This window comes from Pleurodeles waltl, chromosome 9, assembly GCF_031143425.1.
Source record: "Pleurodeles waltl isolate 20211129_DDA chromosome 9, aPleWal1.hap1.20221129, whole genome shotgun sequence".
Lineage (NCBI taxonomy): Eukaryota > Metazoa > Chordata > Amphibia > Caudata > Salamandridae > Pleurodeles > Pleurodeles waltl.
Genome location: NC_090448.1, coordinates 1,092,669,195 through 1,093,148,749, shown reverse-complemented (window position 1 = coordinate 1,093,148,749; position 479,555 = coordinate 1,092,669,195). Strand labels below are relative to the sequence as shown.

At 44.4% G+C, this 479,555-nt stretch overlaps 2 protein-coding genes across 4 annotated transcripts in view; both read left to right on the top strand.

Moving 5' to 3' along the window:
* The window catches only part of ITPKA (inositol-trisphosphate 3-kinase A), a 392,533-nt gene extending 290,592 nt beyond the window's left edge, over nucleotides 1-101,941 (top strand). The window contains exons 4-7 of the mRNA XM_069208788.1: nucleotides 8,603-8,807; nucleotides 61,226-61,327; nucleotides 98,106-98,177; nucleotides 101,546-101,941. Of these exons, the coding sequence (XP_069064889.1) occupies nucleotides 8,603-8,807; nucleotides 61,226-61,327; nucleotides 98,106-98,177; nucleotides 101,546-101,749 (583 nt within the window). The 3' untranslated portion in view covers nucleotides 101,750-101,941. The remainder of the gene's footprint in view (nucleotides 1-8,602; nucleotides 8,808-61,225; nucleotides 61,328-98,105; nucleotides 98,178-101,545) is intronic.
* Nucleotides 101,942-148,061: 46,120 nt separating this feature from the next.
* ZNF106 (zinc finger protein 106) lies at nucleotides 148,062-479,206 on the top strand. 3 transcript variants are annotated; one of them, XM_069208785.1, is made up of 23 exons: nucleotides 148,077-148,206; nucleotides 178,107-178,185; nucleotides 206,089-206,220; nucleotides 217,469-217,530; nucleotides 240,465-240,662; nucleotides 255,782-257,914; nucleotides 258,472-259,072; nucleotides 261,707-261,773; nucleotides 275,430-275,584; nucleotides 275,669-275,729; nucleotides 276,579-276,923; nucleotides 306,146-306,863; nucleotides 310,320-310,375; nucleotides 310,611-310,756; nucleotides 311,303-311,437; nucleotides 320,731-320,847; nucleotides 326,460-326,651; nucleotides 356,718-356,780; nucleotides 357,951-358,070; nucleotides 358,795-358,866; nucleotides 368,567-368,638; nucleotides 437,747-437,893; nucleotides 473,060-479,206. In XM_069208785.1, the coding sequence occupies exons 3-23, from the start codon at nucleotides 206,167-206,169 to the stop codon at nucleotides 473,114-473,116; spliced, it is 5,571 nt and encodes a 1,856-aa protein (XP_069064886.1). In that variant the 5' UTR covers nucleotides 148,077-148,206; nucleotides 178,107-178,185; nucleotides 206,089-206,166; the 3' UTR covers nucleotides 473,117-479,206. The 3 variants fall into 3 exon arrangements, with proteins under 3 accessions (XP_069064887.1, XP_069064886.1, XP_069064888.1); XM_069208786.1 differs by lacking the exon at nucleotides 178,107-178,185 and having other exon boundaries at nucleotides 148,062-148,206; XM_069208787.1 differs by lacking the exon at nucleotides 217,469-217,530 and having other exon boundaries at nucleotides 148,079-148,206.
* Nucleotides 479,207-479,555: the final 349 nt, after the last annotated feature.

The following is a 479,555-nucleotide window of genomic DNA, read 5'->3' as shown; positions in this document are numbered from 1 at the left end:
TACAATCGTTTTTCATGTGTTCTCCGGAGCCAAATGTAACATTTTCTTTAGTGATTTTAGCTCATGAAACAAACAACAGACACTATTCCCACATTCCTGGCAGTGGAGAAGGGGGTGGAAGTAGGATTAAGTTCCTCTGGCCACCACCTACAAGAATCAGGTGGTCACTTTGATCCAAAAAAGATTTCAATTTTTTCTGAATAGAATTTGAGAAAATTAACTTTCATACACTCGGCAACTCCCTTCAGCCGTTGTTTGAAGCTAGTGAAGGCCTTGTCATTGTGCTTCTGAAAAGACAATGAGAGCGGATTGTCATCAGCATACAACATGACCTTCACATTCCAAGATTCTATCAGCTTAACCAATGGAACTAGATATAGATTGAAAAGGGTGGGGCTAAAAGCAGAGTCTGAGGGAATCCATGCTTAAGTGGTTTTGGGGTAGCTGTAAACGGAGAGAGGTGAACCGACTGTGATCTGCCCTCAAGAAAAGAAATGCAATTGCCTTACCACCAATGCCTGCAATCTAATTCTATACAAAAGGGCAGAAGGTGGAAGATAGATCAAGCAGGACTACCAGAGTGGACCGCCCCAACCTAATTTTCTTTGATAAGTTCTGTGACTTCCAGCAGAGCAGATTCAGTACTGAACCTCGAAGTAAAGCCAGACTTGGAATTGTCTAGTATGTTATTGGATTCCAAATAAAAGGTTAGTTGCCTATTGACTAGTTTCCCTCGAATTTTAGCAGCAGCTGGTAAAAGAGATATTGGTCTATAATTATTTAGTGTTACAGGGTCTGCTTTAGGTTGTGTCATTAGTGGAAGGAACACCTTTTTTCAGACTGATGAGAACACCCCTAAATCAAGCAGTTATTCAAGATTTTATTTAACACAAGATTGATGGCAGAGAAGGCCATCCTTAAAGATTGGACAGGGCATGTATCCCCAGGTGACCCAGATTTGCGTTTCTAAACCTCTTTAAGAGAATCATCCTCTAAGACAGAATCAAATGTTAGTAAGTGACCCAGATTTGCTCCTAACTCCACTTGAACATTAGAAAGGGATGCTGCTGAGAATTTCGGGTAAATATTCTGAATTTTCTCATAGAGAAATTGAGGTAGGAGATTACAAAACACTAAATAAGGAATCAGTCTATTTCTTATTGCCTACGAAGGTAAAACATAATGGACAATTTTAGACAATTCACAAGGAATATTAAAGGCTACGAAAATTAGGTTAGAAAAATATTCTTCATAGGATTTGCAAATTGATTTGCAAAATGCTTTCAAAACAAATTTATATTTAGCTTTTGCCTCAGGATTATAAGATTTTCTCCATTGACGCTCCAGAATTTGACATCAGCTCTTTTCCTCCTGTAAGGTGGATAAGAACCAAGGAGCCTTAGGGTTGGGATTTTCTGGTAACATATATCTTGAGTGGAGCACATTTTGGGAAAAAAGTGACTCAATGATTTTATGCTGTGCTATAGAGAGAACTGGATGTTTACCTATTTTCTTCTGCAATGTCCTACAATTAACGGTCTGACCAAGTGAGTATGTCTCTGGCTATAACCGAAGGGTTTGCCCATATAGCCCCAATCACCAGGGCTATAAACAACCTTATGAAGATATGGTGTAAACAATGGGGGTCACTTATAACACAATCAACACAATCAAATTACATTTCTTTGCCACTGCTTTTCTGTTTTTATCTTCTTCTTTTCCCTTCAGTGTTTCTTCTCATGCTCTGGGTCTTTGTATAGTGTTGCTTATGTGCTGTTGCTGGGGCTTCCCATTCCAAGCAAGACCCACTGTGACCTCTCGTTCAGCTGGTAGACGGTCATGCGTAGGTGTGTTAGATTATGCTATACGTTACTCACAAGAGCTCACAAGACTGACCACTTTGGTGGCTCCATTCTAAAACACAACACAACGTTTTCATAGTAATTTCCGGAAGAGGTGAGGAAAGCTTCTAAGAAATAGGGGAAAAGCAGTCTACAGGGTCGTGCCAGCATTGAAAAATTGCATCTGGCAGTTCTAGTTCTTAGGAATCTCAGGACAGTAGGCAGAACAGTCAAAACAGATGTATGTGGACGGCAAGCATCTCTGGGCCTGGACCTCGTAGTTTCTGCACAAGGGAAGCACACAGCCACTTGTAAATGCTGTCGTGTGTCAGCGCTGCATGCACAAAAGCTGTTTATCACATCTAAGCCTAACTTACTGGCTTTGACAGTGCTGGAAAAAACACCAAAAAAGTATTGCTTCTGTGGAGCATGCATAAAGGAGATAGATAATTGAATGGGGCAAACATTCATCGTTGAATGTACTTTTCAGGTGTCAAATAGTCACTTATGCTGGTAATCAAAGCACTTCAAAAAGAGGCGGAGGTATACACCAAATATCCACTAGCACTAAGTGAGAGAAATATTCTGTTCTAAGTAGAGCCAACCCCACTCTACATGTCTTTTAAAGATTTGCAAACAAAACGTCTTACAGAGAGCAGTGCTGCTAAGTCACTCCTTACGAGTGAGCTCAAGTCAGGTCAGGCAGGATGGATCAATGGCGGATTTATGATGACATCACCATAAGGTAACATTATATAGATGGAGTGTAAAGGGAAATCTGTTGCATAGTCAGTGGCAACTCTGAAAAACTGGCATTGATGCTGCCCTTCTAAACCTTTCCAAGCAACCTCAGTGTATGCCTGTGAAGATCTATTTAAATGCAAGTGTTCAAACATGGACAGATTCTTTTAGCCATTGTTGTAAACAGGTCAAAGGAACTATCTAAAGTTTAGGAAAAACCTGAAGGTTTGTTTCCAAGGAGGTATTTTGCAGACTAACGCCTCAATAAGAACACCGCCCCCCCCCCCCCCCCCCCACTCTCCCACACAACATTCCCAGGGACTGAGCTCAATCACCATCACCTTGTTTGAGTCCTCAAATAAGAGTCTTCTCAAACATCACTTCGAGCACCATGGATCTCTTGAACTATCCCAAACCTCTAAAGTCCTTGGGCCCACTAAATATATATACTTACCACCATCTAGTGCTGTGGCGTGGCTGCAAGGAGCCAAGTCAGCGCAATATAGAGAGCTTTAAATAAATAAATGATTAAATGATTGTCTCTGTGCTGCCAATGCCCAAACAAACATCACAGTGTGATGACTTCAGCGACCTGTGGGAAAGCCTCGAGGCACTTTTCTCTCAACGTTTAGCTACAAAGCTATAAAAATATTTTCTCGACAAGCTTTAGAGATTCAGGCTGAATTTACAAGCTCCAGCAAGCGAGCCAAACAATGTGAACATTTAAAGAGCGATCCCCGTGCCACTGATTCACACATTTCTGAGTCATACCTTGTGTGCAGTAGGCAGACTTGGAGCTATTTCATGCCAGATCAGTTCAGAACAACGATTCGAGAGAGAACATGTCTCAAAAACAAAATATATCCATCCCCAAGGCACTGCTATATGTGTTCATAAATACACATCAAGTAATTACTGTCATTTGAGATGCGATTATCATCCCATCCATTGTGTATAAGACGTGTAAACAGTGGCATGGATTGGGTTGTGTCTGTCTACCTTTAAGGAAAGGTTTGCTTTTCTAAGGATAGGCTCTGGCAAACAATCCAAAGCATGTCTTTTTTTACTCCTTTGTTCATAGAGAGCAGTGGTTTTGATGCCATTTACATTTACAATCCCACGCAGGAGCTTGTGTGTATCTGGGTGTGCAGATGACATTGCAAGAGTTTAACTAAATGCTCCTCTCACACCTCACATTGGACCTGGCTTCAAGTGAATTTAGCGCAAGCCTGTTGCAGCCTGCATAGGCGAAATCTATTTTACCTGCTCTTGACTGGTGCATAATCGGGTTTCCAGGCTGGAGGGGCACATGCATTATTTGAACAAGTGAAGGGAGAGGGATGGAATAATATTGTCATTGCATGTTTTCTTCAAGGCTTAGAGAACAGTAATCCTATCACAGTTTTACAACCAACTTTCCTGTAAGGAATGACATGTTTTTGTAGTACCTTTCCTCACACTTTTTTTTAGACAGGTTTCAGATTGGTGTCATACCACGCGTGTTTCCTTCAAAACATGACACGATTGGGTACACCTAAATGGCATTTGTAGCATTCCAATAATGCTGTGGTAAATTGGCACAGGAAATGTATTAATGGTGTGGGAGTTAAATGTCATAAGCAGGCTGCAGTGTGTATTTACACCGCCCACGTATGTGACTCAGATATATGGTTCCTGAGAACACCATTGAGTTTGGTTGGCCGCTGTTATAAAGACTTCAGTGACACATGGCAGATGAAAGCGTCTTTTCAAGAAGGAAACCTACTCTTATACACAAGATACATCATCACAGAGTGTGCCCTGCAGAGTAAAACGGAGACATATGTTGTAACAACGCTGATCTCGGTGAGATTTATAAGTCTTCAATGAGATATCACTCAACGTGATGCTCCCTTCACCAGCCAGCCGCACATGTCACTGTCCAGGAACACACATTTCACTCATCACCAAGGTAATGGAACAACACCAACATGACATTCCAAATATTAAAGGAGCCTTGGCATATTAGATTACAACACATCTTTCTCCTTTGAAATTACAAAAACAAAGGAAGCAAACATGCAAAGAAAAACAGTTACTATTTAAAAAAATGCTTAAAAACTATAACATAACATTAAAATGCAAAATGCGTAATCCCTATGTAAACACATAATTCACTTTACAGGGTCTGATAAACATTTTGGAGCTTTTCTCAATCTAGTAATTCTACTAGGAATACTGTTAACTACTGGACTATAACTCGCAGCATGTGTACGTAAGTGGTTATTGCATTTGCGAATTCAAGTCACTAACATGCTTATCGCTTAAATTAGCTCCCAACATTTCTTTTTTCCCCAACAATTCTTCGTTCCCCATCATCATATATCCATTCTGAACATTCTCTTCAATCACAATCCTGCCACTTTCTTCCTTTCCGTATTTGGCAACTCTCCTCATGTTTCAACATTCACAATTTTTTAACACAACATGCCACGTATGAACCTCCTTCACTTCAAATGGAGCTCTAAATCTTCCCACACCTTTCTTGATATGCCCTTCCTTTAGTTTCACTAAATCACCTGGTTGAATTCTTCCTGTACTACTAATCTCTAAAAACGTGTTAGTGCTAACCTGTTTAATCCCTCTTTCTAACAAACTTTGTATCCACGAAGGATTCAGTTTGATAGTAAGGGCCAGATGTAGCAAAGGGTTTTTCCCATTCCGTGTCAATGGGAAAATGTGTTCGTACATATGGCCCTAAGTGTCCTACCCCTCATTTCCACAAAAGGTACTTCTTTAGTGCTAGATTTTTCTGTGGTGCAATACTCCCACACTAAATCATAGATCAAGCTTTCTTCATCCATCATATTTGTTTCTGCAAGTTGTAAATCACTTTTACTCATGCGTTAGCCCTGTCCACAATTCCATTGGTTTGTGAATTATACAAAGCTGTACGAGAATGTTTATTGCCACAAGATAATAAAAATTCCTGCATCTCATTTGAGGTTAACTGCTTATCATTGTCAGTTATCAATACTCTTGGGAAACCTTCCCCTTGAAAACTTTGACGTTATGTTGCTATTGTTTTCTTCGTAGATATTTCAGATTTTTTTTTTACTACTAACCACCTAGTATTCCCATCTATCAACACCATAGCAAACCTCCTCATATGATCTAAATATGACATTGGTCCTATGAAATCCATGCATGCACTGTGCCAAGGAATTCCAGGATCATGAATATTACTTACTTCACGTAGAGATCCCACTTTCAATCTCTTCTGACTCTCCCTGCGCTCAGCACACCACTCCACCCATTCCACAATATCACTATCCATTGCAGGCCACCAATTGTCCATTCTTAATCTTTTCTTGGTTACTGTCTGTCCCAAGTGCCCTTCATGAGCCATCTTAAACAAACCCTTACAAACACCACTTGGAGGAATTATTTTGTCCCCATGCTTTACAAAGAAATAGGTGTGGCACTCTCCCTCCTTACACCCTGTCTTATCATTTCTACAACTTGTTAGAGGACTTCGTCATTCAGCATAGCTGCAGACCATCAAATATGAGGAACATGAAATGAAGGATTCACAAAGAAGTGACGGAAGGACGTAGCGCGGTGGTTGAAACAAACATGTGACAGGCTTACGAGGATGATGCTGGATAAGTTCACGTTGAGTAGAGCCAAGATAAGAATGACTGTGCTGGTCCCATCCTCATCGCCAAAATCTGTAGTTACGACGCTGACCTCTTTGAGCTTTATGAGGCTTCAATGAGATACCTCTCAGCTCAACGTGATGCTCTGTTCACCAGCCAGCCACAACTGTCACTGTCCAAGAACATACGTTTCACTCTTTAACAAGGAAATGGAACAACACCAACATAACATTCCAAATATTAAAGGAAGCTTGGCATATTAGATTACAACAACATACTGAATATTAAGCAAAAATATGCCTCTACAGTGGAAGGTAGTGAAAATCTGTCTCTCACTCAGGTGCCTTTAATGTTGGAGAAAAAGTATAGGGTCCATGATACGTAGATAAAGAGACAGTTGGGCACCAGAATACTAAGAATTCCAACATGGCAACAATGGACAGTCAGCCAAAGGCATATTCAGAATGATATGTTTTGGTAAGAAATGAGGAATCAGACTCAGTTTAGTTCCTGGGAAAATATGTGCTCACCAGGGAGAAAGACCAGAATCTGGATTCCTTTGCAAGTGGTGAGGTACACACATTCCTGCAAGGGAGGAATACAGTGCAAGCAAATGGATTCAACCACAAAACAAATTTGAATAAAGAGAAGACACAAAAAGGTTATTTGCATGCGAGGTGGTTACAGATGTGATGGGGAAAGAAAATGCAAATGTTACACACTGTGGGCCATATGTATGAAGCACCGCATTAGCAATTACCCAATAGAGATTTTTACTGAATCACTATTTGGAATTTGCTAAATGCGATGTAACAACGTAATCACAAAATATTTTGCCATTACCTAAAATTCACAATTGCAAATAATGATTACCAATTAGCAATTTGATGAAATAGCGAATCGCTATTTGGTAATTGCAATTTGCGATTTTTGCACTCTGAAGTGTATCCTATATAGCTTTACCCTTGCTGCCACTGGCTGGTAAAAGGGATAGTAGGTGGGGACATGGGACAGGGACTAAGGGCCTCATTAGGAGTATGGCCGTCGGACGAGCTGAATGCTAATCTCACGGGGAAGGCGCCACTGTCATACCAGTGGCATCCCCCCCGAGCGTATTCTTATGTTCTCACTGGTCAAAATTGTGTTACGCGTACCCACCGGGCTGACTGTGTAGACAGTGCGCATTCCGATGGAGGTGGGCAGGTGGGCATGGAAAGGCTGGCACTGGGCTGACTGTGTAGACAGTGCGCATTCCAATGGTGGTGGGCAGGGGGGCATGGAAAGGGTGGCACTGAACTCAGTGCCTCCTGGCTGAGTACAACTCCAACTGCCGTCACCTCGTCGGGAACCATCTTCTTGCAGGAACTGCGGTCCCGTGACGGGTCTGCCCACCAGGGTTGTAATGTGGCGGTTGGACCACCACTGTTGCAGTGGTCCAGCCATCACTGTGAGGACCGCCAGCCTCGTAGTGAGGCCCTAAGTCTCTAGCTGGCACAAGATGGCTAGAGGAATCGCCGGGTGAGTGTGTGACAGTAAACACTGCAGAGGAATGCCAGGCCTCCAGGATATCAGCCCACAGGGCAAGATCTATAATGATAAACAAGGACTAAAGAAACCACATTGTTATCTTCACACATCCACAAGTAAACTGCAGAAAAGTTACAGAACATTTCAGTGGATGTAGGGGGAGTGATGATGCCAGGGGAGGGTACGGGGAAAGAAAGGAAGGCAAGGAGGGAAAGAAGTAGAGGAAGGAAGAGAAGAGGGAGGAGGGAAGGAAAGAGAAGGGAAAGCATGTCTGCTCTTACAGCAAGGACTAGGAGCTGCTTTGTGCTATTGTTGAGGCACTAGTGCTGGTTGCCTATTTCCTGGTCATGGCCCCCCTCAGACTGAAAGCGCTGTGGCAAAAGGGAGGGGCTGTGTAATAATAGATGTCAGATGTGGTTCAAACCTGTGGAGCATTCGTTTGGGAGCCTTCTCTTTTCGATAACCTTTCCTGCTCCTGAGTGGATATCTCATCATGCTCTGCTTGCCGACCAAAGAAGAGGAAGTTTAAATCCCCAACAAGCTCTGGGCAGCTAGAAGGCAGCGTGTTCATTCTTCAGAATGGATTGTTTGGGTGATGGTAGTGGCAATGGGAGTGATTGTACTCCATTTTACTGGAACTGCCATTCACAATGAGCTACTTACTCGCACCTTGAGTTCTAGCAACTTGCCAAAATCATGGTTTCTATGACCTGAGAGACTAATGAAAACAACCATCTGTTACTGTTCCTTCCATAGGATTGAGTTGTTTCAAGCTTGAACGTTCCTTCAATCTAGAGCATGAGGGTTACACTGCGATGCGTTGGGTACCACTTACTGTTCATTGTTTCCTTACAGGACTTACCTAGAAGAAGAGTTGACCAAGGCCCGAGCAAAGCCCAAGTTACGGAAGGACATGTACAAAAAGATGATTGAAGTGGACCCCCTTGCGCCCACAGATGAGGAGAACGCGCAGCAGGGAGTGACTAAGCCACGCTATATGCAGTGGAGGGAGACCATCAGTTCGACTGCTACCCTAGGCTTCAGGATTGAGGGCATAAAGGTAAGACACTTACCTGTCCAGCTGTATATTAGTAAGGAATTTAATATTACAATGCCAATGTTTCTCTATAATGTTTAATTCTAAAACATTATATGCACCTTAATTTTAGACAATCTTCCTCCTACCTATCCTTTTTTTCCTGAAAAACACACTGACGTTCTTTAATAGATGGACATTATTTTATGTGTACAGCATATATTTATTTAATAGTTTTCTCTAGCGCTACTACACCAGAAGATCTATCAGTGCTCTTTACCGGGGGTATAGGTCAGTACATACAGTGCTTAGTTTGTCAATAAAAACTTGCCCGTACCCAAAGCTCTCCTCACAAACACTTGCCTGCTGCATTTAAATGTGCGAGCACAGAACACTGAGGCAGTGTAATCCTGAAGCCATCTCGGGCCTCTTCATCCATTTTCAGTCATTCCTTGCCCCTTCAGCTAACTCTTGCAGCTTTTTGATTTCTCCCTTTGTGCGCTTTTTCGTTTTTCTCTTCCTCCACCTTTCCCATATGTGTCTTTTGCTCGCAGTAAATACTTGTGCCGGCCCTCAAAAATAAGTGCTGGTGCCCCGCACCGGAAACCACAAGCACAAACTAAGCACTGAGTACATACAAATTACATGATGTGCAAATGTAGGAATTTAAAACACTATTATAACATACATGTGACAAATACATATAGTGAAGCTAAAACTGAAGGACCTCTTGAAAACAATGAGATTGGGGAGAGATCTTAAGGTGGCCGAAAGTGAGTCAAAAAGGTTTGTTGCTGCAACACTGAAAGATTGATTCTACGTTTGGGAAATTTAGAATATTTCAATTTGGAGAGAGTTATTGCTTCTGAAGCCCTGTAAGCCTCCTAAAGGGCTAGCAAGTTTAGAGGTCTATTTGGTGAGTCACTTGGTATGTAAGAAACATATTTTGAATTTTATTTTTGCCTCAGTCGGGACCCAGTGTAGTTGAATAGGTATTTGGCAGATATGATCATATTTCCTCTGGAAGAGATGAGCTTTGCCATTGGTCTGAAACGTTTTCTTTTGTAATGTCCTAAGTTCAGTTTAAAATGCTTCCCAGAATAGTTTGTCGAGCAGTGTGGTCAGTAAGGTTTTTTGCCAAGCAAATGAGATATTGACTATCAGGGTAAGCGAGGGACAGATGACTTCGAATTCTGGGGACACCTTAGATTTGTAAATTGTGGTAAGCTCCTTTGAAAAATGCATGTTCCAAGCGAAAAATGTCCTGAACTTCTGGGTGCTGTGGCCAAGTGTCTGGCTCTGATATATACAAGCTCAAAGCATCTTATCCACGCGAATGGAGAGTACGCTTCTTGCTCCCAAATTCCCCATGTAGCAGCATACACGCCTACAAAGAGTGATACAATTATATTATGGGCTGTTTCTCTTTCATGTTTGCAGATATATTCTTTTGAATAGTGTATGCTACAGTAAAGCAAATACACGTCTTCAAATTTGTATATATTATTTATTCCTATCCAAAGGGACTTATTTGCTGTCACCACAGCACTAAAAGTGAACCAACTGGTAGCATAATGCTCTCAACAGGCAATTGACAATACCAGATTCCATGCCATTTAATTTGCATGTCTCCTGTACACTCCTCACCCCACCAAACCCCTTCCACGCACACTAGCATCACCTGTCCAAAAGTCACGTTTTGGAAAAGTGGCACTCTTAACAATTCATTTATGCACTTAGACCCTAGGTGTGTGGTCCTTCCACAGCTCTACTGATCCTTCTAACCACCTTCATACAGGTGTGTGATAACATTGACGTGTCCCACACTTTTACAGACATGCACTAGCCAATCATCACTTCCTCTTAGGCGTTGTCCTTCAAGAGCGGTGCAGCAAAGAAGTGTCAAGAAGCTGAGAAAGATGCAGCAATACACTCTCCTGACAGGCCCTAGCAAGTGAAGTCACGCTTGCCCCCAAAAAACAACAAAACATGTTACCAGCAAACGGTTTTTCCTTACCGAGGTTGGGAGGGTGAGGCAGAATCAGTTACCTTTTAGGCCAGTACACTCAATTGTACCCTATTGTCCTTCCTGTATTTAGGGGACTCCAACCACAGCTCCAAAGGAAGACAGACCTCTCTACCACTGCTTCCTGCTACATCCAAGAGTCTTAGTTTCTTCAGATGTTTTATAACTTTCTCCTGGTTACTCCCAATGAGCTAGCAGGAATGGTATGGTGGGTGGTTGGGAGGCTTCTAGGGTCCAGTCTACAGCTCAGCAACAGGAGATGGGTTTAACGACTTACTGCAGCCAGGACGTCAGCAATAGTGCCCAAGACCAAGATACCTTAGAGTAAGTCCATGGGCAAAATTTTGGTCTCGCAATTTTAGTCCATTCTGGGCCTGACAGATGTCTTTACCTGAGGCAGTGAATGTGGCTGTGAATGATGACCTTCTGGTGAACGTTAATAGGGATGCAGCTGCAATTCTTATCCTTTTTTACACCATGTACCACCCCATACTACTACAGCATGGGATGAATGAAGGCCAGACTCTACCCTTACACTTGGTTGGTCCTTATCTGAGCCTCATAAATCGTCAGCTTAGGTGAGACCTTGTTTCTCCCCTGAATCCCTTCTTTATTGTGGTGCATAGATGTCACAGCTTTCAACTGATTTGCCATGCTTCGTAGGGTATGAATATCACCTGCATGTGAATGACATGCCAGGAAATGGGTATGTCATTCATATGCAGTTAATAATGAGATTCACCTCCAGATGTCCTCAGAGCAACTTGATGTCCAGAAACTCAGGACCTGGTTTAGATATTGGCAGATGAGTTACTCTGTCAAAACGGTGACGGATATCCTGTATGTCAAAATCTAAGTACCGTTGTTGTCTATGACATTTAGATTTCGGCAGGTGGGATATCCATCACCATTGTGACGGAGTAACCCATCCACCAATATCTAAATCAAGCCCTGAGTTTCTTGCAACCACCGAAGACATGGATGAACATCAGCTGATTAAAACTCAATGCAACAAAGACAAAAGTTTGTTTTTGTTAAATGGGTTCAATAGATATTTAAATTAGGAGACCGCCCTGGGAGCTCTAAGGAGAACACCTGCAGGCATGATGTGGGCTTGAATCCTAGGCTTTAGCAGCACTCAGGCTTCTACTGTTTTTTGCCATATTATGCTGTACGTGACATACCATGATTGAAATGCTACTGTCGTGATTCCGTCATTCATCATTGTTTAGGAGGGGATGAAGCTACCAGATCCAACCAGCAGCACACAAGTGCTTCTTTTGCTGTAATCAATGGTCTGGCAGGGTCGAAATTAGAAAGGCCCTTTTGTGGCCTCAGTTATCTGCTATCTTCTCATAGGTTTCTTGGGTGGCTCTTCCTCGCCACATTGAAAGAGCAATGGAAGTACCCATTACCATAAGAAAAGGTGAGCTATGAGGTTAACACAATAGTAAGTGCTTGAGTGTGAACTTTGACCCTGTAGGTATCAAGCCTATTTGTGGCTGTCTAGTGATCTTCAATGTGGGCTGAGAAAGGCGGCACTAAAAGGCACTTGCACAGTGATCAGTCAGAGGCTGTGGAATTGATGTGTGGATCCTCTAGTGGGAACTGGCAGGCTTTGTTGTAGTCAAGTAGTTGAAGAAGAAAAGCAAGAACAAAAGACAAAACAACCCAGGTAAAAAAAAGAAAAAAACTTTGAATAATCATTAAGGTTCCCAGTATTTACTGCTTTTTTTGCAAAGGACTACAGAGAAAAAGCAATGTTATAATGTGTCGTCTTAATTGCTTTTGTAGAGCACTCGAATACCCAGAGGTGTCTTGGGGCTGAGCTTGGCTAGCATCGGGCGGTATTAGGAGATGTTGAATAGCCAGATTTTCAGAGCCTTTCTGAATGCTAGGATGTTTGGAGAGTCTTTAATGGATCAGGGTAGAACATTCCAGGCTTTAGCTGCCCCCCAGTACAACATTTCTGCCGCCCCAAGTTATCCTTTTGAACCTGAAGATGACAGCAAGTTCGGCAGATGTCGAGCGTAGGGGTCTGCCTGGAGTATACCATTTGAAGCAATGTTTTAGAAAATCGGGGCCAGAGTCATGTAGCACTTTATTTGCAATACAAAGTGTCTTGAAGGCATTTCTCTGCCTTATGAGGAGCTAATGGAGTTTTTTCATGGATTGATGTTTGGGGATCCTCAACAAAAGTCTGGCGGCTGCATTTTGCTGGGTTTGGAGTTCGGTCAGTAGATACTGATGAGTGGTGAGAAGTAGGTCGTTACAGTAATGAAGTTTAGCCATTATCAGCGACGTGATCACCGTTTTTTTAAGAAAGGCTGGAATAAAAGGGAGAATCTTTTTTTATAGCACTCAGCATAAAAAAGGTGGAAAAGGTTACCAAGCTGACATACTGGTTATAACTCAATCTATTGTCAATTAAGACTCCCATGTTCCTGTTTTTTTTTAACTGGTGTAGGAAGAAAACCCCTCAGGTAGGTGTCCGGAAGGAGGTATGGATACCAAACAGTAAGACTTCTGTCTTGCCTGCACTGAGTTTTAAACAGTTTCTGCTCATCCAAAAGTTGACAGCCTATAGGCAGTCCCAAAATCTTGTCAGTGTCACCTTTGACCAGTGAGACGACAATTTGGGTGTTGGCGTAGGATGTGAGGAAAAATCTGAAAGATTTTATTAGTTTGGCTAAAGATCTGTTCTCTGCCAAGAAAAAAAGAATTCAGCAGTGTCCGGGCTTTACCTATGACCCCAATATTGTCTACCCGGTCCATCAGCAACCAGTGATTAACCATGTCAAAGGTTGCTGATAGCTCGAGCAGGATGAGGGATGCACTGCCGCCTTGGTTAAGCGATGCCCTGATCTCCTTGGTAGCCTTAATTAGTTCTGTTTCTGTGCTGTGGCGACCTCGGAAGCCAAATTAAGTAGAATCCAGGAGATTATTTGATTGTTTATAATTTTTTCAACAATCTTAGCTGGAAGGGGTTGTCAGGAAATGGGACGGAAACTACTAGGATCCGTAGGGTTAAGAGAGGCTTCCTTTGGAGGGGGTACACAGAGGCTTTCTTCCACATTGCAGGGAAGATGCCTGAGTTGAACATAAGGTGAAAAATGTCAGTTAGTTTAGAAGCAATCATTGCTGCCACTAGCATCACAATTCTCGGAGGGCAGGGATCATGCAGGGATCCGGTAGATGTGGATCTGAAAATTTTCATGACTTCCCCTACTGATAGCAGAGCGAACTCACTAAAAGCATTTAATCCTTTCTGCAGGATGATGGCAGACCAAACTCACTTCCGGCAGGATTGAGCCGGATGTGTCACTCGGCGATGGTGGAGGAATTGCTGAGAAGCAACTGTATGCCCTGTCAACCTTTTGAAGGAAAAAACTAGCCAAGCTGTTGCAAAAGGATTGACTGGTGTCCTCTAGGTTCTTTGTTGCACCCTGTGTTAGCAAGGTGACAGTTCAAGACAGTTCTTTTGTCAAATTTGTTGCTTCTTCTATCTTATTAGTAATATATGTAGTTTTTGCCTTATAGATAGCAGCCTTATAAGCTGCTAGGCAGCTCTTGTATTTGATCTTCACTTCCTCCTTATATTCCCACCTCCATCTTTGCTCCTTGCCTCTACAACTTTGTTTGAGGTCCTTAAGTTCTCCAGAGAACTAAGGAGCCGATTTATTAAGCTTTTTGGACTTTACCGTTTTAAAAGGTGCAAGTGAGTTGGCCGCCATGTCTAACCACAGTGCGTATAGAGAGACCGCTGTGTCGGGGTCCTCTGAGAAGACAGGGGATGACTCGTCTGATAATTTGGGGAAGAGGTCTGGTTGAATTTTATGCCAAGCCAGAGAAGCTGATATAGTTGACGTGGCCTTAGAACAAGTGCCAGTGGAGTTGTGAGGAAATCGAAGAAGATTGTGTTGTGATTGGTCCATGCTATTGGGAGAATGCTTTAATTAACCAGTGAGGTATTGTTGGTAAATATGCCATCAAGGGTATGTCTCACCTGATGGGTAGGGCCACCTACCAACTGCGAAAGGCTCAAGCCCGAAAGAGTCTGGTGCAAAGCAGCAGTATCCTTATCTTGCAGATCCTCCAAATAGAAATTGAAATCTCCTAAGACCATATAGTCATTGGCAAAATTTTAGCCTCAAGATGGCTGCCGATCTCCTGTGAGAACATGCGCCTAGGAATAATTTGTTTGCCAATTTGTATTTATTTTTAGTAATACAAAAAGCAAAAATGAGGACTTCTTTCAGTGTCTCTCAATGCTGCCAGTCACGGCCACCAGAATAACAGCAGTACATTTTACTAGCATGAGGAGATAAAAATGAGATGAGATTTCCCATGAAGCTTAGCTGCAGATGTGTACATGTGGCAGTAATAAACTACTTTCAGGAGTGTTGTTTTATTGTATATGGATATGTAGCATATTAAAATCCTACACATTTTGAGGTGAAAGTGTAAATGTGAGAGTTAAATAATCCGGGAAATATATTGGTTACAACTTCATTTTCCAGAGATAAAAATTAAATGTGGTAAATACCATTAAGTAGTTACAAAAATATAGATAGATTCAAATAGAAAGTTTTAAGAAACGTATCAGAAGATTGGTGACGTAAAATAACTTTACTCCTATTTGGAGAGCCATGGCTAATCTTAATTTGAAAATATCCAGCACTGAGATGAAAGAAATATGCATTGGGTAAATAATGGAACTATCCAAATCAGCTTTGTCCATGGTAAACCTCGTGCAGTAGAAACTACTGACTTAGGGAATAGAAAATGACAATACAAATAGCATTTTTTCAAACTTCTAGACCTCTGGAGGAGGATACCTGTAGGGTTTAAATCAAAGAAATAATCCAGAGACATTTTGAAGATTTTACAATGTCATTAGTTAGTGCAGATTTGGAAAGCTATGAGGGAGATACCCTCTGCAATAGTGAAAGAGTCAGTGATCTTCATCTACCAGAACTTTGCTAAGGAGACTCTATAAATCAAGAATACATTTCTAAATGTGTATCTTGAGCTCCCTAACAGTAGCTGCATGTTTCACACTGATGTTCCTTCTGCCATATTAATTAAACTCAACAGGATATCCACTTCATTGATGTTTCTGAAAGCCCCAAAGGCCTACCTAGAACAATGATGCTCAGTAGCAGTGGAGATGCCTTATGTTCTTGTGTGGTTAATTTTCCAACCAACGGTTTGAAGTCTCGGGTAACTTGCCGAAAAGCCTTAGAGATTATTTGTTACCAACATTTTATGGCAAGCTAACCACACATTTGTTGTATTCTTCCTTCAAAACTTGCATTTTACATCTGGTATGTCGTTGATCTTTGTAGTTCACTGAGGACATCTATTCGCCCAAAAAAGGGCTAGAACAGTGAAGAATATATGTCAAAATATAGGGCCGTATTTACAGTTCGGCGGACGGGTTACTCTGTCACAACTGTGACAGATATCCTGTCCGTCAAAATTTAAATCCCACAGGACAGAATGGGATTTATATTTTGCCAGATGGAATATCTTTCACCATCATGATGGAGTAACCCATCCCCTGAAATATAAATCATGTCCATAATCCGAAATAAATATAATTTACAAAAATCTACCCATGAGGGTAGTTTTATTTTATTATTAACTCCGGTGGAGAAATATTTTAGAAATAATATTTTAAACTTGATATTTATAAATGAAAGTATTCTGACAACTTTTTTTGAGCGCCAGAGTGAAGTGACATCTCGTAACCTTTGACCTTCATGACATCTCCGGACTGTCCCCTTATTCAACTCTTAATCCCTCAAGATTTGTATCTGACTATATTCTGACAACTATATTTGTGAGTGCCATAGTGCAGAGACATCTCACAACCTTTGACCCCTGATGATTTTCTAGTCCAGATTGTCCTCTTATCCAACTATTAGTCCCAAGAGCCTCCTATTTGCTCCATAGAGACATGAAGAGACTAAGTTAAAAATGAAAAAAGTGAACCTGGTCTTAGGGCCCACTGGCTTTATTTGTACTCTTGCACACATAGCAGAACTTGTGGGAGCAGTTTGTCTCTCTGTTGTTTAAGCAGAAAGAATTGGCCCATATTTAGTTGTGTTACAGCTTTAATCATTTTGTAAAATATAAGGAAATTGCCAATGAGAGCTTATGTGCTGAGAGTGTGGTGAAAAATCAGATATTATTGTAATTAGGGGCAGACTGTGATTGCCTCTGCCGAGGAAGTTGAAAAACAAAACATTTTGATGGTGTTGGAAAGGAGGAAACATCTGCAACAAAAGGGCATTGTTGCAAGTATGGCTACAACAAGATTTATGTAGTTATCAGACGTGTATTTATATTTTGCATACTTCCAAATGAGGGCAGCCTCCTAAAACGCTGTACTTTGTGCAAGAAACCAATCCGACTCACTCTTATTGCACACAAACATTATGAACACTGAATATGAAAGAAATTATTCGGAAAGAAGGTGAAAAATAAGAAGAACTATACCAAATTCATGAAGAAGTTTAAAACATCCATGGAGAGAATGAAGCACCAGCCAGTGACCAGTTATCGCGCATAATCTCGTGGTACTGGAAGATGAAGCTGGGGGATGGCCCACGCAAGCTGCTCACAGATCCGAGTCAATGTCTGGGGCTATAGTGTGGACATTCACTTTTCGAGATCACAACCTGAGAATGGCAGAACATGTAGTAAAAGTGTTTTCCCCATGGCAAAAATAAAGGTAAATTGTAGTGCAAATGCACTTTTGCACCAGTGTTCGACATGCAGATTTATACACCTATTACAATTCTGAATGTGTAATGAGTTGCTTAGATATCAAGAATACTCCTGAAAGCCTTTCTAAATTTCAAAGACTTTGGGAAGTTCCTCATGGGACTGGCTTTCTATCTTTTGTATGAGGTTGTATGAATCAATTAACATGGAAGCACTTCACGATCAGATGCTCGATGAACAAACCTCAGAGATACATCATGCACTGAACCATTCATACCCCCTCCTTAGATATGTATTCCTGAAATGGGTCATAAATGATGTCACTGCTCTCCAGATCTTCGTCTGCATGGCTTTGGATAGTTGTATTAGTCACGCTTTCCTTTATGAAACCATGCTGCCATTGTGTGTTTAGTCCTGATGTTGATGTTATATGGCCATTGCGATCATTAGGGCCCATCGGTAACTGGGCCGCTGTTCTACTCCTACACCCCCCCCCTTATGTTTTATTGTACTGTTTCAATTGCAAAAATGATAAAGTATATAAAAAAAACATGAAAGCACAGCAGATGAAAATGGAGGTCATCAAAGTCTATTGTTGGCTATAAAAGGTAGGCAAATACCAATCATTGGTGAAGGAAATGGCATATTTATGCGGGCGTGGATGGAAGCGAGGGTATGGATGGAGGCATGGATAGGTGTTGGATGCTGGTGGAAGAAACAGCTCTTTTAATAGGTTAAAACCACCTTTGTAGAGGCAGCATAAATTGGGATGCAGAAGCATCAGAAGGCTGTCAATTAAAATTGAGCGCATCATAACCTACTCTTCAGTAGAAATAGTGTACTTTCATGGCAGCGTATTTTTTCCTTTCCCTTATAAACCTAGTAAATTACTAAATTCGATTCCAATTTTATACAAATGCCCAGGAGTTTTATATTCCTCTAATCTATTTCCATGTTTAATTACACAGAAAATCTACTGATTGATCCACCGCATGAGAATGGTTTCGATGTGAAAAGAAATCATGTACTTTAAACTTTTGTCTGCTAAAATCTCGATTTCATATGAATAAGTCCTTATAAAAATAGCTAAATGCACCTACCTCCACCAGGAAGCTGGGGTTTAAGGTAGAGCCCAGTCCTGCAATAAGGAGAATTGGGTTTGACTTGGTTTGGGAATTTAAGATGGTGACATTGTTGTAAAAAAGAAATGTATGTAACATCAAGGTTGAGTCAGTCTGTATTTCTCAATATAGTTTTCTGAAGTCTATATTTTTTCATGCTACTTTTTACCCTGGAACTGATTAAAGTACTACAGTACTTAACTTGTACATAAAAAAGTGCCGGTGCCCAAAACTCTCCTTTGAAACACGCGGTTGCTGCATTTAAATGTGCGAACACGGAATGCTTAGACTACGTAATGCTGAAGGCATCTCGTGCCTCTTGAGTCCATTTACAGCCACTCCCTGCCCCTTCAGCTCACTCTTACAGCTTTCTGCTTTCTCCCTTTGTGATGCTTTTTTGTCTTTCTCCTCCTCGTCCGCTTTTCCTTTCTGTGTCTTTTACAAGTAGTACATGCCTGATGCAGAAAACTAAGTGACGGCCCTCAAAAATAGGTGCTGGTGCCCCGCACTAGAAATTACCAACTCAAATTAGGCACTGCAGAAGTGCATAGTCATACAGAAAACAACTAGGCATTCCTTTACTTTTGCAGCGTTTGGGTACTAAGAAGTTGGGGCTTATATAGTGTTTGGTAGACAGGGTACTCTATCAAACCATGGTGGATTTCCTGTCTGCCATCTATAGAGTGCTGTTGGCTACAATAAACTTGCATTATGGCGAACGGGACCGCTGCAACATATTTAATGAGTACCCTATCTACCAAACGCTAAATAAGGCCCTTTATCTTTTTTCTTTCTGTTGTTTCATGATACACAGGTGTAAGGCAGAAAAAGCTGACCTAAAGTATAAAATGATGGGTCTCCGACCCTGGTTTCCAGTGATGATGATATTGATTGAGCACCCCATTTATTAACCCACTGACCCATCACAATAAAATATGCAGCCTACCTTTCTTCAGCTATTTTGGAAAAATGTGCTTGGGGCTTACTCCTTGACCTCAGCCATAGTGTTGACCCTGTTTGAATTTTGAAGGGGACCTTGTGAGATGATTTATCAAGCCTTTTTTTTGTGGCAGTGCAAAATCTGCTACTGCTTGTAGTGTTTGTACCTTCATAATGGTTTGGGGTGCATACATTAGTACACTAAATTGGTTTCGTTGAGCCTCCTTTTCATTGTAGCTGTTTAGGAATTCTATTAAGACCAGGGTGTTACTTTTAAAAGAGCAGTGGAATGGTGTGTGCTGTTGGTCTTACTTGTACCAAGATATGTCCACAGTGGTGCACTTTAGAAATGATTTATTGCGTAACATAACTTAACATATGAAAGTGCTGTATGCAGACCTGATGGAATTAAAAGAGAATGGAAAACATGGCCAATACAATGTGTTTGATGGTCTGACACTGAATGATTAAGTTGACTATTAGTTACATTTTATTTTTTTTAATGACTTTCTTCTTTGTTACCCATTGCCCCAGACCTGGAGTCATACTAGACATAAGGCACACTTTCCCCGTTTGTACCACAGTGCACCTTTCAAAAGAAGAACAGTGCACCGTATTACAAAGAATGCTGTGCCCCCAGGATAGCCGCAAACATGTGCTGCCCTTGGGGAAGCGCATTCAAGTGAAATGCGGAGTGGCTGCTTCAAAGCCACTCTGTGTTCCGCCTGCACCTGTCTGCACAGGGATGTCGGGGGAGGGTCCATGGGACCCCCTTTCTCCCCTTCAGAGGGATGCCTAGGAGGTGCACTGAAAGAGCACAACTTTTTTGTGGCACTCTTTGACTGAGACTCATGAGAGCATGTTTGCCTCTGCGCCCGTGTCCCTAATAAGCAATTTTTCTCATTTGCATGGAGCCATGCCCCCAAGAAAAAGAGGGAACATCTCATGACAGCCCGGGTTCCTGATGTGCACCAGCGCTATTAGTATTGAAGAAGGGGACGCACAAACATCTGCAGCCCTTTCTGTAATACCATTGTGACCCGGAAGTGCACAAAGCAGCTCCAAATGCCCTTTGCGCCTCAAGGGCACAATGTATAACACAGCCCCTTTAGTTAAATTCAGGGTTCAGAAACATAATAAGATATGCCTGAGTCCTAAATGATAAAGTATTACACTCATTAATGATAAAAGGGATTTAAAAATGGGAAGAAGAAAACTTGGCACACTTATCAGTATTGGTAGTAGTCTGCATGTTTTGTCTACAGTGACCAACCAACTTAAGTGAAAGAAAAAACAGGAAGAGAAAAAGGAGAATCAATGGAGGACAGAAAAAAAGAGTTAAGAATAAGCGCAAAAGGGAGACAGTGAAAGGGGAGAACAGATGATGTAGAGAGCGGTTACAAAAAGTGAGACACAGGAGGGGGAGGAGAATAAAAGAGGTGAAAACCACATACAAGATGGTCAGGTGGAGGAGACTGTGGAGGGATAAAGGAAGAGAAGACGATGGAGAACCGAGTACATGAGTCTTCACCTAGGAATGTTGTGTAGCCATTTTACACGTTATACACATTATACACGTTATTTTAGCAAAATAGGCCTGCCGCTGTGCACTTTAACCTAGATATATTTTATTCAGCTTCATTTTATTATTTTAACATTAGCCACATATGCGGTCTTGTTTTATTTTCTCTGTCTAGCTGTTCTTCGCCTAGGTCAGCACTGAGTTCTTAAAGAAGACATTTCTCTCAGTGCTTTTCTCAAGGCTGCAGTAAGATAGGTTGCCGGCAAACGTGGTACGCTTTGTCTCCAATGTTCACAGAAACATACACATTCTTACGTGGGGATCCTTTCTTGGAACATCAGATGTTTTATTATAAAAACACTACTTTGACCCATGTATGTTAGAGGGAGATTCCAGCCAGATGACCATGACTGTATGCTGATTGCTTCACTACAGATGCTTATGTAGACTACAGGCCTCTTGCTCAGGTATGAGGGATGATGTTTTCCCAGGGGGAACCTGAAAGGCAGAATTAGAGCTTAACATGCTGTGCACTAACTTAGCTTAGGCAGGAACTATCTATATAAACTTTAGTGACAGTATGGTAGCGTTATTCTTGTGTTTTACTCTCCTTGTCACAATTTTAATCTTATTGTGCTTTATCGTCCTAGTTATTGCAATACATGGTTTATTGTCTAAGATGGAGTTACTTCAATAAAACCTTATTGACTATACTCTGCCAATGATTGTCCTTGCATATGTGAGACCAATGTAACTGAGAGTAACGGTTTGGGATCTGAGTGACCACGATTCCCCTAAGGGGTCATGTACGTCATGCGCCCAGTTGCCCCATTCATCCCTGCTCTTGGGTGGAGATGAGGCACTGCTAGTTAGCCGGAACAAACCCGGATTAGGCCGACAGGTGTCACATGGTGGGGGATCAGACTCAATCCCCGCAGTGCAGGTGATTCTGCCGCCCAAATCCAGTAGTCTCATTAGGATAATGAGAACCTACGCGACAGGAAAAGCGTAAAAAGGGTACAATAGAGGAACAGTGACATTACCTGTGGTTCCATTTAATGTGAACATGCTCCCAACAGAAAAGACTTAACACATCTGACCTGATGATGTAAAGCACATCTTTCATCAGGTCAGAAATGGCAAAAAGGTAAATCGGAGGCTGACTTTCAGAAGTATAGTCTAACAACATAAAATGTGAATCTTTGTGTCTGTCCCAAATGTGCATTCAGTGATCCGGAAGAAAAGTGCAGCTCAGCTGCCGGATTTTCAGATCTGGCAACAGACAGTTTAAATTTTGTAGATACCTCATGCTATCAATTCTTTAACAAGGTTCAATAAAAAGAAACACAGAGAAAGATTGGCCTTGGGGTCAGATCCCTTCAGACAGTGCCTTAAAAATTGTTATTCATGTTTTGCTTGAATGGACTGGCTATCAAGGCTGTGGAGCTGTGAGGATACTGACACTGTCTCATTTGTGTTCCCAGTAGGGTTGGGCGATGAGGTAACCAAGCACTCCTTTCGTTGACTGCAGATGTAGTGGGCAGCGCGAAAAGCAGTTTGTGTGCTTTGATGTATTCCATGAGACAGTGACATATTCATTGTGGATTTATGGCTTGGATGTTTGCCTAGGAATCTCTTGCCGTTTGAATGCTTGATCCTCTCATTAAGTCACACTGCTAGTCACTAATCCCCTTGCTCGCTCATCTGTTACACTTTACTGCCATTATAACGTCTTGGCTTTATGGCTTTTTGTCCACAAAGTAAATATGTTATCATATATGCTTAGTTAAGATGCAAACAAAAAGTATGGACTATGCCAAAGGTTCTAAACCTGTGGTCCAGGGACGCCTGAAGGTCTACATAGCATTCTCAGTGGGTCCACGGCTGCATAGAAACTTAAATAATATTAACATATTAATCAAATATATATTAATGAACAAGCAAAATTAAAAACCGAAAATGTTAAAATATTTTATAAATGTGAACCAATTGGAAATTCAAGGCTGAAAATTAAGTTAGCATCCTCAGATTTATTCAAGGGACAGTGCAAATGCATCAAACAGAGTGTAACATGGATGATGGCTTACCTTAATTGAATTTAGAAATGCTTCAACGTTCCCATTAAAATTAAAATTATGATTTACTTATATTTGTTTATGAATTAAACAGCATATTTCAATATTTGTGTATTGTTTTGTGGTTCAAATCATTGAAACTGCACAGGCTAGGGTCCCTAGCTTCCAGTAATGACCCAGTGGAGGTCCTCGGATTCCGATAATTATTCAATGTGAGTTCCTAGATTCCTGTAATGATTACGTGGGGGTCTGCAGAAGTCAAAAGGTTAAGAACCACTGTACTATGCAGTATTTTGCTACGTTTTCCTTTTAAGTTTACCACCTACAACACAAATGTAATCTTCTGAATTCCTTCAGAGCACTCTTATTTGAGGGTACAGCTTAACTCTGCTACATCAATCTGCTCAGCAAAAGAGTCCTACTCACAGCTTATATAAGATGTTCCTTGTTTGTGGGATTTTCTTTCTACGTCACCTGGAAGCAACACACAAAAAGTTGTGCAGTTATTACCAAACACTTGTCCTCCCAAAAAACCCAACCTTATTAGTTTTCCCAATATCTGTAGTCTAAGAAAGCTCTGTGTATACTCCAGTGGCGTAACAAAGACCCCTGCAGCCCTGCAGTGCAGGGGGTTGGCCATGAGCTCCAGGGGGCCCCTTCAGCCCAGTACCCTGGCCTGAGAGTTCCTCAGTGAATCTGGAGGGGGCCCTTCCATGTGTTGTGCAGGGGGGCCTCCTGAAGTTCTGTTACGCCACTGGTAGACTCCTTTATCAAGCACCAGAGACAGGAACATGGCCACAGGGTCTTGCTTTGTACCGGGTGAACTTTGGTGCATAGTGTTCCTCAGTCGCGGCTCACAGAGTTTACTGGGATAGAGCGGCACGCGGGGGCGCTGTTGGTATTTGGGAATATTAATATTTTAAAAATTAAATTAAAAAAACTTACCTGCACGCTGCGCCACCGATCCTCTGTCAGCGGCAGGCACAGGCTTCCAGCCTGCCCTGCAGCCAATCCTGACGCTGCTCAGAGCAGCGTTAGGATTGGCTGGGTACCCAGCAAGGGCGCTCCCAGGCAGACTGGGAGCCTATGCCTGCCTGCTCTCTCCAGCCTGGCAACACAGTGCCAGGCAGGAGAGAGCATTGTGCGCATGTGTGTTTGGCCAGCCCGAGATAGCTAGCCAAACACACATGCGCACTGAGGGGCGTGCGCAGTGCACTCCCCTCACTGCTCGTCACCCTGAATGCCCCGCCCCTTTAACAATGAAAGGATAATAAACATAGTTTATTATCCTTTCATTGTTAAAGGATTTGCAGTGGTTGCTGCTGACGGGGGGGCGACGCTCCTCCGCAATACCGGAGGAGCCACCACAGTTGTTCCTGCACAGGACTGTTAACTCAGTGAGGCGCATTACAGCTGACATGCCATACACATTTTTTTACTAAAGAGTACACCCAGGAACCAGAAATCAATATGCAACATGTAGCCCTTTTAGATAGGGCTTTCCCCCTTTTGAAACACCAGCTGCTCTAAATGCGAAACACAGAAAGGCTACCAGTGTTTTACATAGGCGCTAACAATATATATATGTTTAAAAAAGGATGTTTGACAGGTACACTGATATTTAGGCTTTCAGTGTTCCAGTGCTCGAGAGAGCGTATAAGCTCAGAGACAAAGAACACGCCACAGTATGTAATTAAACTCATTAAGGTTGGATAGAGCCTGTTGAGTGTGGGAGGGAAAAAAATAAAATAATTCCTTTTTTTAGCGGCTTATTAGTCTGGATCTGTAGGACTGTCTCTACGTTAAATTTATCATATTAATTTAACCCTTAGAGGACCGAAAGAGATCTTAATATTCAGCAGCCTAGTTTACAAACATACTGGCATACAACAAAGAGGAAAAAAACCCTCATTTACACATTCCTGCGTGCACAAACCTCAGTTCTCCACATTAACCTGATTTCCAACCTAGGCTTCCCCACAGAGTCGTGGTGAAATCAGTTTATCTCACTGGGCCTCAGTTCCCTCACATTCGCATATCAGCCGTGCTTACAAGCAGGGTAACAACCCCCACTTATTATGTGCTGGATAATAAACTGGTCAAGTATATTATCATACCACAGGCAAACATGTCAAACAACCACACAGAAGGTGGGGAGAAAGGCTCCCCGACACATATACTGACAAATAGTTTATAGACTGAGCCCCAAGGACATAAAAAAACACACACATGATTTCCATGTCTATGGTTGGATTGTAAACTGCTATAGGGGGCTAAACCGTCGGTCAAAGGCTCCCCCACTACAGCATTGGATAGAGGAGCAGGCAATAGTCTATAATGCGGAAATGTAGAGTGCTACTATGAACTGATATAGCCTAAGTCAGAAGGGCTATAATGCTAGAAGAACATGCCACCCACATAATGTAGACTATTTTAAGTTAGCACCCTTACTAAGGTTGGCTCAGCCAATTATAACACTTGGAATGTTAGCACTAACACACTCTCCTGCGGATGCTCATCACTGGTAACAGTGTAGGTTGTAAGGTTTAAACAGTATGAAACAGGCAAATGCTTAAATGTTGGAAAAGAGGGTCATTAGCAGCCATTATTGGCTGTGCGTCATTCCCTTATGTAAGGAATGACACAGTGGCGGCCCGTCCTTTAGGGCGGGGGGGCCACACACCCTCACCCTTTGCCCCTCATGAAGAGTGTCTGTCAGGCTGAACTAAGGCCAGCCTGACAGACACTCTTCATTTTCAGCTCAAACAGCCAGGAGTGAGCCATGTGCGATTTGTGCAGACTCCTGGCTGCCTGAGCCGAACATTGCTGGGCTGAGGAGGTCACAGTTCCTATGGGCGTGACCTCCTCGGCTCAGCAAAGGTGCCTTGAGGCCCTCCCCTGGGTGACGAGGAAAGCATCACCCACTGACACTCACCCTGGGTGCTTCCGATTTAAGCCCTGAAGCACCCAGGGCGAGTGTCAATCATTGACACTTCGTCACAGAGTGGGGTGGGGTCAGCAGTCTCCCTGACCCCATCCCACTCTGTGACGAGGCTGGGACTGCTGCCTTCCCTCATTGGCTGACCTAAGGTCCCAACCCTCCTGGGACCTGGAGGCTGAAGGTAAGTGTGTGTGTGTTTGTGATGTTTTAAATTGAATGTTTGGTGCGCGCGTGCATGTTTGAGTGTTATGAGTGTTGTTAATGGATGTGCGTGCGTGCGTGCATGTGTGTGTGAAAGAATGTGTGTGTGTGATCTTTTAAAATGAATGTTTGGTGCGTGCGTGCATGTTTGAATGTTATGAGTGTTAATGGCTGTGCGTGCGTGCGTGTCTGTGTGTGAAAGAATGAGTGTGTGTCTGTGCTTCCCACCCGCCCCCTCCCAAAGCTGCCGGCCGCCACTGGAATGACATCCTACTGTAGTGGTCTCCTCACCTTTTTCTACTGGTCTTGTGGGTATCATGACTTTGTCACTATACGTGCCGTAAAATGTATTACCCAAACTGCCTTTTTCATTTCTCTAGAAAAGCTGTGGTTAGTTGGCGCAAGAAATGTGGTAGTGGCATGGAAGTTAAATGTCAGATGTTTGCTGCAGTGTATATTTACACCACCCACATACATAACGCTATTGTGTGCTGGTTAGGCTGCGGCTGCACATGGTAAGGAAACTGAATACTTTTTAGACCTTTAGTAAGTCACCCGTAACTGTGCCCCGAAAGCGTGGTGCTTAAGTGAGACATATTAAATATTGAAGAAAAGCTTGTCCCCATAGTGAAAAGTTGTGAAAAGCATTTTGTCACTGTGAAGGTCAAATTATGTTTTTGTGTATGAACTGCAGAAAGCACAGTTGCGAAACAGGGAGAACAGATTGCCTCCCTCTGTTTCAGAGCTTTCCTTTCTGCAGTCCATGCATTAATTCAGAGAAAGTTCTAGTTAAATGTATGAGCTTTACATATTGCAAAGAGTTAAAAATAAGGCTCTGAGCTCGGTGCTGAGCCAGTGCGGCTGTTCATGGGGTTTGAAACAACAATCAAGCCTACAAAATCAAACACAATCTGCTCACTTTTAAATCTTGAGGTTCGTTATAATCACACAAGTGAAGAAGGTATTTACACAAAAGCTCAATAAGATACATAACCTCCTAACTTTATCTCTCAGGAGAAGCAGCAGGCACACATAGCGCCAATCCACATACCACAAAGAAGGAAGTAGTGCTTAGAAGTATCAGATGCGTACCACCAGACTCCTTTGACTTCTGTCTGGGGATTTCTGTTCTTCATGTGGCCCTTCCCCTCCTGGTGCAGATGTGACTGGACCCAGGGACATGGAGATGCCAATGCCTGTGATCTCTGTGTCTCCAAAGCTGTGGAATTAGGGCTTCAGTTATGTGACTATCACACTTACTCATTGATGCGGTTGTCTGCTCTTCCAGAATAAAACCTTCCTGTTGTCTGTCGTTTTCCCAGGCACTCGGTCCTTGTAGGTACTCCATTTTGTGGGGGCATTCAGGAAGAAGGAGTTATAGGGCTTGCTCACTGTAAGAAAGTGAGCTATTAGTAGTGGTGGTCGAAGTTCACCTCAAGTTATAAACTCAGTAGCGTGTGAGGTGGTCCAAAGGTTTCAGTAATTTAAATCAGGGCTCACCACCTAGTAACTTTAGCACTGAGCAGACAGCCTTAACTTAAAGGAAATGTGTAAAGCATTTGTTGTACCAAAACAGTAAACAAAAGTAAAACAAAATAATACAATAAAAACCCCACTTCAATTTATAAAATGAGAGAACATTTTAATAAGTAAAATGGAATTACAATGACAAAAATCGGTAAGGGGAACCAAAGATATGATTTTTTAAAGATTTTAGTAAAAAAGCACCAAGAAAAAGTAGAACGCTAACGGTGGTCAAGTGTAGCAGTAGACCAGGACCAAAGTGCAACTTCAGGCCAATTGCGATGGAGTCCTGGTCGAATATATCATTTTGATTAGTCCCTTTCAAAGTCTGGAAGTCAAAAAGTTCAAAAAGGTTTCTAAGCCCCACTTCAGAAAGGAACTTTGTCACTTTCTGGAAGAAAAACATTGAAGTTGCTTCTAATTCCCTACTAAGGCTTTCAGTTGTCAGTATTTCATGTTTTTTTACAGATAAATACAGATAGAAACAATCTATTTCCTGTTTGTATTTATTTTTAAAAGCAGAAAAACCCAGAAAAGTGTGATTCTTGTGAGTGACTCCCCCTGTTGTGCTTCATGAATTCCAGACCAACTGTTAAGCAGAAAGACACCATGGGGATTTAAAAACAGGATGAGATTCCCTTAAATACAGGCATATATTAGCATATATTTGTATATAATATTTATGTGTCCGTGTAGTGTTTTCTCATATTTGGCTCCTTAATTTGCTAAAACCTGAAATGCATCAAAGTATGAGTACATGTTTATCAGTTATATAAATGTGGAACTATACCGTTTTATAGCTCCATTTTCTCTCATATCATAAAATAAATATGGATAAATACCAATAAAATAGCTAAAGAATAAATAATGATAAATGCAGACGGAAATGTTAAAAAATAAATACCATAAAACCAGGAGCCCTATTCCCTGTGCAAATAGAGACTTTTTCTACTTTCTGAGAAGATAAATTCCCCCCTCCCTGGTCACCACTGTAGCTGCTGTGGAATCTAAGCCTGGATACTTGAAGCAGGTTAGTCCCACTGACGCTATAGAGTTTTGGAGTTTTCTCACTAAATATTTTCCAAATCCCAACACAATATAAGACATAGTCGTTTTTTGGGAGATGTGCGACATTGAGCAGGACAAAGCTGAAATCCAATCTAATGCTGTGGAACTGCGGGTCGTATACTTTTTCTGGTGGGTCCCTCTAAAATTCTATTAGTAAAGTTTTCAAACTTTCATCTGGTACCCAAACAGCCACAAGAGCACACTACTAATTCCTCCAGTCCCTCAGGGGAAGGCACTTAGAGAGTCTCCAAGTGTCAGACAGAGACCAGCAGAGGGTCAAGTCTATGTCCAATTGTACGTAGTCAGCTGGGCACTTCAGGAAAAAAGCTCCTTGTGGCTTTTGGCACCCCTATAGTCACACAGTGCCTTGTACTCCACTTCTTTGTCCTGGGTAGATATGGAAGCAAATCCAGCCTTTCAGGTCTCCTCACAAGTCTGAAACAGAAGATGCAGTCCTTCTGTTCTACCACAGATCTACAGAGTGGTCTGAGGATGTTGCCTTAGGGTGCCACATTTATTCCTGGCACCAGCTAACCTGAGGCTCTTTTTTTTGGCAGAGACACACTTGTCAGTGCCTCAGAAAGGAAGGAGCCAGTCACTGTTTGTCATTTGTGTTATCCTTTAAAAAATCCTAACAGCATCTCTTTCCTTTCTGGGTCACAGTATTGTGTGTTGTAGACATGTATTCTACTTAGTTTGTTCAAAGGCCTTGAACATTCACAGTCAACTGTCAAACTGTGGTTTACAGTGTATTTTCACTATGCAGTGACTATGCCACTATGCATTGGCTATGTATCACTTGATAATGCAAAAGCTAAAAATACAAATTAGGGGTGAATACAAAAATTTGTATATTTTAAGGCCCATATTTATACTTTTTCAGCGCCGTATTTGCGTCATTTTTTTATGCAAAAGCGGCGCAAACTTACAAAATATAATTGCTAAAAAAGTATAAATATGGGCCTAAATGTATCCAGCAATCTGAGTTAGGTACATTACATCATTTGAGCCACTCCAAATTCTGGATTGCCCATAATGCCAGGTACCTCTGAGGATATTTATTTATTTTTAAGTGTTTTGCGGTCGTGACATAAAATAAGTAACCACTAAAAGCGGACAACTCTATAGATAATTGCAAATGTCATTCAATCATGTGTTTCTATACATCACCCTTTGAAAGCAATATCTCGCAGGTGGGGGTCGGCCTATCGTCTCAGACAGGGAAGGCCTAAGATTGAGAACATTGAAAGTTTAAAAAAAAGGCTTGGATTCAGGTTGATTTTTCCAACGTAGGCAGCTTTGGTATTTGGGTCTGAGATCGACAGCACCTTGTTTGGAGTCACCAGAATTTGAAAACCAGAAACCAGGACATACCATAAACATACAGTAGGGCAATACTTTTGCATCGACCGAAGGGCACAGACTGGCTTCATCACAGCACTCACCACCATGAAAAACAAAGACAGTGAGGCACTAAGGGAAATTAAATGCAACCTTTACACACAGCATCCTCTGTAGAAATTAAATTGCTTTCTGCTAGCAACTAGTAACTAACTTTGCACAAGAAAACATGAAAACTCACCTCCCCTTATGTTCAGTTATCCCTCTCTAAAAACTAGGACACATGCTAAATTTGAAAAACCACAACCTTTCCAGCAAATCCGGGCTAATTATCCACCTTCCCCTATGGATGCCCAAGTGCAGACATTCTTGTAAACTATACACTAGAGGGAGTATGAGGTGGTGTGGGTTGTGTTGATGCCATCCCTTTCTCTTACCTAAAATGCAATGAAAATGGCAAATCTGGGTTAAAAAACAATTCACTCAAATCCATGTGATGGAAGGTTCTGGTATGCATGATGAACAGCAGAAGTCCCACCACCCATAGCTCCCACCCTGTGGATAAAAACATTACTGCACATGTGTGAGCGGGTCTATCATAACGGAGAGAAGCAAGCCAAAAATGTGACCATGTGAAATCAGTGTACTGCCACTGTGGTCTTAACACCATCAGTTTTGGTCTATATCTATTCTGTGCAATAAACCCACCTACACATGTGTAGGTCCATTTATGTCAGAAGTGTAAGACCATTATAGAGATGAGTTTTTTGCCATTTGACAGAAACTCTGGTGTTTTCTGTCACAGAAAAGAGAAGTAATTGTGATTATTCTTCACCCATACTTTGACGTTTGCAGGGAATTCTGGTTAATCAGACATGCTGTGATTCCTAAAAGCCATAACATTTGGATCCCTTTGCTTCTCTATTTTTTTAGAAATGTCTGGGGTTGCTAAGTTTTCCTGGTGCCACAATCTGACAAATGTCATGTTCAGGTCATTCTACTGGCCAGCCAATCAGATGAGACAGGTCTGGCACCCAGCGATATAAACCTTATGATGTGTACATCCATGCAGCCCATTGCTGACACTTGCAACCAAAAGGCAGGTACTTTAATCAAGGGTTTAATTTTCATTTGCTTTTCAAATTTCCCCTGTGCCTGGCACACAGTTTATCATGTGTCGGCCCCTCAAAACTATAGAAAACCTACATGATTAGCACACCCACACTCAGGATACCCACATCAATACAGATATGGATCTTCTTGACACAGATATGTTTCATACCTGAATGAGACTGAAACAAATTACCATATTTTGGTAAAACAATTGTGGAAGATCTGACAAACAGCATGTTCAGCACTTTCTACTGGCCAGCAAGTCAGGGCAAGGTAGACTGGGCTTGCACCATTAGATTATTTATGTCGCACGGCATTAGAAAACGTATAGGTTTTATGTTTTCTATTTAGTGAACAGTGCACCAGAGTGATTTGGCCAGAGTTTATTGACCCGCGCTAATATTACATAATTGAATTGCACCTGTAGATCTTTGGGACTATTACTTGACTCCTGACGGTCAGCGCAGCATTTCCTTGGTTAGCGTTCTGAAATGTATGCTTCTCCAGTTGATTAATGCAACAATACTATTGAGCACAGTTGTAAAACTTTTTTTAAATCCCTAGTTTTTCATTAAATCTTCTTGTTGCAATGGGGTACTGATGCAGTGCCAGAGCCCTGAATGTGCTGCAAAAGGAACATCATTTTTATGGATGCACAAATAGGCCAAAGAGTTACATATGTTTGATGATACTATTTTGAAAAATAAACTTCGGCATAGAGGAGCACTAACAACCCATCAGTGAAAGTGATAAAACTACTTAACCCAGCAGCTTACACAACTCCGGGCCACTCGCTTATAAGCTGCGCGTTGCTACCAAGCTGCTCACTTTTCTAACAATGCACAGAATTGTTTGCAAACTTTATTTTTTAATATACTTTTCCAAAATGGCCGTAAATTAAAAATAAAGTAACACTCACATTTGGCATCCTTAAATTAATTTTCTTATGACATTAGAAAGCACTCGCATTCGGTGTCCGTCCGTCTTTGAATGGATGTTTTTTCTGCTTCATGTTTTTCCTAGATGGCCGCAGCATGTCACCCATCTACGAAAAAAACAATATTAGCAAAGCCAAAAGGTTTTATTAGAGGACCTATTGGCTTTGCCAATGCTTGTCATTATGTTAATTTGTTGAGTACCTGTCAGCTCTCCAGACAGTGAGACCAAACTGCTAGTTTGGTTGGCAGCATTTAATCTATTTTGTTATTTTATTATTCTATCTTCTATGGGCTTGAAATAAAAAAATAATTAAATAAATAAGTACATCACTAACATTGTTGACTTTGCCAGTGTTTGTTTTTTATAGTGGGGTCACATTATTTGTGGTTTAAAGCACCAGTCATATTGGAAGCCAAATTCTGAGGTGTCTAATCTGATTTCTCGTTGTGATATTCAGAACAAAGAAATCTTGTTACAGGGATGTGAAGAGTGGTAACAAAAAACCCCGAGTGAGCTGATTCAACCGGCCCTTATAATACTTAAACCCCTCCCCTAGCCCTGCCCATGTCATCCAGTACTGTACTTGGCCTAACCACATCGTGGCACATTTATTTAGCCAATTTTAGGGCATGTTATGGAAAGCAAATCCCTTGTTTTTATTTTGGCCGGTGAAACAAAATGTATTTCAGAAAATGTTCTGAAACAAGGTGAGAAGATGAACACAGATAAAGGTCAGACCTGTTGTTACTCTGACCGTGTGGAAAAAGTTGCATCCGTGATGATGGATCCATGTTGCTTGATGTTGGTATTTAGCCTTTGCCAAGCCAAAGTCGAAAGACCTTCATAAAAAAGTCACCTCTTCCTCAAAGCAGGCATTGTGTTATCTGTAGAATTGGTAGTCTTTGAACTTAGAAGTGACTCTCCTCTCATACTCCTTCACCCCTAGGTCTGTCTCCTCCTCCTGAGTACCCTCCTGTGGGTGGCATTAGAGGCTCTGGGGAATAGGGTGGATTGACATTTTGTGTGGCGTACCCAACAAGAAACCCCAATCCTTTGTGGCACTTAACCTTCAAACCTCCTCTCTGAGGTCCCTCCTCCTCTTGCCTCGCAGTGTGTTGTCAGTGTAAATAACAGGGGCCCAAAGATTGTCTGAATGAAGGGCGCTGCCAAAAATAAAGGCTGTCTGACCTTGATTCCATCTCAAGCACTTTTCTTCCATTGCCAACCTGTCTCCGTAACTCCTTTTTAGGTCTAGGCTACACAGCACATGCGCTGTGCTTCGAGAGGTATTGTTTACAATAAAGGGCTTGAAGCCTGCCTTTGCTTCCCATTCGTTGACTCCAGTGTCGCTCTTCTTTGCTGGCTCATGCACCAGTGCACACTTGCGAAGAGTATTGATTACAATAAAGGGCTTGAAGCCCGCCTTTGCTTCCCATTCATTGACTCCATTGTCACTCTTCTTTGCGGGATTGACCAGCGCACGCCATGTGTCACTTCCTGTGTTGGCTCATGGACGAAGTACAGATTGATTCCTTTAGATTAATCTCCATCCGCTGCTTGCACGGACATTGAGGTACTATTTTTATCGCCTGTTGCCCTTGCACTGGCTCGTCTTGCTTGACCGTCCTTTGACCTCCTCCCTCTTTGCTGTTTAACCCCCTCCTGCACCCTTGCCGCTGCTGCTTGTTCAAGAAACGTCTAACCACCTTGCTAAATGTTTCTGGCATGTAGGTCACAGTGATCATAAGACCGTTGGGTCTTTCAGCGTTTACTGATGTCATAGAACACTGTCACTTTTAAACTGTCGTAGGAATGTACTTTTGTTTTCGGCCTCAAGCAAAGGGCGTCTGATCTCGCCGACTTGTCAGCTCTGGGGATGCACGCAGCACGATCCTAGTCAAACACTACGCTAACCAGTCCACCTCTTTTGCATCAAATTCTAGACATTGACAAAATAAAAAGTACCTGTCAAAAATACTTGTGTGGTGTTGCATATTTGACATTTTTTAACAAGTATGTCATAAGTAAAACATGGCTGTCTATCACCAGAATCCGGCCTACGTGCCAGGCCTTTCTTTGAAAATAGTCATTTATGGCTGATGAATGTCATGTCACAGCATAACACAGCCAAAGCGAAGTGATGCATGTCTGTAGGAATGTTCCCCTTTAAAATTCGGTTTAATTTGCAAAGTACTGCCACCTTTCATGTGATTTTCCAGTAGCTAAACATATTTTACTTTCCCTCTTTTAGGTGAGACCGTACTGAAGAATTTTTGATTTCTAAACTTCACTTCTGTGCGCAAAGGGCCAGTTAACCTCTAAAAATTTGAGGCTCCTTGGGGGTACTGAAAATAGCATTTTAAGGTGGCTGTCCACTGGTATTGGCTTTGCCAGTGTCTGCAATCCAGTTCTGCAAGTATTGGCAAAACCAATAACAGTAGCAAATATTGATAGAGCGAGACTAATTTACTTTACCGATGCTTATTAGAGTGCAGGAGTGCGCTTTACACAGCATACATCTCTTCCATGCCATGTGCCAAGCGACAGGTAACACCACTGACATGTTGAATGTCAAAAAAGAAGAGGGAACTTGACTTTACACAATACTCTTGTGACACTTTGCCCGAGTTTGGGAATGCCTTTATCAGCAGTGTTCTTGGCCTGGTAAAGCGACATCTGGCCAGACACCCCTTTTTGCCATTTTAATTCAGTATCCATACTTAAGCTGGTTTTAAAGACTTTCAGAGCGTCAACCTTTGCAATTGACACGTCTTTTTTAGTTTTTAAATTCCTGTTGCTTCTCTACAACAAAACTTGAGATTGGCAGCATTGCCGGCCACCTAACTACCCAGAAGTCCCCTTTCCTGACCTGTATCCTCTGGTATGGTCTCATTTGTCAGAACCATGAACTCTACTATACATCGCACCTGTTGCAGCACCAGATCAGCAGTGGCAGTCTCATACTTCCACTGTCCCGAACAGGTCCTCCCAAGGCCGATCGAGCAGAGGAACAAGTGTACCAACACGTCACTTGTTTCAGTAAACACCATTCAGAGCAAACTAAATAATAGAAAGGGTACACAGCCTCCTTCTCAGACATTGGAGACATCCATTGTAAAATAAAGTGCAATTTAACACTGGTTTTAGAGAAGAGACCCTATGTCAGTTTCAGCAATGGATGCACAATTAGTGGGGCATATTTCTGGCAGGTTGTTCCAAGCTAGCAGTCACCATGAACCTAAAATGCCTTTACTGTCAGTGGATGTACTTTCATGCAAAATGTACGTCTTCCTTGTACCTTTTTAGGGTTGAGCCTACGAGCGCATGCATCTCACTTGTGAGACACTGTTATTAGCAATAAGGCCTTGGAGCCTTAACTTTGTATATCATTGCTTGGCTTGCCTGCCACTCTTTCGTACAGCCCTGTAATTTGCCAATGCAAATCTTGCATAATGTCCATTCCCATCTGTGGAGCAGGGACCAACCACTGGTTGATTCAACTTAAACAGTGTTCTTTTTAACTTTTAGTGCCATGCAAACAGAAGGCATGTGACTGGCAAAAACGTGCCCAGCAGGACAAACAAAATTGTAAAGATTTATTTTCTATAGTTACATTTCTTTTATTTTGCCAAGTCTTCTTTTCTCACTTTGCACCCATGTTTTCATTTGTTTGCTGGCGGGTGCTGTTCTCAAAAGAAGAGGATTTAGTGTTCTAAATATTGCAAAGTGCAATTGCTTCTTTCTTATGTGTATTTTCTAAAATGATGCTTTAACACATAATTGTGCAGTACACCCAAATACACCCACTCCAATCCATGCCAATCCACCTCACCCCACACAAATCCACACCACTCAGTCCAATCCACCCCAAACCAGTCCAGTCCACCACAATCCAATCCAAACCACACACCCAATCCAATCCAATCCACACCAATCCACCCCACTCCAATGCTCCCAACCCACCCCATTCCAATTTGCCCCACCCCAATCCAAAACAATCTACCCCACTTCAATCCAAAACAATCTGCCTCATCTCAATCTGCCCCATTCCAATCTGCCCCACTCCAGTCCAAAACAATCTGCCCCACTTCAGTACGCCCTACTACAACCTAAAAACAATCTGCCCCACTCCAACCTGCCCCACTCCAATCCAAAAAATCTGCCTCACTCCAATCCAAAACAATCCGCCCACTACAATCCACCACACTCCAATCCACCCACTCTAATCCAATACACCACACCCCACACCAATCCAATCCACCTGAATACAGCTAAATCCAAACTACCCCAATCCAGCCAATTCCAACCTACCTAATCCAGTCCACCTCAATCCAATCCACTCCGCCCCAATCCAGTTCACCCCACTCCTGTCCAGTCCAACCTACCCCAATCCAGTCCACCTCCGTGCACTCTACTCACTCGTTCCAATCCACCTCATTCCAGTCAAATCTACCTTACTCCAATCCACCCCACCCCATGCCAATCCAACCCTACGCCATGACAATCCAATCCACCACACTCCACTCCATTTCACCCTTACCCCATTCAACCCCACTCCAGTCCACCCACTTGAATCCAGTCCACACCACTCAATGCATTTCACCCCACTCCAATCCCCCATTACAATGTAATCCACCTCAACCCATCCCAATCCCAACCCATCCACCCCAATCCAACCCACTCCAGTCCACCCCACTCAAGTCCACCCCACTCCGGTCCAATCCACTCCACCCCACTGCAAACCAATCCACCCCACTCCAATCCAATCTACCCCATCCATTCCACTACAGTCACCCCCGCAGTCCAGTCTAATCCACCCACTCCAACTCTAATTCACCCTACTTCAAATTAACCTACTCTAATCCAGTCCACCCATCCCAGTTGAATCCACCACACTGCAGACCTACCAGTCCAGTCCAATCCACCCACCCCAAACCAATCTAATCCACCCCACTCCAATCCACCACAATACAGTCCACCACACTCCAATTCAATACTCCCCATCCAGTCCACCCACTCCAGTCCTCCTCACTCCACTCAATCCAACCTACTCTACCCCAATGCAATCCACTCCAATCTACTCCTAGCCAATTCACCCCAATACCTCAATCCACTCCACCCTGTTCCACCCCACTCTACGCTACTCCGCTATATGCCACTCTCTACCACTGAACTCTACTCCTCTCTACAACACTTTACTCCCCTACTCCAATCTACGCCAATCTATTCCAACAAATCCAGTCTATGACACTGGTGCATAACATGACAAAAACACATTGCCAAAGCCAATAGCTCTTGTAAAGATGAGACCTACTGACTTCGTCAATGCTTGTTCTAGGTTACTTTTCTTCATGTTTTCTCCTTTTGTAACTTTTTTCCCATCTTTATCTTTCTCCTTCTTTTTCTTTACCTTCATGCTTTCTCCCTTTGTACCCGTTTCCCCCTCCTTATCTTACTTTTTTTATCTTTTCCTCTCTTTTTCTGGATAAAAGTCTGATAATGAAGTCACAACAAGTGCTGGCAAAACCAGTAGATTTCACCTTTAAAAGGTGGATGCTGAACTATTGACGTTGCCAATGCCTTTCAAATTAACGTTCTAAAAATGCCTGTTGAAAAGGTAAAAGAAGAAAAAAACAAAATGGCTTCCAGTTCATAACCACACATGCATCATATAAGAGCACATCGCCATCTTGGAATGGTTTAATTTAAAAAAGCTGCCATGTGCCTACATGCAGGCACATGACACGATTCGAACATGACCACTTAAAACAGTAACTTAAAATACCAAAAGAAAGTCTGTGGGAGTGCAAAAAAGAATGCAAGTGCCTGTAGTACTTAAGAGCTGCCGGGCTCTCAAAATAAACGAATAGGAAACATTATGGTGATGGGTGAAGGAGCAGTGGACAAGCTAGGGTGGTGGAGCTAGGAAGGGTAAGAAGCTAGAGGGAGACTTTTGCTTAAAAGAAATGAAAAAGGCATCAATTCAAAGGTTGGGACATAAATGTCCCATATATGCTGTACAGCTGTGTTTTCATACCCTACGTACCTGACTGTGTGTATATTTTATAGCCTCACTTTTATTTTGGCACAAGTATCATGCTAAACTAAGAGTGCTCATGTGTGCTTCTGACTATGAGATGTACTTGACCTGCCCTGTGACCTGGAGGACCACACTAATTGTGGCATTATTGTGGACAGAGGACTTATGTCCTTGCACCTTGGTATAGTACATGAAGTAGTAATGGCAGAGTACCACCTATCTAGAATTGATAGTGTGACCAGGCCTTTTTATTTGTGTCACTAAGAACGTGCTCTAAGTGTCCATCTTGTGTAAAGTGTTCCTGCTATGTGAATTCCCAGAACCTCACAGTGACATCTTGGTTGATTATCAATCTGCTTATGTAGTGTGTGTCTAGCACATGTGCAATAGCAGGATTCTGTTTCAGAGTAAGCCTGGGCACTAACGTGAGTGGGATACATTTTGGATGCTCTAATTTAGTGTGATACACGATGGAGGATGAAGTTCCCTAGACAGTAAAGTTATTCCCTGCATTCCTTTGGTTAGAGAGCAGCGATCGAGAAACTGAAGTGAGGAAGATGGAGAAGGGACACCTCTAGAAATTCCATGAGGACGTTTGCTAGCTAGGGACTGCAGATTATTTCTTTGAGACCACAACCCATTGATTCATGGTAGGGTTGAGGGATGGGACTGCAGCTTCTGTTGTGCAATGTTAGGATATTTCTAGCTCAAGCCTGCCCTTTTGTCTCCCCCTCTTTACTGCTTCAGAGAGGCTGATGCCTGGCAAGTGTAGAAACCCACACTTCACATGGCTGTGTTGTGCCTTCTAGTTTGGAGACAGCTACTGCCAGCTGCTAGGAGAAGGATCACTTTTCACAGAGGCTGTGTCCGGGGAGCAGCCAGAGCAAAGAGAACCACTCTAACCAGATTCTGAAATCTGTGATAGTGAATTCACATCCTTTGTCCAGAAAATGTGTATAAAAGTGGTACCCAAACCACCTCACTTCATACCAGGTCTAATTCCTTCATGACCAAGGAAGAGAGTGCTTCGTAGAGTACTTGAAGGACTGTGGTGTGCGCAAGGCTGGTCACTGTCCACCTGCCAGTCGTCCAGCAGTCAAGGGACATCACCTGGCGTGTGCACTTCCTGATGAAGGAGCCAAGGGGTCTGCCTCTTAAAAAGTGCACTCTATCTTGGAGCTACTTCTCTGATCACGTTGACTGTTTCTTTGCTTTTGACCCAGTACGGTGCTCCACTGCCTTTCACCCAGGTATTGCGGCATATAAATACGACATGCATACATACATGCGATGCAACCTCTCTGCGGTACCCAAGCAAGCATGATTATGTGCAGCCACACACAATATCACACTCTCGATAAAGTCCACCCTCCCAACCGGACTTGCGCGGTCAGGCTACAACCAATCGGGATGACGCACAAGAAGCGCTGTGAGACCACATTGCTTAATAAAAAGGCCGCTGCACAAATGTCAGTCACAGTGAAAAGAACAAATGGGAACAGCTGTCGCCATCGGTGCAGGCTAACACAATCTAATATCGACAAACATCGTCTGATAATTGCCCTTTGAAGTAAATTGAAAAAGCAGCAGGGCAGAGTAGATAATATTCTTATTTGGTAGCTACTGGTTCTACAAACGTTATAGAAGTATAAAAAGCTGCACTTCTCCTTTTTAACAAACATTGAGACACGCCCACGGTCACAGAGCCGCCCTCTTCAGCTCAAAGAAGAATCACTTCCGGAGTGAACGGGGTTTCTGTAAACTATTGACATCTCGCACTGCGCCTTCCCTCCACCGATGCCTACCAACGTGTAGACTGTGCAGGTGCCAGAAAGTAGCTCTGTGGGTTTCCTGTCTCGGCGAGCAGCTGCTACCGAGCATCGTGCTTGTGTTTTGAGGTCTGAGGAAACCCCTCAGGAGATGTCTCCTAAAACACATAAAAGAACAACAAATAAACGCGTGCAAGGTTCAGTTTGCTGCTGACAAAAGTGAAACACGCTTGTATTGTGCAAAGCTTAAATTGTGCATCTTTGCTTCACATGCCCAGGACATACTTTAATAACAACGGAGTAAAATCCGTGCCTCAGTCCCTTTTAGTAAGTCGCAACAGTGATGCACGACAGCGTTAAAAGCACAGTATAGGCCAGTGTTCTTCCAAAGGGCCTCTGACATGCCTCCCCTGACCGTATATCCACGCTAATTCTGGAGCTGGGCATCATTTTATGGTCGTATTGTGGTTGTTCTCATGGGTGCGTGTCCCGTCATTTCCTGTGCTTTCAATTTTCTAAACTCACGTCTCACAGTTTTACATTAATCACATCACGTGGATGAGGACACCCTGGAAGCAGTGACGTGGCGCAGGTTGATGGGAACTCCATTCATAGAGGGTTATTACAACTTTGGAGGAGGTGTTAATCCGTCCCAAAAGTGACGGTAAAGTGACGGATATACCACCAGCCGTATTACGAGTTACAGCCGTATTACGAGTTCCATAGGATATAATGGACTCGTAATACGGCTGGTGGTATATCCGTCACATTACCGTCACTTTTGGGACGGATTAACACCTCCTCCAAAGTTGTAATAACTCCCAGAATGTGTTGAAGACTTTCGGAGACTCCCAATTGCCCCAGTTGCCCCAGATGTTTATGGCGATTCCTGAAAGGTAGGAGTCAGTGCTTATTTTGTAAATACAAACGGGCCGGTGCTCAAGGCTCTCCTCTGAAACACGCAGCTGCCGCAATTAAATGTGCTGGAACAGAATACTGAGGCAGCGTAATCCTGAAGCCATCTCGGGCCTCTTCAACCCATTTAAAGCCACTCCTTACCCCTTCAGCTCACCCCTGTAGCTTTCTGCTCTCTCCCATTGTGACCCTTTTTAGGGTCGAGCCTGCGTCGCATGTGCTTGCGCATGCGTTTCGCTAAGCGAGGCGCTTTAGTTATTAAAAAGGGCTCGGAGCCCCGTCCACGTCACGTCAGTGTCTGTCATTGGCTCGTGGGCTTGCCGGTTAGAATCTGCTTGATTTCATTAGTGGAAAGCATGCATACGTCATGCCTTTTCCGGTGGATAGCCCTCCTCGAGCGCATACAACAAGTACAGAAAACATGCGAGGCTCACAGTTTGCCGTCCAGCTCGTGTACTACTTATTCTCTATTTTCCCAGCACGATCTCGCTTGGCAGAAGTCGAGCGCTTTACATAATATCGGCCCTGTTACACAGTTAATTGCACTTTTTCCGGTTAGTACATAAATGCACTTTTGCCGATAGGTTTCATTACCAGTGAAAAGTCGGGTTAGGAGTTTACAACGCTCTAATACGAGCAAACGCGAGACCCGTTGCATTGCAACTGCTTGTTCACTTTTCTCTTCCTCCGTCTTTCCCAAATGTGTCTTTTGCTCACAGCAAATGCTTGAGGCAGAAGAATAAGCACCGACCCTCAAAAATAAGTGCCGGTGCTCAGCACCGGAAACAACAAGCACAAATTAAGCACTGGTGGGAGTCCCACTGCACCCTAGACATCTCCATTACCCCCCAAACAGTGGTCTGTGATGATGAGACATTGTAGTCTGTGGGGCTGTGCAGAGTTTTGACCTCTTGGCAGCTCCTTTGACTTTCAGTTTTCTATTCACCACTTCCCAGCGTGTATAGACTCTTGCTTGGACGTCTGTTGGCCCATGCTGCACCTGACTGCATGTCTTTACTTCCCTCTGTGCGGCGCCCAAAGTAGTAAGAAAGCTATAATGAACAGCAAAGTAGGTCAAACAGCATTGGCTTGATTTACAAAGTATTTTTTTGTGTCTTACTCATGGCTATGGACCTGATTCACAAAGGTAAATGTACACTTTTCTGTAAGTTTAAACTTATACTTTTCTGTATTTTTTTTTGTTTTTTTGGTATTCAGTCGTAGGCGGAGAAAGAACTCCAAAAATAAAATGATAGACCTGTTCTGTCTTTTTATGTGCAGGGTTCTCCACCCTGACTATTGACTACCCGCAGTCGTAAACTTACTATTAACTCATAGTTTGTGAATACCAACAAAAAAACTTACACAAAAGTGTAAGAAGCCTTTGTGAATCAGGCACTTTGTTGTGAATTACTCATTAATGTTCAGGCCATATTAGAGGTAGGAAACACTAATGCTTTTTACAACCTGTGTTCACGGACAAGCTTACAGTTTTAGACACAAGTAAACCAAGGCACCCTTTGTTTTAGAAACTGCAACTAGGTAGTAACTGTTGATACTGGACTACTTAGACAAAGTGCTGAACACATCTTTTATCTGCACAATATCACCTGCTTTCACTATTAGTCCTTCCATATGAATATGGTTGCAGATACCTAAATAAATTGTTCTTTAAAAACAATTATGGCAGACTTCTTTCTTCGTTTTATTTTCCTTACTTCTCTAGCATAGGTCATAAATCACTAGTGGTGCATTTGCCAACTATGCACCACTAATATATCATTAGCTATTGTGACACCTTCTATTATTGATCCTCAAAGATAAAGGCTCTAGTTTTGAACTAAGCCACCTCCTCTACAACCTCAATCACTAAATAGAAACCACAAGACTCCCTGTGTCCATGATTGTAACCTTTCAGTATGGAGGGTATGATTCCTTAGCCCATCTGTGGCACTCTGATCTGCCTTATTTAGGACCAAAAATTTTCAGTTTGAACAGATCTCCGTGCCTTTTTTCCCAGCCTCTAATAAAACATTCCATTAGTGTGGTTTGTATCAACAGAGTAAGCTTCTCCATGAGATCCATTTAGATTGACTTATCCAAAATGTCAACCACAGGTGTCTTTTACGTTTGGCTCATAGCCAAACATCCATACACATTTGACCTTTAAATACATCCTCATATGAATATGTTTTGATTCTTTCCAACCAGACTGCAGGAGACCTTGCCCCAAGTTTGTAAAGACTTCTTACTTTGTTTGAGTCATCACCCGACATGGTGCACTCTCTGCTCAGGAACCTTTCTGACATTCTTATTCCATAGCTGCCAAGTTTTCAGATTGCTTATGTGTGACATTTTCATAATTTCACAGTAAATATGAATGACATTTCAATGAGTATGAGTGTTAGACCTGGCATCCTTGGAGTGGTCTCCCCTGTCTTTTTGCCTCTGCTTCCCAGGTTTGGACTGTGTGCTGGACTCTGTTTTTGCTGTTTTTGGTTCTCTGGGCACTTTACCACTGCTGACAAGTGCTAAAGTGTTCCCTGTGTAAAATGCATGTGTGATTGATTTATCCATGATTGGCATATTTGATTTACTACTAAGTTTCTAGTGAAGTGCACTAGAGGTGCCCAGGGCCTGTAAATCAAAAGCTACTAGTGGGCCTGCAGCACTGATTGTGCCACCCACCTGAGTAGCCCAGTAAACATGGCTCAGACCTGCCACTGCAGTGTCTGTGTGTGCAGTTTTAAACTGCCAATTTGACCTGGCAAGTGTGCCCACATGCTAGGCCCAAACCTTGTGTTTTTATACATACAATCCACCCTTAGTGTATTCCCTGGATAACCCCATGGGCAGGGTGCAATGTATGACAAAGGTGGGACATGAACTGGTGTGTTTTACATGTCCCTACAGTGAAATACTGCCAAATTAGGTTTTCACTGTTGCAAGGCCTATCTCTCTTATAGGTTAACATGGGTGCTGCCTTTAAATACCTTTTAAGTGCAGATTCCCTTTGGGGGTAGATAGAAATGTGGAGTTTGGTGTCTCCAAACTCACAATTTAAAAATACATCTTTTGGTAAAGTTGTTTTTTAAATTGTCAGTTTGAAAATGGCACTTTTAAAAAGTGGGCATTTTCCTGCTTAAACTATTTTGTGACTCTACCTGTTTGTGGATTCCCTGTTTGGGTCAGACTGAGGTTGGGCTGTTTGTGAATCCCCTCTAGATAGTGAAACAAAGGGAGCTGAGGAGTAGCCTTCATATCCTGATGGGCCATCGGAGCTAGAGTGGAGGGAGGAGTGGTCACTTACACCTGAATGGGCTGTGCCTACCCTCACACAATGCAGTCTCCAACCCCCTGGGGTGTGTCTGCGGCCTGGCCTGGGCAATGCAGGATCTTGTAAACAACAGGGACTTTTGTTTGAAGTTTGCCTACTTCAAAGGAAGAAAGGGGTATAAGTAGTGGCCCACATCCCCACATTTTCAGAATACTTCTGGGATCAAGAGGAACCTCTGCCAAGGAGAAGAGCTGAAGAGCTGAGGAGAAGTACTTCCCCTGCCAGTGACTGTGGTTTGTTGGGCTTTCCAGCAGTTGCTGCTTCTGCCTGTGAAAGGGGACAAAGACTGGACTTTGTTGTGCATTCCTGCTTGATAAGAATCTCCAAGGGCTTGAACAGAGCTTGCCTCCTGTTTTGAAGTCTTAGGGCCATGAAAGACTTCCTCTGCCAGCACCCGGATTCTCTGCTGAGACCCCTGCCCTGCCAAGTGGTGTCCTATCCAGTCCCTGGGCCCTTGAGAGGTGAAGTTGGCAGAACAAGGACTGAAATCCACACACAGAACTCCATGCAGGGAAATTTTTGACGCGCCACCTGCAACGCGGCTCAAAACTACGCCTACCGCTTCACTGTAAAAATGGACGCTCCACCTGCCTAGCAGATAGGAGACCAACGCATTGCAGCTTGAGAAACAACACAACACCCGCTTGCGGCTGCTAATTATGCAAACCCCACGTAGCACGGTTTTCCATCACCATGCGGCCGGATTTCACACGCATCATCACTGGGCATCAAAAGTCAACGCAAGCCTGCATAGATCTGAGGTACCCGTCTGGAAATTGACTCATAGCTCTCTTACGAGAGAGAAAAACAACGCAGCTCCTACACGACCGAGAAGAAAATGACGCACTTTCCCACCTGCAAGTGAGAAATCGACACATCGCTGACTTTTTCGACCCACGCTCGCCCGTGCAGGTTTATTTTAGATGCAAACCAGGTACTTTGTGGAACCGAAACATTTCCATAGTTTTCTGTGGAGTAAGACTCTTAGAGGGTCATTCTGACCCTGGCGGCCGGTGGCCGCCAGGGCCACCGACCACGGGAGCACCGCCAACAGGCTGGCGGTGCTCCAACGAGCATTCTGACCGCGGCGGTTCAGCCGCGGTCAGAAGCGGAAAGTCAGCGGTCTCCCGCCGACTTTCCGCTGCTCGTGTGAATCCTTAATGGCTGCGGAGCGCGCTCCGCAGCCATGAGGATTCCGACCCCCCCCTACCGCCATCCTGTTCATGGCGGGAAAGTCGCCATGAACAGGATGGCGGTAGGGGGGGTCGCGGGGCCCCTGGGGGCCCCTGCCGTGCCCATGCCAATGGCATGGGCACGGCAGGGGGCCCCGTAAGAGGGCCCCGCAAAGTATTTCAGTGTCTGCCTTGCAGACACTGAAATACGCGACGGGTGCCACTGCACCCGTCGCACCTTCCCACTCCGCCGGCTCGATTACGAGCCGGCATCCTCGTGGGAAGGTCGTTTTCCCCTGGGCTGGCGGGCGGTTTTTCAGCAACCGCCCGCCAGCCCAGGGGAAAACTTGTAATACCCGCCGCGGTCTTTTGACCGCGGCGCGGTATTTCGGATGGGGGAATTCTGGCGGGCGGCCTCCGCCGCCCGCCAACATTGGAATGACCCCCTTATTCTTTTGAAAATTCATATCTTGACTTGTGTGTACTGGATTTTTGTTGTTTTGGTCTTAGATAAATATTACCTATTTTTCCATTTGGTAGTGGCCTCACTGTATTACTGTGTGTGTTGGTACAAATTCTTTACACATTGCTTCTGAGGTAAGCCTGCCTGCTCGTGCCAAGCTACCAAGGGGGTCAGTGGGGGTTAAACAGGTGTATTTCTCCTTTGCCCTGACTAGAGTGAAGGTCTTTGCTTGGACAGTGGGTAACCTAGTGAATATGAGTGACATTTCAACGAGTATGAGTAACCCTTTCTTGCAAGCAGAAATCAAGCAATGAAGAAACATATTAGGGGTTACTGGAAGGGTTGCGCATTAAACTTATAATAATGATCAATGTGTTTTTCATTCAGACACACAGAACACCAATATACTTCATAATGTGATCACCTTCAGGTCTCCAAGAGGGTCAAAATAAGGAAGGTGAGACTGAACTTTTGCACAAAGCCGAACCTAAACCAGGTACAGAGGCTAGAATTTCAAAAACATAGCTCACTGTGCCCCTAAATATCTTGTAACTTTAAAAAATGGTTAAATCAGAACTAATTATTCACAAAACTGTTACTCTAAATTATTTACAGCGCTGCCAAGTTTTTCTTTTTGAGTGTGTGACATTTTACCCACTCCTTCTTTCCGTCATCTTGCCCTCACCTGGTCGCTTTCCTCCACCTTTCCTGTCTTTTCTCTCTTCCTGTCCACCAATCTCACTCTTTCTTTTTGTATCCCTCCTCCCTTTACACCTCTTACCCAAAACCATTTGCCTCTCCCTCCGCCTCTAGCTCTTCCCGTCACTCTTGAGCCCTCAGTCCTTTACTCTCCCTCGTCACTTCCTCTCTTTCTCACTCGTCCCCGGGGTCGGACTGGCCTGCAGGGCAACCACAGTGCCTGTCGGGCTGGTCTGACATGTCACCGCTTAGGCTGTATTTGGGCTATTTGCAGGCTTGTTTTATGGTCTGTCCAGCCTGCTTTTACTGTTAATTTCCCTGATGTTAAAATACACGTTGCCCGCAGCAAGGTGAAACTCACGCAGACATCATCCCCCTCCCTTGTTTTCTCACTGTTATCCCGCTACCTGTGACTCCAGGTAGGATGCGGAATATAAAATGAATGATATTAGTTGAAGCAGCACTGACCAGAGAGCGTTTTGTGAGCCAATCTTTAGGTTTACATAACCAAGCTATGGAAAGTGTGAGCAGATACACGTCTAACAGAGGAGTTAAATGGTGCTGTATTATAAGTGCTGTGTGCTCCGGCACCACTGGACACACAGCAGCACCCCGTGCCTTCCCTCCTGTGAGTTTGTCCTCCATCGAGCAGCTCACCTGAGGTCTCAGCAGAGAAGCCCAAATGTTCTACAGCAGACGACATCGCACACGCAGAGCTCAGTTCCAGCCGGCATCTCTCCCTCTGAGTTCCGGCATCGGGCTTGAGGACTGTCAGATTCTGATGATGTTTGTGGGGGGCTCTAGTTACCCATTAAAAACTGCATGGGGCGCAGTACCAGCTCTCACGAGCAACTCCCATTATATGGGACATTAGTGCCACGGACATCAGCACGCGCCCATGGCGTATAAAAAAGCAGGAAGTTACAATAGCTGCACAGTACATAAAGTGCTTGTCCTGTGGAGGAGGCGACCTAAGCATCCACCTAAGAATTTAGGCACACTCGGGGCGGGGCCAATCACGTGCATGGCTCTGAATTGCTACTCCATGGGCTGCCTTTGACAAGGGGAACCGACCGAAGGAAAACAGCAAGAGATTGCAGTCTGAGACAACGACAACACTGGCTGACTGAAACCGCTGATTTGAGTGAGCATTCTGGGGCCCTCCGGCAATGCGAGGAAATTCCCAGAATGCGTTCGTCTAACCCCTGATGATGCGTGACACTTGACAGGGCTATTATTCATAGGGGACGTTTAAAAGCGTTTGCTCTTACTTTACTTCAATTACTCCTATTCCACGCTAACTGTTCCACCGTGATTGACAGTTTTCATTTACTATACAGGCGTCTCTAAAACTTGTGAATACTGATAACACTATAAATATTCCCGCGTTTTTTCCTTTGTTCCCTTTCAGACTCCCATACCCTGTAATTATATAAGACGTAAGGTAACTGTGAGCACTCACATTTTGTTTGTTTCTATACAATCAGAGTAGCTATATCAATCATATTACCCTTATCATTTATCACCATTCTGCTTTCTGATAAATAACTCAAAAATGGAGTGACATAAACATCTCACAGTTAATTCTCAGTTGTTCTTGTCCCCTATTACTGCCGTTTCTATTGTGACTTTCACCTATGTGACATAAGGAGCCTTCAGGCCAAAGAGGGTGTGGTGAATGAAAGCTATAAAGTCCACAGCATAAACAAGCTTGAAAGACAGCTTTATTACCAGCGCGACCTAGCGTCCAGCCACTCCGGAGAGCACAGGTTCAACTGCCAACTCCCGAATGTTCAGACGCTTGCGTTCGCAGGAACGCGCTAAGAATACACACACATAACATTATCCTCTTCCCTTCACATTAAATAACTAATAAAGGATGCTAAGAAAACTTATATTGTAATTATAAAAAGAGAACACATAAGAAAAACAGAGAACATCTATGGCAAACCAGTTGTTACATCATTATATAATCCTTCAAATAATTAGGACATTTCCGAGTCCTCATCGGTTGTTCACGAACAGCAACATTTGTTTGATTCTTCCCCTCTTGATTTGCACTGGTACCTTGTGACTCACACCCCTCAGTTTCATGACCAGAACCATGCCTTACACCAGAAGTAGACACTTCCTCTCCTCCCCAGAAGAAAGAGCTAGAACATTCTTCCTCCCCCGACTTAAATCACACTCACCACCCCTCTGGTACAAGGCTACATTCCTCACATTCCACTTCTCTCCTCCTTCGAACTCAACATGAAATTTTCCCACCTTCCTCACACAAAACGGACCCCTAAATTTAGAAACACCCCCCTTCAGTCTACCAGACTTGACTTTGACCCAATCTCCAACCCTCAATCCATGCTTGTGCTGAGAGGGTACAGAAGTCTTGCATCCACCAGATGCAACCCACTCTTGAAGCCAAGAAGGAATCAATTTAGTCCCCACCGATCGTCCCCTCATCACTCGAAAAGGAGAGCTACCAGTAGCATTATGAATCGTGGAACGATAAGCTCGTACAACATCAATTATCATTTTCCGCACACAACAATGATTAGCCAGAGCTAGTTGTATAGTACCCTTGATTAACCTGTTGATTCTTTCAACTATTCCATTACCCTGTGGATAATATAGGGACGTCCTGGTATGACGCACTCCACAATTCTTCAAAAATAAACACATCTCATTTGAAGTCAATTGAGTGCCATTGTCTGTAATAAGAACCGTGGGAATACCTTCCTCCATAAAAATATCCTCCAAAACCTTTATGGTTGTGGTCGTGGTGATATCACGTACAAATCTCACCACTAACCATCTTGAGTGCACATCTATCACCACCACTGCGAAACGCATTTGAAGCGGAAGTTCCAATAGTGGACCGATAAAATCCAAACAAATTGTGTGCCAAGGTTTCCCTGGATCCTCAATATGCCCTTCCACCCTGCCCACACCGACTTTCAACCTTTTTTCACTCTCCTTACACAGCCTACACTGCTCCACCCAACACTTAACCTGACCATCTAAGCCTGGCCACCAAAAAAACTCCTTCAACCTCCTACTTGTCATTCCCTGACCCAAGTGACCCTCATGAGCCAGAGAAAATAATTTAAACCTCAACCCAATTGGTGGAATAAAACGCTCACCCCGCATCAATACACTCTCCCCACAAAACGACAATTCATCCAACACATCCAAAAATGGCCTCACAGACAGTGGAAGAGAACTCCCTCTTCTAACCCCTAAAGAAACTAACTTAAAAACACATTTCAGACAATCATCCATAGCCATCTCATGTTTCCATTCTTCCAATGTGAATGTACCTAAACCCCACTCTACCACATCACCAATGGAGGCCACAGCATCATCAGTATCACAACACCTTATCGATTGAGAATCAACTCCCTCCCAATCAATAGACAACCTAGACAGGCAATCCGCCTGAACATTTTTCCAACCTTGAACATACTCCACACGATACAAATATTCTTGTAATCTAGCAGAAAGTCTGGCCAACCTCGTTGACCCCTTTCCCACACCACCAGCAGACAGTATCCTTAACAGTGGTTTGTGATCACTCCTTAGAGTAAACTCCAATCCCCACAAATATGTTCTAAAGTACTCTGTTCCCCAGACAGCCGCCAAGGCCTCACGTTCAATAACAGAATAGTTACGTTCTGTCATGGTCAAAGTTCGAGACGCAAACGCCACCGTTTTTTCACCCTTACCATGCATTTGTGACAACACCGCTCCCAACCCTGTGCTACTGGCATCCACAGTCAAAATAGAGCGCATATTAATATCAAAAGCTGTTAAGATACCAGCTCCACAAATTTCTTCTTTGATCCCATTAAAACACAACGCCTGCTCATCCGACCAACAAAACTTACTTCCCTTCCTCAACAATTTCCGAAGATCCTCAGTTTTGCTTGCAAACTTATCTACAAATTTAGAGTAATATTCCACAAGACCCAAAAAGGACCTCAACTGTTCCTTATCAGTCGGAGCTGGTGCCAACTTAATAGCTTCTAATAAGCTTTTCTTTGGCTTGATACTCCCATTCGAAATCGAGTACCCTAGGTAGTCAATTTCTTCTACCAGAAAGGTGCACTTCTCTTTATTCAAGCTCAGACCAGCCTCATCAATAATCTTAAGAACTTTTCGGAGTGTAATGTTGTGTTCACCAACTGTTTCCCCCATCACTAGCACATCGTCCTGGAAAAATAATACTCCTTTAACATCCCCAAACAATTTAGCCATCATTCGCTGAAACACACTTGCCGCAGATGCCAAACCAAAAGGCATGCAGGTAAATTGAAAAGTACCTTCTGGAGTGATAAACGCCGTAATATGTTTGGATTCAGAATGAAGCCTAATCTGATGATAGGCACTTCTCAAATCTAATTTTGAGAAAAACTTACCATCCTTAACTGAGGTTAACAGCTCATTAATATTTGGCAAAGGATAGACATCCACCACAACATTCTGGTTGACAGACCTCAAATCCACACACAACCTCACATTGCCATCTGACTTCTGTGTAATAACAACTGGAGAAACCCATGGAGAAACCTCCACAGGTTCGATGATACCCTCTTTCAACATGTTGCTTATTACTTTCTTGACTTCATCCCTGACAACAAATGGTATTTTACGAACCTTGTGTTGAGTAGGGTAAGCATCATCCTTCAAGATAATCTTATGTACATAACCTTTTAAACATCCCAACTCTTTCTTAAAAACATTACCAGCCCCCTTTAATATATCATCCAACTGTATGTTATCTATCAACAAAACCTGATTGGATGTCCTGGGACTGATAACTATGTTGAGATCAAATTGATGCATCCAACCTAGGATGGGTGGACCTTCAACTGCCACATAGATTTTCCCAATAACCTTTCTATCCTTGAATTGAATTTCTTTTAACATATATCCCAGCAGTTGAATTTCCACACCTTGATACCCACCAGGGGATATATCTTTTGGCAACAATTCTTCCTTCGCCCACCAACATTTAAAGAGACTCTCAGGGATTATGGTGTACAAAGAACCAGAATCCACCATGAGATTCACTTGAATATCCCCAATATAGAATTGAGCCATTGGTCTAGAGCATCTACGGTCACTCACACACACACTCGGAATCCTTCCATCCTCAATTGCTAATATCCTGTCCTCACAAGTTGATTCACAACAGTCTTCCACAATATTTATGCTCGGTTTCAACTCCTTAACAAATCGGTTACCTTCCCTGCACACACGAGCATAATGCCCCCTGCGACCACATTTGCGACATTCCTTATTGATAGCAAAACATTTCTTGGAATCCCCCAAGTGTAAAGTACTGCCACACCGAAAACACTCCTTTCCTTTGCTTTTAGTACCCCCCACTTTCTTTGGTACAGTTCCAAGTTCCTGTTGAGATCCAGTAGACTCGCTTGATAAAACCATAACTTCTCCAGTTTTCTCTTTCCTTTCTATTTCTTTTATACAACGCCTCGATTCTTCAATAACTTTCGCAAGGTCAATCGCTTCTTGCAAGGTGGGATCCTTTGCCGCCCACAACCTCTCCTGAATCCTTTTATCACGGCACTGAACGATAAGTTGATCACGTATCAGTTCATCTGTCATAGTACCAAACCTACATTTGACTGATAATTCCCTCAGCCTGGACACAAAATCGTCAATAGACTCATGAAAATCCTGGGGTTGCGTATAGAATTTATACCTAACTAGTACCAAATTGGTTTCCTTAGCAAACCTATTCTCCAACCGTTTAATGGCCTCTTTAAAAACATCATCCATAGGCTGTCCATTTGGCCCCATGGAAGGAGGAAGATATTTAAAAATCCTTTGACCCTCACACCCCAAAGTACTTAAAAGAATAGCTTTCTTCCTTAGAGAAGAAAAACCTTGTCCATCCAACGCTACAATATAATTCTCCAACATTTCTATCCAATCTTCCCAAGGAAGAGTTGGAACTCCTGGAAGTGGAAGGAATAATGGTGGCGGAGAAATATTTGCCTGGGTAGCCATGGGTCCCTGTAGTGCAAGCTCCTTTCCTTCAACCTGTGTTCCTGAATAAATCAAAGGATTTCCCTGTTTGTTGCCAATTGTTGTCACATTACCGGCCAAAATGCAGAGTGTCTAAATTTGCCACGGAGACACCAACACTCTGACAGGCTGCCGGCCGATGTGCGAAGCGCTCCTGGTTGCCTAGGAGACGCTGACACACTTGCCGGCCCATAAATAAGAAATGCCGTAGGAGCGCAGTAATCAGCCCCTTCCACAGTAGCCAGCAAGAAGAAACAGACGAAAGTATGGCCAAAATGACCCCAAATCCGTGTTCTCGCACCTTCAAGCTGCTTCTTTGAGACACCGCTGCTGAAAGCCGCCGCCAGGCAAAACAGGATCCTCACGACCAGCCGCTACCAACAACCGGAACAAAAGAACAGCAGAAATAGAATCCAGGGCTGACCTAGGTCGCGCAAAACTCTCGTCGCCAAACTGTGGTGAATGAAAGCTATAAAGTCCACAGCATAAACAAGCTTGAAAGACAGCTTTATTACCAGCGCGACCTAGCGTCCAGCCACTCCGGAGAGCACAGGTTCAACTGCCAACTCCCGAATGTTCAGACGCTTGCGTTCGCAGGAACGCGCTAAGAATACACACACATAACAGAGGGATTTATATAATTCCTACTTTTTCATCCACCAGCCGACTGCCCACAAGCTGTGGTCCTCAGGCCTTTAATGATATCCCAGTTAGGCTCTCTACAACCACCCGAACACCCACGGACTGCTGAACTAAGCCTGTGCCTAAGAATGTAAAGTGTACACTCGGAATATTTGGTCTATATATTTTAGGGTTTGTTTTTCAGAATGTGTGTTTTGTTTTTTTGCCCAGACTTGTTAGCCTACTTTTTCCCAAGTGTATCTCACTAGTTCCTGGCAGCGTACAACATTGCGTTTGCTGTGAACCACGGTATGCCTTCTCTCAGCCTTGTTGAAAGAATGAGTATAATATGTCCACTCTTCACTTTGTGTTTCTTCCTTCCTTGCGACTAGACAGCCTTGAGAAAGCCCCAACCATGTGCATCAGTCACAGGGTGAAACACGTGCGGGCTGAACAACAAGAATGGAAATTCTATCCACCTGTTAATCCACTTGAATTAAAATCTGTTCTAACCTGCTCTTATGTCTCAAGTGGTAACGCTTCTCACTAATTATATGTATGCTAGCCAAAAGATAAATGTATTTGACAACTGTTGTCTCATTGGAAATGTATCAACCAACTAGGTAAAAGTGACCTACCTAGAGTAGATGCATATTTAATACCAAAACCTTATCATTAACTCTCCAACTATAAAACACGTATTACTAATTAGAGCAGGAGTAGGAGGCCCTTAACCCATTCATCCATTACGTGACTGTTATGCAATATTTGTTGTAATCCCATAAAGCACAGTTACTAGCTTCCAATTTACTGGTGTTTGTTTCGCCACTTCAATGCAAACAGGATACCTATTCAAACTGTAAATTTAGCCTTTATCTGACTACATTGTTTGAACAAAACTTTACAGCACTTTTAGTGAAAATCGTAGGCCACTTGCAAACACGGATCATCATTCCCCGACTATTACCGGTAGTCATAATTTTGCTGGAACACATGTATTACGCACTTCCATTTATTGAGACATTGATCAGCTGTACCTCTAAAGATCCTAATTTCTTAACTTTTTTGTTGGCTGGATAGTTGTTCTTCATATACCACATGCATTTTCTGTGAGGAAGGCCTTGTTACTTCTGCCGTGCTACCAAGGGTGAGTCAGGGATTCCACACCCACCCACATACACCAGTTTACGTTTGTGAGTCATACTGATTTGGCCTTTGTGGAACTCAGTGGCAGCTCACACCGAGACTTTGGAGTCTCTCTCTCCTCAGGCCTGCCATTCTGATATCTAAAAATATTTGTTTTTCAGAAGACTGTGCATGGAAACCAAATGAATCAATGCAAAAATAAAAGACATTAAGAAAAGAATGCATGCAAGCAGAAACTTGATTTTAATAATCACAGCCAAAAAGTATACAGAAGAAATGAAGGCTGTAATAGAGAACATAAGTGAGTCACATAAGGTGGTGTGTTGTCTGTGGGGAGAGATAGTGTGGTTTGTGTTGTTGCTCATGATGAATTGTGTAGGTAGGTCTGTTTAAGGATTATTCTTGGTATTTAGTATTAGGTCCAAGAAGTCAGCTCATTGTTCATGTTACCTCAAAGTTGTTTGAACAAGTGTTCAATGGTAAGGCGAGACATGTGGAGCGATATAGTTCTTCGTAGGATTCAGTCACAGACTGCTGCCAAGTTTCAGGGCTACTCCCAAGAGCACAGTGTGTAGGTGTGTGAATGTTATTCCACACATGTGGCAACAACTGCCTGGTATATTGTTATGACTTACAAGAGACTCAAAGAGAGAAGACACAAATCTGCCTCTCACAGAGAGAGTGTAAACCGCCACTATAGTTATAAAGTACATTTTTTCAAGCATTAGTTTGTCATTGACAAACAGCTTAGGTGTGGAAAAGTTGCTTAGCCCAGAACCAGAAGATCTGGGTTCTACTAGTCTCTTTTGCACAAGACCAGTCTGTTGGATGGAGGGCAAAACCTTACTCCTTTCTCGTTTGTTCCCTCTGTAAGAAGCTGAGACTGAGCTTCTTTCCCCGAATCCAGCAGTGATATGTCCTTCTTTCCATCATTTCATCAGGGGCTTCTTCATTCTTGCTGGTGTAGCTTCCTATCTCACTTATCATACATTTCAGCAATCATCCATTGTATATTTCCACAGACAGTGAGAAAGATAAATAAATTGCCTCCTCCCATCAACCAATTGTCCTCCTAACCAGGAGAGTAAGCTGAATATTTCTACATGTATCGGATGTTTAGTGAGCATGAAGGGCCATATGTATGAACACATTTCCCCATAGACACAGAATGGGTAAAACCCTTTGCTACATCTAGTCCGAAGAGTGATACCAAGGGCATGCTACATCAGGGGTCTCTAACCTTTTCTGCAGTAAGAGCTACTTATGTTCAATGAAAATCATCCTGAGCTACTAATATTATTAAATGTTAGCTCTGACACCTTCAGGCAAGTTTACATTAGTGGCCTTGATATGCAAGATTACCAGCAGAGATCACATCAGTACATCAGGTACGGTTCCCACCAATAATGCAAAAAATGCTTTGTCAGTGTGGAATGTCTGCCCATGCGTAATACATAACAACCATAGTTGCAATGTTAATACTTCTAATAAGTCTCCTCAAACATCAGCCCATGAGTTTTGAAAATATGTAAATTTTCATCTCGAAGACGCTTTTCAATTTTGGTACGCATATGAATTCAACTAACCAAAAGCTTCTAATTTATTTAGCTGGGCTGCATACTGGAGAGCTTCTTATGGGTACCTGGGGAGCTCAGTAGCTCACAAGCTACTTGTTGATGAACTTTGAGCTACATACTGCAGGACTGCCAGATGTAATAAATGAATGACCTTCTCTTGCATAGTCCATGCAGCAAACTGACTTCTTGCTGCAGTCATTGGCAGGCTGGGGAGACAAGGTGGGATGAGAATGATATAATGGTAGTTTTTCGTTTTGTCTTATTAAGATAAGTATCTTTCCCTACCTACTTCTATTTTCATAGCCTTTCTCTCCAGTGGTTAATTTGAGCACAGGGTTTCCGGCGGTGTGCACTAGCACTCATTTTTGGAGACCAGCATTTAATTTTCTTCAACAGACTTTGATCCAGAGCAAGAGAGAGAAAAACACAAAAGAGAGAAAGACTGAGAAAAAAAGATGAAAAAGAATCCGCAACAATGAAATAAAGCGGCAGGGAAGTGAATCAAGGCTATGCTTCCTTGGTTGCAGTACCCTGACCTTTGAAAGCACAGGCCACAGGTTTCTGAGCAAACCTTTGACCCCCAGAACTTATTCTTTTACAAATTAAGCACTGGTTCTTTCACACATTCTCCCTCCCTACTGTCTCTCTTCGTAGTCTAGGAGACTCCTTTGCTGTCCGCTGTACTTTTAGATAACTATCATTAGGTGGCCTGCGCACAAGACTGTCATAAACTTAAATATTCATACATGAGTAAGTGCCCAGGCACTGCATATTTTTGCATGTAGTGACAGCATGTTCTAGAGGTGGGCGGGGTCTGCTTCTGCATACACCTCTCTGCTAAGATATCCACACCCAACTTGTGGTCACTGCCTCCTGTTGATGGAGAGAACACTAATAAGAACCATTAAAATTGATTGATAATCTACATTGGCTAGGCTCCTCTTTCCAATACCAGCTAGTCTAATTTCTAATTTCTTGTTGTATCCCCAATGCATAACCTCCTGGTAAACCCCATCGTGTACAAACCTATTTTCCATGGCTGCAAAACACTCTGGGGTGATTCCTTGGAATCCTGGCATATTAAAATTTATCAGTGAGAATTATTTTGTTGGATAGGTTTCAAACAATACTTCTTGTGTCTCTCAGCACGCGAGCCCACTCCAGTACTCTCCAATAAGCAGTGTTTCTCACATATGATGAAACATATATTGTTTTACGCAGGTCAAGTACACAGATTGTGATACAAGTATACATGTGCTTCTAAGCAATCAAGAATTGATACAGTGCAGTGCTCGAGTGAGTGGTAAAGGAATGTGAAAAAATGATCATACACTTGGAAGTATGCCAAAAATATGCAAAACTCATACATCTGTTTCTGTGGCTTCATCGTACTGACCTCCAAGACCAAACCATTTTTTGTTAGGTAATATATTTTTTCACCAAATTTGCTTAATTGTCTGTTTCACACTACCTTTTCTCCTTTTCCTTCTAGTACTCTAATCATCAGTTCATTTCGTCTTAATCAGAAATACTGTGGGAACTGGTGTAATAGATGTTTATTCAGGTATGAGGGCATGATTCAGAGTTGTGCAAATGGGTTGCTCCATCACAAACATGACTGGTATCCCATCTGTAGGGGTGTAGCTTCACAGGGGGTGTTTGGAGTGTTACACCCCCTTAATTAATGTAGTTTCTGATGAATAGTTGGGTACAGGTGCTTTCAGTCAGTTATAGTGAGGTGCCTGTCGGATTTCATCTGGTATTTTTGCATGCACACACTAACAAAAATACACACAGTTTCGCTCTCTGTTTTTAAAGCCCTCAAAATACTGCTTAATTTCGAAAATATTGTGGTAAGTGCTGGCTACCGCCGCAGCGACGGTCGCCAGAAGACCGTTGCCGCGGCTAACATCCATCTGCCATAATATGACCACAGCCGGATTTCCGCAATAAGAAGGGCGGAAATCCGGCTGTGGCCATGCTGGTGGACGTGTTAAGGTGGCGCTGCTATCACCAGCAGCTCCACACCAGTAGACTGCTGCCAGCCGTATTTTGAAAAATAATACGGCCTGGCAGTGTTCTGCTGGCAGGCGCTGCTGGCAGTATCAGCGCCACATCTCATCCCCTGCCAGAAGACCCCCTGGATGCAGGTAAGTTGGGTTTCCGATAGGAGAGTTTTGTGTGTATGTGGGGATGTGTGCATGAATGTGTGAGTGTGTGCGTGAATGCGAATGTGTGTGTAGTATTGTTTGCTTGTGTGAGAATGTGTGTATGAATAGAAATGTGAATGCATGTCTGTTAGTCAGTATGAATGTGTGTACGGATGCGTGCGTGAACGAATGGATGTATGCATGCGTGGATGAATGTGTGTATGCCTGTGTGAGTGAGTGTGTGAATGCGTGTTGTGTGCCTGCGAGTGTGCGTGTATGGGGGGCTGGATTGGAAGGGGGTGAGCGTGAATGGATGGGGTGTGGGGGCATCTGGGGAGTGTAAAGGGGGTGGGTGGGCCTCTTACCAGTGACAGGGAAGGAGTTCCCTGTCACTGGTAGGGCCTACCGCCATGGTTTTCGTGGCGTTACGAACGCCACGAAAACCATGGCAGTAGGCAGGTTCAAAATGCCGCCGGCTGTATACAGTAGCGGCCGCCGGGTTGGAGATTGTTAACTCCGGCCCGGCTCCTGCTACCGCCATGGCGTCGGTGTGGTATATTGGCAGGTTGGCTTCAGCCAACTCGCGAATGTCATAATGTAGCAGTATGTACTGCCAGCCTCTTGGCGGTACTACCGCCACATTTACACTGATCGTCGGGGTCATAATGACCCCCTTAGTACTCCTATCAATCTGCATTCCTCTATTTCCACTGCCCTTTAAGTCCCTCTGAACCGTCTTGACGTATAATGTATGTTAATGCCAGCATTATTGTTGGGGAACCTGAAGCTCACCCCTGCCCAGTCTTAATGACCAGCTACACCCCTGCCTGTCTGCTGTGTTACAAGTGCCACTAGATGTAATGCGCTTGTAATACAGCAGGTGGGATATGCATCATGTTTGTGATGGAGTAACCCGTCTGCCGAATGCTAAACCAGGCCCAGGGTGCTTAAGGTTGATGCTATAGACTTTCAATTTTTTGGCTAGCAGTGAAGTAAAAATACATTGTTCCCTGCAGTACAAATTTCACTTTGGCTGGGTCTTGCAAAAACACATGAGCCTTAAGTTGTTTGAGTGTAGAGAATGTTTTGCTACCTACCATCATGTTCTGTCATTTCATTTCATGCGGTTATGCTTTAAAAGTCATGTTATCTTTAGTCCATTATGTATCACATAGGAGTAAGTATTACTTATCCAAAGAGAAAGTTCTCATGAGAGATAATCATAGTTGTGATCAATGATGTTGAATGTACAAAGGTTGGCAGCCTCAGCATGGTCTGGGATATTAATATAGCCTTAGGACCCGCCGTAGCGGGCTCTACCGGCTATTAAAGGCCCGCTCCCCGCGTTAAATGCCCGAGCCGAAGGCGAGGGCTTTTAACAAGGGAGAGGGACTTTAATAGCCGGTAGAGCCCGCTACGGCGGGTTCTAAGGCTATTAGAACATTCTGCCACTCAGGGCAGAATGTTCTATTAAAGAAAAAATGTTCACGGAGCCCGAGGAGATTAAAATCCCCTCGGGCTCCATGAGGCTTTGTTCACAGCTGCTGCTGTGAACAAAGCGAACATTGGAATGTTGGCGCTGCGGGCTTTTACTGGCCAGTAAAAGCCCGCAGCACTCCATTGTTTTCAATGGAGCCCCCAGCATTCCAATGTTCTAATAAGAATTAATTTAGACTTTCTGGCCCGGTTCTCGGGGGCTTAAAAGAGGCCCATGAGCCCCAATGTTGCAGGGAACCCCGGCCCCAGGGGGCCTCTATTCAGCCCAAGGCTAATGATCTCTGTAAGATATGGGAGACTCAGGGGCCACACATCACGTCCTACGGAGGGGGAGTTGGGCAGGGGGGGCAACATTGTGTGTTATAGCAGTGACTGTTCTCTATGTCATGTTGCCTCTTTTGTTCTTGGTCTTTTTTCCTATTGTTATGCCTAGATCTGGTGAAGATTCCAGGGGCTGTTTTCTGCATTGTGCCTCAGGGGTGCAGTGGGCACGTGGGTCAGCTTTCTACACCCCTAGGGCACTATGATATCCCAGAAGAGGCCACATCGCTATTGCTGTAGCTCCAGTGCTAAACTCCGAGTCTGGTCCCTCATTTGTATGGGGGCATAGCCCCACATAAATGAAGGAATCAGTTTGTCTCTGCCCTATTACAGATGCAGAGGCAAACAGGTCCTTAGGAGGCACACTGATAGTGTGCAACAAAAGGTGGCACAATGCCATCTGACAGCAGCCCTGCGGAGGGGGAAAAGGAGGTCCCACGGACCCCCCAGACATCTCCCTGCAGGTGGCTGCAGTGGCTCACTGCACCCGCCTGCAGGGGGATCTGTATCCTCTCTTTAAAGTTGCATTTATTTGATTTATTGAGCTACATAATTATTAGATATTTGGATATTAGAGATTAATGATAGAAGTTCTAAATGGACTATTGTATGTGCTAGCTGGGCCCAAAATGATGTGGTGCTTAGTTTGAGCCTTTAATGATATTTCTTCATAAGATCTTGAAAAATTGTCTGTTTTAGATGAACTAAAAAGCCATATAATCACTTTTCTGGAGAGCAGCTAATGTCTTGGTGGTCAGGATGGGGGTAGTAGAGGAGAGGGAGTTGCTGTAGATCCGACCTCCAAACAGGATGCCCGTTAATGATAAATTAGAGTTCCATCCCCAAGAAGGCAACCCTGTTCCTCCATTAGTCAGATATGATGATTAAAAGTTTTCACTGATTAATTTCCACTCAGTGAGACATTCAGGAACCCCTGGCATTCATTGTATTCTCCTGGAGGGTTACTTTGAACAAGCTGGTCTATGTGTAGTCCCCACTGTTAGACTTAATATAACCTCTCTCCATTCTCTGGTCGAGGGTGATGGGCTAGGGGAGAGTAAACATCAGAGGCTTAAGCCCCAGCATGTTGGACCATCCCTCTAGTCTAGTATCATCTGATCAATATGTTTCATTGTTTTTAGAGAGCTGACGGTACTTGTAACACGCACTTTAAGAGGACAAAAACACGAGAGCAAGTCCTGAAGGTGTTCATAGAATTCATCGAGGGCAACACCACCATTTTGGTGAGTATTAATACTATTATTTGTTCTTTTCTTTTTGCAGTATGTGCATGAGGTGAGATGGAGAGCCCTGGTACACCAATGCCTGTGTTTGTGAGCATCTCACATGCATTGCAAGAAGGGGCACCTCCTTACATTGGTTGTTTTGCACAGTCAGGCCTCTAATGCTGAAGAACCAGGAGTGTAGCATCAATAGATGTGGATGAGCCACTAGAGACTAAGGGGCATATTTATACTTTCTTTGGGCTGAATTTGCGTCATTTTGTTTACGTTAATTCAACGCAAGTTTAACCCCTTATTTATATTTGGACACTAGACCGGTCTAGCGCCAAAATATAGGAGTTAAAGTAATTTTTTGGATGCGTGAACCTACCCTGCGTTAATGAGATGCAAGGTAGGCGATCCCATCCAAAAAATTACTCAAAGCCCGTAGCACCTTGTTTATCCTCCTGTGCAAAAATGGTGAATGGGGGAGGCGGGCTGAAATAATGGCGCTAAGCCTTCTTAGCACCATTATTTAACGCCTTGGTCAGGGCACGTGTTAGGGGACCAGAGGGACACCAGAGGGTGGAGGGGACCCCATCCCAGATAAGTAGGGTAAGTAGAGGTAAGTATTTTAAATTGTATTTAAAGTGCCATTCGGGGCCCTGAAATGGGCTCCCCTACATGGCACTGGGTGCAATGGCCATGCCCAGGGGACCCTGGTTCCCTGTGCTGGTAATTGGGGTGGTGGGCATGACCTCTGTCCTTCATAAGACAGGAGTCATGTGGTATGGATGGTTTTGCGTCAGGAAATGATGCTAGGATGGTTAAAGGCATTTTTTTTACCTCAAACCAGCCTAATGCCATTTTTTAGTGCAAAACCCTCTTTCCCATACCGCCACCCCACCTGGCTAATGTCATTTTCCCAGACGCTAGCCCACCCTTTGCACCGGCTTGCGGGATTCCATAAAGTTTGCTCCTGCTGGCGCTCTGGAATGCCGCAAGCCAGCGCTATATTTTGTGATGCAAAACTGCATTTGCGCAGTTTTGCATCAAAAATTATAAATATGGGCCAGATGCCTGTCTCTAGCCCAGCTCCAGGGTCACTTAGCACCACGAGCCACAAAAGAGTTGAGTTTTCAGGAAGGTGGTGCTGCCAAGAAGCTACAGCTGCAACCACGTAATAAGGGGCAGCAGGTTCAAATCCGGCCTCGGCTCTGCATCCTGTGAATCTTGACAGATCTCTCTGTGCTGAAAAAACTGTGTAATGTAGTCTTTGTGTGTTGTGAAACATTCTTATGTGCCCAATCAAGGTACATGCTATGTGAAATAACCAAAAAACATGTGGTGTCTGCCTATCACCAACTCCAATCTCACCCTCAGAGAATTAAAGACCATGCATTTACTTTTGATGTCAGAAAGAGATATCCACCTACTCCCTGAATTCGCTGAACTCACTGGGATCGTTTCTGGCTTCCCTGCATGACCAACGTGTATGATCTTAGCCAAATATTTTATTTCACTGAGCCTCGTTGTTATACATGAGAACACTTTCAAATACATGAGTTCAGAATGTGATCCGTACGAAAACTTCGTACTTTTCATTTAAAAGACTATAACATTGCTACATCTCTAAAAAGGATCTAGGTCAGGAGTGTAATCATGGTTACATATAAAGTCATGTTCAGCAAACACAGCTCATCTGAGACGATTTGGGGTGTACTGACTGGGAACATTAGATGAAGCAGGTACCACCAGCAAATATTTAAGGCAATAGGGGCTTTTGCTCCACAATGTGCAGCATCCCACATTGACAAAACAATCCAACTACAAGATCTTAAGGAAGCATCTGAAAACATCTTCCTTCAAATTCACCCATTGGAGTGGTTTCGCCTGGAATGAACCAGAGTATACCATGTTGCATGCTTTTAGCTCTTAAAACCATCATGCAAAGTAGACTTTTCATCTCTATTTTAATATTGCATTTGTTATAATTTGTGTTTGAAGTATACACTTAGACTAGTCACATACCCAATGAATATGTGGCTTTTTTGCTACTTTGTGTTTCTTACACCTAACAAAATATTGTTTCCATAATTTTGATTGCACTATTATCATTTTGTATAATTTGGTTGCATTTTTACCAATGCCCCTCTCAATAATTTGTTTTGGCGGCTTTCCTTTGGGTTCATATGTGAATGAAGGTACCTACAAGTTTGTCTACAATCCCTTGGACTCAAAGCCAACCTTTTCAATTCTATTTGTTTTCCTTTCGTGTCGAACGTCTCCTCTGGAACATTCACGCAGGGTTCTATCGAATGTACCCAGCACCAGGCAAACCGGTCCTTAACTTAAAGGAAGGACCAGAGCAGCTTCTCCTTGCTCTCAACGGATGACAGTGTCACTCCCACACAAACATAAAAGAAAGACTCTTTTTGCCAGGTGATGAGGAAGCAGAATTTCTAGTTTATGCCGCCATCTACAGCCTATCAGCACAGTCACTAGGATTGCAGTTATACAGAAACATACACCATTGAAAAGCTACTCTGAAGTGCAGGGCCGGCCTTTAACAAGGGCGAGCTGGGCCCAGGCCGCCAATATTCTGAGGAGCGCATGGAGCTGTGAGCATTAAGGTTATGCCAATAGAAGCGCCATTCTCATCTTGCCCCAGCGTTGTCCTTGCCTGTTTGTTTCTGTCTGATTTACCACTTTAAAGTGGTTTTAGTCCTTCATTATCATACAGCGAGCGATGTTTTTAACATCCATTAGCCCCTTCCTTTCCCCGCTCTTCCAGGGTGACTAGATTTTTAAAACCAAAAACCGGGACATTTAGTAAACACAGAAGAAGAACTACAATTTCACCACAACTGGCCGCACAGAATGACAGTGCTTATGAGCAGAGAATTACAGAAGATGCACTAACGAACTAAATAAACTGCAATTGATTAAGCTGGTATCATACCAGTGACTTCAATTGCTTTGTTATAACACCTGCTAACTATCCCTGCTTTGATAAACATAAAAACACACCTCACACTGTTTTCAGTCCACCATCTCCCAAGTCCCAAAAACCCACTGGGACAGTTCCTGCAAATCCAAGATGCCTGGTCACCCTACCTCTTCACCCCATGACCCCTGCTGACACAGATCAGCAAAACCATCATGTGCGTTAGTCAGCTAAGCTATTGGTGATTTAGGTGAGCTGGGGTCGGTCCGGGGATGTTTGTGTTGAGGGGCCAATCGCTGCTCATCCAGGCACTGAGCTGTGAACCCAAAAGGGCCCTCCTGCTGCCTCATTTAATTCACCACCATCAGCAAGGGTGTCAAATTGCTCTCCGCCCACGCTCAGGGCTCTATCTTAGCAAAGGTCGGCTCTGCCACAGTGTCAAGATGCTGTGCAAGGTTAATATTGCAACTCTCTAGCTGTGAAGAAGCAGTCAAGCTCCTCAGAGAGCCCGGTCTTGGGCCGAGCAGGATTAAGGTTACTACGGAGACTAGGATGACTTATGAGTGCTGCTCTTTTCCCTTCACCTCCCTTCCCCTTCCAGACATGGCTGAAGTACTTTTAGTGAGCTCGTGTCCAAAAAGGCAATGCACAGAAAGCCTCGGAGAGAGTGCCACTTTATGATGTTTGTAGTTCTGCAGAGTCTCACCATCACAGAACTGACATGTGGCTGCAGAGTGGGGACTTCAGGTAATGAAGTAAGTTTTAGAGTGTCCAAGTCACTCAGTGACAAACTGCATCAGCATATGCAGCATATATATTTTATTAAGTCAGAGCTAACTCACTCTCAAAATGTGTATCTTTTTTTCCTTAGACATGTTCCAAATCAGGCAGATTTCCCCTTTTTAGAAGCGTTTCGGCCTAATTTTTATTTAGGATTTAATGCACTTGTAATACGGCAGATGGGATATCCGTCACATTTGCGACGGAGTACCATGTCTGCCAAAATATAAATCAAGCTTTTAGTGTCACAAAATCCTGTGTTTCATTGACCCTCATTGCCCCCGCAATAAACACTACAATATAGAATGGAAAGCTAGGCCTGTGTACAGTGCACCTATCCCACTGATTTCACACACACCTAATCTCTCTCTCTGCCACTGGCGGCTGGCAGCTTTAGGAGGGAGGGGGCTGGCGGGAAGCACACACGCACTCATTCTTTCACACACACATGCACACACGCACACACGCACATCCATTAACAACACATCAACATTCAAACATGCACGCACGCACCAAACATTCATTTAAAAAGATCACACACACACACTTACCTTCAGCGTCGGAGGTCCCAGGAGGGTTGGGACTGCTGCCTTCCCTCATTGGCTGACCTTGGTCAGCCAATGAGGGAAGGCAGCAGTCCCAACTTCATCACAGAGTGGGATGGGGTCAGTGAGACTGCTGACCCCACCCCACTCTGTGACGAGGTGTCACTAATTGACGCTCGCCCTGGGCGCTTTAGGGCTTAAACCTGAAGCGCCAGGTCGAAGTCAATGGGTGACGCTGTCGTCGTCGCCCGGGGGAGGGCCTCGAGGCACCTTTGCTGGGCCGAGGAGGTCACGCCCATAGGAGCTGTGGCCTCCTCAGCCCAGCAAAGTTCAGAGCAGGCAGCCTGGAGTCTGTGCAAATCGCGCATGTCTCACTCCTGGCTGTCTGACCTGAACATGAAGAGTGTCTGTCAGGCTGACCTTTACTCAGCCTGACAGACTCTCTTCATGAGGGGCAAAAGGTGGGGGGGCGTGTCCCCTCCGCCCTAAAGGACGGGCCGCGCCTGCTAGCTGCCCCTCTGTCAGCTCGTGCAGTGACTGTACACCATGTGAGGATAATGAATGCTCTCTGTACTGTTGCTCAGCCTTCCCTCTGGTTCAAACTGGGTTCTGTATCTACTCCAGTATGCATATCAATACTCCAAGACACCTCACTTGCTCATGTTTTTTTTGTTGCATTCCTGCCTCTGCTCGATCAAGCAGTGCATCCCATCTTCCAGTGCAAACACTAACCTTCCAGGGCGGTTATCACAGTGAAGGGAGGTCGGTTTCTGACCATGAATAAGCAGTTGAAGAGCTCTGCAGCTGTTTCCACACTCCTTCGAGGCCATTATTGTACCTCATTACCTCAGAACCGAACTAAAGTGTCACTAAAAGTGTCACACATAAGCATTACAATGCCCCACATAAGGACACTGAAAGAATTGGCATGTCACACTTAAGGTAGACGAAAAACTGCCGGCTTTGACCAGTGCTTAATTTGTGTTGGTTGTTTCCGGTGCTGAGCACCGGCACTTATTTTTGAGGGCTGGGCCTTATTCTTCTGCCTCAAGCATTTGCTGCGAGCAAGACACATATGGGAAAGACGAAGGAAGACAAAAACGAAAAAGCGTCACAAAGGGAGAAAGTAGAAAGCTGCAAGAATGAGCTGAAGGGGCAGGGAGTGGCTTTAAATGGATTAAAGAGGCCTGAGATGGCTTTAGGATTACGCTGCCTCAGTAGTCTATGCTCACAGGTTTAAATGCAGCAGCCGCGTGTTTAAGAGGAGGGCTTTGGGCACCAGCAGGTTTTTGTTTACAAATTAAGCACTGGCTATGACACAGGTTGCTAAGACTGCAATTGCAATAGTAAATTTGCCTCACCAGCGTGAGCACAGCATCTAGGGTCGCCTTTCTCAGAGGGAAATACTAGCTATTTGCACACGTTTTTGGATTCTGGAAGGGCCAGGACTAATGCATCTATTGTGCCTCTATTTGCTTTTAAAACCATTCAGAATATTTTAGACAGAGCATTGGTAGTTTTTCAACATTCTTTTGCCCTATCTTTGTTACTTTAATTTGGCTTTCAAAGGGAGAAAATAAATATTTTTTGCCAGTCTTTGTATGAAAATACCAGCAGGGGGCGGTAAAACGCTAATCAGATGACCTCAGACCATCTGGTGGAATAGAGGAGGTGGTGCACTTATCAGCAAAGCAGCGATTGTGGAAACGCACACTTGTTTTTAAGTAAGCTTTACTTTTTGAAGAAAAAAAAAACATTTCGTGTCACAATGTATTTCAGGTATTTATTTGGAGTTGATATGTTTTCAGGGGGCTGTCTTTGCATAAGGAGGTGACCATAGGTGATATAATTACATTCCTTTTCTGTGATATACTTGCTATGTGTAGGTCCTGCCTGATGACATTCCAGTTACTCACCAGTGGGATTTTGGTTTGCCCTTAGCGCATGATTGGGCAGCTTTGTTGTCCGTATCACTTCATTGTTCCTGATTCACTTACTTTACACCCTATTTTACGTTTTTCCCTCCCAGGAACATTCGAGCCTTATAATGTGTGGCTGGATGATGACAGTTCCACTACTGACATCAGACCTCATTTCTTTACGGTGCATTGGAAGGACTATATTTATTTGTTCTCACCCCCCTCTCTTTCTCGCTCTTCTTTCCTCCTCTTCTCTTCCTTCTCCTTTCACTTCCTTTCCTACCCCCCACACAGTGGCATCCTGTTCCCTGTACGTTTACTTTTTTTTTACTTTAGTGGGCCTATATGTTTGGTGAACAGCTCCATTCTGCTGGCACGGACAATGGTGCTGGCCACCTTAAACAGTTATCTCACTTCTGAATAGCTGTTAACCCCAGCCTGAGTAGCCCCACTCTGTCGGGTGGCTTTCTTGCACATTGTTATACATTTCTTGAATTGTGTTAGGGCCATATGTACAAACACATTTTCCCATTGACACAGAATGGGAAAAACCCTTTGCTACATCTGGCCCAAGTGTGCAAAGGTGATTCTGCACATATGGAACCTTTCCGTAGACCCAACAGAGATCAGAGGTCATTTTAGTGCTTATGACGTGAGTGAGCACAAGTGCCAAGTGATCTGGGAAGATGACTCAGTGAGCTAAACATTTTCTGCTGACATTTGCTATGATCTAAAGGTCAGGAGTTTTAATTTCAGGAAAATTAACTCTTCTGGGATTGGTAAACTGAGTACTGTTGAAGTGGGTACAACCATGACCTATTATGTGCAGTACTTAGAAACAGTAAAAACTGCAGTAGGAACCATTGTGTAAAAAACTCGTTTTTGAAGGTGCATTTCATGCCGCGTAATTGGCGAGCGTTGAGATATTAACTCTACCTACTTTTTATAAGTTCAACAGCTCAAGAGAGAGCTATGACTCATAGAACTTGGCTTCAGATATAGGAGGAGTTCACCAAAAGAGCAAAGAGAGACTGCCTGCGATTAGTAGTCAGCAGTGTTTGTGTTCAGGACAAACAGTTGTGGTTACCCTTGCAATTTCTGCGAGTTATGAAGGGGAGAGTTGCGCAAGCTTATAGGAACACAATGATTGCATTGTTGCGTCTTCCCCCTGGCAGACAAGGGCAACTTCAGCAGCAAGGATCAAGAATGAGACAGGCACTATAGAGAGGGAACGTGGAGGCCTGTCACACGTGCTCCAAGAGGGATTCCTTGTTCTGACTGGTCACTGTATAATGTGGCACACTGGCCTCTAAAAAGGCTGCATCTGTGCACTGGTAGAGGTGTGTCTGCACCAGTAGATGGGAGGACACCTGCCCTGATTGAAATGACCCATGCTCAGTTTGTGAGGCTTTCTAGTAGGTGGCCCAGCAATTGGGCTAGGCTCTTCCTATTAGAGAAGGACTGAGGCTGATTACAGTGGCGGCCATTGCAAATCTCGAGGGGGGTGGGTGAACAATGGGGAAACAACGTAAAAAAAAAAAAAACATAATGTTCTTGTCGCGCTGCCCGTCTCCTGCCACCTTGCTCCTCTTGTGGTGTCCCAGCATTCACTGGGACACCAGCACAGTCTTCCCAGAAATCCTGGCGCTGTTTTCAAGCTAAACCTAGCATGAAAGCAGCATCAGGATTGGTCTGAGCGGCTCAGACCACCGCTCAGACACTGCTCTGGGACGTGCCTGAGACAGCCGGCCAAACACACATGCCCACTTAGGTGCACTCTCTCCTCTTCCCCCCTCCCATGGCCCAGCACCGCCCCTCCCTGCATTGCTGGCTGAGCCAGCTGATGAAAAATAAAATGATAGTAAGCTATCTGGTGGCTCAGTCAGTGGGACGACGCTCCTCCACCATTGCGAAGGAGCCGCCCCTGGCTGATTAGCATATGGTTGGTCCCCGTCTTTAGTGTCACAGTGAGTAAAAACATTTTATTGGACTGCAGCCCCCAATTATTAATAGTGGCTAATAATAAAGCATTGCACCCATCACTTCATGACTTTCTAGTGGATGACCCAGCAGTTTGGGCTGGACTCTTCCTATTGGGTGATTGTAAAAAGTAAATTCTTTAACATGTTTCTGAACCCACACGACTCACAAAGAAATTAATTGCCACATGAGGCCATTTATAAATGGCGTTACCCACTACCAGCCTGGATGTTGCAAGCACAGGCCACTCGTTTTGCTTTGTCAGATCTACATACGTTCATGTAATATTTACTTGTGGAAAGTTGCCGAAATAAGATAAACAGTCCCATATATTGTAAGTAATAAATTTGGATTTATATTTCACGTATTTCTATATCCCTACTCCCTCCTACCGGGTCTTGAGGAAGGGGTTGGAGGGAATTAAAGTGCTAGTACTATTTTTCCAATATCTGGGATATATTTATTAGGTTCTGGTGGGCTCTATAGTAGCACTCCAACCTCTCCCTGTCATTAATATAAACAACACATTCCCTATGATCATCCACACTCTAGGCTCCTGTAGCTAGCAGCCCAGAACTGGCACAGAAGGAGCACTGCAATGCTGTTTGAACTATTCCAGAATGGGTTTTGGGTTGCTCTCGGTGGTCTTGGGTATACAGATAAATAGGCCAAGAAAAACTACATTGGATTGCCTCATAGTACAAACCAAAAACTCCAAATGTTCTTAGAAACCAAAGCAGATGGGTAAATGTCTGCCTTGGTCACCTGCCTATCATTATTTCATGATGGTGGCAAGGCTTTTATTAAGCGAGTAAGGCAGATTTTCAACATGAATGTTGATTTGTATTTTACATTGGACTTTCTTGCAGCAAACGCTTGGGTTCTGTGTTCTCAACTCAAGGGCTATATTTTTAAATAAGACACCAAATATTCAGTTTCAGAGTTTGAGGTTTTATCCCAGGATCTATATTTTCCAGATATGATGTCTTGTACTGCTGCCATCTTCCAGAAAATAACATATATTTTCCATAAATATACAGAGAATATAGGCACCACTGCCGATGGACACCATGAGTTAGCTGATACCATTTCCAGCACAGTCATTGGCTGAGCCTGGAGCAGTGCTTAATTTATGCCAGTTTTTGCCGGTGCTTGGTACCAGCACTTATTTGTAAACACTGGCACTTGTTAATGAAAGTACACTGCATAGTGGAGTTCTCATCCTGGCCTGGGGTGACCTGCAATAGTCCAGAAATGGGTGATGGTTGGTAGGTAATGCTGGATCTCTCTTTCTGCAGCAGTGCCACAAGTTTAAATCGTTTATATTGCATTTACATAGCTTTACTACCCCTAAGAATGTGTTGAAGCACTTTACGGCGAATAGCATGCAACCCAGGAGCCCAAAGTTAGCGGTCAGTCCATTAGTTATTGTGGTTAGTTTTGCATGCTCATTCCATGCATTCACTCAAGTTTCTTTGTGGTACATTATCAACATAGATCTGATGATTAGAGGGGGCTATGCAAGAAGCAAATGCTTGCTGCAATTAATAGATATTATTATAGTTTCCGAAAGAGCTTGAGATGGATATGCATGATATTTAAAGTAGTTTATTTACAGAAGAGGCAGGCAGGAGGTAGAAGGGAAGCAGAGGCGCATTAAAAAATATAAGGGATGAAAGTAAGTATGTCATTGAAGGTCGATTTTTCATGCAGAATTTTCAGGAACATAGCAGGGAGGGATTTTTTGCATGCACTTTGTGGTTTTAAACCTGTAAAAAGAAACTGTTTTAAATTCTGCTCTCAAGAAATGTAGCTTCCAATCTTTCTAGAGGTACTTAAGAGGTGACACATATACTTCCGACAGTAAACTAGCATTCGCAATGCAATAGGTCTCGCATTTGCGGCGTTGTAAATTCATAATTGGACTTTTCTTGCCACATAAATTGGTCAACCATGCCTTATAATGTGGTCCTTTCCTGCCACATAATTCAATTGGCCCTGCACATAACTAAAGCACTTCTGTTTTCCTTCTTCCTCTATCTGCAGCAAAAAATGAAAATGTTGCCATTTAGCATCCTAATTTAAATCTTCCATGCTAATTACATTAGAATATCACTTTCACCAATAACCATCATAGTTGCTGGCTGGCCGACCGATAAAAGGTTTAGCAAAACAAAGCAGTTTTTTAAATCTGTCATAAGGGGCTTTGACTTAGACTTCACATGACGCAAGTCAAGTATAGATGGCTATGAAGAGACATTCTTTGACATGTTCTGCCTGAACTAATTGCAGAAATTAGATATTATACAGTAGTCAAGAGGAAAACAAATGGCGAGATTACAAGTAACCCAATGTTCATCATGAACAATAAGGTGCAGAACAGCAAGGAGAGAGTAGCCAAGAGGTAAATAAATAGCGACAGGGTGAAGGCAGAAGAAATGGTGACCTGAGGTCGAGAGAGGCCACAGATGGCAGCATCTTTGCCTCACACAAGGGTAGAATCCAGCTTCTTGCCACCCAGGTTTGAGGCACAAGTGAACATTAGCTGATTTTAGGCCTAGGTAGTCTAGTGCTGCCATAGAGCAGGCACTTCCAGCTGTATGTGAAGGAGGATGCGGTGTGGGTTTCTAGTTACACAGCCCCACATGTGTGTGTTTTGGAGGAAGCTATAGTGGTCATGGGTAACAAAAACATTTAGACATGACGCTTTGACATTTTTAAAAACAACCCCCACTGTTGCTAATATAAGATCTGCAGTTGCATTTCCTTTCCTCCCTCTTCACCCACCACATGCAATGAGAAGACTGTTTTTCAGTGAAATAGAATGCAGCTCTCTCTTATAACTCTGATTGGCTGTTGCCAGCCAATCAGTGTGAAGGTGTGTTTCACAAAACTGAAAATGTGTTGGTATGACTGAGGGATGAGGAATGAGGAGTAGGGATGATGGATGAGGAGTAGGTATGCTGGCTGAGGCACGAGAAGTAGGAATGGTGGAAGATGGATGAGAAGTAGGGATGAGAAGCAGGGATGAGGGAGGAGAAGTAAGGATGAGGGATGAGAAGTAGGAATGATGGAAAATGGATGAGAAGTAGGGATGAGGGATGAGAAGTAGGAATGATGGAAAATGGTTGAGAAGTAGGGATGAGAAGCAGGGATGAGGGGTGAGAAGTAGGGATGATGGAAGACAAGTGAGGATGATGGAAGAAAAGTAGGGATGATGAATGATGGATGAGGGATGAGGAGTAGGGATGATGGATGAGAAGCAGGGAAAATAGATGAGAAGCAGGGATGATGGAAGAGAAGCAGGAATGATGGATGAGAAGTAGGGTTGATGGATGATGGATGAGAAGTAGGGATGATGTATGATGGATGAGAAGTAGGGATGACGAATGAGAAGTAGGGATGATGCATAATGGATGAGAAGCAGGGATGATGGATGAGAAGTAGGGATAAAGGAAGAGAAACAGGGATGATGGATGAGAAGTAGGGGTAATGTATGATGGATGAGAAGTAGGGATAATGTATGATGGATGAGAAGTAGGGATGATGTATGATGGATGAGAAGTAGGGATGATGGATGAGAAGTAGGGATGATGTATGATGGATGAGAAGCAGGGATGATGGAAGAGAAGCACGGATGATGGATGAGAAGTAGGGACGATGGGTGATAAATGAGAATTAGGGATGATGGAAGAGAAGCAGGGATGATGGATGAGAAGTAGGGATGATGTATGAGAAGTAGGGATGATGGATGAGAAGCAGGGACGATGGATGAGAAGCAGGGATGAGGAGTAGGGATGAGGAGTGAGGAATGAGGATGTCCTAAAATAGATGCTGTACAAGAGTCATGCCCACCACCCCAATGGTCAGCACAGGGGACCAGGATCCCCTGGGCATGGCCATTGCACCCAGTGCCATGTAGGGGGGCCCACTTCAGGGGCCCAATGGCACTTGAAAAAAAAATACTTACCTGTACTTACCTATACTTACCTGGGATGGGGTCCCCCTTCCTCCGCTGTCCCTCTGGTGTGTGTGGGGGTGTCCCTGGTGCATGGGGAGGGCACCTGTTGGCTTATTCCATGGTGTTCCACCATGGAAATAGGCCCACAGGGCCCCTGGCTCAGGCGTTAAATAATGGTGCAAAGCAAGCTTCGCACCATTATTTGACCCCTCCTCCCCCGTGCGTGATTTTAGCACAGGGGATAAATATGGCGGCAAGGCCATAGAGTCATTTTTTGCACGGGAACAACTACTTTGCGTTTCATTGACGCAAAGTAGGTTTCCACTTCCAAAAAATGACTTTATCTCCATAAATTTGCCGCTAGACGGGTCTAGCTCCAAAGTATAAATATGGATTTTGTTTTGCACCGAATTTGCGTACAAAAAAATGACACAATTCAGAACAAAACAAGCATAATTATGCCCATAAGTTTCACTTCTGTAAAGATTTTCTTTATTTATGGAGCCAGAATTACAAAATTATGATTTCAAATTAGACGAAGCTATTCAAGTCACATGAATAATTCTGAAGGTAATCCTATCAGTTCCCATCACAAAAATGTAAATTCAGTTTCACATGTGGCTTCGCTTAGGTGACCCGGATCAATCAGTATATGTCCCATATGTTTTTAAGGCAGTCCTGGTACCCGATAGCTTCTGAAATAAATACACGTCCTGGTATTCAACGTCTTTATTTAATTACAGTGGTGTGCGTGATTATGCTTCCACGGTCCTCTCACCGCACTGTGGCTTGAAGTTCAGTACTTTGAAGAGCTGTCTGCCATTCTAAAGGAAAAAGAAGTTCGCTGGCAGTCGAACATATCGGCAGAACTGCAATTATCCACGTAACAGGGTCGGATCCCAAGGCGGTAACCAAACCGCCCCAAGGAGGGAGAATCCTAAAACATTTACCAATGATAACAAAGGATTTTTTGAAAGGGAAGCCCACGAACAAGTGATGGCCATGCGGTGGGTGTGGTTAAAAGCCCAGATACATACCAACACGTTGGAAAAGCAGCGCTTGAGCGCTGCTTTGCTCAACCTAAAAAGGAAGCCCAGAGCTTGGTGAGGCCCCTTTACAAGTGACTATCAAAGTAGTGTGACAACTAAAGGCATTCTGTTACCCGCAAGAACAATTTGGGAACACCCCAGAAAGACCCCTTTTATTTATCGACAACAACAGTGTATTTAATACTGTAAAGATTTGTTACAGTTTATGCACATCATATGCACTGTACATAAACTATACATATAATATAAAACTTATGTTATATAAACACCCACTAACATATGAATATAACAAGGCAATTGATAAACACATTGCAGCCGTCATTATCATATTCAGTGCATGTTTGTGACCTATGCAATATCTGTTTCGGAGGGTGCTGTCCTCTGCGCCCATCTGAAGAGCACCCCCACAAAAAGAGACACCCTGTCTAGAAGAATGGAAGTTTCTGAGGTCACCTTCACCTTGCAGCATCCACCCAGCCTCGTAGTGGAGTTGTGAGTGATGCAGGGTGCAGTGGAATACTTTAGGCCCTGGTACTTATATTTTACAAATTAAGCACTAGCCGGGGGAAAAGTCACACATTTCCTGCAAGCTGACATTTAAAAGTTATACAAATGAGAAAGCAGTCAGCCTCTGTCCCATGTGCACATACATTCAATAATTAAATGCACTTCACACCGACTCCGCTGGGGATAATTGTTTTAAACGTCTTTCGCGGACTGCGAAGGAGGGAAAACAGAGACATGTTCTGGAGAGCACAAGGATCCTGGAACGATATCAAAGGCGCCAATCCTCAGCAGATGGCATAAAACAGAGAACAAGAAAACACAGTGGGCAGCTTTGATTTCTCACACAAATGGAAACGTTTGAGGACAGTTCCGAGTTATCATGCGCTGTTTTCCAGCAAAATAATACACTGTACCTTCCTGTAATGGAAGATAAGACATTGCGTGGATGGGTTTGTGACGTGTAATTATCAATGACCTGCAGGCTATAGGGTGCGGTTGCTTCCTTTCAGCAGTATTTAATTTAATGTCTAATGTAACAGTGCAAGTCACTACAAAAAAGTAAAATCTAGTGCCAACTGCAGAACCAAGAGAACTGCATTTGAAAAAACGTTGGCAAACTTAAGATCCTTCCAGTGAAAGTTGTAAGCGTCTCACCAGCAGTTTCGAAAGACGAAGTAGGAATTCGAAACCCAATCTCGTGCTATAATTTCTTTATTAACTATCTCCATGTGACTACAAATGCGGATACTATTTAAAAAGGGCATGAATGTATTATATAAGCTCATGTTCGGCCAAATTGTTTTTTATGCTATTGGCGCCATCTACAGGTTACCTTCAAGTGTTGCAAACTTGAATATACAAACATTTTTGTAACAGGTTGAAGAATTCTTTATGCCTGACTTTATACTTAGGACCATTTAAAAATCAACAGATGGCTTATTTTATTTTAGAAATTGAAAGACTGTGAGGCACAGTTAAAGTTTATTGATTTAAAAACATGCAGCCAATGAAGACCATCACATGTAAAATAATAATTGATCAAAGAGATGGTTTTTTTTTAAAACGGTACAAATTTGCGTTCAGCGAGTCCCTGTGATTGTTCAATGCTTAAATTAGAATTTACGGTCCATGTATGCTAAAATTCATTTACATGCATATGCTCAAATGTGCTGCACTAGGCCAACTTTTTGTCGCATGAATGAGCATAATTTTTAGGGTCGAGCCTGCGTTGCATGCGCTCGCGCATGCGTATCGCAGCAAGACGCTTTAGTGTTTAGAAAAGGGCTCGGAGCCCTGTCGACGTCATGTCAGTGTTTTTCATTGGTTCGTGGGCTTGCCTAATAAAATCTGCTTGCTTTCATTAGTCGAAGGCATGCATACGTCATGCCTTTTCCGGTGGCCAGCCCTCCTCGAGCGCATCGACCAAGTACAGAAAACATGCGAGGCTTGCTGTTTTCTGTCCGGCTCGTGGACTACTTTTTCTCTAATTTACTAGCGTGATTTCACTTGGCAGAAGTCGAGCGCTATACATAGTTAATTGCACTTTTTCGGGTTACGTACATAAATACACTTTTGCCGATAGGTGAAAAGTCGGGCTAGGAATTTACAACTCTATCAGCTCTAACATGAGCAAATGCAAGACCAGTTGCATTGCAAATGCTTGTTTAAAATTGTAGTTGAATCTTAAATTTGTAGGATTCAGCACCTCCACGACGGCTTGCTTACAGATCCGAACTGAGAGCTGATTAAACAGTGGACGAAGGATCGAATGACAGTCTTTTCTGAGTGCTGGGCACATGCATCAGACACGCAGCACGAGTTCTTCTGCTGCCGCACAGAGCCTGCAAACCTTGCCGCCATTAATCTTATGCCTAGGCGGACAGCTAGATAAAGTGGAGTAAATGCCAAACCAGTGCAATAGGAATTCACCTTTTAGGTGATTTGGAAAGCTATTGTCAAAGTATGGTTGTGGCTTTAAGGTAGTATAAGTGTTTATAATTTGCCAAAGATGCTTTCAGTTTGCAATTAGATCTTTATCTTCTAAATAGGACTTTGTGTGTGTCAGTTTGTTCAAGACTTTTATGAAAACCTCCTGTTGTTATTGGCAGAGCCCAGAAATGATTCGCCTGTAAATGACTGATGGATTCCTCCAGGTAATGTCTGTGATGTGAACCTCGGCTCATTGTCGCCCCCTCGTGCCATAATAAAGGATCTAACGTATCCCTTGGGGTGCGCGAGGCCTGTGGCGCATTTTTAAAAATGCACTACTACTTCCTAAATCCTGTTTGACTAGGTCACCCTCTAGTCGTACTTAGGGCCGGGCTGTATTTTGGGCAATCCGAAGACATTTCTGTAGGTTTGAGCAATCAATCCAACAAGGAGGTGTGTCTGCCGCTCATCATTTCTCTTCCATAGGAAATGGCTGTTGTCAGCGTGGCTCTCATAACCTCGAGCAACAGACCAAGGCCCACAGCTAAGAAAAAGTGGCGCATCGGAGCTGATGCACCACTTTTTCTGCCCGCCTCACCCCTACCGGCACCTAACAACACCATGATTGTGCCATACTTATAATATGGTGCACCATAGTAGTTGTTAGCCCAATACCGTCAAAATTGTGACGCTATTGTGGTGCTTTGCTACACTAGTGTCAAAAATGTGGACGCTAGCGTAGCAAAGTGCAAGGAGGCCCATAGGTTTCAATGGGAGCGTCATTTTAACAACTGGTCTGAGCGGGCGTTAAAAATGACACCAAAAATGGCACAGTCAAATCTGTTAAATTTCACTGAACCATTTTTGTGGGTCTCCTAGCGCTAGAACGCCCCGCTTGCATACATTATGCCTGGCGCATGCATAATGTGGTGCACGGGTTTACAAGGTGGTTAAATGCATGCATTGCACCATTTTGTAAATATGGCGCAGGAAAAAGCCACTTTAGCGCCGCCTTAGTGTATTTACCCTGTGGCTTGTAGGAGCCCCTGCCATCTACAATGTCCCCCAGATATTTGTACTGTGCTACTGTTTCCAATTTCTCGCCATTATATGCTAAGATCCCTGGATGTCGATTTTTTCCCCCAATTGTTAGGGTTTTTGTTTTTTTGTGGTTAACTACTAGTTTATTGTTGGCTTCATAAATGTGGAGGGCATCCAGAAGCCTTTGAAGACCTATCCCTGTTTTGCTTAATAGTAGTAGATCATCCACTTGTTGTAAATTTGATAGCTGATGGACACCCAGTTTCGGGGAACCTTATTAGCCTTGTGTAGTTTGCTTGAAAAATCTCATTATATAAGTTGAAAAGGAGAGGAGCAATCTCGCACCCTTGATTGAGGCATAGCCCATGGTATTTAAAAGTCAACTGGAGACATTTTGGGGGTCATTCTAACTCTGGCGGGCGGCGGAGGCCGCCCGCCAGAGTTCCCCCCTCCGAAATACCGCACCGCGGTCAGTAGACCGCGGAGGGTATTCTGAGTTTTTCCCTGGGCTGGCGGGCGGTCGCCAAAAGACCGCCCGCCAGCCCAGGGAAAAACTCCCTTCCCACGAGGATGCCGGCTCGTAATCGAGCCGGCGGAGTGGGAAGGTGCGACGGGTGCTGTTGCACCCGTCGCGTATTTCACTGTCTGTCAAGCAGACAGTGAAATACTTGTAGGGGCCCTCTTACGGGGGCCCCTGCAGTGCCCATGCCAGTGGCATGGGCACTGCAGGGGCCCCCAGGGGCCCGCGACCCCCCCTACTGCCATCCGGTTCCCGGCGGGCGGACCGCCGGGAACTGGATGGCGGTAGGGGGGGTCGGAATCCCCTCGGCGGCGCAGCTAGCTGCGCCGCCTTGGAGGATTCCAAAGGGCGGCGGTACACTGGCGGGAGACCGCCAGTGTTGCCGGTCCGACCGCGGCTTTACCGCCGCGGTCGGAATGCCCTTGGGAGCACCGCCGGCCTGTCGGCGGTGCTCCCGCCGACCCTGGCCCCGGCGGTCTTAGACCGCCGGGGTCAGAATGACCCCCTTAATGTCATGAATGAGAGTCTGTGGGGCATAGTCCATCCTATTTAAATTCAACAGATGACTTATTTAATGTTAGAAATTGAGCGCATGTGGGGCATTGTCCATGCTATTTAAAAATCAACAAATAATTTACTTAATGTTAGAAACTGTGAGCTTTTGGGGCATAGTTCATACTATTTAATATTTATCAGATGACGTATTTCATGTTATAAATTGAGAGCTGTGTAGCACATGCTTCTTGCTAATTAAAAGTCAACAGATGACTTATTTAATGTTATAAATTAAGAGCCTATTGGGCATGGTACATAGTATTTAAGCCAGCACATGCCGTATTTCATGTTAGAAACTGAGAGTCTGTTGTGCATAGTCCATAGCTATTAACACACAGCAGTCACCTGGAGCTCCTCCATTTTACAATTGTGCTGTTTCTAGCTTTTATTTAATCACAGAGACCGACAAGCAGGGGTGGCTCCTCCATAAGGGGAGGAGCGTCACCCCCGCCAACAGCGGCAGCTGCAAACCTTTTCCACAAAAACAATTATAAACTTTGTTTATTATCGTTTTTGGGGAAAAGGGGTGGGCCACAGGGGTGACGAGCAATGAGTGCTGTGCACTCCTCCCTCAGTGCGCATGATGTTTGGCCGGCCGTCTCAAACACACATGTGCATAGGGCTCTCTCCAGCCCAGCAACACAGTTGCTAGGCAGGATGGGAGCCTGTGCCTGCAGGCTGTTGGAAGAGGAGAGGAGCAGCGTGGTCGTGAAGGCGGCGGCAGCACAGGTACATTTTTTTTGTTTTATTATTTTAAATGTAATCCCCATCCCTCCCCTTGTTAATCCTCCTCCCTCCCCCACGCACCGCGCGATCCTTCCCCTTCAGCGTCGCACAAGCCGCGACTGCCGACAAGGCCCAAGAATCTACACTGTATGGGATAAACTGAGTCTCCGTTCAATAACTATGGCAAGGCTTAATAACTATGATTCTTAGAACACACTTTGCACAGATGTAACACAGATGGGGTATAAATTGAGGGCATAGTAATTGAGAAATTACTACTTCTATGTCCAAGGCCTGGCTAGCTGCTTGTTCTTGCTTCCAAACTTTATTTTACAATTCATCTAACTACAAAGAAAAGTTTCATGTAGGTCTGATTTCTGCTTGCATTGTAAATTATATGAGGCTCGGTCTGCCTCACAGCTGGCACTAACTTTGGATGAGAACGCTGTTGGGGGAAAAGACAAGGCATCCCACCTTGCTGAAAAAAAAAAAAAAAATATATATATATATATATATATATATATATATATATATATATATATTTAGCAGCGCACTCCACCAAGGTACAATAATTCTTGAAAAAGACCATTAGGTCGAAACGCGCTGTTCTGCTTTCCTGTTTCAAAATAAATCAAGAATTATTGTACCTTGGTGGAGTGCGCTGCTAAATCTTTGATGAAATAATTACTTTTGGATTGGTTCACCCAGAGCGGTTGCACCGGTATTTGAGCGCGGCGCCTTTCTTTGAACCGTCTTGCTCTTCGATATATATATATATATATATATGCCAGACACTGTATTTTAGTTGGCAGGAGCTGCTGAGTACAGACCGTAGTGTAGATTTTAGATTATACACCTGGACTATATTATATAGGAAACGTGCCAATGAAAACAGATTAAGAAGATTTTGTAGAATTGTTGTAATTTTCAACTATGCATGTAATCCTTACTTGTTTGGGCTGCGGATTTTAGTTAATTTTAGATGAGCCCAATTGCTCTTTAGTTTGAATCACTTTAGTTTAGGGGTGGAAAGCAACAAGGTTCCAGGATAAAATGTGAAATTTCAGGTGGGGAAAAGTACAAGATGGTAACATTAGCCCACTTGGGCTCGTTTGATAACATGAGGTGTAAATAAACATGTCTTTAAAATGTAATTGTTTTAGTAATTTATAGAATCACAAAGATTGATTTTAGTGATATCTTGAATTGTGAATTTATTTTTATCATTATTATTTTTCATCTCGAATGGTATGGTTTGTACAATGAGTATGTTGGGTAATCTGGTATGTTTTATGTGTTTTGTTGGGTGATGCACTGAGGTACTTTAAAGTTACTGGGAATATTACACTCAGTTATGCGAATAGCCGAAACAAGGTAAAAGCAAATAAAGTAACAAACACAGCACCACTCCAGTTGTGTGTGTGTTTGTGTGTGTGTCTATCTATCTATCTATCTATCTATCTATCTATCTATCTATCTATCTATCTATCTATCTATATTTATATTTATCCCATTAAAGAAACTAAAGGTTTCAGGGGCGTTATAGTTAGGATGACATTTTACCTATACAAAACCATAGAAATTCAGCAGTTATAGTGATACTTATGTTAGGAAACAATAACTTGTTGCAGAGTTATTTTCCAGCATGAGTTATAGTTTCTTCAGAGAAGTATAACTATAAGTAAGACGATTCAAGTATCCGCGGATTGACCAGAATAAAATGGGCAACTTTTTTACCATGACCCCTCCATGTGTCCAGAGCCCTTATATGTTTTTAGACAGTTTTTTCCCCACAATTTTTTATATTTGTATTCCGACCCCTTATATGTTTTTAGATTGTTCCCCTCCTCCCCAGTCAATGCAAGAAACAAAATGGTGGTTGCAACTTCAACTGTCAGGTTGCAGCAAGCCAATCAGGGCCTTGCTTTTTCTCCAGATTCGAGGAGGATCCGTTCCTCTAGATATATACATTTTGTTTTCCTTTAATAACTCCGTAACTATTGAATGGATTTACACCAAATAACAAATGGCATGATCTCCTGATCAAAAGCTACCTTTCTGCCAAATTTGGCTCTTGCCATGCACAGTTATCTGATCAATAATTTTACTGCAGATGTTACAGTGACATTATCAATGATGCTATCAAAAATGTAATGACTGCTGTAACTTGTAGGGTAATTAGCAGTGCATGGCGAGGTCACAAGTTATAGTTACCTTAGGGTGTGAGTTATAGTTACTTTAAATAACTCTAACTATAACTGCTGAATTTCTCTAGTTTTTGTGAGAGTAAATTCAGAACATAACTATAATTTCCCTGTAAGCTTTGTTTTTTTAAGTGAAATGCTAAGTTTTTTTTTTACTCTATTTCCTAACTATAACATCCTGTAACCTTTGGTATTTTCAGTGAATTGTATGTTTTTTTTTTTTTAACATAAAGTAATTTTCATTACTATAGGTTAAGCCAACCACCGCCGCGCACAGCCTTTGGCCATGCACAACGGAGCCTGACTGCAGTGCTTGACCAAGTACCTATAACCACCCTACCCTGGGTGGCCACGTATCCCCATGCGTATAATTCAGTCAGTGCTCTGGGGAGGTGGCAGTCCCCAGGGCTGTGGGGCGGAGACAGCTCACCACCCCGACATGCAGTTGAATCTTTGCCCACGGGAGTTGGCGGTCCCCGGGGCTGCAGGGGTTGCGCAGCCAGCGCCTCCAATTGAATATTTGCCTGAGAGAGTTGGTGGTCCCCGAGTCTCTGGGGGAGGCCACAGGGACTCCCCCGCATTAAATCACTGTTTTGTATTGGGAAAGTGGCGGTCCCCAGAGCTAATAGAAGCTTTGGGAGGGGGGGGCATGCACCTCCCTCTTTTCTAAAGCCCCCGTGGCTCATTCGGGGGCATATTTTTTAAAAATGGTGAGAGACCACCCTTTTGTTTCAAATGACGGAAAAATCAGCGGATCCAGAGAAAAATGCTCCTAGGGACCCCTAAACCAAGGCTTGGGGCTCGGAGTGTCCCTACCCTGGCCACTTTTCTTTTTTTTCACTTTTTTTTGTGGGGCTCGGCTGAAGCCGAGTCCCAAGAAGGCTGTCATCTCTTCCTTGCTGAAGTGCCTGCAGCCAATCAGACACCAGCACGGGCACAGTTGGATCAGCGGAGGATCTGCGTCCCTAGATATCTATATTTTTGAAACTCTAATATCGCCTAAGCTACTGAAGGGACTTACACCAAATCTCAAAAAGCACGTTTTCTGGCCCTAGAGCTAGCTTTCTGCCAAATTCTGCTCAGTGGTTCAGGCTGTAGTCATGTTCAAAAATTTGAAAAATCCCATTGATGTAGAATGGGAAAAAACTGTTTTGCCCCCTCCCCTTTTTCTTGACCCCCCACTTGACGGATCACCCCAAAGCTTTAAGACAGCAGTTAAACTGACCAAGGAATACGTTTTGAAAATTTCTTGAAGATTCATCAAATGGCTCCAAAGTTACTGGAAAAATAAAAAACGCTCTGTCTATGGAAAAAAATGGTCCTAACTATACCTACCTACTGGCGACTGCCAGTAGGTAATATATATATGTATATGTATGTGTGTGTGTGTGTGTATATATATATATGTATATATATGCACATATATATACATATATATATATATATATATAGGTTTCAAGACTCATATTTCACAAAAAAGAGGTTTAGCTGTGAATTATTTCCTGTAATCTATAGGGCTGGATTAATCTGTATTATATTTAGGTTCCCCAAATAAAAAAGTTAAACACAGCTTTTCTCTTTGTCTCAGTGCTGGTAAAGATAAATAATAAACTCTTTCACAGTGACAATACTGCTCTAAGACCAATAATCAGCACACCTGACACTCTTCCTCCTTAGTGTGTGAAAAAAAACATTGTAAATGCAGAACCCTGCCTGCAAAAAGTGACAATGTTCCACAGTGCACTTTATTATGTATGTCTTGCTAACCTATTTTGTAGTGTCAATGTACTGCAAAAGAAAGGCATTTTTAGTTAATTACAATAAATTTGATTTATAATAATGCATATTGTTGCGTAAAACACATTTTAATATTAGCTGCTTATCCACAGCAAAAACACATTTCATCAACAGACATGTCTGCAGTCTCAGGCAAACAATTCTGAACAGGTGAAGTTCAAATTCTCTTAAGGGTACTAAAATAATTGAATAAATCGTGTAATACAAAAAACATAATGAGTGACATGAAAAATATGGCTATATATTGCCATCCCAGGGTTTGAGTGACATAAACCACTCAGCCTAGCGGTTAGTAAATGTCACCAGAACCCTTTGCTGGCAATATACATTGCACAAAGCAGTATGGTTCCCACTTTACACTGTAGTCGGTTTGCTGTATTACTCTTACTTGAAATAGATGCGCCACACAGATTTCTGGTACATTTAAAAACATCCATCTCCAATGCAACATGATTTTCAAGATCATCATGGGCCTCAAAGATGTCAAGGCTAATACAGCAATTCCATTACTACTTAACACTGTCCAGTTGATAAAATGTAATTCTCCAATATTAAAATGTTCATCTATTTTCTTTGTGTCTAAAGGTTTTGAACCCCCTTTTGTCACATTTCAACCAAAAAGGAACACCCTACCACATGATTCACAACCTTATGTACTCCTAGTGCTGAATGCTATTAACAGCAGAGTCTGGTTGTAAGTCAAAATATTGGCTACAAAAACATTGTTTTAGCCAAATATTTGAGGCAACATTTTGAGGACCAAAATATAGATAAAGTAAGTGAAAACTATGTAAGTATTGATTTACTAATCTTAACTCCACATCTAAGTACTATGAAGATATGTATATGTCAAGGTACATGACTTTGGAAATAAGTAAACAGCCCTCTCAAGTGTCACTTATCAGGGGTTAGACGAACGCATTCTGGGAATTTCCTCGCATTGCCGGAGGGCCCCAGAATGCTCACTCAAATCAGCGGTTTTAGTCAGCCAGTGTTGTCGTTGTCTCAGACTGCAATCTCTTGCTGTTTTCCTTCGGTCGGTTCCCCTTGTCAAAGGCAGCCCATGGAGTAGCAATTCAGAGCCATGCACGTGATTGGCCCCGCCCCGAGTGTGCCTAAATTCTTAGGTGGATGCTTAGGTCGCCTCCTCCACAGGACAAGCACTTTATGTACTGTGCAGCTATTGTAACTTCCTGCTTTTTTATACGCCAGGGGCGCGTGCTGATGTCCGTGGCACTAATGTCCCATATAATGGGAGTTGCTCATGAGAGCTGGTACTGCGCCCCATGCAGTTTTTAATGGGTAACTAGAGCCCCCCACAAACATCATCAGAATCTGACAGTCCTCTAGCCCGATGCCGGAACTCAGAGGGAGAGATGCCGGCTGGAACTTGTAATGTGGGGCCCTAGGCCCTCATGCTGGTAAGTTAAGGAACGCAGACACGGTTGAAGGGTGGTAATAAACTGGCCTCAGGCACGTGCGCCCGGCCCCTTTTATTGGCAGGGTCACCTGACTGGTGACGCCTGTGTTGGGTGGGTGTAGGCTATACAAGCAAGACCAGCCCTCAGCAGAGTGGTTGGCAGAAACACTAGAATGAGCCCAGCTGGACTCTACATCCCTCCCAAACTTTATTGAGGAACCAAACAAAAGTCCAACCTGTAAAAGAAACAATAACAAAGCACCACAATCAGTCTCTCGGCCTCGAAAAGGCAGACTGCAGAATTGCAGTGGACATGGTGCAGCTGGGAGCATCCGGACACCTCCGCACAAGTCCATAATTTAACCAGGTACAGCTGGGCACGAACACGGTGTGGATGAAATCCAGATACTTCAGTTGCTTGTCCACGACCTCACAGTTCACTGGATATAGTCGATCCGGTCTTGCCTGGGCTCATGTGGTCAAAGTCTATTTACAGTTTCTGATGCGGGTGCATCTGGAGCAGTGGGGAGTCCACTGTACACAGTTCTGGATGGCATTCTGACTCTGGAGATTGTCTACCTCCTAAGACTGCAGATGACGTGACGGCCTGGGGCACCTGGGAGTCCAGCGGCAGAGAAGCGGCAGTCTTCCCTCTCGTGCCAGATCTCCATCAAGCAGGAGTCTCCTCGAGGCCCTTTCACGGGCTTCCACGGAACTGTGTGGACTGTGCTTGCCTATCTCAGGCCCAGCAAAGACGTCTCAGAGGAACAGCCTACAGGACCACATCCTAGTCTCGCATGGAGCCACAAGGGTTGTTGATGCAGGGTCCGCTTGCTCGAGCCATCCGGATTCAGGTGCTCTGGCCATAGTGCAAAGTCTTCAGGTGACCAGTCTCTTGATATGAGACCTCCGTGCTTCCGGATGCCTGACGTGGAGCTGTCTCAGATGCATTCTCTCTCAGCGATATACCGCTCTCACAGGAATTTGTTGGAGGCCATTGTCCCTGGATTGCGGCGGGACTGCGTGGGCTGTGCAGGCCAACATCGGCCACGCCAAAGGAGTCTCTCTGAACTCCCAACAGGGCCACGTCCTAGTCTTGTGCAACCCCAAGGGTAGATGGTCCAAATGATCTGGTCTGCTCTCACCGGCAGGTGTCTGGTTCACAGAGCTCATGGCAAGTGTTCAAATGATAAGTTTCTACGTTGCCAGACATGCCTTGTCAGCGTCGGTTCTTGTTGCTGACTGTCTCCACTCAGGTGGTGCTGTGCTCCTCCTTCAATGATTGGGCGATGCACCTCATCATGATGATGTTTTTTCATCCATCTGCAGATCAAACAGGTGGCGGCGGCTTCATCAGCGGAAGGACCACTTGATGGACTTAGTGGCCACGGCGGTTCTTGTGTGGCCTGTGCAGTCGGCGTCAGGGATGCCATCACAGCCAAGCAGCCGGTGACAGGTCGGTCGTACTGGGAAGCGTGGGGGACCACCCGCATCGCTGTCTTCAGTGACGTTTGCTCACCCCGGTGACTGTCTTGTACTGATGGGTACCTCCTCATCTGCTCGCACGAGTCCTCAGTTGTGTCACTCTACTTCCTTCCACTTTCACACCTGCGATGGAGTTGATCTGTGGTGTGACCGGTCTGTCACACTCCTCTCCTCATTTCTTGTTGGCATCGTGCCACTCTCTCTTCTCCTTGGTGTGGTGTCATGCCACAGGTCACATGTTGCGGCACATGGACCTTGCGCTGCACCTCTGCTGGTACATCTTCCTCTTTGTCCTCGACGTGGCGTTGTGCCACGGGTCGCATGCTGCTTCACACGGACCTCTCACTGCACCTTCGCTGGTGCATCTTCCTCTTCGTCCTCAATGTGGCGTTGTGCCACAGGTCACATGCTGCGTCACATGGACCTATCACTGCACCTTCTCTGGTGCATCTTGCTCGGTCGCAGCCTCTCACAGGCTGAGTCCTGCGGGTAGGACATGATCTGCTCTTCAGGCAGACCTCTCCCGGTCTGGTCCGTTCCCGGATCCTCTTGGTGGACCTCTCTCTGGCAGGAGGGGCCCCGCTCTCTTCCTCCTTCTCTTCACTCGAGGGCGCCGCTCTTGCGCCTCGAGGATGCGCTGTTGTGGCGCTCACTCCTGCCATCTGCTCTGGCAGGGTCGGTCAGTTCAGATGACCTGCTCACTGATGGGCCAACAGTGGCCATCTTCCATCGCTGCGCGGCCAGCTGACATGGCCTCTTTTCCCGTGCGTTACGTCACGCTCTCGGGTACTCTCTCCATCTTCACAGACTTTTACCTATGTCGTCACATTCTCTGGCGCAGCTCTCTGTGCACGCTGCGCACGTGTCAGTCTCTTTTTTTTTTCTGGGCGTCCTGTGGCAACGCCTAGCATGTCCCTTTCTTGTCCTGCGGTGATGTCCATCACTGCTGGGGCATGTGGCGTTCTCTCGTCGGTGGTGGCGGACGGCCGCCAGAGGCTGCGCAGACCATGCGCGCTCTCTTCGTACCTCACGTGGCACTTGCGTCCGTTTCTCACCGTTGCAGCTTGGCTGGGACAGCTGCAGTCTTCTCCTTCCCTTTTTGCAGCGTCGCCCGCGTCGCTTCCTTCTTTCTCGCCGTTTCCGTCTTCTGCGTCGTTTCTGTCCACGGGCGCACTCTTGGTTTGGAGCAGTCACTTTCTGAAGGTGCTGCTGTAAACTTTCCTTCATCCAAGCTTCTCTTCCCTTTAAAACAGAAATAGGGTGCAATACCAACTCTGGCCACTGGATGCCAGTAGTGCACCTTTTTTTTCTAGCTTGAAAGACAGTCTTTCCTGTTACCGGCTTGTTTGTTTGAACAGATGCCGGTGAGGAGGGCATGCTGCTGGGAGGACTCGTCATGCTGGTGGGGGCTGCAGGTAAGTGCAATTTTATTTATTTTCTTTCTCATCTGTCCCTTTTCTTTTTTCATGTTCTTTTTTTTTTACTTCTGTCCAGTTTTTTTTCTTTCAAAGCTGCATAGCCTCGTTTGAGGAGGCATGCAGAGGGCACACATTTCCACGGGGGTGGGAGGCTCCGGGCACTGTTTTTCCTTTCTTGTAGGTGCGTGTGAGCACCTCTTTTCTTTATTCACTTTTGGGAGGTGGGGGCGCGGCCCTGGGCACCTGGTGAGTGTCTGCACCATGTTATTTGAAATTATTTCGGTGCGTGTCTGCACCACTTCACTCGGTCCTAGTGAAATTTGGTGGGGTCGGCTCTGGGCATTTTCTTGGGCATTTTCTTTATTTTGAGGTGCTTACCAGCACCGTCATGGATCTCTCGTTGCGGCCGCAGCAGTCCTCCGTGCTGCGGCCGTTTTCCGGCATTTTTGGGGTGGGGCGATGGGCATTTTCTTAGGTGCGCGAGAGCACCATACTTCAAATGAAAAGGGGCGGCCGGCCCGGCCACTTATAGGCAACTTCTCAAAGCGCACGGCGCGCGACAGCGCCACTTTTAAAGTAAAAGGGGAAACGGCCCCGGTAATTTTCTTTTTCCTTGGTGCCGATCGCACCATGTTCTCCACACGCGGCCGCAGCAGCACGGGACACGCTGCGGACCGCGTTCTTTTCCTGGGCTGACCGGCCCCATTTTCGCACATTCTTCGATGTGGGGGGGGGGGTCGGCCCTAGGCATTTCTCCATTCCAGGTGCAGGTCAGCACCGAGCGCTTGTGCAGAGGGGCGGCCCTGGGCATTCCTCTTTATTTTCTTAACGGCGCACAACAGCGCCTTCTCCCCATGTGCTGACTCTGGGGGGCGCGCTCAGGGCAATTCCTTCTGGGGGGCACCGGGAACACGAGCCTCACAGCGCTTTATTTATTTTCAGCACCGCAGCCGTTTTGGCAGCGCTGCGGACGCTGTCATCGACAGCACTCACCCCCTTCTTTACACCAGTGTGACTGGGGTTGCGACGGTCTCGCTTCTCTCGATTGCTGTTGAGTCCATGTCTGCGACCACGTGGGGTTTCAGATCCCACTCGTCGCCAATGTAATGTGGGGCCCTAGGCCCTCATGCTAGTAAAGGAAGGGACGCAGACACGGTAGTAGGGTGGTATTGAACTGGCCTCAGGCACGTGCGCCTGGCCCCTTTTATTGGCAGGGTCACCTGACTGGTGACGCCTGTGTTGGGTGCGTGTAGGCTATACAAGCAAGACCAGCCCTCAGCAGAGTGGCTGGCAGAAACACTAGAATGAGTCCAGCTGGGCTCTACAGAACTGAGCTCTGCGATGTGTCCTGTCGTCTGCTGTAGAACATTTGGGCTTCTCTGCTGAGACCTCAGGTGAGCTGCTCGATGGAGGACAAACTCACAGGAGGGAAGGCACGGGGTGCTGCTGTGTGTCCAGTGGTGCCGGAGCACACAGCACTTATAATACAGCACCATTTAACTCCTCTGTTAGACGTGTATCTGCTCACACTTTCCATAGCTTGGTTATGTAAACCTAAAGATTGGCTCACAAAACGCTCTCTGGTCAGTGCTGCTTCAACTAATATCATTCATTTTATATTCCGCATCCTACCTGGAGTCACAGGTAGCGGGATAACAGTGAGAAAACAAGGGAGGGGGGATGATGTCTGCGTGAGTTTCACCTTGCTGCGGGCAACGTGTATTTTAACATCAGGGAAATTAACAGTAAAAGCAGGCTGGACAGACCATAAAACAAGCCTGCAAATAGCCCAAATACAGCCTAAGCGGTGACATGTCAGACCAGCCCGACAGGCACTGTGGTTGCCCTGCAGGCCAGTCCGACCCCGGGGACGAGTGAGAAAGAGAGGAAGTGACGAGGGAGGATAAAGGACTGAGGGCTAGAGGGAGGGAAAGAGTTAGAGGCGGAGGGAGAGGCAAATGGAGTAGGGTGAGAGGTGTAAAGGGAGGAGGGATACAAAAAGAAAGAGTGAGATTGGTGGAGAGGGAGAGAAAAAAAGACAAGAAAGATGGAGGAAAGGAGAGCAGGTAAGGATTGACATGAAGGAAAGAACGAGTGCGTAAAATGTCACACACACAAACTAAAAACTAGAGTAACATTTTTGTGAATAATTAGTTCTAAAGTAACAATTTTACAGTTCCAAGATATTTAGGGGCACAGTGAGCTATGTTTTTGAAAGTCCTCCCTATATACCTGGTTTAGGCTCTGACTTTGTGCAGAAGTTTAGTGTCACCTTCCTTATTTTGACCCTCTTGGAGACCCGAAGGTGATCACATTATGGAGTATATTGTGGTTCTGTGTGTCTGACTGAAAAACACATTGAACATTATTATAGGTTTAATGCACAACCCTTCCAGTAACCCCTAGTATGTTTCTTGATTGCTTGATTTCTGCTCACAAGAAAGGGTTACTCATACTCGTTGAAATGTCACTCATATTTACTCTGAAATTATGAAAATGGCACACACAGGCATTATGAAAACTTGACAGCTATGAGTAAAGTGAACCAATATTTAGTAATATATACTAAGCTTCATGATATTTTGTTCCTTGATATTGTGTCCATGATATACGGATACCACAATATTCTGTAGCCAATATTAGTAGCAGAGATTTTCAGTCATAATCTGTAAGCATAGATTCAATAAACCAGGAAAGTAGGTTGTTAAATGTAGAATCAAGAAGACTTACTGAAGATATATTGTGCTCTTTTCACAAGGTGGTAAGACACATTTTAAAAATAGAAGACATCCTGTGCCTGAACTGAGGACCCTCAATTACAGACTAAGCCTGTGCTGGGACAGAAATGTCCTCCTTTTGGCAAAAGGTGTACACCCCGCCATTAGCACCCCAACTGTACCAATGTCTGGAGCCCTAATGTTGATTTTTGTTGTTATGGACCAGGGGTCTCCAATCTTTTCTGTAGTAAGAGTTACTTCTGATCAGAGAAAATCATTGTGAGCTACCGAAAGCTTAACAACTCTTGTATTATTACCAAACACCCCCAGGCCAAACTTCCTTGACTTCAAGCCTAAGGTTCATAGAGCCAGATACTATGGTTTGAACAAAATACTTTGACTGGGGGACTATGACAGGGCTGTCATGTGTGACAGTGAGAGGGATGTATGAACGTGTGTGCATATGAATAGGATATATGTGTATGGCTGACTGAGAGCTGGTGTCATATGTACTTGTGGCACAGGGCTTACCTTTCACCATATGTGGCACAGTTACAAGTATAACACACACATACAGCCGTATTTTTAAATGGGAGAACTTTAAAGTGCAAAAATGTTCATAATGTGGAATATTCTTTTACACTTTAAATTTCTCCCATTTAAAAAAATGATTGTATTTTTCAGTTATGAGTAGTGCACAGATTTATACTGGCCACTGGTAGCAAGAAGCCTGCTGTTTGTAAATGAAACACTTTGAAACATAAATTGAGAAAGCTAAAACGAAAAGTTAACTTAATTACAAGGAACTTTTCATTTTCATTTTCTCAGTTTAAAGCATTGAGAAACATCATTTTGTTCTCACTTCCAATACTGAGTTGGCAAGGACGTTTATTTAAGAGTTAAATACCTTAGTGCTTCAATTCTTCACCTGTGTGCCCTGGGTCATAAATCTGACTAATGCATTGCTCCTTATAAGGCCCTGCTATCTGCAGTCTGGTGATAAAAATGTTCTCTTAAATTTAAAAGGAAAAATGTGACCTTGTGCTTACTTAAAAATTAACTCTAGGCAGTGAACTACTCTGAAGGGGTGTGGGAGCTACTGGTAGCTTGCAATTGATAGGTTGGAGACACCTACGAAAGACAAACGTGGAACATGAGTGTGCACCATGACTTATGCATGTCTCACATATTGTCGTCTTGTTGGATTGAAAGGGGTGCCCAAAGCGCAACCTTCACAGTGGTGAGAGGCTTCTGCCTTCACCAGGAGTTAAGAAGCACCAGTACAGTGGTGGCAGAACACCGGGTAGTGATCAGTAGTAGTGAACAGATCCTTTTTAGCCTGAGTTACTGGAATGAGGCCTACAGGCTCACTTAGTGAATATTCTGCTGCTGTGTGCTTAACTCACCCTTGGCCTACATCCTATTGGTGTGTTTTGCTGCGCAGTGCCAGCTTGGTGTATCTGCGCTGGGTGTATGTGTGCGTGGAAAGGGTACAATACAGGAATAATGCAGTAGTGTGCAGTGTGTACATGCAGAATGCATGTGCTGGATGAAAGTGTGCCTATGAGTGGTACAATACATAAATTATGTAGTGCTGTTTAGTGCTTGCATGTTAAATGTATATGCTGGATGTATGTGTGCTTATGAGTGTTATAGTACACAAAGGATACAGTACTATACAGTGTGTGTGTATGCTGTATACATGCACTGAGTATATGTCTGCCTTAGAATGGTGTAGCGCATGGAGGACCCTGCGTTCCATTTTGCAAGACACAGGCCTACATGGTGAACCCCATGGAGAAGAGGCAGAGGATTCCCACACCGAGGCAGATTTGTGTATTGCTGCATTCTTATAAGCTGGGTGGTACACACACTGGAGAGGGGCAAACCAGGCTTCCCCCGTACATATCAAAGGGTGCTCTTTGATTCAGTGACAGGTCACAAGGAAGGGTCCTGGGCACATCTCAAGAAGGAGATGGGGATAATAAGATAATCATAAAGAGTTGGACTGGGGCCCTGGGCTAATCTTTTGAAACACATTTCATTGTGGCTGACATCCAGGTGTGAACTCCAGTCACTGCCATGACCTGTGTTGTGCGAATTTGGAATCGACCCAGGTGTGACAGACTGCTTTCAAGAGGAAAAGAGACCAGCGGAGGTGTCATGTCTAAAGAAGCAGTCCCCCAACATAAACTTCAAAGACTCAGGTGGTCATTCCGACTTCGGCGATCTTTTCCTTAGACTGCCGAAGATGCGTGCGCCAGAAGACCGCCAGTGCTGGCAGTCTTCCGACCACCATATTACGAGCACTGAAGGATTTCCGCCACCATTTGGGCAGAAATCCTCCAGTAGTGGTTCCACCACCGGCACCGCCCCGCAAGTAGGACACCGCCCGCCGTATTACAATCTGTAATACGGCCTGGCGGTGTCCTGATGGTCGGGCGCTGCCGGAGGTGGGAGAGTCGGGTCCCATCCCTTCAGGGAGGAGCACCTCGTCGGACGAGGTAAGTGTCCTCCGCAAGGGGAAGGGAGTGGGGTGTGTGAATGGGTGTTTGAGTGTGTGTATGCGTGTCATGAATGAGGGGTGGGATGGGAGTGTATGTGCGTGCGTGTGTGCCTGTGTGTAAATGTGGTGATGGTAATGCGTGTGTGGGTGAATGCGAATGGGAATGGGAATGCTGGGACGGGGTGCGTGTGTGCATGCATGTGGACAGGGGTAAGGGTGTTGTGTGTGGGCGTGTATGTATGTATGATTTGGGGGGTGCTGCGTGTGTGTCAGTCTAAGGGTATTGTGAGTGTGTGTCAGGGTGTGCGTGTGTGTGGGTGGGTGCATGTATGCAGGGAAGTGGGGGGTAAGTACGGGGATCGGGGATGGGGGTAAGTACGGGGATTGGGGAGGTCACTAATGGGAGTGGTGGGGTGGGGCAGTCATCTACCAGCAACAGGAATGCAAATTCCTGTCGCCGATAGCCTTTCCACCTGGGATTTCGTGGCAGTGCTACCGCCATGGAATCCCTTGCAGAAAGGGGACTTGGAATACCGGCAGCGGTATTGGATGTCCCACCGGGTCGGAGTTGCACGTCTCTGGCCCGGCAGGTCCAACTGCCCTGGCGGTAGGAATGGGTAAATGGCGGTTTGGCATAGGCCAAACCGCCTCACTCGTTATATGGTGGTCTGCACAGCCACCCTGGTGGCAGTCAAAATACCTCCGCTGGCGGGTCGGTTTAGTTACAACCATACTCAGAATGAGCCCCTCAGACTCTAAATCACATTTGGGGTCTGGAAATGGATCACAAGAAGGGGAGCTTGAGACCACAAACATTGTCATCTGCCAATCAGCCATATGGGCTGTGTGAGGAAGGTAAGCTCTTCAAGACTTCTGCCTGTGACCAAATATGGTGCCAAGGCCTACTAATCTCCCTGCTGGGTGAGGGGACATCACCCAGGGAATCAGAGACCTCCTGCCCTGGAGCCTGGAGCACCAGAGGCTGCCTGTTTGCGTACTTGCCTAGACCAGTGTGCCCTGTGAGGAAGAGGAGAGCATTGGAGGAAGTGAGGTCATTGCCCATGTGCAGGACAAAGTCTGCGACCCTCATATGCCAAAATGCCAGATGAGGGCCGCCATGAATTGAGCCCTGTGCATTGCTGCTCTGATCAGGCAGGAGCCCTGCGTAGTGAGCTAGTGACCCAGTATGCCAGAAAGGGCCATTACGAGACAATTGCCTTGCTGTGAGGGCGATAGCCATTGTGTAGTAGTGGTTCATTACACCGTATGCCAGGGGTAACTGCCATGAGAAGATTGCTGTACTATAAGGGCCGTAGCCCTTGTGCAGTGGTGAGCTGCGACCCTGTATGCCAGGAGGGGCCGACTCAAGAAGACTGCTGTCCTTTGTGGGCTGTAATCTCTAGTGAATAGGTAAAAACCACTATCGCTAGCAGCGAGGAAGGAGTCGGACCCAGGGAACTGCCTAAAGAATCACTTAGAGCCATGACCTTAGAGGGGCAACTGTATAGTTGTTTGTGAATGTCATATGTTTCCTTTCTGTTGTTATCGGCAGGAATAAAATGCTTCCCTTTTTCCATAAAAGTGAGTATTTGGCTGGCCAGTGACTTATTGTGGTGGCTGCACATATTTTGTATTGTGAGCTTCCCTGTATAACTCCATCCCCCACCCAATGAAGCCTTGGACTGCTCGGACCACACTGTTCTTGAGAGTCAAGTGCTAAAGGGGTACTTGGCCCATTTGCCCGGGATCCGAAGTCAAGTCGGGCCCCAGGATATCAGGAATAATAGGCCTCACCCACCACATTTAGGTGTAGTAACCCCTGCATACCCTGTGACACTTTAAAAAGGGGTTCTGGCAGCCAGGTTCTGAGAGCCTTACTGTTTAGAACAGTGATAGACAAAAATGTCATCTGCGATCTTTTTTAGCATTAGTTTTCCTAGAGATTACAGTGCAACACAGAACCAATTTATTTAATGTAGGTAGGCATATACAATCAGAATCAAATAATGGCAGACACATAGGGCCTGATTACAACTTTGGAGGAGGGTATTAATCCGTTCCAAATGTGACGGATATCCTGCCCACCGTATTACAAGTTCCATAGGATATAATGGACTCATAATACGGCGGGTGGTATATCCGTAACATTTGGGACGGATTAACACCCTCCTCCAAAGTTGCAATCAGGCCCATAGTTTTATGTAGCCATCCGCCCTTTATAAAATAATTGTTTGTTTAAGGGCACCTGATGTTTTACCAGGCAGAAATTCTAGACTACTGCCATGTTTCCATGGGTCCTGTTGTGTTAATACAACCAATAATGTTTATGTCACTGTCCTGTATGGACAGCTTGTAAACATAATCTGACAGGATTCAAGCTAAGCTTCTGGATTGTCTGCAACAGATAGGCAAACCTAAGCAGAGACGAGTCAATGCTTGACCCGTGCAGTATTGCTTTGTAAGCACAAGTTGTTAAGATTTATGCTTCTGGCCTGTTCTTTGCACAGACAGCCAAAACAAGACTCGAGTCCTGGTCTACATGTACTGCTGAGCAAATGCATTACCGGAGTGAGTCACGCTTTGTTGCTATAAAGGAATTCCCAGACATAGGCATGGATTGAGCAGAAGTTCCGATTGGATCATAACATATGATTCTGCATGAAGGCTTGGCATAGGGACCTTTATAAAGAGAAGTCTGCAGCACCTTTAATCTGCGAATTTCAAAAGCTGCAGCACTCTGGTGTGTGCAATAAACCTTTAAGTCAAGGATCTTCCTTCACCAAGACCCACGAGTTGTGACTGCCTCCATACAGAAAGACGTTGGGGATTCAGAGCATCTCCAAAAAAACAGCAGGTGACCTGTTCAACCTTGCAGTTCCCCTACTCTATTTGTTCTGACAGCAGAACCTCAGCTGACTTCAGCAGCGGAAATTCTTGACTGCTGCCAGGTCACACTGACATGGTCCCACCCCATTTTGGGGCAGACATCACTGGATTTCCATGACTGGGATCTTCATATAAGGCATAGTGGCCAATAAAAGGGAAACCAAACACTGGCATTGGCACACTGGGAGACAACTCCCTGTGCATTAAGGCCATGGATGTTTTTGTTTGTACTGAAACAAACTCCACTTATGGAGTCTGTTCCAGTAAAACGAAAAACGAATGCCAAGCAGGCAAAACAAAAACAAGGGTACTGCTCGGCATTCATCTGTGCCATTAGCGAATCCACTACACTAGAGGTGCCCAGAGGACACTATGGGCCAGATGTAGGTAAGTATAATTTTGCAACTTGCAATTTGCGAGGCATAGCGACTCGCAAATTGCAACTCGCAAAACCAAATGCAGAAAGGTGTCTCAGACACCTTCTGCGACTCGCTATGGGGTCGCAAAGACCAACCTCATGAATATTAATGAGGTGGGTCGCAGTTTGCGACCCCATAGCGAGTCCACGCACTCACAGGGATGGTGGCCTGCTGGAGACAGCAGACCTCCATGTCTGTGACTGCTTTTTTAATAAAGCATTTTTTTTGTCTTTTTTCTTTTTTTTTTTTTTTTCCTTATAGGAAAACGGGCTGCAAAAAGAAAAACTTCCGAAACCATTTGGTTTCGGTTTTTTCAGGGTAGGCAGTGGTCCATAGGACCACTGGCTGCTCTGAAAAAACATTTTTGAAGACATTCACAAAGGGGAAGGGTTCCTATGGGGACCCCTTCCCTTTTGCGAATGAGTTACCACCCACTTCAAGTGGATGGTAACTGCGAGTTGGTTTGCGACCGCATTCACGGTCACAAAGCAACTCAGCATGGCGATGCAGTCGCAAATAGGAAGGGAACACCCCTTCCTATTTGCGAGTCGCAGCCTCAAATTGCGAGTCAGTACCTACTCGCAAATTGAGGTTGTGCATCGCGTTAGGCCTTTTGCACATCGCAAACTGCATTTTTCGCAGTTTGCGATGTGCAAAAGGCTTCCTACATCTGGCCCTAAGATCCCCACCAGGCAAACAAGGATCACTTAATATGGCAGGCAGTGCTCATCAGGAGGGCGCAGGCCAGAGGCTCAGCTGACTTGGAGGGCCATAAAATAAATTAGCTACTAAGACACTTCATTAGCAGCCCTACAATTTGGGGGGAAGTATGTGAATGTTTGAGAGTCCTCACAAAATAGTAACCTCTGGGAGAGGTGTGTATTCTCTAGAATTGCAATATCCATTGAGGTGTGGCATCTCTGGAAGGAAAGCGGGCCCAGGAAAGGGGGGACTAACGTGAAATGGGGCTCAGATTGTCCCTACCCTACCAGAAGGAACATGGAATCATACTAATGTTGAATTTCTAGTTTTATAATTTAAGAAAAGTGCTGTATTTATTAACATTGCAGAACAAAACAGGATTGCAACTATATTTCTTTGTAAGCTATTGCATTCAAAATACGTTTTAGGGCCATGTTTAGAGTTTGTGATGGCTGATATCCCTTGGCCAAATATTGTAGGCTATAATGCACTTGTAATTCAGCCTCGTTTGTAGAAGTGCATCCCGTTTGCCAAACTCTAAATAAGGCCCTTATGTTTGTTTTCCACTAATCTCTTGATGGTCCACAACCTTGATAAGGGCATTTAACAGTTATCACAATTTGTCAGGTAACTGGCCACTGGATAGTGGATATTGAACACCCTCTATACCTTGCAAATGTTCCTTATATAACCAGTGTTTTGTTTCAATAAACAACTACACCAAATCTATTTCACAAAGCTTTGCGAATAATTCGGTTCTATTTATTTTTTACCTTCTGTTTGTAGGAGCAATACATCACAAGATTGCTGGATATGAGGGCTGTTATTGAGAAGTCAGATTTCTTTAAGCGGCATGAGGTGAGTTGTGATAAAGATCAAAAGTGACAACAAATACCACATGCAAAACACACGGAAAAGTTAGATGTGCATCTTTTCTGTTCTAAGTATTTTATTACCATTTTTGCCTAAAAAAAAGGACAGCAAAATAACACAAAATGTTGATACATGCATGTTTAGAAGGAACAAAGACGCACAGTAATCATAAAATCACAACAATATTAATATTGAAAGTTTCAGGGGATCACACACAGGTCATGTTGAGGTAGTAGGTGGGGACTAAATAAGTGACAATGGAATCATAGCTCTTAGACAATTGGGAGTGATCTATTCTTAGACGACATTAGATCTGTGGTTGGCTCCTGGGTAATTTATTGATTGCTGTATACCTTTTGTCTCCTGGGTAATTGACTGATTGATGTATACCTTTGAAAAGGTGAGAATCCCACCTCATCCACTGCCTGCCAGATTGAGGGGTCTAGGTTTGCAATTTATTGTTAGCGGGAAACACTGACACTACAAGAGTTATGTAGATGTCAGCACTATAATGCCATTTATTGAAAATTGACAGGTGTCCCATCTAGCAGCCTGTTAGTTCCTACCTTATTCAGGGATGGGGAAACTGCTGTGGGTCTGACAGCCGAACTGCTGCCGCCTCCTCCTTTGAGGTCACCCTGAATATCGGGCAATGCACCAGCATTCAGTGGCACAAATGGTGTTTGAATACCCTCAATGCAGAGCAATGTGACCCAGGTAGGAATAAAACAGGAAATGTCCCCAGAATTCTTAGCTCAAAATGGATATTGATTTAACACTTTTTGAAACTGTAAAAGTGTCCTAGGTTCGCTATGCTGCCTTGATCTGTTGTTTCAAATGTACTCTCACCAAGTTGAGCCTCGGGACACCAATTTCTAAATGAGCCACTGTGTATAAATACACTTTGAGTAGTATCAAGGAATTATTTATTATTTGTACAAATATTTATGTGCCAGTATGAAACAGGTATAATACAAAAATAAACAGTATCACATTTATAATCAAATTCCTACCAGGTTACATACTTCAAGTAATGGCCTGATGTCCTAGTTATTTTATGTTTTATTGAGCAATCAAAGGTTTTGTTTTATTGTTGGAGTCAAATAATTACTATATTACAATGTTCTCAGACCCAGCACTTTTTAAAAGAGTAGCGAGAATTTGAAAAAAGACCCCGGTCTTTCATATTTTATCTTTTAATGCAAAGGATAGTATCATGAAAAGGAGCCACGTTTTTCACATTTTAGCTTTTAAGGTCAAGTGTTATACTTTGAGTGTGCAAGCCTTACTCTGCACCTGCGCTCTGGCTCAGAAAGGCACTGTGTACTATTTGGACAAAGAAATCAGGATGTTTGCAACACGTGGAGTGACTCGCTAACCACAAAACCAAGCACATCCACTGCAGACTGTTGTACGTGAATTAATGGAAACTGGGAAACCACTTTGGTGGAAGCAAACTCATGGAAATCAATTTTGAAGAAAGACAATTTTATGGAAATACAAATAAACAGAAAATTAAAGGAAAGGTAATTTTCAGGAAATATACAAAATTATATGAAACCGGTGTGGAGATTAAGGCTAGTGAGGTGTCTTTGGGTTCAGGGATGAGTAATGATAGGGGTGATAGGTTTTTAGGAGCCAGGAATGGGTGGAGTTCAGGCATAGAAATGTTTTTTTTGGATTCAGGAATGGGTGGAGTTTAAGGGTGGTGAGGAGTTTTTAGGGTCCACGGATGAGTGGAGCTTTGGGGTGGTGAGGTGTTTTTAGGGTTCAAGAATGGGTGGAGTGTGGGTGTTTTAGGTGTTTTTAGGGTTAATGGACAGACGGAGTTCATGGCTGGTCAGTGTTTTAAGGTTCAGTAATGGGTAGGGGTGCTGAAGAGGTTTTAGGGGTCAGGACTGGGTAAGGTTTAGGGAGGTCAGGAGTGTTTAAGGGTTCAGGGATGGGTGGAGTTTAGATGTAGAAAGGAGTTTTAGGGTTAGTGGATGGGTAGAGGTTAGGGGTGATGACAGGTTTTTAGGGGACATGGATGGTGGAGTTTAAGGGTGGTGAGGTTTCTTTTCAGTTCAGGGATGGGTGGAGTGTGGGAGAGGTGAGAGGGTTTAAGGACTCAGGGATGGGAGAAGTCTAGTCGAAGAAAGTCTAGTTTTAGGATTCGGGAATGAGTGACGTTTAGAGGAAGTAAGAGGTTTTAGAGTTCACATATGGCAGGAGTGTGAGGGTTCAAGAGGCTTTTAGGGTTCAGCAGTTGGGGGTAGCATGGGGGTCAGGGATCAGTGTACTTTAGGTATCATGAAAGGAGGGCTTTTAGGGGTTTCAGTATGCGTGTAGTTTAGGCATGGTGAGGGGTGTTTAGGGGTCTTAGGTGGATGGTGTTAAGGGGTTGTTAGGGGTCAGGATGGATGGTCTTTAGGGGTGGTGAGGGGTTAGCGAATTAAAACCATCTGAATAATTGTTTGACAATTTAAAAGATGTAAATCTGAAAGGAGGTCCCCTGAAGTAAAATATTGAAATCGATACCTACAACAAAACGATTTCTGAAAGTAAGACCTGCAACCATTGCATTTACACCCTCAAAAGAAAGCATGCAAAAGCCAATTTTGAACCAAATGTTATTCTATGAATTGGTGTCTAAGAAATGGTAAATACCCTTTATTCTGGAAATTTCCACCACACAGTTTAGGTGAAATGGTTTCTCAGTAATGGTATTCCATTAAATCATTCTTCTATTAAATCACATACAGCCATGCAGACAGCACAGCATCACAACACAGAACAGCAGACTAAAAGACGTACACCTATTACAGCAAAAACTGTACCCAAGACCACAATTTTGTTTGAAACCCATTCTATGTGCATAGTTTCTTTCTTCAATACATCCATATTTTCTAAAGAATTTGATATGTATAAATACCTGCCGATGGTGACTTTCAGAATAACTTGATAGCAATGTCATGTGCCACTCAAGTTGCCTTTGTTAAGATAATATACAGCATAATTAGCCTTTTTGTGTCACAAGAGTCAGAAACCTCCGGCACACAATTTGTCTTTGTTTTGCAGTCTAATATCAGTCACTCTGTGTATATTTAATAGTGTTATTCAAATCTGTTAAACCATGAACAGGCACTACAAGAATGCTTGTTCCACAAAAGAACTTCTGTTTTGCACAATATTTTCAGGGACATTCAGCTGGTGGAATAAAAAAGAGATATAGGGTAGTGTCCCTAGTGGAACTGATAACATAGCACATGACTGAATTGGCGAATTGGCGGATACTTTATAGTGGCATTGTTGTCCTCAAAGCAAACTTTGAAATATGTAACACTCACATTTTTTGTGGCTTCTCTTTGCAGGTAATTGGAAGTTCACTGCTTTTTGTGCACGACAAAAATGGACTTGCCAATGTGTGGCTTATTGATTTTGGGAAGACAACTCTTCTTCCTGACGGGCAAACTCTGGACCACAGGATCCCCTGGCAAGAGGGCAACCGGGAAGATGGCTACCTCCTGGGGCTGGACAATTTGATCGAAATGTTAAAAAGTATTTTAGCACGATGATCACTCTCAGTCCGAACTTGATTACGCAAGAATATCACAAACCTAAAAGTTCCTACCCAGATGCACCTCCATCAGATGATTGGCTGGATGTGAATCCTATTCCCTGTGCAACAATAGGGATGAACTGTGGATATGAAAATGCAGAAAGTCAGTCAACACCAGGAACCCACATGTTCATGTTTTTCTGTACAGTGGCTCCCGACTTTCTTTTTGCATCTTGAAACAAAGATATTTGAGTCTGGAAATCAATACCTTTATGTGCAATGAGACAACTACCTTGAAATTCTTTTAAAAAACTGTCTGGGAAAAGTATTGTAGTGACTAGAGGTAGTGACTCCTTTGAGAAAGTGTTTTTTAGATGTGATGTCACCACACAGTTTCTCTTGCTGAACAATGAATTGGAATAGCTTTGGCCTGTTGCATCCAGACGGATAGAACCCATAGTACATGATAAGTAAGGTACACAAACTCATTAATGACAATTAGATTACCGTACACTTGGGTGTAGAAAAGCTGAGTGGCTAATGCAAACTTTGTGGTAGTTCCCTATTGTTTATTATAAAACAGTCTTTAAGGTGATGGTCAATTGCAGAGTGAAGGGTAAGGGCTTGAATCACTGTAATACAAATTCTTCTATTTTAACACTATCTAGCCATATCGATTCTGGTGGGTGGTCCTGCAAGCTCACTAGGTGAAAGGGGCCTTTGCCTCTGATCCTACTAGCAGAGAACCTCCCACCATAGTAAGTGATCCCTACCTGCCTGGTGGGGATCTCTTTGCTGAATATGTATCTGCCAGTGTGATGGATGCACTTTCAGCATAGATTATAATGAGAGGGCGTGGTGTTTTGTTTGACTTGCTTTGCATTCTTTTTTATTTTTCAATGGCAAACCCTCAAAGCAGGAGATTGTATTTGAAAAAGAAAAACAATGGCCCTGACACACAGGGAATTTTCTTCTTGTACCTAGGGGCCATCATTTGTTTTCCCTTCCGGGTCTTTTGTGCCTCACATAGTACACCCAGGAGGGAGTCCGCCATGTATTAGGAGGACTGCCCTAAATAAGGTGGACCTCCCAAAGCCTATCAGGCAGCAGCCCTGTGGTGGGCCAGCCACCACCTTGATAGTGGCTCCACTGGTGGCCAACTAGTAGCTCCCCTGCGTTTAAACAATGTGGGGAAGTGTAAGCTTGGTAGATCAGCAGAAGTACTGATTTATGGTGGGGGGATGCCATCCCACCAAACTCTAAATGTGCCCCCATGTAGTTCAAATTAAGCAGGTGCTGTGTTTAGTTCCCAGATTCTCACACGGCAGTCACTCCATGTATGTAACATCTGACTAAAATAAATATTTTTCGGTGGTGTGTGATCATAAATGTCACTTTTGCACTAGGTGGCTGTAGTACAGAATTGTGAAAACTTGCACCCCTTCAAAATTGCCTATCATCTGTGAAATATATCTAATCCGGCCCCTTTGCATTATTCACAGTTGTACTATCGCCCTTTGGCAAGGGAAGAAGGTCAGCATTAACTGAAAAGACTGTATTCTTAGGAAATGAAAAATAATACATTCACAGCAGCAACAAGGAAAGTTGGCTGGTGTTACCTGGTGTGAAGTCTGATGGGTGTCAATAGTGGCATTTCAATAAAGTAGACATGGACGTGTAATAAAAGTATTTTTTTTAACGTTTGCACCAGGTTAAAATGTACACACTTATGTGCTGTGAAAGGGGCCATATGCCATTTATAGGGTAGGTCCTCTGCACATGCTTTGTCATGCTTCACTTTGCAAGTTAAAGGAAATAGGAAAGGCAGCTGGAGGCCAAATTGTGTAATTTTAGACAAATCACTAGAAAAACCAACTTGAGAGCATCTAGAATTAATTAAGTTCAGGATGTAAAGTATACAAAAACCCATTCATACCTGATTTCATACACAATCATGCTGCTTCATATATAATAACAATATTGGTCATTTATAGGGTACTTAGAAAAAATAACATATCTTGGTTCACTAAGGGTTCACCAATAAAATGTTCTCAGGGCATAGGAAGTGGGGCATTCTTGAATGTTTCTCAATGTTATGTTTAGAAACTATTACTTTTTATAAATCTCACTTGATGTAGTGAGGTTAGCTGATGTTCTAAATGGAAACACAAATGTTGAAGAAATAACTTTTTTTTAATTTTAAAGAGATTTGTCTTATTTTTATTTCACGTTTATTTGGTTATTTGCATGGCACTTCTGACAATAGCTGAACTTTTAATGTCAAGCCCAAGCTTGCCTACCTCACGCTATGAATTTTCTGACTTGCCTACCTCTATCCACTCCACTCCATAAGCCAGTAACACAACAGTAATTTTACTCCTTGACTATTAAATACATCCTGGCACATTTTAATTATTACAAATCATGCACTGAATGGTTGTAAGATGCATAGTGACCTTTACTACCGTAAATAGCCTTTCTTGAAAGTTTCTGCTTCCGTTTCTCAGAAATAAACATATATGCACCATTTAATTGACCTCTTAGCTCAAGGTTGGCCTAACCTATTTTTTATAGTACTTGGTTTTGGCTTCCCCATCAAATCCCTTGATCTGCAAGCTATGCATCGGTGATGTAATGTACAGTTTTTAAAATGTTTCCTTTGCCTTTCTGGGGGTCACTATCAGAAGGTATCTTAACCTGACAAATTACCATCCTCCAGGAAACGGCTCATTGAATCTTTCTTAAAAAATGTGGGGGTCTAGATCCAGGCATAATTCGTGGGACCTCTTGCAGAATATTTAGGCCCAGATTATAAAATGTTCAGAGTTTTCTGATCCCTGTCTATACCCCTGTTTGTGCAAGGGTCGCAATTCTGAGATGTGTGGTATTTACCACACCAGGTGAAAACCTCACCCGTCGTTAAGTTTCAGCAGGTCAAACCTGTTGGAAATGAAAATGAGAAAGCGTGCAGTATTCAAAGTCGTATGCAGATTTTGATGTGGTGAGCACTGCAATCATCATGTTATTTCCCAAAAAATATGCATTTATAATCAGGCCCTGTGACTTAAAAGTGCTGGAAATGATACAGACACTTGACAAACTTGCATGTCTAACCAAAAACATAAATCATAGGAACGGCTATTTATGAGTTTTGTTTGAAGTGTAATAGGGCACAGTAGGTGCCTGAGGAGATGTAGGACCAGGTGTGTGGCTGTCAAAGTGTACTCCTAATACGTGTCTAAAATGTGGTGAAATTATGAGTGGAGGTTGAAACGGATGGGAGAGGGCAGTCACCGCATGAAGCTAAAGATTATTTCACTTTTTGAACAAAAACCTTCACAAACAAGATGGATATCCCGTCCACCGTATTACGATCTCCATCACATTTGTGATGGAGTAACTCCCCTAGCCAAAATCTAAATAAGGCCCTTCGTCACTAGGCATTAGAGGAGACGGGTTCAGTAAGGAAAAAGCATATTTTGGTAGCGATATCATAGTCAACCATAATTGAGAAGGTATCACTGAGGAACGTGGTTTAGAGGAAACAGGATCTGTTCTCCGTGACTCAACCTTGAGGAACACTCACAGGGCAGGTAGTAGGAAGAGAGGTTAAGAGACATATAATCATTAACTAGAGCAACCTACTAGGTGATGAACACAGAGGACACCTAGAAAAGTGCCATTCAAGAGTAACTGGAGAAAGTGTGATCAATCATTCCAAGGGTTTCTATGGGACTAAGAAGGATGAAAATAGTAGTGGGATGTTGTAGGCAGGGATGTTGGAGACATGGGTGAGTGAGGGCTCTGTGGAGGGACCCTGCAAAAGTCCTACTGCACTATACTGTAGAGGCTGTTTGTGTGGAAGCTGGTAAGTCTCTTGCACGGCTTTTGGAGAGTACGAGGTGAAGACAATCGGAATGGTAGGTGGAGGGAATAGCAGGGCCCGAGAGGGTATTTGAAGTCTTTCATTGGCCACTTCTTTTTTAACATAACAAAACGTGTATTTGTAAAGCAAAGGCTTTTGTATACATGTGTTGTAAATGGCTGTGATAAATAGAAATATGCACACTCAGTGAAATATTGGCCGATTATTGGAGTGAAAGAGCAAGACATCTGTAAAATCAGTTCGCTGAGCTGAGGTTCGGGAGGAGGTTTGTAGGGAATGTGGCAAGCAGGGCACAAAAACATCAAAAACAGAAGGGGTGGGCAAGAAAAAGATAACAGTGATGGGTTAAGAAAGACTGTCACATGAATGAGTTTTAGAAGAAACATTGGTTGACATTGGGGAAAGTGGGTGTTGCACATTGTGGTGCAATAAAACGGTTGGAGGGTCTAGGGCACACCGCTAGATTGGGAGGTAAATGCTGACTTATAAAATGCTTCTATATCGGCCCCATACAACACTGAGTAAGACAGAGGATCAAGCCAGCCTAAACTTCTCTATGGGACCCTAATTTCGTGCTTAAAAAAGTAGCACAAATATTTTATTTTATCACTTAATTTTACATATATGTTAGCTAAGAAGCCGTAGGCTTTACTTGCAGAATTCAAGAGAAATTCCTGAAATATTTCATTACTTCAGAGTTTGGCAGAACCATCATTTCTCTGCACGAGCTATTAATATATGCTGCTCAAGAAAGAGTTGCTTTCAGGTGTGTAAAGGCTTAAGATTCTTTACCCCCTCCAGAACTAAAAGCAGCCTACTGTCATCTGCACTTGTCTGGGTTTTCCTTGGTGCACATATTGCCCGCCCTGTGTGTCTGGTTCTTTCCCTGAAAAGGAAAGATCTACCTGGTGCTGGAACAACCACACTCATTCCAGGGTGGAGAATTTCTCAGCAGCTAGTTCACAGATCTCAGCCAATCAGTGCTAGCCATGGAATGCTTCTGCATATTCTCCCGGGTGTGCACAATCACGTACTGACTACCGTTGACTGTTGACTTTTTTAGATCCAGCTACAATCAATTTCATTTTTTCTTCAGTTTTGAGATTCACACACACCACTCTGCGACTATCCATGTAGGTTTTACTCACCATAGGTCTCACTGCGACTTGCACTTAACAAACTAAAATTCACTCCTTTCAAACCACAAACTCCTACTTTTATACCTAATAACCTATAGCCAGGGGAATTTTGCAAAGCAAAGATATATAATCTACTAAGTGTTCTAATACAGTTTCTCCCTGTGCTGGTCAGGGCCGTGGAGTTTAATTCAAGTTAAGGGATAAATTCCAATCTGTGTGAAGTTTACAAAGGGATTGGCAATATAAGCTGTTTGATGATGATCACACCCTCTCAGTTTTCCCTGGTAGATTCCTGTAGGTCAAACCTGCTGAAATATATTGAGAGAAAAGACTTGAAAAAAAGCATAGCATGCAGAATTTGGGGCCAGATTTAGGAAAAGTGGCGCTGCAGTGGGTGCTCCCCTAACACCACCATGTGTGCACCGTATCTAAGATATGGCGCACCATGGCGGAAGTTAGGGAACTAGCATCAACATTTTTGGTGCTAGTTCGGAGCTTTGCAGGATTAGCATAAAAAATGTTGACGCTAATCCTGCAAAGCCCATTGAGGCCCATTGTAAACAATGGTGTGCCTCCTTTTAGCGCGTGCTCTGAGTAGGCGTTAAAAGTGCCAAAAAACTTTACGCAAAGAAATCTCTTTGATTTTTTCGCGCCATTTTTTCAGCCCCCCCTAACGACCCCTTTGCATACATTATGCCTGGCTCAGGCATAAGGTAGCACAAAGTGTTACAAATGCATGCATTGCGCCACTTTGTAAATTTGGCACCGCGATTTTGGCCTCGTTGGGCCACATTAGCATAAAAAAATGATGCTAATGTGGCGCAAGGAGGTGCTAAGGGCTCTCAAACCTGGGCTTTGGTTTGTTAAAAACAGAGTCTACATGTTATGACTCATTTCCAAGTCGAAAACTCAGAATAGAAGTCATTTAGCGTGCATGCTAAATATCTCACCCGGGGGTAAATGTATTTACCACTTGCAGGGATTTACCCACTCTATTCCACTCAGACTTTAATGGGGGCCCTTGATATTAGCTGATGAGTGCCCCCTTGATATTAGCCCCCTTGCTATAAAAGTTAGATTTGTGCTAAAGAAATACCACTACATACAAACATGAGACAAGCAAACGCTGAAGGCCCTCAGACGTAAACAAACCCTTAATTTGGCTGCCGACATCAATGTGGTGAACACCTCATCATGTAAGACCATCATCCATCCTCCAAAATGTTGTTCATCAGGAGTTCATGATGTACTTCCTTGTTCGAGAAATTGTGTTTTGGCTGCAATAGATTTAAGCTGAGAACCTGGGAATAAAGTTAGACAAACACAGAGGATATCCTGGACAATTATGAATTAACATTCCATTTTGTGGGATGCTCTGTTTACAGTAAAAAGAATCGCCTCAAAGTGAGGGAAGATTGCTTGTTTTATAAAAAAAAATAATCTAGGAATCTATTTTTTGTAAAAATTTGAGAAAACTGAACTGTAACCCAATACAGTAGACTTTGAACACTAAGCTGAAATGACTGTATTAAGCACAAACAAAGTTGGATTTATTGTGCATCACTTTGTTGTATATTTGTGTGGGATGGATGTGGCCCTCGTTGCTGCAAGCTACAGATGTTACCAAATAAAACTTTAAAAAAAACAACCTTCACCCGCTTAGTTTCCTTTATTTCATCCCATTGATAATACTAGCACATGCTTTTGAATGGTTGTACTACTGAATCACAACACCAACAAAATTGTGGTACAAGAATATTGAGAACAGAATATCGAGGGACAAAATGTTGAAAGGTTAGTGCATAAAGGGAAGTATAGTCTTAGTATTCCTAGCTCCACATCTACATACCTTGAAGATTCCGTTTGTTTCTGTATGTAAATAAATAGAGAGTGAAATAGGGACTATGTAATGCCAGGAACAAGGAAACGAGGATTCCCGAAACGCGTCAGGTGGATGTTTCGTCTTTTGGTATGTTTGCCATTAAAAGCAGAATAAACTGGATTCCAAGGCAGCCTGTGAGCGAGGCGTTTTTCCTTTTGAAGGAACGGGTGGGGAAATTTATAGGTGTTCGCTACCCCGCCTCGGGTTGCATTGCTTGGGCGCAGACTTTCAAGTGATATTCAAAGGATTGTATTTAAAATAGACTGCGCCCGCCCCAGGACTGCATATACGACGTGGAGTGACAGCGGGAACATTATTAACAGCGCCGGAAAATACGAAGCGGGTGAACAGTTCCTGTTAGGTATCGGAACCATCCGAGAACGATAAGAACAGGGGGAACACCGGTCGAAGGTCGGAGGACGGATGTGGACCCCTGCACTTTTATTGGATGGTGAGTGTGGTGATTTTGGAACTTTCGACAAAATTCTTTGTTGAGGGCAATGGAGAGCACCTCTGAAATTAGTAATTAAGTTGGTGTATGCCTGGAGAATAACATAGTAGCAGTAATGGCATTGGATAAAGAAGATAAACGGCATGCAGCAGCAGTGCAGCTTTATGAGAATATAATAACTAAGGAGACAGGAAAGAATGAAGATACTGAGATCCATGTTGAAGAGACAAGTAGAAATAAAAAGGTATTGTTGGACCTGATGTGGAAGTATTCGAAAAGAGAACAATTGAAATGGTGGGAGGCAGTTACACTGCAGAAGTACATGGATCCCCAGAGGTTTGAGTATTTTTGTAGAGCCGTACTAGAGAACCCAGATCCAGAAATGATAAAGGAATGGATGGAAAATAATCACCAATGTAGCAGTAATATGTTAAGAATTTTGATAAAATACGTGTGCAAGGAACACAATAAGTTAATTATACAAAATTGAAAAAATCTCTCAAGAATTGATAGAACTGTGCACGAATTTGAAAAGGAAACGGAGAAAATTAATCAGAAAATGAGCAGAGCGGAGGAAATCCTGAAAATGAAAAAACAACTGAAATTTATAAGAGATTTGAAAGACTATGAGAAGGGACAGATCCTTACATTTGGAAGGAAGTATGATAAGGTCAGTAATAAATCAAAGGAAAATCTGACAAATGTTAGACTAAGAAATTAAGGTACTTAAATCATATTTAGAGATGTAGAAAAGACTCAGGTTGATTTGCGAAAAGAGTCGAGAGAAAGTGAGGATAGTGAGAGTGATGCATTACTACAATCGGATAGTGGTGGAGTAAAAGACATTATGTTAAAGGAATGCAATCTTATAGCCCAAGGCAGATCATTGTGACAACGAGGAAGAGGAAAAGAGCCTCATCGAGGTCAAGGAAGAGGAAGAAGAACAAGGAGAGAAACAGAAGGTACAAAGGAGGGTCCAGTGGGAATGCAAACAAGGGGCCAAATGATGTTGAAATGACAGTGAAAATGACGTTGGTCAATCTGTCAGATATATGTATATCAGCCTCAGAAAAAGAGTTATTATCTTTGGGATTATCTTTTTGTCCTGTGACAGATTTTGATCATACCCAATGTCGTATTGATTTATTTCATTTAATCAGGAAATCAAAGTTGAAAAAATGGTTTGGAACCCAGGTAAAAGAACTAAATATTGTTGCGGAATCTGTACCCTCCAGTTTACAGATAAGGGATATAGAAGTGTTACATACAATGTGTGAATTAGAAGAAAATACTGAGGCCAGTATCCTGTTTTGAACTTAATAGAAATGGGAATTGATATAGAAGAACGATGTCCTAGTGGTTTTAGACCAAAATCTACTTCCTCCCCCCCAAGTCAATTGTGATGCTATTAATGTTTTTGAGAAAGAGGTGATTGAAGAAATGAAAAATTAAGATAGGGGAAAAGATTGAGTTTGGATAGTCTGAAACGGAAAAATAGAGAAGCAATTAAATCCTTACAAACTAACAAAGCTATTATCATAAAAAAATCTGACAAGGGTGGTAATGTAGTGGTACTATCTAGAGATAGGTATATAAAAGAAGGCTTGAGACAATTACAGGATGTAAGCAATTATGTGATTTCAAGTAGAGAGGAAATGTTGGAGGCTAAAAGAAATGTGTTTCAAAAACTGGATGGGTGGAGAGATATGGGACTGATTAAATGGGAGGAATATCAATTCCTTAAGGTGGAATTTCCCAGAACACCGGCTTTTTACTTTCTGCCTAAGTTACATAAAAATGCTGAAGATCCACCGGGAAGGCCAATAGTATCATCAGTTGGTAGCTTATTGGAAAATGTGTCTAAATATGTGGATTTCTTTTTACGTCCCTTTGTGGAGGCATTACCTTCGTACATTAAAGATACTGGAGATTTTTTGAGGATTATAAATGGAGTTATGTGGGAAGATGATTTTCTTCTAATGAGTCTGGATGTCAATAGTTTATATACCTATATACTTCATGACAACGGTATTAGAGCAATAAGACATTTTTTGAGAGCTTGCTGTTTGTCATACCTTTTAAATACGGAGATGTTGTTGGATATGATCTATATTTGTCTGACTAATAACTTTTTTATCTTTGAGAATATATTGTACGGTCAGAACCAGGGGACTGCAATGGGCACTTGTTTCTCCCCCAGTTATGCGGGTTTGTACCTGGGCTGGTGGGAGAAACAGGTGGTCAGGAATATCGCTGCCTTTGAGGATCAGGTAGTCCTCTGGGTGAGGTACATTGATGATATTTTATGTCTTTGGAAAGGCAGTATTGAATCTGCAGTAAGATTTGTAACAACTTTAAATGATAATTCCTTAAATCTGAAATTTAGTAGTGAAATTCAACATCAGGAGATAGAATTTTTGGATGTAAAGATTAAAGTTCTGAATAACAAATTGGAATGTGCTTTATTTAGGAAAGATATGGCGGGAAACAGCCTGCTTCATGCTAGAAGTAACCATCCAAAAAATCTAATCCAAAGTATTCCAGATGGAGAATTATTACGTGCTAGGAGAAACTGTAGTTTAGATGTTGATTTTGAAAGAGAGGCTACTGTTATGATTAAAAGATTCAGGGAAAGAGGGTATCCGTTAACAATGATTGAAAAGGCATTGACGAAAGCCAAACAGATTAGTAGAGATGATTTACTGGTAACACAATCATCAAGAGAGAAGAGAAATGATGATTCTATAAGATTCATTACAACATTTCATAATAAGACAGGAGAGATAAAGAGAATTTTCACAAAACTGTGGCCTGTGTTAAAAACTGATAAAAATTTAGCTACAATATTAGATGAATACCCAAACATTAATTTTAGAAAGAGCAGATCACTGAAAGACACACTGAGGCACTGTTTAGTACCTAAAATTAAAACAAAAAAATCTATTGAAGATTTTTTTATTTGTGGGAAATGTAAGGCCTGCGAATATAGTGAAAACTGTAAGGAAATTAAATTTCCAGGAGTTTCTAAACTTTTCGATATTAGAAAACATGTAAAATGTAATTCTGATTACTGTATATATATGCATTGAAATATCCCTGCAATAAGTTTTATACAGGAAGTTCTATCCATATGGTAAAGAAAAGAATACTGGAGCATATGAGGGCCATAAAAAATGAGGATAAATTGTATCCAGTAGTGAGGCACTTTAAACAATACCATGAGCAGAACACTAATAAATTAACAGTTGTGGTTCTGGAGAGGGTGGTGTTAAGTGTAAGAGGAGGGAATAGAACGCTGGAACTTAAAAAATTAGAATCAGGTCTAAATATTGGTATTAATACTATGGAGCCAGTAGGATTCAATAAGGATGAAGAATTAGCTATTCATTTGATCAATTAGAGGTTATCCTTGGTGTAATGAAAAGTGGTAAGGTTGAAAGCTGTTTATAATGATGCATATAATGTATTTAATGATGTTGGTTATATTTTGTCCAGATTGAACTTTGATATATGTTTTTTTATTTAATTTTTTAACAGATGGATAGGATGAAGACAGGCCGTAAGAAGCAAAAGAGCTACCATATGGTGCAAAAATATTTATTGAAATATTTTATTTGAAAGTCACAAAAGAGAAAAATTGATTCTATTATATATATGCAGTTGTTTAAAGATATTGGAAAACTTGTCCGGGATGTATGATCTAGGTTTTGTAAAATGAAGTATTAATATAAATCCACACTTATTGGGATAAAGAAAAAGAAAAATATTCGATATATTTAAATTATAAATTTGATAAAAATGCTGTAGTTTGTCTATAGTTTATGAATATGAAAGGATCCCTGTTTTAAAGTGGTGAAATGCGATAACAAGTAAGAATACAAAAAGATTGTGTTGGTAAAACAACTGCAATATTAGTTTAGAAATGTGTTCGAAGAACATGTTTAAAGATGGACGCATAATTTGTATTACAGGAAGTAGCGAGAGGCCCGTCATTGATGTTGATAAGCTTTCCGTTTGTTTCTGTATGTTAATAAATAGAAAGTGAAATAGGGACAATGTAATGCCCGTGAATAAGGGAACAAGGATTCCCGAAACGCGTTGGGTGGATTTTTCTTCTTTTTGTATGTTTGCCATTAAAAGCAGAATAAACTGGATTCCAAGGCAGCCTTTGACCAAGGCGTTTTTCCTTTTGAAGGAACAATGGGTGAAATGTATGGGGGTTCGCTACCCCGCCTCGGGCTGCTGTGCTTGGGCGCGGACTTTCAAGCGATATTCAAAGGATTATACCTTGAAGATATATGTCCAATGGAAGTACATATATGGGGACTTAGGTATAGAAAACCTAATCTTACTTACCCGTCAAGGTTTCATTTTTAGGGTCAAGCGCAAAGCGCTCCGTCCCCTGTTGTAATCTCTCTTTGGGCTTCAAACCACCCCCATGTCACGTCAGTCACTTAAATTGGTTTGCGGGCTTGCCTTTTAAAAAACGCTTGCTTTCATTAGTGAAAGGCATGCATACCTCATGCCTTTTCTGGTATTTAGCCCTCCTTGAGCACACCGACCAACTCCTGAAAACATACGAGGCTCCATGTTTTCTGTCTTGTTTCTGGACTACTTTTTCTCTTTATTTCACAGGCAGGGCGATCTCGCTGGGCAGTAGTCGAGCGCTTTGCATGACATTAATCCTGTTACATAAGTAATTGCACTTTTGCCGGTTACATAGGTAATTTCACATTTGCCAGTTACATGGATAATTGCACTTTTGCCGATAGGTTTCACTGCGAGCGAACTTTTATTTCCCTTTGAGTGTCTGCTTTGCACTGATGGCTGCCGTCGGTTTGCTTATGTGAAACTTTTCATTTTCAATTTATTAGGCAAGAAAAGTCCGGTTAGGAGTTTACAATGCTAATTGCTCTAGCTTGAGCAAACGCGAGACCCATTGCATTGCAAATGCTTGTTTATATTCTGTCCTGGATAATGTGTGCCATCGATATTGGGGTTTTGAAATTCCTGGTCACACCGCTTTTGAAGACAGTGAGTGTAGCATTTTAAAGCTGCCGTGAAAAATGCTCCCATCACTGACAGGACGGTCCATAGTTTCACAAAATGTGCTTATTTAATATTCAGCTGTAGGTGAGGATCCTCAAACACCCTTTGTTCAGGTCATAAAGTTCATGCAAAAATGAGTAACTTCGGCAATGCAAATCTCTAAGAGACAACTATTCTCTAGGTCCCATACTCTTAAGTCTGTGATATGCTTATTGCATTTTCCACATGCCTCAGTGTGTCCTATTTGTCTACATTGTTGATTTATGTTCATATTCCTAACTCTAGGTTTGCACAATGTACACTATGCACACCACACATGTCTAGGGTTAGGAAAAGGTGTAACTTCCAAAATGTGTTTTTTGGAGACAAACGTCCTAGCACTGCGTGAGTAAATGTACCTTTCTGCCTTTTTCACTTTTCCCCTAGTGCTCCTGGTGCGTTTCCATCACTGCACTCTACAATTAGGCCTCAATTACAAGTGCTCCAGAGAGGCATTCATTTTTATCGTCGGATAAATGTCAGTACCCATAGTTACTGTGTGCGGGCAAACTGTAATTACAACCCTGCGCAAACTTCTTGTTCACGAAAATACAAGGCACTCCTAATCGAGGCCTTAGTTTGATCACCGATGGAGTCCCATGTGTTTTAGTGTGCAACTGGCAGGGCAGAAGGCACTGCTGGCCAAAGTCTGCGCCCAGCGTGCCTCTTTTGAGGTTACAGGAAGATGAAGTTTGGTGCTGTTGAGGTCCTAGCGAAAGGCACAGGCCCTTTTACCTGTACTTCTTGTCTTTTCAGTTCCCCCTAACAAGAGACCTTCACTTCACCGGGAGGACATGTTCCTCTGGACAAACGTGTAGCGTGTACTGGACCCTGTTTGGTAATAATGATGTGCTTCTTCAAGTACATTTTTCTTGCAACACATTGTGGTTACTCCAAAGACAGTGTGGTTTCCCTGTCCAGAGGAAGGCCCCAGGAAGACCTCAATGACCCTATGACAGTTTCAGCCTTATCTGGTTTGTAGCTGAAACATGCACCCAACACACATTGCCTAAACCTGTTTGACTACCTACACGGATCTGTGTACCAATCACCAATGCACGGGGACTACTGTCCGGGTGAGGCCTAATCTGCATCCTGTGACCTTTTGTGCTCTGCCATTTGTGGTCTGCAATATAAAGTATGAAAATAGCAGACCCTGCACTATAGGTCTGCACTCTATACCTTGGAATACACATGTCATTGCCCAGGTGATCACTCTTCTTCTATTGTGTGCATGGCTGGGATGAAAGCCAGGATAGAGGCTCTATTTTGGTTAGCTGGTCTGTTATTTGTTCCTGTCACATTCATTGATCAGCCGTGGTTTCCTGCTAGTAGCCTCAGTTTTAGAAAAATTCTGGTCCCCTTAAGCCGGTGGTTTCATTCATCAGAACCAATGGAAACGCTGGACAACACGAACAGCATGGTGTGCCTGACCAAGAACATGCAAGGTCTCTGGTGAAACCTCTGCTGCTCTGACTTGTCGTAGGAGAAGATGTAGCTGTACTGCCTAGTGTGTGAAGAGGAGCTGAACGTTGGCCTTGAAGTCTAAGACCTGTGTGGCCTGTCATCTTGAGGAAATGGGCCAATGGAGAGACATGAGAGGCTTGGTACCAAGATAGTGAGCATGCAATTGGCCTTAATCCGCAGCAGACAATCCTTAACTTTGTGGAGCCACATCACTCTATTCCTAGGCAGATAAAGACATCAAAGGGTTTGCCTTTCACCAAAGGCCTTAAGGCTGTGCATCGTTTACATCCACTTTTCTTCCTCATTCTGGAGCTATTTGAACCATCTCCCTATCTGTTATAGGTACAAAGTTACCACCATTTGGATAAATGGTTTGACTCTAACCTATATAGCCAGCTCCTCAATTACAAGTGGCATCTACTGAGAACAGCGTGTGCCCTAGGTCCCTTACACGCACTTGCCACCTGAAAATTGTAACCACGACAACTGATCATTCAGCTATTCCTCCCTGAACTTTCATTCTGCAGAAAACATTAAAATACATTCGTGTCTCCGTTGAGGTGTGTCCAGTGTGCACTTGTCACTGACGCCCAGTAGCCCCATTAAGTGGACACTGTAAGTAACGTACTGTCACTTTCCTGTGAGTAGAAATCCTAGATTCCTTCTGAGTGGCGGGATATTGGAAGCTTAAAACATTTGCATGCAATGTGTCATTTTGGGAGATGGCCAGCTGTTACGATTAAATTCACTGAGATGCCAACTAGGGCACTTTGAAGTAGGGCAAATGCCAGACATATCCTTTGACACTATAGCATTCTGTCTCTAGCCTCCATTCCTTTGACTTGTTACTATAAATAAATCCACAGAAAATAATAAGACCCAAATCTTTCAAAGGGGAGCCACAGAATGAGAATTCATCAATAGAGGTAATAGTGTCCAGAGATGAATATATTATTTGAATTGTAGAATCACCTACAGAACTCCTTCGAATGGTGTGTTAGTCTCCAAGGAGCTAGACCCATCTGGTGTCTCTTGTTCACCATTGTATTGCTGTACATTTCATAGATATAAATACAAATATATTCTGTTTGTAAGTAATAGGACTGACTGAACATTGAGTTGATATGTGAAGATCAGTGTGCCGCGTGGTATCTGAGTTTCAAAACTAGTAACAGACTCTAAAGTAAGTGTTTTCTTTAAAGGGAGGAGGTTGGCTGAATTGCAATAGTTCATCAGTACTGGGACCTCAGTGATAATCAACATTACCCACCATGGATACCGCTCAGTAACCACTGACTGCCCCAGAGATAAAACCTTGCAGCAACCACTTAATATGTCTTTCATTATTAAGTCTATTTTACCATAGAAGGTAATCCTTGCTATGCACAATTTGTAATTACTGATGATCCACGCGCAGTAGAAAGAAGTTCAACTAATTTGTGGTGAGTTACAGTTTGAAGGGCTCCCCACCAGACAGATTCGAACAAAGCCGAATCCGCCTCCAGAGATGAAAGGAGAAGTCCACAGCCCTCCATCCTTCCTCAGTGGTTTCTTTCTAATCATGCTCTACAACCACAACCTGCCTCACTGGTTCAACGAAGATGTGGTTAAATCTCGACTACACTGTGGTAATGTTAGAAATGTAGGGTCAATGGAGCACTACACCGTTCTGCCACTGCATCCCATTCTGAGAACTGGATCACTAAGGCACATATCATGAAGCTGATGAAAAGAAAACAAAAACAAGAGTTGACAAAGCCAATAGGTCTGGCTCGCATTTTGAGTCCTGACTAAAAAGATTTAAAAAGCCTGCCACAGTGAAAAATATTTTAAAAAAATGTTTTCTGAGTACAATGCATCAGTGTGATAAAGAACTTACAGTGTGATGTGTAAGTGTACTTTAACTGTGAATTAGTCCTCATGCATTGCAATGCAAGTACTCCATTGGAGGCACATATCTACACCAAACAAGTGGGATGAAGTAAGAGAGAAATGACTCCACTGGGTTAATCCAAAGCCCAGCCCAGTCTATGTATATTTTAAAGTTTTGGTAACAGTAAGTCAGGCAGACCGCTACACTGTCAAGCCAGACCTAAAAAGACTTAAAAAAACGTGTGGCAAATGTGAATTTCGAACTTGTTACACGAGACATTTCAACGTATGCATAGTAATTGCAGGGATAACATAAGAGACCTTGCTTTGGTATATGATTTGTACCTATGAGTGGCTCGCCATTGAATTAAAATATTATGGGCATTTAGGGTGGTTATGCATACTACATATAAACGGTCAGTATTTGTATAAACCTTTCAAGTTTATTTTCTGCTCTTTCAGCTTTTGAGTTTCCCTATTATATGTGGGAGGGCGTATACAGACTCTGATCTCTCACAGGAACACAAAGGGCTGATTTTTACATTTTACCAAGGTGATTAGCGAAGAAGTTCAAGTTGGGAATTGTTGTTGAGTGTTATCATGAGTCTGCACAAGGCCAACCTGTCCATGCATGCACTGCAGGGGTGCGGGCTGGCACAGGTAACGACAGTGTACTAGACACAGTAAAACATGAACTGCTGTTTATTGTACAGCAACACTGCTAAACAACATTAGATTGTGAGGGGAAGCCCTCATGTAAGATGCCCAACACGTCAACAATACGACTATTCTAAATAGGGGTTTCCCACTCACAATCACAGTTCAGTGAATCTTCCAGTCCGGCAACACCCAGTCGCTGCTGAGCCATCTGTCTACACATGGGTCGATGTTGATTACTCAACGGCAGGGCCAGCAAACCCCTCCAGATTGTATGGGGACCCTCTCATGTAAGATGGTGCAACATGATCGTGATGATACAGGCACTTTCTTGCATGTGGTGATTACCTCACAATCAAGGTTCAGTAACACCCAGTGACTGCCAGTTGATCGCCTCGTGGGACAATGTTGGAATGTCAAGTTTGGTGACTCTGCCATCCTCAAGGATACAGAAGGCACCAGCCCCACAGAGCCCTATGAGGCTCTGTCAGAAGTGTCATGCCAGGTGCTCTCCTGATTGAGTCTTTCGTTCGTTCAAATAGCTTATGGAGGATGTGGTCATGATAAAAGTCAGCAAAGTGAGGGTATTAGATGATTAAAACTACCCAAAGCTGGCAATGAAAATCTTCCCAGGTCATCCACACAAGAGCTCCTCTGGCAGTATCATCTATCAAACCGTTCACGACATTGATTCCAAAGCAAACCGCAGCCCTATTGAATTCATTGTGCTCCCTAGGAGGTGATCGAGCAGTGTCATTTTCTTATGGAACTGAAAGTGTTGGCTTCCCTTCCCTTGTTCTCACTTGTGCAATGTAACTCTTCTCTATCCTGCAGTGATGAGCTGTGTTTATGCACTCTTTTCTTGGTATCTGCCTCAGTGTCCAACACCAATGTCTTTATGTATGTCCTCTGCAACAGTCTCTTCAGTGATGCTTGTCACGTCCTCCCCAGCCTTTGAGCAAGCAGAATAACAAGCCACACGGAGCTGGTAGCTAACGTCTTTATTTATCAGCGTACAAAATCCAGCTAACTCATTATCCCATAACCATTAATAACCACACCTTACCACCTCCCAAATGATTACTTAATACCTTCATTTAGTCCACCCAGGGCTAGGGGGTCCTAGTGCTCACAGTCCTAAGACACTGCATTTCCCCCCCTTGTTAAATAAAAAACATAAACAATGGCAGCCTTATGGTTCTTTGATCAGCCGTCAAGGTTCTCGCACAGTTCGGCCGGGCAGCATGATATGAGGTAGTTGAGCTGTACTTGAAGTTGACCCCAAGGATACAGGTTTTAATGTCTGATCTGGGCTTTCAGGTGAAGCAGCCTCATCTAGGGCTGCAGGGACCGGTGATCGTCGAGACAGATGTCTGAAAAGTAACGAGTCCCTTGTGAGGGATTTGCCACAATGCTATGCCATTATCATGTGTCCCTTGCACTTCAGAACTTTCCATAGTTCAACATCAAAAGGGAGATTTGTCTTTCGTTTGTTTTTGTCTGACGGGAACCCAGTCACCCTCGTTGAAGACAATCTCCTGAGTTTGACGACATTGATCAGCATGTCTTCATCTGACGTTTCTGAGAAGCTCTTCATTATTCAGGGTTCGTTCAGTGGTCCACTGTGATAATTTGGTTCTTATAGCTCTCTCGAACATCAGGGTGGCAGGACTCTCACCGGTGGGAGTGTGAGGAGTCCACCGATAGGCGTGGAGGGCTTGACATAATGCCTGACTCAGCTCAACTCTCTCCATCGATGCACATTGGATCACGTGTTTCGTGATCCCTATAAATCGTTCCACGACTTTGTTGGCCTTTGTTTTTCTGATGCTTGACATTGAGTCTAGTCAGAAACTCATTAACCTCCCTTCTGTTGAAAGATGGACCATTGTCAGAGTTGAGGGTGTCTGGTATGCCCCACACTGCAAATATGTCATCCAGCCGCTCAATGACTTTGTTGTTGATTAAATGACCTCTATCAGAGGAAAACAGGAATGCTTTTCAATTACCACCATGAGATGGTGTCCATTTGCCAGGAACCCAAAGAAGTCTGCGGCCATTCTTTCCCATGCATGAGCAGGAACATTAGACATAATTAGTGGGTGCTAGGTCACTTTAGGAGACAGGTCATTCCATAAATGGCACTCCTTTAAGTTAACATTTAGTTTTTTTGTCAGGTCTCACAATAGGCCACTCACTGTGGTGAAGTCACAAATGTGCCTTGAACAATAACTGGCCACGCCCAAGAAGGACCGTAACATGATGACATCTTGTGGGGGACATGTGGATGACAGTGCTTGCACTTCATCAGGAGCCATCCCTCAATCACAAAGTACGTGTCAGAAGAACATGAGTTTGGTTTTGTGACATTCACACTTTTGGCATTTAACGTGAAACCTGCATCTATAAGTAACTGACATACATATTTGCGAGCCTTATCATGCTTCCTTTGTGTTGTTCCAAACCACCAGTATATCATCCCTGTAATTGAAAGCATGTCTGGTTGAATAATTCTACATATAACATATCTCTACATCTCTTAATTGTTACATTAGGTGCCCCAAGAATCACTGTTTCACAACGTGTCAATCTTGCATTGGTCAAATATTGTGTCTTTGATTGCGTCAACAAAATCTCTATTGAATGAGGTACCATTACTGTCAGAGGATAACCCATCACAATATTCGCACTTTGGGTTATACTCTGCTCCACTGCTGCAACTGCTCGCAAGCATCCTGGTACGGCTGCTGCAACTGGATCCAAAGTAGCGGAAAAATATGCTACTGGTCGATTGACACCACCATGTGTCGGGGTCAAGACTGACAAGGAACATCCATCTCATTCATGACAAAACAACAGAAAAACTTTTGTGTAATCAGGAATACCTAAAGCTGGAGCTTGACACAAACTCTCTTTCAACTCAGTAAATGATCTCATACATTCCTCATTCATCGTTATGGGATCTGAAATATCCGTATGCGTCAGTTATTGCAAAGGCTTTGAAATGGTTCAGAAATTTGGAATCCACTGACAACAATATCCTACCATTCCAAGAAACATCCTCATTTCTTTCTGAGTACTTGGCATTTTCATTTTCACAATTGTCACTACTCTTTCTCTTGAAATTCTCCTGGATCCTTTCTCAATCAAGTGACCCAAATATTTCACCTCTCACGGACAATATTGCAATTGTGTAGGAGACACCTTATGACAACTGTCCCCCAGAAAATGTAACAATGCAATTGTATCTTACTTACATCCTTCCTTTGTTTTTGATGCAATCAATAGATCATCTATGTACTGCACTAATTTCGATTGGTTAGGCATTACCAATGACTCCAGATTCTTTTTCAAAATCTGATTGAAAATCAATGGTGACTCTGAAAACCTTTGAGGAATTCTACACCAACAATAGACTCTGGTCAGGAATTTGAAACAAAAGAGATATCTACTGTCCTCATGAAGAGGCACTCAGAAAAATGCTTGACATAAATCTATCACAGTAAACCACTGAGCATCACATGGAATCTGGAACATAATCACAGCTGGGTTTGGCACAACTGGACAACATTTGACCACAATATCATTTATTTTCCTCAAATCCTGGACAAGACTAATTTTCCCACTTGGCATTTTCAAGCCCATTATTGGTGAATTACGCAGGCTACTCAACACTTTTTTCAAAACTCCTTGTTCCAAGAACTGCTCTATCAAAGGTCTTAGTCCTTTGATTGCCTCATTTGTCATCGGATACTGTGCAGTTTGTGGACATACCACATTCTCCTTCACTGCCACTCTGACTCCTTCAACTCCCTTGATCAAGCCAATGTCCTTCCTTGAAAGATCCCACACTTTTGACTTAACCCTTTCCTGCAAATCAACTGGAAGATCTTTTATTTCAAAAACTGGAATGAAATTATTCAAATCAACTGAATTATTTTCTCCATTTTCTGGCTCATCAAAATTAATCAAAGGAAACTATCTGGACATTTGTTCATTCTCAGTAGCAATTGTCAAATCTTCCTCATCGCTGTTTGTCTCAATCTCAATTCCCTTAGTTGAACATGAGATCGAACAATTTATTTTACACAACAGACCTCTTCCTAATGACACTGGACTGGTATCGCAAATAACAAAAATATGAAAATCCTTAAAATTACCAATTTTAACAAGAACTGGTTCTCGAAAGAGTAATGGTCAAATGTTTGTTCACAACTCCTACAATCTGAACTGTTCTGATATAGGTACATGTGGAACCTCTACATTTCTTACTGTTGAGCCTGTAGCTCCTGTGTCAACCAGAAAATTAACTTCATGACCATGTACTTCACCTTTTACATAAGGACCTTCCTGATCCACCTCTAATGATGCTGCCATTACATACTCCTCCTCAGCTGAACTATCCAACGGCCATTCATCTTTTATTTCATCCTCACTGTGTAAAGGAAATTGATCAACAGTTTTTTCAATTTTATTTGATTTCTGATTTGTGACCACTTGCGAAAGCATTACTTGTTGCTGATCCATATGAACTTGTATCATTTGGACCTATGTCAGTATGTGAATTTGTTGTGCAGGCACCATCTGCACATGTGGCTGTAATTGTTGTGTCTGTGGCATTTGTACTTGTTGTACCTGTTGGTGTATATTTTGTATCTGATGCATCGGCTGCAAAGGTTGAAAACCCTGCATAGCATTTACATTATTCTGGAAATTCTGACTTCGACCTCCCATTCTAGGTCTTTTTATGCTCTGATAAAAATTGACACCATTTGTCTGTTGCACAACACCAGCTTGATTCAACAACTGACACTGTCTTTTCCAATGTCCAACTGCCCCGCAATTATGACAAGGCAAAACTCTTCTTCTTTGCTGCTCATCCTGTACCACCACTGAATACAAATCCACATTTCTATTAACTACTGGAAGCATCATTCCACCTCGACCTCTGCCTGGACTCTGAAACATGCCATTTCCTTGCGACTGTGGCTGAAACTTTCCTTGCACTCCTGTCTGTGCAGCCTTCATCTGCATCACCATTGCTTTCTCCTTCAATTTTTGCAGCTTCATTTCAATCTCATCACTAGAGTATTTTGCATACAGCAACACCTCATCAATCGGTTTGACTTGCCAACATATCAAATGATTCCTAAGCATCTGACTAACTTCTGGTCTCAATCCTTCAACAAACCTAAACATGAAATGATGCATATTCTCTTTTTCGATTTTTCCACACCACTGAAATGTTTAAACGCCTTCAACAACCTTTCACAATATGCATGAATCGATTCTTTCGCTTCCTGTGCTGTTCTATCTATGATTTTCCAATCAATATTTTCCGGCAAAACTTTTGTTTTCAGGAACTCAACAACTTTATAGTAATATTTCATTACTTCTGGAGATGGTGCACCTGTTTTCAAATCCCTTTGTGGCTCACTTGTCAGCCAATCCACACTCCTTTTGCATTCAGTCCACAAATCTGCTGGAACAACAATATCAAAGAGTATTCAGATCTTCCCACAGACATTTGGCAAGCTTCCCAAACCTATCTGTCTGCTGATACCATTCCACTGGCTTCTCTCTCAACCTTGGATAATCATTTGTAAAACGTATAATATCACTCACACTCCAAGGTACACATACAAAATTCCCTCCTGGTGTTTCCCTCATCGGTAACAATTTCACTGAATCTCCTGTGTGTGCCATGTCACCTTTCTTTGGTCTTTCTTGACGTATCTGCCTTCCCATTTGTCTAATGCTCTCCAAGCCTGCACTCTCTCGAGTAATTCCCTGAGAAGTGTTTTCATCCCTGCAGACCTCATATGTACAAAATCTTCTTCGTCGAGATCTAACCTATAACTTCTCTTCAGGCTTTTCAATTTTGTGAGATCAATGTCATATTCATCCGCTATTTCTTGTAACTGTCGGTGTACCTTGTCTGCTCCCTTTGTAAATATTTTACTAAGTATCTTAATTGAGCTTCAGTATATGACTCAAGTCTGTTCACACTCACTCCCTTCAAGAAGCTAATTTCCTTCCATTGACAATCTCACTCTATTGAGTCTTCCTCTCTGTTCTGTTTCTCTAAAGTCTTTGAATTACTTAAGTCTTCTAACCACCTAGTTATTTCTTGTGTGGATAGACCTTTTAAAGAGATCTCATTAGACTGTGTACTCGAACCCTGCTGTAGTACTATACTCGCACATTGCTGTGGAGACAATAGTTTCTTCCCCTGACTACTGTAGGATCTGGTCCCAGAATTCCCATCAGGAGACAAATCTATTAAATAATTAGTCTCATTCAGGTTTTGTTCTTGCCTTGGAGTCGATTTTTCCAAAACCCCATTCTGAAACTGGACTAAAGAACTCACTCCACTATTATTAGTCTGTGCATATAGTGGCATAAGAGGACCCATCATAATAGGTACTGAAATTGCATTTGGACTAGCAAAAGTTCCAGCCTTCCTGCATTGTTCTCATGCTCTGCATTTGAGCAATCTGTATTGGAACAGGCTCTTTTTGAATTATATTCAGCCCTTGTTGACCTGGAGACAACACTAAATTAGTAGTTGTCCTTACAGTCTGAGCCTCTGGATGATTTTCAGGAATATTTATCTCCAGCTGATGTCCATTGTTTAATGAATCATTAAAACTACTTTGCATCTGAGCTCGTTAATTGCTCAGGATATTCTGTGATATCCCTGATGTGGATGGTGTAGTGGGACTCATACTACCAATTCCACTTCCACTCATTCCACTCTCGCTAGTTCTCTGACCTTCTTGAGCTCTAAGTGGTGGAGAATAATTTCACAAAATCTCAGAAACTAATTTATCTTCATCTAATTCATTATCATCATTAAATATAACTCTTTTCAAATATTTAAATTTCTGTTCCTTATTCACTAAAGAACTTGTTTTCTTCACAGCCTTTGATTCATCCTCATCATCTTTTGTTCTTGCAGGAAATAATCTAATTCCCTGTAGAGTAGCTAATCTCCACTCTTTCTGCTCCTCACCCCATCTAGCTTCCGCTAATGTCTCTTCTACTCTCCACATTCCTTTCTCGAATTTCAATGCTTGTTGCTGTTTAGCTCCCAGCTCCCAACTCGCTAAGGCTTAATACTGTGCTGGTCTCGGAGGAGATTTTAACCTGTACATTTTCTGCCTCAAATTCTCAAAAATTCTCAAATTAAATGTACCATTTTCTGAAAAGGCCAAACAACCCTCTTTCTTTGTGATCTTAACCCTATGTTTCAACCAAAGGCACGCTCCCATACCCTTCTCCTCGATCACAATGTATGCCGGAGTATTTTCTGGCAGACAAATTTCTCCCTCTCGTGCCGGAATATACTCATCACCCCTAAAGGCGCTTCTGAAAGCTTTAAAAAACATGATTTTCAACAAATGTATTAAAAAACAATCCAATCAGGAAAAAGTATTCACGAAACTATTCCAAACAAAAACAAAACTAAACAACGAACTCTGTTCAAAATAACCAATTATGAAAAAGTGACTACAATACCACAATCCTTTTCGACACTCTCACTTTCCAATCGCACTACACTAGTGTCGGACTGATAGAAGAATCCGTGTGCGACCCTTCTCACTAACCAACCTATCCCAGCGTGGCACGACTTACGTCACATTAATGCACACACCCCTTCTCAGCGCGACCGCTGAGACTCTGACAAAGTCTTTCGGCCTGACTTTTGCACAACTAACACACACCGAACCAATGCAATATTAGTTCACGTGCAAAACCTTAAACCAAAAATAAGAAAAAAACTTGTCTATTTACTACAGGTAGGGTAATACAATCGCTTCAGGAACCTTCCAAATTTTGCCTTCCGCTTTCGCATCTACAGTTACTCTTTTTCACAGTTCCCCACATTTGTGAGTAAAATTCAACCTGCAAATTTCACTTCTCGACTGATCATTGGATTATTGTCCTAGTGCACTTAGTACTCACCAAATCTCAGTAAAATTAAATCACACACACTATCTCACAAACTCGACTTACCAACCACGCCGGATCGGTCTACTACGTGGACAAATTACAACATATACCAAGTGTCTCACTGCACTTGTCAATATACTCCGGAGTCTTAGATTTCTCTCATTTAGGTCCGTCATTAACTCCCACGTGGGCAATATGTACTGCACTAAGCGCCACACTTAAATGAAGAATGCCGCTTCCCTACTCTCATACCTATTGGAGTACGCCCACTCCTTCTAAACTCTATTGGAGTATGCCCACTCCTTCTAAACTCATATACCTCAATCAACTGCAAATTAGCTCAAGCTAAGCAACGCAAAATATTCTCACCTCACTCAATTCAATCAAACACCGCTAGAAACATACACTTCAACCTAGAGCATCTCCAAGGACTAGGGAAAGTCACTTAAGGCAACTAGCAACTCATTTTCTCAGATCCGTAAAACATTTCAGAAAAATGTGTAAAATGATTTCAAAAGAATTCTTTCACAACCTATGACATCACCATCATCATGACATCATCAAATGATGACGAAACCGTAACTCTGCTACCAAAAACTGCTCCAGTGCAGAGAAATCCTAGCTATTAGCCTCAAACTAAATAGTGGATTTTGCGCCTTAGGTCAATGAATCGACACAACATTGATTTGAGAGGATGTCAAGGAGGCATGTCATAGTAAACATCAAATAACAAGAAATCAATAATCTAATCACAATACAATAACACCAGTTTATTAAGAAGGTTTATACATTTATTTACCTAGATTAACAACACTAAAGTCACGAAAATAATTCTCAAACATAAGTGATAAGCATATAGAATAATTAACTGCTGATTAGAAAACCTTCTATATATCTCAGTTTAATTAAAGCAAGTAAACAAATTAACTCAAGTATTATAACACAACTTAATAACACAAATATTTGCAACAGAGAAATAAAACACATTTGAGCAATAGATCAAAGAATGCCAATATGAATCATGAGCATGTAAGACAAATTCCCTCACTAACCACAAATTAGCACGGACATGTTGGGCTTCATGTAAAAGATTTAGAAACACAAATTTAGAAAAATATACTATCTCGGGTTATAACAAAAATAATATCATTATGCAGCAATTAATTCATAATTTGCAGCTGGTTCCTGAAAAACAAAAGACACATATAACAATACACAATTTATACATTACCCATAGAACAACAACATGCAGTTTGCTTCAGCAAGTGGACACCATCAGTAGGACAATCCCTCAAGTCTACATGACTAATATGTCACTGGAAAATTTCGTAAGGTCTGGTCGGCATCGACAGCTAAACCCCCTTTACTAATCCGACTCTCTTCCCAGAACAATGAGAACTCTCACTACATCTACAACAAAAACAACAACCCACAAGAATAGGTGACAGAACATTATATTAAACTTCACAAAACTCATGATTGGTTAAGACATGGGGTGTTACATAATTCATCCAAAACAACTAAAGTTAGATAACTAAAAGTTAAATGTAAGGAAATGCCTCCTTGGCATGGTTACCCCCTGACTTTTTGCCTTTGCTGATGCTATGTTTTGATTTGAAAGTGTGCTGAGGCCTGCTAACCAGGCCCCAGCACCAGTGTTCTTTCCCTAACCTATACTTTTGTTTTCACAATTGGCACACCATGGCATCCAGGTAAGTCCCTTGTAACTGGTCCCCTAGTACCAAGGGCCCTGATGCCAGGGAAGGTCTCTAAGGGATGCAGCATATCTTATGCCACCCTGGGGACCCCTCACTCAGCACAGACACACTGCTTGCCAGCTTGTGTGTGCTGGTGAGGACAAAACGAGTAAGTCGACATGGCACTCCCCTCAGGGTGCCATGCCAACCTCACACTGCCTATGCAGTATAGATAAGTCACCCCTCTAGCAGGCCTTACAGCCCTAAGGCAGGGTGCACTATACCATAGGTGAGGGCACCAGTGCATGAGCACTGTGCCCCTACAGTGTCTAAGCAAAACCTTAGACATTGTAAGTGCAGGGTAGCCATAAGAGTATATGGTCTGGGAGTCTGTCAAACACGAACTCCACAGAACCATAATGGCTACACTGAAAACTGGGAAGTTTGGTATCAAACTTCTCAGCACAATAAATGCACACTGATGCCAGTGTACCTTGTGTTGCAACATACACCCAAGAGGGCACCTTAGAGGTGCCCCCTGAAACCTTAACCAACTACCCGTGTAGGCTGACTGGTTTTAGCAGCCTGCCACACCCGAGACATGTTGCTGGCCACATGGGGAGAGTGCCTTTGTCACTCTGTGGCTAGTAACAAAGCCTGCACTGGGTGGAGATGCTTATCACCTCCCCCTTGCAGGAGCTCTAACACCTGGCGGTGAGCCTCAAAGGCTCACCCCCTTTGTTACAGCACCACAGGGCATTCCAGCTAGTGGAGTTGCCCGCCCCCTCCGGCCCTGGCCCCACTTTTGGCGGCAAGGCTGGAGGAGATAATGAGAAAAACAAGGAGGAGTCACTGACCAGTCAGGACAATCCCTAAGGCAACCTGAGCTGAAATGACTCTGACTTTTAGGAATCCTCCATCTTGCAGATGGAGGATCCCCCCAATAGGGATAGGAATGTGACCCCCCTCCCCTTGGGAGGAGGCACAAAGAGGGTGTAGCCACCCTCAGGGCTAGTAGCCATTGGCTACTGCCCTCCCTGACCTAAACACACCCCTAAATTCTGTATTTAGGGGCTCCCTTGAACCTAGGAACTCAGATTCCTGCAACCTAAGAAGAAGAGGACTGCTAAGCTGAAAAACCCTGCAGAGAAGACAGAGACACCAACTGCTTTGGCCCCAGCTCTACCGGCCTGTCTCCCTCCCTTCTAAAGACACTGCTCCAGCGACGCTCTCCCCAGGACCAGCAACCTCTGAATCCTCAGAGGACTGCCCTGCTCTAGAAGGACCAAGAAACTCCCGAGGACAGCGGCTCTGTTCACCCAAGACTGCAACTTTGTTTCAAAGAAGCAACTTCAAGACAACTGCGTTTCCCGCCGGAAGCGTGAGACTTGCTACTCTGCACCCGACGCCCCCGGCTCGACTTGTGGAGAAACAACACTTCAGGGAGGACTCCCCGGCAACTACGAGACCGTGAGTAGCCAGAGTTGCCCCCCCTGATCCCCCACAGCGACGCCTGCAGAGGGAATCCCGAGGCTCCCCCTGACCGCGACTGCCTGACTCCCAGATCCCGACGCCTGGAAAAGACTCTGCACCCGGAGCCCCTGGGACCTGAAATATCGGAACTCCAGTGCGGGAGTGACCCCCAGGAGGCCCTCTCCCTTGCCCAGGTGGTGGCTACCCCGAGGAGACCCCCTCTTGCCTGCCTGCATGGCTGAAGAGACCCCTTGGTCTCCCATTGATTTCAATTACAAACCCGACGCGTGTTTGCACACTGCACCCGGCCGCCCCCCTGCTGCTGAGGGTGTACTTTCTGTGTGGACTTGTGTCCCCCCCGGTGCTCTACAAAACCCCCCCTGGTCTGCCCTCCGAAGACGCGGGTACTTACCTGCTGGCAGACTGGAACCGGGACACCCCCTTCTCCATTGAAGCCTATGCGTTTTGGGCACCACTTTGACCTCTGCACCTGACCGGCCCTGAGCTTCTGGTGTGGTAACTTTGGGGTTGCTCTGAACCCCCAACGGTGGGCTACCTTGGACCCAAACTTGAACCCCGTAGGTGGTTTACTTACCTGCAAGAACTAACAAACTCTTACTCCCCCTAGGAACTGTGAAAATTGCACTGTCTAGTTTTAAAATAGCTATATGTGATTTATTTGAAAAGTATATATGCTATTGTGATTATTCAAAGTTCCTAAAGTACTTACCTACAATACCTTTCATTTGAAGTATTACATGTAAAATTTGAACCTGTGGTTCTTAAAATAAACTAAGAAAAGATAATTTTCTATACAAAAACCTACTGGCCTGGAATTGTCTCTGAGTGTGTGTTCCTCATTTATTGCCTGGGTGTGTACAACAAATGCTTAACACTACTCCTTTGATAAGCCTACTGCTCGACCACACTACCACAAAATAGAGCATTAGTATTATCTCTTTTTGCCACTATCTTACCTCTAAGGGGAACCCTTGGACTCTGTGCATACTATTCCTTACTTTGAAATAGTGCATACAGAGCCAACTTCCTACATTGGTGGATCAGCGGTGGGGTACAAGACTTTGCATTTGCTGGACTACTCAGCCAATACCTGATCACACGACAAATTCCAAAAATTGACATTAGAAATTGATTTTTGCAATTTGAGCTATTTTTCTAAATTTTTAAAAGTCCTGCTAGGGCCTTGTGTTAGTCCCTGTTAGCATTTCTTTTAGAGTTTAAAAGTTTTGTGAAAGTTTTAATTAGGTTCTAGAACTAGTTTTAGATTCTTAAAAAGTATTCCAACTTTTAGAAACATAATGCCTGGTGCAGATGAGAATGTGGTGGAACTCGACCTCACACCTTACCTCCATCTTAAGATGAGGGAGCTAAGGTCTCTCTGCAAAATAAAGAAAATCCCAATTGGCTTAAGACCCTCCAAACAACAGCTCCAGGAGCTTTTGGCAGAGTTTGAAAAAGCCAACCCCTCTGAGGATGACAACCCAGAGGATGAGGATAGTGAACTGGAGGAGAATTCCCACCTTCCAGTCCTAACTAGGGAACCCAGGGACCCTCAATCCCTGATTCCAACTGTGTTAGTCAGAGATGCTGCTTCCCTCACATGAGGGGCCAGCACCTCTGAAATCACTGAGGATAGCCTCAGTGAAGATGACCTCCTGTTAACCAGGATGGCCAAAAGATTGGCTTTGGAGAGACAGCTCCTAGCCATAGAAAGGGAAAGACAGGAGATGGGCCTAGGTCCCATCAATGGTGGCAGCAACTTAAATAGGGTCAGAGATTCTCCTGACATGTTCAAAATCCCTAAAGGGATTGTGACTAAATATGAAGATGGTGATGACATCACCAAATGGTTCACACCTTTTGAGAGGGCTTGTGCAACCAGAAAAGTAAACAGATCTCACTGGGGTGCTCTCCTTTGGGAAATGTTCACTGGAAAGTGTAGGGATAGACTCCTCACCATCTCTGGAATAGATGCAGAATCTTATGACCTCATGAAGGGAACCCTGATTGAGGGTTTTGGATTCTCCACTGAGGAGTATAAAATTATATTCAGGGGGGCTCAAAAAACCTCGAGCCAGACCTGGGTTGATTTTGTGGACTACTCAGTGAAAACACTGGATGGTTGGATTCAAGGCAGTGGTGTTAATGATTATGATGGGCTGTACAATTTATTTGTGAAAGAACACCTATTAAGTAATTGTTCAAATGATAAACTGCATCAGCATCTGGTAGACCTAGGACCAATTTCTCCCCAAGAATTGGGAAAGAAGGCGGACCATTGGGTCAAGACTAGGGTGACCAAGACTTCCACAGGGGGTGACCAAAAGATAGGGGTCACAAAGCCTCCCCAGGGGAAGAGTGTTGAGACATCCAAAAACAAAAATAGTAAAGAGTCTTCTTCAGGCCCCCAAAAACCTGCGCAGGAGGGTGGGCCCAGAGCCTCTTTACAAAACAATTTTGGGTACGAGGGTAAAAGCTTTGATCCCAAAAAGGCCTGGTGTCGTAGCTGTAATCAGCCTGGACACCAAACTGGAGACAAGGCCTGTCCTAAGAAAAGTACCACTTCCAACTCCACTCCAGCTAACACTGGAATGGCTAGTCTCCAAGTGGGATCAACAGTGTGCCCAGAGCAAATCAGGTGTCACACTGAAGCTACATTAGTCTCTGAGGGTGGGGTGGATTTAGCCACACTGGCTGACTGGCCTCCTAACATGCAAAAATACAGGCAGCAGCTCTTAATTAATGGGACACGTGTAGAAGGCCTGAGGGATACAGGTGCCAGTGTCACCATGGTGACAGAGAAACTGGTTTCCCCTGGTCAATACCTGGCTGGACAAACTTATCCAGTCACCAACGCTGACAATCAGACTAAAGTACATCCCATGGCTATGGTAACTTTAGAGTGGGGAGGGGTCAATGGCCTGAAACAGGTGGTGGTCTCCTCAAATATCCCAGTAGACTGTTTGCTTGGAAATGACCTGGAATTTCATAATACACTGAATTTTCATTGGTCAACATTACATTTACGCATTCATTAGCTAGACTCAATCTATAACAGTTTCTTCTTCTCTTCCGTCTCGTCTGTGGATCCATTGTTTCATTTCATCCGAACCTTGAGTTCAGGAAGAAACAACTAAAACTGTTGCCATCTATTTCCACCCTTGAGGAAGAAACCACACGTTAGTGACCATTCTAAACAATAGGACAATCAAACTCGAGCAATGACCTAATAAATCTGACCTTGTAAGACATAACACAAAAATCCCTCTTGGGTTAGCTGTCTACCGTCTGTAAGCTATTAATCACACTCTTTTAGGTAAGCATTTGACAGTGAAAAACAACTACAATTTTAGCTAAAGTTAGCCTAAGCAAGAAACAAAAATGAATTATGGTGACCATTTATAAAAGTCACCTGTTTTTCTTTTCATATTAGTTCATCAATGATCAGTACATTAATAATTAATAAAATCATTAGTAAAGTTTCCGCTCCTTCAAAGCCTACCACCACACAGCCAACTTTCTCTTGTTGCTGCTGCTCACAAGATAAGTACCATCTCATTTGTGATGCATGCTGAGATGTTTTTGTTTTCTGATTTTGATTTTATCATTGGTTGAGTGCATGTTTGTATTCTCAGTCGTATGTCTGTTTTGACAGCTGTTTACCTTATTCCCCTTGGAAGCTCTTTACCACTTACTCTGTTTGCCAGCACTGTCTTCATTTATACCAGTTCTTCTGGCCGGGGGACCACTCTCTCTACTTCGAAGTGGTCGCACGTACCTGACCTTTCATCGTGTGGTTTCTTTGATTACAGGGAAATCGCGCATCTGCCTTTATCCATGTAGCTTGTTTCACTCGCCGCACGGAGGACATGCTTTCTCCTCTTTGGAGCATCCACACCCCTCTGACATGTTTCAACATCACTTCCCTGGCACTGCACTCCGCTTCACAGAGGATGGCACGTGCCAAGTGAAGAGGGACGTGCTGTGCTTTTCCAAAAGCTTGCCCATCTTCGCTCAAATAACACTCTGCACTCAGATGTTTGAGATTAAAGGAAAGCTTTTAACAATGGCCATATGCGTGGGTCACTATGTGACACCTGCGTCGGCCACCGTATTTGAGGACTGGGATTCCCCAAGTATTTATTTTTGCTTACAGACATTTTATTGATTGAGTAACCTATACGTCTGGTGAAGACATGTAGTCTGTTGGCTATTAAATTCTTCATCTGTTTAGACAATAGCCTTTTTCCTCTTCACCTCTAGAGTTAATTGTCAGGTTTCTTTGAGATTCTAGTTTAAGAAGGAAAATATTCTAGTTTAGGAAGATTTTATCTTATTATAATTATATATTTTCAAGCTATTTTGTCACACAAATGTCAGAACCTCACCCTGAGAAGAGATTAGAGGGAAAGTTGGAAGAAATGTTAAGTAGAATCGTGAATAGGTCGATGGGGTGGCTATCTGACTTCATGGACAGTAGGTTTGGACAGCTGATCAAAAACGAAATTTGTTGAAAACCCTAATACCAAAGAGAGACGTTCTGACCAGCAGAATACTCAGACTGGGTGGATAAGGTTCAGAGAAAAAGAACCTCACAGGCTGAACGTCATGGAAAGGGTAAATGAAAAACCTAAGATTACAGAGGAAGATCAGTCTGATGATGGCAATAATATTATGAGTTGTGCTTCAGACACTATGTGTGGGTGAAATGAAGGCCCCGGTGTTCTAGTATCACTAATAGTGATGAGGCCTCAAATCAGGAAATTGACCTCTTGTACTCTTCAGATTTTGAATCTGATCAGGAAGTAAATTAACTTAAAAAATGAGGAACACAAGAGGAAGCAAGTAAGGTCTGGCGGTCAAAAATGTGAATACTTGACCCTTTGGGAGTTGAAATGTTTGACCGTGCTTTGATCAAGCATCCCCTTTCCTCAGAATGGACTCCATCTCAGCATGTGGCTGAATACATCTCCTTCTGGGTGATAAGGGAAATACCAAAGGATGTTAGGTCCTGCATGAGATCTGGATGCCCACGTCTGTCCCTCTCTGATAAAGTCACTATGACACCAGATTCAGAGCCAAATGTTGTCACTTTCATTAACAAAAGTTGTAAAGACCCAAGAAAGAGCCTAAACAGGGGCTTGAAATCTGGTCAAGATTTCTTCTAAGATGTTATTGGACCACTTACAAAAAAAAAATTAATGGCAGAAGAGGCTACCTTAATGAGAATTCTGTTGACTCTAAGGAGTTGCACCAATGGGTGCAAATAGCTATTTACCTAATGGGCAATGCTAATACAGCCCTCTCAAACGGAAGGAGAAAAAGCATTTTACTTAAAATTTACCCAAAATTAATTGAATTAGCAAATAAAGAAGGGGGACCCTCTTCTCAGGGTCAATTATTTGGTGAAGAATTTATTAGAGACATGGCTAAATGTGTTGGGGCGTTGAGTTCTATTCAGAAGTCCTAAAAATACATCAATAAAGTGTTTGCCGATAGGGCTGGGAGAACGAGGGCTCAGTTCCCTGGCCGAGGACAGTTTGCTACAAGATCCTTCTTGGCTCTTGGAGCAAGATGTGCACAGTCTGGTTTCAGATCCTGTCAGAGATTTTACCCTCAGAAACAGGTTTTGAGGCAGATCCTCCAGAGGAAATAGGAGACAGAGAGGAGTGTCATCAGGTAAGATTTTCAAAAGACCTTTCAGATACTCTTATAAAAGTGGGTGGCAGGCTAGCCCAGCTGTGTGGGAACTGGGAGTTGATGACTCGAGATCCCTGGGTTCTGAATACTGTCCAGGGTTTCCAGCTGGAGTTTACAAGTTCCACTGTCCAAACGAGGAAGCCTAGAAAAATACATTTTTCAGAGAAGGATATAAAGATGGTTACCCGAGAGGTGAAGGACTTGGTGGCAAAAGCTGCCATAGAGGGAGTCACAAATGGTATAATGGGATTCACCAGCAACATATTTCTGGTCGAGAAAAGAGACAAAGGTATGCGGCCAGTAGCAGACTTAAAGGATCTGAATGAGTGAGTGGTATCCCACCACTTCAAAATGGAGGGGATCTACCTCTTAAGGGATGTATTAAGGAAAGGAGATTGGCTAACAAGGTTAGATCTCAAAGACGCTTAGTTAACAATACCAATTTGGTTCCTCCAGTTCAGATGGATGGGGAATTTATGGTATGTCAAACGTCTTTGCTTTGGTCCTTCATCAGCTCCTTCGTGCTTTACAAAAGTACTTTGCCCAGTAGTATCATGGCTACAGACGAGATGCATAAGATGAAATATTTACTCAGATGATATCCTTATAATGGATCAGGAGAAGGAAGTAGTGTTGAAACATACAAAAATAACCATGGATTTACTAGAATTTTGGGGTTTTCGTGATAAATAGGAAAAAATCTTCCTTAGTCCCAAGACAGGAAACTCAGTTCTTAGGCTTTCTTATAAACACAGTCCAAACAGAACTGAAACTTCCAAAGGAGAAGTTGAACAGGTTGTGCAAGGATTTGAGGAAGGCTTTAGGGATGAAAACAATGCCTTGAAGGATCATAGCAAGGATTTTAGGTCTGTTATCACTTACAATGCAAGCAATTGTTCCCGGCCCACTATGCAATCGGGCCCTTCAGAGACTAAAAATGACATTTTTGAGAATAAGTGGGTCTTACTCATAGTTGATTTCTTAGGATCACAAGTCAAGGAAGGAAATAGAGTGGTGACTGAGGAATGCGGAAGCATGGAATGGCAGAGCAATTTCTGGGGAGGTCCCGAAACTTTTGATAGAGTTGGATAGGAGCTTGGAAGGTTGGGGTACAAGATGCAGAGATTTGTTCACTGGATGACATTAGACAAGGCAGGAGAAGTTGCATATCAACTGCCTAGAACTGTTAGCGGTTCTTTCGCAGTTAACTCTGTTACACATGGTATGATGAAATGTGTGATGCTCTATATGGACAGCGCCTCAGGAGTAAGATATATCTACATAATGGGTGGTCCTCGCTTTTGGAAATATTGTTTGAGGAATGGAATCCCTGTCATAGCGGAGCATATCCCTTGGTCTGTCCAATAGAATTCCAGATTGGTTCTCAAGGAATTTCAAAGACTTGAGCAACTGGAGACTGAACAGAGAGGGTTTTCTAGGAATTCAGGAGACATGGGGTCCTTTTGGCATTGACCTTTATGCAGACAGGTTGAACACAGAATTAGAGAGGTTTTTCAGTTGGAGACCGGACCTAGACTCCAGGGGAGCAGATGCCTTTGAGCGGTCTAACACCTTATGATATGCTGGAGCGGTCTAACACCTTATGATATGCTCACGTTTGCAGTCTTACCGAGATTTCTTCTGCAGGTACGCAGGCACAAGGAAATGGTGGCAGTGGTAACTACGGTTTGGAGGGCCCAAGCATGGGTTCCGATCAATATGAAAATGTCCATAGATTTGCCTGTCCTCATCCAAACCTTCAGAGAAATAATCCTGGGGCCAGCATGGAAATGCCACATCATGGTATAACAGGGTCTTCTAGCTTTGATGACTTGGAGGATTTCAGGAGACAATGGGAAAAGCCAGGCCTTTTGGCAGAGGCTGTTAGGCTCATATCAGAATCATGGGCCCCGGGAACTAGAAAGCCATATAGGGTGGGCTGGCAAAACTGGGTTTGTTGGTGTTTACGATGGGATTATGATCCTGTTTCAGCAAATACAGTTCTTGTAGTAAATTATTTAACTTAATTATTTGGATCTGTTTTTTCTTATGGAACAGTGAATGTGTACAGATCAGCGATTTCAGCTAGGCACTGTTTAGTGAATGTTATTTCTTTCGGGCAGGATTTACTTACTAGGAAAGGTATGCATAGTATGCAAGTTTTGAGTCCTCCTGCAGCAAAATATACCTCCTTGTGGGATGTTAAACAGGATTTACAAGTTGTAATAAACTGGGGTGATAACACCACTTTGTCATTGAAAAAGGTCTCTTATAAATTAAAACTTTTACTTTGTTTGGTTTCCTTCACACGGACCTCAGATGTAAGAGTTCTAGATGCAAGGTGGTTTCACATCCAACTTTGGCAAGATGGGTAAAGGAGGTGATAAGATAAGCAAGGGTGGGTGTATCTAGATTTGTTACTCACTAAGAGATGCATCTGCATCCAAAGTTTTTGTTATGGGAGGTGGTTTGCGGATATTTTGAGAGCTGCAGATTGGTCAAATGATAGCATGTTCAGAAATTGCTATTTTAAACCTGTTGAATATGCAATTGATAATGTATTAGCTGCAATTTAAACTTGCATATTGTTAGCCTCCGTGTCAGGCCATAAAATGTTGATTTTTCACAGCCTGGTAAACAGGAAATCTGGATTTTATTAACAACATGGAGCCTCAGATTATCCCTCCTCTATATGATCCCTCCCTGATGGATTACATTGTGTTTTCTTTCAGAGTAAGAAGCCTTCAGCTGTAGATTTTGAAAGTGACCGAGTTAGAAACACTGGATTCAGAGTTTTGCTCTTCTGTGTTTCAAGTTATCTTGTTCGCAGCTTTGAATAAGGCAGATGGCTGCGTGTTACTGAGCTTTATAGTCTATTGGAATGTTTCAAAAGTTCTGTTTTTTCAATTGTTGCTTCTGTGAGCGAGCAATAAAAGGGGATTTGCATAATCTTAGCCTCCGTGTCTTTAATAAAATCCAGATTTCTGCCTACCAGGCTTTGGAAAATCTACACACTTGCTGAAGAAGAGAGATGACACGTGATATGCACATGGAGAATCTTAGAAATATGTGGGGAGAAAAAGGGCACAAGTGTCTATCTCAGTGTGGAAATGCAGAGGAAAGCAGTATGTGTGGGAGTTCCAGAGTGAATGAGACCCTATAAAAAACACTATCCTTCCAGATAATACTTTGAAATCTAAAACAATTCCACTTTCAACTCTACTCATTACGGACAAGATCATTTCTGTTACTCATTTATTTGCTTTTGCTAACAAGCTTTCGCAAGTCCAATAGGTCTGGCTTGTTCTAGGCATGTGTTCCGTATTGTGTGTTATATGTCTGAAGGTACCCGAAAACTTCACTGTGTGAAGCACTGGATTTTAGTTTACATGTTTTTAAGCCAGGCCCTTGCTTTGGCCCCTTATGGGTTCTTCCATCCTCACCCCCACTACCTACCACGCCTTTTTTATCCCACACAAAGCCCTGACTATAATTACTACCAGTAACGTAAGTGGACTGGGTAGCTCTTGGGCTCAGACCGGGCAGTAATTAAAAATTGGCATTGAAACAAGTCTCCAACAGGCCCTATATTTATGCCCTTAACTTTACAGGAAAAAAACACTGATCAATTTCTGAAAAATTACTGTGAAAAACATTAAGATAATACATGTTAGAAATGTAGTTCCTGTTTATATTTCTCGATTTAGTTAATCTGGCATTCCTCAGAGTGCTTGCTATTTCAAAGATGTTGTGTTTCTGTATTTTTCTGTGCTGCATACTACTTTTGTATAATGCCTATTTTGAATGGAGATGCCTCCAGTTGTTTATAACAGGCCACGATTGAAAGCTCTCAGTTAAAACTGAAGAGAGTATGAGCTTCTCACAGTGCCTGTCAGTTGGTCAGAATGGTGCTCAAAATACATGTTCACCCAAACCTTGGCATCAAACTTTGATACATTTGATATTCCTGAAATGCTGTGACTTTGAGTCTGTTTTTCATAAGGTATTATACATTTTCCCCCTCACCATGATTTGTTATGGATATGGTGATCCTTGCAGTAAGATATTTTCATATATTGCTAGAGTTTGAAGCCTGAGTTGGCATTGACACACTGTTGTTCTTTAATTTGTATGTGCATTAAGCCAATGCAATACATCACTGATTGAAGATAATGGTGGCATAGCTATATGTTCATATTCGTAGGGATTTGATCCTTATAACAACATACTTTATGGAGGAGGACTGTTCTAAATGGAAATCATTTTTCAGGGTATTTTTGACCAGTGGGACAGCGATGACTGGAGGATATAGGAGGTGGTCCATTGATGTCTGGTGTTCCTTGTGGCTGTGTTGAAAAAGGTACAGTAGTCTTATGTTCTTCTAACAGATCAAATATATTTATAAATGAGTTGATGATGCGTTAGGCTTTATGTCCAACTCCTGGGCATGGCCTATGTGGTGATATGGCTGTAACTCTGAAGAGTTCTGAACAGAGGACCAGCCAAATAGGACTGGGGCTTTGAATGTTCATTTTATCATCTGGGCTGTTTATATGGAAATGTTAGTATTGCTCATGATGTCAGTTCTCCGAATTCCCCTGGCCATGTACCTGGAGTATGTATAGGTGAGAGTTTGAAAGGTGATATTTTGTTAGTTTGAGGTGTTTATCTTCTGTGCAAAAAAATGCAACAATATGTTATTTTTTATGTTTATCGTGCTATATTTTTATATTTGTTGTTAGGTGAATGTATTGGTTATCTTTATTTGTTCCTGACATATTATGTCTGACATGTGTCTATGTTTTTTTAGGCAACTATTCCAATTTAGGTAACAGAAATTTTTCTGAGCTTTAAACTTGAAGATGTAAAAAGAAATGTAAAACAAGGTGATTTTGAAGCACTCTAATCCACTGAAACGTGTCAACGACTACAAAAGGGTCATTTCTTAATACGTTTGGTTTCTGAAATATGAAGATAAATACATGTTAAATACTATACGATTTGTAATTGAAAAAGCCAGTGTTTTTACCTTTGCACTTTTATGAAATATTCTTTGTTTGGTATTGTCTTTCTAAATGTATGTATTATATTTTTAAAAATATAGTTTTGCATATTGTTCTCTGTCTATATATAAACAGCTTTTTGCAGGTTGCAAATGGTTTATTAGGGCATATATCTCTGTTCCTAGAGGACGTTCTAGCGTGTGTGGCGTCTATTAGACCCTGTCATTTTGGTTCTGATAGGTCCTCTCTTTCAGGTTTTGATGATCTCTGCAGAGAACACAGAGCAATGGTCACATATACTAGTTGCAACTGTGATCAGACGTGCAACGCCCATTGAGCTGAAAAGGCTTTAGCCCCCCGCCCCACTGTCGTGCTCCGCACTGGACTGGTGCTGCAAGCCAGATTGCTGAATAAGGCACCTTGATGGGTCAGAAAGCTGATTACACTCATGTGTGCCCTCGTTCACTGACAGCATGCATTATTTACTTTTATTTGAATCGCTGCAGCTTTGTTTCCTTTCTAAGCGATCCGCCTTTTTCAAAGCTGTGTGCCTAGGCTTAGGTATGAAAGCTGATGTGTTCATAGCCAACCCTAGCTCCAGACACACACAAAAATGCAGGAGAATTACAGGCACAACATCTACAAAAAAGATTGAATGCTCACCTCACGTTATGTAAACAAGTGACCAGACCCACATAATGATATGGAAGAAACTGTTTGCCATAGACTTTACGTTCTAAAACAAATGTAAATAAAGGCAGGCATACAATTAAAATATGAATTTTAGCACAGTTTTTTATTCAGTTGTGTAGCCTTTGGAAACTTGCAACAAAAATGTCAAATAAAATGCTGCATTCTGACATTGGATTAAAACACGTTTATTGCTGGGGTTTTTTCTATTCAGAACTTCACACTCCACTTCTGGTGTTACTTAGTGCTGGAACTTTCATGTGTTACTACTGCACGGTGTAAAGGCTGCCTTGCCGAATTCAAATGTGTGACTTTCAGCTCACATCATGTTTCAGCAGCAAAGTGTTTTACTAACAGTTGTCCATCATAGTACTACCACAAGACGGCCAAAACCAAAGGGAGGACGATATGGCGGTGGCGTCCCCCCTGTGCGTATTACAATGTTCCCACCGGGCTGAATGGCGGGGACATTGCAATACGTGTTCCCACTGGGCTGACTGCCGGGGAACAGTGCTAGGATATTGGCCTCTGATCCTTTAGGGGAGCTAAGGTCAATTTCCTAGCACTCCAGCACCTTCGGAATGTGCACTGTCTGACAGTGCTGTGCAATGGGAGGGGGGAGGCACTGCACTGCCCACACCGTGGGCAGCGCAGGGGCTCCCCTGCGGCCCCTGGCACTGCACTGCCCATGACATGGACAGCGCAGGGGATCCCCTGTGGCCCCTGGCACTGGCTTTCGGCCAGGCTTTTGATAGCCGGGTCCCTGCCATGAAACGGTGACAGGACGTGTGGTTGTAATCAGCCAGGCTGCGCTGAGTTCAATGCTGCCATGGCTGGTTGCAAGCCCGACTGCTGTTGCCCCGTCGGGATCTGTGATCCTGGTGGGGACGACGGTCTTTAGGTGGGTCCGCCCACCTAAGTGATAAATCAGGCAGTCCGCCCGTCAATGCAAGTGTGGCAGTCCTTGGATCGTCACACTCATAATGAGGCCCTATGTCAGTGATAGTGGCTGAGTTATGTGTTGTAAGGTAAGTTGTTATTGAGCCAATTACAGAACTGGGCCAGTTTAGCTGGTTCCAGGCCTGTGCACCAGAGTCCCTACAATGTACCAGCCTGACTGGCTTCCATCATTCCAACGACCTGTACGGCAACAGATATTGCAACACATAGCAGCACCTAGAGGAAGATTTTAGTGACACAGTCTGAGACAAGCTAGGAGGTGAAAAGCCCAGGATTTTCTTACTGCTGAAATATATTGAGAAGTGGGGGCATTTGAGCCCATGTATTAAACTAGGTGCCTGCTTGGCCCAGAGCTATCACTTGGGGCCACTTCTAAAACAGTCATTCCTAGCAACAACACATTATGCACCCCAAGAAGCAAACATCGAAAACTATTTGGACAATCATGATTTCTGTCAGTGAAACCCTCATTGCCAAAGGCCTCGCGTGACATGGCAGAGTACGAGGGCAGTGCAAGGCCTGTCAATATGACCCAAAGTCAGGCACTTATTATGAACGATTTGAAATGCTTGAGTGTCAGTGTAGACAAGAGATGGTGAAAATGGAACATCAGCTCAAGGTTTGCAGGCATTGAAACAAGAGCTCGAACCTTCGGAAAGAGAATGACTGCAATGGAGTGCTTTAGACACATGTGCCATTAAGAATCTCAACTAAATCACACTCTCCTAGACAAAGTGGTGTGGTCCTGACACACATGTATTCTGAGACTGTGGGCCTAGAGAACAGACTGAGAGCTAATCGGAAGAGTGTCGGGCTTTGTACCCCTGAATGAAGTTGAAGATATGGCAGCCACTCTGCAGATTTTCATACAATCTGACATCCTACAAAATAGAGGGGTTCTGCACTTGTGGAACATAAAGCTACTAGACTTCCTAGGAGAGGTCTAAAGCAGGGGTTGGTTAGGCTGGAACCATCACTGTAGAGTTGAGTTCTGCTTCACATACTACAGAAAGCCAGATAGAGCCCCTCAAAGCCAGCACTCTGTCCCCCTCTTCACAGTGTCTAAAGTCTGACCTTCCATGAGCCTTTTGTTAGTATTTCTATTTAGCAGTGCACCCATAGCTGAATATGGCGAGTGTTAGCGGGAGAACCAATAGGAGAGCATGGACCATCAAGTTTAGAAATATAAGGTCCTTAACCATGGTTTCAGAAGGTGGGAAGCAGAGTGTTCAGTTAGCAGGAAGAGATGTTGAAATGTTAAATATCAAGTGCAAGTTTTTACTCTCTTGGAATATCTATTTCCTGGACCTGCTGACCTTCAGGAAACGCCTCAAGACCTAGCTGTTTGAGCAATAGCTCCTCCCCTGCACCTCCTCCACCCCCCTTAGCGCCTTGGGACCCTAGCAGGTGCGTAGCACACTTTACAAATGATCGATTGATTTCCTATTCAGAAAATCGTGTACTTTTTCTCTGAAAATCAACTGAAGTCGGGATTAGGACTGGCAAAACTTTAAATTGTGCCTGCCTTCCTTCCTGCCTGCTATGACATGGTAAAACAAGGAATGTATTTAGCAATCTCTCTTCCTCATGCGATAATTACTCATGTTTATTCAAAACCATTTTTTTAAAATTATATTTCCATTTAGCTCCACCACTCCTACTAATAGTCATATTAATGAATTTAGAAATTCTTTAAGCAAGAACCTTGCTCTGCTGGTAACTTGCCTCACACAAAAATTCCACTGACATTCTCTTATCATTGCATTTGTAAAAATTCCAAAGGCTTAAGTAGCAGTTTAGTTCTTCATGGGCTACTGCCAAATATTTAAAACACTGGTATTGCTACTTAATATTTTGCTGCTACTGGTTTACATAACTATGCTGCTAGCTTGGGCATATAGTGTGTGCTGTGGAGGACAACACACTTTATGCTTAATTTGTGCACAAGAGTTTCTACTGACCTAAAAACTTCTATCCTGCAAATAATATAAAGGTGTTGTAGGCTGGTAAATGCAGTGTGAATAGAATAACAACTAAAGAACTGTGGAGAAACATGCAGTTTATCCAAAACCTGATTTGGGTAAGGCACCCAAACATCTTCTAAAATATGTTCTATTCAGTCATATTTGTCCCAGTGTGCTTTAGAATTCACCATTTGCCACAAAACATGAACCTAAAAGTCCTCTTCCAAACAGGTCTAAAGGATCAATGTGTCTTAGAATGCAATATTTGTAATTCATTCTATGAAAATGTCTTGAGCAAGAACCCTGAACTCACTGTAAACGTTATTTTTGTGAAGTTGAGACTAATCTTAGTGGTCTACGGCACTTAAAAATTTAATAAAAGCTACATATTGCATTGAAAAATCCACTTCCTGTTATGTACTATTTGAGCACAGTGGAGGGACACCCACAAATAATTTTGACTCGGCCTTAGAGGGTGGCTCCGCACCAGTTATTAAAAGTGTTCTCTCCCTTTCCCTCAAAGTAGGGGTTTAGTAGCGCCCCTGATTCTGTGAAACTATGTGTACAGGAGCTACAGTTATCAAAATATTCATAAGGCAAAAGTAAAAGAAAATGCAGGGATTACAGGCAAATGGGTGCGATGTGGGTGGGGAAGTGAAGGACATGCTAAGCAGCGCATTCAAAAGAGCATGAAAGAGACTGCTGAAAGAAAAAGAGATGAGGACAAAGCCAATAGTCTTGGCCGGTTTGGGGTGTACGTCAGTTGTTATTTTACAGAACTAGATGCAATACCAGAAAGCCGAGAGCGGTTGGGTGGCTAAGTATGGACATAGAAACGTACTTTATGTGTTCAAGCCACGCCCCTTTTAGAGATCCCGATTCCCCCCACCACCACCACCTCCAAACAGACACATTTTTCATCCTACTTAACCTGTTCTGTGCCTTGGACGAGGTGATCTCGTCCAAGTCACCGGTTCCTGCACCCGGAAACCGGGGGGAGCACTAGCGCTTCCCCCCCACCCAAACCCCCCGGTCGTGGATGGAAGGGGAATCCCTTCCCCTTCCAACCCCAACCCCATGACATCAGCGCGCATCACGCGCTGATTGTCACAGAGGCCTCCTCCTTCGCGAAGGAAGCTCAGCTTCAAGAGCGCTCGGAAGAGAAATGCAAAGCATTTCTCCTCCGAACACGTGGAGGAGGCCCGGAGAGGCTTCAAAGGGAAGGAAATATATTTCCTTCCCTTTGAAGTCTCTCTCAGCGTTTCAAAGCCGGATTGTAAAGCAATCCGGCTTTTGAAACACCCACTAGACACCAGGGAATTCTATTATATTTACGAAACTGACATAAGGGAGCGACCCCTTGGGCAAGGGTCACTCCCAGGGGGGGGCATTTTTTTTAAGGCCTTTTCTGCCCCCAGGGGGGCAGAAACATCTAGGCACCAGGGATCATTTTTTTTGTTTTTTGTTTAGAGGCGGGGAGTGACCCCTTAGGCAAGGGTTGCTCCCCTAGGTGGCAAATTACATTTAGGCCATTTCTGCCCCCCTAGGGGGCAGATCAGCCTATTTTAAATAGGCCAATCTGCCCCCAAGGGGGGCAGAAACCACTAGGCACCGGGGATTTTTTTTTTGTTGTTTTACAGATGGTGAGCGACCCCTTAGGCAAGGGTTGCTCCCCTGGAGGGGCAAATTGTATTTAGGCCATTTCTGCCACCTTTGGGGGCAGAAACCACTAGGCACCGGGGATCTTTTTTTAACGCCAATGTCACGCAAGGGGAGCGACCCCGTAAGCAAGGGTCGCTCCGGGGGGGGGGGTAAATTTATTTTAGGCCATTTCTGCCCCCGAGGGCAGATCGGCCTATTGTTATTAGGCCGATCTGCCCCCAGGGGGGGGGGGGCAGAAACCTCTAGGCGCCAGGGCTAATTATTTATGTGTTTTTTTTTTGTTTTTTTTTTTAGAGATGGGGAGCGACCCATTAGGCAAGGGTCGCTCCCCTGGGGGGCAAACTGTATTTAGACCATTTCTCCCCCCCTTGGGGGCAAATCGGCAGATTTTAGGTCAATCTGCCCCCAAGGGGGGGCAGAAACAACTAGGCACCGGGGATATTTTTTTTGGCGCCAATGTCACGCAGGTGGAGCGACCCCGTAGGCAAGTGTCGCTCCCCGGGAGGGGGGGGGTTGGGAGGGCATATTTATTTTAGGCCATTTCTGCCCCCCCTGGGGCCGGCTGAGCTAGAGGCCAAAATCCACAGGTAGGCACTTTGTAAAAAACACCTCTGTTTTCTGAGAAAAAATATGTGTCCACGTTGTGTTTTGGGCCATTTCCTTTCGTGGGCGCTAGGCCTACCCACACAAGTGAGGTATCATTTTTATCGGGAGACTTGGGGGAACGCTGGGTGGAAGGAAATGTGTGGCTCCTCTCAGATTCCAGAACTTTCTGTCACCGAAATGTAAGGAAAACATATTTTTTTTAGCCAAAGTTTGAGGTTTGCAAAGGAATCTAGGTAACAGAACCTGGTCAGAGCTCCACAAGTCACCCCATCTTGGACTCCCCTAGGTCCCTAGTTTTCAAAAATGCACAGGTTTGGTAGGTTTCCCTAGGTGCCGGCTGAGCTAGAGGCCAAACCTCTGTTTTCTGTCAAAAAATGGGATGTGTCCACGTTGTATTTTGGGGCATTTCCTGTTGCGGGCGCTAGGCCTACCCACACAAGTGAGGTATCATTTTTATCGGGAGACTTGGGGGGAACATAGAATAGCAAAACAAGTGTTATTGCCCCTTGTCTTTCTCTACATTTTTTCCTTCCAAATATAAGAGAGTGTGTAAAAAGGACTTCTATTTGAGAAATGCCCTGTAATTCACATGCTAGTATGGGCACCCCGGAATTCAGAGATGTGCAAAAAACCACTGCTCCTCAACACCTTATCTTGTGCCCATTTTGGTAATACAAAGTTTTTCTTGATAGCTATTTTTCACTCTTTAGATTTCAGCAAATGAATTGCTGTATACCCGGTATAGAATGAAAACCCACTGCAGGGTGCAGCTCATTTATTGGCTCTGGGTACCTAGGGTTCTTGATGAACCTACAAGCCCTATAAACCAGAAGAGTCCAGCAGACGTAATGGTATATTGCTTTAAAAAATCTGACATTGCAGGAAAAAGTTACAGAGTAAAACGTAGAGAAAAATTGCTGTATTTTTTACCTCAATTTCAATATTATTATTTTTCAGTTGTTATTTTCTGTAAGAAACCCTTGTAGGATCTACACAAATTACCCCTTGCTGAATTCAGAATTTTGTCTACTTTTCAGAAATGTTTAGGTTTCTGGGATCCAGCATTGGTTTCATGCCCATTTCTGTCACTGACTGGAAGGAGGCTGAGAGCACAAAAAATCGTGAAAATGGGGTATGTCCCAGTAAAATGCCAAAATTGTGTTGAAAAATTGGGTTTTCTGATTCAAGTCTGCCTGTTCCTGAAAGCTGGGAAGATGGTGATTTTAGCACCGTAAACCCTTTGTTGATGCCATTTTCAGGGGGAAAAAAACACAAGCCTTCTTCTGCAGCCCCTTTTTCCTATTTTTTTTTAAACTAATTTTTCACTGTATTTTGGCTAATTTCTTGGCCTCCTTCAAGGGAACCCACAAAGTCTGGGTACCTCTAGAATCCCTAGAATATTGGGAAAAAAGGACGCAAATTTGGCTTGGCTAGCTTATGTGGACAGAAGGTTATGAGGGCCTAAGCGCGAACTGCCCCAAATAGCCCAAAAAAGGCCTGGCACAGGAGGGGGGAAAGGCCTGGCAGCGAAGGGGTTAAAGCCCCGTTTAATATTAAAACAAACCAGAACGGGCTTTAAGAGCAGCTACTCATATACTGCCAGGGCCCAAGCTGTGCCTCGCAAGTCAGTTACAAACGGGCAGCTGACCGAGGAACCAAGGGCCCGGGCTGACATGATGAAATAGCCCACCCATCATTCGATCGAACAAGTTTAGTGAATTGGGGTCCGCCCATCATTCGCTTTATCGCCCCCGAGGAGTCAGCCGTGCCTCTAACCACCAGCCACGATTCTACCGCCGTCGAACTTTTCCCTCACATGACCCTTCTCATCCAGAATTGTGTGTAGCACCAACGGGACCTGACCCTGGCATCACCTCACGGCTCGAGTTTTACAACCTGTCCGTGACTACCTAACTCTAAATTAGCCGCCATGGAAATCAAGTTAACTCCAAAGCGCTCAGCATTCATAGAACGGTGCGGGCACTGTTTAGATCAATCTCACAGGCACGTTCCGACTCCGCGGCCAATGAGCACTTCGGAATCCTGGGCAGCGCACCATGATAGGGTGAGGAGCCACAAATGCCCCAATCCTACCTCATCTTACATATCACGAGTCGTTTCCGCTCCTTGGCAACTCCCACAATAAGTTCAATCACACGATTGGTGGTCATGCGACCCGGAAGTAGTGAGGTTTGGAACAAATATCGTTCATAGCAAATCAATAACGGATATATTGGGCTGAATGTACAGACTGCCTGTAGTAACTTACAGGTGGTTGCTTTTTTCCGGGCTATCATAGGTGAGTAACTCTGATGTTATTCACGATATACCGTCATATGTAGCTTCAAATACTAATTTATTAATGGAACTATCGTAAATTAATGTTCTTTACTAGTTGGGGACACAAGTGTTATATTTCTACTTTAGATGCAAGTAGTGGAATTCTTAGAATTTGGTTTCAGCATTTTGCTTGTTTTTATCATTGGTCCTACACTTTTTGGGTGTTCCACCATCTAAAATAATGAATTCTTAAACATCCTGCACAGAACTAGGAACCACTATCAATCGACAGCATTTCATTTGCCATAGCAACCAGCCATAAGAGAAGCCTCCCTCAGCACAACCCTAAACTACACTGTTTCATAATAATTTACTATGGATAAGTAAACTATTCTGTACCAACAACAATAAAGCGCCGCGACACCCTAAATGAGCAGTATCAGGACAGGTCGAATGAGTCTCTTGCAGCCTCCACCCTATTTAATTCGCTGCAATTTAAGCATCACTTTTGTTCCTCAGTCAGATAAGTCAGCGAAAGCTGCCTGTCATATTAGAAACAACATTGATGATAACCTCATGACTGTGGTCTCTTCTTTCTCTTTTCTTCTGTCAGTGCTCGAAAACGAGTCTCCTGTGCACCTTATACTATATATATTGTTTTTTTCCGTTTCACAGACTGACCTTAAAACAAAACTATTGGCTACCAAATCAAACTCTGTTTTAGATCATTGCCCTTAAAGGAGTTAGTGACAGTATTGCTCCGAATGCTACCTCTCCGTAACCAGTCACGATTTCACTCAATCAGCATTCATTCCCCAGAATGACATCGATGTAGGTCCAATCACAGTATTCAATTGCCTTTATCTCGCCCATGTTCATGGTGTCTTTTCTATATTAGCAGTCCTTGATCTCTCGACGGCATTTGTTACAAATGTTAAATTCCTTCCTTCCCCAGCTCCTTTGGAACGGCGGAGTGTGAGGTGAAAGTTGGATTGTCACTTTTAATTGATCGATCACGTGATCCTTCTCGATCAGTTTTCAAAGCCATTACTCATGGGGTTTCTTAGGACAAAGAATTTAGTTCCATTTTGCTAAAGTTGAATATGGCCCAATTGGTAAAATCAGTCCATTCTTTTGGAATCTTTTTGCATACATTGATGACACCGAGCTCTGTGTCTCCAGACAGTTATCTTTAATGAACTGTTTATCTGGTACTGGTTAGCTGGACGGATACCAGCTTCATCTCCGATCTGACGAGATTAAGGTCATGGTCTTTGATAGGACAGGCCTAAATGTGCACGCTATAAATATAATAACAGTCGAAACACCGACATAATAATCGCTCGCTATACTTGTGTGTTTTGAAAGAAGCAAGGGGGATTCTGATAGCAGGACCGGGCTTTGACTGAAAATAGGCCCAGATACCCTAAAAAAGTTGTCTTCATTTTCTAAATACGTAGTTTAGCACATTAGTTTTCAGGAAGTAAGAGGGAGAAATTAACAAGCATTGACAAAGCCAATAGGTCTCTCCTTTGGGACCCATTGGCATTGCCAATGGTTTTAAGCCATGCTGCACAGCTTCCCCGATGAAATGGGATAGCTTTGACTTTTACTACTAGGGAGCTGGACATTTCAGGCCACTTCACAAAGACATGTAAGAGTACATAGATACTGCTGTAGCATTACTTCATGTACTCATAAATGCTTTTGTTTATTAACACCACTGTCTTTTGTAACTTGATCCATAGAAAGAGGCATAGATTGGCTGCTAGAAAAAAAATGCAGATGCTGTGTTAAAATGGCAAATGGTGGTTACATGAGTCCATGTCATCAGCATATCCCTTTTCTAGTCATGAGATAAGCAAATTCCAGGATTTGCAGAGTTTGGTTTCTTCAAATTAACTATCGCATACCATCAAAAGAGAAGCCTGTGACTCGAAAAAAGTAATGACTTTAGGACCTGGAACCATATGGTCACTCAAGCTGGGCTAAAAGCAAAGGAGGGCAAAATGAAGACTATGCAGGAAATTGTTCACTCTGTTGTAGCACTTCATGCAAACACTCTCCCTTCTTACACCAGAATAAAATAATATCTCAGGAGTAGATCCTGTGCTTCTCATGCTCAATCGATTTTCTGCTAATGGCATTATGTTTTAGATCGCTACATGTAAAGCAAATTGTTAATTTCAGAGCATTCTGAACCTTCTTTTTACTTTAAAAATCCACGAGCCAGGCAATATAGCAATTATGAAGATAAGTGAGTCGTATTGTTACAAATGTGGTTTAACACAGAGAAAAGTTATGCGTATTGATAATAGTTTTATAGCGTAGGACCTTTCAAAACACACTACACATAAACAGCACAGCGAGATACCCAACAAGACAGCAACATGGATATGAACAAAACAACTCTCTGTAGGAGAAATGCAATGAATTGAAAAATGCATGTTTGAATTCTTTGGTGATGTATATTACTTATTTCCAAATATCTTCCTTCCTGTCAAATGGAAATAGGGTGACCACTTACATTTTGCGGACCGTCTGTTATTTGGGCCTCACGTCTGTTGTCCGTGAAGGGCCCTCTCACGGACGCCTTTTGTCTGTAATTCTGGACAAAGGGCCACCTTGCACTCCTGTGAAACTCAAGGGCCTGCAGCAGCTCCTCCCTTCCCTTAGCTGCGATCAGCCCATTGTCATTCTGTTTGCCGGCCGATTGTCAGAGACAGACGGATAATGGGCCTCTCTGTGGAGAAACAGCATTGCTGGGCCTCCTCCTGGTTGGCCTAGGGCAATGCATCCGGGCCAAGCTCTGGGGGAGGGCTGCATTTTCACACTTCTTGCAGGGTTAAAGACACAGACTTCAAAATGTGTGCCAGTAATTTAACTCTGGTGATCAAGGGAGAGATCAGAGTTTTGACCTAGTAGGGGTTTTGACTCATCTAAAAGTAGTGAGCAGCGGTAGTGTTGCTCCAAGAAAACTGAGGGCTAGATTTACAAGGCCCCAGCGCCCCCTTGTGGAACACTAGCGTAATTTATTAGGGTCGAGCGTGCAAAGCGCTCTGTCCCTGGAGTAATCTCTCTGTGGGCTTTTAAGCATGCCCATCAATTTGGTTGGTTTGTGGGTTTGCCTTTTAAAATTCACTTGATTTAATTAGTGAAAGGCATGCATACTTCATGCCTTTTCCGGTGTTTAGCCCGCCTCCAGTGCAGCGAGCAACTACTGAAAACATACGAGGCTCCATGTTTTCAGTATGGTTTCTGGAATACTTTTTCTCTTTATTTTGTAGGCAGCGCAATCTCGCTGTGGAGTAGTCGAGAGCTTTGCACGACATCAGCGCTGTTACATGGATAATTGCACTTTTGCCGGTTACATGGTATTTTGCTTCACTATGGACCAAGATAAAACACACACACTGAAAGGAATTTCTGGTATGCAACTCTCAGTCTAAGAATTTCATTTATTAAACCACTCAGTGAGGCTCGAAAAGAAAGGTCAAAAGTGTGCAACTGAAAGTGCACATTTAAAAATTGTCACAGGAATGAAATAGAAACATGTAATAGAATATTCTGCTTTCAATCTATAAACCACAAATATATGTGTGTGTGTGCGTGTGTGTATATATATTCATGCACAATGCAAAGCAGCTGATAAGAATTAAAAATGCATCACCATGGGGCACAGTCGAATTTGCTTCATCTCTTCTGCTAGCAACAGGTTGTCAAACCCCAGGTTGACCGTGAAGAGAGACCTACCCTCAAGGGAAAGATGACAGGCATCAGCGTCCTGATCCTGCCAGAGGTCTGATCCACTCCATGGTCAATCCTGTTTCGGTCTCTTATATACCTTAAACAAGCCAGAGAGGAGAATTCTAGAAAACCCCTCCCGCTTCGTACATTGTTGTTAAAAAATGCTGGCTACTTCAAGTCAGTTCTGAAAGGAACACGTTGGAACTGGCCAAGATCCCAAGGTGCTTCTCCAAAACCAAACCGTTCCCTGCTGTGCCATAAACATCATCCTAGTACATCCTTATCTCTCTGACTCCCCCACGTTATGTCTTAGCCTTTGATGAGAAGGAACATGCAAACACGTGGAGTAAGAACACGAGCGAAAAATGCATGGCATAACATGGGCACAGAAAAATACTTGCAGCTGCACTTCTAATGTCTGCACCTCTAACATGGCAGTGGCTAACGCTAAGTTAAGCATAAAATTAAGTCAATAGGCAAAATTAAGCTGCTGGTCACCAATGTGACGGTGTGCTGCAAGGCTAAGTGCAACATGGAGTCAGTGATCAAAACACAAATATCATTACACATGGATAATTGCACATTTGCTGATACGTTTCACTGCATGCAAACTTCTGTTTCCTTTTGTGTGTCTGCTTTGTGCCCATGGCGGTCGTCTGCTCGATTATGTGAAACCGTGTCACTTTTCAGTTTATGTGGCAACAAAAGTCTGGCTAGGAGTTTACAACACTAATAGCTTTAACTCGAGCAAATGCAAGACCCATTGCATTGAAAATGCTTGTTCTTTTTGTGTCTCTTCTTCGCGCTCATGGCGGCCGCGGTTCTTTCGGCTCACTTACACCAACTGTTTTACTTTTCATTTTCAATTGTTGTGACAAGAAAAGTCCAGTTAGGAATTTCCAACACTAATAGCTTCAACTCTAGCAAACACGAGACCCATTGCACTGTAAATGCTTTTTTTTACAAAGTGGCGTAAGGCATTCATTGTGCCACTTTGCAACCCCTGGCACCACTTTATGCATGCCTCAGGCATAATGTATGCAAGGGGGGCTTTCCGACATTAGGAAACCCGAAAAATGGCGAATCTACAAGATTTCACTGCGCCATTTTTGGCGACATTTTTAACACCTGCTCAAAGCAGGTGTTAAAGTAACACACCCACTTTAATAAATGGGCCTCCTTGCACTTTGCTGCACTAGCGTCAAAATCTTTTACGCTAGTGCAGCAAAGCACCACAATAGCGTCAAAAATGTTACCGCTTTTGGCCTAACGTGCGCCATGGTGCGCCGTATTCTAAATATGGCGCACTCATTGTGTCGTTAGGGGGGCAGGGCTGATCAAGAAAACTGGGGCATCAGCCCTGATGCACCAGTTTCTTGTAAATATGCCCCATAATGTCTAACACGAAGATCAAAAACTGTTTGTTTGTTTATGTAGATAGTTCAGCGGCTTACTGTTTTTGTCACAGAGATACTTTTGTTAATTACATTCTTAATAAAGCACAGTGAGCTATGAACATGGCCACTGGAATTCTGCAATTGTGCTGCTGCAGAGGTTTTTGATTAGTTATAGATTTGCCACATAATCCATCATCTGCTGCATAATCAGCAGATTTTAACAAAATATTTTGTTTCTGGCTCAAATGGTTCACAAGTTCCTAAAAATGCAGGAACATGTGTTGCCATACAGTGGAAGCGCCTTTTCAAAAGTTGGCTGGTCAGTTTCGTCTTGCTAATTACTAAATGTAAGTATTAAACTAGTATTTATGAGGTGCAATCTATGCCCAGAAATTTTAACAAGTGTAAAAATCAGTAAAATAATTAAGTATTACTAACACAAAATATGCCTCATTACACCGTATAATGTGCCTCTTTTCCCTGCATAATTTAGTCAAACCAGCTGCATAATTTGGCCTTCTGCCTCATAATTCCAGTTGCCCTGGCTATGAACCCGAATCAAGTAGCATCATGGAATCTGTAAGGCATGGATTTACAACCTTATTGTTTTTTCCCCTAAACTTTTGTTATTGTTGTTAGGTTGCTAAAAAAAGGTTCCTTTTGATAATAAATAGCCCCAACCACTATGCTATGTGTAAGCACACAACATATAATGCCTGCCAGTATGGATGACGTGGCTCCTATATGTTGTAGTCCTCATTATCTTTCTTAAGCAGGGCCACTGGATTTATGCTGCCGGGGGAACAAATTATGTGGCAGGGTTGAGTAAACTATGTAACAAGAAAAACTAAATTATGCGGTGTAACGCAGCACATATTTTGATAGTATTGCTTTATTATTTTGTCACTTGTAAACATATTTACACTGCCTGGATGTAAGGAAATGCCTTCCTTGGCATGGTTACCCCCTGACTTTTTGCCTTTTGTTGATGCCAGTTATGATTGAAATTGTGCTGGGACCCTGCTAACCAGGTCCCAGCACCACAGTTCATTCCCTAAACTGTACCTTTGTTCCCACAATGGGCACAGACCTGGCACACAGATAAGTCCCTTGTAAATGGTACCCCTGATACCAAGGGCCCTGTTGTCAGGGAAGGTCTCTAAGTGCTGCAGCATGTATTATGCCACCATGTGGACCCCACACTCAGCACATGCACACTGCCTCACAGCTTGTGTGTGCTGGTGGGGGGGAAATGACAAAGTCGACATGGCACTCCCCTCAGGGTGCCATGCCCACCTCTCACTGCCTGTGGCATAGGTTAATCATCCCTATAGCAGACCTTACAGCCCTAAGGCAGGGTGCACTATACCACAGGTGAGGGCATAGTTGCATGAGCATTATGCCCCCACAGTGTCTAAGCAAAACCTTAGACATTGTAAGTGCAGGGTAGCCATAAAGAGTATATGGTCTGGGAGTCTGTCAGTTACGAACTTTACAGTTCCATAATGGCTACACTGAAATCTGGGAAGTTTGGTATCAAACTTCTCAGCACAATAAAAGCACACTGAGGCCAGTGTGGAATTTATTGTAAAATATACCCAGAGGGCATCTTAGAGATGCCCCCTGAATACCAGTCCGACTCCTAGTGCTAGTGACCAGTTTCTAGTGACCAGTTTCTGCCAGCCTGCCACAACCAGACGAGTTTCTAGCCAGGAACGAAGCCTGTACTGGGTGGAGGTGCCTTTGTCACTCTGTGGCCAGGAACAAAGCCTGTACTGGATGGAGGTTCTTCTCACCTCTCCCTGCAGGAACTGTAACACCTGGCACTGAGCCTTGTAGGCTCATGCCTTTTTTTACAGCACCCCAGGGCATCCCAGCTAGGGGAGATGCCCGCCCCTCCGGCCACTGCCCCCACATTTGGCAGCTAGGCTGGAGGAGATAATGAGGAAAACAAGGAGGAGTCACCCACCAGTCAGGACAGCCCCTAAGGTGCCCTGTGCTGAGGTGACCCCTGCCTTTAGGAATCCTCCATCTTGAGTTTGGAGGATTCCCCAAATAGGACAAGGGATGTGCCCCCCTCCCCTCATGGAGGAGGCACAAAGAGCGTGTAGCCACCCTCAAGGACAGTAGCCATTGGCTACTGCCCCACAGACCTAAACACCCCCTAGTATTGTGGGGCGACCCTGAACCCAGGAAATGAGATTCCTGCAACCTACAAAAAGAAGAAGTACTGCTGACCTGAAAGCCCGCAGAGGAGACAACTGACTTGGCCCCAGCCCTACCGGCTTGTCTCCAGACTCAAAGAACCTGCACAGCGACGCATCTGACAGGGACCAGCGACCTCTGTGGACTCAGAGGACTGTCCTGAACCTGAAGAACCAAGAAACTCCTGAGAACAGCAGCACTGTTCAAAAACTTTGCAACTTTAGAGCAACTTTCAAAGAACTCACTCTTCCCGCCGGAAGCGTGAGACTTCTCACTTTGCAAACGTCGCCCCCCCCGGCTCGAGCTCCAGAGAACAAACACTGCAGAAAGGACTCACAGGTGACTGCAACGACGTGAGTACCCTGAGTCGACCCCCCTGCACCCCTACAGTGACGCCTGCAGAGAGGATCCAGAGGCTCCCCTTGACCACAACTGCCTGGTAACAAGGAACTTGATACCTGGACGAAGCACTGCACCCACAGCCCCCAGAACCGAGAGGAACCACCTTCCAGTGCAGGAGTGACCAGCAGGCGGCCCTCTTCCTAGCCCAGTCGGTTTTTGGCCCGGGAAGCCCCCCTGTGCCCTGCCTGCATCGCCTAAGTGCCGCCCGGTCCCTCTATTGCTTTCAATAGCAAACCCGATGCCTACTTTGCACACTGCACCCGGCCGCCCCCGTGCCGCTAAGGGTGTGTTTTGTGTGCCAGTTTGTCACCCCCCGTGCTCTACAAAACCCCCCTGGTCTGCTCCCCGAGGGCGCAGGTACTTACCTGCTAGCAGACCGGAACCGGAGCACCCCTGTTCTCCATAGGAGCGTATGTGTTTTGGGCCCTCTTTGACCTCTGCACCTGACTGGCCCTGTGTTGCTGGTGTGGTGACTTTGGGGTTGCCTTGAACCCTTAACGGTGGGCTGCCTATGCCCTGGAGACTGACTGTGTAAGTGTTTTACTTACCTGCAAAAACTAACCAAACTTACCTCCCCCAGGAACTGTTGATTTTTGCACTGTGCCACTTTTAAAAATAGCTTATTGCCATTTTAACCAAAACTGAGTGTACTACTGTTTTAAATCAAAGTTCTATACTTACCTCTGTGACGTACCTTACATTTTATGTACTTACCTCAAATCTTGAAGCTTGTGGTTCTAAAATAAAGATTATATATTTCTCTATATAAAAAATGATTGATCTGGAGTTAAGTCTTTGAGTGTCTGTTCCTCATTTATTGCCTGTGTGTGTACAACAAATGCTTAACACTTCCCTCTGATAGGCCTACTGCTCGACCATACTACCACAAAATAGAGCATTAGTATTATCTAATTTTGCCACTATCAACCTCTAAGGGGAACCCTTGGTCTCTGTGCACACTATCTGTTACTTTGAGATAGTATGTACAGGGCCAGCTTCCTACATTGGTTATTGGTTGTACCTCATTAGTATCAGTTTAACACCCACATTTAGCTATAAGCAACAGAAAGGTGACCAGTCAACCATTGCAAAGGGCCTCCCACTGCGCAGAAACATGTCCAGCTGCGTTTTAGTAACTCTAGAACTGTTTGAGCTAAACTATGCACATTATGCTGACGGTGATGTGTTATGTGGCAAATGTGGCAAGCCTATAATTATGCAAAAATCACCAAGGTCTCACAATTCCAGTGGCTGTTGTCTTAAATAACATTTCCAATACACTGGTTACACACCATTGTCCCTGTATAATATGTGCGTGATAGAACTCATCCTGTAACCCTACTCTACCCTGCATAGTTGGAATGAATAGCGCTGTAAAAGGAATTAAATAGACATAAGAGCAGCTCTATGTAGTGGCGAGAGGCAGCAATGGACTGTGGTACTGATTGAATCCTTGGAGAAGGAGGTCTGGGGGACACAACAAATATCCTTACATCGTCTGGCACTAGCTTTAAAGCTAGCCCTGTCAGGGACATATCTATCATTCCTGCAGCCTGTGCAGTGCCACATACTCTAATGAAAAGCACTTCAGCTGATTGTGGGATGGGCTGACAGGAAGGTGCTTTGAATGGAAGAATTACATTTTATCATAATAAGTGTTTCGGTAATTTTTTTTATTTAAACATTTCCAATTAATGGATAATGAAGAGCGCAAGTAGAAAATCCTACAATCATGACCAAAGTGCTGTAGTCCCAAAATTTTCTAGTGCCACATTGTAACATGCCAGACAAATGCCTGGACTTGAACCTTGGATGGATTTCCCCCTCTTTCTTTGAAAAATAGCCTTTCTTCAACAAACATTGATTTTCTGTTTATATGTACATGTCGTTTCTGTATTAGACCCTAGCCAAAAGGCAGTAGAGCACTGTACACGGTCTAAAGCAAACCTGAACACCTGTGTCAAATCTTTGAGGGAGATATTTACTAACATTTCAAACAACACAGAACAGCAGGTGAAGTTGCTGTGTTGCATGAAATAGCAAAATAGCACCATATTTTCAAAGCTATGGTGCACTGAAAATGGCTTTGAAAAGTCTGACATGCAAGTTACAAAGTAAATTCTCACATCATCGCTCTATTCATTCATTATTCAACCTCTTCATTTCTTTTCCTTTTCTCATTCCTTTCCCTCCTCTCTCTTAACTTGCCTTTCATTTCTGCCTCTCACCCTCCCCCACATGCTTTCTCACAGTTCCCTCTACCTTGCATATGCCACCTCTACCTTTTGCTCTCTTCAGCCTTCTCGGTCACCCTCAGCATTTTTCCTTAACTGAGTTTTTGCTCCTTTCTCTGTCCCATTTTCTGTTGTCTTCTTTTCTGTCATCACTATCTGCTCTTTCTGTCAGCATGCAGATCCTCACTTGCTTTACTGTTCTCCCACTGTTCACTCTCACTGTTCAAAAGTTCTGTCTCTTCCTTCAGTATATAGACCTTTCCTCCTTTCTCACCATAAATGTTCTCTCTTTTTCACACCTTCTAGTAGTGCTACTGCCTGTGAACTCAAAGCCTATGTGCATCATTGGAGTGCTGCTTCTGGCATTATTTTTCATAGTACCAGGGTAGAATTGTGAAACCTGACTCTTAAGTCAACTGCAAATTCTGCTTGGAGTGTATATGTGTGCTAGTTTTCTCATCTTTAAATCTGTCCAGCTTTATGTAAATGTTTGCTCAACACTTCAATGTTTAAAACAAACTAAAGAACATAAAACAACTTTGGCTTGTACTTCATTCAGCTGTTTATTTTATAGTCAAATATCTTCAATGTGTCTGTAAAAATGACCTTTTGTCCTGAATGTCAACCCCTTGTCCTGAATTTCTACTGCCACTGTCCTGAATTTGCCTTCTTACCAGGTGGTCACCCTAAATGGACGACCCTGCACACCCCACAACATTGGTGGCGGTTTCTCGAGTGCCTTTCTATCAACATCCAGAAAATTTCCTGGCAGCCTTTACATCTAAATAGCGTACTTCCTGCTGCCTCGCTGAGCAACTCATTCATATCAAGAGAAAAGGTGGGAAGTTTGGAGGATTCAAGTTTTATTTCACTTCAGCTCCCCTTTCCAGGGCTTTTTCAATCTTGAGGCAATAATAATGCCACCAGACAAAAACTCTTTACCCATTACCAGGGACTGCCAGCCTGGCACACCACTGCTATTTGGAAGGCTCTCATTCAACAAAAGCACCACTTTCAACCAAAACAAGAACAAACTCCCTTCTTGTTTCACGTTGACTCACTCTGCCTGGTCCCATCTGGCTTCCATGCACACAAAAAATACATTACATTTCACAGCACAAACCCTTCAAAATAAGGAATATAAGAAATGCAACTCTTTTATTTCCCTCCTTTGGCATCTATGGCAGATGGATGCGAAAAATTGACTAAATCGCCTGAGGCTTCCCATTCAATTACTAATGAATTAAACGACATTTTCCTTCCTTCTTCCTACGGCTCCAGTCATGGTAAGTATATGGTCAGTTATCAGATAGTAAACTGCTCGTACCCCACAGAATCAGCTTTTCTGACAGGATCCATCTATGTTTCCTTGCTTTCCAGAGTGTAGACCAGGAGAAGATTTTGTGCTCACACCTGGGTAGGGCAGCTTTGTGCTCCAGCTGGATGGGAGGACATTAGACTACCCTGCTGCGCCCTCACAGGCAGGGAAACCACGGTGCCCTGGGGTTTGGGGTCCCTGGGACACCGTTCATGATATGATCCTGGAGGTGGGGTCCGCGGGCTTCAAGAAGGATAGAGGAGGGGAGTTGTGCAGCACCCCAGCTCAGTTTGATACACGACCCCAAAGATGGGGTCCCTGAGCCTCACGGAGTGTCAGGGAGGTGGGTGCGCATGACCCCTTCCCTGTACAAAGTGCCTGGTCCAGGCCCATCCCAGGAGCTCACACAGTTTTTTATTTTTTTTTTATTTTACAGTGGGTTCGCAGATCTACCACAAGTTTGCGGTAGATTTAAAAAAAAAAAACGTTTTGGCCCCAGGAAGGGTCCCTCCAGTATATCCCTACAATGCCCCTTATGTTTTTAAACTTTTGTTTCAGAACTGGGGACTCCATCCCCAAGCCCTAAAATGGCTGCCTCCACATCTTTGTTGTTTTGATGGCAGCCAGACAGATCAGATCCTGTCTTCAAATCTGTCAGATCTGCGGATCCTATGCAGCGTGAAATATACATTTTTTTAGTCTAAATTTCTCAAAAACTACTGAACGGATTTGCATCAGATCACAAAATGCAAGCTTTCTGGACCAAGATTTAGCTTTCTGATAAATTTGGTGCAATTGATGTTGATATTTTGTGGTATTGAAGTTCAGTTTTCCTGCGGAAAAATGAATTGGAGAAAATGTGTTTTATGACCCCCACACACCTTTTCCTTGGCCTCCGCTTGACGGATCACCCCGAAATTTTGCAGGAAGGAGTGAGCTGAGGTGGAGGATGTTTTTTTTTTTAAAGTTTCGCCAAACATCATCAATGTTATAAGCAAACCAAAACCCAAAAATTATACATCTATATATTTTCACATTGACAAAGGCTGCTTATCTGAAATGCGTTTGTGAGAAGTGGACATGTTTAAAATAACCAAAATTCATTCTCATTGAATGGATCCTTAAACAGCCTTGTAGGACTACAAAATTGTTATATCCCAATTATTTCAGGGTGCGACATCTTGTCACATTCCAAAAGTTATTCAAAACATTAATCATCAACTATACATTCAAACGAGACCTATATAGCAAACCCTTGGTTATTTGGTACTTTGAGATGCAGGACTAATTTGAATGCGTAGTGGATGGATAATGTTTTGAATAACGTTTTGAAATGTGACAAGATGGCTCACTCTGAAATAATAGGGATCTAATTATTTTGTGTACATTGCTGTTTAAGGATTCCATCCAATGAGAATGAACTTGAGTTCTTTTACATATGTCTGCTTCACTTTCCAATTGACATCGTAAATTCAGAACCTAACTAACGTCTCTGTAACCTTTTTTTTTTTCAGCGAATTTCTAAGGTATTTAAATGCTAATCCCTAACTATAAAGCCCCTGTAACCTTTGTTTTTTTTCAGTGAGTGTCTAGGTTTTTAAAAAAAATGTTTAATAAGATGCCCATAGCATTGCACTGTTGGGGGGTGGGGAGGTTGGACACAGGGTTTGGCCTGACATTGTGCTGTGCCCACCCAAGCTTGCTGCTCCTGCCCCCTCCTTGCCATCCATTGTCTAAGTCCATGTCCCTGCTACCTCATTACAGCCCTGTGTGACCATTGTTCTGCTATTTCCCTTCCCGCCTGCCGTGAACAGTAGGCTTCCTGCCCCGTCCACCACCTCCCTAACGTCTGTTGCCCAAGTCCATGCACTATCCCCCTCCCTCCTGCCCTGGATGGTCAAATGTGCTGCCACTGCCCCCTCCTTCCTGCCTTTCATGATCCGTTATGCTGTAACTGTCCCTCCTGTCTGTCTGGTATGGTCAGCTTCCTGCCTCGCCTCTTTCTCCTCTGCTCTCTGTTGTCCATGTGCAAGGCCCTGTCCCCTCCCTATCGCTTCCCTTGGTTGTTGTGCTGCACTCCCATCCTGCTTGCCCTGTGTGGTGTATTGATATGCTGCAACCTCTGACAGCCTGTCCTGTAAGGTCAGTTTGGTGCCCCTGCCCATCTCCCTCCAGCCCTCCGTGATCCAATGTACTATACTTGATGCCAACATTTTGAACTTGGTAAGAGGGAGATTTTGAGAAATAAAAACGAGAAAATTGTTTTTCCGCATTGACTTACATGGAGAAAGAGGAGATTGTGAGCAGGAGACAGCTAAAATAAATCCCTTTTGGGCTTAAAAACATAAGGAGTCTCATGCCTCAATCTGGTCTGTTGGCATGTATGGTTGTACCACCACTGCCTCTTCCTTCTGCCCTCAATGTTCTGTTATTTTGCCACAGCCTCTCTTGCCTGTCCTGCATGGTTGGTTTGTTGGACCTGCCCCCCCCCGCCCCCCTCACCTCCCCTGCCCTCCATGTGTATATTGTGGGTCAGATTCATTGATGATCTGTTAGTGTTATGGAAAGGCACAAAAATACAGACTGAAAGGGTTATGGAGACTCTGAAAATCAGTTACATAAGTTTGGAATTTACCAGTAAGATCAGCAGACAGAAATCGAGTTCATGGATGTACAGGTGCGAGCTGAAAGGGACAAATTGGTGACCAGATTATATAGGAGGCCTTTGCCAGTCAATACTATGCTACATACCTAAAGTTTCCATCCAATTTCCCTTAAAAGGAATATTCAGTTTGGTGAATTCTACAGGGCAAGGTATCTATGTAGTACAGAAGGAGATACACAAAGGTCAAAGCACAGATGCCATTTCGATTCAAAGAAAGGGGATATTCTGACAGTATTTTGAAAGTAACACCCAAATGAGCTAGGATGGTGCCGAGAGATGAAGCCTTTTTTGCCCACAAAACTAAGAAACCTAAGGATAAGGGTAGAAGGTTTATTACCACCTATAACATGGACCACAAAAAACTTAGACTAGCTCTAAAAAAAAAACACTGGGATCATAACAAACCGAACCCTGTTATTGTGCAAAATATGCCACGCCGTCCCCAAACTTGTTTCCGATGAGCTAGATCCTTATGAGATCACCTAGTCAAAGGGCCTCCCTCCTGTTATTTGGGGGTTGCTGACTCTGCAGTCAGGCAATGCCCCAATCGGTGCAGCAGCAGTTCTAGTCGCACCTTGTGCAGTGAGTCCACTGAACAGGGCTCACCACTTCACCTTGCTCCCACCAATGCTCTCCATTTCCTCAGAGGGCAGTATAGCCTTGGGTAGACGCAGATGCTCCAGGCTCTAGGGCCTCAGCTTCTCTGGGTGATGTCCCCTCACCTTGCAGGGAGACTAAAAGGCCTTGGTCCCCCAGTCCTAGTCACAGGTAGAAGTCTTGTAGAGCTTCCCCTCCTCACACAGCTAATTTGGCTGCATGGCAGAAAACCATTTTTTGGGGGTCTCAAATGCCCCCTTTTTTAAATATTGCTAATATTTTGTCATAGTATCATTGATGCATCTATAGTGTTAGAAGCATTAGGAATACGCATACGGCAGTTCAAGTACACCATACATTGTGTCACAAAGAAACAAAACATCAGGATCACTGCAATTCCCATGAGTGCATTCCCCCCCCCATGCAGTATTAGAAATCAGTTGATATCAATAAAGCAGCTCAACACCACCATAAAAGTAAATAAACAGTAACCGCTGTCCATCCCTCACCCACCCTCATTTAATTGATTTGGAACGAGTAACATGTTGGCCCCCAACATAATTAATACGTAACCTTAATGTCTCAGAACTCTATCTCGGCAATCCCCTTAGGAATCACATCCACAGCAATAGCCACTTTTCTTTATACATCCCACTGAACTAGTCCAGCAACCAGTGAGGTAGGTGGACACTTAGGTGTTGACTTGCAGAATCGTCATATAGGCTTAGCCCACATCGATTATCAGGCAACCTGTTCAGCTTCTCTAAATAGACCTCCCATTGTTCTTTGGGGTGACAACTCCAGTCCCTGGCCCTGGTGTATGCTTGCTCCGCCAACTCAGTCAACTCCCATCTGACCACTTCTTTCCACCATATGTGAATGGGTGGAGCCGTAGTCACCTTCCATAACATGGCTATAAATTGTTTAGCTAGTACCAGAGCCAAGGTCTCAAGCCCTGCTGTTTGCCTCGTCCGCTTGGTTACCACCCCTGTGTTGAGTTAGCAGTGCAGTGGGTCCAGCGGTAGAATGGAGCTAGTAACTTCCATTATACGTTGTAAAGACTCCTTCCAGAACTCAGTCATTCTGGGCAGGCCCACACCATGTGAAGAAAATCTTCTGATTCAACCTGGCTGCTGATTCAACCTAGCATCGGGGGCAAACAGGTCTGGCGCCTTCCTACATTTTCCTAATCCTATCTGATGAGAGATGTAGGATGTACATAATCAAATTGTGAAAGCAGAAATTAGCCCTCCTGGAGACCATCTTAATGGATCCTACATTTTGCACCCATGCGGCCTCTGGAATATCCATCAATAGCTGATCTTGCCACCAACTCTTCAGAGCCTGAATGCCAGGGGTAACAGACTTATACAGCAGTGCCCCATACAAACCCGAGATCACCTGCCTAGTTCAACTTTTGTCTAGCACCATGTCCAGCTGGCCCGCCCCTCTAGGCAGGTCGAGTTCCGAAGCCCCCCCTCCCTTTGGATCTGCATATATTTCCAATGTAAAAAACAACAAAACACACACACAGGTGGTTTCCTGACAAGTCCTGGGGGCATGCCAAAAAGTAAGGAGAAGGCACATAGCCCCCCCCCCCCTCTCCTGGGGACCACCACCTCCCTGGGGCTTTAACAAGATGAAATGTGGGGGGGTGTCCTGCTCCCCTGTAGCCCCAGGGCCCGCCACCTCCCTGGGGGTAATGTTTAATTAGAAGCAGGGAGGCCACATGGCCCCCCTGCAGCCCTGGGGACTGCCCCCTCCCCGGGGCTTCAACAAAATGGAATGCGGGGCGCCTATCTCCCCTGCAACCACGGGGACCACCACCTTCCTGGGGCCAAAGATATTCTGTGTTCAGGGGAGCTACGCCTCCACCTCGAGCCCCCGCAGCCCTAGGGACCACCACCTCCCCAATGCTACAATAAAAGAATGAGGGGTGTCCGTTGCGGACCCCTGAGCCCCGGGAACCATCACCTCCCTGGGGCTGCGTGGTGCCAATGACAGCCCTGGGGACTGCCACCCCCCAGGGCCAGCTCATGCTGTGTCCCAGAGTGCCTACCCTCAGGACATAGCTGTTTGCTGTGAATTTGCGGGAGATTTGACAGCTCCCACCAAGTCCGAGTAAACACTTCACTTTCTGCAAGTGCGAGCTGTCCAACAGTTCTCACTTGTAGAAAGTGAAGTTTTCATCTGTTTCCCTGCATGCAAAGATAAAAACATTGCTCATGCAAGCAGGGAGCTGCTATTTAAAGCTGCTCCCTGCTTGTGCGAGTAGTGCCAGCTCCCGCAGGATGTGGGGAGCTAGCTAGGACCACGGGGGCTTCAGGCTCCTCCTGCGGTTCTCTCTCTCCTCTCTTCTCTCATCTCACATCCCATCCTATCATGGGATGGAAGAAAGAGAGATTGTCATTGCAATGGTCTCTCTATGCAATGACTTCACAGACTAGTAAGATGTTTGGTACAAATGTTATTGTTATGTTTGGAGTGGAACAGTCACTTCTGGCCTAATGGTCAAGGTCTTGTGCTGTCACTCTGTAGGCTGAAGATTCAAATCCTAGTATTGCTTGGCAGTGTGTTTGTTTATTTACTAGTGTTTTGACCGTTAAACCTTCCTATTGATTGAACATTCATGTTTCTTCCCAATCACATGCGTGGGTTGACTGCCATAGGTCTGCTTAGAAGCATCACATTAAGGAGTCACCTATGGCCTAAAGGTTAAAGTCACAGACCCTCAAACTGAAAGTTGAGGGTTATAGTCCAGGGGTGTCCGTGGTCACTTTCCTTCTTTAATTTCTTGTAAACTTCAGAAGTTTAAGGTTCATACTGAAAGATGATCTCACTCTTTATAATTGACAAATATTTGTTTTTCAATTTGTCCAGAAATGTCTCATTCTAAGTATATCATTCATCAAAGCCAAAAATCTCTCCCTCTCTCTCAATTTCTTTCAATCTTTCTCCCACTCACCCCCACTCAGACACTCACATTCCCTCTTACATACCCTCAGACCCTCATGCACCCACTCACAGACCCACTCAGACACTTACAGACCCTGTCAAACTCTCAAAGACCCATTCACATACCCACTGAAACCCTCATGCACCAACTCACAGACCCACTAAGACTCTGATGCACCCACTCTCACTCCCAGACAGACACTCTCATAACCACTCTTACACCCCAGATACACCCTCTCACACCTATTCTCACACCCAGAGAGACAGGCTGCATCCAACTCCCGCCACGCATGCCAAAGACCGTGCATAGTGTGGGGTTGGGGAAGTTGGCCACAAGGTCTGACCCTGTGCCCAACCCCTGCTGTGCACGGCCAAAGACTGAGCGCAGTGCTGGGTTGGGAGGTTATAGGGGCTAGGCCGCAGGCTTGTGGCCGACCCCAGCCTTGCATGGCCTTTGGCCATGCGCGGCAGTGGTTGGATTAACGTATAGTAATAAAAATTACATTACGTTAAAAAAAAAAAAATAGTTCACTGAAAAAAGAAACAATGGTTGCAGGGACGTTATAGTTAGGAAATATAATTAAAACAAGCATTGGTAAATGCATTAGGTTTTGCCTATGTGCTTAACAATGAGCTTTTTTTTGTTGCAAATTGTAGCTTGCTGTGTAGTTGTACAGTATGAGTTACAGAAAGTCTGTTACAGTGTTATGACTTGTTTATGTACAAAAAGGCAATATATTGTGCTGCTACTAGTGGTATATTTGGGGGTAAGTAATAGCAACATTTTTATAAATGAAAGAGGGAAATAATAGAATTAATTGATGTACTAGCAATAATATGTTTTTAGAGGAGTTCTGACAACTTTTGGGCCTGGTGCCACTGCAGCTACGGCATAATTCAAATCGTAACCCTAGTGCCTGCAAGATAACTGCACCGGTGACTGCCTGTTTAAATTTGTTTTTTAGCAATAATCTGGGTTTAGTGGGGTCCCTAGAGCTTTTCGCCCCAGTGCCACTGCCCCTGCTGCACCATTCAAATCACAACCTTGTTGTCTGCAAGGTAACTGTACTTGTGACTGCCTGTTTAGTAGTAAAATATAGCAATATTAGGTGTTTAGTGGGGTGCCTAGAGCTTTTGGTCCTGGTGCCATTGCATCTGCTGCACCATTGAAATTATGATTCTATTGCCTGCTAGATAACTGCAATTCTGTCTTGTGCGGTAGCAACATTTTGCAGTAATCAATGTTTAGTTGGGTGCTTGGAGGTCTTAGCCCCAGTGCCACTGCACCTCCTGCACCATTCAAACTATGTCCCTTTTAACTGCAAGGTAACTGCAATTGTGACTGCCTGTTTAGTTGTAAAATACAGCAATATTAGGTGTTTAGAGGAATTCTGATAGTGTTTTGGTGCTGTGTCACCGCACCTGCTGCACCATACAAATCATGGCCCTAGTGCCTGAAAGATAACTGCTGTTGTGACTGCCCGTTTAGTTGTAAATCCTACCAATAATCAGTGTTTAGTGGGGTGCCTGGTGTTTAGAGGAGTTCTGACAACTTCTGGGCTTGGTGCCACTGCACCCGCTGCACCATTCAAATAATGACCCTGTTGCCTGCAGGGTAACTGCACTTGTGACTGCCTGATTAGTTGTAAAATATAGCAATAATCGTTTTTAGTGGGGTGCCTGAAGCTTTGAGTTCCAGTGCCACTGCACTTTCTGCACTATTGAAATCATGGCCCTAGTGCCTGCTAGATAACTGCACTTATGACTGCCTGTTTAGTAGTAAAATATAACAATATTTAGCATTTAGTGGCGTTATGACAACTTTGGCCCTGGTGCCACTGCACCTCCTGCAGTCTATTGCATTTAAGCCCGGGGGGTGGTGGTGGTCCCTGATGTTGTGGGTGGGCCACCTGCATAGAGTAACACAAATGCCACAGGGTCGTGGTGGTCCACGGGGCTGCGGGGGGCTGCATGGCCCCCTGCACCCAAATTCTTGAATGCCCCAGGGAGGTGGTGGTCCATGGGGCTGCGCGGGGTGGGGGGCAGCGGATGAGAGCGCATGCCCATCCCGCAAAGAATAACACAAATGCCCCTGGGGAAGTGGCGGTCTCTTCGGCTGTTGGGGGTCGGTTGTTCCTCCACTGAATTCAGATCTGTATTCCAGGGAGGTGGTGGTCCCTGGGGCTGCAGAGGGGCTGGCTGGTCCACCCGCGTTTAATGTATGTAGAGCCCCGGGGAGGTGGCGGTCCCTGGAACTGCGGGGGGACCGAAGGCCACCCTCCTTCCCCCCCACACACACACACACACACACACACACATTGAAATATTAAATGCCTCTGTGACCTGGCCGACCTGGGGGCTTGATAGAAAACCAGCAGGGGAGCACATGCTTGGGTTTTTTATTTATTTTTTATTTACATTTATTATTTTTTTATTTTAATTTTTGCCAGGATTTGCGACCCTTATCGCAAATTCGCAGTAATTTTTTTTTTTTTAAAGTGCTTTTTAGCCCTGGGGGATACCTCTAGGACTTCACCACCAGAGCTAAGGGGTCAGGGTGTCCGTACTCTGGCCCCTTTTTTTTTATTTTTTTACCTTTTTTCTGGCTGAGGCAGAGTCCCAAGATGGCTACTAACACTTCCTTGTTGAAGTGTTGGCAGCCAATCAGATCTCAGCACGAGATCAGAAGAGGTCACGAATCCTCGTGTCCCTAATAGATATACAAATTTGGACTTTTGTTATTTTCTCTGAATCTACTGAATTGATTCACACCAGATAACAAAAAGGCCTCTTTCTGGACCAAGAGTTACAATTCTGTCCATTGGTTTTGGCGCTATCGCTATTCAAAATCTCTATGGGAAAATAAATGGAAAAATGCGTTTTGGGACCCCCTGTTTTTCTGGGCCCCTGCTTGATGGATCACCCCGAGCTTTTCCAGAAGCAGCTGAAGTGACCAATGTTGTTTTTTTTGGGGGGGGGGAAATTTTGTGAAGATTCATCAAACGGCGCCAAAGTAATTAGCAAAATCTTAAAATGCTTTTTCTATAGAAACTAGGTCCTAACTAGAACTACCTAGTGATGACCGCCACTGGACAGGGGGGAGAGGAGGGTGTGCGTGCGTGCCTGCCTGTCTGCCTGCCTGCTGGACCAACACTCCAGATATATATAACTTCCTAAATGTTTTATTCCTTCGAACCTAACACGAGTACCTCTTGAAACAATCATTTCTCAAAAATGACTGAACATAGTAATGCCTAAGGTTACAAAGCAGAGTTCTTCCGTTTCCTTCAGTCCCACAAATTCTTCTCACTTTAGTCTGCAACCATGTAACTATGCTTGTTCTGAGCTCAAACCTTCCCACTGGATGCTGTATTTATCAGGTCATTCAATGGCTGCTTTCTCATGGGTGTAATTAAGTGTTGTAGGAGTACCGCGTCAAATATAGTTTGACTACCTGTTCAGGAATCCGACTCAGCTTGCAATGTTCTGCTGCTGGCGCTCCCAGAAGGCTTCACATCATTTGAAATGCCGGGCAGTCATCACTGCTACCCCACAGCTGTCACTTTATACATTTCGGCTCTCACAGCTACCAGCCTTTAAAGCTGCTGATCTGAGGCTGGTTTTGTCCGGGCATGCACGCAACCAGGGGGTGTGATTACCTCATTCATTCACTCACCATCAATGTGAAATGACAAGTGGTACGGAAATGTATATGACTATTTATGATGCTATGTTATATTCCAGAAAGAAGTGCAGCTCTTACGACATTTTAAAAAGGCAGCAAAAATTTTAATAAAAGTGTTGTATCAGTGTAGTGTTGTTTAATAGTTACGTACCCACTTTCATGGAAGTTGAAAGGGACATTAACGGGCTATGTTTTAGAGAGATGCTGGAACAGAAAGCTTTAAAACATGTTTTCCTTGCATTCTGATTACGGGCTTCTCTTTAAAGTTTGTTGCTCTTTGTGCAGGAGTGTATTTTATATTTCTTTCCCACTATTTCTGGTTATGTTTATAGTAAGTAACTTCCAAATTCTCAAAGCTCTTTGAGTGGAGCATTACTCTATTCATTTGAACAAAAATAAGTTTCTCCAATAAATTCTCTGTGTGTAGTAAATTATGGCGCATAAGGTCATCCCCTGTTTGTGTGGGCACATTTTAGTGATATACAGTTATTGTACTACAGTAAGTAAGTTTCTAGAAAAGTGGTGATAAGGGCAAGGAGAAAGTGACCGTCTCATGTTAGGGTGGTTAGAGAGATGTGTGTTTTCTACAAACCCACCACCCCAGACGCTGCTGATTCTGTTAATCAGCATGAAAATGAACGAGTGCTTCTGATGTTAGTCACCCAGCTCTAGCCCACTGTCAAAAAATGTGTTATTCAGACATCCTGCGCTGCTATCCCTCTCAGACATAACCATAACTGAGGAGAGGTTCCATCCACCTTGTCGTAGAATCGCTTAGCTTGACTGTCTGGCTCCACTGGAGCTTGGCTTACACATCTAAATCTCTCCCCAGACAACCTGAATGCTCTGCTGGCTACCTAGGACCTGCAGCAGTTTCCGGATAAAGTCTCCAAGAGGTCCTAGATAAAGGGGACATGCTTGAGATTTCATTATTTTGTCCCTCGACAAGGGTATAAATCTCCTCTTTGTTGAATGTTGGTTCATTTTCTGGTGTCAAGCACAAATCAGGCATACAGGTACTTAACAATCTTTTTCACTCGAATTAAGCACTCACAGAGCACCTCATTGGCTTTCTACTTTAGTTTTATCTGGGTAATGCACCAGATTGTCAGTCAGTCAGTGAATCTTTATTTGGCTAAAAGTAGCCATTAAAGAACAAAGTTTAACAATTGCACAAGTGCATTACATCAACTTTACTATTTCCTTCATAAAATAAAAGAAAAATATGTTAAAATGCTGCAGGTTCAACAATTTGTCCAAATCAATCTAAAATACAATACAAGAGAAAATGTATTGTAATAAAAGACCTTATTCTTAGTTATAGTAAGTTAATCATTATAGGGACAAAAAACTTGATTCAGTCTGCTTCCTTAATATAATTGCATTTCTAATACAATTTAAAACTGCATAACAAACATCAGGCGTTTCTAACAAAAAGGACATTGCTAACTTATAATTTATAAAAATATGCGCCTGGTGAAGAATGGGTCACAAATACATGCGACGTGGAACTGAGTATAATGTGCAAAAAGCAAAAAGTGACATGCTTTGACTAGAAATATTATCACATGGACAACATGGTTATATCCTAAAACAGTGCCTTACAGAGGAAAAGCTACCTTAAAGTGCACTGTGCTCAGTCTTAGACGAGTTAAATAAAAACGGTTTGTAGGATTCATTATAAGCAACAGGTAAGGTTCCATCCCTGGGGATCTATAGATAGAGGAGTACCTGATAATACTAGGCATGGTGGCTGCACAGGCCTTCCTTTGCTCCATACGATATTCCTGATAACGCTGCTTGATTTTTGCATTACACATCACATTTATGTCCTCTGGATTATAAAAAATTTCTGGAGCTCACAGTTGATAAAACATTTTCCTAACATATGTGAGCCAAGGTATACGATGTAAATTATCAAGTGACAGTCCCCAATAAATTCCTTCACAAGTACTGCTTCCTTTTTGATCCAGCGATTAATCTATAAAATCAGAGGGGCAAGGGCAATAGTGTCTTCTAAGTGTAGTATAAGCCTACTTCTTCAAGTATCAACTCTTGGAGCAGTGGATGGATTCAGGTGACGCCCCGTCACCTCTGGGAAGCTGGTTGTCAGGCAGACACTAGCTCTGATTGCGCAGCAATCCTTTTGAGTACTCTGCAAAGCATTCTCTTCATTGATTATAGAGAAATTATAACTGCAACAATAAGTGGGTCCCAAATCAAAGCAGACACAAAATGTGGATCCACTTTCTGCCCTTTCACATTTGATTTGGTGTGGTCCTTTTTTCAAGTGTCCTCTCCTGGCTGCTGTCTAAACAGAGCTTTTGAGTAGAGTGATGCTCCTCACAGCAGGCTATTCTCCAGCCAGGAATACCCACAACAGAGGCGCAGAGAGGTGTGAGTGTTCCTTACCTGGCTATTATCAGCCAAACTGACAGACAAAAGTTCTCTTTAAACTGGACAACAGAGTCTGTAGTCCCACCCTTTAGCTCCACCATCTACCAAATTACAATGCGCCAAGAATACTAACCAGCAGCTCTTTGTTCAGCAAAACGTTAAATGAATTTCTAACCAAGTTTCGTCTCCTCTCCCTTTGCTTCAGTGCCTTCTGCTTCAGGAATGTCATCAATACACTTTTACTTTTTGGGAAAACCGTCTCACCGCTGTCGTATGATGAAGGGACATCCAAAATGCCCATATGACTTCATTAGTGTTGCTCACTTTCACACTCCATGCTTTTACTACAGACGCCACATCTACGGAACATACATTTTGGATGTTAACACCATGACATGAGTAAGCTAATAGAAGCAGAATTTTACACAACAGCAAAGGCGTTCTCTCCAGTAACACAAATAAAATGGTCTGGTTACAGTGGCCTTCACAAGTAAGGTTTCTCAAAATACGGTATGCTGCCAACACCGCTCTTTATGGCAAACCAATGACAACAACAGTGGTAGCACTTGATGTGCCCTTCTGCAACACAGGATTGGTCCAGGATCTCATGTCAAAGAACAGGCCTAGGCCTCTGTGCGCACACAAGACAAGTGTGAGCATAGGGCCAAAGTAGAAAACAGGATACCAAATACACATAGTGGGTCACTCAGGGCAGGGGAATACAACAGTACACCATATGGGGGGCATTTCATTTCTAGCACCTCCCTTTTTAACATTCACCCCTGCAACCTTCAATGTAACCAGGAACCAATTTCATAAGAGCTGCACTTCCTCTCATGTTGTTATACAAAAACTGTTCCTGTGTATGAGTTCCACGTAATGCACTAAGCTCTCCCCAGTGTTCCCAAATAATTGAATGACGCCCTTAACCGTTCTGTCTGACCAATAACATTTGACCGAGGATTGAACAGAGAGGTTATCAAATGCTTACACCACAGTTTCTCAAACACATTCCTTCATTTTAAAGAAAGTATGTTGAAACCTGTAATCTGCGACTAACACCTTTGGATACCCTTTACCCCTATGCATTTGTTCAATACACAAATTAGGGCAATATTGCTGACAAATAATGTAACCTCTACTCCTATCATACCGCTTTCACCCCTCAACCTCTACACACCTTAACGACTCCCTTAATTCATTGGCTTACTAAAGTGTAACCAATCGCAGCTCACTGTCGAACATCATTATCTAGTCCTTTCCTCCTCCTTAAGTACATCTTTTTGTTAAGGTTTGACCCAGATGCTCATGATGCACTGAAAACATCAATTTTGTACACACTGCTGTGAATGGCACATATCTCTCACCTCACAAGACAATGTCCCCATCCATACTCCAGGAAAACCTCAATCATGAATTATATCAAAGATTGTGACATTGTGTATGACCTGTCTTAACATAATATATGCAATACACAGAGTGTCTGACATTTAGGATTTCTGTGAATTCAGTAAACCAAATGTGCAGGTTCAGTAAATATAGCATGCAGTGCTCTTCTCATCCTCTCAAAAAGTTAACATAATTGTATTCCTTTCAGATAGTAGCTTAAGTCTGATTTTCTATATTTGTCTGCTATAGTGCCTCTTATAAAGCCTTCTGTGTGAGAATCCACAGTGCTAGCCAATCCTTGCTCATGGCCAGTTGTATTTATAGTGCTAGTTTCCCAACAGCTCGCTCTTGACTGGCAGATAGCATGGCTTCCCAGCGCTTCCCTTGATCGTGTACAGTTACTTCTGGTATATTTGTATTAGCCTGGCTCACAGTAACTTTAGATTTTGATGGTTACTCCTTTTTATATGTCACATTTAGGGCTATATGTATGTTGAAAAGGACAGGCCTATTTAGAGAATAACTCTGTGAAGCTTTTGATTTTTGTACTAGGTGTTCAGGATAATGCTTTTTAAGTTGTTTAGTAAAACAGTCATGTTATGTTATGATATGATTGCTTGTATAGCGCTTAAACTGCCTAAAGGCCTCGTAGCGCTTATATTGCAGGCAAAATCGCAGAAACACACAACACCACTTAAGTTCAGGCTCTGAATAACCATGTTTTCAGAGTTTTTCGGAATGTAATTTCCTGAGAGCTTGCCCGAATATTAATAGGCAGACTGTTCCAGAGTTTCGCTCCTTGATGGGACAAGGATCTTTCTCCCCATCTCGCTTTCCTCACTAAAGGAACATTTGCTAGGTTGGCAGAGGAGGATCTAAGTTGTCTACTTGGTGCATAAAAAGTGGCTAAAGGTCTAAGCCTCTCAGGACCAAGGTTATGTAATGCTCTATACATATAACATAGGGTCTTGAATTGAATTCTCTTGGCAACAGGGAGCCAGTGTAATGAGGAAATTCCATTACGTATAGACTGGTGTTTTGGGATTTTTAAGAGCATTCGTGCTGCTGCATTTTATACCCTCTGAAGTCTATCTGTAACATATTTCGGTGACCCTACAAATAAGGCATTACCATAGTCAATCCGGGACCCTATCAGGGCCTGAATGATCAGTCTTTTTGCGGCAAAAGGCAAAATTGCCAGTACCTTCCTAAGAGTCCTGAGAAGAGCAAAGAAGGTTCCAGCTATTCTGTTGGCATGTTGGGACATTGATAAAAGGGGATCCAGCCAAACCCCCAAACTTCTTACAAGATCTTTAGGCGGCGGGAGAGTGCCCACCCCTTCTATTATTGTTGAGGCTGGTGATACATTTTTTGAGGGCCCAAAAAACATCACCTCCGTTTTTCCGTCATTCAGCTTCAATTTACTCTCCGTCAACCAGGCAGCAGCTGCTTGTAAGCAAGGTCCAAGTGCTGTCCCAAGATCCGGTTGCTTGGTAGAGAAGGGGACAATAAGTTGTGTATCGTCTGCGTAGGATACAAGTTTTAGACCAAACGCTTGAACAATCTCTGCAAGTGGCAGCATGTAGATATTAAATAGCAGCGGACTCCGGGAGGAACCCTGAGGTACCCCGCAGCCACTCGTAATGCGTTTGGATAAACAGGATCTCTCTAGTACCTGATAGGATCTTCCATTAATAAAAGAGGAGATCCAATCAAGAGCAGTCCCGGAGATTCCAATCTCTTGTATCCTCTTTTTTTTAGAATATCCAAATCTACTGTATCAAACGCCGCACTGAGATCTAGGAGAATAATGGCTGTTTCAATCCCGTTGTCAAGTTGCATTTTTGCTTCTTCCATGATCGCGACTAAAGCAGTCTCTGTGCCATGCCATGGCCTGAAACCCATCTGAGTAGGGTGAAAAATCTTATTTTCTTCCAGAAGAAGGGAGAGTTGGGCCTGCACATGCTTTTCGGCTATTTTAGCCAAAATGGGTAGCAATGAAATGGGGCGATAATTCTTCATCACCTCTGGGTCCAGATTCTATTTTTTTTTGTTTTTTTTGTGTTTTTTAAGAGAGACTTAACAATTGCCTGCTTCCATAGGTCTGGCACTATTCCAGAGAAAAGTGAGACATTGATGAGATTAGCAATTACTGGACTTAACACTGGCGCTCCCATAAGAAAGATCTTAGGCATAGCTGGATCCAACAGGGAGCCTGATTTGATGGAACCCAAAAGTCGAGTTACATTATCCGTATTTATCGGAGTAAAATTCGAGAGGATTACTGCTTCCTTGGCCTTGTAACTAATGCCTTTGTGTTCTCCTTTTTGAGTAGTAGCGAAGGATGAATAAATATCCTGTACTTTTTGTCATGTGGAGGTGTGACAGGTTAGAGCTTCTTGAATGCAAGATGAAGCCCTAATATACTGAGGAGTAATAAATATTGTTCAATTCCATGTGATGTGTTTAGTCATGATTTTCAAATTGTTAATCTGTATACAGTCAATAAATTACAACGAAATGTAATGTACTCCTAAATACTAAATATATGCAATGTTTCTTTTAGACATTTTAAAACATTCTTAAAAATGATTATAATGTCCATTAAAATTGTACTGATAGATCGTAGAAAAAAGTAAAGCATATAAATAACATTATTAAAACACATCTCTGAAATGGTAGGTAATACATTCTTCCCTTTTACAGTCCCTCAGTCAATCAGCATCAGTACAGACATTCATCAGACATCACAGCGGTGTTTTACATATTGTCCTCCAGCTGCAGAACCTAAAAGGTCTGACTTCAGCGAAAGTGCATGCCATTTGTATTTAGCTTACCTTGCCTTTATTGGTAAATTCTAATTTCAGGTGATGGAGCTCTTAACGATCCATGCTCTTTTGCCATCTGCTGTAATTTTATGAATCAGACACTTGCTACATTTCTGTTAGTACATCGTGTTTTTCATTTCTACTCTAGTGGTTGCCTTTTGTTTAAGAGTAATTTTTTTGGGTAGACAATGTATCTGCCAGTGGACTGCTACACGCTCGATTGCTGTGCAGGGGGCAAGCTAAAGGCGTGCCTAATGCACTCCTACTTTCATGGAATCTTGATGATAGCCCTCCCATGCTGCCCGTGCATGGATTCTGGATGATGGGCCTCCCATGCTGTCCTTGCATGGAGCCAGGTAATAGGCTTCCCATGCTGCTAGAATGGAGGTTAATCCTCATCTCCACTACAGTATGGGGAAGGCTTCTTACTTTGGAGGGAAGCCCAGTTTTTTGTGGGTTGTGACCTTTTAGCTACCTCGGGGATTGCAGTAATAATCGGGGCTGAGAAGTACATAAATTTAACAGCCCTTCTGCACCCCTCAAGCCTGGGTTGAATTTTAGATTGCTAAATGGTCAATCCTTTGAACAACACAAATGGGGAAATCTTCAACGTAATCATTGCAGTAACTTTAGACACTCTTCTGTTGAATCATGGGAAAGAGATACCTCTTACCCTGACTTGGAATTAATCATCCTTGCAGACTTAAAAATCCTGTGCTGCAAGAGGTCTGTGAAAAGGGGAAGTGGAGTAGCCAATATTTATAAATCTAGTCGAAGATTTGCTGCTATCTCCACAATTTAGGAGTTGTTTGCAGATGCTCAACCAACATTGGATCCAGTCTTTCATCAGCACCTATTCCAGTACAGGAACACATCTCTACTGCAGATACCTCTTTACCCAGTGACAAGAGACTGTAACACTGCAACAGATTCAAAAGAAATGATACTAAAAACAACGATTGCTACCCTGTGGGTATTGGCATCCAGACCCATGGTGTTCATAACTAAGTTCCCAGAAATGGCAACAGTACGTTAAAATAATGGCGTAGACATCGCTAATAGAAAAGCCTCAGTCCCATTACTCTTCTACTTTAATTTTCCAGGATTTCTCTGAGACATGAAATGTAAGTCATAATATTCGTGCTTGCTGGCCCCCCATTGAATTTGTTTGTGTTCTTTCTTGAGTGGGACCCAGGTATCATCGTGAAGCCCTTCAGCTCAGCAGGATTCCCAGTGTTGTGAAGGGCCGCGACCAACCACTAAGATATCCGATACGCTATTGGTTTCCAGTCATTCTCTAATACCAAGGTGGTATTAGATGGTCTTGATGGTTGTTTATCAATCCTCAGATTCCATCAATTGGAAGGGGAACTCTGTGCTGTACCTTGGGAGTGCTGTAACCTGACATCTCATTAGTGAGTTGGGTAAAGGTTGCATGTCCTTAACTGCCAACCTTCAGGTGTTGTAAACTGAAATATTAGCAACTGGTTGCATCTGATTTGCAGAAGGCAACTCTTTAAGCTTTACAATGTTTAGTTTCAGTTGCAATATTTGTAAGTATTGGAGATTGCTGTAGTACACTGCTGTAGTATACCGCTGAGAGTTACGGTACAAAATATTTTAGCAACTTGCGGATCTTGCTGTAGTTGCAAGATATAGCTGAACAGGGATGATTGTAGGCCATAAAAGAGCTTTTAGGTGAAGTAACACTCTTTAGATAATGTCATTTCACTGCTGCTCTTACATTAAGGTGGAAATGAAAGCACTAGCCCACTGTTTTGGTTGAATGGGGTTGACCATTGTCTCATATGAGTGAAGTGTATGAGAATAGTATTGGTGTGTTTTGTGTTTTGAGCTGATAAAAAGACACATTTATTGTAATCCGAATTAAATGGAAAACCACCCTCCATTCATTTACTTATAATAAATAATGTTACTGTGGTGGTGTCCTAAATTGGATTTCAGTTGAGTTACAGTTGTGTGTTGTATGTATGAATTATGTTATTAGACCTGTACCACTAAAGTGGTTAAGACATTTTAAAGGGGTGTTTGTTTTGCCCCAGAGCAACTGAACCTATTTTTATCGGATTTCAATTTCAGGGATCAACCTGAGTCCTTGAGGTATATGAGTGGACAGAATGGGTGGCCCAAGAATGCAGTGTGTCAAAGTCTGAAGAAGGTAAGTGAATGCCTGAACAGTCCATCTATTATTTTACTTCAGCAGAGTCTAACCTATAGTGGGCACTCCTGATTTAGATCAAATGAGTAATTTTTTAATTTCTGAAATTTTGTTGAAAACGTAAACTTGACTGTGAGACTTGCTGCTACATATGCACACAGTGCTTTGTGACTTTTAACACTCTAGGTCTGTTATTTCAGTTTTGGCATCATTAGTCTAATTGCTGAAGAGGTGGTGTTTGGGCATTTTTACTTTTGAAGCACCTTAGCATTTTAAGTTTTCTTTTTTTTAGGCTGTTGAGGTGGACTCACTGGTCTAAATTGCTATCTTTTCATTGGCCTCCACTTTGCTGGGTCTTTAGTGGCAGCCATTGTGTTCAGCCCTCTAGTGTTTTTCTCATCTGGCCTAAAATATGCTGGCCGGCTGGGGCCTGTAAATTACAAACTGTGGTGCATCCACACACCCTTTGCTAGTAAAGGTAAAGTTGACAGAGAATTGCTCTAATTTTTCACACAGTGCTTTATAACTGTTAACACTGGAGTTCTGTTATTTCAGTTTTTGGCTTACTTTTGAAAGTATCTTTGCACTTAGAATCTATTTATTATGTTAAAGGTTTCTTACCAGCCCAAATGTTGTCTTTTCATGGGCCTTCATCTTTGCTGAAACATTAACAGCAGACATTTTGTTCAGCGCACTACTGTTTCTTATCTGGCCCAGCATGTGCAGGCCAGCTTGTGGAGCATCAATAATAACTGCTTAAGTACCACCCTGTTTTCAGTACAATTGAGATGAGTTTTGTACTTTTTCTCCTCTTTACTCCCTGAAGTCTGATATGCTGCAGTTTCCAATCGAAATAGGCCTGTATATTGACTCCAACACCCACTCCATACCTCTTCCTCCCCCTTCCTGTTTAGCTACAGCGACAGGCAAGTCATGTCAGCAGTCCTGACACAAAAATATCCCCAGGGGCGCAAACCTCTTACGTACTACAGCGGGCTATTAGACTCAGTCATGTAGGGTCATTTCCCATGCGAGCAGGTGCTAGAAGCAGCGGCCTTTGCCATCAACAAAAGCACCTCCATTGTGATGGGGGCACCGCTGAGACTGTATGCAGAACATTGTGTTTGCAGTCATACAAAAGGGCAAGAGCACGCTGACTACACAACAGATTTTGGGCTACGAACTAATGTTCTCCAGGCCCTCACTAAAAACGTGCCACCTAGTAAATGCAGCCACCTTCCTAACCCACGAGGTTCAAGAAGGTGTGGAAGTCCATGACTGCTCAACCTACACCCTGAGGCGATCAGACAGGCAGAAGAGGATCCCATCCTAGATAGTGAGGCACTGTTTGTAGGAGGTTGGCTCTGTATGTGCTATTTCAAAGTAAGGAATAGCATGCACAGAGTCCAAGGGTTCCCCTTAGAGGTAAAATAGTGGTAAAAATAGATAATACTAATGCTCTATTTTGTGGTAGTGTGGTCGAGCAGTAGGCTTATCCAAGGAGTAGTGTTAAGCATTTGTTGTACATACACATAGACAATAAATGAGGTACACACACTCAGAGACAAATCCAGCCAATAGGTTTTTATATAGAAAAATATCTTTTCTTAGTTTATTTTAAGAACCACAGGTTCAAATTCTACATGTAATATCTCATTCGAAAGGTATTGCAGGTAAGTACTTTAGGAACTTCAAATCATCAAAATTGCATGTATACTTTTCAAGTTATTCACAAATAGCTGTTTTAAAAGTGGACACAGTGCAATTTTCACAGTTCCTAGGGGAGGTAAGTATTTGTTAGGTTAACCAGGTAAGTAAGACACTTACAGGGCTTAGTTCTTGGTCCAAGGTAGCCCACCGTTGGGGGTTCAGAGCAACCCCAAAGTCGCCACACCAGCAGCTCAGGGCCGGTCAGGTGCAGAGTTCAAAGTGGTGCCCAAAACACATAGGCTAGAATGGAGAGAAGGGGGTGCCCCGGTTCCGGTCTGCTTGCAGGTAAGTACCCGCGTCTTCGGAGGGCAGACCAGGGGGGTTTTGTAGGGCACCGGGGGGGACACAAGCCCACACAGAAATTTCACCCTCAGCAGCGCGGGGGCGGCCGGGTGCAGTGTAGAAACAAGCGTCGGGTTTGTAATGGAAGTCAATGGGAGATCTAGGGATCTCTTCAGCGCTGCAGGCAGGCAAGGGGGGGGTTCCTCGGGGAAACCTCCACTTGGGCAAGGGAGAGGGACTCCTGGGGGTCACTCCTCCAGTGAAAGTCCGGTCCTTCAGGTCCTGGGGGCTGCGGGTGCAGGGTCTCTCCCAGGTGTCGGGACTTAGGATTCAAAGAGTCGCGGTCAGGGGAAGCCTCGGGATTCCCTCTGAGGCGGCGCTGTGGGGGCTCAGGGGGGACAGGTTTTTGTACTCACAGTCTTAGAGTAGTCCTGGGGTCCCTCCTGAGGTGTTGGATCGCCACCAGCCGAGTCGGGGTCGCCGGGTGCAGTGTTGCAAGTCTCACGCTTCTTGCGGGGAGCTTGCAGGGTTCTTTAAAAGCTGCTGGAAACAAAGTTGCAGCTTTTCTTGGAGCAGGTCCGCTGTCCTCGGGAGTTTCTTGTCTTTTCGAAGCAGGGGCAGTCCTCAGAGGATGTCGAGGTCGCTGGTCCCTTTGGAAGGCGTCGCTGGAGCAGGATCTTTGGAAGGCAGGAGACAGGCCGGTGAGTTTCTGGACCCAAGGCAGTTGTCGTCTTCTGGTCTTCCTCTGCAGGGGTTTTTCAGCTAGGCAGTCCTTCTTCTTGTAGTTGCAGGAATCTAATTTTCTAGGGTTCAGGGTAGCCCTTAAATACTAAATTTAAGGGCGTGTTTAGGTCTGGGGGGTTAGTAGCCAATGGCTACTAGCCCTGAGGGTGGGTACACCCTCTTTGTGCCTCCTCCCAAGGGGAGGGGGTCACAATCCTAATCCTATTGGGGGAATCCTCCATCTGCAAGATGGAGGATTTCTAAAAGTTAGAGTCACTTCAGCTCAGGACACCTTAGGGGCTGTCCTGACTGGCCAGTGACTCCTCCTTGTTGCTTTCTTTGTTCCCTCCAGCCTTGCCGCCAAAAGTGGGGGCCGTGGCCGGAGGGGGCGGGCAACTCCACTAAGCTGGAGTGCCCTGCTGGGCTGTGACAAAGGGGTGAGCCTTTGAGGCTCACCGCCAGGTGTCACAGCTCCTGCCTGGGGGAGGTGTTAGCATCTCCACCCAGTGCAGGCTTTGTTACTGGCCTCAGAGTGACAAAGGCACTCTCCCCATGGGGCCAGCAACATGTCTCTGGTGTGGCAGGCTGCTGGAACTAGTCAGCCTACACAGACAGTCGGTTAAGTTTCAGGGGGCACCTCTAAGGTGCCCTCTGTGGTGTATTTTACAATAAAATGTACACTGGCATCAGTGTGCATTTATTGTGCTGAGAAGTTTGATACCAAACTTCCCAGTTTTCAGTGTAGCCATTATGGTGCTGTGGAGTTCGTGTTTGACAGACTCCCAGACCATATACTCTTATGGCTACCCTGCACTTACAATGTCTAAGGTTTTGTTTAGACACTGTAGGGGTACCATGCTCATGCACTGGTACCCTCACCTATGGTATAGTGCACCCTGCCTTAGGGCTGTAAGGCCTGCTAGAGGGGTGTCTTACCTATACTGCATAGGCAGTGAGAGGCTGGCATGGCACCCTGAGGGGAGTGCCATGTCGACTTACTCGTTTTGTCCTCACTAGCACACACAAGCTGGTAAGCAGTGTGTCTGTGCTGAGTGAGAGGTCTCCAGGGTGGCATAAGACATGCTGCAGCCCTTAGAGACCTTCCTTGGCATCAGGGCCCTTGGTACTAGAAGTACCAGTTACAAGGGACTTATCTGGATGCCAGGGTCTGCCAATTGTGGATACAAAAGTACAGGTTAGGGAAAGAACACTGGTGCTGGGGCCTGGTTAGCAGGCCTCAGCACACTTTCAATTGTAAACATAGCATCAGCAAAGGCAAAAAGTCAGGGGGCAACCATGCCAAGGAGGCATTTCCTTACACAACCCCCCCCCCCAAACGAAAGAGGATGAGACTAACCTTTCCCAAGAGAGTCTTCATTTTCTAAGTGGAAGAACCTGGAAAGGCCATCTGCATTGGCATGGGCAGTCCCAGGTCTGTGTTCCACTATAAAGTCCATTCCCTGTAGGGAGATGGACCACCTCAACAGTTTAGGATTTTCACCTTTCATTTGCATCAGCCATTTGAGAGGTCTGTGGTCAGTTTGAACTAGGAAGTGAGTCCCAAAGAGGTATGGTCTCAGCTTCTTCAGGGACCAAACCACAGCAAAGGCCTCCCTCTCAATGGCACTCCAACGCTGCTCCCTGGGGAGTAACCTCCTGCTAATGAAAGCAACAGGCTGGTCAAGGCCATCATCATTTGTTTGGGACAAAACTGCCCCTATCCCATGTTCAGAGGCATCAGTCTGCACAATGAACTGCTTAGAATAATCTGGAGCTTTTAGAACTGGTGCTGAGCACATTGCTTGTTTCAGGGTGTCAAAGGCCTGTTGGCATTCCACAGTCCAGTTCACTTTCTTGGGCATTTTCTTGGAGGTGAGTTCAGTGAGGGCTGTCACAATGGATCCATATCCCTTCACAAACCTCCTGTAATACCCAGTCAAGCCAAGGAATGCCCTGACTTGAGTCTGGGTTTTTGGAGCTACCCAGTCCAGAATAGTCTGGATCTTGGGTTGGAGTGGCTGAACTTGGCCTCCACCTACAAGGTGTCCCAAGTAAACCACAGTTCCCTGCCCTATCTGGCATTTGGATGCCTTGATAGAGAGGCCTGCAGATTGCAGAGCCTTCAAAACCTTCTTCAGGTGGACCAGGTGATCCTGCCAGTTGGAGCTAAAGACAGCAATATCATCAAGATAAGCTGTGCTAAAGGACTCCAAGCCAGCAAGGACTTGATTCACCAACCTTTGGAAGGTGGCAGGGGCATTCTTTAAACCAAAGGGCATAACAGTAAACTGATAATGCCCATCAGGTGTGGAGAATGCTGTTTTCTCTTTTGCTCCAGGTGCCATTTTTATTTGCCAGTACCCTGCTGTCAAGTCAAAGGTACTTAAGAATTTAGCAGCACCTAATTTGTCGATGAGCTCATCAGCTCTTGGAATTGGATGAGCATCTGTCTTGGTGACAGAATTGAGCCCTCTGTAGTCCACACAAAACCTCATCTCTTTCTTTCCATCTTTGGTGTGAGGTTTGGGGACTAAGACCACTGGGCTAGCCCAGGGGCTGTCAGAGCGCTCAATTACTCCCAATTCCAGCATCTTGTGGACTTCCACCTTGATGCTTTCCTTAACATGGTCAGATTGTCTAAAGATTTTGTTCTTGACAGGCATGCTGTCTCCTGTGTCCACATCATGGGTACACAGGTGTGTCTGACCAGGGGTTAAGGAGAAGAGTTCAGGAAACTGTTGTAGGACTCTCCTACAATCAGCTTGCTGTTGGCCAGAGAGGGTGTCTGAGTAGATCACTCCATCTACTGTGCCATCTTTTGGGTCTGATGACAGAAGATCAGGGAGAGGTTCACTCTCTGCCTCCTGATCCTCATCTGTTACCATCAACAGATTCACATCAGCCCTGTCATGGAAGAGCTTAAGGCGGTTCACATGGATCACCCTCTTGGGGCTCCTGCTTGTGCCCAGGTCCACCAAGTAGGTGACCTGACTCTTCCTTTCTAGTACTGGGTAAGGGCCACTCCATTTGTCCTGGAGTGCCCTGGGAGCCACAGGCTCCAGAACCCAGGCTTTCTGCCCTGGTTGGAACTCAACCAGTGCAGCCTTTTGGTCATACCAAAACTTCTGGAGTTGTTGGCTGGCCTCAAGGTTTTTGGTTGCCTTTTCCATGTACTCTGCCATTCTAGAGCGAAGGCCAAGTACATAGTCCACTATGTCTTGTTTTGGCTCATGGAGAGGTCTCTCCCAGCCTTCTTTAACAAGAGCAAGTGGTCCCCTTACAGGATGACCAAACAGAAGTTCAAAGGGTGAGAATCCTACTCCCTTCTGTGGCACCTCTCTGTAAGCGAAAAGCAGACATGGCAAGAGGACATCCCATCTCCTTTTGAGCTTTTCTGGGAGCCCCATGATCATGCCTTTTAATGTCTTGTTGAATCTCTCAACCAAGCCATTAGTTTGTGGATGGTATGGTGTAGTGAATTTATAAGTCACTCCACACTCATTCCACATGTGCTTTAGGTATGCTGACATGAAGTTGGCACCTCTGTCAGACACCACCTCCTTAGGGAAACCCACTCTGGTAAAGATACCAATGAGGGCCTTGGCTACTGCAGGGGCAGTAGTCGACCTAAGGGGAATAGCTTCAGGATACCTGGTAGCATGATCCACTACTACCAGGATATACAGATTTCCTGAGGCTGTGGGAGGTTCTAGTGGACCAACTATGTCCACACCCACTCTTTCAAAGGGGACCCCCACCACTGGAAGTGGAATGAGGGGGGCCTTTGGGTGCCCACCTGTCTTACCACTGGCTTGACAGGTGGGGCAGGAGAGGCAAAACTCCTTAACCATGTTGGACATATTGGGCCAGTAGAAGTGGTTGACTAACCTCTCCCACGTCTTGGTTTGTCCCAAATGTCCAGCAAGGGGAATGTCATGGGCCAATGTTAGGATGAACTCTCTGAACAGCTGAGGCACTACCACTCTCCTAGTGGCACCAGGTTTGGGGTCTCTGGCCTCAGTGTACAGGAGTCCATCTTCCCAATAGACCCTATGTGTTCCATTTTTCTTGCCTTTGGACTCTTCAGCAGCTTGCTGCCTAAGGCCTTCAAGAGAGGGACAGGTTTCTTGTCCCTTACACAGCTCCTCCCTTGAGGGTCCCCCTGGGCCTAAGAGCTCAACCTGATAAGGTTCAAGCTCCAAAGGCTCAGTTCCCTCAGAGGGCAGAACTTATTCCTGAGAAGAGAGGTTCCCTTTCTTTTGCTGTGTTGCAGTTGGTTTCCCAACTGACTTTCCTGTTCTCTTGGTAGGCTGGGCCATTTTTCCAGACTCCAGCTCTACTTTTTCGCCCTGTGCCTTGCATTGTGCTCTTGTTTTCACACACACCAGTTCAGGGATACCCAGCATTGCTGCATGGGTTTTTAGTTCTACCTCAGCCCATGCTGAGGACTCCAGGTCATTTCCAAGCAGACAGTCCACTGGGATATTTGAGGAGACCACCACCTGTTTCAGGCCATTGACCCCTCCCCATTCTAAAGTAACCATTGCCATGGGATGTACTTTTCTCTGATTGTCAGCGTTGGTGACTGTGTACGTTTTTCCAGTCAGGTATTGGCCAGGGGAAACCAGTTTCTCTGTCACCATGGTGACACTGGCACCTGTATCCCTCAGGCCCTCTATTCTAGTCCCATTAATTAAGAGTTGCTGTCTGTATTTTTGCATGTTAGGCGGCCAGACAGCTAGTGTGGCTAAATCCACCCCACCCTCAGAAACTAGAGTAGCTTCAGTGTGGACCCTGATTTGCTCTGGGCACACTGTTGATCCCACTTGGAGACTAGCCATACCAGTGTTACCTGGATGGGAGTTTGGAGTGGAACCTTTCTTGGGACAGGCCTTGTCTCCAGTTTGGTGTCCATGCTGTTTACAGCTATGACACCAGGCCTTTTTGGGATCAAAGTTTTTACCCTTGTACCCATTGTTTTGTGAAGAGGCTCTGGGCCCACCCTCCTGTGCAGGTTTTTGGGGGCCTGTAGAAGACTCTTTACTATTTTTAGTTTTGGTTGTCTCATCACCCTTCCCCTGGGGAGTCTTTGTGACCCCTTTCTTTTGGTCACCCCCTGTTGAAGTCTTGGACACCCTTGTCTTGACCCAATGGTCCGCCTTCTTTCCCAATTCTTGGGGAGAAATTGGTCCTAGGTCTACCAGATGCTGATGCAGTTTATCATTGAAACAATTACTCAATAGGTGTTCTTTCACAAATAAATTGTACAGCCCATCATAATTACTTACACCACTGCCTTGAATCCAACCATCTAGTGTTTTCACTGAGTAGTCAGCAAAGTCAACCCAGGTCTGGCTCGAGGATTTTTGAGCCCCCCTGAACCTAATCCTGTACTCCTCAGTGGAGAATCCAAAGCCCTCAATCAGGGTACCCTTCATGAGGTCATAAGATTCTGCATCTTTTCCAGAGAGTGTGAGGAGTCTATCCCTACACTTTCCAGTGAACATTTCCCAAAGGAGAGCACCCCAGTGAGATCTGTTCACTTTTCTGGTTACACAAGCCCTCTCAAAAGCTGTGAACCACTTGGTGATGTCATCACCATCTTCAAATTTTGTCACAATCCCTTTGGGGATTTTTAACATGTCAGGAGAATCTCTGACCCTATTTATATTGCTGCCACCATTGATGGGTCCTAGGCCCATCTCTTGTCTTTCCCTTTCTATGGCTAGGAGCTGTCTCTCTAAAGCCAATCTTTTGGCCATCCTGGCTAACAGGAGGTCATCTTCACTGAGAGCATCCTCAGTGATTTCAGAAATGTGGGACCCTCCTGTGAGGGATTCACTATTTCTGACTAACACAGTTGGAGACAGGACTTGAGGGGTCCTGTTCTCCCTATTTAGGACTGGAGGAGGGACATTGGCCTCCAAGTCACTAATTTCTTCCTCTGTGAGGTCATCATCAGAGGGGTTGGCTTTTTCAAACTCTGCCAACAGCTCCTGGAGCTGAATTTTGGTAGGTCTGGAGCCAATGGTTATTTTTTTGATATTACAGAGAGACCTTAGCTCCCTCATCTTAAGATGGAGGTAAGGTGTGGTGTCGAGTTCCACCACATTCATCTCTGTATCAGACATTATTTTGCTAAGAGTTGGAAGACTTTTTAAAGAATCTAAAACTGTTTCTAGAATCTAATTTCAAACTTTTAACAAACTTTTAAACTCTAAAAGACAATACTAAACAGGGACTTTACACACAAGGCCCTAGCAGGACTTTTAAGAATTTAGAACAATTTCAAATTGCAAAAATGAATTTCTAATGACAATTTTGGAATTTGTCGTGTGATCAGGTATTGGCTGAGTAGTCCAGCAAATGCAAAGTCTTGTACCCCACCGCTGATCCACCAATGTAGGAGGTTGGCTCTGTATGTGCTATTTCAAAGTAAGGAATAGCATGCACAGAGTCCAAGGGTTCCCCTTAGAGGTAAAATAGTGGTAAAAATAGATAATACTAATGCTCTATTTTGTGGTAGTGTGGTCGAGCAGTAGGCTTATCCAAGGAGTAGTGTTAAGCATTTGTTGTACATACACATAGACAATAAATGAGGTACACACACTCAGAGACAAATCCAGCCAATAGGTTTTTATATAGAAAAATATCTTTTCTTAGTTTATTTTAAGAACCACAGGTTCAAATTCTACATGTAATATCTCATTCGAAAGGTATTGCAGGTAAGTACTTTAGGAACTTCAAATCATCAAAATTGCATGTATACTTTTCAAGTTATTCACAAATAGCTGTTTTAAAAGTGGACACTTAGTGCAATTTTCACAGTTCCTAGGGGAGGTAAGTATTTGTTAGGTTAACCAGGTAAGTAAGACACTTACAGGGCTTAGTTCTTGGTCCAAGGTAGCCCACCGTTGGGGGTTCAGAGCAACCCCAAAGTCACCACACCAGCAGCTCAGGGCCGGTCAGATGCAGAGTTCAAAGTGGTGCCCCTAACACATAGGCTAGAATGGAGAGAAGGGGGTGCCCCGGTTCCGGTCTGCTTGCAGGTAAGTACCCGCGTCTTCGGAGGGCAGACCAGGGGGGTTTTGTAGGGCACCGGGGGGGACACAAGCCCACACAGAAATTTCACCCTCAGCAGCGCGGGGGCGGCCGGGTGCAGTGTAGAAACAAGCGTCGGGTTTGTAATGGAAGTCAATGGGAGATCTAGGGATCTCTTCAGCGCTGCAGGCAGGCAAGGGGGGGGTTCCTCGGGGAAACCTCCACTTGGGCAAGGGAGAGGGACTCCTGGGGGTCACTCCTCCAGTGAAAGTCCGGTCCTTCAGGTCCTGGGGGCTGCGGGTGCAGGGTCTCTCCCAGGTGTCGGGACTTAGGATTCAAAGAGTCGCGGTCAGGGGAAGCCTCGGGATTCCCTCTGCAGGCGGCGCTGTGGGGGCTCAGGGGGGACAGGTTTTTGTACTCACAGTCTTAGAGTAGTCCTGGGGTCCCTCCTGAGGTGTTGGATCGCCACCAGCCGAGTCGGGGTCGCCGGGTGCAGTGTTGCAAGTCTCACGCTTCTTGCGGGGAGCTTGCAGGGTTCTTTAAAAGCTGCTGGAAACAAAGTTGCAGCTTTTCTTGGAGCAGGTCCACTGTCCTCGGGAGTTTCTTGTCTTTTCGAAGCAGGGGCAGTCCTCAGAGGATGTCGAGGTCGCTGGTCCCTTTGGAAGGCGTCGCTGGAGCAGGATCTTTGGAAGGCAGGAGACAGGCCGGTGAGTTTCTGGAGCCAAGGCAGTTGTCGTCTTCTGGTCTTCCTCTGCAGGGGTTTTTCAGCTAGGCAGTCCTTCTTCTTGTAGTTGCAGGAATCTAATTTTCTAGGGTTCAGGGTAGCCCTTAAATACTAAATTTAAGGGCGTGTTTAGGTCTGGGGGGTTAGTAGCCAATGGCTACTAGCCCTGAGGGTGGGTACCCCCTCTTTGTGCCTCCTCCCAAGGGGAGGGGGTCACAATCCTAATCCTATTGGGGGAATCCTCCATCTGCAAGATGGAGGATTTCTAAAAGTTAGAGTGACTTCAGCTCAGGACACCTTAGGGGCTGTCCTGACTGGCCAGTGACTCCTCCTTGCTGCTTTCTTTGTTCCCTCCAGCCTTGCCGCCAAAAGTGGGGGCCGTGGCCGGAGGGGGCGGGCAACTCCACTAAGCTGGAGTGCCCTGCTGGGCTGTGACAAAGGGGTGAGCCTTTGAGGCTCACCGCCAGGTGTCACAGCTCCTGCCTGGGGGAGGTGTTAGCATCTCCACCCAGTGCAGGCTTTGTTACTGGCCTCAGAGTGACAAAGGCACTCTCCCCATGGGGCCAGCAACATGTCTCTGGTGTGGCAGGCTGCTGGAACTAGTCAGCCTACACAGACAGTCGGTTAAGTTTCAGGGGGCACCTCTAAGGTGCCCTCTGTGGTGTATTTTACAATAAAATGTACACTGGCATCAGTGTGTGTAAAGAAATGGCTCCCTGTTGCAGTTACCCCCCCACTTTTTGCCTGATACTGATGCTGACTTGACTGAGAAGTGTGCTGGGACCCTGCTAACCAGGCCCCAGCACCAGTGTTCCTTCACCTAAAATGTACCATTGTATCCACAATTGGCACACCCTGGCATTCAGATAAGTCCCTTGTAACTGGTACTTCTAGTACCAAGGGCCCTGATGCCAAGGGAGGTCTCTAAGGGCTGCAGCATGTCTTATGCCACCCTGGAGACCTCTCACTCAGCACAGACACACTGCTTGCCAGCTTGTGTGTGCTAGTGAGGACAAAACGAGTAAGTCGACATGGCACTCCCCTCAGGGTGCCATGCCAGCCTCTCACTGCCTATGCAGTATAGGTAAGACACCCCTCTAGCAGGCCTTACAGCCCTAAGGCAGGGTGCACTATACCATAGGTGAGGGTACCAGTGCATGAGCATGGTACCCCTACAGTGTCTAAACAAAACCTTAGACATTGTAAGTGCAGGGTAGCCATAAGAGTATATGGTCTGGGAGTCTGTCAAACACGAACTCCACAGCACCATAATGGCTACACTGAAAACTGGGAAGTTTGGTATCAAACTTCTCAGCACAATAAATGCACACTGATGCCAGTGTACATTTTATTGTAAAATACACCACAGAGGGCACCTTAGAGGTGCCCCCTGAAACTTAACCAACTATCTGTGTAGGCTGACTGGTTCCAGCAGCCTGCCACACTAGAGACATGTTGCTGGCCCCATGGGGAGAGTGCCTTTGTCACTCTGAGGCCAGTAACAAAGCCTGCACTGGGTGGAGATGCTAACACCTCCCCCAGGCAGGAACTGTGACACCTGGCGGTGAGCCTCAAAGGCTCCCCCCTTTTGTCACAGCCCAGCAGGGCACTCCAGCTTAGTGGAGTTGCCCGCCCCCTCCGGCCACGGCCCCCACTTTTGGCGGCAAGGCTGGAGGGAACAAAGAAAGCAACAAGGAGGAGTCACTGGCCAGTCAGGACAGCCCCTAAGGTGTCCTGAGCTGAAGTGACTCTAACTTTTAGAAATCCTCCATCTTGCAGATGGAGGATTCCCCCAATAGGGTTAGGATTGTGACCCCCTCCCCTTGGGAGGAGGCACAAAGAGGGTGTACCCACCCTCAGGGCTAGTAGCCATTGGCTACTAACCCCCCAGACCTAAACACGCCCTTAAATTTAGTATTTAAGGGCTACCCTGAACCCTAGAAAATTAGATTCCTGCAACTACAAGAAGAAGGACTGCCTAGCTGAAAACCCCTGCAGAGGAAGACCAGAAGACGACAACTGCCTTGGCTCCAGAAACTCACCGGCCTGTCTCCTGCCTTCCAAAGATCCTGCTCCAGCGACGCCTTCCAAAGGGACCAGCGACCTCGACATCCTCTGAGGACTGCCCCTGCTTCGAAAAGACAAGAAACTCCCGAGGACAGCGGACCTGCTCCAAGAAAGGCTGCAACTTTGTTTCCAGCAGCCTTGAAAGAACCCTGCAAGCTCCCCGCAAGAAGCGTGAGACTTGCAACACTGCACCCGGCGACCCCGACTCGGCTGGTGGAGATCCAACACCTCAGGAGGGACCCCAGGACTACTCTGATACTGTGAGTACCAAAACCTGTCCCCCCTGAGCACCCACAGCGCCGCCTGCAGAGGGAATCTCGAGGCTTCCCCTGACCGCGACTCTTTGAATCCAAAGTCCCGACGCCTGGGAGAGACCCTGCACCCGCAGCCCCCAGGACCTGAAGGACCGGACTTTCACTGGAGAAGTGACCCCCAGGAGCCCCTCTCCCTTGCCCAAGTGGAGGTTTCCCCGAGGAACCCCCCCCTTGCCTGCCTGCAGCGCTGAAGAGATCCCGAGATCTCTCATAGACTAACATTGAAAACCCGACGCTTGTTTCTACACTGCACCCGGCCGCCCCCGCGCTGCTGAGGGTGAAATTTCTGTGTGGGCTTGTGTCCCCCCCGGTGCCCTACAAAACCCCCCTGGTCTGCCCTCCGAAGACGCGGGTACTTACCTGCAAGCAGACCGGAACCGGGGCACCCCCTTCTCTCCATTCTAGCCTATGTGTTTTGGGCACCACTTTGAACTCTGCACCTGACCGGCCCTGAGCTGCTGGTGTGGTGACTTTGGGGTTGCTCTGAACCCCCAACGGTGGGCTACCTTGGACCAAGAACTAAGCCCTGTAAGTGTCTTACTTACCTGGTTAAGCTAACAAATACTTACCTCCCCTAGGAACTGTGAAAATTGCACTAAGTGTCCACTTTTAAAACAGCTATTTGTGAATAACTTGAAAAGTATACATGCAATTTTGATGATTTGAAGTTCCTAAAGTACTTACCTGCAATACCTTTCGAATGAGATATTACATGTAGAATTTGAACCTGTGGTTCTTAAAATAAACTAAGAAAAGATATTTTTCTATACAAAAACCTATTGGCTGGATTTGTCTCTGAGTGTGTGTACCTCATTTATTGTCTATGTGTATGTACAACAAATGCTTAACACTACTCCTTGGATAAGCCTACTGCTCGACCACACTACCACAAAATAGAGCATTAGTATTATCTATTTTTACCACTATTTTACCTCTAAGGGGAACCCTTGGACTCTGTGCATGCTATTCCTTACTTTGAAATAGCACATACAGAGCCAACTTCCTACAGTGTGCATTTATTGTGCTGAGAAGTTTGATACCAAACTTCCCAGTTTTCAGTGTAGCCATTATGGTGCTGTGGAGTTCGTGTTTGACAGACTCCCAGACCATATACTCTTATGGCTACCCTGCACTTACAATGTATAAGGTTTTGTTTAGACACTGTAGGGGTACCATGCTCATGCACTGGTACCCTCACCTATGGTATAGTGCACCCTGCCTTAGGGCTGTAAGGCCTGCTAGAGGGGTGTCTTACCTATACTGCATAGGCACTGAGAGGCTGGCATGGCACCCTGAGGGGAGTGCCATGTCGACTTACTTGTTTTGTCCTCACTAGCACACACAAGCTGGTAAGCAGTGTGTCTGTGCTGAGTGAGAGGTCTCCAGGGTGGCATAAGACATGCTGCAGCCCTTAGAGACCTTCCTTGGCATCAGGGCCCTTGGTACTAGAAGTACCAGTTACAAGGGACTTATCTGGATGCCAGGGTCTGCCAATTGTGGATACAAAAGTACAGGTTAGGGAAAGAACACTGGTGCTGGGGCCTGGTTAGCAGGCCTCAGCACACTTTCAATTGTAAACATAGCATCAGCAAAGGCAAAAAGTCAGGGGGCAACCATGCCATGGAGGCATTTCCTTACACTGTTTATCAGTGTTTCCTCCATGATCGATCAGGTGACTCGGGTAAGACCCACGGGGGAAGTGGTAGAAAAGGCCCATTGCCACGCACCCTGAGAAAAACTGCAAGTCACTGCGCAGCTAACTTTCCTACCTCACCACTCAGCACAGGCGGCAGATCGGACAGCAGCAATTGTAGCCCTTAACCAAAGCTCGGGAAAGACGTTAACCATTTACGCAGATTCAGCCTATGTCACCACCACGGTGCAGTCCAGCACAGGAAGGTGGAAAAAGTGAGGGTTTCTGAAATCGGACCGCACACCAGTCGCACATCAGGACCTCTTAGAGTTACCGATTGATGCACTGCATGAATGCGTAGCTGTGGTAAAATGCGCCACTCATACAGGTGGCAAGGATTTTGTATCCTGGGGAAATGCATTAGCTGACCAATTTGCAAAATAGGGCAACTTATGGTACCATTGAGGGGACAAGTGTACTTCCCTTACAACAGTTATCAGAGGCAGAAGCCCCTCAGGACAAGCCTTACACGGAAACGGCAGGGTTGTACTTGAGGGAGTTGCAAAAAACAGCAATGCATGAAGAAAAGGAGCAATGGGTAGCCAGGGGCTGCACGTAGACCACGAACTACCTCATATACCAACACACATCCACAGGGAAACCTGTCATGCTGCAGAGCTTAGTCAACATACCTTTGCCTCAGTTACACTTATCAACACACACAGACAAAGACAACATGATAGCAGAGTTTCTAAAAACCTTCCATAGCAAACACCTCATGAACTGCACCTCAAACGTTTTTGAACTTTCGAAACTAAGAAACTCCAACCATGAGAGGGCTACATACATCACCACTGGATTCATCCCATGATGCTCAGAAAGTTATGTAATTTTGCACATGTGTACATTCATTGTCTATTATAGTTACCGCATTCATTTGCTAAGGAACAGCCCAGTCGTATGGAGTCCATTCAGAGAATATCACCGCCTTTGTGTAGGGACTACTCCCATGTTACTTCTATTTACACCGAACAAAAAACCACAGTTCCACACTCACTAGACAGTGTCCTTCCTCTTACACAACATACTAACAGGACATGACCGCCGTGGGCTCCAAGACATTAGCCAGGTCATGTTATGTCTGTTTGCTGATACCACATGCAGTAGGAGCAGAGAGGCTTTAAGCATAGTTCAACAGACTCTAGTGCCCATCCACCGTACATCACCTTTGTTTGACATTTTCTGACACTAGCCTATAGATGGGATTTTGGCGGTTTACTTTTGGTCCTAATGCTACTTCCTTATGAGGACACAGCTTTGAGGTCCCTTAAGTTGAGTACATGACCAAATACATTTTACTATTACAGTTGTGTTGATTGTCTTGAACGATTTCACAGCCGTACCACCTATACTTAGATTAGTTGTTGAAACTATTAGCCTTGAAAAAGTCACAAGGGTAACGAAACACGTGTTTGTTGTTGATATCCTAACATGTTCTTTGTGAAGAATGGATAAATAAGTTCAAACTAATCTGTTCTCTACAGATCCTTATTTTTGAGGACTTTACTACAAGTGTGGACTTTTCTTTGAGTACTGCGGTATCTTTCGGTTTATGTGTATATATAGTGAAGCTGTTTCAACTATCAGTATTTATGCCTTTGGGTAGGAGGGCATAGCTTACCAAATAGCACCACCCTGACATACTGATTCAGAATATTTCTTTACCTACGTATATTAGGTTCTTTTGGAGGTGCGATTGATTATACTAATACTTTAGATTAAAACTAGAGTTCCCTTTGAATCAGAAACTGTGAGTGTTAACAAAGAAGACCTTTATGTGCCAATTAACAGTTGCTTAGATGGGAGAACCGTCATCCTGGAGGGTACATATGCCTCAAATGTTGATCAAACCAACTTCTGGTCCTGTTTATCACATTGTCAGTTGGATTTGGCCTCTATTCTTTGGATCCTGGGGTGATTTTTTTTAACTTTGTTAGATACCTTGTTAGATAGTTCAACTCAGTTCATTCTGAGGTAACTATTTCCCTTAGTAATAACAGGAAAGCAATCCAATGGGATAAGATTAGCCTTTGTGTCAGCACTGTAATCCAAATATATACCAACTTTAATTGTATTCTGAGGCCATTTTATGGCCATCCAATTAGTAAGATCCAGTTGAATAAGTTACATAATTACCTATTTTTGATTTTATTTCAACTTTGCACAAAGCAAATGGTTGTTACTAAAGAACAGTCAGCCTATTGCTCCCCTTCATGGTACTCAGGCATGTGCCGTAAAGCCAAAGGGCAACTAATTAGGGCTATTAGACAAGGTAATCGTGCTCAGATTAAGCACTATCGTGCAGACTGTAAAGCAGTAATAAATAACAAGAAAGCCGTGGATAGATTCTAATTGGCTAACCCTTTTAGAAATTATGAAAAAAAGACCAAAAGTCATTTTGGCAGATTTTTGTGCATGGTGATTCCTTTACCTCCAGTCCAATTGAGTATGCAGTACAGCCATTTTACAACAATGTATGCTGCCCCTTCTAATGTAGATAAATTAGAAGTAAATTCTGGGGTACAAGTGAGATCAGGTTCAGAAAATACCCTTAATTTCTCAATTGAGGATACCAATGCTCCTTTTTCAATAGCCTAAAAGCATTATTGGCTGTATCTTTGCTAATGGCCTACCAGGCGGCCTCCCATTCTACTCTCTAGCTATTCTTACCCTTCGGTGAGGTGGCATCTACCTAGTCAGATATTAATAATGCTTTTCTTGTATAGTATAGGGAGTTGTATCCGACACCAAGTGATACCACTGTGGATTTAATAATTTCTTTAATCCAGTTTGATTGCTCGGTCTCAGTCAGGGCTGTACAAGACCTTAAACTCCCCTATACACTTCAGGAAATTAGAGCAGTGCTTCATGCCCTACCTCGTAGGAAAATCCACACAATTAATACCCAGACTCCTCACAATAGATGCCTCTTCCTTCAACTCTGGTCACCTCCCACTGTCATTGAATGAGGCCATTGTCTCCACTATGCTGGAAGCACATAAGGAATCCACAGATATGTCCTCCTAGCACTCATATAAAACAGATTTGAAGATCCTTTCTAAATTATTGGCCAGTATATTGCTTCTGAAATTACTGGGACTGTTCATAGCGGTCAGCCTGGTTTTATACCAGGCCGTAACTTTTCTGTCAAACTTTGAGGCTTTGTGATGTCATTAATGGCCAATCCGGGGTTTTGTCAAAAGCAGGAGGTATTAACCTCGATTTGGTGAAAGCTTTGATTCCCTGAGTTCGGGGTACATGCATAAGGGTGTTGGAATAAATCCAAGTGGGTCAGAATTTGTATATGTGGGTATGTATTCTATATGCAAACCCAATTTGCGGAGTAAATACGGGACAGTGTATCTCTGATTCTTTTGGGTTGGGCACTGGCATTCCTCAGGACTGCCCTTTATCACCATTACTATTCGTACTGGAGATAGAAACCTTCGCAGCTAGATTGTGGCTCCTGAGCAATGGGGAATATAAATCTGAGGCACATTACAAATTGCGTCTTTTTACGTTAATTATATGCTCTTCTGTATTAGGGATGCACAAATGGATCTCACCCCTATTGCACAACATCCAGACGACTTTGACTGCATCTCTGGACTGCATTCTAATTGGTCCAGATACTGCATTTTGCCTCCTGGGTCAGGCTTCCTTACCTCAGCATTTACTGTTGGATGCCAGGCTACAACAGAAGGCTACTTCATTTAAATACCTACAGATTAATGTTTATCACTCCACAGATGACCATTCAAGATGCTAATCTTGGAATGAAAAACCAGACACTTAGAATGCAATTTGCATTCTGGTCTTTGTTAACCTTGTTGATCACAGGCCGGATAGTGTTGAGCAAAATAGTGGTACTTCCATGTCTCTTATGTTATTTAACTAATATTCCCCTAGTTCTCCCTCACTTCTTTTTGAAGGTGGTGATAAATCGCTGGGGTAATTTATTGGCAATGAGGGCTGCCTTCAGATTGGTATGTACTCTTTAAAACCTCCGGTTGAAGTTGGCGATCTCGGCCTACTTAGCAGCGCCACTTCAGTGGGTGGTTAAGTGGCTAGCGTGTCACTTCTTAACAGAAACAGGGTTTACCTCCTCAAATTACAAAATGGGCTCATTTCATTCATTGCTAATTTCTACAAGATACCTGCATCCCCACCACCATCACTATTGCCTTGTCACATCTCTAGCGCTTTCGGGTGTTTGCACCACGTGTAGCTCCTTATGCCCCTTCTATTCCCCTCCTTAGGCTGTCAGTTTGGACCAGTCTGATTTGTCCATCCCAAATCAGATTATGGACCAAACAGGATTTATACACATTAACTGATCTATTTGCTAATGAAGACCTCATGGAATTTGCAACACTAATGACTAATTTTGAAACCCCATACCCCAGGTCATTTTCTTATTTTTGTGCATACAAAATAATACCTTCTTGGTTTATTTCAAATCTATCTGGTAGAATCTTCCGCATATGAAGGATATCAGACGCTATATACCCTGGGGAATGGAGGCAAATTCATCAGATGGCTTTATCAAATGCATCTCCCCCAATTGAGATCAATACAGAAGTTCCCTACATGCGAAGTGGGAATTAGATTGGTCGCGTCCATTGCACAATGCTGTGTGTCAGAGGATATTGAAATATCGCACTACTCATATTTTGAGTATATTCAATTTAACATTTTGAATAGAGCATATTTGACACCAAAACAAATCAATGGGATATATCCCGATGTGAATTCAGGCTGCCCTCGATGCTGAATAACATATGCTTATTTATCACACATGCTCTCATCTAGTGGCTCTGTGATCATTTATTAGCCCAACATTATGGAACTCCTCTACCAAGTGACAGGCAGGACTCTGGTTAATTCTTGAGACTCGTCATCACTGGGTCTTTTTCCTTGACCTAAAACGGACAGGGCTAAATTATCAACATAGCATTATTATCCAAAAGAAATAACACAAACTATGAAAACCCATCACTCCCCTACATTGGAAACATGGAGTAAAGTTTTACTCTCCTGGCTGACATCTGAGAGCACTCACTTGCGCAGAAAGGAGCAAGGCTTGAGGAAACCCTTACCAAGGACGGTGTTTGCCCTGTATAGAGCCCCCTGAGGTAATCTACTTATTCTGTTTTATAGTATACAGTTACTTTTTTGTATACATTTTTTAAATGACAATTTTCTGTGCAAATTACACTGTTTATTCTTAGAGACCTGTATTATGAAATTTGGTTATTGGTCTGGTCCTAGAACAATCCAACTGTATGGAACTGCTAGATGGAGGGAGGGTCAACTGGGATTTTCGTGTGGTTACACGAAACAAAAGTACAGGGCAAGGTGGTTACGGGGGTGGGGGAGTGGCCAGCGTTGCTGTAAATCATGTTATGGCAAGTTATTTGTATTTGAGATACTATCCCATCATTTTTTGGTTATTAGCATAAAATGTAATTGTATGATCAAGAATTGCCAACATAAAAACGGAAAGAAGGATAAAACAAGCATTTGCAATACATTGCGTCTTATGTTTGCTCAAGTTAGAGCTATTAGCATTGTAAATTCCTAACTGGACTCTTCTTGCCACATAAATTGAAAATGAAAAGTAAAACAGATGACATAAGCAAGCCGATTCAAAGCGCCAAGGCCACCATGAGCATGATCACGAAGGAGAGGCACAAAAGGAACAGCCATTTGCAATACAATTAGTCTTGCATTTTCGTGAGTTAGAGCTATTGGCATTGTAAATTCAGAACTGGAATTTTCTTGCCACATAAATTGGTCAACCCTGTCTCATAATTTTGTCTTTTCCTGCCATGTTTTGGTGGTCACTGGCAGCTACTGACATCAGAAATGTCTGAACAGAAATTGGCAAATGAGGTTTAAAAAGTATTTTCTTTTTATTTTAACAGAATGAGAAGTCTTGCAAGAGTTCTTGCCTAGCATTTCAACAAAGCTCTAATGAAGTTAACAGTAGCAGAGCACCCTAAGATGTTTTATGGCCCCCAAAAAGTTGATAAGCAATGCTATGTGTGCAATATCCTGAGTGCTGGCAGAGAGGGGCCCTGGGGAGAGAGACTCTGCGAGGTAAAGCAAGTTTCACATCATTGCTTTTAGGTTTAGCTACGTACTGCCAGAAAAGGCATATTGTGACTTTTCTGAGCAGTCAGCTAAACGACCGGGTGTTTCTTTTGTAAAATAAGCTTATTTAAGGAGCCAGAGGTAAACAAGGACAGCACCGGAATAAAGCCAAAACAAATGTCTGCAACATGGGAGTAGGTGGGAGGAATGGAATGTTGCAACAAAACAGCCAGCTACCAGCCTAAAACACCCACATTGAAAAGGCAACAACAAAGAAATAACAAAAAAAGTCAGTCACAGCAACTGATAAAGAAACCAAAGTGGAATAATACAATAGTTGGTCACTGCTCTGAAACAGAAAAAGGAGGGAGAAGAAGGTAGAACTGATCACTAGCGAGCAAGAATTTTTAAAGGACACTGCAACCAACAAATGAAATTGCTTTAAGCCATAAGAATTATACTAAAAGTATACAGGAGATCGAACGCTTACGCTTGACCTAAAAAGCAAGATGATGATTATGTGTAATGATGCTGTGGTGACTGTAGGAAATCTGCATTTCCTGCATGGACTTTGTTTTCTGTTTTTTTTTTTCTTTTTTTTTTTTTGCACCCTATTTTTGGTCTGTGACTCTACCCGTGCTTAAACAGGAGTAAAGTGCCTGTGCACCCCCTTTATATATTTGTCATATTTAAATGGCCAAGAAGTCACTATTATATGGTGTTGAAAATGCACCCATGGCACTGAAGTTAAATTTCAACTGTGGACTGCAGCACCAATTATGCGGTCCACAGAGTTGGTGCCTAAAACACGGCTTCAGGTCTACCATGTGTAACCTCCAGGGGGATGGAATTTAATAAAATATCTACTTGTCCTGTAAAAAAAAAACTACTTGTCCCTTGGTGCCATGTAGTGCGACTGCAAAATATGGCAGCAATCTCATTGTGTAAGAGCTCTGATAACACCCTCTCTGATCATGCCAGGTCTAATACTATAGTAGTGCTTGAATACTTGCAATTTCAATCAGGGCTAATACTGTAGTAGGGCTTGAATGCTTGCAATTTCAATACCTATAGCAATTTCCTTATTTTGCTACCTTTCTGCAGATCTACACAATGGGGCTGGTGGAAGCAATAAGCAATAGTTTCAGGGCTGGAATGCCTTTGAGTCTGTAAACCTACTAACTTACATGTTTTAGGGATGTTCACTAGCTCTTCTCTAATCTTTTCCCATACTGGGAAAGTTGGAAATGTACTCCTGACAATGACAGAAGTAGAAGCTCTTCTAGGATTGGGAAAAAAGTGGTTCAGTCAACATGAACTTATAAACGCTCAATAGATTTTCACATGAGCAAATCTACATATTTGCTCGTGCTAAAATAAAGTTCACAAATATTTTCTAGGAGTACGATTTCCTCGTCTACTTCTGCCAGTTCTTGTGAATTCATAAAGACACTTTCAAAGACATATAGCATATTGGCACACAAAGTGGTATGGTTCAGTGCCAGGAACTACAGTGGCAATCGAAATCGCATAACGAAACTGGAGGGGCCCCTCTACAAAGAACATGGAGGTCACCTCCTTCACTCCCCCCCTCCCCCCCCCCCCCCCCCAGACTCACTCAGTGCAGGGCTGTGATGAGAGGATCCCCCTACACTGCAGGAGCTGTGGGGCCATTGTTGTACCACTGGTGGCAATGGGTGCTTTTTGAGACAAAAACACATTTAGTTTTTTGCTTTTTTGCCAGTGTTAGTTACAATGGTGAGGGCCTGGTAGCTCCCACAACAATAATGTGTTACAAAAGCTGTGTCAAAAAAAAGGCATGCATTGACAAAACCTAAAGAGTCACATCAAATGTCGGATCAGTTGGCTTTGCCAGTGCTTGTTTATTTTCATGCTTCCCATAATCTTGTTGGAAATGGTTACACTGATTTTCCATTAGGAATATTTTTTTGAAATACTAGCAGGCATCAACACTTTGCTAAATGATGCATCAAAGAAACAGCATTTAAAATTTCATAGTAGTGACATGTTTTTGTCCTACTTGCATTTTTCTCGGAACATTTTACTTTGAAAGCAAAGAATCCTCACTTTTGCTTACAATCTTCTGCAAACATTTGCATCTAATCAGAGAACATTCTGGGAGCATTATACTTTTTTTACTGGATCCACTGTCAGTAGTGCAGTGTGTCAAAACTAAATTTTGTCTGGAAGAGAAATAACAGTCAATACACAGTCATGGTATGAAAATCATAGCAATGTTTATTTGCTAGAGCCTATAGGCGGAAGACTCTGCTCACAATAACACACTGTGGAACTCTTCAAAAACATCGAGTCATCAGAGGCTTTTTATAAAGTTCAACGCTCATTAGTTTACATTACAAGCACTATTTCACAAGCTACGAAAAGCTGCAAAAACATGCAATTGACAGCAAAAGTAATTATTCTTTAAGAGTAAACAAGCTTATCGTTAAAGTAATTTCAGATATGGCGCCTCCAAGAGGGACTCCTTGTCTCAATTTCAAAGCCCCTGTATAGGGCCCATTGTATTTCATGTGTAGCATCCTAGCCCTCTAAAAGTCACATTCCAGCTTCGTAGTGTAAAAAGCTATAATTCTGTTACACGCCACTTTTATTTTCTCAAACATCCTTGAGAAGTTCCATTTACAAAATAACCAATTCTTCCTCTAAGTCTTCAAAGGTTTTGTGATTTGCGACTGCACAAAGCTGAGATAACACTGTCCCTACACCACGTCTGCATTTATAATTAGAAAACAGAAGACGAGAAAACCTCACGTTTTAGCTCAAGAGGTCAGACAGAGGAATGTATGTATGTGTGTTTAAAGAAAGCAACTTTTAAACAGTATCCTAAATGCAATTACTGAATGCCTGGACAATGGCTCAATTTAACATGTTAATTTTATTTTGCATTCACAAGTGTAACCTTAAAATGTTTTACAGCGCTGACCCTAACAATAAAGGTTTTTTAATCATGAACCATAAATACAAGTTTGCATACCATTAGCTTATGTACACACACATTACCTCAACTGCAGACAGTTCCATTCTGTGTAAACTGGCAGCCAAAGGGTTTGTGCTGCAGGGTTGGGCCTACTTGTCCCAAGGACAAAATAAACATGAAAACTTGTTGTCCTTGACCCAAAGCAATATGTCCCTGAACCTCACTGTAGCAGCATAAAACCCTGCTGTCAAAATAACCATTTTTGAGAAGCAGAAGCCCTACTTTTTTAAAATATTAGCAAGTAACCAGTAAGTACAAAGCATTCATGAGATGTTTGCAAGAGGCTCAAAGCTCTATTGTCAGGTCCCTCTACAAACTCCTGAAAAATGCACCGGCCTAATATCTCCTTCACAAGTTTCACTTGCTCGAGGAGGAGAAACTGATTCAATTTCAAGCCCTGTGCTATGTGCACAACGCAAGAGCTGGGGCCAGCCCCTAAATATCTCCTTGAAATGGTGAAATTACATCCGCCGGCTCATCTCTTACGTTCCAGCGACCTTTCCCTGTGCACTGTTCAAAGAGTAGAATGAACATGCATGGGAGGGCGGTGCTTTGCATATCTGGGCCCTAAACTCTGGAATGCATTACCAGAACACTTGAGAAGTTCCACCTCGCTCACCACTTTCCAAAAACAGCTAAAGACCTGGATGTTTTGAGTCAGATGATTTGGCTATATCCTAACTGTCGTTAGAGTGCCAGGAAACCCCTTGTGGGTAGCTGAGTGCTATACAAAATTTCCTAATAATAAGGTAGGCTGCCTGATATTTAACAGTAGAACATGTGTTCTATTTAGTTGCAAGGCTGTAGCTGGAACCTAGAAAATGTCAAAGTACAGATTACGAAGTGTAATCTGTAAACTTTGACAGGACACTGCTAAAATAGTCATTCAGAGACCATTGCTATATTTATTAAAAATCCAGTTCATTGGTCAAGTTAGATTTCTAATAGATATTTAAGAAAAAGAACTTTAGAAAGTTACTGTTTTACCTGCCTGAAGTTCCTAGTGTCTAATTTGCATTGATCTGCCAGCAGGTGCTCAGCAAGTGCTTCACCTTAAGGAGATGTGAAAACTGCTCCCAAAGCGGATCAGTGGTTTAGGCTGGGCTGGGCTGGGTGAAGGGCAGGCTGGGTCTAGGGCATTTGATCCCTATCAACCCAGCAAGGACAGATTGGGTAGACCCAGGGACTTCATTAACTTGAAAGTGACAGAGGTGAAGCCTGCCCATTCACATTTAGTGCAAGAAGAGATCTGAAGAAGGGAAAGCCTTTGTCCCCAAGGCCCAGCGGGAGGGAAGCTACCCCAGAACTGGTTTGGAGTTGACATAGAGAAGGAAACTACTTATTTCCTTGGCCACAATTGAGGGTGACACAAACCTCTACAAAAGGGAAAAGGAGGATCCCCATCTTGATGTTTAGTAGTAAGGGTCAATGTGGCATTGCAGTAGAGCAACCAAACGCTGCTGGAAAAAGTGGATAGGGTTGCCCCTGGGAACTTTTTTCTCCATTTGTTAGGGTGTGCTCTGAGTCACACCCACCCACTGGCTAGTGGCAACCATAAATGTGGTACCCTATTTAACCTCCTCAGAACACTTTGTGGGTCTTTGGAACATCAGAAGAGGACTGCATCTGCTGTTTGTGATTGGAGAGGAGCCTGAAGGACTGGACCCTGCTTTCTTTTGTGCCTGGGATAAAGTGGGATCCACAGGTCAATTGGCTGCCATTCTTTGTGACTACAGGAACACAACAAGCTGCAAGAAGCCTCCCTGCAGCTGCCCAGCTGACCAGCACCAACTGGACCTGCCAGAACCCTGCTGCTGACCTCAGCTGGAGAGCGCTCTGATCCCCAGGAGGTACCACTGCAAGGTCCCGTACCTTTTGGCTGGCATAGGAGAGTACTTCTCCTGAAGAAAAGATGAAAATATAGAACTTTTAGGCTTCTGGAGACCCCAAAACAACTTCTTCACGCAAAGAAATGACCGATTGTGATGACCCCCAACGTGAAGCTCCAGCAGGACCTGCTCTTCTTGCTGAAAGTGACTGTCTAAGATAACTGCTAACACGAGACTCCAGCGAGACCTGCACTTCATGCCGACAGCCCGCAACGTACAGCTGTTTGCGTTACACCAGTGACCGTTTGCGACACCCGATCTGCTCCTCACGCTAACAACAACCTCCTTGTGGCCTCTGGCAATGCAAACAGAAGCTCCTCATGTGGACCTCAAAAGGCAGCTCTTCAGCAGAATGAACCTGGCCCATGTACTCAACTCGCACTATATTGTGTTCCGCTGAACTTATGACTTTACCTCAGTCCAACGCAATCAGGCATCCGTGAGTGGCCTTTTGTGGTTTTTAATGCAATAAACTATAAAAACACATCTCTGTTTCTTCTGATTAGATTTTTGTCGTCTTGGTGTAATTGTATTCATTAAACTTTGCACTATTTAAAAACAGGGGCATGGCAGCTGTGGGCTCTCCATAATCCCTACCCCGCCCCCTTTTTTTTTTCTTTCTTCTGTTTAAGAACTGTGAAGCCGGGCAGTGAACTTCTGTTTACGCTAAATTAGTTGATGCAGCTAAAATTATGATTTATCAAGTGACATTATGTGCATCACTGTTTTGAGCATCCAACCCGTTCAGCACCCTGAGAGGGAGCCTTGGACTAATTTCCTATCATTAATCTGAGTGAGTCAGGTGTTAAAAGGGTGTCCTTGGTTTTCAGTTAGGTGTGATGATAGTATGGGAACTCTAAGACTCCAGTGATGATAAAAACTTAATTTGTTACAATTGAGGTCATGTAGTCTTTGAATGCCATTCCCACCCACGTTAAAAAAATGTCCTCACAAGACTGTTACTGTTTGTCGGGATTCTTGCTGGAAGATATTTACTGTTGTATGACTGTTGAGAAAAAGACAAGTATGAATAGTTAGATTAACATCTGTCACATTTTTACAAGTCAAATGGAGCCAAAAAATAAATGTTGAGCGTGAATATTTTTAACTCTAGTTCGAATGGTATTTATGGTGTTTCTGATCATGTAGGAGAGTATTCTGCAGTGGCTTGCGGCTAGTGAGGGCGAGGGCGGGTTTCTTGCAACGGAAGTGATTTCCTTACTCATGCACGTGCTTTCTGAATGTGTATGGAAGAGTATATTTACCGACTACATAAAGCGTGCCATGTAGGAAAGCTGTTCCAGTAATAGTCCCATTAGCCATGACCTCCCACTCCTTCCCTGGAGTATGCGCACTTCACCCCACCCCTGCAAAAACAGATGATTATTGCTAGTTATTCTGTGTGGTGCTCCACTGTACGTAATCTGTCAGTGGATGGATCTATGGTGTAGAAAATATGTTGTATACTTAACTATGGTTCCTAATATGCATCACTAAGTTACCGTTATCGAAACTGAAATATTGAGAAGTGAACTCTAGTCCAAGAATAGTAATGTCTCTTACAGTAACTGAGTTCTGAGGTGGGGTTACCTTCATTGTAAATTATTACCACTGAAACAAGTTGTGCTTTACACGTCGACTGATTGATTGAGAATCACCTTCTTTGTTTGCTATCCATACAATGAAAGACATGACCACCGCAATGCCCTCGTTTGCAAAAATACCAAAGGAAGTTTTAATCTAATCCCGGTCTGGCATGCAAGGAACAAATAGTCTACAGGAAAGCTTGATGAAAATGGCTTTGTTGTGGGTCCTTTCTTCACTTTGACCAAATGTGACTGGCCTGCCCTGTGACTTCTGCTTTAAAAATCCTACCAAGATTTTTACATTAACAATGCCGTTTTTCCTTTAAATGGTACTATATTCCTATTGAAAATGTATTTATTTTTTATGTTTGAATGGGGAAAAAAAAGAAAGCGGCCTAATCGGCAGTGAAAACTTGTCTATTGTTTAAACCATTTTTGATTTTCCAGTCTTTTTTCAAAACGTATTTATCTGCTTAATTTTATTGAAGCACCATCATGGAAAAGAAATGTTGGACTTGGATGGGTAGGTTTTCGTTATTTGGGAGGGTATGGCTTTTTAATGAAGGCATTTCTAATGATGAAGTTTTACAGCTGCCATGTTTTTACAAGTAAGTACCATGCATTCATTACATACAAACAAATAAAGCTTGTTTGAAACTGTTTGCATTCAAAGAACACACACAGTTGTATAAATTCTAATGTCAAAGTTGTGTATTAACTTACAATTCATTCACCCTTGCATTTTATTCTTCATTGTAGGAAATGTGTGAAATCGCCAGAGCCGCTAGGTCTGATCTCATCATTGGAGTTATGGCGTGAACCTCTTAGTCGGCCACTATGGTTCGAGAGCGAAAATGCATCTTGTGCCACATCGTGTACAACACAAAAAAGGTAACTTCCTCGTGTTTCTAAACTCACTGAAACAGGAATCGGTTCTTGTGTGCGAGCTTTGTCTATTTACATAGCACCATAGTAATGTGCTTGTGACTTAGTGTACGGCAATGCATGCCATGGTTGGAGAGACTTATTACAAACCTGAGAAAGGTGGTAAGGCCACAAAAATGGGCATTCTGCCAGCTGCCACTTCAGGATAACTTATGCAGTAGAAAAGAGAATGATCAAAGTCAGATGTGGAAGTCTGCTGTGCGAAATCTGCTCATATTTCTTGCTTCATGGTAGGTTGGGTTTCCAGAAGTCCCACCTGCCCTTACGGAAATAGATGGATCTCTGATTGAGTGAAAGTGGACAAAAATAGAGGTGTTCTAAGAGAATGCTATTGTGTTAATGATGAAAGAAATCAGCGGTAGGGCAAATAGTTAAAACAAGGTTAATATCATTGCTGTCATGTGCGGTATGTCACTGTGGTGCTCCAACGCTTCAGAGATACCAGGGCTACATGTGCGCATCGCTTCTTATGTACATCTAGGTATCTCTTTGTATGTTTGAGACATGGCATGCTGTTTGCCCAGCTACCCACCCATCTGTCCTCTTGCTTCTGATTTCTATGTCGAAGGTGTGGCCAGGTGTGCTGTGACTTGACAGCCTAGTACTCACAGTTCACTTGCGTTGTTGCTGAATTTGAAGTGCATGTTTGCTTCGAGCTGAGTGGCTTTGCGCACTGCACATTTGCACTTTACCTCCGTTTTCTGAGCAAGGCGATCTGTGTGGTATCAGAAATCTGGGGGCACAGAGTACAACCTCCATGACTGTAGCGCAGCATTCTCTCTCTGAGAGGCACTTAGGCAACCCTAGTGCTGCTTAAAGACTAACAAAAAGAGCTTTTATTTGAAAGCTAGAGCGTGATTGCCATGGTGTAGTCCTCCTTAATGCCATCATAATGGGCTTGCATATGGTTTAAGTGAAGTGAAAAATCTTTTTATTTTTATTTAGTTGTTCTGTATTTGCAGGCTCTTGGCTGCCGAAAGCTTTAATTTAAAACTGATTCCATGTATGCATTTTGCTGATTGGAAGCACCAATTTTGTATTTGTAACATGTCTGTCTGTGGCGTGCTGTATTGTTTCTCCAAAGTAAAGTAACATGGGTATTAAGAACTAGTGTGAGTTGGTTATTTGAAACATGGGTGCTTTATTTTATGTAAAATTCAGCATAAGCAGTCTAGATTGGTTTAATTGTTTTTGTGAGTTTTTTGTAACATCTTTTTTATTAATTTTTACAGTTCACGTGGTACCAGGCGGTGGGTGCTACCTTAGAATCAGACATTGCATGCTATAGACCTTTTATATCAAGAAAAAAGTAACACTTAGGATATCCAGACTCGATGACACGCAATTCAGCAAGTGTCAATTCTGTTATTACTAGCATTTATAGAGTGCACTCGTACCCAACACAATCTCTTAGCGATACCTTAGCACAAATATCCTGTGATCTAGTGTTTTAGTGCAAAGAGAATAGTACCGGCCTACACATGCTATCAACTGTGATATGGTCTGTTTTGTGTAGACCGACGATCACTGTTTGAGAGGTGTTTCCTAGATTTTGTAGTTTGTGCAATTGTGCGGTGGGAATGGCCTGTGAAAGGAGGTTATGTTCAGTGCAACTGAGAACTGATCGCAGACATCAGTACCATGTACTTGTAATAAAAAGAAAGACCGATGTAAGAAGCAGTCTTGCACTGCAGCAGCAATCTGAGGTCCAAAAGTCATACTGATGTCAAAGGTCAAACCTAGGCTTTTCTTTTTAACTTTGGGTGGAACTTGGATGCAAATACATCCAGTGCTTATATTCACGGGAGACAGGGTTGAAGTGAAGAGATCTCTTCATCTGGTCCACACACACTGAAACAGAGTCTACATAAGGCTGACACCGTATAGAATAGTGGCAATGATATAGAAGAGAGGTGCAAGATATTGAACAGTACAGGTTTTAGAGCGGATTCTTGCAGAACTCCTCATTGATGGCAACACATTCAGAAGGAAGTCCCTACCTAAACTCGTTGCTGTCTCCCTTCCACGAATGTTGCAAATCCTTGGAGGTCACTGAGGTCCATCTTGTAAGAAGGATGCTATACACTATAGCAGTGGTTCCCAACCTTTTGATTTCTGTGGACCCCCACATTAGCATTAATGGAACCCAGGGACCCCCACTGAATCATCATGGGAATCTGGGGACCCCAGCCTGAGTCATTACTGGAAGCTGGGGACCTAATTTGTCAGTATTTGTTAATATTTTTTAATTTTGTAGGCTCTCGCGGACCCCGTGAGAAGGCTTCGCGGACCCCCAGGGGTCCCCGACCACAGGTTGGGAACCACTGAACTATAGTATTAAGAGGTGGGAAAATGGGTATTAAACGACAAGGGAAGAGCCTGAGATGTCATGGCTAATCTGTAAAGACAGTCAGAGGAGCTCACTACTGGCTGTTCAGTTAAGCGTTACAGCTTACTGCCAAGGACAGTAAGTGCTGTTAAAGGCCCTCATCCAGAGTTATAGGCACACGCCACATACTTGTATTTACTGGACAGTGTGCTGTCCCACTGATGAACAATGTCAGTGAGTGATTCTTCATATGGGAAGGAAATACCCGAGCCATTTTAATAAGTAGCCAGTCGTTATGTCACAACACAGTTCTAGTATAATATTTACTTACCACTAGCTGTGGCAGAAGCTACAGGCAGTTCCACAGAGACCTGTTTGCTAATTTCAAGCAACACCAAACAAAGTTAAGAGCATACAGTAATAAAATTCCCAAACCAATTGAGATAAATATTGGCAAAGCCAATAGGTCTCTCTTCAGTGTATTAAAACATGGAAACACCGTCTGCATAACGTCTCCAATGGTTGTACTTAGTCTGGCTGTAATGATGGTGTAATTGGTGTTAATGGATGTAACAAAGATATTGATGTTGGTAATAAAAGTGGTACTGATAATAATGGCAATTGTGATGTTAGTTAATGGTGATGTTGTTAATTGTAATGGTGTAATAGTAACTGTCTAGTGGGAATAATGTTAATGTCCCTGCTAATGGTGATAATAGTTGTTTTAATTGAAATATTGGTGGGTATTGTTGTGGTTGTAGTAATGCTAGCCATTGTGATAATTTAGATGTTTGTGATTGTGATAATGGGTGGGGTAATAGTGGTGTTTGTAGTGGTAATAGCAATAGTGGTTTTGATCATTTTAAAGGTAATAAATATGTGGGAGGCGGTGGTAGATAGTGATAAGTGAGATGTAGTAAAGAGAGTCTTGATATTGAGGAGTTAAGTGTAGCTCAACTCACGCTATAGTCCTTACAAAATAACCTTACAAAGGTTATTGCAGTTAACAATACATTGCTTCTGTATCCAATGCATGTATGCCATAGAGAACTCGGTGTGAGATAATCAAGTGTATTTTTCAGATGTAAAATAATGCCTCATGCATTGCATTGCAAACACTCCATAGGAGGTAATGTGATGCATTAAACAACCAATAGCTTTAGGTTACAGAGAACTACTCCTGGCAGAGACAAAACCTACTGCATATATTAATAACAATAAATTATGGTGACAGCTGCACTTCCTTGAGTCTTTAAAGGCAGACCTAAACAAATTTAGAACAATGTGATAAGATAAAAAGACACATTAATGACTAAAGTCAGATAAGGGATACCAGAGAGAAAGTGTCACTGAACTTCAATGTTAGTGGTAGACTGGGACCTGGTCACAATTTCAGGCTGACCACAATGAAGAAGGGAATTGGGTAAGCCTAGCAGGTCACACCAGTCAAAGTTTTGACCTTACTACTTTGTTACTTTTCTGGTTCTCTGACTCCTCCAATGGAAAAGGCAGAAAGTTAAAGTTTTCTTCAAATTTGGATATGTTGTGTCAAGCTCTCGCATAAGCCTTCAGTTTTGGCTACAAAAACTGAGACCAGGACAAAGTTGGACTTTGTATCTGCTGAAGTTGTTTTAGTGTCATTCTTTTGTATCTCAAAATCATCCAACTTGGAAAGGTTTGATGGTGAAAAACGTTAGTGTTCCAAGAGGCTTGGTGCCTTTCCCACGAGGGCTTGTTGAGCTGTTTTCTTTGAGATAAAACCGTCCCGGTCGGGACAGACCTCAGTATCTTGCCACAGTCCTCTTGAGGTTAAAAGATTACCAAGACCCAAAAGTTTCCTGATGCTTAGAAAGTCACTTTATCTTTCTTGCAGCTCATAGGTCCTCAAGGCAAGCTTCAAGGCACCAGGCCTCTCACCAGCCTGAGCTCCAGTCCATTGCTTTCAACTCTCAATGGGAGACCTGAATCTTCTTATAGGATGAAGCCCTTCTGCCTCTTATGTTCCTGTAGCAAGGAACAAGAGGCAAGTCATATGACCCTTAAGCGCACTTCCAGTCCTGGGGTGCCTGAAGGAAGTCCTAATCGTTCTTTTTCTAGACAGACAGTATCTTGTTTTTCTTACAGGTATTTTTTCCAGGTTCAAGAATCTTCTGTTTTTGGTGATCATGTACCATTCTTATCCTGTGCACTAGCCAGTCTTTGGTTAATTGTGGATTGGTGAATTCCCAGTCCAGCCAAAACCCAACCTGCTTTTACAGCACTTTTTTTTTTACAATTTACTGCCTCATTCAAGATGGGCCTAGCCGCCCTCTGTCTTCAGGCGTCTTAGTGACTCTGTAAAAGAATATATTCAGTTTCTTGGACCCCTCCTTTGGGATCTTCAGCTCAAAAGAAGAAACAATTGTGTCAGCCCTTTGTGTTCCCATCTGTTCCTGGCCCCTCACACATAACTAATCCTTGATAAGTGGTCATGTTTGGCACACATTACACCATACTGTTCCTAGAGACAGTTCTATTCTACATGGTGGCATTTGTTAACACTGGGATATTAGTAGTCTCTGTAGTGGGACTTCCAGGCAACTGGCTTTAATACAGTGTGTTCTCAGGCTGCACAGCGTGCACTTTTATTTAGTTTTTTCACTACGGCTATCATAAATGTGCTTTCACCATCGAATTAGATTTCTAATAACAATTGAAAAAGGATTTGAATTATATCTCTACCATTTTCTCAGGCTTAGTTATGAAAATCTATTTTTATTTGCAATCCGGTCTGGTAATGGGAAATGTTTTTAGCTTACTTAGTGAGACGCAGCTTTTGGGAATTGTTTACTTTATTATTTAGTATGTTCCCCTGTTATCAAGCACTCATCTACAAGGGTTTAGAATGCTGTGTTACACTGTGGAAGATGTCACATGGAAGTTTGACTAACTTAGATTGTGTGTGCAAAATGTACTACTGGACTTCCTTTTCACCCTGTCAACTGAATCTGCTGAACATCACCCTGAGCATGGGGTACCCTTTGCCCGTAAAGATGTGTAAATTGCAATAAGTACGGATGCAGTTACATGATTGTTTGGAGCACTGATTGGTATCGCAGGGTGAGGACTACATTTGGGATGTGGTTTAGACCTATTTTAAACTGTAATACCGCCAAAGCAATGGAGTTTGAAAGCAACTTGACTGTTCATGGAAGAGATTATAGACTCCGTCAATGAGATCGACTGCCAACTTATAAACTAAGAACTGTAACTCTTGACATCAATTACATTTTGTGTGCAGGATAGAGTACAATGTTGTCTTGGGCTAAAGTGTCTGTCCTTCTTCTCCTGGTTGTGCAAGCCAGGAAAAGGTCTCTGACAAAACGTAAAAGGATATAACAGACCTGTTTCATGCATTCTCAAGCTAACAACTGTTTGTTCTCTGAATATGTGTAACGCCTGCAGATGTTATCATGGGGTATCAGTATTTCATTTTTAATAGTGCTACTATTAATTAATATATGACTGCTATCAATTAAATTGCATTATAACCACATTTGTGCGGATGTGTCTTCTTTTTTTGCATGGTCATTCCTACTTGCTGCATTTTAAATAATGTGTGTCTTTTCCAAGACAAAGACGCTTTGGCCCAGATCATGAGTGTCCTGTTTTCAGGTTGAGCGCGCAAGCACTCTGACTTGTTGTAATCTATCTGTGGGCTTTAACCACGCCCAGCACATGCCCATCACTCTCACTCATTCATGGGCTTGCCTTTCAAAAATCCTTTGTTATTGTTGGTAAATGCTTTTCGTTTGCCCGTCCTTGGGGCAGTTTTGTTACCACCTTGGCCATCGACCCAGTTACATGGATAATTGCACGACTGCCGATATGTTTGAGTGCAAGAGAACTTATTTTTCCTTTTATGTCTCCTTTGCAGTCACACTTATGACAGCCATGGTGCTTTGAGTTGGCTTGCTTATGTCAACTGTTTTACTTTTCATTTACAAAAAAAAGTGCAAGAAAGTCCAGTTAGGAATTTACAAAGCTAATAGCTCTAAATCGAGCACACGCAAGACCCGTTGCGTTGCAGATGCTTGTTTGGTGCTGGGGTAATGTAGGACTAGAAACCCAACAGATCGGGAATGTTTACGGTGCTACACCCCCCTAATATTTGTATTTTGTGATAAATAGTGGGGTATATGTGCTTTCAGTTGGGAGATGTCCGGTGTCTGTCGGATGTCACCAGGACTTTTTACGCACCCAGACAAAAACGCACACACAGTCTCTCTCCCTCTCTCGGTGTGAAATGACTTAAAAAATGTTGGTTATTTCACAAAATAATGTGTTTGCTCTCACTTAGTATCCCTACCAACAAAATAATGTGTTTGCTCTCACTTAGTATCCCTACCAATCCTCATTCTTCTCCCTTTCCTCTGCTCCTTAAGCCCCTCTCAAGCGTCCTACTTGTCGTACAACGTATTTTAACATTATATGCCAGCACGACTGCTGGAAAATCTAAAGCTCGTCCCCCACCAGTTTTACTGACCAAGCTACGCCCATGACCACAAATCAGTGATTATGCAATATTGGTGCTTTAATGTGTGGTTTTCCTCAGTTCAGGGAGAAAACATTTTCTGCCTGTTCTGAGCAGTTGGAAAGTGTCAGTAAGAGGGCCTGTGGGATGTCAGTGGAAAGGTCATGGCAAACATGAACATTGTCTGATCGCACTGTGATGTTGCAGAGGTTGGGCAAGGGACAGATTTCGATTCTGTCCACAGCCCCTGCATCTTCTACCCTGGTCCAGTGTCTCAGACACAGAATTCTTGAATCTAGAGTTTGCGTTCGGAATTCCGCTGAATTGAGGGGATTGGGGAGGGGATGCCTTAGCTAAGGTGTAACAGGTTTTTTTTTTCCATTCGTCGCTATATTTGTTTTAAAATAGTAGGCGAGCCAGAGCCCGATAGTCCTTTGATGCCATACACTATAGTTATAGGCTGCTGTAAATACACCCCGTAGCTTACTTATGACATTTACCTTCCACGCCAGTGTTTCAAGTTACTATGTCCTTATTGGAAAGTTAAATAAACTAATAGTCTAACCAATTTTAAAGCACACACTGTGGCACGAATGGCAGTGTCACAGTGCAGAGAGTCATTAAAGCAGCAATACTAAAGTCCATAAAAGTCAGAAATTCCAGTGAAAGCATGCAGAAACAGTATATTGCTACCTATTCTCTGGTACTAGAACAAATACTGCAGATGTAGCCAGGCTTGGGATCTTGGGCCAGCAAGCTACCCAAAGACACATATTCTGAAAATGATTCCACGGGTAGGAGCGGATGCATCTTCAGTGAGATGTCAAATAGGAATAACTAGCAATCAACTGTAAATCATGGCTCACTTTTGAAGGAGCTTCTACATTTTTGCGATTGCCATTGTCCTTTAGATATTGTTAGAAATGGGTTCTCTAGTTGGCAGTCAGTTTACACCCTCTCCAAGTAGGGACCCTCAAGCTAGTCAGGGTAGGGGAGATACTATTTTCAGATAACCCCAGTTCACTCCCTTGGTAGCTTGGCAATAGCAATCAGGCTTACCTCATAAGCAACGTGTAAAGCATTTTCACATAACACACAGTGATACACTGAAAACACTATTAAAAGACACCACACCAGTTTTAGAAAGATAGCCAATAATTATCTGGGTAAAACAAGACCAAAACGTCAAAACTCCAACATACACAAGGAAAGTTATGAATTTTTAAAGATTAAACTTCAATATAGCTCTTAGAAACACAAATGCTTCAGTTTGGTGTTATCACGGCGTCCTGACGGAGTCGTTCCCAACAATCCGAGGCCAGTGGCGCAGGTCACGGAGTCGCATCGACCCCCCCAGGTACTGTACGTTTTGAGGTACAGTCAGGAACAAGCAAGTGCACTGAGCCGCGGAAGCAAGGCGTCGTTGGATCTGGTGCGGCCTCTGTTCCAGGGGCTGCGGAGCAGTGGCGTGGCGTCATCGGTGTGAAGCGTCAGGTCCTTGCTGCGGAACAGGAGTGATGAGGGGACGTCAGTGCGAAGCGTCAGGTCCTTACGCTCCGGCGGGGTCGATGTTCGGCGGGTCAAGACACGGTGGGGTGACCTCATGGGGTTGCGATCACGCCACGGGGCTGCAGGCGTCGTGGTGGAGTCAGGTGTCACAGAAGTGGGTGACTCTGCACTCAGGACTCACAAAATTACGGGACGTCAGCTGGGCTGCGACAGCGTCCAACGGGGACCACAGCTTCGGTTGCAGGCAGCATTGTGGGGTCAGGCAGTGGTGTCAGTCTGGGCGTCTTCCGGCATTGGTGCACTTAGTTTTTCTTGATTTTCAAACAGCTTTCACTCCCAAGGGCCCAGAAACTGGAATAGGCACCGCCTGGCGAGTTAGGGTGCATAGCAAGTGAACCCAGAGGCTGGTAGGTGAAGTCTTTGCTGTCCCTGAGACTTCTTAACAGGAGGCAAGCTCAGTCCAAGCCCTTGGAGAAACTTCACAATCAGGATACACAACAAAGTCCAGTCTTTGTCCTTTCAAAGGCGCAGAAACAGCAACTGCAGGCCGACCCGGCAAGGCTCGCACAGCAAAGGGCAGTACTCCTCCTCCAGCTCTTCAGCTCTTCTCCTTGGCAGAGGTTCCTATTGATCCAGAAGTGTTCTAAAAGTCTAAGGTTTTGGGTCCACTATTTATACTAATTTATTTCTTTGAAGTAGGCAAACCTCAAAGGAAAGTCTCTGTTGTTGACAAGATCCTGCCTTGCCCAGGCCTGGCCCAAGACACACACCAGAGACTGTATTGTGTGAGAACAGGCACAGCCTTTTCAGGTGTGGGTGTCCTCTTCTCCCTCCCCAGTCTAGCCCAGGTGACTCATTGGGATATGCAGGACACTACCCAGCTCCCTTTATGTCACTGTCTAGAGGGAAATCACAAACAGCCCAGCCGTCTGACCTGGATGTGGATTCAACAGGCAGGCACAGGCACAGAATGATTAAGCAAGAAAATTACCACTTTCTTAAAGTGACATTTTCAAACTGACAATCTAAAAATAAACTTTACCAAAAGATGCATTTTTAAATTGTGAGTTCAGAGACCCCCCCCAAACTCCATATCTTTATCTCCTCCCAATGGGAAATTGCACTTAAAAGATAGTTAAAGGCAGTCCCCATGTTAAGTTAAGGGAGAGATAGGCCTTGCAATAGTGAAAGCTGAACTTGGCAGTATTTCACTATCGTACATGTAAAACACAGCAGTACAGTCCTACCTTTTAAATACACTGCATCCTGCCCTTGGTGCTGCCTAGGACCTACTTTAGGAGTGGCTTACATGTACAAAAAGGGAAGGCTTGGGCCTGGGAAGTGGGTACACTTGCCAGATCGAATTGGCAGTTTAAAACTGCACAGACAGACACTGCAGTGGCAGGTCTGAGACATGTTTACAGGGCTACTCATGTGGGTGGCACAATCAGTGCTGCAGGCCCACTAGTAGCATTTGATTTACAGGCCAGGCCCTGGGCCCCCTTTAGTGCCCTTTACCAGGAACTTACTAGTAAACCAAATGTGCCAATCATGAAAAAGCCAATCAGCAATACAATTCACACAGAGAGCTCTTGCACCTTAGCACTAGTCAGCAGTGGTAAAGTGCCCAGAGTACCAAAACCAGCAAAAACGAAGTTCAGCACAAAGTCAAAAATACAGGAAGCAGAGGCAAAAAGATTGGGGAAACCATGCCAAGGATGCCAGGTCTAACAGTGATAATTTGAGAATTGATAGGAATGGCTATTCCAGTGTACTGTATTGGAGCTTCCAATTATCTTAGCGTTTCTCAATCACTCAAAATTCAGCCAAAATGCCATTCAAGTAGTGCCCCCATGCCAGACATTCTAAGCCCGTCATACAGTAACTCTTGAGATACTCCTCAACCACGTATTGTAGAAAGTTGAGGTACTCACCGGAGAAGGACGTATTATAACTGCTAATGACCTGATTTACAAAGACCCTCTGTAGTCGTGGTGGGATATTCACAATGAGAAACTGCGGTGCGGAGATCCCGCCACAACTGCTGAGCCAACGCCACGACTGCGGAGGCTCTTTGTGAAACCGGGCCTCAGTTTTTTTTAATGCGCAACAATGGAAGTTGAAGCAGACGTAGAAACATTTTGCACTGTGGTCCTTGCCTTGCCTGTTACTGGCTTCCTGCAATACCATTTCTGTACTTGATTCTAAGTGAGGATGCAGTGACCCCTGGCACGCCCCTTGTAGTGTGAGTTCAATAACTTGTGATCCTTTTGAATTAGAAACAAGTTACTGTGACAAATCTCATGTTTACACAAAACACAATATCAGAATCACATTTATCCACTGCCTACTTGTGGATTTTAAGGTGTGTGGAGAAGATGCTGTATATCTCTGTGTATGCTATATCGTATGGCAATATTGAACCACTCATTTGTCATGCATGGCACGTACTAGATCAATGGGCACTCATAATAGTTGTCTCCAGCTGATTTGCAAAAGCATGTTTCAGCAATGTGAAATTTGATTTCATGATTTTGTATGTTTGTTGCAGATATGCAAACTTTACTTATTTAATATATTTGAGGGTATTTTTTTAGCATATTAAACTCTATTCCCTTTGAAAGGTAAATACATGATTTAATTTTTTCTATGTACTTAAAGAGTTGCATTTTGTCTGCATCATGTGTTCAATCCAGTGTGTGATGACAAGCGCAGATGTCTGTGCTTTCATTACTAGAAAACAAGGCCCGTTCACAACAGCTGCCCCTCGTGATTTATTTTCTGACCATACTTGAAGGGAGCAGCTGTTCCTTGCCAGTCTTAAATTTTCCTTTCTGTCCTAGGAGATGGATGAACACATGAGAAGCATGCTTCACCACCGAGAACTTGAAAATCTGAAGGGCAGGTACATCATTGCTTGCCTAACTGTTCATGGTCAATGTGAGGTGGAAGTCTTGATTTTTATGTTTCTCATATTTACTGTTTAATGTTAGACGCCAAAGCTAAGGTGTTTGTTTTCTTTGACATATTTGTTACTAAGATTAAGACAAAAAATTGCTGTACCCGTTTGATGACATTGTGGATTTCTGTGCTAAGAATTGTTTTTAAACAATTTGTACGAAGAAAAGACACAGACAATGAAGTCTGTGGTGAGCATCAGTGCTCTTTTGCCAGTGGCAGAGTGTGGCATTCAATACCTAGCTTTCTGAGGATTAGAAAATTGTGCAAGGATAATCTTTTTCTATTTAGGTTTCGCCTCCATAGTGCTTGCGCTGTGCTTGTGAAAGCTATTAAAATTTATTATAAATCTTAAAAGGAACTTAGGGCCAGATGTAGCAAATTTGCAAATTGCGAGTTGCAATTTGCGAGTCAGAGCGACTCGCAAATTGCAACTCGCAATTTGCAATGCAGAACGGTGTCTCAGACACCGTCTGCGAGTCGCTATGGGGTCGCAAAGACCCACCTCATTAATATTAATGAGGTGGATCGCAAATTGCGGCCCCATAGCGACTATGGGCACTCGCAAACATGGAGGCCTGCTGTAGTCAGCAGACCTCCATGTTCGTGACTGCTTTTAAATAAAGCAGTTTTTTTTTTAAGTGTAGCCCGTTTTCCTTAAAGGAAAACGAGCTGCACTTAAAAAGAAATCTGAAACCTTTTGTTTCGGTATTTTTTCAGGGCAGGTAGTGGTCCCTTGGACCACTACCTGCCCTGAAAAAATGTTTTGTGGTCCATTCACAAAGGGGAAGGGGTCCCATGGGGACCCCTTCCAATTTGCGAGTGGGTTACCATCCACTTCAAGTGGATGGTAACTGCGACTCCATTTGCGACCGCATACGCGGTCGCAAATGGAATTGCATACCACTGCGACTCGCAAATAGGAAGGGAACACCCCTTCCTATTTGCGAGTCGGAAATGCATTTTGCGAGTCAGTCACGACTCGCAAAATGCATTTCTGCATAGGAAACACGCATTTGCGAGTCGCAAACGGCAAATTTTGCCGTTTACGAGTCGGAAAATGTTTCCTAAATCTGGCCCTTAGATCCACCCTTCCCCCCCCCTATGCTTTCCTTGCTTTCATTAGGTCCTGTGCTGGCCACTTACTTTTCCTCCGTTTCTATTGGCTGTCATACTAATTTATTCTATTTACTAATGCTTGTTCTTCTTGTGTTAGCTGTTATCAGCGTCCCAAGGCCCAGGTACTGTAATCAACCGCTTTGGTTTCGGCACTCACCAGTCACTCCCCCCGGGGCAACACGCACTCATCAGTCCCCCGTTCACCCCCACTGAGTAGAGTCGCAGCATCTGCCTAGAGTCTGGGTGTCTGACATTGTCCGATCCTACGAACGCACTAGTAAAAGTCCTCTTGCCTGCTAGTCGCTAAGCAGCAGCGTCATGGAGCAGTGACTTTCAGCTGGCAGCAGCCGCTGTGGCTGAGCCCAGCAACATGACCTCCGCTTGGACACTTCCTGGTCAGAGCAACAATGTCAGGCTGCAGTGACTTTCAGCCGGTAGCAGCTGCTGTGGCTCACCTCAACGATATGATCTCCACTTGGACACTTCCTGGTTAGAGCTTTACCATCAGCTACAGCAACATGTCTGAAAAGGAGCTTCTTGGGACCAGAAAAAAACGAAAGGTTTAGTTCCCGTACCTGCCGCTCATGCCTCTTTGTCCTATTTAAGAGTGCCATCACCCCCCCAAGCCTGCTGTGCTCTCGCCAAGTAGTTATTTCATTATCTCGGGCACAAAGGTTCAGTGTTAAAGCATTGACTCACTGAGCCAGCCCTTGAAATGGGAAACCGCTGGTTCAGAACTCTCAACTTACGCAAGCCCATTCGTAAATAGTTCTTGTAATGTTCGTTTTCAAAAGGCATAATGAATAGGACTACAAGTCCCCAAAGTTTAAGTTGAAACGTGTACTGGATGAGTTATTCATGCACAAATCTAGACCACTTCAGAGCTCGGTTTAACATTGCCGACCTCCTTTCGAAGAAGATACTTGATAATCCAGGTTGCAAGTATTCACTACCGTGCTTAGAACTGTGGTTCAAATATTATTAAATTCAATATGGCTCACCTAAGAAATGTCAGTGCTCTGCTTTTAAAAACAAATGAATTATTTAGAGCATGTTGACTGCACTTATTTATGTCTTGCAGTTAGCACCATATGCACATTGCGTGGCACCTGATTTGGTTGCCTTTGTTCCAGCATAAAATGTGATTCTTATCTTGCTGTTGGCATATAGTTTTGAATTCCAAGATGATTTCCCTACACGGCCTATGTTGGGCTTTTGGTTATTGGGCACATTAACTGTGAATCCTTGTTGTTGTAGGTGCGTCTGTGGGACAGAGAAACACAACTGCCTTTGGGCAGTTCCCTCTCTTTTAACATTAACTGGAAGAGTCAGCACAGGATTTAATCAAATGATTTACACTTGAGGTTTTGTTGTTGTCACAAGGAAAATAAATCTGCTTCCAGTTGTGTGTCTTGTGGAATATGTGTGGATTGGTTGTTTTGGTAAACCACTCAGTTGTGTCTGGTTATGACAAGTAAAGATTCACAATCTTCCATTGGTTTGGGACTGTGAAAACAACAGTGTATGCTCATGTCTGGTTGTAATGTGTATGTTTGTGTGTGCTGTACCTTTTTAGGTTACGCCTGCAGGTTAGTGCGTCTTATGTGTCTTTTGTGGCTCATTCAAATCATCCTAACACAGACACTTTACACTGTCGCTGATGGCAGGTTAATTTGAAGAGGGCTGTCAGGACTGCTTACCTACAGCTGCCTCTGGACAGCATCATTCAAAAGACAGCTTTAGTTTCAGGTTCTCTTGTTCAAATTGTGTTGCTTGAACGCCAATTTACTAGTCACTTTTTGTGGCAGGCTACAACTAACAACTAAAAAATATGTATTATTATTCACATAGGCGAAACCTAATGCATTTACCAATGTTTGTTCTCTTTGCTGCCTGTCTTTCTTGATCATTATTGAGCATACTTTTTCTGTAAAAAAAAAAAAAAATCTTCCTGCTAATCCCCTGTTCTTCACACAACCTTTCATAGCTATTTAACAAAAAGACTTGCATAGCAACATTTTATAAGAATCCATTAGTTGGACATTCTCTGAGATGCGGGTCAAGGTCACTAAGCACTTGAAAGACCTAATGATTAGCCTGTGTATTACACTTTAATATGGTACACAGCTAAAGTAACAATAAAATTAGGAAAGAAAGTTTACCTGTATAGCAAGGAAAATTGAGTTGAAAGATATAACACTACACTGTATTAGCCAAGCCATGCCAAATCCTATTCCGTGCCATGCCCTTTCTTATTCTCTTCTCATTTAGGATTCTTGCATAGTTTGCTGATGCTCAAATAAATAAGAAGTAAACATCGGAATGTGCCTTGCGGCTTTTCAGGGCTCTCTTTACCAGTATTGTAGAAACTGTGGAAAAAAGGTTTGCATTAGAAAAGGAGGCAGGATAAAACCGTGCTTTCATCGCGTTGACCAGGAAAACTGTAATTATTAAGACCCAGCCTACAGTTATCCATGTTTCAAAAGATTTGTATATTGGAAAGTGGAGTGGTATAATGTTGCTGTATCTTTAATAGCATTAACATTTTCTTGAATGTAAAATCACCATTTGATGGTTAACTGATCAGAGACTCATGTTGTGCTTCTATAAAGCCTACCCACCACTAATGCTCACTTGAGTAGTCTGTTTAATGTAAAATACCCTAGCAACTGAATCTTCGGACCTGGCTGCTACCTTTAAATTATTCAGTAATCTGGCTTCAGACTCTGGCATTGGAAGACCTTTAGCCTCTTAGGGTTTGGATCTCAAACAATGATAGGTAACTCTTGGTGTACAGTACTGGGCATCTGAGGGATCCCATTTTTTCAACCATTCATACATACAATGTAGGAACGTGCAGCTTTCACCTTGCCAGCTTCCACTGTCATTCCGGGATATTTCCCTGATTGGCCTTACTAAGGAGTGACTCTCACTCGGAACAAAAAAAATGCAAAATACCTGGCTGTTAATAATAGCACATGGTGATGACAACTTGGATCTCCCAACTGGGAACTATTTGCAAGTACATAATACTTGTCAGAAGATGGGCACAGATGTTGGGGCCGTCCTGGTCTTCCCGTCGACCAAGGTCTCCATCCTGTACTGACATCCATTCGCTGGCCTGTTCAAGGAGTCGTTCTTGTGGATGCCATTCTCCATCGACATCAAGAGGTAAATCACGACTCAAGAGGTCGAATTAAAAAAAAATGCGGATTTCACTGCATACGGCTTCCCGCCATTCATCCGCTAAGGAGTGGAGGTCAGAGTCTACCTCGCGTCTCCCTCCCTTTCCAGGGGATGGGCAACTCTAAACCAGATGCGTGAATCTTACGCTTCCCTTTGCTCTGTTTTTGGTGTATCACCTTCTTCTGGAGTGCCTGTGGGTCCCTAGGAGGTGCAAAGTTCCTTGACTGTGTCCACGCCGGCAGGTTCGCCCTCAACTTATGATAGGCCTTCAGCATCAGTTGACGAAGCCGTTATGGCGCCGGTGCACAGCCTTTCAGGGTTTCCACCTTTGCCGCTGGTATCTGATCAGCCGACTTCGGCGATTTTGCTGGTGGCACCAATCGAAGTCGAATCCCTCTCTTTGTCTATAATGCTTTACTGAAGGTAGGTAACTTGTTCGTTAAGGACATAAGCCCTCAAGAGCAGGAATATCTGACGCTGTAAATGTAAAGGAGAAATGAGAGGAGTTTGCAGGCCAAGGAACTAGAACTAAGAAACAAAGCAGGGACATTTTGCAAACTGTTAAACTGTCTGTTCTCTATGGTTTATGAATATGAACATTGAGATCCTAGGGGTTTTTACCATTTAGCATCAAGATGTGCCATGTGAGAACCCTACTGATAGCATGCAGCAAGGAACCAATGGCAAAAAATGTACATATTTAAAAATACCAAAATTGGTAAAAATATTTCTAATCTGTAGGCTATTATGTGACTGAGATGCCACATGGAATGTGAATAGGCTGATTTACATCTGTAATCTGCAGTTTACTGGTTCCAGTCCTTGACAAATTTCAGTAGGTTAACCTAATTGGTGCGTGCGACGGCCACTGGCTGACGCACGCACACCATCCCTGGTGCAGGTCACAACCAGTGGTTGATGTCAGTGAGGGATTTTTTTTAAAAGTAAAACTCCCTCGGGAGACACGGAAGAGCTCAGAAAATAAATATAAAATTAAAAATGAAACTGACAGGGGGGTCTCCCGTGAGCAGGGCTGACCCCCTGTTGGGGCATTTTTTTAAAAACATATGTATGGTTTCCCTGGGGGGCCACGATCGCCCCCCCCCCCCCCCCCCAGGGAACCATACAGCTATTAAAAAATCTCTCTCTCTCTCTCTCTCTGTGTGTGTGTGTGTGTGTGTGTGTGTGTATATATCACACAAAACTTCCTCTTATTCCATACGTCAGTAATCCGTATGTTTAAGAAACTGAAGTCCGAGTCACAAAGTCAATTACTGCAGTGAGTCTTGTTTAATGGCACAAATCACACTCTACGCGTTTCGGAAAATTGCTTTCCTTGTTCACGAGTGACAAACGTTTCGTACATTATTGTTTATATTACAATTTCTCCCAATCACCTACTTCAATAAAACAAAAAACGGACTTTGGAAACACATACTATGATTAGGAGGAATAATCGGCGGCCATCTTTTACTGCCCACAATATACAAAGTAATCAAGTTCAATTTCAGAAAATGATACCTATATTGTGTCCCTAATTAATACTATGCGATAAATCAACTAATCAATCATATACATAGCTTCATTCTAAGACAATACACAACCCATCTATTATTTAAATATTGTTTTGTTCGTTATTTTCATTTTTCGTTTTTTTTTTTTCAGAACGTGGCAGCCATCTTTGAATGGTAGATTTTCATATGTGAAACTGAATATACTCCATACTCAATTTAGATGTTCACAATATAATATTCTCAGCGATTATCTAACATGATTGCTCAGATTATTGTAAATTAAATGTATATAAACTCATTAAATACATCATCTATATTCATCATGAATGTCCAAAAAAATATGTTTCTGCTAGTGAGAGATCGGACTTTTGTCTAGTGGCAGTTTTGATGCCATAAAGTAGCGCAGAGGTTTTATATGCCTGCTGCAAAGATCAAATCTGTATTTTATGTGAATAGCTGAGTGAATTAGTAAAGCCAGCCATTGCCTGTGCTATAATACAAATTAAATTTACGTGCAAGGGGGGCTGTGGAGAGGTGAAGGGGATTGAGGCCCAGCAGCCAAGGGGTTAATACACTGCCCTAGAGATGCACATTGAGCACCAGGTATCAAGTTCTAATTCCTGCCAGAAACGCTTGGGTGGTTACACCTTCCACATTGGTCAATATATATATCCTTGAAGCCCCCAGGCTGTATTTCCAGTAAGGACGTGTAGGAGGCTGGACTGGCTTGTAGTGAGTACCAAGGGGTACTTGCACCTTGCACCAGGCCCAGTTATCCCTTATTAGTGTATAGGGTGTCTAGCAGCTTAGGCTGATGGATAATGGTAGCTTAGCAGAGCAGCTTAGGCTGAACTAGGAGACGTGTGAAGCTACTTCAGTACCACAAGTGTCACTTGTACAATATCATAAGAAAACACAATACACAGATATACTAAAAATAAAGGTACTTTATTTTTATGACAATATGCCAAAGTATCTCAGTGAGTACCCTCAGTATGAGGATAGCATTTATACACAAGTTATATGTACACAATACCAAAAATATGCAGTATAGTCTTAGAAAACAGTGCAAACAATGTATAGTTACAATAGGATGCAATGGGGACACATAGGGATAGGGGCAACACAAACCATATACTCCAAAAGTGGAATGTGAACCACAAATGGACCCCAAACCTATGTGACCTTGTAGAGGGTCGCTGGGACTATTAGAAAATAGTGAGAGTTAGAAAATTAGCCCTCCCCAAGACCCTGAAAAGTGAGTGCAAAGTGCACTAAAGTTCCCCAAAAGACAAAGAAGTCGTGATAGAGGAATAATGCGGGAAAGACACCAACCAACAATGCAACAACTGTGGATTTCCAATCTAGGGTACCTGTGGAACAAGGGGACCAAGTCCAAAAGTCACAAGCAAGTCGGAGATGGGCAGATGCCCAGGAAATGCCAGCTGCGGGTGCAAAGAAGCTTCTACTGGACAGAAGAAGCTGCGGTTTCTGCAGGAACGAAAAGGGCTAGAGACTTCCCCTTTGGTGGACGGATCCCTCTCGCCGTGGAGAGTCGTGCAGAAGTGTTTTCCCTCCGAAAGAACGCCAACAAGCCTTGCTAGCTGCAAATCGTGCGGTTAGCGTTTTCGGACGCTGCTGAGGCCCAGGAGGGACCAGGAGGTCGCAAATTGGACCAGAAGAGAGAGGGGACGTCGAGCAAGACAAGGAGCCCTCTCTGAAGCAGGTAGCACCCGGAGAAGTGGCAGAAACAGGCACTACGAGGATGCGTGAAGCGGTGCTCGCCGAAGTTGCACAAAGGAGTCCCACGTCGCCGGAGACCAACTTAGAAAGTCGTGCAATGCAGGTTAGAGTGCCGTGGACCCAGGCTTGGCTGTGCACAAAGGATTTCCGCCGGAAGTGCACAGGGGCCGGAGTAGCTGCAAAAGTCGCGGTTCCCAGCAATGCAGTCTAGCGAGGTGAGGCAAGGACTTACCTCCACCAAACTTGGACTGAAGAGTCACTGGACTGTGGGGGTCACTTGGACATAGTTGCTGGATTCGAAGGACCTCGCTCGTCGTGCTGAGAGGAGACCCAAGGGACCGGTAATGCAGCTTTTTGGTGCCTGCGGTTGCAGGGGGAAGATTCCGTCGACCCACGGGAGATTTCTTCGGAGCTTCTGGTGCAGAGAGGAGGCAGACTACCCCCACAGCATGCACAAGCAGGAAAACAGTCGAGAAGGCGACAGGATCAGCGTTACAGAGTTGCAGTAGTCGTCTTAGCTACTTTGTTGCAGTTTTGCAGGCTTCCAGCGCGGTCAGCAGTCGATTCCTTATCAGAAGGTGAAGAGAGAGATGCAGAGGAACTCTGATGAGCTCTTGCATTCGTTATCTAAAGTTTCCCCAGAGACAGAGACCCTAAATAGCCAGAAAAGAAGGTTTGGCTACTTAGGAGAGAGGATAGGCTACTAACACCTGAAGGAGCCTATCAGCAGGAGTCTCTGACGTCACCTGGTGGCACTGGCCACTCAGAGCAGTCCAGTGTGTTGGCAGCACCTCTGTTTCCAAGATGGCAGAGGTCTGGAGCACACTGGAGGAGCTCTGGACACCTCCCAGGGGAGGTGCAGGTCAGGGGAGTGGTCACTCCCCTTTCCTTTGTCCAGTTTCGCGCCAGAGCAGGGGCTAAGGGGTCCCTGAACCGGTGTAGACTGGCTTATGCAGAATTGGGCACATCTGTGCCCAAGAAAGCATTTCCAGAGGCTGGGGGAGGCTACTCCTCCCCTGCCTTCACACCATTTTCCAAAGGGAGAGGGTGTAACACCCTCTCTCAGAGGAAGTCCTTTGTTCTGCCATCCTGGGACAAGCCTGGCTTGACCCCAGGGGGGCAGAAACCTGTCTGAGGGGTTGGCAGCAGCAGCAGCTGCAGTGAAACCCCAGGAAAGGCAGTTTGGCAGTACCAGGGTCTGTGCTACAGACCACTGGGATCATGGAATTGTCCCAATAATGCCAGGATGGCATAGAGGGGGCAATTCCATGATCTTAGACATGTTACATGGCCATATTCGGAGTTACCATTGTGAAGCTACATCTAGGTAGTGACCTATATGTAGTGCACGCGTGTAATGGTGTCCCCGCACTCACAAAGTTCAGGGAATTGGCCCTGAACAATGTGGGGGCACCTTGGCTAGTGCCAGGGTGCCCTCACACTAAGTAACTTTGCACCTAACCTTTACCAGGTAAAGGTTAGACATATAGGTGACTTATAAGTTACTTAAGTGCAGTGTAAAATGGCTGTGAAATAACGTGGACGTTATTTCACTCAGGCTGCAGTGGCAGGCCTGTGTAAGAATTGTCAGAGCTCCCTATGGGTGGCAAAAGAAATGCTGCAGCCCATAGGGATCTCCTGGAACCCCAATACCCTGGGTACCTCAGTACCATATACTAGGGAATTATAAGGGTGTTCCAGTAAGCCAATGTAAATTGGTAAAATTGGTCACTAGCCTGTTAGTGACAATTTGAAAGAAATGAGAGAGCATAACCACTGAGGTTCTGATTAGCAGAGCCTCAGTGAGACAGTTAGTCACTACACAGGTAACAAATTCAGGCACACTTATGAGCACTGGGGCCCTGGAGAACAGGGTCCCAGTGACACATACAACTAAAACAACATATATACAGTGAAAAATGGGGGTAACATGCCAGGCAAGATGGTACTTTCCTACACAACCCCCCCCCCCCAAACGAAGGACAATAAGACTAGCCATGACCTGATGAGTCTTCATTGTCTAAGTGGAAATATCTGGAGAGTCCATCTGCATTGGAGTGGCTACTTCCAGGTCTATGTTCCACTGTATAGTCCATTCCCTGTAGGGATATGGACCACCTCAACAATTTAGGATTTTCCCCTTTCATTTGTTTTAGCCAAAGTAGAGGTTTGTGGTCTGTTTGAACAATGAAGTGAGTGCCAAACAGGTATGGCCTCAACTTCTTCAGAGCCCAGACCACAGCAAAGGCCTCCCTCTCTATGGCAGACCAACGCTTTTCTCTAGGGGTCAACCTCCTACTAATAAAAGCAACAGGTTGATCCTGGCCCTCAGAATTAAGTTGTGATAGGACTGCCCCTACTCCTAATTCAGATGCATCAGTTTGAACATAGACTTTTTTAGAGTAACAAGGGCTTTTCAGGACAGGTGCAGAGCACATGGCCTGCTTCAGCTCCTCAAAAGCTTTCTGACAGTTTGCTGTCCATAGTACCTTTTTAGGCATCTTCTTGGAAGTGAGGTCATTAAGAGGGGCTGCAATGGAGCCATAGTTCTTAATGAACCTCCTGTAATACCCAGTGAGGCCTAGGAAGGCTCTCACCTGAGTCTGTGTAGTAGGGGGAACCCAATCAATATTTGTTTGGATTTTCCCCTGAAGTGGTGCAATCTGTTCCCCACCAACAAGGTGTCCCAGATAAACCACCTTACCCTGCCCTATCTGGCACTTTGAAGCCTTGATAGTGAGGCCTGCCTTTTGCAGGGCCTCCAAAACTTTCCATAGGTGGACCAGGTGCTCATCCCAGCTGGAGCTAAAGACAGCTATATCGTCTAGATATGCTGCACTGAAAGCTTCCAGCCCTTGCAGGACTGTGTTCACCAACCTCTGAAAAGTGGCAGGTGAATTTTTCAAACCAAAAGGCATTACAGTGAACTGGTAATGTCCTCCAATGGTTGAAAATGCAGTTTTAGGTTTAGCATCTTCTGACAATTTGATCTGCCAATACCCTGCAGTCAAGTCAAAAGTGCTTAGATACTTGGCAGATGCCAGTGTATCTATGAGCTCATCTGCCCTGGGTATAGGGTGAGCATCAGTTTTGGTTACAAGGTTGAGACCTCTATAGTCTACACAAAACCGCATTTCCTTCTTTCCATCTTTGGAATGGGGTTTTGGTACAAGTACCACAGGAGAAGCCCATGGACTTTCAGAGTGCTCAACCACTCCTAGTTCTAACATTTTCTGGACCTCTTGCTTTATGCAGTCTCTGACATGGTCAGGCTGCCTATAGATCTTACTTTTGACAGGTAAACTGTCTCCAGTATCTATAGTGTGCTCACACCAAGAAGTGGTACCTGGCACAGTAGAGAAGAGTTCAGAGAATTGATCTAGGAGATTTATGCAATGGTCTTTCTGCTCAGCAGTAAGACAATCAGCCAAAACTACACCTTCCACTAGAGCATCTTGTTCTGTGGAAGAGAAGAGATCAGGTAGAGGATCACTGTCTTCTTCCTGTCCCTCATCTGTTGCCATGAGCAGGGTGAGATCAGCCCTGTCATAGTAGGGTTTCAGGCGGTTTACATGGAGTACCCTAAGGGGACTCCTTGCAGTGCCTAAGTCAACTAAGTAGGTGACTTCACCCTTTTTCTCAACAATTGTGTGGGGACCACTCCATTTATCTTGGAGTGCTCTTTGGGTCACAGGCTCCAAGACCCACACTTTCTGCCCTGGTTGGTACTGAACCAAAACAGCCTTCTGATCATGCCATTGCTTCTGGAGCTCTTGGCTGGCCTGAAGGTTCTTACTGGCCTTTTTCATATACTCAGCTATCCTTGATCTTAGGCCAAGTACATAATCCACAATATCCTGCTTAGGAGCTTTTAAAGGTTGTTCCCAACCCTCCTTCACAAGTGTTAGTGGACCCCTAACAGGGTGTTCAAAAAGAAGTTCAAAGGGGCTGAAGCCCACTCCTTTCTGGGGTACCTCCCTGTAGGCAAAAAGGAGGCATGGTAAAAGGATATCCCATCTCCTGCGGAGTTTTTCAGGGAGACCCATAATCATGCCTTTGAGAGTTTTGTTAAATCTCTCCACCAGTCCATTTGTTTGTGGATGATAGGGTGTTGTGAACTTATAAGTTACACCACACTCCTTCCACATGGCCTTTAAGTATGCAGACATGAAATTGCTTCCCCTGTCTGATACCACTTCCTTTGGGAAGCCCACCCTGGAAAATATTCCCAGGAGGGCCTTTGCCACTGCAGGAGCTGTAGTGGTCCTTAAAGGAATAGCTTCAGGGTATCTTGTGGCATGGTCCACTACCACCAAGATAAATCTATTGCCTGAAGCAGTAGGAGGGTCAAGGGGGCCAACTATGTCAACCCCTACCCTTTCAAAGGGAACCCCAACCACAGGCAGTGGAATAAGGGGTGCCTTTGGGGTGCCACCTGTCTTGCCACTGGTTTGACAGGTTTCACAGGACTTACAAAATTCCTTTGTGTCCTCAGACATTCTAGGCCAATGAAACAAGGGAACAAGCCTGTCCCAAGTTTTCATTTGTCCTAGATGCCCAGCTAGGGGAATGTCGTGTGCCAGAGTTAGGAGGAACTTTCTGTACTCCTGAGGAATCACTAATCTCCTGGCAGCTCCAGGTTTAGGATCCCTATGCTCAGTGTACAAGAGGTTGTCCTCCCAGTAAACTCTGTGAGAGTCACTGACATCCCCATTAGCCTGTTTGACAGCTTGCTGTCTCAGACCCTCTAATGTGGGACAGGTTTGCTGTGCCACACTCAGCTCCTTTCTGGCAGGCCCCCCTTCACCCAAAAGCTCAGCAGTATCTGCTTCAAGCTCCTCTGGTGTAGGTTCTGCACAGGGAGGGAATTCTTCTTCCTCTGAAGTTGAATCCACTGTAGAGGGAGGGATAGTAGGAAGTGGTTTGCTTCTACTAGCCCTAGCTTTAGGGAGCACTTGGTCCATTGTTCCAGGATCCAAGCTTCCCTGTCGTTTTTGCTTCTTGGCCTGAGCCCTGGTTAAAGCAAAAATATGCCCTGGGATGCCCAGCATTGCTGCATGGGCCTCCAACTCCACACCTGACCAAGCTGATGTCTCCAAATCATTTCCTAGTAGACAGTCTACAGGTAAATCTGTGGCTACCACAACTTTCTTTGGACCAGTAACCCCCCCCCCCCCCAGTTGAGATTTACAACAGCCATGGGGTGGCTAAGTGTGTTGTTGTGAGCATCGGTTACTTGGTACTGGTGACCAAGTAGGTGTTGTTCAGGGTGGACCAGTTTCTCTATGACCATAGTCACACTGGCACCAGTGTCCCTGTAGGCCTGAACCTCAACACCATTTATTAGGGGTAGCTGCTTGTACTTATCCATATTAAGGGGACAAGCAGCTAAGGTGGCTAAATCAATAGCCCCCTCAGAGACTAACACAGCCTCTGTGGTCTCCCTAACAAGACCAACCCCAACTAAGTTACCAATAGTGAGCCCAGCTACTCCCTTGGATTGGCTATTAGTAGGTTTGCTCCCACCACCACTGCTATTAGTAGGGACACTAGGTGTAGCAGTAGGGGTTGTAGTGGTAGGAGCGTTGGTGCTTTTATTTGGACAACTGGGATCTGTTGTCCAATGGCCTTTTATCTTACATAAATAGCACCATGGTTTCTTTTCCTTGTTCTGATTTGAAGAGGATTTGGGCCCACCACCCCCACCAGAGTGTTTTTGGGGGCCTGATGAAGACTCATTTTTAGATTTGTCCCCACCCTTGTCAGAAGACTTACCATCCTTCTTCTTGTTGCCATCTTTGTCACCCCCTGTATGAACTTTTCTGTTCACCCTTGTTCTGACCCATTTGTCTGCCTTCTTTCCCAATTCTTGGGGAGAGGTCAGATCAGAGTCCTCCAAGTACTGGTGCAACAAATCAGACACACAATTATTAAGAATATGCTCTCTCAGGATCAAGTTATACAGGCTGTCATAATCAGTAACTTTACTGCCATGTAACCACCCCTCCAAGGCCTTCACTGAATGGTCAATGAAATCAACCCAGTCTTGTGAAGACTCCTTTTTGGTCTCTCTGAACTTTATCCTGTATTGTTCAGTGGTTAAGCCATAACCATCCAGGAGTGCATTCTTAAGAACATGGAAATTATTGGCATCACTTTCTTTCACAGTAAGGAGCCTATCCCTACCTTTTCCACTAAATGATAGCCATAGGATAGCAGCCCACTGCCTTTGAGGGACATCCTGTACAACACAGGCCCTCTCAAGTGCAGCAAACCACTTGTTAATGTCATCCCCCTCCTTATAAGGGGGAACTATCTTGTGCAGATTCCTGGAATCATGCTCTTTTACAGGATGACTATGGGGAATACTGCTGCTGCCACCATGGGTTTCAAAACCCAACTTCTGTCTTTCTTTCTCTAGTTCAAAAGACTGTCTATCCAAATCCAGCTGTTGCTTTTTAAGCTTCAGTCTGGTTTGTTCCACTCTCAACTTGTTGAGTTCCCTCTCTAACATTCTGTCATCAGGGTTGGTGGGAGGGACATTCTTAGACACAGAAGAATGAGCAGAAGGAGACCTGTCCCTTACAGAAGCCACCCTAACAGCTTGGCTAACAGAAACATTACTACCAGTGTGGTGAGAATAAATGCTTTTGCTATGATGTGAGACAACACTATTTGTATGGTGTGGCTCATCATCATTACCAACTATGCTAGACTGTCTAGTAATGGGCAGGCTAGGAAGTTTCTTTCCTGAATCTTTTCCTGGGGGAGACCCTGAATCAGATTGGGAACTATTAGGTACTTTTTCAACAGATGGGGCACTTATGGCCTTATCTTGTTCTCTAAGCATGTTAACTAACAATTCCAAGGAAGGATTCTTCCCTATACTCAAACCTCTCTCTATGCAGAGACTCCTTGCTCCTTTCCAGCTAAGATGATCATATGCAAGTTTGGACAGATCAACATTTTGGCCTGTGCCAGACATTTTTAGAGAGAGTTAAAGTGATAGAAAAAGAGAAAAAAGTTTTCAGAACTTTTTAGAAAGACAGAAAAAAACTTTTAAAACTTTTTGAAAGTTTAGAAGTACTTTTCAGCACTTTAGAAAAGAGTGAAAAGAGGAAATGCAAAACTTTTTAGCAATGTGTACACACACTGAACTTGTTTTGTATATTTTTCTCTTATGAAAAGTACAATGACCAGAGTGGTAAGTAGTCTCAAAGCACTTATCCCACCGCTGCACAACCAATGTAGGAGGCTGGACTGGCTTGTAGTGAGTACCAAGGGGTACTTGCACCTTGCACCAGGCCCAGTTATCCCTTATTAGTGTATAGGGTGTCTAGCAGCTTAGGCTGATAGATAATGGTAGCTTAGCAGAGCAGCTTAGGCTGAACTAGGAGACGTGTGAAGCTACTACAGTACCACAAGTGTCACTTGCACAATATCATAAGAAAACACAATACACAGATATACTAAAAATAAAGGTACTTTATTTTTATGACAATATGCCAAAGTATCTCAGTGAGTACCCTCAGTATGAGGATAGCAATTATACACAAGTTATATGTACACAATACCAAAAATATGCAGTATAGTCTTAGAAAACAGTGCAAACAATGTATAGTTACAATAGGATGCAATGGGGACACATAGGGATAGGGGCAACACAAACCATATACTCCAAAAGTGGAATGTGAACCACGAATGGACCCCAAACCTATGTGACCTTGTAGAGGGTCGCTGGGACTATTAGAAAATAGTGAGAGTTAGAAAATTAGCCCTCCCCAAGACCCTGAAAAGTGAGTGCAAAGTGCACTAAAGTTCCCCAAAAGACAAAGAAGTCGTGATAGAGGAATAATGCAGGAAAGACACCAACCAACAATGCAACAACTGTGGATTTCCAATCTAGGGTACCTGTGGAACAAGGGGACCAAGTCCAAAAGTCACAAGCAAGTCGGAGATGGGCAGATGCCCAGGAAATGCCAGCTGCGGGTGCAAAGAAGCTTCTACTGGACAGAAGAAGCTGCGGTTTCTGCAGGAACGAAAAGGGCTAGAGACTTCCCCTTTGGTGGACGGATCCCTCTCGCAGTGGAGAGTCGTGCAGAAGTGTTTTCCCGCCGAAAGAACGCCAACAAGCCTTGCTAGCTGCAAATCGTGCGGTTAGCGTTTTCGGACGCTGCTGAGGCCCAGGAGGGACCAGGAGGTCGCAAATTGGACCAGAAGAGAGAGGGGACGTCGAGCAAGACAAGGAGCCCTCTCTGAAGCAGGTAGCACCCGGAGAAGTGGCAGAAACAGGCACTACGAGGATGCGTGAAGCGGTGCTCGCCGAAGTTGCACAAAGGAGTCCCACGTCGCCGGAGACCAACTTAGAAAGTCGTGCAATGCAGGTTAGAGTGCCGTGGACCCAGGCTTGGCTGTGCACAAAGGATTTCCGCCGGAAGTGCACAGGGGCTGGAGTAGCTGCAAAAGTCGCGGTTCCCAGCAATGCAGTCTAGCGAGGTGAGGCAAGGACTTACCTCCACCAAACTTGGACTGAAGAGTCACTGGACTGTGAGGGTCACTTGGACAGAGTTGCTGGATTCGAGGGACCTCGCTCGTCGTGCTGAGAGGAGACCCAAGGGACCGGTAATGCAGCTTTTTGGTGCCTGCGGTTGCAGGGGGAAGATTCCGTCGACCCACGGGAGATTTCTTCGGAGCTTCTGGTGCAGAGAGGAGGCAGACTACCCCCACAGCATGCACAAGCAGGAAAACAGTCGAGAAGGCGACAGGATCAGCGTTACAGAGTTGCAGTAGTCGTCTTAGCTACTTTGTTGCAGTTTTGCAGGCTTCCAGCGCGGTCAGCAGTCGATTCCTTATCAGAAGGTGAAGAGAGAGATGCAGAGGAACTCTGATGAGCTCTTGCATTCGTTATCTAAAGTTTCCCCAGAGACAGAGACCCTAAATAGCCAGAAAAGAGGGTTTGGCTACTTAGGAGAGAGGATAGGCTACTAACACCTGAAGGAGCCTATCAGAAGGAGTCTCTGACGTCACCTGGTGGCACTGGCCACTCAGAGCAGTCCAGTGTGCTGGCAGCACCTCTGTTTCCAAGATGGCAGAGGTCTGGAGCACACTGGAGGAGCTCTGGACACCTCCCAGGGGAGGTGCAGGTCAGGGGAGTGGTCACTCCCCTTTCCTTTGTCCAGTTTCGCGCCAGAGCAGGGGCTAAGGGGTCCCTGAACCGGTGTAGACTGGCTTATGCAGAATTGGGCACATCTGTGCCCAAGAAAGCATTTCCAGAGGCTGGGGGAGGCTACTCCTCCCCTGCCTTCACACCATTTTCCAAAGGGAGAGGGTGTAACACCCTCTCTCAGAGGAAGTCCTTTGTTCTGCCATCCTGGGACAAGCCTGGCTTGACCCCAGGGGGGCAGAAACCTGTCTGAGGGGTTGGCAGCAGCTGCAGTGAAACCCCAGGAAAGGCAGTTTGGCAGTACCAGGGTCTGTGCTACAGACCACTGGGATCATGGAATTGTCCCAATAATGCCAGGATGGCATAGAGGGGGCAATTCCATGATCTTAGACATGTTACATGGCCATATTCGGAGTTACCATTGTGAAGCTACATCTAGGTAGTGACCTATATGTAGTGCACGCGTGTAATGGTGTCCCCGCACTCACAAAGTTCGGGGAATTGGCCCTGAACAATGTGGGGGTACCTTGGCTAGTGCCAGGGTGCCCTCACACTAAGTAACTTTGCACCTAACCTTTACCAGGTAAAGGTTAGACATATAGGTGACTTATAAGTTACTTAAGTGCAGTGTAAAATGGCTGTGAAATAACGTGGACGTTATTTCACTCAGGCTGCAGTGGCAGGCCTGTGTAAGAATTGTCAGAGCTCCCTATGGGTGGCAAAAGAAATGCTGCAGCCCATAGGGATCTCCTGGAACCCCAATACCCTGGGTACCTCAGTACCATATACTAGGGAATTATAAGGGTGTTCCAGTAAGCCAATGTAAATTGGTAAAATTGGTCACTAGCCTGTTAGTGACAATTTGAAAGAAATGAGAGAGCATAACCACTGAGGTTCTGATTAGCAGAGCCTCAGTGAGACAGTTAGTCACTACACAGGTAACACATTCAGGCACACTTATGAGCACTGGGGCCCTAGAGAACAGGGTCCCAGTGACACATACAACTAAAACAACATATATACAGTGAAAAATGGGGGTAACATGCCAGGCAAGATGGTACTTTCCTACAGGACGGTAAATGGATTCTACACCCACAGCACAGATTGTGTGTACTCTCTTGCCTAAAGGTTCCCATCAAAGTCACAGATGTGTGGGTTAGTGCACCTGCTGCAGTGGTGAGTTTGTGTAACATCTATTTTTGCAGGTACCAACTCCTAATAAATAAGGTCCCTCCAAGTGGTGTGTTAATAGGATGGCCTCTATGCCAGCAAGGCCACTGGGTATGCAATGCCAAACTATTTTTTTTAAAAAATACTTCCTCCTAAAATACACCACTGTTGTGCACCTTGGGCTCTTCCTGCTAAGGACATATCTTTGCAGTAAAGGTAATCTTTGTACTTCAGCATAATTGTTTTAAAACATTAATTTTTTGGCACTTTCAGTGAAGCAAAATGAACCAGCACCATGTATGTGCCAGGCCATATAAGGGAATTAGGTAATTGATAGAACAAGTAGATTTATTTACAGAACAAGTAGATTTCAGTAGCATTTTCTCCCTTGGCCAAGTAGATTTTTAAAACATTTCCACATCCCAGTTACAAGGGTAACCATGCCTTGTTTCACCTGCTTACCTTTCTTGATCTACCATTTAAAACTGCATTTCTCTGCACCCATGGTGGAGAAGTATGCTGTGGTAAACGTATTTACACCTGCCAAGATTCCTTTTGTGATTTCCCTGTAGGCTTACTCGAACTAAACATAGATTTATGGCCACAAATGCCTTTGTGCATTCCCGAAGCTAAGTTGTTTTCTTGCTTTCAGAGGGGTTTGGATGACCAGAGACCTTGCACTTTACGGAGATAATCAGTAGATATGTACTCAGTGGGACTTTCAGATATGGTTCGGTCACTCAGTCGGTCATTCTTTAATCCAAACCTACATGGATAGCCCTCCTGACACCTTTCAATGTCACACAGGCAGTCTCTTAGCAGAGGCACTACAGCTGTTTTGTTGTTTTAGGTGTTGGTTTACCTCTCTTCTGCTGATTTCACTGCATATCCATATTTAATTGACTTCTTTGTATAGTTTGATCTCTCTTTTGCTTGCATTCTGAAAGCAAGATTTACAAACGTTCAGAGGTCATTCATTTCTTTGGGTAAGACTCAGGTAGAAATACACAGAATTATTTAATGAAAGGAATGTAAGATCTTTCTTTCAGGAGCGCACATGTTACTTTAGGATCACTTTAGTGTTTTGTTGCAAATAACAGTTTCACAGTGTTATTTGAATCTTCTGAATGAGCATGTAATTTAAAATGTACCTTATTGCCGATTTAATGGCTGCGTTGGAGTGTAAATGAGTGAGTTCCCGTGTCAGCTGCATCTAGGATAGCTTCAGGGTAACCACGGAAATGGAGTCCGTTTTTTTCACTGGAGGTTTATTATGAGTGAAGATATATTTATGAGGAATATTTTGTGTTCTGAGTTACTAAATGCAGTAGGTCATATGCTGCAGGGCTCGTGAGAAAGTAAATTGAACTACTTAGTTTGGAGATGGACTAAAAGAAGGTGTAGATATGAGAATAGCAAAAGGACAATACTGATGTATGCGGAGTACATTGGATCCTAACTGGAGAAAAAGCACAAATGTTGCACAGAAAAAGATGAGTGGTAGAATGGAAGTAGGAGATCTGAAGTTATGGTTAAGGAACTACATTTGTGGTCTGATGTTCCTTTATTGAAATCTCATATGGTTAGCTTGCTCCATTTGCATTCCATGAAGAATTGCATTCTGCGTGTATGTCAGTTTAGCCTCTAGTACTTGCAATATATATTGTGCCACAAGTCAAGGAGTGGCCTATGTTCTTAAACCGGTGTGGATGGCATCAAGTGCCAAAAGAAATGCAGCATGAACTGCTGTGCATTCTGCATATCGCCCACTCACAGTGTAATAAGCGTCAGAATAGATTCAGGGCTTGCCTCGTCATGCCTGACATGGACAGGGAATGCTTTTGGAAGGAGAGTTCTTTCCATAGAGAGGAAAGGAAGAAATCCGTGGTGGGTTTGTACAGATCTGAAAAGATGCGCCCTGATGTGGATGTTTTAGGAATAGAGTTCAAGGAGGCTTCTCTGGCTTTAACATTTCCAGACTTCAGAATGTTTGTGGGGACAGGAACCATGTAGGCATTTGGTGGAAAGCAGGTAATCGATCAATTCAGGTCATCTCTTGATTTGTGGAAGACAGTAGCCAATGTTTAGAAAAGCCTATTAATAGATCGTACAAACAATTAAATTTTACCAGTTGGACATTCTAAACCAGCCCAATTGGTTCATCTAGTAAGGCGTTGAGAATCATGATAAATACATGTTTTGTGTGTATTTCTTATATAGTCTATTTACAACAGACTCTTTTTGAGTAGGATGTTAAACATCCGATTTGGTCTGTTTAACATGTCTTTATAACGTTCCTGTATGTTCAAGGATTATTGTTGCACTTGTGCACATTCTTGTGTATAGTATCCTCTCTTAGGGGTGTCTGAGGCCTTTTGATTACAGTTCATTACATGGTCGATGAAGAAGAGCAAGAAAATTGTTTGTTTTGTGTGAAGCAGCAATGATGAATTACTTGTTTTAATCGATCATGGTGCATTACGTATTCTAAATGGAATGTAGATTAAGCTGAGAAAACCAGAAAGAAATGCATGATAAGTGTCAAGGAAATATGTTTCCATTCCCTGCCCTTCTTCCTTTACAAAATAGTTCATAAAAATGAGTGTCTGAGCATATCCGCCTGGCCCGATCCTCTATAGTATGATTGCTTGGTCTTCCCTCCAAGCATGATGTCTCCTGCACTGCTACTTCCTTCTTCTTATTACCTTCTTGATACCTCCTCTGCTCATTGATCATTGCTTCAATGAATAACTAGGTCCATAGGGGACTGATTTCGGAATGTGAGCAGCTGTGCTTCTTATGCTTGTTTCATGGATACCACATTCATTCCTGCAGCATAAGTAACTGGTTGCTTGAGGGAGTACTCGGCAGCTGGTTACTTCCTTTTTTACCACATCTTATAGAGCTCCTCCCAGTGAAAATGTAACTGACTTGTGTTGTCAACCTTCTTGTATTTTTTAAGAAAGACAGATTGGTCCCTTGTACCCATCCTTCGTTCCTCCCTAGCTTTCTCTTCTCTGGGTTTCAGATGAATTAGGTGATGGTGTGTCCATAATTTTTTTTTTACAAATCCTTCCTCCGACGAAGGCCCTCTACTCCTTGGAGTGTCTTCATTACAAATGGCGGCTTCCTTGCATGGAAAGCAGAGTCTAACACTTGGATTGTCTTCTTGTTTCCTTAAGTGCTATACCGTCATTGGTCACCTTACCCAGGTGGTATCAAAGTGCACACAGCAAAAACTAAAGTGACATCTGCTGCATTTTTGTGCCACCTCCTTTTGGGGGGAACACCTGTAGTGCATTGAGGGGTTTACTGTGCATGTCCGATCCAAACACTACACTGGATGCAAGCCCTGGTGATTGGTGATGCTTCATTTTAGCCTGCTCTTTTTATTGAAAAATTAGCCTTGCTGGTTTGTTCTAAAATTGCTGCCTCGCCCCTTTTCTTGTCAGTGGACTGTGTGGTGGATTTGATGTACTGTAACGACAAGCTACTCACGTTAATGGCATGTCTCTTCTACTGGTCATCCTTCGTTTCCCATTCTGAGATGATCCAGCTGGCATTCGCCTCTCGGTCCATCCCCTCTCTATGTACACATGTACAGTGGTTGCCCTGTGTACAGATCCCATGATGAGGCCACCCCTAGGCCAGTTGCTGCTGCAGATAATTTGAGTTTCGCTTTTGGCTTGTTTTTGAGAATGATAGAGCAGAGGCCGCACTACACTTTTGTAATCTGTTTCTGGTTCTAGATGTGCCCCGAATCCCATGGCTTGTGTGAGCCCACGTATGTAGTTTGTTCCTGTGGTCCGTAGCAGCGGTGGGTGTGGACAGTATTTCTCGCTCTTAGAAAGGCTTCAGTAGGGTTCCTAGTGCCGGAAGGTGCTGCAGCGTTCGTGGCCCGGGTCAGATAGGTTAGGCATGGTCTCATTCTCCGGAATGTGTGTGTTCTAAAACTGTACAGTGATGTTTGTTTGGCCCGTATCTATGCCTTCATGGGCATTTTTTTAGTTCCACAAGTGGCTGCCTGCACTTTCTCACCCACGGGATTCCATACACTCAGGAAACAGTAACGCCACCATACATTTCTATACCCAGGCCGTGGCCTCTGCGAGATTGTGAAAATTACACCTGTTGTTCCCTAAAGTATCGAATGGTGCGATGTTAATGAACGTCATTGCATGCTGTTTTAGATTTAGGTGGTTGAGGCACTGCCAGCATGCGTGGTCGGTTCTACTTTAAATAGTGCATCCTTTTCCTCAGCTCCTCGAGCGATACTGTAGTATATCCGTTCACTCCTTGGACGGGTGAGGAGGACAACCTAAACTGCATTTGTTTTTTTAGATAAGCATGCTGCAGCAGAACTCGGCCCTCGTGCCGTCCAAATAAAGTAGGCCTCGCTAGAGGCTCCCTTTCATCGGCTGGAGTTTTGGGATTCCGGGCGGGGGTCCCAGCTGTCCTTTCCTCCAGTGACATTGTGCTCTCATAGGCCCTTCTGGCCACCCCTCTGCGCATGCGCCAGCGGCGGGGCATAAATGTAGACCCTGTCGCCAGGCTGCCCCTCAGCAGCTGGCAGCATGGAGGGGATCCGGAGCAGCGGCCGCTAGCTGCTCTGCAGGCTCCCCAACTCAGCCTCCTCCTCTTCCTCTCTCTCTTCTGTATTTCCTCTGCTAGCAACAATTCAGTTTGAAGTACAACAATTTAAGAAGATTCTTTGTTTTGTTTAAGAGAAAATACTAAATGTCTTCCAAGATTTTACCTCTTAATTGTTGGAGAACGACCCTTCAAATTTGACGACTTTTGGAAATGTTGAAAGAACGTTTCTTTCCCTGATTAAACCACGTGCCGCTCAACACGCACCATTTTATAGCAGACAACATTTGGCACGGGGCCGCCAAGTTTTGAAGGAAACACAGCGCCGTCTTGTCTTTTCTGGCCTGCCATGCCTGTGGGAAGAATTGAGTGTCCACTCTCTGCTTCTCTCCCCAGGGATAGCAGCCATGAATGTCGGGTCTGCCAGGTGACGGTGGTGGGTCTATCGACGTACGCCAAGCACATCTCCAGCCAGCTGCACAAAGACAACACCGATGCGTATGACAGAGAGGAAGAAGGCAACGAGGAGGCTGAGGAGGAATACTTCGACCAGGAGCTTGTCCAGCTTATCAACCAACGAAAGCAACAAAACAGGTAGGAAAGTTAATGTTGTGAAAGCATTTTTTGGGGAGTGAAGATGCTTGGTCAGACTGTTGAATGTCATTGCTAGCGCCCGCTTTGTACAGCTTAAAAGGCCTGATGGAGTATATTACCAAATGCCGTTTTAATGGAAGTTTGTTTGAAGCTTTCTGTACTTGAAGAAATAGCAAGAATTAAAGAACTTCAGTGCTGACCCAGCTGTCCACTATTTCTCCGGTCCGAGTATATCCACAAAATAACACTTTTGTGACACCTCAGTTATTCGGCATTTCAAAGAAGAGTGGCTAGCACTAGCCTTATTATAATTTTATAATGAAAATGGTTGTGTGTGCAGTGCTACGCAATGCAGGCAGCTCTGACATACCACAACATCCGAAGCTTCCTTCCCCTCCACAGACAGACCTTTCTTTCTAGACAGTGAAAAACTGAAGTTGGGCGCCCTACATCTTCAATCGGAGCCTTTAGGAAAAAGGGGGCCAGGTGGGACAGTTTGGGGAACTTTAGTCGGGTACGTCTGTTGTATATTGTTGATGTTACATTATATTCTCCCTTTTTCCCGTTAACTTGAAGGCCCAATTAAGTAATTGCTTTTTGAACCGAAAGACTGGAGTTCTAACCTTACATCCTAGACCTATCCTAACATCAACGCCTTTTGAGTGTCCCTGTTCACTAAATTAAAGGAAAGTCACAATACTAAGGTTTACCCTCCCTTTGAAACTGTTACAGGGGTTCGGCCTAAGCCCCAGGAGGAGTATCGTGTTTAGGTTAGGTTTATAAGGGCAATACATCTGTGGCGCTGGAGGCAGTGTTATCGCACTACTTTCTACCCTTTTTTGAGAAGATGTAAGCAATGTTATTATTGTGAAGAACATGCTGAAGTATTGACGTTCCACTCAGCATTCTGTGTTGGAGCTGCTATGTTATGTTTGTGGGCATGTGCATAGGATATTTCTGTTACTTCTGTGGTTCCACATTAGTTGTTAATGATGTGACACAGGTGTTTTGACATTGTATTTGGTTGTGTTTCTCATTGCTCAAAGAAAAGTCATATTGTCATACAAAACAGTGTCAAACACAATTCTTTTACACGCACAAATGCATGGGAATATTGTGGTAGCTGTGGTGGTGATGGTAGCAGTGGTCATACTACTGCTGGTTGCGCTCATGATGGTGGTAGTGCCATCAGTGATGGTAGAAGTGGAGATGGTGGTGATGTTGGAGGAAGTAGTTGTGAGAGCGGATGTAGAGGTAGCAGTGATTATAATGTTGGCGTTAGTGATAACGTTGATGGGGTAGTGGTAGTAATTGTGGTAGTTGGGATCATGATAAGACTATTTGTGGTTCTAGAGTTGATGGTAGTATGGATGCCAGTGATGATGGTGTTTTTTTATGATAATGATGTTGGTGATTGTTGAGGTGACAGTGCTAGTTAGTTTGAATGAGTGTGATGATAGTAATTTTGTTGATGGAGGCGCTGTAGTGCTGAAATAGAAGGTTCCTGCTTGAACCCAAGACCAGAAAAGCACTAGGTTGTGTATGCCAAGAAGGCTGCTGTGAGACTCCCAGAAAGGAACAGCAAGCAGGAGGTGCTGCAGGGCTGAGTGAGGTGCATTTAGAGATGTGTGAAGGTACATGTAGATATCATGAGGGTGTGGCTGCCAGATACATCACCTCTGCTTTCACTTCCAGGCGAATCTCGGGCGCCTGCCCCAGAAGTTGCATTTCAGCGTGGTGCAGTGTCAAAAACAAGTACAGCATCACAGCTTTCAAAGCAGATGTGTGCTGTGCACAATATAGGCACCAGCAGCTGCAGTACGTATGGTCTTTGTGTAGAATGAGTAGCAATAAAAGAGTAGATAAAGAGTTTCAGGCGATGAAAAGCACCCATTGTGTCACAAGTCAGAATAGAATTTAGCTGGTTGTTTCAAACGTAATTTATGGTCACTATCTCCAAAAATCGTGCATGGAAATAAATTGTATTGACAGCGCTCGAATGGTAAACCTTGCAAATAGCTGGGTGTCATAACTGCTTATGCTAGACACTGAGAGACCAAGGGATTCTATTTATACGTACTTAATTGAAAGTCTTGTTATTTGCCACGTATTAACACTTGGAATAATTCGGGCGCCATGGGTTTGTTTTGATATGTATTGCTGCACCTGTGCATGCAGTTCAGTCCATCATCGGAGTAAACAAAAAGTTAATTATTTTGGCCAATCTGTTTTAGAGAATGTGTTGATCACTGCTATCGAAAAAACCTTCTTGCCTGGGTTCCAGCTACAAAGGATCCAGTTTTAAAGTTAACCATTCTAACCACTGAAGACGCAAAAGCTGCTTAAGGCCCTGTTTCTTAACATGTATTTAGTAATAAATAATACCATTTCATAATTCCCTTACCTGGTATATATGAACATTTAGAATAATTCAGGAGACACATATTACATGGAATACTAGGTGTGTTGTGATGTTTATCTTACCTAAACGGGCGAAGAAGCCTCACATCTCTGCAAATAAAAAGTTTTATTATATTTATCAATCTGTTTTTGAAAATGAGATCTTAACATACATATTGCAAGCGAATATAGATCTGTGGCATCCCAAATTAAAAAAAAAATTTTTTTTTACTCACTAACCTGATACAGACTCTTAATGTGTGATAAGCATACTTCTGCTTGAGAAAGACTGTCACTGAAAGTGAAACCAAAGCTGGGATCTTTTGAGAAGCATATTCAAGATGTATACAGTCTTGGCGGGGCTTTGGCACCGTTGTGCTCCATAGAGCACCAATAAGTAGGTTTTCATTTTAACAAGAGAAGTTACTAAAAAAAAAAAAAAAAGAGGAGAGGAAGAATTTCAAGTGCGAAAAGACACACATATAATGACGTCAGAATACAGATCGTTTTGGTGAAAGTTCTACCTTATTCACAGTGTCTGTATAGAATATGCATGAAAAAAACACCACAGCTGGCATGAAAACTAAAACTCTCCTATTCTTAGTTCACTATGCTGATAGCTTAAGCCACAGAGAGTGATTATCAAATTATTTGCTGTGCATGAGCTTTTGAAATAAATATATTGACTGCTTCATACAGAGACATCATCTTACATGCATGGTGTGGTGCAATGTTTGTTTCGTCGAGGGACAGAGGGCTGTCTTTCATCTCTGAAAATAAAGTATCACTATTTTTACAAATCTGCTTTTAAAAATATTACCTTCAAATACATATTCAAGCAGAGATAGTCAGGGAGGTCAGTGGCACCCAAAGGACATGTAAAAAGATATCATAGATTTTCCTCCCAGCTCCGGCAGTAAAGGGGACTGTTTTTTCAGATGGATGTGCACATCGGCATAGGCAAATTTCCATCTCTCACTGAGCCGAGCTAATGACAGAATCGTGCTGACCCCGTGTCCCATTCTGTATAAAGTGGTGGAAAGAAGTAATATGACAACTGAACAGGCCAATGCCCCGAAACCCCTTTATGTATGCACGTGTACGTCTTTTTTCAAATACATAAAAAAAAACCTTGACTAACATCAGATCTAAACGTGGTATATTTAGACCTAAACCTTCCTCCTTTTTGCCAACGTTACCTTGCTTGTGCTCAACTTCTACTAACGACCACATTTAAGTGTTTCAGAAGCCCCATGTTGTCCTCTGCAACGAGCAAAGGCACAGCCAATAGGTCTTGCCTATACAAGAGCTACTAGCTTTGCCAATGTGTCTTACCATGTTGTACACCAGCCTGGCTACTGTTCAGCATGGCTAAAAGTCAGTGGTGTGAACGAAAGTAGCGTGGTATGTTTTAGAATGCAGTGGCGTAAATTAGAGTGTTGTAGAGTGCAGTGGTGTAGAGTGGCAAGGAGAACAGTGGCGTAGAATGCAGTAATGCAGAGTAGAGTGGCATAGAGTGCAGTGGCATACTGTGGTGCAGAGTAGAGTGCAGTGGCATAGAGTGGAGTTCTGCATAGGGCAGTGACGTAGAGTGGAGTGATACAGAGTAGTGTGGGGTAGAGTGCCTAGGCATAGAATGCAGTAATGAAGAGCAGAGTACAGTGTTGGAGAGTAGAGTGCAGTGGTGTAGCTAGAGTGCCGTAGATTGCATTGTTGTAGAGAGGAGTGGTGTAGAGTGACATACAGTGCAGTGACTTTGAGTACAGTGGTGCAGAATAGAGTGCAGTGGCGTAGAGTGGAGTTCAGTAGAGTGCTGTAGCATACAATGGAGTGGAGTAGAGTGCATTGGCTTAGAGTGTTGCAGTGGATAGTGGCATATAGTGCAGCGGTGCAGTTTAGAGTGGCATACAGTGCAGTGGCGGAGAATACAATGATGTGTAGTGCAGTGGTGCAGAGTAGAATAGAGTGTAGAGGTGTAGAGTGGTGCAGAGTCGAATGGTTTTAAACCGCTACAGAGTAGAGTGAGTGCTGCCGAGTACAGTAGTGTGGTATAGTGTTCAATGGTGGAGAGTGCAGTGTTGCAGAGTAGAGTGGCAGAAAGTGTAGTGGCGTAGAGTGCGGTGGCGAGGACGACAGTGGCATACAGAGCAGTGGTGTAGACTAAAGTGAAATAATGTTTGAGTGATTAATTAAAACCCTTGCATTATAGCACATAAACTTCTGATAAAACACATAAAAGTGCAAATCTTTTGTTTAAATTTATTTATTTATTTCATACAACATGTTGAGTTAATTAAAACCATGGCAAAGTATTTGGCATCATTGTTTATTAAGGCTACCAGGCAACAGTTCCCAGGGTCACGCTTAAAGATTGGTGAAATAATTGAACCCTGCCAAGAAGATGGTTTAGAGTAATAATGAAGTGTATAGTTGAACAGCGGTGTTAACTGGGCAGCCCAAAATGATAGATCATCCTCACAGATAACTGGCGGGATTCCATTAGGGCCAAGTGCCCCCTCCCTTCCCCTCTGGAAATCTATTTCTGAATGCTGCTCTCTGTGATTGTCCATCTAGACAAAGTATAGACTTTACCCCTGCATGGAGTCCCCCAAGGAGTGGCCAGCACCAAGTCACCTGGATTATTGCCTGCTTGTTCCATCTGGTCCTCCGGGTTAAAATGTTTATGGAGAAAGTTGAACCATGTTGCCTCTGACATGTTAGACAATGTCACTCTCGGAAGAGTGCTGGCATTCACCATGCACCAGAACCTTGCAGAGTTATTTACCCTAGTATCATGCAGTAGTCTAGCCCAGAAGAGATCATGATGCTCTCTTTGAGCCTTCTATTGTAGTCTTTTAAATACCTTCCTCTGAGGTTTTGTGTTATCTCCCGGTCTTTTGGTGTCCTTTTGAGAGCCCACCATAGTTGGTTTACTTTCTTTTTTGCATTCTTGAACAGGGAGTTATCTACCAAGGCCTGGAGAGAATTATTTTTGTGAACATGATTTCCCCTTTTTACTTAGACTGGTGAATTGATTGGCATGTTCAGTAGTGAATCTTTCCCAGTTAGCCAAAGGGTTTCCCCCTCTGAGTGTGGATAGCTGTATATGCTTAGCTCCATGTCCCAGTTTTGGGAGAAGAGTGGCATAGCATCTAATATGTTTGAGATTAATTTAGCAGCTAGAATTCTCTGGTCTGCTGCTGGTTCCTATTCTTTCATATCCATCTCCAAAGATATCTCTTGGGGAGGATGGCCACTTTCTGATCCATCTTGAAAGCCGAAAGCAGGGGCAAACTGCAGCAGAGGCAGACTCAGAAGTGTGTAGTTTATTAAGGAAGCCCCCGACTTGGTGAGATATGAAGGGCCAGGTGGATTATCGGGGCTAAAGCAACCATTTGGAGCTCTAAGACCCAGGTGTTCCAGATTCCCTTGTAATGACAAACCTCTGTTGTCCTTTTTGTGCCACTTGGGCTTTGGTTGGGTATCATCTCATTTGACAGAAGTGTATTCATTAGCCACACATTAAAGTTACCAGACATGCAAAGATCACATCTGTCACTTCTCCTCCTTTGTCCCAAGATTAGGCCTGTCAATTTATTGCTTAGCTCAGATCTTAATCTTCTTTTCTGGTGAATGTAGACATTCACCTTTGTGATAGATTTGACCAAGCTTTTGGGATATTTGAGAAGCAAATTCACTACTTGTAGGCTGTCCTCGTTGGTTTCCTGCTCAGAGCATTCTAATACACTTGTGGCTGACACATAGCTTGTGAGGCAACCCATACAGCGCCGTACTTCTGAGTTTTAATGGCAGGGACAAAGAAGTCTATAAAACCCTCTCAAGTGGAATGCCACTTGTGACTAGGTTTCCTGCAAGAGTACTATTTGAAAAGAACGAAGATAGTGCAGTGTCTCTGGGTTTTTCAACATCTTGGCAATACCTTTAATGTTCCAAGAGCACATTCTGAGCCTCCTGAAGGTGTTGTGACCAGTATAAGGGTTTTGTCATCTAAGTAATCTGGTGGTGTTCAAAGTTCTCGAGAGCCAGCCCCAGTTTTACAGGTTCCTTTGTACCTGTGTTTGCCATTCTTGAAAGAGTTCTAACAATTTGCTTTGCAGGACCTGGAGATTTGCTCAAAGTGCTTTTCAAAACAGCGTAGACAGATCTTGGTCACCTTGGTCCTGTAGCATCCTTCCCTGCTGCTCCCAAGATATGTGGATAATCCAGTTTTCCTCAAAAGGGTAAGAATAATCCCCCAGTTTTTGAGTGTTTCAGCCTGTTCCAGTACCTTCTGAGCTAGCTCGGCCGAGCCACAGGTAACCTTGGTGGATTACTTTTGCTAACCTGAGGTGGGGTCAGTAAATTAGATTGAAACAATCTCTTTCAAAGTGACCTGTCCAAGCGAGTCCAGGGAGCAGACAAGCTTCAGGATATTGTTCCTGTTTAAGAGGTCAAATGGGGCCCTGGTTTTGTATTCAGGGTAAAAACATGCACATGTTTCAAGCGATTGGTTTATATCTTTTTTTGCACCAGCATGCCACATGATCCATAGTTGTTCTTCATTCCTCCTGGGGCTGACGGGTAGGCGTGCCTAGATAGGATTAGAGTTATAAACCCATTGTAGTATATTAGAGTTAACCTCATTCCTAGCCCTAGCACCCTGACTGCAACCTCAGCTCTGTGCCTACCCTCCCCTTTTGTGATTAGATGACTCTCTGTATTGATGTCACTCTGGCGGTTGACCACCCCATCGAGACAGGTGGGCATTGGGGAAGTAGGGGCTAGTAGTCTGCTGTTGACTGTGGGTGACGTTAAAGAGTCCTGTGCACCTGCTTCCTGGATGGCATCTGTTTAGCTTCTTCTCTCATCTGGTTTAGCCATAGTACCAGAGGTCTCTCTTGCATATGTGGTCAATTTTTGTTCCCCCACCCGGGTCAGGGGCCTTTGCTGTTTCTTTTTCTGGGGTTTTCCCATGCACTTCAACTCATTGAGTAACTGTGACATTGTCTCAGGATGAGTTGTCAGTTTGTCCAAAACCGACGAGCAGTTGCAATCTTGGCTGATACCTCTTGTGCCTGCCTCTGCTCTTCCAAACACCTTGTTCAGATTTGCAATTTTCTCATCAATTCTGGCTACATACATTGCCAGGGTATTCAGGAGTGTAATTTGTAAATCTATCTTGTTTGCCTGAAAGTTCATTGCTTCCACCGAACTCTGCAAAATCCTGAGCATTGGTGTTCAGAGTCATCCTTGGTGCTCCTTGTTCCCCTTTGCAGTGGGGCTGGAGATAGAGGGAGCCTCATTACTGTAAGAGGCCAGTGTATATCCTCCCATTCCTTGGAGAAGAAATTTGATTTCTCTTGATATTGTGATTTTTCAGCAGTTATTCTTATCTGTTGGTCGTCTGCTCTTTGTATCTGTTTGGCTCCCATCTGGCCCATTCCATAAAGCCCAGTGGTTATTCTTAACTGTTGCTCATATGTTCCTTGTGTCTGATTGACTCCCTTCTGGATCAGTTCCCTGGGGTCTCTTTCTTTGGGGGGGCAGAGCCCCGCCCTCTGGGCTCCTGGATCTGGGGTGACTAACCACACTGGTCCCATCACCATTTGTCAGGGTCATCCCTTTCTGAGAGAGTTCTTCTCATTTCCTCTCCCTCCAGTTGGTTGATTAGGCGATACAGGTCCTTCCCGCCCAATGATGAGCTAAATGACTGGAGCGCAGGACTATCTGCAAATCTGATCGGCCTCTGGAGTTCCATACCAGTTCTCTCTGTAGTGTGCTCCGTTATTAACTTTATCTGCTCATGATGCAGGGAGTTCTCCATTATCATCTCTAGCTGATCTACAAGCGGGGGACTCAAGATAACACTCAGTTTGTAGTGATGGCCACCTCTACTCCCTCCGTAATGCTATCAGAGTTGCTTCTTGTGGTCCCTTGCTCTTTACTACTTCCAGGACCCTTCCACTGCGGCAAGATAGTCAAGTCACTGGAATGGTTGCGCAGCACCACCTCTGCTACTGCTCTGCTGGATGTCTTGTGACACAAATGCCACTGTATCAGCTTTCTTGAAAGTCATTATACAATAATGACAAGCACGTCTTACCAGATGCACTGCCACATTATTTTCTCTCCTGATAAAAACCATACCAGTTGTCATAAGCCATCATATGCAATCAGGGTTGTTCCGGATAACCCATGTATCGTAGTCTAGGGCTTGCCGGGTGATAAATGTTTCAGTTCCCCAGTCACAGCTCTGCCACATGACATGTACCGATAGTTTCTCTTCTAGCTCTGCCAAATGCATGTGCAAGTATGCCTGTGTCACAGATATGCCATTTGGCTCACACTACTATTTCTTAGCCGGGGCCATTCAATTGGTAGGTGACTGCGCTCTAACCAAAGCTCTCCTGTGTGTCATCTGATTCCATGCACCATTTTCCATGTCTCGTCTGTACAGGGCCAGAAGAACCTCCGTTTTTTTTTTTTTTTTTTTAATATCAACAGTTATGCCGATGTGAAGGTTATCGAATATCTGTAACATGCCACTGGATGGTAGTCGTTTCCTGTTTGGGCTCCCCTTTTTAGGAAGAGCACACAAGCACTTTGACCTGTTGTAAGTATTGAGGGCTTTTAACCACGCCCACCTCCACCCATCACTTTTTCATTCATCACTGGGATTGCCTCTTAATAATCACTTGATGTCATTGGTAAATGCTTTACGTTTGTCCTGCCTTTAGACTGTTATTGTCATGCCTTGCAGAATGACCCTGTTACATGGATTATTGCACAATTGCCAGTATACTTCAGCGTGGGGGAAATATTTTTTTTATTTTGTCTCTACACTTCGTGCTGCATGGCAGCTGTAATGCTCACATCGCAAACAGGCCCAACAGCGTGAACTCAATCAGCGGTATTGGAGCGCAGGTCCCATTGTTCACAGTTACCTAATCAGAGTAATTTCTTGTGGCTCTCCATTAAAACACTTGAAATTGGTTAATGCTTTACAGAAAACAAATCCTCAAAGCAAACAGCTCTCCCTGCACAGTGGGAGCGCTAATGCTACAAAATTCACTGCTCTCAGAAAACTCGACCCATAATTCTTTGCAGGGCATTACTTTAACAAAACATTTTTGCTCATAACTCAGCCTGTGGTGGCCCTAGGACAATGGGATCAATCACAAAACACTCAGCACAGTGTGTGCTTTCTGTCTACATCATCTCGGAGTCCCCACACTATGTTAGTGGGGACCCCAAAATGATAACCTTTCCCACCATTCAGTGTTTTTTTCCTTTTGTTTTTTGTTTGTTTTTTAAGCGCTCTCATGGCTGTAATATTTGTTTTACAGCTGGGAATAGCATATGTTTTAAGGGCCTTGTTTGTAATATCACTGTTATAGGGCTGTTACCCCTGAAAATGTTTAATGCATTAGGTCCTCTAGGGGCTAAATATATGGTTACATTTCATTATTTAATGCAGTTTTTTTGCGTCGTTATGTTCTCTAGGGCTAACTATACAGTTACATGCCCATGTTTCTTACAAATTCTATTTCCATTGTGGTATCCTTTAGGGGCTGTTTTAAGCATTACAGTCAAATCAACATACTAAAATATTTGTGGCACGGGAACTTTCCACATATTGCTTTGCAGGGCATTACATTAACAAAACATTTTTGCTCGTAACTCAGCCTGTGGTGGTCCTAGGGCAATGGGACTACCTTCAAAACATAGACCACAATATGCTTGTTCTGTCTACATCATTTCTGGGTCCCCACACTAAGTTAGTGGAGAGCCCAAAATAATAACCCCGCCCACCATTCAGTATATATTAAGTTTTCTCATGGCTAGATCTTTTGTTTTGCAGTTGGGAGAAGTTCTGTTTTAAAAGGCCTTTTTTGTATTATTATTGCAGTAGCCCTGCTATCCCTAAAACGTCCTCTATGTGCTAAGTATATGGTTACACTGCATTACTTTCTCTTATTTTGTTTCATGGGGTTATGCCCTCTAGGGGCTAACAATATAGTTACATGACCATGTTTCTTGCAAATTATATTTTTGTTATAGTGCCCCCTATGGGCTGTTTTGAGCATTACAATCTAATGCCAAAAGTTTATTTCTGATAAATGTTTGTATGATAATTGTATATGTTTTAATAATCTCTCCTTGTTACAATTATGGCCATGATTCAGGCCAGCTTAACATCCTTATTACACTATGACTGTTTGAACACTTTTGATATGTTTGGGTCTCCCTTCTTGTTTATTTCTTCTCCGTGGCTGTCTTGTGTATTTTTTGTGTTGGCCAGCCAGCACCTCTGATGGTGGGGTGGTGAAAGTGGTACTCTATTGGAATTAACATGGTAGATTTAAATTAGGATGATAAATGGCAACATTTTCATTTTTTTGCTACAGATAGAGGAAGAAGGTAAACAGAAGTGCTTTTGTTATATGCAGGGCCACTGGAATTATATGGCAGGAAAAGACGACATTATGAGGCAGGGTTGAACAATTTATGTGACAAGAAAACTCCAGTTGTGGATTTACAATACAAGTTGCTCTAACTTTGGCAAACAAGAGACCTACTGCATTGCAAATGCTTGTCCTTGATGGCACTTCTATAAGTGAAAACAAATGAAAGTTGGGGAAGGTCAGCTTCGCATCTGACTCCAGTCAATAGGTTTCTTACCCGTCCTAGGTCAGACACTGAACTATGACCTTATGGTACCATCTTCACAGTACTGGGGAAGGCATAACACCAGACAGACTCACGTGCGGTTGCGTTACAGGACAGACATCAAGCTACATCAAAAAAGTGCTGGCACAGCCAGTAGGTCTGGCGTTTGCAGCCTGGTGCGAGGGTTAATGTCTTTTATTATTTGCAAAAACAGTTGCAAAAGGAAAACGTGGCTGCCATATGCTTGTATTCCAAATGTAAAATATAAAAACATTAACTGACATGGAAGTTTTACTAGTTCTATTTTTATACAAAATCTTTTTAGTTGGGCGATGCATTATCATTATCACCTTTTTATGACTGATTATGATGATGATTTTGATGATTATGATTATTGTGAGGATTCTGATTATTATCGTTATCATTCGTGAAACAGTCAAGAAAATAATCAGCAAGTTACCTTCACTCAAATCGCAAGCATCTTATTGTCAGAATGTCACATAAACAGTACATACAGCGGGACAGGTGATAATTCCCCATTTAAAGGGGGCACCCGAAGTGCAGGCAACATAAATATCTGTTTTTTAAGATGCAGTTAATAAAATAACTAAAAAAAAAAGTACACATAGAACTAGGTTTGCCACTAAAGAGAAAGGCAGTGTTTTTAGGTGGATGTGGCAATGTCCGCAGGCTTTGATCAGTCACTCAGAAATGAAGAGAGGTAATGGGTAAAGTGGGGGGACCCTGTGCCCCCATGTTGGATTGCTGTGGTGGGCAGAGACACATAAGAATGACAGTGTGAATGTCAGTTTAGCAGACCAGAGAATTAAACCTGCCAACCAAAAGCCCCTTTATGTATGTATATTAAGTACGATATCTTTGGAAAACAATATTCTGGCAAAACAAACAGTATTCCAACCAGACCTAATAAACCCACCTTTCCTGGTTTGTACGATGGAGTATTTTGGTAATGTGGACTGCAAAGCCTCGTCTGGTGGATTAAAACAAAGGAAAATATTCAGTTAACTCAAAATGACCCGTTAGGGATAAAAGAAAGTCTTACTTAATTTTTTTTATTAGTTTTTTTTTTAACAATTTAAACGCTGCTTTGAATGTCTCATTGTGGAATATCTGCGCTATAATGATGTCTTTGGCGTGACAGTCCGCTGTTCCATTTATGCCTGTGATGTGCTGGACTTCGACAGTTGCTTTCTTGCTCTGTGATGCGCACTGCTTTACTGGGAAACTGTAATCACTTTATTCATGGTCTATTCGGTTTCTGTGTACGTAGTATATTGTTAGCAACAAGCAAGCATCCAAAGATCAACGCAGTTCAAGAACTTAAATACAAAAACCGTGTGTATAAGAAAAATCATGTGTCAAGCTGTGAGCAATGGAAATAGTTTGATTGACAAAGACTGACGTCCAAGCGTGACATCATTCACACCATGGGTTGCCTTATACAGTGATCTCTGAGATTCATTAGGAACATTGATTTAAATGTACAACGCTTCCACCTCATGTGGCTCCATAGCGTTATCCTAAAGTTCTGCAAAGTTACTGTGATGCTTTTTGGAGGATGGCAGTTTGGGGGGCATACTGTCACATGAAAGGTATAGCAAATGCCATACTGAAAACATGAAAGAAATCTTAATATCAAGCGTAATCCATGTGCCATGTAGTTCTTTTGGTCTGACGTTAGCCGAGACCTTTTGAGGTCACTAAAATGATATCTATAATGTACTTACTTGAAGGGGCTTTCAGCCACCTCTTTTCATTAATTGATCTGTTGTCATTCACATTTTGCTTCAGCCCACTACAGCATTTAGAATGGGTCAGCCTACTTCAACCACTGGTTAACTTCACTTTGTGTGAATCCCCTTAACCCTTTCACAAGGAGCCCATCTGCACACAAGGTAGCTCCCTTCAGAGCCAGTACTTTTGTTTTTACTTTATTATTACTGTAGTGTTTTCTTCGTTTGTAGAGTCCGCTGTAATAGCAGGAAGCTTGTGGCAGATATGAGTACAGAGCACATTCCACCTTCATCAGTTTCTGTCCCCTGCCAGTGCCATTTCAAATTCTTTTTGAAGTTGCCTATTTTTCCTGACTGCTGCTTTTTCACATCATAACAGCACCTCACATGCTGAATAAAACCTCATGAGTGTTCTGTCTTTGCCAATCTGTCTGTAATTCCTTCTCTCTTCTTTTTACTAGCTTCTTTCTTCATTTTTTCTTTCTTCCAATCTTTCTTTCATTCCCTTTTTTTTACTTTTTTCTTTCTTTCCTTCTTTCTTGACTTTCCTTTCTTTCTCTTCTTTCTTTCTCTTTCCTTCCTTCCTTGTTTCTATCTTTTTTCTTTAGTTCGTTCTTTCTCTTTTTTCTTTCTTTCTTTTCTTCTTGAAGGCAAGAGGCTGGCAGCTAATGCAAGACCGATTGGCTTATTTTAAGTTTGTGTTAGCCAAGACCTTTTGATTTAACTACGGCTATGTGTGAATAACATAATAACTTATAGAAATGTCCTGCCAGAGTTCATCCATTAGTCTGTGGTGGTCAGTCATACTTTCTTCCACCCTTTTCCAGCATGTATTGGGGGGAATGTGTCAGCCCACTTCAGCCTTTGGCTGACTTTACTTTGAGTTACTGCTTGCTGCTTTTTCACAAGAAGCACATCCACACACAAAGTAGTTTCCTTCAGTGCCAGGGAGTACTATGCTAGTATGTGCTTTTTGTCACAGCAAAGCAGTATTTTTGCCTTTAGCTCATTTTTTTAGATTGATGAGAGCCTGTCAGCTTCCCAAACAATAAGGTTTTGCAAGAAAACAAGACACAGCATGAGTTGCCAAAAGACTGGCGGCCTACGCCAGACCTGTTGGCTTTTCTGATGCTTATTTTCAGTTGTAGTGTCTAGTTTAGGTGATATTGTGAGGGAGTACTTTATCCCTCACGGAGTCGCCTAGTAGTGGAAAAGTTCTTTATCTGCCCGATAAAAAAAGTATCCACGGAAATCGATACCAGTCATGTTAGATTAGTAGGTGTTACCTCTAGTTTTTCACCCAAACACCTTGCATAACACACAGATTTTGTTTTTTGCACCCAAACTAACATGTTACACTATTTACTGGGCATTTTTTCCCGGTAAATTTGGCAGGTTTGATTGACCGAAGTTCACCCGGGAGAGACTGCAGGAGATGTAATTACTGCTGAACTTGTGATTCCAGTGCCTCACAAACATGTTTGAACGGGGATGGGGAAAAAAGGAGATATAAGATGTTTTTATTCATAATCTAGCATGCATAAAAGAGCTTGTACATGCACTTAATTAACGAAAGGAGAAAGTTCATGTGCACACAAATTAAGTAAAGTGCCTTTGTATACGTGTAGGTTGTAAGGAAGAAAATGTGTTGAGACTGAATTGCTGAACCTTCGGATTTAGCCACTTAAATTTCTCCTTTTCTCACTACTGAAGATATGGTAGCGCCCAGACCTTTCACAGGTTAATAAGCTCCCAGTAGGTTTTATTTGGGTGGATTGCCACCCGTTACCAAACATTAAAGGCAAGATGGCAAAGTGAGATGGTGCTAGGTTCCTCACTTCATGCACTACTCCCTTCATAATTTCTCCTTTTCCACTTTCTTCCTTCGTTGGCAGCAGATAAAGGGAAACACAATGCCATGTACAGGGCAAGAGTGTGGAGGAGCCTCATGAAGGTTCTAGTGTGATTGACACATTTTGCTTCGACTGTGATGTCTCTGCCACATCCTCATTACCCCTGGGAGAGATAAACACCTTTTAAACGACTTCTCCTAAGTTAATACAGCGAATTGTACGCTATAATGTGTTTTCTGAAATGTCCAATTTATGTATAATGTCACGGGCTGTTTCCTGCAAGCCTAAACAAATATCAAGGGACCTAGATCCAAAGTATTTCTTTTCTGGAATTTCTTAGGAAACATTGTATTGGGTTTGTGTAGTTATGTTTAGAACGAGAAAAATGTAAAGCATTTGACCATTTGTTTTATAATTTGCGTTTTTATGTTTTTTTTTCCAGACAAGATGAAAAAAGCAAAACATGCCTGGAACCAGAAACTGATGACAGGAGGCTCCAGAGAATAAGAGAAAATAGAGCACCTCATGGAAACAGAGACAGTTATGAACAAGATGTGTGGCTGCACCATGGAATGCCACACAGAGACTGGAAATGGGGAAGTGAGGGCTTTGGTAATCTAAGAAAAGGAAATTTCCAGCATCCCTCCCAGAGCCCCAATTCAAGCCACTATCCCAGGGGTGCTAAAGGGCGTGGTGGATGGCAGTTAATTCCTCCTGCAGGGCCAGCAAATCGACATCAAGTCCTTAACAATCCAGGAACTGTTTGGCATTCAAAAAGGGGAGGTGCCGTGCCTTGGAATCACAGTGGTACGATAATAAATCACAATTGGAACCCTGAAAGCGGTGCAAGTTTTCCTATGTGGCATCCTGGTAACCCTGTTGGAAACTGGAGTTCCGCTCCATGTGCTGCAAATGGATGGAATGATGGATTTCAGCCTGGGAGGAACAGAATGGATGACATGGGTGTGGGCTGGAATACAAACCGTGGTAGGCCAATAAATTATAATCAAATGAGGTACACATGGGAACGCCCAGAAAAGGATCACGCAACTGCTCTGAAACCCTATGGCAATCGGGCAGAAGAGCAGTGTAATAAGTCTATGTATCCAGAGGATTACACCAGTGATCATCTTCCTCTTGGCACCTCATTTCAGTTTACTGCACAAGAGAAATCAGAGTACAAAACTACCAAGTACACTGCTAAGGGAACAAACCCTTCTAAAGATAAACCACATCGCTGGAGCCCTTATCCTTCCCAGAAGGCTGCAGAGAACCAACCACCAACTGAAGATGTATCTGGAAGTTCAGAAAAGGAACCGCAAAAGCTTTTGAAAAATAATGAAACCAATAAATCAGACTCATTCCCAAAGCTCAGTGCAAACGAAGACCTTTGTCAACCTAAAAGTAATCATTTAGATGCTGATCCAAGCAATCCTTTTAAGGAGTCAGCAGACACTGCTAGTGAACGACGTTCTGAGCAAGATAACAGCAAAAGTAGCAGAATGCCGCCCCTTAAATGTCCTCTTTTACCCAGCCCTAACAAGCGCCCTACACAAAAGCGAGAGGCAGCAAGTGTTCAAAATAGTGTCAAGCCTAGCCTTCCTGCATCTCCCCGAGAAAGCCGAACCCGTTTGAGTGCACTCAATTTAGAGACCGTCCACACCAACTCTTACACCTCCAAGCTGCGCAGTGCTTCTTGTCGTAGCCCTGCAAACAAAGCCAGCATTGACACACCTCAGAAAGAGTCGATGGAAAGCCTCAGCGAAGTTCTACGAAAAGCCAAAGAAATTTTGCAGTCCAGCCAATCTATGCGAAGTCAACATCTCCTGAAAAGCTATAAAAAACAAGCTGAAGAAGTTAGTAACTCAGATAAGGTGTCAAAAAATTCTGAGATGGCAGCAGAGCTTCACGTGGAATTGCTGGATAATATAAGTGATGAGGAGCTATCAGATTATGAACGCTCTGGATCAAAATCTAAAAACACTTGCCTTTTTGGAGATACTTTGCTTCCCTGTAAAGACAAAAGCAATGAAGATAGAAACAATTTTGAAATATCTGGCAATTTCTCCAGCACTTCAGATGTTACTGCAGGTCCCAATAAATGTGTTCCACATACAGTTGAATCAAAAGAGCCACCCTTGTGTCTTCTGGAAAACCTTGAACGTACTTCTCTGGAAAGTGAATTCAGTGAAGATCAACTTCAAGCTGATGCTCAGGTGGAGTCGGACGGAGACAGAAGCAATGTGTGTGATCAGGACATGCAAAAAGGAGCCAGTCAGCAACCTCTCCTGCCTCCACTAAGCAAGCTTGGCCTTCCAGTATCCCTCCAGCGAGACTTGACCCGGCACATGTGTCCTAAAAGCAAAGCTACAGCACATCCTCCAGAGCCCAATCTCAACAATGCACGCCGAATCCGAAATGTGAGCGGCCATCGAAAGAGTGAGACGGAAAAGGAATCTGGATTGAAACCAACCCTGCGGCAGATTTTAAATGCTTCACGTCGAAATGTAAACTGGGAGCAGGTCATCCAGCATGTGACCAAAAAAAAACAGGAGCTCGGTAAAGGCTTACCACGGTTAGGATCCTTTTTTTGTTTGTTTTATTTAATACTGGGCAGCGAGGTGTATCTTTGGTTTTGTTGTCACGTGGAGTCCAGCATGCCAATCACTCATAGGTGTCTACATGCAGTAACAGTAGTAGTATAATTTAGAGTTATAGGGCACATTGGCATGATTCCTTTCCACAGAATCGAGGTAAAATTCATTTTTTTCATTTAAGATCTGCCTGAGATCAGAAAAGTGTTCAGCATTTTGTTTGACAATTATTTTACTTTTTTTTTTTTACTCTTCATGGGTCTACACGTAGCATTTAATGCTTAACTTCTGTCCTTTACTGTTTGTTCACCCTCTGGAGATCTAACCACACAAGAGGTTAATTACCTCCTTGCATCTGCGTATTTTGATGAATGGGACTCAGAGGGAGGACCGTTGGATGAAGTTTAGTGTTCAGTAGTGTGGGGAACATGCCATAGTTTGATTCAACTGCGTTCACGAGCCTCTTTATTTACATGACTGTTCAGTGCTATCATTGTAGGTGTCCACCGTGAATTAATGATTTTTTTCTTTCTTTAAGATTTGGCATAGAGATGGTTGCACCAGTTCAGAACGAGCAGGAGGAATTCGATATGGAAGAAGATTCCCAACTTTCCAATTTTGAAGGATTCCATTGGGAAGCAATCACCGTGCCACTACCTGGTACAGCTCGAAAGCGCAGCCTTTCTGAGAGCAGTGTTGTGGTGGACCGAACTAGCTCTGTTTATGCTTTATTTTCTGACCAAGCTGCAGACCGAGGAAAAAAGAGGCAAGATGTTCTAACCAGCCAACTGGATTCTGTGCCCCTGGGACCAAATGGTAGCGAAGACATGCAGACTGAGGCTAAACCAAAGGCCACTGTCTGCCCTGCATCATCCCCCTCACCAGAAGTACCTGCAGCACAGCACAGTACTTTGTCTCCTGTTGCAGTGGCCTCTGTAAAGAGAGAGCAATCCCCCGAACAAAGGCTTGACAACCAAAAGACAACAGAGATTCTAGAAGAAGGGCACAGTCTGGTTCCACCCCAAGCTCTCACCTTACCCACCTCCAGCTCAGTAGATGCAGCTACTGACAGCAGTTGTGCGTCTAGTACCGAACAGAATGACAGCCAGAGTGTTGGGAAGAAAAGGAGGGCAACTTTGGTGAGTAAAGGTTGCAGTAAGCCCTATGGCAACTCAGTCAGAACCCTCCGTAACCCCTGCTCACACAGCCGCGTAATCTCTAAACAGATTTCAAAACATTAGGCATCTTTAAACTTGCCATTGCTATGAGTCTGGTGTTTCATACTCTACACGCGCACTTGAAACCTAACCATCCCCATTCTTTATTTGTGTATTTATTTAACATGTTGATGCAGAATTGCCCTAGCCACTGTGTCATTGGGGCACTTCAAAACTAACAAGAAATGGATGAGATACTAGAACAGCGAGAAGGAGGCACCATTTGTGTCGGAAAAACAAGATAGGTAACGCAGTTTAAGAAACGAGGGTGACTGGAGAGAGCACCCTAGTCTTGCAGATAAGATTTGGAAAAGAAGGTCGTTCGATTTCTGAAGGAAAGCCGGCATTTGTTCGATCATTTGTCTTCAGGGAGATTATTTCAGAGGCTAGGCGCCAGGCACTTCCATAATGTGTTTTCTTTTAAGGTTTTGTTACTTTGTTATCGTCCAGAGGTACTTATGTTGGTCCTCCGCCATCAGGTGATGCTGCTCACCCTTTACTTTGCCTGCTCCTCTCTCTTATATAATTCTCTCGTGCACAGAGGTTTCATCCCACTGACAAAGCAGTCTCCTGCTTCTGATTTGCTCTAAGGTTGTCTGTTGTATTCAAACTAATGGGGTGCAGATCTTTCATTACTCTGTGATCTGAGTGCAGCAGCATTGCATTTTTTATGAAACTGGCAAATATGAAAAATTTGAACTGACTTGTTTCCGGTTATATTGTTAAGGGCATTTGTGGGTTTAGAAATGGGAGTTGCACATTACTTCTTTTCAACTTTTGAATAGATGTGTGTTTATTAACCGGGTATTTTATTTTTCATGGCTACCACCTCCCCGTGTTGTGTATGGTTTTGAATAATTTATGTTGTTTTTATTCTGATCAGTATTATTGTGTTGTTGCCTCTTGATCCATTTATTTAAAGAAAAATAGTTAGAATATTGTTTTTTAAAATACAGAAAGTACCTATCGGAGCACCATCACTGTAGCAATTTATTGAGTTTATTTAAGAATCCCCTCTTTTCCACACATTAATTACCACACAAAAAACTGATGGTGTTTTGAAAGGTTATCTGCTTCGCAGACAGAAATCAGATGGTGGCCTTGGTGCCCTCATTAACAAATTTTGACATAGAATTTTAAATACATTTGATCTGCTTTTGTTCTTAAATATATGTTGGAGTTCCCTTTTAAATAGAAAGTTTGGAACATAGAATATGTGCTTAGACTTTCTTTGGATGAATATATTTTGCAGCTGAACTTCTTACCTGCATTCCCTTCTTCTATCCATTGAGCCTGTTGTCTTCCTTTTTTTTTTTTTTTACTATCTCCTTCCTTTTCCTTCCCCCCCCCCTCTTCATCCATTCTTAATTAGATGGAGCTTGCCCTTTGTTCACTTTACACAAAGTGAGAACTATATATTAGACTTGCTGGAGGCAAGAGTGGCCTAGGTCATATACTTATTCATTGATTTGTCCATGTCTATCTCCACCTTGGAGTTATATAGCTTGTGAATCTGTGTTATATGTAGGTTAAAAATCAATCTCTTGATTGCTCGCTTTCGCTCCCTCACATTCCTACAAATACAGTCATTTGAGGTAGAGCTATTTAGAGAATCAGTGGTGGTGTAGGTTCACTTCATATAAAGATGCTACTTGCATCCTCGCCTAAAACAGGGACTCATGATTGCTGGTATGCATGTGTACATGTACGTAATACATAATGAGCAATTGTGCAACATGGTTCTGTATTGCAATCAAGGGGTTCAGCTATGTCCCAGACCACAACGCCAAAGGCTAAGCAGTTTGTCAAAGTCATGTGAGAGGAATATATAGCTCTGAACCCGCTTTAAGTCTAAAGGATATCTATTAAGCGAAAATAAGCGATATTGCTGCTCATCACAATGGCTTCCTTCAACAAAGCAGTGTAGGATCTAATGCAAGCTCCTACCCTAATTTCCCAAGCATTTATTAGTTTTCTTGACATAGAGAGTTGAAGCAGCACATACATGATCGAAACCGAAACTTTATTTGCTTTTCCCAACAAGTGCCTCTGTTTCTCATAATAAAAACAAAGAAGGACCTTGAGGAAAGATAGAAGAGCCAGAGATCTCAGATGCTGACCTAGCTTGATTGGAAAATCCTTGTATTGCAGTGCCAGGCATTAAAGTGTGTCAATGCACATCAGAGCCAAGCAAAGTAAAAAACATGAGTTTTTAACATGGGCAGGCAAAATGGCTTCTGGTTACTCAACGTGGTAGATTGCAAATGAGTAATTAGTAATTAATCATTATAAATTGTTAAAATGCCATCACAGTCATCTGAAACCAAAAGTGGCAATTTTGGACCATATTACCAGTGTCCCATTATCTATCTTTCATGTTAGACTGGCTATGTTTTTTTGTTTGTTTTTGCAATGCACAGTTTGGGTTATGTTTACTTCTCAATGATGGCTTTGGTCACACACACGCATACACACACACACACACACATACTTTGTTCACCTCTTTGAAATGCATAACTGTTTGACATATCTTCTTCTTCACCTGTGTTTTATCAGGATTGTTCTCCTGAAATCCCAAATTTGGAACGGAAAAACAAGCGCAGAAAAATAAAAGGCAAAAAAGGTAATAATAAATGATGCAGTAATTTAGTGTCTCTTTGTAAAATTCCATGCACTTTTTCAGCAGTCTGCTGGTCCTTCTCCAGACATTTTGGCGTAAAACTCCTGACAAAATGAACACCATCAAAATTCATACTTAATGTTTCACTAGGCGTACGTAAATTTGTAAATAAAAAACAAACACAGTAGATCATCATTATGATCCATACAACACTAGCCAGAGCAATGACAACAGCAACCTTATTGTAAAGAAAAGGTTATTCTACTTCTGCATCCCCCAGAGCTTTTATGACAGAAGCAGTTTCTCTGGCATTCAGATTGGGTTAGGTTCATTGCTTAGTTCTGTAATGGCTGAAGATGGGGTGAGGGCAGTAGAGGAAGACGTGGAGGAGGCTTTCATTAGGAAAAAATGCATCTTCCTGTGGCTGAAATTCCTAATGTTGTTAACAACCATTATATGAAGATGCTTCCACTGCCTCTAGTTCTCAATAAGAGACCAGTATGTGAGGAAATTGAATAAATTAATGCACTTGGTGTCTTTTGTGTTAGTCTGCTCCAATGAAGTTTGATCCACGAGTTACCACTGAATCCTCTGCACATAATAAAGGTTGCTCTACAACATTCTTTAATAATTGGTCACTAGGCAACCGGTAAATGCTATTGCTTAATGCATTTCAGGGGTTCTCTGCAATTCACAGCCTTTTCAACGATTAGTTATGTAAATTTGCCTGGGTATCAAAGTGACCCCATCTCGATAATTCAGTGTAGTTCTTACAGCTGCTAAGCTCATGTGCCCATCTTAGCTTGACGCTCTCTTCCATGAACAGTCCCTTTTCATCATTACACAAATTTCAGAATGGAATGCGACTGTCTTCTAAATACCATTCACCCAACACTATGCAATGTTCACAAATCAATGTAAGATGTCCCCTCCAAAGAGTATCTTGTAGTTTCATGCTGGCTGTACATTTTCTCTTAGCATCTGGTAGTGGACAATTGTAGCTGTGTGTTGGCAGTGCTAAAATGTTTGTACGAACCACCACCATTGTGTGTCGTGGATGTTTCTGTTGTGCCATTGGAAACATTATGTTACACGTCAAGAATCTACAGTCACTTTCCACTACATAATTGTGCATGCAAGAAATATTGGGTGCTATCCTGTACCTGCAGTTTGTATTACCCGCAAGCCAGACTTGTTGAAGCGGACTGTATTCCTTGGCTACAAAAAAATACAGTTTCTGGTCCTATATGAACAGAGCCATTAGTTTTGGAACCTCCACCCATCCTTATGCATTCTTCAGCAAGCAGGTTAGAGGCATTCCTAACTCGATAATGAATCTCCTTAAAGCTCTGCCTTTGTGAATCATATATTTCTACATTGCACCTCTACATATATCTTAATGTCTTCAAGTGAGAATATTCTTAAAATACTGGGGTGCTCAGAAACTAAGGGCCTCATTATGAGGCCGGCGGTCAGACCGCTGCACTCTGGGCGGTCCGACTGCCATCATCATCATCATCATCATCAATTAACTTTATTTCGGTGAGTAAAAACAAACCATCAAAGTACAATACACAACAAAGAAAGAGAGGACTTCTAAAAGCAGGGAGGTGCTAAAAAAATAAGGTAAAAATACAGTTAAAAGGGACAAGACAAGTTTTAAAAACAAGCAAGGAATAAGCAGTCAGATAAACATCACTTAATGTAATGAAAGGCAATACCCAAAAATGAGAATAATTCCATGAATCAGCACTAGTTAAAAATATAATACACCAATATCTGTATACTGTGGAGCAATCACACATCCAATTTGATAAATATAAATAGATAAATCTAAAAATTAATTCCCCACTCTTGCTCCTTAAAATTGCTGATCTCAGATGTCATAATAATACAAGAATTTTCCCCTTTTTCCCCCCATTAAAAAAACTGTCTGGGTGGGTGATTTTCGCTTTAAAAATTCTCACGACATAAAGTAAGGGAAGAGTACCATAGGTCTATAAATAATCCATAAGGAACCAAATCAAGTTCCGTGTCCTGTACAAGAAAAAAACAAGCTACAATGATACATCCAAGTCAAATAAATATACATAGATAAAACTAAACAATAACTACACCATTTTGTCCCTTAAACTTGCTAATCTCAACCTCCAGATAGACTCGAGAAAACTTGCCACTGGTAGAGCTATCTGGACGGACGGGTCGCATTTTAAAATTCTCTCAGCATGGAGACAGGATCTAACTCCTAATTGTTTGAAGAGCGGGATGAGCCAAAGTGCTCTTTGTTTGTGATATGCTTGACAGTGGAAGAAAACGTGTGAAACAGTTTCTTCACTTTTACAACCCATCGGGCAACCTTTAGATCTATTAGTTGAACTGGACCATTTGTACGTAAGGCAGAACAGAGGGAGAGACCTAATCCTAAACCTAATAAAGAGGGCACGAGCAAATGGAGATAACTTTGCATCCAAAAAGTGCTCAAATTCGTAATGGCATTTAACAAGTAAAAAAATTGTCGGACATAGACAATGGAATAGAACCAGCAAATTGTCCAACCTGAACATTATGCCAATAAGCATCCTTTAACAGCTGTGCAGCATTTTTGGGAATAGAAATAGGATCATGCCAATAGGAACCTAACCCCAGACGGGAAAAAGATTGTTCAACAAAAACACACCATTTAGATTTAATACTAGAATCACAGCCCACCACATTTAGGAGGCCACACCGAAACAGGGTTAGGGCATCAGTTGTCCACACCCAAATCCAAAACAGCAGGGGCCTTAGGGCAGCAATCTGTGAGATTGAAAAGAGATTTAGGTCCAGGTGAATGGGCAAGGATGGAGTACTCGATGGAACCTTTAGCATCATTTTTAAAAACTGGTTTTCCGCCCTAGCCAGATTCGCCAGATTACAATGGCCCCAAAGTTCGGCTCCATATAAGGCGGCCCCCCTAGCTTGAGCTTTGTATATTTCCAGTGCAGGAGATATTGCAAATTTCGGGGAACTAGAGGCAAATCTGACAATTCCACCCGCCCTCTGCTTCAGGCATAATAAAGATTTATGGCGCTGGGCATGCCAAAGATGTGAATCTTCCACTTTGATACCTAGATAATCAAAGGTACCCACCCTTTCCAAAGGGACATCATCTAAATATACAGGCCTCTTCATTTTGTTTCTAATATCTCCAAAAACCATGTATTTTGTTTTTGCTGAATTAATTGATAACCCATGGTCAGTGCAAAACTCCAGGAATCTGGAGAGCAGCCTAGAAAGGCCCATAGCAGTACGTGATAGCAATAGGGTATCATCTGTAAACAGAAGACCGAGGATCTTCTGCCCGCCCAGGCTAGGGGCATCACTTTGACAGTCTAAAAGATATGTCAAACAGGCATTAATAAACAAGAGAAATAAGGTGGGCGCCAAGACACAGCCTTGCCTCACGCCCCGTGCAGTTGGGAAAGCAGGGGTCAGATCGCCAATGGTACCCCAACGGACTTTAGCACAATTATCAGAATAAAGATCCTTGATAATATTAATCATGGAACCCGGAACACCGGTGGTACTAAGGACCTCCCAAAGCTTGGCACGCGGGACCAGGTCAAACGTAGACTTCAAGTCACCAAAGGCCACAAATAAGTGGCCTTTGTCTGCATCTACGGTCTTCCACTTGATGGTGGTAAATCGGAAGATCTGATCGATAGTGCTGATCTTGTCCCTAAATCCTGCCTGGAGATGGCTTAAGACCTGATTTTTCATCATCCATTGTTTTAATCTAGTTAGCAACTGGTACGAAAAGATTTTCTGCAAGTTGTCTAATAGACTGATAGGCCTATAATTCCCAGGGGAGTTCTTGTCACCTTTTTTATGAACGGGACAATAATCGCCACCTTCCACGAGAGCGGATAGGATCGAGATGCCATGGCAGTGTTTGATACCCTGTTTATATAACGGGTCCACACAGATAGGTCTGATTTGTACAGATCCGAGGGAATACCATCTTGGCCAGGGGCCCTACCAGATCTTTGAGCGCAAATTGCCATCTCTGTTTCTTTTAGGGTGAAGGGCGGCATTTCAGGCTGGCACAGTGCATAATCTATGGGAGTATCAATTCAATTCAAAGAAGCTTTATTGCGGCTACAAGAGCCAAAAAAGCGCGAGCAGTAATAAATACAAATAAATGCACATGATAAAATAAAATTGCAGGTAAATATGGTGATAAAAGGGAATGAAATATAAATAAAAATTAAAATGGAATAAAAATGAGATAGAATAAAATGGAATGAAATTAGAAAAAATGAAATGAAGTGAAATGCACTCTGCAGGATGTTGGGACAGTCTTATTTGGAGTCTTTGTCCAGGAGAGTTTTCCCTCTAATAAGCCAACTAGCTCCGAGGAATTTGGCGATAGCGATCACTAGCGTTGGTCTGGTGTCTGATCTAAGGATTCGCAGAGCTAGCGCAGAGCAGCGTGCTCCCAGTAGTCTGCATGCCGGGGCCAGCCATTTCCTACGGGGGGCAGTATACGCGGGGCATGCAAAAAGGAGGTGAGGGAGATTCTCCACGGGGGCTTTGCAAGCAGGGCATGCGGTGGATTCGTTGTGTGACCAGCTGCTGGTGAAAAGTCTTAATGGGAGTGTTCCAATGCGGAGCTGGAAGTACAGTTTCCTTTCCCTTGGGGCCGTGATTAGGTCCCAAAAAGTTTCGTACTTGCATGACTCTTTTAGGTTGGCAAAGTCACAAGATAATGTAGTGTGGAGTGCAGCCCGAGTGTCTTCGTTGTTGGCCCTTTGCCAGTAAAGTTTCTTTAGTTCGCTTTTCGAGGGAAAGACTGACGTGGCTGGTGAGTTCCAGAGATCATCGAGCCCGATAGAGTGGAGTAAATCCTTGATGGATCGTAGCCAGGGGATTCTGTGCAGGTGGTCGGCTTTTAGGATGACCTGTAGAGCTTCGGTGAAGATGACAAGTTCCGGAGTGGTCCAGAGACGCCGCCAGTACAGCAGAGGTCGCAGGCGGGCTTTGTGACCAATGCGTTTGATGCCGAGGTCCTTGAAAAGAGGGAACAGTGGGGTGCTTAGCGGAAGGGACACAAGGTTTCTTAAGAAGTTGTTTTCAGCGGTGGTTAGGTCTTGGGTTTTGGTATAACCCCAAAGTTCAGCCCCGTAGAGCGCTGAGGAAACTGCCTGGGCTTCGTATAATTGTAATGCTGGGCGAATTGGTTTTGTGTGTGAGAGGTGGAAGTTTTTTAGTAGAGCCCCAGTTGTTTGTCTTAATTTAAGGGCTTGTTTTCCTATGTGTGGCTTCCAGGACATGTTGTCAGTGAGTGTTATGCCCAGGTAGCTGAAAATGCCCACCTTCTCGAGTGAGGAGCCCTCTAGAGTAAATTTCCCTTTGAAAGATCTGTGGGGATTAAGGGTCATTAGTTTGGTTTTCGTTGCGTTGATTTCGAGTCCCTGGGATGAACAGAAATGCTCGAAGCACGCAAGGAGTTTCCTTAGACCACTAGGGGTCTTAGATATCAAGAGAGTGTCATCGGCAAAGAGTAAGACTGGGATTTTTTGTGTGCCAAGTGAAGGTGCGTCAGCCTGCAGTCTGAGGAGGGAGGGGACAATTTCGTTGATGTACAGGGAAAAGAGGGTCGGGGCAAGTACGCAACCTTGCCGCACACCCCTAGAGACGTGGATTCTATCGGTAAGTTGGCCCTTGTTGCCCCACCTGACTTGTGCGTAGTTGTCCTCGTGGAGTCGTATCAAAATGGCAAGGATGTGTTCCGGGATTCCCATCCGAGAGAGAGTGACCCACAGTTTGTTGCGAGGTACTAGGTCAAAAGCAGATTTGAGATCCACGAAAGCTACATAAAGGCTGCCTTTACCGATGAACACTGTTTTCCAATATAATAATAGGAATCTGAGGGCTTGATCAGTGGTGGAAATCTTCTTTCGGAAACCGGCTTGGAGGGGGCTAAGGATATCGTGGTCAATTATCCATTCTTCTATCTTCCCTAGGAGGCAGTGGCAGAAGACTTTTTGGACACAGTCAATTAGACTAATGGGTCTATAGTTACAGGGAAGAGATCTGTCGCCCTTTTTAAAGATTGGAATAACAATGGCCGCTTTCCAAGAGTCGGGAATTGGCGCCCCAGATGCTATTGCGTTAGCTAGAATGGTGAGATATCTTGACCAGGATGCTAGGTCTGTTGAGAATAGGTCTGCTGGGACGCAGTCTGAACCAGGGGCCCTGCCGCGTTTTAGAGTGCTTAGAGAGTAAGTTATATCACTTTGGGAGAACAACAGGGGTGCTGCGGTGGTTGGTGCTAACGAGTGAAATAGGAGGGGGCCCGTACAAACAGAGGTGGGGCTATCATGATCAGGGGAGTACAGACTACTAAAGTGGGCTATCCAGTCTCTTGGGGCAATATTGGTTGTGATGTCCAAACCACTGGTTTCGGGGCCTCGCGCTGCCAGGGACCAGAACAGACTATAATTTCTCTCGCGCACAGCGTCGCTGAGTGATGTCCACCATTTGCTATCTTGATCACGCTTGGCTATGCATATTGCAGATTTATAGGACTTCCTAGCTACGCGGATGGCGATGGGGTCCTTGGATTTAATGGCTTGAACTAGGCGCTTGTTTAGGGACCGGCACGTTTTGTTGAACCAGCGGTGCCTGGCTTTGGGTCGTTTGTCGTCGTGGGCTGGGGGTGCTGAGAAGTGGGTTGCGATATCCCTAAAGCAGGAGGTGTGGATTGAGCTAATTTCCTGGTGGGGTGTTGCAGAACCTGCCTCTAGGTCCCTTAGTGTGGATTTTAGGGTGTTGTTGGCAGCATTGATGAGTGCGGGCCGGGCCACAATATTGACCCATTTTAGGTGTCTTTTGTTGTTGGCCAGGTTAATACCCTCGGGTGCTACTGCTGCGGGGTTAGACGTGGCTGGGAGGTTACCTAGGGCTAATGTGTGGACAGAAAGAGGGTTGTGATCACTTTCGGTCCTTTCGATGATTGTCATATCGATGACTAGAGGCCATAATCTTATATCGAATAGGCAATAATCGATTCTGCTGGTGTGGTTCGTTTTGTTGTATGTGTGACTACCGTTGGTGTCTGAATTAGTTCTGCCATTTAGCGCCCTGAGTCCAAACTCCATGGTCAATGATTTTACCTGAATCGCAACCGACGTCCACCTTTTGATGGGTGCAATGGACAGGGCGGGGATAGACCAGACTTGATCTTCCTCGCGGGTGGACCTGAGATCGTCCCAGTCAAGGGGTTCGAATGTGACGTTGAAGTCCCCAGCCACAATGGTTTTATGATGGCGGGGATAATTTTGTAAGAGGGCTACGAGGGCGCAGAGGGTTTTGGAGACTTGACCCCCCCTGACCCCTCGAGCGTAGATATTAAAGATGTTCACCACAGAGTCAGGCCCAAAGGATAGACGAAGGCCTAACAGGTCGGGAGAGGCGGTAGGTAGCTGTGATATATGGCAGCTAAGTGATGTTTTGATCCAGATCGTCAGACCCCCTGAGGGCCTGCCTCTCGTGCTGGCCACAGCGGGGATGTGGAAATTTGAGTAGCCTGTTCGGAAGAGTGGGTCGAGTGACCATGTTTCCTGTAGGAGACATATGTCATGTTCGTCAATAAATGAGGAGAAGGATGGAAGGGGAAGAATAGGTTTCAGACCTGCCACGTTCCATGAGACAAGTCGTACCCCAGATTGTGACTGAGTTGACCTACCTAAATGCCCGGGGTTTTTGAGGTTGGCTGTCAGGGGTTGGTTTGGCAGATGTGGCTGGGGGAGCAGGGATGGGTTGATGCCAATGTTTGTCCGTGAGGTTTGTGGTGGTTGGTGATGTTCCTCTGTTGGAACAGGCCTGGTCCTGATCAAGGAGATGCTTGCGGGCCTAGACAGCAGCTCTAGGTTTGGTGGGCAATGTGCCTGCAAGATGGGTGGAGCATCGTTGTCATGATTGCTCGGTGAGCCGGAAATGGTCGCGGTATCATGGGTAGGGGGGTGAATACATGGACAGACAGTGGTGGGGTAAAAGGAGGATCTGGGGGTGATGGATGTTGGAAGGTTGCAAGGTTTGCCTGCATAGATTTTAGGTGGGGCTGTGAGTCAATCATGTTTACCAAGAGGGGATAGGTTTTCTGCCGGGTGGTAACTCGGGCGTTCCTCGTGGAGCGTGGGTGACCTGGGCTGTTTAAACTGGATGCGTGAGTGTGCAGGTGGGCTTGTTCTTGCGTCTAGGGCCACCAGATTGTTCGCCATGGTCCTGTTCTTGAGTGTCAGTTTTAGGATATCAAAGTGAGTTCCCGGATCTGGCCGTTGTACTACGGTAATTAGGTCCTCACGTATTATGGATCGGCAGCCTCTAACATGGCGAATCCAGTGGATTGCCTTGTTTTTGATGGAGTCTACCCCTTCCTTGCGCACCAATGTGGTTAACTTGGGAACGTTAACCATTAGAACTATATTACCTAAATGGGACTGGTCAGTGGCAGGTTGCGTAGAGTATTTTGAGGCAGTATTGCTCATGGGTTTGAGGGTATTATGATAGATGTCTAGTGAATTTCCTATGCCTAAATTGTGGAAGAGGGGAGACTGGTGGGAGTTCATGGTCTTTTCTTTGGTAGGGTGAGGGCCAGCGTGGCTAGAAGCAGAGGAGTTGGGCGAGTTTGTTGTGATGCCTGATAGGATTGGATTTTGGGCAAGGTTACTGGTGGTCGTGTTATTTGCGTGGGTTAGCTGTTTTACTATTGCAAGTAATGAGTTAACCATATGCTTGAGTTCTGTGACTTCCTTCCTTAGAGCTTGTATGTATTCGATATGCTGTGGGGTTACATGAGGAGAGTGCGTGTTGGTTGCTGCTGGCCCATCTGCCAGGGTGTCTGGGTTGATGTCGTCGCGTGATTCAGGGAGGTTGGTTAGGGGATTGAAGCGGTTACTGAGCTGGATGGAATCGTTGATGGCAAGTGGTAGGTCTTCTGCTAGGGAGGGGGCCGCATGGGTGATAACGTTCCTACTTTCACCCGCCCCTGTAGTGTCAGTAACTTGTTGCCCACGTTTCATGAAAATCTCAGCGATTTTCATGGAACCTTCCTTCCTGCTAGTTGAAGTGGGCCCCTCCCCAGTTGCAATAGAAATGTTTCCCTGGGGGCTAGTTAGTATTCCGTTGCATTCGCCCAGGAGAGAGTCGATTCTATCCATAACGCAATTGCTAGCAGCATGCTTATGCCTTTTTCGCTTGGCTTTTAGTACTGCCCCGGCCCCTGCCTCTATTGCTTTCCTTTTGCCCATCTGGTGTTAGTGTAGGTGCAGGGTTAAATGATAAGGTGTCAGATTAAATGGAGCAGCTGACTGGGGAGAAAGAGTAGGAACTAGCAAAAGGGACTGAGTACAATATGGCCTTCTTGGGAGATAGATGTTAGGGGGGTGGCCCAGCCCAGCCTCTGTCAGCCGCTGACGGGCGCAGGACGGGCCCGCCCTTGGCCCGGGCTTCGCCCGGGCGCCGCCCGCGCGCGTCCCGCGCGGCGGGAGCGCGAACGAGTTTTAAAGGGCTCCTGCCCCGCCTCCAGAGATCACACAGCGCTTCCCGCGACGGCGGGAGCGCGAACGAGTTTTAAAGGGCTCCTGCCCCGCCTCCAGAGATCACACAGCGCTTCCCGCGACGGCGGGAGCGCGAACGAGTTTTAAAGGGCTCCTGCCCCGCCTCCAGAGATCACACAGCGCTTCCCGCGACGGCGGGAGCGCGAACGAGTTTTGAAGGGCTCCTGCCCCGCCTCCAGAGATCACACAGCGCTTCCCGCGACGGCGGGAGCGCGAACGAGTTTTAAAGGGCTCCTGCCCCGCCTCCAGAGATCACACAGCGCTTCCCGCGACGGCGGGAGCGCGAACGAGTTTTAAAGGGCTCCTGCCCCGCCTCCAGAGATCACACAGCGCTTCCCGCGACGGCGGGAGCGCGAACGAGTTTTAAAGGGCTCCTGCCCCGCCTCCAGAGATCACACAGCGCTACCCGCGACGGCGGGAGCGCGAACGAGTTTTAAAGGGCTCCTGCCCCGCCTCCAGAGATCACACAGCGCTTCCCGCGACGGCCAGGGGCCCTACCAGATCTTTGAGCGCAAATTGCCATCTCTGTTTCTTTTAGGGTGAAGGGCGGCATTTCAGGCTGGCACAGTGCATAATCTATGGGAGTATCATAATGCTCCATCCGAGAGCCATACAGTTCACGAAAATAAGAGAGCCAGGTTCCTGGGTCGATATGACATTCAGTAGTGGATGACAGGCCTGGGTCGCTACGTGCAACCCAAGTCCAAAAGAGCTTGGCGTCGCGAGAGCTAGCAGCCTCCGCCAGGCACTCCCATAAATGCTCCTCATATTTGAGTTTTGATAGAGTGAGAGTAGACACATAGTTCTTTCTCGCATGTGTAATGTCGTCCCGGTTCTTTGCCTTTAAGGCTTCAGATAGAAGATGCTTGGCCATCCGGCACTCTTTGTCAAACCATTTGCACCTAGGAGCAGAAGATTTTGTTTGGGATTTGGAAGGTTTAGTGAAAAGCTCCTTAAGTTCCGCAAAAAACCCCACATGGGCGGACAAAATTTCTGAAGGAGATAATGCAATGGAGTCCTCAAAAAGTTGGTGACGGGTCATCATAATGACAAGTTAATGGTTCAGTAAGTCAGATTTCAAAAATGAGGGCCACTTTACCGCAAGCTTATTAGTGGAAAGTTTTGACAGAACACTTCGGCCAACCAAACCAGCGGGTAGATCAAACAGAGCTACGTTATATGCAATTTGCAGGGGGGCGTGGTCACTAGTGCGGGGAAGACCCACCTCTACCTTAGTTATAAGATGCCAAACTCGTAAATCCAAGATGACATAATCCAAGCAACTACTATAATTACCTCTGAAAAAAGTGGGCCTAGCAGGGTTATCATTAAGAAATCGGCCATTTCCAAAACAGAGGCCGTAGGTAAGTGCAAGGTCTATTATCTGAGACACCCTAGGGGAAGGAGTGAGTGGTGTAGGATGAAATTGGAGGGGGGGAATGTTCCACACTACGTCCTCATCCTGAGTGGACTCAGCAAAGGCTGAGCCAAGCTCAATTTGGGCGTTAAGATCACCAGCAATAATGACTCGATATTTAGAATGGAATTCTGAGAGAACATTATGCAAGCGATAAATGGTATCAGACTGTTTGTTAAGGGAGCCTGGACGGTTATAGATATTAATATCAGCACAGGGGTACTAGACCTAGGCTGTATTACTATGGCTAAAATATCACAAGAATCAACAGCAATTTCCTTGACCCTAACCATCTCAGACATCTTGACCCAGACACATAGACCCCCCAACCGCCCTTCCCCTGGGGGACTGAGTTGCCTTTTTTATGAAAGAACGATAACCTTGTCTATACATACCACCCATTGCCCAAGTTTCCTGGAACATGCAGATAGAGTAAGATTCCACAAAAGCCCCCCACTCCGGATCAGGCAGTTTGCTCTTAATACCCGCCACATTCCAGGACAGCAAATACCCTTCAGAAGTTGGAGTGTTACAAGTGAGCGTACCAAGATCAGTATCCGTAATTAGTTTAGAATTAACTATAGGAGTACAGAGAGAAGCACTTGGGTTGGGGCCACCTGGGCTGATTAAAGGTCTTTGAGACAGTACAAGTGGACCACAGGGTATGCAATAATTAGGGAAGAGTAGTCAGTCCACATCAGATGTATCCCCTGTAGTAGCGGGATCTTGAGTACCACTATGTTTAGGATTGTGAACCAAAGCAGCCCCATCAACAGGGAAAGGCAACAAGCCAGACTTAGGAGCAGGAACTGGAACACTGCAGGGGCTTCCCTTAGGCCTAAAAGGATGTGCGGGCAGGATCTTGTGGCCAGTAGCAGGCAGGCGTTCGCGGAAATGTATATCAAAATCAGTTCTTAACGTATTGCGGGCTTCCATCTGCAAAATTCCCCTCACTAATAAGGGGTTAGTGAGGTTAATTTTGATGGTATCACGGCCACCGGGACAACCACGTACTCGAGAAGCAAAAACAATGTCAGAATGAATAATAGAAGCACAGCCCCTGGTATGACGAATCCAATATGCCACCTTGTTGACAAGGGAGGAGGTATCTTCTCTGCTATGGGATGTAAGAGGAGGAACATTTCACAAATAAATACAATTTGAATTAGCCACATGAGTAGAAGGGGCCACAACTTGACCAAAGTCAAAAGAGGAGGGTGCTGAGCGTACTGCTGAAGTGGCCGGTTGGCCTGGCTTATTAGTGGGGCCCTTGTTGTGGTCCTCACTTGTTGAAGAAATAGCAGGCTGTGCAACCGGGCCCAAAGGACAAGAAGATTGTACCGGCACAGGAATCAAAGTACGGTGAGGAGGTGAATCAATTTTTTTAAAGAGATTGAGAACCTCAAACAATATGCCCTTTAGCTCCCCGACTTCACGTTTTAAGCTAGAGATTATACTGCCACATTATGACCCTGTTGGTCGGACTGCCAGGGGACCGCCGTCCTCGCCAGGAACATGGTTCACGATAGGCTAACGGCAGTCGGACTCATGGTCAGCTACAGTGGTGCTGTATTCTTGGACGTGCAAGAGCCCCACTGCCAAGCACCTTCTGAGGGTACTGTTGTGCTATGGTATCCTTTAAGGGAGCCGAGACCAATACCATAGCAGTGTTCTTGCAAGGCTGACCAGTGGGAACGTCGTAAAACAATGTTCCAGCTAGTCAGCCTGGTAGGAACATCGTAATACGACTTTGGGTAAGGCTGCTGGGTTGACGGCATTCTGATCCCCGCAAGCTTGTCGGCTGGTTTGTCCAACCGCCAAACTCGTAATGAGGGCCTAAAACATTTGAAGTGCATGCCACCATTTAGTGGAGCCTACTGCTTTTTACCATATAGGAGACGTAGAACCGTTTAGGTTTCCATTAAATTGTGAAGATATGGCTCAAAATAGTTTCTTTATGTAAATATTAAAGTCTCTGCACTAAGAGCCAAATTGTGTTCTGTTGGAGTACTTTATAAACTTAGCAGAACACAACAAAATGCTACATTGATTTGCTAAGAAAAGGCCTTCGTAGAGTTATTGATGAAAAGCATGGTGCTTTTTTACAAAATTAGATACTGTTATCTTATATGGACAACATTTAAGTAAATTTTATATTTGACAAGCCGTCAACTTTTTCTATAGGCACAACTTTTTATTTGATATAAACTGACTCCTTGTCTTAGCTCATAAAAATTCATTTTGATGGCTGAGTGCAGTTCATTACTTTCTTTAGTGCCAAAACAACTTGACACTCAGAAGAGCATATTCATCATCGATGTAATGCAAGAGAGTTGAGTACTTTGGAATTATAAAATCTGAGATCCTCTGCCTGATCCCTGGAATACTCAGCCAAATAGTCCACCTGAAAAATAGTCTTAAATAAATGTTTGATTAGTATTTGGTGTCGAACTTGCTTAATATTACTTTCTATGTACATTTGAATTTGGGTGAAAATATTTAGAGACGATTAATGCAGGTTGTCAAATGTGGTTCTCATCTCTTGCTTTCTAATCAGCTTTTCTAAAAGTGTATAACGTGAGCATGATTTATCATTTAGCTAATAGAACCGGGTGTATAACCTATCATTTACTTTTGCAGAGCGTTCCCAGGTAGACCAGTTATTATCCATTTCCTTACGGGAGGAAGAGCTTAGCAGATCATTGCAGAGTTTGGATACCAAAATGCTGCAGGCGCGTGCAACCCTTCAAGCAGCGTATGTTGAGGTGCAGCATCTAATGGTCTTGAAGCAGCAGGTACATGCAATTGTCATAACTGCTGGAGCAAGGCATTGTACGAAAATAAGACTGAGTTGAAACGCTCTTTCTTCTTTTTTCTAGATAACCATGGAGATGAGTGCAATGAGGACCCAGAGAATCCAAATCCTGCAAGGACTGCAAGGTACAATCTGCATATCTTACTTCTGCCGTCCTAGGCAGAACCTTTTTTGTCTCGAGATCTTTTGCTGAGATTTCGCTAAGACATTTTCCAGTTAGTGTTATATGTTTGGTATATCTTGAAGAGCCATTCCTCATATCCTAATGATACTAATTTGTAGTTATTTGACTCAGGTTCTGAACTGTGCAGTGTAAAGTCTGTACCTAGTGAAAACACTTTTCAATTGAAGTTTCTTACAGTCAATGTGTTTAAAATCTCAGGTCACCATTTCATTATCCCTCTTATTAGTCATCCTCAAATTCATAAAGTATGTAATTATACACTCAACGAATTTCAGAATCTTACATTCTTTTATCTGAGATATTGCTTAATTATGTCATCTGAAAAACAACCAAGAATAACTTTCAGTTAATACAATATCAAATACCTTCTTATTTAGGGCATTTGTACTGTTCCACATTCTTATATAAATTTATACTGTTTGCTTGCCAAGACTCCTTTCTTGAAAATATAAGAACTGCTTTAAACTAAGGTCAGTACTCCCAAATCAGCAATTGTAACACATCTTCCCATGTTAAATTGAAACTGATTGCTAATTTCAGACGTCTTGCCTCAAATTAGATATTTGTATCCCCATCTCTTTTTTCATATTGGCCCACTCCTTTGGAATGTCCTGCATTATTCATGTACTAAAGGCTGGGACGGGCTGTTTCATCAATCTGATGATCTGAGACACAACCAGACAAAATGGGTGTTATCATTGTATCAGCACTAACAAGGGTTTTTCTTGGTACGCATCTTAAATATTTGGGCACTGATTCATTCTATTCGTTTTTTTTATCCCCCCAACAGAAACTTTGGATAATCCAGAACATGCTGACTCACCTGTGGGACGTCAAGCAGTCGAAAAAAACAGCAACTTGCAAGCTGCTGCTACGGCTGGGTCAAGCCCTAGCAACATTTTCTCTCTTCTCCTGGAGCAACCCGCGTACATTTCACCTCACACGTCCCCATCTAGTGCTGGACTAGGAACTCCACTCCAGGTGCGCACACCCCCAGCTTTTCAGGCTCCTGGTCGAGTCACTGCTGCAGCTCCTGATTCATCTGCACTAATTAAACGAGAGACCCCATCAGCACAGGGAGGAAGGATGGATAAGTCAATTTTTACAGTCCAAGCTGGATCCGTACAGCTCCCAGGTACATAAATTAACTTTGAGGCTTTCCAGGTAAACAACGAGAGTTCATATTTTTTCCTTAAATAGTTACACAATTTATCTGCTTGAATTTTGCACACATTGTACAGTGTTGTCTTTCATGATTTTTCCCATCGTTCAGAATGGGTATTTGTGAGTATGAGCACCTGTGGCTATTGATCACCACCACAGTACAGCAAATATTCTTTTTTTTAAATCTTTCTAGTCGTTCTCTTTTTAAGTAGAAACATTATTTGCCTGAAAAGTCATGTAAGTAGCACAAGTGCATTGAATCTTTATAGGTAATTTGAAAAATCATTTTTGGTCCTAGCAGTACCTAATGGATTCTGCTAAGTGCTGTGGTGGTTTGTCATTTGCACAGTTGTCCTGTCTACCTGTTGTTGTCCACAGGGTGGCTCCACTGCTCTTTTGGTATTTGAAAGCCCTGATCTCCAGTCATATCTGCATTTGTGTGAGCAGTGTTCTGCTATTCCATGCAGGACTCTGTACTTTCCTTTCACCCTCGATTGAGCAACTGTTGATTGAATATTGTAAATTGAATGTACCGCCTTAGGTATTTCAAGTTGGGCAGTGAATAAACATTTAGAACTTGAAACCAAAAACCATAATGTAATTTTGGCTTCATTGCAGGTATACTGTACCTGCTATAGTCCCTCCCTTGCATAATGCCTCCTGAGCCTTGCTTAACATAAATTTATTCCTCAGCACGTGTCCTTGTTCTCAACTACTCTTTTATACCTGCAGTAATTCTGGAGCTCACCACCAGATCGTGACCTGGGGCATGTGTTTCTTCTCTCTGTGGGATTGCAGAGATAGCATGAACTCTCAGTCCCCTGCGCCCACCGCACGCCACTGGAATTCGCTACACAGCCTTTGTAGTGTGAGTCCAGGGGAAAGGGTTCTGGCCCAAATAATAAAATAATACATTAAACTGAAATAATAAAAATACACTGATTGCACAACTCCCTGTAAAAGAAGAAAGGTGCCTTAATGACTTATCTAGATTTGTTATCTCTGCTTCAAGCTCATGTCCTCCTTTCTGTTATCACCAACACCTACCTGAGGTGATTCTAAACCCAACCTGATCTGCATTAGGGCCTTCGGTTTCTCAACTGTTCACCTTTAGGGAGTGATGTCTGAATCTGTAAGAGAACAATCAGTACAATTCTTAAATTCAGACTCACTATGTTTACAAACGTACTTTTTTCCTCAAACACCTCAAGCTCCCTGAGTCCTTTATGTATATCTGAGAATACCTTACACTCAAAGGGTTGACAAGTTTTCCACCTAACAAAACAATGATACGTACCTGAGCTTTAAACATTTTTGCATATACAGTTCAAAATGTTGTCATAATCTACTTCTGGTTAACAGTAGTCTACATTTTGTGAATAATATAGCTCAAGCCCACAGTTACAGGGTTAACTAAGACAATGTTCCTTTAGATAACTTTTGGAGTCCTTGTTCTGTGCACGCTTGTTCGATCAACCAAAGTCCGCCATGACCAAAAAGGGCTGTAAAATATAAAAAAAGGCCTCACATTGCAAATGCACCACTTTTGAATATCAAAACTATATCACCACTATAATTTCCAAAGAACACTCCCACTGGAGCGCAAGACTCATCTGGCCCTGAAGCTCAAATTCTTCATCCTTCCGAGTCCTCCAGCTGGACTGAAAGCTGCTCTGCTCCCTGCTGATTCTTAATGCAAAGCATTGAGAACCTATGGGTGGAGTTTAAGTAGCTATGGGTTTTAAAATGGCCACAAAGGTTTCTAACCCTGCTTGTTGTCCAAGTCATCTCACAAGGTTTCAGGGAAATACCACACATGCGGTCGTAGTTAGTTTCTGGGCTTGGTGGTGCCAGCTAGGGAGTCAGAATCCAGGGATGGCTGCACGTTGTAGATTTTTGTAAAGGTTTTACAATAAAAGCCTGTGGTTATATGTATATTATCATTCTAATGTCTGCCGTGTGTATTTGATCATAGGTATCATGGTGTTGAACAATATTCAAAATGTTCTGCTTTTTATGTAATTGTCCTTTGGATATGGAAAATGCTAATAAAGTTTGTTAAAAAAGGTTTTACAATAAAAGATGTGGCATATATTTGCACAATTAAGGAGGCAACCATTAGAAACACCAAGTACAAAACATTAGAATATAAGAGCAGGCACTTAAACTAGGCAGGATTTTTCCAGGATGTGAGCATCATTTGAATCCCCCGTAGGGAGCTTGACTGGAGTTTTAGTGGCAGGTAATCCGCCGTCCGCATGTCCATGGACTGGACAGTGGGCTCCATTTGTTGGATGGTGTGGGCCACAGTCTTGCGCAGGATCCTGACAGTACACGCCAGGGAAGGCCCTCGCCCAGTATTCGGTTTAAGTTGTTGAGGGTGATGCAGTTTGAATTTTCTGTCAACCGGGGAGCATGCTTGGTTGGGGAGTTCCTAAGACCTTTCCTGTGGGCCATATCCTTTCCATTCCATCAGATAATCTGTTTTTGAATCCAGGATAGGGTGTACCCCATATTCCTCCTGGTCCTGGACTGTGGCTTAGTCTGGTTGCTGGTTTTATTGTTTTAATTAAGGAGATGTCAAATGTCGGGTGAAGGTGCATGGTGGGGTTACATTAACCAAATGTTTGTTTCGCTTAAAACCTGGTGAACTGGGAAAGGCCAGATAAATCGTGGATGTGACATAATTTTGCATTCCAAGCTTAAATCTGTGGTGTATAACCAGGAATAGGTTCCTGATTCATACACCGGCTGGGATATTCTCTTTCATTCTAAGGTTTTAGGTAAGCTGAAACATGGTTTGTTTTAATGTTTTATGTTGGTCTGCTAAGTTAGGTTGGTTTGTTCTGGAGGGAGTTTGCATCGGGACAAATCAGTGTAAAAACCCTGCATGGCGAAGAAAGGGGAATTGCTTGTTGAAGCATTATCAACGTTACTATGACAGAATGCACCTATCCATAAGTTAGAGAGTGGGCAAAGCATGAGAGGTATTGCTCTAATTTCTGATTACAGCATCCCGTCTGTTCATCAGATTCAAAGTAAAAGGCAGTGGACAAACACAGATTAATTCCCATTTGTTTGCAGAAGGCCTTCCAGAACCATGACACAAACTGTGCCTCTGTCAGAGACTATTTGAGAGGGTAAACCACGTAATCGGTCTATATGTTGTAGGAATAATTCAGCCAGGATAGGGGCAGAAGACCGGCCGGGAATAGGTACCTAATGACACATTTTGATAAGGGTGTGTCGGAAGTTGGCCCTGCATATACTATTTCAAAGTAAGAAATAGTGTGCACAGAGTCCAAGGGTACCCCTTAGAAGTAAGATAGTGGCAAAAATAGATAATTCTAATGCTCTATTTTGTGGTAGTGGGGTCGAGCAGTGGGCTTATCAGAGGGTAGTGTTAAGCATTTGTTGTACACACACAGGCAATAAATGAGGAACACACACTCAGACTTACTTCAGGCCAATAGGTTTTATATTGAAAAATATATTTTCTTAGTTTATTTTAAGAACCACAGGTTCAAGATTTGAAGTAAACACTTTAAATGCAAGGTACTTCACTTAGATACTTTAGGAACTTTTAATAAAGCAATATCATATACAGTCTTTGTAAAAATGGCAATAAGCTATTCTCAAAGTGGACATAGTGCAAAAATCAACAGTTCCTGGGGGAGGTAAGTAAAGATTAGATTAGGAGGTAAGTAAAACACTTACAAGTCTCAGTCCTGGGCATAGGCAGCCCACCGTTGGGGGTTCAAGGCAACCCCAAAGTTACCACATCAGCAGCTCAGGGCCGGTCAGGTGCAGAGGTCAAAGGAGGGCCCAAAACACATAGGCGCCTATGGAGAACAGGGGTGCTCCGGTTCCAGTCTGCCAGCAGGTAAGTACCTGTGTCCTCGGGGGCAGACGAGGTGGGTTTTGTAGAGCACTGGGGGGGACACAAGTAGGCACACAAAACACACTCTCAGCGGCACAGGGGTGGCCGGGTGCAGTGTGCAAAGCAGGCGTCGGGTTTTGTATAGGTTTCAATGGAGGGACCCGGGGGTCACTTTAGCAGTGCAGGCAGGCACAGGGGTGGCTTCTCGGGACAGCCACCACCTGGGCAAGGCAGAGGCTCGCCTGGGGGTCACTCCTGCGCTGAGGTTCGGTTCCTTCAGGTCCTGTGGGCTGCGGGTGCAGTGCTGGTTCCAGGCGTCGGGTCCCTTGTTACAGGGAGTCGCGGTCAGGGGGATCCTCTGGAATCTCTCTGCAGGAGTCGCTGTGAGGGCTCAGGGGGGTCGTCTCTGGTTACTCACGGGCTCGCAGTCGCGGGGGAGTCCTCCCTGAGGTGTTGGTTCTCTGAATCTCGAGCCGGGGGCATCAGGTGCAGAGTGAAAATTCTCATTCTTCCGGCGGGAAACGTGCAGTCCTTGGAAGTTGCTTCTTTGTTGCAAAGAAGTAGCTGGTTTTGAACAGGGCCACTGCTCACAGGAGTTTCTTGGTCCTTTAGTCCAGGGCAGTCCTCTGAGGCTTCAGAGGTCGATTGTCCCTGTCGGATGCATCACTGGTTGCAGGTTTTCGAAGTTAGAGACAGGCCGGTAGGGCTGGGGCCAAAGCAGTTGTCATCTTCCTCCTTCTCTGCAGGCTTGTAGGTCAGCAGTCCTTCTTGTTTCTTCAGGTTGCAGGAATCTGATTTCCTGGGATCTGGGGTGCTCCTAAATACTAATCTTAGGGGTGTGTTTAGGTCTGGAAGGGCCGTAGCCAGTGGCTACTGTCCTTGAGAGTGGCTACACCCTCCTTGTGTCTCCTCCCTGAGGGGAGGGAGGCACATCCCTATTCCTATTGGGGGAATCCTCCAAAATCAAGATGGAGGATTTCTAAAGGCAGGGGTCACCTCAGCTCAGGACACCTTAGGGGCTGTCCTGACTGGTGGGTGACTCCTCCTTGTTTTCCTCATTATCTCCCCTGGACTTGCAGCCGAAAGTGGGGGCTGTGTCCAAGGGGCGGGCATCTCCACAAGCTGGAGTGCCCTGGGGCATTGTAACACGAATCTTAAGCCTTTGAGGCTCACTGCTAGGTGTTACAGTTCCTGCAGGGGGGAGGTGTTAAGTATCTCCACCCAGTGCAGGCTTTGTTTCTGGCCTCAGAGAGCACAAAGGCTCTCACCCCAGGGGGTCAGAAACTTGTCTCTCAGCAGCAGGCTGGCACAGACCAGTCAGTCCTGCACTGAAGGATTGGGTAAAAAACAGGGGGCATCTCTAAGATGCTCTCTGGGTGCATTTTTTTTAAAATAAATCCAACACTAGCATCAGTGTGGGTTTATTATTCTGAGAAGTTTGATACCAAACTTCCCAGTATTCAGTGTAGCCATTATGGAGCTGTGGAGTTCGTTTTGACAAACTCCCAGACCATATACTTAATATGCCCACACTGTACTTACAATGTCTAAGAATAGACTTAGACACTGCAGGGGCATATTGCTCATGCAGCTATGCCCTCACCTGTGGTATAGTGCACCCTGCCTTAGGGCTGTAAGGCCTGCTAGAGGGATGACCTACCTATGCCACAGGCAGTATTTTGTGGGGATGGCATCCTGAGGGGGATGCCATGTCGACTTTGCCTTTTTCTCCCCACCAACACACACAATCTGCAATGGCAGTGTGCATGTGTTAGGTGAGGGGTCCCTAAGAGTGGCATAACACATGCTGCAGCCCTTAGAGACCTTCCCTGGCCACAGGGACCTTGGTACCACTGGTACCTTTTACAAGGGACTTATCTGTGTGCTAGAGGTGTGCCAGTTGTGGAAACCATGGTACATTTTTAGTGGAAGAACACTGGTGCTGGGGCCTGGTTAGCAGCGTCCCATCACACTTCTCAGTCAAGTCAGCATCAATATCAGGCAAAAAGTGGGGGGTAACTGCAACAGGGAGCCATTTTCCTGCAGGGTGTCTATTATCACAGAATGCATGTGAAGCCCAAATTCTTAGAAGGTCATTAGTAAAATCCATGGAGATTGTGTGCCATAGAGAAGATGAGTTGGGAAGCATTCGTAATAGCCCCGCAGGTTTCTGAGTTTCTCTTTTACAGTCCTCGAAAAATCTACTCGCCCATTCACAAGTCATTCTTTTTCAGGGCGAGCTAGTTTTCAGGCCTACTTGCCCCACCTGGTGAGGAAGCCCAAGCCTGAACTGCTGCACTAATTCATAGCTTCTGTAGGAAGCTGGCCTGGTGTGTGGTGAGAGCCTATGGTGTTATCAATTTATACCAGGTCCATATATCCCCTATTAATGAAGTGTAGGCAGTATTTAGGGAGCCAGGGCTCTCTAGAGGTAACTGTGGATGAGAAGCCAAGACTTATCTAAGAGACATCCAAAGCTTATGCAATACCACTATAGTCACACACCACTTACACACTTGAAAGAACCACACAGTGTTACAAAAATAAAGGAACTTTATTGCGGTAACACAAATACTGTATAGGCAATACGCTAACTGGAGGTTAACACACTTCATTACACATTTGAAGTCGGTGATTAGCACAGAAAGCAATAACAAATAGTAAAAACAATAATATATAGTGAAGGCCCTAGGGGAGACCAAACCATATACCAAGTAAGTGGAATGTGAAAGGCAGTCACCCACCTAGTAGCAGGTTGCCCTCAAGCGGCCATGAGAGAAGAGGTAAGTACATGGTTCTTCCCCAAACCCACAGGAGAACTTTGGAAAAGGACTGTGCAAGACCCAGATAAGACTGGAAGAAACCAAAGGTGGATCCTGACAGAAGAAGAAGGTTTTGCAAGGCTGCAGAGGACCAGCAAGGCCCAGGGTACTCGACCTAAGGAGGAGAGTCCGAAGTGACCCTCAGCATTTGGGAGAGTCACAAGAAGAGGAGGCAGCCCCCACATGCGACCCACCGGCAGCAGGCACACGAGTTGCAGTGAGGTCCACTCTGCACACCTGAAGAGGAGTCCCACATCGCTGGAGCAGCAGGCAGGAGACTGTGCTTTGCAGGAGGGAGTGCTGGTGCTACACAGGGCCTGAAGATCCCTTGGAGGAGTAGCAAACAAGCCTTGGTAGCTGCAAGAGTTGCATTGCACAGGGGCACTGTCCTGCAAGGAGAGGCAAGGGCTTGCCGTCTCCCAAGTTGGACATCTGGTAGAGAGGACGAAGGGTACCACTCCAGACCACCACCTGTGATGCAGAATCCACGCGGCTCCGGAGGAGAGAAGATCCACCCAGCCGGTTGTTGTGGCAGTTGGTGCCTGCAGAGGCAGTGGAGTGACTCCTTCACTTCAACGGAGATTCCTTCTTCCCCTCAATGGAGATTCCTTCTTCCCCTCAGAGGATGCACAGCTAGGGAAATGTTGCAGTTGCTGGAAGGAGCCAGAGAAACAATATTGCAGAGCGGAGTTTTCGCTGGAGTTGCAGATTGTCGGTTCCTGGAGGGCCCAGTTGCCGTCTCAGTGGACCGAAGATGAAGTAAACGATGCAGAGGAGTCCTGCTGGAATCTTGTATGTCAAATCTGAGGACCCACCAAAAAAGGGAGACCCTAAATAGCCCAGTAAGGGGGATTGGTCACCTAGCAGGAGGGGCCTGTGACGTCACCTGCCAGACCTGCCCACTCAGATGCTCATAGGGACCTCAGCCCACCTTGGATTCAAGATGGCATAATCAAGTGGCCACCTGGAGGAGGTCTGGGCACCACCCATGGGATGGTGATGGACAGGGGATTGGTCACCCCCCTTTCCATTGTCTAGTTTCATGCCAGAGCAGGTTCCGGGGGTCCCTGAACTGCTGCAAACCGGTTTATGCAAGGAGGGTACCAAATGTGCCCTTCAAAGCATACCAGTGGCTTGGGGAGGCTACCCCTCCCAAGCCATGCAACTCCTATTTCCAAGGGAGATAGTGTTACCTCCCTCTCCTACAAGAAATCCTTTTGATCTGCCTCCCTGGGCTTGAGCTGGTCGAGCAGCAGAAGGGCAGAAGCTAGTCTGTAGGATGGCAGCAGCACGGGCTGCAAGGGAAAACCCTGCAAACTGGTAGGAGCAAAGCTGGGGGTTCTCTAAGGAGCTCCTGGAGTGCATAGAATAGAATCATACAACCAAGATTGGCAACAGTATTGGGTTATGATTCTGACATGTTTGATACCAGACATGCCCAGGTTCGGAGTTACCATTATGTAGCTTGACACAGGTCTCCTGTAGAAGCGTAAAATGGCGTCCTCGCACTTACGAGTTCCAGGAAAATGGAGCTGGAGTTCGTAGGGACACCTCTGCTCATGCAGGGGTGCCCTCACACACATGTACCTGCACCCTACCCTCTGGGCTAGGAGGGCCTGCTATAGGGGTGACTTATAGTGACCTGGTGCAGTGAGCTCAAGTGAAAGGGTGCATGCACCTTTACACGCAGGCTGCAAAGGCAGGCCTGCAGACACATTTTACATGGGCTCCCATGGATGGCAAAATACATGCTACAGCCCATGGGGAACCCCTGTTGCCCCAATGCCCTGGGTACCCAAATACCATATACTACGGACTTATATGTGGGCACCAGTATGCCAATTGTGGGGTGTGCAATGTCCTATGCAACCAGATTTAGAGGGAGAGAGCAGAATCACTAGGGTCCTGGTTAGAAGGATCCCAGTCAAAACACACTGACAGTAGGCAAAAAGTGGGGGGTAACCATGCAAAAAAGTGGGTACTTTCTTACAGGTAGTGTCTCCACTCCTGGAATGTTGCTTTCACTGCTAAGAGCTTTTCATCAAAGATAGCGTAGCTGTTCTCTGCTTCGTTGTTTTCTTCTCTTTAAAATTAAACGGAGTGCAGCTGTCCAGTCAAAGAATGACATTGCAAGAGGACTGCCCCTTTTGTCGAGCATACTGCTAATCACAAAACCTTTCAGTGGCACTGGAATCGATCATAAAAGACATAGGCAGACAGGGCAACCATGAAAGAACAGGGATGCATCTGTAGTGAGGTGATTAGTTAATTCATGTTATTTTTCTTGAGTTCATCTTTTGATTGGGAGACAATCGTTTTGAATTTTGAGTTTTTCTTTGGCTTTTTATTTCACTCTTTAAAGAAGTGCATCTCTAAGGTGCAAATTACTTGGCTAGTGTCTCTCCTTTTGCCTTGTTATAGGTGGTCATAGTGAACCAGGTTGCATGGGCTTTCCTCTGGCCTCAGGTGATGGATGACGATGTTCAAATCTTCCTGGAGTTTTGCTTTCTGAATATTTCTTTTCAGTCTTTTGTGGGTTTAACAGATGTCAAGCTGTAGCACAAAATTGGTTAGTTCATCTGATAAACCTCTAGTTGCAGATTCCTTACCTTAGAATTGACTGGATCTGGGGATTTTTCTTCTAGCAGTACCCTTGTGCACCGTTAGGTGACATCAGCCGACGTTGTGGTCGCGGTGATGAAATCATGGTCGTACATAAGCGCCACCCTGGTGCGCTAATGTCAGTTCTTTTCTTTCTGTGGCAAGCACAGATCAAGAGAAGAGCTAGCCCAGTCATTTATTTTATTTTATTTATTTACAAAATTCAACCTTTTTTTACTTCTTCGTTGCGTCGAGGGAAGATTGGCCTCAAATCGTGGAACGCCTGTCACCGCATGATATTGGTGACGGACCAACACCAGAGTGCCAGGCTATGAACCCGAAGGCTTTGAGGGAGTGGTCCCCGAAGCTCATGGCGGCCCTGCGATCGACTCTGCGTCGCTTCCGGTCTCGCTCGAGAGGAAGGTCTCAAGACCACTCACGGAGTCATCACCACACCTCTTCATCCCATTCAAAATCTTCGAGACGTTTGGGTCACAAGAAAAAGAAGCCAAAGAAAGCCAAACAATGGGACGCACAAAGAGCGTCCTCGCTCGAGGACTCTGTCAGCGAAGCCTACTTCTGGCTCCACTCTGCGCCTCCCCAAGTTTCCGGGAGCCAGAGCCACCCCTGCCCAGCTAAAAGAATCTTATGAGGCCATGCACCTCATGCACCTCATCTTTGGGCAAACCAATCCCCCTGGGGCGCCTTTGAGGCCTGGGTGTTCAGATGGGGCCCTTTTGGGTTCCACATCGGCGCCCCCAGTCCTGGCCTCTGATGGCCCCTCCGGGTCCGTTCTCGGATCCGTCCCAACACCGATCGTGCCAGTGCGACCTTCTCCAGCGTCAGGTAAGATGTTGACGCTCCCAACGACAGTTAGGCCCACAATCAACGTCGTACCAGTCCTCATACCTGACAACACAGAGCTGGAATGACGTTGATCGACGACGCTTCCGACTTTGATGGGGCCTACTCACCCCAGGTTGGATTCTGACCCTTTTTATTATGGGGACAAATTTGCGGAAGGATTGGAGGGGTCATTGGCCTCTGGAATTCCAGCTTGACAACCCTGACATGGACTGGGCACAGGAATTGGGTGAGGCTAGTGGTCTGGATACTTCTCTAGATGCTAGCATGCTGTCTCCTCCTACCGTGGCTACAGAGGAGGGAGCGTCTTACTCCATGGTGGTCAGAAAGGCGGCTGAGGTCCTTGGCCTTGCGCTTCCCTCTGTAGCAGTCAGGACTAACCTCCTGACAGGTGCTTCAGCCTGGGACTTACACTTCAGAGCATCGCCTTCCATTTAATGAAACCCTCACTGATGTCCTTGTGGGTACTTGGTCCAGACCCAGCACAGGGGCTCCGGTAAATAGGGTAATCACCTGCCGCCATCTGCCCGCCCTGAACGTCCCTAAATTCCTGTCCCAACACCCCACACCTGGGAACCTTGTCATCCAGTCTTCTTCTTCATCTGTCGCATTCCCATCCGCTCCCCTCGATCGGGAATCAGAGACTGGATAAACCTGGGAAGATCTTTCCTTCCTTCAGTGTGGCATTCCGTGAACACCGCATGTCTCTTGGGCTGCTAAACCCATTCCTTATGGGATATGTTCACGCCAGTGTTGCCACGGATCCCGGAGGAGGCCCGGGCCATCATCTCCCAAGCAGTTGCTGATGGGAGGGATGCGGCTAAGTTCACTATTCGTTGTGGGCTGGACACGACTGACTCACTGGGCAGATCGGTTGTGTCGACAGTGACCTTGAGGTGCCACGTCTGGTTGAGGCAGTCTGGTTTCTAGGGGATGTCCAACAGACTCTCATGGACATGCCCTTACGTGGCACATATCTCTTTGGGGACAAAGAGGACTTCGAGCTCAAGAAGTTCAAGGAGTCTTGGGCTACGACTCAGTCCATTGGCCTCGCAGCTGCCCCTTGTCCAACACAGTTCGCTTTTCGACCCTTTAGTGGTCACGGAAGTGGCTACCTGCCGCGTCCTTTCGCTGCCTGCCACCGAGCCGTGCATGCTGCTCAGCCACTGCTGGGCAGGGGACGCAGAATCTCACAGGCTCGTGGGAAAGAGGACCAGAGGTCTGCCCAGTCCACCCCTGCCTGCCCACAGCCTCCAGACCCTCCTAATCCATCCCACCATCTCAGCCCAGTTGGGGTTAGGATCGGCCATCACCTGCCCCAGTGGGAATCCATCACAACAGACAGGTGGGTTTTTCAAATAGTACCAAGGGGCTACTCCCTCCCCTTCAAGACTGCCCCTTCAGCAATGCCTCCATCTTACAGCCACTTACCGGAGGCTCATCTGGAACTTCTCTGCGAGGAAGTTGCAGCTCTCTTAGCCAAGGGAGTCACAGAGAGGGGCCATGTGCAATACTTCCAACGTTCCTTTCGTGTTTTAGACCGTGGCTTTTCTTATCACCAGCCTATCCCATCCCAACAACACCCCCAGCCGTTTTTCAGGAGAGTCCGTGGTGCCCATCACCCTTGCGGCCAAGTTCAGTGTGCCGCTCAGTCCCTAGCAAAAACCCTTTTGGTGTACCCTTACAGGGTCACAGATAGCTGCTGGTGGGAGGCAGAATACACAGATCCACTCCGGACTGGCAAGCGATCACATTGAACAGGTGGGTCCTGCAAATAGCCTTCTCATAGCCTAGACCTTACCCTTCCTTTTGAACCAGCCACACCTTCCACCGTCTGTCCAATGACTGACTGTGGACCATCTCCTCGTTTTTGCTACAGGAGGTGCAAGACCTTTTGGCCAAAGAGGCTATTGAAAGGGTGATAGAAACAGAAGTAGGACATGGTTGTTATTCCCACTACTTTCTGGTGCCCAAGAAGGCCAGAGGTCTTTGTCCAATTCTAGATCTTCAGCCTCTCATTTTTTCCTCTGCAATAAGAAGTTGAAAATGTTCATCCTGGGCAAGGTCTTGTCTGTCCTTGAGACTGGAGGGTGGCCATGGACCTCCTGGATGCCCATTTTCATATTCCCGTCCTGCTGGCTTATCTGTGCTACCTGCTGTTTCTGGTGGGACAGGAGCATTTTCAGTTCACTTTGGTCTTACTAGTACCTCTCTAATTTTCGTGAAAGTAATGGCTGTGGTGTCAGATCACACTTAGAAGTCAGGGGTGCCAGCCTTCGCCTACCTTGATGACTGTGGAAAGTGGGCCCTCCCGAGGCAGTTGTGAACCACCTCCAGACAACAGCAAGCCTCCTGTCATCTTTAGGTTTCACTATTAATGTGACTCCTTCTTAGATTCTCCCCTTCATTGGTGCTTTTCTGGACACGGTTTTGTTTTGTGCCCTTGCCCCGTGAAAGACGTCCAGAACATTCAGGTTGTGATCATGACCTTTCAGCCTCAGTTCTGTTTTTCAGTGATGTTGACTCTGAGGCTGCAGGGAGTGATGGCCTCCTTCATCCTGCTAGTTGAGCATGCCAATTGACAAATATGGGTTCTGCAGTGGGATCTGAAGTAGGCCTAATATCAAGGGAGTGTCTTAAATCAGGCCAGAGTAGACTGCAAAAGATCTGCAGTGGCGGCTACTAATCTCTGATTGGGTCACCAGCAGACCTTTCTCCCTTCACCACCTTGAACCGACAGTGATGACCTATGCATTGTTTCTGGGTTGGCGTGACCAGCTAGGAAAGGTGGAGATCAGATGCCTCTGATTTCTGGCAGAGGCTTGGCTCCATATCCGACATCTGGAGCCGAGGCCATCCGTTTGATTATGAAAGCCTCCTGCCCTACATCAACAGGAGGCTGGTACAGGTGCTCATGCACAATATGTTGTACTGCACCTAACAGGGTGGGATGGGGGGGTCAAGGGCCCTGTGCCATGAGGCCATGTGCCTCTGGAAATGGCTGGACTACTAAGGAATGTTCCTGGTGGTGAACCAGCTGGCAGGTTCTTTGAAACCCAGGGTGGACGAACTCAGCTGCTGGTGCCTGGCAGATCATGAATGATGGCTACATCCGGAGGTGGCAGAAAGTCTCTTCCGCGATTAGGGAGATTCTTGGCACGATCTTTTCACCACTGACGAGAACGGGCAATGTCAGCAATTTTGCTGGTTGGAGTTTCCGAGGTGTATCTCATTTGACAATGCATTACTCCTTGAATGAAACTTGGGACTCCCATATACCTTCCTGCTGATACGACTCCTGACCGAGTTCTCAAAAGATTAGGATGGACCAGACCCATATCATCCTAGTGGCTCTGGACTGGGCACAAAGAGTGTGGTATCCAGAACTCCTGGGCTTGAGCGTCTGGACTCCAACAAGGCTGCCCATCTGGGAGGATCTGCTGTCACAGCAGAATGTTCGGTTTCGCCACCCCAGCCTTTGCAATTTTCACCTTCATTCGTGGAGATTGACTGACGACAGCTGACCACCTTCAACCTTATTTCAGAGGTGGTTGATGTTATCTTGTCAGCCAGGCGTCCCTCGACAAAATCTGTATATGCCTATCGCTGGGACAGATTTGTGGTTTGGTGCTGTGCTCGCCAGATTGACCTCATCCAGGCTAAACTATCCATTGTTTTATTATTTGTATTGTCTTGCCCAGAGCACAGTTTAGGGTTTGTTTGTGGCCCTCTCTGCCTCTCTTACCTTTGCCTGATCACCCCTCTTTCTTTAAATCACCTGTTGTGATGTTGGAGGGACCTGACTTCTGGTTGCAGTACCCCCCACGTTTTACCTGGTCTTTAGATGCAACTTTGACTGAAGTGCAGTGGGTTCCTGCTAACCAGGTCCCCAGTGCTAGTGTCTCTTCCCTATAACAAGACACCTGGTCACTTGATCCCCAGGTGACCAGGCCCCTCAGCCCCTTATAAGTCCCTAGTAAATGTTGCACCTGGAACCTAGGGCACGGGTATTGAGGAGGGCTCCTCAGCGCTGCAGCACAACTTGTGACACTCTAAGGGGCCAAGCATCAACCTTAGACAGGCTTCCATTGCAGGCTGCGTGACCAGATGCTCCCAAAATTGAAAACACGACATGGCACACAGCCTGTGTGCCATGTCCCCTAGCACTGCATTCAATCACCCTTCTAGCAGGCCTTAAAGCCCTAAGGCAGGGTGCATTATATTACATGTGAGGGCATATATGTGTGCTGTGTCTTTGTCGATTCTCAGACATATTAAGTTTACAGGGATGCGCTTTTAAATGCATGTGCTGCACGCTGGTCACAGTTCTCCAGCTACATTATGGCTTCTCTGAATCCTGTAATGTTTGGTATCAAACATCTCAGAATAATAAACCCTCACTGAACCGGTGAAGGATTTATTAGTAAATGCACACAGAGGGCACCTTCGAGGTGAAAACCTACAACCTACTAGTGTGCTGACTGACTGGTCTTGACCAGTTCAGCCACCACAGATGTGTTTGTGGCTCCCCCAAGGTGAGAGGGAGCACTTTTGAGGGCCCGAGACCAAAGCCTGCACTGGGCAGGGATATCACTTCACCCAGGCAGGATGGACATTTCAAGACGGGGAGCTTCAAAATCCTTCCCGCCTTTGTAATGCGGCCCAGGTCTCTCCAGATGGTGATGACCAACTACTTACCCTCCACCCCCCGCCTCCCCCAACCCCGCCAACCCCTGTCCTGACCCCACTTTTGGCAGCTGCACAAGTGGGCACATTGATCAGATTAGGAGATGTGCCCACTCTATGCCAGTACCACCCCTAAGTTGGACGAGCTGAAGTGGACACTACTTTTTAAATTCCTCCATCTTGTTTGGAGGGAATTAGGCCACTAGGATTAGGGTTATGTCCGTTTCCCAGCGGACGTGGCCATTGAAAGGGTGTAGTCACCGCCTGGCACTCCCTGTGGTGCCCCTAACTTGAATATTTAGGTGGCACCCCTAAAACCTAGAACTCTGATTTCAACATCCTAAGAAGACCTGGACAAAGAAGAGTTGCACCTGCAGAAGAGGAAAAGAAGAAACAGCTGACCTGGAACCAACCCCTCTAGCCTGCCTGCTGACCTGAAAGGATCCTGCACAAGAAGCCAACTCCTCCAGCCTTCAATAAAGACTCAAGTCTCCCATGGGCAGCGAGCTTGCCCTGCAACAAGAAACTCCCAAGTAAATACTCTGCAACTGCTGGAACCCCTGAAACCCGACACCAGAAGTGACCCCTGCACCCAATGTCCACAACCCAAAGTGAAGTCAACCAATGATGCCAACGCGGGTCCGCAGCTGCCCAGAGATCGAGTCCAGTGTGGTTTCACCCATATTGGACGCTCCTGAGACACCTGCAGCCTCTGCACGCAGGCCCCTTCTCTCACAGGCTTGTGGAGAGAGAAAACCCGACAGCTACAGCAACCACTGCACCTGCGACCCATGGCTGCAGCTGAGGTGGGTCATCAGTGCCAATCATGTCCCCCAGCTCCTAAGAGCTGAAGTCCACTCTGGGTTCACCCCTGCCAGGCTCTCCCACGACACCTACAGCCTCAACAAACAGGACCCCCTGACTGCAAGTGCTCCCGGACGAGCCTAACTGCTCTCCCACCCTACCACATATTGAGCATTAGTCTTATCTACTTTTGCCTCTGCAATACCATTTGATGATCAACTGGTCTCTGCACAGTCTACTTCATTTTAGTGCTATATATATATGTTCGATGGCATGTGTAGCTGCAGATACACATGCTTTGCACATCCCGCCATCTAGTGTTGGGCTCGGAGTGTTACAAGTTGTTTTTCTTCGAAGAAGTCTTTTCGAGTCACAAGATCGAGGGACTCCTCCTCTTTCGGCTCCATTGGGCATGGGCGTCGACTCCATCTTAGATTGTTTTCTTTCCGCCATCGGGTTCGGACATGTTCCTTTTTGCTCCGCACTTCGGTTCGGAAAGTTAGTGGAACACTCGGAAAATTCGACGGTATTGTTTGCGTTCGGTATCGGGTTAGTTACAACAGATCGACACCGAAATTTGAAGAGGTCCGGCGGCCCTTCGGGGTTTTCGATTCCCCGGCGGGGCCTGGTCGGCCCGACCGCATGCGTCTTCAAGGCTAATGGAACGGACCCCGTTCCGCTTCTGCCCCGAATGTCACAATAAGTATCTTTATACAGATCAGCATTTGGTCTGTAATTTGTGTTTGTCGCCAGAACACAAAGAGGATACCTGTGAGGCCTGTCAGGCATTTCGGTCCAGAAAGACCTTAAGGGACCGAAAAGCAAGAAGACTACAGATGGCTTTGTGCCGACAGGACAAAAACACATGGAGGAAGAAGAGGAAGCCTTCTCCATCGAGGATTCGGACTCGGAAGAGGTCGATCCTGAACAGACGCCGAAAACCGTGAATAAGACGTCAATGCACAAGACTCACGTAAAGACCTGGAAGGCCAGGGGACGCCACCACCAACAGGCCATGGCTTAACCCGAAAAATAGGTGACTGGGCATCGGCACTGAAAAAGGGCATGCATGTGTCGAAGTCATCCAACTCCGATTGAGATACCGGCACAGAGCACACTCGACCCCGAGACAACGGGTCAGAGCAGACTCGACACCGGGTCAGAGCAATCTCGGCACCGAGAGAGCGGCACCGAACCAAGTCGGCACCGAGAAATCAGTACGGCGAAGAGCAAAAAAGTGTCGTCGGAACCGAAAAAGGCAGCCGAAAAGGTTTTGATACTGAAACATCAGGCCTCGGAACCGAAATCAAGTTCCTACGCAGAGGAACAAGGCCTGTCCTCACAAATGCAAACACATAGATTTGGACAGGAACTGGAGACAATGGAGCCAGACTACACCCAAAGAAGGCTCCACATCCAAAAAGAAACAGGGAAGATCAGTACTCTCCCTCCAATTCGAATGAAACGAAAACTTGCCTTCCAAGAGAAAGAAAAGCAGCCACAGGCGAAGGTGGCTAAACAAGTAACCCCGCCACCATCTCCATAACGCTCTCCACAACCATCACCAGTAGCCACTCCACCAATGATGCAATCCCCAACTCATACAGGGATGAGTCAGGATGATCCAGACGCGTGGGATCTTTATGATGCGCCAGTGTCAGATAACAGTCCCGAGTGTTATCCAGCTAGACCTTCACCACCAGAGGATAGTACAGCCTACGCACAGGTGGTGTCAAGGGCAGCAGCGTTTCATAACGTCAGCCTGCATGCTGAGCCAATTGAAGACGACTTTCTATTTAATACACTGTTGTCCACACACAGCCAGTACCAGAGCCTCCCCATGCTACCTGTAATGCTAAAACACTCCAAGCAAGTGTTTGAAGAGCCTGTGAAAGGAAGGGCCATTACTCCAAGAGTGGAGAAAAAATATAAACCGCCACCAACAGACCCCGTGTACATCACACAACAGTTGACACCAGACTCAGTGGTAGTAGGGGCAGCTCGCAAGAGGGCGAACTCACACACTTCAGGAGATGCACCACCTCCAGACAAAGCGAATCATAAGTTCGACGCGGCAGGGGAAAGAGTGGCGGCAAAGGCAGCAAACCAGTGGCGTATTGCCAACTCACAGGCTTTGTTGGCCAGATATGATAGGGCTCATTGGGACAAAATGCAACACTTTATAGAACATTTGCCCAAGGAGTTCCAAAAAAGAGCACAGCAAGTAGTGGAAGAAGGACAGAGTATCTCAAACAATCAGATACGGTCAGCAATGGATGCGGCAGACACAGCTGCTAGGACTGTAAACACAGCAGTGACAATACGGAGACATGCATGGCTGCGTACATCAGGATTCAAGCCGTAAATACAACAAGCCGTGCTGAATATGCCATTTAACGGACAGCAGTTGTTTGGGCCGGAGGTGGACACTGCTATCGAAAAACTTAAAAAAGACACTGATACGGCCAAAGCCATGGGCGCACTCTACTCCCCACAGAGCAGAGGCACTTTTTGTGAAACACAGTTTCGAGGGGGGTTTCGAGGACAAAGCACGGAACCCACAACCTCACAAACAAAGCCCACTTATCAGAGCCAATATCAGCGGGTACGTTTTCGGGGACAATATAGAGGGGGACCGTTCCCAAAAAGTAGAGGGAAGTTCCAAACTCCCAAAACTCCACAAAACAAGTAGTGACTTCAACGTCACAAATCCCCAACACATAACACCAGTGGGGGGGCAGATTAACCAAGTTCTACGAACAATGGGAGGAAATAACAACAGACACTTGGGTCCTAGCAATTATCCAGCATGGTTATTGCATAGAATTTCTAAAATTCCCTCCAAATGTCCCACCGAAAACACACAATATGTCAAAACAACACATGGATCTTCTACAACTGGAGGTCCAAGCGTTGTTACAAAAAGATGAAATAGAACTCGTACCAATTCATCAGAGAGGAACAGGAGTTTACTCACTGTACTTTCTCATACCCAAAAAAGACAAAACTCTAAGACCTATATTAGATCTAAAAACATTAAATATCTACATCAAATCAGATCACTTTCACATGGTGACACTGCAGGACGTAATCCCATTGCTCAAACAACAAGACTACATGACAACACTAGACCTAAAGGATGCATACTTCCATATACCGATACATCCTTCACGCAGACAGTACTTAAGGTTTGTATTCCAAGGGGTACATTACCAATTCAAAGTGTTGCCATTCGGGATAACAACTGCGCAAAGAGTTTTTACAAAATGCCTGGCAGTAGTGGCTGCTCATATCGGAAGGCAGCAAATACATGTGTTTCCGTACCAAGACGATTGGTTAATCAAAACCAACACGCAAGAACGGTGTTCACAACACACAAAGTATGTCATAGAAACCCTCCACAAACTAGGTTTCTCACTCAACTACAACAAGTCACACCTTCAACCGTGTCAAACACAGCAATACTTAGGGGCGAAAATCAACACAGCAAAAGGGATTGCCACTCCAAGTCCACAAAGTGTACAGGCATTTCACAATGTAATACAGGCCATGTACCCAAAACAAAAGATACAAATGAAGATGGTGATGAAACTACTAGGCATGATGTCCTCATGCATAGCCATTGTCCCAAACGCAAGATTGCACATGCAGCCCTTACAACAGTGCCTAGCATCACAATGGTCACAGGGTCAACTTCGAGATCTAGTGTTGATAGACCGCCAAACATACACCTTGCTTCAATGGTGGAACAATATAAATTTAAACCAAGGGCGGCCTTTCCAAAACCCAGTGCCTCAATACGTAATAACGACAGATGCCTCCATGATAGGGTGAGGAGCACACCTCAATCAACACAGCATCCAAGGACAATGGGACACTCAGCAGACACAGTTTCACATAAATCACTTAGGACTACTGGCAGTATTTCTAGCGTTGAAAGCATTTCAACCTATAATAAGCCACAAACACATTTTTGTCAAAACAGACAACATGACAACGATGTTTTATCTGAACAAACAGGGAGGAACACACTCGACACAGTTGTGTCTCCTGGCACAGAGAATATGGCATTGGGCGATTCACAACCACATTCGCCTAATAGCGCAGTTTATTCCAGGGATTCAGAATCAGTTAGCAGACAATCTCTCTCGGGATCACCAACAGATCCACGAATGGGAGATTCACCACCAAATACTAAACACTTACTTCCAAAGATGGGGAACACCACAAATAGACCTATTTGCAACAAAAAAAAACGCAAAATGCCAAAACTTTGCATCCAGATACCCACAGGATCAGTCTCAAGGCAATGCGTTATGGATGAGTTGGTCAGGGATGTTTGCACACGCTTTTCCCCCTCTCCCACTCCTTCCATATCTGGTAAACAAATTGAGTCAAAACAAACTCAAACTCATACTAATAGCACCAACTTGGTCAAGGCAACCTTGGTACACAACACTACTAGATCTATCAGTAGTACCTCATGTCAAACTACCAAACAGGCCAAATCTGTTCAAACAACAGATCAGACACCCAAATCCAGCATCGCTGAATCTAGCAATCTAGCTCCTGAAGTCTTAGAATTCGGACATCTAGACCTCACACAGGAATGTATGGAGGTCCTAAGACAAGCTAGGAAACCAACCACAAGGCATTGCTATGCAAATAAGTGGAAAAGATTTGTGTATTATTGCCATAATAAACAAATACAACCCTTACACGCATCTGCTAAAGACATCGTCAGCTACCTACTGCCCTTACAAAAGTCAAAGCTAGCTTTTTCATCCATTAAAATACATCTCACCACAATTTCAGCTTATCTGCAAATTACGCACTCAACATCACTTTTTAGGATCCCAGTCATAAAGGCTTTTATGGAGGGTCTGAAAAGAATGATCCCACCAAGGACACCACCAGTTCCTTTGTGGAACCTTAACATTGTCTTAACACGGCTCATGGGTCCACTGTTTGAACCCATGCACTCATGTAGGATACAATACTTAACATGGAAAGTAGCATTTCTAATTGCCATCACATCTCTAAGAAGAGTAAGTGAGATACAAGCATTTACCATACAAGAACCCTTTATTCAGATACACAAGCATAAAGTAGTTTTACAAACAAAGTTCTTACCAAAAGTCATATCACCTTTCCACTTGAATCAAACAGTAGAACTACCAGTGTTCTTTCCAAAACCAGATTCTGTAGCTGAAAGGGCATTACATACATTAGACATAAAAAGAGCGTTAATGTACTACATTGACAGAACAAAACAAATTTGAAAAACAAAACAATTGTTTGTTGCTTTCCAAAAACCTCATACAGGAAATCCAATATCCAAACAAGGCATTGCCAGATGGATAGTTAAATGCATTGAAACCTGTTATCTCAAAGCAAAAAGAGAACTGCCTATAACACCAAAAGCACACTCAACTAGAAAAAAAGGTGCTACCATGGCCTTTCTAGGAAACATTCCAATGACTGAAATATGTAAGGCAGCCACATGGTCTACGCCTCATACGTTTACCAAGCCCTACTGCGTGGATGTGTTAACAGCACAACAAGCCACAGTAGGACAAGCAGTACTACGAACTTTGTTTCAAACAACTACAACTCCTACAGGCTGAACCACTGCTTTTGGGGAGATAACTGCTTACTAGTCTGTGCAAAGCATATGTATCTGCAGCTATACATGCCATCGAATGGAAAATGTCACTTACCCAGTGTACATCTGTTCGTGGCATGAGACGCTGCAGATTCACATGCGCCCACCCGCTTCCCCGGGAGCCTGTAACCGTTTGAAGTTGATCTTGAACATTTGTAAATTTGTAAATATATTGCTTTAACCACATTATGTACATACATATTTACTCCATTGCATGGGCACTATTACTATAATACACAACTCCTACCTCACCCTCTGCGGGGAAAACAATCTAAGATGGAGTAGATGCCCATGCACAATGGAGCCGAAAGGGGAGGAGTCCCTCGATCTCGTGACTCAAAAAGACTTCTTCGAAGAAAAACAACTTGTAACACTCCGAGCCCAACACTAGATGGCGGGATGTGCAAAGCATGTGAATCTGCAGCGTCTCATGCCAGATGTACACTGGGTAAGTGACATTTTCCATATATATAGATATATATATATAAGTATATATATATATCTATATATATGTTCGATGGCATGTGTAGCTGCAGATACACATGCTGTGCATATCCCGCCATCTAGTGTTGGGCTCGGAGTGTTACAAGTTGTTTTTCTTCGAAGAAGTCTTTTCGAGTTACGAGATCGAGGGACTCCTCCCATTTCGGCTCCATTGCGCATGGCCGTCGACTCCATCTTAGATTGTTTTCTTTCCGCTATCGGGTTCGGACGTGTTCCTCTTCGCTCCGTGTTTCGGAAAGTTAGTTAGATATCGGAAAAATTTGACGGTATTGTTTGCGTTCGGTATCGGGTTAGTTAACGCAGATGACACCGAATTTTTAAGAGCTTCGGTGGCCCTTCGGGGTTTCGATTCCCCGGCGGGGCCTGGTCGGCCCGACCACGTGCGTCTACAAGACTAATGGAACGGACCCCATTCCGCTTCTGCCCCGAATGCCACAACAAGTATCCTTACACAGATCAGCATTTGGTCTGTAATTTGTGTTTTTCTCCCGAACACAAAGAGGATACCTGTGAGGCCTGTCGAGTGTTTCGGTCGAGGAAAACGCTGAGGGACCGGAGAGCGAGAAGGCTTCAAATGGTGTCGGCGCCGTAAGAACACCACGACTTGGAGGAAGAAGAAACCTTCTCCATTGCTGACTCGGATAAGGCCGAAACAGAACAGATGCCGAAAACAGTGAGTAAAACAGCCCCGGCCAAAACTCACGTAAAAATCATCAAAGTCCAGGGGACGCCACCGCCGGCAGGCCATGGCTTAACCCAAAAAATCGGTGACCGTCCATCGGCAACGAAAAAGGGCACACATATGTCGAAGTCATCCGACTCCGGTTGAGATACCGGCACAGAAAAGACTCGGCCCGAGACACTGGGTCAGAACAATCTCGACATCGAGATACCGGCACCGAGATGAGTCGGCACCGAGAGATCGGAACACCGAAACTTAAAGTGTCTTCGGTGCCGAAAAAGACGGTTGAAAAGGTTTCGATACCGAAACATCTGGCTTCGGAGCCGAAAACAAGTTCCTACACCGAGGAACAAGGGCTTTCCACACAAATGCAAAGCCATAAATTCGGGCAAGAGCTAGAAGCAGGGCAGCCAGATTTTACACAGAGAAGGCTCCATATCGAAAAGGAGACAGGGAAGATAAGAAGTCTCCCTCCTATAAGGATGAAAAGGAAACTGGCTTTCCAAGAGAAGGATAAACAACCACAAACAAAGGTGGCAAAACAAGTAACTCCGCCACCATCACCACAACGCTCACCGCAATCATCACCAATTGCTAGCCCACCTATGGTGCAGTCTCCAACACACACAGGCATGAGCCAAGATGACCCAGATGCATGGGATCTTTATGATGCGTCTGTGTCAGATAACAGTCCCGACTGTTACCCAGCAAGACCATCACCACCTGAAGACAGTACTGCTTACACACAGGTGGTGTCCAGAGCAGCTGCTTTTCACATTGCACGCTGAACCCGAAGATGACTTTTTATTTAATACTCTGTCGTCCACACATAGTCAGTACCAGAGTCTTCCGATGCTACCAGGAATGTTGAAACACGCAAAGCAAGTATTTCAAGAACCCGTAAAAGGCAGGGCCATTACTCCTAGGGTGGAGAAAAAGTACAAGCCTCCACCAACAGACCCTATGTACATCACGCAGCAACTGACACCGGACTCAGTAGTAGTAGGCGCAGCACGCAAAAGGGCGAATTCACACACCTCCAGAGATGCACCACCACCCGACAAAGAAAGTCGCAAGTTCGACGCAGCGGGAAAAAGAGTGGCAGCACAAGCAGCCAATCAGTGGCGCATTGCAAATTCACAGGCTTTGCTGTCAAGATATGACAGAGCCCACTGGGATGAAATGCAACACTTTATTGAACATCTGCCCAAAGAATTCCAAAAACGTGCACAACAAGTGGTAGAAGAGGGCCAAAGTATCTCAAATAACCAGATACATTCAGCAATGGACGCAGCAGACACAGCTGCAAGAACTGTAAATACAGCGGTCACAATTCAGCGACACGCATGGCTGCGCACCTCAGGATTCAAGCCCGAAATACAACAGGCTGTGCTTAATATGCCTTTTAATGGACAGCAGTTGTTTGGGCCGGAAGTGGACACAGCTATCGAAGCTGAAAAAAGATACAGATACGGCCAAAGCCATGGGCGTGCTCTACTCCCCACAGAGCAGACACACTTTTAGGAAGACACAATTTAGAGGGGGGTTTCGGGGCCAAACCACAGAACCCTCAACCTCACAAACCAGGCCCACATACCACAGCCAGTATCAGAGAGGAGGCTTTCGGGGACAATACAGAGGTGGACAGTTCCCTAAGACTAGAGGGAAGTTCCAAAGTCCAAAGACCCCTCAAAACAAACAGTGACTTCAGTGTCACAAATCCCCAACACATAACACTAGTGGGGGGGAGACTAACACATTTTTACCAAAATTGGGAGAAAATAACAACGGACTCATGGGTCCTGACCATCATCCAACATGGCTATTGCATAGAATTCCTACAATTACCACCAAATGTGCCTCCAAAAACACACAACATGTCCAAACAACACATGGATCTATTACAGATAGAAGTCCAAGCGTTGTTACAAAAAGATGCAATAGAACTAGTACCCAATCACCAGAAAGGAAGAGGGGTTTACTCCCTGTACTTTCTCATACCCCAAAAAGACAAAACTCTAAGACCCATATTAGATCTCAGAACACTAAATCTTTACATCAAATCAGATCACTTTCACATGGTGACAATTCAAGACGTATTCCCCTTGCTCAAACAACAAGTCTACAGGACCACATTAGATCTCAAAGATGCGTACTTCCATATACCCATACATCCTTCACACAGGAAATACTTACGGTTTGTAATCCAGGGAGTACATTACCAGTTCAAAGTGTTACCATTCGGAATAACAACAGCACCAAGGGTATTTACAAAATGCCTTGCAGTAGTAGCGGCACATACCAGAAGACAGCACATACACGTGTGCCCGTATCTAGACGATTGGTTAATCAAAACCGACACACAAGAACAGTGTTTTTAACACACAAAAAACGTCATAGAAACCCTTGACAAACTAGGTTTCTCACTAAACTACCAAAAATCACACCTACAGCCGTGTCAAATACAACAATACTTAGGAGCAACAATCAACACAAAAAAAGGGATTGCCACTCCAAGTCCACAAAGGGTACAAGCATTCCAAAACGTAATACAAAGCATGCACCCAAACCAGAAGTATCAGGTCAAATTAGTGATGAAACTACTAGGCATGATGTCCTCATGCATAGCCATTGTCCCAAATGCAAGATTACACATTCGGCCCTTACAACAGTGCCTAGCAACACAATGGACACAAGCACAGGGTCAACCTCAAGATCTAGTGTTGATAGACCGCCAAACACACACCTCGCTACAATGGTGGAATCATATAAATTTAAATCAAGGGCGGCTTTTTCAGGACCCAGTGCCTCAATACTTGATCACAACAGATGCTTCTATGGTAGGGTGGGGAGCACACCTCAACCAACACAGCATCCAGGGACAATGGGACACTCAGCAGAAATAACTTCACATAAATCAGCTAGAACTACTAGCAGTGTTTCTAGCGTTGAAAGCATTTCACCCGATAATAGCCCACAAACAAATTCTTGTCAAAACAGACAACATGACAACAATGTATTACTTAAACAAACAGGGAGGCACAAACTCATCACAACTGTGTCTCTTGGCACAAAAAATTTGGCATTGGGCGAATCACAATCACATTCACCTAATAGCGCAATACATCCCAGGAATTCAAAACCAGTTGGCAGACAATCTCAGTCGATCACCAACAGATCCACGAATGGAAGATTCATCCCCAGATACTACAAACCTACTTCAAAAAGTGGGGAACACCGCAAATAGACCTAGTCGCAACAAGAGAAAACGCAAAATGCCAAAACTTCGCATCCAGATACCCACAGCCTCACTCCAAGGGCAATGCGTTATGGATGAGTTGGTGAGGGATATTTGCTTACGCTTTTCCCCCTCACCCACTCATTCCGTATCTAGTAAACAAACTGAGTCAAAACAAACTCAAACTAATACTAATAACACCAACTTGGGCACGACAACCTTGGTACACAGCACTACTAGACCTGTCAGTAGTGCCTCATATCAAACTACCAAACAGACCAGATCTGTTAACTCAACACAAACAGCAGATCAGACACCCGAATACAGCATCGCTCAATCTAGCAATCTGGCTCCTGAAGTCTTAGAATTCGGACATCTAAACCTCACACAGGAATGTATGGAGGTCATCAAACAGGCTAGAAAACCTACTACAAGACATTGCTACGCAAATAAATGGAAACGATTTGTTTATTACTGTCATAATAATCAAATTCAACCATTACACGCGTCCGCTACACACATTGTAAGCTACTTACTCCACTTACAAAATTCTAAGTTAGCTTTTTCATCCATTAAAATACATCTCACAGCAATTTAAGCTTATCTGCAAATTACACATTCAACTTCGCTATTTAAAATCCCAGTCATAAAAGCTCTTATGGAGGGTCTAAAAAGGATCATTCCACCGAGAACACCACCAGTTCCTTCGTGGAACCTCAATATTGTATTAACGAGACTCATGGGTCCACCATTCGAACCCATGCACTCTTGTGAAATGCAATACTTAACTTGGAAAGTAGCCTTCCTAATAGCTATCACATCTCTCAGAAGAGTAAGTTAAATACAAGCCTTTACCATACAGGAACCCTTTATACAAATACACAAACATAAAGTGATTCTACGTACAAATCCCAAATTTTTCCCAAAAGTTATATCACCGTTCCACTTAAACCAAACTGTGGAACTCCCAGTGTTTTTTCCACAACCAGACTCTGTAGCTGAAAGAGCATCACATACATTAGACATAAAAAGAGCTCTAATGTACTACATTGATAGAACCAAACAGTTTTGCAAAACAAAACAATTGTTTGTAGCTTACCAAAAACCTCATACAGGGAATCCAATATCCAAACAAGGCATTGCCAGATGGATAGTGAAATGTATTCAAACCTGTTATGTTAAAGCTAAGAGAGAACTACCTATTACACCAAAGGCACACTCCACTAGAAAGAAAGGCGCCACAATGGCCTTTCTAGGAAATATACCAATGACAGAAATATGTAAGGCAGCCACATGGTCTACGCCTCGTACATTCACTAAACATTGCTGCGTGGATGTGTTAACAACACAACAAGCCACAGTAGGACAAGCAGTACTAAGAACTTTATTTCAAACAACTTCAACTCCTACAGGCTAAACCACCGCTTTTGGGGAGATAACTGCTTAATAGTCTTTGCACAGCATGTGTATCTGCAGCTACACATGCCATTGAACGGAAAATGTCACTTACGCAGTGTACATCTGTTCGTGGCACGAGACGCTGCAGATTCACATGCGCCCTCCCACCTCCCCGGGAGCCTGTAGCCGGTGTAAGTTGATCAAAATTCAACTCGTACATTTGTAAATTTGTAAATATAATACTTTTAGTCACATTATGTGAACATACTTACTCCATTGCATGGGCACTATTACTATAATACACAACTCCTATCTCACTCTTTGCGGGGAAAAAAATCTAAGATGGAGTCGACGCCCATGCGCAATGGAGCCGAAATGGGAGGAGTCCCTCGATCACGTGACTCGAAAAGACTTCTTCGAAGAAAAACAACTTGTAACACTCCGAGCCCAACACTAGATGGCGGGATATTCACAGCATGTGAATCTGCAACGTCTCATGCCACGAACAGATGTACACTGGGTAAGTGACATTTTCCATATATATATATATATATATATATATATATATATATATATATATATACATATATATACATATATTTACAGAGAGCTTCCTACAGATGTGTTTTTGGAAAGTGCTGCGCACCATATGCATCCCCTTCTCTGTTTGTAATGCCCCAATGACACCTCAATCCAGTCTAATTTGTACTTCATTCAAGCCGCTCCACAGCGGGCGTTTACGGCATCTCACCATCAGAACTGTGTTCCTGGTCTCCATCATTTCTGCGCAGTATGTAAGTGAGTTTCAGGCTTTGTGTTCATCCTCCATACACCACCTTCTTCCCTGAAAAGCTATTTCTGCATACCAGTGCATCCAGTCTCTTGAAAGCTAGGACAGTGTACCACTTAGGCCAGTCAATTACTCTGGCAACGTTCTTTGCTCCACCTTTTCCCTCGAAGGAAGTGCAGTGTCTCCATACCTTGAACCCTAAGAGGGTGATCAGCTTTGACATCACTAGCAATAAAGATAACCAGATGGACAATTAGCCCTTTGTGGGGTTTGCCAGATGAAAAAAAGGCAAGACTGTCAGAAGCATACCAACTCACACTTTATCGTGCTCTGCATTAAGATTGGTTACGCACTGGCGATGAAGCAACCTCTGGATGGACTGCATGCCCACTACACCAGGGCCAAAGCTGCTGCCACTGTGCTAGCATATGGTGTCCATGTCCTAGGCATCTGCCAGGCGTCCCTCCATACGTTTATAAAGCAGCCAAGTCCTCAGAGTATTGTACTTTGCCCACTCAGTCTGCAGGACTTTCTGGTTTGGGTCCATCCACAGCCCATCTCCATTAGGTATTGCTTTGGGAATCTAATCAAAAGGTGAGAAATTTGCGGCTTGAAATCCCTGTTAGAAGAACACGTTGCTTACCTTCGGTAACCCTCTTTCTGGAAGAGACTCAATCTAACCACAGATTCCTTTTCAGCTCTCCCCTCTTCCATGTTCTGTGGTTGGATTCTACATTTTAAAAAGATCTCATGTCCTAGGAATCTGCACATTGATGTACTGATTTGTTTTTGTGGCTCCTTGTCTGGAGGCACATACTGTCTCAACACCAACTGACGTCAGCACGCGGGAGTGGTGCTTTTATAGGCCCTGCACATCATTTCCAGAGCAGAATGGCATCAGTGCAGAGCAGCACAGTGCCACCTTCTGGCTTGCAAAGGTATCACAAATTAGTTCTGGGTCCAGTCTGATGCCTGAGGAATATTAAAAAAGTAAGGAGTCTGCACTACATAGTCTCTACCAGAAAAAGCATTGTTTAGGTAAGTAACTTGTTCTTCTGCTTATTAAACTTTGTCGTGTTTCTACAGTAATAAATGAATATTATTTTTCAAACTTTAGTAAAGGGTCAGTGTTCTACCTACCCACCTCCTCAAAGCCTGTGAAAGAGCTCCTAATTTTTGTAAGCCAGAAAAAAACATCATGACATCATCTTAATATGTCTTTTCTCAATATTTTGTTACTTGTGTTTTTTTCTCATTAGGTCTGATTGGTCAAAACAGCTTCCAATCAACTCCAGAAGAGTCCAGTACAGGCAAGAGCAATTCCAGGTCAACAGAAATACATTCACAGCCACAATCCTCTCAGACTTCAGTTGCACAAGGAAGCAATTCAGTGCTTGAAGGAGCTTTGTTGCAAAAACCTACCAGTGTATTTCCATGCCATCCTTTACCTGGACAAACTTCTGTGGTAAAAGATTCCAACTACTGTTTGGATCAGTCTCAGCAACAAGCCATATCTACCATAGCCTTGGTGGAGGAGAAAGGCAGTAAGAAGAAAAAAAAGCTCAGAAAAAAGAAAACATTGAAAGCTGCACATGTACCGGAGAACAGTGACACTGAACAGGACATAAGTTGTAATCCAGTTCGGAAACTCAAATGCAAGAAAATGACCAAGGAGGGAAAAGTTACAACATCCACTTCCTTTGACCAAGAGGAGAGCAGCACAGCTCTAGGAAACGAGAGGAACAAAGACGAGAATGACTCTGATTCCTCTGTCGAGGTTGTGGAGGTCTCCAATCCTACCCTTGAAATAGTAGCTATTGACTCAGCACCTGAAGAAGCAAAGCCTGACAGCCCATCAAAAAGAGATCCTTTGAGTAACACAGAGAAGAGATTAGTGGAAGTAGCTCGGTCAGGTTATGATGAAGTCTCCTCTACCAGTGAGATGGGTGCCAACTACAGAAATGGAGTTCTGAGAAGGTGAGGCCAATATATGCATAAACAATTTTGGACCTATTTAAGTGTTTTTATTTGAAACCTAAAAAGAATGTACATCTCCTAATCGTGCATCTGTTTCAAGACTCCTCAGATTCATTTTCTTGTCAAACACTCAGGTAGCGGGAACATTTATACAGTCTGTCTGAGAAATTTGCATGAAGACATCAGATGTATAACGTTCATGAAATGTAATTGATTCTAATAGGCACTGCACCTATTCTGGTCTTTTATTTTAAGGCGGAGCCAGGAATAAACAAAAAAGCAATGATAGGCTTTGTCAATATGCAGTCCTTCAAAGAATAATTTAGAATGAAATGAGCAAGTGCTAGTTAAGCGGGAGTGAATATAACTAGTTATTACAAATTATTCAATTCAGTCAGTTGAAACAAACATATACCATTGATATTTGCTTTACATAATTTCTTGTGCCATGTTTTTTCTATAAATTGTCCCATCCTTGTTCCTTGGGATTGCTCCATTTCCTCTCCTAGGTAGACCCCTGAGAGCATATACTTCATCTTGTTGTAGAGTGCCCATTCACATGGTTTGCATCTCTGCCACTCCTGTGTGCATTCCAGAGTTTATACTTTAGTCACTGGACAGAGAGGGCCCCTCATGCCCGTGGTTAAACAATATCATGTGGGCCACTCTTAAAATGGTAGGTATGGGCATGATTGCTTCTGTCCTTACACCTGTAGTAAACACTGGTGGGTATGCATTCTCATGCTTGCCACATGTAATGATCTTTCTCTATCACACACTTAAAACACAGAAACACTTCCTAAGTAGGACTTTGTGCACTTGCACACAGTCTACTTTTCCAAACAGATTTTCTAAATCGTTAGTGTGTATTCCCGCACTTCTTATCACTTCAAGTTCACCTCTAGACTCAGCGTCAGAACATAGGAAGACAACTCTGGTCCTCGTGGAAAAGATCAAAATGTGTTTCATTGAGACCACATGACATACATTCATATGCCTCCATCCACAATACATCCGTGGAGTGGCTTGCTACCCACCTTTAAATCAGTGATAGTGTTTCATCAGGATCTGAAATGTAATGTAAATGAACTACAATACGTTACAGAAAAAAATGAGCTGACACAGCCTCTCAAAAATCTAAAACCACCTTCTTCTCCGTTGATGTGCATAACTTCCATTCTGCTTTATTTAGGAGTGTATTCCAAACAGTAAAGGGGTTATGAAAAGCTATTAGTTTTGGCTTTTGTTTAGTGAAAAGATTCTAACAATTTAAGATAACATTTGCTGCATCCATGTTTGGTGAATAAAATAAACTGCCATTGAGCAGAAAAGATGTTGTAATACATTGGCAGATATGATAAACCAATAGAAAACAGAGAATGTTTTACAGCTTTACGGTGTATGCTCAACTACCTCTGAAGTACTGTCAAGTTCTCTGTGACTCATCTGGAATATTGTAGGCACAAGCAGCTTGTTCCATCTTCAGTGTATATTGGGTAAGGTCCGAAGTTCATATCAGGAGCGTTGTCCAGTTCTGATGAATACTTGTAAGATTAGATTCATCACCTTGGAAAGCTACCTCCTTGTTCTGTGCAGTGGTATGTTTTTAACTTTTTAACATCTAAAATGGTCCCAAGTTACTAATCCCCACAATGTTACCAACAGTTATACTCACTTCCCATCTGAGGGTGCAGAAAGGGAATGAGATAGGAATTTGCAGTCAACACCCAGAGAGGCAATTTTAACTTTTTGTGGGATTTTCTGGAGCAAAGCACGGTAAAGCTGCTAGGCTGTTCGGAAGATGATCCTCTCATGGTGGATAGTCATCTGCATCAAACTGTCCTACACACTAGCCAAGAGGCAGCCCCTCCAGAAGATCTGAGATCCCAATCCACCAGAACCAAGGCAACTACCATTGCCATTGTGTTGGTGTGAGGTATGTATGTTGATATCAGCGAAGCTGCAACATAGGTGCCTCTGAATATTTTCACAAAACACTACTGTCTTGATAGCCTGGATGGTTGGGAAGGGCACTTTACCAGCTCAGTTCTGCAAGATCTTTTGGTTTGAGTCCACTTCAGAGATTATTGACCTTTGGGAGGTACTGCTTTGATATCTATTCTTAGGTGAGGGATTTGCCATTAGAAGTATCCATCAGAAGAGCAAGGTACTTAACTTCGATAATGCTTTTTCTGTTGGCTAGCCTGTTGAGTTGTAGGTTCCTCATTCCTCTCCACCCTACTAGTTTTGTGCAGTTTTGTGATCAACACTCTTTCACCAGCTATTGTTTTACACCTCATGTCTGAGAGGCCAAGAAAAGGGAAAAGAGAAGAAACAGGCATCAACATGCAAGGGTGCTGCATATATGTGTCTCCGCTCTGTCACTTCGGAGATGGTATGGAGTCAGTGTTAAATCACACTATGCTGCCTATTGGTGCTCCAGAGCACTGCTGTAAAATCCTCAGGATCCATACTGGTGCTCGTGGGATATTCTAAGGTGAGGAGTCTGTGGTTAGAGTTTGCACCAGAAAGGATGTCACAGAAGGTAAATAACTTGTTTGTTGGGAAATAGAGAATCGCAGGGATTCGCAGAACAACCAGTCTAATTAATATTCATTAGGGACGTCAAATCTGCGACCCCTCCCTTTTTGAGTGGCCACAATCATGGGAGGGTGGCCTGCAAGGAGAAGACTACTGCCTGTCACTATCCCCTCCTTTCAAAATTGAAATATTTTTGTTTTTTTAAAGTAGCAGGATTTGCTTAAAGGAAACGATGCTGCTTAAAAAAAATCTTTTCAGTTTTGAAAAACTCAATTAAAAGTTGGCAGTGGTTCCTTGAGCACTGTATACAACCCCTGAAATTGACAAACTGATCCCCAAAGTGAAGGGGTCTTCCCATTCACTAGTGAGTTACCAAACCCACTTGAGAGTCGATAACTGATCAGTTTAATGCAGCTGGAGTTACTGTTGCAAACGTTTATTTTATATGGAATAGGTTCCCAATTTGAAAGGACACCCAAAACAGACCCCTCCCAAATTTCGAATCTTTAATCATTTCTAAACACGTTTTCTGATTCAGAAAAAGTTTTCCAAATCCAAAAGTAGTCTACCTCCTCTTAGTGTGATTGGGTGATGTGGCGTGCATGAGACATTTGGATGCCCAGTGTAAGTGTAACCCCAAAAAGCTGAATTGCCATTTTACATATTGCAGGTGTTGTATAGCCTCTTCTCCCTCACTCCTGTGTGTCTTAGTACTACTCGCTCCTCATCCACTTCAGGATGTTGTAGCCATGTTGTTCTGTGTGGTCAGTAAGCTCTCTGTTAAACATGGATGGGTCCATGGTGCTCACATCATTTGATCAGGCCAGAACCTTAAGCCTTCACTGTAATAGTTCTACAGCTATTATAAGCTGATTCGCTGGAGCTTCATGGATTCTCTTCTTTTTCCTTCTGCAGTGTGCCTGAAGTCCGTATACCCATATCATCGGTCAAAGGATCCAAGAACTCCTCAGGTTTGTGTTTTACATAATGTGTTTCCTTATTGCCATACAATGTAGCCCAGAGTGCTCAATGTGATTCTCTAAATATGTGCAAATCCTTCAGAAGCCTTTACCTTATCTGCTTAATTTTATTTTGTGGCAATTGGAATCTGTTTGAGTGCAGGGAGCAACCAGGAATGTGAGATGTGTTTTGTCAGTTAGGTGCTTTATATAATACTTCTCATGGGCTTACTTCTTTTTTTCGCAGAAGTGTCATCAGAACCAGGAGAAGATGAAGATCCAACAGAAGGGAACTTTGAAGGTCACCAAGCTGCTGTAAATGCTATCCAGATTTTCGGGGGTCTTCTGTACACCTGCTCAGCAGACAAAACTGTTAATGCCTACAATCTGGTGGTAAGTAAACATTTCAAGGATCCTGCTAAATGAGCATTACAAGCAAGTGACTTTTCCTTTCTTTATGAACTCCATTTGTGGCATTTGTTTAGTGGAGCTGTGCAAACTAAATGTAAACCGTATGAGTTTTTTAAACGCTTAGAGAGAGAAAGGAGAGCCACATCCAAACACTCTTCGAATCTGCAGCTAATGTGCAATCTGTCCATTAGCTGCTTAGTGACCTTGCACCTTCCCTGTGGTTACCCACCATATTGCCATCCCATGAACTTAGAGATGTAAGCATGCTTCTAGAGACACCTAGTAAGCGTATCTGAGAGAAAGGTAACTGGAATAAAAAAATATTTCAAACAAAGGTCTGTACCCAAAAAAAGAACAGCAGGAAAGGAGTACATTTGGCATATTCCTTCAAAGAAGCAACATTCCCCCCAGAATTTCAGTGCTATTTTAGCAACATCAATTATTGTTAGTTTTTGTCATTTGCTCCTGGTGTAACCTATATTTTGTTGGATTACAAATGCTGAATGTAAAATGTCTTCCCTGTTTCAGAGCAGGAAACGTGTGGCCATCTTTGAAGGACACACCTCCAAAGTTAACTGCCTTCTCATAACTTTGACATCTGGCAAGAAATCAGTGCTATACACGGGCTCCAGTGACCACACAATCCGCTGCTACAATATCAAGGTATTGTATTTAAGATCATTAATTGCAAAGTCAAGAGCCTTACCATGTGTGATATACTTGAATGAATAAATATGACTTTGTTATGGTGATCACATGGATATCCATGGTGTGCATTACTATAAACATGGAATCTGAATACCTAAATTAAAAGCATTGTTTTATTAAATACAGGTGCATTAAAAAAACTGAATTCTTGACTTTCCGTACAATTATGGAAAATAACAAAAAAAAATCCTCAATTGCCCTTATTTATACTAGACAAGGGTGACATCTTTTAATTACACTAGACAAGTGTGACTTATTTTCAATGTTTCATCTTTAGTACTATTTGTTATCTATCATTTCCACGTATTCCTTTTCATAATGGCTATTCTTGACATATATTTACTGTGCTTTACTTCAGTACTTTTAAGTTGTTCTGCTAAGACCTTGAGTGCAGTCATGCCACAGGCGAAGTAAATAGAAAATAAACCACCCCTGCCTAGTGTCCATGGGTGTACATCCTTCAGAAAGAATACTAAAGCTGATTTGTTAGAGAATGGCCACTCCACCATTTTATACAATGTTGAGTGCCTCTTTTCTGTTTGGGCCCGTCCCGCTGAAAAGGTTCTCCTGTGCCACTTGCAATAAATGCCTTTATGTCTGCAAATCTCTCTGAGACATCTAGTAAGCTTTCAAATTCCCTAAGTGATTGCCTTTTAAGATGGTTTGGCCCTTGCCCAACAATTAACATTGCAGGAATCCAACGTTGCAAACCTGCATCTTTTAAGTAATCCAAAGTGTTGTGATAGAGGTTCCACTCTTTGTGATCTCCAGCTTATTAGTGTGGGTTTTCTCAAGAGACTCAGTGTGTGGTGACACCACTGGCATTGCTTTGATTATTGTAGAAGACTGTAGTGCCACCTGTGGTGCTAAAAAGGGAGAGCATGTTGAAAGTGTTTTCTTTAAGTAATAGCCTACGCTGCTTGCAAGTATTGAACAACAGCCCCAGAAAACCGTACCTTGCTAAACCTTTGTCTAATATGCTCTATATGGAAGGCTTCATTAGATATAACCTATCACTGCACAAACAGAGCACTCTACTATTTCAGCTTTGGTATAATTAATTTTTAAACATGAATAGTGATGGAAGGCAAAACTGTGTATTTTCTGTATTTTACTTATTCCACGTTGGCTTCCCCATGATAAGTCTCTGCTCCTTTTTTTTTTTTAAAACCTAGGCAATATTTACCAGTAAGATAGTAGAATATTTAACAAGTGTGTGTGTGTGTGTGTATATGTGTATATATATATATATATATATGTTCAATGGCATGTGTAGCTGCAGATACACATGCTGTCATTAGTCCACCATCTAGTGTTGGGCTCGGAGTGTTACAAGTTGTTTTTCTTCGAAGAAGTCTTTTTGAGTCACAGGATCGAGTGACTCCTCCTCTACGGTTCCATTGCGCATGGGCATCGACTCCTTTGTTAGATAGTTTTCTTTCCGCCGTCGGGTTCGGACGTGTTTCCTCTCGCTCCGAGATTTCGATTCGGAAAACTTTGTAAAAATCTCTTTTCGTCAGTATTGTATTGAACGGGTTCATCTTCTTCCATAGACACAACAGTACCGTCGGGAAAACAACCTTGTTCGCCCTTCGGGGCGCGCACAACTCTGGCCTATTCGGGCCGACCGCATGGAAAGCCTCATGGATCGGACCCCTTTCCGATTCTGTCCTCTGTGCCACGCGAAGTACCCGTACACAGACCAGCATCTGGTTTGCAACCTCTGCCTTTCCCCCAGACCATCGGGAAGAAAACTGTGACGCCTGTCGATCCTTCCGATCGAAAAAGACTCTTAGAGACCGAAGAGCAAGAAGGCTCGAAAAGGCGAGGAAGAGCGTGGAACATCTCGATGTAGAAGAGGAAGAATTGATGCAGACAGCAGTCTCAGTTCGAGATTCGGAGTCGGAGCAGGATTCAGAGGAATCCGAGAAAGACAGACCAGTCACAGCAGGACAACATGTGAGTAAGTCTGCCCCTGCACCCTCACAAAAGAAAAAACAAAAGGCCTTGGGTACGCCACTGCCGGAAGGCCATGCCTGCGGCCGGAAAAAAAAATGTTGGTGACCGACCTCCCAGTTCGGTTCCGAAAACCTCGTTGACAACAAAAAGCTCAGTTTCCGACTCCAGTAGACACCAATTTTCGAAGTCAAAATTAAGAAAGACCGCTTCGGAGCCGAAACCTTCGTCCTCCTCATCTTTTTCGACCCTGAAAAAACATGCTTTGGAGCCGAAAAGGCCAACATACACAGAGGAGCATGGGCTTTCAAAAAGTCTTAAAGAAAGCCACAAAACCTCTGAAGAAGAGTTAGAGGTTGAACCAATTCTAGAAATTATGGATGAAAGGCAATCCAAGATCCACATCCATAAAGAAACAGGAAGAATTCTTACAACACCTCCTTTAAAAACAAAGAGGAAGCTAGCTTTTTAGGAGGGATTTGACACTATGCAGCCTCCAGCTAAAGTGCCAAAGCAGAAGGAGAAACCACCATGTGTAACACCTGGACGTATCACACCTGGTATAGTGTGGCCATATGGGAGAGGCAGAGATCAGAGGCACCTGGTCTCCGGCGGAATCCGGACTCCACATCAGCATTTTAGTCCTCCATGCGATCATACTATCGATGAAAGCATTTCTTCCCTCTTTCAAGTAAAAGGTAGTGCAAGTGCTCACGAACAACACCACTGCCATGTGGTACTGCAACAAGTAGGGCGGGTGGGGTTGTGGACCCTTTGGCTCTGTGCCTCTGGACGTGGCTGGAACATCAGGGCATTTTCCTGATGGTTAAACATCTGGCAGGATCTTTGAACACCAGAGCGGACGAACTCTCCATCCAGAGGTGGCTTAAGGTCTCTTTCGGCAGCGGGGAGAGCCTTGGTTAGATCTGTTCACCTCCACAGAGAACGCACAGTGCCAGGTTTTAGCGCGTTGAAGTTTTCAAGGCGGCAGTCACTTGGAGATGCTTTTCGTCTTGAGTGGAACTCAGGCCTCCTGGTTGCCTTTCCGCTCATACCACTTCTGCCCAGGTCTCAAGAAGGTCAAGAACTATTGGGTCCAAATCCTTGTGGCTCTGGACTGGGCGCGAAGAGTCTGGTATCCCCAGCTACTGAGCATGGCCATTGATCCTCCGATCAGACTGTCGGTTTGGGAAGATCTTCTGTCGCAGCAGCAAAGGAGGGTTCGCCACCTGAACCTGTCCAGTCTCTGCCTTCTTGCGTGGAGTTAAAGCAGCGGCTTTTGACCTTCAGGCCAAAGTCTGTTGTGGAATCTTGGCAGCCAGGATTTCCTCCACCAAAAAGGTATACGGCCGTCATTGGAAGATATTTGTGGCATAGTGCACAGGTCTGTTGGCCCCCTTTGTATCCCTCTTTCTGAGGTTCTGTTGTTTATAGCTTCTCTGGCCCAGCAGGGCTATGCTATGGGCACTCTCAAATGTTATTTGTCTGCTATCTCTACTTTAAGGTTGCCTGGTCAACATTTATGTCTCCTTTTGTAATTAGGTTCCTTGCCTTACTCATATGTTTTCTCCATCCCCATTCATTATGCCTCAATGGGATTTGAATTTAGTTTTGACATTCCTGATGTGCTCTCCTTTCAAGCCTCTTCACAATTGTCCTCTCAGACTTCTCACCTTGAAAACAGTTTTCCTTGTGGCCATTACCTCTGCCTGCAGGGTGAGTGAGCTGAAGGTATTGTCATCTAAGCAGCCCTACCTTTCCACCTATCCTGCCAAAGTGGTGCTTCGCACTAGGGTTTCCTTTTTGCCATAATTGGTCATGCCTTTTCATGTAGGCCAACCCATCACCTTGCCTACTTTTTATGTATCCCGGCATCCTTCTAAGAAAGAGGATAGACTCTATCCCCTGGATCCAAAAAGAGCACTGTCGTTCTACCTTGATCGTACCAAAGAGGTCCGGATGGATGATCAACTTTTTGTTGGCTATGTGGGTGTGAAGAAAGGTCGGGCAGTAGAGAAGAGAACTGTAGGAAGCTGGTCTGGTGTGTGGTGGGTACACCTTATACCAGGTCCAGGTAGCCCCTTTTAGTGAAGTGTAGGCAGTGTCTAGAAGCCAGGCTCTCTAGAGGTAGCTGTGGCAGAGCAGCCAAGGTTTATCTAGGAGGCATGCAAAGCTCATGCAATACCACAGTAGTCACACAGCACTTACACACATGAAAGAAAACACTCAGTTGTACAAAAATAAAGGTACTTTATTTTTGGAACAAATCCACAAAATACTAGCCAGGTAACCCACCCTTAGGAGGTAAGTAATACACTAAATCTATACACTAGTAATCAGAAACAGGCATAGAAAAGGTTAAGAACCAGTGTGCAAATAGCAATAACCAGTAGTGACCCTAGGGGAGCACAGACCATCAACTAACAAAATGGAATACGAACAAGGTACCCCCAGCTAGGTAAGTAAAATGTGTAGCAGGGAGCTGGGAGTACTAGAAAACCAGAGGTAAGTAACACAGTACCCCCTGCACCCAGGAATGCAGAGGTAAAACACTGGATTTTCCCAAAACCACCCAAAAGGAGATAAAAGAAGAAAATACACACAGACAAGCCTGCAAGAAAACCAGTGATGGATTCCTGAAGAAAGAAGACCTATGGAGAGAGGGGACCACAAGAGTCACAGTGGAGTCCAGGAGGAGTAGGAGCTACTACCCACTCAGTTGTGGATGCAGGAGTTGGTTGACGGTAATGAAGAACAGGTCAGCACTGCATCCCTGGAGCTGGAGAAGAGTTCCTAATGGATGCAGATGAAGTCCCACGCTAGAAGGAAGATTGCAGATGGGTGTCGGTGCAGGAATTCCACCAACAAGCCTTGGCAAAGACAAAATCGCAGTTAGCGGAAAAGAGGTGCTGCCAGGGACCAGCAAGGCACAGAAGGACTCGACCCAAGCGGGGGAGTCACATGGGACCCTCAGCGTAGCAGAAAGTCCACAGGAGCAGAGGCAGCACCCACAGGATGGGGGACACAGGAGTCGCAGAAGAAGCCCACGCCGCAGGAGAACCTCGCAGGGGGCTGTGCATTGCAGGATGGAGTGTGGAGGCTAGAGCTACACGTCGCATGAAGATCCCTTGGAGGAGATGCAAACAAGCATTGGCAGCTGCAAAGAGATGCGGTGCACGGGGGTACTGTCCTGCATGGGAAGGCAAAGGCTTACGTCTATCAAAGTTAGACAGCTGGCAGAGAGAACCAAGAGGACTACTCGGGACCACCATCTGTGATACAGGTTCCACGCAGCTCAAGATGATAGGAGATCCACGCCGCAGGTCCTCGCTTGTTGTAGGCCCCTGCAAGGAAGTGACTCCCTCACTCCAAGGGAGATTCCTTCTTCTTCTTGTGTAGGCTGAACAGTTGCAGTCTTCTGAGGATGCACGGCCCGGGAAATGTTGCAAAGCTGGCAGGAGACGTGGAACTAAAGTTTCAGAAGAGTCTTCTTCGTTGTAGCAGTGTTTGTCGGTTCCTGGAGGGTCCAGTCGCAGTTCCAGTGGCCAGAAGTCAAAGCAGGGGTTGCAGAGGAGTCCTGCCAGAATCTTGCATGCTGAATCTGAGGCCCCACCTAAGAGAGAGACCCTAAATAGCCCTGAAAGGGGGATTGGTCACCTAACCAGGTAAGTACCTATCAGGAGGGGGCTCGGTCGTCACCTGCCTGGCCTGGTCACACGGATGCTCCCAGAGTTCCCTGCCAACCTTGCAAAGAAGATGGCAGAACCCAGGGACCCTCTGGAGGAGCTCTTGGCACCAACCATGGGGTGGTGATGGACAGGGGAGTGGTCACTCCCCTTTCCATTATCCAGTTTTGCGACAGAGCAGGGACTGGGGGGGGTTCCTGAAGTGGTGTGGGCTGGTCTATGCACGAAGGGCACCAAATGTGCCCTTCAAAGCAAACCAGTGGCTTAGGGAAGCTATCCCTCCCAAGCCAGTAACACAAACCTTTTCCAAAGGGAGAGGTTGTTACCTCCCTGTCCCAAAGGAAATCCTTTGTTCTGCCTTCCTGGGCTTGATCAGATCAAACTGCAGGAGAGCAGAATCCTGTCTGAGGGGTGGCAGCAGCTGGGCTGCCCAGAAAACCCTGGAAGACTGGTGGTAACAATGCTGGGGGTCCTCTAAGGAGCCCCAGATGCATGGGATCATACTTCCAGTACTTGCAACACTATTGGGTTATGATTCTGACATATTTCATACCAAACATGCCTAGGTTCGAAGTTACTAATATGTAGCTGGACATAGGTAGTGACCTATGTCCAGTACACGCGTAAATTGGCGATCCCGCACTCAAAGTCCAGAAAAATGGATGTGGAGTTTGTGGGGGCATTTCTGCTTGTGTTGAGGTGCCCCCACAAACGGGTACCTGCACCCTGCCCTCTGGACTGAGAGGGCCTACTATAGGGGTGTCTTATAGTGACCTGGTTTAGTGACCTGTAGTGAAAACGGGTGCATGCACCCATTTCACGCAGGCTGCCATGGCAGGCCTGCAGAACCCTTTGCATGGGCTCCCTACGGGTGGCAGAATAACTGCTGCAGCCCATAGGGATCCCCTGGATTCCCAAAGCCCTGGGTGCCTAGGTACCATATACAAGGGACTTGCATGGGAAGACCAGTATGCCAATTGTGGGAAGAAAAAGGTACAATTTAGAGGAGAGAGTAAAACTACTGGGGTCCTGGTTAGCAATAACCCAGTAGACACAGTCAAACATAGTGACAACATGCAGAAAATGGGGGTAACCATGCCAAGAAAGAGGGTACTTTCCTACAAGAACCATCTCCAGATGGGTCATACTCTGCATTGATAGGTGCTACACACTGGTTAAGAAGCAACTCCCTGAGTGTTATTCGTGCTCATTCTACCAGAGCTAAAGCTGCGACCATTGTGTTAGCATGCGGAGCTCCACTCCTTGACATTTGTCGGGCGGCAATCTCTGCACACATTTACCAAACACTACTGGAAAGTCGGGTCCGTATGGACAAGCATTTTGCTGGTTCAGTCCTGCAGAGCTTTCTAGTATGATCTTCCCACCTGCAGGGATGGTATTGCTTGGGTATCCATTCTGAGGTGGGGAATCTGCAACTAGATGTCTCTATCAGATGGACAAGTTACTCACCTTCACTAGCACATTATCGCACATTATCACACATTATCTGGTAGAGAAAATAGCTAGTTGATTCCTTACTAACCCACCCATCCTTCCTGCTCTGTGAACTGATTTCTAGGGACAGGGACTCCCCTTTTCAGGGCCTTGGATTTGATGCACCAGTAGTCAGTTTCTTTATGGCTTTGCACTTCTGTCGTGGAAAGTCGTGAAAAGAAACTGGCGTCAGTGCGCCAGAGTGGCACCTATATAGGGCCCGCAACGTCATATCTGGTGCGGATGCCGGACTCTGAGCTGATCGACGGCAGCTAGCGGTGCACAGGGGTACTGCTCAAGAAAAAATCTCTGGATCAAGACTGACACCTTTGGGAAATTCTAAGGTAAGGAATCTGCAACTAGATATTGCCTCTACCAGATAAGGCATTACCAAAGGTAAGTAACTTGCTCATTATGACATGTACCCAGAGGGCACCTTAGAGGTGCCCCCTGAAAACTACCAGACTCTTAGTTCGCTGGCTGACTGGCATCAACCAGCATGCCACCACATACAGGTTTCCGACCCCCTGGAGGTGAAAGTCAGTGCTGCCAGAGGCTAGAAACAATGCCTGCTCCAGAGGAATGTGTTATCACCTCCTCCAGCATGATTGCTAGTGAATTTGCATACCAAGGTCAGGGACTTCGAAGTCCCTGCCACTTTTGAGATGTGACCCCTGCTTCTCCCTGAATTGGGAGTTCCAACCCCCTTCTCTGAGGCCCATTTGACACAAGGGCAGGTGGGAAATTAGCTATGCAAGAAGGCATGTTGCACTACCAGGCTAGTTAAACCCTTAAGGTGGGCAGCATCATGTGCTCCACGAAAGAAGGGTTCCACCATCTTGTTTGTGGTGGAATTGGGAATTCTGGCACAGGGTTATGCCCACTCCTACAGGAAGTGGTCATATAGAGGGTGTAGTCTCCCTAGGGGTAAGTAGCCCATTGGCTATTACCCTACACTCCCCTAAATGCTCCTAAAATGAGTATTTAGGTAGCCCCCTGAAACCAGGAACTTAGATTCGGCTGACTGAAGAAGTGGAGGACAAAGAATAGCCGACCAACATGAGACTGCCTACTTGCTGCTATCCCAAAAATCTTTTGGACCCGACACGTCCTGTAGCTGTGTATCTTCCAAAAGCTTTGGAGGGCTGCCAGCACTTCGCCAACTACCCAGTATCTCCCTTGAAGGTCTAAGGTAACGATAACTCGCACACTCGCCGAGCACTACTAATTACCCCAGATAGTACAACACTCATGACAACTTTTATAATGTTATCGTTATTTGAAATAACTATAACTGCTGAATTTCTCTGATTTTGTGCGAGTAAATTCAGAACCTAACCATAACGTCCCTGTAACCTTTGGGTTTTCAGTTAAAAACATATGTGCTTTTAACTTTTCTGTAAAATACTTATATTTTCGTTGTAAAGGTCTATGCTTGGTAAAATATTGTGTGTTAAAGGTGTATGCGTTATAATGAATGCCTGGTAATGGCATTCGTGTTTCCGTTATACATCCTTCAGTCTCATCCTAACTGAGCTTCTTTATTGCGAGCATCTGCTTTGTGGACATAGACAATGTATGTCATGGAATAATTCTGTGTGTTTGAAAGTTGTTTAAGGCTTGTAAGATCACCCCATTGTTAGAGAACCCAAACGTGAACCAATACCCCCCCCCCCCCAAACCCTAATCAACTACCAGCCGTTCAACATGGAACAAAACATTGCAGCCATCTAACTTTCCAGACTTGTCAGAAAGTGTGTTCTGTAGTCGTCCTCAACATTCTGAACTCTGCCTTGAATGCTTCAGTGAAACACCTGCACCAAGAGTTGTAGGTGTTGCTCATATAAAAGAAAGAAGAAACATCAAGCAAGTACTGTAAAAAAAAAAAAAAACTTTATCAGAGGTTCTAAATTTCGAAATTCTTAAAGCTCAAGCTCCACATCCATATTATTTATGAATATCTTCTTGTGTAGTTTGTCAATACTGCATGGTTACTTGTGAGAAGCAGCTTTTATTTATTCTCAGTACACATGCACTAGAACTAGAGTTTCTGTTTTGAAAAATAATGAAGGCGATTGTACACTCAAACTTTTACTGATCTCCTGTTTACAGACTCAAGAATGCACAAACCAGTTCCATCTGGATGACCGGGTGGTCTGCCTGCATGCTCGTTGGCGAATCCTGTTTGCTGGTTTAGCAAATGGCTGTGTCATTACCTTCAGCATTAAGGTGAGCAATAAGTAAATCAGCTTATGAGTGTTTTTGATAGTCTCATTTCCCTATAAAGTACTGTGTGTTCATGTTACGCTAATCTTATCTGCTAGTTCAAAGAATGGCAGATACAAGAGGTGTATACTGGAATCCAGACCTTGGCCTGACTTGTCATCAAGAACCATGTGCTAAAGTCATCCTATGATTATTAAAGCATACATTAGTGTCAAAACCCCTTTCAGAGAGCCACGGGGCATGCAGAGGCTACTAGGACCAACATTGGGGGTTGAGATATTTTATTCCTAATGTCCTGGGGCCCAACTTACTATGGACTTTGAGGAACTGGGCCAAGTCCTCCTTCAGCAGTTGACTCTCAGGGTTGTGTGGTCGCAGCAGTCCAAGCCAAGCACTCCAAGCCTTCAGGGGGGTGACGTACACAAACAATTACACAATCCCCACTGAGGTTAGGGCTGTGTATCTGTGGCGGTTCCCTGTCCCACTCACTCATTGCAATAGCAATAGCTGTTATTCCCCATAATCCATTGGTAACATCCAGGGTATGCCACAATAATAGTACCAATCTCGGCATTCCACTTTTACTCTAAGTTACAGTCAACAGTGTTCCAGCGCTACAGTGCCACCAAGAGCAAGCTACCATGGGGCCCACAGGCACAAAGCCAACCTTACCTGCACCAGCAGGTCTGAAGCGTTAGGGGTACCTGCGTGTGCCCCGTCAGGAGCTCTTGAGCGTGCCCCCTCCGCAAGTATTCGCAGTGGCTGCAGCTGAGTTCCGGTGAGTCTGCAGCATGTGACTCAGACGGCTGCACTCGGCAAGTGCAGTGTCTCACTCGCCATTGCGCTCCTGAAGCGACAGGATAAGTGTTCTGTTTGTCGCCGCAACTCTTGCTCGAAAAGGATGGTGAAATTCTGCATGGCAGCCACACCTGACATACAGGGTTGTTGCCTCGCTACGGCACAAGCTTTGGCCTTTACAGCACAGCAGTCTTTTCCACAGTGGCCCCTTCCTGGCATAAAGGGTTCGCTGCCTCACTGCTGCACACAAGCTCTGGCACGATCAGCACAGTACGACACACGGCTCAGTTCAAGGCAGCCCCCTCCTGGCATATGGGTGTCACCAACCCAGTCCTGCACACGGGCAACGACTCAGTCGGTACAGCAGCCGTTTCCTCACACTGTGCCCAGGGAATCCACTCGACAGGACTTCCCACTGGACCTCACTCCCTCTAACACACTCCTGTTTGTCACAGGGTATAGTGTTCTTGGCAAATAGGCAGACATTGTTTCTTTAGGCTCCGGGGCAGGTGGCCTTGGATTCCTTAGGTGATGTCCCTTCACCCAGCAGGGAGACTAGCAGGCCATGGCCCCCAGTCCTGTTTACCAGGCAGAAGTCTTGCAGAGCTTCCCCTCCTCTCACAGCTCGCCTGGCTGCTTGACAGATGCCAGTCTTTGGGGTCTCAAGCTCCCCTTCTGATAACCATTTCCAGACACCAAATGTGATTTAGTCTCCGAGTCTTTGAAGTTGTATGTTGGGGTTCTGCTTCTTTTGAACTGTTCACTCCTATGCTCCTTCTTCCTCTTGAAAAGCAATAGATCACCGCAGGAATGTCTCCAAAGCTGATAGTCCCACAACGCAGGTCATAGGAGGGACCTTCCTTGTGACCGGTCACTGAATCAAAGAGCACCATTTTAAGTGTACATGGGAAAGCCTCACTCTCCCCTCCCCACTTCAGAAGTGGTTACAACAGCAATGTTCACAGGTAACCAGGAGTTGGGAGGACGTAATGGTTGCCAATGACAGTACACAAGGAAATACAGTGGTGGAACACAAGCAACAGTACAGTGAACAGACTGTTCAAACAGCCAATTCCATGTGTATCTACCATAACGGATGCATCACACACATGATAGGAATTCCACATGGGTAAGTTGAACATCAGGGGCCTATTGTGCATGGAGGAGGCTGTGCATCAAAGCCTTTTAGGCACGTGGGGGAAAGAACACTTTAAAAACAGTAAGAAATCAAGACCACCATTTCTTCCTCAACAAACAGGGAGAGACCAGGTCTCATGTGCTGTCCAACCCAGCTCTGGATATATGGAAGCGGGCTATCCAGAGAAATATTCTGTTCGAGACAATACACCTACCACAAGTGCAGACCACAGAGGAGGACCGGTCAAGCAAAAAGACAATCCTACAGATGAGGAAAATGCCACATTCCTCTTTGCAACTCTAGAGAAGGCAAAATGCATTCAACCGACCACCAGTATTGAATGCCCTATTTTTAGAATGGTCTGGGAAATTAGCTTATGCCTTATGGAGGTACTCAATCAGATCAGAAGGCCACCCACAAGGAAGTGCTACACCGCAGAGCGAAACAGATTCATACACTGGCAAAAACGTCTATGACTCCTTGACACTGAAAGGTGGGCACAAGACACTACTGCAGTCGGGTAATTAGCTCACCTACTGGATGACAGACTCTCCTACACCTTGCTAGAGGTCCCTTTGTTAGATGTAGTTGCGCACACAATGAAAGCAGTAGCAAAAATATCTTCGACACACCTGTCATATAGCACAAACTTTACCCCAAGGTATTGGAGCACTTTACATGAGCAGCAGATCAGCATTTATATTACATAAGGACACGTTCCTATTTTGTAGGCAAGGGGAGATTAAGGGCCTGATTTAGAACTCGGTGGACGGGTTAATCCCTAAATCTAAACCCCGTAGAATATAATGGGATTTAGATTTCGGCAGACGGGATATCCATCACCGTTGTGACGGAGTAAACCATCTGCAGAGTTCAAATTCAGGCCCTTAGTGATTTGACCAGAATTTCAAGATATGTTGGCCATTATGCAACAACAAATAAAAGGCCAGATGTATGAAACAGTTTTGCAAACGCCCCAACCGGCCGTTTGCTATTACAAAAACTGCATTTTGGTATGTATCAAATTCAATTTGCGATTCAGTAACTTGTTGCCAGATCGCAAATTGGATTAGCAGCTACATACCGATTTAGTATTAGGAAGGAGCGTGTCAAGGGCGTCTCTTCCTAATACTGAATCACAGAGGTACGTATAATTGTTTTGTGACCGTGGTGATCTAATGACTAAAATAATTCTAAGTGTACAAACAATGTAACATCAATAGAAATGTATTGCATTTTATTTTTCTTTAAACATGTTATTCTAGACACAAGCTTATATTTGTCTGAATAGGTGCTCCTAATAAAACAGTGAAAGTGATAAAAATGTGCAGAGAAGTGAAGGTGATATATACAATATGTACAACGGGTGGTTTTAGGAATATTATGGACTTGTAGTGGCTCCGTCAGTCCAGGAAGCCCTGAAGTCACATAAGATTTCTTTACAGTTCTATATTTCACACTCAAAGGTATGTTGACGTTTTGACCCAATTGCAGAAACAAATCAAAGGTGGGTCATCATCAGGACTGGGAAAATTCAAGTCGGTAGCACCTATGGGTAGTGTAAATATCTGAGTTACTAAAGGTCTAATTAATCTGTTTCTACTATTTAGAGGGGAGGGATTAAGCACTCACCTAAGATCCAGTGAAGAAATACTATCTGGTGGTCTGGGACATCTTCCTGGTAGGAAAATGACAATTGATGTGGTACTCTGTTTATATATTCATTTATGAATGGCTCTCTGTGTTTTTATGACCTGGAACACACTACACTGACCACTAGATCATTATTTGACTCCCAGACCATGTCCTCGGGATACAGTGAACTATATAACACGTAAGTGGTCACTGTTTCACCCTATGATTACATTCTACATAATGATTATATTTTAGTCATTAGATCACCGCGGAAGTCTAGGTTACTTCCCCCTTGGATTGACCATTAATCTATTTACATTTACTTCCCTGGTCAAAAGGGTTAGAGGGTACCTGCCTCATTGTTTGTTACACATCACAGGAAGATGGGCATAACACCAAATGGCCACAGATGACGCTCAGCAAAAAAAAAAGAAAAGAAAAAAAGAGGAATAACAAAAGAATTCAGGAGCTAACTTCTAGATGGCAGAATAATGAATAGCTTGTTAATCCAGAAAATTCTTCCAGCTGCAAAACTACTCCTACTGATAAGTAACCATTTCATGGTCATTCATTGCTTTTTGGATTCAGTCATACCAGTAACTAATTACATTTAAGTCAATTAGTTTCTGCACCCATTTAGCAAAAGTGGCTTATTAATTTATTGGGCACACTTTAGTTATTTAGGCTTGTAAAGAACAGTTAAAAACAGCCAGAAGAAATCTGATTTTACAACAAGAGTGTCTCTTAAAGTATGCCCCAGACGTCCCTACTCGTCTCTTTTTTGCAGACATGAGGAAAAAAGAATTGGACATCCTTTTCAAGCAGTGCTTTCCATCGAATGTGGATCTAATTTCCTAAAGACGCCAACCTTGGTCATTGGATACTATTTAGAATTTCACTACTTTCTAAATTTCTGAGTTCATGGTGAAACATTTTTTAGCAAAGGTTTTCTAATGCCCATCTAGGAGTGATATTGGACTTCAGTTAGCTGGATCTGAACTGTTACCATAATTATGGATAGGGACAATTATTGCCGATCTTTAATAACTCTGAATATAGCTACTGCTACTTAAGGCAATAAACACTGTGAATAGAGGAGGAGCCCATACATGTTGACAGCACAGTGTACATCAACTAGGTGTAAAATTATTGGTAGTGCTTTTGGCAGCCTACTTTAAAGCACTAATATCCTGTAGCCTGTGTTGAGCATGGAAAATAGGTGGGACAAGGTCTTCATTGTTTTTCTTCTCAGTTGGGCTTTGGTAACACTATAGTTATTGCCTAGTTCAGAAGGAAGTTCCTCTGCCTGATCTCTATATAGTACCACAATTGTGGAGTACACAAAACTTAAAGCATAAAATCGTGTGGGCAAGCTCTCTGAAGTAGGGTTTCCCTTTTGCTTGGACTGCTGTTTCTTTATCTCCATCACAGTAAGTGGGGCATCCTTTCTCTGTTTTCGGTTTGAGACATACAACTCTTCTAAGTGCATATATTGCTGCAAACTAGTTTGGAATATCCATATTGAAGCATAAAATTGCTTGTAATATTCACAAATATTTCATTCATGTCATTTTGCAAGTGTGCTGTAGTCACTCCTCAGTATTGTAATTGGGAGATCTTGAGTCTCGGCTCTTACTAGCCAAGCCTTCCAGGCCTGACTGCTTTATCTTGAGCTACTGTATATTGCCTGCAGTCAAATAATTATAGCGTTGCCAATAATGTATCTTAATTGGTCTTACACTGAAATAATTCAGTAATATGGCACACATGGACCAAACTTTGTATGTGTTTGGGAAACAATTATGCCAGCTTCTGCATCATGTGTTTTCCGTGCCTCCACAATAATTCTCAAATTCGAAGGTGAGGCCTAAACAACAATTTCTAGAATACAGTTCTGCTTTTTCACAGTCTGATTGCAAAAACATATTCTTCCTTTACCTTTTGGTACTGTGTCAGTAATCACAGCTTAAATAATGGTTCTCTGTGTTTTTGTAAATAGCATATTTTCTAGATCTAATGATTTTTCTTGTGTTTTATTTCCCAGAGTGGAAAACAGTTGGACACATTTGAGTGCCATGGTCCTCGAGCAGTTAGCTGCCTAGCCTCGGCACAAGAGGGTTCCCGCCGATTATTGCTAGTAGGTTCCTATGACTGTACCATCAGTGTACGGGATGCGCAAAATGGTCTGCTTCTACGGACCCTCGAGGGCCACAGTAAAACTGTGCTCTGTATGAAGGTAAATACTTACTGTCACAATTTTTGATGTATTGTAAAGAAAACGATATACTTTTTAAAAATTGCTAAACGTTTTATCTTGGGTATTATTAAATAGGAGTTATTAGTCTGGTGCCATTGGCTAGTACAGAACATTCGAACACTTTTTTTCTGTTTTATATCTAAATATTTTGTGGTGCACATAAGGTGCACTGTGGGGGATCCGTTTTCGTAGTTTTAATTACAAGACTTTATGTAACTTTTTTTTAATAAGCCATAATTGAATTGATAGTTTATTCTCATATTTTTCGTATTATGAAGCATTTGTTGCTGGTATTATGGGTGTTGTTCTTGATTTGAAAAAAACGCGAAAAAAACCGTTTTTTATCCCTTGGGGCAGACCTTCGAGCTTTTTCAAGGATGAAAATGTGTTGCAGCAATAATCAGTAAGAACGAAAGAGCAATAATAAGGAAAAGCCAAACACAAGTCCACAGGACATCAGTTGGAAGTTTCACTGGGCCCAGCAATAAGGAACCCTGTTGAATGTCATTCAGGTTTCAAAGAAGATTGCCTAAGATCTGCACTGTTGGCTGCTCAACTGCTACCTAAACAACAGCAGGACCCCTCTTGCTTCCCCAACCATAGTGTGTTGACAGATCATCACTGCTGGGTTGGAGAGGTCATCTGGGAGAGGTGGAGATTAGAGGACTCTGTTCTCCAACAGAAATATGGTTCATATCAGTCATTTGGAGTTGCAGACCATTTGTCTGGCTTTGAAGGCCTTCCCACCGTACACCAAGAGAGGCTGGTACAGATTTTCATGGCCAAAAAAAAACCATATTGTACGCAACAAGTAAAGCGGCGTGGGATCCTGGTTCTTGTGCCAGAAGGCTTTTCTTCTTTGGAGGTGGTTGGAATGTCAGGGTATCAGCCTGATTGTATACCACTTGGTGGAATCTGTAAGTGCCAGGGCAGACAAGCCCAGCTGCCGGTATCTGGTCAGTATTGAATGACAACTGCACCCCCAAAGTGACACAAGGCATCTCCCAACAGTGAGGAGAACCCTGGCCAGAACGTTTTGCCACTGTCAAGAAAGTACAGTGTCCAAACTATTGTGTTTTGGACACCTGAGAAGGCTCTCCCTAGGAGATATATTTCGGCTCAAGTGGAAAACAGGAGTCCCGCCCCATGATTCTCTTCCCCACAGTTCTGAAGAAAATTGGGAACAACTGGGCCCAAGTCATTCTATCGGCCCTGGATTGGGCCAGGAGAGTGTGGTATCCAGAAGTTCTGAGTATGTTCATCTGCCCTCCAAGCAGGCTACTATTTCAATAGGCTCTTCTGGCACAACAGCAGGACAGGGCTCTCCACCCAAACCTATACGATCTACACCCCCATGTGTGGAGATAGAGCGTCTGCAGTTAATGGGTTTTTATTTGAGAGATTGGAGGGCGAGGTGCTTACAGATGGTGTTGAAATCGGCACAACACCTCGACGTCGAAGAGGAGGAAATGGCTATCTCCATCCAGGGATTGGAATCGGACGACTCTGACGGAGACCAACCGCCGACAGCGGGCCAAAAAGTGAGTACGCCTGCCCCGACCCATCCCCAAAGTCAGACAAAAAAGCAAAAGGCCATGGCTCGACCCACAAAAAGAGCGGTGACTAAGCAACATATTTTGGAAACCGAAAAAGGCCAAAATCGTGCCAAAGTCTTCCGACTTGAGTCGAGAAACCGGCATTGAAAAAAGTCTACATAGACTGGTCGAGACCACTAAACCTCGAAAGAGCCTTTCGGAGCCGAGGCCAACCATAACAATGGGTATTGCGGTGCCTAGAAAGCCGGCTTCAGAGCCGAAAAAGACTTCTTACACAGAAGAACATAGGCTCTCCAAGCAACTTAGAGAGGCACAGGTTTGACCAGAAGTTAGATGTTGAGGAGTTTGATGAAAGTCAACCAAGATTACAGATCCAGAAGGATACTGGAAAAATTCTAACTATCCCTCCTCTCAATTTTAAAAGAAAAGAAAAGAAAATTGGCTTTTCACACACAGGCAGAGACTGAAACTGATCAGCCAGGAGCAAAAGTGGCTAGAGAAAAGCCACCAACTCCACATTTCTCACCAGAAATATCGCCAACACATTCGCCACAAAGGACAAGGTTGCCATTTGGCACGCCAACTGCGCAGTCACCCACACATACTGTGCAAACACAGGAAGATGTAGATCCCTGGGCCCTCTACGATCCACCGGTTTCAGACAACAGCCCTGAGTGCTACCCCTCAAAGGCATCTCCTCCAGAGGATAGCACCTCCTATACACAAGTATTAGCCAGGGCTGCGACATTCCATAATGTCACTATGCACTCGGAACCATTGGAGGATGGCTTTCTTTTCAATACCCTGGCATCCACGCATGCGTCGTATCAAAGCCTGCCTATGCTTCCAGGCATGCTTAAACATGCACAACAAGTCTTCCAAGAGCCGGTCAAGTGAAGGGCCATCACACCGCGGGTGGAGAAAAAATATAAACCATCCCCGTCGGACCTTGTGTTCATTACACAGCAGCTCCCTCCGGACTCTGTAGTAGTGGGAGCCGCAAGTAAATGGGCAAACTCGCAATCATCAGGGGATGCACCACGTCCTGATAAAGAAAGCGCAAATTTGACGCAGCGGGGAAGAGAGTGGCGTCGCAAGCTGCCAATCAATGGCGTATTGCGAATTCACAGGCCCTCCTTGCCCGTTACGACCCAGCCCACTGGGATGAAATGAATGATATCATTCAGTATCTACCGAAAGAATATCAGAAACCGGCTCAGCAGGTGGTTGAGGAAGGATAAGCCATCTCCAACAACCATATCCGTTCGACACTAGACTCTGCCGATACGGCAGCAAGAACTGTAAACACGGCAGTCACGATCAGGCGGCATGCCTGGCTACGAAGTTCAGGTTTCAAACCTGCAATACAGCAGGCCGTGTTAAACATGCTGTTTAACCAGCAGCAATTATTTGGGCCAGAGGTGGACACCGCCATCGAAAAAATGAAAAAGGACACTGACACGGCCAAAGCCATGGGCGCGCTCTACTCTTCACAGTATAAGGGAACATTTAGAAAGCCACAATTTAGGGGAGGGTTTAGACAGCAACCCTCAGAGGCATCCACCTCTCAAACAAAACCCACCTACCAGAGAGGGTGGTTTCGTGGTTCATTCAGGGGAGAATTCCCAAGAGCAAGGGGAAAATTTCAGCCTACCAAGCAGACCCCCGGTAACAAACAGTGACTTCAATGTCACACTTCCCCCAACACACATCACTGGTAGGGGGAAGATTAACAAAATACCACAAACATTGGTCAGACATAACCACGGACACATGGTTTCTATCAATTATCCAACATGGTTACTGCATAGAGTTCACACATTTCCCTCCAGATGTTCCCCCAAGAGCGCACAAACTGTCGGCACAGCATCTAGACCTGCTACAAATAGAGGTACAAGCACTATTAACAAAACAAGCAATAGAACTAGTACCTCACCACCAAAAAGGAACAGGGGTCTACTCCCTATATTTCCTTATCCCCAAAAAAGACAAAACACTAAGACCAATTTTAGATCTCAGGACATTAAACCTCTTCATCAAATCAGAACATTTTCATATGGTCACACTACAAGATTTAGTTCCCTTACTAAAACAGGGAGAATACATGGCAAGACTGGATTTAAAAGATGCGCATTTCCATATACCCATCCATCCATCTCACAGGAAATACCTCAGATTTGTCATACAGGGCAAACATTACCAATTCAAGGTATTGCCCTTCGGGATAACAACAGCGCCCAGAGTATTAACAAAATGCCTTGCTGTAGTAGCAGCTCATATAAGGAGACATCACATGCACGTATTCCCATATCTCGACGATTGGCTAATAAAAGCCTACACTCAACACCGGTGTCAAAGTCAAATGCAATATGTAATAGATACCCTTCACAAACTAGGGTTTTCTGTAAATTACCAAAAATCTCACTTGCAACCATCCAAACTACAACAATACTTGGGAGCCTCACTCAACACACAAAGAGCAATTGCCACTCCAAGCCCACAGAGAGTTCAATCGTTTCAAACTATGGTGTCAAACATACAACCAAATCACCAGTACACAGTCATATTTGTCATGGAACTACGAGGCATCATGTCTCATACATCGCTATTGTCCCAAACGCACGGCTACACATGCGGCCCTTACAACAGTGCCTAGCAAAACAATGAACACAGGCACAGGGTCAACTTCAGGATCTAGTGTTGACAGACCACCAAACACACTCTTCGCTTCAATGGTGGAGCCCTGTAAATTTAATCAAAGGGCAGCCATTTCAAGACCCTGTGCCTCACGCCATTATCGCAACAGATGCTTCCATGACTGGGTGGGGAGCACACCAACAATCACAATATACAAGGAAAATGGGACAATCAACAAAAACAACTACACATAAATCACTTAGGGCCAGATGTAGGTAGGTATACAATTGCGACTTGCAATTTGCGAGTCATAGCGACTCACAAATTGCAACTCGCAATTCGAGATGCAAAAAGGTGTCTCAGACACCTTCTGCAACCCGCTATGGGGTCGCAAAGACCCACTTCATGAATATTAATGAGGTGGCTCGCAGTTTGCGACCCCATAGCGAGTCTAGGCACTCACAGGGATGGTGGCCTGCTGGAGACAGCAGACCACCATGTCTGTGACTGCTTTTAAATAATGCAGTTTTTTTTTTCTTTTTGCAGCCCGTTTTCCTTAAAGGAAAACGAGCTCCAAAAAGAAAAAATACCGAAACCATTTAGTTTCGTTTTTTTCAGAGTAGGCAGTGGTCCATAGGACCACTGCCTGCTCTGAAAAATACTTTTTGTGGCATTCACAAAGGGGAAGGGGTCCCGTGGGGACCCCGTCTCTTTTGCAAATGAGTTACCATCCACTTCAAGTGGATGGTAACTGCGAGTTGGTTTGCGACCGATTTCGCGGTCACAAAGCAACTCAATCCGTGATGCGGTCGCAAATAGGAAGGGAACACCCCTTCCTATTTGCGAGTCGGAATCACATTTTGCGAGTCGGTACAGACTTGCAAAATGTGACTCTGCATCGCGTAAGGCGAGGCGCAAAAGGCTTGCTACATCTGGCCCATAGAACTACCAGCGGTCTCCCTAGCACTAAAAGCTTTTCAACCCCTTCTAGTCCACAAACATATTCTTGTCAAAACAGACAATATGACAACAATGTACTATCTAAACAAACAGGAGGGGACACACTAGTCACAACTATGCCTCCTGGCACAAAAGATTTGGCATTAGGCAATTCACTACAACATTCGCCTGATAGCGCAATATATACCAGGCATTCACAATCAGTTAGCCGACAATCTCAGTCGAGATCACCAGCAAACTCACGAGTGGGAAATACATCCCCAGATTCTACAGGATTACTTCTACCTATGATCTATGTCTGGGGACACCAGACATAGATCTGTTTGTAACAAAACAAAACGCAAAATGCCAAAACTTCGCATCTAGGTACCCACACCCTCAGTCCAAGGGCAATGCTGTATGGATCAATTGGTCAGGGATATTTGCTTACGCTTTCCCCCCTCTCCCACTCATTCCTTTCCTAGTCAACAAACTGAGTCAAAACAAACTCAAACTAATACTCATAGCACCAATGTGGGCTCGCCAACTGTGGTACACCACACTGTTGGACTTCTCAATAGTACCACACATCAAACTCCCAAATAGACCAGATCTGTTAACACAACACAAACAACAGATCAGACACCCCAATCCAGCATCACTCAACCTAGCAATCTGGCTCCTGAAGTCTTAGAATTTGGCTGCCTAACCCTTTCAAATGAGCGTATGGAAGTCATTAAACAAGCAAGAAAACCGACAACAAGGCATTGTTATTCTAACAAATGGAAAAGGTTTGTTTTCTACTGCCAAGCAAACCAAATCATACCGTTAAATGCTTCCATACAAAACATTGTGAGTTACTTACTACACCTACAAAAAGCAAATCTCGCTTTTTCTTCTATCAAAATTCATCTCACTGCAATCTCTGCTTACCTGCAGATTAAACATATAACGTCACTTTGTAGAATCCCATTTCTTAAAGCCTTCATGGAAGGACTAAAAAGGATTATACCTCCAAGAACCCCACCAGTACCCTCGTGGAATCTTAATATTGTACTTACACGACTCATGGGCCCACCTTTTGAACCCATGCATTCTTGCCAAATCCAATTCTTGACTTGGAAGGAAGCATTTCTAATAGCCATCACATCACTACGAAGAGTTAGCGAAATACAGGCGTTCACTATCGAAGAACCATTTATACAAGTACACAAACATAAAGTGGTTCTCCGCACAAATCCGAAATTTCGCCCAAAAGTCATTTCACCGTTTCATCTAAACAAAACTGTAGAGCTCCCAGTCTTCTTTCCACAGCCAGACTCAGTAGCAGAAAGAGCACTGCATACATTAGACATAAAGAGAGCACTAATGTATTACATAGACAGGACAAAATCATTTTGGAAAACTAAGCAATTATTAGTTGCTTTCCAAAAGCCCCATGCTGGTAACCCTATATCCAAACAGGGCATTGCCAGATGGATAGTGAAATGCATACAGACCTGTTACCTTAAAGCTAAAAGAAAGCTACCCGTTACACCAAAGGCTCGCTCCACTAGAAAGAAAGTAGCAACAATGGCTTTTCTAGGCAACATACCAATGACAGAGATTTGTAAGGCAGCCACTTGGTCTACACCTCATACGTTTACCAAACATTACTGTGTAGATGTGTTAGCAACACAACAAGCCACAGTAGGACAGGCTGTACTAAGAACATTATTTCAAACGACTTCAACTCCTACAGGCTGACCACCGCTTTGGGGAGGATTACTGCTTTGTAGTCTATGCACAGCATGTGTATCTGCAGATACACATGCCATCGAACGGAAAATGTCACTTACCCAGTGTACATCTGTTCGTGGCATCTTGCGCTGCAGATTCACATGCGCCCTCCTGCCTCCCTGGGAGCCTGTAGCCGTTTAAGTTCATTAAAATTGTATATATGTAAATAAACATTCCTTTACCACAAACTATGTACATACATATCTATTCCATTGCATGGACATCTTTAGTATCCTCATTCTACCACTCCTACCTCACCCTATGCGGGGAAAACAATCTAAGATGGAGTCGATGCCCATGCGCAATGGAGCCGAATGGTCCTGTGACTCGAAAAGACTTCTTTGAAGAAAAACAACTTGTAACACTCCGAGCCCAACACTAGATGGCAGGAACAGTGCACAGCATGTGAATCTGCAGCGCAACATGCCACGAACAGATGTACACTGGGTAAGTGACATTTTCCTAATATATGTGTATATATATATATGTTCGGTGGCATGTGTAGCTGCAGATACACATGCTGTGCATTATCTTGCCATCTAGTGTTGGGCTCGGAGCGTTACAAGTTGTTTTTCTTCGAAGAAGTCTCTTCAAATCACAAGACCGAGGGACTCCTCCCTTTCGGCTCCATTGCGCATGGGCGTCGACTCCATCTTAAATTGTTTTCTTTCTGCCATCGGGTTCGGACGTGTTCCTCTTCGCTCGGTATTTCGAATCGGGAAAGTTAGCTAAATATCAAAAATTCGACGGTATTGTTCTCATTCGGTATCAATCAATCAATAGTTTATTCGGTCCAGGTTTGGACCATTTGAGAAATTAAAAAATAGTCATACATACAGAAGGATAAAAGCCATAGACCATCGGATAAAAAAGGGACATTTAGCAATTAGTACACTGCTTATATAGAAAAAAGGTTCATAAAACAACATAAAAAAAGTTTCATAAATAGTTAAGACAAGACTCTTAAAATAGTGTCTGAATCTTACCCTATACAAGACGCTAAATGCTAAAATAATACAAATCAATTGTTAAAACGTGTAAACTATTCTAAGACAGATTTATACATAAAATAAAACATAAAACTACATACAATAGCTCCTATTTGCAAAAGTTAGAAGTCAACCAGTGGAAAATGGAGCCCTAAGTTAGTCAGTTCTCTTAAATACGTTGATCAAATAAATTGCATCTTGCCATTTATAAAATTATATGTGCTAGGGAGCTATGAATCACTTCAATTGAGGCGACCCACTAGTCAACATGCTCGGAGATAGTCTTATATCCTCGATAGATCGCACTAATGATTTTATTTAAAATCCCAGACTATTGTGACAGGGTACTAATTCGCTAACTTCTAGACCGTTCTTTAGCCGATGGATTAAGATCTGTAATGACTCTACTGCAGATTTTCCATGCTGCTGCCAAAAATTTAGTTCGTTCGGTACCGAGTTAGTGTTATTGTATCGGCACAGACAGCAGAAGCGCTCCGCGAGTCCTTCGGGGCTTCTGTTCTTCAGCGGGGCCTGGTTGGCCCGGCCACATCCATCGCCGAAGACTAATGGACCAGACCCCCTTCCGCTTCTGTCCGAAGTGCCGCTCGAAGCATACCTATACAGACCAACACCTGGTCTGTAATCTGTGTTTGTCACCAGAACACAGGGAGGATACTTGTGAGGCTTGTCGAGCGAGAAGACTACAAATGGCGTCGACACCGAGAGAACAACTCGACGTCGGAGAGGAGGAAAGAATTTCGATCCAGGGGACGGACTCTGACTAATCCGAAAGTGAGCGACCCTCGACGGTGCAACGAACAGTGAGTAAAATTGCCCTGTCCAAAACTCACACCAAGATCGTTAAGGCCAACACGGCAGCACGAACGGTCAGCACTGCGGTAACCATTTGCAGGCATGCATGGTTAAGAAGCTCTGGATTCAAGCCAGAAATCCAACAAGCGGTGTTGAACATGCCTTTTAACCAAGAACAATTGTTTGGGCCGAAGTGGACCCAGCAATTGAAAAATTAAAGAAAGACACGGACACGGCCAAAGCCATGGGAGCGCTCTACTCCCCACAGGGCAGAGGCACATTTAGAAAGCCACAATTTAGAGGGAGTTTTCGAATGCAAACACCAGAGCCTTCCACCTCGCAAACCAGACCCACCTATCAGGCACAATACCAGAGGGGAGGGTTCGTAGCTCATATAGAGGAGGACAATTCCCAAGAGGAAGGGGAAAGTTCCAGACACCTAAAAACAAGCCAAACCAAACAGTGACTCCAATGTCACAAAACCCCAACACTTAACACCATTGGGGGGGAGACTTACCGCATACTATCAAAACTGGACACACATTACCACGGACGCATGGTTCTCTTCCAGGGGATCCTCATCAATAGTCATAAACATTGAATATTCCTGCCCTTGTGCGGGGACCCCGGAGCATATATATATAAAATACATACATATTATCATGTGTAAAACAGCAATGCAGGCTATAATCATAAATAGGCTAAAATGCTTTATTTCTATGCAAGTTTTTTTTTTTTTTTTTTCATATTATAAAATCACAATAGATCATAAATATCTACCTAAGTCCCAAAAACTGGACTTAGGGAAGTAAATAGCAGAGAAAAATAGAAAAAAACCACATTGAAAAACAATGAAGCATTCTTAGCCAATAGGCTGCATGCAGGTTAACACAGGAGAACCATAAAAACTTTGGCACCGTGCCTTTAAGACCCTGAGCACCTCCAGTATCCCACCATGCCTCAGGGGTGAAGGGAAGGTGACAGTTGGTTCACAGTTAGGTCAGTTCTTTTTTCCGGCTTCTTCTGAGAGGATCCTGGAGCATTGAGCTCTCAGTTTTTCTGAGTTTTTCTTCAGAAAAATCCCTAAAAATAGTGTTTTTCCTGTTTACTCGACAGATAACATCTTTTGTCTGAGTTTGGCAGTCTTTTCTGACAGAAAATGCCATCTCTTTTTGTAAAATGTCCTTCTTGTGGGAAGAAGAAAGCCCAGTCAGACCCACACTCTCTGTGTATTGTCTGCCTGCCACAGAGTCACTGTCCTGACACCTGCAAGTATTGTAAGAAGATGTCAAGGAGGACTCTCAAAGACAGAGAGAAAATCAGGCTGCATGGGCTTCAGGAGAGGAAAAAGTCAACATCCTCTTCACTTCCCAGGCCTCCAACAGAAGGAATGGCCAGATCGACGTCGACAGGTAGGATTGTGCCTGTTTGTTCTCCATCGATGTCATCGTTGCCACCGTCTCACCGGCATAGATCGCCGTCGACGGTGACCAGACCGACGTCGAGGGACAAAGCGTCGAAGCATGGACAGCACAGGGGTACATCTCCGTCGACGGCAGGCCGCCGTTCGGCGTCGAGCCATCTCCGGCGCTCCCGTTCGCCGTCGAGAACGTCTCGCCCCTTGGCGTCGAAGGACAAGACTTCAAAATCGCCACGACGGCATGAACATCCGCCGTCGACCACTCGCCACTCAACGTCGAGACACACGACGGCGAGTAGGTCCAGATCCCACGATCGACGCTCGGCGTCGAGACATTCAACGTCAAGGCTTTCGACATCAAGACCTTCGACGTCGAGAACAGCCGAGCCATCGCATCTTTCGACGTCGAGGATGCAATCGACGTCGACACAACCTTCAGCTGTGTCACAGGCAGTAGAGCCAGCAGATAAAGCTCCCTCACCGGTGGTCTCTATACGGAGTGCATCATCCCATTCCAGAGCGGGCTCATCGGGGCATGTTTCTCCCATCACTCTATCACCTAGATGGTTAGAGAGCCTGAATAGACCGGCAGCATCCCCGGATTCCCAATACTCTAGGATGTATTCTCCTACTGCCTCATTACCTAGAACGCCATCGCCTACAGCTAGAGCAGGACGGGCTCGTTCTGCTCCTCGTCAGCCGACCACAAGACCTGCACACTCTGCTACAGCTTCTCGTAGCAGGTCTCGTTCCCGAAGGAGAACCAGGTCGCGAACACCACACAGAAGATCACCCTCTTGGTCTTCTTCAGGATCGTCTGTTGGGCGCTACTCCCCCACACTGACAGATTCTCCACCTGCTAGGATCTCACCGGTGGATGATATCACCACTTTTAATGAGGTTCTTTTAAGGGGGGCGCAGAAACTAAATATTGATGTACCGGAGCCGGCCACCTCATCCTCAGTTATCTTTGAGACTCTACAACACAGATCAGTCTCGAGAAAACTGCTGCCACTAGTACCGGGTTTGCTGCAACCTACTATGGACACCTTTCTGACTCCAGCCACTCTCAAGTCTGCCCCGGCTAGGATTCAAAAGAAGTACAAAGCTCCGGAGCAAGATCCTTTATTCCTGCGGAAGGATCCGCCACCGGACTCTGTTATCTTAGCCGCAGCCAGAAAAACACACTCTGTGGCATCATCTTCCACAGTCCCCCCGGATAAGGAGAGCAGACACCTAGACTCCCTGGGGAGAAAGATGTGCGGTACGGCGGCATCTGCTATGAAGGTCTCCAGCGCCTCAGCACTTCTGGGCAGATATGACCGCTCTCTGTGGGACTCACTCCACAGATTTACAGAGAAGTTGCCCAGGGAAGATAGACAGGACTTCCAGGAAATCTTGCAGGAAGGGGGCCTAGTATCTAACCAGGTCATCAGCGCGGCGGCGGATGGGGCGGATTTGGCTGCGCATGGGTATGCGCACGGAATCTGCGCTAGGAGGTCTTCCTGGCTACGGCTCACTGGTCTCAAACAGGAAGCACAACAACGTATTTTAAACCTCCCATTCAGCGGGAATTCGTTGTTCGGTACCCACGCGGATGAAGAGATGGCCCGAATGAAAACAGAGGTGGACACTATGAGGGCAGTGGGCCTGGAACGTAAGAAAGACTTCAGGCGGAGGTACAGGCCGTACGACAGACACCCATTCCAGCAGAGGGTTCAAACCCCTCACTGGTCTCAGAGGCCACAGCAACAACAGGGGCGTCCCCCTGTTTCAGGCGCGTAGACCCACTAGAGACCGAGGGGCAAGTAGACCTCAACAGTCTACAGCAAAGACACCAACAAAGCAATGAAGCATTGCTTCCCTCAGCACTGTGCACCACTCCGGTGGGGGGGAAGTATTACGCATCATCTTCACGAGTGGCACTCCATCACAAAAGACAAATGGGTGCTCAATATTGTCGAACATGGCTATTCTCTTCTTTTAAAAAAACCTCCTCCACACTTGCCACCAGCAAGATGTTTTCCTTCTCATCTCAGCCTGCTACGCAAGGAAGTTCTTGCACTCCTACAAAAGAAAGCTGTAGAAAAGGTTCCACCGGCACAAAGAGGAAAAGGGGTGTACTCCCGTTACTTTCTGGTGGCGAAAAAGGGTCAACAGGGCATCTTCAGGCCAATTCTGGACTTACGGCTCCTGAACAAGTACATAAGAAAACAGAAGTTCAGGATGCTAGCCCTTCACCAGATTGTTCCGCAACTGCATCAGGGAGACTGGATGTGCTCCATCGACCTACAGGATGCATATTTTCACATCCCAATAGCATCCAAACATCGGAAATTCTTACGTTTCCAAATAGCGTCACAGCACTACCAATTCAGAGTCCTACCATTCGGCCTGAAGTCTGCACCCCGAGTCTTTTCAAAATGTGTAGCAGTGGTAGCGGCACATCTTCGAAGACAAAAAATATTCGTCTACCCCTACCTGGACGACTGGTTATTGAAGGCTTCCTCTCAGGATCAGGCGAGAAAACATCGAGACATTGTACTAAGAACTTTCGAGTCTCTAGGTCTTCAAATCAACCACAACAAGTCAACCTTGATTCCAACACAAAACCTCCACTACCTGGGAGCTATACTAAACACAGAGCTCCAAAGAGTGTATCCTTCGGAGGAACGACTTTTATCGATCCACAGGAAGTGTCAACAACTATTAAAAGCCGATGCACCTACTGCTCGTCAGGTGACATCGCTTCTGGGCTCCATGGCTTCATGCATCTTCATTGTCCCGAACGCCAGGCTACACATGAGGCCCCTTCAGGAGGCATTAGAGAACAACTGGAGCCAAAAGACTGGTCGCTGGGACGACAGAGTACGACTACCAGCAGCGTCTTTTCAATCACTACAATGGTGGATGCACAGACCTCACCTGTCGATAGGTTCTCCGTTTCACCAGACAATTCCAGCCGACACTCTGGTAACGGATGCGTCTCTTCAGGGTTGGGGTGCTCATCTGGGTTCCTTCCAAGCTCAGGGTCTGTGGTCCGACAAGGAAAAGAACTATCACATAAATCTACTGGAGCTCAGAGCAGTCCATCTGGCTCTCAAATCTTTCTCTCCATTGGTTCAGGGGAAATCTCTCCTAATTCAGACAGACAATACAACCACAATGTATTATCTGAACAAACAGGGGGGAACAAGATCACTACCTCTATCTCGAGAGTCCCAAACGATATGGCATTGGCTCCTGGCCAGGGGAATGTCTATCACAGCGGTACACCTGCCAGGTCAGCAAAACGTAGAGGCAGATTTCCTGAGCAGACATCTAGAAGACGCGCACGACTGGGTCCTACACGACGAAGTCGCCGAGGACATCTTCGGTCAATGGGGTCGACCCCAGTTGGATCTCTTTGCAGACGAAGTAAACAAAAAATGCCCAGACTTCGCATCCAGGTTCTGCCGTCCGGGATCTCAAGGGAATGCCCTGTTGATCAACTGGTCAGGGATATTTCTCTACGCCTTTCCACCGATTCCCCTCATACCGGCAGTAATCAACAAACTTTACAGCTCCAGAACCAGAATGATTCTGATAGCGCCACAATGGCCCCGCCAATTCTGGTACACGGATCTACTCAACTTATCGGAAAAACCTCACAGGAGGTTGCCGTGCAGACCGGATCTCCTGAGCAGAATGGAAGGCAGAATCCTACATCCCAACCTTCCCTCTCTGAGCTTGACAGCATGGCTCCTGAATTCCTGCAGTATGGGCACCTAGGGCTCTCACAGGAGTGCATGAACATCTTGAAAGAGTCAAAACGACCTTCCACGCGGCGTTCTTACGCTTTTAAGTGGAAGAGATTTTACATCTGGTGCTCTCAACAAGGTATAAACCCCATACGAGCTCAGGAGGATGTCATACTGTCCTATTTGCTTCATCTGGCGAAGTCTGGTCTGCAGGTATCATCTATTAAGGTACATTTGTCGGCAATTACAGCTTATCGTAAGTCGCCTTCTCAGGAATCCTTCTTTACGATACCTGTAGTCAAGGATTTCTTAGAAGGCTTGAAAAAGGTTTTTCCTCCCATTCGGAGACCTTCTCCTCCATGGGAACTGAATGTAGTCCTGTCAAAACTTATGGGCCCTCCCTTTGAACCTATCCACAAGGCCTCTTTACAGCACCTTACGTGGAAGACGGCTTTTTTGGTGGCCATTACTTCAGCGAGGAGGGTCAGCGAAATTCAGGCTCTGTCTTGCAGAGAACCGTACACGGTTTTTCACGATAATAGAGTGGTTCTGCGAACTCACCCATCTTTCCTTCCGAAGGTGGTGTCAGAATTCCATATCAATCAGACTATATCTTTACCGACTTTCTTTCCCAATCCGGAGACTCCGGCTGAGAAAGCATTGCATTCTTTAGACTTGAAAAGAGTGCTGAAATTCTATTTGGACAAAACAAAACCGATTAGACATTCTAACCATTTGTTTCTGAATTATGGTCATTTAAGAACAGGAGAGGCAGCGTCTAAACGAACGATATCAAGATGGATTGTGTCTTGTATTGTTAACACTTACCAGCTGGCTAATAAACAATTACTGGCTAGGCCAAAAGCGCATTCCACAAGGGGAAAAGCGGCTACTGCTGCCCTCCTTAACAATGTACCAATTTCCGAGATTTGTAAGGCTGCTACATGGAAGTCTGTGCATACCTTTACTAAGCATTACTGTTTAGACTCGGATGCAAGAGCGGATGCCCAGGTGGGGCAGGCCTCTCTTAGAAATCTATTTGCATGAATATGTATTCTTTCCTGCACTTCTTTCATACAGTCCGCAGAGTCTAGGGATGGGCTTGCTAATCTATTCAATGTTTATGACTATTGATGAGGATCCCCTGGAAGAGAAGGATAAGTTACTTACCTGTAAATCCTAGTTCTCTTCCAGGGGTATTCTCATCAAAGTCAAACAACCCACCCTCCTCCCCGGACTCAAGTCTCCTAGAAGTGCAGGACAGATTATCTTTCTGATCAGTTACACAGATTGTCACCGTAAAAAAGTACTGACCTAACTGTGAACCAACTGTCACCTTCCCTTCACCCCTGAGGCATGGTGGGATACTGGAGGTGCTCAGGGTCTTAAAGGCACGGTGCCAAAGTTTTTATGGTTCTCCTGTGTTAACCTGCATGCAGCCTATTGGCTAAGAATGCTTCATTGTTTTTCAATGTGGTTTTTTTCTATTTTTCTCTGCTATTTACTGCTGTTTACTTCCCTAAGTCCAGTTTTTGGGGCTTAGGTAGATATTTATGATCTATTGTGATTTTATAATATGAAAAAAAAAAAAAAAAAAAAAAAAAAAAAAACTTGCATAGAAATAAAGCATTTTAGCCTATTTATGATTATAGCCTGCATTGCTGTTTTACACATGATAATATGTATGTATTTTATATATATATGCTCCGGGGTCCCCGCACAAGGGCGGGAATATTCAATGTTTATGACTTTGATGAGGATACCCCTGGAAGAGAACTAGGATTTACAGGTAAGTAACTTATCCGTCCTAGCCATTATCCAACATGGTTATTGCATAGAATTCACAAAATTCCCGCCAGATGTGCCCCCAAGGGCACACAATATGTCCAAACAACACTTAGACCTATTACAAATAGAGGTCCAAACACTATTACAAAAACAAGCAATAGAGTTAGTACCCAACCATCAGAAAGGAACAGGCGTCTACTCACTATATTTCCTAATTCCAAAGAAGGACAAAACGTTAAGACCTATCTTAGACCTCAGAACACTGAATCTCTTCAAGTCAGACCACTTCCACATGGTAACACTTCAAGACGTGGTTCCCTTACTAAAAAAGGACTACATGTCAACATTGGATCTCAAGGATGCATACTTTCACATACCCATCCATCCTTCTCACAGAAAATACTTAAGGTTTGTGATACACAGCATACACTATCAATTCCAAGTGTTACCATTCGGGATAACAGCCCCAAGGGTATTCACAAAATGCCTTGCAGTAGTAGCCGCTCTCATAAGGAGACAGCACATGCACGTATTCCCATACTTAGACGACTGGCTAATAAAAAGCAACACTCAACAACAGTGTCTTCTTCACATGCAATACGTTATAGAAACTCTACACAAACTAGGGTTCTCTATAAATTACCAGAAATCACATCTGCAGCCATCCCAAATACAACAATACTTGGGAGCAAAACTCAACACACAAAAAGCAATTGCCACTCCCAAGTCCACAAAGGGTCCAAGCGTTCCAAAATATAAAATCAAGCATACAGTCAAACCAACACTACCCAGTAAGGTTTGTAATGAAACTTCTAGGCATGATGTCTTCATGCATAGCCATTGTCCCAAACGCAAGATTACACATGCGACCCTTACAAAAGTGCCTAGCAACACAAGCACAGGGTCAACTTCAAGATCTAGTGTTGATAGACCGCCAGACACACTTCTCGCTTCAATGGTGGACCCTCTACATTTAAACCGAGGGCGGCCATTCCAAGACCCAGTGCCTCAAGATGTGATCACAACAGATGCTTCCATGATGGGGTTGGGAGCACACCTCAACAAGCACAGCATACAGGGTCAATGGGACAATCAACAAAAACAACTTCACATAAATCATTTGGACCTGCTAGCAGTGTGTAAGGAAATGCCTCCTTGGCATGGTTACCCCCTGACTTTTTGCCTTTGCTGATGCTATGTTTTGAATTGAAAGTGTGCTGAGGCCTGCTAACCAGGCCCCAGCACCAGTGTTCTTTCCCTAACCTGTACTTTTGTTCCCACAATTGGCACACCCTGGCATCCAGGTAAGTCCCTTGTAACTGGTACTCCTGGTACCAAGGGCCCTGATGCCAGGGAAGGTCTCTAAGGGATGCAGCATGTCTTATGCCACCCTGGGGACCCCTCACTCAGCACAGACACACTACTTGCCAGCTTGTGTGTGCTGGTGAGGACAAAACGAGTAAGTCGACCTGGCACTCCCCTCAGGGTGCCATGCCAGCCTCTCACTGCCTATGCAGTATGGATAAGTCACCCCTCTAGCAGACCTTACAGCCCTAAGGCAGGGTGCACTATACCATAGGTGAGGGCACCAGTGCATGAGCACTGTGCCCCTACAGTGTCTAAGCAAAACCTTAGACATTGTAAGTGCAGGGTAGCCATAATAGTATATGGTCTGGGAGTCTGTCAAACACGAACTCCACAGCACCATAATGGCTACACTGAAAACTGTGAAGTTTGGTATCAAACTTCTCAGCACAATAAATGCACACTGATGCCAGTGTACATTTTATTGTAAAATACACCCCAGAGGGCACCTTAGAGGTGCCCCCTGAAACCTTAACCAACTACCTGTGTAGGCTGACTGGTTTTAGCAGCCTGTCACACTCGAGACATGTTGCTGGCCACATGGGGGGAGAGTGCCTTTGCCACTCTGTGGCTAGTAACAAAGCCTGCACTGGGTGGAGATGCTATCACCTCCCCCTTGCAGGAGCTGTAACACCTGGCGGTGAGCCTCAAAAGCTCACCCCCTTTGTTCCAGCGCCACAGGGCATTCCAGCTAGTGGAGTTGCCCGCCCCCTCCGGCCACGGCCCCACTTTTGGCGGCAAGGCCGGAGGAGATAATGAGAAAAACCAGGAGTAGTCACTGACCAGTCAGGACAGCCCCTAAGGCAACCTGAGCTGAAGTGACTCTGACTTTTAGGAATCCTCCGTCTTGCAGATGGAGGATCCCCCCAATAGGGATAGGAATGTGACCCCCTCCCCTTGGGAGGAGGCACAAAGAGGGTGGATTAGATTCAGGGGGGCTCAAAAATCCTCGAGCCAGACCTGGGTTGATTTTGTAGACTACTCAGTGAAAACACTGGATGGTTGGATTCAAGGCAGTGGTGTAAATGACTATGATGGGCTGTACAATTTATTTGTGAAAGAACACCTGTTAAGTAATTGTTTCAATGATAAACTGCATCAGCATCTGGTAGACCTAGGACCAATTTCTCCCCAAGAATTGGGAAAGCAGGCGTACCATTGGGTCATGACTAGTGTGACCAAGACTTCCACAGGGGGTGACCAAAAGAAAGGGGTCACAAAGCCTCCCCAGGGGAAAGGTGTTGAGACATACAAAAATAGTAAAGAGTCTTCTACAGGCCCCCAAAAACCTGCACAGGAGGGTGGGCCCAGAGCCTCTTCACAAACCAATTTTGGGTACAAGGGTAAAAACTTTTATCCCAAAAAGGCCTGGTGTCGTAGCTGTAATCAGCCTGGACACCAAACTGGAGACCAGGCCTGTCCCAAGAAAAGTACCACTTCTAACTCTACTCCAGCTAACACTGGAATGGCTAGTCTCCAAGTGGGATCAACAGTGTGCCCAGAGCAAATCAGGTGTCACACTGAAGCTACATTAGTCTCTGAGGGTGGGGTGGATTTAGCCACACTGGCTGCCTGGCCCCTTTAATATGCAAAAATACAGGCAGCAGCTCTTAATTAATGGGACAAGTGTAGAAGGTCTGAGGGATACAGGTGCCAGTGTCACCATGGTGACAGAGAAACTGGTTTCCCCTGGTCAATACCTGGCTGGACAAACTTATCCAGTCACCAATGTTGACAATCAGGCTAAAGTACATCCCGTGGCTATGGTAACTTTAGAGTGGGGAGGGGTCAATGGCCTGAAACAGGTGGTAGTCTCCTCAAATATCCCAGTAGACTGTTTGCTTGGGAATGACCTGGAGTCCTCAGCATGGGCTGAGGTAGAACTGAAAACCCATGCAGCCATGCTGGGTATCCCTGAACTGGTGTGTGTCAAGACAAGGGCACAGTGCAAGGCTCAGGGTGAAAAAGTAGAGCTGGAGTCTGGAAAAAGGGCCCAGCCCACCAAGAGGAAAGGAAAGACAGCTGGGAAACCAGCTGCAACACAACAACAAAAAGAGAACCTCTCTTCTCAGGAAGAAGTTCTACCCTCTGAGGGAACTGAGCCTATGGAATTGGAACCTTATCAGGTTGAGCTCTTAGGCCCAGGGGGACCCTCAAGGGAGCAGTTGTGTAAGGGGCAAGAAACCTGTCTCTCTCTTGAAGGCCTTAGGCAGCAAGCTGCTGAAGAGTCCAATGGCAAGAAAACTGGAACACATAGGGTCTATTGGGAAGATGGACTCCTGTACACTGAGGCAAGAGATCCCAAACCTGGTGCCACTAGGAGAGTGGTAGTGGCTCAGGAGTTCAGAGAGTTCGTTCTGACCTTAGCCCATGATATTCCTCTTGCTGGGCATTTGGGACAAACCAAGACGTGGGAGAGACTAGTCAACCACTTCTACTGGCCCAACATGTCACAGAAAGTCAAGGAGTTTTGTGTCTCCTGTACCACCTGTCAAGCCAGTGGTAAGACAGGTGGACATCCAAAGCCCCCCCTCATTCCACTTCCAGTGGTGGGGGTCCCCTTTGAAAGAGTGGGTGTGGACATAGTGGGTCCACTTGAACCTCCCACAGCCTCAGGAAATATGTACATCCTAGTAGTAGTGGATCATGCTACTAGGTATCCTGAAGCTATTCCCCTTAGGTCAACTACTGCCCCTGCAGTAGCCAAGGCCCTCATTGGTATCTTTACTAGAGTGGGCTTCCCTAAGGAGGTGGTGTCTGACAGAGGTACCAACTTCATGTCAGCATACCTGAAACACATGTGGAGTGAGTGTGGAGTGACTTATAAATTCACTACACCCTGTCATCCACAAACGAATGGCCTTGTTGAGAGATTCAACAAGACATTAAAGGGCATGATCATGGGGCTCCCAGAAAAACTCAAAAGGAGATGGGATGTCCTCTTGCCATGTCTGCTTTTCGCTTACAGAGAGGTGCCTCAGAAGGGAGTAGGGTTCTCACCCTTTGAACTTCTGTTTGACCACCCTGTAAGGGGACCACTAGCTCTTGTTAAAGAAGGCTGGGAGAGACCTCTTCATGAGCCTAAACAAGACATAGTGGACTATGTACTTGGCCTTCGTTCAAGGATGGCAGAGTACATGGAAAAGGCAAGTAAAAACCTTGAGGCCAGCCAACAGCTCCAGAAGTATTGGTATGACCAAAAGGCTGCAATGGTTGAAATTCAACCAGGGCAGAAAGTCTGGGTTTTGGAGCCTGTGGCTCCCAGGGCACTTCAGGACAGATGGAGTGGCCCTTACCCAGTGCTAGAGAAGAAGAGTCAGGTCACCTACCTGGTGGACCTAGGCACTAGCAGGAGCCCCAAGAGGGTGATCCATGTGAACCGCCTAAAGCTCTTCCATGATAGGGCTGATGTGAATCTGTTGATGGTAACAGATGAGGACCAGGAAGCTGAGAGTGAACCTCTCCCTGATCTTCTCTCATCAAACCCTAAAGATGGTTCAGTAGATGGAGTGATCTATTCAGACACCCTCTCTGGCCAACAGCAATCTGACTGCAGCAAGGTCCTGCAACAGTTTGCTGAGCTCTTTTCCCTAACCCCTGGTCAGACACACCTGTGTACCCATGATGTGGACACAGGAGACAGCATGCCTGTCAAAAACAAAATCTTCAGACAGTCTGACCAAGTTAAGGATAGCATCAAGGTGGAAGTCTACAAGATGCTGGAATTAGGAGTAATTGAGCACTCTGACAGCCCCTGGGCTAGCCCAGTGGTCTTAGTCCCCAAACCTCACACCAAAGATGGAAAGAGAGAAATTAGGTTTTGTGTGGACTACAGAGGACTTCATTCTGTCACCAAGACAGATGCCTATCCTATTCCAAGGGCTGATGAACTGATAGACAAATTAGGTGCTGCCAAATTCTTAAGTACCTTTGACTTGACAGCAGGGTACTGGCAAATCAAAATGGCACCTGGAGCAAAAGAAAAGACCGCATTCTCCAGACCTGATGGGCATTATCAGTTTACTGTTATGCCCTTTGGTTTAAAGAATGCCCCTGCCACCTTCCAAAGGTTGGTGAATCAAGTCCTTGCTGGTTTGGAGTCCTTTAGTGCAGCTTATCTTGATGATATTGCTGTCTTTAGCTCCAACTGGCAGGATCACCTGGTCCACCTGAAGAAGGTTTTGAAGGCTCTGCAATCAGCAGGCCTCTCTATCAAGGCATCCAAATGCCAGATAGGGCAGGGAACTGTGGTTTACTTGGGACACCTTGTAGGTGGAGGCCAAGTTCAGCCACTCCAGCCTAAGATCCAGACTATTCTGGACTGGGCAGCTCCAAAAACCCAGACTCAAGTCAGGGCATTCCTTGGCTTGACTGGGTACTATAGGAGGTTTGTGAAGGGATATGGATCCATTGTGACAGCCCTCACAGGACTTACCTCCAAGAAAATGCCCAAGAAGGTAAACTGGACTGTAGAATGCCAACAGGCCTTTGACACCCTGAAACAAGCAATGTGCACAGCACCAGTCCTAAAAGCTCCAGATTACTCCAAGCAGTTCATTGTGCAGACAGATGCCTCTGAACATGGGATAGGGGCAGTTTTGTCCCAAACAAATGATGATGGCCTTGACCAGCCTGTTGCTTTCATTAGCAGGAGGTTACTCCCCAGGGAGGAGCGTTGGAGTGCCATTGAGAGGGAGGCCTTTGCTGTGGTTTGGTCCCTGAAGAAGCTGAGACCATACCTCTTTGGTACTCACTTTGTAGTTCAGACTGACCACAGACCTCTCAGATGGCTAATGCAAATGAAAGGTGAAAATCCAAAACTGTTGAGGTGGTCCATCTCCCTACAGGGAATGGACTTTATAGTGGAACACAGACCTGGGACTGCCCATGCCAATGCAGATGGCCTTTCCAGGTTCTTCCACTTAGAAAATGAAGACTCTCTTGGGAAAGGTTAGTCTCATCCTCTTTCGTTTGGGGGGGGGGGTGTTATGTAAGGAAATGCCTCCTTGGCATGGTTACCCCCTGACTTTTTGCCTTTGCTGATGCTATGTTTTGAATTGAAAGTGTGCTGAGGCCTGCTAACCAGCCCCCAGCACCAGTGTTCTTTCCCTAACCTGTACTTTTGTTCCCACAATTGGCACACCCTGGCATCCAGGTAAGTCCCTTGTAACTGGTACTCCTGGTACCAAGGGCCCTGATGCCAGGGAAGGTCTCTAAGGGATGCAGCATGTCTTATGCCACCCTGGGGACCCCTCACTCAGCACAGACACACTACTTGCCAGCTTGTGTGTGCTGGTGAGGACAAAACGAGTAAGTCGACCTGGCACTCCCCTCAGGGTGCCATGCCAGCCTCTCACTGCCTATGCAGTATGGATAAGTCACCCCTCTAGCAGACCTTACAGCCCTAAGGCAGGGTGCACTATACCATAGGTGAGGGCACCAGTGCATGAGCACTGTGCCCCTACAGTGTCTAAGCAAAACCTTAGACATTGTAAGTGCAGGGTAGCCATAATAGTATATGGTCTGGGAGTCTGTCAAACACGAACTCCACAGCACCATAATGGCTACACTGAAAACTGTGAAGTTTGGTATCAAACTTCTCAGCACAATAAATGCACACTGATGCCAGTGTACATTTTATTGTAAAATACACCCCAGAGGGCACCTTAGAGGTGCCCCCTGAAACCTTAACCAACTACCTGTGTAGGCTGACTGGTTTTAGCAGCCTGCCACACTCAAGACATGTTGCTGGCCACATGGGGAGAGTGCCTTTGTCACTCTGTGGCTAGTAACAAAGCCTGCACTGGGTGGAGATGCTATCACCTCCCCCTTGCAGGAGCTGTAACACCTGGCGGTGAGCCTCAAAAGCTCACCCCCTTTGTTCCAGCGCCACAGGGCATTCCAGCTAGTGGAGTTGCCCGCCCCCTCCGGCCACGGCCCCACTTTTGGCGGCAAGGCCGGAGGCGATAATGAGAAAAACAAGGAGGAGTCACTGACCAGTCAGGACAGCCCCTAAGGCATCCTGAGCTGAAGTGACTCTGACTTTTAGGAATCCTCCGTCTTGCAGATGGAGGATCCCCCCAATAGGGATAGGAATGTGACCCCCCCTCCCCTTGGGAGGAGGCACAAAGAGGGTATAGCCACCCTCAGGGCTAGTAGCCATTGGCTACTGCCCTCCCTGACCTAAACACACCCCTAAATTCTGTATTTAGGGGCTCCCCTGAACCTAGGAAGGCAGATTCCTGCAACCTAAGAAGAAGAGGACTGCTGAGCTGAAAAACCCTGCAGAGAAGACGGAGACACCAACTGCTTTGGCCCCAGCCCTACCGGCCTGTCTCCCCCACTTCGGAAGAAAACTGCTCCAGCGACGCTTTCCCCAGGACCAGCGACCTCTGAATCCTCAGAGGACTGCCCTGCTCTAAAAGGACCAAGAAACTCCCGAGAACAGCGGCCCTGTTCATCCAGGACTGCAACTTTGTTTCCAAAGGAGCAACTTTAAAGACCCCTGCAATTCCCGCCAGAAGCGTGAGACTTGCAACTCTGCACCCGGCGACACCGACTCGACTGGTGGAGAAACAACGCTACAGGGAGGACCCCCCGGCGACTCCAAGACTGTGAGTAACCAAAGTTGTCCCCCCTGAGCCCCCACAGCGACGCCTGCAGAGGGAATCCCGAGGCTCCCCCTGACCGCGACTGTCTGAATCCAAAATCCCGACGCCTGGAAAAGACCCTGCACTCGCAGCCCCCAGGACCTGAAGGATCGAAACTCCAGTGCAGGAGTGACCCCCAGGAGGCCCTCTCCCTTGCCCAGGTGGTGGCTACCCCGAGGAGCCCCCCCCTTGCCTGCCTGCATCGCTGAAGAGACCCCTTGGTCTCCCATTGAAACCTATTGAAAACCCGACGCGTGTTTGCACACTGCACCCGGCCGCCCCCGTGCTGCTGAGGGTGTACTTTCTGTGTTGACTTGTGTCCCCCCCGGTGCCCTACAAAACCCCCCTGGTCTGCCCTCCGAAGAAGCGGGTACTTACCTGTTGGCAGACTGGAACCGGGGCACCCCCCTCTCCATTGAAGCCTATGTGTTTTGGGCACCACTTTGAACTCTGCACCTGACCGGCCCTGAGCTGCTGGTGTGGTAACTTTGGGGTTGCTCTGAACCCCCAACGGTGGGCTACCTTGGACCCAAATCTGAACCCCGTAGGTGGTTTACTTACCTGCAAGAACTAACAATAACTTACCTCCCCCAGGAACTGTTGAAAATTGCACTGTCTAGTTTTAAAATAGCTATATGTGTTTTATTTCAAAAGTATATATGCTAGTGTGATTATTCAAAGTTCCTAAAGTACTTACCTGCAATACCTTTCAAATGAGATATTACATGTAAAATTTGAACCTGTGGTTCTTAAAATAAACTAAGAAAATATATTTTTCTATACAAAAACCTATTGGCCTGGAATTGTCTCTGAGTGTGTGTTCCTCATTTATTGCCTGGGTGTTTGTACAACAAATGCTTAACACTACTCCTTTGATACGCCTACTGCTCGACCACACTACCACAAAATAGAGCATTGGTATTATCTCTTTTTGTCACTATCTTACCTCTAAGGGGAACCCTTGGACTATGTGCATACTATTCCTTACTTGGAAATAGTGCATACAGAGCAAACTTCCTACACAGTGTTCTAGTATTAAAAGCATTTCAACCACTAGAAGCCCACAAACACATTCTTGTCAAAACCTACAACAATGTATTATCTCAACAAACAAGGAGGGACACACTCGTCACAACTGTGCCTCTTAGCACAAAAAATGTGGCATTGGGCAATTCACAATCGCATTCGCCTGATAGCACAATACATCCCAGGCATTCAGAACCAGTTAGCCGACAATCTCAGTCGAGATCACCAGCAAACTCACAAATGGGAAATTTATCCCCAGATCCTACAGGATCACTTCCTACGCTGGGGAACACCAAAAATAGACCTATTCGCAACAAAAGAAAACGCAAAATGACAAAACTTCGCGTCCAGGTACCTACACCCTCAATCCAAGGGCAATGCGTTATGGATCAGTTGGTCAGGGATATTTGCTTACACTTTTCCCCCTCTCCTACTCATTTCTTATCTGGTAAACAAACTAAGTCAAACCAAACTCAAACTAATACTTATAGCACCAACCTGGGCTCGCCAACCGTGGTACACAACACTGTTGGACTTATCAGTAGTACCTCACATCAAATTACCAAAAAGACCAGACCTGTTAACACAACGCAAACAACAGATCAGACACCCGAATCCAGCATCGCTCAATCTAGCAATCTGGCTCCTGAAGTCTTAGAATTTGGACATTTAAACCTTACATAAGAATGTATTGAGGTCCTTAAACAAGCTAGAAAACCTACGACAAGACATTGTTGCACAAACAAATGGAAAAGATTTGTTTACTACTGCCACAGTAATCAGATGTAACCACTACATGCTTCCACAAGGGACATTGTAAGCTACTTATTACACTTACAAAAGTCTAATCTAGCATTCTCTTCCATTAAAATACATCTCACTGCAATATCTGCCTATCTGCAGATTACACATACAACATCGCTTTTTAGAATCCCTGTCATCAAAGCATTTATGGAGGGACTAAAAAGAATCATAACCCAAGGACACCACCAGTACCTTTGTGGAACCTTAATATTGTATTAACATGACTTATGGGACCACCATTCGAACCCATACACTCTTGTGAGATTCAATATTTAACTTGGAAAGTAGCCTTTCTAATAGCTATCACATCACTTAGAAGAGTAAGTGAAATACAAGCATTTACTATTCAAGAACCTTTTATACAAATACATAAACATAAAGTGGTTCTCCGTATAAATACAAAATTCCTACCAAAGGTCATATCACCATTCCACCTAAACCAAACAGTGGAACTCCCAGTCTTCTTTCCGCAACCAGACTCAGTAGCCGAAAGAGCCTTACATACATTAGACATAAAGAGAGCCCTTATGTATTACATTGATAGAACAAAACAATTTTGTAAAACAAAACAATTGTTTGTAGCCTTACAAAAACCTCATGCAGGTAATCCTATATCCAAAAAAGGCATCGCCAGATGAATAGTTAAATGTATCTAAACTTGCTATATTAAAGCAAAAAGAGATCTACCTATTACACCAAGAGCGCATTCCACTAGGAAAAAAGGCACCACAATGGCTTTTCTTGGGAATATACCTATGACGGAAATTTGTAAGGCAGCCACCTGGTCTACGCCTCATACATTTACTAAGCATTACTGTGTAGATGTGTTAGCAACGCAACAAGCCACAGTAGGACAGGCTGTATTAAGAACATTATTTCAGACAACTTCAACTCCTACAGGCTAAGCCACCGCATTTTGGGGAGATTACTGCTTATTAGTCTACGCACAGCATGTGTATCTGCAGCTACACATGCCACCGAACGGAAAATGTCACTTACCCAGTGTACATCTGTTCGTGGCATGGGACGCTGCAGATTCACATGCGCCCTCCACCTCCCCGGGAGCCTGTAGCCGTTATTAGTTGAATGAAAATTATAAATAAACATTATTTTAATACACATTATGTACATACATACCTACTCCATTGCATGGGCACACATAGTATACTCACAACTCCTACCTCACCCTCTGCGGGGAAAACAATCTAAGATGGAGTCGACGCCCATGCGCAATGGAGCCGAAAGGGAGGAGTCCCTCGGTCATGTGACTCGAAAAGACTTCTTTGAAGAAAAACAACTTGTAACACTCCGAGCCCAACACTAGATGGCAGGATAATGCACAGCATGTGAATCTGCAGCGTCCCATGCCACGAACAGATGTAAACTGGGTAAGTGACATTTTCCATACACTGAGAGAACCAAAGGTTACCGGGACGTTATAGTTCGGTTGATGTTTTACCCATACAAAAACATAGAAGTTCAGCAGTTATAGTTATACGTGTTAAAAAAACTTTAACTTGTGGCCTAAAGTTGCTTAACTGCATAAGTTATAGTTTCTTCAGCTAACTATAATGTCACTGTAACCTTTGGTGTTCTCAGAAAATGTCTATGTTTTTTTTTTAACATAAAGTAATCTATAATTACTTATATTAATACAACTACCGCCTCAGCCAGGCCCTGCAGCCAACCCCTCAGCATGCACCCAATCCCACACTGCGCATCGCGCAGGGGTTTCTTATGTGAATGCTTGTTTTTTAGCTTTCCCATCCATTACAGATTTACACTGGGGGTTGCGATGGATCAGCGGTTCAGCCCAAAAAAAATAAAAAATAAATTGGAAGTCCTTTGCCAATGAGGGGTCCCTGAGGACACCCACCATGTGTCCTATAGGTTCAGGATACCTGTATCCTGACCTCTTATGTTTTTTCTCCCCTTTGTCCATTCCACTGGCCCAAGTGAGCAATTTTCCAGTCCGGTTGCAGCCAGCCAATCAGAGCCTTGCTTTTCCCCGGTAGCTGCCTATCCCCCTCGAGTGGATCTACAAAGTATCCGCATCCCTTGATATCTATATTTCTTTGTCCTTTATTAACTCCAAAATTACTGAACGGATTTACAGCAAATTACAAAAAAGTACACTTTCTGAACCAAGGTCTACTTTTCTGTAAAATTTGGTTTAATTCCGTCCAACGGTTCAGGCTGCAGTCTTGTCTAAAATCCCTACGGGAAATTGCATGGGAAAAACGCGTTTTGGGACCCCATCACCTTTTTCTTGGCCCCTGTATGACAAATCTCCCCAAAACGTTCCAGACTGCAGCTGAAGAGTTGTACCCTACTTTTGATTTTTTTTTTTTTAACAAATTGTTAAACAGCGACAAAGTTATTGGCAAAACAACAAATGCTTAGTCTATGTGAATTACGTCCAATCATTAACTATGTACTGGCTATCGCCAGAAGGAAGGAGGGATGGATTGATGTACATATTACATATATATTATACTAATGTACCTCCTCCAAAAGAAAGTAAGAAAATCTTTGTGGAAAAATTCTGTGGCACATCCACAGTTGACAAGAACCTCGAGTGCTACTGCTATAATCACGTGTTATAATAGATCCTGATGTAATCATGTCTTATAATGGAACCCACGTGGATATTCTCCAACGTTTCCAGGAGAAACTGACTTGAAAAGGCAGACAGGACTTTTCCGAGGGGTTACAACAAGGGATGATGGTCTCCAATGAAGTACTAATAACTGCTGCTGGCTCTGTTCATTTGGGGCTCAAGGCTACCGTGATAGCATGGCTCTTTGTTGCTCATCATGGCTACAGGTTGCCGGCTTGACACCGGAGACACAACCGAGGATTTTAAATCTGCAGTTCAAAATGCAGCATCTGAAAGCTGAATTGGAGACACTAAAAACTGTAGGCCTCAAGAAAAAGAGAGTACATCAGTACACACCGTACAATAGAGATTCCCACCAAAAGATGGTTGAAGTCCCTCAGTGACTACAAAACCTACAGCATCAGCATTAAAAGTTCTGCCAGCCTCAGAAGTCTGCAAAAGGTCGGCCATCAAACACCAGCTGTGCAGGAAAGTCTGCCAAGCAGAGATTCTCCACTTCCTCCTCTTCTGTTAACTAGGAAAGCTCCTGCAATTATCTGAGGGAGTGAAACAAAAATAACGAAAGACAGACGGATGTTGAGTATTGAGCAAAATGGCTATTCTCTGAAATTTAAAACATCTCCTCAATTTGTCCCTCCTACGAAAACATCTCAATATCATTTAGAGTTACTTATACTGCAGGTCAGCTCTTTTCTTTAAAAAAACAGTAAAATTGGTCCCTCATTCCTGAAAAGGAAAGAGAATTTACTCCGGTTACTTTCTGGTGCAATAGAAGGGACCGACATTATCCATTCCCAACCCAAGAACAGCGAATAAATATATAAAGTAAGAGAAGTTTTACATGTTGGCACTTCATCAGATCCATTCACAGGCACAATTTGGGTCAAAGGGCATGGGGGAATTGTTTTAGCAGTGTAGGAGTAAAGCATCAGAGCTGCATTGTATTAACGCTAATCCAAAGATTGGTGGTGTGACTTTAGTGAAAACCGCCATGAAGGAGATACTATGGACTCTTACTACATCACCCACAGCTGTGACTGGAATATCACTGTTTTCTTGTTTGAGAGGGTGCTTACCAGTAGTTAAATTGTCTTCTTTGTGGGTGAGGGACAGGGGAGGTGACGAAGAGTGTTTGGAGATCGTTTGAGATGGGTGAATGACTTTAATGGCCTCAATGGCAGCACAAGAACAGATATGATGAAAACATGTATGTGAAGTAAAGTGCATGAAACTGTTATAACTTAAGGCTGATTGACACCTGAAATTTAAGGATTTTGTGTAATGGGATTCATCTACCTGTTGAGGTGTACCTAGCCTTTCGATTTATTTTTGCCTTGCTTGCCTTCCTATTTATATTCCCATGAAAGTTTTCATTGTGGAAATGTGGTCTCATGTCATTTGAGTTATCATTCCAAGGTTACCTATGAATTTGCATTTGTGTGACGTGTTACGACTGGCTTGCTCCATTAGGCGTGGTCATACTCATGTTCTTAAAAAGTAAAAGTTGAGGCATTCTGCTCTTTCTGCAGTCTGTGTGTCAGACTATTGGTGATTTTCTTTATTAAACATATACAAAATGCCTTGAATTGCTCTTAACACTCTCACCAGTTACATCAGTCACCATGTTTTAGATATGGCTCAGTAGATTTGTTATATGGTGTAAAAGTGGTGTGGCATTATCCAGAGATGAACTCTATGCTGGAATTGTCTGCATACATTTTCATGAAGGGGGAGTAAAAGAGTAGGGATGTAGTTTGGAGAAATGTTTAGGGTGGCAGAGATCTGCTGTCTTTCAAAGCTTGGAGAGAAGGGTTCAGCCCTTGCTCTCCTGGTTTCAGTAATTAGATCATGCTTTAGTACCCTCTGGCAATCTTTATTTACGTTTCTTTTTCTAAATGTATTTCTTTTCTTTTGGTAAGGTTGTAAACGATCTGGTGTTCAGTGGATCCAGTGACCAATCTGTCCATGCCCACAACATACATGTAAGTTTATCTTTACATACTGTTAATGGCATAAGAAATTGTAAATCATTTTCAAAGCACTCATTACAAGGAAAGGAGCACAAAATATTGTGTATTCATTTTGCTTACAAAGTAAATTAAAAACGAAGTAGTTGCTGATTCTACAGCCACTCTACCAAACACTGTCTCCAGTCTTACAAAATAACTATTTATTCTTTACTTGTGTTGGGCAGAGTTTCTGTAACAACTGAACTTGTTAGAGTAGGATAACTGTGAAGCTTGAAACTAATTTTCATGGAAAGTGGTGGAGAAAAACCCCTCAATCTGCCATCTGAAACACATTCTACACATGTGTGATCCTCCCACTGGAAGAGGGCAAGCAAGTATATTTAAGAGGAACTGGCCTGACCAAGTGCATTTGCAAAGAGGCATTTTTGACTGATTTTTCACAAGTGAGAAGAAGGGTCATGTCCTGAAAAATGTAAGTACTGGTGGCCCTAGCCTTATTGAGCTGAGGTCCTGCAGCATCTGACTTTGAGATTCCTTCAAGCTGACTTGTCCCTGGAAACGAAAGTGCTAGCAGTATTTCATACCATGGATGAATAGTTCAAAAGTTGTGAATTTGATGGGATTAAACACCCACGAATTAATATACCTCCTGAGAAGCTTTTACATGGTCTGGTTACTTTAGCCATAAAATTGACTTGTCATGTTAGGTTTGAACTGTGGTAAAGCTTTTTCAATAATTGCTTAGAGACATTTCAATACATGCAAACAAGTACTATGAGTCAAATGCTGTTACTGAATGTGTGGATATTGAAGTGGTCAATGCCATTTGCTCCTCAGGGAGGAATGATAGCGACAAGCCCAAGGTGATCCCTAACATTCCTTCTTTGTGTACTGGAGTTAAGTCAGAGTCAAACTTTGTAAGCAGTGTGGAATGTAATGTATTTTTTTCTTGGTCAGATACTGCAGAATTTCCATCTTGAGTTCCCTCTTTACTTGATGTGTTTAATTTTGTTTGAGGAAAGGGTATCTTGAAAGTCTGACTGCAAAGTTTACACCAAGTTTTTTCCATGTATCACCCTGTTTGAAATAACAAAATTATAGCATTTTATTTGATATTAGATGCTTCAAGTTCTGCCACTCTCGTAGTGTCCATTTCCAACACTTTTCTTTGTCCCTTGACAGACTGGTGAGCTTGTACGGATCTATAAAGGTCATAATCATGCAGTTACCGTGGTAAACATCTTGGGGAAAGTTATGGTTACAGCGTCCTTGGATAAATTTGTTCGTGTCTATGAGCTTCAGGTAAGGATCAAGTGCTGTTATAAGGAAAAATATTTGAACTGAGATTCACCCAGATAAGTATGAATTATCTTCAAGATTTCAAAACCTATTTGATGTATTGAACCTAGGACATCTGTAGCTTAGTATCAGAGTGTAACCTCATTGTGCATGCCTTCCCTCTGCTTCTCTTAGTGTGACATTTCTTTATGTCTACAGAAGGTTCTTTAACTCAATTGCCTCAAGAACAGGTTAAGTTCAAGGAGTATGCTTTGCAAATATTAATACCATAGTCAGTGTCAGCTGTGACAATTTAATGTTTTCCACTTACTTGAAAGAATAATATCTGGATGGAAGAAACAAGTTATAATGACAGCTCCATTGATATGGTGGTATAATAGAACAGTGGGAAACTAATGTTATTCAGACGGTTCCAAGACTTTAGGAAATGTCAAAAATTCAACTGTGTGAAATTTTCCTTCATAGGACAAACATAGAAAAAGCATTTGTATAGACAAGAATCACTGCTATATAGTCCAACTCTGCAGGTTAGTGCATTAGTAAATATTTTGAGATTCTAAATGAAAGTGACAAAGGTGATGGAAAACTGTTAGTTGAGTAAAAGAGAAGTGTTGGAAATGTTCACATAAAAATTATAGTTCTAGATGGTGTCTGTAAGAAATATCTTATGTTTGTGCTAAAAAATGTAACTCTTCTGTTACTTTCATTTTTTATATGTTAACGTAAGTCTCATGATCGCTTGCAAGTCTACGGAGGACACAAAGACATGATCATGTGTATGACCATCCACAAGAGCATGGTAATTTTTCCTTCTGTTTAATAAACTGAAGAATTGTTAAATATATGGCATGACTCCACTTACTCATTGCTGTTGTTTAAGGAATTGGGAGGCAGGTGGTTGTAAGGGGTTACAGAATGTCATCTGTCGTACAATGGAAAATTAAATGTGCCTTACTAAATGTCCAAATGTTTGACTATTTTTATGCTAAACCTGTGGGGTAAGAGGAAATTCCATCCTTCACTTGTCCTCTGCCCTACACCAGTTCTTGCATCATAGTTGTATCCCCTTATCCTGTGGCTCATTAGATTTCATGCCCACTTTCTTGACAGTCTTTCTTATATCAACTCATTCTTTGCACCTTTTAGCAAAGTCTTCATGCTGTAGAACGGCTTTTTTGTTATCCACTTATACTTTCCTCACTCTTTGGTTATTTGGCTTCTTCCTCATAACACATGTGGTACCAATCAGTTGGTGTTATGAAGCAACAAATGATATGTGCTAAATCTTTCTCTCATCTAGTTTTGCTAATCTCCTTTGCTCACATTTGTTCAGAGACCTGTCCAGTCGGTCAGTTTGTCCTGTGGGTTCAGCCTTATACTAGATCTTTCGTTTTTTTTTTTTTAAATGAATCAACTTATAGCACAGTTATTGCAGGTTCTAAGTCATATAAATAACAGCTGTACTTAAAGTCAATTAAAGATGCTCTATTTAACAACCTCTGATCCCAGCAGGTTACAGTAGTGAGCACTTAACTTGTTAAACCATCTTGCAGGCATAATATAGATATTATTTTAAAAAAAGGCTTTCATTAGAGAGATTCATCTTTGCACCACTGATCTGTAAAGCATGGCTAATCTCCCGATAGGGGAACCAGGAACTTGCAGGTCCCAGAGGCTTATTCGAACAGACAGGTCTTGATGACCTTTTAGAACTCCAGCAGTGAGGCGATGGGCCGGGGTTGCACGAGGATAGGCTGTTACTGGTCTTTGCTGTGATGTGGAAGAAGGAGCATCCTTCACTTCTGCTTCTGTAGATGTGGGGAGTATGGGCGGTTATAGGGAGGTAGAGCGAAGTCTTCTCGCCGGTTGGAACTGGTTAAGGTAGGGAGGTCCTTGGTTTTATAGAGCTTTTTGTGCGTGGGTCAGCAGTTTGAATTAGCATCTCTTCTGTACAGGGAGCCAGTGGAGTTGCCTGAGATGGGGTGTGCTGTTGATTCATCGGTCGAGGACGAGTGGTTGCAGTGTTCTCTCTAATAAGTCTTTGTAGGAGGTGTGCTGCAATTCCCTTTTATAAGTGGGAATCACTCCCTTGCGAGGATTAATGCAGTTAACTTGCAGCTGACATTTTCCAGAGGTCCCCTTTTGTTACTCCCACACTCTGTCTTCTTTCACTCCTAACTCTTAATCTTAGGTCCCTGTGACCAGGGTGACCCGGTGCTGCTTGACTCCAATAGTTACTGGTTGATTGCATAGGCTCATAATCACTCTCACTGGTTTGCTGTGCATTCGATACAACCACATGAGCAGATGGAAAGAGATGTAGCTTGCTCGATTGAGGTTGCAGGAATTGTACTGGGCATAATCCCAACAGTTAGAGCGTGGTCGGGTGAGCATTAAAGGAGCTGACTAGCAGACTGTGAGTTAAAATAGCTTAATCTGCTATACCTATGCTGGAGCCAACGATAACATTTGAATTAGGGTACCATACTTATGATGAAAATTAATATTAATTGGATGGGTGACTTCTTTGAGGGCAATCGATTCTTAACATTGGCCATTTTAAAAAAAGACGTCTGTACAAGAAACTTTAGACAAATTTCTGTATTCTAGAGTAATACACAAATTGATGGCTGTCTCTTGAATTTCCTGTACGAGCCAAATTGCGGATTAGCAATAGGGTGTGCTACAATGAATACAATTGAGGGGGAACCTCATGTCAACCTTGTACAGAAGGTTGCTAAGAACTATCAGTAATGCAAATAATAAGCGTAGGGCATAATGGGAGACAGCAGCTGAGACCCCACATGTTGATGACCAATAGCAACGCAAACTTAAACTGATATCCCACAACTATGAGCTTAAATTGTTGCTTTTTAAGTACCTAACTCAGGTTTATTACCCTCCAAAACGGCTGCTTAGAATGTATCTCAATAGGTGAAGTACTTGTGCGAAGCTGCTTAAGCTGTCTTCAAACACTTGTCCTGTAATTGCCTCTGTGTTGGATTGCTCTTGGAGGACATTGCATGTAAGATTGTATCTTAGACTGAAGAACTGATACCAAGAACTGTTGGCTTTACTAATTGTGAACACTACATTGCAATGTCCTGGTACAGAAACAGGCCTTTAGTTATGAGATTGGTTGCTTGAGTTTACTGGATGTCATGGATTTGAAGAGGAATACATGAAGGTGGCGACCCCAGATTACATACTGAGGATATAAGGGCCCACTTTGTGAACACTTGCTAAAGAGGGGCATTCAACCTAGTGACCATGTTATATGTGCTGCAGTGTGTTAGGGTGTTGTAATGGGTAAGTCTGAGATCCAGCCAAAGGATAGGGGTGGGGGCGCATTATGCAAAGTTCTGGTATGGGGTATAAGATTTGAGTTTCTGATAATATAAAACTGGAAAATGTGCTGACTAATACTCGCTGCAAGTTATGTTGAAGATAGTTTGTTTTTAACAAATATAAACTCTTAATGTGAATTTGTCTTACAAGCAGTGATACATCACTTGTTTCTCTGGGTACTGAACACTAAATTTCCGACCAATATTTTATTGAGAAAATGGGAAGGAAAGGCAAATGTTTTACATTTTTCATAACAACACTAGCCATTTTTCTTAATCACTATCTGTTTATTGGAGTCCTTTTCCATGCTGTTGGTCAAAATCTCAGCAAAATCTAGCTATAGGTCTAGTTGGCTGTGGCTCAACGAATCAGAAATACTCCCGTTCAGTTTGAAAAAGGCTGCATAAATATGGGCATTTTGGAGGCATTGCTCGTAACCAGTTCTTTCCTAGCCTGATATTAATAAGGTGAAACTGAATTTTTATGTTATCAGCACAAATACAAATTCAACCCCCAAGACTTCAAAACATCAGCTGGAGGTTCCACAAAGAAATTGTTCTATAAAGGACAAGTCCCTCAGTCCCTATGTAGGAGAGTGGTTGTGTGGTTGATTAACTCAAAGGAATATATACTTGGTTGACTCCCCAGACGGAAAGGACTGAATCCATGGTAAGTTCATGCCACCAAACCCTTGTTTCCAGGATGTGCAATAGAATTGTATGGTCACCTACTCCAAATGCTGCTGAAATCACCTGTGCACTGATACTGGTGTGATCTTCTATCCCCCATAGATCCTCTACTGCAAATGTATTACTTGAGCTGAGCCTAAATCCAGCCCTGTAAAAGTGCAATTCATTATCCTCCTAAAAAAAATTTAAAAAGTTGAAGTTGGACAAGTAGATTTACCAAAGCTATAGCTGTTAGGCCTGTTAGGAATTGGGCGGGGGGGGGGGGGAAGTTTCCTTAGCAGCTTATTGCTTGTTTAAATTATCCTGAGTACTTAGCCAGAAAAGATCAAACTATTGATAAAGGTTAAATTTACAAGGCAGGCTCTTCTTAGGCACTTAATTGAGGAGTCTTGAGTCATGAGTCTAATCACTTGTTACATTGTATTGACTGGCAATGTTGAATGTTGTTCTTTTTATGGACTGAGTGTTCTGCTTGGAAGTGGTGAATAAAAGTTAATGCATAATGGTAGCCTCCTGTCTTGCTGTAACATTAGCTCTTCTGCCAGCCTGCTCAGTGTTTTCCCTCTTCATGTATATCTTGTTGCTAAAATACAAGGGAATGTACAGCTGAGGTGAGGCACTGATGCTAGCTTCCTTTAATGAGAGAAGAGTTTTACAAAAAATGGAGGAAATGTCTTTAGTAATCCTGGGGAGTGAAGGTATTCTCAAGGTAAAGGAGGATTCTGGCGTTTTGTGGATTTTGGCCTTCTAGACCTTCAGTTTTGCTTCGGTGGTATGGATGATCTACCAAAATAGCTCTCATGTCAATCTGTCTGTGGCTCTGTTTATTTTAAGAGGCATCTCAGATCTATACCATTTGTTTACCTTTTGAAGTTACATAGTTTTCCATGCAATGATTAATTGAAGTATTGTGGATGGCTTGGTATCCAGTAGTGTCAGCGCTACCCGCCAGGTAAGTGGCTCCAACTTACTACAGACTCCAAAAAATCCTCAAACCATTCTACTGCGAACAGTTTGCATACTGCCAAATGAAATGGTTTGCATACTGCCAAATGAAAAAAATATTGGTAGAATCATTAAATTGCTAAACAGAATTCATCTCATACCTATAGTTCTAACCTGCCCTTTCAAAATTCGACAGTTGTTTTCCCCTCTTGACACCTGAGATAGGATAGGTATTGCCTGGATTACGTTGTACCTCTTCAGACTTCCTTGGCCAAACCAACAAAATTTTCAGTTGATTTGCAGACTTGTCAACTGGCAAAACGTTAAAAAAAAAATATTTGTTGATATACCCGCTGTTGCAAGCAACTGTATCTTTGATTGAAAATATTCCTGGGCTGTGGAATGGTTCCGCAACGCTGAGCTTGGAATGCTGTGTTGAGTTGAATGTAGCACAGAGTGAACGCAGCACAAGGCAGGGATGCCCGCTATCATCACTCCTGTTTGCCTTGCCCATAGAGCTGTAGGTGATTCGATTGCGTCTGGGCATGGCCTGCTGGGGCATAATAGTGAGGGGACGTTCACACGCAGTCTCTCTGCATGCTGACGAATCACTCCTCTATGTTACCCACCCGGGGAGTCTGGAGCAGGAACTGTTTGACATTATTACTGAATTTGGACTGATTGAGAGTCAATCGTCAGAAATCAATGGTGTTTCCCCTGACAACCCTGGCACATACACCTTGGGAGTCTCTTCCTGAGCTTAAGCTGCACTGGGTGTGTGATCATTTCTAGTATCTGGGCATACAGGTGGCTCACACCCCAGAGGCCAACTACTGACTGAACATGGGAAAGTTGCTTGTAAACCTCGAGCCATCCATCAACTTTTGGAATTGACTACCTTGGTCTGTGATGGGCTGAGTGGCTCTGAGTTGGATGATACTACTGCGGTGCTGGCTCTGTGCTGCAATCCTCACTTTGCAGAATACCTGTGGCTACCTTCACTAAACTAAATTGTCTACTGGTGTCCCTGGTTTGGACCGGTAAAAGGTGCAGGGTGAAACCAGAGATTCTGAAATTAGACACCAGTTTTTGAGGCCTTGGTTTGCTATATCTCTAAATGTACTACTATGCCGGACTGCTGCATACAAGAAAAAGGCATTGCTGGCAGAGTGGGGAGCTGATGCGAACCTTCCTCGATACTTTATCTGTGGATGTGGATTCCCAGATGGTTACCCATTCATTGTTTGCCAAGTGGCAGAGGTTTCGGAGCAAGCAGTCACGTGCTGCAACAGGCCCCGTACGCTAGGCAGCTGCCCCTCATGTGGCTTCCATGCATCCAACAGATCCAATCAGTGATGGATCTGACTCAATGGTACGAGGTAGGCTGTATCACCGCCAGTGATCTGTTCCTACAACACACCAAGATCTCCCACACAGAGGTGAGGTTTGGATTGGCATCAGGCAGAACTGGAGGAATCCCGAACACTCCATCTGCTGCTGGCCGGGCTCCTCGAGGGGCTTGATCTCCCATTAAAATAAGACCCTGAAAGCCTACTGTCGGACGGACATGTCGGGAGTCCATGAAAGGTGGACGTGTGATTTACCTGAGCCACTCACAGAGGGATAGTTCAAGGAGGTGGCCAGTAACACGCACGTCAAACTTACACAATTCCACTATCTTCACCGCACATACCTAATGCTACAACGGCTACATAGAATTGATGCAATGCTGCCAGCAGTGTGTCCCAGGTATGGGGTGGAGGCAGCAGGGTTCTTTCATATGACTTGGGAGTGTTGCAAGCGGCAGGAATTCTGGCCTGAAATATTATCGGTATTCCAGTGGACCACTCGGGCCTATTGGACGTATCGATCAAACACTGCCTATTGGGAGTCCTCCTGACTCCCAAACAGGGAACCAAGATGAATAATAGATTCATCGTGCTGCGACTGGTGCTGCCCAAATGCCGCATTGCCATTCGCTGGACCCGACCCGGCACACCAGAGGAAAGCAAGTGGCTTGCAGATATGCGCAAATTGGGGGTGGCAGAGGAGCGCAGGTTGAGAATAGTGTGCACTGATGAATATGCTGGGAGGGACCTGGAAAAGTGGGGCATTACGCTGGAGCATTTGGATGAAGAGACTCCCTCAAACCTGATGGAATCCACTGAAAGTCTGCAGCCCCCAGACCTATCAGCACTTGGTGCATTGCTGGGGAGGCTAGTTCCGATGGAGTGCTCGCATGTGCTTTTATCCCTGATGGATTTGCAGACTGACTATCCTTATGCACATTGGCTCTCCCCCACCGGTAGGCATATTGTTACGTGGCATTGACTTTCCCTGCTGCTGAACCCCCACCCTCCCTTACCAGGATTGATTCAGAGTGTGACGGAATGGGTGTGATGTGCTGCTGTAATGCTGCTGGCATTGTTGTTGGTGTTTCTGGCTTCTTGTTTTTATTATTTTGTTATGGTTACTGTTTCACTGCCATTATTGATTTAGGGGATGTCTCCATGGGCAGACAGACCACCAGTCAACCACGGAAGGGACATGGAGTGCATGCATTGTAAGCCAAGTATGGGGACTTGGTCGAGCCACTCAGCCACCACTATATTGGGAAGATTCCTCACAGTCGTCCTTATTACTTATCTTTTCACATATTTACGATATGCTCTGTGTTGGAAATGTCCCTTTTCTGAAGGGTCATCTCCAGACTTTTTGCCTTCCTCCCCTTCTTTTTTTTTGCCATTGTTTTTGTTGGCTTTCTGATTCTGCGCACTTTACCACTGCTATCCAGTGCTAAAGTGCATGTGTGTATGTCTAAAACATGGTAACATTGCCTTCTCCATGGTTGGCATATTCGATTTACTAGTAAGTCCCTAGTAAAGTGCACGGTGTGTGCCCAGGCCTGTAAGTCAAATGCTACTAGTGGACCTGCAGCACTGGTTGTGCCACCCACTAAAGCAGCCTTTCAAACATGCCTCAGGCCTGCTTCTGCAGAGCCTGTGTGTGCATATTGAACTGCCAGTTCGACCTGGCAAGTGTACCCATTACATGTAAGACACCCCTAAGGTCGGCCCTGGTTAGCCCCTATGAGCAGGGTGCAGTGTATTTAAAGAGTTGGACATGTACTTTTCAGTTTAAAATGTTCATGTAGTGAAAAACTCTTGAATTTGTTGTTCACTTGGTCACTATTGCAAGGACTATATCTCCCATAGGCTAGTTTGGGGTCGTTTAAGTGTAATTTCCAATTGGGAAAAGATGGAAAAAATGAGTTTGGTGTCTCTGGACCACAATTTTAAAACACATCTTTTAGTAGAGGTGGTTTTCAAATTGCAGGTCTGAAAATGCCACTTTTAGGAAGTTGCCATTTTCTTACTTTAACCATTCAGTGCCTTAGCCTGCCTCCAATCCACGTCTGGTCTGTGTAAGGTTTAGGTGACAGCTGCATCTGTAAAACACAGGACACTCCACTTCCTCTGCATTCCATCTGCATACCGGTGAGTCTTCCTGGGCAGGAAGGGTGGAGGGGCTCTCACTCATACTTCAAAGGGTAGTGTCCTGACCACACACAAAGGACTGATAAACCCCCACAGACAACTTGGCAGACAGGACTGGGCTGAAAGGGAACTGGGGCACTTCACAACCACTCTTTGAAGTCTCCCCCACTTCAAAGACACATTTGGGGATAAGAACTGGCCCTCTGACACCATACATGGGGAACACTTCAGGCCTGAGAGCATTCTACCAGAAAGAAGGCTTTCATTGTTGTCAGAAGGGAATACCTCTTTGCGGTTTGGTCTTCTGTGTTGGCCTGCTGCCTGATACTTCTTTCCTGGCTGTGAGAGGACTGGATTAACTCTCTACCTCCTGCAATCTAAAGTTTCTGCAAGGCCCTGACTGAGCTTGCCTCCTGTTTCTGAAGCATCAAGGACATCAGAGACTTCACACGCATCTTGCTACCACCACCTGGACTCCTCTGCTGACGGTCCTGCTCTGCCAAGTGGTACCAATTCCAGTTCTGGGCTGTTGGCAGTGAGTGTAGTGCTGCAACACAAGAGCTCACGCAACAACACCGCTGAGTCACTTGGAACCAACACATCCTGCTGCAGAACCACCAATTTGCCACTGCCTGGACTGAAGCCTCGGGCACTGCTCACTGACTGTGCGACACAACAACCCTGACTTACAACGCAGCCCCGGCTTGGCCGACGCAGCACTGACGCATTGGAACCAGTACTCATCGCTTCTGGACATCGATGCCTCTACAACGCTGCCGGATCAGGAAATGATGCATCGCCTGCAAGCACGATGCATCCCCTCCTTGGATCAACGTATCTTCAGTGAGCCTTGACGCAACAAAGGTACTGTCAGCGGGTCTTGATGACTCCTGTTCCTGGCCCGCGTTCCATCACAGTCGGACTGAACTTTTGGATTTGCCCCAAACCATCACGAGAAAATAGCTCTGGGTGGGAGCTATTGTCTTCTAAGCACTGCATTTTGCTTTAATCTTAAAAATTCATAACTTGGCTTGTGTATGTTGGATGTTTGTCGTTTTGATCTTCTTTGAGAGATAAATATTGGTTGTTTTTCTAAACTGGTGTGGAGTCCTTTTGTGCTGTATCACTGTGTGTGTGCACACATACTTTACACGTTGCTTCTTTAGTTTAGCCTGACTGCTCTGTGCCAAGCTACCAGACGGTGAGCATAGGTAAACTTTTAGTGTGTATCTTACTTGCCCTGACTAGGATTGTGGTCCCTACTTGGACAGAGTGCAAACCTCTGCCAACTAGAGACCCGATTTCTAACACTCTGCATCTAAATACTGCTCTGTCAGTGTAACCATATGTGATATCTGGACTGGATTGTGTTATACCATGTTCAATAAAGACATGTTTAAAAAAAAATGAAGTGGACACAGCCAGAACGCAAGTCACATATCTATTGAAAAAATAAATAAATCAATGAACAGTGCCCCACGCCAAGGAAGTTCAGATTGTTCAGTCTCCAGTTAAAATGTAGAAGCCAGTTCAGGACAGGGTTGATCAAACACACAACACTCCAGTAGTCAGATTTGCTTACTAAACAGGTGCTTGTATGATGGCAGCAAAATAGAATTGCTGTCATAGAGGAATTTCTAATTACATAGCCTAGTCAAAGGTATCAAACTACTATAGAGAGCTTTGTGGTTCACACTCAGAGAATTGGGTCTTCCACTACTTTCTTCATCAGCTTGCACGAATATACTAGTTTATATTTTTTCCTTTAAAATTGCATCTGGAAATAAGTTGGTGGAAGGTGAGAAGTTAATATTGGAACATACTTTGTGGGCTACGAAGGAAAGCAGAAACATCACTTACATAGATATCAAATCTGTTGAGCTCGTCCTGTGATGACAATAAATTCTAAATTATTAAGAGAGAGACAGGAGAAGTTCTAAATCATGTAGTCTAAGCAATAGTTTCATTGCATTTGCTTAGTGTCCTAATTGTAATTATTCCTGTTTTTCTTCTGTTTTAGATCTACACAGGTTGTTATGATGGCAGCATCCAAGCCGTACGTCTAAACCTCTTGCAGAATTATCGCTGCTGGGTAAATTGAAAATTATAATTTTTTAATCTGGTATCATACTTCATGTTATTGAGAAAGAACTTAAATATTTGCCTCTTCAAAGAACAGTACTTCCGATAGGCTGACTTCGCACCCCTTTCCACTCACTTTGCCTCTTTCCTCTGTCACCGCCCCACCTATGTATCCCCACTTTGGCTTCCTGTACAGCTAGGTTCCGGCTTTAGAAATGCTAAAAATGCATACATGTGTGAATGAATGTTGTTTGAGATTGATGACTTCTGCTAAGATATTGTCATTATATCTTAAACTTGCATATGTTGTATGGAAAGAGATTCCTGTCAACATATATTAAAACATAGAAACCTAGAACTTTTATTTTCTGTTTTTCTGATGGAAACATCTTCCTGCAGACTCACCAACATAGTATCCACACACCAGACTGGTTCCAGAAACATTATCCAGCAGTAGCTCTCCAGCATTACACGGTGGCATCATGAGACTTCAGCGGTGACTCCACCTGCCCAGGGTGTGACAGCATCAGGACCTATAATGTGCCAGCTGGCCCTAGTTCCTTATTTGCTGGGCCCTATCCATATGTGTAGGAAGTTGGCTCTGTATGTGCTATTTCAAAGTAAGGAATAGCATGCACAGAGTCCAAGGGTTCCCCTTAGAGGTAAAATAGTGGTAAAAAGAGATAATACTAATGCTCTATTTTGTGGTAGTGTGGTCGAGCAGTAGGCTTATCCAAGGATTAGTGTTAAGCATTTGTTGTACATACACATAGACAATAAATGAGGTACAAACACTCAGAGACAAATCCAGCCAATAGGTTTTGTATAGAAAAATATCTTTTCTTAGTTTATTTTAAGAACCACAGGTTCAAATTTAACATGTAATATCTTGTTTGAAAGGTATTGCAGGTAAGTACATTAGGAACTTTGAATCATTTCAATTGCATGTATACTTTTCAAGTTATTCACAAATAGCTACTTTAAAAGTGGACACTTAGTGCAATTTTCACAGTTCCTGGGGGAGGTAAGTTTTTGTTAGTTTTACCAGGTAAGTAAGACACTTACAGGGTTCAGTTCTTGGTCCAAGGTAGCCCACCGTTGGGGGTTCAGAGCAACCCCAAAGTTACCACACCAGCAGCTCAGGGCCGGTCAGGTGCAGAGTTCAAAGTGGTGCCCAAAACGCATAGGCTAGAATGGAGAGAAGGGGGTGCCCCGGTTCCGGTCTGCTTGCAGGTAAGTACCCGCGTCTTCGGAGGGCAGACCAGGGGGGTTTTGTAGGGCACCGGGGGGGACACAAGCCCACACAGAAATTTCACCCTCAGCAGCGCGGGGGCGGCCGGGTGCAGTGTAGAAACAAGCGTCGGGTTTTCAATGTTAGTCTATGAGAGATCAAGGGATCTCTTCAGCGCTGCAGGCAGGCAAGGGAGGGCTTCCTCGGGGAAACCTCCACTTGGGCAAGGGAGAGGGACTCCTGGGGGTCACTTCTCCAGTGAAAGTCCGGTCCTTCAGATCCTGGGGGCTGCGGGTGCAGGGTCTTTTCCAGGCGTCGGGACTTAGGTTTCAGAGAGTCGCGGTCAGGGGAAGCCTCGGGATTCCCTCTGCAGGCGGCGCTGTGGGGGCTCAGGGGGGACAGGTTTTGGTACTCACAGTCGTAGAGTAGTCCGGGGGTCCTCCCTGAGGTGTTGGTTCTCCACCAGCCGAGTCGGGGTCGCCGGGTGCAGTGTTGCAAGTCTCACGCTTCTTGTGGGGAGTTGCAGGGTTCTTTAAAGCTGCTTCTTGAAACAAAGTTGCAGTCTTTTTGGAGCAGGTCCGCTGTCCTCGGGAGTTTCTTGTCGTCGTCGAAGCAGGGCAGTCCTCAGGATTCAGAGGTCGCTGGTCCCTTTGGAAGGCGTCGCTGGAGCAGAGTTCTTTGGAAGGCAGGAGACAGGCCGGTGAGTTTCTGGAGCCAAGGCAGTTGTTGTCTTCTGGTCTTCCTCTGCAGGGGTTTTCAGCTAGGCAGTCCTTCTTCTTGTTGTTGCAGGAATCTAATTTTCTAGGGTTCAGGGTAGCCCTTAAATACTAAATTTAAGGGCGTGTTTAGGTCTAGGGGGTTAGTAGCCAATGGCTACTAGCCCTGAGGGTGGGTACACCCTCTTTGTGCCTCCTCCCAAGGGGAGGGGGACACAATCCTAACCCTATTGGGGGAATCCTCCATCTGCAAGATGGAGGATTTCTAAAAGTTAGAGTCACCTCAGCTCAGGACACCTTAGGGGCTGTCCTGACTGGCCAGTGACTCCTCCTTGTTGCTTTCTTTGTTCCCTCCAGCCTTGCCGCCAAAAGTGGGGGCCGTGGCCGGAGGGGGCGGGCAACTCCACTAAGCTGGAGTGCCCTGCTGGGCTGTGACAAAGGGGTGAGCCTTTGAGGCTCACCGCCAGGTGTTACAGCTCCTGCCTGGGGGAGGTGTTAGCATCTCCACCCAGTGCAGGCTTTGTTACTGGCCTCAGAGTGACAAAGGCACTCTCCCCATGAGGCCAGCAACATGTCTCTAGTGTGGCAGGCTGCTGGAACTAGTCAGCCTACACAGACAGTCGGTTAAGTTTCAGGGGGCACCTCTAAGGTGCCCTCTGGGGTGTATTTTGCAATAAAATGTACACTGGCATCAGTGTGCATTTATTGTGCTGAGAAGTTTGATACCAAACTTCCCAGTTTTCAGTGTAGCCATTATGGTGCTGTGGAGTTCGTGTTTGACAGACTCCCAGACCATATACTCTTATGGCTACCCTGCACTTACAATGTATAAGGTTTTGTTTAGACACTGTAGGGGTACCATGCTCATGCACTGGTACCCTCACCTATGGTATAGTGCACCCTGCCTTAGGGCTGTAAGGCCTGCTAGAGGGGTGACTGACCTATACTTGCATAGGCAGTGAGAGGCTGGCATGGCACCCTGAAGGGAGTGCCATGTCGACTTACTCGTTTTGTTCTCACTAGCACACACAAGCTGGCAAGCAGTGTGTCTGTGCTGAGTGAGAGGTCTCCAGGGTGGCATAAGACATGCTGCAGCCCTTAGAGACCTTCCTTGGCATCAGGGCCCTTGGTACTAGAAGTACCAGTTACAAGGGACTTATCTGGATGCCAGGGTCTGCCAATTGTGGATACAAAAGTACAGGTTAGGGAAAGAACACTGGTGCTGGGGCCTGGTTAGCAGGCCTCAGCACACTTTCAATTGTAAACATAGCATCAGCAAAGGCAAAAAGTCAGGGGGCAACCATGCCAAGGAGGCATTTCCTTACAATATGTCTGTAGCTCTTCTTGATGCTCGCCTTTGAATTTGTTTTATTTTGACAGTGACTAGGCAAATTGTCCCCTAAAGGTTTGGGATTTGAATTCTGATGCAGATGTTGTAAGAAACTGCCTCTGCTCACCCTGTACAATGCGTAGCTGCAGATACGCATGCTGTGCATTATCCTGCCATCTAGTGTTGGGCTCGGAGTGTTACAAGTTGTTTTTCTTCGAAGAATTCTTTTCGAGTCACAAGACCGAGGGACTCCTCCCTTTCGGCTCCATTGAGCACGGGCGTTGACTCCATCTTAGATTGTTTTCTTTCCGCCATCGGGTTCGGACGTGTTCCTCTTTGCTCTGTATTTCGGTTCGGAAAAGTTAGATAGTTATCGGAAAATTAGACAGTATTGTTTGCGCTCGGTACCGAGTTAGTGCTAGCACATCGACACCGAAGAAAGAAGCGTTCTGGCAGCCCTTCGGGGCTTCCACTCTTCAGCGGGGCCTGGTCGGCCCGACCGCGTCCATCTTCAAACCTCATGGACTGGACCCCCTTCCGCTTCTCCCCCAACTGCCATGCAAAGTATCCTTATACAGACCAACACTTGGTCTGTAATCTGTGTTTGTCTCCTGAACACAAAGAGGATACTTGCAAGGCCTGTCGGGCATTTCGATCCAAGAAAACACTGCGAGATCGAAGAGCTCGAACACTCCAGATGGCGTCGACACCGGCCGGGCACATTGACGTCGAAGAAGAGGAGAGATACTACAATCAAGATTTGGACTCGGATGAGTCCGAGAGTGAGCAGCCGAAGACGCAGCAAACAGTGAGTAAACCAGTCCTGACAAGAACGCACTCAAAAATAATGAAGGCCAAGGGGACGCCACTGCCAACAGGCCATGGCTTAACCCGAAAACACGGTGACCAAACATCGGCTCCGAAAAAGGCCTCCCAGCAGCCGAAGACATCCGACTCCGGTCGAGATACCGGCTCCGAACAAACTCGACACCGAGAGTCCAGCACCCCGAAAGTCCAGAAGGTTTCTTCGGAGCCGAAAAAGACTGTAGAAAAACTTTGGTGCCGAAACATGCGGCCTCTGAGCCGAAACCAGGCTCATATACAGAAGAACAAGGCCTTTCAACTCAATTACAAGGGCACAGATTTGAACAAGAACTGGGCATGGGAGAGCCAGACCATACCCAGAGGAGGTTGCATATACAAAAAGACATGGGGAGAATCCGAACTCTTCCTCCACTAAAGATGAAGCGCAAGCTTGCATCCCAAGAAACGGAAAGGCAGCCAAAATCGAAAGTGGCTAAAGAAAAGACACCACCACGGTTCTCGCCACAGCAATCGCCATCACATTCGCCACATCTGTCCCCGGTAGCAACACCCCCAATGATGCAGTCACCGACACACACGGGGATGACCCAGGATGACCCGGATGCATGGGATTTGTATGATGCACCGGTCTCAGACAGTAGTCCTGATTGCTACCCGGCAAGGCCATCACCACCTGAGGACAGCACTGCATACATGCAGGTGGTTTCAAGGGCAGCTACATTCCATAATGTAGCTACGCACGCAGAGCCCATAGAGGACGACTTTTTGTTCAACACCCTGTCATCTACTCTCAGCCAATACCAAAGCTTGCCAATGATGCCAGGCATGTTAAAACACGCCAAACTAGTGTTTCAGGACCCAGTAAAAGGCAGAGCCATCACGCCTAGGGTGGAGAAGAAATATAAACCTCCCCCTACTGACCCTGTATATATCACACAACAATTCACTCCTGATTCGGTGGTAGTGGGAGCAGCCCGGAAAAGGGCAAACTCCCAAACCTCAGGAGACGTGCCACCGCCCGACAAGGAAAGTTGGAAATTCGATGCAACAGGCAAGAGGGTGGCAGCACAGGCAGCCAATCAATGGCGGATTGCCAATTCTCAAGCTCTACTGGCTCGATACGACAGGGCACATTGGGATGAAATGCAGCATCTTATTCAACACCTTCCCAAAGAGTTCCAGAAACGTGCCCAACAGGTTGTTGAGGAGGGCCAAACTATCTCTAACAACCAAATAAGGTCGGCTAAGGACAGTGAACACGGCAATAACCATTCGTAGACACGCGTGGTTACGGACCTCCGGATTTAAGCCAGAAATCCAGCAGGCTGTGCTGAATATGCCTTTCAACGAACAACAATTGTTTGGGCCGGAGGTGGATACGGCAATAGAAAGACTGAAAAAAGACACGGACACGGCCAAAGCCGTGGGCGCGCCCTACTCCTCACAGAGCAGAGGCACTTTTAGGAAGCCGCACTTTAGAGGGGGGTTTCGTGCCCAAACCACAGAGCCTTCCACCTCACAAGTCAGACCCACATATCAGGGCCAGTATCAAAGAGGAGGTTTTCGGGGACAATATAGAGGTGGACAGTTCCCTAAAGAAAGAGGGAAATTCCAGAGCCCAAAAACCCCACAAACCAAACATTGACTTCAATGTCACAAACCCCCACCACACAACACCAGTGTAGGGGGAGACTTACCACATATTACCACAACTGGGAACACATAACAACAGACGCATGGGTCCTAACCATTATCCAACATGGTTATTGCATAGAATTCCTACAATTGCCACCAGATGTGCCCCCAAGACCACACAATATGTCCAAACAACACTTAGACCTGTTACAACTAGAAGTCCAAGCATTGTTACAAAAAGAAGCAATAGAACTAGTACCCAGCCATCAAAAAGGAACAGGTGTCTGCTCCGTGTATTTTCTAATTCCAAAAAAGGACAAAACACTGAGACCCATATTAGACCTCGGAACACTGAATCTTTACATCAACTCAGATCACTTTCACATGGTGACACTTCAAGATGTGATTCCCTTGCTCAAACAACAGGACTACATGTCAACATTAGATCTCAAGGATGCTTATTTCCACATACTCATACATCCTTCACACAGGAAATACTTAAGGTTTGTAATCCAAGGCGTGCATTACCAATTCAAAGTATTACCATTTGGCATAACAACAGCCCCAAGGGTATTCACAAAATGCCTTGCAGTAGTAGCTGCTCACATCAGGAGACAGCATATGCACGTTTTCCCTTACTTAGATGACTGGTTAATAAAAACCAGCACTCAGCAACAGTGTCTTCTACACACACAATACGTCATAGAAACACTACACAAACTAGGGTTCTCCCTAAACTACCAGAAATCACATCTACAACCGTGCCAAATACAACAATACTTAGGAGCAACAATCAACACACAAAAGGGGATTGCCACTCCAAGTCCACAAAGGGTACAAGCCTTCCAAAATGTAATTTTAAACATGTACCCAAACCAACACTATCAAGTGAGGTTTATAATGAAACTCCTAGGCATGATGTCTTCATGCATAGCCACTGTCTCAAACGCAAGACTACACATGCGGCCCTTACACCAGTGCCTAGCAACACAATGGACACAAGCACAGGGTCAACTTCAAGATCTAGTGTTAATAGACCGCCAGGCATACTTCTCGCTTCAATGGTGGAATCCTATAAATTTAAACCAAGGGCAGCCAGTCCAAGACCCAGTGCCACAATACGTGATCACAGCAGATGCTTCCATGATGGGGTGGGGAGCACACCTCAACCAGCACAGTATACAGGGACAATGGGAAGTTCACCAAAAACAACTGCACATAAATTAGTTAGAACTATTAGCAGTGCTTCTAGCATTGAAAGCATTTCAACCACTAATAGCCCACAAACACATTCTTGTCAAAACAGACAACTTGACAACAATGTATTACCTAAACAAACAAGGGGGGACACACTCATCACAACTGTGTCTCTTAGCACAAAAGATTTCGCCATGGGCGATTCACAATCACATTCGCCTAATAGCCGTCAATCTCAGTCGAGATCACCAACAAACACACGAATGGGAGATTCATCCCCAGGTACTACAAAACTACTTTCTACGCTGGGGAACACCAGAAATAGACCTATTTGCAACAAAAGACAACGCAAAATGCCAAGACTTCGCGGCCAGGTATCCACACCCTCAGTCCAAGGGCAATGCATTATGGATGAGTTGGTCAGGGATATTTGCTTACGCTTTTCCCCCTTTCCTTATCTGGTAAACAAATTGAGTCAAAACAGACTCAAACTAATACTATTAGCACCAACCTGGGCTCGCCAACCGTGGTACACAACACTACTGGACCTGTCAGTAGTACCTCGTATCAAACTACCAAACAGACCAGATCTGTTAACACAAACAGCAGATCAGACACCCGAATCCAGCATCGCTCAATCTAGCAATCTGGCTCCTGAAGTCTTAGAATTTGGACATTTAGACCTTACACAAGAATGTATGGAGGTCATTAAGCAAGCTAGAAAACCTACTACAAGACATTGTTACGCAAACAAATGGAAAAGATTTGTTTATTACTGCCATAATAATCAAATTCAACCACTACATGCTTCCGCAAAAAACATTGTAAGCTATTTATTACACTTACAAAAATCTAAACTAGCATTTTCTTCTATCAAAATACATCTCACAGCAATATCTGCCTATCTGCAGATTACACATTCAACATCACTTTTTAGAATCCCAGTCATCAAAGCATTTATGGAGGGTTTAAAAAGAATCATACCCCCGAGAACACCGCCAGTCCCCTCGTGGAACCTCAATATTGTATTAACACGACTTATGGGTCCACCATTTGAATCCATGCACTCCTGTGAGATACAGTACTTAACCTGGAAGGTAGCCTTCCTAATAGCTATCACATCTCTTAGAAGAGTAAGTGAAATACAAGCATTTACTATACATGAAACCTTTATACAAATACATAAACATAAAGTTGTTCTCCGTACAAATCCCAAATTCTTACCAAAAGTTATATTCACCGTTTCACCTAAACCAAACAGTGGAACTCCCAGTCTTTTTTCCACAACCAGACTCAGTAGCAGAAAGAGCCTTACATACGTTAGACATTAAAAGAGCACTAATGTATTACATTGATAGAACAAAACAATTCCGCAAAACAAAACAATTGTTTGTAGCCTTCCAAAAACCTCATGCAGGAAATCCAATATCCAAACAAGGCATTGCCAGATGGATAGTGAAATGTATTCAAACCTGCTATATTAAAGCAAAAAGAAATATACCTATTACGCCAAAAGTGCACTCCATTAGGAAAAAAGGCGCCACAATGGCCTTTCTAGGAAATATACCTATGACAGAAATCTGTAAGGCAGCCACATGGTCTACGCCTCATACATTCACAAAACATTACTGAGTAGATGTGTTAACAACACAACAAGCCACAGTAGGACAGGCTGTATTACGAACATTATTTCATACAACTTCAACTCCTACAGGCTAAGCCAACGCTTTTGGGGAGATAACTGCATAATAGTCTATGCACGGCATGTGTATCTGCAGCTACACATGCCATCGAACGGAAAATGTCACTTACCCAGTGTGCATCTGTTCATGGCATGGGACGCTGCAGATTCACATGCGCCCTCCCGCCTCCCCGGGAGCCTGTAGCCGTTATAAGTTGATGAAACTTGCACATTTGTAAATTTGTAAATATATACTATTTTTATACACATTATGTACATACATACATACTCACTCCATTGCATGGGCACCTTTACTATATACAGAACTCCTACCTCACCCTTTGCGGGGAAAACAATCTAAGATGGAGTCGACGCCCATGCGCAATGGAGCCGAAAGGGAGGAATCCCTCGGTCTCGTGACTCGAAAAGACTTCTTAGAAGAAAAACAACTTGTAACACTCCGAGCCCAACACTAGATGGCAGAATAATGCACAGCATGTGAATCTGCAGCATCCCCCCGCCATCGGGTTCGGACGTGTTCCTTTTTGCTCCGTGTTTCGGGTCGGAAAGTTAGTTAGAATCTCGGAAAATTCGTCGGTATTGTTTGCGTTCGGTGTCGGATTAGTTACAACAGATCGACACCGATTTTCGAAGAGCTGCAGTGGCCCTTTGGGGTTTTTTCAATCCCCCGTCGGGGCCTGGTCGGCCCGGCCACGTGTCTCTTCAAGGCTGATGGAACGGACCCCATTCCGCTTCTGCCCAAAATGCCATAACAAGTATCCATATACAGATCAACATCTGGTCTGTAACTTGTGTTTGTCGCCAGAACACAAGGAAGATACTTGTGAAGCCTGTCGAGCGTTTCGGTCCAGGAAGACACTAAGGGACCAAAGAGCAAGAAGACTGCAAATGGCGTTGGTGCCGACAGGACAAGGGCGTTTTGAGGAGGATAAAGAAACATTCTCCATCCAGGAATCGGACTCGGAGGAGATCGATCCCGAGGAAACGCCGAAAACCGTGAGTAAGATGTCGAAACACAAAACTCACGAAAAGACCACGAAAGCCCAGGGGACGCCACCGCCAACAGGCCATGGCTTAACCCGAAAAATAGGTGACCGATCATCAGCACCGAAGAAGGGCACGCTGGTGTCGAAGTCATCTGACTCCGGTCGAGATACCGCCACACAGCAATCTCGGGCCCGAGATAGTGGCTCCGAGCAGGTTCGGCACCGAGACAGCGGCACCGAAATGGGTCGGCACTGAGAGACCACGACGCCGAAAGTAAAAAAGGTTTCGTCAGAACCAAAAAAAGCAGCCGAAAAGGTTTAGGTACCGAAACATCCGGCCTTGGAACCAATTCAGAGGAACAAGGACTGTCCTCACAAATGAAGACACATGGAGTTGGACAGGAATTGGAGACAATAGAGCCAGACTACACACAAAGAAGGCTCCATATCCAAAAAGAAACAGGGAAAATCAGCACTCTTCCTCCAATCAAAATGAAACGCAAACTTGCCTTCCAAGAAAAGGACAAGCAGCCAAAGGCAAAGGTGGCTAAACAAGTAACACCGCCACCATCTCCACAACACTCTCCGCAACCATCACCGGTAGCCACTCCACCAATGATGCAATCCCCAACTCATACAGGAATGAGTCAAGATGACCCTGACGCGTGGGACCTTTATGACGCACCAGTGTCAGATAATAGTCCTGAATGCTATCCAGCTAGACCGTCGCCACCAGAGGATAGTACAGCCTACGCACAGGTGGTGTCGAGAGCAGCGGCATTTCATAATGTCAGCCTTTATGCAGAGCCCATTGAAGACGACTTTCTTTTTAACACACTGTCGTCCACACACAGCCAGTATCAGAGTCTTCCTATGCTACCCGGAATGCTAAAACACTCCAAACAAGTGTTTGAGGAGCCTGTTAAAGGAAGAGCCATTACTCCAAGAGTGGAGAAAAAATATAAACCGCCATCAACAGACCCCGTGTACATTACACAACAGCTAACACCAGACTCAGTTGTAGTAGGGGCAGCGTGCAAAAGAGCGAACTCACATACTTCAGGAGATGCACCACCTCCAGATAAAGAAAGTCGCAAATTCGATGCTGCAGGCAAAAGGATGGCGGCACAGGCAGCAAACCAGTGGCGTATTGCAAATTCACAGGCTTTGTTGGCCAGATATGATAGGGCCCATTGGGATGAAATGCAACACTTTATTGAACATTTGTAAGGAAATGCCTCCTTGGCATGGTTACCCCCTGACTTTTTGCCTTTGCTGATGCTATGTTTTGAATTGAAAGTGTGCTGAGGCCTGCTAACCAGGCCCCAGCACCAGTGTACTTTCCCTAACCTGTACTTTTGTATCCACAATTGGCACACCCTGGCATCCAGATAAGTCCCTTGTAACTGGTACCCCTGGTACAAAGGGCCCTGATGCCAGGGAAGGTCTCTAAGGGCTGCAGCATGTCTTATGCCACCCTGGAGACCTCTCACTCAGCACAGACACACTGCTTGCCAGCTTGTGTGTGCTGGTGAGAACAAAATGAGTAAGTCGACATGGCACTCCCCTCAGGGTGCCATGCCAGCCTCTCACTGCCTATGCAAGTATAGATAAGTCACCCCTTTAGCAGGCCTTACAACCCTAAGGCAGGGTGCACTATACCATAGGTGAGGGCACCAGTGCATGAGCACTGTGCCCCTACAGTGTCTAAGCCAAACCTTAGACATTGTAAGTGCAGGGTAGCCATAAGAGTATATGGTCTGGGAGTTTGTCAAACACGAACTCCACAGCACCATAATGGCTACACTGAAAACTGGGAAGTTTGGTATCAAACTTCTCAGCACAATAAATGCACACTGATGCCAGTGTACATTTTATTGTAAACTAAACCCCAGAGGGCACCTTAGAGGTGCCCCCTGAAACTGTAGCCGACTATCTGTGTAGGCTGACTGGTTCCAGCAGCCTGCCACCCCCGAGACATGTTGCTGGCCACATGGGGAGAGTGCCTTTGTCACTCTGTGGGTGGCCAGTAACAAAGCCTGCACTGGGTGGAGATGCTATCACCTCCCCCAGGCAGGAGCTGTAACACCTGGCGGTGAACCTCGAAGGCTCACCCCCTTTGTTCCAGCACCGCAGGACACTCCAGCTAGTGGAGTTGCCCGCCCCCTCCGGCCACGGCCCCACTTTTGGCGGCAAGGCCGGGGGAAATAATGAGAATAACAAGGAGGAGTCACTGGCCAGTCAGGACAGCCCCTAAGGTGTCCTGAGCTGAAGTGACTCTAACTTTTAGAAATCCTCCATCTTGCAGATGGAGGATTCCCCCAATAGGGATAGGAATGTGACCCCCTCCCCTTGGGAGGAGGCACAAAGAGGGTGTACCCACCCTCAGGGCTAGTAGCCATTGGCTACTAACCCCCCAGACCTAAACACGCCCTTAAATTTAGTATTTAAGGGCTCCCCTGAACCTAAGAATTTAGATTCCTGCAACTTACCAGAAGAAGAGGACTGCTGAGCTGAAAGACCCCTGCAGTAGAAGAAAAGAAGACACCAACTGCTTTGGCCCCAGTCCTACCGGCCTGTCTCCTGCCTTCTAAAGAAACCTGCTCCAGCGACGCTTTCCCCAGGACCAGTGACCTCTGAATCCTCAGAGGACTGCCCTGCTTCAAGAAAGACGAGAAACTCCCAAAAACAGCGGCCCTGTTCAACAAAGACTGCAACTTTGTCTCAAAGGAGCAGATTTAAAGACCCCTGCAACTCCCCGCAAGAAGCGTGAGACTTGCAACACTGCACCCAGCGACCCTGACTCGACTGGTGGAGAAACAACGCTACAGGGAGGACCCTCCGGCGACTCCAAGACCGTGAGTAACTAAAGTTGTCCCCCCTGAGCCCCCACAGCGACGCCTGCAGAGGGAATCCCGAGGCTCCCCTGACCGCGACTGCCTGACTCTAAAATCCCGACGCCTGGAGGAGACCCTGCACCCGCAGCCCCCAGGACCTAAAGGATCGGAACTCCAGTGCAGGAGTGACCCCCAGGAGGCCCTCTCCCTTGCCCAGGTGGTGACTACCCCGAGGAGCCCCCCCCTTGCCTGCCTGCACCGCTGAAGAGGCCCCTTGGTCTCCCATTGGAAATCACTATAAACCCGACGCGTGTTTGCACACTGCACCCGGCCGCCCCCGTGCTGCTGAGGGTGTACTTTTTGTGCTGACTTGTGTGTCCCCCCGGTGCCCTACAAAACCCCCCTGGTCTGCCCTCCGAAGACACGGGTACTTACCTGCTGGCAGACTGGAACCGGGGCACCCCCTTACCTCCATTGAAGCCTATGTGTTTTGGGCACCTCTTTGACCTCTGCACCTGACCGGCCCTGAGCGGCTGGTGTGGTAACTTTGGGGTTGCTCTGAACCCCCCAACGGTGGGCTACCTTGGACCCAAATCTGAACCCCGTAGGTGGTTTACTTACCTGCAAAAACTAACAATACTTTACCTCCCCCAGGAACTGTGAAAATTGCACTGTGTCCACTTTTAAAACAGCTATTTGTGTTTTATGTGAAAAGTATATATGCTACTGTAATTATTCAAAGTTCCTAAAGTACTTACCTGCAATACCTTTCAAATGAGATATTACATGTAGAATTTGAACCTGTGGTTCTTAAACTAAACTAAGAAAATATATTTTTCTATACAAAAACCTATTGGCTGGAATTGTCTCTGAGTGTGTGTTTTCTCATTTATTGCCTGTGTGTATGTACAACAAATGCTTAACACTACTCCTTTGATAAGCCTACTGCTCGACCACACTACCACAAAATAGAGCATTAGTATTATCTCTTTTTGCCACTATCTTACCTCTAAGGGGAACCCTTGGACTCTGTGCATACTATTCCTTACTTTGAAATAGTGCATACAGAGCCAACTTCCTACAACATTTGCCCAAGGAGTTCCGAAAGAGAGCGCAGCAAGTAGTAGAAGAAGGACAGAGTATCTCCAACAATCAGATACGGTCAGCAATGGATGCTGCAGACACAGCTGCTAGAACAGTCAACACAGCAGTCACAATAAGGAGACATGCATGGCTGCGTACATCAGGATTTAAACCAGAGATACAGCAAGCTGTGCTGAATATGCCATTCAACGGACAGCAGTTGTTTGGGCCGGAGGTGGACACTGCGATCGAAAAACTTAAAAAAGACACTGACACGGCCAAAGCCATGGGCGCACTCTACTCCCCACAGAGCAGAGGCACATTTCGAAAGACACAATTTCAAGGGGGCTTTCGAGGGCAGAGCACAGAACCCACAACCTCACAAACAAGACCCACTTACCAGAGCCAGTATCGGCGGGGAAGTTTTCGGGGACAGTATAGAGGGGGACAATTTCAAAAGAATAGAGGAAAGCTCCAAAGTCCTAAAACTCCTCAAAACAAGCAGTGACTTCCAAGTCACAAATCCCCAACACATATCACCTGTGGGGGGGAGACTAACCAAGTTTTACAAACATTGGGAAGAAATAACAACAGACACTTGGGTCCTAGCAATTATCCAGCATGGTTATTGCATAGAATTTCTCAAATTCCCTCCAAATGTCCCACCGAAAACACACAATATGTCAAAACAACACACGAATCTTCTACAACTGGAGGTCCAAGCATTGTTACAAAAAGATGCAATAGAACTAGCACCAATTCATCAGAGAGGAACAGGAGTTTACTCGCTGTACTTTCTCATACCCAAAAAGGACAATACTCTAAGACCTATATTAGATCTCAGAACATTAAATATCTACATCAAATCAGATCACTTTCACATGGTGACATTACAGGACGTAATCCCATTGCTCAAACAACAAGACTACATGACAACACTAGACCTAAAGGATGCATATTTCCATATACCGATACATCTTTCACACAGAAAGTACTTAAGGTTTGTATTCCAAGGGGTACATTACCAATTCAAAGTGTTGCCATTCGGGATAACAACTGCGCCAAGAGTTTTTACAAAATGCCTGGCAGTAGTAGCTGCTCATATCAGAAGGCAGCAAATACATGTGTTCCCGACGATTGGTTAATCAAAACCAGCACGCAAGAACGGTGTTCACAACACACAAAGTATGTCATAGAAACCCTACACAAACTAGGTTTCTCTCTCAACTACACAAAGTCACACCTTCAGCCATATCAAACACAGCAATACTTAGGGGCGACAATCAACACAACAAAAGGGATTGCCACTCCAAGTCCGCAAAGGGTACAGGCATTTCACAATGTAATACAGGCCATGTATCCAAAACAAAAGATACAAGTCAAGATGGTGATGAAACTACTAGGCATGATGTCCTCATGCATAGCCATTCTCCCAAACGCAAAATTGCACATGCAGCCCTTACAACAGTGCCTAGCATCACAATGGTCACAGGCACAGGGTCAGCTTCTAGATCTAGTGTTGATAGACCGCCAAACATACACCTCGCTTCATTGGTGGAACAGTATACATTTAAACCAAGGGCGGCCTTTCCAAGACCCAGTGCCACAATACGTTATAACAACAGATGCCTCCATGATAGGATGGGGAGCACACCTCAATCAACACAGCATCCAAGGACAATGGAACACTCAGCAAAAACGGTTTCACATAAATCACTTAGAACTATTGGCAGTATTTCTAGCGCTGAAAGCATTTCAACCCATAATAAGCCACAAACACATTCTTGTCAAAACAGACAACATGACAACAATGTACTACCTAAACAAACAGGGAGGCAAACACTCAACACAGTTGTGTCTCCTGGCACAGAAAATATGGCATTGGGCGATTCACAACCACATTCGTCTAATAGCACAATTTATTCCAGGAATTCAGAATCCGTTATCTCTCTGGATCACCAACAGATCCACGAATGGGAAATTCACCCCCAAATACTAAACACTTACTTTCAGATTTGGGGAACACCACAAATAGATCTATTTGCAACAAAAGAAAACGCAAAATGCCGAAACTTCGCATCCAGGTACCCACAAGATCAGTCTCAAGGCAATGCGTTATGGATGAGTTGGTCAGGGATATTTGCATACGTTTTTCCCCCTCTCCCACTCGTTCCATATCTGGTAAACAAATTGAGTCAAAACAAACTCAAACTCATACTAATAGCACCAACTTGGGCAAGACAACCTCGGTACACAACACTACTAGACCTCTCAGTAGTGCCTCATGTCAAACTACCAAACAGACCAGATCTGTTAACTCAACACAAACAACAGATCAGACACCCAAATCCAGCATCGCTGAATCTAGCAATTTGGCTCCTGAAGTCTTAGAATTCGGACATCTGGACCTCACACAGGAATGTATGGAGGTCATAAAACAAGCTAGGAAACCAACCACAAGACATTGCTATGCAAATAAGTGGAAAAGGTTTGTTTATTACTGCCAATATAAACAAATTCAACCCTTACACGCATCTGCTAAAGACATCGTCAGCTACCTACTGCACTTACAAAAGTCAAAGCTAGCTTTTTCATCCATTAAAATACATCTCACCGCTATTTCAGCTTATCTGCAAATTACGCATTCAACATCACTATTTAGGATCCCAGTCATAATGGCTTTTATGGAGGGTCTGAAGAGAATTATCCCACCAAGGACGCCACCAGTTCCTTCGTGGAACCTTAACATTGTCTTAACCACGGCTCATGGGTCCACCGTTTGAACCCATGCACTCATGTGAGATACAATACTTAACATGGAAAGTAACATTTCTAATTGCCATCACATCTCTAAGAAGAGTAAGTGAGTTACAGGCATTTACCATACAAGAACCCTTTATTCAGATACACAAGCATAAAGTAGTTTTACGAAGAAATCTTAAGTTCTTACCAAAAGTCATATCCCCGTTCCACTTTAATCAAACAGTAGAACTACCAGTGTTCTTTCCAGAGCCAGATTATGTAGCTAATAGACCACTACATACATTAGACATCAAAAGAACGTTAATGTACTACATTGACAGAACAAAACAAATTTGAAAAACGAAACAATTGTTAGTTGCTTTCCAAAAACCTCATACAGGGAACCCAATATCCAAACAATGCATTGCTAGATGGATAGTTAAATGCATTCAAACCTGTTATCTCAAAGCAAAAAGAGAACTGCCTATAACACCAAAGGCACACTCAACTAGAAAGAAAGGTGCTACCATGGCCTTTCTAGGAAACATTCCAATGACTAAAATATGTAAGGCAGCCAAATGGTCTACGCCTCATACGTTTACCAAACACTACTGTGTGGATGTGTTAACAGCACAACAAGCCACAGTAGGACAAGCAGTACTACGAACTTTGTTCCAGACAACTTCAACTCCTACAGGCTAAACCACCACTTTTGGGGAGATAACTGCTTACTAGTCTATGCAAAGCATGTGTATCTGCAGCTACACATGCCATTGAATGGAAAATGTCACTTACCCAGTGTACATCTGTTCGTGGCATGAGACGCTGCAGGTTCACATGCGCCCGCCCGCCTCCCCAGGAGCCTGTAGCCGTTTGAAGTTGATTTGTAAATTTGTAAATATATCACTTTAAACCACATTATGTACATACATACTTACTCCATTGCATGGGCACTATTACTATAATACACAACTCCTACCTCACCCTCTGCGGGAAAAACAATCTAAGATGGAGTCGACGCCCATGCGCAATGGAGCCGAAAGGGGAGGAGTCCCTCGATCTCATGACTCGAAAAAGACTTCTTCGAAGAAAAACAACTTGTAACACTCCGAGCCCAACACTAGATGGCGGGATGTGCAAAGCATGTGAATCTGCAGCGTCTCATGCCACGAACAGATGTACACTGGGTAAGTGACATTTTCCACATATATATATATATATATATATATATATATATATTTTTTTTTTTTTTTTTTTTTTTTTAAAGTCCCGCGGGATAGGCCAAAGTGGTCCCTCAGGTAAGTCTTCTTACAGGGAACGATCTCCCAAGAGAATACACCATTGACGGAGAAATCCTCCTTTTTCTCAATGTAATCATCCGTTTTCGAAGTGTCAGCGCAGTTCGCGGACCCCTGCATCTTCCTTGTTGTCTGAGACAGTTCCAGTTTTAAAAAGGAAACTTACATTTCTGACTCCGTCCTCTAACTTTGGACAGGTCTAGGCCTTTCGGCAGACCATATTACATATTTTCACAACAGCCTCATTACCTTCTGGTTCCCTCAAGCTTGCTTTACTGTTTCGGTGGCACCAACCCCCATAGCAGCCCGAACACTTGCCTCCTCAGAATCCAGCCTTAGCTGTGCTTATAATGAAGCCATGTCTTCCAAAGCACAGACTTCCGTACTCTCATGACCTGCTACAACACCATTACAAGCACCACCTTTGGAGCAGATTTTGCTTCCACCTTTGAAGTCAGCTGATTTTCCAAGTGGCACAAGAAAAGGTTGGTGTTTATTTCATCGTTAAACCTCTATTAGATCACCTTCCTAGAACCCAATGATAATCCATATGGATCCTATTTGGATGCTTCTGCTGCACCTGATAAAGAATTTGACTTAGCAGTGTATGATGATTTAGAGGAAGACAACCTGTTTCACCTGTTACATTACAGTTGCTGGCCTATTCCTGGACCTAAAATCCCAGAACTGAACATCTCTTGCTCTCTTGGCATCCTTCTTAGATTTCTTTTATCACAAAAAGCAGCTTTTGCCCTGGAATTGATCTTACCTACTACAGAAGCAGAATGTGGCATTTTAAATCCTGCAACCCTTTCCTGCAATCTCTGAACCTTTGTTGCAATTTAACGAGGCACTCTTAAGCCCCTGTTGGATGCTAGGAAAAAGCTTATTGGGCCTTGTAGGAAAGTGTCTTTTTTCTATGATAACCCCCACATTCCTAAGTTTTTGGACAGATGCTGCTGGTTTTTCAACTCAGAATTGCACTGGGCTCTACTGACCAGGCTTCATTGCATGTATTCTGACACCTGAAAGTTGTGTATAATTGGCTGATATTGGACTGGCTTATTTATCCTACCTGTAAGTCCCTAGTATATCATCAAAGAGGTAGCCAGGCATAGTAAGTTAAAGGTCACCAGTGGACTGCAGCACTAAATTGTGCCAGCACTACAGTGACAAAATAGTCAAAACATAACCCTAGGCTTGCCTCTTCAGCAGAGTCAAGCAGTGTTAAGCCTTCCAAATCGACATGGTAAACCCTTTTCCCTGATCAAATTTGGCCATGTCAAAAACTTCCTTTATAATATTAATAATCCACCTCTTCGGAATTCCTTGTTAGTTCATCCAGCAGTATGCTAAATATTAAAATGAAGTGCCCAAAATTGTTTTTTTTTTTTACTGGAGCAAGACTGGTGGTCCAGTTGACTAACATGGAGTTTCCTTAGCCACCGCGCTAAGTGCTAACTTCCATTTGGCACCAACAAAGATGTTACTCCACGGTATTGATTTAATTGTTACATTAGACCCAACCCATTATTGAGATTGGATTTGAGGTAACTTATAAGGTGGCTTTAGAATGTCACCACTTTATTTACCAAATCTCTGGTTGCCTTTTCTGTTTATCTGCAGTATTTGTCACCTGGGACAACTGTCTGCCCCCTGCTAAGAAGTGTGAAACTCTCCCAGGGACAGTGAACACAGAGAACTATTGGTGGGAGGAAGTGTGACTCCCTCCAGCAGGATGACAGCCGGCAGTGGCCACAGATGGGCCAGCTTCAAAGAGGCTACCACATCAGTGCAGCAAATGGCGATCACACCTTCGCCTAACCCATCCTTTGTGTAGGCAGATTGATTGGTATGTCCTCCAGAGGGAAAGAATGTTTTTTAGAATTAGGGTTCAATGGCATGTGTGGCTGTAGATATATATGCTCTGCATACTACTGCCATCTAGTGTTGAGTATGGAGTTTTGCGAGTTGTTTTTCTTCGAAGAAGTCTTTTGAATCATGAGGTCAAGTGACCTCCTCTTCTCAGTTATATTGTGTAGGGGCATCGACTCCATCCGCCATCAGGTTCGGATGTGTGTGCCGTTGCTCTGTGCTTCAACTCTGTTCAGTTTGATTCTTCAGTTCTTTACAGTGCTCGATGATATTGTTCTTGTGTTTTTCAACATCTGCGTCTTTCAGAAAACCTATGGGTTCTAATTCATTTGACTGAGAGCCCTTTGGGGCACCTGCCTTTTGGGCCTACCTTTAGGGTCTTACTTGCCCCTTCGAAAATGTGTAGCTGGTGATGGAACGCATGCTGTTTAAGTTCCCCCCCATGTTTCCACTCAAAATACCGACACACAGACCAACACCTTGGGTGCAATTTGACAGCGACTCATGTAGGTCGTTTTGGTCGATGAAAACCCCTCAGGACCAAAGGGCCTGTTGTCTTGAAATATCACAAAAAGCCACAGACAACACTTCCAACATCATTGGCAAAGAACATGCCGAAGAAGGACCAATCGTCGAGGAAGAAGAGGCCTTCTCGATAAAGGACAGCTCCGGCTCTGACATTGAGGTACACTTGGAGATGCAGTAAGTTCCATCATCCCAGCACGAGTACTGTGACTCCTGACCCTCCAACCAAGCCAACCAAGAATTCTGTGGCTTCAGCAATCCCATGATTAGAGGTCGCCGGGTCACCACTGGTTTCTGGCGATGGTCAGATCTGAAAAACTGTTTTGGGCTCCCGACCTTTGAGCCCAGCGCCAAAGATTACTACCAAGGCCAAGCCTTCGACATCGACCTCTTCGGACAGAGTGCATGTTTCGTCTCTACCCCACCCTTCGGTGCAGACCTAGCAGCCAACTCCATCGCCCTCAGCACCGACGAAGCCTTACACTTGGTATCAAAACCTTCAGAACTGAAAGACTCTAGAACATCCTTGGCTTCCATGTCTCCTGTCAAGCCCATTCGGGAGAAGTTGGACATTCCCCAGTGGAAAATACAGATTCAAGTAGGAACTGGTAGGATTATTGCTTCCCCTTCCTCTCCTCCACCTCTGAAGAGGAAATTGACTTTGCGGAGGCCCAGGAAGAAATCAAAGGGCAAGGCCACTAGTCCTGCCAATCATCCACCTCCTACACTGCCTACCCCTCAACCATCATCACCAACTCCTCGACCCCACCCTCATTTTCTTCACCCAATGTCACTGCCACACATTCCACTGGACCCTTCACCTCAGGGGTCACCACAGTCGAACACTGGTGGACTAGGGGGGCCATTAGGAGATCCTGAGCCATGGGATATGTCTGACATGGATCCCACTACACCAAATGATCCCGACCTTTATCCAGCCCGTCCCTCCCCTCCTAAGCATGCAACCCCCTACCAGGAGGTCTTTGTGAGAGCGGCAGCTTTCCATAATGTAGAGCTGCACAAGAAACCTCTCGAATAGGATTTCCTATTCAACACATTAGCTTCTACGCACACGGACCCACAGTATCTGCCAATATTACCAGGCATGATGAAACATGCAGACAACATCTTTAGGAACCCTCTTAGGGCCAGGATCATCTGCACCATCAGATCCTTTACCCTTTATTTTAAGTTAAGTGCCACCAGACTCCATTGACTCATCTAATGCATGCAAGACCAATTCTCAGACTAACAAGGATCCCCCCTCTCGAAAAAGAAAGCAATCGCATAGATTCTGGAGGAAGGAGGGAGGGTTGCAGCGCATGCTGCCAACTGTTGGTGTATTGGCGATTCTCAAGCCCATTGAGATGAAATGGAAGAGCTCCTCCAGTACCTCTCAGAAGAAGATAAAAGGGGGGCCAACAAATTGTTGGAGAGGGGCAAACCATCACCAGCACTCCTATTCGCTGCGTCCTTAATGCTGCTGATACTGCAGCTCGGGGAATAAACACTAGTGATCTTTTTAGGCGACACATGTGGCTGTGGTGTGTGGACTTCAAGCAGGAGGTCCAACAAGCGGTTCTCAACTTACTGTTTTATAAGGAACATCTCTTTGGTCCTCAGGTAGATTGTAACTTGAAAAAAATGTTAAGTCATTGGCACAAATAAACCTATAGTAGTGTTGCAACCTGCCAGGGGCACATTTCATCCACCTCCACAGAGGCATCCACCTCTTAACAGAAGCGCCCCAGACCTCTTACACCAAGGGTTACTACAGAGGCTCTGTATGAAAGTGCCCCCTTTGGCATGGTCACCCCACCTTCCCCCCCACTACCACCACACATTTTGCCTGATGTGGTCAGGGAGGGTCCTTAAGGGCTGCAGCATGTATTGTGCCACCCTAAGGGGCCCCTCACCAAGCACATTCACACTGCCATTGCAGATTGTGTGTGTTGGTCAGGAGAAAAAGGTAAGGTCAACATGGCACCCCTCTCAGGGTGCCATGCCCACAAATCACTTCCTGTGGCATAGGTAAGTCACCCTTCAGTCCTAAGTCAGGGTGCACTATCCCACAGGTAAGGGCATAGCTGCGTGAGCAATATGCCCCTACAGTGTCTAAGTCCATTCTTCGACATTGTAAGTGCAGTGTGGCCATATTGAGTACATGTGCTGGGAGTTCTATAATTGCGAACTCCACAGCTCCATGATGGCTTCACTCAAAGCTGGGATGTTTGGTATCAGACTTCTCAGCACAATAAACCCACACTGATGCCAGTGTTGGACTTATTGTCAAATGCACATAGAGGTCATCTTAACAATGCCCCCTGTATTTTACCCAACCCTTTAGTGTAAGGCTGACCGGTCTGTGCCATCCTTCCACTAACAGACAAGTTTCTGACCCCGTAGAGTGAGAGCCTTTGTGCTCTCTGGGGGCAGGAACAAAGCCTGCTCTGGGTGGAGGTGCTTCACACCTCTTCCCCTGTAGGAACTGCAACACTTGGCGGTGAGCCTCAAAGGCTCCTGCCTCGTGTTACACTGCCTCAGACCACTCCAGCTAGTGAAAGATGCCCTGCCCCGACACCCCACCAGCCCCACTCCTAGACCAAGCCTCACTTTTGGCGGCAAGTCAGACCGAAAAATTTGTAAACACCAGGAGGTGTGCCCCCCCCCCAGCTAGGACCACCCCTAGGGTGCCCAGAGCAGAGGTGAACCCCTCCTGGCAGAATCCTCCATCTTGCCATGGCGGATGCCAGTCAATAGGGTTAGGAATGTGCCCCCTTCCTAAAGTGAGTGGGCACAAGAAGGGTGTAGCCACCCTCAGGGGCAATAGCCATTGGCTACTGATCTCTGTATCACCCCTAAATCTAATATTTAGAAGCAACCCTGAATCCCTTCAGATTTCTGGTGACCTCAAGAAGGACTGAAGAGCGAACCCCAGCAGTGAAGACTCCAGTCAACAACTGACTTAGGCTCACCCCTACTGGCCTGTCTGCGGCTTCAATATTCCTGCTAAAAAAAAAAAGGCGACGCATCCTGCAGGACAAGCAATCTCTTCAAACCCCCAGTGGGCAGCAGCCCTGTCCACTAAGCAAAATCCAAGAAGGACTCCAGAACCGTCCCAAATCTGCGAGTTCTGTCCCATCTGCACCGGACGCCCACAGCCTGTGTCCAGGTGGCCCACTGGTCCAGAGAAGGTCCTCAGGCGATTCCGACCCCTAGTCGGCCCCTCCTGGACAACACTATGGCTCCTACATCCTAAATCCAGAGGACCTCCCTGACCGTGGCTGGATCTGACGAAGATCCCCAACGCCCAAGGGCACCCCTGCATCTGCAGCCCCCTGGCCTTGGGGAATCTGACCGATCGTCCAGCGGGCTCCTCTCCTACCTGTCCAGTCTTTGGTTTTCAGCAGCTGACTCCATGGACCCAGCCTGCTGCATCTTTCTGACCCCCGGGGCTCCCCTATTGAAAAGCATTGGCCACCCACTGTGTGTTTGGGTGTGTGTGTGTGTGTGTGGTGCTGACCTGTGCCCCCGAACCTCCATCCGGGGTTGATCTAAACCCCCCAGGTCTGTGCTTTGATGTCACGGGTACTTACCTGCAACCTGTTTCTTTCTGAGTGCCCTCAGTCTCCATAGGATTCAATTAAAAACCTGACACCAACTTTGACCTCTGCACCGGGCCGGCCCTGTGTTGCTGGTGGTGCTCTTTTAGGGTCAACTTGAACCTTGATCTGTAAACATCCTCGCCCCCGAAGACTGGGACCATAAGTCGAGTACGTACCTGTAAACTATGTTAACACTTTTCCTCCCCTAGGATTGCATTGATTCCTATGAGATATTTCACTAAGGCCCTCACTACAACTTTGGCGGTCTTTTCAAATGACCGCCGAAGCTGCGGGCGCCGGTATATCTGGCTCCCTATTATGACTTATCCACTGGGTCAGTGGATGGAAGCAGCATTTTCGTCCGCTGGCCCAGTGGAAAAGTCACATCAACATTGCAGCCGGCTCGTAATAGAGCCGGCGGCAATGTTGATGTGTAGCGGGTGCAGCTGCACCTGTCGCTTATTTCACTGCCTGAAATTCAGGCAGTGAAATGCGTGATGGGGCTGTGCCTGGGGGCCCCTGCACTGCCCAATGGCAAGTGCAGGGGCCCCCAGGGGCACCCCGAGTCCCCCTTACCGCCAGCCACGGTGGTGATTATGACTGCCAGGCGGAAGCCTGGCGGTATGTTGGAGGGGCCGGCGGTATGGCCGTGGCTAATGCGCCACGGTCATAAGAGCTGGCGGAACACCGCCAGCCTGTTGGCAGTGTTACCGCCAGCTTACCGCCGGCCGCCAGGGTCGTAATGAGGCCCTAAGTGTCTACTTTTGAAATTGAAAAGTTTTACTTACTTGTAACCTGTTTTATCTGCACAAACTAAACAAAGTACATTTGATATATAACATTGATACAAACTTACAACTGTACTTACCTGCAACAAAGATCCTTTTGGTTCTAGAAATAAAGTAACAAATTATATTTTTGCTTTATAAAAACATTGGCCTGGAGTTATTAGTCATTGAGTTTGTGCCTCATTTCTTGATTGTGTGTGTACTGCAAATGCTTTGCACTACCCTCTGATAAGCCTAACTGCCCGACCACACTACCACAAAAGAGAGCATTAGTATTTAGCCTCTGTAAAGCCTCTGGGGTTCCACTGGACTCTGTGCACACTATAACTCACTTTGGTATAGTATACACAGAGCTAGCTTCCTACAGGCTCATTCAGAGGAACCAATAACAAGGATAGGGGTAAGGGTGCCTCCTCTCGTTGAGCAACACCCTCCGCAAAACAGTGACCCGAAAGCACCAACACCTGTTGGTGCAGACTTCAATTTTTCCACCCATTCTGGCATACCAGAGACAAATGTGTTAGCAATTTTCCAACATGGCTATTGTTTGGAGCCCATTACCACGCTGCCCAGCATTCCACCTCACACTTGCAAGTTAACACAGGAACATCAAACACTTCTCAAACAGAAAGTCCAAGCCTTTCTTCTCAAAGGGGCTATAGAGTCCATACCATTTCAACAGCAGGGCTCAGAGGTATACGCCTGATATTTCCTAATCTCCCAATAGGACGGGTCTCTAAGACCAATCTTAGATCTCAGGCCTCTAGACAAGCACATTCTATCAGAACACTTCCATACGGTCACCTTACAGGATGTCATTCCGTTACTTCTACTGGGTGACTTTATGTCAACACTAGACCTAAAGGATGCTGATTTCCACATACCAATACACCCTGCTCTCCGCAAATACTTAACATTTGCCTGCTATGACAAATCTTATCAGTTCAAGGTTCTTCCATTCAGGGTGACTACCACACCTCGTGTGTTCACAAAATGCCTGGCGGTGGTCACAGCACATCTGCAGGTTCACCTATTCCCCTACCTAGACGATTGGCTTATCAAAGCCAGTACACATCAGCAATGCCAACAACACACTCAGATGACAATACAGGGAGTGCAGAATTATTAGGCAAATGAGTATTTTGACCACATCATCCTCTTTATGCATGTTGTCTTACTCCAAGCTGTATAGGCTCGAAAGCCTTCTACCAATTAAGCATATTAGGTGATGTGCATCTCTGTAATGAGAAGGGGTGTGGTCTAATGACATCAACACCCTATATCAGGTGTGCATAATTATCAGGCAACTTCCTTTCCTTTGGCAAAATGGGTCAAAAGAAGGACTTGACAGGCTCAGAAAAGTCAAAAATAGTGAGATATCTTGCAGAGGGATGCAGCACTCTTAAAATTGCAAAGCTTCTGAAGCGTGATCATCGAACAATCAAGCGTTTCATTCAAAATAGTCAACAGGGTCGCAAGAAGCGTGTGGAAAAACCAAGGCGCAAAATAACTGCCCATGAACTGAGAAAAGTCAAGCGTGCAGCTGCCACGATGCCACTTGCCACCAGTTTGGCCATATTTCAGAGCTGCAACATCACTGGAGTGCCCAAAAGCACAAGGTGTGCAATACTCAGAGACATGGCCAAGGTAAGAAAGGCTGAAAGACGACCACCACTGAACAAGACACACAAGCTGAAACGTCAAGACTGGGCCAAGAAATATCTCAAGACTGATTTTTCTAAGGTTTTATGGACTGATGAAATGAGAGTGAGTCTTGATGGGCCAGATGGATGGGCCCGTGGCTGGATTGGTAAAGGGCAGAGAGCTCCAGTCTGACTCAGACGCCAGCAAGGTGGAGGTGGAGTACTGGTTTGGGCTGGTATCATCAAAGATGAGCTTGTGGGGCCTTTTCGGGTTGAGGATGGAGTCAAGCTCAACTCCCAGTCCTACTGCCAGTTCCTGGAAGACACCTTCTTCAAGCAGTGGTACAGGAAGAAGTCTGCATCCTTCAAGAAAAACATGATTTTCATGCAGGACAATGCTCCATCACACGCGTCCAAGTACTCCACAGCGTGGCTGGCAAGAAAGGGTATAAAAGAAGGAAATCTAATGACATGGCCTCCTTGTTCACCTGATCTGAACCCCATTGAGAACCTGTGGTCCATCATCAAATGTGAGATTTACAAGGAGGGAAAACAGTACACCTCTCTGAACAGTGTCTGGGAGGCTGTGGTTGCTGCTGCACGCAATGTTGATGGTGAACAGATCAAAACACTGACAGAATCCATGGATGGCAGGCTTTTGAGTGTCCTTGCAAAGAAAGGTGGCTATATTGGTCACTGATTTGTTTTTGTTTTTGAATGTCAGAAATGTATATTTGTGAATGTTGAGATGTTATATTGGTTTCACTGGTAATAATAAATAATTGAAATGGGTATATATTTGTTTTTTGTTAAGTTGCCTAATAATTATGCACACCTGATATAGGGTGTTGATGTCATTAGACCACACCCCTTCTCATTACAGAGATGCACATCACCTAATATGCTTAATTGGTAGTAGGCTTTCGAGCCTATACAGCTTGGAGTAAGACAACATGCATAAAGAGGATGATGTGGTCAAAATACTCATTTGCCTAATAATTCTGCACTCCCTGTAGATCTACTTCACAGCCTGGGGTTTACTATCAACATCTCCAAGTGTCACCTCCAACCTCTCCAGGTTCAACCTTACTTGGGAGCAGTCCTAAACTCACAGTTAGGTTAACCTACTCCAATCCCTTCCAGATTCTGAACTTTCAGGCAACCTTGCCCCAGTTCCAAACAAGCCAGACACTCGCAGTGAGTGTAGTTATGCGCCTGCTAGGAATGATGGCTTCCTGCTTGTGCCATAGTTCCCCATGCAAGGTTGCTTATGCACCCTGTGCAGCAATGTCTAGCTCGCCAGTGGTCTGTCAACACCACATCCTCCAGTTGACCCTGTGACTGACTGCCATACTCCCCGTTCTCTGCAATGGTGGAACACCAACATTCTGTTGAAAGGGGCGGCCTTTTCTGGACCCTGTTCCCCAAATCACTCTCACCACATACGCGTCACTGGTGGAATAGGGTGCTTACCTAGAAGATCTCACTTGAAAGTTCTTTGGGGTTCCTGGCATCAGTCTCGCCACATCAGCTACCTAGAGCTTCAAGCAGTCTACCTAGCACTGAAAGCTTTCCTACCTCACCTGTTATTGCCTAGAAAAACAGGGAAGGACATGGTCTTCACAACTATCACACTCGTCTCAGAACTTCTGGAATTGGACTCTACATCACAACATTCACCTGTTGGCGGAATACCTCATGGGAACAGACAGCGACTTTGCAGACCTGCTCAGCAGGATGCAACAACAGTTCCACAAATGATAACTCCACCCACTAGTCCTCTTATTATACTGCCAAAAGTGGAGATTCTCTCTGATCAACCTTTTCACCACAGCTCAAAATGGCAAATGCCCAAACTTCGCCTCCATGTACCCACACCCACTATCCAACGGCACCACACTCTGGACGAGATGGTCAGGGATATTTGTGTTCCCCTTTCTGCCTCTTGCACTTCTTTCATCCCTGATTCGGAAGCATAAGCAAACTTAACCTACAATCATTCTGGCAGCTCCCTCATGGGTGTGCCAACCGTGGTTAACAACACTCCTAGAACTCTCTGCAGTTCCACATGAGAGGCTCCCAAACAGGCCACTCAAAATCAAGGACAAATCAGACATCCAGACTTGCAATCTCTCAACCTTTCAATTTCATAGTTTAGCTGCCTTGAATTACCACCAGAAGGTATGGACCCACCACTGAAGCCTGTTATGCAGCAAAATGGAAGTGTTTTATTTGTTACTGCCAATCCAAACAAATTGATCCTCTCAAACCCCGGTTCTGCTGCCTGCTTGACTTATAAAAGTCAAATTTACCATACACTTCCATAAAATTACACCCCACTGCAATGACTGCCTACCTCCAAAATAGACAGCATATTGCACTTGAAATTCCAGTTATCAAAGCCTTCATGGAAGGACTCAAACGGGCAATTTCACCAAGGGTTCCTCCAGCGTCCTCCTGGAACCTTAACATTGTTCTTACCTGACTCATGGTTCCAACATTTGAGCCTATACACTCTGTTCAATTTCTTTCTTGGAAAGTGGCATTCTTATTGACCATTGCCTCTCTCAGGCATGTTATTGAGCTGCAGGCTTTAACCTTAGAAGAAACTTCTTTCAAATGCATAGAGACACAGGGGGTCATTCTGACCCTGGCGGCCGGTGGCCGCCAGGGCCACTGACCACGGGAGCACCGCCAACAGGCTGGCGGTGCTCCCGAGGGCATTCTGACCGCGGCGGTTCAGCCGCGGTCAGAAAGGGTAAACCGGCGGTCTCCTGCCGGTTTACCACTGCCCGTTGGAATCCTCCAAGGCGGCGCAGCTTGCTGCGCCGCCGAGGGGATTCCGACCCCCCCTACCGCCATCCAGTTCCCGGCGGTCCGCCCGCCGGGAACCGGATGGCGGTAGGGGGGGTCGCGGGGCCCCCGTAAGAGGGACCCTACAAGTATTTCACTGTCTGCTTGGCAGACAGTGAAATACGCGACGGGTGCAACAGCACCCGTCGCACCTTCCCACTCCGCCGGCTCGATTACGAGCCGGCATCCTCGTGGGAAGGGAGTTTTTCCCTGGGCTGGCGGGCGGTCTTTTGGCGACCGCCCGCCAGCCCAGGGGAAACCTCAAAATACCCACTGCGGTCTTCCGACCGCGGTACGGTATTTTGGCGGCTCCCGCCGGGCGCGCAGTGACCGCGTCCGGCGGGAGTCAGAATGACCCCCACAGTGTGGTTCTCTACAACACCTCTAAATTCCTACCTGAAGTAGTCTTGCAATTTCACCTCAACCAATCCATTGAGTTGCCAGTTTTTTTTCCCATCAGCTGGATTCAGTTGCCGAAAGGGCTCTTCATACACTAGATTTCAAAAGAACATGTGTGTTCTACATAGATAGAACAAAAACTTTCAGAAAGTTTTAAACAACTCTTTGCTGCCTTTTCACTACCTCATAAAGGCAGCCCCATATCCAAATCAGGCATAGCCAGATAGATAGTTAAATGTATTCAGAATATCTATCTTAAAGCCAAAAGACAGTTACCTGTTTCTCCCAGAGTGCACTCTACGCGCAAAAAGGGAGAAACCATTGCCTTTTTAGGAAGCATTCCCATAGCTAACATTTGTAAGGCAGCTACATGATCTACACCACACAATTCAACATTGCTGTGTGGATGTTTTAGCATGCCATCAAGCCAGTGTAGGTCAGGCAGTGCTGCCTACCTTTTTTCAAACTACTGCAACACCCACAAGCTATCCACTGCTTCTAAGGAGGGACTACTTTACAGTCTATGCAGAGTATGTGTATCTACACCCACACATACCATTGAATGGAATATTTTACTTCCCCTATAGGCATGTGTTCGATATATGTAGTGCAGTAGATTCACATGCACCTTCACTCCTCCCCAGACACCTGGGGCCACTACAGTTTCATTATACATTCATATTTAGCGTGAGCATCGCATTATGTATACATACTTTACACTTTTTTTCTCACCCGCCTGCGGAAATACAATCTAACAATGGAGTCAATGCGCATGTGCATTATCACCGAGAGGAGGACTCACTTGGCTTTGTGATTTTAAGGCTTCTTTGAAGAAACACAACTTGCACAACTCCAGGCCCGACACTAGATGGTAGGGGTATGCAGAGCATGTGAGTCTACAGCACTATATGCCACGGACAGATGCTTAGGGGGTAAGTAGCGTATTCCTTTCTAGTAGTGGCTCGTTATGCTGGATTCACTCTAGGGGTGTGCCCAGAGCTCTGCACAGGTGAAGAAGACATGAGCCATCCCAGATTCAGACAGAGAAGGGTACCCTGGGATTGTTTTTGGCCAAACCGCCAGGAAGTGGTGTATAGTAGGAAGGGTTGGCCATTGGGACCTGTTGCCCCATTGACTAGTGAGTCCTTCCCTCCCACAAACTCAAAAATGGCATAAAAGCGGCACCCTTGGCACTTAGTCCTCAGATCACAACTGGACTGGAAAGAAGAGAGAAGGAGGACTGCCCTGCTGCTCCATGGACCCGCAAACAGGATTGCCGCTCTGCCCACTCATGGAAAATAACTTTACTTGTGCCAATATAGAAGAAGTGATTCTAAAGGCTAAGTAGCTAGCCTCTTATTAAGCATCAGGACTACAAAAGCTACAGAAAGCTGCACCCTCAAGAGCCCAGCTGCCCAGGAACACCGGCCTGCCGCTGGACGCTGAAGTGTATCCTGGGAGACAGAGCCCTGACCTACCAGTGGTTGTGGGACCCATGGCTTAAGTCAAAGTGGGCCCTACTCACCCCGAAAGAAACAGTTACTTTCCTGTTACTAGCTGCTGACCAGGAGAAAAGTTGGCCAGTGGCAACTGGACCTGTGCTGCACTCGACTGACGCATCGTGTGAGATTGAGCCCTAAGGCCAGGTGATGACCACTGGCGCCTGTGCACACCGGGGTGACCCCATAACATTATCTCTTCAGCATCCTGTATCACCAAAATCAGGACCACTTCTTTGCTCCACCACAGTTAAGGGTTAACATACAGATAAGAACCTGAGACTGCTGGACATGACTAGAAACTGTCTGCCTTGGACCTAAGTGGTCCCAGTGACTGGCTCCCAGCCCGTTGTGGTCTGTCAAAATAAAGATTAGTAGCCACTCTAGCCCTCTGGCTCAGAAACCGTTCACCCATTTACAACCATTTATTGCATTCTTTTTAAAGTGAACAGTGATTTACTTACCTTTGAAAAATCATATCTCTGTTTTTTCCTTGATAGATTTTTGTCATTTTAGTGTCTATTTAAGGATTAAAACATAACTAACTTTTATGGGAGAGCGCAAAGCGCTCCGTCCCGTGTTGTAGTCTTTTTGGGCTTCTAACCACACCCAGGTCACGTCAGTCCCTTACATTGGTTCGCAAGCTTGTCTTTTAAAATCTGCTTGCTTTTATTAGTGAAAGGCATGCACTTGTCATTCCTTTTCCGGTGTTTAGCCCTCTGTGAGCGCACCTACCAACTACTGGAAACATACGAGGCTGCATGTTTTCCATATGGTTTCTGGACTACTTTTTCTCTTTATTTCGCAGCGCGCTGTGTTTTACACAGCGTGATCACACTCGTTTTTTTTTTTTTTTTTTCCCCCCATTTAATGTGGCAAGGAAAGTCCAGTTAGGAGTTCACAACGCTAATAGCTATAACTCGACGAAATACAAGACCCATTGCATAGCAAATGCTTTTTATAAATTGGTGGACTTTTATTGAGTTGTGATCCTTATTTGTTTTGTTAGTTCTAAATGCTTTATACTTTTTTCGTTTGACTAAGCATGTCTGCTATGTTTCACAGCTTGCCAGGACTAAGCTAGGTTTTTTGTTAAAGAACCTCACGTGATGTGATAGAGATTGTGGCATTCTTACATGGTGATGTCTCCCAACCACACCGCATAATAATACACTTTCCTACAGGCCTGGCGTTCCACAGGCAAATTCCAGGACTCACAGCCCTGTACCTTGTGACCCACAATGTCTGTTATCACTTGCTCCAAAGAATGTATTGGTCCAAACCTTTAGCCCAAAGTTGAGCCCAAACGCTTTTCCTAAAGCTGCTCCTGATTGAGAATCGATGAAACTGGTTTCCATGGACCAAAACGTTTTTGCCTCTTCACCAGTTCCCTTACCAAGCAAATGCCAGGCACTTTCTTGGCCAGTATGTCAACACGCTGTGTGAGCTGACAAAAGAGACTTACCAGTCTTTCTGGCCACATCAAAATGACCTTTCCAGATCTGGTCAATGATGGTATGTTCTCTTACAGACAAATCCTGAAGTGCAATATTTAGAAAACACCCTTATTGCGGCCAGGTAATTTGACTCTCACCTCCCGTCCAGTTCTCAAGCAATAAGTATGGTGTACACCCTATCTAGTGCCTGTGGCTAATAAGTACTACTGCAAAGCAGATCAACATGAGTTTCCCAACATAGAGATGCATCGAAATTAAATCAGTCCAAAGTGAAAGTTTCCAAAGTTCTTGATTCCATACAGATTCGTACAATCACAGCCTCAGCTAATACATATGTATATAACTAAATACAACCAATTTTGAAATAGCACTGTGCATACAGGCCATGCCCCAACACCAACACCCCATCAAAGTGTGTCTTTTGTTTATTTTTAGGTTGAGCGTAAGCGTACGACCTCTTGTATACTTTTAAGTATACCTCTTCTGTGGGTTTACAGCTATTTCATTTGTTAGTTTCAGTGTAGTTTGAAAATCCTTGCTTGCTAGTGGTCCGTCATCCCTCCTTCTTCTGTGTGGGAGCAGGGACCTATTACTGTATGATTATGCTTTGTCCGTAGGGCACTTTTTTTTTACTTAGTTTCCTGCTCCTGTGCAGGGAAGCTTCCCTTTTCATTTGCAGGGCATTCTTGCTCTGTGCTTAGCTGTAAACAAGGCTATCAATCAGGTTGTTATCTTGGTCACATTTGGTCTTTGTGGGCTCTCAGCTCCCTGGCTGCCGCCCATCCTTGGCTTGGATTTTCTTTACCAACTCTACCAGAGCTCCCAATCCTTACAGTCAGTGCCCACTTCTGCTCCTTACTGGAATCCCACTTGCAGCTCCATCAGTGCATCTGAGTTCACACACTCCAACCTCCTCAGTCGTGCCAGTGCCAGGAACCCCACACATGCTGTCGGCCAGAACACCTCAGTTCTTCCAGTCAGTACACACTGCTGCTCCAGTACTGGGACCTTGGGCGCAGCTCCATCAGTGCACCTCAGTTTACACACTCCAAGCCTTCAGCCATGCCAGTGCCAGAACCTCACACATGCTGTCTGCCAGAGCACCTCAGTTCTTACAGTCAGTACATTGTGCTGTTCCAGCACTGGGACCTCGGGCGCAGCTCCATCAGTACACCTCAGTTCTACCCCGACAAGGTAACTTCCTTTCCTATACTGGGACCCCATTCACATAGAGTTCCATTATAGCACCTCAATTCTGATATTCAGTCCCACTGCCAAGCCAATACTGGACCCAAAAGAGCAAAACACTGCTCAGGCAGTGCACCTCAAGTCTAACATCCAACGCCACTGTTGATGGGAACCACCACAGCTCCTCCAGAATCCATCAATTCTAACATTCAGTGCACATTTCTTCTCAGTGCTAAGACTCACACACAGGCCCTTCGGGACTACTTGCTTCTGTGGTTCAGAGGCAATGCCACTCCCATACTGGGCCCCACTCGCAGCTTCACCAGGGCACCTCCAGGCTAACACTCGGCAAAACTGGCACGCCAGTACTAGGTTCCACACAAAGGGCCATTGGCATACCTCACTTCGGACCTTATCTTCCCATTACTATCCAGTACTGCATCCCACATACAACTCTGTCAGTGCACCTCAACTCTAACCTGCAGCGCCCCATTATTCCAATACCAGGAATTACACGGCGCTCCGTTTCTCATTCCTCACCTCCTGCCTTTCTGTTATGCTGGCATTGGGCTGGAACTCAACTCTGTCTATACCCCCAATCCTGATCTGGAGCGCCCCAATATTGCTGTATAGGGGTGCACATACAGCTCTGCTATGCATCTCCTGCTGTTCTGCAGTGCCCCCTGCTGTTCCACACTCAGACGTCTGTTTGAGGACGTGGAGAAGCCAATTATATCCATTCTTAGCTGGCATCTTTATTTGGAAGGGTCTGTTTCACATATCTTACTCTCTTTTCTTTACTCTGTTTACTCTCAATGTTTTCTTTTCCTCCCACTTTTCTCTTTCCAGCTCTTAAAATCCACATGTTAAGTTTTGCTCTTTCTTTCAACTGTTTATTTTGAATCCTCTCCCTTTTATTTCCCTTTTCTTCTTGCTACCTCCTCTTTCAAACTTACAAAAAATTGGTTATTTCTTCTCTTGTTTCGTTCTTCTGTTTATTCTTCATCAGGCTTTTATTCTTTCACTCTTTTTTTCTCTCCCCTTTATTCTTTCCTTGGCCTGTTTAGTTCCTCTTTCCTTTGACTCTGTATGTGTCCTTTCACATTTTTTTTTTTAAATCTTTCTTCCTTCCTTTCTCTCGTGTTTTCCTTATCTTTATCTGTCAATTCACATTTTACTATAAATGCCTCTTTTTCCGGTCTGTATTTGGAAAACACAAGCTACTTGTTGGGACCCGACGTGCCAAAGTGATTTTCAGATTCTGTTTGTGGGAAATGTCAGTACGTACAAGCCCTGATTCTTTGACTATATTTTTCTCTCACCATCTTTTTTTTTCTCTAATGTTCATTTTTTCTTTCTTTTCATGCTTAACAATGTTTTCCTCTTAATCTTTGGTTCGCTAGTTTCCTTCTTTTTTCTGTTGCCTCACATGCTTTCTCTATCTCTTCTCTTAGTTGTGCTTTCATTTTCATGTTCTTTGTTTCTTTGCAACCCCTTCTTTTTCTTCCTTTTGTGTGTTGTATTACTTTGGCTGCTCTTTTCCTGCCTCATCCGCTTTCTCTCCTGTGGCCTAGTTATAAGTGGAGCAACAGGTGCAGTGGCACCGGGGCCCAGAGACCTATGGACCTCACTCAACTCTAGTTACTGCTGTATTTTCCTACCAAAATTGCAGACAGCCATTTTCCTTTCATACTCCAGTGCACCTGCCACTGTTACTAGGCCAATTGTCCTCTCCTTTGTTACTCCTGACTCCCTCTTTCATTTCACCCTCCAATCTGTCTTAAATTACACTTTTGTTATGGTGTGTTGAGCATTACACTTAAACGCCAAAAGTGCATTTCTGATAAAGTTTTTTAATGGTAATTTTATACGTTTTAAGTTAGAGAATGAAGGTAAATGAAAGTGATTTAGTTATATGGAGGGCCACTGTAATTATATGGCAGAAAGCGACAAAATTATGAGGCAGGGTTGACCAGTTTATGTGGCAAGGAAAGTCCAGTTATGAGTTTACAATGGCAATAGCTCTTACTCAAGAAAATGTGAGACCTATTCCATTGCAGATGCTTGTTTTTAAAATGCTGCACTATTACCAACATAGAGTCTTGAAAGCAAGACCCAAGAAAAAAACACAACCTTATGCACGTTGCTGTTTTTGAGCTGTTTGTGTTTATATTTGTAGGTGTAGAAATATTTTATACATTATTATGTATGTGTTAATTGCAGCCCTGATAAAGTTTGATGTTCAAATGAAACACGTTGGCTGAGGCTGTGATTGTACTAACCGGTGTGGAATAAAGAACTTTTGGAAAGGAAAAATAAAAAAATACAAAAAATCTTTTTAATTACTCTTTGAACTGATTTAATGTGGATGCTCCTCTCTGTTTGGAAACAAATCCCGAGGTGCTATTTGGATTCCACAGACACTGTGGCAGATACCATTTTATTTTCTCTTTTGCAAAATTTTATCTTTGTAGCATGCGTGGCTATGAATACACATGCTCTGCATATTCCTTCTATCTAGGGCTCGGCTTGGACATTTGCAAGTTGTTTTTCTCCAATTAAGTCTTTCGTTTCACAAGGTGTACTGTGACTCATCTACTGGGAAATGTGCATGGGCATTTTCCGACAACAAGTTTAAACATACACTGGGAGGGATCCAAGTTTGCCACATCCACAACACGTTTTTCTAGCCCATATTTCAACACCAAGGCATTGTGAAAACGTGCTCTTGCTCAAACCATCATTCATTGCGTTTCGCCAACAGACATTTATGGGTTATCAGTGAAAGATGTTTGACACCCTGGACACTAGGGCACTCCTCCTACCATTCTCTTCAATAGTGAAGATACTGTCTGTGCCGTAATCTCCATTGACAGCCAGATCTGGAGAATCTGAGCTGGCAAGCTTGCAGAGACTCCAGGGGCAGCTCAACACCAGACTGAAGTGTCTTTTCGTTTACCATAGCACTTGGGAGATCTTAACAAAGCCATCCATCAGAGACTGCTCCGCAAAAGAAGACTTGCCTTAGGGAGAGAACTCTCCTTGGAGACCCCAACCCAGCTAGCACCTGAAAACTACAATCTTCTAGGCACCAGTCCTCTCTCTTATGTGCCACCTTCACCTCCTCTTCTACTTGCCACCAACTCCACTTCTACCTGCCACCAACTCCACTTCCGCATCGCTGATGTACACCACCCCCTCTGCCTCAACTAGAGTAATCTAAGGGGTCCCCACACACCTTTTCAGACCTGAGAAACCTATATGATCCTATCAACCCATCTGATTAATCCTTAGACCCAGCGCCCACTGATGACCCCTGTGATGATAATAATGTCGACCCACTGGGTGATGCAGACTTACACAGCTGTGGAGCCAGATGCTGATGGTTCTGCAATTTACCATGAGGTCATAGAAAGTGCCATTGCTTCCCACAGCGTTGACAGCAAGTCATACAGGAGGATGAGGGCTTCCTTGTGGAAATGCTCTACAAATCAGAGTGGACAGTGCAGTTACTGCCCATGCTCTAGGACATGCTTAAATGTGCCCTAGACAACTTTAGGGATCTATTCAAGGCTCAAGTGCTGAAATCTAGGGTGTTGACAGAATCTAAATCCTCATCTAGCGATCCAATCTACATCAGAAGCCAGGTTCACCAGACTCTTTGATGGCCCACACTTCCTATACAAGGGTCTCTCCCCAAGCTCCAGGAAATACATGCTGTCCAATAAAGAACGCAAGAAGATCAATGCTGCGGGGAAAAGTGTAGTAGCAGGGGAACTCACCCACTGGCACATAGGCAATTCCATTGGGCTCCTTTCTAGACATGATAGCTCGCAGTTGGAGGAAATGCAAGAACTTTTCAAATACCTCCCAGAGTAGTATAGGAGGGAATTAGAGGGGGGATAGTGTGGGAGGGCAAAACTATCTTGAAAGCAAACATTTGTTATGCACTTGATGCTGTGGACACAGCCCCAAGAGGCATTAACACCAGTATCTTCTGCAAGTACAGACATGGCTCGGCATCTCCGCTTAAAACTTGAAGTCCTGCAGCATCGCCTCATCTTCCTGTTCGACAGGGAGCATCTCTTTAGCCCAACTGTTGACGACAAAATAGAAAAGGATGCACTCTGGGAAGCTGGCCTGGTGTGTGTTGAGCACCTATGGTGTTATCACCTTATACCAGGTACAGGTATCCCCTATTAGTGAAGTGTAGCAAGTGTCTAGGAAGCCAGGGCTCTCTAGAGGTAGCTGTGGATGAGCAGCCAAGACTTATGTAGGAGACATGCAAAGCTTATGCAGTACCACTATAGTCACACAGCACTTAAACACATGAATGAACCAGTGTTACAAAAATAAAGGTACTTTATTATGGTAACACAAATACTAAAATACTGTATAGGCAGTACCCCATCTGCAGGTAAGTAAACACACTATTATATACACATTAGAAATCAGGAAATGGCATAGAAAGCAATAGGCATTGGTAAAAACAATAGCAAATAGTGAGGGCCCTGGGGAGGGCCAAACCATATACAAAAAAGTGGAATGTGAAGGGCAGTCCCCCACCCAAGGAAGTGGAATCAGTAGAGGGGAACTAGGAACCCCAAGAGGTAAGTACAGGGTGCCCCCCTCCTCCCATTCACTCCCCCCCCCCCCCCCAGCAACCAGGAGAGAAGAGCTTAGCACCTGGTTTTCCCCAAAACCAACAGGAGGATTTTGGAAAAGGATTGTGCAAGACCCAGACAAGACTGGAAGAAACCAAAGATGGGTCCTTACAGAAGAGGACTTGCAAAGGAAGGGGACCAAGTCCAGTTCAAGTTGTAGTGTCCGGTTGTGGCAGGAGCCACTACCCACCCTTCTGTGGATGCAGGAGCAGGTTGACGATGGATGAAGTAAGTCAGCAGTGCAGCACAGGAGCAGAAGAGGAGTTCCAGGAGTGATGCAAGTGACGTCCCACTTCCACGGTCGTGATGCAGTTAGTCAGTGGTGCTGGAAAATCACCAACAAGCCTTGGCAAATGCAAAAGTCTGAGAATTAGGTTTTGCAAGTCTGAAGCGGACCAGCAAGACCCAGGGGACCCGACCCAAGGACATGAGTCTGAGGTGACATTCAGCAGCTGGGAGAGTCACAAGAAGAGGACGGGAGTCACGATGAGGCCCACTCAGCACACCTGTAGAGTAGTCCCACGGCGCTGGAGCATCAGGCAGGATGCACTGTACTTTGCAGGAAGGGTGCTGAGGGCTGTGGTTACACAAAGCCTGAAGATCCCTTGGAGGAGGAACAAACAAGCCTTGGTATCTGCAAGAGTCGTGGTGCACAGGGGTATTGTCCTGCGAGGAGAGATAAGTTGGACAGCTTGTTGACTCCCATGATTTACGGACCTCTAAGGCATTACAAAAGTTATCATTAAGTCCAAAATCTAAATCTTTCAGGATGTTTCTTACAATGGTCCCTGCCGATTTTACAGCATCCTGTGATCTTATTTTGGCAGCAAGAACTTCAGGAGTCAAATCAGCTGAGAACACCATAAGTGGCTCAATCTTTTATTTTTTTATTTTTTTTAGACTGACAAAAACTAATTCTGTCATTGTACATTCTTACCAGAAAAATATTAATTTAATTATGATGGATCAATACAGTTTCATAAATGTTGATAATTATTTCTCTGATCTCACTGAGTATGAACCTGTAGTCAGCACTCAAGTGTGGCTTTAAAACTTCATGTGCTTTTTCAAAGAGTGCAAACTTAACTGAAGGCTGGCAGTTTCGTTGCTGCTGGGAGCTCACTGTACATTCATATTTTCGAATGTATGCCTGCATGCAGTTCAGGTGGGCATACTAATCCGCTGCATATACATTCACCTTGCTGTGTAGATCAACTAATCGACTGAAAATTTCATATTGGAAGAAAGTAGCTGAAGATGAAAACATGTTTGCCCTTTGAGACTCAAATACCCTATACTTTGTTCTTTCGTCAATCCCTATGGTCTGTGTTCTGGTTAACCCAGAATAACATGTTGACGATCCTCTGCTTTCTGATCAGTTGTGGGAGGTGGACAAGGGATAGTCATCGATCTTCTTCTAAGTGGATGGGCATTGGGTTTGGTTGTCATTGCTTTCTCAGAAGACTCAGATTATTGTTGTGATTGACTGGCTACTGCTATTTTTTGGCGATTTTTGTCCAGGCTTTTTTCCATTGTATTCGACTTGTTGCACGTGTTACAATGATAAAAACATTTGTATCCTCTTCACCCATCAATTTCAATCTTTTGAGAACTTCGTCTTGCCATATTCCTGCAGCATCTCAAACTCTCTTCTGTCCAGCCACAGTTAATCTTAGTTTTTCTTTCGGATTAGTCTGGCATATGAAACATTTTTCTTTGTTGAAGGAGTCCAGATTTGTAGTTGGCAACACTGTCAGGAGGTAATCATCCTCTGCTTCCACCTGCTCTGCTCATGTTTATGAATTTGAATCAACGGAAAATCTGAAACAAAAACAATATTAAAATAAATTACCAATATGATGGCTAAAACATATCATTATAGAGCCTCCATTTTGGAAAATGGCGGAAGGGTTGATTTGCGGAGTTATTTTCTGTCTCTATAAGACTAGTTGACCCCAAAAATCAACCTATGTTTTGACACCAAAATGAAGTATATAGATCTCATGGCTCCTGAAATACTACATCTTCACTGCAACACATCTGCCATTTTAATAAATGCTGTCCAGAAACAATCGGCCTGGATTAGCAATGTCTACCTAAGCTAAATTACTTTTTTAATGATACAAAAACACAAATAAAAAATGAAAGTCTCTGGACAACAATTTTTTTACGGAGGTATATCCAGGGTCTAGGACTGAAGGAGGCTGCCTCAGTATATGGTGTAAACCTATGGTGTGGCACCCTATACTGAGTCCAGGCAACCCTTAGTGATAGTGAACAGGTGTCCAGATAGCAAAAGCTCTCTAGGGGTAGCTGAGGCGAACAGCTGAAGCTTATCCAGGAGATATGTAAAGCACTTGCAATACCACAGTAGTCAGACAGTAACTCACTCACGAGAAATAACCACACACGTGTTGCAAAAATTAAGTTTACTTTATTACAGCACTACTACTAAACAAGCATTGGTGTATCTCCCTTTGAAGATATCTACACTCAATATTTACACAAAATAATGAGCAGAAAAGGCATAAAATATAACTGGGCCCTATGGGAGGCCAAACTAAGAAAGTGTAATGTGAATTAGTGAACCCCAGCAAAGGTAAGTGTGGTAGTTAACCAGGGGCTGGGGGTAGAAGACAGGAGTACCTACACTAGGGGACCCAGATGCAGATGGGACTCTCTCGGAAGTCAGTGGATGCCTTGAATTGTCCAGCTGCTGTCACAACCCTTGGACCAAGCCACCGGAACCCTGAGACAGATTCCAGACATGGAGGAGCTGAAAAAGAAGGGGACAGAGTCCAGCACCCTTGGAGGCGCCCAGGTGGTGCAGGTGGCAATGCCCACCCTCCTAGAGGTGAAGTTCCTGCAAGTCGTGGAAGAAGAAGTGCAAGTGCAGGGTCCAGGAGCTGCAGAAGATCCCAGACCTACGATTGCAGGAGGGTCAGTGACCAGCCAGGTCACCAACAAGCACTGACAAATGCAAGCAGGAGCTGAAGAGGTATTTGCAGAGCTTTGGGGACCAGCAAGGTCAAGGAGACTCTACCCTTGAGGGGGGAGTCAGGGCTGGCCCTAAGCTTGCAGGAAGGCCAGCAGAAGTAATTGGAGCCCCTGTGAGTGACCCACAGGCGATCAACACAGGGAATCATAAGGAGGTCTCAGCAGATCAACAAAACAGGAGTTGCAGGACAAGGGCTGATCTTCGAGTTGCCAAGTGCTGGAGGCCGAAGGCTCGTGGTGCCAGAAGATCTCCTGGAGGAAGAGTCAACAAGCCTTGCTAAGTAAGTTTAACAGTTGCGGTGCACAGAGGTTCCAATCCCCAGTCACCCAAGTTGGTCAGAAGTCAAGCAGGACCCAGAGGAAGCCACAGACTCCCCACCTATGAAGCAGAGCCTTTCGATGTTGATGGAACAGCAGACCCCAACAGCCGGTCGACGTTGTCTTGAGGTGCCTGCGGATGCAGGGGAGTGGCTCCTTCACTCCAAGGGAGATTCCTTTGTGTTTCCAGGTACAAACAGTCCTTGTGACTCTGGATGATGTGCAGCCTTGGATGTTGCAGAATTCTTGCAGGATCCGGAGAAACAATGTTGCAATGGGAGCCTTCCCACCAAAAGCAGACATGTTTCCATTACAAAGCAGACCAGCAGCGGTTCCAGTGGCCAGGTGCAGAAGATATCTTTCACAGAGTTCCTTGGAGCATCTTGCTCGATGAATCTGAGGACCCACCCACAGGAGAGCCCTTAACCCTAAAAGGGGAGGTTGGTCACTTACTGAAGTGACCCACCTATCAGAGGGGGTCAAAGATGTTATCTGCCTTGCCTAACCAGTCAAATGCTTCAAGGGGCCTCTACACATCTTATTTTCAAGGTGGCAGAACCAAGTGGCCACCTGGCAGAGCTCTGTGCACCTCCCTAGGGGAGGAACTGGACAGGGGGCTGTCACTCCCCTTTCCTTTGTGCAGTGTCGTGCCAAAGCGGGAACCGGGGGTTCCTGAATTGATGCAAAACGGATTATGCAAGAAGGGCACCAAATGTGTCCTTCTAAGCAGTCTGGTGGCGCTCAGAGGACACCCAACCCCAAGCCAGCCCTTGGACACCTAATACACATGGGGAGGTGGTCACACCTCTCCCTTGCAGGAAATCCTTTGTTCTGCCTCTCCAGCCAGGTTTGCCAGGACAAGGGCAGAACAGTGTCCGGGGTCAGCAGCAGCATGGGCTGGCAGATGGACCCCATAAGACTGCACAGGCAGAACTGGATAATCCTCTAAGAAACCCCAGAGTACATGGTGTCATGCAATTAACACAGTTGCATGCTTCCATCATTTTTGATACCAGACATGCCTAGATTCGAAGAAGCCATTAGGTAGTTGGACCACTCGTGTTGACCAGTGTCCACTACATACCTTAAGATGGCTTCCCTGCACTTTCAGAGTCTATGAAATTGGCCTGGCATCTATAGGGGCACCTGTATCATGCAGTGGTACCCTCACATTTAGGGACATGCACCCTGCCCTTGGGCTGCAGGGCATACCAGAGGGGTATCTTACTGTGTCTAAGTGCAGCGACCAGGATATAAGGCAACCCTTATATCTGTGGTGAAAGGGTGTATGTACCATTCCAAGCAAGCTGCAATGGCAGACCTGCAGAAACGGTTTGCGTGGGCCTTCTTGGTTGGTACAATACATGTTGCAGCCCGTGGGGACCCCTGGTGTACCGATGCTCTTGGTACCTAAGTACCATATACTAGGGACTTACATAGGTGCACCAGTATGCCAATTGTGGGTGTAAACAATTTACCAGCAACCACATTTAGAGGAGAGAGCACAGACAGTGGGGTTCAGATTAGCAGGATCCCAGTGAACTATATTCTAAACACACAGATATTAGGCAAACAAGTGGGGGTAACTATGCTAGAAAGATGGCACTTTCCTGCAAGGACTACCTCCCTGATCCTCATCTTGGAATTCACCAACAAAGAGTGCTGGCATTACACCTGCTGCACCTCTTTCAGTGCAATCATTAACTCAGAGTTAACTATGAATCACCTCCTGGGAAAAATAGCATCATGCATCTCCATTCCACCTCGCCTCAGGTTCCTTATGAACCCTCTACAAGGGTACCTCTCAGGGCACTGGTCATACACGGAGGGTCGCCGACAAGATCTGGTGTTGATTATGGCTAGAATTCACCGCTCTTGGCACTGATAAAACAGCAACAATTTGTTGCTGTGCAGACCTACCAAAGACCCCATTCCACAAGTGACCATCATACTGACGCCTTTCTCACAGGCCTGAGGGGCACATCTCAACAACATGACTTTTCAGTCACGAGGGCCACCACATCAGTAACCTAAAACTGCTTGCAATACAACTAGTCCCCATGCCTTTTTCCAGGTAATTCGGGGGAAGGCAGTCCTCATCAAGATAGACAATACCACTGCCATATTTTGCCTACAAAAATAGAGCATCATCCATTCTCTTCAGCTCTTTGCACTAGCTGAAGGGATTTGTCATCTACCACGAAATACAACTTCTAGTGGAACACCTTCCGGGGGTGGATAGTAACTTGCAGATCAGCTCAGCAGATCTCATCAACAAGTCCACAAGTGGAAACACCTCTCAAGTCCCACAAAGGTATTTCCAGTGTTAGGGTACCAGCAAATAGACTTTTGACCACCTCAGAAAACGTACAGTGCCCAAACTTCACCTTTGTTATCAGTCCATTGGCAGTGCACTTTGAATTAAATGGTCAGGGACCTTTGCCTACACATTCCCACCTCTCTCACTCCTCCTGTGTATATAGTGAAGGAGCGGAGATAAACATCCCTGACATTCATCCTGGTGGCTCTGAACTGGGCCGAACAATGCCTGGTACTCCATGCTACTGGAGATATCCATCAACCCCTGCAAGAAGTTAGAATCGGACCAAGTCTTTTAACACCAAGTCAAGGCCAAATCAGACACCATGATCCCAGGAAGCTTAACCTAGCGATCTCGCACCTGAGGTAATTTTTTTGGGCTATTTAAACCTTCCCCAAGAAGCTACGACTATTCCAGAGGAAGCGTGCAGGCCCACTACATGACCATGCTATTCTGCAAAGTTGAAAAGACTTGTTCACTTCTCCATTTCAAACCCCTTGGCCCCTTAAAGCCTAACATCCAGGACATCATCTGGTAAGTGTTACAGCTTCAAAAGTCAGGCCTTGCCTACTCATCAGTATGCTTATACTTAGCAACAATTGTGGCCTACATGCAAAACAGGTTAACACATCACTGTTCAGGAATGCAGTAGTCAAGGCTTTCATGGAGGGTCTTAAAAGGGCCATCTCCCAAAACACCCCCTGCCCTGGAAAGGAACCTCAATATAGTTCTCACAAGGCTCATGGGGCCACTATTGAACTTTTACATGAGTTTTTCTTCCTTCTATCCTTCCAGTTCCTTTCCTTGTGACTATTACTTCCATTAGACGCAACAGAAAACTGCAAGTACTATGCAGGAACTCTTCATTCAGGTTCACAAAGTTAGAATTGTTCTTAGAACCAATCCTAAATTTCTCGCCAACATGGTCTGTATCCTCCATCTTAACTAAACTATAGGTTTCCCAGTCTTTTTTCCTGCAACCCGACTCTGTAGCTGAAAGAGCTTTACACATGCTAGAAGTCTAAAGATCTTTCATGCACTACATATACAGGACCAAGCTCTTTCGTAGCTCTGACTAGCTCTTTGTCGCCTTTGCAAAGCCTCACAAAGCCCATTCCACCTCTAAGGCTGGCATAGCAAGATGGATAGTGAAGTTCATCCAAATCTGCTACCACAAAGCTAAGAGTCCTACCAGCTCTGCACAGAGCGCACTCTACCTGTAAGAAAGAGGCAATCAAGGCTTTCTCAAGCTGCTAGACAACATCTGCAAAGTGACCACCTGGTTCACCCCTCACTTGTTTACTAAGCACTGTGTGGACATCCTGGCCTGCCAATACGCTATGGTTGGCCAAACCGTATTAAGGATTTTGTTCTAGACGTTTGCATCTGACACATGCTAGTTCCCTATTTACAAGTGTACCGCTTTATAGTCTATGCATAGCTTTTGTATCTACAGACATGTATGGTAAGAACAGAAAATGTTACTTCCCCTGTAAACGTCTGTGCTTAGCATGTAGTGCCACACCTTTTCATGGGAAATCCCTCCTCCTTAAAGAGGCCTGTGTTGATTGCAGATCTCTCCTATTATTAACTGATCAACAATGTACAATGTGCATGCTGTGCTCACCTGATACTCCACACATTCTCACCCATTGTGAGAAAAACAATAGAACATGAGGTTAGTGCCCAAGTGCATTCCCCAGTAAGGGTGGAGTCACAACACATCTAGTGACTCGAAACACATCTTTGAAGAAAAACAACTTGCTAACGTCAGAGCCCATGACTAGATTGCAGGAGTTTGCATAGCATGTGTTTTTACAGCACTACATGATACGAACAGATGCTTACTGAGTAAGTAACATTTTCCTTCCTCACAGCGCAAGTACTCAGTGATTGCTATTTTGCCAGGGCTATCTTTCAGTATTTCCTTCATTATTCTTCACTCCTGCTATCATTGCATTGGTACTCATTCAAAAGGTGAGGAATCTGCTGCAAGATTCTTCCCTCAAAAGAAAAAGTTATTTACTTCTGGTAACAATATTACTAGTAAATACCATATCTTCCTGTTGATTCCTTACTACCCTCTTTTCCTTCCTGTTGAGTTAAAATCCATATTAATAAGATCCTAAGGTATGAAAACATAACATATATATACATGTTCGATGGCATGTGTAGCTGCAGATACACATGCTGTGCACATCCCGCCATCTGGTGTTGGGCTCGGAGTGTTACAAGTTGTTTTTCTTCGAAGAAGTCTTTTCGAGTCACGAGACCGAGGGACTCCTCCCATTTCGGCTCCATTGCGCATGGGCGTCGACTCCATCTTAGATTGGTTTTTTCCGCCATCGTGTTCGGACGTGTTCCTTTTCGCTCCGTGTTTCGGGTCGGAAAGTTAGTTAGAATCTCGGAAAAATCGTCGGTATTGTTTGCGTTCGGTATCGGGTTAGTTACAACAGATCGACACCGACTTTCGAAGAGCTCCAGTGGCCCTTTGGGGTTTTTTCGATCCCCCGTCGGGGCCTGGTCGGCCCGGCCACGTGTCTCTTCAAGGCTGATGGAACGGACCCCATTCCGCTTCTGCCCAAAATGCCATAACAAGTATCCATATACAGATCAACATCTAGTCTGTAACTTGTGTTTGTCGCCAGAACACAAGGAAGATACTTGTGAAGCCTGTCGAGCGTTTCGGTCCAGGAAGACACTAAGGGACCGTAGAGCAAGAAGACTGCAAATGGCATCGGCGCCGACAGGACAAGGGCGTTTCGAGGAGGATGAAGAAACATTCTCCATCCAGGAATCGGACTCGGAGGAGATCGATACTGAGGAAACGCCGAAAACCGTGAGTAAGACGTCAAAACACAAAACTCACGAAAAGACCACAAAAGCCCAGGGGACGCCACCGCCAACAGGCCATGGCTTAACCCGAAAAATAGGTGACCGATCATCGGCACCGAAAAAGGGCACGCTGGTGTCGAAGTCATCCGACTCCGGTCGAGATACCGCCACTTAGCAATCTTGGGCCTGAGATAGTGGCTCCGAGCAGGTTCGGCACCGAGACAGCGGCACCGAAATGAGTCGGCACAGAGAGACCACGACGCCGAAAGTAAAAAAGGTTTCGTCTGAACCGAAAAGAGCAGCCAAAAAGGTTTCGGTACCGAAACATCCGGCCTCTGAACCGAAAACACGTTCCTATTCAGAGGAACAAGGACTGTCCTCACAAATGAAGATACATAGATTTGGACAGGATTTGGAGACAATAGAGCCAGACTACACACAAAGAAGGCTCCATATCCAAAAAGAAACCGGGAAGATCAGCACTCTTCCTCCATTCAAAATGAAACGCAAACTGGCCTTCCAAGAAAAGGAGAAGCAGCCACAGGCAAAGGTGGCTAAACAAGTAACAACGCCACCATCTCCACAACACTCTCCGCAACCATCACCGGTAGCCACTCCACCAATGATGCAATCCCCAACTCATACAGGAATGAGTCAAGATGACCCTGACGCATGGGACCTTTATGACGCACCAGTGTCAGATAATAGTCCTGAATGCAATCCAGCTAGACCGTCGCCACCAGAGGATAGTACAGCCTACGCACAGGTGGTGTCGAGAGCAGCATCATTTCATAATGTCAGCCTTCATGCAGAGCCCATTGAAGACGACTTTCTTTTTAACACACTGTCGTCCACACACAGCCAGTATCAGAGTCTTCCTATGCTACCCGGAATGCTAAAACACTCCAAACAAGTGTTTGAGGAGCCTGTTAAAGGAAGAGCCATTACTCCAAGAGTGGAGAAAAAATAAAAAACTGCCACCAACAGACCCCATGTACATCACACAACAGCTAACACCAGACTCAGTTGTAGTAGGGGCAGCGCGCAAAAGAGCGAACTCACATACTTCAGGAGATGCACCACCTCCAGATAAAGAAAGTTGCAAATTCGATGCTGCAGGCAAAAGGGTGGCGGCACAGGCAGCAAACCAGTGGCGTATTGCAAATTCACAGGCTTTGTTGGCCAGATATGATAGGGCCCATTGAGATGAAATGCAACACTTTATAGAACATTTGCCCAAGGAGTTCCAAAAGAGAGCGCAGCAAGTAGTAGAAGAAGGACAGAGTATCTCCAACAATCAGATACGGTCAGCAATGGATGCTGCAGACACAGCTGCTAGAACTGTCAACACAGCAGTAACAATAAGGAGACATGCATGGCTGCGTACATCAGGATTTAAACCAGAGATACAGCAAGCTGTGCTGAATATGCCATTCAACGGACAGCAGTTGTTTGGGCCGGAGGTGGACACTGCGATCGAAAAACTTAAAAAAGACACTGACACGGCCAAAGCCATGGGCGCACTCTACTCCCCACAGAGCAGAGGCACATTTCGAAAGACACAATTTCGAGGGGGGTTTCGAGGGCAAAGCACAGAACCCACAACCTCACAAACAAGACCCACTTACCAGAGCCAGTATCAGCGGGGAAGTTTTCGGGGACAGTATAGAGGGGACAATTTCAAAAGAATAGAGGAAAGTTCCAAAGTCCCAAAACTCCTCAAAACAAGCAGTGACTTCCAAGTCACAAATCCCCAACACATAACACCTGTGGGGGGGAGACTAACCAAGTTTTACAAACATTGGGAGGAAACACTTGGGTCCTAGCAATTATCCAGCATGGTTATTGCATAGAATTTCTCAAATTCCCTCCAAACATCCCACCGAAAACACACAATATGTCAAAACAACATATAAATCTTCTAGGACTAGAAGTTCAGGCATTGCTACAGAAAGAAGCAATAGAATTAGTACCAAACCAACAGAAAGGGACAGGAGTTTACTCTCTGTACTTTCTCATACCCAAAAAAGACAAGAGTCTGAGACCTATACTAGATCTCAGAACATTAAATACCTACATCAAATCAGATCACTTTCACATGGTTACATTACAGGACGTAATCCCACTGCTCAAACAACAAGACTACATGACAACACTAGACCTAAGGATGCATATTTCCATATACCGATACATCCTTCACACAGAAAGTACCTAAGGTTTGTATTCCAAGGGGTACATTACCAATTCAAGGTGTTGCCATTCGGAATAAGAACTGCGCCAAGAGTTTTTACAAAATGCCTGGCAGTAGTAGCTGCACATATCAGAAGGCAGCAAATACATGTGTTCCCGTACCTAGACGATTGGTTAATCAAAACCAACACACTAGAACGGTGTTCACAACACACAAAGTATGTCATAGAAATCCTCCACAAACTAGGTTTCTCAATCAACTACACAAAGTCACACCTTCTGCCGTGTCAAACACAGCAATACTTAGGGGCGACAATGAACTCAGCAAAAGGGATTGCCACTCCAAGCCCACAAAGGGTGCAGGCATTTCACAATGTAATACAGGCCATGTATCCAAAACAAAAGATACAAGTCAAGATGGTGATGAAACTACTAGGCATGATGTCCTCATGCATAGCCATTCTCCCAAACGCAAAATTGCACATGCAGCCCTTACAACAGTGCCTAGCATCACAATGGTCACAGGCACAGGGTCAGCTTCTAGATCTAGTGTTGATAGACCGCCAAACATACACCTCGCTTCATTGGTGGAACAGTATACATTTAAACCAAGGGCGGCCTTTCCAAGACCCAGTGCCACAATACGTTATAACAACAGATGCCTCCATGATAGGGTGTGGAGCACACCTCAATCAACACAGCATCCAAGGACAATGGAACACTCAGCAAAAACGGTTTCACATAAATCACTTAGAAATATTGGCAGTATTTCTAGCGCTGAAAGCATTTCAACCCATAATAAGCCACAAACACATTCTTGTCAAAACAGACAACATGACAACAATGTACTACCTAAACAAACAGGGAGGGACACACTCAACACAGTTGTGTCTCCTGGCACAGAAAATATGGCATTGGGCGATTCACAACCACATTCGCCTAATAGCACAATTTATTCCAGGAATTCAGAATCAGTTAGCAGACAATCTCTCTCGGGATCACCAACAAATCCACGAATGGGAAATTCACCCCCAAATACTAAACACTTACTTTCAGATTTGGGGAACACCACAAATAGATCTATTTGCAACAAAAGAAAACGCAATATGCCGAAACTTCGCATCCAGGTACCCACAAGATCAGTCTCAGGGCAATGCGTTATGGATGAGTGGGTAAGGGATATTTGCTTACGCTTTTCCCCCTCTCCCACTCCTACCAAATCTGGTAAACAAGTTGAGTCAAAACAAACTCAAACTCATACTAATAGCTCCAACATGGGCAAGACAACCTTGGTATACAACACTACTAGACCTCTCAGTAGTGCCTCATGTCAAACTACCAAACAAACCAGATCTGTTAACTCAACACAAACAACAGATCAGACATCCAAATCCAGCATCGCTCAATCTAGCAATCTGGCTCCTGAAATCCTAGAATTCAGACACTTAGGGCCTCATTATGACCCTGGCGGGCGGCGGAGGCCGCCCGCCAGGATCCCGCCCTCCAAATTACCGCGCCGCGGTCAAAAGACCGCGGCGGGTATTACGAGTTTTCCCCTGGGCTGGCGGGCGGTTCCAGTTAAACCGCCCGCCAGCCCAGGGGAAAACGACCTTCCCACGAGGATGCCGGCTCGTAATCGAGCCGGCGGAGTGGGAAGGTGCGACGGGTGCTACTGCACCCATCGCGTATTTCACTGTCTGCAAGGCAGACAGTGAAATACATTTTGGGGCCCTCTTACGGGGGCCCCGTGACCCCCCCTACCGCCATCCTGTTCATGGCGGCTTTCCCGCCATGAACTGGATGGCGGTAGGGGGGGTCAGAATCCTCATGGCTGCGGAGCGCGCTCCGCAGCCATGGAGGATTCCAATGAGCAGCGGAAAGTCAGCGGGAGACCGCTGACTTTCCGCTTCTGACCGCGGCTGAACCGCCGCGGTCAGAATGCTCATTGGAGCACCGCCAGCCTGTTGGCGGTGCTCCCGTGGTCGGTGGCCCTGGCGGCCGCCAGGGTCAGAATGACCCTCTTAGACCTTACACAGGAATGTATGGAGGTCATAAAACAAGCTAGAAAGCCTACCACTAGACATTGCTATGCAAATAAGTGGAAAAGATTTGTTTATTATTGCCATAATAATCAAATTCAACCCTTACACGCATCTGCCAAAGACATCGTAGGATACTTACTACATTTGCAGAAGTCAAAGCTAGCTTTTTCTTCCATTAAGATACATCTTACAGCAATTTCAGCTTACCTGCAAATTAAGCACTCAACTTCTCTATTTAGGATACCTGTCATAAAAGCATTTATGGAAGGCCTAAAGAGAATTATACCAACAAGAACACCACCAGTTCCTTCATGGAACCTCAACATTGTCTTAACACGACTCATGGGTCCACCTTTTGAACCCATGCACTCTTGTGAAATGCAATACTTAACATGGAAAGTTGCATTTTTAATTGCCATCACATCTTTAAGAAGAGTAAGTGAGATTCAAGCATTTACCATGCAAGAACCATTTATTCAAATACACAAGCATAAAGTAGTTCTACGAACAAATCCAAAATTTTTACCAAAAGTCATATCACCGTTCCATTTAAATCAAACAGTAGAATTACCAGTGTTCTTCCCATAGCCAGAATCTGTAGCTGAAAGAGCACTACATACATTAGACATCAAAAGAGCGTTAATGTACTACATTGACAGAACAAAACTAATTCGGAAAACAAAACAATTATTTATTGCTTTCCAAAAACCGCATACAGGAAATCCAATTTCTAAACAAGGCATTGCTAGATGAATAGTTAAATGCATTCAAACCTGTTATCTTAAAGCAAAAAGAGAACTGCCTATTACACCAAAAGCACACTCAACTAGAAAGAAAGGTGCTACCATGGCCTTTCTGGGAAATATTCCAATGACCGAAATATGTAAGGCAGCTACATGGTCTACGCCTCATACATTTACTAAACACTACTGTGTAGATGTGCTAACCGCACAACAAGCCCCAGTAGGTCAGGCAGTACTAAGAACATTATTTCAAACAACTTCAACTACTACAGGCTGAGCCACCGCTTTTGGGGAGATAACTGCTTACTAGTCTATGCACAGCATGTGTATCTGCAGCTACACATGCCATCGAACGGAAAATGTCACTTACCCAGTGTACATCTGTTCGTGGCATTAGTCGCTGCAGATTCACATGCGCCCACCCTCCTCCCCGGGAGCCTGTAGCCGTTTAGAAGTTGATCTTGAACATTTGTAAATTTGTAAATATATTACTTTAAACTTCATTATGTACATACGTATTCACTCCATTGCATGGGCACTATTATTAGCATACACAACTCCTACCTCATCCTCTGCGGGGAAAACAATCTAAGATGGAGTCGACGCCCATGTGCAATGGAGCCGAAATGGGAGGAGTCCCTCGGTCTTGTGACTCGAAAAGACTTCTTCGAAGAAAAACAACTTGTAACACTCCTAGCCCAACACCAGATGGCGGGATGTGCACAGCATGTGAATCTGCAGCGACTAATGCCACGAACAGATGTACACTGGGTAAGTGACATTTTCCATTTGTCACAGTTGTTGGTGCTTGCTCAGATACGACCCACATACCTTAATGTGGAGCTGACATCAGCACTTCTGTTGGTGTCTTATACATCCCAATCTAATTGCGTCCTGAGTGGGTAGAGTTGTGGCTGAAGCTGCTTGACAGTCCCCAGAAGAGGTATTGCTGAGAAAGAGAGTTTAGAAATCTTGGTCTTCAAGGCCTTTATCTACTTTTGAGTTAGTTCTTTGTTTTAATAGTTTTGAGAATTTCTTGACTAATTTCTTGAAATGTATGCCAGTTTTTAGAATGTTTTTCTTAACAGTGTGATTCATATAATGGCCTAGGTTTGCTTTTGCCGGTCTGTCAATTTCACCAGCAATACCGGAAATTCTAGTGCTACTTATAAGTTCTGGCATATATGTCTTGACTTCCTTCCCATTCAGTACAGCAACCAATCCAGACTTCTTGCAGTTACAGTGGTAGACAAATCTGTGCACATTAGCAGGGACAGCACTCGCTTTCCTCCTCTTCTCCTGTTGCATCTGCCACCAAGCTGCTCTGTTTTGCCCTTCCTGATCCACAACCAGCATGTAGAGCGCAGGATTAGATTTTCCTCCTTGGTTGTACATCTGTCATGTCAGATTGATGGGTATTTCAAATCGTTCAAAGAGGCTATGCTCTACAAGTTATTTTGAGAGTGCCAGAAGCAGACGGTGGGTAATAATTCTCATTACTTTCTTGTGCTGAAGGAGAGGGGTCTTACCCGCATAATAGACCTTCGACCTCTGAAGGTTTTCTTTCAGAATAAAAAATTCAGAATGCTCACTTGGGCTCATGTTCTTTTTGCTCTGGACCATGAGGCTGGATATTGTTCCTGGACTTGCAGGCTGTGTATTTTTTATGTACCTGAACTCCAGTCCCACAGATACTACTTGCGGTTCATGATGGGGATCAGAATACATCCAATTTGCCACTCTACCTTTCGGCCTCCCCACAGCCCTTTGAGTATTTGTGAAAGTGCTGTCATTGATCGCAGCCCGTCTGATGACTGCCTGCTAAAGGCGAGCTCGCCACAGTCAGTTGCATATGACCTCTGATCACCATTTGCCCTTTTGACATCTCTTGAATTTCAGTGGATTACTCTTATGGAGGCGATCCTCATCACAGTGGCATTCAAGGCCCTTTCATCACCTCATGGGTCAGAGACATTCAGGCTATGATCACAATGTGTCAAGCTCAATCCTGAGTCTTAGTGAGGATAGTTCTGAGACTTCTTTGGCTCCTCACCAGGTGCATCCAGCTTTTCCATGCACCAGATAGCACATGCAGTCCATGCAGTGGAATCTCTGGCTTCTTGAGCCCAACACCCTCTGAATCTCGGAGGAAAGAACCCAGGACCTTCAGTTGTGGTAAGTGGATACCAACCTGACTTGTAGCAGGCCACTCTCTCCCCCCCCCACTCAGCCATCAGTGAATAGATATGTCATCTCTTGGTTATGGATATCATCTAGGAGATGTGAAAAGTAAAGGTCTATGGTCTCCAATGCGACACAGGCTCCAAACCAGTCTATTAGAGCATTGGGTTATTTGGCTAACTCAAATCCTTCCTACTAGACATCAACTGAAGGTTGTTATAGGTTTTCAACATGACCACCCTGTGGTACTGCATTAAGAAGGACTAGGTGGTCCTGGGTCCTCTGGCAGGAGGCTCTAAGCCTTCAGAGGTGTCTGAGCCAGCAGGAAATCTTCCAGTGTGCAATCAACCGGCTGGGACTCTGATCGCTCGAGCAGTTGAGTGGAGTAGACGTAATGCGGCCGACCACCAAAAGTGTTGCTGTCCTGAATTGTGAGGTGTGCCCTGACTGGATCTTTTTGCAACTGCTGAGAATGTGCAATATTAAGACTAAAGTGTGCTTGAGGTTTCAATAAGAAGGATGTTCCGTCTGGGGTGGATCTCAGAATTCCTGTACACTTTCCTGCCTATACCAAGCCCGAATAATTCTGATTCCCCTGCCTTCAGCCAGGAGAGTGTGGTACCCAGGTGTCTTGAGCCTAAGCAAATACCATCTAATTTGGCTACTCTTTTGGGAGCACTCTTGTCTCGGCAACAGGGGATGCTTTGTGCTCCTGAATCTCCACAACCTGAACCTCCATGCGTGGAGATTGAGTGGCGGCATTTGAGCAGTTTTGATTGACCATTGAAAGTAGTGGACAGCTAGATTTACATTGACCAATTCTGTTTGGATGCTGGGAAAAATGTGTGACTTGGTGTAGGTAAGGTGATCTTGATCCTCTTCAGGCAAAACATTGTGATGTGTTATTTGTTTAATCTGTAACCCAGCAAGGCGTTGCAGTGAACACAGTTAAAGGTTACATGTCAGCCCTGTCTGCTTTTTTATGTTTGTCAGATGCGCCTTCCCTTCTCAGATCACCTGTAGTGACCTGATCCTAAAAGGTATGGCATGTATGTCCTGACTGAAACCTTTTATAATGCCTCAATGAGACCTTAATTTGGTTCTCATGTTCCTTACATATAATTTGATCCAGTGCACAATTATTCCTTACAGATCCTAAAAAGTTTCTGTGTTCCTGATTGTGATATCCTTTGCACGTTATGTTGGTGTGCTGGGGACATGACCTTCTTTCTACCTAAGGTTATCTTTTTCCACGTAGGACAGTTGGTCACTCTACTAGCTTATGGTATCTCTGCCTCATCGCTCAAAAGGGTGGGGGAAGGTGGCAGGCATCGGATTGACCCAAAGCAAGCCTTCAGCTTTTATGTTTAACGCACAAGTCTTGTGTGGGTGATCAGCTCTTCGTGTGGTTTGCTGGTGCGAAGAAAGGCAAGGTGGTACAGAAGAATACTCTGTCATGACGGATCATCCTTTGTAGAAAACACTTGTGCCCTAGCCAAGACACTACCTGATAGCATATGGGCCAATCCCACCAGAGGTAAGGCCTCTCCTATGACCAACGAGTTATGGGAGTGATAGCTGGATTGGAGATGTTTAATGCATTGTGATGTAGTGTTCTTTTAAGAGGTGGCTTTTCAACTCTTTGCTAAATTAAAGCATCATTGGGGCAGTCCCGATGGATACAAGAAATGTGTTTCTTTATTTACAATTCTTAGCCTGGCTGCAGGTGTGCTGAGAAGCACCAGAGATGGTGAGCCTGCCTGCAACATAAGCAGGGGTCCTGCTCAAGACAGATTTAAATGATGCAGCTGCCTTTAAAGATGATTTATGGCGGCAAGGGAAGCCATCTGAATGTGGCTGATATTTGTCCAGGCCCTAGATAAGATGTTCTAAAGCTTTTAGAGTGGCCTAAAATCGTACCAGTGTGGAGTCTGAGAGACAACGGAGCAGCACCATTCATGTGCAGGACTACGAGGGCTTGAGCAGAAGTTCTTAAGTCTCTTTATAGAAGAACGAATTTCACTTTAAGAAGTGGGAGCTCGTACCAGATTGTCCATTTTTTCATAGCATGCTTCTAGAGGGTGAGGTTGGTGCCCAGGATGAATCCAAGTGGCTTTGCATGGGTCAGAGTTTGGATTTATAGAATCAAGGATCATGTCATGAGGCATGTTTCTATGTTTCTTGCACTTGACAAAAAAACAGGAATTCTGCCTTGGCAGTGGAGAGCTTCAGGTAGGCGCAAGACATGGGAAACTAAATGATGTGCAGGCACGGTTTGAGAGGTTGGTTGTCTGAAGCTAAGGGAACTTTCAATCAGAGTATGTATCATTGGCATATTGCATATCTCCTGAGTACTTCCACAGTCAGCAGTCTCATTTTGTTTGTCCCTCTTCTCTTATTATCACCACAGGGCAGAAGTTAATTATTCCGCAGTGTTTTTTATAGACTCCCCTGCTGTGCTGCAGGTTCTTAGCACATCAGGGTGTAGATAGAGGTAAATCTGCATCTGAGAAGACCCTCAGCTGATGCCCACGCTCAAGAGGTTTCTCCTAAGCTTCAAAACAAACGTTTGAAAAGAATTGGAGGGTTTACTTAATAAAAACATGGATGCACTATTTTCATTTGAATTTATACCACATTGCCATTTTTCACACCAGCAAACCTCACGAAGAACTGATCACCCACACAATACTTGTGAGTTTAACGTAAAAGCGGAAGGTTTGCATTGGGTCAAACCGATGGTGCATGGTTGCTGAGGAGGGCCTGAGGCTCTAGACAACCCAGAGCCTGGATACCAGCCAGTGGGTCTCATCTAAGTCCTGGATCTCGTACAGGACAGGCTGCAGGCTGCAGGCAGCAGGCCTCAAACACCTCACCTTTTTTGTCCTGACACTTTAAAACTTTGGGTGGGCAGGTGTATGAACACACAAAAGAATGGGCAGAGCCCTGGAGTTTAAATGAAAGGGGAGAGGTCTTAAGGCAGGGGTGACATTTGCTACGTCTGCCTTATTGCGTGATCCTCAGATTGGTTACAGCTAATAGGGGAAGGTCAGAAACAGACCCATCATAGTTTATGGTGACCACAGTTTGAAAGCCAAAACCAAGACATTTCATAAACCTAGAAGTAGGACTACAGTTTTGCATCAACTAAGGGGTATGGAAGCAGATAACTGATAGTTCTGACTAACATAGAAAAGACATTTAGGCCCTGGTTCACAAAAAGCTTCCGTACTTGTGGCAGAACCTCTGCAATGCAGTTCTGATAGTGGAGATTTCGCTACAGGTGCAGAGCCTCCGCTACGACATCAGAGTCTCTTTGTGAATCAGACCCTCAGTTTGGCACTGACGAGGTTAAATGCTTCTTTTACGCACCATATTATCTGTGTTAACAAAATTTGTGTCTGATAAGGCTTAATAATTCATTGTGCAATGAAATAAAAGCAAACATGCCTAAAATTTGCTGAGACAGGTGAAAGAAACAGGACTGTCCCAGCAAATCTGTGAAGCCTGATCACTCTTAACTATAATGACTGCATGTAATGCCATAGGACTACACTGCTGCATCCCACAAATCTATGAGACAGATAATATGTGAGAAGAGAAACAAGATCAGTGTTTTAGAGATTTTGCCCTACGTTCTATTTCAGAAAGCTTTTACTAGCCCTAGGACCACATTGCAGCGATCTCAACCTACCCCACGGGTAGCTCATACAGTTGGATGTGGGTGAGCCAACAACTTACTAGGGAGAGCCAAACCAAGGATTGGCTCTGGCTCTAGGGGCCGTCCATATGCCAAGCCGTGACAATATCTGGCAGGTAAATCATGCAACAGAAATCTTGTTAGAATTTGCTAAAGTGTCTTCCAAATTCAAGAATGGTATTTCTTTCACATACTTAAGCTTTTCACCTTGGTAAATTAGATTATTGGAAAAGTATTTATTAAAAGTGAGTTTTTAAAAATGAAGTGAGAAATATTCCTTCTTTCGTGCTAATGGCAACGCTCTTAGTAATCTAAGAGGCATGTCAGGCCATGCGTATCCCATATATTGCCTACATTCTTATTATAAATGGAATAATATAGGCTAGCAAATCAAACACAAGAGGTTTTTTGTACGGCTCTCAACCTGAACTTGCATATTTGAAGGTTCTTTCCAATGTGATAATGCACAAAAAGGAGCATCATTGAACTCATGTATTTTCCTAGGATTAGACAATTTTGTTAAGCAGGAAAGCTGAGTTTGAGCCTAGATTTTCCAGTTTTCCAGTGTGCCATTCAGTCATTAGATGGGAATATATTTCTGACATAAAAATTTGTCCGTAATTCTTGAATGATTAGATGAGTCCGCAGGTAACTGGCAGAATCCACATGTTATTTTGGGCAGTTTTACATATCACAAATCTTGCCCAAGGAGATAAGAGCTCTTTTTTGGTACAGTAATATTTCCTGGGATTCACATGATGTGGAACCATGGCTGGAATTCGGTTCTAGTTCCCCATGTTACATGGTTGGCAGATGTAGCCGTGAGGCCACATTCCCTCTTGTGAAAGCTCAGCTCGTTTTGGGATCAAGGTTCCAAGAAGACCTCGAGCTGAGCCAGAGCCAGGTATCTGGCTCACGTTTTCAGTGGCTCACCAACCTTCACATTCAACCTTCCAGTCTGTTGTATTCTGGGACTTGTAGTTTTGCATCTATGAAACTAAAACAGAACTGGAAGTTCCTGAAAGCAAGTTACAAAACTTAATAGGTGTAAACATGTGCACACAAGACAGAAAGGGAGGTGGTGGAAGGAGACACAAAGATCCCTAAAAATTGCCTTTCCTACAATATGGAACTAAACCTGTCTGCCTATTGCACAGATGTATTTCAGAGTCATGCCCTCACCAGGAATTCTGCTTTTCTTCCATTTTCTTTCCTTTCTGCGTACGGATCTTTTATTGTCAGCAAGGTCTTTAGAGTACTAGGGCACTGAACGCTTTGGCTTGTACTTGTGTGTTTTAATTGGGGCGTGGATAGTCAGATAGTTTTCTAAAAAGTATTGAAGTTATTTAGAATGGTGTTCGTGTCTTAAGGAGTTTATAGAGTAACAGAGGAGTTCAAGTATGCAGTTGTCAATGCAGAAAAGTTTGAAGGATCTGAAGGTTTGGCCTTCTCTTTGAGGTTGGCCTTGGTTTGGTGGTAGAACTCTGAGCAGTGAAATAGGAATGGCAAAGTGTTGATCCAGGAGGTATGGGTGGTTTTCCAAAGAGGCAACACCCCTGTCTGTGTCCGCCGTTAGTTGAAGACGCCCAGGCAATGGAACGCTCTGATGTATTGATTGAAGTAGGGAGAAGGGAGTGATGTCACTTTCTGTGCAGCTGGCTAAAAGGAAGTACAGTGATGTCACTTACTGTGCAGATGGATGATGGGAAGTGAAATCCTGTTGCTTGTCTTCTTTAAAATATGGTTTCACAGGAGACCGTGGATGTCACTTCCCGCAAAAACAGATAATGGGAAATTCGGTGATGTCACTTCCTGTTTAGATGGATGATGGGAAATCCAGAACTGTCAGTTTTTGTGCAGATGGATGTTCTGAAATCTAGTGGTGTCATTTACTTTCCAGATGGATGATGAGAAATTAAGTTATGTTGCTTCACATCTTCTTTTAACTTTTGTGATGACTCGCTGTCCTCCAGTTTTCAATATTTCTCTTAAATAAAGGATTTGAGTATTCTACCTGATTTTCTGCCGGCTTTTAGCTCTGTTCCCTGCCAACGCAATAATAAGTAGACTGCTTTTGTGAGGACTCATATTTGAATTATCTTAAAGTAGATTTCTGTAGGTCCTTTTCAAGCACACTGAGGGTTCTCTGTACCTACTGGAGATGCAAAGCAATCCTTGGGTCTCACTCCATTTTATGTAGGCTCTGAATCCATCTTGGGTAATGGAAGTCGCTATGTCCTCACTTTCACACAATGGAAGTCGCCATCTTTCCCGATTTATGCTGAATCATTGTCATTTCTGCTATTTAACGCAGATGTCATCTGATCTTCTCTCATAGAAGTGTGAAAGTGTCAAGCCATTCTACCAGGGACATAGATATAACACCTGATGCGACATCAGCCTGGGACGAGTGTCTGCTTGTCACTGTGTCAGGGTTAAATAAGAACAAATACAGACATAAAGCCAAAAAAGTGTAGTCTAACTTGACGCCTTTTCACCTTATCTTTCCATAAGGAAATGTCAGGGACGTAGACCTTGATGCACATATCATATGTCAGACATTCTGTAACTTATAACAGAAATTCCAATCTCTGATAAGATTGAATATACAAGAGCTGCCACTTAACCACTTTTCAGAAAAGGTTCTTCATCCAGATTATCGCACAAGATTCTGCCAGAGGCGGTCTCATCTACTGCCAGCGCAATTCAAAGAGGCTACATCTCTCCTAAAGCAGATGAAGCAGAGTCCCTGAGTTACGCTGCTACCGCAGCACGTGCTTGCCCTCCACTCCTCTGCTGATACAGACAGCTCCTGCTGTCAACGAGGAATGCAGTCTGCCACTTCTCCTTAAGAAACTCCAAGCTACAAGTTGTTCTTCTTTCTATGCTATTTTAGTGTAGCTCATAGTAGGTAGTAAGATATAAGTGACATTTAGAAATGCTCTTTTTATTTTCCTTATTTATAACATGCCTTCTTGCCATTTTTATAATAATCTGTGTAGTTTTAGACATACTGAGTAGCATACACACGTTTACGCAAATGTTGATTCTTCTTAGTGGCATATGTATGTTATATTGTGAATAATGAAATTGGTTTGTTGCTCTTACCACAGTCCCCTGATCCCTTCACAGGGATTATTAGTAACCCAAAAGCAATAATACTTCTCCAGTATTGGATCTTGCATAGAGTCACATGCTTGAATCGGCTCCGTCGTCGAGATGGGAGTCCCACGGTATCCTTTAATATAGCAGTAGGTGAACTACCTAAGGCCCTAATGGCAGTGGACAGTCACTGTCATAGCCTATCCATGTTCTTTTTAAAAAAAGAAACAAACTTAAACTACAACCCATCAGGCAACTGCACCCTCAAGAACACTTCCAACAGAGACTGATTTCCCTCAGATTTTCTACAGCATGTCGTGTGAAGGGAGTCTCTGAGCTCTGCTCAAACTCTACTCTTTCTCTGTGAACTGACCAGATTACGTTTATGAATCTACAGATTTAGACTGGTCATTATCTCCGAACTAACCAAGAAAGGACTTTTCAGAACCTGTGAGACTTGTGGGAAGAAAATACTTCATATTGATGACCCATACAAGGTGTGTATATACTGCCTCTGTCCAGAACACAAAGTAAGAGATTGTAACATCTGCAGCACCTTTACACACAAAACGTAAGGCTAGAGAAGGAAGACTCTTACTATGGCTGCAAAAACAAAAAACAAAAGAGTGCCCCTCTTCTGATGAGTGATCCCTCTCACTCCCTTAAAAGGCCTAGATCCATTGAGAAACTCGCCTCAGAACCACCTGAAAAGGTTCTTTAATAATCTAAAAATACATTAACTAGGCATAAAAAGAGCCATGAAGATCTAGCATCATCTTCAAAAAAAGCAGCACAAGGCCTCAGAACAGCTTCACTGAGTCTACTACTCCGTCTATGAAGAAATCACTTCCAAAAATTGCTTCAAATCCCTTACCACTGACAACTAAGATGAATAAACACCCATTGGAATCTGTTGAAATAACCTTGTCAATGACATACTCGTCGATGACCACGTCTACGATGACGACAACTATGTCGACCTTCACCACAGTGGTGTCTTCAACAATTATTACTTTGTCGTCGCTGTCATCAACAACGATCACCTCTGCTAAACTATACAGAAGAACACGACAACGATGGCCCCGGCAATGGAACCGTCTACAAGAGACCTGTTGACAAGGGACCCATCCATGAGTGACCTGTCGACGTTGGGCCCTTCGTCAACGACAACACCACTGCTGATACCATTGACAATGCCGTCGACTAAATCCTTATAGTCAATGAGGAAACAGTCAACTGAGAAACAAGAAAAAATGGGAAGAACCAAATTTCTTCCATTATCTCTCATTCCACTAAAGGAAAAAACAACATCTGTGATATTACCCATTCATACCGCCCCAAGGAAGGTGTTGCCATAACCTCCTTAGCACCTCTTGGATGACGATGAGGATTCTGACGACAAGGGTCCTTTTGTTGTGGCCAGCAGTCCATCTCAGCTCTACATTAAAGGTCAGGACTTAGATGACTAAGAGGATCAATATCAAGATGACTGCTACTTTACAAGAGATCAAGCGGAGCCTTTTTAACTTGATTATCTTGACAGTGATCCCTCTATAGCAGTGCTAATGTCTTTGGTGACAAATCTGCAAATTATGTTGCAGGATTGTTATCAAAGGTTTCCGCCCTCAACTCCTGCAATGCCTATCACGCAACCTTCTAGGCCGGAAAGACTACTTCAGACCCCTGTCTCGATTCCACCAAGGGTTATGGACAGACCAGCTACCCCAGTACCTTATGTGACATCTCCTTTAGCCCACCCTCCACAAGAAAACCCTCAATCTACAGGTGAGGAAAAAGAGGAGAGAGAAATACCTGATAATACAACACAGCCTAATGAGTGGGATGACTATTTAATAGCCACTCTATTTCCACCTTTCGCGTGCCAGTGGATTCCTCGCCACAGGATATAGGCAGATTCCATAATTTGACGGAGAAGGCAGCAAAACATTTTGAGTTACCTCTCCTTACTAAGGAAACAGACTGTTTTCTCTACGATTTCAAAGAGCCAGATAAGAAGTCGGTGAGGACTATACTCGATTTATTGATTTCATATGGCAGGAAGGCCTTAAATCCATGAAAATCCCAGCTACAATACCTGCGCAGATACCACATTTGGAGAACAAATAAAAAAAAACCAGAAGCTTCTCCAACGTGTTTGATTGGACACCCAAAACCAGACTCCGTGGTTTCACAGGCGGCACAACGTTATTCCAAGAATCCCTCCACACCATTCTCTTCTCCTCCTGATCGATATGGGCTTTGTCTCAACAACATCGGTAAGAAGTTCTCCACTGTGACAGCCATGACAGTTAAAGCAACAAATTCATTGGCCATTATGACAATCAAATGTAGTCCTATATTTCTACATATATCAACCTCCTACTTGGAGATTCTAAAGTGGAGGCCAAAAAGATACTCCAAGAAAGGGAACGGGTAGCAGCGGAAATAATTGACTGTCATTGACATTTCACTAACGGGATTCAGACAACTGGCAGGAGCTGTAGTTTTACGCAGACAGGGATTGTTAAAATCTACCTCCTTCCAGCCAGAAACACAGAGCAAGACACTAGATGTGTCATACAGAGGTTAAATCTCTCTTCGTTAAACATGTGGTTGAAGCCTTAAAGCCCATCAGTGCAGACACAGATACAGCAAAATCTCTGGGCACATTACAATGTAGAAAGCAGCCCTTTCAAGGAGTTAGAGGGAGAGGAACATACTCATTTTGCTGAGGCTATCAGACCTACAGACCGCAATCTAAATCAGGTCAGACATTCTATTATACACAATATGGGCAACAACAGCAGTACAGACTACCACCAACAGCAACGTACAAGCACCCCACAAGAGGAAAGCTTTCTGTCTGTGGCAGGAAAGCAGGTAGAATGCAATGACCACACAATGATGCCAACTACCCTCCCCTCACTTAAAACCCAAATTGGAGGCTGTATTGCAAACCACTTCCTACAATGGTCAGCGATAACATTGTACAATTGGGTTCTAGATGTATTATCCAGAGAACACACCCTGGAGTTCCTCCAGAAGCCACCAGATACCCCTCCATCAGGACCACACCCCCCCCAAGTTTACCGCAACTCCTCTAGGAGGTATCCAGCATGCCAAAAAAAGGAGCATTAGAGGTTGTTCCACCACTTCAGAAACGCTGGGGGTTCTACTCCTGTTTCTTACTGAAGAAGCTATTGGAAGATTGGCACCCCATTTTAGATTTGCGAGCATTAAACAAGTTTCTAAAGAAAGAAACATTTCATATGGTAACACTTCAAGATATACTACACCTCTTAAACGCCGGAGATCAAATGACATCTCTAGACCTCCGGGACGCATATTTCCATATCCCAACACATCGAAATCATCGCATATTTATCCGCTTCTAGGTAGCTGGTTCTCATCTACAATTCAAGGTCCTGTCATTTGGACTAAAATCAGCCCTCAGAATATTTACATAGATGTTGGCCCCAGTACATACTCATCTAATACAGCTTGGAATTCAGATTTTTCCATACTTTGACGATTTGGCTCATAAAGGCCTCAACACACCATCAAGCGATAGCAGATACGCCCATCTGCCTCATTGTATGAAAATCTGGGCCTCACAATCAACTATCAGAAATCACATTTCCATCCCACAACAAGACTGACATTCTTGAGCGCGGTTCTGGATATGATACAAAACAAAGCATTTCCCTCTTAGGAAAGGCAGCTAAACATTTGTCAGATAGCTCACAAACTCTCTACAAAAAAGGTGCATTTCAGTAGGGACCTACAAGTCATTCATAAGAATGGTTTCCTCATGCATTCCTCTTGTCCAGAATTGCCACCTACTTCAAGAAGATCTACACAAACAGTGGCTCCAAGTCCACAGCTCCTTCGAGGATCGCATTCAGATAACTTCAGAAATTGAAACAGACATATCTTGGTGGACAATACGTTCAAATCTGCCCAAAGGGCTCTCGTATCTGCAGCAAATTCCCAATTTCATCATAACTACGGACACTTCCCTCGACGGATGGAGTTCCTACCTTCAGGATTTGCAGATCAGCGGCAACTGGAATCCAGATTAAATGAAGCTTCACATCAACCATCTAGAACTAAGAGCTATTGAACAAGCACTCAGAGCTTTTTTACCCAAGATACAGAAGTTAACAGTCCTCAAACGAACAGACGATACCACCAGTATGTTCTCGACAAACAGGGAGGAACGAGATCAATTGCACCCTAACATTAGGCAACAGCGCATTTGGAAGTGGCCTCTAAAACATAAAATTTCTCTTAAAGCAGAACTCGTTCTGGGAGTGTCCAACCTCCTAGCAGACTCACTAAGCAGAACAATCATTCCGTATTACGAATGGGAACTATACTAGCAGGTTCTCAACAAACTCTTACAAAGATGGGGCAGACCAAATTCAATTTTTTTGCCATGAAGGAGAACAAGAAATGCCCATATTATGCAAGCTAGCATTCCGAAAAAGGATTGTGTGGGACTGCATTTTTGATGAGATGGTCAGGAATTTATGCTTACACCTTTCCTCCCATCCTGGATACAGGATGCTCAGCAAAATGAAAACTGCAAAATGTTGTCTCCGCCTCATAGCTCCCAAATGGCCCAGACAGTCTTGCTTCATAGAGCTTCCTCTGTGGCCGGAACAACCACATGTTCAACTCAGGCAGACACCAGCCTTACTGACCATGAACCAGGGCCAAGTCAGACATTCGGACCGATCATCGCTACACTTGTCAGCCTGGCTCCTGTATTCATTAAATTCTCAAAATTAGACATTCCGCCAGAAAGCAGAGAGATACTAGCAAACACCACCAACAGAACCTATAAGTTGGAATGGAAATGCTTCTGCATGTGGTGCACCAATACAAAAATCCACCCTCTCATCGCCCGTGGAACAGATACTCCCTTATTTACTCCACCTAGCTAAATCTAGACTACCTCATTCATCCATAAGAGTGCATCTGGTGGCAGTTTCCAGGTTTAGACGTTCTCAGGATGAGCCTTCTTTATGGTCTGCCTGAACTGTGAACCAGTTTCTCAAGGGACTCTTTAGAGCATTCCCTTCTGTTGAAAGCCTGCACTATTGTAGTACCTAAATGTAGTATTAAGACAGCTCATGAAACCACCATTTGAGCCCATTCACAAATCTGAGTTAAGGTACCTTACTTGGAAAACATAATTTTTACTGGCACTCACATCAGCCAAGAGAGTAAGTGACATTCAGGCGTTTACCATCAAAGACCCTTTTCTTCAATTCACATCAAACAGCGTTATGCTTCGAACAAACCCTAAGTATATACCGAAAGTCCCATCAGACTTCCATCTCATTGAGCCAGTGGTCCTGTGAACGTTCTGTCTGAATCCAAAAACAGCTGCAGAAAAATCACTACATTCTCTGGATGTTATGAGATGTCTAAAATTCTAACTACGGAGAGAAAATCAAATACACAAAACAGGCTATGCTGTTTGTACCATATGGGGATTTAAGGAAAGGTTTCCCAGTATCAAAACAGACCATAGCCAGATGGATTGGGCTAACAATACAATTGTGTCATTCACAAGCTGTGAAGCCATTACAGAACAAGGTTAAAGCCCATTGTACCAGAACTGTTGCCACATTCATAGCTCTTTTTGCTTGAGCGCCTATCCAGTGTATCTGCTGCACAGCAACATGGACTAGTAGACACACGTTCACGAAGCATTATTGTCTGGATGAAGCCTATAAAACAGAAACAGTCGTCGGACAAGTAGTGCAAGACATCTATTCCATTGAAGTGAGCCTCTTCTTTTTTCCCACTTTCCGCTAAACGTGTAAGTGTATAACTATTATTATTATTGTTATTATTATTACTACTACTATTATTATTAATATTGTTATTGTCATTATTATTACTATGACTAATGTTATTGCTAGCTATTCTGACTCAAGCATATGAATCTACGAAAATTCGAGTACCGGAGAAGAAAATTGGTTACTTACCTGTAACCGTTCTCCAGTAGTAGTATCTTTCATGGATTCACATGCGACCCACCCTCCTCCCCTTAAAGGCTCCCCTCAAACATATGAATACTTACTTCATACTCATTAAAAAAGTACATCGATAGGCTATGACAGTGACTGTACATTGCCATTACGGCCTAAAGTAGTTCACCTACTGCTATATGAAAGGATAGCGTGGGACTCCCACCTTGAGACGGAAATGATTCAAGCATGTCAATCTATGAAAGAAACCAATACTAGAGAACCACAGTTACAGGTAAGTAACCAGTTTTCTACTTCAACAGTGTCCAGTGTAGTGTTCTGTGGGGCTACAATAATCTGTCATTCACATTTACCGTTGGTGGATTGAACCAACTTCACCCGCGTCATCTGTGCAAACCTTGTAGAACTACGTCAAAGTTGTAGTTTAGGTAATGACCCCCCCCCCTTTTGCCCTCTTTAACCTGGCTTTGTGAGACTATTAGCCGTTTCAGTGTTATGAAGGGATAGTGAAGCCCTTGACTAGGGTCCTTTGTCATCCATAATGTATGTGAATTTTACAGAGCTTGAATGTATGTTTGTGGATTAAGGCAAAGTCTGTGTGGGAATGGCTGTGCCTCTTGTGGAGTCCATTAGGCCTGACGTGGTTGTGGCTCTCAAAATGGTGGCTGGCTTTGTGCAAGGCCGTCCAGGTCTCTGTTCACCTCAGAGTCCACATATTCACGTTTGTTACTTGTCTGTTCCTACTATAGCTATTCCTGTCAGCTGAAATGTCAGGCTATTAGCAGCTTGTCATTGCCACACAGCGCCTTAGTCAGAGAGCACCCTTCCCCTCCCCTTCTTACCTCATTACCAAGACTGACCTCTTCCACTACCAAGGTTATCTGGGAATATGCCAAGTCAGACTGAGATTTCAATTTAACAAATCTATTTCAATGAAATTCCCCTATGACTACCAGAGACCTCTCACATAGAATGCAGGAACTGTTTGGGTCAGACTCTTATTCTTTCCAAATGCCAACAAGGCTTTCAAACACTAAAGGTGATGGCAGTGAAGCAGAAAACCCCCTGACACCTTTGGATGCAAATTGCTTTACAAGCATCAGTGGCAGCTGGTGTCCTTTGAAAATGGTGGGGCATACATAGCACATGTTTTTCCCCTAGTATTTACATAGTGCAAACTCAATCTCTCACAGTATGGGAGCACTTAACATGAGCCGTACTTACGTTTATATCTGTAAATGTTACAAGTGCTCGTGTTAAGCGCTCCCATAATGTGAGAAATTGAGTTCCTGCTATGTAAAGAGCGGGGTAAAAACAGTAGGCATGTAGTAGCCGCATGATGCTTCTAATGGCCTTGTGAGATTAAAAAATGTGACTTTTTTATGTCACAAGGGGCCATTTGGAGTATGTGGCTGCTACACATGTCTATTGTATTTCCCCTGGTTTTTAAGTATCATTTTTAACAGCATGGGAGCGCTTAACAAGAGCACTAGTTACACTTACATTATGTAGGCCTTAAACAATAAAAAAAAACACCATTACCTTAACTTCTTTTCACACCGCGAGCAGACTCTTAAATCCACTGCACTGTCTGTCTGTTGCTGATGTTGTGCATGGGTAAACTAGCACCACACACCTCAGCCTATTAAAGCAGTGCTCTTGTGCTGTTTGTAACCGCATAAGAGCACTGCAAGGATTGGCTGGGACAGAGGAACACAGAGCTCCACTGGAGACCACTGTGACTGTATTTCTGCTTCCCTATCCCATAAACGCAGATGACTGAGAAAGCCTGAACTACGCATGTCAGGCTGGCTACAAGCATAATACTGGCCAACCTGACATGCGCAGTTCAGGTAAACTGCCCAAGCTGGTCACAGCATGTAAACCACACATCCAGCATTACACCTCCAGTCTGCTGGGACAGTACATGCAGTGTTATTGCTAGCAGGCAGGGGTTCTATGCCCTCTTGCCATTATGGAAAAACTGCCACTGACAAGCATACCAACAAATTGCTAGTAATTTGGATGGCTTCCCAGAGTTAGAGGTTCCAAACGCTAAGGTTTCAACTTCGACTGACCAGATGCAGTCACAAAGAACACAGCAGGACTGTTGTGCATCCAAATCCACACATTTCAACCTAAAACCACATTGCTCACTGAGAAACTCCCAGGTAACCCCACATACCTGTCTGTATGGGGTTCAAACATTTCCCAAGGAGGAACCAATACCTTTACTAGGGAGTTTACATTTGATCTTGGGCCCCCTGTATTTGCTGATTATGTGGCATCCATGCACTCTGGAATTGAATGAGCCCTCTAGAATGTAAAAGTCACAAGAGTACGGATTGATCAGGTCTGCCTGTAAGTGCTGAGTATTTTTCTGTTTCCAAGGCAGACCTGTCCACAAGGTGATAAGACTGAAATCCAGAGTTAGGATTTTGCTGGTGGCTATCTAGCTTTGGTCTGCTCTACTGTATACTAAGGGGAGGTGGATTTTGAGCTCCAACATTTTGTAAAGCGGTAGATAGAGCATAAAGCTACTGTAGTTTATTCTTATGTAAAATGTCAGTGTTCAATTGATTTTTCACACCTTTGCATTGTTTTTAGTGGCATGGTTGCTCGCTGATATTTGGAGTTGTGGATCACTTGAAACAGCATCTCTTGACGGATCACACCAACGCAAACTTCCAGACGCTGAAATGCCGATGGAAAAGTTGTGATGCTTTCTTCACTGCCAGAAGAGGATCCAAGCAGGTATTTGAAGATACTGTGTTCAAAGCCCTAGATTAGTGAACATACCCAAAAGAAAGCATAGATAAGTAAAGTGGTTGTGGTGTGTACAGTAAACAAGAACAAGGGCAGATGTATATTGCCATAGTTGGATTTCTTATTCTTTTTAGTAACGCATAAATCACTAAACAGGCTTAATTTTAACCTCAAAAAGGATCTCTCCTGAGCCAATATTTATCGTCATGTCAAGTTTGGTGTACATCTGTCCACTGGTTTTTGCTGTATCAGAGAGCAGAAGCTAACATAGGGGTTTCTGTAGTCACATATACAGAGTAACACACACACCCTATCCTTGTTAACATCCAGTATGCTCAGATTTGGAACTAGCAAATACATGGACTGTTAGGTAATACAAAACATTAACCTCTCCAACAACCTTAGAAACAGTGTGTTTCAGTGATTGTTGCATAACATACTACACCATGCTTACTGTCAAACTGCTTGGTGGCTGTAATGAAGCATAGGCAGAAAACCCAATAAGAAAATAAAAACCACATTCAAATTTATATTCACTCCCACACATTGCTAAAGTGAACCTCTCCAGGTAATCTGATTAAGTTTTCTTAGCAGTAAACCGTCACTGATGCCAAATGACATGTTACAGTGCCATGAATGAAAGCTCACAGACACAACGGAGCTGATGTCTCAAATATTTATATATAAAGAGGAGCACTGCTGCTGTTGACATCTAAATCTTAGAGCTTCAAATCTAGTTCCTGATTGATATGAGTCAGGAATATGTACACTAGTGCTGCAGTTTCATACACTCAAATGTTATTCAGGAATGGGATGCTAATCTTTTAATGGCCGCAGGTTGAAGTGGCCTTTTAAAGGTAGGAGACGCAACTGTCCCTGGATGAAAATCTGTGCTGCTTTGATGGGCCTAAAAAAGATAAGAAGGAGCACCAAAGGGGACTGTTGCATTGTGTTAAAAAGGGGAAGCACTCAACAGGAACAGTTGATCTCGAAACCACATTGCTCACTGAGAAATTCTCAGGCAAACAGCCAATAAATGGCATTTTGATATTCACTGAAGGTCTGATTAAGCATGTCACTAAGACGTGGATCACATATCCATCATGTTCATCAGCTATCTTTCATGTTAAACAATGTATAATCTCCGTCCGCTCAAATTGCCTCTCTTTGCACCCGTCTCATTATGGTCTGGTTATGCTAATGTCCGCTTGAAAACTCACAGCTGACACAATTTTGAATATCTGTTAAGACATGGAATTAATGCATCTGGATTCTATAAGCCGTAAAATCTTTGTATCAGCCACCTATTCCCATAAGTTATTTTATGCAGGCTCTTAACAAAGACTCTTCCTACACTCTGTGGCAGACAGCTCCTGTTGATGTATCTAGTCTTTCTGAACAAACAATAAAAGTATTTGCCACTTTTCTTCAAATGGTATGGATTCACCAAATAGTGCACGCAAGCTCAATTGACTATAGTGGACTTGTTTTCAAAGTCCATGAGCTCAGCACTTGTGTTCTGCTGACACTATTGGATGTGTATCAAAAGCATCTTTCATGCTGTCCAGGCCCAGTTGCAAGATAAGCGTTTGATGGACACAGTGTAAAATTAAAACTTGATGGGAGGAATGCTTGAATTAATCTCAGCCACTGCTAATTACTCCGGTTGCATCACAGTCACATACTCACTGTGACACAGGAATCAAGTTTTGTGTATTATTCCTTTTCTGTTTTTTTATTTATTTTGTGTGGACGTCTTCATTGACTACTGTTTGGTGGTAAGTCCACCCTCTCTGTTTTCAAAAGACATGCACCCCAAAAGTTCCTGTGTGTGGTCCCCAACTTCAGATTCCTGTTTGCACCATTGGTTCTGCTCTGAAAACACAAAGAGAAAACAACTTATCTTCAAACAAGACACCAAAGAAAAGAGCTGAAAGCAGCTGATTAGCACAAGGGGCCACAAGCGATGACCAAAGCAGAGAAGGGGACTCTTCTCAGTACCAACAAAAGTAGAGAAGGGTACTCTTCTCAGCGCTAATGGGGACTCGTCGGACAAGGAACATGAGGCCAGAGAATGCATTAAGGAGAGGCAGCATGGGAAGATGGAGAAAGCCTCATTTAAATTCTGCCCCATCTACTGCCAAAAGTTCGCGAAGCAGGACCTGTACAAGATTTGCAATATGTTCCTGCAAAAGGACCATATCGTCGAGGACTGCAAGGCTTGCCTGAAATATTTGATAGACTTCTAGCTGCAGATTCCTTATTTTAGAATAATCCCCGGGAGTCAGATTGGATCCAGAAGTTTGTGTGCCATTAGGTGGAGTCATTCAGCTCAGGGTCATTTAGCTCGGTGGTGTCATTCATGTCGCAGTGACATGTGCAGTTCCTAAATATGCATCTCCCAGGTGTGTTGTCAGTTCTTTCCTTTCTGCAGCATTATAGCACTGATCCGGTCAGAGCCATCGTCAGTCATTTTTTTACTTGCTTTTTCTGACCTTTTATCAACTCTTTTTGCAAGATCTTCTCTCCTGGTGTGCGGATGTCACCTAAGAAACTGTCTGGTTTCAAATTATGTGGTGCATATTACAGACAGATGTCTGTGACAGATCCCCTCTTGATGTGCTTATGGTGATAGGAGCGTGACCATGACTCCAAGACCTGTGAGGCCTGCCAGTTCATGCACCTGAAGGCGCCGAGGGAGAAATACCTCAAGCTTCTTTGAGCCCGAATTTGGACGGCCCTGAAGCACTCAAGATCCCAATTGTGCAGAAGGCCCCAGGATTGTTGTTGGAATGACATTCTGCGGTCATTGTCTCATTCAAAGTTGTAGGATAGGACTTTCAAGCATACAAAAACAAAGCAGTCAGAGAGATCTTCAACTTTGTGCTGCCCATCAAAGCCTTCTGAGGGTCCGTACTCTAGCCTCATACGTCAGCAGAGCCTGAGTCAGGGCTTGATCCGTGCTTCCCTACTTTCCCGGAGTGAGAGCAATTCCTGGCCAGCTTAAAGAGTTTTATGAGGCTATGCACCCATATTTGAGCAGCCCGGCCCCTCTGGAGTGCCACTGGTCCCAACTGGTTTAGGAGGGGCCCCCTCTCGATCCCCGCTGGTGGATTCACCTTCGGAGCCAGATGGGCCACCCTTCAGAGCCAGTTGGGCCACATAGATCCCTGGTTGGATCCTGAGCGGAGCCACCAGCAAGACCAGGACCTTCCTCGGCTCCCGCACCTGTGCCAGTGGCACCGACGCCCCACGTATAGTAATTCCTGACACCGACCAGGACCATGCTCGCCAGATCGGAGCCAGTGCCTTTAATTTTTGGCAGGCCTGGAGAGGGAGACGAATGTGGGAGGAGTCTGAGAACCCTTACGGAGATCAGCATCCCTTAGATGAGAATGAGGCCAACTAGTATGAGTGAAGAACTGGCAAAGGCCAGTGGGTTAACAACTTGTCTGACACTGGCTTGGTCTCTTCTACTGTGGCTATGGAGGAGGGAGCCTTTTTTGCTATAGTTGTGCGTAGGGCGGCTGAGGTCTTGGATCTTTGGCTACCCGCAGTGGCAGTCAAGATGAACATCTTAACAGAGGTGCTTCAACCATGAGTCACCCCCCAAGAAACCTTTACTCCCCATCAATGCAGGCCTTATCATTGTCAGATTCTGGGCCTGGTCCAAGCCCTGCACAGGGGCTCTTGTGTATAGGAAAATTGCCCACTGCCATCACCCTATTCCTAGGGACCCAAATTTCCTTACCTATTCCCACCCCGGAGAGATTGGCAATCCAAGCCTCCACCTCTATCACTTTTCCTACCACTCCACCAGATAGAGAATTCATGAGGCTTGTTACCTTTCGCAAGAGAATATTCTCTTTTGCCAGCCTTGCATTGCGGTCAGTGAACACCACATTCCTTTTGGGCCGATATTTCCATTTGATATGAGATTCTGTTGTGCAAGTACTGCCTATGGTCTCAGAGAAGCCTGAGCCATATTTTTCCAAGCTATTGCTGACGGGAGAGACAAAGCTAAAGTACACTATACGAAGTGGACTCGACACAACCGACTCACTGGGTAGAACGATTTCATCATCAGTGGCCTTGCGCCATTACACCTGGCTGAGAACAACAGTTCTTTTAAGGGGTGTCCAAGCCCTACTTATGGACATGCCTTTTAATGGTTCTTGTCTTTTTGGACAGAAGGCAGATTCAGTGCTGAAGTGCTTTAAGGTCAGCAGAGCTATGGGCAGGTCCTTGGGCTTGTCTATGGCCCCTTGTCATGCTCCGTCCTCCTTCTGCCTTTTGTGGCTGAGGAAGGGGTCTCCAACCGCTTCCGTATCCTACGAGCCACCACGACCAGCTTTTTCATGGCAGAGGATGAGGGTTTGATAGACGACGTGCTAACGGTAGGCAGAGGTCTGTCAGTTCACCAGTCCTCGGCAGCCGCAGCCTCCAAACACAGTTAGTTTGCCCTCTGGCCATCATGGGCTTCCAGTGGGGGGGCAAGATACACCATCATCTGCACCACTGGTGGTCAGTAACACTGGAACATTGGGTTTTGCAAATCATCCTAAGGGTCTACTCACTCCCCTTTGTGACTACACCAGTCATCTCCCACCTCCAGACTTTGGCAAACCATATGCATTTGCTTGGGTGTAGGAAGCTGGCCTGGTGTTTAGTGGGTACCTATGGTACTTACATCTTATGCCAGGTCCAGGTATCCCCTCTTAGTGAAGTGTAGGCAGTGTCTAGAAGTCAGGCTCTCTAGAGGTAACTGTGGATGAGCAGCCAAGGCTTATCTAGGAGACACGCAAAGCTCATGCAATACCACTGAAGTCACACAGCACTTACACATATGAAAGAAAACAATCAGTTGTACAAAAATAAAGGTACACCACAAAATAATAAACAGGTAACCCTCCCATAAGAGGTAAGTAGTGACCCTAGGGGGAGCACAAACCATATACTAAAAAAATGGAATGGGAACAAGGTACCCCCACCTAGGTAAGTAAAATGTGTAGAGGGGACCTGGGAGTACTAGAAAACCACAGAGGTAAGTAACATTCTCCACCCCCCCCCCCCCCCCCCCCCCCGAGACCAGGAATGTAAAAGTAAATCACTGGATTTTCCCCAACCCACCCAAAAGGAGGAAAAGAAGAAAAAGAAGACACCCGGAGAAGACTATAAGAAACCAAGCGGTGGATTTCTGAAGCAAGAAGACCTGTGGAGAGAGGGGACCAAGTCCAAGAGTCACAGTGGAGTCCAGGAGGAGTAGGAGCTACTACCCACCCAGCTGTGGTTGCTGGAGTTGGTCGACGGTGATGAGGAACAGGTCAGCACTGTAGCCCTGGAGCTGGAGAAGAGTTCCTGATGGATGCAGATGAAGCCCCACGCTGGAAGGAAGATTGCAGACGGGTGTCAGTGCAGGAATTCCACCAACAAGCCTTGGCAAATGCAAACTCGCGGTTAGTGGAAACAGAGATGCTGTCGGGGACCAGCAAGGCCCTGGAGGACCCAACCCAGGATGGGGAGTCACAGGGGACCCTCATCGTCGCAAGGAGTCCACAGGAGCAGAGGCAGCACCCACAGGAGTCCCACAGGACGGGGACACAGGAGTCACAGAAGAAGTCCACACAGTATTACAAAAGAGAATCCCATGCCGCAGGAGAACCATGCAGGGGGCTGTGCTTTGCAGGATGGCATGCTGGGGGCTGGATCTACGCGTTGCGTGAAGATCCCTTGGAGGAGATGCAAACAAGTCTTGGCAGCTGCAAGAGACTTAGTGCACGGAGGTACTGTCCTGCGTGGGAATGCAAAGGCTTACCCCCATCAATGTTGGACAGCTGGCAGAGAGGAGCAAGTGGACCACTGCGGGCCACCACTCGTGATGTAGGATCCACGCAACTCAGCAGGAGAGGGGATCCACGCAGCCGGTCGTCACTTGTTGTAGGTGCCTGCAGTTGCAGGGAAGTGACTCCTTCACTCCAAGGGAGATTCCTCCTTCTTCTCATGCAGGCTGAAGAGTTGCAGTCTTCTGAGGATGCACGGGGAGGGAAATGTTGCAAAGCTGGCAGGAGCCCTCGGAACAATGTTGCTGTAGAGTCCCTTCTTCTTGGAATTAGCTTGTCGGGTCCTGGAGGTTCTAGTCACAGTTCCTGAGGCCAGAAGTCGAAGCAGAGGTTGCAGAGGAGTCCTGCTAGAATCTTGCAAGGCAAATCTGAGGACTCTCCAAAGAGAGTCCTGAAAGGGGGATTGGTCACCTAAACAGGCAAGCACCGATCAGGAGGGGGTTCTGAAGTCACCTGGCTGGCCTGGCCACTCAGATGCTCCCAGAGTTCTCTTCCAACTTTGGAAACAAGATGGCAGAATCCAGGGACCCTCTGGAAGAGCTCTGGGCACCACCGCTGGGGTGATGATGGACAGGGGAGTGGTCACTCCCCTTTCCATTGTCCAGTTTCGCCCCAGAGCAGGGACTGGGGGTCCCTGAACCCGTGTGGACTGGTTTATGCACGGAGGGCACCAAATGTGCTGTTCAAAGCAAACCAGTGGCTTGGGGAGGCTACCCCTCCCAAGCCAGTCACACCTTTTTACAAAGGGAGAGGGTGTTACCTCCCTATCTCAAAGGAAATCCTTTGTTCTGCCTTCCTGGGCTTGATCAAGCAGTAGGAGGGCAGAAACCTGTCTCAGGGTGGCAGCAGCCGGGCTGCCCAGAAAACCCTGTAAGACTGGTGTAGGAGTGTTGGGGGTCCTCTAAGGAGCCCCCAGAGTGCATGGAATCACACTTCCAATACTTGCAACAGTATTGGGATATGATTCTGACATGTTTGATACCAAACATGCCCAGGTTCGGAGTTACCATTATGTAGGCAGTGACCAATGTCCAGTACACACGTAAATTGGCGTTCCCGCACTCACAAAGTCCAGTACAATGGATCATGAGTTTGTGGGGGCACCTCATTTAGTGCAGGGGTGCCCTCACAGACAGCACCTGCCCTCTGCCCTCTAGGCTAAGAGGGCCTACCATAGGGGTGACTTACATTGACATGGTGTAGTGATCTGTAGTGAAAATGGGTGCATGCACCTGTTTTACGCAGGCTGCAATGGCAGGCCTGAAGAACCCTTTGCATGGGCTCCATATGTGTTGCAGAATAACTGCTGCAGCCCATAGGGTTTCCCTGGAACCCTAATGCCCTGTGTACCTAAGTACCATATACTAGGGACTTAAATGGGGGAGCAGTATGCATAGTCACTGGGGTCCTGGTTAGCAGGATCCCAGTAAACACAGTCAAACACACGGGCAAATAGGCAAAAAGTGGGGGAGTAACCAAGCTAGAAAGAGACTCCTTTCCTACATTGGGTTCACTATCAACGTGCTGAAGTTACGTCCAACTCCCTCTCAGATGCTCCCTTTCATCTGAACTGTTCTAGACACAGTACAGTTTCAAGCTTATCGTCCCTAGCAGCGAGTCCAGGATAATAGTCTATAATAAAAATATTTCAACCTGTATCCTAGATTTCAGTGAGGGTGACCTTCAGGTTTTTGATCCTGATGACCAAATGAATCCTACTTATTACTTATGCCTGTTGGCATATGGGCCTCTGCAGTGGGGCCTGACGTCCCAGTGGATGTAGCATCAGGGGAGTTTCTCTGACATGGTCCAGATCTCGTAGGGAACTGCAAAAGGTCTGCAGTGGTGGGTGACAAACAGCAATTGGGTCAGTGGAAGAACCCTCACCCTTCCTCAAACAGAGTAGACTGTGGTGACAGATGTGTCACTTCTGCAATGAGATGGCCATCTGTGAGAGGTGGCGGTCAACGGACTCTGGTCGCTAGTGGAGTCCAGGCTCCACATCAACCTGTTGGGCTTTGGGCGATTGACTTGGCATTGAAAGCATTTCTTTTTTCTATCAATTGAAGGGTGGTGCAGGTGTTGACGGACAACACCGCTGACATGTGATACTGCAAGAAATGGGGTGCTGTAGGGTCGTGGACCCTTTGTCAAGTGGCACAGCGTTTCTGAACACCAAAGTGGACAAACTCAGCTGAAGATGCCTAGCAGATCACGAGTGGCGTTGCCTTCCAGTGATACAAGAACTGTTTCAGCAATTGGGAGAGACTTAGATCTGTTCGCCACTGCGTAAAATGTCTGCAGTTTTGCACTCTGGAGTTTACAAGGTGACTCTTGCGTGGAGATGCTTTTCAGCTCAAGTGGAGCTCTGGCCTCCTGTACGCTTTTGCGTCATTAACACTTCTGCCCCAAGTTCTCAAGCAGATCAGGTACGACTGGGACCAAGTTACTCTTGTGGCTTCAGATTCAGCTTGGAGATTCTTGTATCCAAAGCCTTTGAGCATGACCATCAGTCCTCCGATCAGGCTCCCTCCTCTAAAGGATTTTCGCAGAAAAAGGGAAGGGTTCTCAAACTGAACCTGCGCACCCTTCATGTATAGAGATACAGCAGTGACAGTTGATAGCTTTCAACCTTCCTCCTGAAGCCGTTGAAGTTATTCTGGCAACCAGACATCCCTCCACCAAGTCAGTATACTCCTGTCGTTGACATAAGCTTCTGACATGGTGTGATTCCCACAACATTGCCTCTCTGTATCGATTTCCAAGGATCTTTTGTTTGTTCTAGCATTGGCCCAGCAGTGCTCTGCTCTGGGCACAGTTAAATGTTATCTTTCAGCTATTTCGGCATTTTTGCGGCAGCCGGGCTAACTTTCTTTATTTAAGTCATGTGCTGTTGCTAGGTATCTTGAAGGCTTGCAGCACATGTTTCTCCCCAGGGCATTCATCATGCCCCAGTGGGATCTGATTCTTGTTACCACCTTCTTGAAGTGCACCCTTTGAGCTACTGCACAATTGCCCTCTTAGCTTTTGTAGGAAAGTGCCCCTTTTTGACATGGTCACACCCACTTTTTGCATGATAATTGATGCAGTTTTTACTGAAAGTGCACTGGATCCCTGCTAGCCAGGACCCCAGTGCTAGATGTTTCAATAAAACTGAGCAATTGTTCCCCAATTGGCAATACATGCTGCTTCCCCGTAAGTCCCTAGTGAATGGTACCCAAGTCGTGGGTACGAATGAGTCCCCAAGGGCTGCAGCATGTATCGTGCCACCTTCAGGGACCGCTCACTTAGCACATGCAGTCTGCCATTGCAGGCTGCGTGTCTTGGTGCTAAAAGTGAAAACATGACATGGCACACAGCCTGTGTGCCCTGTCCCCTAACACTGCATGGAATATATGCAAGTCACACCCACAACAGGCCTTACAGCCTTAAGCCAGGGTGTATTATATTACATGTGAGGACATATCTGACGAGCAGATATGCCCCTGCTTTGTCTTTGTCGATTCTTAGACATAGTGAGTGACCATGGAAACCATTTCACTTACCTGGGCTGGACACTAGTTAATACAAGTTCCCCAGCTACATGACGACTTCACTGAAGAAAGGGACGTTTGGTATCAAATATCTCATATTAATAAACCCTCACTGATCGATTTATGAATACATGCATCAGAGGGCTCCTTAGGAGTACTCCCTGAAAACCTACCAACTGCTGGTGTGCTGACTGACTAGTTTTAGCCGGTCTGCCACCTCCAGACATTCTTCTGACCCCCAAGGGGGAGAGCCTTTGCAGAGGGCTTCAAAGAATGTCACCGCCTTTGGTATGCCGATCTGGCTCCTCTGAAAAGAGAGATGCTGATACCGCCTGTCCCATTTGAAAAGCGTGCTCACCTCTCAGGCCGGTCCCACTTCTAAGGTTGACTGTCCCGATGAGGACACATATTTTGAAAGTCTGCTACCTTGGTGATGGCATACCTAGGAACTCTGGGGCAGGGTTATGACCACGTCCCGTAGAAAGTGGTCATAAGGGGGGTGTAGTGACCCCATGGGTAAGTATCCCATTGGCTACTACCCTACACTCCCCTAAACATCCCTAAATTTAGAATTTAGAGGAGACCCTGGCACCAGAAAATCAGATTCCTTTCGACCTACGAAGAAGGACACTAGAGATGCAAAAGCAAAGTCTGAGGAAGAAGCACCTGATTTGGAACCAGACCTGCAGGCCTGCCTGCTGTTCCCGTCTAATTGTGCCAGAGTGGTGTAGTTCTGCAGCTGTTGTGCCTCCAAAAGCCTTGGAGGAATGCCAGTCTTAATCAAAGACCCAGGAACTCCAGTGGAGAAACAGAGCTGCTTCCCTGAATCTTGCAGGCACCCGAAGAGATGAATTGGACCAACTGTGCCAACATGGTCCCCCAGCCCTCGGGAGACAAAGCCCACCTTGGACTTGCTTACTGTGGACTCACAGGTGCTGCCTGCAGCCTCTGTTAGTAGGCCCCCACAACTGCGAGTGCTCCTGGAGATCAAAATCTGACACCCCAAAACACCTCTGCACCCGTCGCCCCTGGCTCGTGGAGAAGAGGACCTAAGGTGTTGCGATGTCCCTGAGCATTGTGAGAGCTGATTGGTTAGGCCCGACTGGGCTCCCAGTCCAAGTCTGCAGCCTTTTTATCACTGGACTGATCCCCGTAGAATAACATTGAGCACCCAACACTATACTGCACCTTTGCACCCAGCCGTCCCAGTGCTGCCCCATGTGACCTGTTGGTGTGGCCTTGGACCGTGCCCGATACTTACCTTATGTCCAGGAGATTGGATCCCGTAAGTCGCTGTACTATACCTGTATGCAGTATTTATTTTCCCTCCACAGGATAACACTGCCACTTGGGAAAAATGCGCTGTGTCGACTTTCGAAATCTGAAAGTATTTTTCTTGCGAAATGTACTTACCTGATCATATTGATTCTGGTGCCTAATTATATGATACTTGCCGTTTTTAAAAATGGGTGTGGATCTCCTTTTTTGAGTCGTGTCTCTTATTTATTGATTGATGTGTATTTGCAAGTGTCTAACACTCTTCTCTGATAAGCCTGAGGCTGCCTAACCACAATACCCCCTAAAACATCCAGATGTAAAAACATTCTCTGAAGGAGTTGGACCTGTCCAGTGAAGTGGAAGAGGGAAGCATTGAGTGCACTGAACAGGCACAGGAAGGAGAATCGAACATTAAGGAAAGCGTTATAGGTGTTGAGACACTAGAGGCCACAAGAAAAGCTGTGAAGGAAGTATAGTGCAGAAAGTGGCAAAAGGTAATAAAGCAGCCGAAAGGCTCAACTTGAATTCCTCAAAGCCCGTTTCGACCTCGAAAAAACTCAACAGTCAAAGGATGGCAGGAACAGAGAGGGACACATGGGCCCAAACAAAGGGACACTGATGTGGGCAAACCTCCTCCGGCAGGCGCACAAGAAAACACAACACCACCGACTCCGAACAGCGCAAAGTCGAGTGTGAGAAGAGCCGACTCAAGGCTGAAATGGTGGCACTTCTGCAGAAGAAGGATCTTATGCGTCCCTAGAGGATTTCTGCATACCACCGAATCACCTGGAGCCAAAAGAGGATGAAGGCGAACAACCAGAGATCAAACGTCCCTCAAAACCAAAACCCCTCAAAAAAGGGCAGGAAGAGTTTTTGACTCAAGGGACAGGAACATCAGCAGGATGTGTGGCAAGACCTTGCACCAAGTCTGCCCCCCGCCCCCCAACAGTTGCTCCTCCAGGCCCTTTCCATCATACCAATACTCCACATACAATGTACTTATTAAGAAGAAGGGTGCCATCTACGGAGTGCAACTAAAGGAGGAAAATGTGGTTTTCTGCTTCCCACTAGAAACGCTGAGGCTAGCGCAGAAAAGGGACTTGTACCTCTCTTTGCTGCAAAACATTTTTTGACCAAAGGGAGAAGGCCTTCAAAGAACCAGCCAGAGCCAAGGATGTGACCCCACAGGTTGAGAAGTATAAGCACGACTTGCAGGACCCCATGTACATCATAGTTATGTGCCAGTAGACTCTATTATTGTTGCAACACTGGAAAATAGAGGTAATGTCCCCACATCAAGGTGGCTACCACCGGGCAGGTAGAGCAGGTGAAGGGACCTGGTGAGATGAAAGACAGAGAGAAAAGCATCAACCCACTGGAGGATTGCAAACTCCGGCACCCTCCTCATTCACTCCAGCTGTCAACAGAGAGGCGAGATAGAGGGCCTCATGCAACATCTCTTTGATGAGTACAAAAAGAATGCCATACATAGAAGAGGGCAAGAACATAGTCAACTCTTGTTTCAAATTATCCCTCTATGTGGCAGACACAGCCAGCAGGCAAATGTGTACCCAGATAACCCTCAGGTGGCACACCTGGTTCAGCGTGTCCGGGTTCAACACAGAGGTGCAAGCATTCTGCATCAACATCCCCTTCCCGGGAGCCAGGCAGTTGACAAAGCACTGCAGCAGAGATGCTCCCACCACCGCTCACGCACAGTCCCCACAGCAACAGGGATTCACTCAGCCAACCACAATGACGATGGAATGCTAACAGTGGCAGTGCCCGGCACAACAGTTCTTTTGCAGGAGGCAATGAAGTGTGGAGGCCCGACCAGCAAGTGATTCCCAAGGATCACACCTTCACCACAAAACATTAGGAAGAATAGTGGAATTCCCTCAGGAGTGGGGGCCAGTCACCTCAGACAAATGGCTACTACTTAGACTCATTAAAATGCCTCCTGTGCTACCACCAATGAAGAGGCCTTACACAAAGGAGGAATTCATGTAACTATGTCGGGGTGAAAGAGCTCAGCAAAAGAAGTGTCGTAGAAAGAGTCCCACAGAAGACAGCCGGGAAAGGCATTTATGCATCATACTTCGTACTGCCATACACAAGACCAGAAGTTAAGACCAATCCTGGCTTTCTAAACAAGTTCATAAGAACATAATGCTTTAAAATGATGATGCTGCCTGAGGCAATTCCATTTCCAAAAAAAGGAGGCTACACAGATTCAATAGATCTAAAGCGTTCCTGCTTAGACATTCCAAAGAATCAGGGTCACGGGTATTACCTCTGATTTGCGATAGACCATGTAGGCTGCCAGTTCAGTGTACTTCCTTTTGGCATAATATTGCCATCAATGGTGTTAAAGTGCCTAGTGACAGTAGCCACACACCTTTAAAAACAAGGCTTGAATGTCATACCTTGACAAATGGATAGTAAAGACAAACTCAAAGTGTAAATGTCTACAAGACAAACTAACTGTGATCCAGACACTGCATAAACTGGGGTTCTCAACCTGCAAAATTGTTCCTGGAAGAGACTCTGAACTCAAGGACAGCAAAGAGCCTACCCAGTGTCAGAGAGAATAATGACACCAACAGATCAAACTTGTCTGTACATGAAGGGTCAGACTCTGACAGTGAGAACAGTAATGAAACTGATGCCAATGCTGTTATTCTGCTTCCCTTTTATACTACAGGTCAAACTACACGTGTGGCCAATCCAGGATTGGCTGAACAACAGATGGTCACAAGCCATGCAGAGTTGGTTGTCACAGGAAGTAGTCAGAAGGAGACAAGCTGGTAGAACACGCAACCGATTACCAAGGGGAGACCCTTCAAGCTAATAACTCCTATGGTGATCATCACTATGGACATGTCCTATACAGGACGGAGAGCGCCCATGGACAGCCTGAAGATCAGGGGCCTTTGCAGCCCAACAGAGGCAAGCAAACACATAAACCTGTTGATTTCTAGTGTTCCTAGCATTGAAGGCCTTCCAGGCACACGTTAAAGGAAAGATGGTGTTCATCCAGACGGACAACACAGGTACTACCTCAAGAAACCGGAGAGGACAAGCTCATACCAAATGTGTCACATAGCACAGGGCATATGGAAATGGGCAATGCAAAGAGACACAACTCTTGTGGTAATGCACCTACCAGGTGTTTAAAATGCCAAAGCAGACAAGCAAATGCATTCCACGAATTGTAACTAAAGTAAGAAATACTAGCGGATATTTTCAAGTTGTTGGGCACTCCAAGACCTGTTCGCAAGACCAAAAAATGCAATAATGCAAAATAAGAAGTCTTTTCGTCCAGAAACCCCCATCCCTGGTCCAAGACGAATGCCCTGTCGATAGACTGGTCAGTGATATGGGCGTACACCTTTTCCCGATTGCCCTAATACCAATGGGGCTGGACAAGTTCAGACATTTATGCTTGACTCTCATCCTTATTGCCTCAAAGTGGGCCATGCACACCTGTTTCTCAGACCTTATAGATAGACGGGATATCCCTAACCCCCACACAGGACCTTTTCACAATGCAGGGGGGGATTGCTGTTTCAATCTGAACTAGCCACTCTCAGTATAGCAGCCCGACTTCTGAGTGCTTGGTTTAAGATGCAGAATTTGTTAGAAGGCTCGACAGAGGGCAGTATGGTATTAACTTGACTTGCCTACCTACTGGCCTAACCTCCGAATCACCTAAGGTTCACCTACCCATCATTATTATCGTCACCAGGGGACTAACAGAAGACAGTTTCTTCACCTTGCCAGCAGTAAAGAGATTTCTGGATGAACTAAGTTAGCACCGCCAAGGCTTGGACCAAGTCCAGCATGGAACTAAAACATCATGTGCAATCAACTGATGAGGGAGCCATTTTAACCCCTGCAGAAAGCGGAGCTTAAGTTCCTGACAATAAAAACAGCCTTCCTAATTGCCATCTCACCTCTGTACATAGAGCTTCCACCTCCCTAGAATCCTACATACAAATGCATAAAGACAAGATAGTGCTAAGAACTAACGCTCAGTCCCTAAACAAGGTAGTGTCACAGTTTCACTTGAACCACACCATAAACCGCTGGCTTTCTTTCAGAAACCAAAAACACATGCCAGAAGGGAACTACACACTTTGGATGTAATAAGGGATCTCATGTACTGACACCAAGAGACAAGGACTTTAACAAAGGGACCTCAGTGTCTCCTTTGCAAGAGCAGGTGAGTAACCAAGGGAACTGTTGCACGATGGGATAAAACAGACAATCCAGATATGCCACGAAAAAAGCCGGGAAACCATTACCAAAAAAGATAACTGCACAGTCTATGAGTAAAAATTGCAACCCAACCTCCCTGAGGAGGCAGATACCACTATGAACTCCATGCACAAAAAATGATTCATGCTGCAAAATAAAATGCTTACTTCCCAGGAGTAGTTTTGCAGCTTGATGAGTTTTCTGAATTCACATTCGACCTACCTGCCTCCCTGAAAATGACAAGAGGCAAACAGGCGAGCCCAACAACACAATATCTGAAAATATGTTGCCCCATGGGACTCTTTCCAGGAATAGCTATAATCTAACTTCAAGGTATTCATTTGAATTGTATAACGGTTGGTGTTAAGCTGATATATAATCATACAAACATTAGTCAAGACCCAACACTTCACTCCTTGGTAGAAATGATATTGCCCTTCCTATGAGCCATATACATACACGGTGCAAACTGTACGATGGAAAACTTGGATAACGCAGTATATGGTGAATATATGCGAGTGATACAAAATACACTGTACATATCCCTGGTTAACAGCAGTTTGGAATACAGTTTGTGTTGGAGGATTATGATGGTCATTATGAACATGGTGGGAAAGACCGCACTGCCAGCGGTGGTGGTAATTACTGCCAAATAATGAAGCGAAAAACAGCCAGCATGAAAACCACTCCCCGCCGGCAGAGGAGTGCCAACATCGACGGAAGAGTCCGCCCACAGGCCGACGGAAAAGCCCCAACCTCCCAACAAATAATGAAGCACAAGACCGGCGTCAGTTTCAGGGTGGAAACCATCGCCACCCAAAGCCTGGTGGAAAAGAACCAAATAAAAGGAAACACTCACCGGAGGCACACACAACACGTCAAAGTAGACATGGAGAGAGAATTGGAAATCATGTCAGTGCTGCTCCTTGCCATATACCTGCACGACAGTGACCGCCAACGAAGACGACAACGGTAAGTACCGCAACCTACTAAACAAGGGGAAAAAAGGACACAGTTACATACCTACCTACCCACCCACCCTGAAACGCTCCCCCAACCCCTCACACCATCACAAGCCATAGACACCAGAACAAGAGGTACATCAATGGGGCAGCCAGGCACCTCAGGGAACAGGGGCAGGAGGTGGCAGGGGTGGGGACTTATGTCTGGGAGGAGGGGGCTTGGGCTTACGTTTGGGAGGTGGTGGGGGTTTGGGTTTAGCCTTAGGAGGAGGGGGAGCAGGTTTGGACTGGGGGGGTGGCAGATGGACCAGGGCCAGCATGGGGCTTCCTGCTCACTGGGGAACTGGCACAGGAATGGGAAGGGCGGACTTAGACGTGGAAGGAGTGGACAGGGCAAGGAAGTGGGCAGTTTTAGGGACGAGACGGGCTGGGCCAGTGGGTTTGAAAAAGGTCAACACGGGACAGGAAAAGCTTTTTAGGGGCAGTTGGGGTGGGCGTGGAGGAAGGTGGGGGAGTGGAGACAGAGGGAGTGTTTGTAACAGGTGTAGGTGTGCTGGACGTGGATGCTGGTGCCTGTACAGTATGCTGAGGTATGGTGGATGTGTGTTGGGTGGATGTCTGAGAACGTTTGAGTGTTTTGGGAGGAAGGGGCGGTGGACACAGTGGGACAAGACAGGCTGCTAGTGTACATGAATGTTGTCTGGGTGTCTGCAGGTCTGGTGAGTGGGCTGCATGTGTCAGTCAATGTTGTTGTGGTGAGTGCAGGTGTAGTGTCTGGGGTGCATGACTGGATGTCTGATGTTGTGGTGACTGCAAGAATGGGGTCAACAACAGTGAGTGATGGTGCAGTGCTTGTGGGTGTGCATGTAGAGGTGACAGACACGGAGGCAGGAGAAGTGGACACACTGGGGGAAGTGGATGCTGTCGTGTGTGCCTTTGTATGTTGGCTGTGTGTATGCCTGTGGTGGAAAGTGTGGTGCTTGTGTTTCTGTGTGTTTTTGTGTTTTGAGGTGTGTTGCATGGCTGTCTGAAACGTGTGCTTGGGATGGGTGAAGGGAGTGGGGTGCTGGAAGGGGTAGAGGTGTTAGGAGGGGGGGACAGAAAGGCCAGTGACACTGGCTGCCGTCAAAGACGAGGCCAGAGCCTGAAAAGATCTCTGTAGGCCAGACATGGTACTGTGAATGCCTTCCAGGTATGCATTGCACTGCTGCATCTGGGATGCTATCCCCTGGATGGCATTCATGATGGTTGTCTGCCCTACAGAGATGGTCTTCAGGAGGTCAATAGCCTCTTCCGTGAGGGCAGTAGGGCTGACTGAAGCAGGGGATGAGGTGCCTGGGGTAAAGGAAACGCCCGACCTTCTTGGTGAGCGGGCACAGGCAACTGGGTGTGGAGCAACTGGGAGGACGGTGATGGTATGGGGGGGGGGGTGGAAGATGACACAGACTGGGTGCCCTCTAGGGCCGCCACCACCAGGGAGCTCCCATCGGAGGAGGTATCAGAGTCTCTACACCAGTGGTAGTAGCCTCCCCCGTAGTACTCCCCTCGCCCTCCAACCCACTGGTCCCCTTGGCGTCAGTAAACTCTGCCTCCTTGTATCCGTGAGCCACTGCTCCCTCGCCAGATGATGCTGATGTACACAGACAACACAAGAGTACAGGGGTGGGGAGACAAAACATGAGAGATATATGTTCATCCATTCTGGTATTTACATATGTTGTTCACTCATACTCCCACCCATGTTATCTTCAGTATCATTCTTTGTGCTTGAGTCAATAGTTCCAGAACATTCCTCATGGCTCTCTCGATCCCTCCTGCGGAGGTTTTATTCTGCAGTTGTAATCCATTTTTGGCTCCATCCTCTACGCCCTTTGCCTTGACAGATGTGTAGCAAATAATGGTGGCCAAAACTGACATCACCAATGCTAGGGTGTCCTTTGTTCATGAAATACGTCGGTTCACTGTGGTTGCAAAACTCCATTTGTGTGGAGCAGTCGGGTTCAAAATGCTGTTAGTGATGGTGTACTGCTGCAAAAAAAAAAAAGAATTCAGATCTCAGTTTGGCACCTGAATAGGTTGTATTCTTTAGAAAGGTGATTAACGTTTTCTTCAAATACTCCCCCTTAACCTAATAAATGTCCTTTTGGAAATACAAAGGTGTACACACCTTTGTTAGTGGCATTGGGGAGGTGGGGGGGGGGGAGCGTGGTGAAATGCTTTAACTTCTAGAAGTTTATTACCTCCGCTGCACCTATGTGACTGATTTGTGTTATTCAGTTGCAGGTACTAGCACGTAATTGATGCTGATAATATATAAAGAATGATTTATAATCAGAACATTTTACATATCTATCTGCATTACTTTTTTGAAGTCTCATTAATACTTCCTGACCTTCTCCCTATTAAAAAGAAAATGCTTAAACATGAATTTCCTATAATTCTATCCGTTTTCAGTTCCTGGATTGCAAGTTCCACACCTTTGTAACACCAGGATTAAATATGTTATACTTATAATCACTAAGAGTTTCCAAATAAACCATTTTATTTCCTGATTGGATACAAGTGCCAAAATATGCAACATAAAAGGAATTGTGAGAAATGTATCTTTAATCCTGGACCTGAGAATTCAGGCCTGATGATCAGGTTGCGGTAGGCTGTGTGGGTGCCAAAAAGGTGTATGCTGTCCAGATGACAATGTTTTCCAGATGGATTGCACTATGTCGTAGGCGAAAAGGCACCATCGGAACATATCTGAGTCCATTCCTTTTAGATGAAAGTGACTACTTCAGCCATATCCACGGTGTGCCTATTCCAGAGATGTGCCATGTGGCTTCCATCCACATGTTTGCTAAGCATAATTGTTTATACTCGAAAATCCGAAGTTTCAGCCATTTCACACATTCAGTGCTACATGGTTTTCTTGTGTGACCTTCTCCTCAGACCCAAGGCATTGCTGTGGTACTTCTTCCAAAGGTAAAGAACATGCAGGTAGAAATATCTGTCTGAAGTACCTTCTGCAACAATCTCTCTGGTGGAAAGACCCGCAGATTCCTCACTGATTCCACCTTCCTTTCATGTGGAGTAGTAATCACGTACATCATTGTGATATGGTCCCATGTTAGATTGACTTACTGCATAACTTTTGGTCAAATTATTGCTGTCTCTTGTGCCGCTCTGAGGGTTTGATAAAATGGAGGAGAACTAACATCAGGGCACTGGGATATGGCTTTGATGTCCTCTTCTGAGTGGTACCGGATGCCAAGATAGAGTCTAACAACACTTCCTGGTACTGTAGAGCTTTTGTAATATTTATGGATTCAGTTTGGCACCTCTGCATACTCAAAAAGTGAGAAATCATCAAGTAAATTGATTATCCACCAGAAAGATAATTACCAAAGATAGGTAGCTTTTTCAATTAGCACAGCACAGTCTTAGACATGCCTCAAAGTTTACTTTGCTGCTGTCTCCCATTTTTGAAGGGATTTAGATAAACCTTCATCGTGCACTAAGGTACTGATCAAGGTGTACTCCAAAGGCCTCTTCTCTGTTAGAGTCCTCCAATTTGTCCTCTCTGCACCCTTTTCAGCTCCAGTTTACATAGAAGTTGTTGACTGCACCACATGACAATTGTTTATTGTTAGCATGGATACAGAAATCGACATGTGAATAATGTATTGTAACAAGAAACTTAAATTTTTCTCACATATTTTGTGCAACAGATTTAAGATGCAACCGATTTGTAATTTACATTTGAAAATCACTGTAGTTGCATGTAGTCACTACCTTGTTTTAATAAAGTACTGCTTGTGCCTAAAACTTCATTGGTAGCTAAAGTGGGCACCATGTAACTTACCACAGTGAATCAGACTTGTCTCCAGTACTAACCTATTTGTAATTTGCACATGCATATTTAGTTTGTCTAAGCTGTTTATGTTTGTGGGCCCTTTTCCATCTACTTTGGTTTTTAAATGATCTACTGGTTTATAGAGTAATTTGAGGATTAGTATCTTGTATAATGTCATCAGTGATGTCAACAAGACTCCATTGAAAATGTTGCCAGTGATGTAATCAGTTATGTCATTTAACATGTCATGAATAATGTAATATGTGAAGTCATAAGCAGTGCATGGTAAGGCACAAGATATAATTATAATCGGAAACTGTAGAAAACTCCTTTAATCGTCGGTATTGTTTTGATTGCGTTTCCATCTAGCCTCGAACTGATAGTACAGTTGGAATCTAGATTTCGCCCTTCAGGGCGTTCGTCCGACTCGGGCCTGTTCGGGCCTACCGCATGGAAGCCTGATTGATCGGACTCCATTTCAATTCTGCCCTCGGTGCCACGCAAAGTTTCCCTACACAGACTAACACTTGGTTTGTAATCTGTGCCTTTCTCCCGATCATAAAGAAGAAGATTGTGATGCCTGTCGATCTGGAAATGGTGTTGAAGAGTATAGAACATCTCGACGCCATGAGAAAGAACAGGCGCAGATGGCAGTTTTCATCAGAGACACAGACTCCAAAGAAGAATCGGAAGAAGATAGGCTTATCACTGCTGGTCAGCACGTGAGTACGACTGCCCCTGCGCCCACTCATAAAAAGTTCTCGAAGGCCTTGGGTACACCACTGCCAGAGAGCCATGGTTTGACGTGAAAAAAAGACTCTCGTCGACTGACCTTTGGGTTCGGGTCGAAAAAGTCAACTCCTCCATCGAAATTGGAGGTGAGCAAGTCCATCAAAAGCTCAACTTCTGACTCTAGAAGGTGTCCTCACTCCTCGGAGTCGAAGGCTCAACACCCTGCTTCAGAGCCAAAACAACCAGCTGTATTTTCAGGCCTGAAACAACTATCATCTTCTTAGCCGAAAAAGTCTTCTTATTCGGAAGAACAAGGACTTTCGAGTCATCTAAAACAGCGCTCAAAATCACTGGATGAACAGTCATATAGACCTTCTGATCATGTTTCTGAGTACTCAGAGATCCAACCCACCCTTGAGATCATGGATGAAGGACAATCAAGGATTCATATACATAAAGAGACTGGCAGAATAATTACAGCACCTCCTCAACAGACCAAGAGAAAGTTGTCCTTTCAGGAACATTTAGATACTGCTCCACCACCAGCAAAGATTTGTGAACGGAAGGAGAAGCTATTACCTATACATACTTCTCCCCCTCATTCACCACAACTTTCTTTTTTTGCCACCACCCACTAACCCCCACCACCTTTGCCTTCACCAGCTCATTCACAATATTCTCATGGTGATACGGATGATCCTTTGGATCTCTATGATCCGGACCCTATTCCTGACAATCACCTGTGCTTATACCCTTCCAAACCTTCTCCACCAGAAGACACTACTGCATACACGCAGGTAATTTCTAGGGCAGCAACGTACCATGGGGTGCTTATGCTTAGTGAAACTTTAGAAGAGGATTTTCTTTTTAACACCTTATCCTCAACGCACTCAAGATATCAGTGCCTCCCAATGCTACCTGGCATGATTAAACATGCGGATCAAATATTCAATGAGCCAGTCAAAGCTAAAGTTCTAACACCACGCACTGACAAAAAATATAAGCCTGCACCTACAGACACTGATTACATTACCCACCAAGTACCTCCAGGTTCAGTGGTAGCGAGTGCCGCCAGAAAGAGGGCTAATAGCCCGTCGTCAGGGGATGCTGCTGGAAAAAGGGTAGCGACACAAGCTGCTAACCAATGGCGAATTGCAAAATCGCAAGCCTTGCTAGCAAGGTGTGATAGAGCCCACTGGGACGAAATGCAGGAACTCCTACAACGCCTGCCAAAAGAGAGCACAACAGGTTGTGGAAGAGAGTCAGGCCAGAGGTAACAGCCAAATACGGTCTGCCGTTGATGCAGCAGATACGGCAGCTAGAAGCGTGAATACTGCCGTCACCAACGCAGACACGCAGGGCTACGTTCCTCTGGTTTCAAACCAGAAATACAGCAGGCAGTGCCCACACCTCTCCTGTGGGGCGCAGACTGCAGCAATTCCACTCCCAGTGGCAAAATATCACCACAGACCAATGGGTATTGTCAATTATCCGCAATGACTATTGCCTAGAATTGATTTCTACCCCTCCAAACATTCCTCCACGTTATCCCAAGCTGTCCCCAGAACACAATGTTCTATTACAACAAGAAGTACAATCGCTACTACTAAAACAGGCAATAGCATTGGTCCCACATTCTCAGCAAGGAACAGGAGTACACTCACTATACTTCCTCATTCCCCAAAAAAAGGATGGCACTCTCAGGCCCATCCTAGACATCAGATCCCTAAATCTATATATCCTGTTAGAACACTTTCACATGGTAACTCTGCAGGACGTAATTCCACTACTACAAAAACAAGATTACATGACTGCATTAGACCTCAAAGATGTGTTATTTCCATATACCCATCAATCCAGCTCATAGAAAATACCTAAGGTTTGTGATAGCAGGAAAACATTATCAATTCAGAGTTCTACCATTTGGCATAACAACAGCTCCAGGGGTATTCACAAAATGTCTAGCGGTAGTAGCAGCCTACTTAAGAAGGCAACACATACATGTCTTTCCTTATCTAGACGATTGGCTAATAAAATCAAGCAATTTTATATGTCAACAACACACTCAATACACAATAGAGACCCTACATGCCCTACTGTTCACTCTCAAATACCAAAACTCCCATCTTCAGCCAGCAGAGGTGCAACCTTACCTAGGTGCTATTCTCAATATGCAAAAAGCCTTAGCTTATAAAAATACACAAAGGAAACAAACTTTCCAAAATCTCATGCCACAAATGCAGCCAAATCAGCAATACACTGTAAGGTTTATCATGAAACTATTAGGAATGATGGCATCCTGCATAGCAATAGTACCGCATGCAAGACTAAACATGAGGACACTACAGCGGTGCCTCTCACAGCAATGGTCTCAAGCACAGGGTCAATTGCAAGATCTAGTGTCATTAGACCACCAAACGCACAGGTCCCTTCAATGGTGGAATCTCAGCAATTTAATGAAGGGGCAATCAATTCAAGACCCTGTGCCTCAGACCACAATAACAGATACATCGATGATAGGTTGGGTAGCTCATCTCAACAACCTTACCATTCAAGGGGAATGGGATTCAAAACAGCGAAATTATCACATAAACCATTTAGAATTATTAGCTGTGTTCCTTGCCCTAAAAGCGTTTCAACCACTTTTCAAACACAAGACTGTCTTAATAAAAACTGTCAATATGGTGTCCATGTATTATCTAAAGAAACAAGGCGGACACATTCATCTCAACTGTCCCTTCTAGCCCAAACAGTCTGGAAATGGGCAATTCACAATCACATTCATCTACTTGCAGAATACATTCCAGGAATACATAATCAGCTACCGGATCTCCTAAGCAGAACACACCAACAGATACACAAATGGGAGATTCACTTTCAGGTACTTCAACAGTACTTTTCAAAAGTAGGGGACACCAGAAATAGACCTGTTCGCAACAAGCGAAAACGCAAAATGCCAAAACTTCGCATCCAGGCACCCACAGCCTCTATCCAAGGGTAATGCTCTGTGGATCAACTGGTCAGGGATATTTGCTTATGCTTTTCCCCCTCTCCCACCACTTCCCTTTCTGGTCAACAAACTACGTCAGACCTCTCTCAACATGATAGTCATAGCCCCAACGTGGGCTCGACAACATTGGTGCACGACACTCCTAGACCTGTCAGTAGTACCTCACTGAAAACTTCCAAACAGACCGGATCTGTTAACACAAAAGAAAGGACAAATCAGACATCCAAATCCCAGTGCTCTCAACTTAGCGATTTGGCTCCTGAAGTCATAGAATTTGGATACTTACAACTTCCATTAGAATGCATGGAAGTTCTCAAACAGACATGCAAGCATACAACTAGGCAATGCTATGCTAACAAATGGAAAAGGTTTGTTTATTACTGTCAATCTAAAAATACTGACCCACTTACAGCATCAATACAAGATATTGTATGCTATCTACTTCATTTGCAGAAGTCACATCTAGCCTTCTCATCTATTAAAATCCATCTTACTGCAATATCAGCATACTTGCAAACTATTCAACATACCTCTCTCTTTAGAGTCCCAGTTTTAAAAGCCTTCATGGAAGGACTAAAACGTATTACTCCACCTAGAACACCACATGTTCCTACTTACAATACTGTACTCACCAGACTAATGGGCCCACCCTTTGAGCCCATGCATTCTTGTGAGATTCAATTCTTAACATGGAAAGTTGCTTTCCTAGTGGCCATTACTTCATTGCGAAGAGTTAGTGAAATACAAGCATTCACTCTTGACTAACCTTTTTTTCCCAGTACACAAACATAAAGTTATACTTATAACTAATCCAATATTTCTGCCAAAAGTGGAAGCACCTTTTCACATAAACCAAACAGTGGAATTGCTAGTCTTCTTTCCACAGCCAGATTCAATTGCCGAAAGAGCCCTTCACACTCTTGACCCTCAAAGAGCTCTAATGTACTATGTAGATAGAACAAAAGAATTCAGAAAAACAAAACAGCTTTTCGTTGCCTTTCAACAACCTCACAGAGGGAATCCTATCTCTAAGCAAGGATTGGCAAGGTGGATTGTTAAATGTATGCAAACATGTTACATTAAGGCAAAAAGACAACTTTTAATCACACCTAAAGCACATTCCACTAGGAAGAAAGGTGCATCTATGGCATTTTTAGGAAACATACCAATGGCAGACATATGTAAAGCTGCCACATGGTCTACACCGCATACATTGCTAAGCATTATTGTGTAGATGTATTTTCAAAGCAAGAGGCCAATGTTGGTCAAGCTGTCTTAAGAACATTATTTCAAACCACTCCTAGAGGCTAGCTACCGCATTTTTTTGGAGAGAGTAACTGCTTTGTAGTCTATGCACCCTCCCAGGGAGCCTGTAGTCGTTGCATTTTTTTCTATTTTGTATACATGTATATACATTTACATTTGCATGGGCATCTATTTTTTTGACTTACTATTTCTATATAACATTTATATTATTACACTCTATCACTCCTTCCTACACCCTTTTGCGGAAAAACAATCTAACAACGAAGTCGATGCCCATGGGCAGTATGACCGTGAGGAAAAGTCACTTGATACCGTGACTCCGAAAAGACTTCTTCAAAGAAAAACAACTTGTAACATTTCGAGCCCAACACTAGATGGCAGAATAATGCACAGCATGTGAACCTACAGCACTACATGCCACGAACAGATGTACACTGGGTAAGTGACATTTTCCATATATATCACTTAAAAAAAACAAAGGTTACAGGGACGTTATAGTTAGGCTCACATTTTAAATGTTTGAAACCATAGAAATTCACCAGTTGTAGTTAGTTATCTCAAGTAACTATGGCTTGTGCCCTAAGGTAACTATAACTCGTGCCTTCGCCATGCACAGTTTCTTCATCAAAAGTTTTACTGCAAATATTACATTGACATTATCAATGATGTTATTAAAGATGTCATGAGTGCCGTCATTTGTGGGTTAATTAGCAGTGCATGGCGAGGGCGCGAGTTATAGTTACCTTAAGTCACGAGTTCTAGTTACTTGAAGTAACTCTAACTAGTGATTTCTATGGTTTCGTAATGTTTAAAATGCAGGACTAACTTTAATGTCCTTGTAACCTTTTGTGTTTTTTTATATGATAGATGTAGGGAAGCACCTCTTTTGACATAGTCAGTCTCGCTTTGTTCCTGGTTTCTGGTGTAATTTGAACTGAAAGTGCACTGGGTTTCTGCCAACTAAGACCCCAGTGCAAGATCTCTTTCCCCCAAAACTGCACAGCCGTTTTTCCCAATTGGCAAAACATCTAGCACCCACTGTAAGTGCCTAGTAAATTTTTACCCCTGGTACCTAAGGCCTGGGGAACAAAGTAGGGTCCCTAACGGTTGCAGCATGAATTATGCTGCCCTAATGGACCCCTCACCAAGCACATGACCAGCTGCCATTGCAGGCTTGATGTCTTGGTGAAGACAAAAATGAAAACACTACATGGCACACAGCTTGTGTGCCATGTCCCCTAAACCCTGCATGCAATATATGTAAGTCACCCCTTGAGCAGTCCTTACGATCCTAAGGCAGGGTGCATTATATTACATGTGAGGGCATATCTGCACAATCACATATGCCCCTGCAATATCTTCGTTGATTCTCAGAAATAGTAAGTGACCAGGGAAGCTATTTTAAATGCATGTGCTAGACACTGGTCACTACAAGTTCCCCAGATACATGATGGCTTCTCTGAACATAGGGTTGTTTGGTATCAAACATCTCAGCTTAATAAACCCTCACTGATGCCAGTGAGGGATTCATTCATAACTTCATGTAGAGGGCACCTTAGAGGTGGCCCCTGAAAACCTACCAGATACTAGTTGATTGACTGGATGGTCCTGACTAGTTCAGCCACGATAGGGGCATTTCAGGACCTCCAGGGTGACAGCCAGTGCTCACGAGGGCCGGAGACAAAAGCCTGCACTGGGCAGGGGTGTTACCACAGGCAGGATTGACATTCCGGGGTGGGAACCTTCAAAGGCATCCGCCTTTGTAATGCAACCAGGATCTCTCCAGATGGCTGACCAACACCGCCCCACTCCCCGCCGCCTACCTGCCTTTGCCCTGCCCCCCTCTTTTGGCAGCAGTACAGGCAGGGAAATTAGGCAGATCAGGAGGTGTGCCCTCTTCATGCCAGTCCCACCCCAGGTGGACGAGCTGAAGAGGACACTACTTCTTAAATTCCTCCATCTTGTTTGGAAGGAATTAGGTCACTAGGGTTAGGGTTATGGCCACTTCCCAGCAGAAGTGGTCATAGAAAGCGTGTAGTCACTCTAAAGGTGGGCAGCCTATTGGCTACTTCCTGGTGCTCCTTGTAACACCCCTAAATTGAGTATTTTAGATGGCACCCCTGAACCGTAAAACTCAGATCCTGGCGACTTAAGAAGCAAAGGACAAAGAGGAGTCACACCTGCAGAAGAGGAACAGAAGAAGCAACTGACTTTAAACCAGCCTGCCTGCTGACCTCGATGGACTGTGCCCAAAAAGATGACTGTCCTGCAGCTGCTCCTCCAAGAAACCCAGGAGGACTGCCTACCTTTCACAAAGACTCAAGACTCCTGTGAACACCGGCTGCTTTGCAACAAAGTCTCAAGAATGGACTCTGCAGCCTCCTGAACAGCAAAGACCAGCACCCGAAGTGACCTCTTCACCCAATGTCCACGACCTGAGTTGATTCCAACCAATGGTGCCAGCAAAGTTCCCCAGCTGTCCAGAGTCCGCATCCAGTGTGGTCTCACCCACCTTGTACTCCCCCAAGTCGCCTGCAGCCTCTGCACACAAGCCACCTATCCTGCAGACGTTTGGTGTGAGAAAACCGGACACCTCTAGCAACCACTGCACCTATCGCCCATGACCCCATCTGAGTTGGGTCACTGGTGCCAGCGACGTCTCCTGGCTACCCTGAGTTCGTGTCCACCCTGGGTCCTCCTCTGTTGGACTTTCCGATGACACCTTCAGCCTCAACACACAGGACCCCCTGCCTATGAGTGCTCCTGGAGGAAGAAGCCCTAAGGGCACTCCTACATCTATTGCCCCTGCATCCTGGAGAAAGGGACCAAAAGTGCACCTACATCCCCGAGCACCCCAAGTCTACAACCTGTTTGCGGTCCCCTACTGGCTTCCTAGCCAGAGCCTACAGCCTGTCATCACAAGGACCAAACTCCCATAGGAAACCATTGGGCATCCCAACACCTTACTGCACCCAGCTGCCCCAGTGCTGCCTGAGTGACCTTCTGGTGTGGTCCTGATCAGTGCCCATACTTCCCTTAACTCTCTGAGATTGGCCTTGTAAGTTGTTGTTAACCCTGTGTTTGATGAACATTGTTTATCTCAATAGGATAACATTGAAAGGAACTCTGAAAATTGCACTGTCTATTTCTGAAACTGCAAAGTATTTATGCTTAAAAGTCTACTTACCAGAGTACGAAGTTCTTGGGTGTGAAACTTATATAAAAGGAATTGCTATGTTTCTAAATTAGCCTTGGATTTATTCTTTGAGTGTGTCCCATTTACTACCTCTACGAGTACAACAAATGTTTAGCACTACCCTCTGATAAGGCTAACTGCTCATCCACACTACCACACAAATAGAGCTTTAGTCCTATCTACTTTTGCCTCTGCAAATCAATTGGGAATTCCACTGGACTCTCTGCATGGTGTACTTCTTTTTAGTGCACCATAAAGAGAGCCAGCTTCCTACAATAAACATAAAATATCAATAATAAACGAAGCACAAATGAAAAATGTGCAGTTGAAAATACGAATTCTGTGGTGGAGCGGCACATAAGCAGAAAACTTCAACTACACATCAACAGGAACCATCTCAAGTGCCAAACGTGAGTAGAAGCCCAAGCCTTGTTACTCTGCACCAGTCTGTTTGCTCAGTCAGGTAAAGACCAAATTGGTAGTTTCATTGGGTGCCAAGGGGACAATCTCATATTCCAAATTCAATCTCCGTAATACCCCCGGACAAGTAGGGCTGATATGTTGATACTACAACAAGAGATTAGGAGCTTTTGCATCAATGGTTGCAAAGATTTCTAATGCCAGTGCATTCTTGTGTGTTGTGACAGACATTTGTGGCATGCCATTGCTTCTTGTTAAATAAATTCCCTTTGAAGTACAGAGAACACACCATAGCTTTGCTCCACAAGGGAAAGCTTGTCTCATCCGCTTTAATTGATTCGTCACTGAATGCTTGGAACAGTTTCAGGCATATGGCAACAGGAACAGTTTTACATCTTTGTGATTGACTAAAAAGCACATCTGTCCAGAGGTCCAATTGGACGTACTTTTTATGCCTTTTGATGGCTAGCAGCTCTTTGGCAAACATGTTGACAAAGCCATACAAGCTATCAAATATAACACACGGTCACTTGGCACATTGCACTGTAGGCAAAGATTTGCAACACAAGAGGAGACACTCACACGGGCATTGCAGATATTCTTCTCCTGGTAATTTGCCACCCTGTCATATGTCTGGGTGCTAAAACAAGCCTGCATCCATGTCCAACCAATATGGTACATGGCTGCAGTCAGGAAGAACTTCTCTGCAAGAAGAAATAGTCTCCTTTTCTTTCAACAAATCCACAGTCCTTGCCAGCCTGAGTTTGGGCTGCCCTCATCCCTCTCCACCCATCCCAATAGGCACTCTTTCCAAACTAGCACCAAATTACATCAGACCACTGGAGTTTGGATTTCATTTGGCATGGTTGCAGGATAGAATTAGTCTTCAGGCTGCCCCTAACGCCACAAAGAAAGGTGCACCATCTACATCTAAAGGCTTTGCAAGCAGAAATCTTGAAACTTGGAGCTCGCATGCCTTTAATCCTGTATCCTCACGCTTGAAAAACGCTGTGCTACCGAGGCCCCTGAGTGGCATCACCAGCACCTCGAGATGGTCCGGGTCTCACTGCGCCAACTGGGGCTTGACTAGGTGCAGCATTGCTCGTAGAACCTCTGGGTGGATGCCTGCCAGCAGTGAGAAGAATGGGAAACTCCTCTACTGGCTCGCTTCAGGAGAAATGAAATTGCGTATAATCTCAAGTGTTACAGATGCAGTGGGCCACAGCCTCACCATTGATGAGGAAATGGCATAGTCTTTGGCCTTCTGTTATCCGGCTTATGTGCCAACCACGCTTGACCCCAACTGAAACATGCCACCTTGCTTCTTTGTGATGTGGCCCTGATGAGACTTATGGTGCCCTAGGCTGCAGTCTTTGAGTCTGCTATCTTGACGGACAAGGTGGAGGTGGTCATAAAGGATCTAAACACTGGCTAGACCACCGGAATGGACTGGTTTGCTGCAGAATATTCTCAATGCTTTGGTTCTGTACTTACACCACACCTGGCGAATCTGTACCCTGAATCTGCGTGGCGGGGCGCCTTTCACTCTGACTTGGGTGTGGCCACCATAGTATTTCTACCCAAAAAGGGACACGTGGCCAATACCTGTCTTACTGGCACATGTCACCGATTAATGCGGAGCGTAAGGTTTTGGTGAACAGATGGTTGCAAAGGGTGCCCTACCTTGTCCATGCCTATCAACGTGGCTTCATGCCCCATCAAGGTGCCATGTGGTCACAAATTCCTTAATGCTGTTACTGGTCGATACTTGGCACAGTGGACTGGGTTTACCTAAGCCAAGTTCTGCACTGCATAGGCTTTAGGCCCACATACTGCCGGCGTGTCCGCCTCCTCTATAAAGAAAGAGCCCGCTGCCCAGATCATCATTAATGGAGCGCTCTCCACCTTTTCCTATCTGCAGACGCACTCAACGTGGTGCCTGATATCCTCCCTTTTATTTGACCTCGCCATAGAACTCCTAGCTATGATTGTCCAACTTGATGCCCAGTTCTGGGTGTTGTGCTCGGAGAAGGGCATGGAGGATAGATCACAGATGATATGCTCCTCTGCCTAACTCAGCCGCAGCTGTCAGGTCCTCAAGCCCTCCATATCATAGTCGTGTTTGAGAAGGCTTCTGGCCTCCAGGTAAACTGGCAAAAGTCTCTTTTGGCCCAGCTGAAGGGAGATGCAGTGATAGTGAGTTGGCTAAGCACTATACCGACAACGCTTGAGCTTCAGACCCTTAATCTGGCCCCTCTGCTCGCTGACACCAAACAGGCGCTGTAGTCTTGGTCCACTCTACCCCTGAACACACTGGGTAGGTGCTTCTGTTTGAAATGTTGCTCTCCAAATACCTATATGCCTTACAAACTTTTCCATTCCCTGTCCCTGCCTCCTGATAGCTTAATGCTGTTATCCGTTCCGTCATCTGGCGGGAGAAACCGCGACGCATTATCTGTGCTGTTCAACATTTGATGGTGACTTGGGGCTGGCTGATATCAAGCTCTATTTCTGGGCATCCCATCTTTTGGCCAATAATGGTTGGATGACAGGGAGCTGAAGTGACACCACCTACAGAGCGGAGCTGGTCCCACTGAGTCAGGACAGGGTCTTGGTTACTTAAATGGCAGCCCTATCCCTACCACTCTGGACTCTACAAAAGTAGTGCTGCCCTACTGGTGTGCAGCTCTGCGATTGGGATCTCAAACTTACACAACAGACTCCTCTTTGGAATAGGCAGTGGTTCCATTATACACAACTTCCTGGGTTTTAGTCAGTGGAATAAGATTGTCATTTTGTCCCTACGAGATGTATACAGCGTTGCCCAAATGAGGTCCTTTGCTGAGCTGCAGGCCCCTTTTCCAGCTCAGCCACACACAGGTCCACAAATACCTAGAAGTTCGCCACGCTTGGACTGATGATCATTACTCAGACTTTGCAGATCTCCCTGAGTACAACCTGCTGGAGACCCACCTGCTAATGGATAGCATTGGCAAGGGTGGTGTCTTCCACACATATTGCTCATTAGTTCATCATGCTCTAGATACTGTCTGACGCCTTAAGCTGAAGTGGTAGGGTTGGGTCACAGAGCTTGATGAGCCAGTCTGGAGGGATGCACTTATGGCCCTGAGGGAAATGGTTATTCCGACCTGGATGCTATTTATTCAACTGAACTTTTTACATATGATGTATCTGACCCCACTTCTTCCCTGGTGGGCGGGAGGCTCACCACGCCCCAGTGCTTCTGCTGCACACATATGAGGAAAAGTTTTTCCATATGGTTTGGCAATGCCCGGGCATTACATCATTCAGAGAGGGCAGAGCCAGAATACTCATGCAGTGTTGGGGTGACAAATTGTGCTCACTCCCAGGATGGAACTCCTTGGGATCCTGGCCGAAAGAGGTGGGAATAGGGGGACTGGACACTGTTTGTTGGCATCGCCTCAACCCTGACCAAGCACAACATAGAGCGGAAATGGAGATCCCCGGCCCCACCCTTGATAGTGGAATGGCGAAGGGTGAGGTAGTGGTGCTTCAAGATGGAGACGGCTGTGTACAGAGCACCCAAAGCCTTCGGAAGCATGCGCAGGGCGGGGGCATATGTTGGGAATGCTACTGACTCGGAGACATTCCAGTACTGGAGAACTGATGCCAGTCCTCCAATGCCTCTGGTTGGGCTGTGGTGAGTGGGATGAGGGCGAGCAGGCTGGGAAGGTGGGGTTGAATTAAGGTGTTGTTAAAATGGCAATAAAATGTGGTTTATTTAAAAAAATCTTTTAACTTTTTCATAAAATGTGCATCAAGCCAGTGGTCAAATTCCAAATCAATCGGGTATTCTACACAATTATTTTCTTTGTATGAAGTATGTGAGGAGAATGCACCCAGTTTTAGAACTGAGGACACTGCTTCATCGAAGAACAATCTTTCACAATGGTTTCCCTGCTCAAAATTGTGCAGTCCATCAACAGGAATGATTTTATAGCGTCTTCTGACTTGGTGAATGCTTTTTATATAACACAGCCAGTTCCTTTGTTTCACAATCCATGTACAACACAACTTCAGAGCACTAGCATTAGGTCTTCACTCTGCAGTCAAAGTCTTTGCAAAATGTCTAGCTCCAGTGACGGCACACCTACATTGGCAAGGGGTGAGGTTGTTCCTTTAGTTGGATAACTGGCTCATTAGCAGGCTATCTTCGGAACTCACTTATCTGGTGGTAAACTCCACCACAAAGTTATTCGAGTATTCGTATCTAACCCTAAACAAGACAAATTATTTGCTCGTATCAGGTCAACAGATTGTTTTCCTGGATTCTCGTATATGCACAGCAACACTGAAGTCTTACCCTTTCCGAGAAAGAGGTGACAAACTAATGTCATTAGTGCAGGCAGTCAGCAGGCAAACGACAACCTCATTGCTCAGGTACAGGGCCACGCTGGGTGCACTCTCATCCCACATTTTCTGCTTGTGCAGTGCAGGTCTCAGTTCACTGGGACAACATAGTCTCCGTAACAGCGACAGCCACTTATGCTCTAGTACAGTGATGAGTACGTGCAACATCTGTGCTGGCCAGGGCATGTATTCCTGGATCCACAATTTTTCTCACCACACAAGCGTCTTTCAGTGGCTGTGTAGCTCATCTCAAAGACCTGTCCATGGAGAAAACGCAGCTTCACATAAATGTTCTGGAACTGAGTTGGGTGCAGTTAGCACTAAAATAATTCTTATCTTGCATGGTCAAACGATTTGCTGTTCAGAATAAATACAGAGCACTACATTAAACCATCAATGGAACATGGCACAGGCCTCTAAAATGTAGCGGTGGGTAACCTTAACAGAAGAACTTGGGGCTGCCAAATATGGCAACTGGAAAGGAGTCAACTGCAACTGTTTTTCAATAGGGTGGCACACCCCCTACCTGTTCACCACTCCTGACAATACACTTTGCAAGCAGATGGTGGGACCCAAGAGGCGGCTCTTTCAATTCCTTGGTCAGGAACGTTTGCATATTCTTTTCATCTAGTCCCTCTCATTCAACCAGTGCTACGAAAAGTAAGAGTTGTGCAGGTCACTTCTACTAGCACAAGTGTGGTATAGACAATTCTGGTACACAGGTCTTTCATTATATCTTTTGACTCACCTTTGGACCAGAGATCACAGTCAGGCTTTGCACCACAAACCACGTTCACTCAACTTGACTACCTTGCTGCCACTGAGTAGGGGAATGATTTAGAGTTTAGCAGTCAGGTACTCTGTTGCAAACGTGACCGATATCCCACCCGCCTTATCACAAGTGCCGTAGAATATAATGCATTTTGAATAAAGTGGAGATCTCCACCACTTTTGTGACTGAGTAAACTTTCTGCCAAACTCTAAATAAAATCCTTAATTTGGATCCCTCAGAATTTTGTATGATTGCTAGACTTTCTTCAAAGCAGCACAAGGATACACTACAACAGACTTGTACTTTTTCAAATGAGAGACAAATCTGTTTTGCAATATGGCGAGCAGTAATCTAAATCATGCATCCTCATGATGTTCTTGCCTGTTTACTACATCCAGTGAAATCTGGTATCAAACATGGATTTGTCCATGTCTACTTGCCTGACTTTTCTAGGTATCTTGCAACTCCAGTAACTCAATTTCTATTCTCTGCCAAAGTTATTAAGGAATTTATGAGAGGCCTTTTTTGCACCATTACTCTCGTGGCAAATCAACCACCAGCAAGTGAACTTAGTGTAGTGCTAGGGCCTCTTATGAGTTGTCCTTTGAGCCCATTTACAAATATTCTACTCAAATGCTGTTGTAGATTATAAAACAATCAATGTCCTGAATTTCTTTACAGTCTGGCAGTCCAGCTGAGAGGGCCCTGCATTCTTGAGACAATGAAAGCTGTTAAAATGTCTATGTTGGCAGCAGGAAGTAATTTGATAGTCAGCTCTTTGTTTCCTTTGACAAGCAGTACATTCCACATTGAGTGTCGGCTTACATCACTTTCTTGCACAGGAAATTTGTCAGACAACTCACAAGCAGTGTTCTAGGACATTCCCCTCCTGGCATAGCTGCGACAGCCACACTTTGCAGGAGTATGGATTGATAGTTACAAGGCTGCAGAATGGGCATCAAAGCCTAGTTTTCCATCTAGAAGACTGCAATTTGACAAGCAGTTCTGTACAACCTATTTAATTAATATGAGCCTCATCAACGCTTTTGCAAATATTTTTATACCTCTACTTGTGTGATAGTCATTATTCAAGCATGTGAATCTATAAAATATCCATAGATTCACATGTGACCAGTCCACCTCATATGGGCAATGTCACCGAGAGGAGGAGTCACTCGACGTCGTGGCTCGAAATACTTCTTCGAAGAAAATCAACTTGCACAACTCCAGACTTACACAAGATGGCAGGTGTATGCAAAGTATGTGAATCTACAGCACTACCTGCCATGAACAGATGCTTACATGGTAAGTAACATATTCCTTATAGCTAAATCACTTACTTATTACACTTATCTGTACCTGAATGGTGTCAGACACAGAGTTGTGGCTTGAACGATTGATGGTTCTTAGTTATATCCTCAACTGCACAGGCAATGGTAAAAAAGCATGACTATATCTGTTAATGTTGTGTGCTAAATATGATTTCTGGTCATGTAACTAGTTAGGGCAGTGTAAACTTGTGTCATAAAACTTGGAAAACAATAACTTGCGACCCTCTAGTTGTGTTGCATTTACACAAACTTAGCTTAAATAATTTGTACTTGGCTAATTCCTGTTCTCTGTCTGACGTTTTGTCTTTCTTTATGCAGGATGCCGCTGGACACATAGAACGCCATGCTGAAGAAGACAGCAAGATAGACACATGAACAAGCTGGCACCTCCCATATTGGGAAGCAAATACATACCTTGGACTGTTCCATATGTAAAGCGCCTTGTAACTCCTGTCTGCAGTCCCACACGCTCTTATCCTGTAACACCTATCTTTAACTTTCCCAAATCTTTTTGGGGGTGAAGAAAAGAGGGCTAACATTGCACTGTAGTGTGGTGTATAAATAAGAAACGTGTTGGAGCTTGAACCGAAAAGCATAATGTAGAGGTTTTGTTGATAAATGGCCACAGATTCAACCGTGCCTCTTCCCTATGCTTAAAGAGAGAACCTTTCCTTGATGTAACAGACAGTATGGCACTGCGAGAAGACTGTGCTGTTGAGGTTTGCAACCTATCTCTATAGCTGGTGAGCTTCACAATATTGCATCAATTCCCCACAACCTTTCTTGTGAGCTTACAAACCTCAGTTGGGACTACTACGTCTATCGAGCATGGCCATCAAGTGACTACTTTGCACTCATTATTAACTTAGTCAGGATTCAACTTGACCTCTATCCTTTCATACTTTTTTCTTGGTGCCAGACTATTTCAGTTGAGTAAAAGAGCCTCACTCCTAAGCCAGAGTTGATTAAACTGTTTTAGGATCAACTTTGCCCTACTGCTGTATCTGCATTCTAACGTGCGGCCTAATTTAGTCTGCTCCTCTCTCTGTTCATGATCCATGCCACTGGTTGACAAAGATGAAAATGTTTCTGTATTTCCATAGTTGGCATACCACCACCATCTCCTATGCATAAGCTTCCATGTGAGTGACACTGAAACTAGTTAGACCTCAAAGTGCAAAAAGAGAGAACACCGATCAATCTCCTCATGTGCACACACCTTTGCTTTGCAAGTCCCTGGATTCCAAACAGAAGCTGGGTTTAAATATCTGTTTAGGGGAGTGGTGAGGCAGGTAGATGCAAATCATTTAAGCAGTTAAGAAGTGATGAGATGTTGGGACAAGTTTAGCCCAGGCTGGCTTTTCCTCATCAGTCATATGCAACTGCCTCCCTCTTGTCTAAGAGGCCAGCAAGGAGTACTTGTGTTTTAACGTGGTTATTTTAATTGGTGTTTTTAATAACTGGCCTGCTCATTAGATACAGTGAGAAAGGGGGATGTGTTCTCCAACACCACATACCTAAACATGCCAGTTGCGTGGCAGATACACGTTTGATGTATTTTCGGGGTGGGAGATGATATTGGTTAGCTTCTGCATGCAACAAAACACAGTGAGGATGGGAGATCCTTAGGACGGTGATCAGCTCCTTCAAGCAAGTCTTCAGTACACACGATTTCACTCATTGATCAGAAATCTGACAAATTCATTTCTCAGCATTCCTTATGGAAATAAAGTGCGAGGAACTTGTCAGTAAACTGATATTCTTACTTAAGAGCTTCTCTCCTGGAGTCAGTTTATGGAGTTTTACAAACCTCTGCCTTTGAAATAGGCAAAGGTTCCTGTTTTTAATACTTTCTGTCCTTTTAATAACCTTTTACCTTGACTTTTAGTAATCTAGCAGATGCCTCCAACGATACCTTTTTTCAACCTGTGAGTCTGAGGATTTATTTGAATTTCCTAATTATGTTGTGGGCATGTAGAGAGAGCTATTTGTACCTGCTTCTAAATATGACAAGTCTTTTAATTTGAGAACCATCAATACTCCAAGACCATGAACAGATACTTCTGGTCTGAAACAGGCATTCGGCTGGCTGTTATTTTTTTTTACTAGCATCATAGATTTGGATGTGCCCAGAAGTGGGAGTAGGTGATGTCCATCTCACACCAGACTCCTCCTGGTAAGGTTTGCGTGTGTATACAAGAAAAGGCAGTCTTGGTGGTTTCTCACAATCTGTTAATCAGTGTAGACCTTAAACCCCAGGGAAGGAAAGAGGTTATCACGTGAAGGAACATTGTTGTCGTCATGAAGGGGTAGAGCCATGTGTTTGAAGATTAGCGTTTGGTGAGTGCAGTGCTCGTGTCATTACAGGGTTTTGTTTAATTTGAAAACTTTTCATTTCTTTTTTCTTTTTCTTGGTTTATCTTTTGACTAATGTTACCAATGTTGAGTGATGAAGACATAGGGTTTCATTGTGAGTATGCAGGGTTTTTCATGGAAGTCTGTGGGTTTGCACAGTTTTAAAGTGCTTGTGTTAATTGAACCAAATACTTTTGTTTTATATGTTCAGTTTCAGCTTTGACCCTGCAAATGTAGTAAGAGTTGTTGGTGTGTGTTAGAGAATTTAAACGTACACAATTCCGGGCTACCCAAATATGAGTTAATTGCAAAGTTTGTCAAGATAACTTGATTGCCATCAGTTTGAGGTGTTTATTTGTCCCTGACTGAGAGCCCAGACTGACAGCCAAAAGATTCCTAAGCCTAAACCAATATATACTTTGCTACAGTTTAGGCAAATAACTCTATTAAGGGAAGCAAATCGGGCCCAAATCATACACTGGTGGTGCACGGTGGGATTTTACTTGCATCAGACTATATTAAACACGCCTTAGTAAGTACATTAACCACACCCTACGTTTTAATACATTTAAAGTTGGGATCGGCGTGTGGCTCTACTAACTTAGGTCACTGCAGAACCGCTCCCAAAATCTCTCAGGGGCACAGGAACCCTCTTTAGCTACGTGAGTGTTGAGCAAGGTTTTGCCACACCATCATTACTATAGCACCGCTGCCTCAGCCTCGAGCACACAGCAGACTACCCGCAGTTCTCCTGGGTTATAAGCATAGTGATGCTGGATGTTTGAACCTGCAGCTGCGTAAGTGGTATCGGTTCAATTGCATTGCACCTGCACTGTGGCTTGTAAAGTGATGCCACTAGCATCAGATCCACCCACGCCAATTAACTCATTGGTGTGTATGGTGTATGTGTAATGAGCTCCTCTGGGTGTGTTCCACGACGGGGCAAACACTTGCCGCATCCTTGCGTTGTAATTTGGTGCATTTGTGCTAAGAAGCGACCCATGAGGGATGGATGCAGCGACATTTTAAATTGCACAAGCTGGACCCATATTTTCTTAACTACCATTTTGAGGACTACAGTCCTTCTAAACTGCAGTAGTAATTGCGTGCAGTTTTTTAATTTTGTGTGACTTTGTTTTTTACTGTAATATGAGAGCATACTGCATTACTGTAATATAAGTAGAAACATACGTCTCTGTGTAATGCACGCTCCTTACTTTTCTTTGCTGGTAAGTAGTGCTCTGAACTCATATTTCCACCAGGCCTGCGTCTCCACAGTGGAAGCTTACTTTTTCATTCGATCAGTGTTTTAATAAGCTGTCATTCATATAGTTTTGCTCACGCATCCTACTAGGGTATCTGTTTTTTTTAATAAAACACTTGAAAAGATCATGACACCTGCCAAGGCATAAGACTTTCGTGCTCCCATATAGGAATCCATAGTTAGATTGTTTTGATGTATTCCCATTCTTTCATATTCTATGATATTCCAGCTATGGCTATGGTTCCTATTCCAACTGTGTTATGACACTTGCCGACCTAGCTATGTTAACAAGATTGCTGTCGACAAGAAGGCAGTTTGGTGTATCACATGTTAAAAAAACTAACAATTAAAATATCCTATGCATTGCAGGCTAGAGTATGCCTGCTTTTCCCAAACCATGCTGATTTGTTCGTTTCAATTTTGGTTTTAAATTAGGGAAACGTGAAGCCCTTTACTTAATTCGTGTGTCAAGCACTTACTCTTACTAAGCAGGAACCTACACTGACATTGCTTTGTAGATATGTTGGTTACTCTATATTGTCACATTCACCAGTGCTAGATTTCTGTAAAGGTGTCTTATGACTTGTTACAGATCCTCAGTGTCAGTCTATGCTACTGACTAGTATTACCAACCACAAACTTAGTTTGATGAAGCAGTAAAATAAGTATTTGAATTGACCAAAGAGGTTAGTTGTGTTTTAATTTTGACATAACACACTGTGATGCGGCAAGTACTATCAATTTGTATATTATTAGAATTTTGGAGGAAATTTGTTTTGTGGAGGAGATAGTACAGATTATTTGTATAGCATTGTATCGTAGGCCCAGCTGTATTTATTGAATCTGTAGTTTTCCTTTGTAGTCTTCATGATAGAAGTACACAGCCTACAGGACCTAAGTAGAGAATATCTGAACTTGGTGGCCATTGGCTCTAGGCCACAAACTGCTAACATACATATGGAATCCAGCAGTTTTTTGGGGGGGTTGGCTAGCTACAGCACCAAGCACCATTTGACCTGGTTGATGGCACAGGTTTGGGGTCAGAGCTGGAAATGACTATTGAAAACCATTTGTTGATTGTTCGTTAAGGTGTGCCTGTTGACTTTTTGGATTTAAGGAGAGTAACACTGCACGGTGCAGGTTTGTGGTCGCATGGGTTTATTTGATTTTGAAAGGATTAAGTAAAACACTTTGAGTAAGATTTAGGATTATCATGATTAGTGTATACCTTTTTTTGAGAGGGGAATTTTAATGATGCAGTCTACTGTTCATAGCTCTGCGGTGGAGTTTGCACCCAATTTTGTTAATTATTTCTGACTGTCAGTGGAGGATAAACACCTCCTTTAGTTAGCTAGAGTCATACCGAATATTTTTTGTACTGATTGGAGGCATTGCCTGAAATGTATTATTGTTTAAGTTAATGTTGTGTTTCCTTACTACTACCCAGCTCCAGCAAAGAAAGGCTCAAGTGAAGCAACATTCGATATTCGAGTAGATCATGTGCTTACGTTGTGTATGGCAGCATGACATTCAGAGTGATGGTACAAAGTCTGATAAAAGAAGGAAATCATGCTACTGTCTTCTGGAACATTTGATGAAATGATCCATCACACATACTAACTTTTTCTTTGGTCAACTACCCAAGCATAGTGTTGCCCCAGATCAAGGGAGCAGCTTGGTGACCGTCCTGCATCTTTCTTTACCCTGGCCCTTTCTTCAGACCATCCCCTTCTGTTTTTGTGAACTTTAGGCAACTTTTGTGCTGGGCCTTACGTTTTCATTGCTGTAGCAGGACTGCTTTTAATGCTCATGGTGGGTAAGCTGAATCAACTTAAAGAAGACATGGGCGGAACTTGTTAGTATGGTCGCCTCCTCCTCTCGTGACTCCGAAACATAAAACACATTGACACAGGGTGCATGTTGATATGTAGGCCACACTGCAACCCAGCTTCTGTTTGCTCTCCTATTAGGGACACTTAGTGCACACGTTAGACTGTTGCCAAGTGTGTTGAGTTCCCTTGAGTCCATTTTTACATAGGAGTAGGTGGGAGCACAAGCAGGGAAGGCCACGTGTTATGGCAGGGGTCGACAGTCGGCATGAATTACAACAAAGGTGTCATAATAACCAGTTTGTATTGTTTGTTTAAATTGGGATTTTAAAGGGCATATACCAGAACAGAAAAACATCTGTTTGTCAAAATATATTAAGTAAGTACCCGTGTTAATATCAATAGTTACATCAATTTGCGTACAGCTAATCCGTTCAGGAAGATTCAAGGTAGCATTGTAAAAAATGCAATTAAGCCTGAATTTCTCTATAAATTCACAAATTTAGACCAGACACTTTTGGAAATTAATGTTGTCATTAATGTCTGACCATTAAATAATATCCTGCACCCTAATCAACTTCCCACTCTTATAAAGTCAAGCATGCTTGCATGAGTGACCTGTCCATTTTAACTAAAGGCAGAATTCTGTTTAAGAGTTAAAGTTGCTTGGAGTACGCGAGTCATATCAATGAGAAAGATCCAGTGACAAAACTGCCCATTGTGGCAGTCCTTCCTTAGCTTTGGCAGAAACTGAGCAATCATAATTCACTGTGCCTGTTACAGATACCTTTGTGAGTTTTTATAAGCAAGCCCCTCCGGCCACAGATCCTTGTTCTTGGCAGAGAGAACGCAAGAGTGTATCGTGGTGCATTGTACTTCACAACCAGATATGTGTCAGTCAAATGTTTCAGCCAGATATTTCAGTCTTGTGTACGGCCTTTCTTCCTCGGCTGTGATACTGTGAATGTTACTTACAAGAAAAAGAAATGACAAAAAAATAAAGTGTTTTATTTTAAATCTCTCTGAATCTTGTGTTCTGTTACTGTGTGGCTTATTTTATCCACCACTTCATTTTAATTTTTAGTAAAACTTCATCAGGATGCATTATTGTGTTTTGTTACACTTCCTTTCGAAGTAGCTGCTTTGTGTTATTTTGTAACTATAAGCACAGTTTTTGACTCTGAAGTTGTAAAGGATTGGTTAAAAAAGAAATGGTCTTTCTGAAAAAATGAGTAGCCGCAGAAATAATTTTATTACATAAGTATCTTCGTTATCTATAGTTTTTGAATAATTCATCCTTCTATATAAACCAACTTTTTTAAAATAATAAATAATGCACCCCTGGCCATGGAAGCTTGCTCCCATG

Bases quoted from the DNA above. Each gene is read 5' to 3' on its own strand.
- ZNF106 (XM_069208786.1), top strand. From the start codon at position 206,167: ATGGTTCGAGAGCGAAAATGCATCTTGTGCCACATCGTGTACAACACA. The intron at 326,652-356,717 runs GTAAATACTTAC...TCTTTTGGTAAG, and splicing joins AAACTGTGCTCTGTATGAAG to GTTGTAAACGATCTGGTGTT. The intron at 358,867-368,566 runs GTAATTTTTCCT...CTTCTGTTTTAG, and splicing joins TGACCATCCACAAGAGCATG to ATCTACACAGGTTGTTATGA.